We start from the raw sequence: 537,864 nt of genomic DNA, 5'->3' as shown, positions 1-537,864 counted from the left end.
ACATTCACACTCTCCTACTTCCATGCTCCCACTTCTATCTCCTTATTGTAAACCTAAAGATAACTGTTTTCCATGCTTTTCTCAAGTTTTTCACCTGATAGTGTTTTCGTTCACTATCAGAACTGTTTTGTTTCTATTTTTTGTCTTCTCCCCCCCCCCCCCCCTTTGCTCATTTGCTTGCTCCTTCTCTGACCTATCTTTCCTACACTCCTCTTTCTTACTGGTACTGTATGGCTAGCACATGTGGAAAGTACAGACAGCTCTGTGATGGTTACTCAGTGTGTCTGATATCACATGCCTGGACACTGACAATAACATTTTGAAGCACGGAATGTTGAGACTAACGTACTGGAAGAAACAGCAGAGAGACATTGGTAGGGTCAGTAGTTTTTCATGGCTTGTGATGTTACTCTTACTATTGCAAGTTGCTGCTTGACTTCTCTGCTTATTACAACACATGCTTAAAATGGTTAGACCTCCAAATTAGAAAAATACACATTTTTGTGGGATCATGGTCGTTTTGTTAACTTGTTGTCTTGGTATGTGTCTCATGAGTTTGAATCATTTCCTCTGTGGAGTTCTGTAAATGCCCAGCCAATAGAAGCAGCTGAATATTTGGAAACTGGCTGTTTTGATCAAACACTGAGGTTTTGGGGTTTTTTTTCCCCTTCTGTTTGTTAGTATTTCCTCCTCTTGAGGTTTTGGGATATTTTTGATTGTGTCAGATATGCCCAAACATGGTGGGGGGAAAATTGACTTTTGCAAATCCTGATTGCCCTGGAACAGTGAGTATGTAACTTGTTCTCCAAAACACAAGGGAAGGAATCGATAGTTTAACTACAGTTTCCTCAGTGACCATATCCACTTGATGTTACTCAGTATCAAGAGGTCTATATTATAAATACTGTATATCAAAATAATACATTTTCTGATGCTCAATTCATTTTTCCTAAAGACTCCCTCAAGGTTTAGGACCTTGGAAGTATAGAACAACTATTAATTACAAATGTTGATCTAAATGAAAGATGTTTTTCTAGCAAATAATTGTCTATCATATGCCATCTTTCTTCTAGAACTGGTCAAAAAATAAAAATGAAAGTGATCTCCATGGGAAAAAATTGAAATTTCTTTTTTTTTTATACACTCAATGAGGGTGAATTATTATTTTTCATTTTTCCCCAAACATTTTTTTGAAAACCTCAAAATAGCAATTTGGTTATTTTTTGTGGGGTTTTTTTGTTACCTGGGTTTTGAAAAGCTAAAAATGTTGAGAATCGTATCAGTGAATGTTTTGGATGAATTGTTTCTTTTTATTTATTTTTTGAATATTTTTTACATTTTTTGTGGGGGAAAAAATTTATAAGAACAAATGTATTCTGTAACTTCCAGCTGGCTCTACTTTCATTGCCTTATTAAGGATCACTACTCCTGTGCAGTGCAGTTCTATCCTTTAGGCATCAAAAGGCCTCATGAACAATCTATCATTTCTGCCTTTTTTTGTTGGTCTTTGTTTCCTTTTCCAAGGAATTAGTCACTCTGAGGAGCAACACTCATCACTGTTCATTTTGCATCTCCTTTATTATCTAGATAAAACAAAGGACGGGAGAGGGAAACAATCAATAATGAGAAAAAGCAACCCAGGCTTCAAATTGCAGTTGTTCTGAGAATTTTGTCTAATTTTGCCTTTTTACGCTGTCAGGGCCAGTTCAGACAATTCTGGCAAACCTGCAGCTCAAGGGTCCCCTGGGTGGTGGCAACCCCACCAACGGTAGTTTGAAGATTACTGTTCATACTTCAGGCTTGTGTTGAGTGAAAGTTGCTTCATGCTGGCTGTGTATTCCAAGGGGATAAGGACTCGAGTGCCCATGTGTGGATGGGTGTCTCTTCTCCATTTATTACTGCCTTGAGGCACAGCACAGCCCTGGTTCCACCAGTATATACTTTGACAGGAAACCTGTGTTCACTCTGTCTGGGATCTTCAAAGGAGAGAGGTATCTAGCTCCCATTCAGTTTCAATGAGATTGGGGTGCTCGGCTTCCTTTTACTACTTAGAAAATCCCAACAGTTAGGAATATACTAATTCTTACCACAAACACACATCACTATTCTGGACTCATTACTTATTCTCCCCCCCTTCTCATTCTATATGAACTCAACCCGTGCAGTTTGTATACTGTAGGAGTTTGGGACAGGTGAGGGGAGCAGGACACTCACTGAATATTAGGCCTTTTCGCTACTACCCAGAAAAGCAACAGCCATGTCTGAGTCCACAATATTCAGTTAGATGGCGCAGTTATTTATTTTCTGTTCAATTCCCTTGAGAAGGACACAGGCTATGACAATATTTTAACACCTAGGTAAAGAATCTAATGTCCATTTCCAGGGTATCAAAGGTTCTTTCAGACAATGCCATAAGGCTCCCAATGGAAATGGTGGAAGTGGCACCTTTAAAACTAAATTGGAAAAAATATATAGGGTATTAGAAGAGGGCTAAGGCTCAGTGCACATTAGACACAGGTCATGTGCGAGGCTGGAGACAGTGTTAGTGGGAATTGTATCAGCATCCCTGATTGAAGGAATGCAGTTGCCATGTGTAAAGCAGGTTCTCAGTTTGGGGGGTAGTACGCCAAGGGGGTGTCTGGATGGAAGTAGCATCAATAGCCAAAAATCCTGTTTTTGTCATTTCTTGGTAAAGTGAGTGGAATCATTCACACCAGATACAGACTTTGCCAAAGCTGTTCATGCCTCTGTCACCTCAAGAATAGAATATTGCAATGACTCTACATAGATCTATACCTCAGAACACTCAACAAGTTAACCTGATGCAGAATGTGGCAGCCTAGAGCAGTTGTTCTCAACCAGGGGGATGCGTACCCCTTGGGGTGCACAGAGGTCTTTCTTTCTGTGTAAGGTTATGCTTACACAGAGGGGGGACATCAACTCATCTAGATATTTGCCTAGTTTTACAACAGGCCACATAAAAAGCACCAGTGAAGTCAGTAAAAACTAAAATTTCACAGACAATGACTTGTTTATACTGCTCTATAAATCAGTGTTTCTTAACCTGGGGGTCACGATTTATTTTATAATTATATGATGAAAACAAGAAAGTGAGCAATTTTTTCAGTAATAGTGTGCTGTGAAACGTTTGTATTTTTAAGTCTGATTTTGTAAGCAAGTAGTTTTTAAGTGAGGCAAAACTTGGGGGAACACAAGACAAATCAGATTCCTGAAAGGGGTACAGTAATCTGGAAAGGTTAAGAAACACTGGCCTAGAACACATAGTACAGATGCTTCAGGAACTGTACCTGGTGTCTCTGAGTTTCTGGGCAGAGTGCAAGGTCTTGCTTTTGACCCTTTAAAGCCCCTAATGTGTTGAGACAGTGGTTTGGGCCCAGTCAATATAAGTGACCCTTATCTCCTTCTTCCACAGTACTACAGTTGTTAACAGCAGCGTCGTTCAATCTGAAGTCCCATTGATTAATAGGACCAAGGGCCAATCAACACAGTGGGATCCATTGTGCTAGGTGCTGTACAAACACAGAACAGCAGACAGTTCCTGCTCTGAAGAGTTTAGAGTCTAACTAGAGAAGACAGACACAGGGTGGGGGAAGTGGTAGAACACACAAGCAACATGAACAGTGCGATGGCAGACATCATCATGTTAGTGCCATGATTTCTGGGAGGGAAGGGAAGAGAGTGTGTTTAGTTAGGAGGGGATAAGATGAAAGGGGAGAGGAAGGAAGGGGCAAAGGAAAGGGAGAATAGGGTCAGAACAGAAGTTGTGGTAGGAAGCAGAGGTAAGAGATTGTGAGGAAGGCTGGGGGTGGGGGGTTAGAGCAAACAGTCATTCAGCACAATTAAAACTGTTGGGAGTTCTCTGAATGTCCAGAGAGCCGACTTTGGCTGCTTCTCTCCTCCTGTCTGGAATATCTGGCTGGTTCCTCTCTCTGGTTGTCCCCCAAGGCCACTACCACCTGAGTCCTAGTGCTGTCAGAGTGGGGAAGGTTTCCCTTGCACAGTTCTGGGTCATAGGGGGTGTCAATGGGAGGAGTGACCCCCAGCTGGGCTCCATTTTATTGCTATAAAAGTTGGTGAACTGCTGGCAGGGCATTCTCTGAGAAGACCCTCTACTCAAGTATGTCCTTTCCCTACTTTTCCAATATATCTGGGATCAGTTAAGCTTCAGGACTTGTCACAAAGCCCATAACTTCTCTAGGGCATTTGAGGAGGAGTGGTGGGAGTGGTTTGGAAGGGTTATGAGGAGATGCCTTATGTTGGAGGCACTGGGGGATGGGGGGGATTGTAGTATTTATTGGTTGTCAGTTATCTGGGTCACTTGTTAATTTGAGTTATGTGAGGATACCCAGCATATACAAAGAAAGGGCACTTACGGGTGTGGTATTACAAATAAAATATTGTCTTCATTTTTAAATACATTAGTAAACAATCAGGTAGTACTGGACTAACTGGCCCAAGAGATCTCTAACCACTCTATATCCTGTAACAGCATGAGAGAAATTTTGTGTATAATCTACTATAGGTGTGATAGATGTGGGGTCACTTCCTGGGTGTTAAATGTACAGTTTCTCCAACTGTCTTTGGCACTAGTTCAGATCTGTGAGGTAAGCTTCCTTGCCAAAAGGGGGAGACAGAGACAAAGTTGAGAATGTGGGTTGCTTGTTTGGCTGAGTATGGAGACAAAGCAGAGGAAAACTCACAGCCCCTCTCAAGTGAGGCCTTCATTTGAAAGGCAGATATTACCAGCTAAAATAATTGATCAACTGAAGGAGGTAAGGAAGAAAGAGATTTTCTTAGCTGACTCGTGTCAACACAGTATGGGGAAGAGGTGGTTTTAGGGTGACCACATGTCCCTGTGTTCTGGGGATCTTCTGGTTTTGGGGGGATGTCCTGGGCTTTCAGATGGGTTTGCTAAAACTGAGTCAATTCCTAGTTCTCATGTGTTCATAGAGCTTCTGCTGTTGCTGGACTGGGCTGAGCTATAGGTTATGCTGTCCTGAAACAGCACACCTGTGTTTCACTAGGCCCTGCTTCTCTGCAGAGCATAAATTTTTTTGACTCCACTCCCTGCCTGCTCTGGACTGGCTCCTCCATAGGCCACTGTCCAAGAGGGACCCAGGAGTCTTGCAGACATATTTGAACAGCCTGATCCAGTCCCATGCTGAAGTAATTAGGTGAAAATGTCATTACTGATTCTTTGCAGAGATGTCAGAAGAGGTCAGCTTTTCAGTTCTGAACTTTCCTTATGAAGTATTTCTGTGCAGTGAGGGGAAAATGGAAACCTGCATCTGGAAAGACAAAGGAAGATCAATGTTACCATACAAAAAAAACAAAAAAACCCCACCCTGTATATTTGCTAAACCCACTGGCTGGCTGGTAGAGCAATCTGTCAGTACAGGCACTGTGTTGCACTACTGTAAGATATTCTATAGGGCCCCTTGCAAGCACCAGAATATGGCACATGCTGAGGCTGGGGCAGGAGATAAGAGAGGCCGTGCTGAGGTGGGGCCATAGTGCAGCACTCTATGGGAGACTGTGGGCAGCTCTGGGTTGTGCAGCTGTCCAAAGGCAGCCCAGGGAGGGCTGCCATTACTTGAAGCAGCTCCCTGGGCTGCCTAGATTAAATGGAGGGTTGTTTCTGTGGTGTTTAGTGGTCAGCGCTTAAGGTGCTTGTAAGACATCTTTATTCTGTGTCCAGTTCCAACTGACTGTTCATAACAAAAGCTAGAACTTTACTGCACTCACCTAGACTCCCTTGTCTGACAAACAGGCACAGTCTGCAATATTACAGTTTCAGTATGTCATTATCTCTAAGGGCTGTGTCTACATGTAGGACTTTTTCTAATCTCCCACCAATGTTATTGCACTGGTGCAGCTCTGAGCATAGTTAAATGACACGAAGGTAAAAATACCTACGGCCAGTCTACACAAGTGCTGTCACCTTTTCCTATCACCAGTGGAGCTGTTCCGAAGCTAAAGCAATAATCAGAAAATTTGAGAAATGCCTAACTATATTTACAGTATGCTCTGATTACAACAGCATGATTTTACTTCTCTTCATTAACTTCAGTGAGCTTTGGATCAGCCCCTATATGCCTATGGGGACAGAGGGACATGCACTTCCAAGGCTAGAGCACTCATACAGCCAGTTGTATGTTTATTATTTGGCTCACTAAAATTAGTTGAATGGGACGGGGGGAATGTTGTTTTTCCTCGACACTGAAATATCAAGTTTTTTTTAAAAAAAATCCTTAGCAGCAACGGGGCCAAACAGAAGAAAAATCCAAAGCCCAGAGAGGTCAGTGAAAAGACTTCCATTGACTTCAATGGACTTTGCATCAGGCCCATAGATGTTTCCCATTCAAATCTATACTGTAAAGTTTACTGCACAAATTATCATTTTCACAGAAGTACATATAATAATTTTCTTCACATGCTAAAGAGCTATTGATTTAAAGAAATTAAAAAAATGTATGTATTTCTGTTCCTCACTCTGCATTTCTTATACAGTCTTCATTTGTTTTTTCTCCCCAAAACTAAACACATAAGCATAATATATACAAATAAAAAGAAGTGCTTTACTTTTCCTTAATTTGTTACTTTGTTGAGAATAGAAATAAGGTCATCGTCAATGGGTTCTAAAACCCTGAGGTTTGCCAAAATACACTATACTTTTTAGAGGCAAACAGCATATATCAGCCTTACTGTTGAGTCATAAAACCCTAAGTTTCCGTAAGCAGATGTTGGTTACAGTTTACATGGAGAGGGAGAATATAATTACCACTCCCACAGCAACCCCTGGGTCGCTTCCGGGCCAAGAACACTCCCAAAAATCTGTTTCGAATTTTCCAGAAAACCTTTGAAATTTGGCATAGACACATTTTTTTCCTGAATGTTGGCCGCTGACTGTGAAAGCAGAGCCTGCTATTTCAGACTCCTCTCACAGATCCACTGACCAACACCCAGAAGAAAGAATTTTCATTCTTTTAGACTACATCTGGAAAAATGAAGGTCAGTACGTGAACCGAATTCAACCTTTAAAAACCGCTGGCTCTATTGTTGTAAACTTTCTATTGTTGCACAGGGCCAGGCTCTAATCTGTAAGTATTTGCTTCACAGGAGAGAGGAAGAAAAACAGTTCTAAATGTACTACAGGAAGATGTATGCTCATTGACTTGGATGGATGTCAGCAATTAACTAGAATACTCTTTCTTTTTGTGGTGGGGGTATTTAGTTACAAACAAAGCTATAATATATCCACTGCAGAGGATACTGTAAACATAATTATTTGTTTTTATCCTACAGACCCGGCTAAAAATCATATTTGGAGTGATCGTATGCTTTTTGCTTTCCTCATTAGTTATGTGCATTATACTACTTCCAGGAAGAGGTAAGACAATTTATAGTGTAATGCATTGAAAAACACATCTTGGATGTTGTTTTAAAATAAGTAAAAAAATAAATAAATACTTTTTATAAAAGTGTTGTCCTGCCAGTGTTGCTGTGGCTTTCTCAGCTTATGGGAATGTTTTACTGACAGTTTAAAGTTCCTGAAGAAATGAAGATGCCAGCATATGTTGATACAAGGAGCTCTTTCAAGTGAAAGGCACCTGCATTAACTTTACCGTGTATGACAAATAATGTGCTTTGACAGGGCTGCAAACATAGTTTTCATCATACTCCTATGATCTGTTAGCATTTGTCTTTGGGGCAGTGACACTCTCATGATCTGTTGTTATTTGCTTTGGATTTGGGGGACTTGCATTAGGTTACAGATGGTTGAATAATAATTGTAGAAGATATTTTTACAATAAAGTATTAGCTCAATGTATTGCTTTTATGAGGGGGAAGGAGGTTTGATTAGTTTCTGACTATTTACAAATGACATAACATGTTTTGAATGAAATATTAGCCAGCAATGCGTTTCATTATTTGGCTAGCTCTCAAGAAGGGCTTGTCACACTGTGAGGTTTGCAGGTCTTATGGATCTGTACCTCCCTGAGCTAATTACTGTAGCTCCATTTTAAAATAATGGTTTTTGGTATGATGATTCTGACAGGTGCGGTCTTAAATTCAGTGGCAGTGGCCTGTTAGCAGTGGCAGTGGCCTGTGAGTGGCAGTGGCCTGTTAGCATAGGCAGGTTTTCCAGGTAAGGTGTCTTATAAGAGCTATCTAATTTATCTAAGTACTCGCATAACCCCCATAGTATCTTAGTCCCTCCCAAGCATTTAAAAGAAGAAATAATAATAAAAATAGCAGGCTTTTTTCTTTCTTCTCAGCCTAAGGGGGAAATAGCTTGGTTAGTTTATAGGGATTTTTTGCTGTTTTGTTGGGGAGGAGGTGTGTTTTGAATAACTTACTGCAGAGGAGCAAAGTCAAAGGAAGGAGTTTTGAATTTAGTCACAGAAGTGATGAGGCCTATGACCATAAACTTATGTTTTGTGGGAGTGAGTTCCATAGTGTAGATCCAGCTACTGTGAAAGTTCTGTCTCCAACTTATGAGCCTCTTTGCATTTTTATTGTGTCTGTGAAACGAAGCTGTTATGGGAGTTGCAGTCATGGAGAGAAAAGGGAGTTCTCTGGTAGTTAAGGCTGATCCCATGGGGGACTTTGAGTATCAGAACAGAGACCTTCATCTAGAACAGGGGTGGGCAAACATTTTGGCCTGACAGCCACATCTGGGTATGGAAATTGTATGGCAGGCCATGAATGCTCACGAAATTGGGGGTTGGGGTACGGGAGGGGGTGAGGGCTTTGGTTGGGGGTGTGGGGTCTGGAGTGGGCCTGGGGATGAGGGGTGCAGGAGGGTGCTCCAGGCTGGAGTTCGGAGGATGGGAGGGGGATCAGGGCTGGGGCAGGGGGTTGGGGCACAGGACAGGGTCAGGGGTGGAGGCTCCGGGCAGCACTTACCTCAAGCAGCTCCTGGAAGCAGCGGCATATCCTCCCTTCAGCTCCTATGCAGAAGCATGGCCAGGCGGCTCTGCGTGCTGCTCCGTCCACAGGCACTGCCCCTGCAGCTCCCGTTGGCTGTGGTTGCTGGCCAATGGGAGCTGCAGAGGCAGTGTGCGGAGCCCCTTGGCTGCCCCTGCACGTAGGAGGCAGAGCGGGGACGTGCTGCTGCTTCCGGGAGCCACACAGAGCCCTGCGTGTGTGGAGCAGGGCAAACCCCAGACCCCGGTTCCCAGCTGGAGCTCAAGGGACGGATTAAAATGTCTGAAGGCCTGGATGCGGCCTTTTGGACATAGTTTGCCCACCCCGATCTAGACTGTATCCAATGGGGAAACAGTGCCGAAAGAATAGTACTGAGGTGATGCATTCATGGTGACCCATGATGGTAAGCAGACGGACTGCTGTGTTTTTGGCTAGTTTGTGAGGTATGGTGGACTTTGCTTTTAAGGACTGAGATTCCCAGACTGTGCCTGGCTGGGACACTGTGAAGCTCTTCTTGTTATGCACAGCTATTTGGAACCAGACACAGAATACAGCGGATCTCTTGTAAGCACCTTAAGCACCGAGAGATCACTGAACACCACGGTTTGAGCATTTTCAGTATGTGAGGTTTAATTCCTAAATCAACCTAGCAGTGACAAGTCTGTGGTTTACTGTGACCAGGGCTGTGGCTGATACGCTGGGGGCACAATCTTCTGGTCTGTTGCAGATGGAAATGTGTGTATTTTGTTGCCCTGGCTATTTGGGATCCAGCAGCACTCAATGAGCAGTAGAGCTTTCACCAAGAAATGCAGTTTGGGATTGACCAAAACAATTAACTCCTTTAACACACATTCACTGAATAGTTTCAGGCAAAAAAAAGTTAGGCTAGATTTACAAAAGGACTTTGGCTTCAATCATTGGGCCAAAGAGAGCATGAGAATGATTCTATCACCTGGTGGGTCTCCCACATCCCAGGTGAGCGCTCTATCCAAGTGCAAGTCACTGCTCCACTGTTTATAAATAATTAAGTATTCATTGGAACAGTTTCTACAGGAGTGACTGTAGAATAGCCAGTAGCCTGGTGGTTAGGGCACTCACCTGGGAGGGGGAAGACCAGGCTTCAAGTCCCTGTTCTAGAATGGGGATTCAAATCTGGTGAGTGCACAAATCACTGGGCTAAAAGTTGCAAGTTTTGTCAATTTAACCCTTCATTTACTTTGCTTTTATTAAAATGATCAGAACTGAAACAAAAGCTTTCCTTTTGGGCCAGGCAAAGGGGTTCACTCACCACAGATGCACCTCCTTGTCGCTGGGTCTGGGAATTAACTGATGCCCCATCTGGTGCCCCTTCTGTCAATTGCTCACATTATGGCCTCTTTCTCTCCCTCTCTCTGTGACTCGGGGTGTTAACTCTTGGTGACTTGGCCCATGGTGGAGCTCACTATATAATCTCCCCACCCCCCTGAAGTAACAAAGTCCCACTGGACAAGGTGTCCAGATACCATCTCAGACAGTCTTCCGTTCCACGTCTCCAGGTCCTGTGCTATTTTCACAGTGGCTGCTAGGGGAACTCAGGCCTGTCTATTTCTCCAAGTTCCAGACCAGGGACCCTATGAGTAGCAATTCAGGTCTGCTTAGTCTCAAATCCTGTTGCTGTTTCCCTGGGCTCCTTCCTACCATACTTCTCTATCTCTTTGCCTATCTTTGTATTTACCACAGGAGATTCCTCTTCTCCCCATGGCTACTTCACTCTTCTCAGCCTCTTGCTGGATTCCCCAGTCTGGGGTGAGACACCAGGGCTTACTCTTCCCCTGGATCTCCTCCATGTCCCTAGCCAACTCCCTTTCCCTCAGGGACAGATTGCAGACCTCCTCCCTGCAGTCTCTTCCTGTTCTCATTTCCTGGTTTATACTCCTAGCCCAGATTCTCCCCCACCTGGGCTTCATCTGCAGTTGGGCCTTCGTAATCACTAACTACTGTCTGGGTGCAGCATATAAAGTCAATTGGCCCACATTAACCCACTCAGGGCTTATAGGGGTGGACATCCTATTACAAATAGACTGACCCAAACTAAAATTTTGATCAATTTCTGCCATTCACTGAGAATTCTGAAAAATTTCAATTTTGGTTTGGGTTGAACCAATTTTTCCCTCCAAATTTTTAACAATTTTTTTTGGAACTTCCAGCAAACCAAAAAATCAGTCAATCGCCCAGCTCTAGGGAGGAGTCCAAAAGGACCCAAAGATTGAGAACTGGTTTAACTCTCGGAAAGTAGCTGCTGCAGATAGTTGGGGATGCTACAGAGGAGACAAACACTTCAGAGCACTTTCCCTTTCCTACTAGTATCACCTCAGTCTTGCTTAACGTTCACCTTTATCCATTTCTTCATCCAGATTTTGAGCTCCAGCTAAGCACTGAGAAAGCTGGGAGATGATGCTCTTTTTGGTGGATGTCAAGGCAATGCAGAGCTGCGTGTCATTTATGTACTGCTGGCACTGCAGCCCATATTGTCTCACCAGTTCTTCCAAAGGGATCCAGCAGCCTAGAACCTGCATCCAGCTCACCAGATCGCTTTATTTGGCCTGCCACAGACCCAGCTCAGTGCAGGGAATCCAGTGACACCAGGGCCAGGAAGAGGACTGGGCATCATGCGGGGAGGGGCCCACTAGCATGCAGATGTGTGCATCATGTGGTGAGTCGACAGGTGAGAACAGGGATGGGAACCACCACTGCCTGGTGACAAACCCAGGAGCAAGACCTGACCTCCTATCCCTCCCCATGTCACACTCCCCTGGGCCAGAACCCAAACCTTCCCCTACCATGTCACATCCCCCTTGCCCGCCAAAGGGTTTTAGTGGATTTTATGGCCCTTCTACTACCATAAAGTTGCCCATCCATGATATAGAGGTTGAATAATGATGATGATGATAAGGTCTCTCAGAGAGTTCAACAGATGAGCTACAGTTAGTTATTTTGGGTCTTGAGATGACACCAAAGACCAGTTTTGGACCTGCAGCCCCATTTACAGATGCCACAGGTGAAGACTATTGTAGATGAATGTGCACTGCTTTTAGCTTTACACCTTGCACATCTCTCCTTAACTGCAACAATCTGCTGTGTCTTGAAATCTTTCAGTCCAAGGTGGCAGAGCTGCTGGCATTGAATCTTGTCACAGGCTTTTGGGTTCTCACAACCAAATGTTTTGGTGGCCTCAGAGCATGGCAAACAACTCTTGCTGATGATCACACTGACAATTTTTCCTAAAATACTTAATCAGCTTTAGGAAAAACAAATAAATATGCACATATACATGTCCAAATCATTGTAATTTATTTATGTAGGAGTTTTTTTCAAGATTCAATAATAAAAATAATCTACAGTTGTCTATTCTTTACTGGACCTAAATACAATGGAAACACAAATAAGGTGCTTTCCACGTTCTTGTCCTTTTTGTTATTGTTTCTTCTTTTTTTTTTTTTTCTTGGACTTGCTGGCTAGTAAGTCTACTGCTGTGAAAAGTGGTACTTTTATGTTAATATCACTTTTCACAACCTCCTAGCTAGCTACTAAATCCGCTGTGAAAAGTGATATTAACAAACATACAAATACACCTCTACCCCTATATAATGTGACCTGATATAACATGAATTCAGATATAACGCGGTAAAGCAGTGCTCCGGGGGGGTGGGGCTGCGCACTCCGGCGGATCAAAGCAAGTTCGATATAACGCGGTTTCACCTATAATGCAGTAAGATTTTTTTGGCTCCCAAGGACAGCATTATAGTGGGGTAGAGGTGTATCACTTTTCACAGCAGACTTACTCAGCCCCGGAACGAATTAAGCCCTGGATGGGGAGGTGGGTAGGAAGGCAGCGGGACCACAGGTGATAGGGGAATGGATGGGGGCCAGAGCCTGCCGCTGCGCAGCCTGGAGACAGAGCCCGAAAGCCTGCACCCAGGGGCCTGGGACAGGGCCCGGGGAAGCACCCCAGGGGCCAGAGATGGAGCCTGAAGCCCTGTGGCAGGAGCCTGCTGCCCACCACTCCAGGGCTGAATCCCAACCCCACCAACCCCAGGAACGTAGGGAACTCACTCAGGAGCGGCGCCAGGGTTTTTGGCGCCCTAGGCAGGGGTTCTTCCGTGCTCCCGGTCGTCGTCGTCAATTCTGCGGTGGGGGGGTCCTTCCGTGCTCCCGGTCTTCGTGGCACTTCGGCGGCGGGTCCCAGAGCGAGTGAAGGACCCGCCGCAGAATTGCCACCAAAGACCCAGAGCGCAGAAGGACCCCCTGCTGCAGAATTGCAGACGAGGGCGGCAAAATGCTGCCCCCCCCAAATCCTGGTGCTCTAGGCAAATGCCTAGGTCGTCTAAATGGAAGCGCCTGCCCTGAACCCACTGGCTGTCTGCTTCTCTAATTTTTGTGTCTCCAGAGGGGGCAAGGCCCAACCCCTACTGGGGTCCCGGGAGAGGGGTTGCTGCTTTGTCCCCTCTCCCAATCACTACCCAGGAGGATGTGGCGGTGAGAAAAGGCCCTGGTGGCCGCATTTGAGAAATACTTGGGGGGGATTGAGGTCAACATTGCAAGATTGGAGGTTGGCCTTGACAGTGTCTTTGAATGTTTTCTTGGTCTGCTCCCAAACGAGTTCCAGTCTGCAATTCTCTGTAAAAGGTGGCCTTCTGTATTCTACTGTCAGACATACTGACCACATGACAGAATCATCTCAGCTGCACTCTCCCTATACAAGCTTCAATGCCTCTGATGTTACAGCACTGAAGGACCTCGGTGTTTGGAATCAAATCATGCCATTGAATTCCTTTTATCTGTTGTAGATGTTGTAGGTGGAATTGATCCAAACATTTTATGTGGCATTGCTAAGTAGTCTACATATCGCAACCACAGAGGAGTTTGGTGATGACGATGGCACAATAAACATCAGTTTTTGTTTGCAGTCTCACCCAGGTTCATTCCAGAGACGATGCTGAAGTCTTCTGAAAGCATTGGTGGCTGAACCAATACACTCGGTAATGTTGTCATCAATCTCATGAAACGACACTGCCTACGTAGCAAAATTTGTCAGCGAGCTTGTGTGGAACATCATTGATGGACACAACTGGCATAGTTGCAGTACTTCTACATTGAGGCTGGACCATGACTTCTGGCTTCTTTAGGCTAATTCTTAAGCCAAAAAGTTTTGCTGCCTGCACAAAGCAGTTGAATAATAATAGGACTGAACCTTGTGAGGCTCTACAGGTGAGGGCTTTGGAGACAGAGGAAAAGGTGCCATAGCAATCTACTGGGTTCAGTCTGATTGGAAGGCTATGAGTAATTTCACAAAGTTTCCTTTCATCTCATCAGCTTCTTGGAGGTGAGAGGAATATTTGGTAAGGTGTATGAGATATCACAAAGAAGTCCAGCTTAATGGATTTGGATGTGTTTATCTTGTCCATGGACAAGTGCTGGCTTGGCATCAGGCTCTGTCCAAAGCCTCACTGAGAGGAAACAGGAATTGCTAATACCAGGTTAAACTAGTGATTAGTTCCAATATCCATCAACTACAGTGTCCTGTTCCCATCAGTCTCTAGTACCAGATGCTTTAGAGGAAGATTCAAGAAATTCTGTTTAAGAACAATTATGGGTTAACTCGTCCATATGTAAGTATTTCCTTAATCCCAAGCAGTTAGTCTTTGGTATTGGCCCATCAATATAAGGGTTTATACTCCTTATGCTTTTTTTACTCTAGCTAATGGAACTGTGGATGTTGTCTCTATCTATATAAAGATCCAATTTGTCCTTGAATCCTACTGAACTGTAGCTCAGTTTCCAGAGACGGATGTATGAGTTTTTTGTGGCTGCAAATCTTGCAAGTCAGACAAGAACAGGAAATAGATAGTGTGTCAGAATGTTATGTTTCTCAACACTGCTTATCTGTGAGAAGTTGGAGTTCTTGAAAGAAGATTAACTCCACTGGAGGCTTACCTAGGAAGAAAGCTAAATTCCCTCTTCCAAAATAAACAAAAAGGTGTAATCTGTAAATACTATATGAATTATAAGAAGAATTTAATAACAATACTGTGGGGGGGAAACTGCCATCAAGTTTGCTAATGTAGAACTAAGAAATTCACAATTTTTCTTTCAGAGAATTTAACATAAAATGTAGTTGAAGTTTACGTGATTTCCCTGTATTTGTAACTTTGATCACATGGCTATTCTGATACTTAAAACTTGTGAAAATATGAAATATTACATATTTATAATGAGAGCTATCTTTCCTGCTTTCTTTAGGAAACTAGTACATTGTGGCTTGAAAACTGCTGATTTTTCACTCAGAAATGCTCACCCTCTTTAAAAAACTTTATTTTTTGCTTAGAAAATGGGCCTGCTGCGACTTCAGACCTCACCTTATCTCCTGATTTCTGGCCTTGACTCTTGCCTCCTGACACTAGCCTGGTACTACCTCTGATCTCTACTCTCTGACTCCAGCCTGACTCTAATCCTGATTCCTGCCTCCTGATTCCAGCCTGGTACTAATTCTGATCTCTGGTTTTTGACCCTGGCCTAAGTTTGACCCCAAAACTTGCTTATTGAACTCAGCTCTAGTAATTCCTCCGACTCCTGCTTACTGACTACCATCCCTGATGTGTGGACTCCAGCCTGGCTGTGGCTGACAGGTCAGACCGTCTACACCCCAGTCCCTTCCATTATGTCTGCACACCCATCCCCAAGTGCAAGTGAATATGCAAACCAGAAAGGATACTAGTCAATCATTATGCAGGTCTGATTACCAATAGAGGGAAGTTCACAAACGGCAATTTAGGATACACTAGTAGGGTGAATGATGCCCTGGTATTCTGGAGGTCTGGCGTCTTCAAATTTGGACAATCTGGAACTTTATTCCCTACCAATAATATGGATATCAAAGGGGTGTCTAGTGACCACCATTATTTTGGGAGAGCCAGTTTATCTATAACATACTGCCCTGGTTCATGAAACCCTCCCCTGGTATGGGAGCACCTGGCAGAAGAAGGTTAAACTAAACACACAGCAGTTGATGGATGGTTGTAGAATGTACATTTGTTCAAGGCAAGATGGTGCTGCCAAAAAGCCGTTTGGATGCCAGCGTGTATAATGCCATTAATGTTATTCTGCAAAACATATGTGAGGATGGGGGGAAATGTCAGGAGTGGGTTGATGTCTGTGCTGGTGTAGAGGCCTGTATATGCAGCCAGAAAGTGCACCTCTGAAAACTGATGCTGGAGCCAGGAGAGCAAAGGAACTAAGGATTGGTTTGTGCCCGCATCCTTGATTGGGAGTGGGAAATGTGATTATGATAATAGAACTTGTGCGCACAATACTAGTGCACAGTGTCAATTTACCTGTGAGAGAATCAACTTGTGCGCACAATACTAGTGCACAGTGTCAATTTACCTGTGAGATAATCAAATTTATGTATTGTTAATCTGAAACTTTATTAAAAGCTTGGCTTTGAAGTTCCTGTCTCTGTTGCACTCATACATCAAGGGATTGGACAGCAAAATAGAAGTAAAACACACAAATCACAGTTTGGGATACAAAAGAAATATGCAATGCAATGGTCATATATAGGTACAGTTAGCTGTATAGAGCATAGATTAAAGGCGGTAATGTTCAGTTATTATGAGGATGGAAAATGTAGGGCAGGTGTCAAGATTATGTTGTAAGACAGAATGGCCAGCACAGCATGCTATGTAGTACACCATTCTACATAACCTGACGTCACAGGGAGTGTTGTGTGTACAAGGAATGCACGATGACACCTTCTTTATAAAGGCGAAGGAACTATAGAGAACTAAAATCAAGACAGTGTGTTTTAGAAGAGAAAGAGCATTTGAGAGTCAAGAACCTTTGATTCCTACTGCCAGCTCTGCTACTGATTTCCTGTTTGTCCTTGGACAATTTGCCTCAGCTCTTTACCCTATTTCTTTGTCTGTACAATGAGAATAAAAATAGCTACTTACCTAATTTGTAGGGTGTTGTAAGGGTTAGTCAATGTTTGTACAGTACGTTGAACACGTAAAGCACTCTAAATGCTAGTATATATTTTGCATGTCTATGAAACTAAAATAGTGATTAGATCAAACTGAATTTATTTTAGGAAATTATGGGCCTGATCAGAGCTGTTCCAGCAACTGAATCCAAAATGAGGATTCATAGGTGCTGGAGCTAGGCGTGCAGGGGGTGCTGTTGCACCCTCTGCCATGAAGTGGTTTCCATCATATACAGGGTTCACAGTTTGGTTCAATGGCTCTCAGAATTCCCACTATACAAATTATTCCTGCACCCCAGCAAGGATTAAAACTCACACAAAAGTTATGGAAGGCTTCGAAAGATGAGGAAGAAATGAAGACACATTATTTCTTTGTGGAACATGATTTCAAGGACTAATTATTGAAATGATCTTTAGTTCTACAAAAGGATCAGAAAACTGCAAATAATTAAAGCTGCTGCCTTAATTACAGCATTTAAATGCCTCTTCAGTTGCTTATGAATAAGCATTCAAAATGATAAGTAGTCAGCAAACTGGAAGTAAGAAACACTGGCATTCAATTTTCTTAAAGTGGGATGCTGGAAATTTAAGAAGAAATGGATATGTTTAGCAGCTGTGCTAAGTTAGAAGTTGTACCAAGTTATGGGAGAATATACGGCGTGTGAGAGTGATGTGGTTAAAAGAGTATTTAAAGAGTCTAGTCAGTTGATGTGAGAATTAAGACAAATGGAGGTCACCAGCTTGATCAGTGATGCTGCTTGTATCCTTTGTAAGAATTCTATTCTAGATTCTGTAAGGACCTTTAAATAAATACTAAGACTAAGAATTTTGCCTAATAAAGGTATCAAATAAGACTGCAGGTTTTGACCCTTAGAGTGCACAATTATAGAAATAAATCTTATTAATGGGCTTGTAATAGCTTTAAAACCATAATTCATGTAGAGAATTTAATCTGGAAAGTATATGGAAGGTCAAGACATTTTAAGTATCCATTCATGTGGAGTTGAGAGGTGGTGATGAAGAAGCTGATCCTTGGCAATTATTTAACATCATTTCAGTAAGAGTTTGTAATCATCTCTTATTTTTTAATATATTAAGGCTTAATATATTAAAAACTTCTTCATGAACATATATGGATATTTTCTGAGCTTACTGCTAGTTCCGTGGATTTTTGGTTTGGTTTGGTTTTTGTACTTGTATGTTTCTGCCTGTGGATTGTCATTTGCTTTTATTTAGCTTCACAGCTTCCTTCTGCAGGCAAAAACAGTGTCAACAGTCAATCTGACATATGTGTTCTACAGTAAGTAAGTTACTTAGCAGAAGAACCACGCATTGTCATTGTAAAATATACCATAAAAGTCAATGCAAAGCAACATTTCACAGGGAGTCAAAATGTGGCATTAACAGAGAGAGAAAATAGAGGCAAAGTTGAAACTGCAGTACAGTAAATCATCAGGATTGAATGGCATTCACCTCAGAGTTCAGAAAGAAACAACAAGATGAAGCAGCAGAGATACTCTCTAATAGCCCAATGCTGAACCCATTCAAGACAACAGCAAAAATCCCATCGACTGCAGTGGGAGTAGGATTAAGTCCAAGGAGCACCCAAAGAGTGGAAAGCTGCTTATACAGTGGTAACCTTCAAAAACCGAGCCGAAGGAGTACCTAGGATTTACACACAGATAAGCCTGACCAGAAGATGACTGCCTTTATCAGACAGCGCTTCACGTGTCCTGCACATTACAAGTGTTTTGTATAATCTTTCTGGAAGGAAACCCATAGATTTTTTTTTTGCTTCTCATGAATGAACCTGAATTTCTCATATTCCTTAACTTTGCACTTACATGACCCAGGGCTTTCAGTATTGCTTTCTGCTGATTCACACTGATGTTTTTTGTTTTACCCAAAAAGCCCCAAACATCTTTTGTGCTTGGTTTTTAAACAAGTGTTTAAATAGTCAGTTCATACATCAATAACTAGTTTGCGAATTAAACTGTGTGCCCCTAGCAGAAGCAGCCAAGTTTTCAATTGCAAAAGGCTGTAATGAAGTATTAGAGAGGCCAACTCCCTTCCAAAATCATTACAAATTGTGTTTTTCAGCAGCAAATAAACAAATTTTTGTTCATTTTACTACATCTGCTCTGGCTTGGCTGGCAATTCAAACTCAAATCTCTTGCCTTTCTTGTAAAAATATCTGTCGTAGAACTACCGGATTAGATGAAAAGCCCAGCAGCAGTCTGTCCCCTCAGCACTGATAACCTCCTCTGCACTCCCCACTCAGTACAGACACACGTTCCAGCTCCTCTCCCAGGAAATTATGCAGAGGATGTTAACTAGGCCCATTCCCTACCATCTGCTTGGCAGCTTCTTTCTATTGCCTTTTCAGCCTCATCTTCTCCTCTGTCTCTGAGGTGACTTGGTTCTGTTTGCTCCACTCCCATTATGCCTCTGAAGCTATCCTCCTCTCTGACTGGAAGTTCAATGGTTCTATGACTAACGTCACTCAGCTCATTCCTGTTCTCCCCAGTCACCCTTGTCTGGCAGACAAGAAAGTTGACAGATAACCCAGGGCTTCTGGGCAGTAGGATTTTCCCAGGCACCTGTTTGGGCACGGTGGAGGGGAGGGTGGAGACCACACAGCTGAGCACTATTCAGAAGCCCGTTTATGTAGTGTCATATGTGCATGACCCATCTGGGAGAAGGGTGATGTAGTGATAGTCACTGCTTTAGAAGGAGATCAGACTAGGGGAGAAGGATCGATCTTTGAACATTCACTTGATTTCTAAAATTCAGTTTACTAGATTTATGAAATCGTTCTCCAGTTTTAGTTCTAGCTCTATATATGTGTGTGTTGCTTTCTTCTGGCTACACGAAGAAATAAGCATAGGTGATGATAATCTTTCAAGTCTTATATCCAGCTTCTAACTCTTGGTAAGAACATTGAAAAGCTTGTAAAGAGTGAAACTGGCTGGTTCAGGGGACTGGTCATGGGATATGGAGCCTTTCACCTCTCAGTTATTGGTTGAAATCTAGCTGTGGTGAGCAATGATTTAAAGTGGCTATTTGACTCTTTGGTGGGTTAGGTACAGGGCTTATTTGAAATCATATGGGAGTTCCTGTAACCATTAAAACAGGCATCTTCACACCCTACACAAGTTCAGGAAATCCATGCCTTCTTTAAAAACTGTTGAGTGCCCCTGGAAATGGTTTGGGGAAGGGTTCTCCTGCCTTCATGGTGTCTGCAGCCACATAGGTCCATCTCTATTTATGTGAAATGAATTCTCCTCCGTCTAGTTCCTAGCTTTTTATCCCTTGAGGCAGGTCATCCAGAAGAAGGTTGAAGGATGCTCTCAGGGCAATGATGGAAAGCTTTCCCTGGTGCTGCCTCTGCTTTGCCTGATCTGGGAATTTCTAGAACATTACATTCTTCAGGGCTTCTCAATACACTAAGTATCTGGAATAGAGGAAACGCTCAGCTAGCAACAATTTCTATTTTGCTTCTCAATCCACACAGGTGTTATTAACTCTCTCCTCTCTCTACCTTATTTCTAAAGTTCCCAACTCAGAGGACAATCCTAGGGCTCTTACGTTGGAAGATTATTTGAATGGGAAGTTTCAGTACAAAACATTTTTTCCATACTGGATTTCAAGTAAGTGAAGATAATTTTTGTGGCTACATATAATTTTTAATATGTATTTTCTGGCTGGTTTACAAAGACTGAGGCCTGCTCTATACTAGAAAATAAGGTTGGTTTAACTACATCAGTGAGGGGTGTGAAAAATCCATACCCCTGCATGGTGTAGTTAAGATGATCTAAGTGCCCGGGTAGGCAACTCTAGGTTGATGTAACAATTCTTCTGTCGGCCTAGCTACCACCTCTCAGGGAGGTGGATTACCTGTGCCAACAGGAGAAGTGCTACAGTATTGCAGCAGTGCCGTTAGAGCATTTTACATATAGACGAGCCTTCAGAAACACATTTTCTCTGTGATGACTGTTGCTCTGAGTGAATGCCCACTGCTAAATTAAAGGTACAAAATCACAGCTGAAGCTCACCTTTCTATGGCAGAAACCTCAAGTATTTAACCCAATAGCAGAAAGAGGATTCTTATAATAGTTTCTGTTTTCTTAATCTTTTATCAATTTACAGGCCATTGTTTTATTGAACTTGTTTCCATTAGATGCACTGAACATTAATCTCTTAAAGAGTCTGTTTTCTTTTATCTTTGGTTTCACTGAGCTTTTATACTTTCAATAGATAACGACTGATAATCTTTTACTTTCGGGCCCAACACTGCCACCCTTAGTTACGTTGAGCACTCTTGTCTGCTCTCTTATGGTAGAAAATCCTATACCCTTGACACCTGCAGAGTCCCTTTGAATGAGGCCTTTTGTTCAGGTACATAGGAGTTAAGTATTTGGCTTTAAGTGAGTTCTTTAAAATAAATATATGAAGTTAAGTATTAAGCACCTGAGTTCAGTAGCACATGTGTAATTAAGCCAGAATTTGGCCCATATGATCCTTCTTTACACCATATTGTGCAGTGCTAGTATATCTACAAAATCTGTATACAATGGAGAATAGTCAGGTGAAATTCAAAGCCAGGATTTTGAATCTTTTTCCATTAGTGAGTTTAAATTAGATATCCTGTGTTATGGACCCTAAAATGGGTCAAATCCTGGCAAGTTTGGACAGTCATAATTCAGAGCAGAAATTGGCTTCATAGATATAAAGTAACTGCCATATCACTGGCTGTGCAGTGTAATTTCAGCACGTATCTGAGTGTCCAAAGGCCAGATCTTTGTGTAATTCGGTGCTGTTATGGAATTACAAAATAAGGCAAAATGTATTTTTATACTGATTTCAAAAGACATTTGTTCTTGAATTGCTCAACTGCTAAAGAGGGACTATATTCTGAACACTTGTATTTCACAATATCTTTTGACCAACAGGTCATGAATATCTTCATCAGACAGCAGAAGATAACGTTATTCTCTATGATGTTGAAACTGAGGACTCAACTACCATCTTGACTAATTACACACTTGTATGTATCATTTCCATTTAAAAAATAAATAGAAGGTTGTTGTTTTAAAAACTTCCATGTAAATACAAATGGATTTAAATATTCAGATATTTAGTATGTGCTGGAATCTAATCAACTTCTCAGTCTTTCAGAGAAAAGTTAACGCCTCAAACTATGCATTATCTTCTGATAAACAATTTATAGTTCTGGAAAGCGATTACACAAAGGTAATTACTTTATTATTATTACTTGGCTGAAAATTCTGCCTTTTAATATCTGATATTTTATAGGTTGTGGTAACATATTACTCAACATGAGATCAAGAAGCATTAATAGTAGGTTAGAGAGGTGAATTAAATTCAACTACCGTATAGCATGGGGTGGTGTGTAGGCCCAAGGGGAGCACTGAGAGGCATTATACCTCAGAGATGATCATATTTTTTTTCTGGCTTACTCATTTTTTGCAGCTTTGGAGATACTCTTATACAGCATCATACTACATTTATGATCTTCAATACAGGTAAAGCCTGATACCTGTTTCTCACATAAGTATAGCCAAATACTCTAGATATGTGCTTGCTAGCATTTCCATTAGAAAGCTCTCTTCTGATATTAGTATTGCACTGTTCTGTTGTTGCTTCAGTCTCTCAAGTTGCCTGCTGTTTTCTTGATTAGCTGGTGCAAAATTCAGAAATTACCCTGAAAAAAATGTACGGTGGGAAAATCCCCCTATCTTTTTACCACTAGGCATCTTGGGTCTATCTGATCTGTGATTGCCTGAATCTCTGACTACTTCGAATTTTCTAGTCCCTCCTTCTGTCCTTTATCCATCTTCTTTATTTGATTTTTCCTTCCATTCTGACTGCTCTCTTACATTGCTGGCAGGGGGTTGCTGCAGCTTGGGTGCTGAGGAAAGCCATTGCACATGGCACTGCAGCTGCTCTCCTGAAGTACACAGGCACTGCTAATGCCTCCTGCTGATGCTTTGCTGGCTCCTCAGAGGTGATGCCACATGATAGGTCCATGGAACTTCCATGTGATCACATGATTCACACATCATTAGAGCCGATTCTAATAGTAATGCACACTGTACAGTATAGCAGGTGACTTAGTTGCCTGTGCCATACTTGGACACAGGTTAAAACTGGCATTTCAGGCTGTCGGACCAAGGGCTGCCTGACGTGCGCACACACAGTATGCTAGCATATGCAAGCCCTTGTGCATGAGTCACATTATTTTATGCCTAACTGCTTGGTTTGCACAGCAAATGCAAGCTTTCTGACACCAATTTTGCATTGTTCACAAAACAAAAGCTGTTAAAATAGTGTACTTTTGTGCTTTTTCTTTAATCTGCCTTTTATATGTATGTACAATATTATGATCTGTTTATAGTGCAGGCAATAGCCATTTCAACTTCTTTCCTTTGTCTTTTTTAGTAATTTTGTAACAGAAAATCCACTTCCACATAGAATTCAGTATATATCCTGGTCACCCGTTGGACACAAATTGGTCAGTAAAAATAATGAAGTGCTAGAATAACGTTACTTTTTGATGGAATAGAATTGATTTATTTGGTTATGTGGGTTTGCTTAAGCCCTATTTTCACAGGCCTTTAAATTGTGTTTATCAACCATACTCAATAAAGATAACAATTTAGCTAGTCAATGTGGAAGGGGGAACACCATTATAGAACAACCTTTTCTAGCCTAAAGCTTATGTTTTAACTGCTCGTAAACAGTAAATAATACTTAACTTGCTATTGTCCCGTTATTTCTTTCATCAAGAACTTTGAACACAGTTCACAGTTAAGACATTTTCTTAGTAAAACACTGACAAGCAGTTGCACTCACTGACCTCCAAATCTGACCTCTCACTGACCTCCAAATCTGACAGTGGAAGAAGAGAGGTCAAACAGGCTACATGCTCCACCTGAGAATTTTGAGTGCTGTTTTGTGGTCATTTAAAATGCAGTGCAATTGACATTTTATTTTTATGTTATTAAATCAAATATTTGTAGTATCAGGAGACACAATTTTCTAAGAAATTCCTCATATTTTGGTTTGATGCAACAGTCCTGGCATCCTAAACTCCCATTGATTTTACTAACCGTTTGAGATGAACAAGGGCTGTAGGATCAGGCTCCTTTTTTGTAACAGAAATGGACAAAAGGGTTCAGGTAAAATAAGAACCTTTGTTCAAATCTTAAACTGAATCTGAACTGAGCCTTTTCTGAATTTCCAGTAAAGTTTGATCACCTTTTAAAATTTATATTATAGACTCATGTTTTATGCTACACTTGCTGGTCCCAGCTAGGACCAGAAATAGAAATGTCTGAAATCTCACAAGAAAGCCTGTTCGCCTGAGATTTCTAGCACCGTTGAAAAGATACAAGAGTTTCAGAAAGTTTGAATGAGTTTCAAAGAGGACTGCAAGCTTTTAGGTGCTTATCCAAACCAAACTCATTTATGACTAATATTTCAGGATTTTTTTTTTATTCAATGTACTTTCCAGTACAGCTAATGGGAGTTAGATACCTGCATCAACAGTTTAAATATAGCACTTTTTTCATATTGACAAAAATTCACTGGATTTACACTGGTATAACTGAGAGCAGAATTTGGCCTTCAAATTGTAATGTACTTCCATTAGATCAAATCCAAACCTAGTCCCAAGAGAGGTACTAAGTTCTTGGGAAAATTTGCAAAGGCTTCGATTGTAATTTTACTTGACCACATTGATATCAGGATTTGGCCTATTATACTTTATTATCATTTCTAATGTATACACAATAACATTGACTGTACAAAATTTGGTCAGACCTTTTTCTATAATTGTACATATTCCTAACAAATAAATTCTCATCTTTAGGCATATGTGTATCAGAATAATATCTATTTGAAACAATATCCTGAAGATCGATCTATTCAAATAACTAGTAATGGAAAAGAGAATGTAATATTTAATGGAATTCCTGACTGGGTCTATGAAGGTAAGTTAATATTGAAAACTGCATTAAAAAAGGCAGGGTTTGGTCAGAACTTAGATGGGAAAATATCAAGCAATATCTAAGTGCAGCAAGAAATGGTGTTGGTGATTTAGTATTTTGCAATCTTCTTTCTAAGTCCGTAGTGAGCCTGTTTACGTACATGATGTGCCTATCACCTTGGTAAATAAGCACTGTCCATGAGCCAACCAATGAGGTCCCAGTTTCAAATGAGATGTGAAATCAAGACCCTGTGATCATCCAAGATACCATGTCACATTTCATAAGAGTAGAGATATTAACCACAGTGTCCTGGCAAAATTTCAACTCAGGAAACTATGTTCTCTGCAGTTAAATTTTGCCTATAGCTTCAGTTAGATAAGTTACTTCTCACTTTCCCCCCTAAAATCTCTGGTGTTGTGCAAGTTGGTGCTGCATTTAGAGCTCAGAGTTTGCTACATTTCGGTTGTGAGTTTCTGCCAAGTTAGGACATCTGTAATTTTCACTGGGGATCCCCAGTGGACTTCCTTCCTTAGGTGCTCTCCAGCAGGAGCTGTGCCCGCAGAAGCCACCCTAGAACGAATTTAGCCCTTTGTAAATATTCCTTTCATCCACTGTTGTCTGATTTCATCCTGTAGTGCCCTTTTGGGATAGCAGTGTTTAGTTGGGTGCAACTATCCACTCCTTATCAGTGCAAGGAAGCGTGGGCCTTATTTTTGTGGCTCCATGCCAACCCTTTTATTCCTCATTTTTCACAATTCCTCCTCCTCCTAACACAAAAAAAGTATCCCTACTAGATAGACTCATCTTCCCTTCCTTAGAGCCATCCTCCTGTGAACAACAAGAACCCAATGCCCTTTAGAGCACTGGTTCCTCTTTGAACCAATCAGGAGGCTAGTACAGCAGAGTATGTGCAAAAATTTTCCATTGAAAAACAACACCTGCACTTCATGTCTTGTGGCGACTTAAAACCACAATCAAGATTCAGACTCAATTAAGCTGGAAGTAGCTTGATTTGCTACCACAAAGCAATTGGGCTGGCCTATTAATAAATATATTTGCCTGTGCTAATCTTTTGTAAAACAGTACCTCTCTTGAGCCTAACGCAATTACATGGACCCAAAGATTTGTGGACTTGTAGTACTTTTGATATTATCTTTCAGTTTCTTGTTTCACGACGTGCCAACGACGTTCTGATGTCTCACCATATGAGCACACCCTGCCCTCTGTTGTTCCTTGTATGCAAAAAAGTATAGGCAAAAAATGGGTTTCACCACTTGTAACTAGAGAAGTGCACTAGTAAGGTTGAACAGAAGAGCATACTGATATTGCAAAATCCTATCAATCTATAGGAGGGAGTTTCAGAGGTGTGGGAAGGTGTCTTGTTTTATGGGTCCCTGCAATTTGTAAGAGATCCTACATTTTGGGAAATGATAACTAATAATTGCTTCCTTTTTACTCTGTTGCAATAGAGCAAGGGGGCACCTAAAATTGAAGAGTAGTACATTTAGAATCGGTGAAAGGACATGTATTTTTACACATCATATAATCAATCTATGGATTTCACTGCTCCAGTAGGTCATGGAAATGCATACTGTAGCTTTATTTTATAAAGGAGTAGGGAAAACGTTATGACATTTAATATCTGTAGTTGTACAAGTGGGGATAATGAAACTAGTAACCAGACTTATTGCTTCAGGGCATAAATCATTTACCTGTCAGATCAAGAAGGAATATTCTATCTTCCTCCCCCCTCAGCCCCATGCATAGCATTGCACAAAAGTCCAAGTTCATTATTAGTTTCTGCCTTCTTCTGGCTAATCCCAGTACCTGACCAGATAAACCAGTGGTCTGGTGCAGAATGAAAATCTTTTTTTGGTGTTTAGGAACAGAATGAATCTGCTTATAAAAATCAACAATGAACCAATTTGTTAAGGTATTTTTCTGATAGGAAACATGAGCTTTTAATGTACTGCACATAATTTATTTTTCCTCAGAGCAGTGCTGTGAATAAAGGGAGGATATTTTCCCATCAGTTTCCATCTGATTCCCATGCTCACTACCCCTTCCTTCTCTCGTGATCACACCCATAATTCTTTGCCTCTTTCAGACATGGTGACTGCCTTTATGCTGTTCTCAATGGTTGGGACAGCCTCACATTCACTAGATCCAATCCTTCATTTTCTTCAAAGTTCACTTCTAAAAGCAGTTCATGAAGCAGTCCAGCTATAATGAACATTATTGTGCACTGGATGATATCTGAACCATAGCACTGGATCGGAATACCCTCACTATTGGGAGTTTAAACATTGTGGCTTGGGCACATTTTTATAATGTATAAACAAAATTCTGGATTGAAACTCGCTTAAATTTTGGGGGAAATTGGATCCGGATCTGAACTTTGCAGATAAGACTGATGTACTTATTTAATGGCAATGAAACTCAGTGGGAGTTTTGACTTCAATGCGAGCAGGATTTGGCTCTTAGGCTTCAATCCAGCAAGACACTTAACCATATATATAACTTTAAGCATATGAATAGCTGACTTAAATGGATCTATTTGCATTGTAACCTTTTTAACTTTTATGTTGAAATGTTCCCAATGAATATTAAGTTGTTAAAGATAAGGGAATAAAACATAATTTAGTTTTCAGGTTCGAGCCTCTAGGTTGGTTACAAAAAAATGTATTTAGTAGATGACCACTAAGCAATAGTTTGAATGATAACACTAAATGTTATTCAAAAGAAAAAATATTAATTACTCAAACAGGCGTGCAATTCTAACTTGCACAATACTGCAATTATACTTACACTCAATAATGTATTAATGAGTGATCATCAGTCCACTGAAAGCAGAGTGAAGTACAGCTTTATAATCCTGGAATCTAACAGTACCCATCTGATGTTAATTGGAACTCTCCCCAGTAGTAACAAAACTACTCTTATAATACTAATTGACATTAAACCTACCCATTACCACCTTCACATTTCTGCCAACTCCTTATTGGTTCTTTACATTACACGTGATTTAAATTAATATCTGCACCAATGTCTTTCCCCTACTATCAATATAGACAGTATTTTAATAAAACATTGACAATTCTTAAAAACACTCAGTAAAGTCCATGCCAAAGCCAGTTATAACTGAAACATAGCCACAAGATAGCCTTGGGTCATGTCCTCACTAACTTCAATTTTCCCATTTTACTGTCTCCAACTTACCTCTAACTTTTCTCACACTAGTCATCTCAATTTTCCCTACTCCTGTATACTTAGGCTAACTTAAACCAAAACCAAATTTCTACTTAACATAGACTACAGCATGCATAAGTTATTCATGTTCTTAAGTGCTTTGCAGCGTCAAGATCTTTCTTATATAGCACAGTTCTCTGGTTGAGGAGTGATGAGTACACTGATGGCAAGATAATTTTAGGTGCTATTTCTTTGTTAGGTCATGTTGCTTTGTTAGGTCATAAATCATGAGCTGTAACTAACGTGTACATTTTTTTTAGAGGAAATGCTTGCTGCGAAATATGCTCTGTGGTGGTCTCCAAATGGAAAGTTTATAGCATATATAGAATTTAATGATACTGACATACCAGTTATTGAATATTCATATTATGGTGAGGACCAATATCCTAGAAAAGTAACTATTCCATATCCAAAGGTATGTTGCTTATTTTAAATGGGTGCCATTTAATTCCCCTTAGTTTGTAAATGAGTTGTGATGATTTTTAAATAGAGACACCCAAAATGTGCATGAAAATTGTTTGTACTGCTGTGGAGCGGTGTTTAATCCTGTTCTATCTTAGAATTAATTTAAGAAAGTAAACTTGAGCCCCAACCCTGCAAAGACATAAACATGTGTATAACTTTACACACATGGGAGTAGTCCCAATGAAATAAATGGAACTACTCATGGAAGTACAGTTAAGCATGTGCGTAAAGGTTAGGAGGATCTGGGCCCTACTTTGCTTTCCTACCTGATGTACCTATTGTGTTGCTTAACAATGTCTTTATCATAACATACTGTATTGAAAAAAAAAGCCTACATTATACTGAGAAATAAGAGGATGTGAGATCTCAAATTTATTTAAATCCTTTAGCGACCTGATCCAAAGCCCACTGACTTCAGGTCAGTCAGGTCCTCACTGACTTAAATGGGCTTTGGTTCAGGCCTTATATCCGTAGTTCCAAATATAAGGCCAAGTTGATTGTTCTGTATTGGAGATCTCCTATGACCCTAATTGGAGTCTTCTGCACAAAACTGGGGCAGTATACGTTCCAGAGATCTACATTGTACACAGGAGAGAAGAACTTCCACCTAATTTCATGTTTTCTACCCCCAAGCTGGCTGGATGGACATTGAATTAGATAAGTTGTTTTCTTCTTGATGCATGAACTAATGCTAAGTGGAATAACAAACTGCCACAGTGAGTTACTCCAGATTTACACTAGTTTAAGTAAGATCAAAATCTGCCCCATTATGTTCAGTAATATCAATATTTCAAAATACTTTAAATTCTTTAAAAAACTGATTGCTTTCTTGAAAGAAAAGATGTTAATTTTTTAAAATGGTAACTAATCCTCCAGAGCTTGAATTGAATAACCTGGTAATACATTTCCTTTGAAGGCTGGGGCTAAAAATCCTACGGTTAGAGTGTTTATTGTAGACACTACTAACCCTGAAGGTTTAGGTCCTAAGGAAGTACCTGTTCCTGCAGTGATAGCATCAAGGTAGTGTGTTCTCAAATTCATCTTCTTTTCCTTTTCTTTCTGTTTAGTGTTAAATGATGGGACCTCTTATTTTCTTTTCTGGAGGTTCTGTTCTGTATGCTGCAGCTTCATATTTATAGATCTGGAGCTAATCTGAAGTTTCAGATACTGCCTTTACTGGTTCATACATTATGCAGTTCACAATCCTTGTTCACATAGGGCCGAATCCAGCACCATTGAAGTCAATGGGAGATTTTCCATTGTCTTCAGTAGAGCAAGATTGGGGCCATAATGGATGCAATAGCAATAGCCCATTTGTATACTGTAATAACCAGCTTTCATTCTTTGTTTTTAGTGATCACTATTTCACTTGGCTCACTTGGGTAACAGATAATCGAATCGGCGTGCAATGGCTAAAGCGAATCCAGAATTTTTCTGTCTTAGCTATATGTGACTTCCAAGAAAACTCCAATTCCTGGTACTGTCCAGAGGTACTGCACATTGAAATATATGCTTAACATTGCTGTGAAAACTAATTTACAAAAAGCAACAGAGGGTCCTGTGGCACCTTTGAGACTAACAGAAGTATTGGGAGCATAAGCTTTCGTGGGTAAGAACCTCACTTCTTCAGATGCAAGTAATGGAAATCTCTAGAGGCAGGTATATATCAGTGTGGAGATAACGAGGTTAGTTCAATCAGGGAGGGTGAGGTGCTCTGCTAGCAGTTGAGGTGTGAACACCAAGGGAGGAGAAACTGTTTCTGTAGTTGGATAGCCATTCACAGTCTTTGTTTAATCCTGATCTGATGGTGTCAAATTTGCAAATGAACTGGAGCTCAGCAGTTTCTCTTTGGAGTCTGGTCCTGAAGTTTTTTTGCTGTAAGATGGCAACCTTTACATCTGCTATTGTGTGGCCAGGGAGGTTGAAGTGTTCTCCTACAGGTTTTTGTATATTGCCATTCCTGATATCTGACTTGTGTCCATTTATCCTCTTGCGTAGTGACTGTCCAGTTTGGCCAATGTACATAGCAGAGGGGCATTGCTGGCATATGATGGCATATATAACATTAGTGGACGTGCAGGTGAATGAGCCGGTGATGTTGTAGCTGATCTGGTTAGGTCCAGTGATGGTGTTGCTGGTGTAGATATGTGGGCAGAGTAGGCATCGAGGTTTGTTGCATGGGTTGGTTCCTGAGTTAGAGTTGTTATGGTGCGGTGCGTGGATGACAGACAGATATCATCTTCCTTTCCAAATGCAAACAGATGGACATCATACCAAATGGACTGAAGGTGAAAAATCCATTGCTATCTACATACTGCACAGACCACAGTGAGAGATTATGCCATACGTTATCAAAGAAACTGAGGAACCACCTGATCAGCATCCTATACAGCAAACAGAAAAACATCAAGAAAGAGCTCTCCAACCTGGAGACTCTCATAAATAACCAACCCTCCACACAAACGGACTTTACTAAAATAAGACAGGAGATCTACATTACACACTTCACCTCTCTACAAAGGAAAAAGGACCGTAAGCTGTCTAAAATCCTGCCTGCCACATGGGGCCACAACAGGGGTACCCCTAACTCACCCAGCAATATCGTCAATTTATCCAGCTACACACTCAACCCAGCAGAAGAGTCTGTCCTATCTCGGGGACTCTCCTTTTGCCCCAGCACCCCCACGAACATGATACAGTTCTGTGGTGATCTGGAAGCCTACTTTCGCCGCCTCCGACTCAAAGAATACTTTCATGATAACACTGAACAGCGCACTGATACACAGATACCCTCCCACCAACAACACAGGAAGAAGAACTCCACATGGACTCCTCCTGAGGGTCGAAATGACAGTCTGGACCTATACATAGAATGCTTCCGCCGACGTGCACAGGCAGAAATTGTGGAAAAACAACATCGCTTGCCTCATAACCTAAGTCGTGCAGAACGCAATGCCATCCACAGCCTCAGAAACCACCCTGACATTATCATCAAAGAGGCTGATAAAGGAGGTGCTGTTGTCATCATGAACAGGTCTGACTACCAGAAGGAGGCTGCCAGACAACTCTCCAATACCCAATTCTACAGGCCGCTTTCCTCAGATCCCACTGAGGAATACACTAAGAAACTACACCATCTACTCAGGACACTCCCTACACTAACACAGGAACAAATCAACATACCCTTAGAGCCCCGACCGGGGTTATTCTATCTACTACCTAAGATCCACAAACCTGGAAATCCTGGACGCCCCATCATCTCGGGCATTGGCACTCTCACTGAAGGACTGTCTGGATATGTGGACTCCCTACTCAGACCCTACGCCACCAGCACTCCCAGCTATCTCCGTGACACCACAGATTTCCTGAGGAAACTACAAAGCATTGGTGACCTCCCAGAAAACACCATCCTAGCCACCATGGATGTAGAGGCTCTCTACACTAACATCCCACATACAGATGGAATACAAGCTGTCAGGAACAGTATCCCTGATGATGACACAGCACAACTTATTGCTGAGCTCTGTGACTTTATCCTCACGCACAATTATTTCAAATTTGGTGACAATATATACCTCCAGACCAGTGGCACCGCTATGGGCACCCGCATGGCCCCACAATATGCCAACATTTTTATGGCTGACCTGGAACAACGCTTCCTCAGCTCCTGTCCACTCATGCCCCTTCTCTACCTACGCTATATTGATGACATCTTCATCATCTGGACCCACGGGAAGGAGGCCCTGGAAGAATTCCACCATGCTTTCAACAGCTTCCACCCCACCATCAACCTCAGCCTGGACCAATCTACACAGGAGGTCCACTTCCTGGACACCACCGTACAAATAAGCGATGGCCACATTAACACCACCCTATACCGAAAACCAACCGACCGCTACGCCTACCTTCATGCCTCCAGCTTCCACCCCGGTCACACCACACGATCCATCGTCTACAGCCAAGCACTGAGGTACAATCGCATCTGCTCCAACCCCTCAGACAGAGACCAACACCTACAAGATCTTCACCAAGCATTCTCAAAACTACGATACCCACACAAGGAAATAAAGAAACAAATCAACAGAGCCAGATGTGTACCCAGAAGCCTCCTGCTACAAGACAGGCCCAGAAGAGAAACCAACAGAACTCCACTGGCCATCACCTACAGTCCTCAGCTTAAACCTCTCCAACGCATCATCAGTGATCTACAACCCATCCTGGACAATGATCCCTCACTTTCACAGACCTTGGGAGGCAGGCCAGTCCTCGCCCACAGACAACCTGCCAACCTTAAGCATATTCTCACCAGCAACCACGCACCGCACCATAACAACTCTAACTCAGGAACCAACCCATGCAACAAACCTCGATGCCTACTCTGCCCACATATCTACACCAGCAACACCATCACTGGACCTAACCAGATCAGCTACAACATCACCGGCTCATTCACCTGCACGTCCACTAATGTTATATATGCCATCATATGCCAGCAATGCCCCTCTGCTATGTACATTGGCCAAACTGGACAGTCACTACGCAAGAGGATAAATGGACACAAGTCAGATATCAGGAATGGCAATATACAAAAACCTGTAGGAGAACACTTCAACCTCCCTGGCCACACAATAGCAGATGTAAAGGTTGCCATCTTACAGCAAAAAAACTTCAGGACCAGACTCCAAAGAGAAACTGCTGAGCTCCAGTTCATTTGCAAATTTGACACCATCAGATCAGGATTAAACAAAGACTGTGAATGGCTATCCAACTACAGAAACAGTTTCTCCTCCCTTGGTGTTCACACCTCAACTGCTAGCAGAGCACCTCACCCTCCCTGATTGAACTAACCTCGTTATCTCCACACTGATATATACCTGCCTCTAGAGATTTCCATTACTTGCATCTGAAGAAGTGAGGTTCTTACCCACGAAAGCTTATGCTCCCAATACTTCTGTTAGTCTCAAAGGTGCCACAGGACCCTCTGTTGCTTTTTACAGATTCAGACTAACACGGCTACCCCTCTGATACTCAACTAATTTACAGTTGAAGTTACAGAACTATGAATATAGATTCATAGATTTCTGAGGCCATAAGGATCCATTAGATCATCTAGCCCAGTGGCTCTCAACCTTTCCAGACTATTGTACCCCTTTCAGGAGTCTCATTTGTCTTGCATATCCCCAAGTTTCACCTCACTTAAAAACTACTTGCTTACAAAATCAGACATAAAGATACAAAAGTGTGTCAGCACGCTATTACTGAAAAAATTGCTTACTTTCTCATTTTTACCATATAATTATAAAATAAATTGATTGGAATATCAATATTGTACTTACATTTCAGTGTATAGTGTATATAGAGCAGTATAAACAAGTCGCTGTCTGTATGAAATTTTAGTTTGTACTGACTTTACTAGTGCTTTTTATGTAGCCTGTTGTAAGGCAAATATCTAGATGAGTTGATTACCTCTGGAAGATGTCTGCGTACCCCCAGGGGTATATGTACCCCTGGTTGAGAACCACTGATCTAGCCTAACCGCCTGTATAACACAGGCCATAGAGCTTCCCCCAGTTACCCCTGTATTGAGCCCTATAATATGTGATTGACTAAAGCATATCTTCCAGAAAGCTATTCATCATGATCTGAAAACATCAAGAGATGAAGAATCCTCCACTTTCCTTGGTTGTTTGTTCCATTAGTTCAGTGGTTTTCAACCTGTGGTCTGCGGATCCCTGGGGGTCCACAGATTATATCTCAGATTTCCAAAGGGGACCACACCTCCATTCAAAAATTTTTAGGGTTTCACAAATAAAAAAAAGTTGAAAACCACTGCATTAGTTAATCACCCTCACTGTTAAACTAAATACAGTAACTCCTCACTTAACGTCATCCCAGTTAACGTTGTTTCATTGCTGATCAATTAGAGAACATGCTCGTTTAAAGTTGCGCAATGCTCCCTTATAACATTGTTTGGCAGCCGCCTGCTTTGTCCACTGCTTGCAGGAAGAGCAGCCCGTTGGAGCTAGCTGGTGGGGGCTTGGAACCTGGGTAGACTGGCAGCCCCCCATCAGGTCCCCTAAGTTCCCTGTGTGGCAGCCGCCCAGCAGGCTATCAATTGCCGGGCAGTTCAGCTGTCCCTCCCCCCCGTTGTCCTGTGCTGCTCCTGCCCTCTGCCTTGGAGCTGCTCCCGGGGGCCTCCTGCTTGCTGTGCAGGGGGAGGGGGAGAAGAGGGGTGCTAATGTCAGGGTGTCCCCCCCCGACCCCCCCTGCTCCTTTACCCCATCTCCACTGAGCAGTGGGGAGACACAACAGGGCTCAGGAAGGAGGGAGTGTGCTGGCAGCAGCTGCTGTCTCAACTTGCTGATCTAATTAAAAAGGCAATGTACTTAGAGTGGGGTCAGCATGCTTAAAGGGGCAATGCGAGTCTCTCTCTCTCACATACACACACACACACACACACACACACACACACACACACGGTGTGTGTGTCTGTCTCTCTCTGCCATGCTGTCTTCCCTCCCTCCATTCGTGCTGCCTTGTAGAGTGCGAGGCTACATTAACAACAATGTGTTAACTCTTAAGGACTCAGCCGAGTTCTAGTTCATCATTTAGCAGTAAGTCATTCCCTGGGAAATATCCCACCCTCTGATTCCACCACCTCAACCAAGCTTCACAATCATCATAGCTGTGAACAGTATTAAATTGTTATGTATAAGTTTTAAACAATGTATAATTTTATTTATTTATTTATTTGTGAAAAAAATTTCCCTGGAACCTAACCACCCCTATTTACATTAATTTTTATGGGGAAATTGGATTCACTTAAACATCATTTCACTTAAAGTAGCATGTTTCAGGAACATAACTACAATGTCAAGCGAGGAGTTACTGTAAGTAATAACCTAGAACTAATAGTGAATTATTTCATGATACTGTGACTCCTCTGCAAAGTAAATAAATAAATAAAATCTAGTTACAAAAGCAAAAAACCAAATTGTCAGTACTGTGTTTTCAAAGAGTTTAAATAAAAACACAAAACAGATATCCACTGACTTCAAAACTATTGGGTTTAATTCTCCTCTTTATTTCTGAACCAGGAGATCGCCTCGCAGGGAGGAGCCTAATTGTGAAAAAATGCATCTGATTTATGTGCTTTGGAAGTTTACGTTAAGGCTGTATTTGAAGCAGGTCCTAAATTATTTCAGTTGGAATAGTTCAAAACTATGTACATTGAGAGTGAGAGGAAGATGTACAGAGATGAGAGAGCTGTGGTCAACATTTCTCTGATAAATTTCATACAGATGCCCCAAAAAATGGTTAACACTGAAGTGCAGTAATTTCAGTATGGAAGTCTCATTCATGCTCCTGTAGTCAAAATTGTCTCATAAAGGGCATAAATCTTGCTTCTAGAGATTATGTTTAACCGTCCATAAATATTCACTTCAGGTTGAAGTTTAGGGTATATAGAATCAAGCAACCAATTTTATAAAGAAAGAAGTTTTTTGTCTGTTTTATACAATGATTTTTGTTATTTTACATACTGCAAATATAAAGGACATGACATTTCAATTTACTCAAATGAACTTTACAAATTATATGTACAGCAGATATTGCTGAGACTTTAAAAGGTAAGGAAGTTAAGTTTCAATCCTGCAAAAGCTTATGCATGCAAGTAACTTTTCACACATGAACAGTTGCATTGCGACAATTCAGACACAGTAATGTAAAGTTACTCGGATGCAATTTGCAGATCAGGATCCTATAAGTCAGTGGTTCTCAACCAGGGGTACATGTACCCCTGGGGGTATGCAGAGGTCTTCCAGGGGGTACATCAGCTCATCTAGATATTTGCCTAGTTTTACAACAGCCTACATAAAAAGAACTAGCAAAGTCAGTATAAACTAAAATTTCATAGACAATGACTTGTTTATACTGTTCTATATACTATACACTGAAATGTAAGTACCATATTTATATTCCAATTGATTTATTTTATAATTCTATGGTAAAAATGAGATAGTAAGCAATTTTTCAGTAATAGTGTGCTGTGACACTTTTGTATTTTTATGTCTCATTTTATAAGATTTTAAGTGAGGTGAAATTTGGTACACAAGACAAATCAGACTCTTGAAAGGGGTACAGTAGTCTGGAAAGGTTGAGAGCCAGTGCTATAAGCAATTTTACATTTCCAAAAAAGGCCATTTTCATTATATAACAGATTCAATTCAGATTTTCCTTAAAATTGAATCTGTGTCCCATCAGTAAGAGATATGTGTTTTGAGGATTAAAGTTGATATAGAAAATCGAAAGGATTTAGAAACATCAAGGGATTAAGGGGTCTACCAGCAAGATGCTGATCATTCTGGCCTTGATCCAGTAAAGCACATAAGCACATGTGCTTAACTTTAAGCATGTCAATGACTTCAATATGACTAATTCCATGTTAAAGTTAAGTATGTGCTTAAGTGCTTTGCTGGATCGGGGCCAGAGTGATCAGCATCTTGCAGGATTGTGTTCGCAATCCTTGTTTAATTGTATTGATGCTTTCATAATACTTTGTTTATACAGTGACACAGTGCTTTTATCATATTAAAGTTTGCACAAATGGCCAATTGAAGGCGTGTGAACAGATGGGAGTGCTGCATTAGCTCTATTTGTCCTGAAGAAGTGCATCTCTGTGCATTTCCACGGGCAAAAACAGTTCCATCTCTGCTTTGTTTTCAGATTAAACCAAGGGCATAAAGTACAATTAATGTGCTGTGCTTTATGCATTTGAAAAATAATATATTTTACAAGTAATTTCTAAAGCCCTGATCCAGCAAACACTCAAGCACGTGTTTATCTTTTATTTATGTGAATAGTCCCATAGCAGCCAATTTGATTTCAATGGAACTACTTGTGTGAGTAAAAGTTGTGTGTGTAAGTGTTTGCAGGATTGAGGCCTATGAAAACATGTTGATGTGAGCCAGAGGCTTGCACATAATACTTAAGCATTTGAGTAACTTTACACATAAGAGTGATCCCATAGAAATCCATGGGATTACTTGTGTGAGAAAAGTCACATACATGCTTATGTATTTGTGGGATCAAGGCCTTAATTAAAACAGAGGCAAATAAATCAGGAATGCATTACTTACATCCTTAAGTCTTTGGAGGTTTGTCCCTTACAAAAGGTTGATTATTTCATTAACAAAATTGTTTTGAACATTTTCTATTTGGCATTGATTTAAAGTTTTTCTTCAAAATGCATAGATGTAAATATGCCTGAACTTTTAAGCACAAGCACTTAACTAACTTTACTCACATGAGTAGTCCCATGAAAATTGCTCATATGCTTAAGCACTTGCTGATCAGGCCCTAAGTTGTGAGCTGACTGTAAGATGCCAGTGGGCAGAATTGCACACAGTTACATTGAATGTTATTTTACTTGTAGACTTATTAACCTGAAAAATTTTACCCTTTCTGTTTGCATTTTTTCTATTAATAAGAAACAAAGCCAAGCACCTGAGTTAATTATTCAACAGAGTGCTGCATAAGGATTCCATCTTGCAAGGTGTTGAGTGCTCTTCTGAGGTGCTGAATGCCCTCAACTTCCACTAAAGTCAGTGGGAGCTAAGGGTGCATAGCACCTTGCAGGATTGACAAGAGGAGGAAGAGGCACAATTCTGAATGTTAATTGAGATGCTACATTAAGGATAAGAAATGCAAAATGTTTTCTTCTGAGAGCTAATTTTGGTGTGCACATTTCACAGGGCTCCAGACTGTGAAGAAATGTTCCATTAAATGAACAGTTTAAAAAAAAACCCACTAATTTATAAAATTAAAAAACTTATAAATCTATTGCATGCAGAATTGTTAGCATTAACCAGTAAATAATTTAGTTCCATCTAACAATCAGGACATTACAGTCTGCAATGAAAAAGTCATTAGAAACTATTGGAAATGCATTAGAAACTTTCTAAGTCAAACACAAATCAAAGCCTAAAAATGTAAAAGGATCATTAGAGCTAGTAAAATAACTGATTTGAATACATTCTAAATCTGTACAAGCCATTTTTTAAAGGTCAACACTAAAATATTATAAGGGCCTAAATCCTGAAAATCCTTAGCGATATAAGGAGTTCCAGATGCCCACATTTTCAAAAGAGACTAGTGATTTTCAGTGTCTAAATTCTACACATTAATTCTTAATTCTACGTCTTGTGTACCCAACTGAAACACCTTAGAGAGGTTGAGCACCTGTTCTCTCAAAATCCAGTCACATTATGGTATCTCAAGTTGGGCACACAAATATTGAGGTGCCCAAAACCACTAGTCACTTTTAAAAAAAATTCAGCCATTGAGTCTATAAATATGAATTATGTTAAAAGAGGAATATATTTTAATTGGCTTTAGTGGGACTATTCACACAAGTTAGAGTCCCCAGAATCAGTCTGCAGAGTAGTGAAAAGTTTTCTCTCCAGACTGCTGAGAGTTCGAATGCCATGGAGGAAGCTGATCAGATTCTGATCTGTTATATTGCTGTGAAGCTAGAGTTACTCCACTGAATTAAATGGAATATCTCTAGATTTACAAAGGTGTAAATAAATGAATCCGGAACATGATCCTATGCATTTAGCCTCTGCCAGAGGAGAAAAGGAGAAAGAATTCCCCATTGCTCATCAGTGCCCCATGGTGCTTGGGTATAAAAGACTCCTACACCTGTGTGATCTGATGTAGCTTATGTGCTACAGTATATAAAGTCTATGGGAAAAGTTCAGGTGTAAATTTGAAAATGAACATAAAATACAGGCTCCATTCCTCTCAGCTGATGTAAATCAGCATCACTCTATTGAAGTCAGGGGAACTATGCCAAATTACCCACATTTTTAACATTAATAGTCCTGAAAGGATTGATTTTTAATGAAAAATTAACTGAGATAAAATAGCCATTAATTCTAGTTTTTATTGATATGTTATGAAAGATTGTTAATATAGTCCTGATACTTTTGTCAGATATCCTTCTAGGTTTCCTGGAACATGTTATTTCAGGAGTGATTTGAATTTAGCCCTAAAATCCTTCTACAATGTCAGTTTGCAGTTCCGTATTTATTTGAAGAACTTTCCTCTCTGTGAATAAATTGTGCTCTTCTCTTTCCTACACATCCTAAAGGTTTTGCCCTTCATTTTGTTTTTCAGAATCGGCAGCATATAGAAGAGAGTCAGACAGGATGGACTGGTGGAGTAGGGTTTTTGTTGTCTTTTACTATCATTTATTGAAAAGCTACTGTAATTTACTTATCTTCACAATAATGTTGGAAATATGAATAAGCTGGCATCATACTGTGTCATGGAATATATATCTATATATCTATATATATATATAGAACACTACACCTGATGCATTTTAAGGCTGGGATTTTCAATGTGCCTGAGGGAGGTAGGCGCCCACCTCCCATTGACTTTGCAGATCTCAGTCTTAACGACTTTGGGCTATACTGAAGTTATAGAAATCACATTCACATAAGTGAGAAGGACCTAAGTGCACAGTGCCTGGAGTGGCTGCGAGAGGCATTCTGCTGGCAGAGGCCGTAGATAAAAAAAGTTCCTCTGGCATCACTGGGCAGCTCCTATTCCTCCAGACATATCTATAATAAATATATTTCTGAAACGTAAACAGTGTTTTCAGAGCACAATTTTAGTGAAAAGTGCTGCTCTTCCTCACCAAGGGAGAAGCCTTTGAAGCCAGAGACCAGAAACCTGTGGGTAACTGATACTTGCTTTCAACTGCCAATACATCAATATAAATATCTATGTCCAATAGCTCTCACAGCATTCGGATATCTATCTATCTATCTATCCATCCATCCATCCATCCATCCATAGTTTCTATGTCCTATATATATGTCTATTACTCCTCAAGCATGACAAAGTCAATTACCAAGATTCAATCAAGCAGTGTCTGCGTCTTCTTACACTGGTCTTAATTGAAAACTTCAATTTGCAGTACACACAGTCCTATTATTTGAGATAACTACTGTGCATCTACAGGGATAAGACACTTTATTAGATCCTCTTTTCCTTACGTTCACTTTTGGATTAATGATGACAGGTTGCTATAAGAACTAATAGAAACTGCACAAAATAATTTTGCTTTATTCTCTATGGGGAGTTTCATGGTTTAGGATGATTAATAATGGAATACAGAACAGTTTAGCTCTGGAGTCACAGGTTCAAATACAGCTCAGGTCAGCAGTGTTGGAAAGTCATAGGATCTAATGAGTGTCTGATGGCATATGTGAAATGGGTTGGTGGCTTCAGACCATTTTCTCTTATTTAAAAAATAAAAATCACAGTTGGCAGTAACTGGCTTCCTTGTTAACTGTCTCAGCAGAGACCAAGGTTTGAGCAGGAATAGAGATTGAACTATATTTATACCCCAACAGGACTGAAGCATATTGGTGGGGCAGAGTGGAGAAGCTTGGACAGCCTCTGCCCCGTGCTGTACCTGCTTTGAGTATAAACAGAAAACTTTAGTCACCAGGACTATTAGTCCCAGCACCTTTCACAAATACTAATTTTATTCAAAAACTTTTATTTTTAAAAATCACCAACTCTGACTATAATTAAAAAATGACTAAATTAAAAAATTGATCAAACCAAACACACACACACACACACACACAAAATAATCCCACCTGAATGAAGCAGAAAGCGTGTGTACATGTTGGCAGGCATTGTGGCCAGTTACCAGTTAAGAAGTTTGACAAAATGTACACCGTGATAAAAGGGAAGGCCAGTTAAAGCACTCTCTGGTTGCTTTAATGTACATATTGTAAACTGTGTATATTATAAACTGCTCAAAAAGCCTGGTTGTTTTTGTTTCTGTTCCTTTGTTTCAGTTCTTCGTTTCAACACCATATTTTACTTCAGACACCACTTCATACTACAAAATTTTTAGTGATAAGGCTGGTTATAAACATATTCATTACATCAAAGGCTCAGTGGTACGTCAAACAAAGAATTATCCTCAGTAAATTCCTATATTGTAGGTTCCTGAAATAACCTTGCTATATATCTCGTTTTATAGGAAAATGCAATACCAATTACAAATGGACAATGGGAGGCGATATACATTTTCAAAGTAACGGATGATGCAATGTAAGTATTCTACAGAGCAGAGCCTATTGTTTATGTGCTATTTGCTGTCCGTAAGAATGTACTACAATTATACTGATTTTTTTCAGGGTTCCATTAGTCTCATTGGACCCTGATATTCAAAGAGGCAGGTGCCTGGGACCTGTGTGCAATTTTACTAGAATTACCACAGCTGTGTACAGAAATCAGGTATTTGGGCATGCACATGGCCATAGTTAGCTATGGTGGAAATACCCAGTCCGTGGACACAGCTATAGTAAATTTTGTGTACAAATATGCACATTTTTGCACACATGGGTTTCTGAAAGACCTTTTGAAAATCAAGGTCCACCATTTTTTTTCTAATAATTTTTAGGTCTCTATTCAGCAAAGAACTAAAGCATCTTCTTAACTTTAAGCATGTGAGTAAACCCATCACCATTCAGGAGGACTTCAGCGCTTAGGGCTGAGCAAATGCTCTGCTGAATCTGAGTCATACTCTACAGTTATGCTTAGTCCTCTGTTGTACAGATGGATCTATACATTACACCTAGTTGATCAACTAACACCTGGGAAGTAGGATGAAGTGATTACATTTTATGGTTCACTTGCCATCTTCTTAGGATTTGAACAAAGGTTGCGAGGGATGAAAAACTAGGGTACTTAACCCACTGTTACATCTTGATACCCCACACACAAAATAAGTCAAAATCCAAATTCTAGTTTAGTTAAATATAACTTTTCAAGCAGGCTTCTGACTTAGGATGCCCAATACTAATTCACAACTTATGATTTCATGGACTACTTAATAACAAGCAAATTAATTTATAGATTCTATTCAAGCAATGAATTTGAAGGCTATCCAGGGAGAAGGAATATATACAAGTAAGTTCATATCAAACTTTTATAAATATTGATTAAATTAATATCAGATGGATCTGAGTTTATATCATATAAAAGAGAATTCTACACAGTCAGAAACAGTTTCAAAATTTTAAGAGTAAATATCAAGAAGTTCTTACCTAAAATTTGAATTGGGCTGTTGCACTGCATATGCGGGTATCTTGCAATGAATAGATAATATGCATTACTATATTTAAAGTGACCATGCGTTTTGGAGGGGCACACAACATTGGGATACATTTTCAAAATGTGCCCCCCATTTCTGTATATATCACTTCCAGGTACATTTTGATACTATCATGTATATGTGATAGACTTATATGTGTAAATCACCTGAACACATATGTGATAGTGCTAAAAATGCATATGCAAGTGTTTTTAAATGCAATTTATACACACAAACAAATGGAGGAGGAAGCAGGGTCTAGTGGATAGGGCACTGGACTTGGACTCAGGAGACCGGCTTCAATTCCCAGCTTAGCCACAGACTTCCTGTCTGACCTTGGGAAAGTAACGTAACCTATCCCAGTGGTGGGCAACCAGCAGCCCACAGGCCGCACACGGCCCGTCAGGGTAATCCGCTAGTGGGCCACGAGATGGTTTGTTTACATTGACCATCTGCAGGCATGACCTCCCGCAGCTCCCAGTGGCTGCGGTTCACCATTCCTGGCCAATGGGAGCTACGACCACTGGCCTATCCTGTGTTTCCTATCAGTAAAAGGAAGATAGTACTTCCCTACCTCTGAGATGTCGTGAGAGTAAAATCCATTAATAATAAATGTGAGGCACTCAGATTGTATGGTGATGAGGGCCATATTAGTACCTGAATATCTAAATAGACAGGCCACATTGAAGACTTTGAAAATACGACCCCAGAAATACTAAGCATATATCTGAAAGTTGGCACTGGGGAGGGGGGAGAGGAATATTGTCTGAATCATACAACTATTGTTTAAAAATATTGAAAAACTGTAAACCATTGATTAGAAAGTGAATTTTAAATGTGACTTGACTTTACAATATAGATGTTTGGAGCAGGTGAGGCAGCATTATGTGGAAAATGTACTTCAAAGCAATATTATATTGTATTATTTTGTTTTCATTTCCTCCTAGAATTAGCATTGGACGCAATCCTCTAAGGAAACAATGCATTACTTGTAATCTAAGGAAAGAAAGGTGCCAGTATTATACAGCGAGATTCAGTGAAAATGCTAAGTATTATGCCCTAGTCTGTTATGGTAAGTATAGTATGTGACCAAACAAATTCTAAGTTGTATTTTCAAGGGAATATGAGCGAGATGATGATATTTATTCCAGGCAATATTCATTCAGTTGACAAAAGAAGTTTTAAACTGAAAAATGTTGGTTGCCAAAAACTGCAAAAAAAATGTTCTCAGTTGCTGAAATCAAAGTATTTTTGTTTTTTGGGATTTCAGTTTTTTTTACAAAAACTTAAAAAAAATTGGCTAAAACAAATTTGTTAAAATATTTCACAGGAAAAAGAAATCATTTCCTGACCAACTTCAGCCAGCTTCAGCCTTTCTGTTTCATTATTTGGGTTCCAGCTAATCTGTACTTTGATTCTAACATAGAAGGCCAAATCCAGCTGTGGCATAAGCAGATACAACTCCCACTGAAGTCAGTAAGACTTGAGCCTGCTTATATTAGGGCTGAATTTGACCCTAAAAGTGCTGACAGTTTTCTAAGTGATGTAGTTTTTTACAACAAATATAAACTTTCTGAAAATAAATGCAGCGAGATACAGGGATAAATATGAAACCTTTGAAATTGCTCTCAAGGCAGAAGTGGGTGAAATTTTGGTCCTATTGAAATCAATAGAGATTTTGCTTAGACCTCAGTGGGCCAGGTTTTCACCCATTATCAGGGCACTGTAAATAATGGACAGTATATCATATAAAAATTCAAAGGCAAAAAACTATACATTTCATCCTTCCCAATCCTATATGTAGTGTAACATCTTTTGTTACCATCTTTCAGAATATGAACTGAATGTTCAGCTGTACACATAATAAAAACCCCAGCCACCGGAGCAAATGTAACAGAATGATAACACCTCTCAATCATCCTTGCCAAGAATATTTGATATTGTCATCACCACATGAAATCCACTCACCTTAGCAAATGTGATGTGACATGTTCTCAGAAGCCCATTTCACATTGTTAATTTTGAGTTCACCTTATGTAATGGCACCTTAGCTATTAGCTGGATGTCACCTTGTCTACAGGAAAGAAATGGTCTTTGAGGGGTTTAAAAGTTACCTTCCTCCCTAGAGCTTTGTTGTTTGGTAATGGCCAAGAACCCATTTCCTAAGCAGTGCTTTTGACATAATGTGTGTGGCAGTGACTCCTGTGTTATGCACTAGGAACCCCAGAATTGTGCAACATTACCTTCCCCCTCATGCTTGTATCCCTCACAGTTCCCAGTCCAGTACAGTACAATTTAATACAGAAACCTTTGTAGTTTTATATTTTGCTACTAAATTAAATTTACATTTCCCACAATTTTTCATTGTGCCAGATTTTTCTATTAAAAATACATCACAGCATTGTAGATGATATGAAGATATGATGGAGATTTAGACAGATTGGTAGGGGACATTGGGGCTTTTGGTACCCAGACTGGATGGGAAGCTAGTCTGGTTAACAATCAGTCATTCATTCATTATGTTGCTCATGGAGCATAGAGTGCACATTTCAGATCACCCATTTCCACAGAACCCAGTCTCCTGTCAGTGTTGCGGCCTGCTCTATATTAAGACTGAGGCAGGTGAGGTTGGAAGCCACGACATCCCTCCAGCATGTATGAGGCTGCCCATGAGGTCTTCTCCATCCAAATTTTGTTGTATCAAATGTATAAAACTGATGGGCTGCTATGGAGCAGATGCCCAAGCCACCTGAGCTGGCATTGAGTCACTTGGGAAGACACTGGAGGCTGGTTGGTACGATGCTTGACATCCTTGTTTGTATCATGAGTATCTTGGCTCCATTGTTAGGGAAGGAAGCTGCCTTGGTGACATGAAACCTTGAATCCACAAGGCTGCGGGTGTTATGCTCTTGGAAAGCTTCTGTGGTGTCAGTGCCACGTATCAACTTGGACTATGATCCGTATCTATCAAACAGTAGTGGCTTCTATCTTTTTGTATGGATCTGAAACCTGGGTCACTACTGAGACACAAATGCGCCAGCTGCACACTTTTGACATGAAACAGTAACGGCATATTGGGCATATGGTGATTTCATCACATTTGGTTAACAATGATGACATTTAAATTGACATCCTTAGGCTTCTGAGTTGACATATTATTGAGATGGCTTGGGATAGTTCACACCTTTTCTTAGAGCATTGTTTCAGACTGTCTGCAGACTCAAGCAGAGAGCACTATGTGGAAGTTCAGTTCACTTTTTGAAAATATTCAGTGGAACTGTAAGATTTATTTATTTTTAAATGAAAGCTTGGATTCTGAAGCATAATTATGCAGCAATTTTCAAAAGGAGGGCAATCATACAGTCATTTGATGTGGCTGTATAATTACACTATGCCTGGGCCTTGGTAACAGCTATTATTATACTTGTTAGTAAGACATTTTCAAAGAGAGTGTTTACTGTTTTATGGTGTAGGTGCAGGGGGATGGACTAGAAGACCTCTTGAGGTCCCTTCCAGCCCTACATTTCTATGATTCTATAAAAAGGAAGTTATATACAAACATCCGGTCAAGAAAATTTAAGTAATCTGACACATCTTATCATTGATATTTTAATGGTAACTCTACTCTTTGAACCAAGTTATGTTTCAAAGGATATACAACTTTCTTTCTCTTTTAATTCTCATTACAGGTCCGGGCATTCCTATTTCCACTCTTTTTGACAGCAGCAATGACCGAGGTACTGCAAATATTCTGCATATTTCTGTGCGTCGTTTTTATCCCGAATATTAACTAAATAAATCACCATAAGTCACTATTTAGACTTGCACTAAAGATGCTTTTAACCCACTTTGAGGGTCAGATTCAATACCCAGATTCTTTCGTATTACATTGTGAAATTTGGATGTACTGTATTTTTATTGTTGAATCCAGCCTTGCATTTTGCATTGCTACAAGCAGTGGGTATACTGAGCATTGGTAACTCCCAGTGAGCCAAATCCTGAGCTCAATACACAGTTTCTACTCAACCCTTAGGTCTGGTCTATACTACCCGCCTGAATCGGCGGGTAGAAATCGACCTCTCCGGGATCGATTTATCGCGTCCCGTCGGGACGCGACAATCGATCCCCGAATCGGCGCTCTAACTCCACCAGCAGAGGTGGTAGTAAGCGCCGCCGACAAAAAGCGGCAGAAGTCGATTTTGCCGCCGTCCTCACAACGGGGTAAGTCGGCTGCGATACGTCGAATTCAGCTACGCTATTCACGTAGCTGAATTTGCGTATCTTAAATCGACTCCCCGCTGTAGTGTAGATGTACCCTTAGTTATGCACACTGCCATTGACCTGCATTTTGCCTGAGCAAGGGTTGACTAGAAATTTTGTGAGGAATCCAAAAGAAATGTTTGGAGCTGGAAAAGGTTGTTCCATTCCCATCATGTGTGCTTTTGTTCTCTAGCTATGTTTTTCCAACTCTTCCTCCTGCAAAATCTATGCATGAATTGCCACTTTTATCTGCCCATTAAGGGTCCCTTCTAATTTCCCCAGCAACGAGCACAATCTGTATGAAATGGTGAACAAAGTGTTGAATTATCAGTATGGCACTCTGGTATCTCCTTGTGCCTAGGAAACAAATGTTTAATTTAATGGACTTTTACCTTTGCCTTCACTGTGCCTCGCTTAGCCATGCTGCTTCACTGCAGAAAGAACCTGTTCAAGCTGCCTTCTTTTGTCTTTGTAAGGGTAATTATGTAGCCACTTGTTTTAGTCATCTTTGTGCCACTTGGGCTAATTGCTTTCTTGTTAGGTGACCGTGACAGTGTTCGTCTTGGACTAGCCTGCAATTGCATAGGAGGGGCAGCAAGTCCATTTTCATTGTGGTTGGCCACACACCACCTATGAATTCAAATGGGAGTTGTGCAGCTAAATTCACATACACCAGACTGGAAGGTTACCTTGGACTGTCTATAGCAATGGACAAACTTCAAAAAATTTGGAGCTCCAGTTTGGTTTGGTTCCAACATCAGGATGGTTTTTCAGCCTTTATCCAAGCTATCCAAAATTCCTGGATTTGTAAAACTGGCCTGGACATTCACAATAACTGACTTCCTTGAAAGAATTCTGGTATTTCCTGTTCCTGGTCAGTCTGTATTCTTCTGGTATTACTGCAGTCATAGAACCAGGAAGCGTTTTTCAAAAATGTAAAATGATGACAAAAAGTTTAACGGAAGTTGTTTAAAAAATCACGTAAGGTTCTGTTTCAGTTTGGGGGTGAAGATTCAGGTCACAGACCCTCATTAGGTACGACATTCTATGCCCATCCCTAGTCATAGGAAAGTATTTTGATACACAAAGTAGCTTTCAGTGGACTTCTACTGTGCCAGTACTACAATCTGTGCTGGATATTAATTATACAGAAAATATAACTTTTTAAATTTACATGTCAATGTTTAGTGCTTATTCATCTAGTAAAGTTTTTCAGTAAATAAACATGGTTATATTGAGATTTGATTAGAAATTAGTCTGTAAATTACAATTCAGTGAAGTTACAGCAGAGGACAAGATTAAAGTATTAATTCAGATGCAGAGAAGTACATTATATCTTGCTATATGAGGCAGGATAAAGAGGAGTGTGCAGTAATCCATTATTCAGGACAATGGATGTAACTAGAGTCAACATTTGGAGAAGCATGTTGCAGACAGGAGTGTATTCTACATAATAAACTAAATAAAAGGTAGGAAGAGTGAGGTGTGTGAGTGGACAAGGAGAGAAAAAATAATAGTCACATAAGATCAATTACTTTGTATCCCATACAGAATATGTCAATGTTCCAGTTTATATGTAAATACAACTTCAAGTGTATGATTTTCCAATGTATGACCTCATTACCATATTTGTAAGAGTTTTCCATAGATTTCTTTTCCAGTTTAGCCACAAAAAAAACAAGGGAGTCTCCATTAACAGAGAAGAGTTGAAAAGCAAATTGATTGCTAATATGGAAATTTCTTTTACCTAGAGATTAAAGTCCTGGAAGACAATTTGGAATTAGAATCTGCGATGGAAAACATCAAAATGCCTAAGACAGACATTAATAAACTTGAAGTGGATGGAATTAGTAAGAATTATACAATTTCTATTACACTATTTACTTTTTCTATCATTTTTACACTTATTCTATTGTAGGAAGCATGCTCCAGCAGTTATTAGAACAAGGGATTTGGAATTAGGCTTCCTGGATTGTATTTCTGGTTCTGCCATGGTTTCACTATTTGACTTTGAGAAACGCAATATCACTATGCCTCAGTTTGCCTGTCAGTGAAACAGATAAAATACATCCCTACCACACAGAGGTGACGCTGTTAAGAGACTTCATTCATTAATATTTGTAAATTAATTAATTTACAAATATTTAAGTGTAAATTAATTTATTTTTCTCTCACATGGGAGAGAGAAATAAAAAGCATCGTGGTATTCATAAAAAGGTAATATGTAAACTGGTATGCATGCATTGCCTGTTATAATGCCTTAAGAATAGGGTCTGAATTGTGAAGGTGTTATCATTAGTGATTTTATAACGTTATTTTATATTATAGTAATAAATTGGTATAGAATGTTTCCTATACTCGTACAGCTCACCATTGAGTTAATACTTGTCATCCTGATTTCATTTTTTTCTAGATACTTGCAGAAATTAGACCCTAATATTATTGTATGCAGCTTAATTAAAAAAACAAAACAAACCCCAAAAGCCTCAACACTTTATTTCTTCAAGATTGTTTTTAAACAGTTAAATAGGAAAAATGACTTAAAATCAATTCATGACTCACAATTCATGAATCCTGTGTCTCATTGCTTACTCATTTTCATATGCTATTCCAATAAATAATGGCTCATACATAGAAAAATCATCTTAAACATTGATATATTTGTAATATATCTTTTTTTAGCTTTGTGGTACAAGATGCTTCTACCTCCGCAGTTTGATAGATCCAAGAAGTATCCTCTGCTTATTCAAGTGTATGTAAGATTTTCTTTTCTTTTTCCACATAATCTGCTTTATCAGAAAGGGTATTAGTTCTGACATGTCACGTGTAGTGCAGGATAAGTGCATTAGTGTATATAACAAGCACACCAGTTCTTTGGATTTAGGCTACATTTCTGAAATAGAATCCTGATCCTATTGAAATCAATGAGAGTTTTGTTGTTGATTTCAGTGAGACTAAGATTAGTCCTTCAAAAGGAGAATAGGAATTTGTAGAATATTGCTTGGATTCAATTCCATTGCCACTTCCATGTACCATGAGACTGCTGAAGATAGCACATTATGAGTTTCACTGTTGTTAACTTTGGAAAGTATGATATGAGCCTATCAGAAGTGGCTAAGAAGAAAAAATGTAAACCTTGTGGGCTAGAGATTATCCCCAGCTTTCATTCAAGTGTATAAGGAGTAAAGCCCTTTCTGTTGTCTTGCTCAGCTGAGTAAGGTGTGCTCAGACTATGATGCCAGGTATCAGGGAGAAAGCAGGGGCTGCTCACTTGATATTCCCCTTAGTAAGCAAGTTGGCACAAAGGGGAAAGGAGGCCTTGCCTCTTCCCCACTCACTGCTGGTCAGATTATCAATCCAGATGCAGAGGGGTGAGGGGTCAACTGTATCCCAACAAGGGGTGAGGTAATTCACTCTGCCAGAACAAGGCAGAGAGGGGAGGAATTGTGACTTTGAGGCATAATATCTTCTCAGAGTTCCTCTTGGGACATTGCAGCCATGGGCCATTTTGGTCCAAATCGAATGGATCAACCTGAACTGAAGTGGATTACAGCTGGCAAAGTCCCACACCTATATTTGTAAAGGTCTGACTGTTTCTGTCTACTGAATACCATGAGCCTGTTCTGCCTTATAGGGGAAGATAGGCAGGGAAAATATGAGACACATGTATAACTACAGTCACTTCCAGAAATTTCCCCTCTCCAGAATTAAGATTCTGTTAGGCTGCCCACCAGGGGCTATGCATTCAAGAAGTTTCTTTTATATTAAATAAGATCTGAGGTTTGAGCTTTAGTTATTCCATTATTCATGTCCTGTATTTAATAAATGCTTTGTTTAAGATCATCCACCAAATCTGAGATTCTGCGATATTTCCTTTAGGTATGGAGGACCTTGCAGTCAGAATGTAAAGCACACATTTGGGATTAGCTGGATAACCTATCTTGCAAGCAGGGAGGAAATTATTGTTGCTCTTGTGGATGGCAGAGGTACAGCTTTTCAAGGTGACAAGATGCTACATGCAGTATATCGAAAACTCGGAGTCTATGAAATTGAGGACCAAATCTCAGCAGCGAAGTGAGTATCTCAGTAGGATTCAATAGAATCCCTTCCACATGTTAAGCAACACTGAAGCAGTGGTCCATGAGACAGATTAGTAGATGCATTTCAAGGTCTTTTGAGCACCACTTGGCTGGTAACTGCTAAGAATGAAAAGCTATATTGGGGTTCCTCATTGCCTCCAGTAGGCAAGACAAGAGATGGGACTCATGGAGAGCGAAAATTAGAGGTACATGGTACCCATGTGATATCCCCTGAACCCATCACTTGATATACATAATCACTATAAAGGATGCACTTAATACTGCTACTTCAATTCTTTAAGAATAATAAGGTGTATGTCCATAATGCCTTCAATCCTAGGATCTGAAAGTACTTGCCCATAGTCAGCCGTGAAGTCTGTGGTACAACAGTATCCACATTTCTAGACTATCAGAGAGCATGTTCAGTCACAAGACCCATCTTCCTTGTCATTCCAAGGTAGCAAGAAATGACAAGGGTGCCTGGGGCAACAGGTGCTGACAGCAACCTCTTGCAATTCCTCCCATGCTGCTCTGCATCAAAGTTATCCAGACTGCAAGTGCTCCAAACAGATATATCCCTCCTGAATGGAGCCTCTGGACAGAAAGGAGGACTGAGGGTCTCAGAAGCCTCAATTTGGGATTTCAGAGTCACAAGATACAACTGCACTACCAAAGCAGGTGTTTAGAATGGGAGGAGGGTTAGTGTGCAGCCCCAGGGGAGCTGTGTTGTGGTGGGAGAGGGATTAATTTTGTCTTAGGGAAGGTGCCCCAAAGGGGCTGATTGGTATCTAGGCAGACTTTTTTGGTGCTGTGCAGGCTGGGTGGGGGGAATGGGTGCCCCACCCAAATGATAGACCTGGCTGTGAATAGCAGAGCCAGGAATAGAATCCAGGAGCCCTGACACCCATGTCCCTGCTCTATGTGCTTGAGAGCACTGCCTCTAAGTACCCTTATCTCTTCCTTCCTGTTTCTGCTTAGTGATCTCTACATTTCCTCCTTAGCTATTATTGCATTAAGTATGGTGTTATTATCCTTTTCATTGAAGTCTGAAGCAGACTACCTGTTTTATCATTTCAGGCTTCTAAGTGTCATCTGTTATTTACTTTTCTTTCCTGAAACATTGCAGCGACATACTCACTCACTTTATGAGATCATCAAAGTTATAAATGACCTGTTATTGCTCTAAAGTGACACTCCGACATGAAAGGGGTCAAAATCGACCTGTCAGAGACACAGTGAGGCTAAGGTGCTTCTGCAGCTGCAGTCTGGTCTGACAGCCTGTAAAGGAATGGCTGAAATTACCACAGACTTTCCATGCAAACGTTCCCCAATTCACTGCCAACCTCTACACCCATTTTACATTGTGTGTGTGTAGGATGGCTTCTGCTTCATTTTGCTAGTCTGTCCCAAGACTATGGGGCAGATTTACCAGCCAGGGCCATGCACCCTGGTGGGGGACTGCCCCCAGGAAGAGAGGTGCTTTAAACAAAGGAGCCCAGCTGGCAAAGGCTGCAGCAGAACTGTGCTGAATTAGTGCACCCTCTGGAAGCCCACATCCCATGTCCCTCCCAGTCAGTACCTCCTAATTTGGGTGTGGTTCTGGCCACTTGTGTGGGCTTCCTGGCAAAGGAAAGTTTGCAGCTGCTGGTAGAGACCCTGGGGTGAATCTGGCCCTATTTGGTGCATTTGTCACTATGCTTCCTCTAAATGTGGATGTGAAGATGGCCGAGAGAAAGAAAAGTGAGATTATATTGCTGAAAGGGACAGGGGAGTTGCCCTTGGCCTACTAGTTTTTAATCTTTCTTGTGTCTTTTCCCTCCTCCTGCCTCTTCTTCCCTGTTTTACCCTATTGTGTGCTGTGATCTGCACTGATAATTCACCCCGTTTACACAACTTTTTTCTAAGTGGCTTCTTTGGGAAGATGTCCCTGTGCACAAACCTTCAGCAGACTGCATCATTGCAATGGGATGCAGAGACAGGAAACCCAATGCCAGTGATCTGGTTTTCCCTTCAAGCTGCTTGATGATCAAACAGAGGAGTAAGGCACAGCCCTTCCCTCCTCTCTGAGCTTTATAACATGCATCTGCAGGGAGCCTTGGGAGAACTTTTCCTTGTTATTTTTTATTACAGTGCCATGAGTGTGCATGACACTTTACAGACAAATAAAAGGGCCGGGTAGTTTAAAACTCAGGACCTAGTCCTGTAAGGCACCTCCGGAGAGTTACAGAGCACCGCTGAAAGTTGAGTATGTTGAGCACCTTGCCAGATCAGTCCCTAATGTTGGTGACAACACAGCAAAGGCTGGCATTAAGAAAAGCATGAATGGAATAATGGGAGAAGGAGAGTAAGAATAATGAAAGATCAGGAGATACATTTACTGGTGTGTATGCATTTTATTAGCTCCTTTTATATCTATCTATATCTATATATAGATAGATTTAAATTAGGAACACAGTCAGGAATGAAGGCCAAAGGGGGTATCAATGATTTCTGAGTGTATCTTCTTTAGTTACTCTTCCATGCTGTGATCAGTGCTCCCACTGGGCTCCTTAAGCATGGTTTCAGCTATGCTGTGGTCTCTCTACATAGATGAAAATAAATGTGCATTTAAATATTAAGAGTAAAAAGTAAACTAAAGGGTGTTTCATTGATTCAGGAGGTCAAACAGATGACCATAATGGTCCCTTAAAATCCATGAAGCTGTTACTTGGTCCTTTGCAGAAATCAGATGTGCTTTCTGTTCTGAGTGGTACCCTAATGTGTCTGGGAAGCATGAAAGAAGCTTGACCTCTTTTTTATTAACTAAATGTAATGTAAATAATCCTATTGGGTGATAAGAATGGCTTTATAATTGTGATTTTTCTTTTAAACAGAAAATTTATAGAAATGGGTTTTGTTGATGAAAAAAGAATAGCAATATGGGGCTGGGTAAGTAATTGCTGTTGTTTTTGGTATTTCCTTATTTACCTTTCTTCATCTTACTGCCGTTAGTGTTTTCTAAAATTCTTCCTTGTTTTCCACAAAGTCTCTCTAAAGCTACTTCTCTAAACTTTTGTCACAGTAAAAAAATTTTAAAAATCAGATTCAATGAGGATTTTCAAACCTTTTGAGAAGCCTATACTGATTTTCAGGAAGGCCTGGGCTGAATTTTGAGTAGATCTCAGCTGCAAATATAGTTTTAGGTTGAAACCAGGCAAAGCTCAGAAATTTCATTTGGCTTCACTGTTAATAATGGTGTTTGTTTGAACATGATACTCGCATCAAAATTCAAGAAGTGTGAAATTATGTGATCTGAAATTAAAAAAACCCAACAGAATCCCATTAATCCCTTTGATCTGAAACCACTCACTTTGGCATCACTCTGGACTTCCTGTACTTCCTGATTTTTGTCTGGCCTGGAAATAGTGCATGGAGTTGAACTTAAGAGAAAATAAAGTGCACCAAACCTCTTTCCCAAACTAGAATTTTTTCTTTTACTGAAGAAGTACAAGGCTGAGGGCTGCACACTCTGAAGGCTGGGGACTCCAAGTAGGGATGGGCAAAGCACATTGGATGAGGCCAAACCATCAGCTAGAACTTGAATCAAATCTAAACCTTTTGAGGTTTGGAAAAGCTTCTTTGCCTTTGTTCGACTTTTCCTGTGCCTTTGCTCTTCCTGATTGGGTTTGGGACCAGTGAAATACACAAGGAAAGTCATTCTCACTGCATTTCTAGGCCAGTCAAAACCAGGAGGTACTGGGGATCTTCCATTGTTTCTTATTGTTATATTGTGCTTCATTTTCAATTGACATAATTGTAAACTAACCTCCTATTGGCCAGATTCTGCCAGCCCTACTTACATTGAGTAGTATCTTAGGGTGCCTGAGGGTCAGATTTCTAGAGCAGAATCTGGCTTTAACAGAAGAGAAAGAAACAATTATAATTATTGTCTTTCCCTTTGTTATCATTTTGAACTTCAAGATAAGATCCTGGTATTGAAAGTAGTGTTTAAGAGTAAAGGATGAGCAGTGGCCCAACAGTAACAGACCGCAGTAGCTAGAACACTTTACGGACTAAACTGGGACGTTAGCCACCAATTAATTGATTCTTTCCAATGTTTTGCTATTTATAAATGTTCATTTTTCTCTGATTATCTTTCAAAGAGTTATAGTTTCATTCTCTTTAATGAGACTGTCTTTTTGCCAGTATTCTTCTAGTCAGTCGTTTAATTTTTCTTTTGTTTTTCCTTGGCCCAGTTGCCCCATGAGCAGCTTACTTAGAACCACGTTACAGGACAGAACTTGAAGATTCAGTTGAACAGTAGCAAACAAAAGTGGCTGATGTGAACAGGGCTGCTAACAGCTTTGTATGAAGTTTATATTAACTAATATTTTAGGTACTGTGATCATACACCAATACAAAACACCTAGATACAATTCAATGCAGTAAAATATAATTAAATGATACCTCTATGAGTAGGTCATTCTGATATAACACTTAATATTTTGGGGGCAAATCTTTGTTTCTGAACTGAATTTTTTTTTTTTAAATAAATAAAATTACAAGTTTCCTATGCAAACGATGGAGACAACGTGGGGAGGTAATACCTTTTATTGAGCCAGCTTCTGTTGGTGAAAAGAGACAAGCTTTTGAGTTTACACAGAGCTCTTATTCACGTGTGTAAGCTCAAAAGCTTGTCTCTTTCATCAACACCTTTTATTGGACCAAATTCTATTACCTCCTCCACCTTGTTTCTCTCATATTCTAGGACCAACACTGCAACCGTACAAATGATGACATTTGACAGGTCAGAAGTATCATGGTCCAACATTAGATGCATTCTTAAACTAATGGCACTATTGCACAAGCAGTCAGTCTTTATATTTTAAGGCGGAAGCTGTCATTTTCCCACTCAGTCCACCAAAAAGCCTTTAGAGATCCAATATATTTCAATAGAGTTGAAAATGCATTCCTCTTTTGTACCTAAATGTCCCTATTTATAGTCTGTATGTGTTGGCAGGCATTATGTTTTTCACTTTTTCAGACTCACCAATCTCTCCTGGACAGCAAAAGCTTGTAAAAGACTGTTAAAGCAATTCAGGCGTCAAACTCCACCTCTTAACCTGCTATAGCACAATAATCTTTCTACTGCTGGTTCCTTATTTTCTGGCCTTGCTATGCTGATTTCTGATTTGGATAAATTCATAGAATCATAGAATATCAGAGTTGGAAGGGACCTCAAGAGGTCATCTAGTCCAACCCCCTGCTCAAAGCAGGACCAATTCCCAGCTAAATCATCCCAGCCAGGGCTTTGTCAAGCCGGGCCTTAAAAACCTCCAAGGAAGGAGACTCCACCACCTCCCTAGGTAACGCATTCCAGTGTTTCACCACCCTCCTAGTGAAGTAGTTTTTCCTGATATCCAACCTGGACTTCCCCCACCGCAACTTGAGACCATTGCTCCTTGTTCTGTCATCTGCCACCACTGAGAACAGCCGAGCTCCATCCTCTTTGGAACCCCCCTTCAGGTAGTTGAAGGCTGCTATCAAATCCCCCCTCATTCTTCTCTTCTGGAGACTAAACAATCCCAGTTCTCTCAGCCTCTCCTCATAAGTCATATGCTCCAGACCCCTAATCATTTTTGTTGCCCTCCGCTGGACTCTTTCCAATTTTTCCACATCCTTCTTGTAGTGTGGGGCCCAAAACTGGACACAGTATTCCAGATGAGGCCTCACCAATGTCGAATAAAGGGGAACGATCACGTTCCTCGATCTGCTGGCAATGCCCCTACTTATACAGCCCAAAATGCTGTTAGCCTTCTTGGCAACAAGAGCACACTGTTGACTCATATCCAGCTTCTCGTCCACTGTGACCCCTAGGTCCTTTTCAGCAGAACTGCTACCTAGCCATTCGGTCCCTAGTCTGTAGCAGTGCATGGGATTCTTCCGTCCTAAGTGCAGGACTCTGCACTTGTCCTTGTTGAACCTCATCAGGTTTTTTTCTGCCCAATCCTCTAATTTGTCTAGGTCCCTCTGTATCCGATCCCTACCCTCTAGTGTATCTACCACGCCTCCTAGTTTAGTGTCATCTGCAAACTTGCTGAGAGTGCAGTCCACACCATCCTCCAGATCATTAATAAAGATATTAAACAAAACCGGCCCCAGGACCGACCCTTGGGGCACTCCACTTGAAACCGGCTGCCAACTAGACATGGAGCCATTGATCACTACCCGTTGAGCCCGACGATCTAGCCAGCTTTCTATCCACCTTACAGTCCATTCATCCAGCCCATACTTCTTTACCTCAAATTCCCCTCAAGTTAGCTGAAAAATAATTTCATAAGTTGTCTACTATATCCTTATTTGTTGCTTCTAGTTATTCCTCACTCTCATTTCAAGTTGGATACTATTTAGAAGGGGGTGGGGAGTTGCTTTATTTTTGACAGGCAATATGATTAAAACCAATACATTCATTAAATTCTAAACTTCCCTTTATATTTTGAACACAGAGGATGAGAATGCTCATCTGCAGGATTCTGAACAAGCCCCTTTGGCTCCTACTGCCCCCTCCTCCAGAAAGAATGGAAATCCTTTATCCTCTCTAGCTGTTCATCCAAGCGCTCACACTCCCTCAGTCACACATTCTGCTCCCCCCATCCCTATCAAGCAGGCCAAATGCCTACACACCCAATATCAACTGTTCTCAGCTGCCAGCCCCACCTCTTTGCACAGAACCTTTCCGAACTCCAGGCTGATTCTTCCCCTTGCCTCCTCTCCAAATATGAACTAATTCTCCCCTGCTGGTTCCCGGCCTGAGGGTCAGGCCAGGAACAAGCAGCAGGAGGGAGGTGGAGGAATTGCTTGCCCCACAGAGTTTTGACAGCTGGCAGCTGATCCTTTAAGAAGGGTGGGTGGGTTTCAGGAACAGGAAATTATGCAACCATGCAGACTGGCCATCATGTGTTCAATTATGTATTTGAGGTAGTCAGTACTAAGGTATCAGGTTCTAAGCTTCTTTATTTGGATAGGATGCCAAACAGAACTCAGCTTCCCCACTTTCTGGTCTTTAACATCCAGAGACTGGAGTCATTCTGTTTTCTAGAGGCCTTAGAAATGAAACTTGATGCTGAATGAAATAGAGTACGAATGACATGGGGCCAGATCCTGGCCTAAATGAAGGTCCTCTCTCTCCAATCTTGAGTGGAGTAATAAATACTCAAAGGTTACTTAATACTTCCCATCCCCAACATTCCTGTAATAGCATCTGAATCTGAGAGATGCTTAGTACCTGTAACTCATTATCAGTCCCTCAGTCTGCTAGAAACAATACAAAAAAAAAGGTCACATAGTAACATCTCTCTCTTCCTTTGAGCATAAAATTATTTTGTTTACCTCAGCAGTTGGCTTATTAAGACAGAGGGGAAACTTCAGTTTTTTTAATGAGTTGCAAGAATATTTTCCTCACCCTTGCAGAAAAGAATCCAAAAATCTTGAAGAAAGCATATCAGAATCATATATAGGGATAGACAAAGGTAGAGTATTTTCTCTTTATTGCTGAGAAAACAAATTTCAGTCCAGTCAGGCTTTCTAGTTAGTATAATTAGTTGACATTTTTCTGTCTAAACTGTTTTTCGGTGAAAATTGGGTTTTTGACTGTGACATTTGTTGTGAAAAGGTTTTTTTTCCCCATGAAAAAGTTCCACTTTTTGTTGAAAACACCAACACTTAAAACCCAGGGGGAGGGGGGGAAAAATCTATTTTCAAAAATGTTGCTGAAGTGCTTCATGGGAATGATAGTTTGGATGCCTCATTATCCCAGTTCTCCCTGTGGGTCAGGTCCTTTAGTTGGACTACATCTGCTATAATGCGCCACTATCAGGGATTTCCAGAATGCACCATAGTAACTCAGCAAGAAGGGAGACTGTGGTGCAATTTGGAGATGTAGTCTGCTCAGGGAGCCTGGCCCATAGAGGATCATAGAGACATGAGATACACAGTTCCCATGAGGCATTGCAGCAGCATTTCCAAATCAAAATGTTTGGTTTTCAGCTGAAATTTTTTGGTTTGGGATCTTTTGCTGAGAAGTCTAACTTTGCCATGGAAAATTTTGACTAAAATGATTTTTTCCCATTTCTATCAAAATTTTCTGCTAGGAAAAAAAAAGTTCCAACTAGCTCTACTTGGCAGCTCTGCAGCACATGGACATTGTTAAGGCATATAACAAAAGCCTGACCTTTCTGTGGGGTAGTGTAGTCTGCTTTAAAGCCAACATCCATACCCTTCCACAACTTCTTGTCCACGGCCTCACATATGGGCTGATTCAATGTAAACAATTTTTGGCAGAAAATTCCACTTTTGGCTAGGTAATTCAGTAGGTGAGGAATACTGGGATTTGTCCTGAACCAGGGTCCCCGATGAAGCAGTAACATAGATGGTAGGAAGAGATGAAGCGATTAGATAGAATTGTCTTTTCCTTTTGTTCCTCTCAAGGAGTCAGCCAGACTCAGTTCATGCTGGTGAAGGTAAAACCTCTAGTTGCTTTGCCCCCATGCTATTAAAGCAAATGTTTCCTTTGAATGTAAATGTTTTGTTACTTGGATTCTCAGAGAACAAAGAAATATCTACCTGCATAGTATTAACCTGCCTGTGATTTCTCTCCAGTCCTATGGTGGATATGTAACTTCTCTGGCACTTGGATCTGGCAGTGGAGTATTTAAATGCGGAATGGCAGTGGCTCCTGTCTCCAGCTGGGAATATTATGGTATAGAAACATTTCATAAACACTGACTCAGAAAGCATCACATTATTGCAAGAGCTCGACAACTTGAAACCTTAAAAAAAAAGAAATTGTCATCACCAAAATAAAATTCCTCAAAGCCTGTATTTAATCCTTTCTCTGCTGCCAATAGCTGCACCCAGCCTTTTGGAACAAATACTGTGTTCTGGCAGAGGGTTTGCTAATCTCATTTGTGAATCTGTAAAGCCCCCTATGTATCCCATATGCATTCAGTGATGTGCTGGATGGGGCTTCCTAGAACTACTTGTTAAGTCTGCCACTGAACTGAGGGGACAAGTTTGAGGTGATTTCTCTGCCTTTGAGGGAGTCACCCCTCTCTGGTTACATTACCCCATCCAGAAATCACTTATCCTTGCAGCTCATAAAAATATTTCTGAAGGACAATTTTTTGCCTTTGAGATGGAATCATTTGTACCAGATCTCCAGTATTTTTAAACATTTTTCCTAGCAGGGCTTCCCATGAAGATTCTCAACCACTGCCCCCATTTTCTTCCACACAAGTTGAACATCACGTTGCATTAGATATACCCTCTGTCTGTTAGGTTCTCATTTACTCGAAGCATCCTTGACATCACACTGACAGTGTACAGGGGGCTTACAGTGGGTGTAAGTTACATGTAACTACACTCACTGTAGCTGGGAGGGTAAGGTGTCACCCACCATTATGCAATCAGTGAGAAAACTCTTGCTCAAAAAATTGCCCGTGACATCACAGCTTAATCAGTTATTGCCCAGTATGGTCCACCTCCCCTTTCTGGAGAAAGTTATTGAGAAAGTGGTGTTGCAGCAACTGCAGTTGTATTGTGACTCCACAGATTTCCATGAGCCCCCCCGCCCCAAGATGAGCTACAAATGTATATGTGGCACACAGATTGACTATTTATTTCTCCCTAGACACAGTTAGATGTGTGTACTGATTGTGTTAGATCTGTCAGCGGTCTCTGATCACACTGACCATAAACTATCATTGACTATCCTGTGGGTCTTCGCAGAGGCAGATGGAATGGCTGCATAATAATTTTTAGCCTTTCTTCCCAAAAGGGTAGTCATTGAGTAATTGCTCTTCCCTCCTATCTGGATTGAGCTTCAGCAACTTTTATTTAATGATGGTTCTGTCACTGGGAAGCATGAGACCCTACCCCAGTGAGAGAAATGAGGCTGTAAAATGTATCCTTTCTCCAAATCCATGTGCCAGTCATAGCTAGTCAGTTAATGACATAATGCTACCATCTTCCAGCTCACAGATCCCCATTCTCCTGAACTCTGAGGTGCACATTACAGTAAGAACTCCATAGCAAAACAACCACCCACATTTCACTAAACAGCCTGGCAGCCATAGAAGATCACTTGTAAAGGTGTCCTGAGTGGGCCCTTAAGCAGTAAGGTGCCCCAGCTGAAAGTCTCAGATGCAGAGAGGTTTGCTCTCACCTATGTCCCTATGTCAGTCACAGACTAAGAAACCAAACGCTGTGGTTTCTTTGCTATCAGTGAAAAAATGGACAAAGACCTGAATATCCTGTGCATAGGGTTTTATACCACAGCCTAGGTCTCCCATTCTCCCACAGTGTCTGTATACACATTGAACAGGAAGGGTCACCAGGATGAAATCCTAAGGGACTCTTCCCTGCTTCTGAGTATAAAGTAATGTTTTGGTTACAATAAAGCTCTTGATAGTCTCTCGTGTGTCCCCTTGTGGCAGTAGATGTATGCTGGGTTACTGGAATTTATCCTCCTAGCTAAAGCGATCTCAGCCTTTGTCTATGGGACTGGGGTTCCAGGTAGACTGCCAAAGCTTACATTTGATAGCTCTCAGGTCACGGTACATAACTTACCTGTTTGCTCAGCCCTTTTGTTAGGTCACTCCGGGTTGGGTATTTCTGCAGGGGCAGATAAAGTGGCAATATGTTTATCAATTCATCTTCATCAATGATTTTTGTATGTAGCTGGTTTTAGTGTAGTGTGAGGCAGCCAGGAACTACAGTGATGGATGCCACAGAACTAGTCTAAAACAAGTAATACATTTAGGCTGTATTAATGGAACTGTGTGTAGTTTAAACACATACTCATAGTATTCAACCATTAGATGTGAATATATTTTGTCTAAAACTTTTTTTTTTAATATAATAGCATCTATCTACACAGAGCGATTTATGGGTCTGCCGACTGAGTCAGATAATCTCCAACACTACAAAGTAAGAATTCTCTTCATTGCATTTCTTTTCCTCAAACTTAGAATCACATTAGCAGGGAGGAAGGGAGTAGTGGGGAAGAGAAATAGTCTTCTAGCCCTAGTAGTATCAGCCCTACAGCAGTGAAAGCTGCTAGCATGGAATTCACCTGCCTATAGTTTACTCCTTTTTCCTATATTTAATAGTCTTAAATATTCTATGTTTAAGGGTCCTTGTTGTCCCATTGGAACAGACAGGGTCAGTTCAGATAATGCTGCTTACCTTCAGCGTTGGGTGGGGGGACCCCCACTAGTTATGGGTTTAAATGATTGTTTACTGGTCGCTGTTGGGATCACTTGGCGTAGAATGCAAGCTGCTTTGTGCAGACTGTGGTGAAATGACACGAGCCCCCTAGGTAATCAGATTATCGCCCCTAAATGGGGGCACATTGCTGTTTCCTAACAGTTTAACAGGAAATTTCCATCCTCTATTCATTCCCCTGATTCCCTCCACAAACATACATACCAGTTCTGAACACATTTAGGGCCTGGTCCAAATCCCACTGAAGTCAGTGGAAAGGCTCTTAGTGACTTCATTAGGCTTTGGGTTAGGCCCTTAATGCTCATTTCCAAACTCCATCCAAATGGCAGAAACTTCTCATCCCAAACTCCTCTGGCAGAGGATTTTGGCGTAAGAGGAATGGCATTGCGGCCAGTGGGAGGGATAGGGTGGGGGCCTAAGATTTGTGTCAACTAGCCCTGGGAAAAGCCTAGAGAATATATCTGGCTTTCGTTCCAAGCCCAGAGAGTAATAAATAATCACTATTGTCGTTATAGTGCCAGTTTATATGATGATTCAGTTAGTTTTATACTATGCAATGAAAGCCTTTTACCTACGTGACTAAGTGGTCTAAATTGCAGCTGCTGAAGTGTTCATTTTTCCCCTGAACAGAATTCAACTGTGATGGCGAGAGCGGAGAATTTCCGAAACGTGGAATATCTTCTCATCCACGGAACAGCAGATGGTGAGGTTTACGAAATGCAGTTCAAATACTGAGCGACAACATCTTTGTTTGAGAAACGTTAAGCATCTTTCTTTGACTTTGATTAGAGTCAGTACTTAGATGTTTGGTCCATTTCCATAGGGTATATAAAGTGTGGCTTACTCATTGTTAGTAATGTCAGCTGTATCACTCAATAATTGATGGACTGAACTTAATGCACTGTGGCTTTAAGCTATCTGGTATTTACCAGATTTTAATAACCCACTCTTCCCTTTTTGTTCTGTTCCTTTTTCTAGATAATGTACATTTCCAGAACTCAGCACAGATCTCTAAAGCTTTGGTTAACGCACAGGTGGATTTCCAGGCAATGGTAGATAACAGACTATTTTTCTTTTTAAGCGTTGGCTGGTAATGCCTCTTACATCTGCGGACATTTTTAAGAAGCTCACTTTAGCCCAATGAGTCCCATAGTGTAGCTTGTGGTCTGGGGAACACTTGCTGGTAGCCCCAGAAAACTGGCTAGCCAAATGACACTGGCTCTGCTCCTTATTTCCAGCTGCTTCAACAGATGGTCAGGTTCTTCTTTGCAAATAATAGCTTGGAGGCCTGTAACAGCACCTGGAAACAAGAACGAGCAGTCAGCCTAGATGGCTCTTCTTGAGGCTGTTGCTACCTAATAAAAGAGGAGGAGGAATTAGGAGCTGCCTTCAGGGACCTGCCAGCCACAAACAAAGATGAATGCTCGCAGAGAAGTGAACAAGGCATCTGGATAGTAGGTCCAGAGGGAGAAGAGAACAAGTTGTCAGGGAAGCCTATGCAGGGCAGCAGGGGCAGAGAGAACAGACCAGACCAGACAGGAGGGTGGAAGGGATGAAGGAAGAGTAAAAGGGAGGCCAAATGGACAAAAGATTTATTGCATCCATGCCAAGCTTTGCTTCTTCTATACCCTTCAGTCCTGAGCTAATGACAGATACACCAGTTTTGTCCCGGTCCTACCTCTGTCCATGAGCTCCCATACACATGAGTACACCGGAAACACCCATAGCACTTGGGTTTGTGTAACTCCATAAATGTATGGACCATTGTGTGGACTTCAGTTATCCTACATTCCCCACCAATACAGAAAAAAAAAATTGCTGGTTCTGCTGCATTTGCAGAGAAGAGAAGGACCTGGCCTAAAAAAAAAAAAATTTGGATTTCGGAGTACCTTTATGACACCTGGATGGAAATAACTTAAAGCAAGTTGTCCAATTAAAAAATAAGTGAAAATAATTGCTGCTGTTTCAAGGTATAACATAATCCACTTAAGTCACTGTTCTCAGGATGCTGTATCTAATGCCTATGGAACTGATATAATGCTGAATGATTTGGACAGAACTCCACAATTTTTAGGCAAGGGCTGTTTGGTGAGAGTAAAACATTGCTAGCCAAGTCTGTCTTCTTAATAATCCTACTGCTAAGGACATGCAACACATGCCAAGAACTCTTGTCCCTGAGGGCATCTTGGAGTGTTTTTTGCTCTGGCTTGATGCAACTAACTCACCAGGCAGCCACTCTGACTCACAAATCACAGATTATTTAGAAACTTTGTTCAATGAGAATATGAATATAATGAAAATTGATCAAAAATAATTAACACAAAAAGAACAAAGATCTACCAAGTCACTGCCCATTTGCCTTTGTGAGGCACCTTGCAACCTTTATAGCGCTGTGTGGCAGAGTGGACTCACCCCTGCAGCGCCTTCTGCTGGTGACTTCTGGGAATTAGCTCTTCCTGGAGCGCCCTCTGCAGGCCGGTGATCTGCCTGTCCTCTGGCCCCCCATGTCCCTCCTGGACCCCGGTGCCCTTGTATCTGGGGTGCTGCCCCCAGGCAGTACCCCTCAGTACTAGGGCTTCCCCTCCCCAGGGAACCCCCACCCACTATCCCTACCTCACCTCAGAATAAGGCCACTGCCAGTCACCAACTAGCCCCCGCTCCCTGGGGCAGACTGCAGTATAGGCCACTCATCACGGGCAAGGTTGGGTTTGGACCTGCTGCCTTAGCCTAGCCCTGGGCTGCCCTCTGCAACCTCCAATACCCCTTGGCCTTCCACTAAGCCACAGCCTGGGGCTTTTCAGGCTGGAGCTCCCCAGCTCGTCCCCAGCCCTGCTTCACTCAGGTACCCTATCTCTAGCTTGGTACAGCCAGGCCCTTCTCTCCTTGAAGGCAGAGAGAGGCTCCTGGCTCCCAGCCTCTTATATAGGGCCAGCTGAGGCCTGATTGGGGCACGGCCCAGCTGTGGCTACTTCCTCAATTAGCCCAGTAGCTTTTCCCTTTGCCCCAGCCCTCTGCCAGGGCTGTTTTAAACCCCTCAGGCAGGAGTAGGGTAACCACCCTGCTACAGGCTGTAATAATAATTAATAAAGATCAAGCTTCTGGATTGTTTACTTACTGTAGGATGGAGAAATCAAGTGTGCTTTGTTGGATTTTTTTCTTCTTTTTCAGTGGTACACTGATCAGGACCATGGAATTCCAGGCCTTTCAAGTAAACATCTTTACACCCATATGACCCACTTCCTCAAACAATGTTTTTCCCTGTCAGAATAGCAAAGGTATTCTCAGCACGATGAAGCATCTTAAACATCACTGAGAGCTAGATGTGCCTTGATGTAATGCAGTTGTAACTGCGTGCGTACAGATTAAGTATATTCTGGAGGTGGATTAATAGTTAAAGATTAAGATACTTTTAATTTGGAGTTTACATCTGTTACTGATGTTGTATAATAGCAGATAATGTACCACTACAGGTTTTGGCACATTTAACACCGGCTTGTTAGAAAAAAATAAAACAAAAATTTAAAATTCTATGTGTGGTTATTGTTATCTTGCATAAAATTTCGTGTTCTGGGTTCTGGTTCATGTTCCAGAGATAGATGCTCATTTGGGAAGAAGACGTAAAGCCAAATGAATATGCTTGCTTAGTTATATGAATAACAGTTGAGAGAGCAATGTGATTTCCTAAGTAATGTCCCAACCACAGTAACGGGGCAAAACCTAGTGCTGGGTGAACCACACCAGGTTTGGAATTGCAGTTTGTATAATCATCCTGTAGCTTAGATGCTTGTCCAAAGTTTAGTCAGTGCTGGTGGGTTTGAAATCCTGAGTTCCAAAGAAGAATCTTTTCCTGAGATTTTCACTGCTTCCTAGCATGAGCGAAGTCAGTAGCTTGGTGTTTCTGGTCTTCATCTGGGCTGATATGAAAACATTCACAGAGGCTTGAATTTTTTTATTTTATTTACCAAACCTTTTGAAACTCAAACCAAGTTTCAGTTGGGTTCATTTTAAGGGGTAGAAGAAGTAGGCTCAGCATAGTTATTTTATCCCAACAGTTGTTTCCATTCTTATCCAGAACTTGCTAGCCACATTGTGTGTATCCAGTGACCAAATCCATGGCAGAGGCATCATTTTCATGAAGTTTCAATGGGCAGTTTTATCCTGGTGATGCCCATCTCCTCGCTGGGACCCCCATTTTACAGGTGGGGAACTGAGGCACAGAGTTCCCAAGGTCACACAGGAAGTCCATGGTGGAGTAAGGAATTGAATCTGGGTGTCCTGTGTCCCAGACTAGTGCCCCAACCACTGGATCATTCTTCCTCTCTGCTAGCTAGTTAGCCTCCCTCAAATTTCTAACTGTAATAGCACCACTGAACTGAATCTCAAATACCATTCAGTCAAAAATGAGAAGAATCATTGAGTTTTTTCTCGCTTTGTTTTCAATTAATGTTAATCCACTTTTTTTTAAAGATAGCTCAATGATACTTGGGCCCTGATTCACCACTGTTTGACTCCAGTTTAACGCTGGTGCAACGCCACTGAAATCAGTGTAACTGAAGTTGCTCTGTGGTGACCCTAAAAGTTTTGGGCCCTGATTCGCTCTCAATGTTTGGGGGGGATGCTGCTTGGGAAGAGTCCTTTTACAGGGTGCAGATGTGGAAAGCGTCGTCTCACCCTTTCAAAATAGACCTAGTCAAGTTCTAGAGGATGTTCAGAAATCAACTAAATAAAGATACAAAAAATGGAATCTGTGAGGAAAAGTGAGGTGAACTTGGCAAAGAGAAGCTAGAAGGATAACATAACTATCTACAGATACACAAAATGATGTTATAAAGATGATAGTCATTGCTAGTCCATGAGAACAGAATCTGGAATAATGGACAGAAGACAAAGAAGGAAAACTTTACGGTAAATATTTAGAAAACATCCTAAATTCACGTTTCCTGGCATGGGCAAGGTCAGTATCATGCTACTACCAGCATGTCTTTTTGTTATGTACCAGCAGGTCTTTTTGTTATGACTTTGTACACAGCCTAGCCCAGTGGGTTTATTGTCTCTCTTTGGAGTCCCTCAGCACTTCCACAATGCAAATAAACAAACAAACAACAACAATAAAAGGGAACTGGAAAAGAGATACCAAAAGTGGCTTTGAAATCACTACCAGTGGGGACATTCGAGCCCTAGACTAAGCATTCATCGATCAGAGATGATTTGAGAATTAAATCAATCCTGCCATGATGCAGGGAATTGGACAAGATGTTCTACTAGAGTAGAACCAGTGCAAACCAAATAATTCTATGATCATACTTGCATAGGAGTTACCATACTATATCAGACCCAGGGTCCATCTTATCCAGCTTCTTGTCTTTGACAGTAACCAGTGCACCATGCTTTAGAAGAAGGTGCAAGAAACCTTGAGGTGGGCAGTTATTGAATAACCTGCCCATAAGGAAAGCTTTTTTCTAACCCTGTCTGCTATTGCCTTAGATTTCTTTGTGGGAAAGAAAAGGCCTTAATTTAACCAAAATGACAAAAATACAGGATTTGTCCAATGGAGTTAAAAGGTGGAAGCAACCTGCGATATAACAACTCCCTTTGTTTTGCGGATGGCAATAACAAATCTGATTTTCCTCATATAAAAACATTCTTCAGAGAAAGATAACTCTTTATGTAAATGTTGTTGCCAAGCTGTTTGTAATGGTTAAATTATACTTTGATGGGAACTCTTCAGAAAATATTCAGTTCAGTTAAGGTTTTTTTGGAAACACTCCAATTAAGTGACGTTAATGAGCTTTTTGTTGGTAATGTAATTAAAATTCAGCTGTTCTAATTGTAAAAAGGAAAAAATTATAGCTCTGAGAAAGCTAACAGTAAAATAAGCAAATATAACATGAAGCAGGGCTAATTAAATGGTGATTATATGGGCCTCTGTGAGTGTTCTACTGACAACAGTACTTTCAATAATGGGTGATTTCACAAATGAGGAATACAAGTCAGTTGAATTTATTAGAGCCTAATTCTCAACTCTCTTACAGTGGTGTAACTCCAGAGAAGCCTCTGTAAAATGGGTATGACTGAGCAGAGAATCTGTATTTAGGTGTCTAAGGATAAGATAGGCACCTGCTGCAATTTTCAAAAGCACCTAACGCCCATTGATTGAAATGGGAGTTAGACACCTAGGCACTTTTAAGATTTCACATGCCAGCTATCTGTAGCTTTAGGCATCTAAATACCTTTAAAAATCAGCCCCTACTATCTAATATTGGAAGTATAACCAATTAAATGATTCTGACCTAATGAGTCGTTCATAAGCTGTGTAAGGTATGAAGCCAGAAGCGCTTGGAGGGATGGGCATACCTGGAGAGTTTAAACGGGGTGTGTGTGTGTGTCTCTGTGTGTAGATAGATAGATAGATAGATAGATAGATGAAATAATGTTTAGAAGTGGACTAAGCTGCCTGGGCATCATTGTTAATCTGCTCTAGTGCCTAGCTATTATCTGGGAAAATAGAGCAGGCATTGTTAAACTTGGCTTCTGGGGGTGGGGGAGAAAGTAGTGGTATAGACGCGGGCGGGGGAGGGGAGAAAGCACAGCATTCTGTTAGTTCTGCTTAATGTTTTTCTATATCAGCCACTATGCACTCGGTTCATTGTTTGTAAGGAAAAGCAGGATTACATCTCCAGTACAGTGTGACGACTACACAGCACTGCTGGAATAACTTCTACCCTGCAATCAGTAAGACAGGGCAGGTGAGTTAAGTAGTTAAGGGTGGGAGGCGATATCTTCAGCTGGATGCCAGTATTGAAATCTCCTTGTAATCACATATGCTCCGTCCACATAGGCAGTCTGTGCTAACAGCAGGCAATAGGGCTGATGTGCAATGCAGAAACTCCCATGTGTTCATCCCTTAGCAACTGACCCTGCCCATCAGAATCCCTGCAGCACTCTCCACTCTGTATTGCCATCCACCAAGTCTGGCACAGTCTCAGCATGTCTACTGACTGTCAGAATGAGCTAGCACACTCCTCCCCTCACACAGGGGTTCAGGCAGGCTACAGCTCCACGTAGCCCCTGCCTCCAGTCAGACTTTCAGCTCACCCCTGGGTGGATAGCCTGCCTGCTCTGCTTCCTGCTTCTCAGCCTTCTTTCAGGCTGCTTCCAAGAGATGGAAACTCTCTACCTCCTGCCCTCTGGGTCTCCTCCCAAGCTGGGCTCACCCAGCTCTATGGAAACAAACTGTGCTCTCCCGCAGCTGAGCTTTATTTCTAATTAGGCCTGGCCCATTCTCCAGGTGCAAGCAGGCAGGTTAACTGATCTCTCAGGCCTGTATTACCCCTTTCCCAACATGTGTGAGGTGAACACCCTATTCATACCTTGGATTTAGTCTCAAACATGACATTTTAACTCGCTCTGACACAATTTACCACAGTGGACAGCTAAACTTTGGCTTTAAATAACTCGAAGGGGATGTCTACACTTGGAGTTGGGAGTGTGAGTCCCAATCAAGGAGACATGCCTGTGCTAGCTCCAATCAAGCTATCATGCTAAAAACAGAGTATAGCTGTGGCAGCGGGAGTGACTAGCCACCCTGAATGTGGTCCCATTGAAGATGTTAGGTACCTAGTCAGGGTCTGGTTGCAACACCTCAGCTTCACTCTGTAGCATGCTGTGTCAGTCAGAGCTAGCCTGGGTAGGTCTCCTGGCGCTCCAAATCCCACCCCCAGCTCAAAGTGTAGTTATTTAAACAAGTCTGCTAAGTCAGTGGAGATGGAGTTTTAGAGAGGAAGTGTGTAGACACTACTATTTTATTTGTATTGAGCAGAGAAGTCCTTGTACTGGGAAATAATCAAACACTGATTAGATTGTTTACAGTTCCAGTTCCCCTGTGGATGCGTTGCAAGCACAAAATAAACCAAACATGGTGGCAAAGCAGGGGCTGCTTCAGCTCAGTGGCTTAAATAGTTCACGTACAGCATCTACACGTGCACAGCAGTAGATCCTCTGGCCACACTCCAATCCCATGCTCCCTCCTGCTCCCTGCCCCCCACCCACCCATTCCATACTGTACAGCATGCACATGCCCCATGAGCATCTCTCCCACATCCAGCCCCTCTTTCCCAGCCAAACTGGAACTACACCAGTTCTGCTGCACTGGACCTTCTGTGGCTGCAGAATAGGCCTGGAGAAAAACATGAGTGAAAAGGCCAAGTGCACCTCCAGCCAGTCCTCCAGGCCATGGTTCAAGCCCATAACAAATTGGATCAGAGATAAAGTCAAATTCACATCACATTCAGTATTTTCCAGTTTATCAGTCAGCTCCCAATTACAGGGCACAGCTGTTTAATACATTTTACAGAGCCATTTAATGCTTTGTATTTAATCTGAATAATTTATCATATTTGCTAACAGTATTGATATTACTTTCAATTATATTCATTGTCTTCACAAAATGTAGCATAGCTAGTACACAGTGGGCCAACTTCTCTGCCTGTGTAAATTGCTGCAGCTCCATTGATTTGTGGCCCGTTGCATAGGAGTGATACCTCTACTCACTGAGGGCCAGACCCCCAGCCTTGATACATCCATGGCATGGAGCCTAGCTGGAGCTGCACAGTTTAGCCAGGTGCTGGGGCACTAGAGTCTTTTATGTAGCCTGAGGGGGGAAAATCCTCCTTCACTGAAAGCCATCACTGCTCTGTGAGGTGTAGTCAAGACTGGGGAATGATGTCAGGCAGGTTATGAGCATGTGCTGTGCCTCTCTGAAACCCACAGTGGGACTTCAGATCCCCGCTGACTGACAGGCAGTGGTGGGGACCCTTAACAGGTCACATAGCCCAAACAGTATAGTCCTGGCTGACAAGTCATTGGACAGATGAACCTCCAGGGTAACTGTCATGAAGAGGGGGGCATGTTTACAGCCCATTCCCCCAAGACACAACCACCACCAATATGCATTTGTTGTGTGTTTAATAACAAAAATTGTAGAAAAACAGTAACAAAAAAAGGTCACTGGATTCTGCTGACTTGGTTGAAAAACAAAATTTAGAAAAAAAAATGTTTATTTTTCATAAAAAATCAAATTGTGATGAGAAACTTCCTTGTAAGTACAAAATTCAAAAAATTTCAACCACCTCTAATAAATACACTGGACATGTACTTGAAACATTTCTGTAATTTTGTTTGGCATACAGCTCACCCATTGCATACAGTTGCACTCACAAATATACAGCAATAACTAAAAGCACAGATGGTTTTTGCTTCTTTCCTGTAAAGTTTTTATATCGTGTATCATTCAAGACATATTTGTAATTTGATGATCACAACTAGATTGTGCTGAACTAAATAATCTATGTAGCAAGTTGCCTATCCAGTTGCATTCAGCTGCTCTGTTTCATACTTCATACTTATTTGAAATGACTATACTGTAAATAGAAAACTTTATTTTTACACTAGAGAATAAATAAGACTAAACAAACAAGAAGAAAAGAACTGACAGAATTCTGGGGAAGGTGATATTGTATTATCTTCTGCAGAGCTGATTTAGGAAGGCTGTGTATCTTTCAACTAAAAATAAATAACACTCAACATGTAGTAATGTAATGTTAGTAGCAATCCATTGCAACAGGACTATCTGTATACCATACTGGACAAGAAACTGATAAAAGGCCAACTGAACACCATCTGCTGTCCTGCCTGGGAACTGCAGAACTGGTGTGTTCTCATAGAAGGGTAGGAAAGTTCACCAACATGATGGAGAGACACAGTACCTTGCAATATTGAAGGATTCAACCCACTTTCCTATTTAAAGTCTGATTTTGCCCCCCATACCTAACAATCTTAAAATCTTAGTCCAGAGTAAATTTTTTAAAAATTTGGGACAAGGTAGGCAAGGCACTTTAGTGGTACACCTCTACCTCAATATAACATGGCCCGATATAACATGAATTCAGATACAACGTGGTAAAGCAGCGCTTCGGGGGGGGCGGGGCTGCGCACTCCAGCGGATCAAAGCAAGTTCGATATAGCGTGGTTTCACCTATAATGCGGTAAGATTTTTTGGCTCCCGAGGACAGCGTTATATCGGAGGAGGGGGGAGAGAAATGAGAAATCGAGACGGGAGGGAGTAAAAAGGAGATTGATGATGAGGGAAAGTGATGCGGGAAGAAATGAATGAGGAGGGAGAATGAATTGATATAGGAAGGAGGAAGAGTGAATGAAAAGTGGAGGAATGTAGGGAATGGTAGTGGGAGAGGCTGTGGACTTAAGTTTTAAACTTCAGCACAGGCAGTCATTTGTCATTCACATAGAGAAAACTTAACGGGAACATTGGTTTCAGTACATGGACCCTGTGAGTGGAACAATGCAATAACTTCACAATGTTAGAAATTAAAATATACCATGTGGCCAGTGTAAGGTGGCATGATATGATGAGATTTGCTGTTCCCTAGGTATATACAGTAATACCGTACTAGTTACATAGGTATCTATGGGGTGGGAGTTGGTGAGCATACATTACAATTTGTATTTGCTGTTATATTACATATGTGCTCTAAACCTATAAGGCTAGATTCTGGTTTATATTCTGACTCCTTTTATGCTCCTCAGGTAGTATGTGTGGCTGGAAGCTGGCCAGTCGGTCAGCAAAGAATTCTTCTAATGAAGGAGAACTCTGCTGATGTGAGGGGTTAGGTGGGGAGAGAGAGGACGTATCTTTAGGGACCATACTCCAGTATCATAAGTTAGCCCCTACGATGCTCTAGTTCATGCTGGGGCCACTGCTGGTGCACAGGTTCAGTGAGCTGAAAGTGGCTTCCTAGTGGTCCCACACCCTTCCCTCTACCAAGCAGAACTTTAGGCTTAGGGGAGTGTTTAGCCCTTAATTTCTAACATCTTATCTGGACCATCTGATCACTTACAAATGTAATAAGCACTTTCAGTTGTACAGACATTATTACAATTTGTACTTACAGGTTTAGCAGGTAGTTCCAGATCCATATTGTCCCCACCCATGAAAAATCCCACAGGAGGAAGTCTCCATTGGGATCCCCTCTTGGAGACCCCAGACTGTTGTTTCATAAAAGAGTATGAAGGACCCATCCCCCAACACTGGCATATCCTCAGGAATCTGTTCAGATCCCAGGTCCTCTATGCCAGTTTTGGCTATTGGTGCCCTTCCCTCCTGCCTCCTTGGCAATGCTGCTTCATCAGAGCTGAGCTACTGACCCTGTCACTGATGCCCCAAGGACTCACTCTGAAGGGCACCTCTACATGATATAATACAGCCTGGGCCTGTATTATCCTTTTAAACTCATTTCCAGGGCACCGGGCTATATGAGCAGATCTAGGGGGCATGATGTAGATCTCAGTTATGTAACAAGTATTTGGCATACAGATCACACACGTACCGTATATTCTCAGATGTAGGAATTTACAAAATTGACACATTGCACCTGGAGATAATTTGAATTGAAACCGAACGTTTCTGTTACATTCAATCTGTCTGGTTTAGGGGTTTGTACTGGTGCCCATCGCAGTAGTATCTCAGCTTTTCTTGAGTTAATTATATTGGCACAGCAAGGTCTCTGGTGGACTTTATGGAGTCTTCCCTTTCTCTGGTTGTGGGGGACTTTGTGTGAGGTTCATGTTTCTTCTTATTATTATTATTATTATTATTACTGTTTTATTATGTTAAACTTATAAAATTCATGGGTGAAGTCCTCGCCCCACTGAAATCAATGGGAGTTTTGCCATTGACTTCAGTGGAGTCAGGACTTCACCCATCAATTTTAAATTAAATGTCAGCTAGGCAAACATGAATTTGAAGGACATGTTGCATTGATTCCTAGCACCTTTATTTAATTGCGTATAGCCCTAATGTCCTCCTGATTGATATTTACTTCTTTTGACATTGACACCTCATTCCTTTTGCGTCTCCATTAAGGACCCATCTCAGCACTGATGTCATATGGTAAGCAGAATCAATATGTGTAATTGCTTGTAAAAATTGTCAAATGTAAAGTAAAGAATGGCAAATATGATTTTTTTAAGTTGAATAAGGAAACTGTCAGCAATGATGCACTCTCATAATGCTTACTAGAGCTGAACAGTATATATAAGGCTGAGCCACAGAGGCAGCTAGGCAGATCTCAGGATCCTGAAGGCTTCCCAAAGTTCTGGAAGAGTAGCTACTCTTTCCCCAATCGCTGTGCATCACTTCAAAGTATCAGAAGGTAAGATTCATGCTAGCCACCTATAAGATTTATTCAATGGGCTGAGTGCAATTGTTCTGTCCAAGGTTTGTAAAGCAAATACAGGATCTCTCAACATGGTGCTTTTTAAGTTATTCTTTTATTATTATTATTTATTATTATGTATTATCTTTTTATATTTGGAATGAATAAGTAGTGTATATAGTTAAATTTTAATCACTTTTAGTTTATTCAATGGAAGGCAACTAATTTAAGAGAGAATGATCCAAAGATGCAAAATCAACTTCTAAGGGTGACAGAAATGATAGAAAGGAGGATGATTAAACATGGAATCATGGAAGAAATGCATTATAGTAAGAATTTAAATGTTAGACACATACATAAATACTGATTTTTGTTGTTTGTCTTACACTCCCATTTTCAAATACCATTCACTAGACATGTGTCCACAGATACTGAACCATTTTGACTTTAAACATCGTCATCCCTTGTACGAACATCCTAAAAGTCCTATAGAAATTAATAGGGATGAAACTAGCAGGGGGCTAGAGAAATTAAATAGGTTTCTATGAACATTACTTGAAAATATCTCAAGGCAGATTTGCCACTCCATTACAACAGTTTTACACTGGTCTAACTCCATTGAAAGTATGTGGTTTTCATTCATTTTATGTATATTACACCATAAAATGCCATATGGGAAAGTTATATATCATTTAATAGAAAATTATAACCTTCTTGTTGGTTATTTTGAACCAGCCTACAGAATTTAATACAGAATTACATCCCAGTTGTGGAATACTGTAGGATGGTGCAAAAAACTTCTAGAAAGGTATCGATTACATTCTACAGAACTTTTCCATAAATGCATTTTACAGTGCAGTGTGTATAAATTAGTAGTAAATTACATGTACATTAAAGAGATAGTCGATTCATAATTAATAACCTGTACTATCTACAACAGTCTCAGATCTCCAGAAATCTATTCTTATTCACTTTTTAATTTTCAAATGAAAATATTTCTCATTATTCAGCCATGATGTAACTCAACGGATTGTTGGAATGAATTGGGCTTTTAGCAGGATTCTTTGTGAAAACTTTGTTGCAATATATCCAAGTACAGCTTCCACACAGTACACTAAAGAAATTTGTAGTAAAATATGTTCAGAAGACTAGTGAAAGTCCAGGTTATCAAGAAAAAATATTCCTCTGTAATTCCAAATGCAAAGTCAATGCTATATGAGTCAATAACTGTTTTCAGCCTTAAACATTTTGATCAAGATTTGATAAATACATATTATTGACAGTCTCTCTGGTGGCTGGGATCCTGGTTAAGAACATCCATTCAGCTGATTTGTTAATTTTTATGTGTCTCACTGTAACAACCTCAGTTTAGCTAATACATTTTGAAATTGCAGGAAAGGAAGGATTTGAACTGTACTTTCTAATTTCTAATTGAAGAGGAATTAGAAATGAATTCATTAGCCAACTAAAAAAACAGATAATTTTCTATTTAAAATTCATTTCAGTTTGACTGGAACTTTGACACTTGAGACTGCAAGCTTTTGTAGCTGTTTCTACAAAAAATCTAAACCTCTCAAACAGATTCAAGAGCTAGGTTCCACTTGCTATAGAAATAGTTTTATCAGGCTTTCAATAAATAATTATAGGTAATAAATCTGTACAAATATTCTTTTGTTAATAATTCCTCTTTCTCTATAGGGCACACTTTTGTGTTTTCTAGAAGGAAGTAGTAATAGTATAAGAACACATTTCTAGTTACTACTTTTGTCTTTGACTTATAGAAAATAAATAACTATTACTGACCGTGATTACCAATGCTAAATATTGAAGAATAAATGTACAAAAATTCATCTTAAATTTTAAGATAAAACATTTGACAAATATTTAATGAAAGTGCAGCAGTTTTCAAAATATCTGGCTGGCTAAAAGGCAGGTTCCTCTAACTTAAAGATTTTCAAATCTTGCAAATACTTTAGTAATCTTTTCTTTTTTTACTAATCTCACCAAATTCTACTTGCTGATACAACCTAAGGTCTTGATTCTGAAAAACATACTTATTTAGAAAGAACTCAAACACTTACTTAAATTTAAACATATGCCAGAATCATATCAAAGTAAATGGGAGTGCTCTCATATATAGCATTAAGCACTTTGTGTAAGTCTTGCTGGATTGGAGCTTAAGGATCTGTCCCCAAACCCACTGAAATTAATGAGAATCTTTCCAAAGATTTCAGTAGACTTTGAATCATGCTCTTTATATTTCTAAATTATTTACTGAAGATCAACTTTTTCTTATTGAGGATATTCAACATAAACAGTATTTAATAATCAAACTATTTCATGCCAAATCCTGCCTGTTCTAGAAACTTTTGACTGAGAAATAAGTGTGAATAGATGTCAGGATTTCTCCTGTAGTCTTTAAACACGTGAAATGTGAAACTGATGTATTCTTTAGGATCAACATTGGATGTCAGTGTTGTACCACTGAAGTACAACTCCAAGTGGACGGAGTGTTAAATATTGTAGCTGGATTTTAATAGTTTTAGGACCAATATGACAATTCTAGGTACAATATGCATGGTATGTTGAAATGGAGTAATCAAACCTTATGCTTTCGGGGCATAAACTAATCACTACAGAAGTCAGAAAGGAATCCCTCTCTATGTATACCATTGCATGATCAGCCGGCTGCAATTATGAAGGCACTTGCCTTTGGCGTATCTGGTATTGACCACTGCTAGAGATAGGATAATGGATTTCATGGCTCAAAGGTCTGATCCAATATGGAAAATCTTATATTCTTCAATTCATTTTTCTAGCTCTGACTAAAATGCCACTTAACTGTATTGCCTTATGTTGCAACACAGCAGTATTGTATTGCTATTGGCCAGTAACATTTCATTGAAAATAGTGCCTTACCTAGTCACAGCAGCACTAAAGGACTGCTGCCAGACAGTCCAGCTCTGCTCAGGCAGAGCACACAAGTAGTTAATACCAGGGGGCAGATCCTCAGATGGTGTAAATTGTCATAGCTCCCTGAAAGTCAATTGAGTTGTGACAATTTGCACCAGCTGCGGATCTGCCCCTAGCTATTTAGAAATCCAGTTTCATGATTGTTTGGTTTCTATATCCTGCACTGAGTGTTCAGTACCTACGTCTGTATGCAGATCTTCTATATACTTCCTCTCTGGCATCATTGCTCTGCATCTAAATTATATGTATTTAGCTCTGGGGAAGAAAACCTCAATATGATAGTCTGAATACTGATGTACAATAAACAATGAACCTTACTCAGTGCTTACTGGTAAGTGCTTGCTATCCATCAATTGCATAGTACTTGGCTTATTATATTTTCCACTCCTAGATTTTAGCCAAATTATTGGGCATTTGGAATCCATTGAATCTTCTACTCTGTTACGTTTCATGTCCAGTTGTGTGTTATCTTATAATTCATGGAAGATACAAGTTGTCATGCTCAGTTATGTCTGAAAACCTGCTCTGAAATGTGTCATAGCATAAACCTGAAACAACAAGGCTTCTGGTCCGTTCTTACTTCAGCCCATGGTGCCAAAGTAATGCAGTATAGAGCGGGTCCATTTCTGCTCTGACTGACACACTGTGCGGCTCACTGAATTCAAATAAACAATATCACTGGGATTTTATGGGGGTATAAATCAGTGCAGAATTTAGCTTTAAATGTGTACAAGGGTCCCTTATTCTGAAATCTGGACCAATGGGGAGGATTACAAATAGTGTGGAAGGTTGAATTTAGGGTTTTTTTTTTATTGGCCTGCAGGGATTTAGTTAGCCACTTAACATTTTATTTCAACTGGCTCAATTTTCCTATCTCCCTTTGTTTTTCAGACTGTAGTATAAACTTCTCTGGAACATTTTCATGGATGGGAGAGTGGCTCTTTCAGGCACACAACAGAGTATCAGTTCAAATGCATGATGAAACACTTCCAGTGACATTCAATTTCTGTGAACTTATTACAATTTCAGTTGCTTTATAGTGAATTAACATTGTCATCCATGCTAATTTTAAAGCATGAATTGATGAAGATTAGCTAATTTTTGAGCTAAATATCTTGGCTTGTTTAATTTATTTTTAATAGCCAAAAGCATGAGTCCAAAATGTATATTAATTAATTTTATTAAACAATCATTTCATAAAGTTAAGAACTGACCCAAAGCAAGTACTTTAAAATCTACTTGCTGTTTTATAATATTTTTGCTTCAATTTCATAGATGTTTTCATTACAAATCACTTTAGTCTATAAAACAGACCAGGCAAATATCTACTGCTGCTCGCTGATGTGCTAACTTGTGTGAGTGGTCTGATTGAAGTCAACAGGGCTATTTGCAGTAATAGGGACTATGCTCAGCAGTAAGTATTTTCAGTATTGAGTAGAGTTGGTCAAAATTATTTTGGTCAAATATTTTATTCTATTAAAAATGCAGTTTCAAGGCAGTCGAAACTGTGAATTCGAGTTGAATTTGGAGAATAGTCTCAGATGAATAAAAAATGAAAAAGAAATTTAGAAAAAGTCAAAATGTTTGACAGTTTCAGAATGAAATATTTTGACTTGTCATTCCAAAATGACATTTCTTTCTACATTTAGCTAGGTTTTTTAAAATAATTAAGGTTAAAAAGCACCCAAAAATGTAACAAAATGAAATGAAAAGCTGAACAAAATGGTTCATTCAACCTTAATCATTTTTTTCTAGTTCTGCCAGCAAACCAAAAAAGTCAATTATTTATTCATCTCCAATATTGGGTCCGTAAGCTAAATCAAACTAATAATAGTACATTTGAATAACGATAATGTTTAACATTTACATACTAAAGAACAGATGGTAAACACCTTACTCACATTGGTGATTGCTCACTGAAATATATAATTGAAGACAATGAGACTACTTGTGTGAGAAAGTGTTCATCAGTCTGAATAAGATATTCACAATATAGCTCTGAACCACCAAAACATACATATATATATAATATTGTGGGCCACACTGTGATACTCTTACTCACAATGAATAATCTTACTCATGAGACCGCACAGGGAGTAGGATAGAGATCACAATCTAGTCCTTTATTATTAATTGTATATAGTCAATGGAACTACCCACAGCAATGTGCATTACACCTAGCAGCATATCAGGATCAGCCCTTAATGGCTGAAGCAAGGTATAAACCTAATGATGGACTAAAATGGAAAATCTAAGACTGTACGAGTTATAGCATTGTATCAAAAGCACCATAAACACAACAGAATTTCAGAGTAGCAGCTCTAAGGTGCCACAAGTACTCCTTACAGCAGAATTTGATATACCTTCTGTATCAGAAATTTCTAACCATAAATGTATTTGTTTTTTGTAAAAGTCACACTCTGGATTGAAATTTGCCTATTTTACCCAAGGAGCCCAATCCTACAGGTGTTCATTGCTTTAAATGATAAAAACAAAAGCATACAAAACACAAGGATTTAGAAGTGAGGGGATGAATTAAAAATGCTCAGTTAGAGCAAGAAGAGTGGCTGGATGTGACACTGCACTCTGTGATGGGACTTTGCTTTTATTTCTTTAGTCAATAAATTCAGAAAATTAAAAACCACCTGGTGTTATAGTCTGACAATTGCAACACATTGAAACTATGTAGGATTTTCATTCTCCTTTCATATACATGGAGTTTCATTCCATTCTATATTAGTGGGTTTCCCTGTCTATATATTGACTCCAAAGTATGTAAAGAGGACTATATTTATTCCCCCCCCCCCATCTGTGTTCTGACAGGCAATGAAAATGAAAAGCATTTATTTTGTGGCTGGATTGCTTTTAATGATCATTCAAGGCAGCTGGCAAAATCCTCTTCAAGACACAGAAGAGAAATCCAGGTAAACACTACAAATCAAACATCTCAGAATAATCCAAACATACTCCCCTGTACTTTTCCCGCAACTCGATGCAAAATCTTTGACTTGAGGAAAAGTTTCTTATAATATTACAGTATATTTAATTCATCTATGGATCAGAGAAGGATATCTATATTGCAAAGTGCAGCACACCAGTTGTTTGGTGTTTCTAACAGTACCCTTTTATTGTTGTCCTAATAGACTCTTAGTTATACAGTTACCAGGCTGCTATACTGATTGACTTTGTCAGCCAGCTAACAATCATATCAGTAGCAAGTAATTTTTGTTTCTTTTCTTTGTTCTTATTCTGTTGGAATATAGAATTTTTTTTAAAAAGAAGTCAATGCAGGAATAGCACCTGTAGAAAGTGCTATCATCAATGCTGATTAATGTATTACACGCTATTCATAGATCATTCAAAGCTTCCCAGACTGAACCATTAGATGAATCTAGACAGCTGAATGAAGTAAAACGTCATTCACAAGGCACATTCACCAGTGATTACAGCAAGTACTTGGACACTAGACGAGCTCAGGATTTTGTGCAATGGTTAATGAGCACTAAAAGAAGCGGGTAAGCATTATAAATCTTCATGCACATCCATAAACTAGTGCATGTCAGGAATCAGTTCACTATTCAGCTTCCCCTCACAGAACATGATCTATTTTCCTTTTAAATGCATAGCATACAAATCAGAGAAGAAGACCTTCAGGATAATTGAAACATAGCATTGATATGTTGTTAGCAAAAAATGAGCCAACTGTGGAAGATCATTGTTATATACTAGTTAATCTTTTCTGAAATAGCAGAAGTGATTGGTTGAAAATAGTCATCAGTCTTTTGGCAGGTATTAGTGTGGTATCTGATTTGTTATCTGTAAGGAAACTCTTTCAGGAAGATGGACTCAGTGACCTAATAGGTCTTTTCCATATTTAGCTACTCTGATCCTGTGGTCTCCTTATAGAACACTTATAGAGGATTAAGCTTTGTCGGCCACTAGATACCTCCATTGTGCCACAGAAATACTGGCAGTGCATGCCTTTTTGGAAGATATGTTTTGGTTAAATACAAGTTTCTGGGCTCAGCACAGAAGTAACTGGATGAAATTCTATGGCCTATGATATACAAGGGGGGGTCAAATGGTCCCTTCTGGTTTTAGTTAGTGCTGCTAACATTTTAACTTCCCGTGCTAAGGTGGTCCTTAAAAACAGAAGTATGGAACTAAGAGTTTCAAGAGCCTGTATTCAATTACATTCATAGCCCCCGAAAGCACTCACCTGTGTCATTTAGCATTCACAGATTTTTACCGTAATATTTAAATAATATTCAATAGCATTTTATGAGCTAATGCATATTATGCATACAATGCAATGTACTAATATAATATCAGATATCTAATGACTCTGGGCCTTTGCTACAGACAACCGGCACTGGATGAGAGAGAGAATGAAAAATTCCTGGACCAGCTCTCAAGGTACTTTAAAATGCTGGATATGTTACTCAGAAGGAATTGAAACAATTAATATTTCTGTTGGGTAGGAAACAGCCAACAATACAGAGAATTCCTTACACCTTCAAAATTATAATGCAGGAATTAGATACTCCAGCCATAGAAGAAGGCATTCTGGGTCTAATTTTTACAATTAGGGAGGAAATGAGTGAGACTTTCATTATGATAGAGAAGCTTGGAACCAGTGGCTGTGAGCTAACTGAATTCAGGAATGGCCTTGAGAATGTAGCAGTACGAGAGTATTAGATTTCAGGAAAGGAAATTTTAGGGAATAAAGAAATCTAATGAGTAAGGTACAATGGAAGAAGTATTAAAATCCCACAAGTGTGAGATAAGGCAGGGAAATCCTAAGAAATATGGAGTTGGGGGATCAATATTGGACAATATTGATAAGACCAATGAAAGAAGAATGATATACGATGAGGCAGGAAGAGATTTTAACCGAGTAACACAGGGATCAGTGTTAGGTCCATTTTTATGTAACTTGTTCATTATAGAAGGGGGAATAGATGGCATGTAATTGAAAAGTGCAGATGGTACTAATTGGGAGGAATGTCAAACTCCCAAGCAGATGGAAAAATAATGCAAAGGGCCCTAGAGAAATTTGAAACATGGGCAGAAAATAATAAATGCTAAAAATAAATGAAAACTAATACATCTGGAGAGAAATGCTCCAAAACTTGTCTTCTCTGCCAGGAGGCAGGGAATGGACGACCCGAGCAGTTATAGTGAGCAGCAAATTAGACAAAATTTTGCAGTGCAATTTGGCTTCAGAAAATGATCAATTTTGTTCTGAATAAGCAAAGGCAGTGCGTCAAGGGAAAGGGAGGAAACAGTCCATTTCTACACCCCCTAGACATGAGCACACCTGAAATAGTTCTGGAAATCACATGACAAAACGGATATTGAAAAACTGGAGCTTCTTCAGAGAAGAGTAACCAAAAATGCTCAATGGCTGGAGGAAATGAAGGCAAAAGGAGTTAAATCTGTACCGTTTGGCTAAGAGACAAAAGGGGGATATGATGGAATTATTTAAGGTGGTGCCAGGGGGTGTAACTAAGACCTAGGGTGAAAATATGAAGGCTAATTTTGGGGAAAACTTCCTGCTAATGAAAAATGCTGGTCTGGCAGGAAATAGAAGCCAACAGAAGCAAGCAAAGGGCATAAATAAAGTGATAACATGGTCCTGATCATAAGAGAACTGCTTTTATTTCAGCAATGGACTCTCGAGGCGTCATGCTGAATTTGAGAGGCACGCCGAGGGCACCTACACCAGTGACATCACCTCTTATTTGGAAGGTCAAGCTGCCAAAGAGTTCATTGCTTGGTTAGTGAACGGACGAGGAAGAAGAGAGTAAGAATCCCTCCGTTCCTATCATTAAATGTTGTTTGGCTTTTCTGGTTAGAAATCAAGCCTAATCGAACCATAATGTATTTTTGTTTTATTCCTGCTGTATTTCATATTTTTCTTTGTATCTTAAGATACGATACATTGTGGGTATGAGATGATCATTTTAAATGATTCAGTCCTACTACAGATTAAAATGAAGATGTTGACAAGTTTAATGTGTTGTTACACTGTAAAAGGTCAAGTTAGATTCAAGGTCAACATGTCTAAATCTGAACCAGTCTTTCCTCCAGAATCCCCCCACACTTTTCCCTTTCTAAGATCTCTTTACTGCAGTAAGTTCAAGATTCATCTTCCTGTCCTCAAAGTGCCCTTCCATAGCTCTGCCCCACCTACATTTCTGACCTCTTTGCTCCTACATCCTCTCTTACTCCATACACCTATCACAAGCTTCACTCTTTCCTGCTTATGCACTCCTCTCATTCCTGGCTTTATACCTTCTTTCATTATAACCTTACACTTAGAACATTTAATCGTTTCAAAGGATCCTCGGTCTCTTCCTATTTCAAATCCCCCCTGCTCTTCATGGCTTAGCAACTACAGTGTTCTCATCTGTTATCCGTTCTGTACTTATTTGGGCCTTTAGACTGTAAGCTCTTCAGGGCAGGGATTTCATTTCACCCTCTGTTCTTTGAAAAAATACATTTTACCAGCTGTAAAGCACCGTGTATGTCTCTGGCACTATTTACAAAATAATAATAATATCAATAATAATAAAATATCTCTAAGACAAGATTGTGTGTTGGAGTCTAGGAAGAGCCAACAGATAAAGTAATTCTGGAAGGACTGGCTATCTCCGAAAGGATAGAATTGAAGAGTGAGATCAGCTATTGAAAAGAGAATGGTGTTAAGTTATGATACTGACATTCTGATTTCCAGTAGTCTTGTTGTCATGGGTAATGAATAGCAGTCAGGGGCAGCAGAAAGATACCCATGTGTCCATAGATAATGGAGGTAAAAATTAGGGGCCAAGTTCCCAGGTCTGGTCGAGCTGTGTTCAGCCCAGAGTCCTGGGTGGGAAAGTGGGGTAAGTGTAAATCACCTTTCTGAAAACTTGATCCTTGACCTTATTCGAGGTCAAACTAGCCTCTGGGATCCCATAGAACAACCTAATGGCCATTGTAAATTATGCAAGTTAGAGGGCTCCCCTAGGGGACTATTCTGCCTGCCAGAGGTCACCAAAGCACAGTGTGCTCCAGCTCCAACCCACTGGACCCCTGTCAATTAAAGAACCCCCTTTGCCTGGTGGGAGGGAGCAAATGGGGTAAAGGTGTCTGTCAGGGGAATCTCTGGCTGTCCTGTTAGAATGGATCTCCAGGGGCACAAAGTGGAGCCGGGATCTGGCCTCATACATAGGTGCTGGAATTAGGGGTGCTGGGGGTGCTGCCTCACCCCCTGGTTTGAAGTGGTTTCCATTATGTACAGGGTTTAAAGAGCAGTTAAATGGTTCTCAGCATCTCACTATAAAAATTGTTCCAGCACCTCTGACCCCATATGTCTGTATACAGCATACAACACACACAATTTAGGAAAATACTATAATTGGCAGCTGTTAATTCACAAAGCTCCCAATTGATTTTGCCAAAAGGGTAAATATTCATGCACTAAACACGTTAGGAATTATAAATCTAGGACTTCATAAATCCAATAAAACTATTAATCAGCTGCTTGAAACAGTTGGCTACAATGTAATAATACTTCATTCTTAAGCAGTGAAGCTTATTATGTTTACAGTGGATTTGATTATGTTTTAATCTCAGCTGTGAGTAACATTGGTTTAGGAAACTGCAATTTGATGTATTAGGTCTGGTGTTTTTGGCTTTTTATTTTTTTTAATTATAATTGAGGAATTAAGGCTCACTTAAAAAATCTTTGAGAAACAGAGCCCTAACTGGGAAAGGAAGACATCCAAACTGTCTTCTCTCACTGAGAAGTGCTCCAAATGTTCCTTTAACATAGAACATTCTAATACTGGGCTAGTCTTGCATCCCTGGAAATCAGTGGGAACTCTGAGTGTGTAAAGACTGCAGGATGAGGCCCTTGAAGAGGTTTGTTTATTCTGGTCTGCACAGCTATTATTTGACAATTTCTCCCCTTTAAAGTTTCTCAGAAGAAGCTAATGCAGTTGAAGAACTGGACAGAAGACATGCAGATGGCACTTTTACCAGTGATATCAACAAAATCCTCGATGACATGGCTGCCAAAGAGTTCTTAAAATGGCTGATTAACACAAAAGTTACCCAGAGGTGACTGAATTTTGATCATCTTAAATCTTACTATATTTATATGTTTAATATACTTCCAGCACACTGAGGAAAGGCAGCTCATTTTTCACTTAGCTGTCACTATTTATTTATACCCATACACGTATTAAAAATGTTGGACTACAGACCGTGCCATATACTGTAAGCAAAACCATTCCAAGTATAGTCTATGTTTTGTATCAAGAGCCAGATCTTATTCCTATTTAAGTTAATGGGAGTTTTGCCATTGATTTGACTTTGACAAGTATTTGGCCCAAAATAAATTATTGGTAAAAGAAACTGACATGTACGTAACAATTATAACCACCAAAACATTATTAAAACGTATCAAAGACATTTTTTGTAAAAAAGAATACAGTCTTAAAGAGTGGTCTGAGCACAGGTGTGGGAGCCAGGAACTCCTGAGCTCTAATCCCTCCTATGACATGAAAAACCTCTATGGCTAAAGTGGGTAATTTAAGCTCCCTGCCTCAGTTTTCCTGTTTGTAAAATGGGAAAATAAAACTTTCTAACCCAGTTCTCGGGGTATTTTAGGAATTATGTGTTGAGGTTTGTAAAGCACTTTAAAGACAATACTGCTCAAATTGAGACATATGTAAGGTGTTTGATTTCCAAAGATGCTGAGTGCCTTCCCTATGAAAATTAGGTCTCTTTCATGCACCTCACACAAAAATGGAAACATCCAAAATCACTAGTCACTTTTGAGAATGTAGGCCAACAAATACTAATTCTTATTATTAAAACTTGAAAATAATTATTAAAATATAAATTTTATTGGTATTTTTTTTTTGCATTTAGCAAATTTAGCATCTAGTACAACATGAAAAATGTTGTTTAACAACATCCACTAAAAATCTTTTTAAGAGCTTTACCTTTAGAAATAATTGTGCTTTCAATCTATAATTGAAGGGTTTGTGGAACTAAGATCAGTTAAATCTAAACCAGGAAAAATGTCTTCCACATATGTTTAATCTTCTGAATACTGTAACTGGTCCTAATTAAGTCCTTTTGTTTTTCCAGGGACCTTTTGGGGGAATACCAGTAAAAGTACAAAATAAATATGGGACAAGTCAAGATCTTCTTCACTGCATCAGCTGCCGGTCACCAGGGAATTCTGAAATTTGTGTTCTATATATTATATTTATAAGCCATATTGCTTTGCATGCCAAAAAATGAATTTTACTATAGTGTAGTGTTGCCAAAGGATTATATATGAAAAGGTTGTTGTCAAAAGGACACACAGAGTAACAGCTTTAAGAATACAAAAATGCCCCATCTTCATATTTTTCAATTATTTAGGGCCAAAATATCTCTATTTACATTTAGCAATGAAATTATTTTTCTATGAAGTCGACTTATACATAGGTTTGATTCCAAACACCAAATATCTGCATTATTAGAAAGGGGCTGATAGTCACAAATGTCTGAGAAGTGAACTTCCCTCTTGAAACCTTTGTTATAAAAAGGCTAAGCTTTCAGGATATTAAATGATAGCCTTAAATAAATTTTTTTCAAGCTTCTTTTTTGTTGTCTTTTTATTTTTTTTGCATGTGTCCCCCTTGCATCTTTGAAGAAAAACAAGCTTGTTTATATCTAAGGAGTTAAAGTGTCACAGAGCTTCAAGTGATTAATTTGTAATGCTGTGCATAAATTTAGCATTTGTTTCCTGACATTTTCATGGTACAGTATTTCCTCTTATGAATGGCTTTCATGAAATGGTTTTGATGATTTCTAAAACTGGGGATGTGTGAATTTCGAGTAGACTTTTGCTGAAAAAAGAAATTGTGAAAGCAAAAGCTGAGTTTAAAGGGGATAGGGTGGGGTTGTTTTAAAATGTTCTTCGTTATCACAAATTGTTGTATTTTAACAAAATGTGCAAGAGCAGCCATCTTTGCAAATTTTTGAATGCTATGTGTTGCTTATACGCACTGTTGTGTAATACCATGAACGCAAGGAGCTGGATCAGCTAGTTCGAATATGGTCAGCCAGTCTTCTATTCCCACCACAATCTTCCTCAAAGAACATTTTGTGGCACTCTGAATTCTTGAAACAACTGTTCAACTGACAAGCAGAGTTGAGCATACCTAGAGTGAAAATGCCTGAATCTTGTGGCAGTATTGAGAAAAACATAAACAGGAAAATAAAAGGGGAAAAACACAGTAGTTGCATCTATGTACTCATATACATGTAATCAGTGGTTTGCGCACTGGTCCTCATGCCCATAGTGATGTAAACTGTCTTACACTCAGTTAGTCAAGATAAGTTGTTAGGCAGCCTTCCTTGATGTAACTCTGGAATAGCCTTTGTGGTGATGCTATCTTGGAACTGCCACTACCATCAGCTCCCAAAATCTCTCTCCCTCCACTCATTAGAACTGCAGTAATTCAAGTGTTTGCATTCTTCTGTGGCTTAGGAGAGAGTACCTGGGGCTGAGGGATTGTCTAATGGTACTTACTGCCTCTTGTATAAAATCCAGAGTTGACTGAGTCAAGAATTTGACTACATTCTGGGCCCTTTGCCACAGGCAATTGAAATGATTCTGCTCCTCTTATCTGTTTGTTTTACAGTCATACCCAGGGACCCCAATCAAGGCCCCATTGTGCTAGGTGTTGAACGCACACAGAGTGAGATAGGCCCTGCCCCAACAAGCTTAAAATCTAATTTTAAAGACAAGCAGCAATAAGTGGGGTAACAAAACAATCTAATGGGATAGGGGAGGGAGAATGAGAGGAACAGTTATAGGAATATATCTTACATAGACAAGCTATGTGCACAATTAGCAAGTTTCAAGTCCATTTTTAAAGACATAAATAAACACTGAATATTAATATTTTCCATAATTTGTGCTGTGCACTTGCCTAGCCATAACCAACAAGCAATTTATTATAGGCATCATAGCAGATGTGGGTCTTTAGTATGGATTTGAAAGAGGACAGTGCGGTGGCTTTGTGGGCAACCTTCAGGGAGGGCATTCTATGAGTAAGGGTCAATATGGAAGAAGGAGTAAAGGCACTTGTTGGAGAGGTGGACAATGAGCGATGGAAGCTGTCATAGTTGATGGACTGGAGGAAATATTAGAGAGACAAGGGGGGTGAGGTAATATCTTTTATAGGACCAACTGCTGTTCGTGAGAAAGAAAAGCTTTTAAGCCACACAGAGCTCTTATAAAAGATATTACCGTACCCACCTTGTCTCTTTAATGGCAAGACAAGGCTACAACTACACTGCGTACAACAATAAAAGAGATACTGTAAGACATAAGAGCAGATAAGTAGGGAGTGATTAATTTGTGAAGGGCCTTAATAATAAGAAGCTTGTATTTGAAGGTTTAGGTAAGTGTGGTAGGGAGTGTGTAGAGAGACTGAGAACGTGTGTTTGCAGGGGGAGGGGTTGACTATATGGAGCTTAGGGGAGGTCTGAGGGCTCAGCTACAAGCTGCAAAAAGTGTACTACAACATTCTCTTCACTTCCAAACTTGTGGGCTGGAGGGAGATAAGTGGCAAGCACATTCCTCACACATTTGATCAAATCTTTGTCATAATCTAAACACTGTCCAAACAAAACTATTTGGGGGATTCTTGGTTGAGACATATTTTGCACAAAATCAATAGTAATCATAAAGGGAGGCAACATGGGACTTCTTTATTTGGAATTCCTGAAATTCTGAAGCATTAGCACTTCTACAGTACTCATAACTTTTCCTTTGGGCTGACTACTTCCCCACCCAAGTTCTGCAGAAACCAATAAATTGCAAATTCAGATAAGGATTGGCCATTTCTAACTTGACACCTGGAACAGCTTTTGAGAGAAACATATAGCTTTTCTCATATTCTACCTTTTTTTAAAAGCAGGAACACTCAGATTATAGATTTTCTTCTTAAAAACATGTTCATGTCTTCTATGATGCCATTGTTAGAGAAGATGAACACATATGTTATTTGTTTAACCTCATGTGTGCAGAATGTCTGGTTTCCAAGAGATTCTAGAACTGAAAAAGTTAATTTTCAGCCATTCAAGTCTGAAACCATGTGGTAATTATTGAATAAGTGTTGTTCCAACTGTTAACTCTTTATAGCACTGGGTGGTCTTGCTTTTTTATTACCTCACTTTTTGTTATTTATGCTCAAAAGAAAAATATGTGGTACACATACAAGTTGTTTTCCAGGTAGACTATAAAAGACCCTTTAAATATACTATAGGTCTCACTTGTACAGGATGGAGTAAAGTAGATCCATTTTGGGTTAGGCCAGGATGAAATAAGGCAAAGAATCAATACTTCTTTTTGCATGGATTGGTAGAGCAATAGTGGGAGCCAGCTGGCTTCACAGGTGTTTGTACTTTGTAGTTTCCAGAATGTTAACAGTTCCACAGCCAATATTCCTTAATGTGCATCACGTGTACTTTATTAAAACACTTTTCTATGGTGCAGAGAAATGTTGTCACTCCCATTTTACAGATGATGTGTAAGTGGCTTGCTCAGAGTCACACAGCTAGTCTACAAAGGAGCTGAAAATTCAGACCAGATTTCCTGAGTCCCAGTCTGGAGCTTTAACTACCAGACCATCTTGCTTCTTCGATGAAGGGGCAGGTGGAAGTGGGAGTCAGTGTCTAGAAGTTCTGTGTGTATTTTTTGCCCAATATTAATAGGAAAAATATACATTTTATAACCCTAGCTCTTCCCTATAGTTAGGCCAAGAAGATATAACTTGGGGATAAGTTAGAGCAAGAAGGAGGGAATCAATATTTCTTCTATCATTTCACATGCTTCTTGATAAATTTTTGAAATCACAGGACTAGTCATATGGGGTGAAAGAAGCTGCTGAGTGTTTCTTGTACACTTCAAGTGTAATATTATGAATGATATCCTATGTTTGAGGAAAAATAATGCTTCCTAACTGTCAGGGTGGTTGAGCACTGGAATAAATTGCCTAGGGAGGTTGTTGAATCTCCATCATTGGAGATTTTTAAGAGCATTTTAGATATCCTGTCAGGGATGGTCTAGATAGTACTTAGTCCTGCCATTAATGCAGGGGACTGAACTAGGTGACTTCTCGAGGTCCCGTCCAATCCTATGATTCTATGATTCTCTGGTTGTGATCCTAGACACCCTGATATTCAGACCCTACACACTACTCCAATAGTATTCGTACAAAATATGCCTTGTGAGGCATCATATGCTAATAACATTCTGGCTATTATTATCATTGTAAAATGCATGTGTTAACATCATATGTGAAGTTATGAATTCCCTCTGTATGATTTTACTAGAACATGTTTAAGTTCAGACAGCCTTGCCTAGGTAGAGGTGATAAACAGATCTGTCCTAGACAAAGGAATATGGGTTTACCTCAATTTACATGTTAGCAGTAAGCAAAGCTGTCAGCTTTGAAGGGAAGGGCTATTCACTCCAGTTAAATTAATAAACTGTGATGTACTGACTCTTTAACAGAGCAGCAAACTTATCTTCTGTGAATGCACAGTGGTAATGACTGTGCATTGCAGAGAAACTTCTGGGTGTCCCCAGCAGTGTGTTACCCTGGTTTATAAGGAATAGTATTTGTAACAGATTATGGCTAATTGTATGTGTAGGCTGAGCAATTCTGAGGGAGGATTTATAACAGCTTGGGGAGACAGTGTGAAATCTTTATGTTCTCTCATGGTTTGTTTGTTAATAGAGTTTGGTCTTTACATGCTGTGAGGGCTGTATTTGTAGAGAAGGTTGGAAGCTAAGCCTGCTTTCATACCCCTTTTAAATAATAGGTTTTCTCTGCCAAGCATATGGGGAGGAGACTCTCAGCAGCTGTCAGTTATTTACTTAGATGGGGCTCTCTGCAGTTCAGGTACTCATTTGGGGGTGAAGTGAAAGGGGGTTCTGCTTGAGCTTTGCCAGCACAAAGAAGGGGAAAGTGTTAGTGCCCAAAGAGAGCATAGGTTGGTAGAACAGGGTCTGTCCCACATCTCTCGCTACCTGGCAGATGGGGTAGTGCTGGGATGCATGCATGCTGCTTTTTGTAGCAATTACTACTCCCTCACACTCTCAGAGACATTCTACATGCCTCTGTCCTCTGCAGACAGAATGCCTATGGGAACTTTCATTGAGTGTTGTCCCACTGCAGGTTTTACAGCCACGGTAGAATCACTCCATAGAATTGTCGTGTATGGAATAGAACGGATACCTATCCTCTGGCTGTGCTGTTTGGGGGCATTGAAAAATAGTAATGCCATTCATAATTAAATTGGATTTATTCCTTTTTGTGTCCCAACACCATACAGTGGGTTATTCATTCCTACCAGAAAATGGAGGTTTCTCCATTTTTAAATCTCATAAAGAAGTGTGTCCTATACTGCATCCCCTCCTAATTGTATTTGAGATACAGAGCTGCCCCATTATGTGTGCTGAGCCTTTTGGCATTTTGTTTATTCAGAGTAAATATGAGATTAGCCTCAGCTGCTTTTGAGGGCAAGACTTGTTTGGTTTCCTTCTTTTTACTGTCATTAAAAAAACTGTTTGTATTTCATCTCTTATTTCACATCTCATTTTATTATAACATTGAACTTCCTGTAAATAGGCCTGACTCTTTCCCCTCTGCCCATAATAATAAACAAATACATCTGAGTGTAGATTCCAGACTTTTCTAGATACCACCCAGGCAGGAACATCAGCATGTTGTTCACTATTGCCCATTTGGGTACCACTATCCCATTTTATAGGGAAGGAAACCAGAGATGCTGTAACAGTTGGGTACCATGGGTGTGTTGTGAGGACTGAGATAAAATGCCTTCTGCCACATATAAGAAATGAAATTTCCAAAATGAGATGGGTACATTGAAAAAACTAACTGGCAGTGGCTACTACCCATGTTACAACTGTTAACCCAGTAAGAAGAACCAGTTGTAAGTTAGAGAGGACTGGAACTCTTCTTAGGAGAGATATTTTACATGTTTGACTTCTTAATTATGTTTGTTTTACTTAATTAAAGGGGCATACTATCTATTTGGAAGGGCATCCAGGATATCAGGGAGAGAATAGATATATGCCACAGAATAGCTGGCCCCTTTAAGGGGGTCAGAGCCAAGTCTTCCTGCAACAGCCTTCTTTAAGGAGAACAAGCCCATCTCATCCCACGTGTAAGTAGTTTTAATTGCCTATGTTGCTGGTTGGCAGTTTATTGGCTAAACAGTACTTGGACCTGGTAAAAGGTGACCAGAGGTCAATGAGGGACATTTTTAAAGAGGAGATGAGGTTCCAGGGAAAGTTGCTTAGTGAGAGACCTCTCGGATTGCTGCAGGAAGCCCAGCCTGCAAGGAGCTGTGTGCTGCCAGGAGATGAGTTACATTTGGGAGGAAAACCCTAAATCCACCCTAACTCCAGGAATCAAGGTCAAGTGTGTGTGTGCTGGGAGTAAAAGGCCTGGTCCTGGGACTGATAGACTTTGGGGAGTCTGCCTCCCTGTAAGAAAGCTGGGTGAAGTTATTTCTTGTGTTTCTATTGAACTTTCCATTAATAAATCAGACCTGTGAAGGTGGCCACTTTGAGATGTAAAGGTGTTGGTGAACTTATTGACAACCCAACTGGCAGGTTGCACCTGTAGTGTTGTGTCTGACTGCACCAGTTTGCATGGTGTTGCCACACACCTTTTACAATAGGACAGGAGGATGAGAATAAGGATAGCTTAAGAGATTGTCTGCCTTGTCAATATGACTTAGCTTTGGCCTAGAGGGAGTCACATCTAGGGGCAGGAGAAAGCTTGACCTCCACAACCATTCTCTCCTTGGTCTGCTGAGTGCCAAGAAGGGTACTGACTGTGGGGCGAACAGTTCATTAGGAACTGGAAATAAGACCACCAGCACACTTCCCATGGGTCATCACAACAGCTAACAAGTTAATTGCGTTAATTCATGGCCAGCCTGAGTAACAGTGGAAACAGTGACTAGATGTGAAAGGTTCAGTAGCCCACTTCATGTACTCACTGCCACATAACCCCACTTCTATGATGTTTTAATTACTCTGGCTTGGATAGGTGTTTTAGAGAGCTAACTACTCTGTTCTTAACCCCAGGTTTCCTAATCACGCTGAGCTAGGAAGGAGGAAGATATCAAATGACTGGTTTAAATGCCTCACTTAATAGAATGTAATCAAGTATGAGCGCTTTCTTCTATGAGTAAGGGATGCCAGGTCAGAGTTAGGATGCAAAGCTTCACAGAAAAATAATGACTGAAAAATGGGATATGAATTCTCTGATTTTTCTTCCTAACTTTCAGTTAACATTTTCTTCTGCCCAAAACATTCCCAAACAGACATTGATGTAACTAAGCATAGAACCTGGCCCTAGGCCTTTTTAACTTCAAAATTAAAAACAAAGTATGCAGGAAAAAAATTCCAATGTAATTACGTTTTTTCCTGACTCCCCAACCTACCCTTCTCCGCCTTACACACCCTTCCTACAGAGACATTAACACTTTCATTCCCAGTAATGTAAATGATCAAATTTGAAAAGGATACTATTAAAAACAACGTAAAGACCTACCTCTGTTTTTCCTTTATCTTAAACCCTACTCAAGAATAACAAAACATGAGCTATTTTTGTGTAACAGGTTTTTTAAGTAAAATTAAGTAAAGAAGAAGTAAATTAGCTCTCATTAACTTTCTAATAGTTATATTAAAAATACAACAACAATACATACTGGGATATCAATGACAGATTAAACTCTGAGAATCAAATTGAGACTAACTGACCCCATGCCATAATAGCTAATGCGAGAAAATGAGTTTGCTCCCGCTCATCTATAATAATGCAGAAAGTTGGCCAGTGAGCCATAATGAAACAGGACCAATGCCTATTTTCTCATAAGTTCTTCTGTATTTCTCACATTTCTGACTACTATATGTTTTGCCCCTTGTTTGCTATTACTCTGGGTCTTTGTTCCTTTTTCTCATACATAAATATGGCATTTTGGGATATGTTTTTCTATGGCGGCACTACTCAAGTACTATAAGCACTTTGTCTTCAGTCTTGCAATACATCTGAGGCATGCCATTATACTAGTATAATGCATGCTTTCTCACAATGTTTCCTCACATATAAATACAATGTATTGCAGACTGTATGGCTAATGTAGATCATATATATATTCTCAAATAAGTTTCTAGTTCTGCATATCAATATCTCCATAAGGTGGCTTTTTTCCCTTTTAATTTATCCGTGTATTTCTAGCAGAACTAACCAGTTAAATATACAGTAATGTGTTCTCTAGCTTTGCTGAGGCTAGAAAAGTATAAAGGACACAACACATTTGGTATTTGCATTAAGTATATGGGGAAGCATACCCCAAAGAGCAATTTGAGAATTTGGTTTCACTTTCTGCTTGTAAATAACCTCTCTTTCTGTGCATACATCTATCCAAGTGAGGCAACATATCTATATAACACATGAAAGAAAGGGGATAGAAGAGACCCTCATGGGTGTAACTTTTGGACACAAGACATAGGAATACAATTTAAAGAGTGTAATCTTCTGTGTTCAATACAATCTATGGGCTCCTGATAGGCTGGGCCTTTCTCTGGGGCCACACTCAGATAGTTTCAGTGTCTCTTTCCCTTCCAAAGTCCTTTCTCCACTTGGGAGCCTTACTCTAGCCTTTCTGGATTCTCAGGCACGGGGGTCTTTCACTTAAGGAGAAGTTCAAGCTGAGGTTTCCTGTAAAGGTCCAATTTGTCTATGGCATTATGGCACATCTGGACCCCGGGTTGGGGTTTATCTTCAACACCCTCCCTGCAGTGAGCAGCTTATCCTATTAAGTTCATATGGGCAGCACAGACTCATCAGCTTCCTGGAAGGACACAAGAGTCACCTACTTCTGAGGCACCACAGCTTTCCTCCTGATTACCCCTGTCTGTGCCAAGATCTCCTTTCTAAGCTTGCTTCCTTCAGCTGGAGCAGGCTCTTCAGGTACTGGTTGAGCCCAGTACTCATTAGCCATCTCCTGACTGGAATGGGGGTGTGCCCCATCACAGGGCTGTTAACAAAATAAAACAATTTATACTTGGGATTTATCTGATGCTGCCTTAGTGTATAGGAACCCCCATTTGTCTTCTCAAGTCTAGAGTTCTGACTAAAAGAAAATTTTATGGTTTTAAAGAAAAAATGGACGTCAAAGTTCTCAGTCAACTACTGCCAAAAATGCTTACAGTCTAAGAGGGCAAGTCCATATTGTATGAAAGAAAGATGTCAGCTGCTAGAAGTGATGGGTCAAGGTTCTCAAACTTTGGTATGACTTTATTCACAAGGCAATCTCTGTCAAACATAGGGTGCCTGATAAATTCCATGTTACCCTTTACCAAACCCAATTATAAGGGGAAAATCTTGCGCAACACCACTTCCAAGGGTCAGCCTTCGTTTCTGTATAAACAGAATGGAGAAGCGATGGGGGTGGAGAGATGAATGGCCTAAGATGGAAACTTTCAAAGATGACAAGGATGGAGGAGATGGAGTCAAAGATGAAACTAAGCCTAGATACTGTGGCAATTGACACCGTAGTCAAAGTAGCAGCCAAAGCTGGACATGGCATGGGAAGATAGGGAAGTGGCACTAACTACTTGGTCCCTTGCATCTAGCTATGTACTAATGCAGGGGTTCACACAACAAAAATTTTGGTGGCCTCAGAGTGCAGCCACCAACTCTCACTGATGGCTGCACTGACACTTTTTCCTAAAATACTTGATTAACTTTAGGAAAAACAAATAAATGTGCACAGATACAGATCCAAATCATTGTAATTTATATTTGTAGTGTTTTTTGGCAAACTCAATAACAAAAATAATGCTGCCTTCCCCTTCGCCCTTCCACACCCCATTCAGGGCTTAATGGGTCCTCGGACTTGCTGTGAAAAGTAACAGTTGTATATTTGTTACTATCACAGCACACTTAGTAGCTACCTGGGAGGCTATGAAAAGTGATATTAACAAACATACAAGTATCAGTTTTCACAGATACCTAGTAAGTCTGCTGTGAAAAGTGATACTTGCATGTTTGTTAATATCACTTTTCTCAGCAAGCCCCAGGACCCATTAAGCCCTGGATGCGGGGCCAAAGGGGGAGGCAGCAGGGGCCAGAGGTGATGGTGGGATGGATACAGGGCTGGGGGAGGCAGTGGGGACCTTGGGCAATGGGGGATGGATACGAGACCAGGAAGGCACCGGGGTCCAGGAGTGATGGATACGGGGCTGTAGGAGGCAGCAGTGGCCAAGGGCAATGGGTGATGAGCCCCATTGTCACGTGGCCAGAGCCAGGGCCTGGAGTCTGCTGCCATGCAGCCAGGGCCGGGGCTCAGTGCCCATGGCCAGAGCCTGGAGTTGGGCACAGGAACTGCGTGGCCGGAGTCAGGGATCAGAGCCCACTGCCATGGAGCCGGAGCTGTGGGGCCGGAGCCTGGGGCCGCTGCATGGCCAGAGCCCGGAGCTGGGTGCCGGAGCCCAGGGCCGCATGGCTGGAGTTAGGAGTCAGTGCCCACCGCTGCATGGCTGGAGCCAGCACTTGTTGTTGCACGGCCCAGGCCAGGGGTCGACACCCAGGGCAGCTCCCAACACTGCATGGCCAGAGCCTGGGAACAGTGCTGTGAGTCAGCGCCTGCTGCTGTGCAGCTGGGGCAGGGGATAGCACCAGGGGCTGGGGCCGCACAGCTGGAGCTGTGGGTCGGCACCTGCTGCTGTGCAGATGGGGCAGGGGATCAACATGAGGGGCTCAGGCTGCACGGCTAGAGCCCGGGGCCAGCACCTGCTACCGCACAGCTGGAACTGGGAGCCAGAGGCCAACTGAAGCTCCAGAGCTGGGGGTCAGTACCTGCTGCCCCATGGCCAGAGCCAGGGATTGGCACTCAAAGCCCTATGGTTAGAGCCTGCTGCGATGGGGGTGGGGCTGGGTTGGCTCCTGGTGCCTGCCATTGCATGACTGGAGCCCAGGACTGGAGCCGGGGGGCAGCGCCTACTGCCACACAGCTGGAACCAGGGGCCGGAGACTGAAGCCCTGCAGCTGAAGTTCAGCTGCTGGAGCCTGCTGCCCAACCCCCCTCCCCCCAACATGGGTCAAGAACTCACCTTGCTCCTGCAGCGTTGTGCTCCACCTCTCTCCAGAGGCGGTGCAGGGTAGCACATCCAGGAGCAACAAGGAGGCAGGGGGAGGGGGTAATGCTTTGACTTCCCTCCCCCCCATCACTGCCCAGGAGGCTGTCATGGCTACACGAAAAGCCCCTGGTGGCTGCATGCAGCCAGTGGCCGCATTTAAGAAAGTTGTACTAATGTGTATATAATGCCTGTTGCACTTCAGTTTGTATCTCTTCATTATGTTCCAGGATGAACCAGTATGTGTTGCAATATCTAGCAAAAGACGAATAAGCTTATTCCCTCAGTCCAAAACATGGACAAGTTACAGGTCACTGTCATGAGTCATAAACCTGCCGAGAAGAAGTAAATTGCTGCCAAAGGAACTTCACTTAATAGATTGTGCCATAAATATCTCTGATATAGGGAAAGCAAAACAAAATAATGGGGTGAAGGAGATTAAAAACAACTAGACCTGTCTGGAACAACTTTGCAAGCTTCATATTATGGTGAGAGACAAATTCAAAAAGTATAAAATTACCAGACATTACCAATGAACTCTAGATCTGGGTATTGGTCAGGCATGCAGAATTTCAAGTATTTCTGAGCTATACACAATGGCTGTTTTGTTATCATGAGGAGTAACTGTAGGTCATGTGCTGTTCTCTTGAACTCCGTGGATTATTTTGGTGTAACTGAGATCAGAATCTGGACCCATAAGCCTGACTGGGCAAGGGTCTGATGATCCACTGTATGGTTTGAGGGAGCATGTGCCAGGTTCAGTTAGACACTTACTTCCCTCATGCAAATTAATCACTGATTGGCACTGGAAAATCACTCGGTATCACTAAAATATGAATGGGTTATAAGCTTAGTAACATTCATCGGAGTGGTGTCACAAGACTGACTGGAGTTTGAGCTATCTGTTGCAAATGTGGTTCATGTTCACCGCAAGCAGGAAAATGTTCCTCATAGGCTTCTTTTAGTGTAGCTGCCAAGATGAGTCAGGCCAAAGGCCGTACTAGCACAGTATGTTAGAGATGTTTTTAGTATGCAAGTAGCTGATAATGGCAGAAGTTACTGATATGTAACAGCTCATCCGCTGCTTGAGGCAGCGTTGCCTAATGATTCAAAGAGTGGCTTGGGAGTCAGCTGATTCACTGTAACTTTGAGGAAAACACTTGCCTTTGCGTTACCCATCTGTGAAGTGTGTATAAACACCATCTTCCTTTTCTGAGCATTGGGAGACATAATGTATGTAAAACTCTTTGGGGTGATGTATCAAGGATGCATTTCCATCCCCAGATACAGTAGCTGGTATTTTGTGTTGGCGTGGAGGCAGAAGTAGGTAGGAACATCCATTACAAGCCCATAACTTTACTGTCTGTCTAGTGCAGAGGTCGGCAACGTTCGGCACGTGGCTCGCCAGGGTAAGCACCCTAGCGGGCCGGGCCAGTTTATTTACCTGCTGACGGGCCAATGGGAGCGGCGGGAAGCCGTGGCTAGCACATCCCTTGGCCCGCGCCCCCCCATTGGCCCGGGACGGCGAACCGCGGCGAGTGGGGGCCGCAATCGGCCGAACCTGCCGCGTCAGCAGGTAAATAAACTGGCCCGGCCCGCTAGGGTGCTTACCCTGGCGAGCCGCGTGCCGAACGTTGCCGACCCCTGGTCTAGTGTTTTGAAAACAGGACTAAATATCAGGAATTCCTGCTCTCTCCCAAGGCTCTGGCAATGACTCCTCCATTACTTTAGCAAGTCACATACTTTCTTTGTTCTGTGTTCCTATCTGTATAATAGGGATACAAAGGTTTGCCTCCATCCCTGGGATGTTGTGATGATTCATTAATATTTATTAAATGTTTTGAGCAAGGAAAACTAAGCAGAGATGGGCCTAAATAGAAACAGAAATTCACACCCTCTAATTTGGTGGAGATTTGGATCTAATCTGGATTCAAACTTTGTGGCTAGAATCTACCTCTAATACAAAGTACTGTTATGAAAAACCCTAGATTTCTAACAAGTTGCTGATACTCATCTTTCAGACCACATGATACTATATTTAATTTTGATTTACAGGTTATTCATTTTATATTTCATTAATCCCTGGTATATTAATTTTATCAGTCACTGGTGGCAAGGAATGTTTTTCTTCAAGTTTGTCTGCATGAGAAATTGAGCCAAATTTTAAATAAAGGTGTGAATTTAAAGTGTCTTAATTAAAGTGCATTGAAGCCTTGTATAAATGCTCTTTGAGAAGCAGAGTGCAGTAGAAAGTAGTTCAATTTAGCTTAATGGCAGTTTTGCCATCAACTTTAATGGGAACAGCAGGTCACCCATGTTTGGGTATAACATGCAGCCTGTATCATCTGGACAAATAACATAATATATATATCATTTATTTAAATATATATATATATATATGTCTCATTATTCTACATTTTGGACTTGACTCAGACAAAATCTGATTTATTTCCCCTGGAAATCCAGTTACCTAATGAGGACTAAAGCAGCAGTTCCCGAACTGTGGGTTGGGACCCCAAAGTGGGTTGCAACACTGTTTGAATGGGGTTGCCAGGGTTGGCATTAGATTTGCTGGGGATGAAGCCGAAGCTTGAGCCCCATCACCTAGGGCCAAAGCTTGAGGGTTTCAGTGATGGGGTGATGGGGCTCAGGTTATAGGCCCTACACCTGGGGCTGAAGCCCTTGGGCTGTGGCTTTGGTCCCCCCCCTGGGGCCATGTATTATTTTTTGTTGTCAGAAGGGGATCGCAATGCAATGAAGTTTGAGAACCCCTGGACTAAAGAAAACACGCCATCCTGTGGAAAGGATGCCCTGGCACATTTCGTCTGACCAGCAGCAGCACCTGGCGGTCCCCCGCGCAAATGGTCACGGAGACTGGACTCCGCTCTAGAAACTTGCTGCACTTGTGTCTCTTCCCGTGTCTGGTTAGTAACAGTTCCGTACAAGTGAAGGAAACTTTAGCAGCCTACGTTCCGTCCCCGCTCCCTTTGACCTCACTGGGAGCAATCGCAACCCCGCCTCTTCCAGCGCACTCCCACCCACCCCAGCCCGCCCCACTGGGCACCAACCTCCCGAGTCTCCAGCCCTCTGGCAACCGCTGGGAACCCCCCCGGGTTGTCCCTACGCTCCAGCGCCCCCACCTCTTCACGCCGCTAGAACCCGCGCTCCAGCCCAAGGCAGCTGCTCGGCTTCTCCCCGCCACACCCAGCCCGGCCACGCCCACCCCGCGGCTCCCGTCCCGCACTGCCCAAGTAGCTAGCCAGGGGTCCTGTCCCGCGCGGGGGGGCCCCGGGACTGAGCCCCCGCCGCCCTCGCGCCGCGCTAATATTTAACTAGGTGCTGGGGAGCCGGGAGTCCGCCGTGTGTGCCAGAGAGGAAGACGCTTCGCTCCTTCTGCCGCTCGCAGCCGCACGGGGAAGGTCCGCTTCCCGCAGCTCCCAGTCATGAAGGTCAGTAAGTAACTCTGTCGCTGCACGCGGGCGGCTACTTCACCCCCCAGCTCAATACGCCAGGTTTTGAAGATAGAGCTGTAATGGTATTAATGTTAAGACCTCCCTCTTAAGACTGTCTGCTCGGGGCAGGAGGGTAGTTCCAGCCTGGACTGTGCAGCGCTTAACGGGAATGCAACATTCTTTGCGCGTGAGCAAATTCACCCGGGGCTTGGGCTGCACGTTTCTGTTCCAGACACGGGAGATGCGAAGGCGTATTTGCTATGCTAGGAAGAGCTTGTAGCGCTCAACCACAAAGATACGGCGGTACTCCCCCCACACAGCACGCGCCGGCACGGGAACACACGCCGAAATTCTCACTGTGCAATAAAGTGCCCTGGAACCACTCGAAGTGCACAACCATACACGTTGGTACCGTACGCACACCGCCTCAGCCCTGGAACAGTCACTTGGCTTTTACACGCTGGCACATTAACACACATCGTGCACGTCTAACTTTGTATTCTCTTTTCATGTTTTCCAGACAGTAGTGAAGTATCTGTTGGGGTTGCTTGCGATTGCAGTGATTGTTATTGCCATAGCTGTTCCTGTAGCTTTACTGACAAAAAGTAAGTTTAAAATAGTCGTCTTTGAAGAGACCCTGATAATGTGAGTGAGAAAACTAGGCTGATCTCTGAAGAAAACTCAAGTATTCCAATGAGTTATTTGTCCAGAGCTGCTAGATTTTATTTTCTGCAGGGTATAATGAATCCACAGCCAGAAAGTAGACTGTAATATTACCCACTGAGTTCTGGAAAGTGTTCCCAGCAAAGATCTTGCTGAATAGTTAAGCTGGAGACAGTGAGACTAATGTGCATTCAGGCAGAAACTGGAGGTTAACTCATTTTTGAAGTTGTCTCTGGATTCCAGGGGTGAGAAGCCCCTCTGAAAATTAAAATAATCAGCCATCTCAATTCCCAAGTAAACACCAAAAAGTATAATCAAAATGTGTCACTTTGCAACATCTTGTTTTCCTGTCACTAGAGAGTGAAAATTGTAGCCCTAACAGTAAAATTCGAGTCTGTTGATCTTGTGTGGCAGGTTGAAGGAGATAAGAAAATACATCCGCATTAAAAGAGCGTTACGGAAACCAAACCAACTTTATATAAATGTATGATATCATATATATAGCACTGTCACAGAGATCAAGGAACAGAGGCATATCAAAGACAGACTTTTGGACTCTGGTCAATTTGTGTTTTCAAGTGTGACGCTAGTCCTGGGTGTTAATCAAAAACAGGGATTGGTAACCTCTGGCACGAGGCCTGGCAGGGTAATCACCCTGGCGGTCCGGGCCAGTTTGTTTACCTGCCGCATCTGCAGGTTCGGCCGATCGCGGCTCCCACTGGCCGCGGTTCGACGCTCCAGGCCAATGGGGGCTGCGGGAAGTGGCATGGGACGAGGGATGTGCTGGCCGCAGCTTCCCGCAGCCCCCATTGGCCTAGAGCGGCAAACCGCAGCCAGTAGGAGCTGCGATCGGCCGAACCTGCAGATGCGGCAAGTAAATAAACTGGCCCGGCCTGCCGCGTGCCAGAGGTTGCCGACCCCTGATCTAAAACAATATTAAATCAATGTTTAGTTGGTGAAGAGCTGCCAGTTGATAGGATGCAATTACATATCAATTTCTTTTTTTATTTTTTACTTTCTCATGACTACTAGTTATAACAGCATAGAATTCAACATTACAGACTTGTAACAAACCAGAGAGAAATAGAATGTTCCCGCTGTAAAGTAGACATTGTGCAAATCCTTTTGTAATGTAAATATCAAGAAAGGGTTACAGATATAGTTTGACAGAAAATAGTTGTAGTGTATTCTTAAAGTAACTAGCCTGTCCAGCACTTAGATATACTAAGAAGGTTTGGGTTTTCCACAGTTTAAACTGAAGATACAGCAGTGAATTGGAGCAAAAATTGAGATTAACATAGTGTAATTTATATATAGTGTTACAATTTATATCAATCATTCTTAAAGTAATACTAGATATTAATAGAAATCAGGGGTCTTATTGTACAACTCTTGAAGGTATTCTGTTGCTAGGATTTTCTCCAGTAAGATGCTTGTTTTTTGTTGGTGGTTGGTTATCTGTTTTTTTTCCTGCCTGATTGTCTATCCAAAATAAGCAGATTTTCAAAGTGAAAATTGGGCAACTGTATCAGGCAGTTATGGGGGGGGGGGAGGGGAAAGCAGCACAGGAAATGATTTTGTGGGTTGGCAGGAAAGTGTACATGGGAAGATTTTGGCAGATGGGTTGATGTGGTACTTATGTTTAGGTAAGCAGTAGGAAGCATTGTGGGGAGATGGAAAGGAAGGTGACAATATGTGACAAACCTGGTTTGGGATAGTCCCTGAGGTGCATGTGCATTTTGCCAGCATGTTGTCTGAGTACCTGGGACAGCTTGCCAGCAGTTCCTTCTGGGGTTCAGTATTTGCAGAGGCTAGTAAAAAAGTGGGACAAAGTATTTTCTTTTTCAGACTGACAGGGATGCTGGAATCTTGTCAATGAGAACTGGGATTAATCAATAATAACAACATTCTATCACAGCCAGTTCTTTTCATCGGTTCAGAAATGGTGTCAAGAATGTGCATTCAAATAAGGCAGTAAAATAAAATATTTAGTCTTCACTTATTTAAATTGTAATCAGATGTGTACAAATGTTTATATGCACTCAAATCCAATTTTTAATTGAAAACACCGTTGACTTCAGTAAATGTCTGTAAAATAGCTTCTGCGTGTAATCCTTCCTATTTAGACAGTGTAGATTTTTTTCCATTTTAGGTAAGGAGCGAAATCTATTGTCCTGGCCACATACCAATTGTCTAATTCAATTCTATGTACCTAAAATTTCCCCGTAAATTCAACAAGATACAGTATTCTCCTATTTCTAATCTAAATTGTTGTGTAGAGTTGCTATGTGATGTTAAACTGCTGCCACTTTTTAACTGAGAAGTGACTATAGTTTAGTAGTGTGTGAAATAATCCTTATCTGCAGAACTTAATTTGTGCCAGGGCTTGCCAGGCCTGAGCCCTGACCTGTCTAGGCTTGGCAGTTCAAAATAAGTAAGCAAGTTCAAAGCTTCAGCTCCTCTGGGCTTGCCACGTCAGTTATGAAAGTAAAAACATTGCTTGAGTCTGGCACCTCTAGGCTTAGCAGTTCAAAGTAAGTAAGTTCAAAGTTCCGGCCCCTCTGGGCTTGCCACGTCAGTTATGAAAGTAAAAAAATTGCTTGGGTCCTGGCACCTCTTTCATTACAAATTAAGCACTGCCTATTTGCAATAATAATATGGCTGTATCATGGCTTTTGTAGGCCAGACCCATGTTACAGTAGATGCAGAGCACCACAATACCGTCAGCCTTGGCTGGAGCCATTTTACCTGTGGAGGAAGAATAGGGGAGTGTAGCGTTCCCTTCACCACTGACTCAAAATCAGTGTCTAGTGTGGAAGAGGACAATGCCTCAGCCAATTTGGGGGCCGCAGGAGTGCCGGAATCTGCGTAGATGGGGGGTTGGCCACCAGTGCTGGAACTGTGGCCCACTGCTCCTCCTCTTTCCCCTGGGGCCCCACCCTGTGCTCTTCCTCTTCCCCGTAAGGCCCCCCTGCTCCTCTTCTCTATGAGGCAGGGGCTGATGTGTGTGGGGGTGTCCCCCTCCTCCTGCCTCAGGGTTGGTTGGTTCCAGCTGCTGTCTGAACTTAGACAGCATGCCAACACACTCACTCTCCCCCAACACACACATTCCCCCAACACACTCTGTCTCTCCCTCCCCCACTCTCCCTGTCACACACTTTCCCCCCTCTGCCCACTTACACCTCAGTTGAAAAGTGGCTGGCAATCTAGTGAATGATGGGATTGAGAAAACCGCATCATGTGCCACTGTACCTGCCCCATGAGGCATTGCAGACCCTTCCCAAAGCATCCTGCGGCCAGTTGCACAGTAGGATAGCTACTGTTGTGGAAAATTGACCACACGGTTGATTTTGGATCAGACAGCCTGAGGCTCCTTTATTGATCAATCAAACATGCATGCATAGGGGAGTCAGCCAAGGCAGCCGAACCCCCCCGACAGATAAAATGCGAGAGATTATATAGGATAAAACCACAAAAATTACATATACTTCCTTAAAGTTTTACATCCATATAAGGAATAAAGCAAAGCAACCCTTTTCTGTTTTTCCTTATATTTGCCCTTTGTGATTTCTTACTGTGTCACCTGGCATCTATTAATCATAGTCTGTTACAAAGGTTAATTCTGCTTTTATAGTTTCGATAGTTAGTTCTGCTTTTATAATTTCGATAGTTAGTTCTGCTTTTATGATTTCTCTTTACCCTTCTTTTTCTATCTTCTCCCCCCCCCCTCTTTCTACCTTCAGGCCATACTATGCAGACTGTGTAACTAAGTTTAGGCCCTGACCATTTTTTCCTCCACAATCTCCCCCTTTGGTGCCCCCTTTATGGCGCCATCTTTGGCCTAAACTTCCATATTCATGAGTCCATTAATTTCTTCCCTTTCCTTTTTCTCATCCCAACTATTATCATAGATTTCATTAACAATCATCAATGCCACTTGCTCCCTTACACTGGGCTTGGCAAAAAATTATAAGCACAGCAATATCCCTCATAACAGCAATAGCAAAGGCACAGTCCCAAACCAAACAACATCCCCACAACTGTTAGCCCACTCAATGTAACAAAATGATGGGGTTCGCATATCATTTTGGTTACCACACACAGCAAATCCCAACTAGTACACAAAGAAGACAGTATATAGATTGTCTGAAAGGCACCTTTTCTACCTGATATACATTTTTAAGGATATGAATTTGTGCCCATAAATCAGAAATTTTCTGGACCTTGGGTAACAATGAAAGCAGATTTTGGAAACGGTCTGGTACCAGGGTTGTCCAGTTAAAGGGCATTTTATAGCTGAGAGTTGATTGCAAATTTTTATCTGCAGGCCAATAAATAACATGGCTGCCTGCAGTCGTAGTGAGGTTAAAATGAGTGTCGTGTACAATATGAGCCTTAACAAATACACAGCTGTTATTAGCCTGGAAGATCATGACTCCTGTCAGGAGGGTTCCCAGTCCCTTACCTTCCCAACAAACATTGTTATGGACAGTGACAACTTCCCCTGGCTTGAATTTACATATGCATTGGAGCTGTTGGGGTTTTAATGGCCAGAGTGTCCATTGGTTTCCTATCCCAATCCAATGTGGGTGTTATTTCAGGAGCACTGACTATGAATCGGCTAGGCATACCAGGTGGCTTGATTTCCCAAATGTCTCAGTGAATAACCCAATCCCAAATGCATCCTCCCCATGGACCTGGCAGGATTCAGTATGTGGGAGCCCACATCCTTCTAACCGGTCCGTATGCTTGGAAGGAGCACTGTGAATATCCACACCTTCACCCGGAGAACCTCCAAGTATGTCTCCATGGCCATAGATCAGATGGTACTCCTGAAGTGTCTGTAAGGGCAGTGGGCCAGGCCTGGTGCTCAAGATCACTCCGAATGGCCATTAGCTGGTCATTCAGGAAATCCTGAACTTCTGAGATGCCAAGTCCCACTGCAATGCCTTCCCAGCACCAGTGATATTTAAGACCATCTCCATCAGCAACTCCTGGGTTATAGAACTAAAGGTGGAAATAACATACAATTCACCAACCCCAGCCTGAACCTGCGTTAGCTGTGTTTCAATAATAAGACCAGTGACTTTTTTCTAATTGACCTAATTTTTCCTTATGATGTTGGCTTTTGTGAATATTCCAAATTGCAGCTGCGCTATTGGCCCCATCCCACAGGTGTCCAGTTAAATCTCTTCTCTTTTTGGGAGAAGCCCAGGTCTTTTGCTGTGCTAGCCAAATGGCAGCTTCTTTAGAGCAATTTGGATATGTAAAGGTAATTTGAAAACTGGATAAGAACAGCGTGAACTTAATGGTCCCTAATGTGGCATTAATTACAGTCCACCGATGTCCTAACACATCTCTTCTTTGTGAAGTATTATACCACATCCGTTGGTTAAACACCTTTACAAAGGTCAGAAAGGCATTAATATCAATTATATAAATAGGGGTATATTACAATATGGTACAGGCTAAATCGGAGGCTACTGATTGGCTAAGATTTAAAAAAATATTACTTCCCCATCCCCACCCTAAGTTTGTTAAAAAGGAGAGACTAAGGAATATTAAAAGTTTTATTTTCAGGTAGTTTTGGCTAGCTTCCGCAAGCAATTCTTCGAGATTTCGTAGTCGTAGTTCACTTAGCTGTCGGGCAGTGAGGCAGCAAGGGAGAGGTTACTAGCACAATACCTTGCTTGGTTGGAGGCTTTATTATGTCCTCAGGTGGAGAGGTTGTTTTCTTAGCAAGATCCAAAGACACAGTGGGTCTGTCAGCTTTTTATCTTGTCCTTTTCTCCTGCTGTCCAGAAGAAACAGCAGCACCAGAAGGAGAAACAGCTGATCATCAGTCGGAGAATCATCTCACGGTGGAAGGGCCTTTTTGCAGTGCGAAGCGTGGGTCCAGGCAGTCAGTTCTTGGCACTTCACAGTGTTGATAGTTGACAGGACTTGATATGGGCCTTCCCAGCGCGGGGCCAGGGTGGTTCCTCGCTGATGGACCTCTATGTAGATCCAGTCTCCTGGTTTCAGCGAGTGGCAGGGCTGCTATATATAAAAAGACCTAACACATTTCATTAGTGCCTGGTGATAATCAAGCATTGTGTCATCCATTAAATGAATGTTCATCTGAGCCAGGGCCAGTAGGGCACTGCTGGTAGTTGCATTGGGCACCCTGGTAGAAATTTTATGAGGGCTGAGTCCGGTCTTTCGATTGGGAGTGGCCTTCAAAGGGCATTTGGCCATACTGGATCTGTGAAGCTGCACATAACTCTTTTATAATCTGTCCAGGTATGCCAAATTATGATACAGAATTCTTAAGCAAAAGTTTTACAACAGTTTTGGCATCTGCCTTTTTACAAGAAAATACATTACTAAAACTAACACATACTTACAATTATAACATTTAAACATTTGAATAAAATCAATCTGAATATTTAGAAAAGGTCCCCAAAGAGGGGAAAGTACTGCCTGCCTAACATTATGTTGTTGGCAATAGTGCTGGGCCACAGAGGAAAAGTCTTATTTAATTGCAGCAATAACCCCCCCTTTGCTCACGCGTGTCATCCGGTGATGCACGCGAGCAAATAGGGCCAGAGCACCTGAGGCGCAACCATCTGGGGAGCGCCAAAGGTGATCAGGGTGTAAGGTGTACCCAGCAACACTTCAAGAACAATTTGCAGCTTTTTAGTTGATATCAGCTTTTATTTGCTATTTGTTACCAACACAGATTTAAAATCTTCCATTCTGCTGGCTTTGACTACCCTGCTGCAGCCACAACTTTGGTCTTTATTTAAAACAATTTAAATCTTGTAAAGCATTAAGTCACCTTAAGGATTAAATGCTAAATACCAAAATTAAACAATACTAGTTTCTTTTGTTTGGCAAAAGTATTTTTTGGTTTTATAAACCCAAAACAACAACAATTTATTTTAAACTTATAAAACAAAGATTGTACACACCAGGAGTGTTCTTTAGCAAATTTGACTAACTTTTTCATAGTCAAATGATTTCACTTATATAACCTCTTGCCTGGATTATTTACAGACATTCCTAAAGGAATGGCTGCAAAGAAACCAATAATTTTTCTTTTATAACATTTTCTTTTAACATTTGTACATAGTTTCACTGCTTAATTCCCTCCAATAACTACAGAGTTAACTTCTCACTTTCTTTCTTTCAACTTCTTCAAACTGCGGTTGCCTGCTTATTTGGGCCCGATCCTTTTTTCCTTGCTGCATTATTTCTTTCCATGGGCACAGGCATTGTTTCACTACCAATTTAGCAAGGAGGGTGGGCCTTTTTGGCTAACCCCCCTTTTATTTATTTATATACACCTATTTACATACACACATTACATCTAGATGCATCTTATTTAATAATAACCTTAATTCTTTATGTCCGGACTTAATACAGTCTTTTCTTGAGGCGCTAATAACCCCTCAGCACGGTGCATTATATATAAAAAAAAAAAAATAACAGGGCTAGGGACAACGAGAAAGGAAAGAAGAACAACAGCATAAACAGCATGATAAAACGGGGGAGTCACACTTACTGGCCATAGGAATAATGACTTCTTATTAAATTCAGGAGGTTATAACAGATTGGATTCTTCCTTGGCCTGTTTTGATAGAGGATACTGCTGCACCTTGGGAAGGGGTCTTGCAGGGTTTAGGCGAATCTTAACGGGTTGGGCAGACACAATGCACCCAACCTGGTTGGCATGATCAGCTCACAGGCCCAAAGGGAGGGAGACTTAACCAGCAGTTCCTGTTGCAACAAGGAAGGGCTGGGGTCGGTCTTCTCCTAAAACTGCCAGGACCTCATTGTGAGAGGGACCAGGCACATCCAGATACACACCATCTGGGGTACAGCAGATTATACAATTTAATTTACACAGCAAGTCTTTTCCCAAAAGGTTAACCGGTGAACAAGGACTGAGGAGGAAAACATGATAGATAAAGGATCGACAGAAATGGTCAGAGGTGAAGAGATGGGGTGGGGCACAAGAACATTGCCCACCCCTACCGCTTGTGGAGCGGCCAGGGCGGTAGGGACATTCCCTTGTCCAATTGCCCATTTGTTTGCAATAATGACACGTGCCATCACTGGGTCCCCGGGGAGGTGGACGGTGACTTTGGTTTGGCCTTTTCCCTCTCTCATGCAATGGGCGTCTATTGCGGTGTCCCTGCATGTCCTGAAACTGGAGGGTCATTAACTTAGTTTCAATGTGGCGGTGATAGTGTTGGCTAGCTGCTAAAATTTCATTTAGATTCTTTCCTTTACTTGGTTACAGGTGCTAATTTTGGCCCAATTTGCTTTCTTTGGGCAGACTGTAAGAAACTGTTTCCCACAGCCTGTTTCTAATCCTATTTATTATGTCCTGGTCGTGGCCAGGGTCCTCCATGGGGCACCAGGCTGCCTGATAAAGGCGATGTAATGTTTTCCTGGGCATGAATCCATCCAGGAGTTGGTTTAAGTCTGCCCAGGTAGGGCTGTATCAGTGCATGACAGTTTTTAATTCTCCTTGGAATGTACTGGTCTTTTTTTATTTTCGGAAATTTTTTAAATTAAATTGTACAGTTCTGTGGGAGACCAAGGTGCATGCACAGACACCAAGGTCTCCTGACCTGAAGCGCCAATGCCCGGGAATTGGCGCAAGGGGAACATTTCCTCAGTACAGGGAGACACTGTTTGAAGGGTACATGTAAGGGCTTTTGATACTTAAGGCACTTGATATTTCTTGCCCTTGGGGCCGGTGGGGGCTGGGCAGCAGCTCCCTGCCTAGTTCCGTCTGGGCGGAACTGCAGGCTAGGATTATCCCTAGTGTACCAGTTCCACCTGTTTAAAAATTTACAGGTTGAGGGACCATAATTTGAGTACATGTACGTGGCAGGAGTGCCCTTCTCTGGCATGGGAATCCGTTTAGATTCCCCCTGCCCCCCTTATGGATACCTGGCAGACAATCACAATCCAACTCACAGGCATCCACAAAGGGCTAAATATAAAACACTTAACAGACAGGCTAGCACAGTGGACAAAACGTACAACAAGGCACACTACATTTACCGTGTGCCCTTTCGCCCCCTGTCACCATCATTCAGGGCGTAACTTTCAATCATTCCAGCATTCACACCAGAAGGGTTGGACATAAAGGTGAGGTCCCCGCACACCCCCTTCCAACAAAGAGCACCAGCAAATCTTCAAGAAAACAGCGTCGGCTACCCTCATATCTCTGGGATGGTGGGCGGATTCCTGGGACTCCCCCTCTCTCCGAGCGGGGGAGGGAGCCCAACACTTCAAGTGGGATAATCGGGGACAGGAACTCGGTCGCAGGGTCGGTTCAGGAAGGGGTCAGGGAAGAAAGACACTGTGGTCCCCGTACGCCTTCCTTCAGCACAGAGCACCGGCCCGTCTTCACTAGAACGGTGTTGGTTACTCTGCTGCCTCTGAGTCGGCGGGCGGTTTCCCGGGGCTCCCCCTTTCTCCAAGTGGGGGAGGGAGCTTAAGGCTCCGGGGGGGGAAACAAGGAAAAGGGACCCTGCAACCCACACTCACTACAAACGCCGGCACACAACCCTAGCTGGGCCCTAGCCCTCATCTACTGGCGGCTAGCAGCGCTTTCTGGCTTTTAGCCCCTACGGCTAGTTTTACGGCATTCACCGCCAACCTGCCGCTGGCGGGAACTTTCGCTGGCCAACCTTAGGGCCACTCCGGGGGCACCAGAGTAATCGACCTTACTCACTTCCCGGGGGTCCGTAGTGGCCCCTACCTTGGGGGCTTCCAGCCCCGAACCTGTGTTTGTGACAGACACAAAACAACCAGAACAAGACAGAACAAAAGGGCATCAGGCGTGTCTGTCAGCAAAAGGTTCAGATCCAGCATGCCACTCACCCAACCCTGAGCCTACAGGCAAATCCTCCACCAGAAACCCACGATAGAGATTTCAAAAGGTTTCTTACCTTTCAGATGGGCCCTGGGTCTGGTGGGAGATTGCCCGCAGTCCTCCAATCTGGGGGAGTCTTCTGTGGATCCCGGACGAGCCCCCAAATTATTTAATTAAAGCAGTTGCACATGTTGGCACAACTTTTGTTGACAAAACTCAGTAGTGTAGACAAGGCCTTAGACCATGTCTACACTAGCACTTATGTCGGCAAAATTGTTGTCGTTCAGGGGTGTGAAAAAATAGCCCCCTAAGCGATATATGTTTTGCCTGCCTAAGCGCTCATGTGCACAATGCTATGTCGTCAAGAGATGCTCTCCCACCGACATAGCTACTGCCGCTCATTGAGCTGGTTTTATTATGTCGATGGGAGAGCTCTCTCCTGTCAGCATAACACAGCTACATGAGCGCTCTTCCTTCGGTACAGCTATATCGGTACAGCTGTGCCGCTGTAAATTTGTAAGTGTAGACGTAGACTTAGACAAGCTGGATTACTTGAATCGGCAGGACCTGATAAAATGACATCCTAGAATACTTAAGGAACTGGCTGAAGAGATCTCTGAGCCATTAGTGACTATCTGTGAGATCTTGTGGAGAACAGGAGAGATCACAGAAGACTGGAAAAGGGGACTATATTTGCCCATCTATGAAAGGGGGAATAAGGACAACCCAGGGAATTATAGACCAGTCAGCTTAACTTTAGTACCTGGAAAGACAACAGAGCAAATAATCAATATGTAAGTATCTAGAAGATAAGGTGAGAAGTAACAGTCAATGTGGATTTGTCAAGAACAAACCACGCTAATATCCTTTTTTGACAGGGCAACAAGTCTTGGGGATGGGGGCAGCAGTAGCTGTGATATAACTCAACTTTAGTAAGACTTTTGATACTGTCTCATATGACCTTCTCATAAGTAAACCAGGGAAATACAGCCTAGATCAGGGGTTCTCACAACAATTTTTTTGGTGGCCACTCTGACAGTTTTTCCTAAAATACTTAATTAACTTTAGGAAAAACAAATAAATATGCACATATATCTGTCCACATCATTGTAATTGATTTATTTAGAGGTTTTTTTGCAGACTCAATAATAATATACAGTTGGGTTTGTTTAGTCTGGAGGAGAAAAGACAGAAGACATGATACGTCTTCAAGTAAGTAAAGAGGTTGTTATAAAGAAGAGTGATAATTTGTTCTCCTTATCCACTGAAAACAGGACAAGAAATAACTAGATAATACTTAGTCTTGCTTCAGTGCAGGGGACTGGACTAGATGACCTATCACCGTCCCTTCCATCCTACATTGCTATGATTCCGTGCCTGTAGTTTGAATTGTAAGTAAGTTTTCAACATCTGTACAGTGCTTTGGGATCTTTGAAAGTGAAGCATCATGTCAGTATTATCAGTATTTAATTGAGAATATACAAGTGGTATGGATGTCACTGAACAATTGTTAGGATGAGAACACTTAATTACTGACGGTTTGATTCTACCACATTTGCTCAAGCTTGGTATGACTGAGTTCAGGGGGCATACTACAGAATTGAATAAGGGTGGCAGAATTGAGCCCTGAGAAAAAACTGGAAAAAAAAAATATTGTTCTCATGGCGATGACTTAAGTGAACTAAAGTCCATTCTGATAAACACTTTTTTGAAGATACAATTATCTTAACCTTTAGTCAAAATGGTTAGATCAGTGTTCAAGGGCTGAAAAGGCAAACAACAGAAGGTTGAGAATTATACCAGAATTACATGTGGGATATCAGAAATGTGAACCTATACACTAGAGGTTAATGGATAAATTTATCAATATTAATGCGTGGAATATTTTAGTTTGTGGTATGCTTTACCCTTGTTTGTGAGAGAACTCATACACAGTTTCCTCTTTTCTTCACTTTTCACCCCCTACACAGACTCTCTCAGTTTTCTGCTGGGAGAAGGAGACATGTATTGAAAAAATAAACTAGTTATCAGCATCATGTGAAGACTGTTTACACAAAGCTTTAAGAACATTCATTCCCAGAAGAGTTGTCTGAATTAAAGATTGGTGTCATAAAAGAGGCTGGTTTTATGATACTGTAAATATCTCTGGAATGATGATGACAAAGGGGAGAAAATATATGAGCTGCATTTAGGGAGGGATGGGTTGGAAGTGAACAAGCATTTATCTAGAATTTAGAGGAAGACAATTGCCTATTTCTGGATTAATCTAGGGAGAAAAGGAGAGTAAAAACCTGAGTTTCTATATTTTTTAAATTTAAAAATGAATTAACTTGGCCATGTTTGCTCCATTTTTGCATTCGCTTTCCAGAAGCATTTTAGTGAAATGGAAATTTGTCAAAGGAGGATTTTAAGTGTGCTCGCTTGACTATTCATATATGGAAAATATGCCAGGTTTTGAAGATAGAGCTGTAATGGTATTAATGTTATGACTTCCCTCTTATGACTGTCTGGCACCTAAATGTATCTGACACAGATTATTCCATTTTTTGCTGGTATGTAAACTAAAGATCAGTAAAGACAGTTAGTATGTTTTTCATGGGACACCATTTGACAGAGGAGGGAGACAGTTTTCTAAAACCACTTGCCAGAGGCTTAGAACAGAAGCAGTCAAATGAGCTAGAAAAAGAGCTCACACTTTACAGCTTGGAGTGCATTTGCAGTTGCTTTGTTAAATGGGTAGAGAGAGAAAATAAATATAAATTCTCTGTCTAACCAACAAATCAAAGTAAGACATTGTTATTTTTATTATTTTTAGCAATAATGCCTCAGCCAAGACCTGTGTCACAGAAAGGAAAATGTAACATTTTTGAAAAATCTTTCAACCTGATTATCTGTTACCTGTCCTTAAATTGCTTCCCCTTTCCAAGAGAATTTAAACTAGTTGCTACCTGAAGCCTCACTGCTTTTAAGAATTATGCTTCTGAGAGGGGAGGAAAAGAATAATATTTGACCATTTACAAGTAACCAATAGCGCTTGAATATCACATCCAGATAGCTGTTCACAACCAATCTGTAAAGTAAAATAATTTTCAAAGATTTTATTCTGTTAATTGGGAATCATTTAATGTGAGGAAATCATGATCTGCTTACAGACTGTCCATAAACAAAGAGAGACTAGGACTGGGATTTTTCCAAAGAACTGAACTTCAGTGGGAGTTGAACACTTAATTCAATAAATTCTAAGGGCAAAGGGATTGTTGTGATCATCTAGTCTTCCCTCCTGTATAACACAGTTCTCGTTGGTGTCATTGAAAATCCCAGTCTAAATTCACTGAGTAAATTATTTGTTGCAATCTATTCATTTGGCTTTGCTTATAATAATGCATATGCTTATTGTTTGAAGTAGATTAAATTTGAAATGATTACAGAATCATTAAATCTCTTACACTCGTCTTCCATATTCCACCTCCATGCATGTATTAAAATGACCTACATAGTTTTTTTTATTAAAAGGGCTTGTGCTCTTTTTTTTTGCTGCTTTATTTTGTATAAAGAAGGGCCAAAGAGGTTCTTATCCCCTTAAAAATAATCTGAAATGGCAAATCTAGCCTTCTCTGCCTTTGCTGGAGGAGGAGGAGGTCGTCTCAGAGTTAATGTTGGAGGTATTTTTAGCCCTTAGTTTAAAGGGTTTTGAGTCTTTTTTCAAAGACTTTTTCTCCCATGTGTTTTCAGGTTTTTGATTTAAACTGATATTAACAATAAGTCTTAAACAATTAGAATGAAAAAATCACTTTCCTTTCTCAGTTGATGAGGTTTCAACCCTTCTAGGTCTCCAGTCATCCATTGAGCCTTTCAGGAAAAACAGGAGAGATAAGGCCTGCCTTCCAAAGTTTTAGCCCTCCTTTATATAGCATAAAGAAGCAATGAAAGGCATAAACCAATTATTGTTTTTCCTTTGTAGGTCACCTTTGAGTTTGCAAAAGTTAGTTAATAGTTGGTGCTGTGAAACCTATAGAAAATATATAAATCCTTGCGCAACTGAAGTCAATGACAAACTTGCTGTTTTCTAAGAATTTACTTTGCTCTTCAGTTTTAATATTGCAGCCTATTTCTTGCAATGATTGCAACTGTTAGGGCACTTGGATACTGTGGTGTGAGCAGTGAATAAGCTATGTAAATCTAGCCTTTATTGAAGACGGTAAATATTAATCAGATTTTCCATTATATTTTTATATTATATAATTATATCATTTATATATTTTCATTATAATTATATATTATAATCAGTAAGAGTTTTATGACTTAATTACTATTTTTCAAAAGTAGAAATTCCGCACTGGATGTTTTATTGTTCCTATGTGTTTCATTTGAGCCATTTATGAGAGTTGGGTTTGTTAACCGTTTAACAGAAAGTAAATGATACACTTTACAAGGATATGAACTTTAATAGCATTTGCTATTATAATGTGTGGTTTCATATTGAATACAGAAACAACTTTACATTAAAGTAATTTTCCAGGTCGGACAACTCTGCATCCACTCATGAAGGCTAAGTGGTGAGGTGGTGGTCTAGATCCCATGATCCTAGTCCCTCTAGGGGCTAGTAATGGAAAAACTCCCATTTACTTCATTGGTGAATGACTAGCCTCTAGAGCAGTGGTTCCCAAACTGGGGTTCGTGAACCCCTGGGAGTTCACGAAATGTTACAGGGGGTTCTTGGGAAAAAATTCCCTAATGGTGGACAGAGCTGTCCCTAGGAACCCCGGGCAGCCTGGAGCCCCTGAGCTTCCAAGAGCTAAGCAGATCAAAGCAAGCATATCTATCACACTGAGGAGATTTAAACTTCAAGACTCCTTATAAGAAATGGAAAGGGAGTGGATATTTTTTGCTGATTTTGTAATTAAATAGGCGGCTAGTATTGTTTTTAAAATTATTATGAAGAACAAGTTTAAGCTTTATTGTAACGTGCGTTGTTTGCCTGGACTGCTCAAGACCTGAATGCTTGTGGAAGGAGGAACTCTTTGAGTTGGCTTCTTAAATACCTTCATGCTGTTTCACATCTGATACTCCTTGATGAAACATAGGAGCCTTTTCTTATAACAGGCTTATTCAAAGTGATACAAGCTATGAAAGTCAGATCTTGGAGTGTTGCCGTTTTCATAATGTATTAACAATACTGTTATGATAAATAATAATTAATAATAGTGTGGAATAAGCATGTCATAAAAACAAATGTTATATTTCCAAGATCACTGTTTTTATAATTTATACTCAGGTAAAGGAGAAAATCCCTGGAAATATTCATTTTTAGAAGCGGGTTCGCAAAACTTGACATTTTAGTGAAAGGGGTTCACAGGTTGTTAAAGTTTGGGAACCACTGCCCTAGAGGGAGACCAGAACAGAGTGGTTGGGTCTTAATTAACTAACTTTATCTGTTCTGGTATATACTGTATTTCAAATGCTAAGCTATACAGGAGCTCAGTGACTCTGAGCCAGAGGACTGGGTTTGAATTCCAAACTCAGGGCTTGTCTACACAGCCCCCCAACCCCCCGCCTTTGGACTATGGGGGTGTGAATGCAGCGTGCACTAGCGTGCTGCACTGTAACTCCCCTGTGTGGACTCTGCAGGTGTGAATTAAAAGTTACCTTGTTCATGTTAATGTTGTAATTCATGCTTGCAGCATCCACACAGGGAAGTTACAATGCAGTATGCCAGTGTGTGCTACAGTTCACACCTACATAGTCTGAACTGCATGGCCACATAGACATAACTTCAGTTCTTCCTGTGGCAGTGGGGACAGGAAGTGCTGTAAACACTAGGGATGAATGAGAAGGCTGACGTTCAGATTCAGTGGTCCTGTTGTTCATATCATATTTGGGAATATTTTGACTTGGAAAAATGCATAGGCTGGGAAATCCTTGCATGATGTGAAGTAGGAAACACAAGGTGAGTGGATGCTGCACAAAGATACAAATAAGGTTAAGCACTAGTTGTAGTCCTCTGCACTGAGAGTATGTCTACACTGGTGCTGGAGGTATAATTTCATCCAGCTAGCATGCTAAAAATAGCAGTGTAACTAAAAATAGTGATGTGAGAAGTGGGAGGGTCTAACATCTTCAAACATGATCCCATCTGAAACCCTAGGTATGTACTTTGTATGTATACCCTATCACTTGCACTGTTGTGGGTACACTTCTGTTTTTCATGTGTTAGCTCTATCAAAGCTACTGTGGGTACGTCTGTCTGAGCCAGAAGTTATACCCCTAACTCTAATGTAGACATACCCTAAATGGTAACAGTCCTCAAGCCTTGTGTGCCTGCTCCCTTACCCTCAAGGATATAGGGAATAAAAATAGAGGGCTGAATGTGGGTGTGTCTCAAGAGACATGGGTTTAAGTGTGATCCTCAGCATACAAATGGGGTGCTGAGTTATGTGCTACTATTTTGGTCCTTACTCTTTCTACTCAGCAGGAATACAATGGTAGCTATATAAACCACACTCGTATTGATGCAGAATCCCATTAATCTTGCTTCCTGATCTGCCCGTTGCTTTTTACCTTATGCTTATGCACCTGCGCTGTGCAGGATCAAGCCCATAATAGGTGTCTAAAGCAAACAGGTAATGGTCAAGGTAAAGAAGACAGCAGGGAATCCCAAGAGTAGGCACAGAGGGGAGGAAAACTAAGGTTGGCTCTTTCTCTTTTTAAGAAGTATCTTCACCTTTTCTGCCCTGCCTATGTCTTCTCTGCCACAGAGATGGGTGCTTGTACAGGGAGATAACTATTGTACATTGTTATCTCACTGTAAAATCCTTGTGGAGACAAGGCACCTGGGGCTTTTACCACAAGGTGGCTTGGCAAGGGCAGCACTATAGTCCCAGTTGTTGGTTTACTTCATAGTAAAACTACAGTGTCTGGTCTCCACTAGGATTTTACACAAGGATAGTTAATGTGCTAGTAAACCTGTAGCAAAGACACACCTATTTTTAGCTTTGGCTGGGTAGGTCACAGCAATATCCACATCTTCCTTTTCTTTCTTCCTGCTGCAGGTACCACGTCTGACCCGCGTAGAAGGTTTACCTTACAGGATTATTTAGATGGTGACATTAGATACAAAACATATAATTTACAATGGATTTCAGGTAACCAATCTGTGTTGATTGAATGTTCTCTCTGCCTACCTCTGATATTTGATGTTGATGTTAAGGGCAGGCTGTACTTACCTAACTGCTCAGAGGTAGCTGCTATGTAGAGGAAAAGTCTGAACGTTTTTTAGGTTGCTGTTGTAGAATGATGCCAATAATACTAAAAGCAGAATGAAAATAATTGAAAACATAGGGCTTGATTGCACTCTTCAGACACATCCCTGTGTTGCTGATGATGTGGAGGCACATTTCCTCCTGGATGCCAGAAGAGCACATCTGCTGCTTCACCCTTCTATAGGGAATAACGCACTCCTCCCTGTGCATCCATCCTACTCCTTGGGTCAGTGTGGGGAACCGGAGGAGATAGAGCAAGGCTCCTTTCCCTTTTGGTGTGCTGAGTTCCCCGGGGAGTAAGGTGGGGGCAGACCCTGTGATCCTCTGAACATAGGGACTGCACTTCTTACTGGCTCCTATGGCTTGTGCCCCTTGCCACTACATAAAGGCCCAGAGTTTTGAATTGTTCTGTTTTATATAGTCAGATTTATAATATTAAATGGAAAATAATAAATGTTAAGACATATTTTCATTTATTGTTGCCCAATGACATTTCTCTTGTTCCTTTAGGAAATCAATACCTGCACAAAACTGCTGACAATGACATCGTGCTTGGAAATGCCGAGAATCAAACAATCTCAGAAGTTCTGAAAAATAGCACATTAGTATGTTTGCTCACATACTGTATATCTCAGACTTTGGGGAAAGTACTGCTGAATGTTTCTCTATGTAATCAATGTGTGATGTTTTTTCTCTTCCCTTTTGTTGATAGGCCACATATGGAGCAACCACAGCTATATTATCTCCTGACCAAAAATTTGCTCTTCTTCAATACAACTATGTGAAGGTACTAGCATGCTTTTTCTTTTTTCATGACTATTGTATTTTATAGAAGTACTAAGAGAAAAAGAGAAAGGAAGAGGAGAACTTTCACTTCCCAAAATTTGAATTCATTTTAAACTTTTGGTTGCTGCAGACAGATATAACAGGCAGGGCTGATAGCACCACCTATTAAAGTTGTCCAACACTTCCCACTGTAAGACCCATTTTCAGTTGCTTATAACTTCGCCAAACTTTACAGTTTTAGTTGAAGATTTCCATGCCAAGTGTCTGCTTCAGGCTCAGTTCTGAAAAAATTCTACGAGACAGATTCGACATGATAAAGACACTCATATCCACAGTGAGGAACAGCCCACTGGTCACAGCCCACATATGCCTACAGCTTTTCGGTCAAATGGCAGTGTGCACGTTTGTGGTCAGACCGCTCGCCTGCACATGCGTTGCCTGCGAGGATGGCTAGCAACCGTCTACAGACCAAACAAGCACAGGTTAAACATACGATTAACAATGTCCCCCCAGGTCAAGGACTCACTGACTTGGTGGACTCAACAACACAACCTGTGCTTGGGGATCCCATTTACACAAGATTCTCCATCACAGATGATCACAATGGATACCTCCCTCCTAGGGTGGGGAGCACACATGCAACATTGCACAATTCAGGGATTATGGTCCACAGCTGAGACAAGGCTACACATAAACCTGCTAGAGCGTCATGTCGTCTGCAATGCCTGCCTCCACTTCCTACCATTCATAAAGAACCAGAACATAAGAGTAATGACCGACAACATTACTTACATGTTCTGTATAAGCAAGCCAAGAGGGAGCCCGATCATACTCACTATGTACCGAGGCTATGAGCCTCTGGAATTTGTGAATCCAAAACAATATCCACATCTCAGCTTCCTACCTATCTGGATGCCAGAACACCACAGCAGATGAACTCAGCAGACATTTTCCCCACGACCATGAATGGGAATTAAATGATGTGATACTGGGATGTATATCCTGAAAATGGGGCCACCTGTAAATAGATCTGTTTGTGAATGCCTGCAACCAAGTGCCCGAGATTCTGCTCCAGAGCAGGTCTGGGAAGGTGATCAATGAGAGATGCATTCCTGACCACATTGAACACAGACCTCTTCTATGCATTCCCACTAATACCATTACTTCTACCCACTGTAATACAGAAAACAAGGACCGGCAAAGCCAAACGTCATCCTAATAGTCCACACATGGCCAAGATAAGTGTAGTATCCATACATAACACAGATGTCAACATGTGCCCCAATCACTCTCCTGCTCCAGACGGACCCTGTTAACACAACGAGAGGGTCAAATGCAACACCCAAACATAGTGATGCCACACCTGAAAGCATGGCTCCTCTATGGTTCTCTAAGGGCGAACTAAGCTGTTCTGAACAGGTCCAGTGGGTGCTACTCCAGAGTAGAAAACATACTACACGTAACGCTTACCTACAAAAGTGGAAGAGATTTACAGCCTGGTGCACCGCCAGACAAACTACTGCAACATCTGCATTTTTCCATTGATACTAGACTACCTCCTGGAATTAAAACAATCTGGCCTCTCCATTAGCTCAATAAAGGTACACCTCATGGCTATCACTGCCTTTCACCAAAAAATCGGCGACACTACAATATTTACTCACCCAATCACCAAGCGATTCCTCAGGGGCACTCAGACCATCTATCCGGACGTGAGACCACCCACACAACCCTGGGACTTAAACTTGGTCTTAATGGCCCTCACTTGGAAACCGTTTGAACCCTTAGCAAACTGCTCCCACTACAACTATCCATTAAAGTGGCGTTCCTAATAGCGATCACATCTGCTAGATGTGTGGGAGAAATTGAGGCTCTCATGGCAGATCCGCCATACATGATCTTTTTTAAAGATAAAGTCACATTAAGAACTTAAATTTCTCCCCAAGGTACACTTGTCCTTCCACATTAACCAAGCTGTAGATCTTCCAGCTTTCTTTCCCAAACCACATGAGAATGCATTTGAAGCTATGATGTACACCCTAGGCGTTAGAAGAGCACTAGCTTTCTACTCGGACAGAACCAAGTCATTTAGAGTTTCACCAAAACTATTCATAGCCATGGCAGAATGGTCTAAGGGTACCGCCATATCCACACAGAGGCTCTCTATCAATTAAAAGGCACTCAACCTCCAGTGGGGACCAAGATGCACTCTACTAGATCCATATCCGCGTCAGTAGCATTTCTAAACAACGTTCCCCTTATAAACATATGCAGCCGCCACCTGTCCCTCGGAACACACCTTGGCCAAACATTACGCAAAGCGGATACTTGGCTGGGCCGAGCTGTATTATTATCACTTATCCTACCAACTTCGAAGCCCCTACCATGCTAGTAGGGCACTGCTATACAGTCACCTGGAGTGGAGCACCCACAGGGACATCTCTCAAACAAGAAGAGAAGGTTATTCACCTTGTGCAGTAACTGAGGTTCTTTGGGATGTGTCCCCCTGTGGGTGCTCCACTACCCCCTCCTCCCCTCTACTTCGAGTTTAAAGCAGAGTCTGCGTAGAGAAGGAACTGAGGAGTCTGGGTTGCGCGTGTGCTAGATGAAGTGCCAACAGCGCGCAAGGCAGGCACTGCACGACCCATACGGTCACTGCTGCAAAACTATCCGAGCAAAGGGGCAGGGATGCACCATCACCTGGAGTGGAGCACCCACAGGGACACACATCTCGCAGAACCTCAGTTACTGCACAAGGTGAGTAATCTTCTCTTGCACAGGCAGCCCGAGTTCTGACATTTCCTAAATTTTGAGTGCTCAGTTTTGCAACATTCATGATATTTCTTTAATGTAAGGTGTGTGTGTGTGTGTGTGTGTGTGTCTAAAATATTGTATAGGGACAGATTTTCAGCTTTGCCAGCAGAAGCTGGACACAGAAGGTGAGGGAACCATTCTTTGCCCTTACCCCTGGCATGGATTAGAACAGCCATTTTGCACCCTCTGATTATGGTCCCTGAAGGAATATATCTCAGTTTGTGATAGATGGAATGCATTTCTCTCCAGTCAGTCCCCCTGCCAACCCTTTCTGCATTACCTAACATGTCCCTACACTAGCTCTTTGCCTCTGAGGATTCCTCCACACTGTGGGCTTCCTCTGCAGGAAGCTTATGGGAAGGTTTCACCTGAGCAGCACCACGTGAACATATTGGGGCAGAGAATCTGTCCAATAATGTGTGTGCTGGCTGACAAAAAAAAAAAAAAAAAATTAAAGACGTGCCTGTATTCTGAAGGACTCAGTGAGTGGTAACTTACACAGTATGCAAATAGTAGATGATTTTCTCACAGAGCTCTTTCCACGTGGTCTGAATTTTTGAACAATGAATGCCTTTTATAAAGTACAAACTGCAAATCTCTGCAAACAATCATCTGTTCTTACACTTTTATGACTATGACTCAATACTTAATAAATTTTCATTTGGGGAAAAATACATTCACCAGACATATGAACTATCTTGCTAAGGATTTTACTTCTCTAGTATTCTTAAACACATGAAAATCCAGCCAATTATTCAATGTTGTTTTGTTTTTACCAGAATCCTGTATTTCTATACTTCCTTTTTGATTGTACATTAAAATTTAACTTTTCACTATTTTTTTTCTGCAGTATTATCCGTCATAACATGCCTCATTGCTTAGTAATCACATTAGACATACCATATATTCATGATTTATTGGTGTGTGCTGTTTTGTTTTCTGTTGTCATAAAAGTTAACTTCTGTGTACCAGAAGCTAGTCTTTAAATTCTTGTACAATAGAGCCATTGAAAGGTATGCATCATATTAACCCTTAGAATGCTGGCATTTCCCAGAGTGGCAATGAAATGAATGTTTAATTCATATTAGAGTTAAGTCTGAAGCACAAAAACACGATGCAGTTTTCAAACCACCTTTCCTTCCCTTCCCTTCCCCCCAATTTCAGTGGTCTTTGGATACAGGGTTTTTGTTCAGTACCCATCTCTACTTAGTATATGTTTTAATAATATCTGCTCAGCATTCATTTGATTATAGCTCTGTTAGTTTAGTCTGTTGATCTGATTGATCCATTGATCTAATCAGCATTTTTATGGTACCTATCACTATAGAATTTAATCACTTCAAATGGATCACAGAGATACAGTGAAATCAGTCCTGAAGAGATAAGAAAATGCCAGCATTGTAAGGGTTGACACGATGCAAAACTCTCAGTGGTCAGGTTGTTAAAGGATTAAAAGATGAGCTTCTGGAATAGAGAAATTAACTTTTATAACAAAAAAAAAACCCTAACACAAATCAATAAATCATGAGGACATGAACATCTATTATATGATAGCCATGTGGCCAGTAAGCACCAAGACACGTGAGTAGGTAAAGTTAAAAAAAAAACCTTTTGACTGAATAAGAACGTATAAGGAGTAAATTATTTAATAGTCTGCTGCTATAGAACAATTATTAAACATCATAGAGTGTATTGTAGCATATTGATTTTGTAAATAGCTACTGTTTTCTTTTATTTTACTGGAAAAATAACAAAACAGTAAATGTATTATATAATAGCAGCGATGGATGGAGATCTATTGGCCACCTACTTTGATATCCTGCCAGACAGCATCCCTGTGTAGGGTGAGGGAATAGGATGGTACATAGGGATCCCAGATAGAATCCCTTGAGCCCCATATACCATCCTATTCCCTCACCCTACTCATACACCCCCACTGGAACTACATGAAGCTAGATCTCTGCAGACTGCAACAGGCAGAAGTGAGGGATGGGATGGATTTCTATGAAAATCTAGGTGGGAAATATAACAACTTGGAACTGTTACCTCTTCCTCGCTGAGTCATTCCTGGGAGGCAGCAGGACCATGAAACAACTGAATGCTTAGTGAAGTAGCATGGCATTGAAGGACAAGTGCCAGAGAAACAGCAGAGGTACCAGTCAGACAGTGGGAGGGGACTCAGGGAAGCTGCAGGGCTACTCCAGTCTCTGCACTGAAGACTTGCTTCAGTATTGCTACAGACCTCTAGTGATGGAAAGGATCATGCCTTGCCTAAACTGCAGTCCCCCAGTTCCCTAGATCTCTCTATCTCTGATCGTAATCAATGGTCATCATTTTGGTATCTGGGCAGCTCCCACCAGAGAGGATGGTTTAAGGAAAGCTCAAGATGAACCTTGCAGAATTTTCTTTCCGCAGCCTCTCCTGCCTTTTCCATAGGTGAGGACAGTCTGGCCCATTGGTAGTCACGAATGCCTGTTGGTTGTGTTCACCTCTCCCAAATGGGAGCCTGAGGAGGTGTCAAATATTATTGCCAGTAACTCATAACACATTCACAGGACTCCTAAAGTCAGTCATGGTGATCTAGTTTCTCAATATAAAAATGATTCTCTTGCAGCTCTGGAGGCATTCATACATGGCTTCATACCACATCTATGATTTAAATACAAGGTCAGTAGCTATTACAGAAAATTCATATAGTCTGAAGCTACTTTGCAATGAAATGACATTCGACTGATTTGTCTTTCTTATACGCTTTTTGTTTTGTTTTTCCCTAGATCTTTAGTAACTGAGAATCTACTGCCTAATGATACCCAGTACATATCCTGGTCACCTGTTGGTCACAAACTGGTTAGTAAATATAAGTGTAATGAAATTTCTGCAGTGCATTTCCAATACCACTGTCACACTGTCTGGAGTGACTCATGACCATGAGTGCTTACCTCAGGGCAGACTGTCAAAAGCAGGGCAGATACTCCAAACTTGTGGTATGTTCTATAATTAGATTTCACCAAGCCAGCAACAAACGTGAACTCCTGAAGTATTACAGTAGTCTGATAATGGAGTCACAGACAGTCCCCATAGATGCCAGTCTATTTTGTCACTCAGGCAAGCTGAACTATGTGATAGATTGTCATTTTTGGTGTAAGTGACAACACATTCAGGTTACACCCAGTTCTCATACACCAATCACTCACCCAGGTCAATTTGCATCCTAGATCTCACACCAAAGACAACACTGGTAGCCAATTCTGTTGTACACTAACTAAAAGTTTATTAGCTAGGAAAAAGAAATGAGAGTGATAGAGAGGAAAGAAGGTAAAATATATATACAGATGAGTTGCAGTCTATAATTTGAAATGGTAGGAGAGATATAGTAATCTACCAGTTTCCCAAAAGTCTCTCAGGGCTATCCATAGTAACTATGGGGATCTCTGTCTTCTCGTTCAGTTATTCTGCCCTGTTAGAATCCAAACAGTTCAGAGGTGAAGAATTTTTCCCTGTGTCCATACTAATAGCTTCTTCTTACAGAAAACTAGCTGACAGGGTCACTACCCGTGTGGGTTTTTTCTTTGATGATGGAGAGTGAGGAATTCATTTAGTCTTTGATCTCCAGTTGTCACACATAAAGACCACTTGCTTTGAAGTTAGTACTTTTCTGTTAAAGTTCTTCATTTGCATTCCACAAGGCTTCTTTCTCATTTGATGGGTTATTTAGTTACAGGGGTATACACTATGTAAATGTTTGCTATTACATTATAAGAAGATACAGATAAGAGAAAACAAAGCATGTAGCATCCCATTAGTTTTTGTGAAGTTTAAACACTAAATACGTTCTAATATATTTAACAATCACTTTGATCTACATAAATTCACAGTGAATTGGCCTGGCATCCAGTTCTGCTTTTGTAAGCGTTCAGGGAGGCCTGGGGCTTTGGCATGAGTTGGTATCTAGTCTGCTAGCATCACAACCACAGTATGGATATCATCATAGAGGGGTGATGCCCACATTAAGCACAGATTTGTAATGATGGTGTTTTTCCACTGCTGGAGAAAAAGGTCAAACAGTTCCTTTAAAGTTACTGTTGCTGTTGGAAGCATTGCAATGCCTTAGTGATTTTTCTGAGCAATATTTCTGTAAATAGTGGAGGCTTTGGGCCCATCTATACAGTCTACAAAACAGCAGGAAGTAATACCCCACTCCAGCAATATTGCTTGCCAATGAACTGTGTGCTTTCTCAGGGCCAAATTCTCATCCTCTGAGTAAAGCCTGAGTAAATCATCTTTAATTGGGGGTGGGAGCTATAGAAGTATTAGGGGGACAGAATCCTCCCTGACCCCAAATCAAAACACAGGATGTAAAGCCATTGTCCAAAGCCTACAGCTAGTGTCCGCAGCCTCTAAGCTGTCATAGCAGCTGTGGTCTATAATGAATTCCTTACATGGAGTGTTGGTCTGTGGATTCCCTACCCTGTACCGGAGATGCTTGCTCCCATGACAAGCTAACCAGATAAATAGCCTTTGTTCATTCTTGTTGGCTGTGTCAATGGCCTAGAGATGCTGAATAGGGTTTTGCACATCTTACTTTATACAGAGCTCCTGAAAAACTACAGGGTCCTGCCTGCTGTAAAAAGTTGTCAAAGGAGTGCACCATCCTTACAAACTTTACATGATAACTAAGGCCCTTGCCAGTGTTTTATCAAAGAGCTTACAGCTTCCATTGTCAGGCAGGTGAAATAAAACACAGTTACTAAAGAAAGAAAATAAATCCTCATCTAGAGACAATATTAATAATAGGGCTTTAAAAACTTAATACAGATCAATACAAGGGAGACAGTGTAGCTGAGTGAATAGAATACTGTACTACAACTTGAGAGATCTGCGTTCTGCTCCTGGCTTGGCCTCTGGGTGACCTTGAGCAATTCACTTTACCTCATCTGTAAAATGGGGGATGATACTGACCTCCTTTGTAAAGCGCTTTGAGATCAACAGATGGAAAGTGCTATAGATGCACTTATCTCTTGATTATTAGCAACACCTGATGATTTTTCCCCCCAGGTCTCTGTTCATGACCACAGGCCAGATCACTCACTACTCCAGTGTTTTCTGTTACTAATTAATTTAATACTAATAAATAATGTTTTTATTTTTTAAGTGCCTGCATTGTATTTGGTGAAATGTAACTGTCGAAGACAGTCCCTGCCATCTGAAAGAGCGACAAATAAGACAGTGGGAAGGGAATAGGAAGGAACTCTGTGACTTGTTCTAGCATTGCATTCTAACAGTAATTATTGCAATAACTAAGTTTTTGAGGTTTTTTACAGGCATATGTTTGGAATAATAACATTTACATAAAAGAATCACCAGGTGTGTCGAGTGTGCAGATCACCACAAATGGAGAAGAAAATAAAATTTTTAATGGAATAGCTGACTGGGTGTATGAAGGTAATTACCTACATATTTTATCTTACAAGAAAATGTAGAAACTTATTTGGTAGTCTGTTTAAAATATGTAAAAATAAATACCTGGAGGAAAGAGAGCACCTTAAATGGTATCAACACCTAGCTTATACTATATAGAACTTGTCAGCCACAGAAATCAAAATGCTTTAAAAAGGAAAGTGGGTATCATGATACCCATTTTGCAAATGGGAAAACAGAGGCACAAAGATGTGAAATGACTTGATTAATGTCACGTGGCAGGTCAGTGGTACATCTAGGCATAGAACCCTGGTCTTGTGCTTTCTAGGCCAGTGCATTATCCTTTGGACCAGGCTAACATGGAGGCAGTGTTGCCTAGTGGGTATAGCACTGGACTGGGAATAGGACCTTATGAGTTATATTCCCAGATCTGCCATTGTCCTGCTGGATGACCTTGGTCAAGTCACTTCCCTGCTTTGTGCTTCAGTTTCTCCATCTGAAAAATGGAAGCAAAGCACTTTGACAACTATGGATGAAAAGTTCTATAAAAAAGCTTGCTATTCTTGTAAATGAAAAACCTACATGTTAAAATATAGTAATTTAATAAATGCAGTGTTTTCCAAAATATTTTGCTTGCTCTGCCTCTACCCCATGGGTGGTGTAGGAATAGAGCTAGACCTCTGAATTGTTCCCATAGTCTCAGCTTTCATTTAAAAAAAAAAACTCTATCCATTATCCTTATGAAGAGAATCTTCAAAACGTGAATGTAATCAATGCAGAGACAACTGCCTGAATTTGTAGAAAGCCTGAAATAACAGCTGTGAAGTGTGAACTTCCCCTGCACTTCAGTGAGTACTGACTCGTATGCATGCCAAGGATACTTAAAATGTCAACATTGTTAACTATTTTGCTGTTAATCAAAGTGTTGGAAAGAAGAGGAAGTCTGTTATGAAGATTTACTCCTGTGTTTTGCAGGATGTAGGTGGAGTAGGTTTGAAAGATAAGCTGGGAGATCATGGAAGATTTATAAATTAAGGTGTTTAGGCCTTTCACACCACATGAGGTTACAAGGGGACACAGCTGGTTTCATTTTCCGTAAGTGAAGCTCAGCTTTCAAAGGTTTGGGAAATACTGTATTAATAGTTTAACGATTACTGAGGCCACATGTGCTTGGTTTTAGTTATGGCCATTCCATTCACTGGCTGTTTGGACATACTGGGCCAAATTCTACCCCGTGCAATTCCATTAAAGTCTAACCAGTGAGGTCAGTGGGGTTCCATGATCGTAAATCTCTGCAGAATTCATATTTGTTTTCTGTGTGCATAGGTTAAAACAGGAATGTATGCCAAATTTTTAAATGTCTGGCTTTACCTTCCACGGTTGGATTTGGCAGTAGATCTGCTTTACTTCCAGATAACTTGGTTACAAGATTGAAACCTCATTTGGGAATTTTATACATATAAAGTGATAAAGTATCAGGGGGTAGCCGTGTTAGTCTGTATCTACAAAAACAACAAGGAGTCTGGTGGCACCTTAAAGACTAACAGATTTATTTGGGCATAAGCTTTCGTGAGTAAAAACCTCACTTCTTCGGATGCATAGCTATGCATCCGAAGAAGTGAGGTTTTTACTCACGAAAGCTTATGCCCAAATAAATCTGTTAGTCTTTAAGGTGCCACCAGACTCCTTGTTGTTTTTATAAAGTGATAAAGGTTTTATAAGGGAAGTGTATGATAGATGACGGGACTAGCACCCAGTACAGATTTTTTTTTTATTATTGCAGCCAGATTCAGGAAGTATAACTATAAAAGGCTATTTGTTGTAAGCATTCATTTACTATGTAATTCTAGAACCCAGGCAAATAGTCTGTACTTCAGTTGCTGAACTTCAGCATAAATCTGTGCAAAGCAAATTAGAACAATAATTCAGATGCAGACTCCGATTTAGCAGCTATTACTTCAAAAGAACGCCTTTGCATCTCTTTCAGAGGAAATGTTTGGCACCCATTCTGCTCTGTGGTGGTCTCCAAATGCCAGTTTTCTAGCATATGCAGAGTTTAATGATACAGAAGTTCCTGTTATGGAGTATTCCTTTTATGCAGAAGACACGCTGCAGTATCCAAAGACCATTAAACTCCCATATCCCAAGGTCTGTGTTATTTATTAAATATGGTTGTTCAGCAGTTTGGGACTATTCTCTTAATCATTTAATCACTTCCTGCTAATGAAAATATTGTCTGTCTCTCCTCAACAGCTTGCTGTGATTACTCTTACTGAAGTCAACAGCATCTGGCACTGTTAACGTATTTTTATTATCTTCAGGGGGAAAAAGTCTGATTTAAGGTTTTGTTATTTCTCCAGAACCACTGAAGGGATGACAAGCAGTGATGGAGATAGTGAGGCATGCTGTTCTATGGCACTATGCATGAAGGTGTTGCATGGGCTTTAATTAATAGAATTCTCTCCTGCAGGCCATAGAACCTCTTCAGAGCTACATCCTCAGCCCCTGGTTGATGTGTGCCTTCCATAGAGGAAGGAGGGGTAATATTGGCCAGTGTGTTTCATAGTCACAGAGTCACTGTCCACACCTATGCCCAGGGCCGTCCTTACCCATATGCCAAGTACGCAGCTCCGTAGGGCACCAGGAAATGTGGGGTACCACATTCCACCCCTTACCCAAAGCCTCCACCCTGCCCTGCCTCTTCCCGCCCTTGCTCTGCCCCAGCCTCAGCCCCGCCCCCACTCCACCCCATCCCCCCGCCCTGCCTCTTTCCGCTCCCACCCTTTCCCAGTCCCACCTCTTCCCCATGGCTCCCCCCTTGCTCTGCCCCAGCCCCGCCCCCACTCCACCCCTTCCCCAAGCCCCTGTCCTACCCCTTCCCCTCCCCTCCCCAGCCCTGCCTTTTCCCGCCCCTTCCCTGTCCCAGCCCTGCTCCCACTCCCCTGAGGAATGCAGCAGGGCTGGGCCTGCACTCACTAGCGGCAGGAAGTGCTGTGGCCCAGCCCCAGCTGAGCCGCTGTGAGTGCTGGGGGGTAGTTCCTCCCTGTCCTCCAAGCCAGCCCCACCCCCTTCCCCCACACAGAGGCCTGCCCCCCCCACAGGTGGGCTGTGTAGGGCCCCAGAATAGCTAGTGACAGCCCTGTCTATGCCCTTCTATCATTGATATCTTAGAGTGCACCGCTTCCTTCCACCAGTTCCACTGCCAGATGGCCACTGTATGCCCACAATGCAAGGAGAATTTGTCCCTTAGGTAGCAGAGTGAATGGGGGAAACTGAATGAAAGATAGCAAGGCGTAATGAATCAGAGAGGCACATACACAGAAGAAAAGCTGGTTGAACTTCATTTGGTGATGTTAACACTGGTCCAGCTGGTAACGGCCGGATAGTTGACTAATAGCATCAGGGATCCCAACTTGAATATGGCTGTTAAGAAGCTAAACTCAGCAGGTGTGGAATAAGGTTTGCATTTACATAGCACTTTCTGTCCACAAATCTCACAGCAAATGTTTCTGACTGAGAGGCCAGGGAGAGGAAGAGAGGTGTGAGAGAATCAGGAACATTTCAGTTGTACCATAAAAAGCACCATCCTCAGTGAAATCATTGGGTCATGTTTTGGGATGTTTCAGTCAATAGCTCCCAGGAGATTGATTGTTTTAATTTCTCATTTGTTGTGGGCTTTGTGACCAAGTAAGGAAGGAGATACTGGCGATGTTTTTGTTGGATAAAGATCTCACCAAGGGACACAAGGTAGTGGATTTGTTTGCTTCTTCACTGAACTCCACAGAAGTATGTGTCCCTTTTAGCATGAAATATTGCTGGTCTTAGGAGGGATCAGCTATGAGTTTTTAACTCCAATTACTAGCATTTCTGGGTGATTCTCATTTGTAGAGGAATCAATGACCTGAAAGGGATGGTGCTGACTTCTCTTAGAGGAGAGGGCATCTGCTCAGGAAATATATTACTGTGAGATGTCAGAGCTTCCTGAAACCATGGTAAAGGGTTGTTTGCCCTCCTCCCCTCCCGCCCCCCCACACACATGTAGGGGGGTTGAATATAAACTATTGCTGGAGAGCAATAAGCCCTACCCTCTGGCAGAAGTTATGGTATATTAACAAATACAGTACATGAAGACAAAATATATCAAACACAATTATGGATATTTATTTTTATAAATGAAGAGATGTTTTTATTAGAACTATGTGGCTAATCTCTTAATAAAAAAGATAAGTGTATGTGCCCATCTGAACAGCATTGTGTTTCTTCACACAGTCTAATCTATATGGTACTGCTGTCTCACTGCTGCTGCACTTTAGTTTCTTTGCTGTCTTCCCTAATTTCAAGAGTTGTTTTCACTTAGAAAGTATTTATTGTCTTCAAAAATACTGTGAAACATTTTATTCTTTTTTAGGCAGGAGCTGCAAATCCTACTGTAAAGTTATTTGTTGTGAATACCCAAGCTCCTCTCACTGTGAATTCCAGTGAAATTATTGCACCAGCTAGCATAATATCAGGGTAAGTAGTTTTGATAGTATGTGTGTTTTCTCTGTGAATGCCCTAGATTACTACTATATATCACTGAGTTACATTATCACACTGCTCAGAGAGGAACAGGATTTACTGTGTAAAGCCCATGCAGAGATTATTCTTTCTAAAAATAATTTAAAGGTGATGGCATATTCCAGATTTCTTGTGCTCAGAATATGACACGTTATTGGCTCATCATATATAGTGGATCCTTCTTATAGTGAAGTCATTTCACAGAACAGCTTTACTATCAGCAGAAATTGACTACATGTGGAAATGCAATTTGCACATTACAATGCACTGAGAAAAAAATTTAGAATTGTCACTATTTCACTAAATGAAGATTCACTGTATCTGGTTTCACTGGGAGGAGATTCCACTGTGTTTTCATTGGCTCATTTTAAAGCAATACTGCTTATATCGTGAGGTAACATAGCAAAGTTCCTCTGATTAAACTTAAAATGTGTAAGCCAGAAATTCTGAAAGTAAATTAAGTCTTATTTCTCAAAATGCCACTGACAACGTATTACTTGACATCAATTTGAGTATTCTGAAAAGAGCAACCAAAAGGATTTAAAACATACACGCACAATTCTGTATCCAAAGTCTCCTGTTTCCACAATACTGTAGACTTACGGAGTGTAAGTGTCTAATGTTTACAGTAAGGATTTAGAGACAGTGAGATAGTGTGTACTGTATCACACAGAAAGTACTGTATCACACAGAAAGATGTGATAATCTTTAGAGAAAGCAAAGCAGGCCTGTTAGTCAGGAAATAAAACAGCATCCTCTGCTGTGTTATCAAATAACTACAGCCAAAATTACAGAGATATTCCATTCCAATCCTCACCACAATAAAATCAACATCCTTTGTATTAACTGAATCAATGATTGAAGCATATATCCAACCTCATGTATCTCTTTGCATTAATATATTGTTCATATATTCTTTTATAGCCCTACAATAATTCCACAAAATATTGATGCTAGCTAGCTCTTGAAGTTTTTTAGATAGAAGTGTAGAATAAACATCTGTTTTCAGTTTAGTTTTTAATTGGTTTCTTTGTTCTTTAGAAAAATCTCCTTCTATTTCACTAGCACCCAGTGAAAGCAGAACAATATCATTCTTAGCTCAAAACAATAATGTGCACACACCCTTCCAGCCTAATACAGGGCCTGATTTTCTACTGGAATTACTCTAGTTTTATATCAGTGTAATACCATATAAATCTGGGCTAACACAATGGTGAATCAGACCCAGAATTTTCAAGAATAGAGATGTCTAAGTCTGCTTAGGATCAAATATGTTACATGTAGCACTTAAATTAAACCTTGATCTTGTAAGTAAGGATATAGGAAGCACAAACATCCCTCCCCATGCACAACTCCCACCTCTCTTGGAATTACACGATAGTGAAGTTTAATAAATAAAAGATGGTCTGCGGTTGATGTGGTTTAATGTAAAGCAATGTAAGTATTCATGGTGGGACTGTATAGAAAACATTCTCACTGCTGAGGGAAAGTAACCCCAAAATAGTGTGGGTTTGTCTCAAGTTTTCCCTGTTTTGAAAAGATAGATTTTCCCCCACTGTAAATAGAGTGCCAGCTGGGGATAGAGAAGGGGGTGCAGGCAGGTTTTTTGGCATTTTCATTATGAGAGTGGTAAACTTTCACCCTTGTATAGCTAAATTCTGGCATTAAGTACAGCCCTTCATGGAGGGCTGGGGAGTGTGCATGGCCTTACTACTCCAGGGGGAGCTCCAGGAGATATTATGTCTGCACACATTTGCCTATGCAATGCTGCTGAGCACTCCCAAGGAGCGTAGCCACTTCACCAAGCTTAAAGCTGGTGCTACGTGCACCTCTGTTCACTGATATCAAGTCTTGCTGGCTGGGCCCAGAGTGCTGACAGGACACGTGTTCTTTTGCACAAGCTAGTGCATTAGCCCTGATATTATGGGGTCCTTGCCCTCTGAGCATGAGGATGTCTATTCTGCCTAAAGAAAACAATGTGGAGAGAGGCTCCTTTCACCATCTGTGTTTTTTGAGTGGGTCTGGCCCTCAGGATTTAGGAATTTCTCTTAAATTGTAGCATTTATCCAGAGGGGCACTCTGACCATTTCTCTGAGACATTTGCCAAAATGCTTGAAATGGCAACATTTTGCCATTTAACATTCTGGTGAAATTTATGCATTTGCAGAAGGCCAGCACAAAACACGTATATCATTAAAATCCCACTTAGATCCCTGTGGTGCTGAGTGTTCATGTGGGATGGTTAAGTGAGACGTAAGTAATGCCCAGGCCTGTGCACAGGGATGGATTTCACCCTGTGAGACTATCCGTTTGTACCAGTATTGGAAATGAGAAATTTACAGAGTGGGAGAACACACTGTAGTAGAGGATTGCAGGAGTACGCTTTCCAGGGAGAAAACAAGGAAGTGAAATGCAATACTTTTGCACTGCCTGACATCCCTGTAATTTGAATCAATCACATCACAAATATAAAAATCCATGAAAACCAGAGGTACACTCCAGCCTACCTATTAGTTGTAAAATATGGTCATTAAAAAAAGCTGCAAAAAGTCTTTGAACAAAATGATGGTTGTCTTTTTTTTTTAATTGTCTTGTCTTGTTTGACATTTACATCTTCCTGCAGAAGTGTCAGCTTTCTCAATTTAAAGAAACAAAACCAACTTTTTAAATGCTTTTCGTTACTAAATTTGGATTTATTTTCTAACTACCACAGAAAACAACTGTTGGAGGCATTGGTGGGAGGAGGAGAAGGAAGAGCATCAAAGGCTCCTTCTTCTAGTCATTTCCTTGTTGCAATTTCCTTTTTTTTCCCATGTGACTTGTGCTGTATTGCTCCATAACAGTGAAAACAGCAACATTAAAATGAAACATTAAATTTGAAACTGTTCATGAAACATAAAACCTGAAGTACAAGTGTCCTATCAGAACATTACAATCCACAGCCAAGTCCCATGGGCTGCGCAGCACAGAAATAGAGATTTATACACTTTATATATGTATGAATAGAACCCCTACATTGTAGTCAGAAATTCCCCGAAAATAATCAGACCAGGAAGCCAGGTGGCATATCTGACAAAGTACAGCTGTTGTGGTTGAAGTAAATAATAAGTTCAGGTTTTTTTGCAGAGGGGGCATGTTTATGGTCTCAGAAACAGTTAACTAATTTCACCACAAAATCTCCCACCTGCTCTTTGTCAGCTGATTGTTAAGGGAAAGAGAGAGAAGAAACGTGAACTTTGACAAACATGTCAGCTGTAGAGCTAAGAGCAAAGTCCTGTGAAGACATTTGCATTAGATCAGTTCACAAAGCCTGCTGTAATTACCCCTGTCATACTGGGAGAGCGTAACCTTATCTTCTCTTTTTACACACAAGAGTAAGGGATCATAGTTGGGAATGAGAACTACTGCATTCTGTGGGTGCTGCCCTTTGTTATAATAGAGTGAGGAGCTCATGCAAATAGAGTGCAAAATTATAAAAGTGAAAGCTTTTCTCTTTGATTCTAAGTCCTTCCTGTGAAGCAAAGTTCTCAGCTAGATGATGTTCTGGAGATGGAACTAAGATACTTGAGTAGCAAAAAGGCCTTCATAGTAAGCACAGGATTCCCAGCGATATCAAACTGAGTCAGTGGGATAATAGGTCCCACTTAGGAAGTGCATAGGACCAGCTACAAAAATCTCCATTTTATCTGGACTCCCTGGTTAACCAAGGATTTCAGGTTGTCACTTCACTACCTCTTAGAACTTCATTGAGACTGTGGGGTAAAACTCCAAAATCTCAGACCCATACCATACATAGTACAGGGCTCTTGTCATGCTGTTGAGCAGTTCTGAGTGCATCCATCAATGTCTCTGTCAACATTTAATTACAATTCTTGTGGGATGCTGACACACAAAAACTCTAACTTTCTGGGCAAACTTTTTGGACAAACATTTTGGCCCGAGGGCCACATCGGGGGATAGAAATTGTATGGCGGGCCATGAATGCTCACAAAATTGGGGCTGAGGTGCGGGAGGGGTGTGGGCTTTGGGATGGGGCTGCATATGAGGAGTTTGGGGTGTAGGAGGGTGCTCTGGGCTGGGACTGAGGGGTTCGGAGGGTGGCAGGGGGATCAGGGCTGGGGTGCGGGAAGGGGTGTAGGCTTGGGATGAGAGGTTTGGGGTGCAGGAGGGTGCTCTGAGCTGGGATCGAGGGGTTTGGAGAGTGGGAGGGGGTCAGGGCTGGGGCAGGGGTTTGGGGCATGGGGAGAGGCCCAGGGGGTGCAAGCTCCGAGTGGCGCTTACCTTAAGAGGCTCCCAGAAGCAGTGGCATGTCCCTTCTCAGGCTCCTATGTGGAGGCGCGGCCAAGCGGCTCTGCACGCTGCCCCATCCTCAGGCACCACCCCTGCAGCTCCCATTGGAGTGTGTAGGAGCCGGAGCAGAGCTATGACCCGGCTTAGCTGCGTGGCGCGGCCCTGACCCTGCGCGCCGGCCGGAACGCTGGAGAGGGGCCAAGTCGCATGGTGCGGCCCCAACCCAATGCCCCAGCTGGATCTCCGGAGCAGGGCCAAGCTGCGTGGTGCGTCTCGCAGGCCGGCTTAAAATGGCTCACGGGCTGGATCTGGACCGCAGGCCGTAGTTTGCCCACCCCTGAGCTAGTGCCTTACTGTTTGAATGAAAGCAAGCTGAGGCATTACCTGATGGCTAAACAATAGACATCAAGCATTGCAATGGGTTACTGAGGTCTGTAGCATTGAATGCAACTGAAAAGTTCACTGCAACTAAAAGTGTAAGACCTGAATATGTAGAGTTCAATGAACTATTGGACACCACTATATAGAAAAGTAGTGTATGGAAGATACTGAAGCATTTAATAGCGTTTGTTATTTCCAGGGATCACTATTTGAGTGCTGTAACATGGGTAACAGATGAAAGGATCTGTCTGCAGTGGCTCAGAAGGATTCAGAATTTTTCAGTCCTTGTGGTCTGTGACTTTACAAGAGAGAATGGAATGTGGCAATGTCCAGAGGTATGAAAAATGGAGCTAAATAGTCAGATGACTTAATAAATAAGAGTCTAGAGTGGGGTTGAGGAAAGAAAAATATATTCAGACATATTTGTGTGATACATAGACTATGTGAAATATACACTATAATGCCGGTTGGGGTGTGTGTGTTTTTTCCCCCTCAGGGCAAACAACATACGGAAGAAAGTAAAACTGGCTGGATCGGCACAGTGAGTATTCAGTTTCTAGATTGCAACATGTTACATAACACATTGATCATAGTAAATGTCTTCCTTACATTTAATTAACTTCTTACCTTTCTATGGTGTGTTACCCAGACCTGATCTATAACTTACCTTGGACAACTGCTAATTGCGCACATGTGGCAAAAGGAATAGATTTCAACTGGAGCTGTGCAAAACCCACTCATTTAAATTTCATGGGTTTTGTAACGCTAAACTTTCTGAGTTTGGCTCATAACCCTGGCTCCACATAGGTTAGATTGATCTAGGAGTTGCCAGTTGGCAACAGTCCTCTGGGACTGCACACCAGCTAGAGATAGCTGGCTTTGCCTCTGAGTCACTGCCTACCCTGGTGATAGTGTGAGGTTGGAGGTAGGAGCCAGGTATTCTCTGAGAGGTGGACACCAGTGGAATTCTCAGCAAGACCTGGCCACTCTCCAGGCCCTTTGCACCATCAGTGTGGCAGGAAGGAGCCAGGATGTACTAAAACAATCTGGCCCATAGCCTCTCCACTGGTTTGGTCTTCAGCATAGCAAAATATGATATCACTCAATTCACGTCTCCCTTTTTTCTCTTAAAACAAAATAAATTTCCCCAAACAACAACAAAATCTTGCTCGGTTTTTTGCATACATTTTAACCAACCAGATGAAATTTTTCACACAGCTCTGCTGAGTAGAACCCCATCTAAATGCCATTTTCCACATTGCATAGGGACAGAATGCCATGTGGTAGAGAGTAGGCACCTGTTGAACTACTTAGACGATCTGGAGGAAGTGAAGGATAGACCCAAAAGATCAGACCAGAGGGAGAAATGTGTTTCAGAATTTCTGATGAGAACACAGAATATGCTCTCTACGCCCGCACTCTCCACACATTGACTCTGTTTTAGTCACAAATTCACTTTTAAGTCAGAAAGCAAAAATTTAAAGAAACGCAGTGAGGGAGGAAACAGCAGGGATGAAATCATCCCCAGTACAATGATGAGAGATCATCCCACCTGCTGTCAAATTTGATATGGAGAGGAAGGCTTTAATGCTGACACATTTTGCTTCTATACAGCAAAGGCTCCACAATTAGGCAATTGGTGTAAACTGTTGGGCAGAATGGGGAGTCTTTGTGCCATTAAAGTAGCAGGATTTAAAAAAAAATCTTAACTGTATAAAAAGGATCAAAGCCAAGATGAGGATTATTGACACAGAGATAGCAAATGTGTGTGAGACAGCAGGGTTTTTGATTCCACGGAAGACCAGATGGGTGACAGTCTACAGCACACTAGCCTGCTGTGCACTAACTGGCCAAGTGGATCCTGCTACTGTGCACTAAAATTTCCATTTCAAACAGCAGTAGGTCAAAGCACACTATGGAACTTTCAGTGTATGGTAGCTGGGTCCACATAGCCGGTTAGTAAGTGACAAACTAGTGCACTGTAGACTCTTATCCTGGCTTGCCATGCATAAACTGTCCATATAGGCAAGCCCATACATATTTTGTCCCTTTAATCTCATTCAACCCTGGATAACATGACACTGGTTGATCAGTGACCTCTTTTTGTAAAGTGCTTTGAGATCTACTGATGAAAAGCACTGTGTAAGAGCTGGGCAGTATTATTTTTTACCAACTAGAGAAAATTTTTTAGTGAATTCAAGATCACTCAGGACTCCATGGTCCCTAGGAACCAACAGAGTGTTACCTCAGAATTTAAGCCCTTGCCAATTAAGTTAAGGAGAATCACATTTAGCTGAAGTAAGATTGCAGTTTTAAATAGGGCTTTGAGAAATAGTGAAATACATTCCATGAAATTTTGTACAAAAATATTATCAAGGAGACAGTGTTGTCCAGAGAAATAAACACAGGTATTGGAAAGGCTTGATTTCTAATCCCAGTTTATGCTACTGATTTACTGAATGGCCATAGGCAAGTCACTTTATCTGTCTCAGTTCCCCCATATGTAAAACAGGAATAAACAATAACATGTCCTGGGGGATTGTGAGGATTGGTTAATGTTTTGAGCATGTAACACACTATAGAAATATTATCTATTGTTATTTCACTTGGAGCATGTAAAGGAGTCGGGACTCACCCCTGTAGCACCTCCTACTGGTCATCCAGGGAATTAGCTCACCAGCCTCTGGAGTGCCCTCTGCAGGCCAGTGATACACCTTGTCCTCTACTGGCACCCGTGTCCCTCCCAGGACCCGGTGCCCCTATTACTGGGATGCTGCCCCCTGGCAGTACCCCACAGATCTGGGTCTCCCCTCCCTGGGGAACCCCCACCCACTATCCCCACTTTGCCTCAGCACTAGGCCACTGCCAGTCACCAACTACCCCCTGCTCCCTGGGGCAGACTGCAGTATAGGCCACTCATCACTGGCAAGGGGGGTTTGGACCTGCTGCCTTGGCCTAGCCCTGGGCTGCCCTCTGCAACCCCCAGTATCCCTTGGCCTTCTGCTAGGCCGCAGCTTGGGGCTTTCCAGGCTGGAGCTCCCCAGCCCTGCTCCACTCAGGTACGCTATCCCTAGCTTGCTGCAACCAGGCCCTTCTCTCTCTGCACTCAGAGAGAGACTGGTGAGCTGCTGGCTGCCCTGGCCTTTATAGGGTCAGCTGAGTCTGTTTGGGGCGTGGCCCCAGCTGCAGTCACTTCCCCCAATCAGCTCAGTCTAAAAGCTGCTTTCTCCAGCCACAGCCCCCTCTGGACCGGAGCAGGGTTACCACCCCCCTACAGAGCGATTTCATAGGGAGAGGAGGTTGGCCGATGGAGGCTCCTATGACTGTGGGGCCTGTTTCCGATCCTCTGTCCGTTCACGTATCCGGGCAGAGTTCCTCTGGGAGGCGTCCACTGGCTCCCTTGACGCCTTTGAGGAGCAGTGGGCACTGTCCGGGGTTCTCTGCTCGGTGTCCCCACCCGGTTTCCTGATTTTGAACCTTTGACCGTCACCTCGTTCCCTGTTTTTTTATTAGTTGTCCCAAGCAATCATTTGGTTTCTGGGTCCAGTGGTCCCTCCCGCTAGGCTGGGGGAGGGGCCTTTCGTAGTAGGCGGGTGAGCCCGCCCACTTCCCGGTTTACCAATACCGACTGTGGGGCCTGTTTCCGATCCTCTGTCCGTTCACGTATCCGGGCAGAGTTCCTCTGGGAGGCGTCCACTGGCTCCCTTGACGCCTTTGAGGAGCAGTGGGCACTGTCCGGGGTTCTCTGCTCGGTGTCCCCGTCAGGTTCCCTTCTTTTGACCCTTTGACCGCACTCCTGTCCCTGTTTTTACATTAGTTGTCCCCCGTAATTATTTGAGTTCCAGGCCCTGTGGATCCTCCCCTTAGGCTGGGGGGCGGATCCTTTAGCAGTGGGCGGGCTTATGCCCGCCCACTTCCTGAACCCCAATATGTACAGAGCAATTTCATGCCTTTCAATTTTTTTCCTACTTGAGTTTGACCCAATGCCCTCTGGAGTCAATGGAAAGACTCCCATTGATTTAATGTGCTTTGGATCAGGTCTGTTTTGTGGTTATGTCTTCAATGAAAACATAAAAATACAAGTGCCAGCTTTAAGCTGTTCTGAATTGTGAAGCCACTGTCCACTCAAAATTGGGCTGTTTGCCCTTGGAAACTGGCTTGTTTTATTGGAAAATGAATCCATTTTTCAACTGGAAAGTTTGCAGAACATAGAAGACATATCAATGAACTGTGTCCAAATTCATAAACATCATGCGGGCCCCCTCAAATTTCATATTTAGTGATTTGCAGTAACAAGTACACCATGATATTATAAAGTGACAGGGAAATAGTAAACCTGAAAGTCTTTAATTTGAAGGGGAGGTGGGAGCTCGTGGTTGGCAGGTTGCTAATGCACCGGAAATTCTGCTGCTGAAGAAACAAAGACAACATGTTGGCTGTGTTTACTTCTAAAGATGGTTGCTATAGGTTCCATGCACCTAATCAAAATAGATTTCCAACCCTGAACTGAAACAGTATTCCGTGGTATGTTTACCGAGATGCATGACATGAATGTTAAGAGCCTATGAATTCAGATGCAGAGGGATTCCCAAAAACTGAAGGTCAGCATTTTGTTCTTGGGTTTCTGTTATCTGCTCTAATAGTTTTGTTGTGTTTTTCCAGTTTCAGCCTTCTGACCCTTACTTTGCATCTGATAATATTAGCTACTACAAAATTTTAAGCAATACAGAGGGCTTCAAGCACATCCACTATATCAACAGCACAGGGGTGAGTAATAACTCTTAGGATAGTCACTGCTGATTTACATTTCTTCAGGCCAACTTGGAATTTACCTTTCTACTTTTTGTCTCCCCTTGTTTTTAGAGCAGAATACCTATTACACACGGAAAATGGGAAGTAATTAGCATAGAAGCTGTAACCAATGACTTTATGTGAGTATTGTAAGAAAAGCAATTTAATTACAAGTCTTTACAACATAATACAGGTTAGTTACTGTTGGAGAGCCCACTAGGCGTGTATCTGTATCATTATTTGCCTAAGTACCTTTGAAAATCTAACCCTTGTGAATAGGCTGGAAGAAAGACCCACCCCACTTGTCTTTGTGGAGGTAGGGGTCCATAAAAGTTTAGTGGAACATAAAAGACTCACTCAGATGTGCACACACTCACAGTTCCCAACACCAAACTCTGCATGCAAATACTTCTAAATTTGGGAAGATATTTTCATTCTAGATACAGTTCTGAACTTTGCAATGTGGTCCTATCTTTGAGATACACGTATACACATGCACACTGCTATATGTATTTGACTGTATGCTTTTCCTATAATATATTATTAAAAGATACTACAGTCTCTGTGAAACACTATGCCCTTTCTTCATATACAGACCAGAAATTGTAGGGGAGGAGGGAAAGCAGCAGTTGCACTATTTTTTCTGCTTGATTTGACTGTCTAGGGAATATTTAAGGCTTAAGCCTACTGACTCTAAGAGAAGCTGTGCCAGGTGCACTTTCCTTATTTTGTTTTAGAAAAATTCTTATTTTGTTTCAATCTGTTGCTCACATAAAACCAGAAATGCCTCTTTTTAAGATGGCCCAGCTCATTTTGGATGTGTCCTTCTGTAAAAAAAAATGTTTAGCCTTTAGTTCAGAGGGCAAAAGTCACCTTAAGTAATTATTAAAATTCTAGTGAAAAATGATGCGTTCTCTACCACTTACTGCATAACCAGTCTCTGTCAAAGCAGCCCACATGAACAAAAAGAAACTGAGTTCAAATTATTCTGTTCCAGTTCATGACTAGCAAGAACTATAGGAATAGTAGATGCAATGTGTACCATGTATAAAATATGATGAGCCTAGTCCTTGTCTCACATTGGTATAAATCAAGTGCAATTACATCTTAGTCAATGGAGATAAACGGATGTGGTGAGAGGAGAATTGGACCTATACTGTATTAAGTGTGTGCGTGTGTTTGTCAATCACAATAAATAAGGCATCTATTACAATAAATATATTTAGTTAGCAATATATAACAGAGTAACATTACATCATCTAAAGTCCTGTTCAGTCATTTACTCTGTGTAATGTTCACGCAAAGACAAAGAACTTTAAAGCTTCTCCAGTAGATCTTACTTGTAATGAGGCCTCCAGATGATGTACAGGGCCATTTAACCCACAGATTCCTGGATACGTTTTGATGCGAGCCTATTTAAGTTTTTAAAAAATCAATGTAGGACAGGTAACGGCATTGTGCTTGCAATACAAGGTGAAGTCCAGCTCATGCTATGGCTGGCAGCATATGAGCTAGCTTGACCGTGGGTCATTGTTTATCATAGCCTCTAGCTCACTTTTGTGCATCATGGCTGGTGCCACCTGTCTTCTCTCATAGAATTTGACACTTCTTGCACATTGATTTCTTGCAGCTAATGCCTGTTTTTAAGTTCAGGTACAATAACAACTCCTCTAATACGCACATCAGGGTGGTGATCAGTAAGTAGGAAAGAAACCTGCCCAAATTGTGGTTCTCATAAAGAGAACTTGGAGGTCTGGCAGTTTGGGGCAGGTAGAAACTCTTGTAAACTGAACTGTATTGATCTGGCGCCATTGATCAATAACTATGGAACACCATGTGATCATTTTTATTGAGTCACTTCTAGGTTCTAGCTAACATCAAGAATTGCACTGCTAAGTGCAATGACCAATACCATGAAATTCCTATATAGGACAACATTCTATCCTAGGACATGCATGCACAGATCCCACTAACTTCACAATTCCCCTTAAAGTCAGTGGGATCCAGAATGCTTTCCAGGGTGCTCTTTACCTACCTGGAGTTACAGGAATGTTGGAATAAAAGACTGTTACCAATCAGGCTGTCAAGCAATTAAAAAAATTAATCGTGATAAATTGCACTGTTAAGCAATAAGAGAATACCATTTATTTAAATATTTTGGATGTTTTCTACATTTTCAAATATATTAATTTCAATTACAACACAGAATACAAAGTCTACAATGCTCACTTTATATTTATTTTTGATTACAAGTATTTGCACTGTATAAAACAAAAGAAATTGAATTTTTAAGTTCACCTAATATTGCACAACAGTACTTGTCTGAGGTCACTTGAAAAATACTATTTCTTTTATCATTTTTACAGTGCAAATATTTGTAATAAAAAATAATATACACTTTGATTTCAGTTACAACACAGTCTACAATATATTTGAAAATGTAGAAAAGCATCCAAAATATTTAACACTTTTCAATTGGTATTCTATTGTTTAATAGTGCAATGAAACCTGCGATTAATCGCGATTAATTTTTTTGAGTTAATCACATGAGTTAACTGCGATTAGCCCTAGTTACTAAACATTTTTTCCATGAAGAAAGAGTCACAAAACAGTAACAGCTGTTTTGAAAATTGCTCTTTTCAAACTGTTACCAAGAGAGAACCCTAAATACGAGCTATTTTTTATTTGAGTAACTTAGCCAAAGTGCTAAACATATTGAGCCAGATCCTTGGCCTGGCTTGATGCCCTTTTCGCTACTTCAGGCATTCAAAGTTTACTTAAAACTGCCTTAAATGGGCAGCTGGGGATTCCCTCAGCAAGAGAGAGTTCCTGCATAATCCATGTCCTGCCACTTCCTCAACATAAGGGATGTGTTGGAGGGGACATGGCCAGAACTGTTAGAACGGCTCCTAAGGGCAATAGAGACTGGTGCAGCTAATGCTGAGGCTGCTTTAAGTTCCAGCAGAGGCCAGATTGTTCCCCTGCTGCCTCCAGGATGGGTGGAAAGCCCCACCTCATCGTGTGTAATAAGTGCTGTGCCAGCACACCCAAGATTCTGTTCCATAATTTAAAATATAGGCCAAAATCAAACCATATCTATTTTTTTCTGCTCCTACATAGACTTTTCTGAACTAACTTCGGCTCTATATCAGTCAGTGTGGTCCCCCTATTTTCAGTGGTTCACTTTGCTCCTTGTTTTGTTGCTGATCTAATCGGCTATGCTGGTGTTTCCTACATAGGCAGGTTCTCCATGTGCTTTGGAATCTCTGATCCAGGCCTGTAATTTCACAACACTTGGCCTCCAGGGTTATGCTTGTTCCTTTGATAGGCAATCCCAACTATAAAGACACAATTTAGGTACTTCTGAGTAGTGTTTCCGTCTGCACTCAGATACTCAGTGGCAGCATTCAGTATGACATTGTCTGTGTCAATCAGACAGTAGCATGACAAATGCAAGCCAGGACTTAATGAAATCTGTGAAGGACTCTCTTCTGTCCCTCTTCAACAATCCTGGAATGCAATAAAATCAGTGAGAGGGGCCAGCCTCACCTGTTTTCATGGCACTAACCATGAAAGGAGGATAATAGTCTGGCTATACCGAAAGAAGGACAAGAGACATTTGATATGGCCGTAACTTTATTATTAAATGTCTGGGCCTATCCAGCAGATAAAAGTGTACAGTACAGGTAACACCATGTTTATTCTGTAATTACCCGGGGGGGTTCTGCCAGCTCCCCCTCTTTTTCCATCCAGGTCCCCCAGCCAATCCATTGCTGGGACCTTACCAGCCACCCCCCTCATAGGAGGGTTAAGGTGGGCTATAAAAAGGGGGTTTGGCTCCCTGCTGTACCAATCATAGGAGCCCCAACTCCCCCCCCTCATTCTGTTCCTTTAATGAACAGCTCCAAGCCATTTATCCGGTCACTGTTTCCCTTCCTTATGGAGTACCTGCACTGGACATCCGCCCCACACTTACATCATGAGTTGCGACATACAGCCTACCACCTGTCATGCCATGCATAGAATCATAGAAGATTAGGATGGAAGAGACCTCAGGAGGTCATCTAGTCCAACCCCCTACTCAAAGCAGGACCAGCCCCAACTAAATCATCCCAGCCAGGGCATTGTCAAGCCGGGCCTTAAAAACCTCTAAGCATGGAGATTTCACCACCTTCCTAGGTAACCCATTCCAGTGCTTCACCACCCTCCTAGTGAAATAGGTTTTTCTAATATCCAACATAGACCTCCCCCACTGCAACTTGAGACCATTGCTTCTTGTTCTGTCATTTGCCACCATTGAGAACAGCCTAGTTCCATCCTCTTTGGAACCCCCTTCAGGTATAGGGTGACCAGACGTCCCGATTTTATCGGGACTGTCCCGATATTTGCTTGTTTGTCCCGCATCCTGACCGATGTTCGGTCGGGACACTGGACAAACAACAATTTTGCCCTCCGCTCTGGCGCACAGGCGGAGCCTAGAGGGGCTCTCGCCCCCCCATCCCGACTCCGCCCCATTCTTCCCCCAATGGATCCCTCCCCAAATCCCCGCTCCCAGCCCCGCCCCCTCACTGCCCCATTGGATCCCAAGCCGGGCCCGGGGAGGAGACGCCCCTGTGCACACTGGCCATGGCCGGCCGGGGCCAGGAGCGCTGAAGTGCAGCGCGGAGGCTGCTCCAGCCCTGCATCCCACAGGGCAGCGCGGTGGCTCCGGGGGCAGCGCGGAGCGGGCAGGGCCCGGGTGGGTGGCACGGCCCGGGGGGCGTGGGCCGCCCGCCGGAGACACGCGGCGGAGAGGGGCTGCAGGGGCGAGACTTGTCCCAGGCGGGGCAGCCGGCGGACAGGGGCGAGGAGCCGGCCGGGGTCCCCCAAATCGATAAACTTCCCCGCCGCTGCCGGGGAGCCCCGCGCCTCTCCCACTCAGCTGCACTCCAGCGACTCGCCCCGCCGGGAAGGAGCCGCTGGAGCGCAGCCGAGTGGGAGAGAGGCGGGGCTCCCCGCTGGCGGCGGGACGCGCCGCATGTGCCCAGGGTGGGCCGGGGGGGCGGGAGGCTCCGCGGGGGAGGCAGCGCGCGTGGCTGGGGCGCTGTGTGCAATCCGGCAGCGCGGCTGGGGCCTGCTAATGCCCCTGGCTCCTGCGAAACTGCTTTAAAAAAAATTTTTTTTCTCTGCCCCCGCCACCCCCTTCCCCCCCATCCCCCAATATTTCATCCCTATTCAGGTAGTTGAAGGCTGCTATCAAATCCCCGCTTACTCTTCTCTTCTGCAGACTAAATAAGCCCAGTTCCCTCAGCCTCTCCTCATTAGTCATGTGCCCCAGCCCTCTAATCATTTTCGTTGCCCTCCACTGGACTCTCTCCCATTTGTCCACATCCTTTCTTTAGAGGGGGGCCCAAAACTGCAGTACTCCAGATGGGGCCTCACCAGTGCCAAATAGAGGGGAATAATCACTTCCCTCGATCTGCTGGCAATGCTCCTACTAATGCAACCCAATATGCCGTTAGCCTTCTTGGCAACAAGGGCACACTTTTGACTCATGTCCAGCTTCTAGTCCACTGTAATCCCCAGGTTCTTTTCTGCAGAACTGCCATTTAGCCAGTCAGTCCCCAGCCTGTAGCAGTGCATGGGATTCTTCCGTCCTAAGTGCAGGACTCTGCACTTGTCCTTGTTGAAACTCATCAGATTTCTTTTGGCCCAATCCTTCAAGTTGTCTAGGTCATTCTGGACCTTATCCCTATCCTCTACCTCTCTTCCCAGCTTAGTGTCATCTGTGAACTTGCTGAGGGTGCAATCCATCCCATCATCCAGCTAATTAATTAAGATGTTGAACAAAACTGGCCCTAGGACCGACCCCTGGGGCACTCCGTTTGATACTGGCTGCCAACAAGACATCGAGCCATTGATCACTACCCATTGAGCCTGACAATCTAGCCAACTTTCTATCCACCTTATAGTCCATTCAGCCAATCCATACTTCTTTAACTTGCTGCCAAGAGTACTGTGGGAGACCATATCAAAAGTTTTGATAAAGTTAACGTATATCACATCCACCGCTTTCCCCGTATGCACAGAGCTAGTTATTTCATCATAGAAGGCAATCAGGTTGGTCAGGCATGACTTGCCCTTGGTGAATCCATGTTGACTGTTCCTAATCACCTTCATCGCCTCCAAGTGCTTCAAAATGGATTTCTTGAGGACCTGCATCCATGATTTTTCCAGGGACTGAAGTGAGGCTGTAGTTCCCTGGATTCTCCTTCTTCCCTTTTTTAAAGATGGGCACTATATTTGCCTTTTTCCAATCATCCGGGACCTCCCCCAATTGCCATGAGTTTTCAAAGATAATGGCCAATGGCTCTGCAATCACATCAGCCAACTCCTCAGCACCCTTGGATGCAGTGCATCCGGCCCCATGGACTTGTGCATGTTCAGCTTTTCTAAATAGTCCTTAACCTGTTCTTTCACAACTGAGGGCTGCTCACCTCCTCCCCATACTGTGCTGCCCCGTGCAGCAGTCTGGGAGCTGACCTTGTCTGTGAAGACCAAGGCAAAAAAAGCATTGAGTACTTCATCTTTTTCCACATCATCTGTCACTAGGTTGCATTCCCCATTCAGTAAGGGTCCCACACTTTCCCTGACCACTTTCTTGTTGCTAACATACCTGTAGAAAACCTTCTTGTTACCCTTCACATCCTTTGCTAGCTGCAATTCCAATTGTGCTTTGGCCTTCCTGATTGCACCCCTGCATGCTTGAGCAATATTTTTATACTCCTCCCTAGTCATCTGTCCAAGTTTCCACTTCTTGTAAGCTTCCTTTTTGTATTTAAGCTCACCAAAGATTTCTCTGTTAAGCCAAGCTGGTCGCCTGCCATATTTTTGCTATTCTTTCTGCACATCGGGATGGTTTGTTCCTGTGCCCTCAATAAGGCTTCTTTAAAATACAGCCAGCTCTCCTGGACTCCTTTCCCCCTCATATTAGCTTCCCAGGGGACCCTGCACATCAATTCCCTGAGGGAGTCAAAGTCTTCAGGAACAAAGCCCTCTCTGAACCCGCTGTGGGGAAGGCAAAAAACCTTCAACTCCGCCTTCGCCAATCTGGTATTTCACCACCTAAAGGGGAGGGAGGGTGGCTGCTGCCTCAGGCTGCTCCATGTAAAAGGGGGCTTCGCGCACAGGGCTGTCCCTTATAAATCATTTTACCCATCCAGTGCCCAAAGGATGAGTCAGTGTCACCACACTGGCCTCTTGTCCCCTTTTTCAGCAGTTAGCCTCGCTCTCCCACCCCAGCCATAAAGCACTGTTCCCTTTGTGGCCAGACAGACAAATTTCCACCGACTTAAAGGTGCGGTGCAGTCATCAGGGTGTATAGCACTCCTTGCAACTACTGTGTCCAAACACAAGGTGTCCTCTCTAGTTGAGGGTCTGCCTTCTTGCTGCTTCCCCTGAAATTGCATTAATCTCTGCGAATGCTATGGCAGGCAGAAATACCACAATGTGTGAAGCAAGTTACTTGAGTTTGGCAACTTTGAATATATAAAAATAATACAGTGACAGTTTGTTTGGATAGATATAAATATGAACACCACATGATATCTCATATACTTACCTACATTAGGGAGAGTTACATTAACTTCTCTAAATAAAAAATTTGATGCGTAAAAATGTAATTAAGCAATATCTAAATGATCATTTTATGTCTTGTGTAAATACACCATAAATAACTTACTTTAACCAGTGTGTTTGTTTTATAGATACTACATCAGTAATGAATTTGGTGGAAGGCCAGGAGGAAGAAATCTTTATAAGTATGATGCTTATTATATTTCCAAATTTAGAAATGAAAAGAATGTAATGAAAATTATAGACAAGTTTAGTGATTAAGATATTCAAAATCCATTGATCCTGAATAAAATGTACAGTTCTGTGTGGGATAGTTAATTAAAATATTTTAGGAAAACAAGCTGTTAAATAAGACGTTGTGTTACAGAGAATAAAACAATTGATTTAGAAGATGAAAAATGCTCATTATAATATTAGTATTTTAGAGTTTTGATTATGATGTAAATTGCAGTATTGCCTGAACTCTGGAGTGCTAGTTTCTGGTTTTGCTGCCATTAAAATCAACTGAAGTTTTGCTGTTGACTTTAATGGGAACAGGACTGCACCTTAATACGGTATATAATGGCATGTTTGTAAGAAAAGCACATCATAATGCGAAATGCATTGTTACTAGGGAGCTCTGTTCTACATAAATGCTTATGCATGGTTTGTACAGAGATATGTCTCTGATGTAAAATAGACAAATTCCATCTGGCGTTGTTTAGTGGTGACTGAATGGATGTTTTCAGAAATGTCATTTACCTTTGAAATGAAACTTTCCATCACTTTGCAGAGTGTTGGTTGGAAATGGTCCAACCACACCTAAGTGCGTGAGCTGTGATCTGGACAAAGACAGATGTCAGTATTATTCTGCATCCTTCAGCAATGATGCACAATATTATCTGCTGAATTGTTATGGTGAGTATGACCCAAACTAATAGATGCGAATGTGACTCAGTATTTAATTAGGAGGGGTTCAACCAACGATGTTTATGGTACATGCTAAAGAACAATGTTATGTGTTCATTGTTGTTTCTTTGGACTTATGCAGTAATTAACAGCTGCCTGTCCTAGGCTCTAAGCACCCGTCAAATTATAAGAATAAAAATAAAATGGAATGATAGCTTACCCCAACAGCCAGCAGAACTCAACCCCCCAACAAAACATACAATTCCCCTCCCCCATGCAGATCTAACCTCCAGCAAGCCCCATCTCTGAAGCCACCTGTGCAAACAGATGCATCTTGCAGCATGCTCAAAAGGACAACAGATTTGGGTCAGTGGCATGTGCCAGTGCTGATGGCTCATCTCAAAGAATGAGCTACTACCAGCCCCCCCTCTTCAATTCTGAACACTTTAATGCCCTCAAGTATCACAGAGGTGACACTCTCACTCCAGAAGTGGAATGTGGACAATAGATTCTTGCCTTCTTTGATAACTGGTGGTTCACGGAGAATCAGTGGCAGAATTCCATAGGGAGACTTGTTTATTTCTCTGAAAGGGAAGATGCTGTATAGAGAGCTGTATATTGTGGAAGCACTTGGATGTTCCTTTGGGAGCAAGGCCAGTGATTTACTTTTTAGGGACGAGAAATCCTCAGTGAGTGTGCTTAATATCAGGGGAGAGATGGTGAGCCCGTTAAAAAGAGTCCAAGAAATATTTAGTGTCCAAGAAATATCTGAACTCACCTCCTGAGTCACTGACCTACTGGCACACATGCTGGAAAGTGATAGGGATTAATTAGCTAGTTCAGCGAAAAAAGCATCTGAATCACCCAAGTTCTGAACTGCACATTGTTTTAAGATGCTGAAATCTTAAGCCAATGCTTTCGCATTTCGGTTGTCTCTCAAACATGGGAGGGGGGATCCTGTGGCTTCTGTGGAAAGCAGGTTTAGGGCCTTTGGGGAGACTCTAGGGGTCTCAATGATGGTCCTTAAAAGGTTCAGATACTCATCCAGAAGTTCAGATACTTTCCCAAGCTGAACATTTTGGGATTCACACTCTCCTAGGGTATGTCTACACTACGAAATTAGGACGATTTTATAGAAGTCGATTTTTTAGAAATCGATTTTATACAGTCGATTGTGTGTGTCCCCACTTAAGACCAGTAAGACCATTAAGTCGGCGGAGTGCGTCCACAGTACCAAGGCTAGCATCGACTTTTGGAGCATTGCACTGTGGGTATCTATCCCACAGTTCCCGCAGTCTCCGCCGCCCATTGGAATTCTGGTTGAGCTCCCAATGCCTGATGGGGCAAAAACATTGACGTGGGTGGTTCTGGGTAAATGTCAGTGGTATGTCATCTGCACAGGTAACCCAGGAAAAAAGGCGAGAAACGATTTTTTGCCGTTGCTTTCACGGAGGGGGGGGTTGCTGATGACATTTACCCAGAACCACCCGCGACACTGTTTTTGCCCCATCAGGCATTGGGAGCTCAACCCAGAATTCTAACGGGCGGCAGAGACTGTGGGAACAGTACAGTAAGTCAACCATGTACGCCATGTTGTCAGTCGCCCCCCCCCCCCCCTCAGTGACAGCAACCTTTTTTCCATGCAGACACCATGCCACGGCAAGTATGGAGCCCGCTCAGCTCACCGTCACCGTACGTCTCCTGGGTGCTGCCAGACGTGGTACTGCATTGCTACACAGCAGCAGCTCATTGCCTTTTGGCAGCAGACAGTGCATTACAACTGGTAGCCGTCATTGTCGTCTCCTGGGTGCTCTTTTAGCTGACCTCGGTGAGGTCGGTCGGGGGCTCATGGGTAGACATGTGTGTTAGTGTTACAGGATCACGTTTAAAAAGGCATTCAATTAAAACACTGATGTTCTTTTGTTGCGTCAACAGGTCCTGGCCTGCCCACTTCTATGCTGTCCAGAAGTAGTGACGATCACGGTATTTGATCTTCTCTATTTTCAATTGCAGCATGTGTCTCTGTGTGTAGCGGATATGTGGTTCCTTTAGTCTTAGGGTATTTTAACTTTTGACAGTCAATCATGTCCTGGCTAATTCTGAGTTTTTCCCAGTAGAATGAGATAAAACACACTGGAATTGAGTAATCAGACTTGCCATTTAATTCTGTTGTTGTTTTAACAAGGCGTATTGATTTTCAGCAGTGATTTAAATCAGCGAGCAGGAAAACTTGATTTAAATAATAAATGTTACTTTTGCTTTTTACTTTTTAGTTATTTTCCTAAAGCAAGGTTCATTCTCATTGGTTCATATAACCATTAAATGATACTGATTTGTAACTAACTGTAGCCATTACAATAAATTTGATACTTCCTTTTGCTAACCAGGAGGATATACTATATCTATAAATAGATATATAAGCAATTATATAGCTCAACATTTTGTTCAGATTCTTAAATTTCACATTTTTATTATGTTAGAAAATAGTGCATTTCTTGTTTACCAAGTAAAGTTTTACTGATAATTTCTGCCAAGGTGCGTTTGGATGGGAATTGGAATTCAGTTAAAAGTGTACAAAACCATCCCTGATAAATTGTTTTTATATAAATAAAACTACCTTAAATGTGTTGGATACAAAAGGAACAAAAGCAAGTTTATTAAACCATGTTTTGCATTTCAAACTGATTTATTAAACAAAGTACATATTAACTGCAGTTAGTGGGAGCTGTGATTGGATGAACCTGCAGACGCTGCAAGTAAACAAACCGTCCCGGCCCGCCAGCGGATTTCCCTGACGGGCCGCGTGTCAAAGGTTGCCGATTCCTGGTCCAGCTTGTGACTTCAACCAAGGCTGAGGTGTGAGTTAGGCACCAAACTGTTCAGTGGTTTCAGGACTGATGCAGCTATGCATGTGCCCAGTGGTAGAAATTTAGGTGTATAGGAGACTTAACCAGTGGAAATGTAGGTGCCTTCACAGTTAGGTGGCCACTAAGCAGGGGCTTTGTGGATCTAAATTTTGGATTTAGATGTCTAAAGTGACACGCACCTAAGTTCTGCTTGTGAATCTAACCCTATACACCCTTCTGCATCTTTAGGTGCCTAATTACCTTTGAAAATCTGGCCCCTTGTGCTTCAAGGTTTTATAGCATTAGTAGATCTCATCTTCTCTCACCTGCTTTTTATTAATGGATTGGAAAAGGAAAAGAAACTTTCCTGCTTTTTTCCCCAACACCCAATCAGTTTCTCAACTTTGAATGAACTAGTCCAAATGAAGATCATATTGTCTGTGCACCTGCTAGTTAAACTGACACCAAAAGTAATTAAAGCAAAAGTTCTTCTGAACAACAGAAACTGAAAGTGCATAAATTTAGAAAAATATAAATACCAGCATTTGCTCTATTAAAAAGACTGAAAATAATATAAATATTTAATATATTACATGAAATTGAGTTGACCTCAAAAGTTGAAGTGTTTCCCCCTGATGGTGTATATAATTTTTTAAAAAGCAGCAACCTGTAACTCGTTAAAATTTGAAGAGGGCTCAATGATGCAGCATATTTTTATTTATTTAAATTATTTTAATAGATTATAGTAAATTTTAGTCTTAATATAGCTTGTCAATTTCAAATTGAATTTTAAACAGGTTAATTTTAAAAAGGAAAAATTTAAATTAAAAAATCATTCATTTTTATCCACCTTGTTATTTAGTCATCAGAATTCTGGAAAACAACACAGATTTGGACAGTATGTTGAAGGATATTCAAATGCCTTCCAAAAAAGTTGACACCATTACTCTGAATGGATACAGTAAGTTAAAAATATGTCTTAATTTTTTACCATTTTTAGGAAAGATATAATACATTTTAAAAATCCCGGGCTAGAAACTTTCTTAACTATATTCTAATTGAAGACTAAGGCTGTATTTATTTCGGTTCTTAAAACTTTTAGTTTAGTTTAGAGAGAATGTGTGTAAATAGTGAAATGACAGCACCGTTGAAATTACACATAATAAAATCAGCTGCTACCCTTGACAAATTTATTTTGTAGAGTGTGTATCATTATGCTTTCTTTATGATGATGCTGTGGATGACTGCTGTTTTAGTTGATAATATATGTGGTGGGGTGAAGAGTCAAAATTAAAGGATAGAAGTGCTGCTATGCCAGAAAGCTCGTAGTAGAATTTTAATGGGTTTAAAGAGATTACTGGTTTATGTTAATTTAAAAGCACATTTAATGTGGGTGGCTTGTGTTTGAATACAGAGATCATGGTGGAGTGGTACTATGATTCTTCAAAAATAGATGCAGAATATAAATTTCTGGAAAACTTTTTAGGGTTATTAAGGCCCCCAATTCAGCAAAGCACATAAGCATGTGTGTAACTTTGAATATGTGATTAGTTCCATTGAAGTCAGTGGAATGACTCACATGCTTAAAAGTATGTATATGCTTGAATACTCTACTGACTCCAGGCTTTCTGAATAATAATATAACAATGTGTTAGTGCTTAAAGAATTTGTTTTAAGTGGTTATTATAGATGTTAGCTATGGGGCTAAATTGCCCACTAGGTGAATTCTCCACTAATGCTTTATGAATCTTGCTGGTTTGGATTTGCATGGTGTCCAGGAACCCAAACCAGCTGTTTAGGTTCATGGCCCCTTAAGTTTCCTTGGAGTCTTGCCTTGAATTGATACTAGGTTGAGGAGCATTGATAGGCTATGAGAAGTATGCACAGTACCTTCCTAGACTATTCTTCATTCCAACCGTAGTGTCAACCTCTCGTTTTATGTGACACACATTCACTCTGCTCCACAAAATGAACATTCTTACAGGAATCAAGTTTTACAAACTTCTCTTTGTTGCACTTTTTTGATACCTCCCTCCTCCCACTGTTATCTCATGAATATTATAGCTCTCCTTTATCTTTGTGTTTCTGTCTTTTATTTCTAGTGACACTTTTAGTAAGTTTAAAGATGGAAACTACCAGGAAAGATGGAGGTTTAAAGATGATCTTCATGCTATCAGTTGTGTGTTCATCTTTTTATTCCTTCTTCCTCTTACTACTTCATCTCTTCTGGGTAGAAACTGTTGGGTAAGGGGAATTTCCTCTTCTTTCTTTGTGTAGTACTGGGCAGAAAAAAAATCCCATTAATTTAAACTTCAGATCCAAATATCCTCTTAAATCCATGTGTCTTGTACATCTCAATGAAGATGCCTATACCTACATCTACAGAGCACAAAGATGAAAAACACTTTCAACAGCATATGACCCAGGGTCTTAATTTTTGAATGTCACTTAGCACCTTTGTATTTTAACATCATGTGTAGTCTGAACTCTACAAACTCCTGAAACACTTGGACTCTAACCATTAGAACACGACACATTCCTACAACACTCATTACAATCTGTGTACAACATCCATTCCTGTAAAATCCTTCAGTGAACAAGCAAACCACTAAGTCTGCAGCACTCCCTATATCGTTCACAGTCTGCATTTAATATGTTTGATTAACTCATCTCAGCCCAGCTCTTCCATCACAGTTCCAAGAGGAAAAGCATGGAATTGCATTGCTATTACCTATGGTGTAAATATAATAAAACATATTTCTAAGATTTTGTTCATAGGCCATTGAACAGAGTTCATTGTTCCACACTTACCTGGGAAGTTCATAATTTCCACTCAATGTCCTCTCTCATTTGGGACATGGGGGCTAGAAAGTTGACTAGAAAAGCATTTTCTGAGCTGATACCAGACTGGCAGCACACCACTTTGTCAAGATTTCCACATTAAATGTAGACTCAACCACAGAATACATACTGAGAATTTTTTTTTTAAATTGTAACTACCAGCTTCAGAATTTCTAGTGACTTAATTTTAAACTATGAAGACATTATGAGTTAAGGTTTCTAATTAACCTAGTAAATCTAAATCTAGACTCATTTGTTTTAGGGCATTTTTGAATAAAATATAGTTTTTTGTACAATTTTTTAAAAATTAATGGATGACTCAAATGTACTTTATTGATTATGTGAACAGTGCAGCTATATGTTAGTTATTCCATAGCACAACTAATACAAATCAAACTTCTTTTTTTTACTTTTAGCATTGTGGTATCAGATGATCTTACCTCCCCATTTTGATTCATCGAAGAAGTACCCTCTGCTCCTTGATGTGTAAGTCTTCAAGTATATTAGCATTGTAATCACTTTCATTTCCTTCAAAGACTTCTAATAACTTCAAAAAACACACAAGTGGCCTTTAAAAGTAGGTTTAAGAGACAGAGAAACCATTGTGAATCCCAGTTTTCTACAGATTGTCATGTGATTTGTTCTACAGTGGACCTCCTAAGCACGTGCACTGTCAGATGCTGCAAGGTTTAACAAGGGTATCTGTTGTTTATGGCACTGGATACTCTTCAGGCATGATTCTGTGCCCTTTCCATGAGGTGCTGAGTACCCTCAGCTCCCACTGAAGTCAATAGGAGTTCCGGGCACACAAGAGTTCCTCATTATCTTGGAGGACCAGGCCCCGTTTCCAGATTGTTCTGAAAACAGCTGACCATAATCCTTTTGCATCCTGACCCAAAATCCATTGAAGTTAATGGATAGACTCCCATTGACTTCAGTGGGCTTTCGATTGGACCAATAATAATACATATTAGAGGCAACTGACTAGAAAACTGTGGCTAAATGACAAATTTGTCTAACTTTTGCTGGTTCCAAAACCTAGAAAAGAAATTTGCTCTTCAGGTAGGTTAGATGTATGTAAGAGAACTGTATTGTATAGGTATGTGATAATCTCCATATTAACAGAGAAATCAGGCCAAGGAATTCATAAGCAGAAAAAGGAAGACACATTCACTGGACCTTGAATATATTCTCTTTGTTCCTTTTCTTCCTCACTCTTTTCTGCTCATTCTAATGTATTTTCATTAATTATTGTTTCTTTAATGAGAATTACTGAAATTGGCTATTCATAGAAATGGCTAACAAATTTCCATATTTACTGAAAACTGGCTCCACAAGGAGAATAGCATAATTCAGGAGTTATATTGGTTTCCTCTCAACATAGAAATCAGTTACCTCTTTTTCTTTATTTGATAACATTGGCTAGAATTGTTCATTATTTGCCTACTTATAGTTGTAATGAACAGTAAATCCCCCCTTCACTTGTTAAAACTCAAAACAAAACCCCTGTGCTCTCATTGACTGTCATCTGGTCCTTTGTGAGTATCAACCTTGTTTCATACAGTAGGTTACTAATCATATCATTGTGAAGAATGAAGTGTGTACTCTCCAGAAAGATTATGGAGAGCACCATTTTCAGAATAGTAAAATAATGAGTTCACATCAATAACCAGATCTGTACACATCGAAGCAATGCTGCATGCAGAGAAATCCTACCCTTGAAGAGACCTTCAAGGGTCTCTTGAAGTTCTGACAGATGTATGGCTCAGTTTTGAAAGTGAAGTGCGTAGACATATGAGGTAGATAATGAGGTCCTTTTATTGTTCAGATTTTTTGCCGTTAGTGCCTATTTTCCCTTTTAAAAAGGCTCCTCTTTTTTCCCCAAAAGGGAAATAGAATTGGATAGCTTTCGGGCCCAGTCTTGCAGGTATTACTCATGTGAGGTCTCCCATTAAGAATAAACAAGACAGCACACAATGAATTCTTCAGAAACAGAATGCTAGATTAGTAAAGATGATGCTTGCTAATCTATCTAATCTAACCGTATCTTTCTGAGTACTTATGCAGCTCCATGTCTGAAGTACCTGAGTGCCTTCAAAGTACTTAAAAAACAGAAAGTACAATAACAATCACTTCTCATTTCTCCCTTCCAAGCCTGCATGAGAAATAGTTTAATTAGTCTATAGAGTGGGTTTTTTTGTTTTTAAATTTCACTGATGAGTCACTGAAAGTGTGGTGAAATGACATGGGGTTTTTGTTTTGTATTTTCACAAGTGAAGGCTGTTTACTGTTGATTTAACATTTTAACGAGACAAATAATGAATAATAATTAAATGGAGCACCAGAAATAGATTCGTTCAGTTAAACAATAGCATCAGTTTGAAATGAAGTGGCAAAACAAAGAGAGAGGGAATTTTCTTAGGATTGTTACTATAGTGTAAAACAATTGAATTCCTAAAGAAGGGCCAGGTCCTGCAGTGCTCACTCATGTGAATATTTCCACTAAGACTGCTGCTCTTACCCAGTAAAAGCTGGGATTTGGGGTAAGCAATGGATGGGTTTCACACATTTCTGATGCTCAGTTTAGTTATTAAGTTTGCCTGTTCATGATTTTCAGCAATAACTGTATCACATATTCTTTATGAGAGAATAAATGAACAGCAGATGTTTGACTCCTTTGGGATTCTTTCACAGCTATGCAGGACCTTGCAGTCAGAAAGCTGATTATGCCTTCCGTATCAATTGGGCTACATACCTTGCAAGCACAGAACAGATCATTGTGGCTAGCTTTGATGGCAGAGGAAGTGGCTACCAAGGAGATGAAATTATGCATGCAGTAAATCGAAGACTGGGAACATATGAAGTAGAGGATCAAATCTCAGCAGCTAGGTGAGCACACAGTGGACAGTTTCATTAACTATTATAATACTTGCTTGATGTCCCAACTGTTGAAGTTTTAAGAGTGATAAACCAAGTCACCCTTCTTTCTATTCAACAAACAACTCATAAAACAAGGAACATTATGACATACAGTGAGGGGAGGATCTGCTTCATCAGCAAAAACTTTATTATAGTGGTAATATTATAGAAGAGAGAGAGGATAATCTTGTCACTGTATCATACAACTCAGAGTCAAGAGACCCAAGTTCTAATTTGTCCAGAAACTTCCTTTTGTGACTCTGTGCTAGTAGTCATGGTGAAATTTTCAAAATGTGTATGTTTATTATATACCATCTCCTAATCATTACCTTACTAATATTTAACTGTTTGCTGATGACCAATGACTTTTTGACAGGGAGCACAAAAAACAGACTATATTAAAACAAATTATTGTGTTCAGTTCATCAAGACTGACTTCTGTTTGTATCTGCTGAGCTAATCAGTGTTTTCACCTGTAGTCATATTTACCGTATACTGGTGGACCTAGTTGAAGTAAATGAAATTGCACCAGTATCATTGAGAGGTGAGATAGGCATATCTCATAGAGCTGGAAGGGCCCTTGAAAGGTCATTAAGTTGAGTTGAGTCAAGTCCAGCCCCCTACCTTCACTAGCAGGACCAAGTACTGATTTTTGCCTCAGATCCCTAAGTGGCCCCCTCAAGGATTGAACTCATAACACTGGGTTTAACAGGCCAATGCTCAAACCACAGAGCTCTCTCTCCCCCCACTGGTGAAAAGGAATTTATGTGATTTGAGTTTCAGGGATTGTTTTTCAGCCCTCATCTCTCCTGTAAGGACCAGATGTAATCGCTGCCCCTTACCATTTCATATCTCTAGGGCTGCCAATATCATACCAAAAAATCATCTAGGCTAAATCTGAGCTGAGCATTTTTTTTTTTTTTACAAAGCTGCCAGGTTTTGTTTTCTGTCAGTTACACACAAAAAACCCTTCAAACTCAGCAGATTTTATGAAGTTCAGAAAAAGGTGAAACTTTACATTTTGTCTCAAGCAATCACTGGGCCATATGGTTCAGCCATAGCTGTCTAAGTTAAAACGTCAGCATATTAGAAAACAGGGAATTGCATGTGATTACTACTACTCTAAAATCTCTGCAATCTAGTGAGTGTTTGATTTTTGTTTGCATTTAGAAAATTTTCTGAAATGAGCTTTGTCGATAAGAACAGAATAGCTATTTGGGGCTGGGTGAGTATTCAGATTACTTTGATGAATCTCTAGTAGATAATTATAAAGATTTAGCTGTTGTGTCTTTTACTCTACACACTAACTACATAATATGAGGAAGTCTGCACTGATGCTGCTTCTTCTGAATATATCCTATGGACAACAGGGAGAACTCAGTTTACAGAGCTATCAAATTAGCAGCTCTTCACTAAGGCCTTGCTTCAGCAAATTTTTAAAGCACATGCCTAAATTGTAATTCTTTGAGTGATGGTCCCTATTGTAGTCCACTGTGGGTTATGCATGTGCCCAGAGCCGGAAAATTTGAAAGAAGTGTCCGTTGGTCTGTGCATGTGCCCTGGCTCACCTCCTGCTTCTTTCTGAGGGGATAAAGGGCAAGGTGAACTGACCAACTCTCCAGTTCCTTTTCACTGCCGCATGATCTGCTCCAGTGTCCATAGCTTTGGCTTTTTCCCTACAAAATAACAATTGAATTTAGCCTTGTATATAGTTTTTACAGTTTACAGTTTGGTGTTTTATTGATCTCTTAGGGTTTAGAATTAGTCTCTTCAGTGGAAACTGCCCCCTCCACCCCCGTACCCTGTTCAGGTACCTGCCTGTGACCAGGACTCTAGGCTTCAAACTCTGTGCTTCGTGCCTGCGATCCTTCTCAGCCAGCAGTGACCACCAGCGCTGCCTGTACTGCCTTGGGGAAGCTCACATCACAGTGAGGTGCAGTATCTGCTGATCATTCCTCAGCTGTACCCAAGAAAGTTGGGAACTTTGTCTCCACAAATACCTCATGAAGAAGGCCATGAGGATCTAGTGCGTCCTGCTGCGAAGTCTGACTCTGATGCAGGAGAATCTACCCCCACAGACCCCCCAGCAGGATCTTGTCCAGGAACCACTCTCATCATAAGCATGAGACTAAGCTTTCCTCTAAATCCACTTCAAAGAAGTTGGTTTCAACTCACAACAAGCCCATCAGCTCGGCCCATGGGATCTTAGTACATCCTAAGTCTCAGAGGCATGACAAGAAAGCCCATAAGCATTGGACTACATAGATACCTGACCGCGATCCATCAATACCATCATTTTCAGCACCTCCCAAACCCTGGGATCTGCCAGCTCTGATGAAGACCAATCATCATTAACTTTGCCTATCCATAGCACCATCTTCAGCAGCTACACAGTTTCCTGCAGCTCCAGTGGCTCGGACAAGTAGAACTCCTCTGACCCGGAGGAAATCTGAATCCATTGCTACTCTACAGGACATTTCCAGTGTCCCAGATCTGGAATCCCCTCCTCCATTGGGTGCCTCCATCTCCAGAGATATAACACCACCACCAAGGGAGTTGACCACTGGAAGGAACTTGTCACCTGTCCCATGCACTGAATGCAATTCTCCTCCAACAGCACTGACAGTATCACTACTGGAACTGGAATCGGCCTTCTCTTCATCGATGAACCTTTTTTTCCCCATCCTACATATCCTCTGGTGCCCAAAAGACCTGCACCAGTTTAGGACCAACCTCTGCCTCATCTAACTCAGTCCTTGGTACCCCATGCCTTGGGGCCTCCACAACCACCTATTGATCCTTCTACTGGCCAAACTGGGGACCAGTACCCTTCTGCAGAGTCAATCGGATCTGCTAGAGAGTAAACCCTTGCCTCCCCTCTAAGGGGAGGCTCAAATCTGCCCCTGGATCCTACAGAGGAGGAGGAGCATTATGCACCAGATCAGGCAGTTCTGCCGGAACCAGTAAGACGGCCATCTTCATCTGTGGATGAAGCAGTGACCACTACATCTCCCCCTTCTTCTGATGACCTCGGACAGTTCCAGGATCATCTTCTCAGGGTTGCTGGAGAATTCTAGATTCCTCTTGAAGAGGTCCTGGACTCCCAGCACAACTCTTAGGCATCCTCCACTCATCTGGATTCAACAGAATAGCTTTCCCTGTTAATGAAGCCATACTGGAGCCAGCTGGGACAGTTTGGTACACCCCCTCCATCTGCGCTCCCACCCCCACAAGGGTGGAGAAGATTACTATGTGTTGGCCAAAGGGGCAGAATTTTTGTTTTCTTACCCTGCTTCCAACTCACTGGTGGTCTAAGTTGCTTCTGAAAGGGCTAGACAGCAACATCCACAGTCTACTCCTATGGATAAAGAGGGCAAATGCCTGGATCTGTTGGGGAGAAAGGTCTCATCGTCTAGCCTCCAGTTCAGGATAGCCAGTTACCAGGCACTAATGGCTAAATACAACATCTTGAACTATGCCTAGTTTGCTGAGTTTGACAGCCTTCTGCAACAGGACAGAATTTGTTTCCCAGTTCTGATAGATGAAAACAAACTGATATCTAGGACTGATCTCCAGTTGATGCTACTGATACGTATTCTAGAGCTATAGCTACTGTCATCATGCACAGGGAGTCATGGCTCCACGTGTCAGGGTTTCCAAGGGAGGTCCAGAATACCAGAGAGGCATTCCCCTTCAATGAATCGCAGCTCTTCAACTAAAAGACAGACAAGTCCTTCCGTACCCTGAAGGGCTCTAGATATATACACTGGGGATATATACTGCCCCTAAGAGGGAGTGTCACCACCCATCGTTTAGACCTAGACACGTGTCTAAGCATTTTTTCTACCAGAGGCCCTATGAACCACCACACAAGAGGCAAAGGATTCAAAAGATTCGCTTCCACACATCCTTTGCAGCAAGCAGTGTATCTCAGTCTCAGCCACTGGCTTGATGTTATTTTTGACTGGTGCATGAGAACCGCAAAACACTAAGCCCAACATCTCCTGACCTCACCCCCACCACCCCACACACATACCATTTGGGGGTTGTCTAGAAGTCTCTTTCAACACCTAGAAAGCAATAACAACAGTCAAGTGGGTGCTGAATGTAATCCAATCTGGCTATACAATAGAGTTTGCATCCCTACCTCCTCCAAAATCCTCTTCCCCACACCTCCTTCAGGGCCACTCATGAGGGTATTCTTGAGCAAGAGGTGAACCCCCTATTGCAGTGAGGACCAATAGAACACATCCTTCCTCAATACCAAGGGAATGGGTTTTACTCAACTTACCTCCTGGTACCCAAAAAGAAGGGCAGTTAACAAACACTCCTCGACTTCTGCCATCTCAACTACTTCATTCGCAAACTCAAATTTTGCATGGTCATGTTGGCATCTATAATCCCATCTTTAGAACAGGGCATTTGGTTTATGACTGTCAACATGAAGGATGTCTGTTTTTTCACTTAGACAGTCATCCCATTTATAGACAGTTCCACATATGGTGGAACCCGACTATTTTCAGTACAGAATGCTCCCTTTCAGAATAGTGACCATCCCCAGAGTCTTACCACCTAGTCCACCCTGTCGCACTTCCCCTATCTCGACGACTGGCTACTTGTCACCAAGTCCCTCCAGGAAACCTATGAGTCAGCTTCTGTGATGCTGCATTTCCGCTCCTCACTGGGAGTCAGTGTAAATGCTGAAAAATCTATTCCCACCCCCTTACAGTCTCTGGACTTCTTCTGGGCTACCTTGAGTTCTATCATCATGAAGGCATACTTGCCCAAGGACAGTGACTGTGAACAATATCATAGTGCAGATTGAAGGCAACCCTAGAGTACCGGTCAAGACTTGTCTGTCTCTCCTAGGCACATGGCCTCATGCACCTACATCACCCCATTCACAAGACTCCACTTTCATCGCTTTCAAACATGGCTGCAGTTGATATATTCTCCAAACTGCTATCCCATAAACCTTATGGCAACGTTTCCTGCCAGGGTAGTGTCTTCCCTGTTATGGTGGGCATCCCCTTTCTCCCTTCCTCTCTCAGACAGGATCATTATTACAGATGCATCGCTGTTTGGTTGGGGAGCCCACTTGAACAGCTGCACAGAACATGGTACCCGAACATCTCAAGATTCCAGGATGCACATCAGTGTCCTGGAGTTGCAAGTAGTCCAGAAGGTATGTGAGTCCCTACTTCCATTCATCCACACTCACCATGTCCTTATAATGCCAGACAACGTTATGACTGTCTTCTACATCAACACGCAGGGAGGAGCACGATACATCTCCCCGTGTGCAGAAGCAGTCAGCCTGTGGAGTTGTTGTGTCAGCAGTTGAATCACTCTATTGGCAGCTTACCTATGGGGAAGCAGAATGTGCTTGTAGACTCTCTCTCAGCAAACATGTCATAGTCGACCATGAGTGGGAGCACAACGATTTGATATTATGCAATATTTTCACTCAATGGGGAGCCCCAACCAGGGTTCTCTTCACCTCTCAAAGGAACAGGAAATGCATCACTTATTGCTATACAGGAGCCCTAGGTCACAACTCCCAGGGCAATGTTCTGCTTCTTCCTTGGTCAGACCAGTTCAGCTGTGCCTTCCCTCCACTATCCATCCTGTCAGGAGTTCTATGCAAAATCCAGCTGGACGGGGCATGAGTCATCCAGATCTCCCCTTATTGGCGCAGACAATTTTGGCTTCCCATCTCTTATGCATGATCATACTCCCAGTGTTTACTGAGCTCCTAACTCAGTGGAACAGCAAGATCAAGCACCCCAATCTGCACCCGCTCCACCTCCAGGCTTGATATTTAGATAAGCATCTTCCTTAGAACGGTCATGCTCCACAGCCATGCGAGACATACTTTATGATAGTAGGAAGGGCTCTGCTGGAAGATGTTATCTAGCTAAATGGAGATGCTTTTCTTTTTGAGCACATCAAAGGAGCATTCTCCCAGAAACTGCAGATAGTCCTCTCATCTTGGACTACATCGTCTCACTGAAGACATCAGGCCTGTCCATCAGCTCCTTGTGAGTCCACTTGGTGGCAATCAGTGCATACCATCCACCTTCTCAGGCCTACTCAGTCTTCTCACATCCACTAGATAGCTGGAAAGGCCTAATCAGAATCTTCCCACCTATTTAGAAGCTCCTCCCCAGTGGGACCTGAACCTTGTTCTCAGTAATCACAAGGTCCCACTCCAAACCATTAGCTTCTTGCTCCATGTCTCTCCTTTCCTCATAGCCATCATCTCAGCTAGAAGGGTGGCAAGCTTGCAGCGACGATGACAGATTCTCCTTACGGTATATTCCATAAGAATAAGGTTACATTGTGTCTACACCTCAAATTCATCCCCAGTGTAGTTTCAGAATTTCACCTTAACCAATCAATTAACCTTAACCTTTGTTCCTCCCAAAACCACATGATTCCTTAGGGGAACGAAGAATCTACTCCTCCTGTGTTTGGCAGGCCTTGGCCTTTTATCGGCAAAGAACAAAACCAATCAGGAAATCCTTGAGACTGTTCATCGCTATCGCAGAAAGAGTCAGGGGACACACCATTTCTACCCAGATAATCTCCAAATAGCATAGAATGCAGCCAGAGATCCATCAGGTATCGTACCTCCTGCCCTTCCCCCCATGGAGTGAGAGTTTATTCTTCTACTGGAGCACAAGCAACGACTATGGAGATGCCCCTCGGCGGACATATGGGGCTCCATTCACACATTCACAAGACATTATGTCCTGGTGCAGGACTTCTCTGCTGATGCCTCCTTTGAGATGGTGGTCCTCCACTCAGCTCTCCCACCTGCATTCTCGCACCCTCATCCTACTTAGGTACTACTTGTCAGTCACCTTCAGTGGACTACAATTGGGACCATCACTCAAAGAAGAAGGGGAAGTTACTGACCTGTAACTGGCGGTTCTTTGAGATGTGTGGTCCCTAGCTGTATTCCACTACCTGTCCTCCTTCCCGTCTGCTTTGGATCTTCTCTGATTTCCAGTAGAGAATGAACTGGAGAAATGGTCGATCTGCCCCACCCTTTATCCCCTCGAATAGAGGTACGAGGTGAATCAGGGTGCATGCGCAGACCAATGGATGTTACTTTCAACTCTCCAGCTCTGGGCACATAGTGGACTACAGATAGGGACCACACTTCTCGCAGAACTTCCAGTTACTGGTCAGTCACCATCCCACGCATTGATAGCCCCATTGATTTAAGTGGGACTGCTTGTGTGTTTGAAATTAAATATATATAAATGCTTTGCCATACTGGGACTGAAGGGCCCAATCCAGCAATGGGTTCCATGAGTGCTGATCCCTACACCTATGAATGTCATTGAAGTCACTGGACTCTGCAGCTGCTTGAGGGCTAGTCCATTGTTATCCCATTGTAAGGTAGGGATAAGTTCCTAAATTTACTTATCTCTTTAAATATTAAGAGGAGTTTTTTCAAAACTGGCCTCTAAACTGTTGTGAGTGCAATCGCTTGTGGCAGCAAGTAACACCTTTTAGAGATTGTGCTGCCTGCTTGCTTCTGCATATCAGGTACTTAAACATCTGTGTAATGGGCTAGTTCATGAATTTCACATCTGCCCATAGTAAAGAGCAGTGCTTTGTTGCCTTGCCCCTGGAGCAGACTGAAATGGAGATTGTCACTTCCAAAATCATGATAGAGGTCTTAATATAAAAAACAGGTGTCAAAAGTAGTGTAGCAGACGGGCCCCATCTCTTCCTTCCCCTTAAAATAACTATATTGTTTTCTTCTCAGTCTTATGGAGGGTATGTGACCTCCATGGTGCTTGGATCTGGAAGTAAAGTGTTCAAGTGTGGAATAGCTGTAGCCCCGGTGTCACGCTGGCAATATTATGGTATGTGATGGCTTCCCAGTTATAAATATTCCCATATGACTTGCAGCATACACTCTGCAGAGAATTGATTTATAGAATAATGCACCGATTGTATATTAACTGGATGATCTCTCATAAATGCCATTTAGTCTGTTTTGGTAAGCTGTTGTTCAGTATTGCACAATCTCTCCAAATTCTGGGTTTTTTTTTAAATGTCAGATCCTAAATTTAAGATAATCTGTTTAACCTTTATAAAGCACAGAATTACTGTAATATTTGCAATATTACTGTAATGTAAATGTCTGCATTTGCATTCATAAACTGCCATGTGTTCTAAAGTGTTGAGAGATCATTATTGAATGTCATAAAATTCATTATTATTGGTATTTGTTTCTTTAAATTACTACTTTGCTTACATGATTGAACTATAGCAAGAATAACAAAATTTGTGTTGTAAATTCATCTCTTAAAGGGACACTGAGTAATTTTAAGCCACAGATGTGAACTGCCTCAAAATTATTTCCTTTAGGGGTTTAAAATTCAGATTTTACAATTCTAGTTAATTCTCTGAAGAAAATCCCTCAAGAGACTGGATGTCTGGAAAATAAAATCTGTATACACATATAACTCATTGTAGGTCCAAACAAAAAACAGTGCTGTGTTCACATGGTAGTAAAAGGAATACTCCCATCTTAGACTCACTTAGTACATTGATTTGTTCATGATTGGTCCTTTAATGCTGTCCATGAAAAATGTGGCAGGATTGAAAACAGATTATTGCAAGGTTCTATTTATTCTTATAATGTAATATCATTCTTAATGTAAAACAAAAGATTATAATTGCCTGTAGGAGCTTGTTTGTTAGAAGGAGCAATGTCAAGACTGTAGCCTTGAGCTAAGATGGGAGTCTTTCAACTGAGTTGGATCTGGTCCTGTACGTTTCCTAGCTAATACACAAGGGGGCCATTTAAATATCTTTCTCTATGTGTAACTTGGGATAGGATGGGGTGGGTTATTCATTTTATATGAAACAAGACTAGACCAACACAGTAGTCACTTAAAATGCTTTACTTTAATAATTAGAAAGTCCAGTTTGTGGTTACTACTGTATGCAAGCTTCATTATTGAGAACCTTTGACACTAAACTTTTAAAGCTACCACATGTTTGTCAAACAACAGAAGAAGAAAGTTGCATAAACTGAAATTGGCCAAATAGCCAAGAAATACTAGGCTCTGTGCTGTTGAATTCGTTGGGATTAAATACCCCTTTCAGTGAAGTTGGTTTAGAAAAATGTTGGCTTTCAGTACCTTCAGAAAAGATGTTTAATGTTAGTGATTTGCAAAAGCCTATATAGGAGTCCATTATATGTAAATGATGAACTTGTGTGATGAGTAATTGCAGAGTAATTGTAGCCATTAGAATGTGCAGCATAATAAGAGACACATCAGAATGTGCAGCATAATGAGACACACATCAGATTATTCCCCTCATTTGTTACGTAGTGGTTATTTTAAAATACATCCTCTAGTCCAGAAAGTTTTATTTATTATTATTTATTTTTATTTTATTTTACAGTTTTCAGTTGCCTGTAGTTGCTGTGCCCAAATTGTCATGACCTTTTAGGGCAGATATTCCAATGTAGCAGGAATCCTATGCAAAGATTTTATTTTCAGTGACAATCAGAGAAACACTAAAATTCCAAACTGTAATTTTCTAGAGCAGTGAAAAAGACACAGTGGAATTAAAAAAGCAAATCAAATGTAGGTGGTTCTCTATGACATTTGTAGTAACCAATAGTTAAACAGAGATTGAAATGTGTTTATTGTACCTCCGTTTGTGGATTTTAGTATAGAAAAGGACAGCAAATCTGGCAATTAAAAAAAAAAATCAGACAACATGCTGAAAAATCTCTGGAAAACCTGAGATACTGAATATAAATGTAAAGATAAAGCAAATAAGGCCCAATCAGGGAATAATCCAGTTTTGGCAGTTTCCTTTCTTAATATCATTAAGTTCTAAATACCTGAGACCATTTATCTGGATGATTTTCAGAAACCAGTCAGTAAATGCTAGAGTCTCAGCAATTTCTTTAAGATTACTGAAAGAGTAACAATAATATAACATTGACACAAGGTGATTTATTAATATTCAGCATTCAGGTGGCCATGGCAACAGCAACATTAAATATTCCTAATGATTATGGATACCCTGTGAAGCTCATCAGGGAAAATGGTGACTCTTTCCAAAATGGTAATGCATACCTTATGTCTGTGAGTAACACAACATGTGGAATCTCAGGTAGACAAAAGCACTTACAAAAGTAGAAGCCTTCTACTATATTGTATTCACACTTTTAATATTACAGATTCAATATATACAGAGCGTTACATGGGTCTTCCTGTAGCAAGTGATAATCTGAAAAATTATGAGGTAAGATAGTACTTAATTCCTTTTTTCCATAGTTTAAATATACTTTTTCCCTGGAGCACATGATATAAGCAATTATTAATACATTCCAATTTTTTACAGAATAACTTCTTCAGTTACTTGTTAACAATTCAAGTTGTGTTACATTGTGCTTCTAGAAGTCCTAATGTTACTACTTTCTGGATTTAGAATTAAATTGTTACCTCCAACCCCAGGAAAATAGTGTATGTTAAATAAATGAGTTTGATTTGGATATTTCACAAATAGTAATCACAAGCTGTTAATTATGGTTTTATTTCAGATACCAAGGAACTGATTCAATTAAAAATGTGATATGCTATTGGGCAAACTATGCTGTGTCTTAAACAAACAAACTCAACCAAAATGAAGTCACTGTGGTTCCTCTAAGGTTTTGAAATGTGTATTTTCTAGATTATTTGGGTACATGTTGTTAAATTTAGAGAGATTCATCTTTGTATCATGCCACAAAAAATGTCATGGGTCTGGAGGAAATTAAAAATCCTGGGCCTCCTTTACCAATTCAGTCAGATTAACTCAAATACTGTGCATTTCTTTATAAAACGACAAACAAAATGCAATGCATAAAAAATTAAGAGAAACACTATTGCAGACCTCTAGCTTTCAAAAATCATGACTCGGGTACCCAAAAGGCATGAGATTATCTTAAATATATATATATCCTTAATATGCCTTCTGGTTTTGGAGCCTGTAGATTGCACTTCAAATTTTCACATTTTCCTTCATACTCATGAGGGTTAGAAACAGTTCCATGTTTTTTTTGTTTGTTTTTGGTTTTGATTTTTTTCCAAGACTTGCAATAAATTTGCAAGAGAGCAACGCTGCTCCTGTTCAAAATCTGAGGATTCAATCCAACCAGAAGTGGGGAAACTAAATTAAGGGGACTTGGACCCTACTCTGTCAACAAAGTTGTTATACTTCTGGTGTAACCAGATAACTGGGGATTCCCATTGCACAATGGAATACTCATTGAGCCAGCCTAGAAGCTGTAGGCCACCTCCCCCAGCCCCTGATGTAGTGGATTTCTTGAAGGAAAAGAAGCAGGACCATGTTGACCTGTAGACCAGCTGTCTCCAGCTGCCTAAATAACTCCTTGGGGCTGTAAGCAGCTGTGGGTAAGGCAGAGAAGTTCTGAGACATCACTAAATTACAATAGGGACAGGACCAGCCATTAACAAGAATTAGGGGAGCATAAAACAGCCATTATAAATGCTTCCAGGGACTTCCACTGATGTAGGGGGATTCTCTGGTATGGGTAGAGTCAGCATGGCTTGTGGGAATGGAGGCATGACTGGAGTGTTCCTATGCCCTGGCTGCCAAAATGGCTTATATGAGCATTTGGCAGCCAGGCACAAATTAGGGCTGCCTGTAGGCACCAGGGACCAAACCAATGCCTAACAAGCCCCAGATTAGGAGAGATGCACCTATTCATCCCTCATAACCTCAGCTGAAGTTCAGCCATTAATTTGGTTCCAAGAGTCTGTTTGCTGGGAGGACTGAGAAAGGCGTGTTGAAGAATCCATTGTGAGAGGGGGAAATACGGGGGGAGTGTGTGTGTCTGGAGGAGACAGGGAATGGATGGTTGATCATTTTGGTGAGTTCAGAACACAGTCTTAAACCACCCCGGGTTACAAGGAAAGAATGGTAAATTGTGCTCATTGGGAGATGCAGTGAATGGTCTATGAAATATTTAGATAGACTGAAATATCTGCTTTGAGGACGCATCACATTTACATAGGTAATACAAGCTATCCTGTGGCAATGACCTGGCTTGAAAGCTGCTGAAAGTGGTGATGAGTGCTGGACGAGTCCTTGACCAATATCTGACTTTTCATGGTTTCATTATTATAGGGGACAGATCAGGAGCCATCATGGCCTCCTTACCTGACCAGATCTGCTTTTTCCCAGCTGTTAGCTCTATCAACCTTCCTTTTGGCCTGCTTCCTGCCCCCCCCCCCCCCCCCAAGTATGCTCCTTTTAAGGCAGTGAGAACAGTAGCAGATCAGCTAGGTAGTAATGTAAATATAAGTCACATTCTTGCTACAGAATGGAACATTAACACACTGGGTGCACAAAGTCAGTCTCCAGCTTTACGGCACAGATGGCACCAGAGGACTGTTTGATCCTTTCATGCCAGGAGTCGAATTTTCTTGCCACAGCATCCATTGCTGGCAATGGCCACGTTGAAACTGCCAGTACCAAGAGCTAAAGGTTTTAAATGTGTTACTCAGAGGACTAATTGGGGAGGATGCTGGCTAGATGGAGAAGGGGGTGATGATATAGATCATGTTCTCACACTATACACCTTCCTCTAGAGGTAGAAAAGTCTGACTCCAGGCCTTGCTCGTTGTGTGCTGCAAGAGTCAAAAGAAGCTCTATTCCTTTGCCTGTTCAATACTCCCAGTGATTCATTTTGGGGGATTTGTTTGCTCCCAAGAACCTTGTTTCTTGGAACCTTACTGACCCCACTTGGAAATTAGCCCCTTTCTTCAAGGCTCTGTATCAATGACCTTCCTTCTCATCAAGGAGAGCTGGTGCAGCCTATCTTCTATCAAAACTGCCCTCACCTCAGCCAAAAAGATATCAGCAAAGCAATGTTTCCTTTCCCCACTAAATACTGAAGGCGCTGCCACTTTAGTGCTGACAGCAACTGCTCATGTGTGGGACAATGACTAGACCCAGAAACCGAGCCCTGGTCTTCTGTGTGACACTGTGATGTGCTAATCAGAGTGCTAGGCCCAGCCCTCACATTGTTGCCCTTCACACATGTTGTCACAACATTAATTCCAAATGTATGGATGGAACTGAATTTTTTGAGGTTCACGTTTCCTTTTGATGTTGGGAAGAACATTTGAGGGATGATTTAAACTCACATCCTGCTAGCAAGTTAATTAGGTGAGATGGCTATTTTTAGGCTATCCTTGAAGTATGAAAATAAGAGAGTTGGCAAAGGAAGGGGCAAACATTGCTAGAACAGGTAGTAGTGTGTGGCAACAGTAGCAGGGCTGAAGTACACCTCAAAGAAAGAAAGGAGACCAGTTTTGTTCCATTCCCCTCAGTGAAGGTTGTAGAATGGAATTGCACCCATGTACATGAGAATAAAATCTGGCCCAATTTGTCCTTTAGGCTAACTAGAGAGTCTTGTGTAATGGAGGAGGTTTGTAAAGGTGGCAGATCCCTGGAATTAATAGAAGTTATAACACACTTGAGGTAGGGGCCAACACAAAGAGTGCAACCTCTAGGTTGATGTGTCACCAGCCTATGGAGAGTCCTGGGGCTTAGTTGGAGAGATCATGACAGGGGCCTAGAGCTTACAAAAGGGACTGTTCAACTTGTGAAGGAGATTATTTTGCAGTTCACTCTGAATTTGATATGCTTTTGGCAAGTGTTTGAAACAGTCATAGATTTGGCAATCTTTCGCTAGCAGATTTGAAATGTTCAGTCCTTAAGAACTGCTGCATCATTAGGTTATGCAAAACAGGGTACAATTTTGTAAATATGCCATCTTGTACTGATTTGACATTTGTTCTATTAGCTGAGACTATGCCAAAGGGAGAGAGACCTTCAGATTTCAGCCAAACCTTAACTTGTTGTTTGAGCGCTGATAAAATGGTGACTGCTGTGTGATCTTTAGCGAAGCCAGTTATGCTCAGTGTGGCCCAGAGCTGAACACTTGCACTGACATGGGCTTTGAGAGCTGTGGTTTGCACAATGTAAGTCATGAAAGCAAGCAATCATGCTGATGTATTGGATTTATTTACTCTTAAATGTGGGGCCTGGTTAAAGCATCAGTTCTCTCTCTCTGAGGTGTAACTGTGGCCATCTAGCCTGAGACTGCTCCTGACTTTGAAACCTCCAGTGTTAGGGTAGGTCTACACTTACCCGGTAGTTCGGCGGCAAGCAAATCGAACTTCTGGGTTTGACTTATCGCGTCTTGTCTGGACGAGATAAGTCGAACCTGGAAGTGCTCGCCGTTGACTGCGGTACTCCAGCTCGGCGAGAGGAGTACGCGAAGTCGACGGGGGAGCCTGCCTGCCGTGTCAGTTATTCACGTAGCTGAAGTTGCGTACTTTATTTCGAATTGGGGGGTTAGTGTAGACCTGCCCTTAGAAGTAAGCAGGTCATATTCTGCTCCCTGGGTTTGGTTGGGTGCATGTAAAAGCAGAATATGACCACGAACAACCATAAATACCCAGGTTTAAGTGATAATCTGTGGGGGAAACAGTTGCCTTTGTGTATTTTGTGTTCTCTGAATTCTTGGGAAGTATTTACAGATGAACTTGTCTAATGTTAACACTCAAAGGAGAGAGGCAAAGAAAAGTGGCATTTGAAAGCTGGTCTCAAACTGACGAAGCTGGTCAAGAATAAGGCCTGAAAGTCACAGAGTAGAGATAGAAGGAAATGACTGACCAAGTCATGCATCTCCTCTCCGTCACCACAGTGTTCTCTCTTCTCACCCCTTCATAAATAATAAAGGTTGATTTGCTGGCATGATTAAACAATCAGTTGTAGGTGCTGCTTCTCTGTGCCTGTGGACAATGTTCCACCCAGTGAATGCTGCTTAATTGGTTTTGCCACTGGACCATTACTTCCTATTTCTCATTCTCTCTGAATGCTGCTGTACTCATGTTTCTCCAGGCAGTTATCTTGCCATGGCTTTAGATTTTCCAACTTTGATATTTTCTAGGGTTTTTTTTCATCTCACCCCCACCATACCAACTCTTGTTTCAATCACCACTGTATTCAGCTTTTCGTATGTCACTGGTTTCCAGACAGTTAATCTGTCCTTACTGAACCAGCCTCTTCGGTTACTCTGATTTTGATAGTGAAAGTTGAAGTGGTGTGCGTTTTTTTTTTTTTTTCATTTAGCTTGCATCTTTTGTATGTTTGCAATTTACAACTAATTCTCATTGAACTGTAATACATTGTCTGCTTTTTGCCATTAGAATAAAGTATGACTAAGTAATATTTACAACCACTTTAAGGGCACTTTATTAATATATGGAGATATCTTATCTCCTAGAACTGGAAGGGACCTTGAAAGGTCATCGAGTCCAGCCCTCTGCCTTCACTGGCAGGACCAAGTACTGATTTTGCCCCAGATCCCTAAGTGGCCCCCTCAAGGATTGAACTCACAACTGTGGGTTTAGCAGGCCAATGCTCAAACCACTGAGTTATCCCTCCCCCCCTGTAAACAGGCATAAGTGTAAATGAGGAGCACTACGTATTATTGTTACTTGGTAGCATGCTGCAGTTGATTTTTATATCTAAACCCCTGAGGATTCTATATCTAGACCTAATTTTCATAGATAATAAACCAAATGTACTGTTACTAAAAGAGACAAACACAGTTTCCCATTTACACTTGTGCTCCTTGTATGAGATCTTTTATATATGTAATACAAAAAAGTTTACATAAAGGTTCAAGCAAGACTAGCAAAAGAGCAGTGTAACATTGTTAATGGATGAAAATTTGCATTTTACAGATTTTTTAAAAAAATTATCCCAGTGTATATGTTGTATTTCTCACCAGGCCTACTTTATTGTGGTCTGAATGTGCATATCAGAACATTGTCCTATACCCTTTCTTGTTCAAATAAATGATCTCTTCAGCCTGCATTTCCTCTTTTTCTTTCAGCAATTCTCAGGTTATAATTGCAAGTCCCAGCAGTTATCATATTGCTGGTTTACATAATGTTGTCAGTGTTTTAAATTTGTCATGATTAATCTTAGTCACTGCTTTTCTCATGTCAATATTTTTCTACGTCCCGAAGTGTGACCTAGCTTCAGGTTATGCCTTTGGTTCAGTGTTATTTTCTTCTTGTATTTCATATTTTCTCATTTTTTTAAACATCTATTACTCCCTCAGTAAGTTTACATATCTAATCTTTTGCTTAGTAATAAAAGGCTCTGGTTATACTGATATATCATACATATATTGTAGTGTATGTTTTGTTGAGGAAAGTGCTTGTACAGTCTCTCAGAAATAGCCAGTATATGCTACAGTAGGATGTAATGTTGTCATGGTAATACATTTTTAAATTATTTGTTTGCTGAATCGCACTGGAAACCCATGGCAAGTACAGGGCTGCAGGCCAATAACAGCATGTCAGCAATGCATTGCATGGGGGCCTCTCTGATAACTCTGTCCCTCTGGAGTTGTAACGCAAGTTACTTTGCAGACACACTGCACACACACATCCCAAACAGAGAAGCACATTGTGAATGTTCCCATATAAAGTACCAACACTCTTGTGCACATTTGAAAGTTATTTTATTTATTTTTATTCAGAGGACCCCTGATTATGTTAACTGAAATGAAAGTCATTTGGTGGCAAACCAATTCTTGAACAATAGCACCTTTTTTTTTTTTTTTAATTTTCAGAGTTCAACAGTCATGGCCAAAGCTGAAAATTTCAAAGACGTTGAGTATCTCCTTATTCACGGAACAGCAGATGGTGAGTTGCAACTAATTAGACATTTTAGTGTTACAGACAGGTTTGCAGTTTTACTACTGACAAAACAAAATCATTCAGGGGCAAGGCTGTTACATTTACGTCAATAAAATAATCTAGCTTTCCACAACTAATTTGTCTCCTAGTAAGGAATGCAGGAGAGGCTTGTATCTTAATCCTGTTTGGGTGTTCTGTTCATTGTTTTGTTTTTCCCCAGGGTGGCGCCGAAGCCATTTCTGTTTTACCTTTTTCTTCTCTTTCTTATTCCCAGATAACGTTCACTTTCAGCAAGCAGCACAGATTTCCAAAGCTCTTGTTGATGCCCAGGTGGATTTCCAAGCAATGGTATGACTCAATGCTAATAACGAATGTTGTCAGGGCTACAGTCTCCCTTCATATCTACCTGGCAGATCTGAGACGAGAATGTAGCTCTTACTTTTATCATCTCAAAAAATATGCACATATTATGGGGAGGCATACATAGCAACTGCCTTATTGAAGTTGTGTTGAGATTTGTACTTCAACCAGGATGAAAATCTCTGTTTCAGCTTTAGTGTCTGAATTTAGGCACCAGATTTGGCAAAATAACTCCAGAGGACAAAGTAATTTCCTGTATAATTTTTTAGTAAATTATTTGGTAACTTTCACACAGGGAACAGGGGAAAATTTGCCTTTTTGAAATGTCATCCTATTATCTTCACATTTCATAGGGTTCCTTTAGCTACATAAGCACAGTCCATCAAACTCCACATTCACACACTGATAACATCTTGTGTATGGACCACACCTGAAATGTGCAGAATTAAATACCCAAATCCTTTCCCTTGCCCGAGATAATCTTGGTGTATTTCAGCTAGGTTAACTGACAAAGCTGTTCACAGCCATCAGCTACTTGGCTTTTCTGATGCTACCTGTGGCAGCTGCCTCTAATGGAACTGTAAGCTATCAGCCCGAAAACTTGTGCTGCACCTTATCCTTTCCCCCTCTGACCTCACCCCTGGCAGGGGACCAGAAGGAGGGAAAACTGAAGCCTAAACTGTCACAGACCTGCAGCTGTGCTACAGAACCAGTTGCGCCTTCAGACAAACAAGAGTGGTGGCATAGCAGGGTGAACAGAGCTTTGATGGAAGAGTACAGCTCTGAAGGTTATCAGGAAAGGAAAAGGGATATTCTATGTGGCTGGGCTCTGTAGGGGATTATACAAAGGATAATGCATATCAGCACTGACATCAAGCCCTGTGATTAACTGTCAACAATGATACATATTTACTAAAAAGCCCACATAAATTCCCACATAAAACCCTGTTAGAGCAAAGTTAAGGCTGATAGACAGTATGTCCCACTGACACAAGCCATATGAAGCAAGGAAATAAGCAGGTAGGTCACTCAGCACCTCATCTACATTCCAATCATCAGTTCCCCTTCTCAGTGACCCACAACCACTGGGCACTCTGGAACTCTGATAATTTGATTGGTTACAGGTGTTCTGTTGAATATTTATATTGAGATTTCTATAGCATGTATGACGTTGTACATGGTTCTGTATGTAGCCAGATATAATATTGTTTGTTTCTTTTCCCTAGTGGTATACGGACAAAGACCATGGCATTGGAGGACAGGCACACAGCCATATTTACACCCATATGAGCCATTTCATAAAGCAATGTTTCTCATTGCCCTAGCACCAAAACGGCATTCCATTCCATACTGGGATTTCTTTATCAAGTTGTTAATAATGGCACTTTTCCAGTAGATTCTCTCATCTAAACTTGCACTGAGCCAATATAACTATTTTTGAGACCATCTGAAAACAGTTTTTTAAATCCTTAATGACCATGTACACATCATGTCAATTTTTATGACAAAGATGCGATAGTTGCTTGGCAACAGAGGTTATTTAAATTTGTTTTAAATCAGGTTTTATCAGCACAAGAATGTTTACATGTCATTTGCCAAATTTCCTTTTTTAAAGTGTGGTGTTTCAATCAATACCTTTTCATACATACTAATTTCACTCTAAAATGGAAATGTACATATATGGTCTACTTCTTGGTGATATTGATTGATAAATTACTCGTGTTCACAGAGTTGCTAGCTGAATAGAGGCAGAAGATTGGGGGTCTGGAATAGAAAGGAAGTGTGCCCTAGAACATTATAAATAGGTTTGGCACAATTTGATTTTTATCATTTATCTATTTAACCATTTTTATCAATTTAAATTTTCATTTGTGCAAAATTATGGATTTTAAGCATAATTTTTATATTAATTTGTAATTCACAGTTGCAGGAAGTTATTGGGGAGTGTCAGACAATTATTTAAAGACAGATGTTGAGATAAAGCTTTATAACCATTAAAATACAAATTGACATCACATCTCAAAATATACAAAGTAAATATCCTTAAATCAAACTAAATTCTCAACCAGCATTTTTTATACTTTATTTCAATGGAATAATATTTTTGTCAGTTTGTACGCATACAGTGAAATTGATGTTTACCAAGAAAAATCAAATCCTTCCAAGCCGAATTATAACCTGTTAAAGAAAGCTCAGATGATTAATAGAGATCTTTTTGAAATTTACTGAAGTCTGAATATTTTTAGTGACAATCAGGATGAAATTTTCAACATAAACGTCTGCAAAATTATGTCCCATGTTTTTATCAGCTACACTAAAAACAGCAATAAGAGAGACTTATGTTAGTATTCCATTTCTTGCAGAAAATTCTGTTTTTTCAGTACAATCTATTTCATGAGAGGACATGACAGGTCTGCCTTGTAGCACTCTCTAAAACAAAACTAAACTGTGATTATAGAAAAGCTTTCTGCCAAGCCCCTGAGTAATATCTATCAAAACTGTGGAGTTGAATTCCACAAGTGCCTAAAGGGCAACAGCATTGTGGCGCTTACTCGCTCCTTAATCAGACAGTTTGGTGTGGACTTTTATGAGAATTTGCTTGAGTACAACCTGAGCAAGGATCTTTGGCCCATTGTTACTTAGTGTAATCTTTGTGAGGGAGGAACTGTATTACCTCCAGTGTCATACAAGACTGGGCATGTTGCCAGTGCTTAAGATATAGATAATCAGTGAAAAATTAAAATGCAGCCTGAGTATCTAACGATCATTGGGAGCAAGCACTGGCTGACGTCTTTGTATAGAAATGTGCTACAGGGTTTGAGTTTTCCACAATCTACCTGTAAATTTCTCTCAGATTTATCATCAGGCTGCACTTAACAGGCTCCATAATGGGAAAATCAGGAATAATATGAGCCTTTTAGAATTAAAAATAAAGTGACTATATAGCCCTGTGGCTTTTAGTAGAATGCTCTGTACCTATGTATGGAAAGAGCAAACCATTTATCTTAAAAGAAGAACAGCAAAATTTGTAATGGAATGAAGGCAAAGTTGTGGTACCAAAGACTTTGTTCTGAACAATATCTGTAGTCTATCTCTATCTACTAGAAAACTTGACTAAGAACTCCAACAACAAATATGTTTTTGTAATGAAGGAAACTTAGGCCTTGTCTTCACTACTGGGGTAAGTTGACCAAAGGTACGCTACTCCTAGCTTAGGTCAACTTACCCTGCTGTCTTCACTGCGCTGCGTCAACGGGAGACTCTCTCTGGTCAACTTCCCTTACTCTTCTCGGAGAGCTGGAGTACCGGGGTTGCCTGGAGAGCGCTCTGCCATCAATTTAGCAGGTCTTCACTAGACCCACTAAATTAGACCCCTGCTGCATCAATTGCAACAGCATCAATCTCCCTGTAGTGAAGATCAGCCCTTAGTCCTGTGCAATATTTCCACCTTTTTTATAATTGTATTTAGTCCTTGGTAGTATCAGGTAACAAAACATGATATGACTATATTACATTTAGCACATTGGTTTCTAACATATACCTGTCCCATAGTTATTACATGTGTATGATGGGTTAGTAGTGTTAGGTGTGAATCTAGAAGTAGACAGATAAAATCCGGGGCGGGAGAGGGAACAAAGTCAAAGCAGCTTTAGCATTCCATCTCCATGAGGATACGGGCAGGATTCTAGTGGAAACAAGGCTGCAGTTTTCACAAACATGTACTTTGAAAATTGTAAGAACAGCTCAGCCTTGCCTCATTTACTCAAACAAAACCCAACACCTGCTGTGAACAAGATGACCACCCGCATTACAGTGGTGATTTTAGGTGCAATTTATTAATATTTCTAACATACTTTACCACCTTCTACCTAAAATGTTCTCAAAGTATTATATTTCCTCTAAGCAGTAATAACAGCCAGCTCACTGATTCCAGAATATGAGAAATGAACAAAAGATTCTATTCACTCAAGGGAGAAGAAACATGACCCAGAATAGGATCACAACAAGCTATAAAAGTGATAAGTAAATCAAGGAACTTTTCCTCCCTTATGGATGCCATGGGTGCACATAATAGCTACATTTTTAGAGGTGACAAGAAATGTGAAAAAATGTCAATCATGATAAAATAATCTCTCGTGCACCAGAGTCCAACAGTTAGGCATAAGTGGTATGTCCCACCTAAGCCTGAGGTGCTGGAGAACCCTCCTTGATGCCAAGTAGCAGTGAAGTTGTCACCACATAATTCAGGCAGCATGAAACACCATGTGGTACAAACAGTAAATGGCCCATTGCATTTCACTTCTCCCTGCTGCAATGGGGTAGGAGTCCAACACGTCACAGACTCACTGCAGCTATAGGTGTGACACTACTGCCTAAACCAGCTCTGGTGATGTTATATAAGGGATTAATTTAATCCAGTGAATATAGGAAAACACAAAGATCTGCAATCTCTGTACAATGGGCCAGTGCCACCTGAGACCGGAGCACTACAGAAGCAGTGTTGATTATACCTATGGCCAGTGACCATAATACAAATACGTGGGGGGAGGGTACATAACCGCAATCTGTACAGAGTGAGTTCTACATCCTCAAGTGCCAGTTTATTATTACAAACTTCATGAAAGGCTGAGAGAGCAGCCTCCCTGGGCCTGCAACTCCCCCTCCTGTGCATGTAGGCAGGGCAGGGGTGGGGAAAAGGCTGAGCCTGGACTCAGTACCCTCTTGGACCCGCCAGCACAGGTGAGTCAGTGCACTAGGGGGAAGTAACTTGTGTAAGGTATATGGCTGGTGTACATGAGCTCCGTCGGAGCAAGGAGAGGAACCAGAAGCCATTTTGGGACTAAATCATAATCTGGTTCCTGGTCTGCGCCTGGGGCAATACAACAATGTGCCACCCCTGTTCAGTGCTTGTGGCAAAGCCACAATTTAACATTTAGTTAAACTCATCCAATCTCAGAACAGAAACCATGTGACTTGTGATCAATCACAATTAGCTAATACAGATTGTATATTGAATACGTTCATAGAGCACTGCCTAGACACAGAGATCCACCTGCACAGAGCACCTTGCAGGATTGGGACATACATCTGTCAATTAAATTACTTACTCCAAATGGTTCACCGAGCTGTGAGTACCATACATATAACTTCCTTACTGTACAAGTGAAACATTTCAAAATGTCTACCCAATGTAGCATTTCAGATGTTTAAAACAAGAAACACACGTCATGCTGCATAAATGCCCTGCAGACTAGATCATTGTGTCTTGCAATATAAAAATGAAAATCAGTTAGGATAAATATTTATTTCCACATAACATTTCTTAGTCGTGAAAAACACAATATTCTATTCACATGTACACATTACTTAAACTTTTGTAATAAATTACATCAAAGAAATTCAGTAATTTTGACCAGGAATATGAAATTAGAAGTAAATACATAACACTACATTTGCATTATATTTGATGTGATTTCAAAATGTTAAGATTAACATTGGAATAGCATTAAAATTCACAAGAATAGAGTGACTGTAAAAAAAATACTCAAATACTGAACGGAAATACAGAATGCCACTGAGTACACTGATTTCTTAGTATTCTAAGAGTTGGTTATGTGACACTTCCTATTCACTTTGATCATCGGTAACAGAAAGTCAGCAACATATCAAAACACCAGCAAGCTGCTTCCAGGGATGAACCAGTATTGTACTTCTATACTAAGCTTAAAACAATTGGAATATTCCAGTGTACCATCCGGTACATAAAAACAAAGCATTTTAACCTTCATGTGTCTGTATTTTCCCTAAATTAATAAATACAAACCATTTTTATTAAATGTAAATCCTTCTTTGCATCCATTAAATATAATTGCCTTAAAAATGATCGTAACGGGCTTTGATAATATTAAGTAGTGTTTAGAATAGTGATCCTACTTATTTGCAACAGAATGCACTGGCTAGATTAGTCAAAAAAGCGTTAGAAGCAATGCTTTTTATGTGTTGGACAGTGGGTGTGAAAAGTCACTCCTTTGAGCTCTGTGGAGTGATTATTAGCGTATTGGAAGAGCTAGGAAGCCTTAAAGCCCTATAAATTTATCATTGTAATGATTACAAGACTGAAGCCACTAACACAATGATAAGAGTTAGCCTTCTTTAGTTTTTTAATTTGTTAAAAAAATAACAAATCGTGACATTTCCACATAACGCTCTAAAACTTTTGTTATTGTTCCAATGCTTTAATGCCTGATCTTACAGTCCTTATTTTTGCAAAATTTAGTTTGGTTAAAGATTGAAGGATCATGCCATAGTAAAATCAGTTTGTATGTACTAGAACAACTTATTTGTAATGGTTTTAAGTAGGGCTGTCAAACAATTTTAAAAAAATCACAATTAATCACAAGATTTAAAAAAGTCACGATTAATTGCAGATTTAATCGCACTGTTAAACAATAATAGAATGCTAATTTAAATTTTTTATAAATATTTTTTGGATTTTTTCTACATTTTCAAATATATTGATTTCAGTTACAACACAGAATACAAAGTGCACGGTGCTTACTTTATATTATTACAAAGATTTGCCCTGTAAAAAAGAAAGAAAAGAAATAGTTTTCAATTCAACTCATACAAGTACTGAAGTGCAATCTCTTTATCATGAAAGTGCAACTTACAAATGTGAAATTTTTGGGGGCCTGGAAATCGAAGCATGAAGCATTATGAATGGATAGTATATCTGGCATGTAAATACCTTGCAACAGCAGCTACAACAGTGCCATGTGAACACCTGTTCTCACTTGCAGGTGACATTGTAAATAAGAAGCGGGCAGCATTATCTCACGTAAATGTAAACTTGTGTGTTGTACAAATGTAAATTTGTTTGTCTTAGTGATTGGCTGAACAAGAGTAGGACTGAGTGGACTTGTATGAGGTGAATTGAAAAATACTATTTCTTTTCTTTATCTTTTTTACCGTGCAAATATTGGTAATAAGAAATAATATAAAGTGAGCACTGTACACTTTGTATTCTGGGTTGTAACTGAAATCAATATATTTGAAATGGTAGAAAAACATCCAAATATATTTATAATACATTTAAATTGGTGTTATATTATTGTTTAATAGTGAGATTAAAACTACAATTAATCGTGCCTATTTTTTTTAAACTAGTTAAATTGTTTTGTGTTAATTGCATACATTAACTGTGATTGAAAGTCCTAGTTTTAAGCCATGTCTTAATTTGCAATTTTGAGTTTTGTTTTTAATCAACGTGCATTTAATGGAATAATGAAACGAGCGTGTAACAAAAACAACGGTCGACCACCTCTAAGTCTCTTGTGCATGATTCATATCTGGATGACAGCAGGGCATGATTGTAAGCAAAGGGGTAACAATATAGGTGTGCAACATAATGTATGATTTTATTGGTGGCGTTTAAAGATTTTAGGCAATTAAACAGAAAACAGATCATCACTAGGAGGGCAACATAACTGCATATGTCTGGTAAAGATTTATATCTACAAAATTCCCACTAGTATTATAAAATACTGGGTTCATTAACATCATAATGCAGCTGTTAATGACCTACCACTGCAACATTCAGTACAGTACAAGACACTGTAATCACAGCTTGCATTTTTAGCAAATACCATATGAATATTTCACATCAATGGATATCTCTTTTTTAACAAGGTAAGAGAATGTTTTATATATTAGATATGTGATTTTATGTTCCAGTTACATACAAATTTGAATATTAAATATTTTGTATTAATTCAAGGAAAACTGCATAAATATTAGGTCTGATACCAGTGCTCTTAGTGCAAGAGTAACCCTCGAGTTCAGTGGGAAAGTTCACATGGGTAAGGATTATTCTAGCGATATAGGGTTTGCAGGATCAGGTCAGTCATTAATTATTTAATTTGGGTCTCTTGAAATAATTGGCTAGAGCTAAAAAAGAAATGGGACTATGTTTCAAGTTTGTCTTGAATGAAATTATTAGGGATTCTCACACAGGTGAAGTAGAAAAATACAGTACAAAGCTACTAAGTTAAATTTGAAAGAAACTATGCTTACTAAATTGTTGAGATGAATTCAGTATTAACAAATGACTAACACATAGCAAGGAAAGTGAAGATTCTTGCATTGGGTACAGTAGATTTTTGCACAGATATCTGATGGTGTAGACATTTAGAAGAAAATGAAATAAATATTGCACTACTTACATTACCTGTGCTAGTTTGGGATGAAAGACAAAGTTTACAATATATGATAAAATCAGTTATATTAATGATTGTGGCACTCCTTTCATTTGTTTGTAAAAATAAATTGAAGAACAAGTCATAGACAAGTCTCCCGGTCAACACCTTTCCCTGAGTCAGCTTTCTTCTCTCTTCTGCTTTCAGCACTGGGGGGGAGGAGCGGAAATAAAAAAAGAATATATGTTACAGCAGGGCTTATCCTAGTTGCTAAAGCATTTCATCTGGGGAAAAACACACAGGATTGCATTAACTTTTCATGCTGCACGGCACAAACTGGGAAGCAAGAGTGAAAAATTGCACTGTTCCATGGTACAGACGACACTGGCCAATATTTTAGTAAAGAGATAAGTGAACAATAAACTGAAAGTTTACACATGTGCAAATCTGCGAGCATGCAAGAAAAAATAGTTGCTGCCTTTTTTTTTTTTTGCAAATACTGTACAATACTGTTAATGATTTTTTACAACAATGATAATGGTACAGTTTTGAGACAATACCAGCATTTTTTTGAAATGGCACAAACAAGAGGTCCCAGTATTTCTTTGCTATAAATATGTGTATTCTCATCACTCATGTATGAGAAATATTTTGGACCAATTTATTTGAAGAGACAGTGAGCAGTGCTTCAGGGTCTTCCTTTCTTCAGAAAAAAAATCAAACTATTTTAATTTTAAATCTTTGATTCAGTACACATTTATGCTGTGTGATACCAGGCAAAATTTTTTTTAAAAGGGGTATCCCAGCCATGCACAAGGCAGTTGTCAGCAGAATATTAACAAAAAGAATATTTTCTAGTCAAATTCTAACACAATTTTGATGGAAAAATGCTGATGATTTGCCTATAGAAAGCAATATACAATATGTGCAAGGGTGATTATTTCCTCTGTCCTGAGCCCTAGTTTATGACAACCTGCACAACAAATAGGTTGCACTGTTATGTGAAAGGAGAGTCACTGCAAGCTCCTTAGAGCAAGATTCATCCAGTCTTAAAATTTAAAGACACTTCCAAAGTGCAGGTAAATCAACCCTTTGACAAAGAATGGCAATACGTATTTCTGAAATACAAACCTGGAGCATACATATAACCTCCTGGTAGGAATGATTCCCTAGCAGGAGTGAATGAGAACCAAGCCAAATCCAAAGGGGATTTAAATTAGGTGGACAAATTTTCAAAGGAATCTCCAAAATTGCTCCTGTAAAATTTCCTCACAGAAATAGTTTTTAAGGGTACAGATATTATTTTCATTTAGTTAAATCAAGCCCAAACTTATCTCCCTGGCTATGGAGGCTTCCGCCTATTTCAAGGGGTGCTTCCGGAAACAACAGAGGAATACTGATTTCAGCTGGATGCAACTGCCCAGTCCTGTCGCCTTCTCTGGAAAAAAGTCTCTACCCTGCCAGGCTGTCTCCTGGGGATGATGTAGGGGATCCATGTCTCCTGATAGTCTAACATCAGGAGTGGATTTTTCCTTCTCACTGAATCAGCCAGAGAAATCTAAATGGGCTGTGCTGGCTGAAGAGGATGTCTCCCTTGCTGAGATTCTCTGTGTAGACCCTTGGGGCTAAGGAACACCAGTGAGCCAGGCAGGGACAGAAGAGTCCATGATAGGGTAACTGCACTGGAGTTGCTGAGAAGTCATTTACCTAACCTCTCCTCCCCTAAGGCAGCTCGGCAACGCCTTCAGCACTGAACTTTTTGTTTGTTTGTTTACTACGTTAGCATCAAAGAGGCTTTGTCTATTTTTGGCAGGACAGAGCATCTACTAGTGAAAAATGCTTATATGAAATCTTATTACAGGATCTTCATTTGTTTCTATTAGCCTCATTTAGTCATATTATTTTGGTGTTTGGCAGATAACATATAAACAAGGACAGGACTATAGACAAATGCTATATTAAATGCTTGTTTAGTGGTTTAGTCCCAAAAAGCACAAGTGCAATTGCCTTCAACACAAGACAATGCACATTTTTCTCTTTATGGCAGAACACGTTCCTGCAGGAAGCAGAATACTGTCATCCCATTTCCTTGATTACCTGCAAAGTCCCTTGAACTTTTCAGCGTGGTCACCCTTATAACTATTACCACTGCATCCATTTATTTTCAATACTTTTCTATCCATTTGAGATCAAACTGTATCCTCAAATGTCAGCATAAAATTTCCACTGAACTCAATGGAAGCCACACACATGCACCTGAGGACAGAATTTGGCCCTTATTTAGTTTTGTTTCTGCTATGTCATAACTAAGCATGATATGAACTTGCTTTTGTTTACAAAGAACAAAAAATAAAAAGATTGTGTCCCTTGTTCATTGGAATCCATCTCTCTCCCTGTGTTCTAAGCAGGCAGCTGAGGCAAGCTAGCCACTAGACACAGCAGACTCTGGATTTCTATAGCTATGGGTTGGGCATTTACAGTAAGGAGGATTTTATGATTAAAAGCCTGAAAATGAAAAACGAAGGGCCTCATCCTCCAGTTCTTACTCACATGAGTATGAACTGCGTGCCCGGACCCTGCATCTTAGGTTGAGTAAAAGGAGTGCAAATAATCACCAGGAAACAACGAATAGTCATAAAGGTCAAATTATCTCCTGAGACCCACCCCATACAACCTCATTAATATCATCTGAGCCAAATTCTCTGCCAGCGTAATTTGGTGCAGTTCCGTTAAAGTCACTGCAGGTGCACCAGTATATTCCAGCAGAAAATTTGGCTCATATAACTAATCTCTCTCTTTCTCTCGTGTGTGTGTGTGTATACATACAAACACACACAATAATTATTATTGCTTTTTTTTTTTTAAGACAGCACCATAGATGTGCATGGCACTTGGTAGATAAATGAGATACTGCCCCTGCTCTGAGGAGCTTACGATCTCCATTTAAATGCAGAAGAATATAGATCTGTAATACTTGTCACTCATGGGTGAGGCCCTGTACGTTTTAGGTTCAAGATTAGCTTCTAGTGGAAACTCCTGTAGGCCCCCATAGCCACTGAGGGGTTGCACTGGTGCTTCTCCCCTTGAAAATAGGATTCTTTACCTTAGTTTCCACAGAGATACTCTGAGCAAGGCTCATGCACTCAAGTTACATGCAGGGATTCAGAATTGGGTTCATAATGAAATAATTTAGCTCAGAGGTTTATTCAAATGAGTAGCAGCTTGCTTAGAACTTTATTACTGAGGAGACTATTTCTGTGTTTGTGTTTTTAGCTATCACTGAAATTGCAGTCACTGCATTTCTGATGTAGGATTTTTGACCAGTAGATCCACAAAGCAGTTAAGAGACAGCCCCTAAATGCAGAGGGTTAGAGAGTTCCCCTGCACAGCCTCACTATACACATCCCCCATACACAGATCTACTGTGATTATGGCCTTTGGAATTCATATAGAGGGTGGGAGACAAAATCAGAGCCATATTTTTATTTTGATTGATAGTAAATTGGTGCTAAAATGGAGCACATGAATAAGCACGTCTACAGAGATTTGAAATGAAGATTCTTGGTCATCAACTGTTAATCTTGTTTATGCTGTTTATGTAAAGGAACAACACTGAAAAAGCAGCATGCCATTTTGGGGTGACAAAATTCTGGACCACAGCTTTTATGTTTTAATTTCACTCAGTTTAGTGACGCTAACTGAAATTTTTTCTACTACTTCATCTCTTCCCAAAGCAATTAAAAAGTCAACTTTCCAGGGATATATTTTGGATTTAGAAATCTACCATACAAATTCTGGATTAAAATAATAAAAATGACTACTGGACAAATAAAAATGTATATATTGTGAGTAAATTCAATTTCTCATTTAAATAGACAATGTATATTGATTCTTTAAAAACATGAAAAACACTTCTAGACCTTTTAGAACTGGACCTATTTCAAGTATTACAAAATAACACTGCAGATTCTGACAAAAGTATTGTAACATGGATCATGAGTTTTCCATTCATTTTGTCTCCCCAAAAATTACATATATTAAGTCATCTGGGTTTCCAGAAGACACTATTTAAAATGGGAAAATGCAATCAAGGAAGAGGTTGAGGGACAGGGTCTTACCTTTGGGGAATCAGCTTCTAGAGTGATTAGGAAGGGGAGCTTATGATAGAAATGCGATACGAAACAATTAAGTAAAAAATCATGTTAATTTAAAAGTTATGGAAATATCGGAAGATACTTGTTACAATAAATGCTGTACATTTAACATATCTACTCATTCATATTCAGACTCAATGGCATGGACAAAAATGATCTCTTCATTTTACAATATTCCTGGATTATACTTTAAACTTTATGCCAACAGAAAATTACATTTGTTTGGCTGTTCTAAATAGGAGTTGCAAATATTCGGAAATATATATAATGAAAGAGACTTTTATTGCGATTTCAAGCATTCTACTCTGCCCTAAATGTATATGTGTAACACTCATTAACACTAATGGGTGCTGCATGTGAACATTTCAGTTACAGTGATGACCATGTTGTCTTTATTCAAAGAATAGACTCAAAATAAATGCTGTATGATTTCCAGGCGTTATGAGTCTGTGGTTTGTTACACAGGTATCGGCATACTGAACTATATCGTTTTCCACTCTAGCATGCAAGTATTTATGAATCTATAAAGTGATAGTGTGTATATGACTCAGAATATTTTAATTAGACAATTTAAAAAAACTCTTCAAGAAATAAACTTAGTGGTAGTTAAAGATGTTTTATAGTCCCTTATTTTTCAATTTTAAAAAATCAGCTGTTTTGCTTTGCCCCAATACACAAGGTTAAATATATTAATAACTTAAAAGTTAAAACCTTTTAGAAGGAAAGCTTGACTCCTTATCCTTTGCATTCTCTGAGGATATCAGCAATGTCTTCCATACGGCAGTTTTTGCCATTTCATCAGAAATATTTATTACAGATGGATCATCTCTAGACAAAAATGAACACACAATATCACAAGTGATCAGTCTTTGTTCTCTATATTACTATACAGCAGGACTTGGTCATTGATTATTATGATAAGAAATATATGAATATGTTAAACAATTATATTAGAACTTAGTAAATATTATTAGCAACTTCCCATATACTCCATTAATGTCACTTATTTAGTGCTTTACTCTTGCAAAATGTTGTACAAACATGAATTAATTGATCCTAACAACATCTGTAAGGTAAGTAGGCATCACCACCAATTCATAGATGGGGAAAATGAGATACAGAAAGGTTATGTGAGTTTCCTAAGGCCACTGAACATATCAATGGACTAAAACGGAAGAACTCCTGGTTCCTAGCACCCTGATCAATTCACTAAACCAATGTTTCTCAGTGACCGGTCTGTGGTGATGGTGACTGGTGACGGTCCCTGAGATCTCCCTGACACAGTTGAGGAAGGCAGCCAGCCAGTCCCTAGTATCAAAAAGATTGAGCAACACTGTTCTAGACTATACTAACCAACTCCAAGTGTAAGCTGCAGTGTTTTAAACCCATTGCAAAGCTGGAGTAATTTAAAGATTTTTTTTAATGATTTCAAAATGAATATCCTTTCTATTAAAAAAAAAAGAGGTATTAAAAAAATCAGTAACAGGAGACTCCTGAACCCTTATGTCCCTAACTTTACTAGGACTGCTTCTGAGGAACTGTAGGACCATGGACTTAACCTTTCATATATTTATTTTTTTAAATCATTAAGGGCCTCAGTCTGTGATAGCACAAAACTAAATATTGTACATCATTTATGACTTTATTTGTATGCAGATCAAGGCTCGGTATACAAAAAAAAAGTGGTTCCAAAGTTTTTGATGAACTGCACCAGTTTGCAAGACTAGTGCCTTGATTGCGTCTGTGGCCTCTTAGGGTATGTCTACAGTGCAATTAGAAACCTGCAGCTGACACAGGCTCACAGGGTTTGGCTGCAGGGCTGCAGCCTGAGCTCTGAGGCCTTCCCACCCTGCTGCCCACCCTAGTCTTGCAGTGGGTGTACCAAGAGCCAGCCCAGATATTCACCATCAGTGGGCTGATCCTGCAGTCTTTTCACAGGCAAAACTTCCACTGCTGTACTTTTTTCACGGTGAATAAAGACTGCAGGATCAGGTCCCAAGGCTAGGGAGGTGGGACCTAGGACACAAAAGCCTGAAGCATGAGCTTTGGGATGCATATTTGTGCTCTGTTAACACACATGCATATTTCTTTTTGATAGGACAGATTTCACTCTGTGCCAAGATTAAGAATTGTCACAGTATTGTGGCATGACAGGATTTTATACAATTGTTTAGTCCTTTTCTCATGTTTGCTTACATCAGCCCCAAGTTAATCAAAAGTATATTTTACCTGTAATGACCTTCAAGTGGTAACTGAACAGTGCCCTCCTCTTCCATTGCTAACATACTTTGTTCTTCCTAGGAGGAAGACATTTAGATGCAAGAGACAAAATGATGTTCTGAACATGGTTATATCTGTTATAACCTTTCTTTTCTGTAATATTAAATATTTACTAAAGTTCTTTAAAACAGAGGATACAGTTCCAATTACTTTTTATGTTTCACACATCTGAAGCTAAAAATAATGTATTTAAAGGACAATTTTCCACTTAATGGTATTTTTATCATTAAGTGGAAACATAAAAGTTTCCTTTGTAACAAAAAGAGAGCGAAGTTACTAATAAATATTCAGCAAAGAATGTATATATCAGATTTCAAATACTATGTAAGAGCAGACATTTAGGACGCTCTGTTGAGCAAGCAAGAATCAGGTAATCCCAGATTTATGACTACATGCACAACTTTACTGTAAAGTGAATGAGCCAGGGCCCCAAAATTAATTTTCAGTGGAACACAAAAAGGCACCTGGGAATACCAGGGGCTAAGGAGAATGGGGATGTGCATTCAAATCCATTGGTCAAATATTGCAAGTTCATCAAACCTTTAACTCCAGAAAAACATAACTCCTAAAAGCAACATGTCCTGTTGACAGTGAGAGGACAAGAGCCACTTCAAGCAGCTACAGGCTTTATTCCTTTTCTGAGTTCAAATCCAGAGCATTCCTCAAATATACCCCAGGCTTAATATATACCCTCAAGTATACCCCACTTAAACTCAACGTTCTACAGAGCCCACATTATTCCAAGGCCTCAGGCAGGCCAGCACACATCCCAGGGCCCACTTAAGGGCCACAGCCCCATGCAACCTATTACATGAGGAAACTTCAACGTTTTCCGCAAGAGTGCCAGGTTCTCTGAAAATCCAAAACTCTCTGCACTAAAGGTGGGTAGATACCTAATTTACAGGAAAATGTGGGTGCAGGAGAGTCTATATGCACCTCATTAATTCTATCCCCAGTGAGGGGCACCTAACCCATGCTCCCATGGCCAACCGTCTAACATCGCAATCCAACAAAACAAACCACTCAACTGAACCATAATAGCGTCTGCTCAACATGAACGCAGGCAAATGCTTCAAAGTTAGGTGTGCCTACACTGACCAATGGATGCAATCATAACAGCCTGCGCTAACGCAGCACAGCACACACAACTCCATAAAGACTGAATCACAAGAAATTAAAGCCCTATGTAACCAATAACCCAAAGGAAAGGGGTCGGAGTGTTATTTCCATACTGGGGAGTAAGAGGTGGCAGAGTAGGAAGAGGCTTGCTCCATTTGCCTTGTATGGGTGTCACTCTACTAGCTAATCCCCGCATTTATTAGGAGGATTGAGATTGACCAATAGCAACAACGTTAGGGCTACCACCGGGTGGCAGGCACTGTGACAGCACCCTGGTCATATGGCCCACATTCTGAGCCCACACTGTTAATTTGGCACTAGCTATAATGGCCAGTATCATTTCCCTCAGTGAGGAAATTTAAGTCTTGCCAAAATTGAGTTTGTCTCCCTACCCATTTTACTACTAGACCTGTTAAAAAAGTCACCATTTTAATTTTTATAATGAGAAAAGTGTATTTTGTCCATTTGGGTTTTACTCAAAATGACGTAAGTAGTTAACTCTGAGGTGGCCTCCGAAGTGTGTATTGGAAGAGATGAATAATATACAAAAGAAAACTGCTAAGCAGTGGGAAAAAATTGCCCTAGAAATGTAAAGCAACGTAAATTATGAAATTTTGATCCAGTCAAACAAGTTTTTAGATCTTGTCAACTTTATTTATACTCTTGTGGGTAGAATATTTCTATTTTTAAAATCTGTGTGATAGCAACTCTCCAATTAATTCTTTAGAATACATGTCAGAAGTTTTATTACTAGTTAATTTTGTCATTTCCAGGCTTCACAGCTTCATAAGTTTTTGACAGTTAAACAGTTTTAATGATAGCTCCAAATATTTAGAAATGCCAAAACATGTAAAAATAACCTCTCGAAATAGACAGTGACTGAAATAAAGCAGCAGCAGCAAAAAAAAAAAAGAAAAAGAAAAAAGATTTTTCCAGTTTTGTTGTCTGATGCTATGCTATCTGGAATGTGAAAGAAAGCGACACATAAGCAAAACATGGGGATGATATGGAAAGGGTTCCTTTCCAACAACCTAAAATGTGAAAAAAGGTACCTTGATTACTTATAATTAGTTTGACTCAAAAAGACAACAGATGTGGACTCAAATCTCTGGTTTGCATTGGTATATCAGTTACAGTGTGAAGTGGAACGAGCAGTGTATTTTAAATTTCATTCTGATAACTTTGGACATATATTGCAAATAGTAAATATTAATAATTAATATATAATTAATACATTTATCACTTATATAGCATCTTTAGTTTTCAAATTATTTCATAAACATTAATTTTCACTATCCATCAGTGAGACAGGACAGTAAATTTTATCCCCATGCTACAGATGGTTAAACTGAAGTAGAGAGGCTAAGGCCCGGATTTTTAAAATATTTAGGAGTTGATGTGTTCAACTGAGTTAGGAGCCTACATACCACTCTAAAAGGGATTTAGGCACTCAGCGCCAAAATCCAATTATGAGCCAAAGGGGTTTAGGTTCTTGAGTTCTTAAATCACTTTTGAAAATTAGATTTAGCCTTCTAAATCAGTCAGTGTTGTAATGCTGAGCACAGCAATGTCTAAATAACCTTTACAAATCCAGGCCTAAGTGAATTGTCCAAGGGCACTGAAAAAAACTAATTTCCAGGATTAGAACTCGGGGGTTTCTGACTCCTAGGCCTGTGTTCAAATCACTAGACCATACCCCTCTCTATGGGGCCCACTTCATAATTAGATGTACCACTAGGATTCCTTCCACCCACACAGAATCTCTTTGACCTCAGTATGATATTATGCTAGCATACAGGTCTGCAGTAGTGCATCTATTTGCAGGAATGGGGCTTAGATTTGTAACTTTAAAATGTGATATAATCAAAGTCAAAGGACTGACACTGTTAAGTCTACATGTCACATGGATGATGACTCAGCTCTAAGATTTGGGGTAAATAATTCAATGGAAATACTGATAAAGAAGAATTAGGAAGTGAACAATGCAACCCCGACCTACCTCTTTTTCTGCATCTTCCAGTTTCTTTTTCTTGCTCTCAGGCATCAAATCATCCAACCAGCTTAGCTCCCGTTTGGTAAAAAATAAATCCATGAGTTTTCTGACAAACACCAAAGCTAAAACCTGGTCAAGACATTTATTTCAATGGTCAGGGTATTGTAGGCAAATAAAAAATGGTAAATATGCTTTTAAAGGGACACTTTCAAAAGTGATGGTGTTTAAATTTGTAGTCAGGAGACATGCATGGCACAAGCATACATATGGCTGTTATACTGTCTACTCTGCTTTGCTTGCTTATATTTGGTTGGTGGATCATCCAAGAGGGAAGCTGGAATTTTATTCTTTATTTTGGAAGGGCTAATGCATTTTTCAGGGCTTGGGAATTTTTTTTTAGGGTGCAGTATATTCTGGGCCAATTAATCTTTATTGCCATCCTCTAAAGCAGCATGAAATACTAATCTTTTTTTAAGTCAGTGATATAACTAAGGAGAATTGATTTCAGTAACAGAATCAATTGAGTTATTTATTTCAACAAGACATAAAACTGTTAACAACAAAGTCTCTCCAGGCACTAAACACCCTTATTGAATGGATGTTCTTTATGTAAAATAATCAAATAGAAATTTTTTTAAGTGTCAAATTGTCTCATAAAGGACCAAATCCTACTCACCTTTCTCATGAGACTAGACAGTAGGGTTATTCAAATGTATAAAGGAAATGAGATTTGATCCAAACTGCAAGGTTTATATAGAATTTCACTTAGATCATGCAATGTGAAACTATCCTTACCTATATTTTGAATATACCTGTACACAATTCATGTTTTCTAGCAATTATTTATAAGTTAGGAGAAATAAGTTATCTTTTTGAGAAAATAAAAGAACATTTTTCATACCATCATTGGAAAGACAATGGCAGCTCTTGAAACCTTTATAACCCACAGGAGTACAAGACAGCTCAGCTGAATTATGGTGAAGAGATGGACTTTTCGAAGAGGAACATGCCTCAGATAAATAAAATCTGGTTGATGCTTTGCAGGCATCCAAAATAACTTTATTCTATCAAAAAGCTAGAAGAAATATAAAGCATAGATTTTAGCTACTAAATTCTAAGAAATTTATAAGCAACTGAAAACAGGGTCTTATAATGTGAAGTGTCAGGCAACCTTAATAAAAGATGACATAACCAGCCCCACCAATAATAAACAAAATTTAAAATAAATGGGACACTGTCAACTTGTAATCATATTTCTACATTTTGTGACAAGTAACCCCTAAAATATCTAGAATTGAAGGAGATTAAAGAAAAATGTTTGCTTCTTTCTCTTTCAGTTTGTTTTCTCTGTGCATTTGACAGCACTTTGTGCATAGACTACTTCATCGTTTTGTTGATGGTGCATGCCCCTTCCTCAGGCTTTGCAAGGGTGCATCCATCTCAGCACTTTTCACACACCAGTGCAGCTCTACCGGCACTAGCCAATTTGGGGGAGTTCATGTAGGCTGGGCATACGTGTTTTTACTACGTCATTTCACTTTGCATCAGTACATGAGAAATAGTCCTAGTGCCAGATCCTGAGCTGCAGCTGTGAAGTGATTGGCACAGCTCAGAAGAGTGGGATGTTAAGGAGCTGTTGGTACTCCCACCATCCTTGGCGAGCTCTGTGCCGGCCTAGGCCCAATGTGTAGATTGTTGCCAATGGTGTTCCAGCTGCCAACTGCCTCCAGGGCCATTCCAGCAGTGGGGAATCACTAGAGCATTCCCTTTCCCCAAGTCATGTCCACTGTAGGAGTTGCTACAGTTGCTCTTCCCTATCTGAGATATCCCTTACATGTGGGAGGGGAATCCTCAAGAGTCTGGCTAAACCAGCTGTAGAGCAGCTAAACAAAGGATTGGTCTACTTGTGTAGATGAAACTCAAGTGGATGTTTACCATTAATAATAGCAGCAATGTTGAAAAGGAAGAGGCAGTAGGCAGGCCTGTGTACAAAGGGAAGAGGAAGGAGCCTGTGCAACAGTGCGTTGCTCTGAGGCCCACCCAAAAGTCTCTTTAAATAATCAACAGAGGAGCAGAAGAATCATTATCAGTTTTTAATTTCCATGTATACTATTTAAAGAGAAAAATCCATTTTATTTTTCAAATTAGTCACTTCCAGGAAAAGAAACTTGACAGTGTCCCTTTAAGTTTCTATATGAAAGTAAATAGAGAGTAAAAGAAAAAATGACAATCCATTTTAAAAGTAAACACAATAACTAACAGAGAAACATATGTGTGCTTTTCTTGTACTCCATTTTACCTGAATTCCCTTTAGAGATGAAGCACCCATGTAAAGAAATACCCCATAGAGTACTGGCATAGGAATAAACTGCACAGGTGAGGAGAAAAAAAAGGATGAAAAGAAGAACATAATGAATATCAGTTCATGTATAAAGATATTTTAATTCAAAGAGCCATATTCCTGAATTAATCAAACCAGAATAAATTCAGAATAACTCCCTTAAAATTAGTAGAGTTACTCTGGGTTTACAACTGTGTAAATAAAGAGCAGAATCTGGCTTCAAAGATGCATTTTGCTTTAACAGTTAGTTACCACACTGTACTTTACTCACTGTTCTCAAAAATTAATACAAATGCCCGGAAAATAAAAGTGTAAGAGTACATACATAAAATAATCAGATAGCTTTCCGGTAAAATATTGTTCAGAATATGACCTGAACATTGCAACCAACATTCTCAGAAAAAGCATCTAAGATTACACTTTTTTCATACTGTAAATAAAACAAAATAAATAATACTGCTAAGGGAAATTGTCTGTGCTGTTTGCACAGTGTTGTAAGTACAGTGCATGACTGTTTCCCAATGATTTTGTGAGTCTATCTAGTTAAAATGTGCAGACTCTTTCTGGTACAAAGTATGTGGGCAGGGAAATCTTTCCATATTTAAGCACCTATTTTAAATGCAATGCACACAACGCACTTTTTTGTGAAACATGCTTAACATTATATTTAAATCAGAATTACAAAAAAATACAAAAAAATTACAAAAAAAAATATAAGCATTAAACAATCTATTCCCTTCATGATAACCATACATAAGGTCAAATCCTGATCTCTATGAAACCTATGGCAAAATTCCCATTAATTTCATTAGGACAAGGATTTTGCCTACAAGGTTTACTGATATTATTAAGAATCATGTACACGTAAGGTGAGAATAGACCCCTAGTTATTTGCTTTGACTTGGAACCTGCAGAGAATGTGAGAAAGCTTAGCTGGTTATTTCAAAGACATCAACTGCAGAATGCTTATTGGAAACCCCCTTTTTTAACCCACAGATCGATCACACAATGTTCTTAAGTTATCCAAATACTGAACAAATTCGGTTGCTGGTGTAATTTAACCAGACTTTGGTTTTTAGATGAAAATTTGCCATTAATCCAAGGCTAGACTAACAGTGAAACCCTGGGCCCACTGAAGTCAATAACAGAACTCCCACTGACTTCAGTGAGGCCAGGATTTCACTCTAATCCTTTTTGGTTAAAAATATGAAATGCCCCTACCTATTTTATTATGTGAGTGTTAGAATACATTGATTGTTGTCATACACAGAGCTATTATTGCAGTATAGGATATTGGTTGGCAGTGTGCCTAATCGATAAAAAGCATAATTAGAATTGAAATTCTATGTACAGTACAGTACTATTCACTTTTTCTTTATTTTTGAAAATGTATTACCTTAAGAACACTTGTCAAAAAGACAGATGAGCCCATTAGGACAAAGATCATGAGCCCTGTAACTCTTTGTTCCCGTATTCCAAGAAATTTCGGCTGCTCTCCTGGAGCAGAGCACTCCGATTCCAGTTTCAAGCTATTCACATGGGAAATAGAAAGGACGGTGGCAGCAACAAACCATGGTAATCCCATAATAGAGCACACTCCAAGCATGAGTGCCACCATCAACAAGTCGAGATGGTATCCACACCCTTTCTGTTAAAAGAAACAGCAACAATAACAAGATGTAAAATGACATCTGGATTAAGGAAAGCTCTAGCAGCAGACATACCTAATTAACTATTAGAAACAATTTCAAAAACTCAAATGACTAACAGAAAATAGCAGTCCTCCATGTTTTACCCAAGCTGATGTCAGCAGTGGGAGAAAGGTGGCTATGATGGTGATAGTTTGGTAATTTATGTGAAATGAGTTGGTGGTCTTAGTCTAGTTCCTAGCAGGCAAGAGTCCATATCGCAAATCTACTACCAAAACTGGTATCATTTGGCTTCTTTTCTGGTGGTGTCATGAGAGATACCAGGAGAAGCCATCCATAGAGGTGGTCCTTCCATAGCCAGTTTCAGATATGCTGGTGAGCAAATATGGGCAAAGATGTGTCGCTGCTGTTTTACCTGGACCTGATCTGTTGATAACAGTGGATGCCAATTACCAGGGCTGCCAATATGGTATCATTCACATGCAATGAATTCACTTTTTTAAAAAAAAATTAATAGAGGAGAGCAAACAGACATGGTCATACAGAAGGTTGAAACACAAAGGGATTCTTCCCTCCACAATATATCACAGATACTGTTAAATTAGCAGCTACAAAACTAATTTAAATCGTCAGTGTCTATAAAAGTACATGCACCTTTTTGTATGTTTTAAAATCCTTTATATTAATGTCACATCAAGTTAATAAGTTCTCAGTAGTATCATTATCATGCTAAACTGAGGTTTGCTTGTGATTTTTTTCTGGAGATTTCAATCTGTGTTTCTACTTTTGTCCATTGTAAAAATAGTCTTCTATAAATTAAGAAGGTTGGTTAAAAAAATAAATCAGGTACTGTGCTTTTTCAGTTTCCCCCATTACATTCTTAAGAAATACAATCCCATTGGTAGGAACAATCAGTATGAAAGAAATACCATCGTTAAAGGTTGACTGTGTTAGACAATCAGATAAGTCAAGTTTTAACATTTCTGTGCTACCGAGCAGAGGTATGTAAAACATTTGATTCAAACCTCAAATGCATTCAAAATCAACCTTGGTTTATGTTCAACTTGTATGTGAGAATGAACATTGCTTTGCATAAAGTTTTTCCATATAAATGAACTTTTTGTCAAAGCTGGACTTTTTTTCTCCCTCTTTCTGAAAACCCAGGAGTACTGTGAGTATATTCAGACTACAGCTGGAGGCATAATTCCCAACTAGCATAGATGTATACATACTAGATATGATCGACATAGTGTTATAAGAATAGCAATGTAGCCAAAGAGGCTTGGGTTAGCTGCCTGAATATATATCTAGGGTCTCAGACAGGATTGTATTTGGCTGGCTACCCGCACCACCACAGCTACACTGCTATGTTTAGTGAGCTCTCTTGAATCAAAAGAAAACATCTACTGTGATGGAAATTACACCACTAGCTGCTGTGTAGACATACTCTCTGAGACTGTGGTTCACCAGTGCACTTAAAGTTCAAACTGTTAGTGAGAAAAGTCACATGGGGTAAATCACATACAGTATTTTCCAATATGGCAACACGTCCAACTTCCTGTTCTGATGAAGCAGTAAAGTTCAAGCAAATAACATGAATGTGTTGAACCAGAATCTTACCTGAAAACTCATGCAGATGGCTTATGATAAAAAAAAAAAAGTCACTAAACCATTTCCAAACGAACTTGGACGGGTTTGCTACAGAGACTAAAAAAAGAAACTGTAAGGCACACTCTATTCAGAATTTCTATTCAGGAAATATAAAAAAGAGAAAAAAAATGATTTGGAAGCAGACAATTTCTTTCTGAAGATGAGTTTTAGTTATAAAATAAGAAGTGTTTGGGTTTCTGAAATGTAAGTCACATACCAAACATGAAAATGCCATTTTTATTCATTTATTTTGTTTACCATGGGAGACAACTTTATATAAAGTAAATCAAAGAAAAAACTCCCTTCACTATCTCACTAGTCTTACATCTAAGACATGTCTAGCTAAACACAGAGATGTGTTAACAAAGATTAGTTATATGCACACATGCACTCAAAGAAGGAGTTTAAATCTAAATCCTAACAGAGACGCCTATTTTACCTTCTGACACATTTTGGAGGAATGTATGCACTAATACATACAGAATCAGGGAGTTTTTCCCGGGATCCAAGGAAACTGACATATGGGAGGACAAGAAAGCATAGCAACAGGTGATGCTATACCAGACCCCAGCAAAACTAATATGCAGCAAGACAAGAGGGCAGCCAGGAGAGCCATCTGACTCCCAGATGCCAGTGCTGAAAAAACACATTCCAAAGCTTGGCAGCAATTTCCTGCATCTGTCAAGTTAACCACATGCAATGCTATGGATTGACATGAAGAGTCAGGCTGACAAAAAGGGCAAAAAAAGAACATATCAAATGTCACAATCATCGAAGAAGAGGCAGTGCAAAGTGAAGGATGCCAATACATTTGCTAAAGTGATCTGGGATTGGATTGTTGTTTATTAAAAGTATGTCAAAAGAGGCCTAAATTTGCTGCATATACAAGTACAGAAGCCTGCTGTTGGATTTTGCCCAGCAGCTTTTCAGAGAGGTGATGCCCCTTTCTCCCCTCTCCATCTGTCGACTTCCAGCAGGAAGTTGTTCTATGTTGTTTTAAGATCCCATTTTCCCTCTAAAGTTCAGTTTTTACACTTCTCCCTCCTCCAAGAAGGAAGGGAAGGGAAGAAAGCACTTATGGGGAAGTTCAAAAGAGATAGAGAGGCAGAGAAGGAACAAAGTGATAAGAAAATACCATGTCCCCTTAATAGATTCTCAAAATTAAGCCCACCAGCAGATGATATCTGGATTGCAAGAGATATTAGACATGACTGTTTAGATTAAGTAAAGCACTTTGGCAAGTGCTTAACTTAAAGCATATATTGAAGTTCTTTGAAGTCAATGGGTCTTAAGCAGCTGCTTAAAGTTAAATGACACCTGCTTAAGTGCTTCGCTGACTTGAGGGGTATGCTCTAAGAACACTTTTAAAGACGTGTGTAAAAGGAGAATCGCTGACAAAGAATACAAATTACATACACAAAATTAACATACTTGCTCCATTTTTTTAAATGTATTGAAAAAGACTGCTAAATAATGCATAGTAAGTTAACTGTTATTGAGCAGTGTTGAAAGTACATTACATAAAGCAAAGTAGGAAGGTAAAGTAAACATATGACCTTTTGACTGTGTTCTATAAACATATACCTTTAGCTTGTGTTCTTTTCTGTTGATAATAACAGCTGTAATCTGCTGGTCCATAAAGATAAGGATAGTACAAAGCAGAGCTGGAATTATGGCAGCTAAAATGGTCCACCAAGGATTAGGCCCCAGAGGAGAGACAAACCAGCCACGATCATCTCTGGTGGGCTACAAAAACATAAGGTAATGTATGACCAATTCAGAATTCTAGTGATTATTAAATGCTCTGACTTTGCAATTACACAAACAAGCACTACTTAGGAAATGATAGGTTTCATTTAGAGATGCTTCTATAAAGAATTACTATCTCGCTGTATAATATCACAGAATATACTAAACATCATACTGTAAAACAGTACCAGAAAGAGCAGGTAAATATAAACACAGCATTTCTTTAAGTCTTTAACAGTTATATGTTAACTGGGATATTACAGACTTTATTGCATTCAGTAAAATGATAATGATCCAAGGTCTCAGGGGGACGCCCCAAACCATATAATAATCTAGGATTTGGATGATCTGAGAAACATGTGACTGCAAACTTCACAGTCTGCTGGCTGAGTCCCCCAATATAAAGGAGCACGGGGGAGCCTGATGAGAGACAAGGGCAAGGGTGAGAAGGAAAATAGGGTGGAGAGAATTGGCTAAGACTCTTTAGTTAGACCAACGTACCTTTGCTCCTAAGGATCAAATAGCCAAACTTCACTTTTGTGAAGATAACAGGGAATTTCAGATTAATGAGATTTGGATAATAAAGATTGCACTGTAAAGAGTTTATTATTATTTATATGTATTATGGTAGAGCCAAGGGGACCACAAGTTGGATCAAGGCCCTGTTGTTTTAGGAACTATAGACACACGCACACAGAGATACATTCAGAGAAGAATTATTATTCACTTGTTATCAAATATCTACTTAATCTACTATGTAGCACAGTATTTTAGTGATGCAATACAACAGTACAGTTTATTAATGAATTACCTTGAATGCATTTGGAACCTGAAGCTTTGGAGACGGAATCCCCAGGGCGTAGTCAATTAAAACCATGGACATAATAGTGAGAAAGACAGCGAAGTCACTGACTATAGATCGCACCTAAAAATATTGAGCCAAATGTCATTTCCAGCAGGGAAATACCAAAAATATCCACATGGGATTTGAGAAAGCAAATACAAGAGCTGCAACTTAATTCCTTTTATGGCTTAAGACAGTGGCTCTCAACCTTTCCAGGCTACTGTACCCCTTACAGGAGTCTGATTTGTCTTGCCTACCCTCTCAAGTTTCACCTCACTTAAAAAACACTTGCTTACAAAAATCAGACATAAAAATACAGAAGTGTCACAGCACACTCTTACTGATAAATTGCTTACTTCCTCATTTTTATCATATAATTATAAAATAAATCAATTGGAATATAACTATTATACTTACATTTCAGTGTATAGTATTTAGAGCAGTACAAACAAGTCATTGTCTGTATGAAATTTTAGTTTGTACTGACTTCGCTAGTGCTTTTTTTGTAGCCTGTTGTAAAATTAGGCAAATCTCTAAATGAGTTGATGTACCCCCTGGAAGACATCTGCGTATCCCCAGGGGTACATGTACCCCAGGTTGAGAACCACTGGCTTAAGGGAATACTTTCCTTACGGGAGAGATTGTGCTCACCCATGTGCTGTTTCAATTTCACAACATGGAGAAAGAGCACAAGGACCCATTCTTGTTCATTCACATTGTGGTCAGGCACATTGGCAGTCCTTACACTCCCATGAGTGTGCATGAAGACAGTGCCACCACTGGAGTGGGGGATGGTAATAACTCCATCCTTCCTCCTCACCAGCCAGAGAAGCTGGTTCAAAGGGGAGCATGCACTGCACTCTTGCCAGGAGTACTGCAGCAGCCTCAGGAGACAATGCAACTCTTCCTAGGAATCTAGATTGGTGGGAGATAAGTAGCTTTGGTACAGAGTATAACATGCACAGGGTGGGAAATATTTAAGGAATATGAACAGGATTGCAGAAGGACACATCACTTGTAAACAGAGCACGCTAAAGGAAGAACAATTTGCAGTGGGAGTAGTGTTGTCTTTAGAACATCAAGCTATTTTTTAGCATTATTCCTTTTTCTGAAGAGAGCTGAGTTTTTAACCTTTAGGACCAAACCCCCTACTGAGTCACTCTTCAGTGTTAAAGGCTGATTTAAGATATTTCTGTTTGTCAGATTTTGCGGTGAAGTACTTTCTGTTTTAAACATCAAGATGGAAACAGAAAAAATAACAAAAACAGATAACTAAACAATTTCTCTACAAAACTCCAACAACTTACAGCACTTCATCAGCAAAAAATTATAGAGGGCAGCAAGAAACTGGGTCTGCAACAGTGGAGATTTATACTTCCACAAGATTTACACAAACTTTGGCGTTAAAAAGGTATATTCCAGGTACCTTTGTTGGAAAATATCGGCTAGTCTTGAACTGCTTCAGTGTGGATGATAGTGTTACTGTAGAAAAGAACAGGATGACTGACCAGAAGAGAACATCTGGAACGTAAGGGCCATGATGTCCACAGGCTCGTCCAATGTACTCCCCATGAAACGTCCCACATTCCTAACAGGAAGAACAAAGCAGGATTGTTTTGAAAAATGCCCTAGTAAATGCTGTTATATATTTTTTTCCTGTGATTAGTTACTATCTTAAATAAATGACAGATTAGATCATATAATATATTGTCAATAGTAAACTATTTTTTAATTTTTAAGATATTCTTTCATTTAAAACCCCAAATCTTTATATCTGAATTGTATGGACAAACTGTACTTTTCATCTGTAATGCTATGAAGAAAAAAAGAAAGCTAGAAAATGAGAATTGTCCATCTCAGAATGAAGAACATCTCATACACTCAGACATTGTGCCATACAGCACTAACAAAACTTAGCAATGATTGACAGTTTTTCCTAGAGATATTTAATGACATAATCACTATGTGATATCAATGAAGGATGGGCAAATTGGTTTGGATAAATAAATCTTCTCCCATGCTTTGAAACAAACCTGTATTTGTTTTTAAACAGTTTGGTTGTATTTTTTTTTAATGTTTACTTTTCACATGGCTGCTGAGAAAGGAAAGAAAATACTCTGATAAGGGCTACTCTTGTTGCATTTCCAAGCTTTAGATGTTTGTTTTAACTTAATAATTTGAAGGAAAACTATTCAGACCTACATATTATCCCAGAATGGAACTAACAAATGTATTTACCAGAAGGGGGCAGCACACTTCACAAAATTTTCTTTGCTTAGGAAAAGCTGAGATTGTTTCTAAAAAAGATCTGATAAAATTCAGGGAATACACCAAACAAAACATTAATATTTATTTCAGACAACAGCTTCACTTCAAAGTCTGACGTGTCACAATTTGTCAAATTTTAACCAATTTATTTTAAAAAGATAGCATACAAGTTTGCTGCAACCTAAATCTCACATGTGAACCTTACATTTCAGATACACCTCTAGTAGAAATCTAAAAAATGATTGTCAGACAGCCATAAATACAGATGTGTTCAGCTTCCTAAACAATGAGCACAGAAATGTGGGAAATCTATGAAGATGTGAACTATAGAACATGGAATCCCACTGCTCACTCACTAAGTAAAGGAATATAAGAAACAGAGTAACCTGAATTGAGGGGTCCATTCTCCAATACCCTGACTATGGGAGAAGACTTATGTGGTGAAAAAGTAACTGACCATACTGTCAAAATAACAAATTGGGGCACTTTTGTGGCAACATTTATTAGAATCATAGAATTCTCAGGTGCTCTACATTTTGGCACTCTTCTTTGACCTGTTCTATTTATGAAAGAAAGAAAGAAAGAAAGAAAGAAAGAAAGAAAGAAAGAAAGAAAGAAAGAAAGAAAGAAAGAAAGAAAGGCAAAGCTCTGCCCCATCCCCCATGGACTATCTGTCCCACACTTTCCTCCTCTTTATGGTTCTGGTCACCACAGAGAGAAGGAGAAGTGAGGCTATAACAACCACTAGGTACCTATTCCTTCCCATTATATGCTGCCAGAGCAGAATTTTTTCATCAATTACACAGAGTCACTGACTCATCAAATTCATATTGCAGTACCATGGCTGGACAATTTATGACAAGCTTTGGTTTTGAAATGATTGGCATGAAATACACCCTAGTATGGGATAAGAGTGAGACAAGGGAGTGCAAAACATATATATCAGTATAGCAATACATCTGGGACAAACAATCAGTAGGTATTAAAAATCAGAAAACTTTGATTGATGAAATGAAAAAAACAGAACATTTCATGCATCCCAAAAGAAGCTCTCAGGACTTTGGGACACCAGATGAAAAAGTACAACTGCCCTGGTTAAACCAAGGCACATGGTCTCTTTATGATGGCCTATGCTCAAGGGTGAATTTCATCCTGTAAGAATATATATCAATTTACTAACTGACTATACTAATGCCTGTATCAAGACTCTAAGCGGGCCCAATGCAAACTAGAGATTTGCAAAAATCTGAGCAGACTAAGACTCAGCCAAGTGTTTGTGCAGTTAATAAAATGTATTTTCTTTGCTCTTCTGATAAACTTGACTCCTGTGTCCTTGCTAAGCACTACACTTATGAGGCCTACCACCAGGAACACTAACAAGAGTTAATATGTGGAAAATGCAGTGCTGTCTGTGTGTGACCAGAACAAATCACTGTAGGCTATCACTGGCATATTTTGGCACCAGGGAGGGGTTGCGAATGACATGAAGAAATTTCAAATGATGAATAAATATATAATTGTCAGGAAATCAGGATATTTATTTGACAGGCATGGGGGATATTGGAAAATCTGTTCAATCATACTGCTCCCAATTTAAACTAGATTATTGACCATAAACCTTTGACGGGAATCTGAGTTATATATTCCTGAATCCTTCATTGTGTGCAGTTTTTCAGCTGCTTAATATAACACGTTAGGGCTTAGTAACATTTATTGTTAAAATTTAATTAGTTATTTTATATCTGAGATACAAATATACTCTGAGAAATACTGTGACAGCAGACGCCTTCTCTTGTTATTCTGAGAGCTCACGCTATCAGGTCTTTGCTGAAATCGCTAGGATCCCTTAGAACTGTGGTTCTTAACTTTTTCCATATTGTGTCCACATTTTACAACACAAAAAAGTTTCAGGGACAACCCCTACACATACTCCCATCAATCCATAAAGAAAGAGAAGGTGGTTATGACCCTATTTAGATCTTTGTGTCACTCCCTTGGATTGGGGGGGCAACTCCTGGGTTGAAAATCTATGCTGTAGAAAGAATACAGTATCAACTGAATTAACATTTATAGACTTTAGTTGACTAAACCAAGGCAAATCTGAGTTTTGCTTTTGAAAGCTTTCCCCCAGCCTAATTTTCTGAAAAGAAATTCATGAAGATGAAAGACTACATGTCTATGATGACGACTCTGCCTACTGAAGAAATCAAACAAGCCTGGTCTTGTGAGTCTCATGAGCCTGTCCCAGCTTTCTCTCTTTCTAGACTGAATTGTCATTGGCTTTGTAATGAAATGACCATTTACAAAGAAGAAAATATTGCAAGAAAAAAAAAGAGCCTATGTTCAAATATGCCATTTACAAGCAAGCTTCAAAAGCAGCTGAAGGAAAGGAAAATAATAAGTGTAAGGTTCCCTGGCTCCAACCCTATCCAGAAAAATATATAGTTCAGGAACAAATATTTTGTGCGTGTGAAACAAGCCCTTTCAAGAATAATACATTTTGCATTAGGTGCTGTAGAATGGTGGCTTGATTTCTTTTATGTCAAGGAAATGTTTATACAACTCTAATAGTAACACACTACATAGCTGACATTAAAGGAATGGGTAAAACAGACCTTTAGCAACTAACTGGGATGTTAACAAACGTTCTCTTTCCCCCATCAGTATAGCCTAAACAGCTGGAAGGGTATTTTAGGGGAAATAAAGCTTATAGATTCTTTCTAGACAAGGCAGCTTTGGTTTTGGCATCTGGTAGAATTTAGGTCAAATTCATTGTCGTCATTTGATGTGTTTAGACAATCTCAGTCATACTTCTCTGTTAGTATGTAAACAAACTTTTTAAAGCAGTGCACAATGATGCACATTCTTGCTTTAATATGTACTATGGCAAATGGCCGACACTATTGTGGTGGGTCCCATGCTTTTCCTTAATGTGGTGGGTCAGGGCGTTGCCCCTTGCCCCTATTCTTGGGCGTTGATGGCTCCGCTATTGCTCTGTTGTGGGAGAGAAGGGGAGCGGGGAAGGGACCCGGATCAGCCCCCTACTCTGGGTCCCAGCCCCTTCAGCTTCTTGGGCTTCTTACCCTCTTTCCCCTTGGGCAGGGTTTCTCTCAGTCCTCTGTGCCTGGGGAGTCTCCCTGCTCTGCTTGGGCAGGGTTTTGCTTCCCCTGGTACTCTGATCCTCTGGTCAATAACAGTATTCTTGCAAACTACAGTCAGTTCTCCGTCCCTCCTCCTCGGGGAGGAGAGGCTGGCCCAGCCCCAAACAGGCAGCCCCTGCTGCGCTGGAGCAGCCCCTCTCCCTGCTGGAGGGGAGGAGGCAGCGGGGTCATGGCAGGGCTCAGGCAAGACCCCACCTCCAGGGCACAGCAGCACCTCCCCAGGTGACCTCTCCAGCCAGCTCCCTTCCGAGGCCTTAACTGGCTTTAGGTGCTCTAATTACCCTGTAGTAACCTCTCCTCAGTCCACAGGGAATAAGGCTTTAATCATCCTGGGGCTTATATACCTCCTGTCTATCACTCACCTGCTGCCCTCTGGCCCTGCTGTATCACAGTACTAATAAAGATTATATAATAATCTAGCAAAAGGTTTCTAAAACTATTAATGATAGAAAATCTACATTAACCTTTGTTCAGCAAAGTACCGTATGTGCCATATTTAAACAATAGCTGGAGCAATGTAATTTATTAATATGACTATAGCAGAAAAAATTACATTCATGTTCATGGATTTATTAGGTTTCAATACTTCACTTACTGACACTGTTAGGTTTCCCCAAGGTATGTCCGATGCAGAGATATTGTGGTCATTCCAATATTGCAAGGTCTTATTGCTAGGATTATGTGGCTCCACACAACTACATCTGAAAAGATAAAGAAGTATTTTTTCATATTTACTTACGAAATTCAAACTCTTTATTACGCTTATGGCATTAGTATATTAAAATGATGCTCTACTTTTTAATATAATTTTAGTTCAATTTAATTCAGTGAATTCTTGTTATGGAGCTGAATATAGATCAATAGTTATCAGTACTACAGGAGCATATTTCACAGTGAAGTACATGTGCATATATAGTACATAACATTGTGGTGACATATGTAACTGATTATACACAGTAACACAATTTTCTTTTTATTCTATTGATGTACTCCAGATTTCATTAAGAGCACTGACTTGCTATTGAGTATGTGCCAGTGCTATTAAGCCCATATCTCTGAAGTTTCCTGCATAGAGATGACCTATTATTCATGGCTCTGGGCTCTAGAGTCATGCATTCCTCAGACTCTAACCGTGCTGGGTTTCCTCTCTCTCTTTTGTAATTGTCCTGACAAACCCGCAGGACAAATGTCAGGGTTTTGCATGATCCCCAGGACATGCCACACTGCATCTGCCATTTTCCCCCTCCTCCACAGCTGCTCTTAAAGTTTCATTTTCATTTTAAAGTTTGTATTTGAACACAGGAAATGTGGCAGAGGCAGCGTGGGAGGACAATGCTCCAAACACGCAATTTAAAATGAAAATTAAGTCTTAAGCATCTGAAGCAGCTGTGGGAGGCTTGCTCCTCAGCAGAGTCTTAAAGAGTATGTACGGTACTTTGCAGGAAAAAGGAAAAAAATCTTGCCTTGCAGCATTCTTCAGTCAAGCACACTTAAAACCTACAGTACAAAACTATCAATAACAGCTGCAAAAAATGCTGTGCCCCACTTAGTGTTAAACATTTCATGGGCAGCTGTGGACTGGTAGACTAAGCGTAGGGTGGGAGTCACTAGATCTATATTCAAATCTTGACTCTGCCACTGAACCATAGTATGCACTTAGACAAGTCATTAACCTTCTCTGTGCCTGTTTCCCTATCCACTGAATAGGGATAAGAATTTTCACCCAGGTTTATAAAGTAAGATGAAAACTGCAGCTCTCTATACTGCAAAGCACAAAGTAGATTTCCACTGAAGTACTATACATGTGACCCAGAGGTGAAAGTAAGCTGGTACGGTATGGTACGGTGTACCAGCAAGAGCTGGTACGCCATGCCGGACTGGACCGGCTTCCCCAGGCCAGCGATTTAAAGGGCCTGGGGCTCCCGTCAGCGGCCAGCCTCCCGGGCCCTTTAAATTGCGAACAAGGCCAGGAGTAGCAGCAGCAGATGGGAGCCCCTGGGGCCCCATCAGCCATTTAAAGGGCCCGGAGCTCCGCTGCAGTAGCGGCAGCTGGAGCCCCAGGCCCTTTAAATCACTCCCTAGTCCTGGGGCTCCCAGCCGCCTCTGCAGCTGGTAGCTCTGGGGGTGATTTAAAGGGCCTGGGACTCCCAGCCACCACTACTGCAGCGGGATTTAAAGGGCCAGGGGATTTTAAAGGCCCCGCCTCTTCCAGTTAAGACCCCGCCCCCTGCTCAGGACTCCGGAGTACTGGTAAGTCCTTTAAGTTACTTTCACCCCTGATGTGACCCCACACCTGCATTTAACATATAGAGACATATTTTCTTTGTAGACCTCCTTGGTTTTACTTTAAATTAAATCATATTATTAAAAATGAAACAAACAATGAAAAAAACAACAACCCACGAACAAGGAACATAAAATAAAGCAACAGCATACAAAGAAACTTAGAAATGGACACCCTGATCCAAAGTCACTTGAATTTTTCAACAGGCTTCAATGAGCTTTGTATCACACTCTGAATGCAGAGTAAGTGGGTTCAAAACTTAGTTCAAAATATTATTGAACAAAATAAATAGAACACATACATTAATACTGGATTAAAGTAGCATAATAAAGCTGATGCATGACAATGTATCAGCTACATTATTGCAAGGAAATACATGGTTTTTGTGTAATAATGCACATGTGTCTATTTCCAGTTACTATTTCCTGTGAACACACTGGGGCAGAAGCTTCCTGCCCCCTGAAGTCCAGTGCTGATCACAGATTGGCCAGACAGTGTGATACGGCCCATTAGCTTTGTGATTACAATAGCCAGGGTGATACAGGGCACCTCTTTCTCAATAGAAGGGAAGACTGTGCATGTCACCAATACTAAACTGTATATCTGAATGAGTTATAAATTATAAAGTTACATTTAAAAGTTAGATACACTATGCAAAACGTTTCTAACTCCTTACAGTCAGAAGTGTGATAACTGTTGAGAGGATTTAATAAATATTCTGAGTAATTTACCTTTTGGAATTTCATAATTCTGACAATAAAAATCAAACACCTGAAAATATTGGGTGTATTTTGTGGTTGGGTCAGTCACATTGTATAACGCTATATAAATAGATCCCTTCTCACCAGTGTTATCACTGACTCCTTCCCAGGGAGTCATGAAGCTCTAGTCTAGCATTTACTAAATTCCATAGATGTTTGTTTGAGGCAGACCATTTATCTGCAGGATATTTGTGTAAGTACAGTCCACACAGGCCAAATCTTGAGCCTGCACCATTAAAGTCAATGTGAGTCTTGCCACACTTTTGTTTTCTACCAGAAAACACTTTTGTTTTCTACCAGATACACGGAATTAAAGCCAAAGTAGATGTTCACTCTGTTAAAGACATCAGTTTGTTGTGACTATCACTGTACAAGTGCTGCTACAGGGGATACAGTACTTATAGCTTAAGAAAATTCTGGCTTAATATTGAAGTGGCCCTAGGTGGTAAAAGATGAGATTTCCACTATGCCTCTTCAAATGACCTGACAGCTCTGGAGGAAATATACCCTCTTGGGAGCTATGCAGCCAGCAGATGGATGTTTGTAGTGACACCGGAGAGCCTTTTCCAAACTATAATTCAGCAGGAATTTATTAGTCAAATTTATTAGTCAGCAGGAATACTGTGTTCAGGGACATTTTACTAACAGTGTGAGGTTTTTAAATGTTAAAATCTTAAATTAAAATAAGTAAAGGGGAATACAGCAGCAATAACATGAAATGAAAGTCCCTTTCATTACTACTTTTTCCCCTGTAATAGTGAGCTAAGCCCTCAGGACTAAAGTAAAATACATTGCAGTGTGTGCCAGTCGTGTTTTTTTCTCTTCCTCGGTATATTGTCTGTGGTGTGATAAAATGGTGCACACAAAGCTGGAATAAGTAATAACTCACTGTCTGTATTGCAGGTACAAAGATTCCTAGTAGAATGCTATAAAGATAAAGGTTTATGGTTGGCAACTACGCAGCACCTTAGACACACTGTCTGGCCTGCTGAAGAGTTCATGCCTTGTTCAAATCAAACAGCAATGTGCTATGGACACTTCTACAAATATGTTTTTAAAGAAATGTAGTATAGTTTTAAACATCATATTTGCCAAATAATATTCTTTACTGCCCTTTGTGGAAAGAGTAATAAGTCAGCACCTCAGCAGTCATTTTGGTTATGCTAATAGATACATAATGATTTGCTAGGAAGAAATTGCTATTTTCACAGACAAAAATACAAAAGGGAAGGCCTGCCAGTATTAATGGTAGTGAACCCTTAGGTGTCATTATTGACAAAAATAAGATGGTGAAACTTTAACACCTCTGTTGGCAGAACCAATCTAGTGACAAAATAGCTGCTTTTTGCATCCTTGGCCTTTGGTCAATGCTTTACCTAAATGCAAAGGGTTCTCACATTTCTCTTTTATTGGACAAACTTCAGATATTACCTTGCCTCACCCACCTTGTCTCTCTAATGACATGGCTACAGCTACACTACATATATGACAAGATACGTTTAAAATATCAGAGTAAGGAAACTGCAAGGGATCTGGTTTCTTGGGATTGTGGAAGGAAAGATAAATGCTGAGCTACCAAGAAGTCAGTCACGAAAACAGAAATCTACAAATACAAAAACAGTTCTTCATTTTGTTATCATTTCCTAAAATTTAAAAAGATAACCCTTTGTTAACCGAGACTCTGGCTTTTCTAGAATGGAGTCCACCTACTGACAGCAGCTCCATGGTCTGCGATCATGGCCAATAAAGGGTTAATGTTCATAAAAGAAGTTCTACTATGTGGGAGGCATTTTTCACACTGACACTTCATCTAAAAGCTTTCACGAAGAAATGGTTCTGAGATGTGAGCTCAACCCCTTTCCAAGATGAGAAACATCTCTCTGTAAAAACAGATTTGATCTAATGGGAGTTTAGAAGTATGGTACTACATGTTCTCTACGGAGGATGTTCATTGTCACTAAATTCTAATTGTTAGACTGTGCTGTATCCATGGCTTAAGAGAAAAATCAATATACACCGCAAAACTAGCCAAGGTCTTTGTAAAGTCTTCATAATCCTCAGAAATTATGTGGTTTACACTGCATAACACCTGAAAACTGGGTGATTGAGGGGTAAGAGTGGACAACGTGGGAGCCTCTCTAGGGTTTCAGAGTAGAGGAGGTGATAGTGAGCAGGGTGTCAGCAATCAGAAACTGAAAAGGGCACAAGCCATACAGGAAAAAGAGAGACAGAAGAAGCAGCAGCTGGGGAGAAGGGAAGGGTAGCACCTGGGAGATTACTTGGATGGTAGGCAGGGTAGAGTTCTGGCTGATGGGAGGCATACGTGGAGGGAAAAGGGAAACAGTTGTCGTGTTGAAGCTAGAGGAACTGGATACTGAGGCTAGTGTAATTTTCAGAAAAAGAGGGAAATCATTGGAGGATTAGACAACTAGGAGGGGTTCAGTCACTCTATAGTAGGGAGGATCAGCAGGTGTGGCAAGGGACAGTGAATGAACCTTTAAATTAAAAATAATTTAAAATAATTCATTAATTTAATTCAAACTCAGTTTTATATCCAGGGCACTAATGAGGAACTCTCTAAATCAGGGGCTAAATTCTGTTCTGACTTACATTCCCTGCAGTTCTACTGATTTCAATTGCCACAGGACTTTACAAGATAAAAATTAGGAGAACTTGCCTTTAAGTAAACTGTGTCTTTAATTTACACACTGAAACATCTAAAGCTGGCATGCATGCAGCACTGTATGTGCAAAACTAGTCTTCATGATATGCTGCACAGGCACTGATTTCTATACTCCTTATAAGACATGCCAGATTGACATGAACTTGGCTTCTTAAATAAATCAAAGAGTAGGATTTTCTACTCCTAATTCTTAAGTACATGTCAATACCAAGACAGATTGTAATATGCATACTACTATGCCAAGAAATCACTTTGAAATTATTCAATGTAATCTGTTAATAATTGAGTAACTTCTGGTGAAGAATTATTTGGTTGAGAAACAACATGAACTCATCATTTTGGGGAAAAAACCCAACCAATAAAGAAAGGCGAAGTGTCTATGGTTATGTCTACAAAGCACAAAAGCCTGGGCTCTGACTCAGGTTTAGGCCCAAGCCCTCCTTCCATCCACACACAAATCAGTCTGACTCAGTCCAGGAACCTCCCTGGACTCTGTCCCATGGACCGTGTGCGGGGTGGGTCAGAGCCTGAGTCCTGCTGTGATGTGGGTCAAAGCCTTGGCATTTTGCAGTGTGGATGCAACTCAAATCCAGGTCACCAGCCTTGGGTCTGGAGAATCCGCCAACACTATCCCTGTGCTTCTCTACCTGTCCATCCCATAATTTCCCACACTCGCTTCCCAGGAAACAGAAGGAACCTTGTGGTTCAAATACAGTTGCTCAGCATTTAACCCTTCATTTCCATGCTCAACTGGAAATATCAACTCTCACACGTATTAATACGGCCAGCACAAAGAAGTCCTGCACCAAGCACGCTGCTATCTGACCAGAGGAACACAGCTGGATTCTGGTTAACCTTGGGCATGAGTTGAGCAAGACATTCAACTTTAGCAAGAACACAAAAACCAGTTATGTCTACAAAGCTATATCCGAGGAGCTGTTACCATTGGGTATTGACTGGAGAGCAGAACCATACACAGAGCAGATTGGGTGTCTGAAGACAGAGTACCACTAAGTCAAAGCTTCTAACAGCACCTCTGGGAATTTCTCATTTTTCTGCCCTTTTTATGAGAAATTTGACTGGGAACTGTAGTGAGCACTGAGCCCACAGTGTTGCATCACAATCGGCTGAGCAGGGTTGGCACCCTTATAACCCCCCAGTAACAAGCACCGCTGGAGGAGAGCCTGCTGTTGGATGAGGGGCAAGAGGTGACCCTGATGCTGAGGCTGGTAACTGAAGAGGTTATGTTGCCATTGCCTCTGCAGCACATCCTAGAGCCATACTCAGAGGCGCTGTATGGGGATGGCCCTGGGGAGCAGCTGACTGCAGAAGTGGTATCAGAGCAAGTGCTGGAGCCAGAGCCTGGTAAGTTTCTGCTACCATGTTTGTTGTTATTAATATATGAATGGAAGAGATTTTTGGTTAGTGGCCCTATTAAGTTATTAAAACAAGCAGCGGTTTTGATGTGCTTCTGTTCAGGGCAGAACCCATGCCGTTCCTCTAGAGCCCCCCCCTTCCTCCTGACGCCCCACGGAATTTAAAAAAAAAGAACGAATATTAAACAAGCAGTTACAACATTTTTACTGGTTACTCATGGATTGTTATAAGTATGGGTTGGGGCTCCACAATTAACAGCCTCATGTACCCCTTCCATGTAATATAGAACATCTTATAAATCAGCCTTGCCCACGCTGTCCTGGACCACCTGTAAACTGAGTCCCCAAAAAACTGGTTGTTACGAGTCCAAACAAAACCAAGTGTGTATTTAGTCCTTTGCTGGCTTTAATATATGAACTCAAATTACAGCAGAGGGTGGCTGTGTTAGGGGTTCCCATGGCAAACAGGCAGTCAGGTCTGTGCGTGGATGCAGGGTGCTTGTGAGGATGTACTACATGTCCATGCTAACTCAGCATCTTGTTCATTTTACTAAGAATTTTTCCCCATTGTTGGCTGGTGATGAAAGTGAACTTCTCACAAAGTAGGAACTCTGGACGATCTGCTATATTCCAGAGCAGGGCACACTTATTAGTGCCATCTCTGTAATTCAATAGCCCCCTCAATAGCAACACACACTGGTCATTCTCTAGATTTCTAAATATCTCCTTAGCACAGATGGATGGCTGTCCTCCGCTGGCCTGGAATAGAAGTTAACACTTCCACATGGGGACCTACAGAATATCAATGTTCTCCAGAGCTTGCCCTGCCTGAAAGGTTTGAAAAACCATAGCCACGGTTTAGACAACTCATAAGCTCCCTTACTCTTCCCCACCCTGGAAAATAATCAAGGAGATATAGATATCATTCCAATTGAATTTTTACATACATCTTGCCATGATATGTGGTGCCTTTCAGTGCTGCTCCAAAGGATGTTGGAAGTGGCAGGTATTTTTTGTGTGAATAAAATAAAGTCCACTGATACAAAGTGTCATCTTTTGGCCTTTAATTAAAGCAGCCTCTTTGATTGAGGCACCAGGAGCCTGGGAAAGCAGACCCACCCTACTGCAGGCAAGGAGAAAGTCCAAGATGAGCTGATGGAAGAGATTCTACTAGATAAAACAAATCGACAGACAGAGTCCCAGAAGGACCAAATGGAGTATCAGAAGGTGAAGGATGCAAGGTGGGTGGAAAAAGAGACAGCGGCTGCACGGTGCAAGAAGAGAGTGGTGGACAGACCGCAGGTTGAGGGATGACGACAGAGCACAGCAGAAGGAGTTGTTTGAGCAGTTACTTGTACTCATGGCTACCAGCCTGCAGGCTCCACTACCACCTTCACCTTCATGCACACCTTGAGTCCCCTCCATGCTATTGTATCCTGCAGGCTAGGCAGTCTTTGGACAATTCAGAGACTGGCTGGACCAGGTCACAGGCGGTGAACAATAGCACCCAGAATAGACAAATGTACCCTCTGCATTCATCCACTCCAGTCCACGTGCAGCCCGCACATGCAAAATGCACCAGAAAGGCCAAAAACAGAAGCACAGGGAACACCCAGGAATAGCTGAACATGTCATTTGGGAACATGCACCTTTCACTGTTTTGGCACTGAGTTTGTTTACTGTGTTGTGAGTTTTGATGGCAGCTGGTCTGCTTTTCTAGTTCTAACTTTGATATATAAATACCTGCATAAAATTAAGTATTGAATTTGCACACAAGGTTACAATAGCAAGTTTTACTGTTTGTAATGTTAAAAGTGGCACTAACTTTAAAAAAATGTCACCACATGCCCAAGTGCAATAAATGTCATAATAAAAATTTACAAAAATATCACCACAAACTGAGAGTTGAAGCACATGGCTGGTATTGACAAAATGCATAACAAATTTCCATACATTTTATGAAAGTGTTTCCAAAATTCATAATACAGAATACCAACACATTTAAAACAAATACCCACACCTATATACAGCCTCAAATTCCATTTCATTCCCTTTCATACATGGGACCATGCAAACCCATTAATGTGGGTGCACAAAGCATTCCTGATTGCACACGTGGACCCAGCACCAGTCAGGAGAGGTACACTGTCTGGGTACGTGTGCCTGTTCAGAAACCCAGTGGTGTCTTGAGTTCACTACTGGCAAAAAGGTTCTTTCTTGTCCTTGCAGACATTAAGCAGAACACAATAATGCAGACTGCATTGATGACACTGGAATCCAATGGTTCTGAAGGCAGTGCCAATGGGATTTCAAATTCATATTCCACCACCATCCTTACAGCTACTGAGTGTGTAGTTGAACTTTCTTTTGCCAGGTCCTCTGAAATCAGGGTAAGGTTTCATAAGCAATGGCAACAGGGTTTAAGTGGGATACCCTAGAATAACAGTAGGGACAGTGACTCCATTTATAACAATGTCCCAGCTTCTCCATGAAGGTAAACTCCCGCTCTCTGGAACACCCTAGCATCATGTATTCTATGTTAGTATCCATGTATCTGCCCTTGTGGTTGACCAGGGCCTGCATCATGATGGAGTAATACCCTTTGCGGTTTATGTACTGATGTGCTCCTTGCAGAGGGCAAACTATACATACATGAGTCCCATAGACAGCTCCAGTGCAGTCTGGGAAATGCATTCTCTCAAAGCCAGCAATTATTTGAGGACTATTTGGAATCACACCCACCTTTGGGTACATCACAGTCCTGATTGCGTCACAAACCTCTGCCACAACACCACCCATAGCTGATTTGCCAATTCCAAACTGATTAGCCACAGACCTGTAGCAGTGTGGGGTAGTCAGCTTCCAGGTAGCTACAGCAACCCAATTCTAAACCCTCATATGGTTGTTGTGGTACTGGAGAGTTGAGGGAAGCTGATCACAAACCTCCAGGAATGTTTGCTTCTTCATGCAAAAATTCTGGGCCCAATGATCAACCCAGGTCCGCTTTATTAAGTGATCCCACCAATCTATGCTTGTAACCCTACTCTAGAAATGATGGTCTACACGGGGGAAGATGCAGCTAAGGCAACAGGCAGGAGCAGCATCAGCTGGATTGCAGCTGGCATGGCATTATCTGCCTCTGAGAGGTGCCTTCAGCAGGTCAAAAACTGTCACCAAAATGTCCACCAGTGTCCCACAGATGCACCGCCTGATTCCCAAAATAGATCTGACAGCAGGAGGTGGAGAAGTTCTTCCACTGCATTGAGACCCACATTGATGGGTCCAGCTGCTGGGAGCATTCAGCACAAAATAGCTTGGTTGGATGTGCTGGTGAACTATACCCAGCCACTTCTAGTGGGACAGACAGACAAATTCCCGGACAACCCACTATGAATGAAGCCATAAAGCAGCTAGACTGGCGAGGGCACTAGGAAGCCTGGGATATGATGATATAAACCCATAGTAGCTGAAATTGTGATGGTTGTGAGGCCTGGGTTTCTAATGCAGTACTCCTTTCACCTAAGATGCCTATTTTGTTCTGCTCTTCAGCTCCTATTAGCATTTTAAACTCATACAATTGGGGGGAGAGGTAGGACAAGCACTACATTTTTAACAAAGAAACCTATCCTGACATTCAGTGTCCACATTTAAAACCTTGTTTTCCCATATACCAGTGCTCCAGATAGGAGTCACGAGAAGAAACATTTGATAGACGCGAGGAAAACAGGAGAAAGCAGCAGGAGTAGGAGTGGGGAGAAATGAGACGGGATTGCCATGCCAACTTACAAACACCAAGGACAATACAAGTATGAAAAGGTCACAGTAATAAGAAACAGGCCAAAAAAGTATGTGCATACCACATAAACAGATTACATGTTTATGTGACCTACAGAGTTGCCATTTTAATTTCTTCAAGGCAATACTCCTGAAAAAAATATTCACACTGCAGCACAGTAGCATAATGAAGAACATTTTAAAGGTAGAATTTACATTTGTCCTTCGAGTGAACTGTTGTGACTATTAATATTTTTCATTATTTCTGAATCCCTGCTCTAAAGATGTTACAATCTAAGGCCCCAATCCTGCATCCACATATGTCCCCACTGAAGTCACTAGGGTGGCTGTGAGTGCGTTGATCCTTCCGCATGTAGCTCATTGCAGGATCAGGACCAAAATCTAGACATGATGCAACAAGTGAGGATAGTAAACAAAAAGCATGGGGTGAGAAACAGGACAAGAGGTACATTAATTAGACCATGTGGTTACTCAGTAAAAGATGGTTCCGTTCTTTGAGGCTGTTGTCTTTTGTTAAATTTTAATTCACTTCTTGAAGGTAGATTGGCAGAAGTGAAATTTTAGGAATGATTTTAGAATGACTTACAATATTGTTACATCAAAATACTTGTGTCTACTTGTTAGAAACTGATTGTCCTAATTACTCCTATTACTGACTTCTGCAGTTTATTACAGGAGAGGCTGGTAGCAACTCCTCTATTTATATTGCCTAACACTTTCCATTAAAAAAGATTCTTGCAAAGTTTTCTTTGAGATTCTGCCAAATCTCCATTGTTTGCAGCAGAACTTTGATACTTGGAATCCGCTCTGGTTACAGAAATGCATTTTCTTTGTCCCGAGAAATTCCATTCAGATTTGGCTGAGATAAAGTGTTAAAATCATCATTTCCTTTCTCTCACTTGTTTTCCTCAGAAAAATTTCGTCAGCTTGCCAAAAATCAGTGACTATTCTGAGGCCAAGTTCATGCCACCATCAAAGAAACAGAACAGAAACATGCTCACAGTACACTAGAAACACCTGGAAGGGCCTGAGCAATTGTGAGAGGGAGGGAAGGAGAGAAAAAAACGGAGCCAGGCTCCCCCACCCCACAACCAGAAACTTCCAGACTCAGCACATGGACACAGTGCCCACCCCTTCTCATAGACACAGACTTTAAAGCCAGAAGGGACCATCATGGTCATCTAGTCTGACCTCCTGCATGTTTCAGGCCACAGAACCTCACCCACTCACTCCTGAAATAGACCCATAATCTATGGCTGAGTTACTGAAGTCCTCAAATCATGATTTAAAGGCTTCAAGTTACAGAGAATCCACAATTTACACTAGTTTAAATTTGCAAGTAACCCTTGTCCCATGCTGCAGAAGGCAGCAAAAAAACCCCAGATCTCTGCCAATCTAACCCAGTGGAAAACTCCTTCCCGACCCCAAAAATGGTGATCAGTTGGACCCTGAGCTTTTAGGCAAGACCCAACAGCCAGACACTTGGAAAAGAATTCTCTGTAGTAACTCAGAGCCCTCCCCATCTAGTGTCCCATCACTGGCCATTGGGGATATTTGCTACTAGCAGTCGCAGATCAGCTACATGCCATTGTAGGCAGTTTCAACATACCATCCCCTGCACAACTTATCAAACTCAGTCTTGAAGCCAGCTAGGTTTTTTTGCCCCCACTGCTCTCCTTGGAAGGCTGTTCCAGAACTTCTCCACCCCCAGAGGCAGGGAATGTTGGAAATTTAACAATAAAACCTGAGTTTTCCAGCTTAGCTTTGCAGATTCAGCTAGACCCTTCACTGGAGCTGGAGGTATAATTTCCATCTTGGGTAGACATACATGCACTAGCTATGATGGAGCTGGCATACTAAAAATAGCAATGTAGCTGCAGCTGCACAGATGCCAGGATGGGTCAGCTGAGTATATATTTATGATTTCAGACAGGATTGTACTCGGGGAAGCTAGCCCATCCCATACTGTTTTTAGTGCAGTAGCTCAATCAGAGCTAGCATGGCGATATCTACCCAAGATGGAAATTACACTTCCCGCTCCAGAGTTGACATGCCCTAGATAAGCTTTGGATAAGCTTCCAAATAGAAATAAATCTCTCATCCTTTTGAAGTTCGGCCACTGCTAATTCCAGAAGAACTGCCAAGGCTTTGCTAACAATTAAAAACCTATTTGGAAAATCCCCCAAGAGGAAAAAGTAAATGGAATATAGAGCTAATTAAAGCAGCTAACAAAATTGGAGACAATAATTAGTTTCTGTAACGGGGTCTGTATAGGACAGGCCCACATCCTGGTATTGATTTTAGCTAAGAATGGAAGAACACGGTCAGATGCTGGTGAAAAAGCTCCCTTTTCCTTCTAAAAGCTTTTTCTTTTTTCTTTTTTTTTTCCCCCTGGGGTACTACTGGCGATTTATTCCCAATTTCACCACCATTTCACCAGAGCAAGTCCCTTGACAGACCTGATAAAAGCCCGGGGTCCAGACATGGTGAAGTGGACAGATGCTGCAGAGAAAGCATTCACGGATCTACAGACAGCCCTCTGCAGTAACCCTGTGCTTATAGCCCTGGACTTCAACAAAGAATTCATTTTACTGACAGATGCATCTGAAGTAGGATTGGGAGCTGTCCTATCACAGATGGTCAGAGACGAAGAACACCCAATCTTCTACCTTGACAGGGGAGGAGTTTTTTTTGTTTGTTTGTTTATTTGTTTAGCTGGAGAGCGAGGATATTTTTAGCTGAGAGGCTTCCCCAGGAAAAGGGAAATAGTTAGTGATGCACCTGACTCAAGAGAAGCGAGTCTCAAACACACCTCTCCTCAAATCCAGCTCACTTCCTCGTTTCTCTGCCAGAGTGAGTGACAAAGTGCAAAGAGACATTCCAGTCTACCTCCCATTTTCATTGACTTATTTATCAAAAAATTCCTTCTCAGCTAATATTTCTTTTGCTTATAGTTTCAGTCCAAATAAGATGAATGTTTAAGAAAACCATTTAACCCACTCTGAAGTTATACAAGCATAAAAAGTTGTACATGCTACTTCGCTGAAAAAGACAAGTGCACAAGAAGAGGTAAGTAACTTAATTACAAGTTTTTAAATCATATCTGCTATAGATGTACCAGTAAACCTCACCATGAGTCTTTGAGATGTTTGAAGAAATTTGGTTCACCACCTGACTGAAAATGACATACCTGACATGCAGAGCTGTCATTTTCAGGTGATTACAACTTTTTCCACTTGCAAACCAAATTTTTGCATAATGTTAAATGCAGAGAGACAAATTCCTCCCAGTGTTTGGTGAAGAAAGAGTAGTACAGTTGGAGTTATGCAGAGTCAATAGTCAGAAGAAAGTGTTGTGTGTCACAGAGATTGGTAATTAAAATGACTGGGTCTTTGCATTCCCAACTAAAGGAATGGTAGGTGTGATGAACTATGATCTTAAGTAGGACTCCATGTCTGTCACGGAGATCACAAAAGTCACGGATTCTGTGACTTTCTGCGACCTCTGTGACTTCTGCAGCAGCCAGTGTGGCTGACCCCGGGGCCGCTCAAGCAACTGGCCCAGGGACAACCACACTGGCCACCGCTGGAGCAGCTGCGCAGCCAGCTGCTTGGGTAGCCCTGCAGCCAGCTTGCACTGGGGGCAGGAGGAGCTGTCACAGCTTGGCAGCACCTGGCAGCAGTCCTGTGGGTGGCTGGAGCAGCAGCGGGGGGGCCACTAGAGGAGCTGCTGCTCAGTGGCCCCCAGCAGCTGGTGCCACTGGCCCGGGGCTCCCCCAGAGCAGTGGGCCCCCTGGATGCCCCCAGAACAGCAGCTCCCCCCAGGGGAACCCCCCAAGCAGCGGCTCCCTCAGGACCCCCTAGAGCAGCATACCCTCCAGCTAAGATTTCGTCAGGGGTATTTATAGTGCAAGTTATGGACAGGTCCATGACTTCTATTAAAAATACCCATGACTAATTCGTAGCCTTAATCATAAGTATCTGTATTAATTGCATATTTGATCTATAGCCCCAAATGTGATTTATGTTCTTGACTTTTAAAATGGGTGTTAAACTAAGGGTAGGTCTTCACTGCAGAGTTAATCTGGGTGATTGGCACCTGGGTCTGAGCACCCAGGTTAGCCAAGCCTGGGTGAGAGCAACCCAAGTGCAAAGCCCTACCAAAGTTACTGTGTCCTTATTGGTGCTGCAGTCACCCGTGCGTGTCACTAGGACTTCTGGAGGTACATCCCATGGTTCTTTGTGTTGCAGTAAACTAAGTCACTTTACAATTCTTTGTAAACTTGTGTGACCTTCTGGGCACACAGGGGGAATAATGGTCAGGCATTGGAGAACTATCAGCATCAACTGATTTAGCTTGTGTCCCCATTACAAAGTGGGTGGGTTACCAGCCTGAGTAAAACCAGCACTTGATACCCAGGTTGAAAGCATCATTAAACTTGGGTGAGAGGTTTTTGTATGTGGACAGGAGGTGGATTAGGGGCAACACTCAGGTAAGATCCCAGGCTAACTGTACAGTAAAGACATACTCTTAGAAGGGAAATTAGACAATTCCAACATATCCTCACCTAGAAGGGAGGAAGAGCTATTGGACCAGTGATTACAACTCATTGACACTAAATGGATCTGCCCCAAAATGAAGCAGCCATCAAGGGGCATTCTCCTAGACAAGTCCAGGTGGATGTTCCGGCTGACTGGGGAAAAAATTCAGGCTTGGTCTACACTTCAAAGTTATACTGGCATAACTATGTGAGACAGTAGATAAACCAGATTTTCCTAGTGCTCTGGTAAATAGTGTGCTTTAAAGCATGCCCTTGCCCCACCAGACCTGTGAGAACGTCAGTTTATGGAAGTGATTTGTGTATGAGATCAGTGGAATGAAACTGCATCAAAAGTCAGAAGAAGGATTTAGCTGCAGGTATTGATATGTGAATCAGGAAGTAGTAGGAACATCCAATGAAGACTTGAGACAGAAAAGTAATGAATGCAGCTGTTTTAGAGAAAAATAAATAAATGAGGGATTAGGAAAAGCAAAGTCATAGTCAATGAAGTATTAATAGAGTTATAGACAGAAAAAGAAGAGTGAAATTATTTGTTCAAGGGTATAATCCTTGGCACAGCAAGCACACGCCTCGATGTCAGAGCATGTCCTGAAGCAGTGGCAGTATGATGCAAATTGTCGATATGGACATTAACATCCCCAGTAACAGTGAGGATAAAGGAAAAAGGACAGATGTGGAGCCAAGTCCTGAAAATAGAATTGTTCAACCTAAGTAAGCTATAAACTTCCAACTATGTCAGGCTGGAGGGTAGAAGGTCGGAGAAAGGTCTGTTTTCAAGAGAAGATCTGAGGATTTGAAGGGCAGAGAATTTGAATGAGATTTGGAGAGTACAGCAGTTAAACTGTGAAGTGTCACTTAGAGCTCTCCCATTGCCTGGTAGAAAGCAGTATTCAGTGGTCCTACTAATATAGTATCTGCATTGAGTCAGCCAGTGGGTTTGACATTAATGGGGCTAGCTGGCATAAATAATCTTAGGGCATGCATACAGGTGGAAGATATGGGTATAAATACCAGTTAAGGCTACACAAAGTGAGACACAATGTAAAAATGCAAATAAATGTACTTTTTCATAACTGAAAGAAATTTGTGATTAACCAAGAAAAGAAGCCCAGAAAGATGAAAATGAGAAAAAATAAGTATCAAACATATGACATCAGACATTTGATCTAGATAGTTATGTAATGTCAGTACAGTATCATCTGAAAGAATGAAGTGATGTTCAGATATTTGGAAAACATCTGAAAGGCACATGCCTTTTGGGGAGTTGTGCTTAGAAATTCTGACACTGTTTGGCTGATGTTATAGGACAGGAAGTCCCAAAGCTAGAGTTTATGGGGATGATGACAATTTGGTTGGCACTCTTCTTCCTGCTGTCAGAGCCCTGCAAGTTCTGTATGCTTTGTAAAGCAGCAAAAAGAAAGCACATGGTAGATATTCATCAAGAGTGCATAGTTAGTAAACAGTTCCCCCTCACAAATACATCAGGTGTATGTAATTATAATTTAACAATTTTTATTTTTAAATGCCACCATTATCAGTTGAGTTATGTTGATGTTATCCCTTAAAATATGGAGATATATACTACTGCAACTCTACTATACATAGGAAGGCTGTTAATTGTATTTCCACAATAACTTGAATAATATTGTGTGATTAAGGTAAACCCATGAAATATTTTTAATGTCTGCTTGCTGTCTGGAACCTTCACATAATATTTCAACTTTTCATGAACAGAAAAATTATGAGAACACCAAAGCTCATTTCCTTTTGACCCCCTAAATGCCCAGAAATATTGAGCCTTTTAACCCCCCCCCCCCAGTCCCCCACACTTATACTCAAAAAACACAAATTACACTCTATACAGATCCTTAAGGTGAAATCCTGACCCCATTGAAGTCAGTGGCAAAACTCCTATGGACTTCAGTGGGGCCAGGATTTCATCCCTGGTGTATATACATAGTCTGAATGTGAATTTGGAGAAAAGCCGATAAACACATGTCTATTCTTTAGGTTAAAATACCACAGAAGAAGAGTACTTGCACAATATGATGAGAGAGTATATATATACACATTAAACCATAACTTATTAGTAAGGCTACGAGTTGGTTACAGAGATCACGGATTCTGTGATTTTACATGACCTCTGCGACTTCAGCCCCGGGCAGTGGGGCTCCAGCTGTCAGCCCCAGGTGGTGGGGATCACACTTCAGCCCCGGGCCACAGGGCTGTGTGTATATGTGTGCTCAGCTCCAGACTCTCTATCTATATTTTCAGAGAAAACAACATATAACGATGTGTTCCACTGCTTCTTGGTCTTGTTTTTTTTTCCCCAGCTCAAAATGCAAATACCAGGTTTGGCTGAGTCACTGTTATTCTCTCTTGGAACAGAAGGTGGTGGCCTTGCCCTAGTGTTGCTGTTTCTCTCCCTACGCAGAGAGTTCATCTGAGTTCAACAAAATCATTAAAAAACCATACTTCTGGAGAGGCTCTCCCGCCTGAGAATGCTTTTTGACATGTTTCACTTGCTGAGGAGACTGGCCATCATTAGCCCCAGGGTACAACTAGATTCTGTCCTTTTTCATTAGACTATTTTTATTCTCATATAACATACGTGAATCCATAAGCTCTTATTTCTTAATAACTGTCCTTGTTAGCTTACTTCACTTCTTTATTCTCTGAATCTCTTGTCCACATGCACCTTTCAGAATGCAACAATAAAGTACAGATTCTTAAGCTGAGAGAGCCATTTCAAAAAACTCATTATTAAACGTCACAAGGAAGGATCAGTAACCAAGACTTGATATTGAGAGGTTCTGAACATCTGCACTCTCATTGATTTCACATCTCAGGTTCAGACCCTTAATGCCATAGTCCAGAGATCATATTCTGCCCTTCCTTAAATGGGAACTATACCCCCGTAAGGAAAGGCAAAATTAGATATGTAAAAATGACAACAGAGAAATACTATATAAGTGTTATTTTACATTTTATTTTAATAAACTATTAAGTAAAGTGCTTGCAAAGAAAATTATAGAGCACTAATACTACACAACTGTAATGAACCATTCAGCAATATATTAAGTAAAGATCTGAAAAGTAAAGCTGTGCAAAACCAGGGCATAGTGCCTTTCATCTCAGAGCACTTTGTATAATTACACATAGGAATCATTTCACTCACTACTGAAATGCAACTGCTTTTGCTGTGGAATGCATCAGCACAATAGTTCAGGACTGAGATGTGAAAAAGATGACTATGTCCATTTAAAATGACAAGGAGGATGTAGGGCAGGGAGACCTGTCTATGTTAGGTGCAAAATTGTACTACATTCATGTTAAAACTAATATTTTGCAGTTCTATAGCATTTCACATCCAAATATTTCACATTACTTTACCAAAATAGTAATTAATTTATTAACACTAATTAAGCCTTACAATATCTGTTTTACAGCTTTTATAGATAGATAAACTGAGGCATATAAGAGGTGAAATTATTTGCTTAAGGAAACAAAAGTCTGTGACAGAACTAGGAATAGAACCCAGGAGCCCTGGCTCCCATTCCTTTACTTTAACCACACTGCACTAGACAACTCCAATCCAAACTATTATTAAGTCCATGAGAAGGTACATGGAGCTACTCTGGCAAGAAACTTAAATATATTTAAAATGAAAACAAACTTCACTGAATGAGAGTCAAGGGAATCATTGGGGAACAACTTCTGCGGGTGAAAAAGACAAGCAATAAAAGTTGGTCCAGTACAATACATTACCTCACCCACCTTGTCTCTCTAGTATCCTGGGATCAACATGGCTACAACATTGCAAACAGCTTCACTGAATGTAATTTCCCAGAAAAATCACACAGTTTAAATTGCAATAACATTTTATTTGAAATACTTTTATAAACTAAATTATGTCCTATAAAATATTGCACTTCATATCTGACAGTAACTAATAACAGTCTCATTATTAATGCTAGAGCTGGTTGGAAATTTTCTGATGGAACATTTTTCCGTTGGAAAACACTGATTTGACAAAATCAAATCATTCTACTGAACTGTGTCAATTTCAATGAAATTCTGACAGAAACCAGGCAGGTTTCTGATGGAACCTTGACTGCCAGTTTAGGATTTTATTACTCCCACACCCTCCCATCATCAGCCTGGGAGTTTTCCTCTCCCATTACAACTGGGCCTACAAATGTGCTCTAATTGTGAGCTCAGCTATGAGAAGTGAGTGAAAGTTCATAGAATATTGCAATAGCCTACAACAATAAATGCTGATTTAAAAAAAAGGTGCAAAAGTGAGACGAAGACTGAACTGGTCCAAAAAGGGGAGGTGTGGAGGGGGCTCTACTGATATAACTCAAGGACTGTGTAAAGGTCATGCTTGGTAAGCAAGAAAAGTGTGGAACCAGAAATCAGTGAACCAAAATTGGTGTCTCAGAAATTAGGCTCATTTGGTGGACAAAATAATGAGGGGATGGGCTATTTTGCCCATCACTCCCTTTTGGGGTTCTTGAAAAAGAGACTTTGGGGGGGAAACACAGGTGAACAGATGGTTACCAGCGATACTGACTGGCTGAAAGATGGGGAAGGAGTGAGCTTCACTATCATGGCTGCCAGACCCACCATCTCCTGGGACCCTGGACTTTCTTCATCTTAATCCTGAGAGATGTGCTGAACAGACTGGGCCAGAGAGAGGGACCTAGAGAACTTTGCCACCTCCAATTCTGCCATCTCCATCTGAATCCGAAATACCACCTGGGATGTGAGGCTTTGTCACTCACCCCCAGTGTGTCCTTTTCCTTCCACCTTACTTCTTCTCTCTCCTATCCCTCTCCTTTCTCCTTCTGTCTAATAAGAGTCTGTCTTAGCCAGCTAAGATGCTATATTTTGTAACACTGCTGTAAGCCTGTGACCATAAAGACAGCTAAATGCAATGACCTAAACAGCTCAATGTTGGTATAAGTTTGCTAGGTCTTGGGGTGGCTGATAAGACACATGGCAGAATCCTACCCCAGGTAAATCAATATCCCTTTTTAAAAAAAATATCCTTACAATGATGAGAGGAGGAAGAAATAGAATTCAAGAAAACAATCATTATAAGGCAAAATGAATTATAAAAGAAGGGTCCCACCCCATCCAGTTCTGATGAAGGCAAAAATCTCACTGAAATCAACTGTAGTTCTGCCTGTATAATAGTAGTAGTGCAGTCAAGGGTAAACTGAGTTTACCCACTTCTCATTTAAGGAATGGGAGTTTAGTTTAGGTAAGTTTAGCCACTTTTTTTTTTTTTTTTTTTTTTTTACCACTACACCACTGCAGCCTCTGCACAGCAGAATCAGGCACTAACAGGTGTTATTTTCCCCCCACTACATGCACATAGCTCCCATTCTGATCACATGAACCAAAAGGAGGAATGACCCCTACAGGACATACAGCAATTATAGTTTTGAAAAACACTGGATTGATTCTATCACATCTATAAGTTGCTGTATGTCAAGCAATGTGTCTCAAGCATGAAAATGATTTTCCTGCTGTGCACCATTCGTATTCTTCACAGGGAATATATAACTTATGAAAAAGAAGATGCCATGGCTAACAAAAGAAATCTTACTTACGAGTATTTAGTCAGCAGTTCCAAATCATTATGCATGTTGATTGGATACGTCTCACCGAGATGAAATAGCTTCTCTAAGGCCTCATAAATGAAAATGATGCAGATAAGAGAAGCAAATGCTTCTTCAGTAAACCGGGTAATGTAACAGACTAGGGAGCTTGCATCAGTTGCAACAAGGATGATGCATAGTGTTGCAGTCCATAGTCCAATGCTAGCTCTCAAAGAAAGGTATGATAACCCATATTCTCTAATAAAAAAAAGAAAAATTAACAGAGTCAAAACATTAATTCGTAGGCACAGAAGAGGAAATACTACAAAAATCCACTCTGTGTAGGTATGTGCATTTTTTCTATACTCTCTTGACCTGCCAAATGCAAAAGTCATCTCTAGAAAGACTGAATCCAAGGAGGCTGTCCATCTCTGCAAGAAGCAAAGAATACAGCCAGCTCTAATGCCCAAAACAACACTAAAGTACACTGTAGAACTCTATTTGGTAACAGAGATGTGAGCAGAACTTGCTACTTTGTGAATGCTATGGTGTATTAATGTCCATCTTGAAGCCACCATTGGCCCTGGACATAATACTGTCCTGACAGTCAAGTACTATGTTGGTTAGCTTACCAAGGAGGGAACATGCATAGTAGCTCATGTAATGCAGTTTTCACCTTTATAAATAAAGAACTAGAGATACTCCATGTAGATATAGTCATATTATTCATTAACCCCCTTTTTAATAGTATTGAACACCACAAGTTATAAAATAGGCCATGGATTTCAATTGTACTTTGCAGTGGCCAGATCCCTTTTTACTGAAAAACTCTATCAAAATGTAATTAATGCTCTCAGTTAATTCAGCAATTCTTTTTTACTGTCTCACTGTTTAATTAAAAAACAAACTAGATGCATTAAAGATTTCCCAATTACAATAAAAAAGAGAAAGTTGTGAAGAAATGTGAAGGCCCTTTTAATTCAGAATTTCTTTCCTTTCATGAAAGTAAGTCAGATGTCTTCAAGCCAGATTCTCATCTGGTCTGAGTGTGTTACTAAAGGGGACAATGAGAGGCAATTGTGTACACCCTCAAAGGCGTGGATTAAACTTTGGATGCACTCTAATCCTGGGTGGGCAGCAGAAGTGGCAGATCCCTACATCTGCCTGTTTTCTTCAACTTCAAAAGTGCAAGACAATAAGTGGTTGTGATCAGCAAGATAGTGGTTACAATAGTCTCAAAGTCTTGCCTCATTCACAGACTCTCACCCTCCATCCACAAACTAGAGCAAAACCCTCTGTGCTGGCTGTACATAAGCATACATGGGGCATGCTAGGGCCACATATATCTTGGCCCCAGCTAATCTGCACGAAGAGCTGGGAGGTCTTTTCCCATCATGGAGATGAGAGGGAACGGTCAGGGCCTCCCACTCTGCCCTGTTCGTCAGGAGGATCAGGAGGTTTTGCTCTGCCATCAAGCCTTCCTGCCTCAGAAGTCCCAATTGTAAAAATGAGGCAGACTGAGCAGATGGGACTCATGGCAAGAAGTGTGTAGGACGGGTACCCATCTGCCCACATTAGGCCCTGGATCTCAGAAACCCACCACTACTGGCTGACAATGTAGGCACAATTTTCACTCATTTTGTGGCAGAGGGATCTTACTTACAGTGTATTAGCATGTAAGTGCAGGTTTGGTTTACATTTTATTTAGCTCTTTTTCAAGAGACAGGGGGCAGGGAGAAAGGTTATATCGCATTTATTCCATGGATTAGGAGATGCTGCTCAACTCCAGTACCTGTCAGCTTCACACTGCTGACTATGTTGTTATGAATGATAAAATGCCGAAAAGCCATGAAGTGTGTCTTATTTTATATGGTGGTTTCCATTCATGAGATTTAAATTGAATCATTTTGGACCAGGAATCAATCTAATACCAATCTGAGTTTGGATTCCTTTCAGAACAGTTTTAAAGTGAAAAATTAAAAACACCTTTTATCATTAAGCGTCCCCTTTGTTTTGGTCACCACATATCTTCCAGTGTTCCTCTAAAAGTCTGAGCAATGTTTCCCAAAATCCTGACTTCTCATTTTATACTAGGAGGTGTTGATACCTCTCATGGACTAACGTGGGATTGTGCCCTTTGTTATATTTCTAATTTTATATAGATTATTATCAGTTAAAATGTAGTTCATGAAGTCACACAGGAAAAGGATAACCAAATTTAAATTACACATAAGCAAATTTTCAGCATGCTGCCAGGGGATTTATAATGCTGATTTAGCCACATACACACCCATACATCAAAAATAGTCTCTGAAAGTTTATTTAAATAAAATTACTTCACTTACTTGCAAAATTTAAATAATATCTTTTCAAACACCAGCACTGGCCCTGTGCTGCCTAGAATAGTAAGAGGCTGTCCACCAAAGAGAGAGTAGGCTATTCCAGTCATGGATGCTCCAAACAAAGATTCTATTGCACTCTACATGTGAAAAAAAAAGTGAACTTTCAGAAATTTTCTATCAGAGTCCCAATACTGTGGGTAACAACGCAGTTTCAGACTACAACATTTTAAAGGTGACACATGTAATATTAAGAAAATTCTAACCCCAAACCTAAAAGGGTAAATATGTTTTAAAAGTTCAGATTAAAGTAAAACACATACTATACGACCTTCAGTTGCTTCTCCCAGCAGACCGCCAAACGTGATGACAGGAGACATACAAGCACAGTAGAGAAATAAAAATGATGCTAGACACTGCAGACTGAAAGCATCCCTGAAGTCACTCCAGAAGAAGGGAACTTTTCTTTTGATATCTAAAATCAATCCCCCAAAAAACCTAAGAAAAGGGGAAAAATAAAGACAGAAAGAAAGAGTTCTGGTTTCTTTCACCACTGGGATGAATTATGAGACCTGTACATGTGAAATCTAAGGTAATTGTGTCTCGCGCCCCCAATCTCAGTGCCTCACAATCTTTACAGTATTTGTCCTCCTAAAACTGATGTGAAGTGGGGCAGCACTATTATCCTCCTTTCACAGAGAGGGACAAGAGACACCAAGTGATTTGCCCAGGGTCACACAGGAAACAGGAACTTGAGCCCAGGTCTCCCAAGTCCCAGAGCTAGTGCCCTAAACCAATGAACTAGCCTTCCTCTTTTTCATCTGACACTTGCTACTACCATAGAATACGTCTCTAGCATCTTTACTCATGTTGAGTACTACTTTGATCCATGAGTAGTCCACTGAGATTGATGGAACTACTCACAGAGATATGTACTACTTAGCATATGCTGGCTATTTACAATTTAAAATCTGTTCTCAAAAGAAGCTTTCTAGTGAGTTCTTTCCCTCTGTAAGGAGCTTTGTACAGTACTAGGAAGCAGCAGACTACATTTTCATAAATGGTGTAAGATTCACACAGTCTCTGGACCAAATAGTATGTCACGTTTCATAAATAACTCATTCAGTACCCTGCCTGAGTTTCTGTGGTGATGAAGAGGCATCGGCACACACACTCTTCAAGACAAGCCAAAAAGTAGCCCCGAGGAAGACAGGACCCAGAGCAAACAACAAAAGAAAGTTCTCAAATGGCATTGGCTCATATGTAAACCCAGTTCCTGATCTCATGTCATTGTCTTCTTTAAATCAAATGATAGTTCCTCACGTGGGAAAAACCTGTATGATTCCATTAACTTTAATACAGCTATACTGATTTACACCAGCTGATGCTCCAGTTTAAAGTCTTTTCCTTTATAGAAAGGGACTTCTGATATAAATAATGCTAGTAAAAATGTTATATGGCAGGTCCTGTTTCACACAGAACAGACTGAGCTAACTATAGGACTTCAAGTATCACCCATTCTGCAAGAGTTGTCTATTGCGTCATAGCACTTCCACATTTCTCTCTCCTTGATTACAACTATCAAGCTATCAAACTTTCAGAATTTCTTTGGATGAGTGCAGCTTGCAGTCTTCTCTTTCCCCACGCTTTACTGTTGGTCCCACAGGATTTTGTTCTCAGTCCCCTCTGCTTCTTCCTCTACTATCTCCCCACTTGGGCTAATTCAAATGGTTCCCTGGCTTTAATTATTATCTCTTGGTCAATGTCTTCTAAATCAACTTCCAACCCTTCCACTCCTATTCAAGTCTTGCATCTTCAAATGCCTCTCAGACATTTGTGTCTGTCTGCTACTGCCATCTCAGACTCAACATGGCAAATACTCTCCTTTTTCCTACCAAACCTTCATATCCCCTCTCTTCTCCAACACAGATGAGAACAGCACTGTCATTCCACATGATCCAGTTTCTCACTAGAGCCTAGGTTTCTTCCTCTACATTTCTAAAATATAGTCACTTCCATTCCTACTTCAAAAGCATTTTTCCATGCCTTGATCATTTCTCACTTTGATCACTGCAACCTCATCCTTTTTGCGCCTGACTTTTTATGCGAGCTGTATGCACATTAACCCACTAAGGACAGATGTGTGTATTTAAAACAAACTAATCTCCACACTTTTTTGACAGTCATCAAAGTCAGAAGGAATTCCCGAGTGGTATCATTGGCATGGTGGTGCCTCTATGATGCCCCTTTTCCTTTAGCTCCTGATGTACTGGGTGTAGCTGTGTTAAAGGGACATGGCAGATGTGTCACTACAGTCTGACAAGCCCTACCTAGCATAACGGACCTTTGAGCTGTAAGCAGTTTAGAGCAGTCCTGAGGCTATTCTAAGTTTGATGGTAGGGGAGGGACTATCTTCTGGCCAATCCTAAGGTTGGGGTGGTCTTTAAGTATGTCTTAAAAGAATGCAGAGAAAAGGATATATGGTGCATGACATATAGGACAAAACAATATACAGTAGAACATCAGAGTTATGAAGACCTCGGGAATGGAGGTTGTTCGTATCTCTGAAATGTTCATAACTCTGAACAAATATTATGGTTGTTCTTTCAAAAGTTTACAACTGAACATTGACTTAACACAGCTTTGAAACTTTACTATGCAGAAGAAAAATGCTGCTCCCCCCCCCCCCCCTTTTTTAAAGTAGTTTACATTTAACATGGGACAGTATTTTTTTTTTTTTTTTTTTTTTGGTGATCTCTGCTGCTGCCTAAATGCATAGTTCCATTTCCAAATGAGGCGTGTGATTGACTGGTCAGTTCATAACTCTGAGGTTCTACTGTCTGACAATATGGCACCTGGTGAGTCCAATAAAAGCCCATGTGTTTAAAAATATTATATTAGAAAAGAACTCCCCTGAAGTGTATACTTTAGGTCCTCAGACACATGCACACACAACAATAATTCATGTCAATGGGAGCTGAATATTTTGGCCTAGTGTGTTTAAAGAAAAGCCAGGGCTGCACAACTCTGCCTCCAAACATGCTCAGCTAGAAAATAGTCTAAGTTTTCGTCACAAATGAGAGCAGACTTCTTCCACCATTCCTTTCACACTATACAGAACAAGCAGCATTAATCATGATTACCAGTGGCTTGACCATCATATATTATTGAGAAAGGATCTTACATTAAATAAAGAAAGTAGAACGCATGTTCCAGAGATAACTAATAGTGCAAATTAGCAACTAAGTGTCTGTTTTTCCACTCATTTAGAGATACATAAATTAGGAATAACTCCATTACAGTGAACTCAGTGACATGCTATATCAGTATAGTTGAGAGAGAATGAGGCCATTAGACTTCCTTTTGGAAGTATATTGCTTAAAAAAATATCACATTTAATCAAGTTTTCCACTAACTTTCCAGTCCGTTGCAATTCTGGTCCACTGTGTCCTCCAAGTGGTACTGGGTCCCCGAGAGCTGCTGTTCCATTTGGCACTCCTGGGATCTTGCGCTTCTCCTAGAAGAAACAAAAGACATTTTCTATTGAGTTTCACCCAAAAATGCAGTTTTAGCAAAGGACACAAGTAGGCACATGGCGCAGTCAGGTATTTTTCCTGTAGGGTATCATTTTCAGTTTCTATGCAGAAGTGAAAGGGATGTGCATTTACAGAATTATATGTGTGTGTCCATTCTGTGGGGTGTTATCATTTGAATGAAGCTGTGCTGCCTCCAAATAGGTCAGGGTGCTATGACCCAGGAGAAGCAACTTGCAAACAGTAGGATGTAGTATCACTGCTGCTCAATTAGTAGCACCGCTTCTAAGCTTCCGAAAGAACCCTCTCTCCACAGGAGTAGAGATGGCAGTAGAGCCAGAAGTGAGATGGTTTCAGTCAATAGGAGCTCTCTGTGGTGGCCATGCTAACAGCTCTCTCCAGTGGCAAGCTGCTTCTCTTCAGGAGGAAGGCACAGCAAAGTCCAGATGTGGGCATGGGCTAGAAGCTGGACCCATGTCCCAGAAAGGGTGTTACTGACACCAGGAAGACACACAGGCTATTGAATAGGCTAGTTTACCCTGGCTCCATCTTGACCACCACCTGCAGCAAATAACAAGTCAGTTGGGATATCACCTCTGTCCCACAGCAGGGAGGGATCAAAGGGACTGCTGCTATTAACAAGAGAGTGACAAAAGGTCAGTCAGGGCTGGAGGACAATCCCTTGCTCCACAGCTATGCAGGTCCCCTGTGACTATTCCACTGTTTTTTAATGTAAACAAATAGAGACCCCCATATATATATATATATATATATTCCTGACTCCCTCTCTCCCCCGATCGCTAGGGTTTGCAGTAACTCCCAGCACAGGTACAGAAGAGATTGGCTTACTTGGGTGTAGAAGGGGCTGAAGACTTCATTTACTTTATGTCTCTATCTCCCTGTTAGCAGAGAAGAACCCACCTCCTATACAGCAAGTATGACTCATCTCAGCCCCTTCCCTGTTCCAGAATTGCTTAGCTCAGTGCGCAGTGGATCTACCTGTTCTTAAGGCTCTGTCCCGTAGACTTGGCCTATTGTGGCCCACTGAACCCTTAAATGCTGCAATAATTGTAAATCAATCTCAACGGTTTCCCAAACTTTGTCATGGTGTTGCACCCATAAGGTGTGGAAGAATCATATATATGGAAATACCATAAGGGGTTCCTTTGTTGTAAAAAAAAAAAAAATACAAAATTGGGTCCAAGGAAATTGTGCCAAAAAAACATTTTAAATCAACAACAGACCAGGATGTTTTGTATCTATTCTCTCTTTCTAGGTCATTATATTTCCACTTAAAACTAGCAACTCAGCAAAAACAGACCCATCTCTTGAATATAACAATAAACAAAATAATATTTATGTGAAAAGCATTCCCTTGCCAAGATGCTTTAGGTGCCAAACAATTTAAAATGCAGTACAATTATAATCGAACAGTAGAAAAGTAGATAGCATTTTAAAACCCATTTAACCATTTGTTGAACATGCAGTAACAATTAATTAACAGTTTAGGAATGCAATCTAGTTTGAACAAAAATATTCCTTTATTCCTTGACTTGCTTACACCTATTCTGATGAGAATGGTGTGTCTCTAGGGAGGCCAAGGTCACAGTTTAAAAAAAAATAAACACATTTAAAATATCTCTGTCTCTGCAGAGTAACGATGGCTTCACAACATTCTCATTTATTAAACATTTCTATGGACGATAGAGATCTTGTACCAATTTCTCTCCTTTGCTTCAATCTTAAAGTGAGTTTACTTAACTTAACTGATCTCTTATTTGAAGTGCAACAAGGACCACAGTAGGAGTAAAACTGTATCATTGCTTTTACAGTCCTGCACTTTGAAAAATAGGCAACCAATGTCCTTTGAAGTAACGTAATAAAGTGATTGTTTTATCCAAAACCATGATTTACACTTACTATTCTAGTCTATACTATTGTATATAGGTTCTTGTATAGTGCTCTTCACCATAGTATCTCTGTGCCTTCCAGTAGTGCATTAAGTAATGTGACTAACATCTGTCACGTTTTTCTTTCATCCTCTCCCCAGGGGGAGGAGTGTGTACAGCATTTTGTTTTGTGTTACTGATATCCTATTATTGATATTAGGGCTCTTATGGCTGCTCTTCTATAGAATAAGCAGCACACAGATAAAAGCATAATTTGCCCAGAGAGGATTACATGAACAAAAGACCTTTAGATTTTTTTAAAAATCACTAGATCAGCTTAGAAATGAATAACAGACATTTTACACCCACAAAATAATTAAATGAGTATGTGACCTATTGGAGAGCAGTTTCTCTCTCAGATACTTCTAATGCACCTGTCACTCTAGTATCTAAGTAACACAAAGTCAAAATCAATGCACTTGTTTTGTTCTGTTTCATACAACTATTTGTTTCTGCTCAGGAGAGGCCCGGAACTGAACTAAGTATGAACAACAGTCTCGGCACCGCAGAGAATTGTTCTTGCCAGTCAAGGGTCAGTTTGAGTAAGTTGAACAGCAAAGTAATGCATGGAAGTTCATACTTCAGGTGCCTACAAGTATTGTCATAGAAGATTAATAAAAGACTTTATCTTACAACATTTCTAGGCCACTAAACTTTTAGAAACTCTAATTTTGCACTGTGCATACCTGAGAAGGAACATTTTTGGGTGGCTCTATTCGAATTGTTGGGTCCCATTCTCCGGGAGGGAGAACTGTAACCTGATCAAGAAACTCATCTATTCCAGAAACCAAGTCATTACGATCTTTAGCTTTATAAGCAACATCATGGAATACCTGAGACAAAAAAAGTGAAATACAAGAGATTCTCATTTTACATGTAAACAAGAGTGTAAAATCCTTCATGATATCTAATTTTCCAAGTATCTTTAAAAAAAAGTGTGGTTGTTCCACTGAAAAGTGACTGTGTAAAAATGTGCATCTTCCTATTCAACAGATCTGATCTGTGAGTGTGAATTTTGGATCTCAACACCTATCTGCTTACTTCAATGACAAAAGTTACTTCCTCTAACCATCACAGCCATGGGATCATAAACTGGATTCTAATTCCATTTGCACATCATAAGAATGGTTAAACTATGTTCCAATTGGAGCCTCAAATCCTATCTTTGGTTATATCCATGCAACTTTATTGAAAAAAGCCAGATAGATCAAAAAAGCACGTCTGTCTTTGGCTGCAGCAGCAGGAATATAATCATGGTGTTGAACCTTACACCACAAAATGAAAATGCTAAAATACAAGGGTTCAGAGACAAAAGTAAGTGCCTGAGTGTAGTGAACTTCAGCTATCTAGTCACCTAGGAGTGTTAGGAAGCTTGCAGGTAGGTCAGTTATAGAAAATATTTTCATTAAAATGTTACAGCAACTCTGCAAATGACTTCACGGACCTATATATTTATTAGCTATGGGCTAACATCAGGATGTAGTTGCCAACTGTTTCCTTTAAAGAGAGTTTCTCAAAGACTGTCTTAAAACGATGGGGGCTCCCACTAATTAGGCAGGTTGGCAGAGTATTTCAGGAGTACATATGGGCACTGAATCTGGTGAACTTTTTGGTTTAGGGTCATCCTCAGTTTGAAATAACTGTACAAACTATAGTTAATCAATAAATACCTCATCTGTCATTAGTGTTGCAATTGATCTTCCAATCTCATGGTACTGTTGGCCCTTCCCTAGTGGTCCCAGAAGAATAAACAAAAATCTGCACATAAAAAAGCCAAAAAAACAGATATTTCAAGAATGGAAAACTTAAACTGACATCATGTAACACAGAAAAGTTCATAAAATTGATTAGAGGAAGTAATATCTGAAGGGGGGGGAAATAGTCTCTCTCTAAATATCCTTACACAGTAATTTAAAATTGGAGATACAATTACAAAACATTACATAAATGTGTGCCATGCAAGGAGATGGCCTGAATAGCTTTAAATACCCAAACTCACTTAGGTTCCACAAACATGCAATTAAATTGTGGGTATCTTAAAAATTAGGCAAAAGTACTTTTGACAGAAGCATATATTTATCAGTATGTAGCATTTTTGCAAAATTATGGAGGATACCCTATCCCAGACACACACACACAAAGGGTGTCTTCTATTTAAGAGGATTCTAGTTCTCCTCTATGCTATTCCCTATACATCTATTTTCAAGTATCAGAACTATGGAACGTTCTGCCAAGAGCTCACAGGGTTGCCAAATAGAGCAATTGACAAAAAATTTCATTTTAAACTTTTTTCTCACAAAAAATGATGATTTTTAAAAAATAAAATTGTTCGGTTTTTCTTTAATTTTCCCAATCAATTAAAAAAAATACCCAAACTTCTTTTACTAGCAGCAAAATGAAAAATAGAAAAGGGTCAGGGAAAGAAAACTGAAAAACTCAAAACCCAAAACATTTTCAGTTTCAGAAACAAAAATGTTTTTGAATTTTTTATCAAAAATTTTGAGAAGCTTTTTCCCGTTTTTTGCAGAATATACTCGTCATATTTTGACCAGCTCTTGAGCCAAGTTGTCTAAAGAAGATGCCGTATGTGGAGTTTTCATCCCTGTATGGCTGTATAGGTACACACCCACACACACATTTATTTGCTAGTTAGCCAACCATCACCCAGATTTGTTTTCCAAGTTCATGTTTACTAAAGTGACAAACCCAATTAGGGCTGATCTAATAATCCATTAAGAATTTAGCCTTTTTATCTCCTTGCAAATCACTCAGAAACTGAATTCAGTGAATATACTTGTTATTCAAAAGTATTCACCAAATATTTATATGAACAATTATTACTATGGAGTGGTCAATGAATAATGAATAGTCAGAGTGTGATTGGTCACCCAAGTCAGATGGTTTTGTTTCTGCTCTGTTTAAAATGAGCAAATGGCAAAGAACGAATGATGAATTAAACAGAGCACTTCTAACATGAGTTCTTGTACAATTAATCATCCAGAACACACTCATGATTTTGCCATCAGCTCAGAGTAATGGGCACTGCACTGCTGTGTCACCAAGAGTCACAATCTCCTTCCTGGTTCCCTCACTGCTTGGATAAGGGAGTAGACTGCTTCTGTTCTGTCTCCAATGCATTGGTGCAGTTATGCTATCTGGCATGTTAGTGGGGTGAGGTTAAGGCTCTGCTCACTCCACACCCCATTTTGTGCCTACCTGTGCAAGAAGGCGATGTGGTGGCTGGGCAAAACTTTCTCTGACCATTTCGCTACCCACAATGACTCTGCACCACCACATTAGTTGGGCCATAATTAGGCCCTCATATTAAAAGTAACTAAATATTAACATTTAATTAAATATTAATTATTCATGTATTAAATGTTAATTATTAATATTTCACATACATTTGTGTTAATCCCAATTAGTTCTAATCTTTCACAAATAACTACATTTTGTATCAGCATATCATTGTTTATATTGTGGTAGCATCTTCAATGTTTAGTTTCCTGGGAAATTTCTCCCCCCCTTTTACTTCACTTTTAAAATTATTTAGACAATAAAATAAAAAGAATTCATTTCTCCCCCCTTCCAGGTTCCCCTGAAAGGGAGAATACAAGTCAAATCCAAGGAAGCAAAGGGAAGGGGTCTAATCATGGGGAACAAACTATGAGAGGAGCAGTGGTGAAATTTGTGGGTACTGGAATCCAATTGCCCCCTTCAGTTCTCTCTTTTTCAGCTGTTTACCCCAGATGCCTATTGCTCTTGAACAATGCTATGTTAATAAAGAATTGGAATGGGCTCTATCTTTTATACCAATGTATTTATTTCTTTTGTCATTTCTCCCTCCAGGAAAAGTTATGCAGGATTATGCAAACAATTATAGCTCCCAGGTAACCTGATCAACCTCTTTGCTGTTTACCTCTTCAGTTTCTTAGCAATTCATCTGAAATGTTTGTAATTCAAATATGCTAATCTGTTCATCACAGTTTCAGAAACAGTGCACTTCTGCTTCTACTTCTGAAAAGGGCACACAGGCCTCAGGTCCAATAATTAACCTAAGTATGCATTATTTAAAGGAAGAAAGGAAAGATGCCTGCCCCTCTTATAAGGTAATAATTCAATTCGTAACTGGATAAAAAACAGGGCTAAAGGATGATTCCCATCCATATCCACATGTGATGCAATTTAGAAAAATATGAAATGGAATAAACTACCATCTATATTTTTAGCACAATCTATACTTACCTTGTTGGAATTGGAACTTCAGCTAGTCCTGAAAGCAATACTGCAGGGGACAATCTAACAAAAGCAACTACGGCACGATCCAAAAACTCTAGTTCACCAACTAAAATATTTGACGCTTCAGCTCCAGGAGGTATCTTTTTCATAAAGTGTAGGTCAACCTAATAATTAAAAGAATAACAGCAGCAAAGTTCAAAGGAAAGAGCTTGATATATTGTCTGAAAAACTAACGTACATAACGATCTCTCTCTATTTCATTGACACAGAGTATCTTCACTCGGTCACCACCTAACGTACGACCAGCTGCCTGAGATTTTTAACCAGTCTACTTGCGGTGTTCTCTTCTCTTGAATAATTTTAAAAAGAGAAATAAACGACTGATTCTTGGTAATATGAATAACTATCAGTCTTTAGCATTTGCCCAACTGTGCAAAGGGAATATAGATAATCCTGCTGCACAAACAACTTTTAACGTATCCTAAATATTTTACCTACAGGGCCAAAGCAAATATTAACAGGAAATACACCATCTTTTGTTTTCTGCTATCTTCTTTATTATGCTAATTAACAGTAGTTATGAGAGGGCAAAGCCTTGGCTTTGTCAGCAGGTGCAGCGTGTAGGAAACTTGGATTCAGTGGATGAGGTTGCCATGCTAGAGTCCCAACAAGATGGGAGATTGACATCTTCCTTCCATGACTGTTTCCTATCAGCCAAAAATCACAAAGCACTATTGCTGTCAGGCTTGGAGGAAGATGTTTTCCAACCTTCTGAGCATGAGAAAATAAGCTATGAACATAACGGTCTAGCTAGGGTATTTTAAAGAGTGAAGTGGGGTAATAAGTTTGAAGCTACAGCGCAATGGTACTCAATGTTGAAGAGATGGAGAAGCCATGCCATTACTGAATGGCATCACAGGTTGATTATTCCTTTTATAAAGGTTCCTTAAGGCCCAACTGGAACAAGTTTTTGGCAAGAGTCAGACCCATCTTAAATACATTCAAACATTCAACTTTTTATTTTACTTTATTTTAGGTTTGAAATGTGCTGGGTGTATATCAAACTGTCATTTTTAACAATCTAAATGAGTTTTAATGTATCTTGATTGCACCATTATTTCTATATAGTCTATAGTTATTTGCCTGATATTCAGACTCATATATTTATGTATTACTTCCCCAATACCATTCTAAATGTCATTATGTAATAATGATAGCAATACAATATAAAACACGTATAATTGACTTCATAATGCACTAGTCTTGCCTAAGAATTTCAGACTGTATGGTTTTGTCATTTGCTTTCCTTTTACTAATCTAAATACAACAACAGTGACCAAATCCAATATAAACTGTTAAAGTGGACCATTTTAATGTCTATCTTACAGCCATCTGTCAGTACTAGTGTAAATAGTCTTCAGTAATATTTAGAAAACTGTTTTCTTTGCAAATGGCTCTGGCACTTACTCAGAATTTAGACATAACAGAGTTGCCTGTGTTATGAAATATATTTTTAAAATTTTATTATTTCCCCAAACCCAAAAAGCCATGTTTCTAATGTTACCCCAATCTAGCATAAGCATTCTTTATGATAACATGAATCATACTTCAGTGTGTTAGACAACTGACAAACCAACATGAAGGACTAAGGACTAGTAGACTGAAAGGTCTGAGTATTTTTTCAGAGGACTAAGCTACCAGAGTCTCAGCAGATGCTTGAGAAAAGATCTCTTTCTCTTTTTTATTATTTTTTAAAATACTTTGCCTATCATGGTCTCTAGGGACTTTTGCCATGAATTAAAATTACAATCACAAAAAATTGAAACAACAGCTGCTCCTCACCCCCAAAACCAGAAAATAACTAACTAGAGATGAAATCAAAATCCCAAACAATAACCCCTTAATGTACCCCAAAATCTGAATAGGTAGAGGAGCCCTGCAGTGTGCCATATTTAGGCTATTTCAGACCAAAAGATCTAAGAGTGGGAGCCCTTCATGGTAAACAGTTTATACTGAGGCGATTCCAGCTGGAGTTCCTCTATTGCCTGCAGTTTGGTAATATTACATGAGGAGAGAGGTACTCGCTCAAGTAGGCAGATTTCAAGGGCTTTATAGGTTAAAATCAACACCTTAAACTTAATCAAGAGACAACTAGGCAACTGGGACAGATCATGGAGCATTAGTGTCATGTGCTCAAGGTAAGAAACTCCACAGAGCAGGTAGACTGCTGCTTTCCGCATTAACTTTGGTTTGTGACTGGATCTTAGGTGTTGTCCCATGTAGCACACATCTGAGGTGAGAAAGGCATCATTGATAGTGGCAAGAATGTAAAAGAAGACAGTCATACTCTCCTGGCCAAATGAAAATGAAAAAAGATTTCCTATAAACTGCTGCTATATTATAATTGAAGAGCTGGGGTTCCAAGAATACCTCTAGACTGTGAAGTCTCACAGCCAAAGTCTTCTAGTTAAAATTCCATGAGGCCATTTTATCCATGTAAACAAAATCTGTCTCTTTCCTACTTCATGAAACAACTACTGATGTTTAACTTATTGAGGGTTCTTAAGGTTAGCTAGAAAGGTGGGAATTTGTTCTCCTCCCACACCCAGGGGTGCAGGAACAATTTTTATAGTGGGCATGCTGATGGTGGAAACCATGGTGTTTGTTATTACTATTTCAAGCCAGTGGGTGTGGCAGCACCCCCCAGCACCACTGCTCACACCAGTGAGAATCCGGAATGGTTCTGATGAAGTCAATGATATCACATCAGTGTAAAACTGGTGAATGAAGTTTCAAAATCTGCTGTCTCCATTTTCCTTCAGCATGAAAACATACCTAGAAAACAGAGTCTGATTTTGAAAGCTGTGGAGTGAAAGACCCACAACTATGAGTTCAGGGGGTTCTGGCATTCAAATTTCTAAATGGCTATGGAAAACTGTGAGAAAAGTATTACATGAAGTGGTGGAGTGTTCTCCAGGTTGCTGTTGGTCTCATCGCCGTTCTTTTAAAATTTTAGTTAGACAAATCTATTTTTATTGTTACCCTTTTCAATAGATGTTACATTTCAATACACAGAACATTCACCAAAAAAAAATGAATATTAGTTTGCACCAATTAACACTTTTAAAAACAACATTGAATAAAAATGTTATACCCTAGAAAGGGATACATTTGTTTACTGATACATATATTTATGTATTTAAAGGATTAGTACTCCAATTTGAATTACATGTCTCTGCTGTAGTTAAATCTGCTTATAACCAGTGTAGAAAGACAGCCAGAGTGCTGCCTCATCTCTCTCTTCGTGATGCAAAGGTCCTTTTCATGTCTTTGTTTCATCCCACATAGACAACTGTACTGCCCTTTTTAATGGTCTCCTAGCCCCTGCACACAAAGCTGACAGACTTCAGCTGGTACAAACTGCTGCTGCTAGGATTCAGTCTGGCACCAGATGGAGCGAGCACATAACTCTAGTGCTGGCTCAATTATACTGACTGGCAGTCAGATTCCACAATGGATTCAAATTGCCATTCTTCACTAACTGTATAAATCCCTTTAGAATTTTAGTTCTAATAACCTTTCCTGATTTGCTTAACTCTTATTCACCCAAGCACCAGTTGAAGTCATCTGTTGCTGGCATGCCTATCTCATGTCTGTCTGTACCTACTGTGAAAGTTTGTTTTAGGCATGCAGTACCTTCTCCAAAGATGAGAGACATTTTTTATACCAAAACTGAAGACTAGCTTGTGTTTCCTTGCTTTCTATTATTAGTTTGTCATTAAAAACCATACTACTGAGCTACTATACAACTTTGTAAAGTGCATTGAAATATCTCGGCGTGACACAATGTTATGAAGTTATAGATGTTTAACAAAAGCAAATTATTCTTCAGACACACAGAATCCACAAAAGCAGGTTACAAAAAGAGCATTTTACATTTATACATTATTCCCACAAGAGAACACATGCTAAATCTGAATGATAAGCAATCTGAATTACTTTCCTACTTAGTCAGCCCTTTACTCATTTCTGAGACCTCTCCCTACAATCTGTTGCCTCCTTACAGTGTTATGCAATGAAAAGTGTGTCTAATCTTCTGGAATGTGATTGCCTGTTGGCAATATTTTAACTATGTTTTATTGGAAACGTTTAAAACCCTTCTTTATTGTAGGTGCAACCTATGTATTTTGTGGCACTGACATGTGACAATGTATAATATTGAAGTGAAACATCATTAGAGCTTTCTCTGATTAACACAAGCCACTCTTTTTATTTAAAATTTCTACTTGTCAGTCAGAAGGCTCTTTTCACAGTCAATAAATGCTTACCTTGCTAAAGTCAACAGTGCTGTTTTCTCTGCTCACGTCATTTTTATTTTCAACACAGGCGGGAGCAGACTGTGGGGAAACAATCTGACCTGCTAAAAAAAAATATTGTTATTACAGAATACTAACAATTATTTACATTACTACAGAAGCATTCTATGAAACAAGTGTTAGAATTAAATTAGAGTATCACATATGTTTCATACTGCATGTGTATGAGAATGGAAGTGAAATTAAAGACGTATTTAGAACAACAGCCAAATTCTCAACAGACATAACATTCATTAGCTGCAGCTAGAGATGGGAGAATCCATTTTAGAAAAATTTAAACCTACTGTTGAACATTGTGAGGACAGATTTTTGTGCCATTCACAGTGTATAAGTTCTGTTAAGAGTTGTTACTCCGTTAAAAAATCCTTATTCAAAAAACAGTCCCACATCTACCAAGGTAATTTCCTAAGCAATGTGAGGAGCTGCCAACTTTAGGTCTCACTCCTAAACACTTGTCCATGTGAGTAGTGAATCAAAGGGGACTCCCCATGTACATAAATTTCCTCATGTGCGTAAATGGGCATTAACTAGCATGACAACAAAAGCTAGAATAAAGCATCATTATGAAAAATAAATGTATTGAAATTTAGGTTGTTCAAAAAAAATTATAAATTGTTAAATAAAATATTGAAATGAAAAACAAAACTTTTAAATGAAGAAATTTCCAATAAAATCTAGGGAGGAAGAAACACAACATATTTATAAAAATTAGAATTGCTCAAGACAGGAAGAAGTGTTCAAACATAAGCCATAATCATGCAAACAAACACACGCATGAGTTTATTCACATTAGTAGTGCTAGTGAAGCCAATGGGATTGCTCATGAATGAAGTTATACATGGGAGTATGTGTTTGCAGGATTAAGGCCTTAGACTAGTGTGTGTGTATAGCACAATGGTCTTATGGAAATATGGCTCTTACAGTCTTATGTAGACCAGCGCAATGAGTACTGATGTGTGGTTCTCAGCCTGGTGTGACTCGCAGCATTTTCCATCTTCTCATTTGAATATCGTCCTTTGCTTTTCTAGTTATAGTCAATTATCTATTAATCTCAACTGAGTCAAGTATTTTTAGCCATTTAAGAAGAGGGACAAACATTATTACTTAAAAGTTGTTTTACAGGTCTCCAAAACAAGCAAACAAAGAAACAAACAATAAGCTATAAGGCTATAGGAAACTAATAATTCTTGTAGGGGAAACCTGACTAAGTGTGAATAATAATACCTGCAGTAAAATAGTTGGGTTTTGCCACTGAAGGTGCAAAAAGAGTATTAGGTAACAGAAGAAGGGCATGTAAGGGAGAAAAATATCCATCCATATATTTAAAATATATTTTAATTAATGTGGACACTCAGCTCCCTCTGAAAGAGAAGGGAGGGAATGGGAAGGGAAAGAACAGTTCATTTAATTTGTTTGGTTTGATTGTGAGAATTAGAGTAAATCCTATCTCAAATCAATCTGTAAAATTTAAAGGACTTGGAGGGGAGGGAGAGACACACATAAATACCTTGGGTGAAAAATGTTGAACTGATTGGGTGGGAAGTGGCATGTCAGAAAGGGAGAAAATTGGGCAACCTAGCCACAAAAAGAAAACTCTGGGTATCTAAGGGGTGCATAAAAGAAGGCCTGACAACTGAAAGCCTAGCAGCAAATAAGATGTCTAGTAAGGGTGAGACACTGAAATGAAAATCAGGAGCATCTCAAGAAATAAAGGGCTCAAACCTGCAAGGTTCTATCAGATTTTCAAAGGTATTTAGGTGCCTAAAGATGCACATACTTAAGTACTCCAGAGCTAAGCAGCTAACCTTTTTTAGGCACTTTTGAAAATCCCCACTGCATCTTTAGGTGCCTAAATCTGCCCCTAAATATGCTCAGCTGCCATCAGAAAAAGCTAAGCAACTTGCAGGATCAAATCCTGTGGGGAACTATAGAAATACCTTAACCCTGAACAAAGAATAAATGTCCAGCTTTCTGCCACAATCAATGAGCGTTCCAGTGCACAGCTGACAGGGATTTTCTGTTGCAACAGTTATTGGATAGAAAAATGTGATTTCCACAAAATCAAAGTTTTCCACGGGAGAATGTTCATGTTGCCAAAACAAAGGTTGAAAATATTGAAATTTATGATGTGATGAAAATTCTGATATTTGATCAACTCTATTCCAGACAGAGAGGGAGAAAAAGAGCGAGTGTTCTAGCAGATGCATTTAAGCAAGCAGGTTACAATTCTGAGATAGTTAATTTTACTTTTATGTGATGATGATTAATGGATTATTGTAATCTGAAAATTTTCCCATAAAACAAGGATTTTAAGAGAATTCTAATCTATACAAATATTTCAGGGGAACATCTACAATTTTTCCAAACGGTTCTCCCACTACTAGTTATAAATATTCGGTATGAATGGGCAAACTGTTAATTAGCCGCCATTCAATTTGCCAGTCTCAAAATTATAACTGTAACTTTAAAAAATAACAACTTCATACCCTTCATACTATATATTACTGCATATTACTATGTTTTAATACTTTAAAAACTGGATTTTGATATGTAGCAATATACTAGAATCATTTTAGACCATAACCCTCCTAGACAATGGTGTTCAATTTGTTTGGATTATAGAACCACAGTATGTGAATACCATTTCTGCACCATTTTGGTGATTTCAATAATGTAATGTAAAACTCTCTGGTGACTCTGTACTGCATTTTTTTTTTTTTTACATTCTATTAAAGAGAAATGCACCCCTGTGGAGAGGCCCAGCAGAAAGCCTTTGCACCACTTACATCACACTTAAGCTCTTTGCTAAGTGCTAAAGGTACCCTTAAATAGAGTTGGGCTTTGTATGCACATGAGTTAATAGACTGCATGAAGAATAAATGCAATACAAAAATCTCCAGTGGTTTACATTACTCAGGGAAGAATTTCACAACTAGTAAGCATATGTAACACAGAAGAGAGACGTATTGCAAAATGTCTGGGCCAGATTCTGCACGCAGTTATACCCAAACAACCCTCATGATTTGGTTGGGATCATAAGGGTGCAAGAGAATGTAAAATTTAGATTTTTAATTTAAGATCTATAATCTCCTCAAATTCAGGGAAGAATACTATTGGGATTATGTGAAATGGATTGAATGCTCATTATTTATTTTTCTAGGCAAACAGGAAACATGTATAATTACAGATATTAGCATACACATTTTGTATGCTAGAGGGGGAGAGAGAGAGAGAGAGAGAGAGAGAAGCTAAAGTTTTTTTCATAACTTAGTATTTACATCTGTATTGTTATTCCATAAAGTGAAAGCTGAAATGCAATTCTTTAATTAAATTCTGGCCCTTGTACAAAGATGGAGTAAATGGGAGCAGAGATGTTTGGCAGGAGAAATAAAATCATGCCCTACAACCCAGAGCAAGAACATGGACCCACTGTGCAGACTTCTATAACTGCTATAGTGCAGACTCAAACTTCACATAAGTGTATACCTACCCATTGAGCTGGGGGTGTGATTCCCAGCTCAAGGAAAAATACCTACTATAGCTTTTGTGGCGCTATCGTGCTAAAAATAGAATGTTGCTGCAGCAGCACAAGCTAATGGAGTGGCTACCTGTGTTGAGTTTGTACTCATCCAAGACCTTAGGTATGTACTCAGGACCGCTAGTCTATCCCACCACGTCTGCTGCCACAGCTACACTCTATGTTTAGCTCTCTTTCTCCATGAAAATGGCAAACATCATATCTAATTTTAAAAAGGGGAACAAAGAGGGGTTAGGGAATTGGAGACTGGTCTACCTAACTTTGATTGCTGTAAAGATACTGGAACAAATTATTAAACAATCAATTTGTAAGTGCTTGGAGGATAATAGGGTGATAAGGAATAGCCCTGTCAAACAAGGAAATTCGGTTGGTTACTAGCCTAGTAGATAGGGCGAAGCAATAGATGCGCTATATCTTGATTATAGTGAGGTTTTTGACACTGTCCCACATGACATTCTCATGAGCAAACTAGAGAAATGTGGTCTAGATTAAATTACTAAAAGGTGGGTGCACAACTGGTTGAAAGACTGTATTCAAAGACTAGTTATTCAATGGTTCCCTGTCAAACTGGGAGGGTGCATCTAGTGATATTCCACAGGGACCAGTCCTGAGTCCAGTACTATTCAATATTTTCATTAATGACTTGGCTAACAAAGTGGAGAGTATGCTTATAAAATTCACAGATGACACCAAACTGGGTGGGGTTCCAAGCACTTAGGAAGACAGCATTAGAATGCAAAATGACCTTGACAAATTGGAGAATTGGTCTGAATTCAACAAGATGAAATTCAATAAAAACAAGTGCAAAGTACTTCACTTAGGAAGAAAAAATCCAATGCACACCTACAAAATAGGGAATAATTGGCTAGGTGGAAGTACTACTGAAAAGGATCTGGGGATTATAGTGGATCACAAATTGAAAGAGAGTCAACAATGTGATGCAGCTGCAAAAACAGCTAATTTCATTCTGGGGTGTATTAACAGGAGTATCGCATGTAAAACATGGGAGATAATTGTCCTGCTCTACTTGGCACTGGTTAGGCCTCAGCTGGAGTACTGTGTCCAATTCTGGGCACCACACTTTAGGAAGGATGTGGAGGGACAGCTCAGTGGTTTGAGCATTGGCCTGCTAAACCCAGGGTTGTAAATTCAATCCTTGAGGGGGCCATTTGGGGCAAAAATCTGTCTGGGGATTGGTCCTGCTTTGAGCAGGGGGTTGGACTAGATGAACTCCTGCGGTCCCTTCCAACTCTGACATTCTATGATTCTATGAATTTGGAGTGTCCAGAGGGAAGCAACAAAAATGATAAAAGATTTAGAAAACCTGACCTATAAGGAAAGATTAGAAAAACTGGGCATATTTAGTATTGAGAAAAAAAGACTGATGGGGGACCTGATAGTCTCAAATAAGTTAAGAGCTGTTATTAAGAGGATGGTGATCAGTTGTTCTCCATGTCCACTGAAAGTAGGACAAGAAGTAATAGGCTTAATCTGCGGCCAGGGAGATTTAGGTTAGATATTAGGAAAAACTTTACCTATAAGGGTAGTTATGCTATGGAATAGGGATATTGGGTTTTTTTTAAAAACAGTGTGGACAACACCTGTTTGGGCTGATCTATGTTTACTTGGCCCTGCCACAGCACAGGGAGCTGGATTTGGTAACTTCTCGAGGCCCCTTCCAGCCCTCCATTTCTAAGATTCTATGAGAGCTACAGTGAGTATGAATTCTCGAGATGGGAATCACACCCCCAACTCAAAGTGTAGACAGCCTGGGAGCCTCTAACCAGCTAACGTGATGTCAAGTTTTAATGGTCTAAACACTTGCTTTAACAACTGTGTCTAATAACTCCCTGTGAGAACAGAAATGCACACTACAGGAAACACAACAGGCCCTAGCAGTATGTGGAGTTTGTGAATGGCTTTTGTTCTTTTTGCATGCCAATACAAGACTTTAATTTTTATTTTCCATGTATGGTACAGCCTTCATTTAAGTAAAATAGTAAGTTGCTAGCCCTCGTAGCCAATGAGAAGATCTGAAAATGCAAACCGAGTGGATCCTACAGGCAGAAAATCCAGACAGCAAATAAAGAGAATGCAATGTGCTTAATTCTGGGGGGTCTGACTCACTATTTTTGAATGCCTGGGGTTGGCAATATTGTGATTGGATCAATGGGAATGGTGGGGACCTAGGCAGTAGGAACACGGACAAGCCACAACTACAGCCCATTAGCCACAGCAACCACCACATTCATGCAGCTGCTCTATGTCCTGTCTTCAGGTTGAAGAAGATGATTCCACTGCTCCCCTCCAGGAACACCTGTGTATCTCTGTCAAGCCAAACACTTGTATTTGTACTTTGGGTTTGTGTGTGTGTGTTTGTTTGTGGGGGGGACAAACGACCAGAATTTCATTCTTTAACAGCATTGAAGTATAGACAGAACACTTAAAAATCTAATGATGATATCAACGCCTGGATTTATTCTACTGTCAGTATGCATCAAGCATTCCAATAGTTATAGTCTTCTATTTGAGAAATCAAAGAGAATTGCAGATTTTCTAAAGCATGTACCTGCCAATCAGCTGTAACATGCTATCTAACTGAAATACTCAGCATGCACACACACATCGCACACACACACACACACACACACACACACACACACAGACACACAGAGACACACAGGAACTTAAACATTTCAACAGACACACTCATGTTTAAATAGGTTTTAGGGGTTATCTATTTAATTAAAATGCCAACACCAAAACAATGAAATACGCTTCATGATTTTATGTAGAAAATGATTTGCTTCTAAGATAAAGGTAAATTCCCAAGACTTTAAAAGTATGTACAGTAGATAGGCATGCTCAATTTTTGGAAATAACAATAACTCAAAAGAAATAGATTATTTCATGCAAAACTAAACCATTTATATATAAAAGGAATTAAAATGGGGTCCATTTTTATATTGCATTGATAGATGCCTATATTAAAAGATACCTGAGAATTCAGTATTTTGAGAAAACCTACTAATTACACCAAATAAAATCAGAGTTTCAGAAAGAGAATTTAAGCTACAATATACTATGGCTTTCCAAAATTTCAACCCAAAAGTTATTGCATTCAGGATACCTTCAGTACTCAATATTTATCCAAGAAACCTTGTTTTTAATCCAAAGAAAGACAAAAACAACCACAGTAAGCACAGTAACCACAAAAGAACAAGGTACAACTAACAGAAATCAAGGCAAATCAAACATGGAGCTTCATAAAACCTGAATATTTATAAAAGCATACAAAAAGCTACAGTACTCCTTTCCATTCAGTAATGGTTCAGTGTTTTGGGGGCCTTGTGGACTTTTAACTGTGATTTCTTACTAATCACCAACTTTCAAATCTTAAATGGACTCACATCTAAGGAGACTAGGAAGCAAAGGTATAAATAGTAACAATGTATTAAGTAGATTATGGTCAGATTTTGGTCAGAGTATTGTAAAGTTCAAATATAATACAAAATTCAGCTTTTAGCTACTGTATTTGTAAAGAACAAATGCCACTCTCATTGTACCGGCACAACTGAGAGTAGAATTTGGTGCCATTTGAAAATACTTCTTATGAGAAGAAGCAGAGGAAGCCAGATTATGAATTTTTGTATATTAGACCTGAACCTCAAACATAATTCCATGCATACTCATGCAACTCTAACCAAAATGTTGTGGTTTGCCACTTTCTCAACCGATATAAGAAAATGAGTTTATAAAGAAATGGTTTCTAGTCTCAAATATTCCATCTTTGTTTCAAATAATGACCATCAACATGTAGGATTCTCTTATAAAATTATCACAGCTTCTGCCAAAGGCCTTAAATATTGATTATTAGCCTATAGCAAAAAGTTGCATGCTAGAAGGAAACTGAGATGAAGACATGGATGTACATGTTAATTGACCTGAAACCCAAGCAGGATACATTTTTATACTACCTCTCAAACCTTCAAGGAGCTTACAGAACCCAAAGGGTAGGAGATGAGGGAGGTACAGAGATGAGATGAGCCTGTTAGAGACAGACACAACAAAGACAGAGCAAAATAAAGAAATATAAAGATGAATGACAATTCCATATATGTAGATTATACATTTAATCATGGGTACAAGGAACATATGGAGAAAGAAAGAACAAATATTGGGTGACAATGTTTAAGAATTACGTGAGCCTTATTTCAATAATATCATGAAAAAGCTGTGAATAATAAGTCTTGACTAAAATTAGTTAGCTTGAAAAGAGTGCATGTCAAATATGAAATACAATATTAGAACATTTAATTTAGAATTCCTATGGTTGGGTCCAGCTGTACCAGCTATACAGAGAAAAAGGAAACCTATGAAGAATTTAATCCCATATTACATATGCACCCAAAAACTCTCATTTAAGTCACTGGGTGTTTTCAACAGGCAAGGAATATAGGATCAGGCCCTTAGAGCCAAATGCACCACTGGTGTAAACAGAAGACTCTCTATTGACCTCAGTGTAGTTTCGTCTGCTTTATATTAGCACTGAATTTGGACATTAATGCTTAACTGCAGATACAAGATTATGAAACTGGGATGAAAATAATGTAAACACGCAACCCAATGGAAAAATAATTTATAATCTATGGGCCAAATTCAAAGGTGATGCATAAATCAGACTCCCTGACATGAATGTAGCTCCACTATATTCACTTACATCCATTATAGCAAGTATAAGGAAGTCTGAATTGGTGCAATTTGCAAGCCAAGGAGCAAGAAGAAGGTGTGAGAAGGCTACTTTGACTCACACTTTTCTTATGTAACCCACTGGTGCATATGTGACAGGTCCCCCACTGTGCTGATCTGCAAGGGATATGAGTAATTACAGCCCCAAGCGCCACAGTGTCATATCTGTGTCAAATTTAGAGGTGATTTAAATTGTATGTTGATAAGTGGGCATGACTGACTCTAAAGGAGTCTCAGTTGGTGTAAACAACACACATAGGGAAAGAAGAAAGTGCAAGATGGTGTGTGTTAATATGGATGGAAAGGACTATTGTAATTTACACCTTCTTGCACATAACTGTTAATCACTTGTCCTGCTACCTTCCTTTCCTCAGCCTGTTGGTGTGTAAGTTACATCAGGAATGGGTCTGTCTATACTTGGAGCTGGGGGTGTGATTCTCATCTCAAGGAGACATAAATCACATACTCATATTAGCTCTGATCAAGTGAGAACACTAAGCGTACGTCTTCACTACCCGCTGGATTGGCGGGTAGTAATCGATCTATCGGGGATCGATTTATCGCATCTCATCTAGACGCAATAAATCGATCCCCAAACGTGCTCCCCGTCGACTCCGGAACTCCACCAGAGTGAGAGGCGGTAGCGGAGTCGACAGGGGAGCCGCGGCCGTCGATCCCGCACAGTGAGGACCAGAGGTAAATCGATCTAAGATACTTTGACTTCAGCTACGCTATTCACGTAGCTGAAGTTGCGTATCTTAGATCGATCTCCCACCCCCCCGCAGTGTAGACCAGCCCTTTAACTAGAATGTAGCTGCGTCAGTGCGAGCAGCAGGAGGGGCTAGCTGTCCCGAGTATGATCCCATCCAAGAACTGAGGCATGTGCTCAAGGTGGCTAGTCCCTCCTGTGACTTGTGCTGCCGCAGCTACATTCTATTTTTAGCACACCAGTGCAAGCCTTTGCTTAGTCCAAGCTAGAACAGGTATATCTCCAAGTGTAGAAGTTAAAGGTATACAGCTAGTCAGAAACAGGGGGGGATGGAGATTGCTGTTTACTGTCAGAATTTTGTTATCATCTGATTTTTCTGACCAACTATACTATCATGAAACTCACACTACTTGTTCTCTCTGCATGAGCTTGATTCAACAAAAATGTATGCATAAATTCTGCATTGCAGAAACCTGTTCAAAAGTACTGAAAAATATTTGTTACCATTCCTGTAATAATACAGAAGTAATGTATCTGGTCAAAGCTAGTTTTTAGGAATATATCATCATCTTGATACATTCATTTACATATATAATTCTCAAACATCAGGATGAGGATTCTATTAATCTCACTAAAAATATGTGTTACATAGCATTCCAAACTTGAGCTGCAAAGATGACTCGGTAATGGCAAAAGATTATATATTTTAAAATTCCACTGGCTTTAATAGCATTTACTCTGAAATTCTTTTCCACCCTCCATTCTGAGTGTCAAACTAAGCTTTTTTTTAAAAAAAAATCATTTTTGCTGCTGTAATGCCAAATTTGAGTGTCACTTTTTATTGGAACATCAAAAGCAGGCTTTTAATTCTCACAGTTTTGATGCTTAATGAAAAGTGAAAGTTAAACACAGCATGGCAGCATTATAAATGCATGGTAAATCCATAGCACCCTGACATTTTAGCCCTGAAGAGGATGTGAAGAAGAGTCATTGTAAACAAAAGATAATACTATTAAATACAAAGAAAATGAATTAGAAGTTCTGAGAGATTCATGCACAAAGAAAAGCAGAGGAAGAACATAAGCACAAATATCTTCCAGTAATGCCATCTTGATGATCTGGTGAGGGTACAACAGGTTGTCCCCTACAGGGGATGAGAGTTTGAGTCATGGTCTCAGGCCTTTACTTCCAAGATATTTGGGGTTGGGCACGCTGCCAAGCTAGCATGTGCAGACACTGGAGAGAGAAGGGGCTAAATGCCTAACTGCAGCGAGTGACTAGGGTTTGGCGAAGTGGTGGCTCTAAACCATCCTTCCATGCCCCAACCCTGGGGACACCAAGGGCTTAGTGGCTTTACAGGTTACGGTAGTTGCAGCAGCCACACAGCACTATGCCATCTTTAAACTGCCCGAGGATTCTCAGTGTAACCAACTTGGGTTTAGAAAGCATGGCCCCTTTAAAACCTCATCCTGAGGCATAGGAAGTGCTGGTTTTTCCAGGAGGAGGGGAGTCAAAGTAGGGAGAGCGTCAGGGGTGTGGGTGTTGGTAGCACCAGACAAGGGGCTTACAGTGAGCAGGCTCTCCCACAGCAAAGCAGCTGAGAACCAGTCCAAAGCCTGGAAGGACAGAGTGGCTGACCTGGGATGTCCCAGGATGGGAGCCAGCAGGTGCACCACACCAGGAATCACCTGCGAAGGACAAACCAGACCCAGTACCACTGTCACCCAGAACTGTATGGGGCTGTGAGGAGTGGGACATGTGACTTTGCATTGGGAATAAGGAAGGAGGTTGTAGCTAGTTAAGTGGGGAGGGTTGTTGCTCTGTATGGGTTTGTAGAGAGTGGAAGAAGAGGGCACTAGAGGGTATTTTGGAGGGAATGTTTACTGGTGCCAAAGACAACCAGGAAGACTCAATGACTCACTGTCAGACTGGAACTCTGCCCAGGATTCCTGAGCTCTGAGTCTAGATGCTCGGCGTCTATCCTTTTATATTGTGGTATCATGGGGCCTGTGGGTCCTCCATTCATCCCTCTGTTAATAAATACTTCCTTTTCCCATATTTCTTGTACTATTCGGGGAGCGGGGTGCATGTTTACTCTGTGGGGGGAGGAGGAGTTGGAACAGGTGTCCCTGGGATGGAAGGAAGTTTCCCTACTGCATTCCTGTCCATGTTTTTTTTTGGCTGGAGCAGCCTGCAGAGCAGACTCCATCTTGGCCAAAAAGGCGCCATAGTTACACCAAGAAAAATCTTCAGCTGCTCTCTTAGGGCAGATTCTGATGGCTATCCACTGCCTCAGTAGAACAGGGGACAGGGTTCTGGGACAAGGTGTCTAGCATTGCTCTATTTATTACTCTCTGATCATCTCTGGATCAGCATTGGTGGGCCCTGAAAAGGGCTGTGTCCATTTCTTCTTGGCTTGGAGATGTTCAGCCTTTGAGGACTGGAAGAGTAAAAGGAGAAAAATGGAGGGGATCAGCAAGACTTTAGGGATACCTCAGAAGATCTGCTTGTTCTCCTCAGAAGATCTGACAAGACTTTTGCTCCAAAAAGTAGAAATAATCGTAAAATAAATTGAACAACTATTTTAATACAATTTTGAGATTGTGGGAGAGAAGGACACTTTCATACCTTGCAATTGGTTGGAACCTTTTTTACATCCATATATAGTATACACATCACACACCGCACAGAGGCATGGGAATAAGCAGACTAAAATGGAACCACAAGCAGGTTTTGCAAGGCTGTCCTCAGAAGCAAAGACATTTCTCACTGTCAGGGCTGGCTCCTGCTTTTTTGCCGCCCCAGGCAAAAAAGCCTCCCTCCCGCCCCCCGGCGGGGAGCGCGGCAGGGGAGGGCGCCAAGCCCGGCCGCGGCCCTGCTCTCCCCAACCGGCCCGAGCACTGGGGGGAGGGCGGCGAGCCCGCCGCGGCTCCGCTCTCCCCGGCGGCGAGCCCGGCCGCAGCCCCGCTCTCCCCGGCCGGCCGGAGCGCCGGGGGAGGGCGGCGAGCCTGGCCGCGGCTCCGCTCTCCCCGGGTGACGCCGTCCCCCTCCAGGTGCTGCTCCAAGCAGATGCTTGGAGGGCTGGTGCCTGGAGCCGCCCCTGCTCACTGTACACGCCTGACTCTGCTATGAGGTAATCTTATCTTAGTTTTTTTACAAATTTAGTTTACTGAACTTTAGTTTTCACAGTTCAGAAGTTATGTCTGAGCCATCATTCTAATGCTAATAGCAACTTGCACAATTGCTCTATGTTTTAAAACCAATATTTAAAGAGAAATTTTCAGCTACAGCCAGCAGGAAGAAGCATACACCATTCACAGACTGCAACAGCTAAATCGAGCCCCTGTCTGACATACATATGCAGGAGAGTAGGAGAACATAAGGCTCTAGGAGAAAAGGCAAGTCTCCCAAGCAGGGGCTGTAGTTACAAAGAAAGGGATGTGTGTGGGCAAATAGCTGGAGAAAGGCAAGAAATGAATGCTCACACTTTACAAAGAAGGATCTCCTGTCCAGGGGCAAGGCCCTAAAGACAGCGGAACTGCCAAAGGTGGGTGAAAGGCCATGCATGTGACGCTGTATACATTATGAGCAGTGCTTTCTGGAAGATCTACACATGACAGTGTGAAGAATGGTGGGGAGCATTCTACAAGAGGAATGTATAGGAGCCTATAGGCCTGAGACCATGCCAATCCACTAAACAATCTCTCTCCTCTCCACTCCCCCTTTCTTTTAAATGGAGCACAGCAGTTACCACTACAGACAGGGCCGGTGCAACCATTTAGGCAAACTAGGCGGCCGCCTAGGGCGCCTAGTGGTTGGAGGCGCTTAAAAGTCCATTCAGGCGAGGAGGTAGAGTGGAGGTGAGCTGGGGCGGGGGAGGGGTGGCACGGGGAGGGCCGCCTGCAGTAACGGGGAGGGGCGCACAAGGGAACCGCTCCCCGCCGCAGATCACCTCCACTCTGCCTCCTCCGCTGAGCACACAGTCCCCGCTCTAAGTCTCCTCCAATCAGCGCCACAAGCCTGCGAGGGGAGGAGAATTAGAGCGGCGCCAGCGTGTTCAACGGAGGAGGTGGAGCCGAGGTGAGCTGGGGCGGGCTCCCCAGGCAGGGTTAGCTGCCGCAGCGGGGGTCTCCCCTGGTGGCGTTAGCTGCTGTGGGGGGGGCTCCCTGAGTGGGGTTAGCTTCCGTGGGGGGGGGTGTCTCCCCGGGCAGGGTTAGCTGCCGCGGAGGTGGGGTAGCTGCTGCGGGGGGGGCTCCCCGGGTGGGGGGATGGGTTAGCTGCCACGGGGGGCGGGGTTAGCTGGGTAGGGGGGTGGGCGCAAGGTGGAAGTTTCGCCTAAGGCACGAAACTTCCTTGCACCGGCCCTGACTACAGAATGCAGACTGTTGTATTGGATGTACTGCACTGGGGCTCCACGGCTTTTAGGAGAAAATAATAAACAAACAAACAAATAAATAAATGGTTTGAGACTATTTTGTAAACAGAAGATCTAGAATAATTTTGTCCTTTTCTTTCTGAGATGTGCTAAAGCTAACCAATCACATTAGTGCAAGAGACAAAGCAAATATCCAGTAATCTGAACATAACACAGTGTTAATTTAATGAAATTTAGAATTGTCCTTTTCTTTCTGAGATGTGCTAAAGCTAACCAATCACATTAGTCCAAGAGACAAAGCTAATATCCAGTAATCTGAACATAACGCGGTGTTGATTTAATGAAATTTAGAATAAGAAATAAACATTTCAATAAAGCTCAACTTTAACACGGGACCTTTTTTCTACTTTGAAAAGGCCAACATAGGAGAGTAACAAGTTAATGGACAATATTTCAAGATAAATAAGAGACATCTCTAACTGCATTGGACTGTTAAAAAGCATGCTTGGCAGTATCACTATTACTTGGACCCAACGTTGATTTACCTTTGTTTAAATATTCCTAAGGATATTTTGACTATTTTAAAACGAACTAAATACAATATAAATAATATAATGAAAATGGTCTGTGCTTCTCACACAAGATCAGGAAGTTCTAATTGCCAGATTGTAGGATGCCCAGAACACGCTAAGGGCCTGATTTACAAAGCACTTACGCGTGTGCATTTCTATTCAAAAGTAACATTTAAACACACTGATTTCAATCAGATTTAAACACAGGCTTAATGGTAATCATATGTTTAAAAGCTGTCCTGAACAGAGATGTTTTCTGGAACTGGGAACTAAGTAAACCTCACATGGAATCTGGACATCACACAGAAATGATCTTCCTATTTAATGTCCTCTTCAGATTAAATTACATTCAGCCTTCCAAGTCTGAGATTCCCACCCTACGGAAGGAGCTAGGCTTGGAAGTATGTGTGTAAAATCAACATTACAGGGCTACCACCAAAGGGAACAAAGAGTAGCCTCTACTGCATTGTGGATCAGAAGACACACAGAGTTTGTGCAGGTCAGAAGCCAGGGTGAAAATTCTAGGCTCACTAATGTCCTTGGAATATCTTCTGCATAATAAATTACCACCATGCTGCTTTCATTGGTCTCTTACTCAAATATATGAACGTACACTGGTTAGTATCCCAGCCGTAGAGTATCTTGGGGTACGTTTACACTTCAAGCTGGAAGGTGTAGATGACACTACAGCCATGCTAGCTGTCATTGAGTTATCCTGCTAGAAATACCATGTAGCCTATTCTTACTTCTCTCTAAAGTTTATCTTAACCAAACTTTTTCCATAAAAGTACTGCACAGCCTTTCCCCCTTTTCTTCCTTGTAATGCAATTTCCTGAAAAGTGACTCTATAAAAATAACAATGCTGGGTTCCATGTTTATTTTGTCTCAATGGCTTTCCATTTATAAGTGAAAAAATGGGGACTTTTTCCAACTGCCAGCACTGCAAACTCAGTCTAGACTCTAAAAGACAAGTTGAATTCCTTTTACTTCATGCATCATCATCCAGCTCATTCTATCAGAGTGACATTGATTCTCCATAGTTAATAGGAGTAAAGAGTAGTAAACACATAGTTCTGTAACTAAATAAAACAGCTATATCTCTAAATATGTGCAAGGGGCAGCTCTGTGAAATAAAAGCAGCCATTTTTACATAGTCCCTTTTCAAATCAGAACCACACTTTGACTGCTGTGAATACAGCAGCGGACATTAGGCTCAAAGGGAGAAAATATATGCTATAAAAAGCTTCTGAAACATAAAATAATGCAACACGTTACCATTTTTGTCCATGGAATGAGGCTCAGACTGTTTCTTGCCAATATCAGCAAAGGATCTGACAATTGGAATCCTGTTGCTTAACTTCTTCTGATTCTGATGGTGGTGCTGCTTCAGTAAAGCTTCATGTACTCTGTGACGAACATCTTCGCTGAGCTGCCCTGAGCCCACTTGTTGGTCAAGAATCATATCTGAAAAATAAATACAGGAAAGGGAATTATGTTATTAATTAATAATTATAATGCGAAATAATAATACATGGAATTATAAGTGAAGGGCCCAGTCTTACATTCTTTACTCAAGAAAAAAAACATTAAATCAAGCAGCTTCACACTCTTTGGGCTGAGCAGCAGTGGCACAGAGCAGAAGAGAGCCAGGTTCCCTGCTTTCATTTGCAGGACCTGAACCTTGTGGCAGCTAAGAACTGACATTGCAAGGAAGTCCTGCTCAGCCCCAGACCAGAACATGCCCAGTGTGGATGGAATCTTCAGGAAACTTAGCTGGAAAGCTCTAGCATGTCTCTAGTGAGCATGGATGGGCTATAGGGTGGCCAGGTGTCTGGTTTTCGACTGAAAAGTCCAGTCGAAAAGGGGACCTGACAGTGTCCAGTCAGTATTACTGACTGGACATCCAAAGTTTGGTTACTGCAGGTGGGGGAGGAGCTGGGTCACTACCCACACAAGCCCCTACTCAGCTGGGGCTGCCTCTTATTTGCATCAGATGGCTGCAGCTCCCAGCCCCGGCTCCGCTGGTGAGTCCCTCCCAACCCAGGTGATGGGGCCTTGGAGGGAAGAGGTGGGGTGGGGGAGGTTCCAGCACTCCTACTGAAGCGTCCAGTTTTTAAATATTACAAAGTTGGCATCCCTAGTGCTTATAACGTGGACAAATCTGGGCACAATTTCATGGGAGTGGCAAAAATCAAGTTTCTGACACAGCGCCCCCCCCCCCCTCCCGCCATTACATTTCAAGTCCCTGGTCCGAAGCATGGAGACACTAGAGGTTTACAAAGCAAATACCACCAGAATTTTTTAATATTGGCAAAACAATGTATTTTTCCTAGCCTTGTTCTTGGAAACAGCTGGTACACTGTCTTTTAATATTTTTCCAAAACAAACAAAACCCTGAAGAACATACCTGGCATGGAAAATGCTAGTCCAAACCATTAAAGTTTGGCAAAGTCATAAATATATATCATTTTGATGCTTCCATAACAAAAAAAAATCAGATATCTGTTTTGGAGAATTTTGAAATTTGTAGTTTTCTATTCTAAATCTCAAAATCCTCCATAAAATGGAATTACCTTTCTTTGCCTAGCTCCATTCTCTAGTACTAGCTGCTTTAGAAGAAGGTGCAAGTAAACCCTGCAGTAGACAGTTGAGAGACATCCTTTCCCCAGAGAAAATTCCTCCCAATCCCAATAGTTACTGGTTAGTTACTGGTTGGGTTATGTCCAGAACTACACACACACACACACACACACACACACAAATGTCCAATGTTTTTTTAATCCTGCTGAGTTGTAGCCTCACTGATATGTTGTGGCAATTAGTTGCACAGGTTAATTATACATTTGTATGAAAATATACTTTTAGCAGTTTCAAATTTGCAATGTTTCAGTTTCATTGAATGTCTTTTTGTTCTTTAATTTTGAGAAACAGTAAATACAAGTTCCTGACCTACCTACTCTAGATCATTCATTATATTGTATAAGTTTGTCATGTTCCTCTTATTCGACTCCTCTCTAAGATAAATGGTACTCCTGCAAACCTAGGCCTACCAGGAGCCAGTTGAACACTGGGCACAAGTTATGATAGAGTCCAGACTGCACTAGCGTGTAACCATCCCCCAAGGAACCATGTTTCCCCCAGTGAGCAAAGGAGCACACCATGTTCCACCAACCTCTGTCTCCACCACAACACTTGTGAAGTACTTTATGGCCCCCTTACACTGTTGGTGCACTGCCTTGCAAAGGGGTAGGGTATGAGCCAAGAATCTGACCCTAAATGTCTATTTTACAAATTAATCTATGATTAAGTAGATGAAAATACACACTTACATGTCATTTGTCATGGTCCAAATCTTGTGGGAAGATTTTTGTTCCCTCCCCTTTTCCCCATGCGCCTACACAAGATCGCAATCTGGCTGTATATTACTAAGCGATTCACTGACAATGTTTTCAATAAAACAGCAGAAAGAAATTTCAAATAAGAATATACAGCAAAATTAACACCACTTTATTCAGAAACACTGAATAAGTAAGGACCCAATCCTGCAAGTGTAATGCTGATAGACCCCGGTCATTGTCGGTTGGGATCGAACCCAGGACTTCTGGAACTTAGTGCATGAGCCTCTACAGCATGAGCTAAAAGCCAACTGGCTGTTAGTTAAGGCTGTAGAGCAGACTCATTTAACTCTCTCTCTCTCAGTGGTCTCATGACACTAGAGGGAACAGAACACCACACCCAGGAGGTGTGTGGGTTACACAAGCAGATCCATGTGCCCATGCTGAGCCGCATTGTATGGAGGCATGGGTGGGATTTGGCCCTAAATAATGTAAATGATTATGCAGATATCAGAATGAAAAGAGTCAGCACAAAATCCACTAACAGAAAATAACAAGAAGCATTGTTCATTTTTAATGGGAAAGAAGCTGTTGAGTTGATGTATTTAATTTGGAGGGGAAATCTTGTTGGCAACAGTATTAATGCTTAAAAGCAAAATAAAGAAAAGAAAAGAAAAGAGAGAGAGAGAGAGAGAAATATATACTAGAGCAAATAAATCAGCAACATTTTAGCACAAAATGTCCTTGCATATCCGTTAGGAGAAATCGTGCTACACAGAAATGGTGATATAATGAGCTGAGTCAGAAACTTGCTGTACTGAAAATTCAGACAGCTCTTGAGTCTGTTCCCAAGACAGGTTCATATCAACAGTAAATTCAGTGGTGAAGCAAGCAAAGCAGAAAAATAAATACATAACTCAGATATGTGATAAGCAGAGACAGATTTCATCAAGTCTTTGATAGCAGCCAAAAGCTAAAGAACAAAATAGGATTAAAGAAGTACTCAGGTAAAATGCACAGTGAAATTGCAAAATTCAGCAATCCACTGACTGTACATACATTGTTGTATTTGTAAAGTTCAGAGCGACCATATAATAAACTAATGTATCACATAAAGATGCAGTAAGAGTTGTGAAGCTGGAGTACATAGAAAGTACATACATGTGTCATTATTGGTACCATCTAAGGATCCACAGTTCTATACACCTATATACAGGCTGAAAGCCAAAGATAGATATAGAGATAATATAGATGCAGATATACACACACAGTACTTCTATCTCTGCATAGCTGCAGAAACAGAGTGAGAGGGAAAATATTCTTGAAGTTATAATTATTATTACTACTACTATTATTATTTTCATAGTATTTTCATAGCTGTTTCCCGTCAACATCGCATATTGTGGTCCCTGCAGTATGTAGATCTAAGCTACGTCGACTTGAGTTACGATATTCACATAACTTAAATTGCGTAGCTTAGATCAGCTTTCCACTGTAGTGTAGACATGGCCTCAGAAACCAAAAGGCAAATAGAGAGAACTGTTTAAACAAACAAATCTGATTATTCCTGAAGTCTGATTCATGATTTTGGAATGTGTGGGTTGGCAATCTTGCATTGCTACCACCCTTTGAGCTGCACCAGTGGAAGTACAAGGGTGAAGATTTCCCAAAATGGTTACTGTAGAGAAAGCCTGTGCAACTGCTGCCCCTCCACGTGATCAATAGAGTTTCCCTGACTTCCACACCACAGAAAAGAGCAAAGGATTTAGGCCTATATTTTTATGGCATCATCTCTCTACCTCTAGTAATGGCAAATCTCTAGGGCTCGCATGAATAGGTGTATATGAGTTTGCAGGGCCGGCTCCAGGCACCAGCAAAGGAAGCAGGTGCTTGGGGCGGCCAATGGAAAGGGGCGGCACATCTGGGTCAGCGGCGGCAATGCGGCGGTGGGTCCCTCAGTCCCTCTCTTCCTCTTTGAGCTTCCGCCGAAGAGCTGCCGAGAGGGATCGAAGGACCGGCCGCCGAACTGCCGCCAAAGAATGGAGCAGCACGATTGAGCTGCTGCCGATGTACTGCTGATCGCGGTGCTTTTTTTTTTCTTTCCCCTGCTTTGCCACTTGGGGCAGCAAAAAAGCTGGAGCCGGCCCTGTGAGCTGGAAACCACACCCTTAACATGCAGTATATATGTAGCCCAGCAGTACCAAAACTCAAGGGTACTTTGGCCTCTGCAGCAGGACAAAGACAATCTACTTCTCCAGAAAAAACATCCCTCTTCCACAATACATAAAACCCTTCAGAGGCCCCTTTTATACACAGATGCAATTTAACTTTAGGCTGTATAAGGCAGTATCACAACTACAGTATGCAACTCTTTGAAAAGTAAACTGTGCAGAAGATTTAGGAATATCATTAAACCGCATTCTATTATTATCTGCAGTTAGTGGACATGGTAACACAGTGAGGCATGAGAAATGTTGACACTGATAAAGCCTTAAGTTTCTTACGGCTTTTGGCAGTAAGAAAATCTTGGTTTACAAAGAAACAGAGAAGAAAACATTGTTTATTTTTTAAGCAGAAAATTCATCCTTCTTGGTCTGTTTTTTTTAAGAAAGATTCAAAGAAACTTGAATTTCTTTACTATTCCTTTATGTTTAATTTCAAGATCTCTCCCCAATCAGACTCATTTAAAATATCTTTATACTGTCTATAACCTAATTCTGTGATTAAGAAACACTTAACAAAATAGAGTAAAACATGCAACATTAGATCACTTTATGTTAATCCATGATCTAATATTGATCTAGCAATCATGAACAAACAAACAGGCCCAATCCTTCTCCCACTGAAGTCAAATACAGTATTCAAATCAATTTCAGTGGGAACAGGATCAAGTCAAAAGCAGGAATATGAACCATTAATGTGAGTGAAGTCAATGGAAGTCTTCACTGGGAACCAGATTGAGCCCTTAATTATTATTAATTACTATTACTGGGACCTTAATTATTGAGATTTGTAGAGTCACCTAAGGGATTTGGGCACCCACTTTTCATTAAGAGAAATAATACATTCAAATTCCTTAGGCAGCTTTGAAAATTTAAGCCTACTGAGTCAAAACCTGCCTGAGTTCCCCACCAGCATTTTGAGGTCCTGAGCCCCTGACAGTTTCAGACTCTACATTTGCTATTGAAGACTACACAAGACATTTGTATAATTCATATATTTCTGTAAACAGCAATACAAACCAACAGTTCTTTGTACTGAAAAAGCTATAGTTTTCTACAACCCTTAAATTCTCACTTTCCTTATATATGAAATTAGCCACTCCCATGACAAGGTGAAAAACAGGGATAATACAAGTCTTTATTCTGTTCTCAGAGAATATCACAAAAGAGACAAATTTTACTCTGGAGCAACTCCACTGTTTACATTGGAGATACACCAGATCTACACTGGAGTAACTGTGAGCAGTACTTGACCAATTATCTAATTTTTAACCCCTTCAAAATAGCAGCTAAAATCCATTAGATGCCTAAAGCCTGTCCCCTGTACCAGTGAGCAAGGAAAGGTGAAGACCCGAAGAGCTTTTCCCCACTCTTTTTTCTCTGCTGTGCAGCAGCTAGGCATGGTGAAAGTCCTCAAGATCAGAGGGCCAAATTCTTTTGGTGTAAATTGGCCCAGCCCCATTGACTTCAAAGGAGCTGTGTCAGTTTACACCAGCAGAGAATTTGACCCAAGGAACACAAGGATGCCACAGGGCTAGTGAAGCTAGCTCAACCTTTAAACCTGCTATTGTGTGATATATTCAATCAAAATGTGTGACAAATAACCAGAATGTGGAATCCTTAGGTTTTATTGTCTGTCATGCCATAATAGTAGTATAAGGGCCCTACCGTCAATCAAACCCTAACCCCGCCCCTTAACCCCTTAAGCCCCGCTCCTTGACCCCTTGGTCCTGCTCATCTGTCACCAAAGTCCCACCCCATGGGGGTATTACTTCCGGGGTCAAGGTGCCACCTGACCAAGGTGTGTCGTGTGACCTCTCTAAGAACTCCCCCCACTACCCTCTACCAATTAGGAGGGGTTTCGTCCCGAAAGGACCGCCCCGAGAGGAGATTTTGACCAATCAGGGTGACTTCCGGGGTGGGGTGACCCGTCCAGAAGTGGGTCATGTCACCCCTCTAAGAACTCCCCCCACCACCTTCTACCAATCAGGAGGGGTTTCGTCCTGACAGGGCCTCCCTGAGAGGAGATTTTGACCAATCAAGGTGACTTCTGGGTTCTGGTGACCCCTCCGGAAGTGAGTCGTGTGACCCCACTAAGAACTCCTCCCAAGGCCCTCCGCAAATCAGAGTGCAGCACCATTACCCCATAAGTCCCAGCGCCAGACAGAGGAGGCGGCCATCTCTTACCAAGGACACGTGTTTTCGAAATCACGGAAAGGCTGCTGAGAGGAAACATGGACTCCTTCACCACCCCCGTGAGAACTTCGGACTTTGTTTTAGCCCCGAGGGTCTAAACGCTACATCAGCAACAGTTCTGAGGAGGAGGAGGGAGTGACCGAGGGGAGCCCTTTGGCCCAGCCGTTGCTGGATATGCCGGAATCCAACCCTGAAACCCTCGTGAGACACCCCGATAAGCGTGGCAGTCTCTCTTTGTCCACCCCCTCAGAGGTGGAAGGCGATCGCAGCTCGGGGGAGTCACCGGCGGACAAGGCAAACAGAAAAGACGGCGCTCAGGTAAATGAATGCTTAAGAAGCAATGGTCGAGGAGGGGTTGGTAACTCTGAGGATGATGGCTAAGAGGAGTTTAGGAGGCTTGGCACAGAAATCGTGGAAAGGCTGCTGAGAGGAAACATGGACTCCTTCACCACCCCCGTGAGAGCTTCGGACTTTGTTTTAGCCCCGAGGGTCTTTGACCATCCGTGGAGAAAACGCTACATCAGCGACAGTTCCGAGGAGGAGGAGGGAGCGACCGAGGGGAACCCTTTGGCCCAGCCGTTGCTGGATACGCCGGAATCCGACCCCGAAACCCTCGTGAGACACCCCGATGAGTGGCGGTCTCTCTTTGTCCACCCCCTCAGAGGTGGAAGGTGATCGCGGCTCGGGGGAGTCACCGGCAGACAAGGCGAACGGAAAAGACGGCGCTCAGGTAAATGAATGATTAAGAAACGGCGGTCGAGGAGGGGGTGGGTAATGGGGTAGGAACCGGGGACTGCGTAAATTAAAAAACAAGCAGTGGGAGTGCTTACACAATTTCTTTTCTGAAAATTTCTCAACAGCTCGACGATGCCTTTCTAGAGGACCCAGAGGCCTGGACAGCGTTGCATCAAGCAGCAAAGATGAACTGGGCCCACCATGTTTTTGCTCAACGCCGATACAAGTTGTTGAGGAGGTCTCTGAGGATGATGGCTATGAGGAGTTTAGGAGGCAGCTTGGCATAGAACTAACTGAGCCAGTGCCACATCGTGAGCGTAAAAAAGTCATGCGGACTATTGTATGCGTTGCTGTTTATGCTATCCTTAAACACTGCCTTAGGGAAAAGCTTTTTGAAGATTGTGAGGGCTGTGTCATAGATGCGCCAGGCCAAAGGCACCATGACTGTGTGACTTGGACTTCAGTGGATATAAACTGCAAGCTCCGGGGCCTGTGTGCTGAGCTGTGTTTGGAAAGCTTATTAAACACTGTTATTGCCATAGGTTATGCTATGCAATGTCTGTGCCTAACCCAAGAACATTTAGCGCAAGGGGTGACCTTGATAAATGCTGTGCAATTCAGTGCAAACCCTGACCATGTTCTAAAGAATATGACCAAACCGGAAGATGCCTGCTTACAGTGTTATATTGACCATCTAGTCCACACAAAGAGTTACAGAACCCTGCTTAAGAAAAAAACTATTTGTAAGAAATCTAAAAGGATTAAGTTAGAGAATGGTGAGGGGACAAACATGTAATATAAAACTTGGTAGCTGTAAATTTTTTTAAAAAGGGGGGGTTTGTGACTATCTGTGTTTTGTTAGAAGGCCTTTGGCCCTTAAGTGAGCTAAAAAGTTTGAATGAAGCAGTTTGGTTTGTTTTCAAGGAGCTGTATGTTTTTTAAAATAAAAAAATAAATTGTTTGTGAGAATTAGCTCTTGTGTTTTTTGTATGTGTATAGCAAAAAGCTGAAATGTATGTTGGGGGGGGGGAATCCTAAAAATGTGCTTACAATAAAACAAACAAGGCTAGTTCAGACAATAGTTAATATGAGTTAATATGGAGATATACCTATCTCATAGAACTGCCTTTACTAGCAGGACAAAATATTGATTTTGCCCCAGATCCCTAAGTGGCCCTCTCAAGGCTTGAACTCACAACTCTGGGCTTAGCAGGCCAATGCTTAAACCACTAAGCTAGCCTTAGTCCGTTGAACTGAATGGGTTTAACCACACACACCCAGACAAAACGGTTTCACTACCCCAGATCACAAAAGGGAATGCTATGGGAGGGGTGATTAAATTAACCTGTTAGCAACTATGTTGAAGTCTGTTTGAAACAATGGGGCTAAGAGGGTATAAAAACCTCAGCTATGCTGGAGTTTGTCCTTTTCAACAGAAAACTTTCTTGGCTAGCTGCTGGACTGCAAAAAGAGGTAAGACTTGCTGTCTTTAACTCTGAAACTATATATTATATAATGCCACTCTTTGCCCATGCTGTCTTAGTAAATAATGGTGCCTATGTTTATTGCAGTGTGATCTGTTTAGCATGGAACCAGTAACTTTAAACTGCATTTCACCACAAGGCCAAGGTAAAAACCATTTTAACTATAGTTGTGCTTAATGCTGTTGAATTAAAAAAAAAAAAGTATTACACAGGCTGCACAGGGATTTGGTGATAATACTAACTAACATTTTTGCTTGTTCTTGAACCTGAAGGCCCAAGCACACATGATGGGGAACAGAACAAGCATGTGCCTGCAACACTTTATCCCATAGTGAAAGGTAACTTTATTTTTTTAATTTTTTTATTTTTTTTGCAACTGGCTTTTAAATGCATGTGGGGTTTTTGAAAAGTATTTGGTTGCAAACTGTGGGTTTTAAACTGGTGGTATGTGTGTTTCAAACTAACAAGAGTTTCTGTGCAAAATGGATTTTAAAAGCAGTTTTGGTTTTTATTCTGCAAAATGAGATGTATTTAAAAACCTGTTTGTTGTACAACCTGAAATGGATTATTTTGTTGTAAAGCCATGACTTTTTAAATAGAAAAAATACCCTAATGAAGTGTGTGTGTGTGTGTAACATGTATGTTTACAAGATGGTTTCATGTGTTTTATAATAATGTTGTTGTTTGCTCCACAGTACAGTCAAAACATGAGAGATCCTTAGACCAGAGGGAAAACAAGCTGAAAAGAAAAAGGAAAGACAGCTGAAAAGAAAAATTCACCAGCATCAGTGACTGATGGATGGATGAAGCCCTGTAAATATATTTTGCTTATTGGTTTGGTTGTTCTATGAGGTTTTGTATTTTAAGTAAATACATAGGTGTGGGTGAGAGAGATGGTAAAGTTCAGTTTTTGTAAAATGTTGTTGTTGTTGTTTCCCCCTCATAGGCCTGGGCAACTTTTCTGACAATGCTGTAGTCAAAGCTACAAGGACATCTCCTCCAGAACTGCCAACGAACCAGGAATCTGCTTTGAGACCTTTAACAACGCAAAACAGCACTAGAGTGCAGCTGAAACATCCAGGCGGTCCAAACCTCATATATGTCCAACCCAAGGACAAAACAAAAGACTCTGGTAAAAAACAACCATGCCACCACAACTCCAGTTCCTCAGTGGCCACCACCACACCAAGCCCTGAGGAAACTGAGTGAAAATGCCCACATTCACAAACCCGGAGCGTGCGCAGTTGTGAATAAAAAACCAAGAACTGACAAACCATTCTCCTAAAACCATAAGCTCATCCCAGCTCCCCCATATTCAAGTAGTTGGGAAGGGTTTGAGGCTTCCCTCAGAAAAGTGATGTATCCTCGGGTAGTCTAAAAGAACGGGGTTCTAGAAAGAAATGGGAAAAATATGATGCTTTGTTCAGAGCCATGCTGAAAAACATAAGGGCTGGAAAGGGTGGCTCTGAGCAGGCATGACTAGTCGTGAAAAGGGGCCAGGGTAAAAGGGGCACCCTCCAGGGTACACATCAGCTCATGTGTAAAAAGGGGGGACAGCACTTGGGGGATAAACAGATGGCTGCCAAAATGTTCCAGGCCCAGGTTGTTGTAAAAATTTTAAAAAGGGCTAAAAAGGTAATGAGGGGAAAAAAAACAAAACCAAAAAGATGCCCCCTACTGGAGGCTCTCAAACTGGCTTGTCTGAAAATGGGGAGGCGGAATCAGACTCTGGTTTAGCAAATTCCCCAGAGGGCTCTCTAGATGGGTCCCGTTCTACTCCCAATGACCCTCATGGAGGCGCCTCAGAGTCTGACTCTCAAATAGCATCTGATGTAGAAGATGCCGCTAATGATCCCGTAGAGGAACCCCCAAGTAACCCCGAAAATGCCGAGGTGTATATGGAGAGAGTGAAAAGTTGGCAACGTGAATTATCCAGATTTGGGGGGTCAGTGTATTGTGAGGAATTTCGTTTTGTCAATCTTGAGCAAATAAATTCAGCTCAGCAGGTTGTTGAAGCCATACACCGGAGAATACAGTTAGTAGGCCCTGATGATTATGTTCAGTTACGTTTAGAGAGCCGTAATTTAACTAACTCTTTGTTTTCGGTCAAAAGAACTAGGGATGAGCTGTCTGCTGAGGATTTCTTAAATCAGTCCTCAAAACTGCTACAGACCAATAGAGAGTTGCATGTCGATGGGACATTGCGCCTCGTTGTGACAGTTGTAAAAAACAGGGGTGGGGGCACTCGTAGAGTTTTAAATTCTATCCTTAATAGTCAAATTATTCATAAAAAGAGACCGTGTTTAGTAGACGTGACTTACACCGGTACCAATTTGTGTTTTGCGGGTGGGCTCTTGCCCATCATGTCCGATTGTAAACCTACGGACGCGGAATTGTTAGCGGAGGCGAGAAAGTTACATGAGAAACTGGGGCGGTCAGATAAAAAAAAAAGGTTATGCTCAGTGACGTAGCAAAGTTTGAACAGCATTTAGGAGTTAACATACAGGTGGTGCTGTATACGGCGAAAGGCGGCTGGGGCTTTTTTAAAACGGGGGGCACAGTGTACCCCAAGACTTATTTTATCCTGTTGCACGATGAGCATTACTATGGGGTTTTGGATGTAAAAAAGTTGTTCAGAGCAAAAAATTATTGTGAGTTTTGCCACACGGTGTACAGCCACGACCACTCTTGCAGGTATCGTTGCCGCCTCTGCTTGAGCATAACGTGCTCAGACAGCGTGGGCGTGCAGCAGCGGTGTCCTAGCTGTAGACTGTATTGTCGGTCCAAAGAGTGTTTAGACAGACATATCGACTATGCATCAAAAAACCAAGTTGAATGCCTGTCTAAAACTTTGTGTGAGAAGTGTCAGTCTTACATGGACAAGCGGCATAGGTGTAAAGGGAGACGGTGTAAGCAGTGTCAGGGTTTGATCGTTGGTGATGTAGACGGTCACCTCTGTTTTATGGACCACCATAGAAAGACCGAATCTTCAGAAAAGTGTTTTTTGTTTTTTTTATGATTTCGAATGCACACAGGCGACCAGGATGCACACTCCCAATTACATTTTTGCTATGTCCCTAAAGCCAGAAAAATCCTGGGAATTTAAGGGCAATGAGTGTCTTTCTGTGTTTGTGAAGACCTTTATTGGCAAAGAGTTTTGGGACTACACATTCTTAGCACACAATTCTAAAGGTTATGATGCATACTTCATTGTTAGACAGTTACTCAAGGAAAAGATGGGCCTAGAACTGATCACTCAGGGTAGTCAACTAATGTGCGTGGAAGTTAAGGCCCTGGGCATTCGTTTTATAGACTCTTGCCCATGAAGCTTAGCAAGCTACTGCAGGTGATGGGGTTTGAAGGGTGCAAAGGGTATTTTCCACACTTTTTTAACACGTTAGAAAATCAAAATTACGTGGGACCTATGCCTGGTATGCTTTCTACACCATAGTGCTCCATGATGCCCAGAGAAAAAGCAGTTTCTCGACTGGTATTGGGACCACGGCTCTGAGGTGTTTGACTTGCAGAAAGAGCTCACATATTACTGTCAGCAGGATGTAAAAATTTTCAGACACACCTGTATCCTATACAGAAAAGAGATTATGAAAATGACGGAGAAGGGAGATGTAGTAGAGAAAGAACCTGGTAAATTCACCGAGATAAAACTGTGTATAGATCCATTCCGGTACATAACACTGGCATCTGTCAGCATGGCTATGTACAGGTTTATGTTTTTGGAGCCTAACACGGTAGCTTTTCTCCCTCCAGACAACTATCACAGGCAGAAAAAGAGATATTCGACCCCATCTATTCAGTGGCTGTTGTATATTTTCTTTGTGAGAGATATACAAATATGGCACGCTTTACAGGATGGGAAACTACAGGTAGGCCCCTACTTTTTAGACGGTTATGCCGATGTTGATGGGGTATGCACAGCCTTTGAGTTTAACGGGTGTTTTTTCCACGGCTGTGTCACCTGTTATTGTGAAAAAGCACAAAATCCTATGACGGGGACATCTTTTGGGTTTCTTTATTACAAGACGCAGCTCAAGACCGACTATCTGAAACGACTTGGTTTTGTAGTGAGGACTCTTTGGGAGCACGAGTGGGAGGTGATGAAAGAAACAGACAGGGAGCTTGCAGACTTTTTAAACCGAGCACAGTTACCTCAGCCTCTTGTGCCTAGGGATGCTCTTTTGGGGGGAGGACAAACGCTATCTGCCTATATTACAAACCTAACCCTGGGGAAGAAATCCACTATTATGATTTTACCAGCCTGTACCCTTTCGTAAACAAAACCAAAGAATACCCTATCGGACACCCCGATATAGTCTATGACAAATTTGGACCCCTTGCAAATTATTTTGGAATTGCAAAAGTTAGTGTACCCCTCCCCCCCCCCGAGGCCTCTTTTTCCCATTGTTACCTGTCAGAGTGGGTGGCAAACTTATGTTCTCGCTATGCCGAACTTGTGCAGAAACCGAGCAGTGGGAGACATGCACCCATACTGACGAGGAGTGGGCCATCCTGGGGACTTGGTGCACAGTGGAATTGAACGCGGCCATAGCGAAGGGGTACGCGGTGGCTAAGATCTATGAAATCTGGCATTTTAATGAAAAATCTGAAACTCTTTTCAGAGTACATAAAATTACACCTCCGCCAGAAACAAGAGGCTTCAGGGTCTCCCAGTTGGTGTACAGACAAGGAAAAACAAAATTTTCTACCAGAAAGAAGGCATGCATTTACGCCAACACGAGATCAGATCAAACCCTGCTAAATGCCAAATCGCTACACTGTTTTTAAATTCTCTGTGGGGTAAATTCGGCCAAAGATCCAACCTACCCAACACCAGCATCGTGAGAGACCCTGACGAACTCTTGCAGTACCTGTTCTCTCCCAATTATGAGGTTTCATCCTGCGAGTTTATCGATGATGAAACAGCGTGCGTGTTGTGGAAGCACGCAAAAGAATGGTACTCTGTCTCTGGCAATACCAATGTTTTCATAGTCTGTTTCACCACCGCTTATGCCCGTTTAGAATTATACAGCCTCCTAGACGGTTTGCAAGAGCGATGCCTGTACCACGACACTGACTCGGTGATATTTGTGAAAAGGGAGGGTGACTGGAATCCCCCTCTGGGGGATTATTTAGGGGACCTCACGAGCGAGATCCCGCCAGATCAATACAACACCGACATTGTGTCGGCAGGCCCGAAAACCTATGGGTATAAGCTGTATGAAAGTCAAAGGTATTACCCTAAAGGTAGCAAACTGCGAAAAGATCAACTTCAACAGTTTGAAAGATCTAGTTCTGGACTATTGCACGGATCTGCAAGAAATCACCTCAAAAAAGATAGAGGTGCAGCAGCCCTCTATCGTAAGAAACAAAAACCACTGGCAAATAGAGACAAAAACCCTTAAAAAGACACAAAAAGTAGTTTACAACAAGAGGGTCCTAGGAGAAGGTTTTAAAATCCTGCCCTACAGCTTTTGAAAAAATGGATACGAGGTGGAAACACCCCTTTTCTGCAATTCTCGTGGGGCCTAGCAACTGCGGGAAAAGTTACTTTATAAAAAATGTGTTGGATAATGCCAAACACACACTGTCTGTTATGCCTGAGAATATTGTGTGGTGTTACAGTTGTTGGCAACCTCTGTATAAAGAACTGCTTTGTAAATATCCCTTTATCAATTTTGTGGATAGGCTGCCTGATGCTTTTGATGATGACAGTTTGTTTCCTACTAATAAAGTAAATATGATTATCATAGATGATCTGATGAACTCCGCCTGTGAAAGTGATGAAATTGAGAAAGCCTTTACCAAGTATGTGCATCACAGAAACCTGAGCATTATGTATATAGTTCAAAATGTATTTTGTCAGGGGAAAAAGGAGTTGCACGATTAACCTAAACACAAAGTACATGGTTCTGTTCAAAAACCACAGGGATAAATTACAAATTGCTATGCTCGCTCGGCAAATGTACCCTGGCAAAGCTCAATTCTTTCTAGAAGCTTTTGAGGATGCTACCAAAAGACCTTATGGCTACCTGGTGGTGGATTTAAATGCTTCCACACCAGAAGCTTATAGACTAAGAACTGGTCTTTTCCCTCCAGACTGGCCGGCGGTTTATACTTTGAAAAGAACAACAGCCGGGTATAAAAAGAGATGACTTATAGGCAGGCCCCTTTTTAACAGCCGGGGCTGCTGACCGAAAACATGTCTAGCTGCGTGAAGAGAAACCTGGGCCTTTTAAAATTACTTAGCAAATCGTCCCCACAGCAAAGGAGGGCTATACTGTGTTCGGCCTCTGACAATCTAGTAGCGGCCATCTCAGAAATAGCGCTCAATACCTTAAAAGGAAACGTACCTTTAACATAGACTCAAGTGCGTGTGCTGAAAAAGAAATGCACGCTTATAAAAACTTTGTGTAATAAAAGGGTTACACTTAAAAGAAAAAAGCATCTGGTAAAGCAGTCTGGGGGGTTTATCGGACCTCTGTTAAGTTTTGCTATCCCTCTGATAAGGGGTTTTTTAACTAATCGATAATGGAGTATGCAGAAAAAATGTTCCTGGTGCCCAGCCACCAGCTGGAACAATTAAGGGCTACCCCTCCGGCAGAGGAAAATATCAGAACAACCGCAACTCGCTTACTGGATGCTGAAATGAAGTCTGTTCTTCAAAGAACTGACTTGGCCGAATACGAAAAGGCTAAACTTTACAGCGCCGTGCTTCAAAGGTACGTGAAGCAGAGCGATGCGGATAAAGGGAAAATAAGTCTGTTTCTACCAGAACAGGAACAAAGTGTGACTGCCAAACCCCCAGAAACACCAAAGAACTCAGACTCTGTTGCTCAGGAGGTGTTGGATAATGTAAATAAGCGTTATAAGAAAAATGTAATAGTATTGCTAAATAAGCTGGGCCAGGATAAAAATCTCTCTTCATGGAACGATAAAGGGTCTTTTGTGTACAAAGGCTCTGTGGTTAATGGTTCTAACATGCTTGACTTAGTCAGGGTCGTCACCCAGACTCACTCTGTTCCTAGCAGACATGTACCTAAAGGATGGGATGTGTTTATGAATGCCATGGCGGAACTGAACGTACCATCTTCCGTCATGGGCAATGCGGCCAACAGAGATCTTTTGGAACGCCTCAAGGCCTCGACTGCTGACACCGGTGTGGATCGAGAAACCGTAACCCCTTTTTTGCTGTCTAAAAAACGAAAATTGGCTAAAAGACCCGAATGGCTCAGTGTGTAACGTTTTTCACATTCTAAATTTAAAAAAAAAACTGGTAATGTTTTGCTTTAAATAAAACATTTCTATAATTTAAAAAAAAATCTGTGTACTTTTTCTCAATTGTTTTTTTTTTTTTTTTTTAAACCCACCAAACATCAATTGTCTTTAAACCCCTCACCTGAAAATCATTGCAAGAGATACATGTCTGGGCTTGTTGAAACATGGTTTGAGCAAGGCTAGGCATGCCGAAGAATTTAAATTTATTTTTTTACAAAATTCATCACCATCCGGTCGTTTTGCACTAAGTCGTTAGAATACAATTTTAAAATCCAATCAAAAGATAAATCCTTGCTACGATGATATAAGAAAAACACGCAGTGATAGCTGCAGGCGACGGAGCTGGGGTCTTGTAATTGTCTATTGTGAAACACCATGTCTGTGGCATTTTTGTTTAAAAATTTCATAATGCTTTTAGGAAACAACACACTGTTCGGGGGGTTCCCATATGAGTCAAAAAAAACTCCACGGTTACGCTCCGCCAGATACAAGGCGAGCCAGTGTTCACCCGGTTGGTTGTGTGGATGCATGTTCACCACCAAGCATAGGGGTCTCTGAGACCGCTTGCCTCCTGGGAGCCAATTGCAAGGGAACACATCTAAGAAATTCTTTTTCGTGTAAGGGTCCGTTGATAAGACACGTGAGAGCTGCACGGTGTCCATGTTCACATGTAGTCAAACAGAACGTTTCTCCTCTGATTTATTTCTATGACATTGTCAAAAACCCCATACACAATCATATTGACGGTAATCATTAAAGCCTTCCCAAAACGTATTTCTGCTCTCAGATTCCCGGTTTTAATCAGGGAATAGTGATCAGCGCATTCCTGGTCGGGAAACAGGTCAAAGGCAAACAAGGTGTAACCCTATGCAAACTCCTCACGGTCGATTAACAGAGAACGATCTTTCATGTGTTTACCAGCTGTCTGTACCAAATTCATGTATTCTCTCACGCAGCGTCCTGCCTCGAAGTCTGGTTGCAGAGGCTTGGTCGGTATCTGTTCACCATCCACATACAAGGTCACAAAATTAATATCGTAATGAAAGGGATTTTTAGCGTAACTTCCGCTAAAGGCATCGTTATCCACAAACCCTAGGACAAGCATTTTGGGTAATTGTCCCAAGAACAGGTTCTCCCGGTTACTGACCCTGCTGCCCGCAGGGATGCTAAACACTTTCATTCCCACACGATCCATGGGGTATTTAGCATTAGCGGTAAGCAGGGCCTCCGCGTGCTCCAGACGGACTCCCGGGGCCACCCGTACTTTCTTCACAAAAAGGGATGCTGATACAATGCACAGTTTAAAGCCTTCAGCTGCAGTGCCCATTAAACAGAAAGCATATTTACTGCGCGTCAGTTTAATTTTCACATCCACTCCGTTTAACAAAAGTTTTTCTTGAAAAAACAGGTCGCTGTGTAAATGGCCCAGCAGCTCTACCATTCTGCTCTCGGCAGTCAGCTTTGCACCCCTCACAAACCCTAGATTTCCTCCATCCAAATCTGTTTCTTCATGTTGTCCAGCAGTGTCTTTGTAAAACAGGCCGGCGGAAAATTGCGTGGCGAGGGTGTTGTCGCTGTAATTGAGCACCGATTCTGTAAAGGCACTGTAAGGGTAACAGTTGTTGCTTTGGCTTATGAGGCGGTCTCCCAGCATAACAGCCAACTGACTGAAAATAGAGGCCACGGGGTAATTCACCAGGCCCACTTTGGCATCCATGGCAAGTTCAGTTCCGTCTCCTTTTCAATCTTGCAACACAGGTACAGCAGCATGTTGTTTAAATCCATATAATCTATGCCATTCCCTGCTATAAAAAAGTCAACGGGGGCAGACTCCGTAATGGCCGATAGAGGCGGCACCTCGATGTAGATGCTTTTCTCGATGCTGGTCTGCGTAGGGGCTATTTGAAACAAGTCTAGTTCGGATTTGGTGCACTCTTCAGATCTGCAGTGAACAAAAGCCATGTTGATTAAAATATGTCTCTTTTACCAGGCAGAGCACGTTTCCTCTTTCGCCTAGGCTTCCTCTTGGACTTTCGCTTATGGCCGGCCCTGCGTGTCAAAGCCCTTCTTTTAAAGGGTTTTGGGGGACCTGTGTGTCGCGGGTATGACGTATTTCTCTCTTTTCCTCCTTTTAATGTACATCAGCCCCGATCCTTCCTGTGAAGCTGTATTCCCCACCTTCTTCAGAACAGCACGGGAGACATGACCTACCACATCTTTAGCTATGTTTTGAGCGGAGGTTTTTACGTGGGGTTTAATAATCTCTAGCCCCCTCCTCAAAAGCGGTACAGCTTTTCGAAAGAGGTTACGAAATATTCCACCCACACCCGCCCCGTACATCACAGGAGCCACATGATATCCAAGAAGGGCGTATCCAGCCTGGGCTTTGTAATAGTTCCTGTAGATGGTGGGGTCACCATAATTTTTTGGGATCGCCATAATAGGGTTTTGCTTTTTTAGAAACCTCGCTCTCTCCACGGCCGCAGATGCAGCTTGACGATCACCTTGCCGAAGCAAAATGAGACATGTCTGTTCTGATCTGTCTTTATTTCAAATGTGATGGTGTCGATGTGGTGTTTACTGACAGGGACGTAATGAGGTTTGTCGTAGGTGATGGTAACAAACTCATTGTTCCTTCCTCGGACAGGGACGCAGCGTAACAGGGGAACAGAAAAGTCCCCCACAAACTGGTGTTCTACAATATCCGTGTATAGATACAAGGAGTTAAAACTTCCTGTGATGTCTGCCGAGAAGGGGAATTTTGGGACGTTGCGTTTGTGGCCCAAACCCAGAAATGTTAGCTAGCTCCCCGTCAGTAGAAAACACATACATAAAATCGGTAGATTTAAGTCTCACTTTTCTACCCACAGGGTCGTAGTTCATGACCACTTCAGGTGGTCTGGGATGACGAGCCACGTTGCTGTTCATATGCTCCAGTAATTCGGGTATGGTCGAGTAATAACCTCGTTGTAGGATGAAATTCCACGTTGTAGTTCCAAAGGTGATTTCAAAAGGGGTGTCTTCGTTGATATTATTCCAGCTGTGTGGGTATTGTATTTCCACTAACCCCACCTCCCAGGCACCCAGGAGATCCAAGGGCTTAATTAGCCGTATTGTAAAGTTCGAGATGGTGTTTTGGGGAAAAACTGCAGAGCTGGCATTGCTGGGCAAAGTAATGTAAAACCCGCCGTCGCTCATTTTTCTCTCTCTCTCTGTCTTTGCAGAAGGAAGCTTTTTTTTGTTTGTGTCTAGATGTCACAGAGTTGAGAAGCTTCCACCCAGCTGTTAAACTTATCAGGCCACCCCAACCATTTCACCAGTAACTGCTTTTTTCTCCCTTTTCCTTTCTCTGCTAGAACTTTTTCAATCCTGTAAATCCTGTCCCGTTTGGGGTTTACTTTTTGTAATTCTTCAGGGTAAAAAGATCCAGTAACTGCCTCACCCTCGTAATCTTTTAATCGGTATACAGGTCTCTGGTTAAGGCTTCATCCACTATGAATATCTCATGAGTAAACGTCTGTTCATAACCTTTTTCAAAAGCACCTTTGGTTTTAGATCGTCTCACATGGTCACCTTTTCTAAAAGGGGCAACAATCGGTTTTATTTTAAAACCATCTCCGTAAACCCGTTTTCCATACCTTCAGAGAATTTGAAGGGTTAACATCAACGGGTCTGGTATGTATAGTTCTGTGAAAGCTCTGGTTGTAACTCTTTATAAAGGCAGGTAAGACGTCAATGTAGCGAAAGGTGTTATGGGCTGTAAAATATCTCCACATCCTAGTTTTTAAAGTTCTGTTAAATCACTCCACAACCCCTGCTTTGATTTCATTATTGGTAACAAAATGGTGAACTCCATGCCGCTTTAATAAGCCACTTAAAGGTTTGTTTAAAAATTCTTTCCCCTGATCGGTTTGTAATTTTTGAGGCACGTGACCTTCACTGAAAATAGCTTTAAAGGCTTTGGATACCTCACCACTTGTCTTGTCTTTTAGGCCTAAGGCCCAGGCATATTTGGATAGAATGTCTATCACTGTTAAGATGTACTTAAAACCGCTGTTGTGGTTGGAGAACCGGTGCATATCCACCAAATCTGCCTGCCACTGCGCATCCACATCTGAAACAATGGTCTTGTTTCTTTTAAAACGTATTCGAGCCGGTTTGTGTAAAGTGTAAGCATCCTGGTCTGAAAGCCATGCTGTTACCTGTCTTCTGTTTAAAGTTTTACTATGCTTTCTGGCCGCTTGAAAAAGAGGGTTGACCCCGCCGAAGCTCCCAACTTCCCCGGGGGCGTAATATATTTTCTTTAACAGAGCCGTCTGTGTAGACATGACTCTTACTGGTACCGTCTTTTACTACCACGAGTATGAAAGGGGACACATTCATATTGACACATTTAAATAAGTTTTATTAATCGCCTGGTTTAACACGACCTTTTACAGCTGCCTGTAAAAATGGATGCCATGACCCTACCATAAGGGAGTCTCAGATGGTTCATTCTTCCATTTTGTCCTTTTCGGCTTGAGATCTGTGTCTCAGGCATGAGCAATAACAGCTGACGCACGATATATTTACTCCCACAGGGTTTCCAATGTATAAGTTCTTAAAGGCCTCTAAAAAGACATCGTCGACCTGTTGAGAAATTTTCAGAAAAGAAACCGTGTAAGCACCCCCACTGCTTGTTTTTTAATTTACGCAACCCCCGGTTCCTACTCCATAACCCACCCCTCCTTGACCGCCGCTTCTTAATCATTCATTTTACCTGAGCGCCGTCTTTTCCCTTCACTTTGTCCGCCGGTGACTTCCCCGAGCCGTGATCACCTTCCACCTCTGAGGGGGTGGACAAAGAGAGATCGCCACGCTCATCGGGGTGTCTCACAAGGGTTTCGGGGTCGGATTCCAGCATATCCAGCAACGGCTGGGCCAAAGGGCTCCCCTCAGTCACTCCCTCCTCCTCCTCGGAACTGTCACTGATGTAGCATTTTCTCCGCGGATGGTCAAAGACCCTCGGGGCTAAAACAAAGTCCGAAGTTCTCACGGGGGTGGTGAAGGAGTCCATGTTTCCTCTCAGCAGCCTTTCCGCGATTTCGAAAACACGTGTCCTTGGTAAGAGATGGCCGCCTCCTCTGTCTGGCGCTGGGACTTATGGGGTAATGGTGCTGCACTCTGATTGGCGGAGGGCTTTGGAAGGAGTTCTTAGTGGGGTCACATGACTCACTTCTGGAGGGATCACCTCAACCCAGAAGTTACCCTGATTGGTCAAAATCTCCTCTCGCGGCAGTCCTTTCAGGACGAAACCACTCCTGATTGGTAGAGGGTAGTGGGGAGAGTTCTTAGAGGGGTCACACGACCCACTTCCAGACCGGTCACCCCTGCCCCAGAAGTCACCCTGATTGGTCAAAATCTCCTCTTGGGGCGGTCCTATCGGGACAAAACCCCTCCTGATTGGTAGAGGGTGGTGGGAGGAGTTCTTAGAGGGGTCACATGACACACCTTGCTTCTGGTCAGGTGGCACCTTGACCCCGGAAATAATACCCCCATGGGGTGGGACTTCTGGTGACAGGCAGGAGGGACCAATGGGTCAATGGGCGGGGCTTAAGGGGTCAAGGGGTGGGGTTATGGTTTGATTGACGGTAGGGCCCTTATACTACTCATAATCAATAGATTGTAAGGATTTGTTAACCTCTCAACCTATTTTTATGGATATTTTCTCTGTGTGTGAATTCAATAAACCAGGTGTTTTTTTAAAAAAAATGGAAAAACAAATTCTATCATGGACCATAAAAGTTCCCTGCATGGATTGTCAACAGGATTTGAATCTAGGACCTAGATCCCCAACCCAGACCTCTACCACTTGAGCTGTTACTCTCTAGTTTGATCAGCCACTGGAGGGGGATTAGAGAGACACTTTCCCAGTGAGTTACACAACTATTTACTAGACAGCAGCAGAATGTTGGAGATCAGAATTACTGATTTCTGTTTCTGGCTCAAGGAGGGGAGTGTGTTTAGCGGTTACAATAGTGGTTTTTATATATATATATATATTATATATATATATACACACACACACCAGGTTAGCTTAAAAACATATATTTGACATGTTCATTCTGAGAAGCAGTGTGGCTGAGTAGATTAAAAAGCTGGGTTCTATTCCCAAATTTCCCTCAAATGTACTTTGTTCAACATCTCTGCTACTGATGTGTAAAATGGGGGAATGACACTTGCTGCCTTCTAGGGTAGGAGAGAGACAAGGTGGATGAAGTAATATCTTTTATTAGACCAACTTCTGTTTGTGAGAGAGTGTAGGAGTAGGAATACTGTAGTACTAGGGTAGGAGCCTGTTGCTTTGCTCAATAATAAGTGCAAAGAAGTCCACAGAAAGTAAAAGTGAGAGAACCTCCTGGCCCATAGCTTGGTGAGAACATCAGAGCTGTCAGGCAATTCAGGGCTGTGTCAGTGTGACACTGTGCATCTCATAACGTACGGAGACAATACTTTGTTTCCATTCAGGGGCGGCTCCAGGCACCAAGCACGTGCCTGCAGCGGCAAGCCATGGGGGGCGGCCTGCCAGTCGCCATGAGGGCGGCAGTCAGGCTGCCTTTGGCGGCATGCCTGCGGGAGGTCCGCTGGTCCCATGGTTTCGGCGGCAATTTGGCGGTGGGTACACCGAAGGCGTGTGACCGGCGGACCTCCCACCGAAGGCTGCCTGACTGCCGTGCTTGGGGCGGCAAAATACATAGAGCCGCCCGTTTCCATTAGAGCATTAAATAGGTATTTTGCAACCCTAAAAAATGAAAGTGTGTGAATACTGTTTGTTTTGGTCACATACACAAGGTGGAAAATGAGACCACTGAATGGAACTGAGCTGAAATTTCAACATCAGTCAAGTAATTTTGGAAATATGAGAGATTCCCTAATTCATGACTATTGTAGTTACTTAAAGGTTGCTAAGAAACATGGAGTTAACCTCTAGACAAAGCAGCACAACTTTGCCAACCTGATGAAGGCTTGCATCTGGAGGTGATCAAATGTTAGCAAAAACAAAAACCAGGTTGGCGAAAAGGGTGCAAACTGAATGAAAGAATTAAAGACAAAGGCAGTGCCAAACCTGTGGGAAGCAGCTTGTTCACAATGTCATACTTGTGGTAATGTGTATTATAAATGCTGTATTAAAAAAACCTCTTTTCAAGCATGTGCTGTTAGGGGGAAATATCTAGATATGCAAAATGAGTCCACCACAGACTGAGAAACAATTTTTCAGTAAGAAAGTTGCATATGAATAGGGAGTCTAAAATGCACCAAAAAGTAAATGTAAATTGGTGCCTAGAATCAAGCAAACATACTTGCAAAACAAGATTTGCACAGATTGAAAGCTTAACAGGATATTACCAAAGACAGTGAAACTGCACACTCAGCCATGAGATGCTGAGGGCCTGCAAATCCCAATGACCTCACTAACAGGATTGAGCCATTACACAGAGAGAAAATTTCAGCATGAGGAACATGTGAACGCCCTAAAGAATATAATGGTATAGTGCATGAGCTGACATTTGTAAGAGTAGAAGAGGGCTGACAATCAATACTGGGTTTGAAATTATGGAAAAGTTCAAACATAACGTGTGCGGTTCATTGAAAAGCTAATAGACACACAGATGTCATGCTGAACACATTTATTTATTTGAAGGGGTCTGCTGTTTGCCTAAAACACACTGAGTACAACCAAAATAAATTGCAAGACCAGAGACCAGACAAAGAAAGTACCATCACTAAAGGTTGACCAAAAATTCTTTGAGCCAAATGATAGAAAATGGAATCATATGCTGAGTGCTAGAACCTTCTGGGATCATTCAGTGGTTAGTCAACAAAGCAGATGGTAATCTGAGAATTTGCATGGATCCAAAGGAACTAAATAAAAATATCAAAAGAGAACAGTTTTCTCTGCCAATTTGAACTGAAATAATGGGAAGAATAACAGAGTAAAGTGGTTCTCTGAATTGGATATTGCAACTATCTTCTGGCAAATACCTCTTGAAAAGACAAGTTCCAAATACACTATTTGGATGACAGATTCTTGAGACTTCATTTGGACATATGGTCTGCACTAGAAGTGATCGATAGACTACTACAGTTCAAAGGAATTCTTGTAAAGAGTGTGTAATGACTGTATATTAATCTGGGAGCTACACCAGAGATACATGACAGAAGACTATGTATTGTACTCAAATATAGGTAAAAAGAAAAATGAATAGCAAATTGAGAAATGCCAAGAATATACAATCTAAAAGACCTACAATGCCTGATGTGAAAACTCATCTCAGGAAACCCAGCTAGAACAACAATATATTATTTCCATATAGAGCATTGCAGATATGTATTGCACTTAATCATCAGATACAAATAGACATGTCCCTGGCCCAACAAGCTCACGGTCTTACAGATATTTCTTTTAAATAGGGACAAAGTTTGAATACAAAACAAAAGAAAATGAAGAATGGAAATGATGAAGGGGAATGGGATAATTTTAAAACTCGCATGACGAGTGGTACAATATTTTAATGCAGAATTAACAAACAGTTTCTAGGGATGTAGCACAAAATGTTTTGAAAGCCATCTTAGTGCAACAACGTTAAAATAATTGTTCACCTGTAGATTTTATCTCAAGCATATTAAGATCTTTAAAAAATGTATACTCAAATAGAGAAAGAGTCTAGGGCTACGTTCTGGATTTTGAACATTTCAATGAATAAAGAGAGTGCTTATATGGATTAAAAGTCTTGGCTGAAGCAGACAAAAACCCCTGATCACAATCTAACAATGCAGGTTAAGTGAAACTTCTTCAAGGATAGAAAGACTGTTGTTGCATTTACAAATGTGTAATTTGAAGCAGGAATGTAGTCCAGACAAAAAGTTTCTGATGGCAGATATACTGTCATGAGCATAATACAGTCTCCAGGCAAATAAACTGAAAATATATGTATATAACAATTTTACTTGTTATAATCAGAGTGACATGTCTTACATAGAATAATGTGGAAAATTATCCATAGTGAGACTATAAAAATCCTATGCAAAGTTATTAAAAAGGTAGAAATAGTAGGAAAAAACACAGAAACCAATTATGCACCACAAAGATAAGGACTTAGGTTAACCGATGAATGTTACTAAAAGCAAAAGTGCATAGTACCCTCTACCTTAAGAAAATAAGTTTTGCAACACAGGAAGTATCTGGTGGCATCGAGAAAACTAAATGATGAGTGTGAATGTCATTGTACTGGCCTAGCATAATCATGGATAGAAGGCAATACTGCAAGTATTGAACAATTTTCTGAAGAAAATGATGCCAACAGACAAGAGAACCTGTGACAACAGGGAAAGGTTGGGATTGACCTCTGTATTTAGGGATGCTCTGTGGTACCCAGGAACTGTTTCTTTAATTTACTAAGTGTCAATATTATTCAATACAAGCAGAACTCCTGTCATTTCTAGAATCAAACCAATGTTTCCAAAATGCAGTGTCCCATAAGTGGAACTATAACAACTAATAATGGGCAATTATTTAGTAAAAGAGACTTTAAAGACTTTGCTGATAAGTACAAATTTCATCATTACACTTCAAATCCAGGACTTATTTTATTTATATAGGAATAAAAACCCTTTCCTATTAATTGAAACTATCAGAGCTGTGTACATACACAGCAAGCCTATGTAACTATCTGACCTTATTACTGCTAAACCTCCTTCTTCTTCCTCCATCCTTTCTGTTTGCCACACTCATTTGTTGCATCATTTTGCAAACTCTTAGGAGCTGGGACCCTATCTTCCTGTGTGTTTATACCATACCTAGCACAATGAAGCTTGAGCCCTATAAGGCTTTCCAGTACTACTGCAATTCAAATAATAATAATAATTAATAGAATGACATCCCTAATCAAATGGGCTAGCAACTTTATTTATAATAGTGAAAAATCTCTTCAGAAAACCCCAAGACAGCATAGAAGATACAAATCTATCTGAGTTACAGAACAATACCCTCAGAGTAAGGTGAAACACTTGCAAAGTAGTTAAAAAAGACAGTCAGGAGGATGGCTGTTAAAATTGCAGATTCTAAAAGCAGCAATCAATCAAACCTTGTAATATAACAATCTACTTTTTGTATCAGGGAAGATACCAAATGAGGGAGAACTCCATCAATAATGATAGCTGCCACTCCTAGGCTATATATAGGTTTTGGGAAAGTTCTGAGAACAAACAAAAAACTTTTTCTAAGCAGTGAGTCAAAAGACTTTGGAAATGGAACCAATCAAAAAAATTACTTTACAACCCTAAATCAAGCTCCTGTACCAAAAGACAAGTTAACGGACCAACTACCTGCGAAAATGGTCTCAGAACAAACTAATGCTGTGATTTCTAAAGTTTCAAGAATACAACAAAGAAAAGGAGAACTGACAGTAACTAGTGCTCCAGAGACTATAAATGCATTGTGGTCTTGCTATCAGATATCTTCAGAAAGCTGACAAAAAAAATCCACAATGCTCAATGTTACTTCATCAAAGTTCATGAAGAAATTTATTTTGGAGTGGAACACTTATTTCATTAGGGAGATGGACTGACTGAATGACTGACGCTTCTAGTTCATCAATCTGAAACCATACCTAAGACTTGGCATTGCCCTGATTGAGGCTGACCACTGGGTTTTTCCAGCCTGAGTGAGACGGGGCTAGCAATCAGAACAGTAAAACTGGGTGGTAGGCAAGTGATCTTCTTGATAAAAAATTAATAAGTTTTGTTATACATAGTAATAAAACACCACATTGGCATTCCCCTTTGTCCTAGCAAACTGCCAGTCTCACTTCTATCCCTCACATCCATCTTTCCTCATTATCAAGCCAAATCTTGACATTCTTATTCAGCCCCTGGAAGAATGGGATCCTTAGCAGAGAAGGGGAACCACACAAACTACTGTAGACTGAGTTTACAATATCTCACACCACTTTGACACACAAGTTTGAGAAGGGTGCCTGCTGTGGGGAGCAGCCACCCCCATCCCAACCAACTTTAATGTCTATGTAAAAGCTGACCCTATATACAGCTCCCCTGTTGCCTCATTCAGATTACTATGATGAAGCTTATCTGACCTTAAATACATTACCAGCTGTGTGTAAATCCAATTCCTTTATACTCTCTTCTGGTGTGTGAGGCAAAGTTTCCTCACTATTACTTTTCCACCTTTATATAAAACAAAAGGTATGTAACCTTTCTGCCAGGTGGAGCCAGCAGCAACCAGGGTCATGTTTAATAGCTAGGGGTTCCTTTCCATCAATACAACACAAAACCAGCTCGAGCTCCCACCCAGTAACCTGTGAAAATTACACACCATCCCTGGGCACCTCTGAGAGGCAATACTTCCCCACTCACAAGCACAGAGTCCAAGTGTAGAAAAGCAACTTTTAATAAAAGGAGGGAAGTAACTCGGAGTTAATTTGGGAAAACACTGCAAACAGGATTCATAAACATAAACCATGAGTAAAAGCCCCACTCCCAAGTAGGTTGGGCAGTGCCCTTTTCCCCTTAAGTCCAGCAACCCAAAAATCCCTTTCACATGTCCAACTCTTCTCTGCATCCCACTCTCAGTTGCTATCCTTGGTCAGCGCAGACCCAGAGTTCAGAGGTGCATCTGCAGAGTTGGGTGGGGGGTAAAGAGGCATCTTACTTAGTCTGTTGGTCTGTTCACTGCTCTCGTCGCGCCCTTCCACCAGCAACCCTGCTGGCCGCTCATCGCGCCTCTCTGCCGCCACCCTGCTGTCTGCTCCTTGTGCCTCTGCCACCATCCTGCTGGTCACTCATTCGCCAGCTGACTGTCACTTTCTGCCTCTCTCTGCTGTGACCGCTGCACATCAGTCTCTCAGTGATTTTCAGCTCTTTTGCGGGCTGGGCAGAAACACTGCCCCATCTAAAGTGATTTCAGTTCTCAGTAAAAAGAAGAACAGGAGTACTTGTGGCACCTTAGAGACTAACAAATTTAAATTTGTTAGTCTCTAAGGTGCCACAAGTACTCCTGTTCTTCTTTTTGTGGATACAGACAAACACGGCTGCTACTCTGAAATCAGTTCTCAGTGATATTAGCTCCTAGCAGGCAGGGCAGAAACAGTCCTACCACAATGGGTTTCAGCTCTGATTGAGCAATTAAAATAAACAGTGGGGAAGAACAGGTTAAGCCAGTCTAGAGAGAACCCCGGGGGGGTGGGAGGGGTGAAGGTTGTGCAGCCTCCTGACCAGAACACCAGAACTTCTGTCTCCACCCCGCTTACTTTTGCAGGGCTCTGACATTTGACCCCCTCCTTAATGAGGTTCTTTCAACTGAGGGTGCCTCCCCTCATTTGGGACAGGTTAAGCACAGTCCTGCTTTCCTGTATTCCTACAATAATTACAACATTGGTAACCATATTTCACTACCCCTGCATTCAGTACTAAGGTCATTTGTACCCAACACTAGCCAAAGTTGATCCTTTGATACAACTATAAATGATGAATATGTAAACAGAGCAGGAGCAAACTTCATTTACATAAACACACTCATAGTCTCTTCCCCTCCCAGCTAGCTGTCAGGGAAGCATACATTCAGACTCTGCTTACACGTACCATCTCCCATTTTGAACTCTCAAGCAAATTAATGTAAGTTTTAAGCTCTCTCAATTTTTTACACTATTCTTTCGCTGTAACTGTTCTCATAATGGGTGCTTTGTGTTTCTAATTTTTCTCTTTTGAGGGGGCTGAAGCCTCCATTCCTTCTCCCTGACTCTCACCTCTGAAGTAGGGTGAAATGCACAGTGTTTTGGAGAAATGGAGGTGGGAGATGGTTCTGTGACACAGACTCCTTGGCAATGGGTCCCCTATTCTTTGCAAGCAGCTCTCACCTCAAATGTGACAAACTCACCACACCAAACACATGTCTCACCGGATAGTTATACATAAAGAGTAATGTGTAAAGTATCTACAGAAATCTCATCACTTGTCAAGACTCTCAATCCCAGGTGACGGGGTGCTTTCATGAACATTTGGGTCCTGCTTCTTGAGAAACTAGTCAGGTCTGCAACAGACTGAGCTTTGGGGGTGGGATCTACTTTACTGGATAAGAACTATTGATAAGTGTAGACCCAGGTTTGATGTTATGATTTCATTTTTTATTGCAACCAATTGTTTCCACCACTCCTGTAAACCACAAGTGCTGTGTGGTTTACAGGAGCAGTGGTTTAAGGTAAAATTGGTGAACTGGAGCATACTGCACCTTTGGATGAAGAGGATCTGGAAATTCTGTGAGGAACCAATGTCAGGGCTGGATATCACAGGGCAATGATTCAAAAGAACTTGGGGTTTGTGGTTTGTTAACTTGCCTGGTGAAAGAAGGGCTGGCTTTAGCCCAGACAAGAATGCTGGCAGTGCCAGGAGGCAGGGGGCAACAAGGAGACCCACAGTCCTGACTCCTGGGTAACCCAAGAACTGTCACAGGTACACATATCTGGCTGATAACTGCTCAATATTTTATTATTTAATTTTTCAGTGGCAGGGTGCTGGACCTCTGGATCTGTATAATTTCAATGATTCTATCTTGCAGAGTCCTCTGCTCCAAGCATCAGTCAGATGGAATCATACAAACGTGACAAGAGGTGCTCCAAAAGCTGATCATGCTTTTTCCATGATGTTCCAACCTCTGCCAGCCCAAGCATCAAGAGATTAAGTTGGGGGGAAAATTCTGAATCTCAACATATTTCATGGCCATTCTTCGGTCGTTCTGTTCTAAACCTATTGTTTTTTGCACTCTGTACATGAGTCACCCTAGCCTTTTATTGTCTACTCACACACATCTAACATTTTTTGAATATTTTAGTTTTCCCCTGTGATCCCCTGCTATTGTCACCATTACATACTTAACCCCCAATAAATTCCATCTAGAATTGCCCTAACTTGTATAAAATGTGGTCTTTCAAACTCAAAAAACTTCAATTTTCTCCTCTTTCCCCCCGAGTGAAACTTATGTGAATTGTACAATTTCTGAGTTTCTTCCCAGTCCATTCCCTTCTTACCCAGTTCAGCATGCTCATGTACGAGGTATGTCATTATGAAGTTACAGAGGGCTGAATTTTCCTAGCAGTATAGAAGAGAATCGTAAATGAAACTCCCTAAAGCTGTTATGAGAGTTGTGACTGTGTCTCCCCATGAAGAGCATCAATACAGTGAGAATTGGGTTTAAGGTCTATAATCTGAAATGTCTACTGTGAGGCTGCACATAAACATTATACCATTGAGCAAGTGCTAGTACACTTTGCGTCCTACAGATGCTTCCTATACCATGATGGGAGCAACCTTTATATAATTTAAAAAGCCAGTTTCATTCTAAGATCCTATTTTAAGGCATCTACAACTTCCTAGAAAATATACACTATCGCCTGAAATTTCTCTGTCTTGTTCTCAAGCCAAAGATGCATATTTGTAAATTTGGAAAAAAGCCCATTCAGCTGGTTTTGTGTTATTTCAGCATGGTGGAAAACTGTTGAGGCTTTAAGAGATGTTTAAGATGATTTGTCTGTTTGTGATCAGCCATCTCAAAAATGGCTTTAATTCGTGGAACTTAGCACATATATCATTTTGAATGTGTGGTGGCAGAAGTGGAGTAAAGAACACATCCACTCTGATTAAACACCTACAACTTATGCAAACTTAGCTATAAAATATGTTACTACAATACTGCTCAACTTCAATTTTAGATTTTTTATACATGTAAAATATTTATAGAACAAATTTCTACATACAGCTGATTTTTATGCAAAAGCTCTCTGATAAGTGATACATACTTTAGTTTCCAACATTAATATTTCTCATGATAGGTTATTGGTATAAAACATCAGTATACCTGCAATTTCTTCTAAAGAATTAGCTCTCATATCCAGTAGAACTGTACCATTCAGGATACAACTTCTCAGCTCAAACAAGCTATGAAGTGACAGAGTGGCAACGTATGGTTTGCTCCATCTCTCTCCACCATCCTCTACATCTTCTTCAAACTTCAACCATCTATGCAAACAAACAGCTTAGTAAGCCTTTTGTATATAGGAAATGAAAAGTGAGTTATTTTCATGCATATTCAATGGACACTATCAAATATTTTGTTTGGTTTTATTTCACTCTCTATTGTTTGCAGGAAACATGAGAACATTCCCTCCCCCCACCCCCAGCAATTTTGTCCCTTACCATTTGTTGAACATTTATTTCATCCTGAGAGTTGAAGGGGAAAGCAGATAAAAAATAACATAACATGTTTTGTTTTGTGCCCTGTCATGGCTAAAACTGCTTTGTGTGTCAGAATCATTGATACTGTATGTCAGAAAAACTCTGGGAATGTGGAGTGGTAAAGAACTGCTACAGAATTAATATAAATCCTAGAAAAAAGTAAACTGAGAAAAAAACAGAAAGTCCATCATGTAGAGCAATACTGACACTCAACAGTACAGATCTCCGCCACTTGAGCTAATGAAGTAACTGGTAGCAATAGTAGGCTGTGATACTCTACATAGCCCAGGCACTAGAGAGGGATGAGACACATGCTTTGTCAGTGGATTCACGACTATTTGCTGGCAGCAGATGAATGCAGAGACTCAGGACTCCTGGGTTCATTTCCAAGTTTTGGAACAGAGCGTGCTCTAGTGGTTATATACTCTACTGCCCATGTTCCCCACCAAACCTGTCTCTGCTCCCCCATTCCTGTATGTCCTGTCCCAGCCCCACTTTGTTCCTATACATCATCCCATCCCTCCCTCCCCCCCTCCCCCACACAGACCAGCTCCTGCTCCCATTCCCCCTGTTCCTATCCATCCCCATCCCAGGCTCCTACCTTCCACCCTCTTCTCCTATCCAACTCTCCCAGGTCCTGCCCGCCACCACCTCTGGCTCTATCCACCACCCATCGCCTCGGCTCCTGCCCCCCCCCTCTTTCTTCTGCTATCCAACTCCCCCAGCTCATGCCTCCCTCCTTCTCTGGTCCTTCACAACTCCATTCCCTGGCTCCTGCTCTCCTCTCCCTCTGCACCTATATGCCACCCAATCTCCTCCTCTCCCTCTGCTCCTATCCAACTCCTGTCCCACTCCCCACCTCCACTGGCTACCCCATCCCAGATCTTGCAACCCGTTCATCTCCTACCTCCATGCTCTCCCCACACCTCACTCCTCACAGACTTCCCCCTCTATATTCCAGTCAAGTCACTCCCTCTTTCTCCTCTATGCTGTCTGGTCACCAGCAAAGCACAGGAAACAGTCTCCCTGCATGCAGTTACAGTATGCTTTGTCACAGTGGCTCACATCAGCCAACAGCAACATTTGCAGAGAAAGTCCTGCTCAGCCCTCCACACCTTCAGGCTGGACCATGCCAAGTACAGAGGAAATATTCACAGAACTTAACTTCTAAACTTTAACAAGTCTCTACTGAGCATGTGCAAGGTGGGATTTTTCAAAGGCTTAAAACTTGGCCAAATTTGAGTGGATTTCCACATGGACAGCAAAAGTTACATCTCTGACACAAAGACTGCCCCGAGCCAAATTTAAACTACCTTACTCAAAAGAATAGGGATACCAGAGCTTCTCAATGAAATGACTAAGAATTTTTTAACATGGGCATTTAACATAGGCATTTCTAATTTCATTCTTGAGAGCACCTGAACTATTTTAGCTGAAACTTTTCCAACAAAATTCAGCCTGAGGCAGACACCTAGTATGGGACATTTCAGCCAGAATGGTTAGAGTCTGGGAAAGTTATAAGAAACTGAAAATATGGAAAGTATTAGGCAACACTATCAGCTCTGCCTATAAGGAGGAGGTTTGGACAAGAGACAAGAAACTAGTAAACACTTTAGGGGAAAAAAAGTCCGAGACTGCTACACTATCTCTCTCCAAAACACTCTGTTAGCCATCTAATGAAAATTTTAATTGCATATCTGCATTTTTTTAGATAGAGAGATAAACAGTCCAATTCTCTGCTGGTTTCAGTGTAACTACTTCAGTGGAGTGACACCAGAAGAAAATATGACCCAAACTCTATTCGTACCACATGACATTATTTGATTTTGTCATTAATCTTATAAATAAGAGCCCTATTTCCCCACTACCTTACACCTTGTATATAGACATAGACAAGAGTTCAAATTGGGGAGTGGGGAATGAGGGGGGTGAGAGAGGCAGATCCTTGCTGCACCTCTTCCAAAAGAAGACAGCTCTTTGCAAAACAAATTCTTTCTGAGGACTAACCATCCTAAAATGTTTTAAGAGTTTCCTGTGAAAAAGTTATTATGCAAGGCCTTCCTTTAACCAAACAAAACTGGTTTTTGGTGTCAGGATTCCCTGTGCTATCATTTGACTCCTGACTGAGGTGAGATTAACAAAGCATGCAGTTCTCAAGTGTTTGCATTATTATATTCCACCACAACACTATAAAGGGATATTGGTTCTGAAGTTTAATGGAATAAAACCTGAAAAAGGAAACAGGCTATTTAAATTCATTTTCAAAATGTCTTCTGTGGGTGAAATTCATCCTTGTGTAGATGGGGCTAATCCAAGGTCTATGTCCTATTTAATTCCCACTTAAACCTGTAATCATTTGAATGCTTCATGAATCTTGGGCTGATGCTCTGTAGATGGCTGAATTTCACCCACAAAAGTTATTCAGAAAATGAAACTGCCTGTTTGGTGTTGCAGGTGTCACTCAGTTAAGCCTCAGATACAATCTTGGGGGAACCTGAAGTTAATTAGCTACTCCTGCTAGCTAGTGCTTTACTCATAGAAGCACTATATGAAGGCAAGATACTATGTTTTGGAGTAAGTGTACCTGAGTGTTTCCTTCAATGCTCAGTTAAATTGGGGGGACACTTTTTAATTAAATGTCTAATGAGAACAGAGGAAAGGGGCTGAAAAGATCCATTTCTGTTCAAGAGGCCATAAAAATGATAAAATTTGCAATTATAGTTGCAGAGGTAGTGATTTAATTGTAACATGGAAATTTAATGCAAACTATTCTGCTTCAGTGCCTATCTTTGATCACCCAACACTTTCTTGTGAATGCCCTAGGCAATGTTAATCTTCATATTATATCAGCCATGAGGTGGTGGTTTTCTACTGATTTTTTCTGCACCTAAAGATCACTATACTATTTTCTAAGACACAACCCACAGGCATCTATAGTATTCCAGGCTTTTGGTCTTCTGAGACACCTTTTCAAAATTCAGTGCCAAACTCCCTTAAGGCCTGCATAGGACATGAAACAAAAACAGCATACACACAGAACATGATGTGAATTGAGTACACTCTTTGGTATGTTTCTCCTGAGTATGCCCTGGGCTGTTCAGCTCTCTACATTTTTTGATCAAGGAATGGGTAGATGGATAGTATTTGGTGTTCTCTATAATGAACATTGACTTGATAAAGCAGGTTTGGTGACATAGCACCAAACACCCCACACACTAAAATACCAATATTAACTATTGTTTGTCATTATAAATTTGATGGATTCTATGACTTTACAATTAGCAATTGGTCTCACGTGATTATATCAAGGTACAGTTGACACTCTATTTCACAACAGACTATTGTGTTAAGATTTCATTTTCAACTTGCAATTATTGCTTTTCTAGATTAGTCCAAAGCAATGGTTTTCATACAGGTGTATTTTTTCCACACAAAATTACACCAACTGAATCAAACACTGTCAGAAAAAAGTCATATGATGCGGTAAAACTTGATGTGAAAACTGTAATATTCCACATTCCGTGGGACTGGCCAAACTCTTCATAATATATTTGAGATCAGATTTAGCATTCTATACTGCGTGTTCAATCACATTCTGCCTAGTGTCTTTTGCTTTCAGAGTATCTCATGAAAACTAGTTTGAACTTTGTTTTTTTTATAACTAGTCTGCATTTTAGGAAGACCTGCATCTTTCCGTTGGTCCTTCTCATTATAATGACATAAAATATTTCAGATTATATCTCATATCTCTTAGAATCTTCTTTTGTAAATCAGTATCTCTCTATAATGATGTATCCAAAAATAAACTCAATAGCCTAGGCACAGTTACATCAGAACTCTATAAGAAGAGACTTTTACCTCCCTACTCTATGAAGTGGTGCCTCTGTGTTTACAGCCCAAAACCACACTGACCTTATTTGCTGCCCAGATACTCATTCTAACCTGTTGTCCAGGACACTTTTAACATTACTGCTTTCCAGGATTCTTCCTCCTCTTGAATATTTGCATTTCGTGTGGTTTATTTCTGATGTGTTAGTTTGCATTTTAACAAACTGAGGCTCAGTTTATTTTCCATCCATGTTTCTAATCTCCTTGGGTCCGTTTGCATTATTACTTTGTCTTCATTCTTGGGTGTTCCCAACTCCTCCTAACATAGTAGTGTCTGCGTGTAAACATGATTTTTAATCCCTTTTCTAGATCAACATATTAAATAAGAATGGCCCTAATGCAGAGCCTTGAGATGCCTTAATAGACAGTGTGTCATTATCCTATGTATATGGTCTTTCAGCAGTTTTCCATATATGTCAGTATATTTAATAAAATTTCCATATATGTCAGTATATTTAATAAAATTCCCACCTGTCTGCTTTTAGTACTAAAAATATTTGTATGAAATATTTGTATGAAAACATGATCTTTATTTCTTAAGATTTCATCTTGCACTACTAGTTAATGGTTCTGAGGCATGCTACAGTAGCACAACACTGCTGATGCCATGCTCTGAGTGGAGTGTTCCTGGACTGGTTTTCTTCTCTATATTTTGAGTTGGATACACTACCTCATGTGATGCTTGTTAACCACGTCAGGAGATTATTACTTAAAACAAGGAATAAGCATCAGTAACAGAAACTCTAAAAGGAACAAAGACCTAATCTTTATGCAAATGTATTTGGTGAGCTTTAAAAAAAAGGAAAAGGAATAATAGCCCAGAGTTGTGTCTTTATCAAACCCCTGACTTTATCACCAAACTTCAGGAACATAAAAGGTTTAGAAATCTTAACCGAGGCTTGGATCCAAGTTTTCCCATTCTTTTATAGTGGGCTGAATAAAAACAGAAATACAAATTTTGGAGCGTTCAAAATCCACGCTCAGTTTTTGCAGCTTGACACTTTCTTTAGCCATGGGAGGTGGGTGGGGAAGAAATGTATGACCTCTCCTACAGGCAGGATTGGCTAATAAAATAAAATAAAATAAAATACTTCAACTGTTTCTCCAATGGTGACATTGTGTTATAGAACCAAAGTGCTAACCGAACTGTCCAATTTAAAAACAAAACCAGTCACTGTTTTTAAATGTATCAGGTATTTTGTACATAGTATAACATGAAATAGAGCATGTGAACACTTTGTAGTATTCTTTGCCATAACTTTTCAGTGCAAAATATCAGGCTTATGGGGCCCAGTAATATCTATTTCAGAGCCTGCTGTATCTCCCCAAGTATTTATTCACTTGCAACCTGCTTGACTAGCACAGGTATCATAATCCTACAAATTGTACCTGTTTTGACATGAACTTTTGCCAATGTTAATTTGAAAATGAACCAAAGTAAATAAACTGCTCAGAGACAAACCAGAAGTGTCAAAGGGAGACAAGTTGTGTGACCTCATGTCTTTGGAAGGAAGTATAGACCATTTGGAAAAAGTGGTTTTTATTTTGCTCCATCAGCGATTGTCAGTTGGCATTCATGTCATAACCAATGCACCTGTTAGCTACCTATCTCTCAAAACTATGGATGGGAAAACTGATTTGAATATAACCACAGAGATCATAATTTTCATCAAAAATTAAGCTTAACTTCTCCTGAAGATCTAAAAATTTTGGTTAACTTCTTACCGCACTGGTTTACTATATTCTGGTCAGTTCCAGGAGCAGAAGTGCTTTCATGAGACAGGACGTTCTCCTGAGATTTCAACTACAAATAGGCAGACTAAAGAGATCTGAATAGGACTCAGATAAGCACTCAAATTTGGGGTGACCTTTTGAGGTTCAAACATGGGAAATCTAAACCACTGTCCCACTCAGCAATGCAAAAAGCTGGTTTGATAGACTTGAACTTCAATAGCATTTATCAATCATGTACATTCTGACAGAGCAACATGCTGTTGCACTACTGTGTATGCATTATAAGTCTAACTACTATCTCCAGATTTGTTTCTTTATAATGTGTGTGTAACACTGACAGACCCCGGTCATCAGCAGGCAGGATTAAACCTGGGACCTTTGAAACTTAGTGCATGAGCCTCTACTGCATGAGCTAAAAGCCACATGCTCCTTAGCTAAGGCTGTAGCAGACTCATTAATCTCTAAGTGGTCTTGGTGCTACCAGAGGGGACAAAACACCACATCCAGGAGGTGTGTGGGTCACAAGTGCACTAAGTACTTTTATAGGACATATAAATCAAGCATTCTGTACACAATAGTACAGCCAGGTCATCTGTGCAAATTATTCTATTAGTAACATTGAATATCATTTACCAAAAGGACACATTTCTTCCTCCTTATCATCATTAAAGGGGCAAAATGGATCACTTTAGGGCTGACATTGGAGATTCCAAATGTTCACAATGTTCTGATTACTTTATAACGTTTTAATTCCTGTATATGTTTGATTTCTAAATAATAGTGCATAATTATTGTTGCCATGTGGCCTGTTGCAAAAAAGAAATAATCCAATTATTTATGTTTAATAATATAGTTAAATGGTTAGTATACCAAACCTTTAGTAACCATAAAAAATGTTCTGTATGAATAATATTGTATTGATGGACTCATTAGGATTGGAATCTGCCTTTGAGACAACACAACTCAGCCTCTGCCACTTTAAATCCTCCACAGCAGCTTGCTAAGTCCTTTCCCTCTGTTTAGATAAATCTGTTCTGTTCTTCCCAGAGATATTGAGCTTCAGCCAAATCTTACCCACACTCCTCTTCAATAGCTGCTACCATTTTGACTAACTGAGCAGCAAATGTCTCAATGAATCTTACACAGCTTGCACACAACATTTATAAAAGGTTCCAGAATAATGACTGTGTATGCAAGCTCCATCAAATGGAATTGTAGAAGGGTCCAGACATATTGCACCAGAGATTCACCACACCTCTTCTTGGTAAAATGTATATGTAACTATTTGATGCCTTGTTCTGTGCTCGTTAAGGTCAATAGTGAAACTGCCATGGAGTTTGATGGGAGCTGGACTGGGCTCTTGGTGCTCCTTTTCTGGCAATTGATTACTGTGACAAAGTGGGAATGTTCATAATGTTTTCACTGAATACTGTGTGGGTGCCTCAGTTTCCCCTATGCATTTCTTAAGTATCTAGGTGGTGGGATAAGGGTGTGTGATTGTTGCAGAGCCCGAGAGGGCCAGTGTGATGGTGTCTGCACAGAGAATGGCCAACACCCACCTACAAGCTCTGTTTTGGACTGTGTTCCTGTCGTCTAACAAACCTTCTGTTTTACTGGCTGGCTGAGAGGCATGGTGAATCGCAGGAAGTGCGGGGTGCAGGGCCCTGACTCCCCCACACTCTGTGACAATTACACAATAACTCTGTTAGCTGGTCTGTAAAGTACCTAGCACACTGATGGTACTATGCAAACCATAAATACACAGTCACTCATATTTATAAAAGAAGGTATTCTAAAATGATTACATTTAACACCAGAGTCAAAAATCCATCAGAAACACTGGGCATTCTTATGCCATTCCTTTGTGGCAATATTATGAAGGGAAATCTTCACACACACACACACACACACACCTCTATAGCCACAGAAGTACCTAATCACAGTGGAACCAATGGAATTTTGCTTTTGCAACGGTGAGGAACCAGCACCTCCCTGTGGCTCCTCACATCATTCGTACCCTATGCCCTTTGCATGCCATGGAGCTGTGTTCTTTGAAGCTTAGCTATGCCCAGTACTCAGGGGGGTGAAGGTGAGCTGAGGAGGGAATAGAGGGGTTGGAGAATTTGCCACTATGCAAATCCACTAGTCATTCCCTATGAGCAGGTAGAGAGCAGGAGCTTCAACAGCTACCACAAGCACTGCAGATACACCAACAGGCTAAGAGGGGTTCCCTGACTTGAAGGGAAGGATTCCTCCTCTTCCTGACTCCTACCAGGCAATGAGCCCTAGTGGACAGAGCACTGGACTGGGACTTGGCAGAACTGGATTCTATTCCTGGCTCTGCCACTGACCTGTTGGGTGACTGTAGGCAAGTCACTTCCTCCCTCTGATTCCCAATCTGTAAAATGCGGGTGACAATACTGACTTCCTTTGCAAAGCACTTTGAGATCTGCTGATGAAAAGTGCTCTATATATTAATGTTACTACTACAACTACGGCTGTCTCCAGAACAAAGCCTACTTACTGGAACTGAATGTTGGATCAAGGATTTACTCTAAAAGCCTATTGTTCCAGGATTAGTGATATATTCAGTAATATGTAATACCTACTCCACTTCATTACACTTATTAGTTTACTAGTGTGTATGTACAATACAAAATGTGCTTTCTTATCTACTTTGAGGAGGAAGGAGGACAATTAAAACAGACATATGATAGACAAAGTTAAATGGATGTTTCTTTTATTTCAGCTATTTATTTGCAATTCTGTCTTGATTATAAGCTTATGTTACATAAAAATCAGAATAATTTCTAAGAAACATACTTCTGTAATGCTTCCCAGAAGACATTCTTATTTCACTTCCCTGCTGAAAAATTCTGTAACTATGAACAGAATTGTTTTTTTTTTCAAGATATAAACCATCTTTAATTAGTATGAGTAAAATGAAGCTCAATTCCCAGGCCTTTTGAAAAAAAGAGAAAATATATTTTCTTTCTTTGACTGTGAATATGAATATTTTAGGACTCACAGAACATCAATTTTGTGGTGTAATCTACCTGAGTCCATTGAAAAAAGCATATGCACAGATTGTGGATGCCCCCTGCATGGACACACAATGGAGGAGATAAGCACAAGGAACCTATCTTTCTGTGCCCCACTGAGCTTACACAATTGCAGTGAGGTCACAGGGACCATTGACCGCTCTTGGCCCCTGGGAACAACACCACCTGGGTATTCCCCCCACAGATAGACACCTCAGTTGGTCAATTCAGCCAAATATACAGCCTCTTTGATCCACCAGGGCCATATTGAAGCCACAGATCTGCCCTGATATCTCTGGGCACTCTGGCACCTTCCATGAATACTAAATAAATTAGTGGCAGTTGTCTAAAGGAAGAGGGTGCAGAGATTCCAAGGAGAAAAATGGTAAACCCCAAAATCCAGATTTGTTGGAAATGTAATGCCCCATTGAAACCAGGTATATAGTAAGTGACTCCCACACTTAGAGAAGCCTGAGGAAGAAAAACAAGCAGTTATGTAATTGATATTCAATGTTAATGTCTTTCAGCAGAAAAACAATCTGGGCAGGCATTCTTTCCACATTTTAATTCTGCAGAAGTGAAATGATCTAACATTGAATATTCAAAGTCTCCAGAGCATCTGCTCATTAAAGATTGGACTCTGTGAATATTTGAGTTTATCTTAAGTTTAATTTGGCTATGGTAATGTTATTCCCTCTTTCCTGTGATCTTTTAATAAAGAGGCCAATTCATGGATTTCTCAAGGATACGTTCCTGGTTGTGTAAGTTTAAAAATACATGTAAAAATGATGGCCTAAAATATGAATAAAAGGGTCTACTTAACTACTATAAGTAATAGATATTTTTTGTTTACGTCAGTTCTTTCATTCAATTTTCATTCTGACCTATATATGTTAAATCCAAATGATCTGGATTTAAGGAAAGACAGATACTGTGGCAATACTAGTTATACAAGGATTTAAATTTTGTTTGTTTGTTTGTTTGTTTAAGCTTTGTATCCAAAATCTGTTCCTGGGTCTGCTACAACTTTGAAATGTCTCACCACACTTTCAGTGACCATCAGTTACTGACAAAAATACTTACCTTGCTGTCTCTCTCCATTCAGCGTCCTCTCCTTCACGGCAGCAAATTTCATCAAGTTCAGTAAAGAGGTCATGAGGAATGTGTTCCTCATCATCATCCTCTGTTCCAAGAATAAACTGTACCCTTTGTGATGGGGTGTCTGGGGAGGAAACATAAATATCATAAAAAAACAGCCAACAGAGACTGTGATTGGACCGAATTACTAACGTGCATTTTTTCAGCAAGGATTAAATGCAAAATGAGTTTACATTAGTGGGAACCGTCATTTGTATGCCTTCAGTAAGCAAATGACTGAAATTTCATGCGATTATTCAGCTGTCTGTTATCCAAATAATTAACCTTCACAAACAAGTATTGTAATACATAAAATAATCACACATCTTGTCAGTTCAGTCATGCTTTAACTCATGCTCTATGAACTGGAGAGCACACAGCACTTTACTATTAAGACCTGTTTATTCAGTCTAAATTACCTAAATTAAATAAATATATCCAAAACAGACAAACACATTTTTCACAATGTGAAGTATACAGATACTTACAAATGTGGTTTAATGATGTCTCACCCAGCCTAACAGGGTAAAATAAAGCACAGGTACCGCTAAGTGTCAGACAAGCTAACTACTGTGGCCTGATTTTTAATGTACAAATTTAACTCAGTTCACAAATTTGGGGTACTACATTTGCATTCATTTTTTCCATTAAACTTATATTGATAGGTCCCAAAAGAAAATACCCTCCATGAATTTCAAATCTCTCATTATTCACTGCCATAAATTGTCCTTCTGAACCTGCCTAAATAGTTAGAAACAATATATAGAGAGAGAGAGACAGACAGACTGGCTAGAATAGTAAGAATAATTGGTGCCATTCCATCAGTTCTTTTTCCTATCTATTCTTGACTTCCCCATTTCTTATCCTCTCTTCCTGCTCTCCTCCCTTTACACCATCTTTTCCCTTCTTTCTTTTCCCCTCTGATCCTCTCCTCACTGCCCAATCAGCAGCTACATTGTCTCAGAGACAGACTGCTCTTCCCTTATGACTAGTGCTTTGAAATATGAGAGAAAACTCAGGCAGTCATAGTGCACTTGACTTAAGTCATAGTGCACTTGTTTGCATACTACAGTTGTATTGGTTCAAATGCTGTAACAATCTTAAAACCTATTTTTAATAAAATCCAAATCTTAAATCATACAACTGTGGATGACATCCAATATCTCCAGAAATGTATAGTTACTGTTTCTGCCAACGTACTTTGCAGCTGAAAGAACAACCAAGAATCCTTTGTGAGTGCCTGCCTGTAGGAGCCATGCTGCTAGTCAACTGAGAAATGGAGTAGCAGACATGCTGCTGCATAGGTGCTGGAACTAGGGATGCTGGCGTTGCTGCCACACCCCCTGGCTTGAAGTGGTTTCCATTATATGCAGGGTTTGCAGTGGGGTTCAATGGCTCTGAGCACCCCCACTATACAAATTGTTCCAGCACCCCTTCCTTGCTGTGCCTGGGGTACAGTCTGACTGAAATGTTACTTTACCACTTTATTCTGGGGTTAAGCAACACTAGCTCTCCCAGTCTGCTCTCACATCCTGTGAAAGTTTAGTCTTTCTGATAAGGTGGCACTTAACCTAAGAGCACAGAGAGCAAAGTGCTGATCAGAGGTGCTGAAGGAGTCTAGTGGTGTGGTAGGCTGAATTCAGCTATAGAGATACCCACTTCTGTGGCACCAATGCCAAAGCTACCAAACAGAGTAGCAACACTTGTGACATTTTTCACCAGCGAGAACGTGTCGCCATTTCCTAAGGGTATAAATTCCCCAAGCAGAGTGAGCAGGTGGGGGGGGGGGAGGAGCCTAGCCTTCACGAGCTGGTGGAAGCTGTTGAGGGAGCAAGGGGCAGCTCAGGAAAGTCAGGGTGAAAGATAGGGAGAGTCTGGGAGAGCCAGGGCCTGGGAGACCCTGGGCGGGGAGGGGATGGGTAAACTGAAGGGTGCAAAATTGTTTTTTGTGGGATCTTTCAAGATCTGGAGCAACCTTCTCCATTCTGCTCCTGCTCCTCATTATCTTCTTCTCTTTCTTCTTTCAGCCCATGCCTTCCTATTCTGCATCACTGGCCATCCTCTGACCCTGCCCTGCATGTCCCTGATCTTGTGCCCATCTTTCCAGTCGCAGTCTCTGTCCCCACCTTACACTCCCATTCTCCATCACACCTTTTGAGCCTCCTCATCTCCCTTGCTGGTAGGCCACTGGAGCAGCCTCCTCTTAATTGTTCCGTGTGGGCTACCCTCAGGTGGAAGAGAGAGAGAGCAGAAGAGGAGAGGCAGGTTGGCTGCCCCCAATTCTTCTGCCTAACAACCAGCAGGAGCCAGGAAGGTAAACTGTGGGGGAATCCTTGCAACTCTGTTGAATGCAAGTCATATGACAGTTGGAAACCCTAAGTCTCTCCCTTCCTCTCTTTGAGAAAGGCTCTCTCCAGAATTGGGAATCCTGTGAGTCCTATTGGGAGGAGAGGGCATGCCCACTGTTATGTTCTGATGCATCCCAGAACAGCAATCTCAAATCATAAGGAAATCAAAGCATAACATGCAAGTAGGTGGTCAATCAAAACATGTAATTACCACAAACCTGTTAAGTCAGCAACAGTCTGAACAAAAATCATAACAGTCCAAATGGCAGGTATGTAACAGCAGGCCCTGGATAACTGCACACACCCAGTGCTATGTGTATATACACAGAGGCACGCAAACTACAACACTGAATTTAGGAAGCAGGAAACCAACATGAAGAGGGAGCAGGAAGCAATAAGCAGGAAGGCAACACACAAGTCATCACAACTCCATTGAGTGTGGGTTGATGGGAAGCTGGGCCAGGGGAAGGGGGAACTTCACTAATACATCATTTTCTAACCAGCTCCCTAGAGACTCCCTAGAGAAGATAATATAGTCCAGTGGTTCTCAAACTTATTTGATCGCGGCCCCGTTCTTTGTGTCTGTAGTAGTTTACGCCTCCTCCCCTCCCCACTCTGGATACCCGGTCAGCAGCTGCTGCTTTTCTGTCAGCCAGCTCTGAAGGCAGAGTGGAGAATGGTGGCTGCTGGTCGGATGCCCAGCTCTGAAGGCAGCGCCATCACCAGCAGCAGTGCAGAAGTAAGGGTGGCAATACTTTACCACCTTTACTTTGTCCACTGCTGCTGGCGGTGGCGCTGTCTTCAGAGCTGGGCACCTGATCAGCAGCCGTTACTCTATGGTCATCCAGCTGTGAATGTGCGCAGTACTTTTTTTCCCCCTAAAGCTTCTCACCCCTCCCCCACACACAGAATACATTCCAAACCCCCGGCACCCCAGTTTGAGAAGCTCTGATATGGTCCCAACCTTTAAGCCAATGGAGCTGCAGTGCGAGGGAGCATAAGAGTGCGGGGAAATGTGCATGAGGAGCCTGACCTATTTCTAATCCCTGGGAATCCAGGGGCTTTGTCGGCTGGGTCTGAATGCTATCTGGGGAAGGGGAGATGATGTGCGGGGAACTCTGTGAGGTACTCTTTGCAGTTTTCCTCTCTTCTAACCCCTGCCATTTGGCTAACTCTTTTCCTTTGCATGTGGAAAACTGTTGCTGCATGTGGTAAGCTCCCTTCACTACTGTAACCATGAATATAAAGAAGGCAGAATTTATTTTCTGTAAATTGTCATATATTGTACTGCACATTTGTGTTGTACTGTACTGTCCTGAACAGCAAATGAAATGAAGCATTAAAAATAGCTCATTTCTGTGAAATCCATATAGACAAAGTGTGATTAAAATCCTCCATAGGACTTATGTTTAGCACATGGTAGAATCCAAAAATTGCTGCCAAATGTACTTCTGAGTTATTTGCAGCTCTGTGTTTTGGTTAGCAGAAATTGTCAGCTGCATTATTCAGCAAATGCATTGTGTTATACCTGTATTTATTTATGACCATTTTCACTTTTACTAAACACAGCTTTAAAGAGTCAGGAAAGTCCAGAAGAAGCACTCAAAGTTTGTGCCAGTGGGTGTGCTACTGATATCACAGGACCCAGTGAGCAATCCCTACTTTGCAGGTAAATATTAAACTCTAAAATTAATCCACAGAATTGTAATGGTACTTGCCTCTTCCTTGACACAGGAATGCAGAATTTGGTTTTGGTTTGTTTATGTTTGAGTTCACTAGTACAGTACATAAAAATGTACAGTTCACCAGCTTTGACCTTCCCTGGAATTTATAGGTATTGGGATGCCATGGACCACAGTTTAGAAAGTGACAAGTCCACTTTTATCCCATGGGCTACACTACTACAGCCTAGTGCAAGCAAAAAACTGAGTTCAATGGCTAATACATACTACTGGAGAATAAAAGTAAATATAACAGGGAGGCTCAATCTTCCAGTGCAAGTATTTGTTTGAGACAAAAGATAAGTGTGTGTTTTTATGTAACTAGAATGAGAGAACATGGAAAGAAAGCTGCTTTTCAAGAGAGGTGGCCTGTGGGAGAATCCCAGAACATCCAGTGCCAAGAACATCCAGTTCTCTTGATGAAACCAGCAGTAGAACTGACTTACACAACAGTTACGTTAAGTGATAATGAACAGTATTGTACCATAGAGCTCCGGCTTTCTGATAGTATTATATATATAGAAATACATGTATTCAACATGGGAAGGAAATCAGCAGATCAGAGCAATACCTTACAGTGTGTTTATTATAAAAGTGGTTATGAAAATAGTACCTTACCGCCTTATTTGATTTGCTACTACTGTGACTTCTGAGTCACGCATGACTATTTTACTGACAGCAGTGAAGAACCTATACAGATGAGGCAGAACAAACTGTGTTTTGTCTTCCTCATTAATACATCAGCAAATCTACTTGTTATGTTCTGACTCTTCATACTTTATTGTTGGTGATGATTTATAATAACATCCCAAGCATGAAGAGCACAGTTTGATTTTCAGACACAAAACTGAGCTGGAAGTTAGAAAATTCATGTGGTTTGGCTTGATGTGATTTTAGGTAGAAGACAAAATCGAAACAGATATTTTACCCAAATATCTTCAAATAGGGAAAGAATTGAAAGAGAGAAAATGAGAGATAACTAGAGACCATAACAGTATAAAAGAGCAAAACAACAAATGAAACCTGTCAGCCCTACTCACACAACTGACTTAACATTACTAACGTGAGTAAGAATTTGACTCTCATTAAAAGCAGCAACAATCTACAAATGCCAATGTATTTATGACACTTAAGGGCGGAAAAAACAAATAATACATGATTCAAAAACAGCATGAAAATAAATTTCATTTCCATGTGGTCAAATTGTGGTAACACAATCCTTAGTGCAAAGTGTGACTCCTGTGAGACAGGAAACTGTAAATTTCTTCTAGGCTGGGAAAACATATTTAATTTTAAATTTGATCAGTTTCACCTCTCATTTAAGTAAGCACAGTCAGCATTTTAAAAAACTCTGTTTTGCTGTGTGTTTTATTATTTTGGAAAAGTAAATTAAAAAAAAACACGAGTTAGAAAAATGAGCAAGAATAATGGGGCCAATTTTAAAAATTATTATGTCTATCACTGCCACAGGTGTGCATGCGCTTAATACACAAACATGAAAAGACATGGAGTAAGGTACACAGAGCAGTGTAAAGTGATCTTAGCTACCCAAAAGAGGCTTCTGAAGGTTGTCCCAAGCAGCTGGCTCACCCCCAAGGAGAGAGTGAACACCAGCTAAAACCAAGGAGGGGGATTCTGGGGTGGGAAGGCCATGTGATATGAACCAGAGTACAATGAACAATACTAGTCCCTGACCAATGGACCATTCCAGTCAGTACAAGTTAAAGCAGCCCTGTAGCTACTCTACTGCGCGCTGGCCCCCAGCTGCTCCCAGGATCCAGGAGAGGAACAAAGGCTTAGAACCAGTGTTTGCCTCCCACTTCTTTAGCTGTGCTGAGCATGATCCAGAAGGGTCTAACTGCACAGTGAAGGTACAAAAAAAGGTGTACATTAAGTCCACATGTGTAAGTAACTTTCAAAGATGTAAATCCAAGTTGGGACTCAGTGGTGCAGAATGGAAAACTGCAGAATGGAAATGCAGACACTTCTATGGACCTAGCGTTCACTACTATGAATGGCCCCATTATGAAATTGCAACTGAGCCCTAAAACAGGAACCAGTTACAGACACCATGGGTGGACAAGTCAAAAGGATATGATTGATAGGCCTGGAGCGCTGCATAACCCAGCTTGCAGAGACCAACAGGGAAGTTGCTCACTGACACAGCGCTCATGGCAAGCAGGCAGCTAAATACACTGGGCTGTATTGTGACCATCCCTTGCAATGGCAAATAGGGAAATGGAGTCTTGTAAGGGGGTTCCTCTTGCATGCACCACAGAAGAGCCACTCACAGTAACAGTTCCTGTGAATAAAGACTGCTCCATCCTCACTCCAGAGAGCAAATTGCTTGAACGGAAGTGGGAGGGGCAGGGTCATGACCTTTCACCCTTCGCATTAGCTCATAGAGCAGGGTTGATGCACTGGTGGAAGCAATCTGAAAACCCACAATTTCTCCCAGGGTCCCTCCTGAGGCAGCACAACCGCCCTGCCTGCTAGGCAGGGCTGTGTGCACTAACTGCCTAACCCAGCCCAGAAATCAAGGCAGAAAGCAGGGGAAAGCACAGTGGACCCTTGTGGCCTTGGAATCTATATCTTTCCTGCTAATATTTCTCACTGGGGATCAGGTACTGAAAATATTCAGCTGTGCCCCTTGGTCACTCTCACTTCTATCCCTTGTTGTCTTTCCCCCATATTAACAGAGGGAACTTTCTTTTTGCAAAATCACTTTTCTGTTTGCATTACCTTCTGGAAGCTTTTCCTGAAAGAGTCTGCAGAAGCTCATATGGTAGGTTCATTTTGGAGAGGTTAGATCATTGCAATTCAGCCTCTCCTGCCTGGCTCACCTAGGGTGACCAGATGTCCCGATTTTATAGGGACAGTCCTGATTTTTGGGTCTTTTTCTTATATAGGATCCGATTACCCCCCACCCCAGTCCTGATTTTTCACACTTGCTGTCTGGTCACCCTAGGCTCACCAAACGTTACACACCCAGACTGGGGGCTCTTAAAACTGGAGAGGTGTATTAAACTTAGAATAAGCCAAACCAAACCAAACCCAGCTTGCACAAGGCCCACTGCTTTAACACCTTTCAGGAGCACATCACACTCTATTGGGACCACCTCCTGCTCGTGACAACTGTGTCCCCCGTGATCTCTTCAGCAGAGCTCCAATCCTTAAAGGGACAGGGGCATAGAAAAATAACCCTGTTGTTCCACCCAGTTCCGAAACAAAAAATTCATATTCAAATCCCTTCACGAATACATTTTTACTTGTGAATGCTACATGTAAGAGATCCGTGGTATTGGCTGCAGATAAAGAGGGACATTGAACATTATGGGTTAGTCTTCACAGCAGTGTTAGCTCAAGGTACAACTTGAGTGTTGCTCCTAACCCAACACCCATTCACACACAGAAATCTCTAGCTCGAGGTAAATGATGCTTTAAACTTGAGCTAGTTGGCCTGTTGGTGGTCTGGATTGAAGTTCAAGTGCTGCTGATGCTTGAGCTAGTAATGCAGTGGGGACCAGCACAGGCTGGTAATACAATCACTCTGTTCAGCTTGAGTGTTGTTTTGCAGTGTGATCACTCTCAACCCAGCAAAGCTAATTAAAGAGCAGGGTTGGCAATAGAGGGACAAGGGGGAGAAATTGTATCAGGGTCCCCAAAAATGTCTGTGCAAATAAAGTACTGAGATCTCCATTAAAAAAAATGACTGCAAGCAAAGATCTGGTGTTTTGTATAGTCTGAAATCTTGTACCTAGTCACAAACTTTTCCTAACCAGGTGGAACTGACAAATACGCCACACATGATTACCTTTTTACAACTGATTATTTCATAAATATGTTTTTGTGAAAGCTTCTGTCTTAGAAGCCTGTTTATTGAACCCCACTGCAGTGAAACTCTGCGTATACTGGGGATGAAATAGGAGGGGGTGGGGTCCGGTCCTAGCAAACATGATGTACTTGGGCCCCAAATTTCTTTCCACAGGCCTGCTCAAGAGAAGTTAAGTCGAATGGAGACAACTCAAGCTTACACTGCAGTGAAGACAAGCCCTAAGAGACTAGAGTCTGTACATGTAACAAGCAAAAGAAATATCACCAACCTACCAGAACTTCACTTAGGCCTTGTCTACACTACGAGAGTAGTTCGATTTTACTTGCATCGAATTTTTGTAATCGATATTGCAAAGTCGAACGTGTGTGTCCACACTAAGGACAGTAATTCGACTTTGTGCGTCCACACTAACGGTGATAGCGTCGACATTCGAAGCGGTGCACTGTGGTCAGCTATCCCACAGTTCCCGCAGTCCCCTCTGCCCATTGGAATTCTGGGTGTAGCCGGCAATGCCTTCTGGGTAACAAAATGAGTCGAGGGTGCTTTTGGGAAACTGTCGTCATCCGTCCATCACTCCCGCCCTCCCTCCCTGAAAGCGCCGGCGGGAAAACAGTTCGCGCGCTTTTCCAGTCATTGACAGCGCGGACGCCACTGTACTCCGAGCATGGAGCCCGCTGCGACCATCGCTGCAGTTGTGGCCGCTCTCAACGTCTCGCAGCTTATCATAAAGGTTTCCCTGAGGCAGATGCAGAAAAGTCAGGCAAGGAGGCTACGGCACCGCGGTGATGTCCTGAAGTCTGAGAGTAGCACAGACCTGTCAGAAAGCAGGCGACCCAGCGCCGAGGACATCACAGTGGCAATGGGTCATGTTGATGCCGTGGAACGGCGATTCTGGGCACGGGAGACAAGCACTGAGTGGTGGGACCGCATAGTGCTGCAGGTCTGGGATGAATCCCAGTGGCTGCGAAACTTTCGCATGCGGAAGGGAACTTTCCTGGAACTTTGTGAGTTGCTGTCCCCTGCCCTGAAGCGCAGTGACACCCGGTTGCGAGCTGCACTGAGTGTACAGAAGCGAGTGGCCATAGCCCTGTGGAAGCTTGCAACGCCAGACAGCTACCGGTCAGTCGCGAACCAGTTTGGGGTGGGCAAATCTACCGTGGGGGTTGTTGTGATGCAAGTAGCGAAGGCAATCGTTGATGTACTGCTGCCAAAGGTAGTGACCCTGGGAAACGTGGAGGCGATCATAGATGGCTTCGCAGCGATGGGATTCCCAAACTGCGGTGGGGCCATAGATGGAACTCACATCCCTATCCTGGCACCGGACCACCAGGCCACCCAGTACATTAACCGAAAGGGATACTTTTCCATGGTGCTGCAAGCACTGGTGGACCACAGGGGACGTTTTACCAACATCTACGTGGGATGGCCGGGCAAGGTTCATGACGCTCGTGTTTTCAGGAACTCTGGTCTGTTTAGACGGCTGCAACAAGGTATTTACTTCCCGGACCACAAAATAACTGTTGGGGATGTGGAGATGCCTATAGTCATCCTCGGGGACCCAGCCTACCCGCTAATGCCCTGGCTCATGAAGCCCTATACTGGCGCCCTGGACACTGAAAAAGAACTCTTCAACTACCGGCTGAGCAAGTGCAGAATGGTGGTGGAGTGTGCTTTTGGCCGTCTCAAGGGGAGATGGAGAAGCTTACTGACTCGCTGTGATCTCAGCGAAACCAATATCCCCATTGTTATAGCAGCTTGCTGTGTGCTCCACAATCTCTGTGAGAGCAAGGGGGAGACCTTTATGGCGGGGTGGGAGGTTGAGGAAAATAGCCTGGCTGGTGATTACTCACAGCCAGACAGCCGGGCGATTAGAAGAGACCAGCGGGAAGCGCTGTGCATCCGGGAGGCTTTGAAAGCAAAGTTCCTGAGTGAGCAGGGTAACCTGTGATTTTATAGTTTGTGTACTGAGAAGCTAAACCTGCCCCCGTTTCTTTACCCAGGTAATGTTGACTATCCTATCCAGTTACATACCCCCTTCACCCCCCCTCCAACACACGTGTCGAAATAAAAATAGTTCTACTTTGTTAAAGCACACCGTTTTCTTTAATACTGTTTTAGCGGGAATTTTTTAAAACTGGGACGCAGACTGTGGTGCGGGGCGGGTCTAGTGTTGTGATGCGAATGCAGCTTCTAAACTCAAGGATTGACAGGCTCCGCTGCGGTGGGATGCTTGTTTCAACGGAGCCTGTCACCCCTCCTGATCGGGACTGTGTGTATGGGAGGTCTATTTGACTTTGTGGCAGGGGGAGGACGGTTACAGATCCCATGCTGTGTGGCTCTGTGATCCTGTCTAAGGACCGGCGCTTAAGATCTGTAACTGCCCTCCCCCGCCACAAAGTCACAGAGCAACCCACCCCCCCCAACATTACATCAAAACAACCTCCCAGACTAACCGGGGCAACTAGTCACTGCATCACTGCACTGTGTATGTGCCCTGCTGCTGTGCCTGCCCCCGACTATGTACCCTGCCAAAGGAGACTGTCCTGTCCAATTTCCAACCCCCTTTCCCCTCCTCCTCCAAAAGAACATGATTGAAACAGTAGTTAACAGAAACGAATTTTTTATTATCAACTACACATGGCATTGGGAGGTGAAACTTGGACGTGGGCTTGTGTCAGGCGGGAAGGAAAGAACTTTTCAAATTTTGGGAAATGAGAGCCTTCTGCTACTAGAGCTCTCTGCAGGGGTGGAGTGAGAGTTAGCAGGGACTCTGCCGCCTCTCCTTCTTTGCACTTTGGGTGAGGTGGGTATGGGACTTGGTGGCGGGGGAGGGCGGTTAGAGATGGACTGCAGCGGGGCTCTGTCCTCCTGCCTCCGTTCCTGCAGAACATCCACAAGGCGCCGGAGTGTGTCCGTTTGCTCCCTCAGTAGTCCAAGCAGCGTTAGAGTCGCCTGCTGGTCTTCCTGCCGCCACCTCTCCTCCCGATCCATGTTGGCTTGGTGCATTCGGGTCAAGTTCTCCCGCCACTGGGTCTGCTGTGCTGCCTGGGCTTGGGAAGAGGCCATAAGCTCAGAGAACATGTCCTCCCGTGTCCTCTTCTTCCTACGCCTAATCCGCGCTAGCCTCTGGGAGTGTGATTCCAGGCTAGGTTGTGAGACAGTCGCAGACGGGGCTGTGGAAATGGGAAAAAGGGAGTGAATTCCTCTGAAAGATAAATGTAGTTGTGAACAAAGAACATAGTCTTTCTCTGTGAACAAGACCATGCACAGCACCTTTCACATGCGCACTCAGCACAAGGTCGAATTCTCGGCCTTCGCATTCTGTGCCTGGGGTCTTGAACAGCACATTTGAGAAGCGAGGCAGCACAACGGAATTTCTGTTGCAGGCAGACATGGTAAGCCGTACACTTGTGGCAGTTTAAAACTTTTATATTACCACTGGCCTCATTTCACATTTAAATCAATGTCAGTCCCTGCTGCCAGCAATCCGGCAAGCGGGAACTCTGCCCCTGTCCCACCCCCTCGCGGCTGTCCCCGGGAACGATCCCTTTCGGCTGCCCCTCTCCCGCCTCCACCGCGTGGCTGCAAACCAGCGGTGACAGTTCTGTAAAGGAACGGGAAAGCAGTCCCAACACTAACATTCCCCTACCTAATTAAAAGCAGGTCACCATGGCCGACATCACCCTGATGAGGATCTCCGAGAGCGACAAAGAGAGAATGCTCCGGGAAAGCCTCCAAAGACCAGGGCCGTATGCCGCCCTGCTGTGCAGAGCAATGATCCCCGAGTACCTGATAATCTCGTGGCGCGGCAACGTGTCGTACTTCGGAGGACCCAATAAGGCCGCTCTCCCCAAGAACCTCATGCAACGGCTTTCAAGTTACCTCCAGGAGAGCTTCATCGAGATGTCCCAGGAGGATTACTGCTCTATCCCCGCACATATAGACCGCATTTTACTGTAGCTGCAGTAGCAGGGAATACACAGTAGAGCGGCTTGTGCAGGACAATCACTGAAAACCGGACATTGCTAGATTTCTTTTCAAAACTTGCACTGCCCCTTACTAAACCGTTAAGCGCCTAGGGCACACTAATCATGAACAACCCATTCTTTTAATTGTTAATATTCCTGTTTTGTTAAAAATAAATGTTTAGATGTTTACAACACTTACTGGCTGATCCTTCACCAGATTCTGTGTCCGGGGTAATGGCTGGGGACGCTTCGTAGGGGATCTCTGTAAGGGTGATGAAGAGATCCTGGCTGTCGGGGAAATCAGCGTTGTGAGAGCTGCCAACTGCCTCGCCCTCCTCATCTCCTTCCTCATCTTCCCCGTCCCCTAACATGTCTGAGGAACCGGCCGTGGACAGTATCCCATCCTCAGAGTCCACGGTCACTGGTGGGGTAGTGGTGGCGGCAGCACCGAGGATGGAATGCAGTGCCTCGTAGAAACGGGATGTCTGGGGATGGGATCCGGAGCGTCCGTTTGCCTCTTTGGTCTTCTGGTAGCCTTGTCTCAGCTCCTTGATTTTCACGCGGCACTGCGTTGCATCCCGGCTGTATCCTCTCTCTGCCATGTCTTTAGAGATCTTCTCGTAGATCTTTGCATTCCTTCTTTTGGATCGCAGCTCGGAAAGCACGGACTCATCGCCCCACACAGCGATGAGATCCAAGACTTCACGATCAGTCCATGCTGGGGCTCTCTTTCTATTCACAGACTGCATGGCCATCACTGCTGGAGAGCTCTGCATCGTTGCCAGTGCTGCTGTGCTCGCCACGATGTCCAGACAGGAAATGAGATTCAAACTGGCCAGACAGGAAAAGGAATTCAAATTCAAATTTTCCCGGGGCTTTTCCTGTGTGGCTGGTCAGAGCATCCGAGCTCGCACTGCTGTCCAGAGCGTCAACAGAGTGGTGCACTGTGGGATAGCTCCCGGAGCTATTAGCGTCGATTTCCATCCACACCTAGCCTAATTCGACATGGCCATGTCGAATTTAGCGCTACTCCCCTCGTCGGGGAGGAGTACAGAAGTCGAATTAAAGAGACCTCTATGTCGAACTAAATAGCATCGCAGTGTGGACGGGTGCAGGGTTAATTCGATTTAACGGCGCTAACTTCGACATAAACGCCTAGTGTAGACCAGGCCTTAGTTAGAGCAAAACCACTTGAGCTTTATCAATAGATTTCTTGCAACTAAAAAGGGTCTGAATACATTTTATTCACAGTGGATCACTTCACTAGGTTTGTCCAAGCCTACTCTACCAGTAACAAGTCAGGCAAGACTTTAGCAGACAAGGTCTTCAGTTATTTTGGTTTTAAATTTGGTTTCCCAGAGACCAAAGTGAGGGGTTAGAAAATAATTTATTCAGGTTACAGCACTAGTGAAAAACGGAAACATCTCACACAACCCCATACCACCCACAAGGCAATGGGTAAGTAGAAAAGCTGAACTGAATTCTGCTGGCTATGTTGAGATCCTTGCCAGAAGACCAAAAGTCAAACTGGAAAGACGCTCTTAAAAAAGTAATCTATGCCTATATCTGTACACAAAATGATGCTACAGGATTCTCATCCTTCTACTTCTTATATGGAACATCACCATGTTTGCCCATTGACATTGTATTTACTTTATGTACAAACTCTGAATCTGCACCTGGAAACCATAAAGATTATGTTGAAAAATGCAAATATCGCATGAAAGAAGCATATGAAGTGGCATCAAAAATCATCTAAAAAATCTGATGATCATAGAAAGAATCATTGTAATTGGAAAGTGAATGGTGCTGTCCTCTGACCAGGAGATAAAGTACTTGTTAGGAATCTTTCTAAGAGAGCGGGACCAGGCAAATTAAGTTAAAATCCTTGTAGTACTTGAAAGGATAGTCCAGTCTATGAAGTAAAAGCAGAAGAGAGAAAAAGGATGTCTTAAGCACTCTTTTATGGCAGTCTTTTACTCCCCAGTGACTTCTTACCTTTGCATAGAACACTGGACTTTAAAGCACCACAGAGGAAGACAGAGAAACTGGGAAACTGCTGATTAAACTGCTATAACATTCGTACCAGCTGTTAAAATACATAAATGCCAAAATGGAATAATGGAACTGGAAAACAGTAGAGCACAAGTGGACCAAATCACCAAACAAGCCAGACATTTGAAGTCATCCTACTAGAAAGAAAAGAGCCCAAAAGACAGTAACATATGAATGTTTAGACACACTTATTGTCAGTGCCTAAATCCCACTGCTGAGCAAAGTGAATGTGCCATGGGAATGTCATCGCATTTGTCACAAGGTATAACAAGTGCCTATTTCTTATCATGTATTGTATCCAGAATTGAGGTAATATTGGCAAATGAAGTGATATTGATTTATTATGGTATGGCTATTGTCCTCAATCAAGTGTTTTATAATTTGGGATAAGTTAATATGTTTTATTTAGTAGATTTTTGTTTTCTAAATAGCTTGCCATATGCTCAGTGACTTTGAATTACATGGTTATAGCATTGATCTCATACAGGAACTGTTATTTCATAACATCATAAGCATGGGAACTAGGGGCACGGGGGGGGTGCTGCAGCAGCCCCAGGCTCCCAGCTGCCGGCCCTGCATGCCCGGGGTCCCAGCCTCAGCTCTGGGGCGGGGGATGGACAGGGGTAAAGGGTAAGGTGACTTTCAGCACCCCCACTATTAAAAATGTTCCAGTGCCACTGCATAACATATGAATTGGGGGGGGGGGATTTTAATTGTTCAGGACTGGCTAGTCTGTCAGATAGTGGAACAATAATTACCATAGAAAATTACTGCTTGATTGATGAAATAAACTGAAGAAAGATTTCTGAGTTTCCACCATTGGTACCAGTACTTATAGAAAAAGAAAAGAGACAAAGGCACACTTGAGAATCACTCTTATGAGTTTGTGGAACTCATGAACTACTAAGAATAAGTTAGATGGATTAACCGAATTATATATTTTGTTAGCAGAAATATCAGGATGACATTACATTTGTGATGGGGGAGTGTAGCACGGATATGTTAAAATATGTTTGTAAGACAAATTTAATGTGAAATTTGTGTTTAAGAATTGGGTGGAATGCCAGGCTATATTCCCCAGAATCAGGTCCCTTTAAGGATTGGAGCTGTGCTGAAGAGGTCAAAGACAACACAGCTGTGGTGAACAAGTGTGGTCTCAGTACACCATGGTGTTTTTCCTGAAAATCTCTCCAACAGTGGGGCTCGTGCAAGTTGTGTTTATGGCTGTTGGGATTTTTTTGGATCCTAAGTTTAATACAACTCTCCAGTTTTAAGAGTCCGTGGTCTGGGTGTATAACACATGCCAACTCCAAACTTTCATAAAATTATGAGATTCATTTAGAAATAATGAGATTTAAAAACTAATAAATCATATTTTTTTTGTGCATCTTCCTCTTTTTCAGGAGATCTCTACCTTTGATGAATCCCACCTTACTCCGCTCATACCATTCAAAATACTGCTGCAGAGATCTTTTTCTTTGATTCTTTTGTGCCTCTCAACATCCCTCGACTGGTTCCCTTTTCTCCATGGCATCAAAAAAGCTATTTGTTTTCACATTTACAGCCCTTTGGACTGCAGCTGTGGGTTAGTTTAGCAGTGCTTCTTGCAATGTACATCTGATGCCTGTTCTCTGTAGTTTGCAATGGCTTCCAGTTTGTTTCTGCACACCCTTTAATGTGTTGGTTTTGACCTGAGGGCCAGTTTGTAGAGGGTTAAGGGCTTGGGGGGAGGTTGTTTGTTGTTGCAAGGGAGTAGGAATATTATTTATTTAGATTATGAGTGAGTCTTAATTGATAATGGGTCCGTTTCTGATATTTCAGTGTTGTTATAGCCGAGTTGGTCCCAGGAGATGAGAGAGACAAGGTGGGGGAGGTAATATCTTTTACTGGATCTACTTCTATTGGGGAAGGGACAAGCTTTCAATTCACAGAAGACGACTTGAAGAGGCGCTCTGTGAAGCTCGAAAGTTTGTCCCTCCCACCAACAGCAGTGGATCCAATAAAAGATATTACCTCACTCATCTTGTCTCTCTTAATTAACGTGTATTATGTTTTCTGTGGCTGCCTAGGGATATATGAAAAGTAAATTTTACAAATGGAAAAATAAAGATCAATATTTAAATCCTTATGCATAGCTAGAATCCTTATGCATAGCTAGAGAATTCCAAATTGGAAAAGCTGTCTGAGCACAGGAGGGGGAGAAAAGATTGTGGTGCACAGGTCCAGTTACCAGGGGAAATATAATATTGCCAGAAGCTGGGAATGGGCGACAGGTCACTTGATGATTATCATTCCCTCTGGGGTACCTGGCATTGACCACTGTCAGAAGACAGGATACTTGGGTAGATGGACCATTGATCTGACCCAGTATGGCCGTTCTTATGTTCTTAATAAAGTGAAGGATTTCTGAGTAGGTGGTCACTGTAGTTCTCAGTTTAAAGACATTGAGTCTGTTGTCCTTCTGCTCATGCAACAGTGTTCTCTACAGCAGTGTTTTTCAAAGTTCGGGTCGCAACCCAGAAATTTTTTTTTGAAAACCACTGCTCTACAGGAGCCCTTTTCACTTTTCCCCCAATACAGGGGGTAGAGAGCTTGTTCACTTCTAGCCATAGAGCTTACACAAAAGATAAATATTTTGTATGTATGCTAAGATGAATATATGTGTTAATAGAATTTCTTTAGGATGAGTAATCAGCTTCACAGCTGAAAAGAAATACATAAATTATACTTGCATATTCAGATTAGAATAATGCTGCCTTGTCTTGTGTTTGGTTAGTTGTTGAGCAGATTGAAGTGTTCTGCTTGTCTCTGAGTAGTTCAAACCTTCATTTGTTCCAATGTCTCTATCATTCACCTTTTGCTTCTTAGACTTTAATAATTCCTCCTTTCATACCAGATGGTTTCAAAACATTTGCTAATTTGTTCTCATGACAAAAGTCCTCATTTATTTTTCTGACATACTTCAGATCACTGTGCTTTATCATTCAGTCTCACAAAACCTATTTTTCTAGATCTTTCTTCTTGCACCTGCTAATTGAACACTCTCTTTCCTTCCTTTCCACAGAATACAGCCCCCCCCCAACCCCCCATCTGTTAAGAAGGGATGCTTTTAAAGAAAACTGGTGCGGGCCAGGGCGCTGACCATCTCTCGGTGCCTATTTAATTCAGAATGAGTCAGAAGTTAGGAGAGCATAGGTGAAATTGCCCCCTAAATTGCAGGTTTGCTCTTATGGGCCAGAATGTGCCCAGTGACTGAATACACACGCAGAAGAGGGAAAGGGCATTGGAGTGTTCTCCTCCCCTTGCACCTCACTTGAGCACCATTGTGACATTGTGGTCCTGGAGCCCAAGGGCTCTGCAGCACTAATCATATTCGTTAGAGTGGCTCAACAATAGTCCGAACCTCCCTCCACACCAATAAGCAGAGCATCCCTAGTTGCTCTGGGAGACACTGTGCCTCCTGAAATTCTTGCTGTGGTGGCATGACTGCACCCTCCACAACACAAGGGATTATCTGCCACAGTGAAGCCCCAAAATGATCTTTGCCTATTCTAACTTTACACAATCCTTCTTAATATTCTTTGTGCTGCCAGTTGGTATTGTTGCGTCAGCACTCACTCATCCTTATTCGTGAAGAGTTGCTGATGAATTTTGGATCTGGAGAATACTTCATGCAACTCAGCTGTGTTTTTATTTTAATTTTTGGAAATATTAGCACACACATGTACCTAGGGTGGGAGGTAGTTTCATCAGCATGAGTTTTTGATGGTCACATTACTCATGAGTGGTAAAGTAAAGAATGAGTTATACAGATCATCCCAAATTAACACCAAAAAGACTCTTATGATACATGGCAGATGTGTTACGGAGAAAATGTATTAGTACTGGGACTATTTCTTATATCTCTCCCTGTATAGCCCCAGGTGCTTTAAGTACCCAAGGCCAGATTTTCAAAGCTGCCTAAAGAGACAGATAGGAGTCTAGTGGGGGTGGAGAGGAGGGGTTGAAAGTGCATTAGTAGGTTAGGCACTGAGAAGCTTTTGAAAATCCACTAGGTGCCTACCTGCATCATTAGGCACCTAAAAACCATTGACAATCCAACCCAAAAGTCCAGTTCTAACAGGTTCAGAAGAAAGGCAAAATTAAAAATAAACACTTAAAAACTACTTAAAATGCTTTTCTAGAGTTAAAAAACACGACCACTTTAAAGTCAGATATCTCAGCATCTTCCAGGGCTAGAAGAGAGTTTTGGAACCCATTGCTAGCCTAGGAAACTAATCCTAATGTCCTGGGTTTTTAGCCCTTCAGGGAAATGAAATATTGGACTTTAAAGTGGCATTTTTACATATGGGAAAGCTATCTCTGACCCAAGCATGAATCTTGTCTGGCCTGGGCTTTGGGAAGGGCAATTTGTGGGGAAGATTCCACATTTAGTAGGAGAAGGAAGAAATGTTTTTGTGTCAGATTGATTTTTTAAAAATGCAGCTGCTAAAAAAAACTGCTCAAAAGACTTAAAACAAGTCTTGTGGCAACAGCTTAGTGCACAGGTTCCCAAACTGTGGGTTATGACCCCATTTCAACAGATGGGGTCACAGGTCCAACATACCACATTCACCCTGGCAGATGATGCCATCTGCCCCTGAACCTGTTTGGACCTGCTCCACAAACCCCATACCAGGAGGCCACCATTTTGATCTACAAAATGGCAGCCTCCACACAGCACGACCTTGCACCATGGAATCATTTTTACACAAAGTATCATCTTTAACCTCCAGCAGTGAGTCTAGTGATGCAGTTATGAACAAAAAACAAGACTCCAGGAAACATGCTCACAAATATGACAAGGCTTTCTTTGGTTATGGTTTTATTAGTGTTTTGGTCAAGAATGAAGAAAGGCCACAACGCCTGCTATGTGTCACAGCAGCAGATCAGAAAAACACACTAGTGGAGCATCTGAAAAACACAGATGCTTTTGCTCTTCAAGTGGATGTGAGCATTGAGGGTTGTGATGCACCCCTTTCTTGACTTTTGTTAATTTCACATGGGAAGGTGCAATTCTTGAAGACATTCTGTTCTGTCTCCTTCTTCCTAGACAGAATATGGCACAAGAAATGTTCGCTGCACTACATGCAAGACAAAAATCTACCAGGTGATTGCATGGTGGGTTTTTGCACGATGGAGCTCCATCTATGGCAGGCCACAAAGCAGGTCTGCATACCTTGATAAAGAAAGTTCCTCCATCTGCTGTGTGGACTCACTTCATGAATCATAGAGAAAAACTGGCATCTAAAGCACTGGGTCCAGAGCTAGGAGAATTTTTGCAGCAGGTCTCTTCTATTGTGAACTACATTGAGATTCAGCCTCTTTGCCCAAGCCTATTTGCAAAACTGTGAGATCATGATGTATTGTTCTTCGACACTGAAGCTCATTGGCTCTCAAGAGGAAAAATACTGGGACTATTATTTGAACTGAGAGCTGAGCTGCATGCCTATGCAATGGACTGCAAAAAGAGTGAATTTGCTGGTTTTCTATGTGATCAAAGGAAGACGTGCCTTCTTGCCTCTGTCACAGATGTATTTGGGAAACGGAATGAACAGAATTCAGGTCTGCAAGGAAAGTACACCCATATCCTTCACCTGAGTGATCAAATCACAGGATTCATGAAGAAAATTGTTCGCTGGAAGAATAATCCATTGAGGTCAAACTACGAATGTGCAATGTGCAGGAGGTCAGACTAGATGATCACGATGGTCCCTTTGACTTTAAAGTCTATGAATCCTTCCCATAGCTTTGCAAGTTCCTGGCTGACAATTAAATTATCCAGCCTCCCATAAAGGTGATAGCTGAGCATCTCAGCTGGCTAGAGGAACAGTTTGCATCCTTTTTCCCCAACTTGGAGGTGGCAAAGTAGGATGGGGTGCAAAACTTCTTTCAGTGCAAGCCTGATGCTATGGATTTGCCAACAGCTGATACCAAAAAGCTCAGCGAAATTCCTGAAATTGATTCTTGACAGAAATATATGCCCAACTTTCTCTCCCAGAGTCCTGGTTCATTGTTATCCTGCACTCTCAAAACATGCCTTGAAACTCAGGGTTCCATTTGTATTTGTGTGAAGCTGGATTCAGTGCATTTGCATCCATCAAGTCTCGGTATCAATCTATGTTGATGTCACATAAAAGATTAGATGTGCAGTTTCTACCGCATCGCTAGGCTTTGAGAAGCTGTGTCACAATGCACAAGCGCACATCACACTACAGAGTAACATACTTAATGTGTAAATTCCTTGGCTTCCTCGGTCATTGTGTTGCTTTGTTGAGGTCACAGGAAACAGTTGGTCTCAAAATGTGGTCACGCAGGGAAAAAGTTTGGGAACCCTTGGATTTGTAGGATAGATTTTTGGCAGATGATGCGGACATAGGCATGTGATTAATTGCATAGGCACATGATGAATGTATTTAGCATATGTCTATTAATTTCTCACATAGAAATCTTCTCTACATGTATGGTATTACTTTTTGTCAAAACTTAATAAAAGTTAGGAACTTAATGAAAAAATATATAAATATAGGCTAAGTTTCAAACTTCTGAATCTGAAGCTTCCCCTTCTCCCCCACTCATGCTGTGTATATGACTGTAACCAATAGTACATCGTTTTCTTGCAATTTCATATATAGGTTTTAATTGTCTGTGAAGCACAATGATAATTTTTTAACAAACAGGCTGCATGAAAATATATTCTTTTGTGTTGTAATTCATTGCAGACTGAAAATTATCCTCTTCCATTCTTTGATTTATTTAGAATCATAGAATATCAGGGTTGGAAGGAACCTCAGAAGGTCATCTAGTCCAACCCCCTGCTCAAAGCAGGACCTAATCCCCAGCTAAATCATCCCAGCTAGGGCTTTGTCAAGCCTGACCTTAAAAAACCTCTAAGGAAGGAGATTCCACCATCTCCCTAGGTAACCCATTCCAGTACTTCACCCCCCCCAGTGAAAAAGTTTTTCCTAATATCCAACCTAAACCTCCCCCACTGTAACTTGAGACCATTACTCCTTGTTCTATCATCTGGTACCACTGAGAACAGTCTAGATCCGTCCTCTTTGGAACCCCCTTTCAAGTAGTTGAAAGCAGCTATCAAATCCTCCCTCATTCTTTTTGCCTTCTATGATGAGATAACTGGCTCTGTGGATGAGGGGAAAGCAGTGGACATGTTATTCCTTGACTTTAGCAAAGCTTTTGATATGGTCTCCCACAGTATTCTTGCCGGCAAGTTAAAGAAGTATGGGCTGGATGAATGGACTATAAGGTGGATAGAAAGCTAGCTAGATCGTCGGGCTCAACGGGTAGTTATCAATGGCTCCATGTCTAGTTGGCAGCCGGTATCAAGCGGAGTGCCCCAAGTGTCAGTCCTGGGGCCGGTTTTGTTCAATATCTTCATTAATGATCTGGAGGATGGCGTGTACTGCACCCTCAGCAAGTTTGCAGATGACACTCAACTGGGAGGAGTGGTAGATATGCTGGAGGGTAGGGATAAGACACAGAGGGACCTAGACAAATTAGAGGATTAGTCCAAAAGAAATCTGATGAGGTTCAACAAGGACAAGCACAGAGTCCTGAACTTAGGAAGGAAGAATCCCATGCACTGCTACAGACTAGGGACCGAGTGGCTAGGCAACAGTTCTGAAGAAAAGGACCTCGGGGTTACAGTGGATGAGAAGCTGGATATGAGTCAACAGTGTGCCCTTGTTGCCAAGAAGGCTAACGGCATTTTGGGCTGTATAAATTGGGGCACTGCCAGCAGATCAAGGGACGTGATCATCCCCCCCTATTCGGCATTGGTGAGGCCTCATCTGGAGTACTGTGTCCAGTTTTGGGCCCCACACTACAAGTAGGATGTGGAAAAACTGGAAAGAGTCCAGCAGAGGGCAACAAAAATGATTAGAGGGCTGAAGCACATGATTTATGAGGATTTGTCCTATTATCACTTTTTGCTCTGGTTTTATCTCCATCCTCCATAATTGCACAATATTAAGAAGCCCTCCCTACTTTTTCTCACCAGGAAGAAATATGGAAAGTTTTTCTTTATTAATAAAAAAAAGAGCTTGTAGAAGGTAGAAAATTAAAACAGCTGAAATAGGTGATAAAACGTTCACAACATTGCTTAGAATGGAGGAGAGCTGGCTCAGCCAGAGTTCCTGCTGGGGCCTCCCAGGGAGCGCATATTGCAGTTATATAGCACAATGTACAGCACATCATGACAGAAAGGAGTCCCTCTCTTACTAAGTAATCTAGGCAACACCACTTATAATTCGGAGAGTGACTTTAGCATAAGAGAATTTCCCCTAAAATCAGAGGTTTGACACCGATTCCTTGGGCATCAGGAGAAAGGTAGCCACATGTAATATGCCTAATCTGGATTGCTATTCCACTCTTTTGCCTCTGCAGAACAGAGACTCACTGTCACTTATGCTGAATTGTGCCAAAGAGTGGTGTTTTGTGATGTGCACATTAAAGGGTGTAAGGATGAAACGAAAACTCATTTTTTTGCTTGTGATAAAGGAAAGGACACAAAATTAGATGTCTTGGGGTGGAAGGACCAGGGCAAAGTTTTCAGCAGAGCTAGCTCCCATTTACACACCTAAATGAAATTAGGAGACTGACTGGGAGCTGTTGGGTCCTGACCACTTTTGAAAATCTGGCCCCTTAGTTAACATAAGCTTTCAGTGTTTATCTATTAAAAATATACAACATTATATATGCAGAAGTTCTTTAAAACATTTTAAACAACTTTGAACTCTATTTTTTTAAAGAAAGGTTGTTTCAAAATATATTTCTCTTACTATGCCTTAAAATATTAATCATGGTAAAAAGCAAATACATTTGTATTAATAATGCATGCTTTTTGTAGATTTGAAATATACAATCCATTTTAAGTGTATCTATAGATACTATATGCTCTTGTGGAACTGAAATTCATTCCAAACTGAGTCAGGTATTTTTCTTCATCAATATTAATTCTTTACATTCTTAATCCTCTATATTCCTACTGAATTTGAGAAACACACTCTTAGCTTCCTGCTTTTTCGTCCCTGGTATATTTTACGGTGAAAGATTTGAATAAATCAAGTTAAACAGACTTAGAGCTTCACCACTTATAATACACTGCTTCAAAGCTTTCCACACAGATAATTTAAAATTCAGTCTAAAATAAAGGATCTTGTAATGACTGCTTTGCAACCTAAAATTACACTGGCACTTACGTTTCCCCAATGAACTAAAAATATTCTTTTGTGCTGCACTGTGATATGGTTTCCATATAGTTTGAGTGGTTTGTTTTGCTAGCTTTTTCCTCTCCCCCAAATCCACAGTTAGCTGTCATCCAGATGTATGCATGAGGGCACATGTCAAAACACACATATGGGAGTACCCACTTTTCTTCCCCTTTTCAATACATTTGGTGTGGGAGGGTGGCTGAGATCCTTTCATACTAGAAATATTTGATAAATATCACATTTCCCCACATAAATGCCTGTATTCCCCCTTGCATTCACTCTTGTTCCTGCCCCTCTCGCCACAAAAAATAGGGCATGATCCTTAGCTAGACACCAAGACTGATCTCACAATATGACCGAAGTCACAATACATTTACACCTTACAATGTCATGTAAGGACAGAGGCAAGATATAGACTCTGGATCAGATCTTAAGCTGGTGTAAATTCACAACAGTTCAGGAGCGGGCCCTTTATTTCAATATTAGCACTACATTACCCGGTCTTGCTACATTTTAGAGAAGCCAATTCCCCAGCACCAATAGTTTCCATCCATCTATATAAAGTGCCTATCGCCAAATAAATGCTCTAGAATGTTACAACACTACTAATAGTAAGCATATTCATTTATTCATCCCCTAAACTTAAACACAATAGGAGGAAATGTCAAAAGATTTTTAGAACAGACCTGAAAGGCTCTGGCTTGCAACCCCAAAGCCCTATTATCAATACTGCCTAAAATATAAGAGGAGGATAAGTATGCATTGTGGTATTGATGTTTATTGTTAAAAGATCCAGCAAGAAGAAATAAACCTTACCAAAAGGAGGAGAATCTCTCCCATCCTCTAATCCTGAATCTCGTTCCCGGTCTCTCTTTCTGTGTTTGTGTCCACGGTGTCTATGGCGTCGGTGACTTTTTCTTCCACCCAGCGGTACGTGAACTCCAATGAACAATGTTCGGTGACCTATAAAGAAAGTTACTGTTAAAAAAGTGCACATGGCAAGATACAATGACCTATCATAATACTGAAGTGTTACTGATACACAATTTATTGGTACAGGAGAAAATCCCAGTATTGAATTTCCGATGCTACAACAACGGATCCCCTAGAGATTTATATAGAGAGAAAGATAAATTTGGGGTATATTGTAAATTAACAGTAGAAAGATAGATGGATCTTCTGGAATTACATGCTTAATGAAATGACTCTGATTTGTTTGGGCTGGAGTTTTATGCAAGCTGCAGCCATGTATGCACCAAATCCTACCAACCATCCATATGCAGAACTCTGTGAAGTCAATGGAAATTTTGCCAAAAAAATCGTGACAGGACACAAAATCCCTGCACTTCCATAACATACTTTGTGTGCCCTATTTACAAATAATTAATGGGTAGCTTAGTCTGGTTTTATTTCTACTGATATTTCATTTTTTTAAATGAAAGCACTACACCTATAGTCCTTGGCTGCTGATCAAGCCCGACAGATTCACACATCTCAATTATATGACACAATAGAATAATAGTACAGTAAATCATTTCAAAGATAAATAATGTAGCATTGTATCACCTGTCAGGGATAGTCCAGATAATACTTAGTCCTGCCTTGAGTGCAGGGGACTGGACTAGATGACCTCTCAAGGTCCCTTCTTGTTCTAGGATTCTGTGAATCATGAAATGGGACAAATATGGGGAAAAAATCTGTCAACTCTTATTACACAGTCTAGCCTCCTGAATTCACTTAACAGGAAATATTCTGGTAAGTGAATTTAGGAGGCTAGAGCATGTAGTAAGTCATGACAGATTCCTTTCTTATGTTTGTCCCATTTCATGATACAAGTGATACACTGCCATCTTTCAAATGATTTATTGTGCTATTATTCTATTATGTCATACGACTGGGATATTTAGAAAGCGTTTTTTTTCTGAAAAATATATATTTATATTTCTCAGATTATTCACACCAAATATGTTTTCTTTTCCCCTGGAAATGAACATAACATAGCTAGTGGATAATTCTGCTTTGCTGCAATCATTTAGCTGTGTCAATCATATGAAAAGGTCAAGTACATTAAGCTGCTGTAGCACGTGATCTGTAATCCCATGGTGACTAGGGGCAGAAAACACAGCAAGGCATCATTTGTCACAGTACATGAAAGAAATTCAAGGCTGACAGGAATTCTCTGCAGAAGCAGAAACAAACAAGCTAGAGAAAAACCTCCCGATACAATATTAAAACGTGGGTTTACATCTTCAATTTAGTCTCTTATATAAATACATTTAGTGGACAATTTGGAAGGCATTGTCACTGATTTAGGAAAAATGTCCTTGCATATTCATGAGATTTTCTGAAGAACAGCCATGACCTGAAGATGAGTATTTATTTGAGCTTTTTCTTTGCTTCTTGTTTAATATTATGTTTTACTCCCAGAAAATGATTCACAGAGAACTGGTGCTTTTATATTATCTCAAACCCAGTGCAATCAATAATGCATGAAATAAATAAAAATGTTGCCATAAGGAGAACTTACTATAAAGAACAACAGCAATAATGTATTTCTAAATATTTCCTTGGTAGGTATAATACAGAAGTACCTGTGAGAGAAAAGGGGCTGCCTTCTCAAAGATTTTAATCACTTCCAAAGGCTCAAAAAAATTACTTATTTTGATTTAGTAATTTAATCAATTCCTGCTGCTTTGTGAAAGGGGTGGGCAAGCTTATTCTAGTTTTGTGCCAGTTAACTATTAAGAGAGGGGCTTGATCTGTGAAATTAGAATTCAAATGCAGCTTCACACTTCACTTTATTCTGAAGCTTTAGTATCTGGGGTTTGAATTCAGGCTCATCTCTACTAAATATGTTGGCAAATCAACAGCAAAACTCCAAATGGCTGAACTGCCCAGGTATCCTCTTTATATAGAGAATAATCCATTTGCATGTAAAAAGGAATTAGGAAATTGACAAACTGAGGGGAATAAAAAGAAAACACAACAATGGAGCACATTCCCATTTGATTTAAGGTTGTGATGTTCCCCAGTGGTACTCAGGGCTGTGAGGCACCTCACCACCACCACCACTTGCCCTTGGCATGAAACAGTCTTGCCTGATGCTTGCTGTAGCTCAGCCAACAGCTTCTAGCCACAGACAAATACTGACTTACAGGTCTCCACAGACCTCGCCGTCTCTTGTGCAGGCTAGCGTCAGATATACCAATCCCCAAGTTCTTCTGCCAGCATCCCCTTCCGTAGTATCCAGTGCCTGTCACTAGCCACTCAGAGAAAATGGTCAGGTAAGCTGTCTCCAAAGACACTTCTTAGAGACTAAACTTAACTCTAACAAGCTAAAATCCTTTTCTAAAGTAATTTCTCACCTAAAGAAATCTCCCAGCATCACTTACATGGCCAATACCCAAATTTCATAATGCAAAAAGCACTGTCCTTTTTTGTATCCTTCACTGAGGAAGCAAAGAGGTCCTTTTTTCCTTTCTCTTATAGTCCAGTAAACTTTTGAAACTCCCTCACTGCTTGTTCTCTGGTATGCTCCCCCCCTGTTGGTTTCACATCCCCGCCCCACTACCCATCTGTTTTTCCTGTTGACTTCACATGCAAATGAGGCTTCCATTGTGTTGGCTTTATAATGCTTAATTGACATGAGAGAAACAGGGATGGGTAAATACACATGCTTTTGTCTGGCAGAAAACCTTTCTGTCCACTCTGCCTTGTTACAGATTTTAAAACATAATTTCAACATAAAATCATAGAACTGTAGGACTGAAGAGGACCTTGAGATGTCATCTAGCCAAGTCCCCTGCACTCATGGCAGGACTAAGTATTATCTAGACCATCTCTGACAGGTGTGTGTCTAACTTGCTCTTAAAAATCTCCAATGATGGAGAGTCCACAACCTCCCTAGGCAATTTATTCCAGTGCTTAACCACCCTGACAATTAGGAAGTTTTTCCTAATTTCCTGCCTTTGCTGTAATTTAAGCCCATTGCTTCTTGTCCTGTCCTCAGAGGTTAAGGAGAACAACCTTTCTCCCTCCTCCTTCTAACAACCTTTTATGTACTTGAAAACTATTATGTCCTCTCAGTCTTCTCTTCTCCAGACTAAACAAACCCAATTTTTTCAATCTTCCCTCATAGATTATGTTTTCTAGACCTTTAACCATTTTTGTTGCTCTTTTCTGGACTTTCTTCAATTTGTCCACATCTTTCCTGAAATGTGGTAACCAGAACTGCACACAATACTCTAGCTGAGTCCAAATCAGTGCAGAGTAGAGCGGAAGAATTACTTCTTGTGTCTTTCTTACAACACTCCTGCTAATGCATCCCAAAATGATGTTTGCTTTTTTTTGCAACAGTGTTACACTGTTGACTCATATTTAGTTTGTGATCTGCTATGATCCCCAGACACCTTTCTGTTGTACTCCTTCCTAGCCAGTCAATTCCATTTTGTATGTGTGCAACTGATTGTTCTTTCCCAAGCGAAGTTCTTAGGATGAAATTCAATAAGGACAAATACAATTTACTTCAGAGCATTTCTCCAGTTTGTCCAGATCATTTTGAATTTTAATCCTAACCGCCAAAGCACTTGCAACCCCTCCCAGCTTTGTATCACCTGCAAATTTTATAAGTGTACTCTCTATGCCATTATCTAAATAATTGGTGAAGATATTGAACAAAACCAGACCCAGAATTGATCCCTGTGGGACCCCATTCAATATGTTCTTCCAGCTTGACTGTGAACCACTGATAACTACTCTCAGGGAATGTTTTTCCATCCAGTTATACACCCATCTTATAGTAGCTGCCCCTAGGTTGTATTTCCCTAGTTTGTTTATGAGAAGGTCATGTGAGATCAAAAGCCTTACTAAAGTCAAGATATTCCAGAATCCCTTATACAGTGTAAGTACATATTATTCACAACAATGTTGATGACCTGTGTGTCATGGGCTTTCATTTCATACCTTACAGAAGACTTTTTTGATAAGCACTGTGAAAGCAGCATGTTGGGTGTGGTGAGTTTGTCAAGCCTGATAGGAGAGGCTGACACAGAGTATTGAACTGTTTGCCAGCTGGCACCAATGACTCTGTGTCACAAAGGGCAATGGAGTTACACCATGGATGAATTTCAGTAAGTGTAGAAGGGAATCTATGGGAGATTCTAGTAGTGGGATCCTAAGCAAATATGGGGAATCAGGAAATCCACAGGGGAAGTTTTCAGAGACAAGAAGTAGTAACAATTTGCTACAGAAGACTGAAGGAATGGAAAAAAATAAGTGAAACATCCATGAAGGAAGACTTAAGGAGGCCTGAAGGAGTATAATTACAGGCCAGAAAGAGAAAATTTGGGAGGAAAATGAAAATGAGAGGATTCTAAAAGGTGATGAGCAGACACTGAAAGACAGATGGGAGAATGAACAGGACAAGTGAAACAACCATTACTGCAAACATTTCTCAATGAAAGAGATCTTTCAAGCAACTGTAAGCTAATTGAGAAGCTAGTAAAAAAAACCAAGTGTCTAATGACACCTGTCAATTGCCAGTATCCTGGATCCCTCTCAGTCAGGCTTCAGTCCAGAGCATGGGGGAAAGTCAGCATGTGTTGCTCTGGTGGATGATCTCTTGCTGTCCATAGGCAAGGGAACTACACCCATCCTGTTGGGCACTCTGGAAGATTTTTTTCCATATCACATAATTTTTAGAGGAGCTGAACTCCAGACCTTGGAACTTATATCCAAGAGTCAAAAATGACCATGAACCTCACCACTATCAGAATTAAATGCAAATTAATTTCTTCAGCTTGGTTTTCTCTTGATTTCTCTGAACTCCCCCAGTCACAGAACACACACACACACAAATAAACCAACCAAAAAATTCAAATCCCTATTGATCAATAGTTCTACTTGCAAAGAGAGGTACTCATTACTCAGTGTGAGATAGTGGTAGAATCAAGACCTGTGAGGTTAATGGAGCCAAGAGCAATAAGCAGCCTGGGCTCAGGAAGAGAGAATCTTGCCCATCAAACTTGACTGTTTTTCAAGACAGAATTTAGAGCTGATATGATAAAATTCCAGTGGATGTAACGTATGTGGACTTTAATAAAGAATTTGATAAACTAACTCATGAAATCTTAATTGAAAGTTCATTTAAATCGGTTAGGATAAAAGCACTGTCATGTGAACTGAAAACTATATAAAAAGCACTGTAAACAAATGTAAATGATAAATGCCAGTGTTCTGAGTTGTGGGAGGTGTCTAGTGGGGTACTGCAGGGACTCGTGTTAGAGCCAGTGTTATTTAACATCTTCATTAATGATCTGGAAGAGGGAATAAACAAAACATTCATGTCATTTGCAAATTGAGACTACAAACACAAATGAGACCTATAAAGACTACAGATCAGGACCGAAAACAATAAATGACATTTAGCTTAGAAAAAAGTACAAGTTAGCACATCATGAGAAAAATAATCTGAAACACATACTCAAAGGAAGGAAGAATCCCAGAAACCAGTAATGATGAAAGAGATAGATGGATCCACTGATACAATTTGATGAAGGTTTCAAAAACTTAAATTAACCCTGTCAATAATAAACATGTACAATTCCTGGTCATGCAACTGCATAACCTCCTATTGATGTTATAACTGTACTTTGTTGCATCACTATGTTGCCGCCAGTGTTTCTATTATTATTATTTCAAAGACCTATTTCCAGAGAGGCTCAATGAAGGACTAGGGCCTAAGACCCAATCTTCCATACATGTAGTGTGGACTCCTACATTGTTGTCAAGTCCCAAGAATCAACAAGCCCCCCATGCCAGTTTAAGGGTCCACAAAAAAAGCAACTATTTGAAGAATTACAGCCTAACATGATACAAGTACAGACTATGGGTGAAATCTGGGCCCCACTGAAGTCAATGACAAAACTCTCATTGATATCAATAAGGGCAGGATTTCACCAGGCAAGTTCAAGACTGTAAAATTTCATATTTTTTAACCAAAGGTAACAATAACTACATTTATTAGAAGCAACATAAAACATATGGCTGAAACTGGCTAAAGTTTAAAGAAAAAGGAACATATTGTCTAATCCGAGATTTATTGAAGTCAATGACAAAACACCCAATGGGGCCTGGATTTGGCCCTTAAGGAATAATGATCAATTGTTCAGGACCTATTTCAATATTCTTTAAGAGCTAAATCCAGCCCTCATTGTGTGTTTTTCCATTGACTTCATTAGCATTATGATGCCACGAAAACATTCCCCAACTGTGTCCCATTGTGTTTGGACATAGGGGAGCCAGGTCTAATTCTGCTCTCAATTGTGTGTGTATAGCACCACCTTGCACAATGTCCTCACAATTGCTAATCAGGGCCGGTGTACTATGGTAATATACAAGATTACTACAAATAATCAGTTTACACTGTTGTAAACCCAAATTTGGCCCATTATCTTTAATTTTGAATTTCTTGTGTTATATAGGTTTAAGCTACAACCTAAATGACACTCATGTTTATTTACCTTGATTTGTTTGCTTGGACTTTGCAGTCAATTTTTGAACAGTCATATCAAGTTAAGGATGCTATTATGAACAGTTCACAGAGTTTATACGTTATTCTTACATTCTTGTATAAACTGCAAATCTAATAGCAAACAAGTGATTACAACACGTTAAAAGAACAGGAGTGGACTACATACGATGCATCCGAAGAAGTGGGCTGTAGTCCACGAAAGCTTATGCTCTAATAAATTTGTTAGTCTCTAAGGTGCCACAAGTACTCCTGTTCTTTTTGCGGATACAGACTAACACGGCTGCTACTCTGAAACCTGTCAATACAACACGTTAGTTATACAAAGCACACAAATATGTATACTTACAACATTTTTCTCACCAAGAGTATAGAATTAAAAGTCTGAAGTAACCTAAATAATTACTGCACCAGCCAATCCAATTAATTCAGTGACAATGTATGAAACTACAAGTGATACCAGTACATGTGCAAGTAGATAATATTGCCCCTGTATCCTGACATCCATTTGTATTTAGAAACTCTATTAAATTAAATGAGAGTTCTACATGTCAAATGATTGCAGGCTACAGTTCCATCTGACCTAGGACTTTTTTGAAGCAAAGTCTTCAATAGTATGCTGGCCAATATTATCTAGATTATTAGGGTTTGCATTATGTAGTACCATCTCCCATGAACTGAACAAAGATTGCCCACATCATTGGTTAAGTCCCATGAAGGGTTTTACCTTTTAAGTCACCACCATAAAAAATATACATTGCTCAAGATACACAATATATATTAAAAGGAGGCTCTTCTTTTTTTAAAATGACCCACACTTTTAAAAATGACCAATCATGGCTTGTTTAATTTTTTATTAATTATTATATTATATTGCTTGGTTTGGCCCCCAAGGAACCCTCCTGCCTTTCCTAAGGAGAAACTCTACCTTATGCTAGAACTTCTTGTTTTTCTTATGTCACCAGCCTATCTTGAGGCCAGGTACATGTTGGGACAGTCTAAAAGGAAGAAATACAGACTGCTTTCACTGAAGAAGGTGTTCAGGAAGATAACAAGAGCACCTGTACTTCTCCTTCCACCTGGGAGAAATAACTTTTACTTTTTTAAGTTACAGTGACTATTAGTGACTATATTGCAGCTTGAAAATTAGAATGAATTTAGCAGAGCAAATCACACAATTTGCCTAATCCTGCATGTTTTACCCAGACAAAACTCCCATTGAAACCAAATGGGAGTTTTGCCTATAACTGCAATCCTGCAAAGACTCACACTCATGCTAAAACTTAAGCATGCAAGTAGATCCATAGACTTCAGTAGGTCTACTCATGCTAAATTTAAGCACATGCATAAGTCTTTGCAATATTGGGACTTAAGATCAGGCCCAATACATTTTAAGATAGAATCTCTCTGGGAAACTAAATTAGTATACATGGGATATAGACAGGATAACAATTTAATCAAGAAATACTGTAGGATAAGTTGATCCGCTCTGAAATGTCACTTTCACACAATGCTACAAATACACTGTTAGACTGTATAATTAAAAATGAACATTCTTAATCAGGTTTTAGATGGCTGGGAAACAAAAAACACAAAGTATACTGTTAAACCTATGTACTGAAAACATAAGAGGCTTTGGCCACTTGTGGTTTATCTTCAAAGTATTAAACAGTTTTTTATGCAAAATAATTTAGGGATTAAAGAAATAATTTTCATTGTTATAAAATACTATTTTTTAATTTTTACAGGATTATACCAAATATAATGAATGGGAGCCCATTCTATATCATAACTCAGATTTAATAACTTTCAGGAAGGAGGGAAAATGTATAGTCAGGGCTTTTCCAAACTTTTTAGGAAAGAAAGAGAAGGGGAATGGGAACAAACTATCAGAAGGTTTTGAAATGTGGCTCGAAACAGAATACATTATTTTTTCACATTGATTTTAAGGCCAAGCAGGGACCATTATAATCATCTAATCTGACCTCCTGTGTAACACAGACCATAGAACTTCCCTGCATTAATTCCTGCTTCAAACCCATTAGCTGTGGTTGAAGTAGAGCACATCTTTTAGAAAAGCATCCAATCTTGATTTAAAAATTTCCAGTGATGGAGAATCTACCACAACCCTTGGTAAGTTGTTCCAATAGTTACAGTAATTATCCTCACTGTTAAAAAGTTGTGCCTTATTTCTAGTTTGAATTTGTCTATGTTCAACTTCCAGCCACTGGATCTTGTTTATACCTTTTCTGCTAGATTGAAGAACATTATCACATTTCTGTTCCTCATAGGTACTCAGATTGTAGTCATGTCACTCAAACTTCTTTTTGATTAAACTCAGGATTGAGCTCCTTGAGTCACTCTCTCAAAGGCATATTTTCCAATCTTTTAATCATTCTCCGATCTCTTTTCTGGACCCTCTTTAAATTTTCAGCATCCTTCGTGGCGTGTAGACACCAGAACTGGACACAGTATTTTCATTAATGCCAAAATACATTTTTAAAATACATTTTTATTTTAATTTGATAAAATCTAAAGTCAAATTAAAATCAGAGAAAGGCTTTTTTAAGTGGATGGAAGATTACTTGCTTGGAATACAAGCAACCCAATAGCAGTCTAACTACATGATAGGCAACTTTAGAACTGAAAACCACACTTTCTACCCTCAAAAGGTGGTTTTGAGAAACAACTTTCACAGCTAGGCATTCTGGGTCTTCTAATTATGGAGCTGGGGCCTGGGCAGCTAACCTCATTCATGCACTAGATGAAACGGAATATATGAGAATTTGGTAAGTGCCTAAATGTATTAGGAACACAAATTCCATTTAAAGTCATTTGTAGTTAAGTGATTAAATCCCATGGACACTTACGAAAATCTCACCAAAGTAGGTTGCAAATATCTAAGACTGCAGTAGGGTAAAAATGATGAAGTCTTCACTTAAAGAAATTTATGCAAAGCCTTTCATAACAAATATAGAAGAACTAAGATATTTTTGCTTCACAACACCCACTTAGTAATATAGAAAGTATAGACAAGGTTTGTTAACAAGAACGTACATGTATAACACATTCCTCTCTGAGGAAATGGCTCAGCACATGACAGCCTGGCTCTTTCACTCAAGCTATAGAGACTCACTTTTCCAGATCTAGAGAGCCCTAGTTGAATCCCTGGGGGCAGGCAAGGTATGGGTCTCAGACAGGGAGCACTTACTCTGACCAGACAAAGCATATAACCCAGAGCCACAGACAATGCGAGTCTCTTACAGTCTCCATCTATTGGGCCTAGCTGTCTAGCTTGATTTGTAGAGACCCATGCATTCAGGTCTGGAGGTCACTGGTATTGGTCAGGATAGTGGCCGTCACATAGAGGACCTGTAGAAAACAGGACTTTTGCAGCATCTCTAAAATATTAACAGATGTAGGCTCTGGTGGTCTGTGTGTGGAAGAAACACATTCCAGAGTCGAGATGACAGTTTATAGCAAAGAGGCGTAGCTCAAGTGACTCTGGTGACCTCAGATGAAATAGCATTGCATGATTAGAGAGAGAGAGTCTCTCAGGTAACTTGTTCTTAAACCATTTAGGGAATTATAGATAGGAACCAATAGGTTGAACTCCCCCCGAAGCCAATAGGCCTTAGCAGTTAGAACTGGTCCAATGCAATTTTGCAGTCTTCCTGAAAATTAACAGTAGATACAAAATCCTTTGAAAATTAACTGACAATGAATAGTTAAGAATAACATTTTTGTTTTTCTTATGGGAGAATGAGTGATTATGTTGGAATGTATAGGAATTCAGAGTGCAAGATTCATTTTTCACTATTGTAGTGCAGCTGGGAAGTGAAGTTAAAGAGAGGAGTAAGGACAAAGGCATAACTTGCTAAAGCAACAATTTATGAAGCTTCTCCCAGAACTAAATTTACAAAAACATTTGCAACAATGTTGCCATGCTGTAATTTGTGAAGAACTGACAAAAAAAAAAAAACCACACAAAATTCTCAGTGCAGACAAATATTCAACATCCTACCCTCTTAAAGGTAAGGATGGGAGAAATGGCTTAGAAAAATTAAGACCCATGGCCCTGATCCATAAATGCATTTAAGCACATGCTGAACATTAAGCAAAGGAATAGTTCCACTGAAGCCATTAAAGTTAAGTACATATTTAAGTGCATTGCTGGACCATGGTCCATCCCACCAAACCTATTCCTTGAATTATTCATACATTTTCTCAGGTTCTGGCTGGGTAAGAAATCCTCTCTTCTATTCTAAATACACTCCTTTCCTGCTTCCCTATATCCCTTCAAATGAATCTCTGTGCATGCTGGCATGCTAAGAGATCAACTCTAATAACCTGCTAGATGAGAAACACAAAATGATAAACAAAACAAAGTCAGTATTACAGCAGAAACAGAATGTAAAATAATCCTCTTAGATTCACATGCGCAGTTCCCGCTGAAGCTGTATGTATCAAAGAGAGGAGAATTTGACCCATATTTCTAAATTAGCAACAAATGCAAATGCAACATATTACCAATAGAACTGTGTGCTCAAAGATGAATATATTCTGATGCCTCGTGTTACAATTTTTTATATCAATTACTCTAATGTTACGCAATTTGGCCATTAATTGTATCAAAGAGTTTGTTCAAATCTAAGAGATTCTAATAACTAATTAATAACAGAATATGAAAATGTCACCAAGTTAATGAAAATGCTACAAAGCGCCACTAAGTCTGCCAGCATGCCCCAGGATAACATATAAATCAGGCTTAGAATTAGAACGGGGAAAATTATTCTTAGCAAATAATGTATTCACCAAATTTAGCCCCCTTTTCTGTTCACACATTATCCAGGAACAGACTTAGATTTTTGCTCATGTTTTGACTGGTTTATGCTAATTTAATTTAGAAGAAATCTTTAGTCTGATATATTTGCAATTATTGCTTTTGTTCCTTATATTCATAATTCGGAATTCACTTTGTGTACTTAAAAGTGTGTCTGCTCCATGATTTTTCATCATCAAGGCAAATCCCAATAGGATGTAGTCTCCTTGCAGATCAAGCACCACCCAGATCAATCTCTAGCTAGGTCTTAAAAATGGTCTAGTTGGATGTTCAGTCTACCTGTCATTGATAATCTTATTGCATCACCGAAGCTTTTGGCACCCATCTGATTGCCAACTGTGCAGCAGTCCATGACTGGAGGACTCCTAATCTCATGAAGACTTTCAAGATGACAGTGAAAAAGCTTCCACCATGAATAGATATTCATGCAAGTCTTCAGAACAATTTATCTTCCCACAAACATGCTAGCCAACAAAAAATATTTTGTATAACATTCATGACAAGTGAAAAGTAATCATAAATACTATCAAAATGAATCTGTAGCTTTCATATTGAAGGCATATTTGCAATTTTTTTGCTGTATTTGCCCAACTCTCGAGGCAATGTAAAAAGAACAGTAATACATTATTTTTCTACTAATAATAATACCATAAAAACACTCCCAATACCAATACTATCCGAGCTGGCCCCAAGCCAAAAGTGGAAATCCACATACTCCTACACTTTGAGAGATTGGGAGAAATTTTAACCCAGATCTGAAATTTACAGGTGGCAAACACCACTAAGCTTTGGAAAAATCAGATGTCCAGATCTGAATTGTGTGGCTCTACTTTGACTGCTTCACTATTGACACAATATGGAGACTGGTTTCAGAGTGGTAGCCATGTTAGTCTGTATCAGCAAAAACAACAAGGAGTGCTTGTGGCACCTTAGAGACTAACACATTTATTTGGGCATAAGCTTTCATGGACTAGGACCCACTTCATCAGATGCATGGAGTGGAAAATACATGAGCAGGTATAAATACATGGTAAGGCAACTCCCATCCTTTCAAGTGTGAGGTCAGTCTAACGAGACAATTCAATTAACAGCAGGATACCAAGGGAGGAAAAATGGGCCACTCTCATCACCACTTCAAAAGTTATTTTTCCTCCCTTGGTATCCTGCTGTTAATTGAATTGTCTTGTTAGACTGACCTCACACTTGGTAAGGCAACTCCCATCCTTTCATTTAGTTATACCTGCTCCTGTATTTTCCACTCCATGCATCTAATGAAGTGGGTTCTAGCCCACGAAAGCTTATGTCCAAATAAATTTGTTAGTCTCTAAGGTGCCACAAGGACTCCTCATTGTTTTTACAATATGGAGAAACATTCATGCTAGCAATACCTGTTACCAGTAAGAAAGGGCACCCAATTTTTAGCTCATATTCTGAAACTTCAACATTGCATTTTTATTTTTATCAGCTGGCCCCATTGCCTCCCCGCTTACTGATTAGTCAAGTTTACACATCTAACAAAACACTTTAAATTTGCAAACGTAAACTAGAAAAACTCACGTAACATGTTGGTTTTGAATTTGACTTTCATTTTAGAACAGGGATTCAGAGTCAAACCTGTGTTAGATCCCAAGTAAAACAAGTGAAATCTAATCCACAGGGGACATTATTCACATCAAAAAGCTGTGATACAATATGAGCTGATTGCTAATATCTATTCAGAAGTGAGCCAGGACTAGAATAATGTAGTTGCTCCAAGTCCTAACTGAGGGAACTGTATAGAAGAGCTTGCTGACAGAATGAGCATATGGTTACTATGTATCTTACTTCATTCGGTGTTTAACAATCCCACATCAGACCACCAAATATCAACTTAAAATGGTAAAAGAAACCACCGATTAATCTAATTTATGAAAAAAAACCTTGAGTTACAACAGCACAATAGGATAAAAAGAGAGAGAGAGAGATTAGATATAGATATTTAAATGATCATTGGTATCATTCACTGTATAGGTATCATTCATTTCTGCAGTAAAGTAAAATGAATCCCAATAATGTGAATTATTGGAGTCATAATTCAGGTCTCATTAGTTAGTTCTTATTTCTCATTTCTTAGCTAAATGTGAGCTAATACATTTATCCCATCTTTCGAATGACTCTGTATTCTCCTAACCTCTGTTCTTCAACCAATTTTCAATCATTCAGATATTATAACTCACATTAATTATAACTTATTTTCAATAGTCTAAAACAAGACAGCCATAATTATATCAAATAAGAGGACAGGTATCATCATTCTACAGCATGTGGATAATTTATCATTCAAAAGTATTTACAATGTCCAATCCATTTTATTTTAAATCCTTGTCTAGTTTAACAGTTGTTTAACAGACAGATAAGAACTTTAGAAACATAATATTAAATTATACTTTAATTTTTTTAATTAATTTTTTTTTCTTTTTCTCTCTTTTTAAAAAGTGAAATTTTGGCGTTCCTGAAAGACAGCAGTTTGACAGAATTGGAAAATTAATTCTGTTTATCCACAGACTGCAAACAGCCTTGGTCATCAGCAGAGCAAGCTTCCATACTCTGCATTGTCAACACTGACCTGATGGGTCACTTCTAGGAATGACAAGCTAGTTCATTTTCTATGGGCCCAGTGCTGCATTCCTTAGTGAAGTCAATGGGAGTTTTGCCTGCATACAGAATACACGACTGGATTCTACATATGTTCAGTCTTCTACAAAGGCTGCCAAAAGGAGTGTCAGCTACAGCCTACAATGGGGTATTGTTTTATACACACTAGACACTGGACTGAGATTACCAATATGAAGCTTATGGAACAGATATCAGATGGTGGTGGCTTTCAAAGAATCTGAAAGAGAATGGAAGAGACAAAAACTTGAGACTTCCACTGATCAGAACCACCTTCAAACTGTTGACTTAACTGTAAAAAGCTTTTATATGGCACTTTTTCATCTGTAGATGTCAAAGCACTTTACACTTTGGGAAACAGAGCCACAGTCAGGTGAAGTGACTTCCCTAAGGTCACCCGGTAGAATAGCAGCAGAGCCAGGAGTTGAACCCAGGTCTCGTGAGGCTCAAGCCTGTGTTTTGTCCACTAGACATACTGCCTCCTGGAGAGAGACCAGAACAAAATTCAGTGGAAGTTAATTGAGCTAGAGTCTTCACAGAATCTCATCAAAGAAGAATGAAAAAAAATATATTGTCAATACTGAAATTGGTAGCAAACGATCAGGAGTATTCTATAACACTACATTCTACAGGCCTTGCTAATAGGATAAGAACACTATCCATCTTCCTTTACTTTTTATGCATAGATATGTACCTTATCTGATGCATCCTTCGATTTTTTGTTTATCAGTGAGCTTCCAGATGCCAAATTCTTCTTGTGTGGGATTCAGGTCCCTCAAGTGTCACATGCTTTAGTGAGAGTTGAGGGTACTCAACTTTTAGCAGTAGCTGAGCTTCTTACAGTGTCAGTTATCATAACTACCATAAATGATGAATAAATTATTTTAAGATTAAATTAAACAAGCCTGCTGTAAGACGAGCACAGACAATTCCATTAGCTATATCAATTTCAAACCTGGCTATTCTTCTTTTTCTTTGTATTATGGTGTTATCCTGAGTTTGGATCTGGTTCTGTTATTTAATGGTCTAATTATTCCTGTAAACGGACATTTTTACCATCTCAAGAACAACATCAGAACTTCTTTAGACATAGATCTAAGCTGTCTTTTACAATATGCAGAAAGCAGCCTGTATGCATTAGTAACAACTATATTGGACGGCAGCAACTCTTGGCTTTCTGGGACTACTAAGGGGGCTTCTTGGCATAGGCAAGCCAGCAAATGTCTGCCCCATACCAGTTGAAAGCATCCAAACAGTTACTGAACATTTTGCTGTCTTTAATATGTTGTTACTCTGAGCAACCGTCTGTTCTGCCTCGATGGTAGATCTGGACTTGCTACTGGTTGTATCTGCCAAGTGGCAATCACATAACAGCACCAAATAAAATACCATACAGGCTTCAGTCTATGTAAAATGATGTTATGATTCTTATATGTACTGAACTTTTTGCAACCTAATTCTTTGCTATGAAGTCTTTAGACAGGTTGGGCCTCATTTGCAGAAGTACACTCACCTCTAACTGTAACCAGAGGAAGCTGAGAGTGCTTAGCTCCTCCAAATTACAGGCACAAGGCATCTCAAAAGTTGGTCATCCAGAAACAATGGCAACTAAATCAGAGGCCATTTTGGAAAGCACGGGGCTTAGTTCCACCAGGAGTGGATGAAACAAAAAGGCAGAATAATCTGCTTTTTTGCAGAGAATTCAGTAAGCAATCTTGAGCCCCTGAAATAGAACACAAAGGTTTGTTTTGTGCAAAATTATTATAGTTTAAATTGTACTGCAGATTCATATCAGAAAATATGAGCTGAAGGCTATTTAAGCTAGAGTGAAAGGCTCCTTAAGCTCCGTAAGAGTTGGTTAGGAAAATGGACATTTTTTCCTGCCTTATATTTCAACAAAATCTAAATAAACTTATTTTGGTCTAAATTTTGCACATACAAATTTGGCTTTTGGAAAAAAATTGAAAACCAAAATATTTTAAATTTGGAAATCCTGCTGCGTTGCCTCATGGGAGTTATAGTTCAAATGCTTCATGCTCCCATTCTCCTCTGCATGCCAGGCTCTCTGGTTGGACTACATCTTTCATGATGCACCACTGTCTCCCTTCAGGGGGATAGGAGATGGCTACATCATGGAAGTCCCTGGTTATGGTGTACATGGGAGATTTGACCAGCTGGGGAACCTGGTCCATAGAGCAGAATGGGGTCATGAGGAAACCAAACTACTTTCCCTTGAGGCACCGTGGCAGGATATCAGAACTGAAATATTTTGGTTTTCAGCCACTTGGTTTTCAATGAAAAAAATCAAAAGGTATCCTCGGAAAGCAGACATTTTGTGGAAAATAGTTTAGTTGAAAACCCAATTTTCTTTCAAAACCAGTTTAATGAAAATTTTTCAATCAGCTCTATTCCACAGGCATGTTACCAATCTTAGAATCTTGAGGTTTTCAGACTGTGACCTACACACAACTTGGTGATTCACAGAAAGCTAGTAAGTCATAGGTGATAGTTCCTCCACCTCCTTATTCTTAAATCACATTACAAAATAACTACAAATACTTTAAATAACATCTTAATTTTACTTTTCCATAAAAGCAATTGCTGCAGATGCCACGGGGACATTATGTGACAGTGGAGGAAGGGAAAAGATCCATACAAGGGTATTAAGCTCTCTCATCACTATGATAAAGTTCACTGAGGACACCAATGAAATATTAATAATTTCCCTCCAAATATTATTATTCCATTTTGTGGTGGAACAGGATCCCATTCCTACTCCAGTCAGGAAGAAGTTAAAGAGCTCCTCTGGTCACAATCAACCCCTGCTTGGTGCATTTGTGAGGCTGGTCAAAGAGAAAGGCGCAGCTCCTTAAAAGGGAGAATCCAAGCCCAGTGCAGGGCAACATAGAGAGGTAAACAGAGCTCCCTTGCCCCACAAAGCAGGGGTTGCTTAGTAGCAGAATGGCTGAAGAGACTCTGCCAACTGGACCCACTGGAGACGTAGAGGGATCTTCTTTACTTTATTTTCCTTTTTGTTTAGAACCCAGTGCACTCAGTCCAGGTTCTCTGGATTCTTAGGAAAAACTATTTCACTACGAGGGTGGTGAAGCACTGGAATGGGTTACATAGGAAGGTGGTGGAATCTCCATCCTTGACAGAGCCCTGGCTGGGATGATTTAGTTGGGGTTGGTCCTGCTTTGAGCAGGGGGGTGGACTACATGACCTCCTGAGGTCTCTTCCAACCCTAATCTTCTATGATTCTATGCAAGGGGGTAAAGGGACCCAGACTCCCTTTACAGAGAATGCCGACCTCTTACCTTGCAGTGAACTGCTGGGTAAGTGCATACTGTTTTGTGGGCTGCAATGTTATGTGGTTTACTCTTACCATTTTTTGGACTGCATTATGCTCAGAAGGGGAGTTGCCACCTTCCAAATGCAACTAGCATTCTAGCCATGTGCACAAAGACTGACTCCTTGGTGCCTCCTCCAAACCTTTCCCTCCTGCAACCTATGCTCAATCTGTGCTTCTCCCTCCAAGTTCTAAGCAGGTTGCTATAACTTTCCTTTTACAATTATTTTTGTTGTACCTTTTGTGCAAGTATTTGCTGACTTGCTGGGGCCAGAGATTAGTAGTACATAGTTCATCCTAGGAAGATGGGTCCACCAGCCCATTGCAGTCTGTTAGGCCTCATACCCCTTCAAGCATGTTGGTCTTCAAACCAGTTCTGACTTCTTCTTTATGTTATTGCTGTTGCAGGGGGGACTTCCTTTTAGTCTGTTGCTGCCTCTGTACTATTGGTCCTCTATATTGCTTATATACTTTGTTTCTTATGACCTTCCTGTGTCAGACCAGATGGCAGCTGAGGTTCTTTCTATGTCCTCCTGGCCCTAACCTTGGCCCTGTCCATCTGTGTGTGCTAGCTGTCTGCTGCTACTCCACAGTTGTCTTTGGTTTCATCTCTACTACTGTCCTAAGTCTGTAGCTACCTCATATAACCTGTGTCCCACTGCAGCTTGGATTGTTGCCTTTTGCCATTGTTTTGTGAGGCTATTTGATGGCTGAACCCCAAACAGCTCGCCTGGGCATAATGGCCTCAGGGTCTTGGCTCCTTTGTTGTAACAGAATTTCTGCCTAGCTTGGTGTTCTCTTAACTGCTTCTGTGTACTGCACGTCATTCCTCCACAGGGCTGAAACCAATTACTCCTCACAGGAAGCAATGTCTTGGTTCTCTAACTCATCAGTCCCTCTGCTGGGGTGCATTGTGATGTTCCAACATTGCCAGGTAGGGATCCCTTCCTGTCTGCTTTGCCTTTGACATCAGTCTCTTTAATGTCTTTACTGTGGCTCTACCTTCCCGTTGCTTTATAGGTATCCAGGGGGAGGCTATCTGTGTTCATATTCCCATCTGCCACTGTGTCATTTTAATTCAGCTGAAGTGTACTGTGGCCATTATTTGATCATAGAGTGTCAGACAAGCTAGACCTTGCAAAATGCCCCTTCGGTTTCTGGATCACAGTTCTTGCTTGAGTTTCCTCCGGAGAGTCCACCTCCAGAACCTGGAGTAGTAATCTACTGTGACCATGTAGTTCCTTTCATTAAAAGTTAAAAGCTTTGTTCTGACTTTTCTGCAGGGTTACATTGGGATTTCCTGGGGCTGTAGAATCTCCTTCTTTTGTCAATCATTATACTCTTTACACACCTTGCATTGTTCCAGGTATGCTCTCAATTGGGCCAGGCCAGGCAATTTACTCTCTGGCTTCTATCCCCAGGGGTGAAGCATGCATCTGTCTCATCACATCAGCTCTTAAAACTGCTGGGATTACTGCTTAGTCCCCATTAACAAAATCCCATCTTGCACACACAACTCATCCCTTGCCTGGTAGTAGGAGGTACTATCCTGTGGCACTTGCTTCTTGCTATCTGGCTAACCCAGAAGTATAAATTCTTTTACGGCCTGTAATACCCCATTTTATTCAATGCTTTAATGGACTTTCAAATGCCTATTCTTGGGTCTCTGACCATTCCTTCACTGCCTCTGTGAGTGTTAACTGTTTCAAGGGCTCATAGATTTCTGATAGGTGTATGCTGGAAAGAGAATTGGCCATCTCTATCAATCACTGGATTTCCTTCACATCCTTTGCATTTTGTTAATGGCTCTAAATTTCTCAGGGTCTAGCTAGAGTGCCTCAGAAGTCAACAGACGTCTGATGTAAGGACCTCTGTTCTCCTCAGCTTCAGCTTTTCTTCGTTCAGCCTAATATTCTGCTCCTGGCACCTTTTCAGCAGTGATATCATGATCCTGGATTGCCTTTCCCTTGACATCTCCTTCTCGTACAATAAGAATGTCATCAGGTACAATCTCAATGCCTTGGAAACCCTGTTTGCATTGGAACACCTCTAATATCAATAGGCGTTCGTACCCAACAATACTTGCCAAAACATGTGGCAGAGTTGTCAGGTGGCTGGATGTCTCATCTAGCTCAGTAGGATCCTTGACATCACATAGTAACCTGGATAAACTGGGCAATATGTCCTCAATCATTGTTTGTGGGTAGTTACTTCTTTTCGGTACTGTTAAGTGGTTTTGGATCAGTGCAGATGCTCACTTAACCTGCAGATTTTCTCACCACTAAATAAGTTGCTGATCTACTCTGTGCTAGTTTCAATAGGTATGATGATGCTGGCTTGCTAGTTCCTTCTTCAGTGGCTCTATCAGAGCTAATAGAACTCTGTGTTTCTGCAGTCTCATGGTCTCATGTGGAGGTATGTTTTTAACTTCAGCTTGCCCTCTAGGAATCCATCTCCTTAAAATATGTCCTGATATTCTGCTAGAATGCTGGACAGGGCATCGAGTGACTGTTCTCTCTCCTTTCATGTTGAGAATATTCGGGTGTTGTGCTGCAACAAAGCCATGGCTGTTACTGCTCTGCAGTCTAGCACTGGGTGGTACTTCTGTATGTACTATAAATTCCAAACAATGTTTCACAGGTTTCATTTGCCCACTGGCCTCAATGTTGTTTTATTGTACACCACTGGCACTTGGTTACAGTTCTCCAGTCTAATATTGCTATTTATCAAATGTTGTTGGGATTACATTGCTGTTGGCTCCACAATCCATCGGGAATCAAATTGGTCATTGGTCTCAATAACATATAGTTGCAAGTATGGCAGTTAAATGGCTGGCAGCCTTCTTCTGCAGTGTGTGTATATTGAATGTCTTCAAATCTGTTAAAGTTACACTGCAGATATCCTCCTCTTCGATGGAAGTCTCTACATCCTCAATCACTGTATGTACTGCTGCTTTTTCTTCCTGGGGTAGCTGCAGCACTGGGACATAAAGCAATTCAGTTTCCTACACCCTTTGCACTGCTGCCCACAGATTGGGCATTTTTCATTTACCTTTTGTGTTACTTTCCAAAGTATATATACTGAACCACATAGGCATGGGAACTAGGGGTTGGGAGGTGCTGCAGTGCCCTTGGCTGGTTCCCGGGGTCCTGGCTGCCAGCCCCACGCCTGGGGCTCTGCTCCTGGCCCCAGCTGAGGTCCCAGCCTTGGCCCCCTTACCTCTGTCCACATCCCCCCACTCCCGGCTCCACAGCCCCGCTCCTGGCCCCAACTCTGGGGTGAGGTGGGAGCGCAGACAGGGATGAGGTGGGGCACAAGGTAAAAAGTTTGGGGACCACTGGCTTTCAGCACCCCCATTATAAAAAGTGTTCCAGTGCCACTGTTGGACCGTGATGTCTGCATTCTTGACCAGTCTTTCTCTGTCCTCCCTACTGGGTTCCTTTAACTTGTATCTATATATTTTTTCTGCACTAATGGATATTGTTTTAATCCTTTGTCTGCCTTGTTATTTGGAGGCATTTCTCTAGGGTAGATCTGTTTCTCTCCACAATCTCTCCTGTAAACTAGAATCATGTGTCCCACAACGATCCTGTTTCTCTCTAAGTAAGGAATCTTTAGTGTCTCCAAAGTTACATGTAGATGATAAAATTCTATGCTCTGTAACTTAAATACCTATTCCATCTTCTGATTTTTGGTTTCAGGTAAGAGAACAGTATCTCTATACAGTCTCATTTTGTCTGAGGTCACAGTACTCAGACTCTTATCAGCTGTTCCAATGTTTTGGTCATTATTCCTGACAACAGTGTTCACTTATTGCCCTTTTTCTGCAATGAGACAGTAAAAAAAAGCTTGATCTTCATTTTCTCATCTTTATCCCTCATGGTCAGCTCTGTAAACAGACTCAGTTCTTGTTTCCGCTGCTTCCATGATTGTTCAAGCTTTTTCTCAGGAAATCCAGCATTACTGGGTGTCTGAGTCTCTTCATGCTGGCTGTTTGTTTGGTTTCTAGGTGCTGCTTTTTTTGCCCTTTAATCACTCTCTCTTCCTTGGTGTGGGTTGCACTAGACTTTCCACTGGCACCATGTTTCATGTAATGTGTGTGGACAATAACAGGAAAGGACTCCGTGTTTCTAACACTAAACTGTCTCACAAAGAAAACTATTTACATTGAGGCTGCAACTGCAGTTAGCATTTAAGCCTTGTGTAAACAGATTGACTTCCTATTTGTGCTTCTCCCTCCAAATTCCTTACAGGCTGCAACTCTGAGTTGTATAAGGTGTTGGTTCTATGCAGAGGCTCTGCCCTTAAGAGCAGTCATGGGCATATCTAGATACTATTAATCATTGAGCCAAATCAGCAGTGCATGGGGCAGCTATTTAGTCAACAAAAGCACCGCTGGTGCATTGGTAGACAGATAGTAAAGGTAGCCAGCAGCAAACTGTCTGTATCCAGAATAGTGTAGCTGTTTGTTGATGTGTTTGTCTGTTCAATGCACATGTGCTCCCAATTTAGGTTAGTACAGAACTGGTCCTTTATATAATGAAACCATTTCAGTACCCAGTGCTGTAACTCTTACTTCAGGTCTCTCAGCGTATGCGCAGTGTGCCCAGCAATTTGATAGCAGCAGCAGCCGCCAGGTGAAGAGCCAGTAGCCCGCCATTGAAGTGAGTCAACGGGTACTCGTCAAGGATATGCGACATAGTCTGATGTTGACCATATCTACATTGTGGGTAGAGAAACCCCATTTGAAGAGACTGGCCACACAATTGCCCTGTCCTGTTTGATACTGATTCAGGGATGACCACAAGTGCCTCGGCAGGTCAAAACCTGGTGGGCAGATGGTTGGGTCAGTGACAAGAGAGTGATTCATGACTGTCGTTGCTGACCATTCATTACACCAAGCAGATTCCAACATCATGCTCTGTGGTGGCATAAGTTACTGTAAAGGATTGTCTAGAAGACAGGAGAACTGATGTCTGGTTGAAGAGATCTGAGTAAAGAAGCAAATTGCTGTTCTCACGGATCTTAGTCAGAAGCATGATGGAGGCCCCCTCACGGCGATTATGGGGAGGTGCTATGTTACTAAGTATTGGCAGCCATGGCAACAGAATTGCATGTAAAGTCCCGGTAACAATGCACATAGTTTGTTAAGCTCTACATCGACCTCAGGTGAACTCCCATTTAAATGTGAATGCAAACTATTTCAACAGGAATTTTGCCTGCATGAGGACTACAGGATTACATATACAAAGTGTGGCTATATCAAAGTGCTAGACTTGTTGCTTAGTTTTTAAAGATTAATTTCTCTCTTCATTCAAGTAACGATCAGCCAAAGGATTTGCTCTATATTAGTGACTGACCATAACCTTGTGAACTCTATGAAAATTAACTGTGAGAAAAAGAGTCACTTGTGCTGAGAACATGAATGCCAAAGCTTTGCACAGAATCTATTTCTGAATTGTTGTAGTGTTTGAGAAAAAAAGGACCAACTGCAAGCTCCTGAACTTACACTATGCAGACAGATACCTGAAGTGAATAAGCCCATTTACATGCACACCAGGCTAGTGGGCTTTTAACTAGACATATTCCCTCTCAAATGCACAATTGGAGTATGTACTCTGTGTTCTTACACACATAATTTAGGCATGCACAAATATATGAATATAAAAATATTTGCTGATGAAAACCTGGCCCAGGATGTTTTAAATGGAAATATCAGAAATATAAACTAACCTTTTTGACAAAACACCACCAGTAGCTGAAAACTCCCAAATGTCCAGTTATTCACATTTTTGGGAAAGAAATCTTTCCTGGCCTAAGAACATTCATTTCAAGTTTCAGTCTAAAGTAACATTCATTTCTTGCACCCAGGTTATAAATCCCTGAATAAGAATAAGGCACAGACAGACCCTTAACAGTGCCAACACTAGTGTCCTGCTATAATACTGAACTATTATTTATTTACATTTTTAAAACACAGTAAATGTAATTAAATAAATGTGATGAAGAACTAATGTACCTAATTGTCTAATTATACAAAGTGAACTAAGCTACATAATTAAGTACTTAATTATGTAATTACATATTATATAGCTGAAGCATGTTACATAATTAGGGAAAATGTAAACTTTCACCAGAGAATCCATCATAAGTTACATTGGAAGGGAAAAAGACAGTCACACTTCTGAGTAATGTCCACTCTCCAATACAAGAGCCACTGATTTATCTAATTAGGTGATAGAGTGTCTGGACTTCTCTGTGGGACAAGCAAGGATTCTATTAACAGCAATGGGATCATTCAAACTTACAGCATATTAAATCTTTTTTTATGCCACTTGGCATTTCTGGAAGTGGCAGTTATGTATTTTCAAAGATATCAAGTTGATCCTACAGCAATCTCTCTCAAAAGCTGCTAACCACAGTATCCTATATCAATTAATCAATTTTATAACATTGTTAATAACATTGTGCCATTATTTTAAAAGATTAGTAGATTTCCAAGGCAAACCACAGGATTTTTTAGTTTTCCAAATTACTAAAACTGAGTGAAAGTTTCTTCAATCAATATTTGTCCAGTTTCCAGTTTTTCAAATGTTCTTGGAAGCAGAATAGTTTTTCAGATTTTCAGTGAGATTTCACATTAGTGTGTTTTTGCCATTAGAGCAGGAGGAAATGCATTTTTGGAGCACCAAAACTATTCGTGAATTTGTGTTGAATTCGGCAAGTTGTTTGAGCCAAAAAAAAAAAAAAAGCTAGAAATTTTTTTGAAAATGTAGAAACAGTTCATTTTGACATTTTTAAATAAACCATTTTGATTTGATGTGTAATTTTGAATCAACATTAGAAACATTTCATTCAATCCAAATGAATTTTTTTTGTTTCATTGAGAAAAATAAAAGAAATCTCTATTGGATAGAAACAAACCAAATTTGGGGGTATTTTTCAGTTTGGTCACCTTTTCCTTTCCTTTTCAGGATGGACTCAATTATCATCTCAAAAGAATATTCACTCCAAGTGACGGCAGGTGTCATTTTGATTATAATGGCCAACTTTGGGTTACCCAGCAAAACAGGACTTGTTGGTATATTACACTGGCATAAGCTTCTTCCATCATGGAGCCTAGGGTGAAACAAGCCCAATATCTATATTCCTATATTTTTCAGAATTCGATTTGACTCTATCATGATTAGCTGTTGAATTTTGCATATCTATTACTTACATAGCACCCAAAAACATGCTGGGCATTTTGCCAACAAATAAAAAGGCAGGTCGGCCAGAAAGCGTTTACAATCTATACATTATAAACTGAAGCATAGGCCACTTCTAGAGGAAGGATACCAGATAAAGTGGATTATTAGTCCAATGTGCTATGGTGAACTCCATATCTCTAAATTATCTGCTACTCCTTGGCATTAAAGGGTAGGCCCATTCAAGTGAGTGACAGTGCACAACTCTAAAATGCAACATCTATTTTGTTTAATGGAGACCTGAATGTGCAATGATAGCAGGACTGGGCTCTTTATGAAATAATCATGTATTTTAGGACACGCAGTGAAGCCAAACAGTTTACTGGGGCCCTAATGCTGCAAACATTTATGCATGGGCAGGGCCAGATTAACTCTCCTGTGGGTCTGGGGCTATTAGATTTTGTGGGGCCCCTGTATACAAGTCTTTTTCCTAATTTAAAACAAAACAATCATAATTATGGCATGGAGGCTATTAATGCTGTACTAAACTTGCCTTTTAATTAACATAAAGCTTTTTCTGTGGTTACATTTCAGTCTTAAAACATGTAGAATATAGTTAATTCAAAATAGCCTACTTCTTACCTTAGAATAGCTGTTATATTAGGTTTTTTTCTGAGAGGGAGTTTGGGTGCAGGAGGGGGATCCAGGCTGGGGCAGAGTGTTGGGGTGTGGGAGAGGGTGAGGGGTGCGGGATCTCGGATGGAGTTTGGTGCAGGAGGGGATTCTGACCTGGGGCAGGGGTTTAGGGTGCAGGAGGGGGTGCGAGGTGTAGACTTCGGCTGGGAGGCACTTACCACCAGCAGCTCCTGGCCAGTGGCACAGTCTCTGCGTGCCCCTGGGGACAGGGGGACAGCGTGTTTACGTGCGCTGCCTGCGCCCACAAGTGCCGCCCCCACAGCTTCCACTGGCCAGTTCCCAGTCAATGAGAGCTGCAGAGATGGTGCTAGGGGCAGGGGCAGCACGCAGAGCTGCCTCCTCCCCCCCCCCCCCCCCCTGGGGCCACAGAGATGTGCCAGCAGCTGGTCACTTCCAGGAGCATCATGGGGCCAAAGCATGCAGTCAGCCTGCCTGAGCCCTGCTGCGCCACTGGACTTTTAGTGGCCTGGAGATTGCGATTGACAGTCAGAAGCTCCAGGATCAACCAGTCGATCGCGATCGACAGGTTGGTGACCACTGAATTGTATATAATTATGGATTTATTTTTGCGGGACCCCCTTAGTCTGAGGCCCTGGACTGCAGCCCCTAAAGCCCTTGCGTTAATCCGGCCCTGTGCATGGGCATAACTTTCCACAAAGGTAGTCTCACTGGAAAGAATTACTCATTTGTATAAAGTTACATATGTGCATATTTACAGGATTGGGACTTAAAATATCCTCAGGAAATCTTATCCCCTATCACCCAAGTTTTAATGTTGCCAGAGGAATATGCAATACTCCTCTTTTAAAAACAGTGGTCTAGATTTTGCCTTCATGTACACCCTGGCATAACCATTGAAATCAATGAGCATGCACGGGTTTATATGAGAATGGAACTGTGTCCAACACTTGGAAAAGAAATAGACAATGAAATGCACAGGAAAATAATCTCTCACCTTCCAAGTCTTCCTTTTCAAAATGCGTTTTGAGAATGGAACGAGTGCCACCTCTGTCCACGACAGCTTCTTCATCATTTCTCTGCAAAACAGAAATATATATGGAGGAGTCTTTTCTTTTTGTAACCTGCTAGCAAGATTGAAGTCTAAGTATAAATAATTTTAATTTTCACTTTTATGGTTTTTCCCTCAGACATAAGGTTTAAAGAATCTCTTTTCTCTTATTAAAATCTATTCTTCGTATGGCAGCTTTTATTGTGCAGTGTTTAAAACTGGCTTTGATGTGAAGAAATTAGATCTGTTATGACACCATGCGAGATGACGAGTAAATTCTGGTTTCTGGGAAGCAATAAAATCATGAGCCAGTAAAGTTATGCAGACAATGAAAGAAGAGGTGACCGGTTGAGACAGTTACACTATTGTACTCTTAGAGAAACAGCTGTATGCATGCATTTTTGGCTCTGGAAAACGAACTTCTGTAAACAAGATGACATTATGAACTATGCGCAAAACAGAAAAATCATAAACATTAGCAGTGTTAATACTATGGTTAAATTGGAGAATATCAGTCTCAGTAAAAATGTTGATGTGAAAAAAATTCTAATCTCATGAAAGCAATTAGTCTCAATTATTAGATGAACTGTAATTCTTTCACTTGTCTGGTTTCAGCTTTATGAATGCTTTATAGTTACACTGTACACCGTGTACTCTAATTCTATATACTGCATGCAAACTCCCTTTTTTTTGATATACTGAATGCTCTGATTTTATATTGTAGTTATACCATACATTTTAACAGTGTAAGCAGTCAACTCTACATTTTGACTATACTTATACTATGATAGTAAATACTTTATGCTCTGAAATTATACTGTAAGTGTATTGTATGCTGGAATGGTCTACTTTGGTATTGTGTCCTTCAGTGAAAGCTAATGTTAAAGCTAAAAGGCAGGACATGCTGCTAGTTTCAGTTATTTGGGACACAAACTGGAATGAATTAAATATACCCAGTATTCACTAAGATATTAACCCTTTGGAAAGTCAGCCATAATGCACAGGTAGTAAACTGAATGCTGGTTTCCCAAAGAGCTGCATATTTGTGCTTACAAAAACAGATACCTTCATTTTACAAAATTAAGAGACTGGCTACTGGATCAGATGAAGAGAAAAAAAAATTAAATAAACAAAAGCATTAATTAACATATAATGAATATATATTACATGACGTCAGTGTAAGTGGAAGAGGCTTAGAAAGTGATATTAGAGTTTAGACCTTCCTGACTTTTATATTTGAAAAGTACACCCTAGTAAAAGCCTGGTGCAGAGGAGTTGCTTAAAATACCAGTGTTTAAAGCTAAAAATGGATAAAAGAGTGAAAGGAACATGAAGAGAAATTGCACCATATGAGCCCTTCTCCTTTAAGGAGAAACAGCAAGGGTTGGATCTAGAGCTGAACAGTATGCATTTTGGGATCCAAGATTTTGCTTCAGGGTCATCTAGGGTTGCCAACCCTCCAAGATTGTCCTGGAGTTTCCAGGAATCATAAGATTATGTCATGTAATGAAATCTCCAGGAATTCATCCAACCAAAGTTGGCAACTCTAGGTTCATCTCGCCTTCATTATGCTGCAGCTATTTCATATACGAGAGTCTATAATCATACTGGAGTAGTTTGCATCAGCACAAGGCTGTTAAAAAGAGATGGTAACAGTGCCTTTATTAGATCTTTCTATCAGATAAGGGTATATAACAAAAATTTGACAAAGAGGTAGGAGCCTCCTGTTGAAATCTTTTTGCCTCCTAATACATTAGAGTTAGTTAATAATCTATTGAATGCACTAGGACATTTTTTTTTTACAAGTCATTCGGTCATATTAACATTATAGACAAAATTAATCTATTATTGTAAGCAGTAAGACACATCAGGGTGTGTGTCACATTGAAATACTGCCATGCTCCTGGGTGAATTGTTAGGTATGAAGCCAAAAGGCCAAGTATTACACCAATGTAAGAAGTAATGCTCTTCTTGCATAAGTCATTCCCAATAGTTTCTCACTGTGGTTAGGAAAAGGCCCTATGTAAGCAGCATTATGGAAAAATCCTAATCCATATTACATTGCTTTTATAATTAATTTATTTATAGAAAAGTTAAAATAAAGTAAAAAGTAAAAAAATCATTAATAAATATTGATTAAAAATTATACATTTTTTATTTATAAACTTGATGCACATTATTCTACCTTTGACTTTTTTATACCTCCACCCCCTGCACACATTTGCCTTTCATCTTCAGGCAGTCTTTGTCCAACTTATCTCCTTCCCTTGTAAGAGGCATCTTCCATTAACATTAGATGGAAAAATAGCTAGATTGAGAGTTGTATGTTGCTCCTGTTTTAGTGGTCAAACCTGAGCAAGCCCAACTAAACAGGCACTGTGGCTTTTTGTCTTCCCATGCAGCAGCATATAGTTCTGTACTCAGTACCGTGGTAACATCGTGGTTCCTGTACTCCCTCTCCTCCCAAGTCAGCTACTAAATCTGCACAATGGGATCCCGATCTCTATTGGGATCCTTGGCACAGCTACAATACAACTAATGAATAATGATAGTGGCAGACATGCTGACCACACCATCACCCTCCCATCATGACTAAAGATTAGGAAGTTAATTTCATTTTTTAATATTTTTATTAGTGTTCCAGCAAAACTGTATATAGTGTCATTATTTTAAAATATTCTCATAAATGAGAGACTCAAACAGGAAGTACAGGCCAAAACCACCATATAAAAGTCATGGAAGGTGGAATGCATATTCTAGACGACTTTAGTGATATTCAACACATGCAAAATAATTGTATTTATTAAGCACTCCTCTCACCCTCAAGTAAAGTGTTCAAGGAGCGAGACAAACAATTAAAATACAGCAATAATTAAGAACCCAACCATGACTCTATGGAAGTCAATAGAAGTCTTTCCAATGACTTCAGTGGGAGCAGAATCAGGCTCTGAGGCTACAGGTATATCAAAGCCTTGAGTTTTACAACATATCATTGTAGCTTTTCTTACTTTTAGCCCATTTTGAAGAGGCTGCACACTCAACAATTTATATGACACAGAACTAAGGTGCTCAAATTATCTTGTTATACTGGAGTAGTTTGCAAGTAAATTTATGGACACACTGACCATGTAAGAGTCCTTCGAATTGTCCATTATTGCATTGAGATGCTTGTTGACTTCAGTGAACAATGTGGTCTAGTGCTTAAAGCCTGGGAGTGGGCTCCGGAAAGTCCTGAGTTCTAATCCTGGCTTTGTCACTGACTTGCTGTGTGGCTTTGGGAAAGTCACTTAGTCTCTGTGTCTCAGCTTCCCCATCTGTAAAATAGGGATAATAATACTTCCTCATAGTGGTGTTCTGAGGCATAATTAATCAATACTTGTACAGCACTTTGAAGCTGGAGGATGCCTAGTATTTTAATTCTATAGTGTGCTCATTTTCCATATGTAAAGATGTCTTGATAGATAGCAGTAGAGCAATAAAACCGTAACATTTAGGGATATATAAAATGCTTTCTCAAAAAAAGATAGATTCTCATAGGCCCTGGAATGGTTCACTGCTGCACAACTACAGACAATATTTTTGTCGGGGTTTTACATTTGGGCCTGATTCTCATCTCATTTACATAGGTTGAAAATTAGGAGTAATTCTACTGAAGTCAATGGAGTAACACTACTGTGAAACTGATATTAGACGAGAATCTGGCTTTTTTTGTATTAAAAACTGCAATAATTTCTGTCTTTTTTTACCATTTACTGGTGCCTTATGCCCTTTATACAATTATCAGGCTGTGATTTTTCCTTAAAAAAAATTATGACAAAATTATTTCCTTAGAAATAATCAAATAATTTAAACACACAGTACAATAATCAAACAAAACATCCAGGGTAAAACAAAAAGAGCAAGATGAGTCCTTTAGGGCTTTGGGTGAAAACCCTGTGCTATTTAGGGTGAAACCCTGATCCTTGACTTCATTGGGAACAGGATTTCACCCATTTACATCATCACAAATGAATACCAGTAAGTCCTTTATTCCACACCACTTCACATTTCCTATATGTCAGATATTTTACAAAAAATAACTATTTTTAAATGTTTTCAAGTGTTTTAAAAATTGCACTGGTACTAATTTTTGTCTCCTACTATCTGAAAATACTCAAATGCATGAGGATGAGCACAGTTCAGGTACCTAAGGATATGTCTACACTTCAAACTGGAAGGGTAATTTCCAGCTCGATGAAACATACCCACACAAGATCTGATTGAACTAGCATGCTGGAAGTATCTAAAATAGCTTTTCCATACACAATTATGTCATAATTGTAAGGCCTAACATCCCAGAACGTTCTAATGCTGGAACTCTGGAAAGCTGGGAATCAACTCTTTTCCGTTGTATAAGCCCTAATTTCTAATCATATATATGTTGCAGAGATCAATATCCTTAAACCTGTCATTGTTTCAGAACAGTATATTGCCCATTTCACACCGCAGACATAATAAAACCACCTCAACGAGCAGTGGTAGCTCTGTCACCAACATACCACTGTGCACACTACCTCTTATGCCAGCAAAATTTATGTCTGTCAAAGTGTTTTTTTCACACCCCTGAGCAACATAAGTTTTGCCAACATAAGTGGTTGCGTAGACTATGACAGGTTTGTGTTTTAATAATAGCTGTTGTAAGCTGCTCAGAAGTTTGCAATCTTAGTAGTAGTCCCAGTTAAAGATGGACTAGCAGGCAGAGTCCAGATGAGATGTTTAAAGTTGCATAATGAATCCAACTTATCACATTGCTTCCACCAAAGTATCACACACACGCGTATGCACACACTCTCTTCAGATTTTTTCTGGGTGATGGAACTGTAGATGTATATATATCAGCATCTTCACAACAGACTAATGACAACATTTCAGTATTTAAAACCTAAGAGATAAATATGCATGTTATTTATAAATTCACAAAAAGCAAAATAAATACATGATTTTTTAAAATAAATGTATAAACATATGTCATAAAAACTACCTAAATACCTCATTCAAGTGCCCAGACTCACTCAGATTGCTGCAGTATACAAAACATAGAATCATAGAAATGAAGGGCTAAACAGGACTTCAAGACTAATCCTCCGCTGAGGCAGGATCAAGTAAACCTAGATCATCCCTGATAGGTGTTTGTCCAATCTGTTCATAAAAACGTCCAATATTGGGGATTCCACACTTCCCTTGGAAGACTATTCCATAGGGTGACCAGACAGCAAGTGTGAAAAATCAGGACAGAGGGTGGGGGATAATAGGAGCCTATATAAGAAAAAGCCCCAAATATCAGGACAGTCCATATAAAATCGGGACATCTGGTCACCCTACTATTCCAGTGCTAACTACCGTTATCATTGGAAAGTTTTTCCTAATATCTAACTTAAATCTCCCTTGCTGACGATTAAGCTGATTACTTCTTGTCCTACCTTCATTGATCATGGAGAACAATCAATCACTACCCTCTTTATAACAGCCTTAACATATTTGAAGACTTATTGGTTACCCCTTCAGTCTTCTTTTCTCAAGACTAAACAGGACAAGTTTCTTTAATCTTTCCTCATAGGTCAGGTTTTCTAAACCTTTTATAATTTTTGCTGCTCTCCTCTGGACTCTCTCCAATTTGTTCATATCTTTCTGAAAGTATGGCACCCAAAACTGGACACAGTACTCCAGCTGAGGCCTCACCAGTGCTGAGTACAGGGGGACAATTACCTCCCATGTCTCACATATTACACTCCGGTTAATACAGCCCCAAATGGTATTTAACACCCGCATCACATTTTTGACACATGTTCAATTTGTGATCCACTATAACGACCAGATCCTGTCTTGGAATACCAGCACCTTGCCAGTTATTCCCCCTTTTGTACTGTGCATTCAATTTTTTCATTCCAAGTGTAATACTTCACACTTGTCCATACTGAATTTCATTTTGTTGATTTCAAATCAATTATCCACTTTGTCAAGGCCATTTTTAATTCTAATCCTGTCTTCCAAAGTGCTTGCATTCCCTCCCCAGCACGATATCATCTGCAAATTTTATAAACATGCTCTCCACTCCATTATTCAAATCATTAATGAAAATATTGACTAGTACCAGAATCAGGACAGACCTCTGCAGGACCCCACTAGATACATCATCTTACTTTGAGTGAGAACCGTTGATAAGTACTCTTTGAGTACAGTCTTTCAACCAGTTGTGCACCCACCTTTATAGTACTTTCATCTAGATCTCATTTCCCCAGTTTGCTTATGAGAAATGTCAGATAATGTTAAGTCAAAAGCCTTGCTAAAAATCAAAATCTATCGTGTCTACTGATTCCCTCCTATCCATTAGGCCAGTAACCCTATCAAAGAAAGAAACCATGTTTTAACAATTAGTATAAATACGCAATATTTATAAGAAGATTTAAAGATTGCACTGAAATGCATTTTTCAGCCCCACTTAAAGGTTCCGTTACACTGGTATGTTGTATTTTGGTGTGAATACATTATGAACAAAAATAAAATATAAACTGAATACACAGCTAAAATATGCATTTTATTTGAGAAACTGGAAATGATCCCTTTCCCTGCACTACCTCTACCTCTTACCCACCCAATTTTAGCCTCCTCACTATTTCACAAATCCTTTATGCATATTTCTTTCCCTTCTCCACTCCTTCGATACTCTGCTTTCTCTAAAACTGAATTTTTTTGTGTGAAAAGACTAACCCAGAATTGTTTGGGAAAATAGCAAATGTTATAGAAATCTACTGAGGTTTACAGATGTTCAGATCATATATATTCCTGTTAATTACACCCTTAATACTTTCTGGATACAGACCATGTTGTTAAAAGAGTACTATTTCAACATCCTTTCTTAATGTAAAATATATTTCAATGCAGAAACCTTCATTCCCTTAAATCCGGTTCTCATCTGTACAGCGTTTCATTCGAAATTATGCACACAACACGACTGCTGACACATAACTAAAATAATTATGGAATTAATAGGACTTCACTGCATAAGCCATTTATTGATTATTAGATGTCCTACATAAGTCTTAAATGCCATCTGGAGCTTAGGAAAGCCTGTCATTGCAGAACATTAAATGATGTTTTCCTTCAAAACACAACCATAGAAATAGTAAGATTAAATCTTTTTTGGTACTAAATATCTGCATGATTATAATTATTTAACATATGTCTGTGAATAATGAATACATTTTAGTTTATATGTTATTTCATGAACCTATGAATTTAGATACATAGACCATAAATCCTATGCTGTACTTTCTTGCATTTTTATAATAAGATTCTAACCTTTGTATCCAAAAAGCCATGCTTAAAATGATCATACTAATCGTTTAGCCTAAACTTGACTGCTTTCACAGTTTGGAGGTATCTTACTGTTATATTATCTAGATATTCTCTGGCTGTATCTGGTTTCATGAGGCATTTCTGTTTCAAAATCACTTCTGTTAACTTCAGCTTGACATTTACAAAAAATAGCACAATTAAAGAAATAGAAACGTGTGCTATTTGAACTCAAGAGCTGCTAAGAGCATATGTGAAACATATCCTTTACAAAATTGTATTAAGTCCCTAAAAAAACTGTTCAGTGTAGCTGCATGTTACATTGTTGCAGTAAAGAAATCACTGGTGGCTGCCTTGCTCAGCTTTGTCCTTTGAAGTGTCCTTGAGCTGACAAAGTCACACCAAATTAATTTGATGCACCCAGTGTGTGTCTACACTTTAGATGCTACAATTCCTTTCTCTTTCCTGAGACAAGAAAAGACTGTAATCCTGTGTATTATCATCATTTTGAATTGCTTACATTATATATCATTATATATCTGCAGATGTGGAAAGTGCTGTGAATTTTATCTTTCAGATGCAAAAGAACTGCTTTTTCCATTCCACTAGCTACATCAAATATTCCATATTTTTTTCTTATTCATCTATCAACAAAGAGCAATCAAAACACATTTAAAATGCAATTAAGTCTATATTCTCCAAAGTATTATTTTAAAACCTTCCTTTTCATTTTATTGTGTCTGCGGTACTTTTCTGCAGTAATCGCTAATGGCTGATGTATAGCATATATTCCTTTTGGCCAGCCCCATACTGCATACTACAGGATGTGCAGCAAAGTAGAAAGCAATTAGTTTTCATTCCAGATTTATATCTTCCCCAGGGCTGCATGTCATATGCATGAGGACAGCTTTGCCCTCTCTCTCTCTCTCTCTCTTTGCAGCAAGAGCTAAGATAATTCTCAGTATGTATCCGTAAAGATATACCATCTTCTACAACAATGTTAAAATCTGCACTAATCAACATTAGCTCTGGAGGACTGATGTGCCAGCGAACTTAGATTGAGTACATGTTTAATATAGTAAGCATACAATCTCATTTCACATGTAAAAATGGGTAATCACTGTGGTCATTAAATCTAAGCACAAACTGTTATAAATTTGATGAAACTAAATGGAATCAAACCAAGAAAATGCAGACTAGATTGGTGCAATGCAGTCTTAGAGGCAAATAAATACGGATTTATAAAGTATTATTCCTGTGTTTAGTTATACTGTAAAGTTCAGAGCTGCTTGCATCCAAATATGTATGATAGATACTGTCTGAGTTGAGGCATAATAAATGTATAATCATTGAACTAGCCAGCTAATAGATCAATTTTATCTCATGCTAGTATATAAATGCATTAAAACAGTGCTGTTCTTGCCTAAAGTATTAATTTGAGGAAGTTAATTTTGTAAACAATACATTCATTTAATTATGCAAAGCAAATGTATTATTTTAACATACAAGTTCTTCATATCCCTTTGTGCAAGAGAAAATAGGATAATTTAAAGAAAATGAAACAGAAAAGTTAAGAACATGAGATGTAATAAACCAACAAACAAACAATTTCATTTATAATGTTGCAGTCCTTAGGCGCTCCAGTCATGGACTAGAATCCCATTGTGCTTGAGGCTGTACAAGCACAAAACAAGGGAACAGTTCCTGCCCAAAAGAGTTTACAATGTTCTTGGGCTGATGGACTAGGGAATAATATAAAGAACATAAGGCTTAAGGTTGTTTCCAATATTTGTTTTGAGTATTAGTGTTTAATTTTAATTGCTCTTCCATTTTTACCAGGTTTTAAATGCCTCATAGACCATTTTTGGGCTGAAATAAAAAAAAGACTTGGGGTATAATATTCAAAAGCACTTAGGAGCCTAAGTTTCATTTAAAAAGTGACTTGGGCACTTTTCAATGTCCAATTGAAAGTTTTGTTAGAGAGCTGTTAAGTTCCTCACAATGCTTCCCTTTCCCCACCAGAATATCACATCAGCCTTTTCTGGATTCAGGTTTTGCAAGCTGCTCTTCATTCAATTTTTGGTTCCAAGTAGGTCCTTGAATAGCTGGTAGATGGTGCTGCTTGTCTCTATTGTGAAGGTCATCAGCATAATGCTGACATTTTACCCCACACTGCTTCACATTTCTCTCTTCTGGAGTCTCTCAGATGTTGACAATGGTGGAAATGAGAACACATCCCCATGGGACACCATAGGTCAGCATTCTCCAGATGGATATATTATAACTCTCTGGTTGGAGTCTGAGAGGAACGACTGAAATCATCTCAATGTGATTTCATTAGCACCCACCACATCTCTGAGATGGGACAAAAGGATTCCATGATCAGCCATGTCAACTGCTGCATAGAAGGCCAACAATATGAATGTGGATGTAAGAATTTTATCCAGGACCAAAAGGAGAATCTAGATCGGTAGCACTAGTGTCCTGTCTGTCCCATGTCTTGGCCTGCAGTCTCACTAGGAGAGGTCCAGAATACTATCAGTATCTAGGCTGAGTTGGAGACTACCCTTGGTGAGTCTCTCAATTAGTTTGCTCAGGAATGGAAAGTTAGTTACTGGACAGCGGGTGGAAAAATAAATTGTGTTGATTGATAGTTTCTTAATCACTGGTCAAATTATGTGGTGATTTAGGTTGGGTAGATTTCCTGCCCCCTAAGGAGGTGTTCACAATCTCAGTTGGTAAAGGTTGCAGATGTTCTCAACTCTCTTTCACTAGCCAAAAAGGGTGTGAGGCAAAATGACAGAAGGTAGCTCAGTCTTCATGTAGTACTTGCTATCATGAGAGTGGCAAATGCAAAAAGGCAAGACTGGGTGTTATCAAACCTGTGTCTGACAGGAGGTCCCCGCTGTCCTGAGAAGCAGTAAAAGATATAGGAAATTTTCTCTGTAGGCTCATAGTTCTGCACAGCAGAAAGTTCTGGGCTCTTCAGTTGTGTGGAGGCTTCCTGAGTTAGCAAGGTGATTCGTGGTCTGTAATAATTCAACAGGCCCTAATTTAATAGCTACTATGATGATGAAGAGGTAGAATGTCTTTGTTCTTCTGTGTCCAGGTCATAGGCTCACAAATGTTCGTTATGTTGTAACTTGTCTGAATCTACTCATATTTCTACCACCAAAGCTCAAATTTTCTCTCTTACTTCTTTTGTCCTATATTGCTAGAGAACCAAGAAGCGAGTTCTTCATTGTTAGTGGCAATGCTATAGCTATTGACTGGCAATAAGCCCCACTCCCTTTTACAGTAGCAGGCTGTTCACACCTCCAAGGGTTGCAACTGCAGGGATATTACCCAGAAGAAAGGCAGTTATTCAGATAGCCAGCTCCCAAACAGTTTAGCAGTTTATACAGCAGAACCAACACCTTGAACTCCACTCAAAGTGATCGGATTATAGACCATCAGCACAACCTGCTGCCTATGTAAAACACCACTCAATAAACAGGCAATGTATAGTGTATTAACAAGCTTTTAGTATGCTCTGAAAGTGATATAATCTTGAGGTGATAAAGACATTGATAACCATAGCAAGCCTGCATGAAGAATAAAAGGTTGCACACTTCTCACCAGATACACATGGAAAAGTGTTGTTGGCCATAGTAACTGTCTGAGCATTCAGGAACTACCTAGAATTTAACAATTCCTCCTAATTGCAAACCTGCATAACAAACAGTGGATGCTCTCCCTCAGTTGAGGTGCTGATATAATCTTCACCAATTCTTGTGTATTTTTCCCCAGTCTACCAATACTTCAATTCTGTCAGATTTTGATGTCAGCAAACAAGCCTTCATAGAAGTCCCAATCTCATTCAGGCAGTGAGTGAGTTATTCCAAGATAGATACAAAGCTGAGTTTCATCATCATACCTAAGAGATCTTAGCCAGTTTTTCCTCATTATCCTACTAGGGGTTGATCCCTCCTATTAAGAACTGTATATGTGTTAACAATACTTCCTGATCGCTGATCTAAAATATGTCAGCATGGACATTTTATGTTCATCCATTGCCAGGAGAAATTATTGACTAATGACACCAGTGCATTTCTGTACCATGCCCAAGGATAAAACCAGATTGCCGACGGTCAATGAAATCAGAGGGTTTCAGATGTGCCAGAGTTGTCTATGACAACAGCCTCTAGCATCATTCTCAAGGAATAAAGGTTGAACAGCACCCAATAATTAACAAAGACCAGCACAGAAGCCTCACATTAACTTCCTTGCAGAGGAGTTGGCACCATGTCCTTCCAAGGAAGGCACTGACAAAGTTGACCAAAAAGTAGCCCAGAATTTTCTTGCTGGACTTGTTCGCTGTCAGGAAGGCGATAGATCTAACTGCAGGTATGTAGCTTGGAATGCCCCAGCATCACTAGCATTTCAGTTAATGCTAAGTCATCTGTTAGAGTTTCAGCTGATATCATGTGTCTCCAAAAGACATTTGGATATGTTGGTCCATATTTCATTCATAAAGTAACAGCAAGAAACTCTCAAATCTAACTGAGTGGAAGAAGCTGGAAAAAACAGGCTATCCACTGCCCAGAATGGTTCTTTGCAGTTGCTTTGATGGAGATGAAGAGGCCTTTTTTTGACCTCTTACAGAGTCACAGCATAAAAACTCTTTATGTCACAATCAGGCAGACTTATCATGAGACTTTGCCACTGGCACGCTAACCACCTCCCCTCTCACTTCTTCTGTCTCAGATCATCTATAAACTATGGTGTGAATTAAGAGGGCAAAGCCAGAGAAGAAGACATTTAGGGGGCACTCTATTGACAGAAGAGGACAAATATTATAAAGTCCTTCTAAGCTGTTGCTATTGTGTTCTATTTTCTGAACATTGTCTGCAACAGGACCCCAAGAAGAAAGGTATGCCCTGAAACCAAATCTTTTTTTCTGCTGGATAAAATGGTTACTTACCTCTGTTTCCAATAGCTCAAAATACTGAATTAATCTTAGAGCTGTCATACTAAATATTTTTATCTATATGCTGAAGATGGCATTGCTGATACTAGTAGAGAAAGGTTAAATAATCTTTAATGTAATTTAGCATTTGCACCAGTGAACAGGAAGAACAGCAGGATTTTGTAGAGAGGATTTACAATAACCAGCACAAAGGAATGAAGAGGCATCAAAATTAACAAAAGAAAGAGCAGAAAAGAAATAAATTAAATAGTGAAATAGGTAATACAGTGCTTTGAGAAATAACAGAGCAAATACCAACAAATTCCAGTTTAATCTCAAAATTAATTTGAAGTTGCTTCTACGTCTTTTTTTAAATGCACAATTTCCACCAAAGAATGCAAGGCAACCTGTCATACTGTATATACAGAGAAAGAATTTTTACATCAAAGGCTTAACCAAAACATATTGGCAAAGTGATCAAAATAGAGACTAAATAGTGAGGGATTTAAACAGTTTAGAGAGATTAGCAAGCACAAGTCTATGATACACTGTTTCAGGATTTCAAATAGGATTATCACAGAATAAAAGGTAAACATGAATCCTCTGAGAACAGGATGTGTGCTACAAATGTTAGGCTGGTCAGGCTTCCTAGCTCTAAGAGAACTGTTACTTTGGAAGGATTGTTTATCTAATGGAACCCAGAGAGTTTAAAAGCCATCACTTTCCTGATCCTACCAGTCTGGACTAAGCATGATCTTTGCCAGTGAGAACAAACTGGGGTCAGAAAACATAGTGATGAGAAGTTAATAACATGTTCTAATTTGAAATTACAGAACAGAATCTTTCAAGGAGTAAGAGCAGCAAATATAATCATGTGAGATACGGGAAAAAATTCTGCCCTCTCATTTTCAGGTTTTATATATATATATATATATATATATATATATGATTTATCAGTGCTTTTGAATAAAAGTAATTCTATTTGGGGAAAAGAGGTTATTTCCATTGCAGATTCTCTGATAAGGTCACTAAATTGATGCGCAAGTAGCTAGCAGACATCCAGGGAAAGATGGAAGGATCTCCATCCAAACCTTGGAAGACATGATCCAACATTTTACAGTTTCTTTTTCCTATTATCTCTCTCTTTTTACCTACGGGTTTGATATTACTGCCATCATCTGGCATCTTCCACATAAAATCAATAGCAATAGCATTTTGGAGGGTTTATTTTGTTAATTTATTTTTATTGTTGTTGTGGGGAGGGGCTGTTAGATTGACTTGTTTCAGAAGTTTTGGGGATGTTTGCTTTGGTTGGTTAAAGTTTTTGGGTCCAAGGCTTTGTCAATGTTTATGAGTGTTATTCTTATGGTGTAAAGGCCTTTCGGAAGAGGAAAGTTATGCAGCATTTCTTATATGCTGGCTGTTATTTTACTGATTGTTTATTAGAAGTGGACTAAACTGCAAAGTTCAGATCCAGATCTCACGTGTTAGTGGACCATTGAGAAAACAGTGGTCTAGTCTCACTGCACTACATTATTACTTTCAATAGTGAAACATTTATGTATAAAAATGTTAAAGTTTAGAAAGAACACCATCAGTATGAGATAGTTGCCCTTCACATCCAATTCACCTTTCCTTAAAAAAAGCATTTTTCCATTAAACTAACCCTTATGATTTAAGAAACAGAAAAAAACATTAGATTTTAAGCAATTTATTTATTCATTTATTATAGCTTTGTACGGTGCCTAGTACAATGGGTCACAAAGTAAATAACAATAATAATAATCACCTCTATTATGTCTGTCTTTAAGAATATAAGTTCTGCTGGCCAGGAACTGGCTTTTTGTGTTTTGGTTTTTTTGGCGGAGGGCATTATTTAAAATTTACACTGCAGTATCACCATCAGGTCACCATACAAACATCTAATAAATGACAGTTACTACCCCCAAAGAGTCTAAAAGACAAGATATAACAAGTGGATGATACAAACAGGGCTGAGCTGGTGCAGAGTGGAGTGGAGAAGACATGGTAGAAAAAAAATCTGTAAATAATAATAGGATGTGCAAGTTCTTAGCCAGCCAGCATGAGTAACCACAGCTCTCCGTCTGCCTAGCCATTATCAGGTTGTACTTTACTTTATGTACTACAGAAGAGTTGAGTTCTGAGAAGGAAATTGAAAGAGGAGAAGGGGATAGCTTCAAGGATTTTGATAAGGACCTTTCCCCATTTGTATGGGGCAGCATGGGAGAAAGCATACAAGAGCTTGTTGGATAAACAGAGAATCAGGCAATCAAGGCTGACATCATTGTTGGATTGTGGTAAGATAGTTTGAATAGGGCTAAATTGTGGAGGACTTTTAAAGTAAGAACAAGAAGTTTGCATCTGATGCTATGGAAGTAGAGCCAGTGGAGGGACTAAAGGAAAGGGGTAATGTAGTCAGTGTGACAAGCCAAGAAGATGAATTTAACAGCAGCATTTTTAATGGATTTCAGGCATTAAGGCCAAACAGCAGGAGATGATCAAGACTTGGATGAGCATTTTGGCAGAATGGGGAGAGAGGAAAGGTCAGATCTTGAAGATGTTGTGCAGGAAGCAACAGCAAACTTTAGACATGGCCTGGATCTGTGGGTCAAAAGTGGCTTCATCTTTGATTCAGCCCAAGATTAAGGACGTGAGTGACAGAGAGGACTGTTTTGGTTTCAGCCTATTAGAGAAAGGGAATGGGTGGTCATAGACAACTCAGCTTTGGCCATGTTAAGTTTCAGTTGATAGCTATACATCCAGGATGTAAGGAGGACGGGCTGAGATTTTAGTGTAGATGGAGGAAGACGGTTCCAGAGTAAAGAGGTAATTTGTGACATAAAGATGATAGTCAAATCCATGTTTGTGGATGAGTTACCTGGACAGAGTACAGAGGGAAGCAAGAAGGGGAATGAGGATGTAGCTCTATGAGACACCCCACTGAAAGAGAGAGAGAGAGAGGGAGGTGGAATACCCACCCAAATGAGACCCTGAATGAGCAATATGGAAGGTAGGAAGAGAACCTGCAGAGGACAATGTCAAAAAAAGCCCAGGGATGACAGGATTATGAGAAGAAGAATATGGTTGATAGTGTCAAATGCAGCCAATAGGTCAAGGAGCATGAGGATGGAGAATTGGCCTGGACCTTTGGTTAGGAAGAGGTCATCTGGAACCCTGGTGAGAGCAGTTTCAAGGGAGAAGGCAGAAGCCAGAGAGGGGGAGGGACTTCAGAGGGGGAGGAGCAGCGGAATTCGAACTGCTGACCAGAGCAGTCAGGATGGACATTGTGGGACACCTCCTAGAGGCCATTTACAGTGACAAGCACAGCATCTACACTGACACTTTGTCGATATAACTTTTCCACAAAAAACTCTACACCTCTCTTCGAGGTGGTTTTATTTTGTCGGCAAAGCAGGAGACTTTTGTTGGCAGAAGGAGCAGTGCAGTGTGCAGGGGTGCTGGAACAATTTGTGTAGTGGGGGTACTGAGAGCCATTGAAGCACACTGTAAACACTGCATATAATGGAAACCACTTCAAGCCAGGTGTAGTTTCTTTCCATGGCACACAGCAGGTTAGGCAACTCTGATTCCTGTTCAGATTGGAAGTTCTTGATATACTGCATGACCATCCACGATGTGTTCATAACAGTGACCACAACAGTAGAGAGCAATGCAGGATCACACAGTATATAGGGGGCCACTGAAAAATGACACAAAATGCAGTTGGAAGCCCATGGAATGATGGGATTCAAAAAACTGCATCATGGGATGTTGAGCCAAAACCCATGATGCACTGCGATCCACTCCGCCTTCCCACAACTCCCAGCTGCAGGCGGTGGCGAGTACTACAGTGGGAAAGCTACCCACTGTGCACGGCTCTCACTGTCGATGCTAGAGCTCCCATTGGACACACTCCACTGACAGAAGAAGTGTTGCATGAACATACACAAGCAATGTAATTATACCGGTTTTTGATTGTCAGCGTAACTTGCGTCAACAAAACTGTGTAGCGTAGACAAGGCCTAAGTGGAGAATCTAGGAACTAAAGTTGGGCCAGGTCTACACTAGAAACTCTTGTGATATAGTAGGTTAGGAGTGTGATTTTTGTGACATTTCTATATCAGCAAAAGTCCTAGTCTAGATGCAGTTATATCAGCATAAAAATGTTTTTGCTGGTATAGTTTATTCCATTCAGATATAAACTATGCCAGCAAAAGCACTTTTTTGCTGGTATAAGTAGCAAGTCCTTCCAGTGTAGATGCTGGTATTGCTATACTGGTATAGCTGTGCTGGCAAACCTTTCCTGTATAGACCTGGCCTTAGAGTGGAAAAATTGTGTTCCATTCTGCAAGGTACTCATCTCAAGTCTGCACTGTGTTTACAGTTATTTTGGCCTGCAAAGAGCATTATGTACCAATTGCTTCATTCTTCTGATACTGTGTGGTATGCAAGCGAGACTGGCATATTCCTCTTTCAGTGTTTTGCAGTGTCCTCAGTTTTGGGGAAGAGTCTGTTTGAGTAGCTTATTTTGTTATTTTAAGCCCACTAATTCTCTTGCCCTTGCAAAGCTTACTTGCTATGCTGCTTCTGTATAACAGCTTCAACTCTCTTTTTTGGCTTGTTTTAAAGCACAGAATTGAAAACAATAGCTCTAAGTATAGTTTTGGGATAGGTCAGCTGATGGATTTTGAACCACAGCTATATGGAGCAGCATGACAGAGCTTTTGGTTCCCAACTGAGGCTATATTATAGTGCTCCACATCAGGGTCAAAGATTTTCTCTAACAAAATTAAAGCTTTAGGATTTAACTTCACTTGAGAGAAAAGATGCCAGCTGAGTACATCCCTTCTCTGTCACATTGATAATCAGAGATGTTATTAGAGTCACTAACGTGCACACATAGGAGTCAGAGGCACAGACATTTAGCCGTGCCATAGTGCAGCAGATAAATTTAAGAGGCCAGACTTGACTCTTATGGAGAACAAATCACAATGTGCACATGGGCTGGGGTGGGGTGGGTGGTTGTTTTTTTTAAATTTTGGTGCACACTCGTTTCTAAAGTTGGCGGGGTAGCATTCCAATATAGATTAGATAGGTCTTGGGTTCATGGCTAAATCAAGGTAGCTGTTTGCATCTGGATTCAAGGGTGCTGAAATCTCCCAGGTGTTCTTGTAAGAGTTTGGCTCTGAATGGTGGGGTAGTCTCAAGAAATCAGATAATATCATGAGACTTTTGCCATCTTAAGTGGCAAATCAGAAAATAGGCCAGTCTGGTTTGGATTCAAACCAGGATCAGGACACTAGGGGCAGGTTCAGATGCAGCAATCTGACTCTCAAGTTATGTCTACACTACTACTTATGTCGGTATGATTTATGTTGCACAGGGGTGTGAATAAGCCATTCTCCTGAGCAACATAAGTTACACCGACCTAAGCACTGTGTGAATGGACAGCACTGTGTCAATGGGAGAGCTTCTCCCGCCAACATAGCTACCACTGCTCATGGGAGGTGGGTTGATTAAAATCAACAGCACAGCTCTCTCTCATCATCTTACAGCAGCTACACTAGAGAGCTTACAGCAGCACCACTGTAAGCTCTCTAGTGTAGCCATAGCCTCAGTGTCACCTGAAAAGATTCAGAGTTGAGGTTCTTATTTAACCTCCTCCCTTTTAGCTTCACATAACCCAAGACTAGCCCTGCAGCTACAGCATGTGTGCATATTGCCTATGAGTAGTGGGTTCCCCTGCGTTGAATTAATGTAAGTTTAGCACCCATGTGGCCTGCTCTGCAAGTCTGCTCTGCAAGCTACTCCACCCAAGAAAAGGTGTACACAGCAGGGAAACTCCCTTCCACCCCAGAGGCACCTGTTCCAACCCCCATGGAGTAAACACACACACACCTGAACATTACAATCAATATAGGAAAGGGATATATTTATTTCCAGAGGAATTGATGGAGAAAAACAACAGGGGAGAAGAGAGAGGGAGCAGTAAAATAGGGTGACATCCAACATAAGGACCCACAGGCCCAGTGGTACCACAGTATGAAAGGGTAAACATCGAGAATGCCTCTAGACTCAGAGCTCAGGAATCCTGAGCAGAGTTCAAGTCCGGCATGGAGTCTTGGGTGCTCCTGGTCATCTTCGGCACCAATAAACTTACTGCAACAAACCCCTCTGGTGCCCAATTCTGTCACTCTCTGCAAACCCACAAAGAGCAACAACCTCCCCATTTAGCTGGATACAACCACCCTCTTGATTCCCAATGCTAAGTCACTCCGGGCAACAGTGATACTGGGTCTGGCTCTGGTTTGTCCTTAGGTGATTCCACCTTGGCACACTGCTCTTCCTGGCTCCTGTCCTGGGGCATCCCCAGCCAACAGTTCTGTCCCTCCCAGGCTTTGGGCAGGTTCTCAGCTGCTTCACTATGTCAAGGCCTGCTTGCTGCAGCCCTTCTGTCCGGAGCTACAGACACACACGCCCTGTTGCTCCCCCTCTCGCCACGCCCCTCGAAAACCATGACTACTACTTTATGGAACCATCAGCAGTTCCTCTGCCTCAGGATGAGGTTTTAAAGGAGCCATGCTCTCTAATCCCTAGGGGGGGTTACACTAATAAAGCTGAAAGAAAAATGAAGGGCCTTCCATGTTAAGAATCGTAAATACAGACCTACTATTCAGGTGAAATACACACAAGAAAGACAAGCCACAAAGAAAATCACTTGGCAAGATCAGTAGGGAAATAAGCAAGAACTGCTGCCTTTGGGGAAAACAAACACATATATATATTTGCATCCCCGCTCCTCCCTTCAGCAATTGGTCTCACTTTCATAAGGCAAGCAGGTGGCTTGCTCCCTCACCCCTACAGTCTCAGGATTCACTCTAAATAGGCAGTGAAACAGCCAGTTACCCCACCTGAATCCATTCAGCTTTCACCCACTAGGCTAGAAGCAAGTAGCAAGTGCTATACTTCTATGAAAATTAAGAACTCTTCTTTTTTTCAATAGTATAAAGATCCCATTTCTAGCCTTGTCCACAGTTACCCCACCAGATACTGTTATACATTTGGCAGTTTTACAGTTCATGATTACTTTCAACCTTATTAATTTCTCATCCATTATTTTTAATTGAGCTGGAACAATAAATTCAGTACAGAAGAATTCAAAAACAGGAGAGCTTTGAATGAAGTGATCATCTGACCTCCTCTCCAAGTCTGTGCTACATGTTGTTACATTTGCAGCTTGATTACAGAAGAGACCATAAACATGTATAATAGAGTAAGTCAAAAACAGAAAAATGAAAGGAAGATTAAACTAGTGATTAGTGACTGGAGATTTTTGTGAACATAAAAAGAGGTCAGTGAGGGAAACAAAAAAGCCTCTAAGAGATTACAGGGTTAATTTATTTTCAGAAGATGATGTAGACATGGCTAAAAGGGCAAATTAATTCTCTGCTTCAGCTTTTGCAGAGGAGCTTAAAGGGTCAACTGCCACAAAGAGACATATTTCTGGTGAGGTGGAAGACGGACTGGAAGAAATCAGAGCCACAAAAGAAAAGATTAATAAAAAGTTGCAATGACCATAGTCTAGATCCTTCTCAGAATCCTTAAGGCTAAAGATGTGGGGAATAGTTAGGCAACCTAGATGAACAGTTCAGCTTTCCCTACTGTGTATTTTTTGTAGATTTTCTATACCTTCCAAAACTGTATGCAATATTCCAGAGGCAACCATATGAAAGTTTATAAACTCCCCAACACTCTTTTTTGTACGTCTCAGGGCAACATTTTCTAATTATGGCCTTGCATTGTGAGCGCACTGCCTATTTCATTTGCTGTCTACAATCATTCCTATTTTTTTCTGACTTGTTCCTTCCAGATAGGAAGCCCCTTTTTAAACAGAAGTTTACTTGAAAAGACCCCAGTTAGGCAAAGCACTTGGCCAGAAAACAATTCCAAGGTTTCAGAGTTTGTTTTCATTCCACTGGGGAATGAAACCAAGAACTTTAGAATTTGTTTTGCAAAAAAATATGAGAACAGCCATCACCCATCCATGAATAGCCAATAGTTTGGTGATTAGGTCACTCACCTGAGTATCCCACATCCCAGGCAAGTGTTCTACCATTGGGCTATTAAGTCGGTCTCTCCTGTTGGAGCTGTTCCACGTTGTATAAATGACTACATATTCATGGGACCAGAAAGAGAAAGAAAGACTGACTCTATAGACCAGTGTTCCCCGCTTCAAATCAGGCAGTGCAGGGACTTGAACCAGAATCCCAAGTAAGTGCTCTAACCACCAGGCTGTTCTGGGGTGGGCGCCTCTCTCTTCCTCCCTGGAATTCCATCCCAGACCTAAGAAATCTTCCCAACAACATTTTCATAGAAACCCATATGTTTCCACAAAGCATTTCAGTGTCAATAAAACTGTGTTGTTTCTAAACAGAAAAATGTTTGGCCAGCCCTACTTACATCCCACTCAAGTCAATGAAACTTTGGCACATGCTTAAGTACCTGCTGAATATGTCAATCCAATACTTATATGGCTCCATTACCACACAGTCATTTATTATTTGAGCACCTCCCAATCTTTAATGTATTAACAACACCTCTAAGAGGGAAATGCTATTATCCCCATTTTAAGATGAGGAACTGAGACACAAAGAACCTAAACGACTTGCCCAAAGTCACACAGGAAGTCTGTGACAGCAAGAAATTGAACCCAAGTTTCAGAATAGTGCCCTAACCACTGGAAATATCCTTCCTCTGAATATCAAGGTCTAAAAAAATTGCAGTTCCTATTATGAGACACAAAAAGTAGGTGAGATAATATTTTTATTACCCCAACTTCTGCTGGTGGAAGGTAGAAGTTTTTGAGCTACACAGAGCTCTTCTTCAGCCCTGGGGCAGGAAGAAGAGTGTTCTGAAGAAGAGATCTGTGAAGCTCAAAAACTTGTACCTTCCACCAACAGGACTTGGCCCAGTAAAAAAATATTATCTCACCTACCTTGTCTCTCTCATCTCCTGGGATCAACACTGTAACAACAGCACTTCAAACAGTTCATATTATGGGCTAACTCATAATGTGAGGCTTAGAGCCTGACCAACTAAGTATATTAAATCTGAAAAAGGTAATGATTCTTGCATTTTTGTTAATGAAAATAAATGTTACGATTTAAAACATTTCTCTGTGAAGAAAATTCAGATCAGAAAATTAAGTATGGAAAGCACGTTATAGTAACCATTGAAAATGAGGGTTCCTAAATGCACTGAAAAATTATAAATAGTAGTGCTGCCTAGTAAATTTCTGTAGTAGAAAAGTTATGAAAAATAGCTTGTGTGAGGTTTAGTAGGTGTTTTTGAAATTAAACCATCCGTTATTTCAAAGCATTTTTTACAGAATATAAATTCCAAGGACCCCAGTCTACATAAAGGACTAATGACCCATAAACTTTCATTTTTAAAGCTAAGCCAATTTAGTAGGAAGAACTGAACAAAACATGTAGCAAATTCATGCAAATTATCAAAATTCACACCTTATGATTCCAATACACACAGCATACATTATCTATTTACTGCTAGAGAAATGTCAGCAAATCCCACGGAGTATCATGAAAGGTCCCAAATTACACAGCAAATGCAGCAGATCCAACAACATTCAGCTGACTGCACTGAATGAAAATGTAAAGTAGGCTTGGGTACAGCTAGTGAGATTTGGAGGCTTGTAAAATCTTAGACATTTTTTGAAAAACGTTTCTCCATTGATCTCCTCACTGTATAAATCAATGTGTACATAAAGACTTCTCTGCTTCAAAACTGGGCCACAGTTTCTCACATTCTTTCTCCTCATCCCTCTCTCTCCTGACAGCTCAATGCTAATGAATTTATTAATTTATATTCAGTTTATTGAAGATTTTTATGCAGAGAGACATTAACAACACACACAAGCTAAAGGAACTGATTAGAATCAATACTTTTCAGAATTCCGTATATGTTAATGCAATTAAGTCATTCCTACCAATGAAACATTATCCTTAGGACCCAGTCTTGCAAGTGGAACCCTCACAAGAGGAACCCTGCCCTTGTGTGGAGCCCCAGTGATGGTATTAGTGCTGCCCAGGCTGGTTCAGGGGGTTGCTTGTATGTTCTAACTTGCCTTACACTTTACCTGGTGTGAGTCGATTAGGTGAAGAGTTTAATTGTAGCTTAGAGGCTCATATACAAAAGATAGGCTTACAGGCTGAGTATTTTCAGTCTTCATCCATATATAATTCAAAACGAGTCTCATTTCACATCATTTTGGAGGGAAATTTAGACAGGGAGCTCCCTACAGCTGGTTGAAACATGTGGGGGGAGGGGAAATTTCACTTTTTTCCTTCCATTTTTCAATCAGCTCTAGCCCCTCTCCTGGAAAGAATTTTAATGCAGCTAGTCACGAGTGAATCTCTCATCACTGCTAGGGTCTTGTGATGACTCACTGGACTATCCTACTGCCTATCCTGTCTCCCCTCCTCCTCTTCTCCCACATGCTATCCCATTCCCCAGCACAGTAGTTTAGTACAAAGATGCAGCCCTCACATTCAAAGTGAGGTTCCAGTGCCAGTGAAAGATATAATCTGTTCTGTCAGAGGCACCTACAGACTGAATGTGCTGACTTATACCCAGAACATACACAATAGCAGCAGCCTCAGCAGGGATCTAGGACATATTCAGTTTCCTGTTTTGTCTGCTACAACAGTTAAGACATGGAAGACTGGAGAATATGCACTGCAGAAATTATTCAGATCAGTGATGCTGCAGTGTCACTGAGATTGTGCATGCTGCAGTCAAAAGAGACCTATCACTCTCACTAGTGCTTCCATCAAGAGCCAAACATAGTGGCATAATAACACAATCAAGTGTCTATGTCCTACAATATGAACATTGCTAATTTAGACATGTCTATACCACATATATCACTGTACTACGAGTACCCATATGAATACAGTATTTTCCTTTAGCATCTTCCATCCCTCCCAGCAACATAAAGTGCTTTAACAAATTTAAGGTTAACCTGCAAACAGGTCATACAGGAAATCTGTGGCACAACTGAAATGTACAGAACACAAGTCCTCCTGCTCTTCTGCCTTAACTACATGGGTATCTTTCTCTCATTCATATGATGTAGAGCCTGCTTTTGTTCAAGTGACTGGTGAGGCATACCTGTCCATGGAATTTAGAAGTATTTAGCAGATGCTCCGTACTACACTGGATTTGGCCTGCAGTGAGGACTTCACAGCCTGCTGTAGTGTTTGTTGTGGTATGCCCATTACCATGAGCTAAACATAACCAGCTGCTTGCACAAGAAATATTCAAGGTGCTGTATTCTGTTGCAATAGTGTCTGATGGTGTTAATGCCTTTATGAGTGGTATTGGTGACCATAAGATGAAAGGGTTGATACTGCCATGGTACTAATTCTCCCCAGGGCACCATCCATGGAACTGACCCAACTCAGAGGAGTGGAACAACTCAGAGGAGTGAATTCTGCATTGATGTCTCCCCTCACAGGACTACCTCTCACATGAATGGTGTGAAGATACTGATACCTACATTTGCTAGAGATGAGAGGATTCAGGAGTTAGTAGGAGAGTGTTTCACCTCCTGAAGGACAGAACAGGAATCTGTGCAGTAGGTAAAGGTGCTGATGGAGTCCATTATGAAGACAGGTAAAATTGCTGGTCCAGCTCAGTACAGTTTATGGTAGGCTGATCTGGACAAGGGGATGGGACAAGCATCTCCTGGGGGGAGTGATGAAGACAGGTGTGCTGCAGGAGGGAGGAAGCTGATAAAGTGAGAGACAGACTCCCTAGTCAGCAAGTTTGCAAGGGGAAGAATACAGTGCTGAACAGCAAGAGAAGTCAGGGGCCAAGCAGTTGCTATGATGATTGAGTAGAGGGTGAACACCCCCCAACAGGACGGGAGCGCAGTGGGGTGGGTCAGGCCCAGGCTGGGCTTGCGTGCCTCCAATTCAGTCCTAAAGGAGCTTATTCCTTCTAGTTTCAAGTTTTACTGTCTGCAGAACTCAGCCAGCAGTTCCCTTTCGCCCTAGTAATGTCCCACCATTGCGAAAAATCTGCACTAAGGAGCATGGCTCTCTGAGGGTAAGAAGCTGCTGCAGTGAAGTGAAAAATGGCAGCCTTTGGAGCGGGGGGGGGGGGTGAGTGTGAGTGTTGGGGGAAAGTGGTGAGCTGTAATAATACCATACTCTTCTCACACAATCTGCCCATTCCGCATAACAGTCATTCCTATGAGCATTTGCCCCATTGTGTCAATTAAGTGTTTGACCATATTGGCTCCTTTGTCAGTGACAAAGAAGCCAACGTTAAAATGCCCATCTTCAAGTTATGTAAACAGGAATGGGTGAAGACCAGGCAGCACATGTTTAGAGATGTGCGCTCTTTCTTGCTGAGAAAGGAGGGAGGAAGGCGACCCTCAGCAAAACTCCAGTTAGGGAATCCCTTCCAGTAGCCACAGCAGACTGGAATAGTTGGTTCATCACACTGCCTTTACTTCCAGGTCAGAGTTGTGAACTGGTTGTCTCTGCACCAGAATGCTCACACCTATAGGCTGTGCAGATCTTGCAGGGGCTGGAAGGGGAAGCAAACAGATTCAGCAGAGCGAGTTGTGGAGGGATGAGGAGTTAGTAGATGGAGGAAGAGACTACTCTGTGCCTCAAACAGTTCTGCAAACGTTCTACTCTTCTATGGCCATCCAGCATTTCCAAGCATTCATTTATCTCCTGGGACTTGTTCAGTCCAAAAAGCCAAGATAATTTCTACACACACACAAAAAAAAAAAAGCCGGGGGGGGGGGGGGGAAGGGAAGGAAATCTGTAGAACTCAGAAGGGTATGTCTACACTATGGGATTTTGATTTTTGGCAACCGATTGTATAAAGTTGAGTGCATGCAGCCACACTAAGCACATTAATTTGGCGGTGTGCGTCCATGTACCGAGGCTAGCATCGACTTCCGGAGCGTTGCATTGTGGGTAGCTATCCCATAGTTCCCGCAGTCTCCTCCGCCCATTGGAATTCTGGGCTGAGATCCCAATGCCTGATGGGCCAAAAACATTGTCGCGGGTGGTTCTGGATACATCCTTCCCCTCCCTCCGGGAAAGCAACGTCAGACAATTGTTTCGTGCCTTTTTTCCTGGGTGAACAGTGCAGATGCCATACCATGGCAAGCATGGAGCCCACTCAGCTCAAGACAGCAGTCATGAACATTATAAACACCTCGCGCATTATTGTGCAGTTTATGCTGAACCAGAATCTGCAAAACCAGGCGAGGAGGAGTCGGCTACGGCAGCGCAGCGAGGAGAGTGATGAGGACATGGACACAGAATTCTTTCAAACTGTGGGCCCCGGCGCTTTGGAGAACATGCTGTTAATGGGGCAGGTTATAGCTGCGGAATGCTGATTCTAGGCCCGGGAAACAAGCACAGACTGGTGGGACCGCATAGTGTTGCATGTGTGGGACGATTCTCAGTGGCTGCAAAACTTTCACATGCGTAAGGGCACTTTCATGGAACTTTGTGACTTGCTTTCCCCTGCCCTGAAGCGCCAGAATACCAAGATGAGAGCAGCCCTCACAGTTGAGAAGCGAGTGGCGATAGCCCTGTGGAAGCCTGCAACACCAGACAGCTACCGGTCAGTCGGGAATCAATTTGGAATGGGCAAATCTACTGTGGGGGCTGTTGTGATGCAAGTAGCCAAAGCAATCACTGAGCTGCTGCTACCAAAGATAGTGATTCTGGGAAATGTGCAGATCATAGCGGATGGTTTTGCTGCAATGGGATTCCCTAACTGTAGTGGGGCGATAGATGGAACCCATATCCCTATCTTGGCACCGGACTGTCTTTTTGTTCTGTGTTTGTACAGCACCGAGCACAATGGGGTCTTGGTCCAGGACTGGTGCTCCTACGAGTTATAGTATTATAAACAAAATATTAATAGCCAGAAAAATCATAATGATTAATAAAATGCATGCATGGCCTGCTGTTGCAGCAGTGTGCCTAGTGGCAGTCATATTGACGAGTGCTCCTTTCTCCTTAGGATACCATTCTTTAGTTATTGATGTTTGGAATAAGCTCGTTTAAAAAAAGTGTGACCATTATAAACGATGGCCCAAATTCTGCTCTTGGTTACACCAATGTAACTCCATTAACTTCCACTAAGCCAAAGTTACACTGGTATATCTGACAGCAGATTTTCACCCTTTATCTTTACAAGCAAATGTGGCTCCTCTATGTTTAACTATTCACATCACATTATAGAGATCCCAAATCTCAAGCATATATCTACATATATCTTGCTGCTGTATGTTGTCCCAGAAATGAACTGCTCTTCCTAAATGTACTTCTCTGGCCTGTTGCCTTCTGATCCTCCAAAAAAACAGCTTCACACCTAAACTGCTGGATTGTCTTTGAATGAGAGATAAGGCCACAATTCTGAGCATCTATGATCATTAATAACCCCATGGCACTTTTTAAAAGAGGTAGAATGTCAATCTTAGTGTCCTAGACAAATTCTAGCGCAAGTAATTACAATCTGCCACTTTATTTCCCCTTGCAGATTCAGTTGGATGCAGGACACCCCGTCAATTCATGTCCAAAAATTTTTAATATTTGATTATTACTTTTACAACCACAGTACCTAGAGCTCCAGCCAAGACCGGACCCCATTGTGCTAGGTGCTGTACAAACACATAGTAAGGAGACAGTCTCTGCCCTGAAGAACTAATAGAAATGTTTTCTTTTTTTGATTAAATAGGATCCAGTTCTATGAAAGTGCATGACCCTGCAGTTCTTACTCAGGCAAAACTCCCATCAAGGCGAAAGAGTTTTACCTGAGCAAGGAGGATCATAGGAGCAGGTGCAAAATTATAGGTATATCAACATTTTAAATTACAGTTGTCTAAAAGAACAAAGAAGCTTGGGTGATTTGGTCCTTTTGAGAAGGTCTTGAATACACTGAAAAGCACCAAAATACCATGAAACCAATACTTTCAGGAATTTCACAGCAATGCCAAGAAACAGAATGTACTCATTGTGACTAATACATTAAAATACTGAAAATAAATTCTAACAGATTAAACAAGTCTTGTAGCAACTGAAAGGTATAGTTAAATCATTCCAAAACTACTCAAGCTTAAGAGGATGGCAATCTTCCCTATTATTAATAAGAACATAAGCTGGATAAGTAGACTGGGAAACCTATAAATTATAGTCAATATCAGTAAGTAGAATATTGTTTAAAAATATGTTTTTAATTAAAAATGATGTGACAGCCAGCCACTTTTACTGAATCAATTCCCTGCACATGCTGGAGTTTTAGACCTCTTCTGTGTTCTCCAGCACACTTTCCAATTGACTGTCATTAAACTATGGGGAAATTGGAATATGCCTTTAATTGCAAAATCCAGACCAAAAGAATAATGAAAATCCCCTTATGCATTTTATATATTTACATTTTTGAAACATAAAACAACATTTTAAATCCTTGATCATTTAATCCTGTGCTTTGAGGTCAGGAAATACCTACTATTTGTGCCAAATTGGGCTCCAATTATATGTGAAAATTGTCATGTGCAGAGGGTAAAGCGGGTAACAGGAAGCATTTCATGTTACCTTCAACCCTGAGTGTAGCTTTTAAAATAAATAACCAAATGTGTTTCCATGGAAATCTTCTGGGGGGAAAAAGCTAGAATCTGTTAAAATGGGGCTAAATATCATTTGTAAAAATAAATCTCTCTCCTAATTTCAAATATAATCTCCTTAAACTGTATACAGGATGCCCAAAATTGAACTGCTTTCCATGACTCTTATCCACCATTTGTAAGGAACACAGCTAAGCTGATTACAGTATTTTCAATTTCATTTTGTGTCCAGCACATAAAATTAGGCTATTATTGCTGCATTAAAAATCTTACATAAAGTACCATCCCAGTTGCTTTCATTTCTATAGATAGGCTTTATTACCTGACTCCACAGTACATTAATGAACCCCATGATAACACCCTTTCAATAAGGTTGATAATGATTAAAATATAAAATGCTATAGCATATTAAAGTACATTTTAATTACATTTTGGGAAAATTCTAAATATTTAAATTATCAATCACCTCTGTTTTCAGGCCATTAGTATAATTATTAGTCACCAACACTAATAAATTAAAACTGAGAAGTAGCTTGCCAAACTTTTGCTTTCATTTTCAATGAGCTTCTATTCTTAAAACTGACCAGAAATAGAGCAAAAACCTGCTAGTGCAACATAAAGCAAAGATCTCTTCTTGCAGAATAACTCAGACTCGTTACACAATGTGATAAACTGTTTTAAATAACCTGCCATGGTAGGTAAAACAACTGCTTTCATAAGAGTGATGTACAATATTAGTTAACAATTAGGTGTAAAGGTGCTGTGTAACGATAATGCAATATAAAATGCAATACCATCTTCTCGTTCTTTTTTATTTTACGTCATATCAAAAGCTATAACCTCAAAATCTATTACCATGTTTGAACTGGAAAAAATTATATACATATTAAAATTTACATTTAAAATATAATCAGTACTCTTATGCTAGTTCACTGGCAATTAACTGCATGTTAAATTTCCAAAAAATATTTGGTTTGCTTATGTATTAGGTAAACAGTCTATCCTCTAAATCCTGTAGAAAATCCCACAATAAACAGTAACACAAACTAATATAGCCTACCACTGAAAAACAAACACTAGGCTAGAAATTAGTACTGTATAAATCATGAGGTCATACCTGATGACTTATAGATTGGAATGGCTCACCGGTTCCAAGCTGCATGACCTTCCTATTTCCAGAAACCCCCAAATATTCCATTTCCTATCTTATAAAAGAACATTACATAGCCATCTCTCTGTCAGCATCTTGTAGGCTAGTGAAGAAAGCATCAACAGCCGATCTGCCCATCAATAACTGCTGAAGTCATTGCCATCAAGAAATTAGATCTTAAATATAGTTTCCTCTGTGCGATCAAAGGCATCCAGTATTCAAGGAGACTGAAACAGCTATATCACTGATGCTGCTAATGCTATCTGAAAACAGTAAGCTTACTGCTTAAAGCAATCCTGCATCATCCAAACAGAGCAAGCCACATCCTTCACCTCTTCACTTGCGTTACTATAAAAACTAGAGTGCCATTATGGATTTTGTTTTTATATCTGGTCAGCTAAAGGAGACCGATATTATGCAACCCAGTTTGCATTAGCAAACAGCAAATGTGACATATCCAGGTTATGAAATTTTATTTGCATGACCACTTCTCAACAAGCAATATTGCTATCCAGAAGAAGCATCAAAATGTGATCCAAGGGAAAATTACCAGAAAGATCATAAACAATTCCAAAGCAGCAAAGCATTTAAATACCTATATGGCACTTAAACAGCTTTTTAATACAAATTTACAAATCTCAGTCCTTATTAAATGAAAAATATTGCTTGCTTAAATAATTTTTGTGTTTCTTTTCAAGAATTTGCATGCTCACTGCATTGTTAACATGTTAACAGCTCTGAAAACAGCATGCCTTGAAAACATGCCAGTATTAGGACAGTAAAAATGTGTTTTGATACCAAACAAAACAATCATGTATCTGTATTTGTTTAGTTCCTATAAACCTTTCAAGACAGCAAGACTTACAATGCCCTTTCAGTAATTTTAAATTGTTTTATTTACAATACACAATAGTATTCTAACTATATAATACAAATATTTTAGTTATTTTATACCAGTGCACAGCAGGACAGTTATAAAACAATTATTGTTAGATTAACATTAAGACGGATACTGAGCTAGAACAATGATACATGGACAAAATGTCATTTCTCAGAATTAAGGCTGTCGATTAGTCGCAGTTAACTCATGCCATTAACTCAAAAAAATTAATCGTGATTAATCGCACTGTTAAACAATAGAATACCAATTCAAATGTATTAAATATTTTGGATGTTTTTCTACATTTTAAAATATATTGATTTCTATTACAACATAGAATACAAAGTGTACAGTTCTCACTTTATATTATTGTTTTTATTACAAATATTTGCACTGTAAAAATGATAAACAAAAGAAATACTATTTTTCAATTCACCTAATACGAGTACTGTAGTGCAATCTCTTTATCATGAAAGTGTAACTTACAAATGTAGTTTTTTTGTTACATAACTGCACTCAAAAACAAAACAATGTAAAACTTTAGAGCAGGGGTGGGCAAACATTTTGGCCCGAAGGCCACATTGGGGTTGCGAAACAGTATGGAGGGTCAGGTAGGGAAGGCTGTGCCTCCCCAAACAGCCTGCCCCCCGCCTCCTATCCACTCCCTCCCACTTCCCGCCCCCGACTGCCCCCCTCAGAACCCACCACCCATCCAACTCCCCCTGCTCCTTGTCCCCTGACCCTCCCGGGACCCCCCGCCCCTAACCTCTGGGACCCCACCTCCTATCCAACCCCCTCTGCTCCTTGTCTCCTGACCGCCCACTCCCGGGACCCCACCTCCTATCCAACCCCCCTGCTCACTGTCTCCTGACCACCACCACCCCCAGAACCTCCGCCCAATCCAACCGCACCCTGTCCCCTGACTGCCCCCCGGGACCTCCCCCCGTCTCCCCACCCCCTTACAATGCTGCTCAGAGCAGCAGGATAGGCTTATTGGAAAGTCTGGGAGGTGGGCAGACGCACACTGTGCTGTCCGCGCAGCGGCGTGGCTGCAGGGGAGGGAGGACAGCAGGGGAGAGGCCGGGGGCTAGCTTCCCCTGCCGGGAGCTCAAAGGCCATGCAGGACCCACCTCTGCTTTAGAGCCTACAAGTCCATTCAGTCCTACTTCTTGTTCAGCCAGTTGCTAAGACAAACAAGTTTGTCTACATTTAGCAGGGAGATACTGCTGACTGCTTCTTATTTACAATGTTACCTGAAAGTGAGAACAGGCATTCACAGGGCACTTTTATAGCTGGCGTTGCAAGGCATTTACGTGCCAGATGCGCTAAAGATTCATATGTCCCTTCATTCCAGAGGACATGCTGCCATGCTGATGATGCTCATTAAAAAAAAGATGTTAATTAAATTTGTGACTGAACTCCTTGGGGGAAGAATTGTTCTTCCTATTCTGTTTTACACACATTCTCCCTTGTATTTCATGTTATAGCCGTCTCGAATGATGACCCAGCCCAAGTTCATTTTAAGAACACTTTCACAGCAGATTTGACAAAACACAAAGAAGGTACCAATGTGAGATTTCTAAGAGTCGATATAGCACTCAACCCAAGGTTTAAAATCTGAAGTGCCTTCCAAAATCTGAGATGGACAAGGGGTAGAGAATGTTTTCAGATGTCTTAAAAGAGCAACATTCCGATGTGGAAACTACAAATCCTGAACCACCGAAAAAGAAAATCAACCTTCCGCTGGTGGCATCTGATTAAGATGATGAAAATGAATATGCATCAGTCCACTCTGCTTTGGATCATTATCAAGCAGAACCTGTCATCAGCATGGACACATGACTTCTGGAATGGTGGTTGAAGCATGAAGGACATATGAATCATTAGCGCATCTGGCACGTAAATATCTTGCAATGCCGGCTACAACAGTGCCATGGGAAAGCCTGTTCTCGCTTTCAGCTGACATTGTAAACAAGACATGGGCAGCATTATCTCCTGCAAATTGTAACCAAACTTGTTTGTCTGAGCGATTGGCTGAAGTAGGACTGAGTGGACTTGTAGTTCTAAAGTTTTACATTGTTTTATTTTTTAATGCAGTTATTTTTTGTACATAATTCTACATTAGTAAGTTCAACTTTCATTATAAAGAGATTGCACTACAGTATTTGTATTAGGTTGTAATAAAAAATAAATATAAAATGAGCATTGTACACTTTGTATTTTGTGTTCCAATTGAAATCAATATATTTGAAAATTTAGAAAACATCCAAAAATATTTAATTAAATGGTATTCTATTATTGTTTAACAGTGCAATTAATGACTAATTTTTTTAATCATGCAATTAATCGCAATTTTTTTAATCACTTGACAGCTCTACTCAGAATTAAAGAGAACATATATAGCTGACAAATTGTGAAGTTATCATTTCCTAGCTCCTTCCTGAATTCTAAAGCCATAGAATAATTTAAATTATTAATGGCATTTGGAAACTACTATTAGTTCATCTGCCTGAAAATTCAGGAATATTTCCTCAGAATATTTTCTAAACATACTGCTAATGGCTACATTTTACCAAGTTTTAAATAAACACAGCTTGGCTAAATTCATCCCTGATGTAATTCCATTGACTCAAGTGGCTTGCATGCCATTGGGTGGAATTTAGCTTCCCATCTTTACCATTGAATAATAAGAAACTTCAGCCAGAAGTAAATGGTTTCTAAATAAAGTCACCCAAATCCATTCTACTCAGCTACTTTAACAGTGTTACTATACAGTAACAGTAATTGCTCTTAGCAACTTCCGGTTAATCAGCTTTGGCATGAAGCATTCATATTATGACTAACAACAGCAAAATGGTATCTTCCGTGAATACCTTCAAGTTTACCTTTAAGGAAGGAATTTTATTTTGTTCTAAATGTTAACTGTTTTATAGCATACAATGGGCCAGACCCTGGGCTGCAGTTCTGTACCACTCCCCCAGAATAAAGTAGTGCTAAAGGTAGCATAACTAGTCACAGAAGAACCATATAGGGATCCTAATGAGACTCACTATTGCAGCTCCTATGCTTTGTGAAGATGGTGCAGGGGGCATGCCATCAAAGGGGCTTATCTGATATGGCCCTATGTCCTGAGATCACTGGCTGCTGTAACAGCCATTGGCAACTGGTGCAACTTAGAGCAGTCTCAAGGCTGCTCTAAACTGCACTAGGAGACCAGATCAGGCCAAGATTGGTGAAGTGCAAAGTGGCTTAAAACAATACCACCTCTTCCTCAACCGCCACCGGGTGACTTGCAAACAATGTGGACAGAACAACAACTCTTCTTTACCCGATATAAAATGTGAACAAATTCTCAGCGCAGCATCGTTTGATTCAAGGGAAAACTTTTCAGCCTTTTTATAACACAATGCAGCATTACAAGATTGTACAATCAGCTGCTGCCATTTACAAATTTACTGCTGCACAAGTATCATATTGTGACCGATGGCTGCATAAGCACATGTAAAAGAGTATAACAGATCTTTTCATATATATAATCCACTGACATGACCCTCTAAAATTCAGCAAGCTTCTTTCCTATTATATAGTTGTGAAAAAGGTGAAAGAGAAAAGAAATGGAAAATGACTGGATGAACAATATATGTTGCTAAGATGTCTGTGATCAATGCTCTGTGTATGCACATCCCATTTTATGTGATGAGATTTAGCCTAGCAACAGAGCTATATCATCATTTTAAAGGATGAAAATACAAAGTTTAGCACTCTAAGCACTAATGCAAGAACTGTAGTTTACAGTGTCTGTCCACAAAGAGTAAATAACCTCTCCACTTTCCTTGCCAACTGGCCACTAGAAGGAGCCAGAAGCTAACTGGGGACAGGCAGAGAGATGCTTTCCTGAATTGTTTGCCATCATCAGTCTCCACACAAATTGTAAAAACAGTGAAAAGTATATATTTCATTTTGAATACTATCCAGTTACTGACACCTCTACCCATAAGCTGCTCAGTTTTCTTCTCTATGACACTGTAATTACTACTTTGTAAATCTAGTAGCAAACAATTTTAGCTGTTTCATTTTATAATGTTACAACGAACTGCATAGTATATGCAGTGTGTATAGTATCATCTTATACAGTGGAGATAATTTTGCATTAAAAGATCTTGAAGTCAATGGAGCTACATCATCTTACACCAGCTAAGGATGGTCCACAGTATAGTTTGTGTGTCTGCCATTTTCCTTCTACACACAAAAATTGCAAATCCAGATTTTCCTATAGCTTAGGCCATGTTTAGTGCCAGTCATTTTGCCTCAAGCAAAAAACAGTTTCTACCAGCATGAGCTGGTTTGCACTTAGCAAAAGAGCAAGCTGTGTCTCATAGTGGAGGAGGCAAAAAAAAAAAAATCTACCATTCAATTTGGTCTTGAAGTGAATCTTAGCCATGTGTTCAGCAGTGCAAATTTCATGACGGAACAGCTTTGAGATAAGAAGATCATGTAGGTTTTGGAGTCTGGGAAATCCAAAGATTGGGTGGGAGTCTTATCAAAGATATGGAGTGCAAACTATTTTGTAAGGCTGCTTCACAAAATTCTTTGCTCTGTTTAAAAAGTATAAATAAAGCTATTGTTTCCTTTTTAGATTTTATGTTGGACAGAGAAAGAGAGCTGGATGGAAATGCTGGTTCCTGGAGAAGGTGGGAAGAGCAGTATCAAGAGGGGATACAGTTATACATGATGGAAAAGGGCAAAGGAAAAACAGAATGAAAAGGAAAAGGACTTTGGAGATGAAAAAAGGAGTGTCAAGGAAGAATCAAAATCTTGCACTCCCTATCCCAGCAAAACTCCCTCTGAAGTCAAAACAGTTTTGTCCCCATCTAAACTGCAGGATTAGACCTTAATTCCCCAAAGTTTCTGCCATAAAGAGAAACGATCATAAGGTGGAAAACATAACAACATTTTCTCTTCCCATTATATGCTATTCCAGGGACAGTGTCCCACTATCCCCATGTCTATTGCCCTTAATGTGTATTCCCAGTGCAGAGTGGTACACCTCTACCCCGATATAACGCTGTCCTCGGAAGCCAAAAAATCTTACCGAATTATAGGTGAAACCGCGCTATATCGAACTTGCTTTGATCCGCCGGAGTGCGCAGCCCTGCCCTTCCCCCACCCCCCCGGAGCACTTTACCGCATTATATCTGAATTTGGAATTTGTGTTATATCGGGTCGCATTATATCGGGGTAGAGTTGTAGTAGTAAAACAGATGTTCAAAAGGGTCTGACTAAAAAGAAGACACAGCAGTGAAGCTGTAGTATTTAATGTTAATTTACTAACATTATTGCAATGATAACATGCTGTTTTGTCTACAGTTGTGAAAGTTCCACAAGCCATTGGCTTCACGCTCAAGGGTTAGGGTGGGGAGGCAACTTACACCAATGTGTATATGTGTGAGATTTCCTACTAAAGTAGCACCTGAAAGGGAAAGAATTAGGTTGTTAAACTGCAGTATTTGCAAGGGTTACAGAATGAGCCATTCAGAGACACAAAGGAAAAGGAAGGAAAGAAAAAGAAACCCAGTGAGGTGTTAGACACTGTGCCACAGAAGAGGAAATAGAGTCTAGAAAAAATACCTGTAACAGCAAGCACCACTGAAAGGCAGGTTAAAAGAAAGCTAGAGAAAATTGGCCTGAGAGCCTTCTCAAGGTCAAAAGAACAGTTGCTTTTTGCAACAATTGCATCACTGGATGCAAGGAGACTGTGCATAAGGAATATCTCTAAAAAGCTACTGTTTATTAAATATAACTGTAACGTTTGGGAAGAACATTGATAAAATAAGAGAAGGATGGAAGTGGGGAAGCACAGGCAAAATTGAGTTCAGGAATAAGGCAAGGATAGACATGCCCATTAAGTGACTCCCTTCTAGAATCACAACCACAGCTTGACATAAAGAACTGTGGAAAGCAAGATGCACAAAGAATTTGCCTTTTTGAAAACACAATATATTTAAAAGTGCAGCAAAGGCTGGCTCAAAGGTTTTCACTGGAGTGGCACCTGCTTGGATTGCAGAAGCTGCAGATTTGGGGATTCTTGCAGACTATGAAGTTCCAAAGTGGTCAATATCAACCAGAAACTACTCTTTTAAGATGGGAATCAAAGATGGGGAAGGGAATCCTTCAACCCAATAACATTCGAGGCTTTGAGAGCATCTCAGGTGAACAAGAACATCTGCTTAATCCCTCTGGGCTGAATGCTCAAAAGAAGTTAAGCGCCTAACTTCCCTATTTAAATGGAAGTCAGGAGCCTAAACAGAAGCCTAACCCTTTCGAGCATTCAGCCCACTAGATATAAACCACTTTCTCCATGGAAAAAATATTTGATGCCCAAGAATTCTCTTTTCTTTTAAATATGTACGAATAAGGCACCTCAAAGGTTTTCAAACAAAAATTACGGAAAATTCATATATGATGGCAAGAGGGAAAAAAATCCCAGACTCAAATGTGTATTTCATTATACTTATTTTTATAATTTCTCATACTATAACTATCTTCATTCTGATATTCAAATGTATAGATATGTTTAAAATTTGTCCAGACCTTCCGTCTTGTGCATTTTGGGACATATCCCACAACCCTTGCTCAGTCCTTACTCATTTCTGCTCATAACAAATAAATGAGAGGTTTGCAACCATAAGTTTAAAAATGGCTGCTTTTTAGAATCAAAAGAGTGCCACTAAACGTGCTAAGTCTGATAGACTATTTTCCAAGTGAAAGAGATACCGGGGCACACACTTACAAAATCCTGGAGAATGTTGGATGTGGCTAAAAATCATTTATATTTCTTCATATGCAGTTATTCAGCTGCTTTGTACCACTGTGCAGAATCTGTATCTCAGTCAGAATCACTTCCTTTCAGATGCTCACAAAACATGCTGTTTGTGAAACACAGATTCAGCACAATGTTAACAGGGATCCTGTGGTCAGAGGTAAAAGGATGGCATATACACATTTTCTCTATCTATAAGCATTTCAAATACAGGAAAGGCTCTGTTTGTTGCACAAGTTGAGGTTAAAGACTCTTTAAATTGTGTGATGGGATTATCCACTACGAAGGAAGAAACTTCAACATAGAATTGCTGTTACTGGTACTAGGAATAGTCCGGCCTCTGCTGATTTTGCAGCAGCTGGTGGCTGACACTCCTCAGGTGGATCAGCAGTCAGAGTTTTAGTAGGGTACAAAGAGAGCAGTTGTTAGTATTTCACACAAGATTTAAAAGCAGGTGCAAAAGTCACTATTAGGTCTTCTACAGGACCACAGTACTGATACAGAAATCAAGAATCAGAGCTTAAAACCAGGTCATGCTATCTGTCCACTAAGGTAGTACAATGTAGGCATCCACAACTCAAACAAAGCACACAGATTTTCAAGTAACACTGAAAAACTGAGGTCACAAATTCATCCTCACGCAACTGGAGATTAGTACCACAACCTTTTAACTTGTCATTAAGAAGGCAGCAACTGAGCTCCTTTATGGAATAGTCAGCTGAAACAATATAGAGGACTCCATCTCAAAACAAAGCCACATGCCAGAGTGGAGTAGGAATCAGCCATGTGGCCCAATGGGCTTTCTGCTATGATCTGAAACTCAGGGACAGGGGATTAAGTGGACTGGACTGGTGTGCATGAGATTGATGCAGTGAGAAACACCACAGAAACAGACACAGAAAAGGAGTAGAAAGCCAAAAAAAAAAGCACTGGGAGTCTGAAGAAAAAACCTAGAGAGAGAGCTTCTGGAGCAGAGTGCTGGCTGAAAGAGGCTTGGAACTATGAGCGAAGAAAATATCATTTGCAGTTTGATTCCTCTGAAATAGCTGGAGGCTTTGCAAAAGGAATTAAAGTAGCATCTGGAGGTGTCCCTGAAAGGGCTAAGAGATGACTTGCAGGTGGAGGTGAAATCTGATGCAGCAACAACTACAAAGTGTCTGGATAGATTGAGAAATCCAGTTACAACACTCTTAGTCTGGAATGGCACAACGGATTGAGAAGGTGAGCCAGCAACCTGACTGTCATGGACCAAAGATTTTCTACAAAAACAGGGGGAAGAATGGCGACCAAGAAAACTCTAGCCAGCCTGGAACTTACTAACAGATGAGCTGCAGCAAGCACTTAAAGAGCTGAAAAATCATCTTGAGAAAGAAATCAAAGGATTATAGATCAAAACAGAAGGTAGCCACCTGGATATGGAATGGGGCCAGTCACAGGGCTTGGGTAAGATTGAATATTTACAAGTTTTCTACCCAGTTTGTAACCCATAAAGGCCCAGAGGAGAGAGATCAGATTGTTCCAGCTCAAATAATGTAAAAAGCCACGATCTTTGAGAGAAAAAGCTCCCTGGGAGGTTTATTTGACTCAATTCAAAAATATAGCTGAAAAGACTGACTGAGAAGATGGACAGAAAGGGGGTTTTTAGCAGACAACTTGAGTGATCCAGTTTTTACGGTGCTCAGAACTTAGCCCCAGAAAAGTCTGAGTTATCCAAAGCCTTGCTATGCTGTTTGGAGCTATCAAGATGAGCTGTCCAGGGCACAGCTGAGAGCTAGAAAGAACGTACTCCACCCTGAGTTGGCAGAGGACCTGCAGAGATTGTGCTCCTGGCATATCCAGATATCAACAAGGACTTTCAGGATAAATGGGTAATTTATAGATGCTCAGCTGGTCTTAAACTTGCAGATCAAGATTAGCGAAGAGAGACAGCCCAAGAATCTGTTGAATTTCCACAGAGCTTGAATTTTTCCTTGCAGCAACACACCAGAGAAGGAAGCAGAGGCTAGTAAGGAAGATGGAAAGGTGATTGCCATAAGCTCTGTAAGAGTTTGTGACATTTTTGGACAATTTGAAAAAGTGATACATTTAATTTGTAAAACAGTTGAAATTGGCAATAATGCAGAAATTAAAGTAAGCAGTTCAATTAAATGTTGGTACTGGGGGGGAAAAAAAGGTCCACAAAAGAATTATTATAATTATAAGGCTTGCCAGGACAGAGCATCACAAAGTGAAAGTCCTTCTGAGGGGGCCAAAGCTGTACTGTACAAAGATCAGTCCCACCGTTTAAGTTTTAGTCTCGTCAGTAAAACAATAACAATGGAAGTTTGACTATTGAGTGTGTAGCAGGATTTGTGAAATGTATGAGAATAGTGGACATGGGCGCAAGCAAAACAGTTATTAGACCAGACATAAGAATGGTCACACAATCTCAGACAATGGTCCATATAGCACAATATCTTGTCCTTTGACAGTGGCTGATGCCAGACGCTTCAGAGGGAATGTACAGACGGCAATTTCAAGTGACCCATCCACCATCGTCCACTCCCAGCTTCTGGCAGTCAGAGGTTTAGGGACACCCAGGGCATGGGGTTGTAACCCTGGTCATCTTGGCTAATAGCCATTAATGGACCTATCCTCCATAAACTTATCTAAGGCCTGGTCTACACTACGAGTTTAGGTCAAATTTAGCAGCGTTAAATCGAATTAAGCCTGGACACGTCCACACGACAAAGCCCTTTTTTTCGACTTAAAGGGCCCTTTAAACCGGTTTCTTTACTCCACCTCCGACGAGGGGATTAGCACTGAAATCGGCCTTTGTGGGTCGGATTTGGGGTAGTGTGGACGGAATTCGACGTTATTGGCCTCTGGGAGCTATCCCACAGTGCTTCATTGTGACTGCTCTGGACAGCTCTCTTAACTCAGATGCACTGACCAGGTAGACAGGAAAAGCCCCGCGAACTTTTCAATTTCATTTCCTGTTTGCCCAGCGTGGAGAACACAGGTGACCACGCAGAGCTCATCAGCACAGGTAACCATGATGGAGTCCCAGGATTGCAAAAGAGCTCCAGCATGGACCGAACGGGAGGTACGGGATCTGCTCACTATATGGGGAGACGAATCAGTGCTAGCTAAACTCCGTAGTAGTAAACGAAATGGCAAAATATTAGAAAAAGTCTCGAAGGCCATGAAGGACAGAGGCCATAACAGGGACACACAGCAGTGCCGCGTGAAAATTAAGGAGCTAAGGCAAACCTACCACAAAGCCAGAGAGGCAAACGGAAGGTCCGGGGCAGAGCCGCAAACATGCCGCTTCTCCGCGGAGCTACATGCCATGCTAGGGGGTGCAGTCACCACTACCCCAACCATGTGCTTTGACTCCATCAATGGAGAATCAAGCAACAGGGAAGCGGGTTCGGGGCATGAGGAAGATGATGATGAAGACAATGAAGATAGCTCACAGCAAGGAAGCGGAGACGCCGGTTTCCCCAACAGCCAGGATATGTTTATCACCCTGGACCTGGAACCAGTAACCCCCCAAACTTACCCAAGGCATGCTCCCAGACCCTGAGGGCACACACGGGACCTCTGGTGAGTGTATCTTTGTAAATATTACACATGGTTTAAAAGCAAGCGTGTTTAATGATTAACGATTAATTTGCCCTGGCAATCGCGGCCAGTGCCGCTACTGGAAAAGTCTGTTAACGTGTATGGGGATGGAGCAGAAATCCTACAGGGACATCTCCAGAAAGCTCTCCTTCATGTACTCCCAAAGCCTTTGCAAAAAAACTCCCGTCCGCCATGGTAGGACACTTTACCACGCCAGGCCAGTAGCACATAATCTGGAATCATTGCATAACAAAGCATGGCAGCATATGGTCCCGGTGTTTGCTGGCACGCAGACAACATCCATTCCTTATCTCTCTCTGTTATCCTCAGGAGAGTGATATCATTCACGGTCACCTGGTTGAAATGGGGTGATTTTATTAAGGGGACATTCAGAGGTGCCCGTTCCTGCTCGGCTGAACATAAATGTTCCCCGCTGTTAGCCACGCGGTGGGGGGGAGGGGTGAAGTGATCATCCCAGAGAATTGGGTGTGTGGGGGGGACGGGGGCTAGTTGGGTTTGTGCTACATGTTAACCCGGAAACCGCAGCCCCTCCTTTTACATCGCAAACCCATTTTAAATGGCCAACCCAATGGGTGCTTGGTATGGAAAATGAGGGTGCTGCTGTTTGAAACCATTCCCACATGTTATGAAGGTTAAAAAAGCCAAAAGACTGTGGCTTACCATGGCTGCCTGCAAGCTGAATACTGTTGCCTGGCACTGCGTGAGTGATCTCTCACACCAAACCGGCAGGCCCTCAATATAAGAGGAAAAATGAGACCTTGTAACGAAAGCACATGTGCTGTGTAATGTGAACAGCAAAATTTAACGTGAAAGAGTGTACCCATTGTTCTCTAAAATGTCTTTTTTAACCACCTCTCCCCTTCTCCTCCACCAGCTGCAAATGTTTCTCCTTCGCAGAGGCTAGTGAAGATTAGAAGGAGAAAACAGCGGACTCGGGATGATATGTTCTCAGAGCTCCAAATGTCCTCCCACGCTGACAGAGCACAGCAGAATGCGTGGAGGTAGTCAATGTCAGAGTGCAGAAAAGCACAATATGAATGAGAGGAGAGGTGGCGGGCTGAATCGCGGGATGAACAGAGCAAGTGGCGGGCTGAAGATGATAGGTGGCGTCAGCTTGCTGACAGAAGGCAAGAGTCGATGCTCCGGCTGCTGGAGCATCAAACTGATATGCTCCAGCATATGGTTGAGCTGCAGGAAAGGCAGCAGGAGCAGAGACCGCTGCTACAGCCCCTGTGTAACCAACAGCCCTCCTCCCCAAGTTCCATAGCCTCCTCACCCCAAGAACACGGTGCGGGGCCTCCGGCCACCCAGCCACTCCACCCCAGATGATTGACCAAGCATCAGAAGGCTGGCCTTCAATAAGTGTTAAAGTTTTAAACTGCAGTGTGTCCTTTTCCTTCCCTCCTCCCCCACCCCTCCCGGGCTACCTTGGCAGTTATCCCCCTAGTTGTGTGATGAATTAATAAAGAATGCATGAATGTGAAGTAACAATGACCTTATTGCCTCTGCAAGCGGTGCTCGAAGGGGGGAGGGGAGGGTGGTTAGTTTACAGGGAAGCAGAGTGAACCGGGGGTGGGGAAGGTTTCATCAAGGAGAAAGAAACAGAAGTTTCACACTGTAGCCTGGCATCAGTCACAAAACTGGTTTTCAAAGCTTCTCTGATGCGCATCGTGCTCTGCTGTACTCTTCTAACCGCCCTGGTGTCTGGCTGCGTGGGATAGCTACCCACAGTGCAACGCTCTGGAAGTCGACGTTAGCCTCGGTACTGTGGACGTGGTCCGCCGACTTAATGCACTTAGAGCATTTTATGTGGGGACACACACAATCGACTGTATAAAACCAATTTCTATAAAACCGGCTTCTATAAATTCGACCTAATTTCGTAGTGTAGACATACCCTAAGTCTTTTTTTAAACCAGTTATACTTTTGGCCTTCACAACATCCCCTAGCAACAAGTTCCGCAGGCTGACTGTGTATTGTGTGAAGAACTACTTCCTTATGTTTGTTTTAAACCTGGTGTCTATTAATTTCATGATGCCGCCCCTGGTTCTTGTGTTATGTGAAGGGGTAAATAACACTTCCTTATTCACTTTCTCCACGCCATTCATGATTTTATAGATCTCTATCATATCTCCTCTTAGTCATCTCTTTTTTAAGCTTAATAGGCCCAGTTTTTTTTTAAATCCCTCCTCATATGGAAGCTGTTCCATATGCCTAACATTTTTTGTTGCCCTTCTCTGTACTTTTTCCAATTCTAATATATTGTTTTTGAGATGGAGTGACCAGAACTGCACACAGTATTCAACGTGTACCATGGATTTATATAATGGCATTATGATATTTTGTCTTATTGTCTCTCCCTTTCCTTACGGTTCTGAACACTCTTCTAACTTTTTTGACTGCTACTGTACATTGAACAGATGTTTTCAGAGACTATCCCCAATGACTCCAAGGTCTCTTTCTTGAGTGGTAACAGCTAATTTAGATCCCATCATTTTGTATGTATTATTGGGATTATGTTTTCCCGATGTGCATTACTTTGCACTTATCAACATTGAATTTCATCTGCCATTTTGTTGCCCAGACACCCAATTTTGTGAAATCCCTTTGTAACTCTCCACAGTCTGCTTTGGACTTAACTATCTTGAGTAATTTTGTGATTAATACTGACAACTAAATGGAAGGAATGCAAGTCAAAATAGGGAAAGAACAGGTTAAAGAAGATTTAGATAAATTAGATGTATTCAAGTCAGCAATGCCTGATGAAATTCATCCTAGGGTACTGAAGGACTTAGCTGGATCAATCTCAGTGCTGTTACCAATTATTCTTGAGAGCTTTTGGAGTGCAAAGTTCTTCACTGAGGAAGGAAAAAAAATCAATTGCACAACTACAAAATGAGGAATAACTGTCTAGGTCAGTGGTGGGCAACCTGCGGCCTGTAGGCCGCAAGCAGCCCATCAGGGTAATCCACTGGCAGACAGTGTTTACATTGATCGTCCGCAGGCACAGCTGCCCGCAGCTCCCAGTGGCCGTGGTTCGCCATTCCCGGCCAATGGGAGCTGCGGGCAGCGGCAGCCAGCACATCCCTGCAGCCCACGCTGCTTCCTGCAGCTCCCATTGGCCAGGAACAGCAAACTGCAGCCACTGGGAGCTGCGGGCAGGCATGCCTGCAGACCGTTAATGTAAACACTGTCTCGTGGCCTGCCAGTGGATTACCCTGATGGGCCACAGGTTGCCCACCACTGGTCTAGGTGGTACTACTGCTGGAAAGGATCTGGGGGTTATAGTGGACCACAAATGGAATATGAGTCATCAGTGTGATACAGCTGCAAAAAAGGCTAATATGAATCTGGGGTGTATTAACAGGAGGTAATTGTCCCACTCTGCTTGGCCCTGGTGAGGCCACAGCTAGAGTACTATGTCCAATTCTGGGCACCACACTTTAGGAAAAATGTGGAAAAATTGGAGAGAGTCCAGAGGAGAGCAACAAAAATGATAAAAGTTTTAGAAAACCTGACCTATGAGGGAAGGTTGAAAAAACCTGGGCATGTTTAGTCTTGAGAAAAGAAGACTGAGGAGTGATCTGATAGACTTCCAATATGTTAAGGGCTTTATAAAGAGGATGGTGATCAATTGTTCTCCATGTCCACTGAAAGTAGGACAAGAAGTGATGGGCTTAATCTGCAGCAAGGGAGATTGAGGTTAACTATTAATTAGGAAAAACTATGAGGGTAGTTAAAGCCTGGAATAGGCTTCCAAGGGAGGTCATGGAGTCCCCATCATTAGAAGCATTTAAAACAAGCTGGACAAACACCTGTCAGGGATGATTTAGATTTACTTCATCCTGCCATAGTGCAGGAGGCTGGACTTGACTTCTTGCGGTCCCTTCCAGCCCTACACTTCTATGATTCTATGATAGTTTTAACCAATTTGCTGGCTATTGAAGTTAGGCTCACGGACCTGAAATTGACAGGATCACCTCTGGAGCCTTTTTTAAAAGTCAGCGTTACATTAAGGGAAAACATAAAGGGAAAGCAGCATTAAGTCAATGTTCAGTTGTAAACTTTTGAAAAAAAAACAACCATAACGTTTTGATCAGTTACGAACATTTCAGAGTTACGAACAACCTCCGAAGTGTTCATTACTCTGAAGTTCTACTGTACCTAGACAATATTCCAGTGCATGCTAACGTCTCTGAACAAGAACTGAAATAATTACAAATAGTCTGTGATAAGCTCCAGGCTGCCATTCTGAAGTTAAACCCAAAGAAATTTTAGTTGTTTCAAAAAAGAGGTGAAATTTACCTAGTGCAATTCCCACTGACAAAAAGAAAATTGAAGCTGCACAGAACTGGCAAACTCCCCAGATACTCAGCTGTGAAGAATTTTGTATGACATTGCTCGTTAAAGAAGGGTTATTTATGGATTTGCCAAAAGTGCAGAAACATTGCATAGGTTGAATGAGGAAGGGAATCCATTTCAGTCATTAGCAGAGTGTGATTGAGCATTTTTAGAGCAGATAGAGCCTCTTGTGGATGCTCCTGTCTTGACCCACCCATGTTTCAAAACCTCTTTCATATTGGTCACAGATGCTAGTGCTTATAAAGTGGGGAGTCATATTGACACAAGAACACAAGGAACTTGAGAGGGAGGTGTCTTATTGCAGCAAAGTGTAAGATCTCCTGAGATAAATTATTACATAGCCCAAGAGTAACTCCTGCCAAGTCTTAGATCGAAAGACCATTTTCACCACTATTTATATTGAAGGAAGTTTATGGTCAGAACAGGACCATACTTCACTGTAATGGCTCTTCAGATTCAGGAATCATAGAATATCAGGGTTTGAAGGGACTTCAGGAGGTCATCTAGTCCAACCCCCTGCTCAAAGCAGGACCAATCCCCAAGGACTACTTGCCAGGTGGATGGAAAAACTGCAGTGCTATGATTTCACCGTCACATACAGGCCTGGACACAAACATGGCAATGCTAGTGCCTTGTCCAGATGGCGTGTTGGAAAGCTAACTGTAAACACTGCCCTAAGCAGCAGATCAAGGAATTGGTTGCTCAATAAAGAGTGTTCTCAGGAAGATGGCGGTCTTCACTCTTCCCATAATTTGCAGAAGTGCAAGAGTTTCTGATTCATTGATTGGAACAGTGGATGTGGGGTTGCAGGAATAGACACCAGAGCAACTAAATGCTACTCAAAAGGGAGGATCCTGATATCAGAATAATCACAGAATCATAGAAATGTAGGGCTGGAAGAGACCTAGAGAAATGCAACTGAAAAGTCATTAGACAAACAGCCATTTTGCAAGGTAGAAACTCTCCCAGAATACCACAGTAAAAGCTATATTGAGCTTACAAACTGAAATCAGAAAACTCCTTTTCTTCTGTGGAAGGGACATCCACAAAACAAGTAGATCTAGATAGCTGGTAGGTTTTCTACTCTTTTTTGGTAGATATTGTGGATTTATCTTCTGAGGAAAAAAATAACTGTCGTTCCCTCACCCCCCAGAGTTGGAGGGGGTTGTCTGAGCTGGGGGGGGCGGGGCTTGTCCCCTTTAAGGATTGCAATCACTAGCTTCCTTATGGCACTCAGTCTCCTTTTGGGATTGAGGCGGGCAGCTCTCTGGCTAATTGGTTGGACAAAAAGGTGTCTCTTGGCTCTTGCACACCCCAAGGGGAAAGTTTATAAGCCCTACCCCTGCCTGAGGGTGCCATTCGACACTGGAGAGAAAAGCCAACCACCGTGCTTGAGATTCAAGTAGGATTAACCAGGTTTATGGAACCTTATGAGAGAAATATTTTTTTTCCTCACTGCCAAACTGGCCTGGGCAGTACAACTCAGACTGGGGTACAATTCAGACCAGTGGGGGGCTGTGTCACTCCTGCCCTGCAACCTTGGGTACCTTACAATGCCTTGCTGAAGTAGCTCCCAACTGGGCTTCTCACAAACAGTCTTGCATCATGCAAGCCACACCCTGAGTGTGTGTGTGCGCAACTGTGGCCTGCCAGTTACACTCTGGCTCTCACCAGCCTCAGTTATACTGCAGGGTGACCCCAACACATCCCCAGTCCCAGATTACTCCCCCCCTAGAAATGTATGTCTTGTACTGCCTAGCCCTCTCCTGGACAGTACAAACATATTAAGTCGGTTTTCCTTAAAGGAAATAATATACCAATTTATTACCTTAAATGGAGTTACCCAGACACTTAATTTAAACACACTGGGTTTGATAAAACAATAAAACAATTTTATTAACTACAAAGAGATAGATCTTAAGTGGTTACAAGTAATGAGGCATAGAAGTCAGAAATGGTTACAAGAAAAATAAAGATAAAATGCTTACTAGTGCCTATAGTAGATTCAAGCCAAATTTCTCACCACGTTTCCTGACAGGTTACTGACCAAACTCTTGAGGTCAGGACTCCTACCCCCAAAGGCCAACAACTGTTTTCCTTTGTCTTGTTCTGTATGATACCAGAAACAGATAGGGAAAGAGAGAGGGTGCCTTCGGATGTTTGCCCCTTCTTTTTATAATTTCAATCCCTCCTTGAAAAAAATATTTCTAGTTGGAAAGTAGGAGACAAAAAGTCTATGTAGAAGGATGTTCTCTATTGGCTTTTTTCACCTGTTGTTTGTTTTCCCTTTCTGCTTGACTACTCTATTTACATCTTAAATGCAAATTAAAGCAAGCACAGTTTCCTTTGTTTAGGACTGCCCTGTTTGCCAATTTCTGCTTGGGCAGGGCTGTGGGGTTTGGAACATGTGTAAATAACTTCACATACAATGTTGCTACACTTATTTTATCAGGACAATATTGACCAGCACATTAATGAGTTTTCAAACAATACCTTACATGACATGCCTTATACAAATATTATTACAATAGTGTGTAGGGTGTGAATTCAGGGGTGTATTCTGTCACAGTAGGGTGTGTTTTTTGCCTTCCACTCAGCAGCCCAGAGACCCAGTTGGCAAGGTTGTAAAATTCTTGTTGATGCACTAGGTATCTGCCATGTTGTAAGTAACCATTCAACAGGGATCTGGTTCCCTGAGAAACCAGAATTGGAAGCAGCTGAGGAGAAGGTTTCTCCTAAAGAAGGTGCGGAATGTAATTGGGATGCCTAGTATCTGGTATAGCAAGGAAACAACCCTCACTGCCCCACCCCTTCATCCTTAGTAAGAGGGGAGGGCAATAGGATCCCAGCAGTGGGATCACTCGGACCAGGTTAGTTGAGGGGGGGAAGAGTGGCTGGCAGTAGCTCTTCACCAAGTGGAATAGATTATAAAGGAAGAAAGATGACCTTCACTGAATAAGTTATTGCCAGATAGTTCCCAGATGTGTTATTAAATAAAGTTGTGGCCTAGTTAAATTCCTGATGTCTTGTCTTTCTTCCTGAGGAGTCAGTGACAATGGAGAGAGACAGAAATGGGTAGGAAGAAAACTTCCCCACCCCCCTAAGCAGATTTCTCATTTAATTTATCCTGGCTTCTTGCCCTGCTTGGAATAGATCTGTGTTTCCTAAATATTTTTCATTAGAGAGGTTCTGTCTTAAAGATCCACAGGAATGCTACCTTTTAATTATATATAATTATTATCTTCTCTACTAGTGGAAAATAAGGGCAAAATGCCAGCTTTCTTTCCTAGCACAGATAAAACCCATTTTAAAACTTCTGTGCATTCCCTTAGAGGAAACAGAAGAGGAAGACCAGGTAAAATAAAAATCTACCCTGCCAGCTGATTTTATGTGAGAAGTAAGATTAATATTCTCCTACTGAAAATAATTTCCTTCTGAGCCCAAGGGAAAGTAGAGGCCTTGCCCTGTGTTACAATGGCTACGTTGAAGTGTCACAGACTTGGTAAGGGAAATAGCCTCTCCTAGATGCTTATCTCACTCAAACTCCGGGAGGCATGTGGACAGATTCTTAGGTGATTTAATCCCAAAATGTTACACCAGTTTACATAGAGTTTTAGAGTTAGAACAGACAAGGTTTCCATACATAGTTCAAGCATCTCTTCAACTTGTCCTTACATTTACTCTGCCATGTTGCTGAGCTTCCACACAGATACACTCATTATGAGAAGGAAACATGGTCTGTATTCTCAGAGGAATGTTTAATGAAATACAAATAGAATATATCTAAATTGCCACAGATTCACACCTAGCTCTAAAGAAGGAAAATACATAGCCAGAAACTAAGAGCCAAAACAATCATACCAGTTTCATCATTGTATGTGATCTATGTATTTGCTCACCTGCCTGTGCATGCAACCCCTGAAGTACACATGCAATTAGCTACACACTTGACCAATCCACATTTACAAATGCCCTTTTGTGTGCCCAAATAAGAGTTTAGTTGCACATCATCATTTGTGTGCTCAAACTAAGTTTGAAAGGTTGGTCTTATGAAATGAAATATAGATAGGCAGGAGATATCTGTACTGTTGTCCTAGCTGTCAAAAAGCAGGTAGACAAGACATTGGATGAAATCCTGGCCTCACTGAAGTCAATGGCAAAACTCCCATTGATGTCAAAGAGGCCATGTTGTTCATAGATCTGCATCTGTATCACCTTTTACTTTGATGAGTCATTTCTCACAGGTTATTAGATAAATAGGGCAGCCCTGGTCTTTGCTTGAATAAGAGACCTCAAAGGAAAAGAAAGGGGGTTGTAGGAGGTGGTGTTGGTTATCCAGTAAGTTAAGACTAATTTTAGTCAATGCTATTTATCCTGTGAGTCAGCATAGTGTTAAAGAAATCATTGTGCTGGAGGTGCAATCTGACTCTACAGATCTCAAATAAAAAATTAGAAATTCTTTTAAAAAGAAAAATCTTTAAAATAGTTATTCCACACATCATAATGACAAATTTAAAGGCCTGATATCACATGTTGTATTAGGACCAGGAACAAATGACTTCTTAGGCTATTAGAAGAGGTGAATTCTGATTCCTCATTCACTGATTATATGCAACAAACATTTCTAGCATTTATTTTTCACAGGACATCACAGTTCAAATCTGCCATTGATCCAAGACATTAGATCATTCACCCTCAGAAGATTATAATTTTGAGTTAGAATTTCCATGTTTAGAAGCCAAGAAGCAACCATGCTGGGAGGCAGATGCAGAAATGATAGATGTCTAAAAAGTTTGGAATATATGAAAAAATTCTGGCAAAGACTAATTAATGGGAAGAGAGGAGGTTAGGCAATGAAAGCTGCTTGATAAATGAAATGTATCACACAGTTATATAATTTATCAGATGGATATCACCACATGACAGATATTAGTAATGACAAGATTTATCAGATGAACAAATAATTAGAAATGTATGGTGTCTTTTCCTTATTTACAAACATTAGTTATTGAACATGATTGCAAATTTCTTCAGTGAGTCACTCTTTGTCTACAGATCATTTGTGAAAAGCTGTGAATATTCATAATTCAAAATTCATACTGGGTTGGTTAGTTATATACATCACCTGGTATTGTTTCTATTATCTGATTGGATGATTTCTTTAACCAATGCATATTACAATAAAATATTTAATTAAATATTTGCTTTTGGCATATATTTGAACTTTAAGGTTAAAAATTCACTTTTGTGATAAAGTGCAAAAATATTTGTGGCACCAGAATCCTAGAATGTTCACAGAAAGCAAAACATGAAAAGTTGGGAACACCATCAAATAAAATTCACTTTCACATTAAAATACAGATTTATAAATAATTGTATCCCCTATTCACTCAATTATTAGATTAGATAGACAGATACAGTTTGCAAAATATTTTGGGATCCTAAAGAATTAATGCATTTCATGCATGTGAATATTATTGTGAGCCAACGGAGAATTGTAGATATGCTGTTATACAGGAAAACAGGGTGGGAAAATCAGTCTGAACGTTTTCATTCGTTACAAATATTGTAGTTCAGGCTTTCAAACTGTGATGCAAGTTTCCAAATTTTTAAATATATACATAGAATTTACAAACAAAGCTAGAACATACAATGCAAGGACATTGATTAAAATGATGAGGTCTAAAGGAAGTCAGCTAACCAGTAATTGCTTTAAAAGATAGAGAACTGGGACAAAGAGCCTGCTAGAACATACACTGTCTCCCTGAGGAACAGCACTTCAGCTAACCTACTTAAGTACAAGAGTGACAATGCAAAGAACAAGGGAGTGCTACTGTGATAAGGAGATCAAGAAAATTAAAGATTTGGGGGGCACATTCCAGTTGTTTGAGGGAGGGAGATAGACTGGGGGTTAATTGCTGTTAAGATGATACAGCAACACTAAGCACCATTAAAAACTGGTCATTTACTACCCCCACTAGTTATTGAACACAGTATTTCCCATTAAATAAAACCAATACTGCAGACACCATGCTTAATTTAAATGCTGTGGAGTCACTAAATAGGCAATTTTAAATGGTGCCACTGTAAGGAGGCTGTATCCCTAAGTGAAAAATATTCATTATTTCACTGTTTATTCTTAACGTTTTTTCTGTTGAAACTATTATACAAACTTATTTCTGTGGCTCTTCTTAGCCTCTATTTGTCGATAGGCTGATTGGGGATTCTTGTAATGAAAAGGCACTTATCAAATAATAATAATCTTAGAGCTACATATAGAATGCTTCATCACAAGTGATCACAAAGCATTTATAAATTTAAACTGATTGTAGGAAGTTTTAGAGTTAGTGAGCACATCATATACACAGATCACTTTGCCCATCAATGAAGCTTACAGCTACTTACATGATGAAATGTGGCTGCTGTCTAACAACCAGTGGCTAAAGAAAATTCAGATAGGAGGAGGAGGAGGAGCTCCCCAGTTTTTGATGTTGTATGTTGTTGTGGCGCTTGACATCATGTGAGGAAATGGCAATGCATCATCTTGTGTGATGGGACATGTAGCCAGCCAAAACATAAGAGAGCAGAGGTATGCATGTGTATGCACAGAATGTGCAATTATGTCAGAGTACAATGCTCCCAACCACACATATCCATCTCTATACAGAGCATTGGGTGGGTAAAAGGAACTGACAGGACTGTTCTTTGTCATGGGAATCTGCCTCAGCAAGGAGAGGGAGACAGCAAGCTCTCTCCTGATCTCTTCCCTGAAGAGGAAGAGGAATTGGGGGTTGAGGGGAGAGACATACTCTTGAGGAAGAAAGGAGGCAAATAAGAGACTCCCAACTTGGACAATTCTTTTTCTATCATCATATGCCAGTACTGCACTGCTTATTGGTGGGAAGACTTTGAGCCTCACAAATTTCCCAGCCAGGCAGAAGCTTCTCCTGCTGCTCCCATTTCAGGTCCTCCTGCTTGAGGAGATAGGGTTACCATATTTCAGCAAGCAAAAAAGAGGACGGGAGGAGCCCTGCCCTAGCCCCGCCCCTGTCCTGCCCTAGCCCCGCCCCTGCCCCACCCACTTCCCACCCCCCTCAGAACCCCCAACCCTCCCCCCCGCTCCTTGTCCCCTGACTGCCCTCTCCTGGGACCCCTGCCCCTAACTGCCCCCCAGGACTTTACCCCCTACCTAAGCCTCCCTGTTACTTATCCCCTAACTGCCCCCTCCTAAGACCCCCCCCCCAAATGCCCCCCAGGACCCTACCCCCTACCTGTACCCTGACTGACCAAAACCTTATCCACACCCCCAGAAAGCCCCCCCCCGAACTCCCGACCCCCCCCGTCTCTTGACTGCCCCCTCCAGAACCTCCCTGCCCCTTCTCCGACCCCCTGGCCCCCTTGTTGTTGGCCTTTCTTCACCTAACGTCTTGGTGAACTTGCTCAGGAACTGCCTGAGCCGCTGGGCAGCAGCGGGGGAGGAGCTCCAGACTGCCGGAGCCGATCTGCGATGCAGGGAGGGAGGGAGGGAGGGAGTGAGTGAGCTCTGCTGCAGGGGGAGGAGGGATTCCCTCTCGCTGTCGGAGCCCCATGTAAGTGGCACCATCCGGCTGCCCTGTTAGCCGCGCGTGCTCTGCATGGGGGGGGGGAGGGGAAGTCCGGACATTAACAAATTCCCCCCGGACGCTATTTTTAGTTCAAAAATCCGGACATGTCCGGGGGAATCCGGACGAATGGTAACCCTAGAGGAGACCTTGTTTCTCAAGTCAGCAAAGACAGCAGGAGGATGGGCTCTGGTACAGATGAGTTATTCAAAAGGGGAAAAAAGTCTTCATTCTGCTTTTGCATGGGCAGAAGAGCTATGCCTCCTGCCATCTCCTTTACTTTATTCCATTAGTACTTTACTCCATTAGTACTTCTCAATTGTTTAGGGCTGTGCACCATATTCTATCAAAACTTCAGGGGAGAAATAACCAAGTTGGAATTTGACTAGAACACATCTTCAGTGCCCAGAAATACGCTAGAAAGGCACTCTTACTTTTGTAACCATTATGTCCAATGATCTCCTGATGACTTTTCAGGGAAGACCACTTAGAGGGCCAAACTGCAAACAGATGTCGTTTTCCCCCCGTTACTCCAGGTTTGCATGTGGCCTAAGAACTGAATCGTGCTGCACTAGGAGGCAATTTGGCAGGAGTTTCAAATGTACAGCATTCTGCTTTATTAATGTAAAGGGCATGGGAATTTAATTGTTGCTACTTGTGTTGTTTCCAAAGGGTTGATTATGCATTCTTGTCCTTGGTGGTTCACTTGAGCACTGAGTCCTTGCACTATGAAGGAACTGAATGGAGGACCATGACGACACTGAACTTCATGGTGAAAGAAAGGTGTTGCAAAATCCCATGAAAGGAAAGCAATTCAAGTATAGGACCTCCACTCTGTCTTTCCTTCTCAATATTTCTAGGCATAGCAGACCACATCACTGAGTCAAAAAGACTCAGATTACTCCAGAGAATGTTTCTATATTACATACAAATGGAAGCCCTATGATTTTTTCTCTACTCTTCATTAGAGGAAATACTGGTATTTTCAAGACTGTGAATTCAACGCATGAATACAAGGCAAAATGTATAATGAGATGTATTAGGCTGTGGAACAGCCTATCATGGGAAGTGGGGGAAATGCCATTGTCTGGGACTTTTTAAACTAGACTGCACAAAGTGCTAGAGAATCTACTGCAGAAAAATATTCTTCAGGATCAGGAAGATGGACTGGAAGAACTAAAAGGTTTCTTCCATGTCTAACCTCTATGATTCTGTGTAGAAATACCATGACCCACACTGAGGTTTTTAGTTTAAAGAACATATATAAATGAGTCATCACCATCAGCCCAGACACTTTAAGCTTATTTTGTTTTTTGGATAGGCTTAATTAAAGACATTTTAGGGAAAAGTAGCATAAGTAATTGATTGCACAAAAACAAAAACAAAAAAAGCTCTTCAGTTTGAAGTGCGATTGGCTACACAATTAGAAATTTTTGTAACGAGCTAGCTACAAAAACTGAAAACATTTGTTGTGGTGACATTTAGTATTATCATTACTGAACTTACTTTTTATAAACTGTTTAGATTAGAATAGATCAGCTTCTTGCTTTGTGTTTATTTACATTCCTATCATATTGGACAAAAAAGAATTATACAATGCCAAAAAATAATTTTAAGGACTTTCAAATTAAAAAAACATGTAAAAATTATGCAACTCAAAATAGCAAAACAATATATTTGAAAAAAGACAAGACTCATGAATTTCTGAGTTAATTTAAAATTAACTGGCACTCTAGACACATGCAGTAAATGTAAACAAAAGCTCGGTCATACCAATTTTGTTTGTTTATTTTTTTACTATTATTATTATTTTCTTTTCAATGAGCTCTTGAATATATTTAATGATAGGCACAATATAATATGGAATCAGATCACATCAGAATGTAGTCCAAGGATCACAGAATTATTTCCACAGTTCAGATAATTTTCAAGTCTCTCAACTCAACATATCTGACAAGTTCTTTTTCCATCAAGTTTATTTCCTCCTTAACAATGGAATTTTTGTGGTGATAAGACTCATTGGATTATTTGGAAGTTCAGGAAAAAAAAAACACAAAAATATATACAGATATTCATACGGCAATATAAAAACTAACCCAAAAGATGGAATTTGACAAAACAAGAAGTAAATTCGTGAATGTTTCAGCTATATGCAGGACCCTCTCCCACAATCAGCCAGAGAAGATATAAACCCCACAAACAGCCTCTGCCCTAACCTACAGAGCATCATCATTTCATAAATAAACATATGGCAGCCAGCATCTGTTTGAAGATAAAAAAAACTCTGAACATAAAATTGTTCCCTATTATTATACTTCTTATTTCACATTACACATGAAGCAGCTAATTTATCACAAGCCAATTAATTTTTTTTAAATGTTCCAACTACAAGAATTGCTATGACAAAAAACATTCCACTTAAGACAATAATTGTCAACATAAAAGTATAATCTTCACACCACACACACTGGGAGAACATGAACAGCTTTTAGGATACTGTGTAACAAGCATCATCACCTAATATAATTCCCTATGTGTAGAGATAAAGACAGCGTCTTGTAGTATGATCGGGAAGCAGTTTGAACCACAAGAAAAGTGAATTTCTTACATGTGTGTCAGTCTTTGGAAAGCACTTCCTCACTTTTCAGGCTGTAGCATCTTATCAAAAATTACATTAGTGAGGAAGAGAAAGATGCATATGGCAATGAAATCAGACCCTGAATTTTCCAGCTTAAAACAATATGAATGCTGAGCCCTTCTGCTTCTTTCTCACCTTGAAAACAAACAAAAATATGCCTTTTGCCATCAGGAGAAACAGAACTGGTCTGGCTAGAGTAGGATTGTTGAACCTTGAAAGCTAAACTCAGACTAGAGTGCATGGAGCATCACCTGATTACCTTTCCCTAGAATATGATAACTAAAAAGGCATTGACAAGAAAAATCCAAATCACCCATTCCTAGCACTGTCATAATCTATTTGAGGGAAAATGCATCAACTTTCCTTGTTCATGGCCTCAAGGACCCCTACCAACTTGACATTCCTTAGCCTAAGCTTATTTTCCAGGTCATCAATATGACCTTGGTTTTCATAGCTAGAATGGCATTATGCCCACATATGGAAACCTCAGTATCTTCTATCCTTTCTACTTCCTGCCACACACAAAGTCTTCCTGCAACACTAGTTTCTTATCAAAAGCAGCAATGAGGATCTGAATAATGTGGCCCTCTAACTGACAGCTTCATGTGTCTTCTTTAAATCATCCAATATACTTTGAGCATTAGGTACTAGCCACAGATGGTGCCAAAGAGAATGCAAAAAGTCTGAGCACCCATCTGCCAGAAGACTTTTCTGGAAGCTGAAAATTCTCACAAGCCACTAAACACAATGGGCCAAACTGATTAGTAGAAACACAAAATATACAAACATGACAACAAGAGGTAAACGGATCTCTCCTTTTCATGCAATTCCCCTATTCTTCAGGTAAGTAAATCTCATTTCCCATAATTTAAAAGATTTTACAGTACAATCCACTATAAAAATGGTAATTAAAATAGTGGATCTATTTTAAAAAATACATTTTTCTAACACTGACATTTTTGTATTCAATAGTTTTCTACTGCGTTTTAAAAATAATTAGCATGTATACTTTCTTTTTAGTAACAATTTATATAAGTTGCTTGGTAATATTCTTAAGCACTACAGTTTACTATAGATTTCAGGAAAGAGTTCCACTATGTTAAGTACCACACACATACAGGCAATTTTTAGGCACAAGCTTCTCTCTTAATTTTTCAAGCTTTTCTGTATATTAAAGTACAATAATAAATACAGAATTTATTAATTGTTCATACATCCCAGTTAGATATGTTAGATTGAGTGTCACAGTTATCTTAGAGATAGAAAGTGATGACTTTTACATGAGATATTCATTAAATTTAGTGAACTCATTAAAGTATGTCAATTAGGCAACAGAGAAAAGGAACTTGGTATTTGGTGGAGACTGGCCACTGCTAATACCTTGCATTGTGCTAATACCTTGGCGGTATTTTTTATGCTTAATAAGCAAAGTGAAAAGCTGATTATTCAGAATGCAGAAAAAACATCACGTGTTACATGTTGGAAAAATAGCCTCAGGTGACATAAGAAAACACATACCAAAGGAACTAGCACTCTAACAAAGAAAGCATCATTTCAAACCCCATGAATTCCTCTCAGATACAATGTTCTATCATAGGAAAAGTTACATGCTCACAGATTCAACAATACTTAACTGTTAATGTTTACAACACGACTATAAAAAAAATCGGTTTGTATTTGCATAAGCATTTAGTTCTGCCCACACTATGAAAAAAATTTTAACCACAATTTTTCAAATATCTATTTCATAAAGAAAACTGAGATTAATATGTTAATTTTGTAAACAGGGAATATCAACACTGTTAAAAAACAGGAAGCCACTAATTAACCTAAGGCTAGTGTAAAAATCAGGACATTTTCTGAGTTCCACATTCTATCCTCCTTCTTTCAATTGATTTGACCATGGTAGGATGAAGGCCATAAAGCGAGATGTCTATGTCAAGAGCATGTCTATTATACAAACAGCACATGTTGAAATGTCCTGAACTCAGACACATACATGGTTTCAGGACCTAACTGGAATAACATATATGACTAAATTACATGTACTGGCAGTCCCTGGAAACCCAATCCAAAAGGAACTGACAACTATCACCCTATCCTGCTGTCAGGAACCAGATAAATAGACAAAGAAAAGCCATTTCTACTTGCAGAGGTAATGACATCTTCAGACTCATGAGGTGTTCAGATACTAAGGTGCTGAGTATTAAAGAAACACTTACAAACAATAAATTTTAAAACAGCAAATATTGTATCAAAGAAGAAAGTGGTAATTCCTACTGACATTTCAATACATGTTGTAAAGATAATTGTGTCATGGCAGACAAGAGGACAAGATGCACTTCAATTTCCTAAATGAATTTTACAGAAATGTAGGGCTCTATTCTCCTAAAAAATCATCTTCTGAATTTGGCCAGAAGAACCAACTCAGGTAATTGTGGGTTTTATGAAAACGTTGTATGGAATTTTAACAAAATCAGGACAATAAAGTACTAAAAGATGTCCATGCACAACAGGAAGAGAAAAAACAAATATATAGCTAAAAATTTTTTTAGGGGAAATGACAAGTTAATATTTAAAAAGGCATAAATATCAAAGGAAAGAGGAATTGTTAAGGGTGATATAAGCAGGCATTAACTAAAAGTAACCTTTTAAAGTTTTAACGGTAAAACTTTAGGCTAAATATCAGAAAGAACTTCCTGCCAGTAAGACCTCTAGTACTGTTGAAGCTCTCCCATGGGAAATTACAGAAACACCATCTCCTGAGACATCTAAAACCAGACTGAATAAAACACTAGGAAATGCACAATAGAGAAGTACCTGCATTGTCAGGGATGATGGGCTAACATCATTGATCTTTTCTGCTTCCAATATTTCAGACAATAGCTCACTGCTAAATTGATCTTTTAAAATTAAAAGAACGAACATTTTTGGTCTAAAGAGATCAGATGAAGAGGTTCAATCAAGTAATAAAGAAGCCTCCATTTAGTCTTTCATTCCTCAACAGAAACTACTCACACCAGGAAATGGGGGGGAACATGTCCATGATTGGATACAAGCAACTAACTTAAAACACTAGCTTAATCTGGTGAGTAGGGTCATGGGAAAAATCGTTGTGAAGAGAGGGTCTTGTGAGGTGTTAAAATTCAAGTGAAAAATTACATTGGATAGAAAATTATCTGAATGGTAATCAATAAGATGCAGGAATAAAGATATGCACTTCAGTAGGAGATTTTCAAATGTCATTAAAATTAATGAAGACTGAGCATCCAAATTCCTTAGGTACCACTAAAAAAAAATCACAGCCTTCATATTTCAGCATCTTCTAACCCCTATAATGATCATTAGGGAATGTGCCAAAATCTCCGTTACTAGTATCTCAGGACAATTCTTATTCTGACTCTTCTACTGAAAACTAAAAACTGTGATATTTATAGCACTGATCTTGAAAATAAAGGAAGACCCCGATCAAAAGATACATTAGTCAAATGATTTCTTTCACTAAATATTTTTGTTCTTATATTGTAATAACAGTTTCCCTATTTTCAGAAATTTTGCATGAGTCAATCTGAACAAATCTTTTCCAAAGGGAGAAAGACTATTAAATTCATTATCCAATTTTAAACAGTTGGAGGAAGTTCTGGCTCCTAAATGAGCATAATCCCTCTCTACATAATCATTAATACTTTATTTAAAAGCCTAGTAATTTTACTAAGGAAGTTTCCATATTCTCCTTATTCAAAAAACAATTAATCCAACATATCACCCTAACTTTGAAAATGTGGTATATTTTACATATCATGCACTCAGAGCAGGTTTTATACCATGGGTTGTCCATGCCATAACCCAAAATGCCACATTTGTATTTCATGCATAGCACAGTTAGAAAAATATCTGTACATATTAGGCCAAATTTTCATAGATGTGCATGCAAGAGTGCACATACTTTTTGACATGTCTAATTTGTTTTCATGGAACTTTGTAGCCATGCACAAATATATAGGTGAGTGCATTCAAGTCACAGGTTGTATGCATAGGTATTTACCCCAAAAGTCCTTTTTCCCAAGTTACACACTTCAAAGGAGGTTTTGGAACTAAATGATAAATTAAAAACAGTAATAAGTCACCAGGACCAGATGATATTTGCCCAAGAGTTCTGAAGGAACTCAAATATGACGAATTACTAACTGTGGCATGTAACCTATCATTTAAATCAGCCTCTGTGCTAGTTGACTGGAGGATAACTAATGTAATGCTGATTTTTAAAAGAGGCTCCAGAAACGATCCTGGCAATTACAGGCCGGTAAGCTTAACAAAAGTACCAGGCAAATTGGTTCAAACTACAGTAAAGATCAAATTATCTGACATGGATTAACACAATTTCTTGGGGAAGAGTCAACATGGCTTTTGTAAAGTGAAATCACGCCTCACCAATCTATTAGAATCCTCTGAGGGTGTCAGCACGCATTTGGATAAGAGTGATCCAGTGGAGATAGTTTACTTGGACTATCATAAAACCTTTGACAAAGTCCCTCACCAAAAGCTCTTATGCCAAGTAAGCAGTCATGGGTTAAAAGGGAAGATCCTCTTCTGGATCTGTGAACTCCTCACCAAGGGATGTTGTGAAGGCCAAAACTATAACTTGGTTCAAAAAATAATTAAATAAGTTCGTGAAGGATAGATCCATCAATGGCTATTAGCCAAGATGTTCAGGGATGGCCATTAATGGCTATTAGCCAGGATGGGTAAGGAATGGTATCCCTAGACTCTGTTTGTCAGAGGATGGAGATGGATGGCAGGAGAGAGATCACTTGATCATTACCTGTTAGGTTCACTCCCTCTGGGGCCCCTGGCATTGGCCACTGTCGGAAGACAGAATACTGGGCTTGATGGACCTTTGGTCTGACCCAGTACGGCCGTTCTTATGTAACCCCACGTTCTGGGTGTCCTTGTATCTCTGACTGCTAGAAGCTAGAACTGAACATCAGGGGATGGATCACTCAAAATTACCTTGTTCTGTTCCTTCCCTCTGAAGCATCTGGCCACTGTCAGACAGGATACTGGGCTAGATGGACCTTTGGTCTGATCCAGTATGGACATTCTGATGTTCAAAATTCACTAGACAGTATGTAATGAATGAGGCAGACATCTAAACAGGTCTTTTTTCACATTCCACTTCTTAGAAAACACTGTCCCTTCTCTCCAGTCGAGGACTTGGCCACAGTGATCCATGTATTTGTCACCTCCAGGATGGGTTACTGTAATTCACTCTGAGGCTAGGTCTACACTACCCACCTGAATTGGCGGGTAGAAACCAATCTCTCAGGGATCGAATTATCGTGTCTCGTTGGGACGCGACAATCGATCCCCGAATCGATGCTCTTACTCCACCAGCGTAGGTGGGAGTAAGCACCGTCGACGGGGAGCCGCGGAGGTCAATTTTGCCGCCGTCCTCACAGCGGGGTAAGTTGGCTCCGATAGGTCGAATTTAGCTACGCTATTCGCGTAGCTGAATTTGCGTATCTTAAATCGACCACCCCCCCCCTGTAGTGAAGACCTGTTCTGAGGCTGGCTGTGAAGACAGTGCACAGGTCCCAGCTGGTATAGAATGAGGCTGCCCACTTTCTCCATAGCTTGGACTACCATGAACACATCACACCTATGCTCCAGACCATCCACTAGCACCCCGTTTGGTTCCAGTGCCAGTATATGGCTTTGCTCCTAATTTTCAAAGCAATTAACAGATCAATCCACATTTATGTCAAAGACCAAATATCAGTCTATGACCCACTGCAACTGCTGCATTCAAGTGGTACAATGAAAACACAGCTTGGCAGAATGCATGTGAGAATGAGGGATAAAGCATTGTTGGTGGAGGGAGTCCAGCTATGGAACAAACTTCCAGAGGAGATCAGGCCAATCCAGAGTCCAACTGTCTGTAGGAAATGCCTGCAAAATCTTACTCTTTATAAAAGCCTTTCTACCAGAAGACTGACAACTCCCTTGATCCAATAACCCCTATCAACCATGTACAAAAACCCTACAGCCAAGCAGAATTTTTACTCTGTAAAAAAGGAGAAACACCAGAGACTTCAAAAAATCCACTAGGGACTTCACTATTGCCATTGATTTTATTTGGAAGGTGCTTTGATACTATGGTAAAGGGTAGCAGTATAAAACCCTAAGATCAATGGATAGACAAATAAATAAAAGACCACTCCCTCACCTAATGCAGGAGATGTTTGAGGTTCAGCAAATGAGGCAGGGAAGCACGCCTTAATTTATTTTTTTCTCCTCATTAACATCTGCTGCATTAGTTACCTAATCTTTGCACTACATGTGGCAGGGATCCTGCGGGGGGGGGGGGGGGGGGAAGTACATAGTCATCATGTAATTAAAAATAATGTTCTAATTCTGGTGCACAGAGTGCAGAGTTACAGTATACAAGTAACTGTAAGTATAGTGCTTTCTTGCTTTTCAGTGCTTCATTTTCAACCTTTGCATTCTTAAAGTAGTTGTATAGAGGAGTATGTTTGGAATCTGCAATCCTGATCTGCTGCACAATCCTGTGGAACTCTGCCTCACTAAGGGCTCGATCTAAAGCTCATTGAAAGTCAACAGGAGTCTTTCCATTGATTTCAACGGACACTACATCAAGCCCTGATGAGCAATTTTCAGCACTTACTGAGGCAGGACCCTATGAAGACGTGTCTCAGGCGTGTACATACATCCCTTCTCAATCCCCTGCCTTCTTCCATACACACCCTGCCAATGAATATTCCACATGCACCTGCACGTTAAAGTCCACATTCAACTTAACTTTCACAAATACACAAACACAGAGCAATAAAACTATTAGTAATAGAGAGACTTAGTAAAAACAAGACCAGGAAAATCCCAGTATAAATCAGCACAGAGGCATAAAGTACATTTTTACCCTTATAACTTAGCTAAACAAAAATGGATTTCAAAGATCACATCTGCAAAACTTGCCAGATTTCAAATTTCTGTTCCAAACCACTGATGCTTGTCATAAAAAGGTGGCCAATATTTGTTTATAATAGCCTAAATTTATTTGATTTACTTTGTCTGTACCCCAAAATGGTAAATGGGTTTTGTTCAAGCTTTTCAAAAAATTCACAGGAGTTAAGATCACACTTGGAAATTTTGTCTGCATGAAACTTTGAGAGAGTTATAAAGACTTTTAAATGCTTACACGGACTTAAGTATAGCTGCTGCTATATGCTCCAGGTGTAATCCATGCATTCGCATCTGGATTAGCAACACACAACAAAATAACTACTGCTAAGGGATTTGGGCACCCAACTTCCATTGAAATTCAGTGGTATATGGGCATCTAATTCCTTTAGTCCTCTTTGAAAATCCCAGCCTAAATGGAATGGAAAAGAAAAGAAATTATAAACAACAAATGCTAAGTGTCCAGACTAAAGACAGTTCATCTAATCAGACCTGCAAGTCTGTGCAGGGTAAAGCTATTCAGCAGATGTTCTCAAGTGCTGAAAATGGATAATTAAATGTGTATTCCCTTCTTAGTCTATGCATATAATTTTCACTGCTCTTTCAGTCCTAATACACCCCTTACATATAGACCAGAAACAAATTAGAAACTACAAGCCCACCCCTTTAAAAAAAATGCAGAAAATATATCAGAAGGGTCACAAACTACAGCCACAGTCTGGGTGCAGCATTGGCATTGTGGGAGGGCAGCAGGCTAAGACACACATGGAGGGACAAGTCCCTCTAATCATATGACTAAAGAAATGTGGGTCAGGATTTCCCAAGGGTCTCCAACCTATGCAGCCTAGCACAGCTCCGCCCCCTGACTCTTCCACATAGCCACTGGGCCCGTGCAAAAGACAATATTGTTGCATCAGAAATGATGTACCCCAAATTGAACAAGTCTCAAGTATGTGGTCCTCTTACACCTTTTGAATCAGAACACAAAATATAGTCCAGTGATTAACTTGGAGGTATGTACAAAATTCATAATTATGTATTGCTCTGTGCCAAGCATGGTATCAAGGCAATATGATGTGTTCCTTTTCATTCTTCAATATTTTATTTCCACATGAGAAATCCTTCCTAAGAACAATCATTCTGCTCTATCACACCAAGGTACCTGTGCAATAGCACTTTCTTGGTGTAGCTCAGTGGTTCTCAAACTTTTGTATTGGTGACCCCTTTCACATAGCAAGCCTCTGAGTGCGACCCCCCCACCAATAAATTAAAACTACTTTTTTATATATTTAACATCATTATAAATGCTGGAGGCAAAGCGGGCTTTGGGGTGGAGGCTGATAGCTCGCAACCCCCCATATAATAACCTCACGACCCCCTGAGGGATCCCGACCCCCAGTTTGAGAACCCCGGTGTAGCTGGTAGAAGTAACACAAAGTTGGCTGAGTAGGATCCAGTTGATTTCAAACTGCTGCTGTTGGGGCTGTCAGGATTAGAAAAGCAATATTGTACGGAAGCAGAGGCATGATCATGCTGAGTGATAATCCTCTTCTGCTGCTGGGAGCACTGTGTGCACAGAGAGAGAGAGAGAGTGCGAGCGCAAAAACAGGAAAGGAAAAATAGGAGAAGGGAAAGAGAAACATATGGAAACAAGGAGAGAGGCCGCATGGTGTGGGTGTGTGTAGAACTAATGTAGAGACACATATGTATGTATAAATAGTCACACACAAGTATAATTCCATTTCAGTGGTACTGCTGTACATTTTGAGCAACTCTACCGGCTGCAGTCAAGTTACTCTGGATTTACGCCAATGTAAATCAGAGAAGAATTTGGCCATATATAATTAGAAAATAAAACAGCCCAAACTGGAATCTTGAATCCAGACCTCTTGGATTTTGATATTTATGGAATCACATCCCCAAACCTGCCGCTACAATTTTCATTATAGGTCAGATCCTAGTTCACAGGCAGCTTAAGTCTCACAAGAACACTTCTCATAAGATTTTGACTCAAGACAGCAGAAATGTAGTGAGAGCAGCAGATCAAGATTTCTGCCATTTGGAACTGAAATCTTTCCAGAACAGTTCAGTATATTTTGCTGCCCACAAATCCAAATCTGAAGCGGAACCTTCAAACTATGCCTGGTTTCCTGGGCAATCCGGATCTAAACATTGCCTCCTCAACCTAAATTTACAGTTAGATTAGAAGATTATGTTGTCAATATAGCCTCAGCTATCACTTTTTCTGAACATTTCAGCACCTTATCTTGTCTTTTGCAGCTACTTTAATGAATTTTCAATCCGAGAATCCAGTGCTCATCTCAAGTATACAGAGAATATCAGAAAGACATGCACAGCAAAAACTTCAGGAAGAATTATATTTCAGCAACATTATTTGCTCCATGCAGATTTCCTTTTGTATTTTCAATAATAGGGGAAATTGGGGGGATATTTTACTCCAGTTCTACAAAAAGGGATAAGAGGAAGGGGACACCCCTGAAGGAGGTCCCTTTCCATGGTACTGCGAAGGAAGTAACTACTTCTTTTATGGTGTCAAGTATCAGGGGGTAGCAGTGTTAGTCTGTATCCACAAAAACAACAAAGAGTCCGGTGGCACCTTAAAGATTAACAGATTTATTTGGACATAAGCTTTCGTGGGTAAAAAGCCCACTTCTTCAGCCTCCTTGTTACTTCTTTTAGAGTCATAAAAGCCAACATTTAAGGATAACCACCATTACTACTGGCCCAGTACCTTGCTGTATGGTCACCAGTCTGTTGTAAGTGAATCCAATTGCTGAGTCCCACATGCTTACAAGCCAGCTGAGTCTAGATGCTGTTTTGAGCTCTGAGACTGTAGGATGTAATCCTAGGCTTAGACTTCTTATTTAACTCCCTTCCTTGGGATGTGGGGTGTCTGATCAGCCCCCTTACACCCTGAAAGTAGTGCTTCAGGCTTCAAGCCCCCTACTCACTTATACACACCCCCTCAGAGTTCCACCTAGGCTGAGGGCACTCTGGGCTTCCAGTTTAACACATTGAGGAGCAATGTGGCTAGAAAGCAAGGAACACCAGCCTAAGAAAGGAACTTCTCATTCCCAGTGACTTCAGTGCTTTAGGAATAAAGAGCTACAGATCTCTGAAGACAGCAAAAGTCTTGAGATATACGCTACCCTAGTCAGAGCTCATTCCTGCTGAGAGTCCATGATTCATCAGAGTTTCAGGCTGGGCAGAATCTGTCCTGCTCATCCTCTTTACATGTGGTGATAGTTGGCCCCAGCACAGAACTCTGGCTCTTAAACAGGGCCCATGTCTCAGAGATGTGCTCCATCTGAGGACTGAGAAGCTACCAACTCGGCCACACTTGCCAGTGGCTAAATGGTAAAACACAACAACACAGTTTTCAGGCAGCTATGGCAAAGACAAAAGCATCACAAAGGGGCCAGTAAGAAATGAGAAAGCAAGTACTGAGCCATATTGTTCTGAGACTGGCTAAGCAGCGAGAGAAGCGTTAAGGCACAGTCCGGTCACAGTAGATATCATGTGCAAGCGCCAGAGAGTGCAACTGAGAAAGTCCCTGGAAAGATCAGGAAAAAATTGATTCATCCCTTCGCCTGGCCTTGCAAGAAAAGCAGTTCTCCACAGGCTATATTCAGACCTGCCCACACACCTGGCCATGGCAGGCCCACAGTCATGTTTGAATTGCTGATTGGGAACTAGAAAATTGCAAGTCAGTACAGCACAGTGTCCATCCAGGTGGCTCCCTAAAGTATGGCACACTATGGCTGCAACAGGTTACTCTCCTAATGCAACATACCTACTCCTTGCTGCTACTCCACATGCTCCTTCATTCCTGGATCTATGTTGCACTCCTTCAAAGCTGCCTGGGTAGCTTTATTTTATGCTCCACTTTGGGCCTGTGGCACTCAGGTTGATCAGTGCCATGGATGGGTCATAGGCAGTCAGACCTAATAGTCAGAGCCATAGTCCCCAGTCATAAGAACGGCCATACTGGGTCAGACCAAAGGTCCATCTAGCCCAGTATCCTGTCTTCCGACAGTGGCCAATGCCAGGTGCCCCAGAAGGAATGAACAGAACAGGTAATCATCAAGTGATCCATCCCCTGTCGCCCATTCCCAGCTTCTGGCAAACAGAGGCTAGGGACACCATCCCTGCCCATCCTGGCTAATAGCCATTGATGGACCTATCCTCTATGAATGTATATAGTTCTTTATTGAACCCTGTTATAGTCTTGGCCTTCACAACATCCTCTGGCAGGGAGTTCCGCAGGTTGACTGTGCATTGTGTAAATAACTACTTCCTTTTGTTTGTTTTAAACCTGCTGCCTATTAATTTCATTTGGTGACTCCTAGTTCTTGTGTTATGAGAAGTAGTAAACAACAACTTCCTTATTTATTTTCTCCACACCAGTCATGATTTTATATCCCCCCCCATATTTATCTCTTTTCTGAGCTGAAAAGTCCCACTCTTACTAATCTCTCCTCAGATGGCAGACGCCCCATGCCCCTAATCATTTTTGTTGCCCTTTTCTGAACCTTTTCCAATTCCAATAAATCTTATTTGAGATGGGGCGACCATATCTGCACGCAGTATTCAAGGTGTGGGCATACCATGGATTTATATAGAGGCAATATGATATTTTCTGTCTTATTATCTATCCCTTTTCTTAATGATCCCCAACATTCTGTTTGCTTTTTTGACTGCCCCTGCACACTGAGTGGATGTTTTCAGAGAACTATCCACAATGACTCCAAGATCTCTTTCTTGAATAGTAACAGCTAATTTAGACCCCATCGTTTTATACGTATAGTTGGGATTATGCTTTCCAATGTACATTACTTTGCATTTATCAACACTGAATCAGTCATAAGATAGGAACCAAGTCTCGGCTGGGTCTGGATACCACGAGGTCAGAGGCAGGAGCCAAACTGCAGATCAGGAACCATGAGTCAGATGCCAGGAGTCAAGCTGGGAAAGGATGCCAGAAAATCAAAGCAGGGGGGAGGGTCAGGAAGCATGAGGCACAGTGTCCAGAGCAGGGTGGAGCCCAGTTGTTCAGACAGCTTCCTGTTCCTATCACTGGTCTGGGACTCTGCCAATCAGACCTCAGGGGCAAAGCCTCACACTGGGGCTGGTCTTCATTGGTCCCAAGTAATTGTCGGTAAGCTAGGGTTACCATATGTCCTCTTTTTCCCGGACATGTCCGGCTTTTCGGCAGTCAAACCCCCGTCCGGGGGGAATTGCCAAAAAGCCGAACATGTCCGGGAAAATGGCGGCTCTGTTTAAGAGCCGGGCTGCCTGAACGCTACCAGCTTCGGGCAGCCCCGTGCCTCCAGACCCTGCGCCGCCGGAGCCCGGGAGGGGAAGTGCCCGGCTGGGGGCGCAGGGTCTGGAGGCAGGGAGCTGCCTGAATCCGGTAGCACTCGGGCAGCCCGGCTCTTAAATAGAGCCGCGGGGGCTGGAGCCTCCAGCCGCCGGGGCTCTGTGTAACTGACACAGTGTCAGTTACACAGAGCCCCAGCCGCTGGAGGCTCTGTTTAAGAGCCGGGCTGCCCGAGAGCTACCGGCTTCGGGCAGCCCCGTGCCTCGAGACCCTGCGCATCCGGAGCCCGGGACGGAAAGTGCCCGGCTGGGGGCGCAGGGTCTGGAGGCACGGGGGCTGCCCGAAGCCGGTAGCACTTGGGCAGCCCGGCTCTAAAACAGAGCCGGGGCGGCTGGAGCCTACAGCCGCGGGGGCTCTGTGTAACTGACACAGTGTCAGTTACACAGAGCCAAAGAGGAGAAAAGCCTCCAGCCCCCGGGGCTCTGTGTAACTGACACTGGGTCAGTTACACAGAGCCAAAGAGGAGCAAAGCCTCCAGCCCCCTGGGCTGTGTGTAACTGACACAGTGTCAGTTACACAGAGCCCCAGCCGCTGGAGGCTCTGTTTAAGAACCGGGCTGCCCGAGAGCTACCGGCTTCGGGCAGCCCCCTTGCCTCTGGACCCTGCGCCCCCAGCCGGGCACTTCCCCTCCCGGGCTCCAGCGGCGCAGGGTCCGGAGGCACGGGGGCTGCCCAAAGCTGGTAGCGCTGGGGCAGCCCGGCTCTTAAACAGAGCCTAAGAGGAGCAGAGCCTCCAGCTGCGGGGGCTCTGCTCCTCTTCGGCTCTGTGTAACTTATACAGTGTAAGTTACGCAGAGCCGCCGGAGTCCCGGAGGGGAAGTGCCCGGCTGGGGGCACAGGGTCCGGAGGCATAGGGGCTGCCCAAAGCCCGAGCGCTACCGGCTTCACGGTTTGCTGGGCAGCCTCCAGACCCTGCGCCCCCGGCTGGGCGCTTCCCCTCCCGGGCTCCAGCTGCGCTGGGGAAGCGCCGGCCGGGGGCGCAGGGTCTGGGGGCTGCCCGGGAAACCGTGATGCTGGTAGCACTGGGGCAGCCCTTTCCCCCTGGCTGGGAGTGGGAGGGAGGAGGGGGCGGAGTTGGGGCGGGGCTAGGGGTGGGGAAATGGGCGGGGCCATGGCCCGTGGAGGGTCCTCTTTTTTTATTTATGAGATATTGTAACCCTAGGTAAGCTGCCAGGTAGAGGGTTGCAATGCATCCACTCCCATGAACCCTGCAGACCCAGGTTTGAGACCCGGTGGTCACGACAATCAGGAGTTTATTCTATGCTCTGCTGGATGTTGTACCCACACCCTCTTTCTCTAAGGCCACTCTCAAAAACACACTCTCTGCACAGGGCAAAAGAGTGAGGTGCTGCTGCCACAGGCTGACCTTGCTTTCGGCTCACATACATTGCTAAAAAGAGGGTGTAACATGTAAATTAATTTTTGCTCCACTGCATATCATGCAACAGATGGGGACAACTAGGCTTACCATACGTCTGTATTTCCCCGGACATGTCTGGCTTTTTAGTTGTTAATTGCCGTCCGGGAGGATTTTTTAAATATATAAAAACGTCCAGAAAATACGGACGTATGATAACCCTACTCAGTGCCCCCTCTCCTCTTGGGGTGTCAGCTCGCTCAGCCTGTGGATTGCAACCCCTCCCCCCCCATGCTGCTGCAACCCTGCGCCCCACAGCTAGGAGCGGTGGCGTCTCTTCAGCTAGCTGCTGGTGCGGGGGACCCGCGGCCGCTTCTCCCTCCTCCGAGCATCCCCAGCGGCTCTGGCAGAGCCTCAGTCTCCCCCCTCCATCCCGGCCGTGCAAGGAGCCCCCCCGCCAGCGGTCCGTGCAGAGAGGGCTGCCTCCCCCCCAGCGGAGCCGCTGCCCAGGGGCAGGTCCCGACGCAGGGGAAAGTTTCTCGGTGCGCAGTAGCAGCGGCTCCCGGGAGCCCGAGCTCCCCCACCCAGGAAAGGCCCATGCTGCAGTGCCTCCCGCAGCCTGAGCTGCCGCAGCCTTGCCGGGTCCGGCTGGGAGCAGGGTGGAGGCTCCCCTGAGGGAGGTGAAGGGTGGGGGACTCTGAGATGGGGGGGATTCTGAGGGTAGGGGACTATGGGAGGGGGTGGGGGGCTCTGAGGCAGGGGCTGTGGAGAATGGGTGGGCTATGCGAGGAGGTGGAGAAATGAAGGGTAGGGGTTATGGAGGGAGGTGAAGAGGAGGACTGAGGTGGGGATGCTGTGGAAGGTGGGGGGCGCTATGGAAGGTGGGGGCTATGGGAGGGGTGGGGGGCTCTGAGGCAGGGGCTGTGGAGAGTGGGGGGGCTGTGGAGGGCAGGCTCTCAGGAGAGGGGGCACTGAGGCAGGAGAAGGCTGAGGATGGGCCCTGTGGAGAGCAGGTGGCTCTGGGGTGAGGCCTGGGGGGTCCGGCAGGCGGGTGGAAAGCGGCTCTGGGGCGAGGCCTGGGAGAAAATTCTGAAAGAGAAACTAGTTGAGGACCTTGAGGCTAATGGCAAGTGTGATAATTTACAACATGGTTTTACGAAGGGCAGATCGTGCCAAACGAATCTGATCTCCTTCTTTGAGAAAGTAACAGACTTATTAGATAAGGGAAATGCGGTAGACCTAATATACCTGGATTTCAGTAAAGCGTTTGATACTGTACCCCATGAGGAATTATTGGTTAAACTGGAAAACATGGGGATCGATATGAAAATCCAGAGGTGGATAAGGAATTGGTTACTGGGGAGAATGCAGCGGGTGGTATTAAAGGGTGAACTGTCAGGTTGGAGGGAGGTTACTAGCGGAGTGCCTCAAGGTTCGGTTTTGGGACCCATTTTATTTAATCTATTTATAACTGACCTTGGAACCGATTGCAGGAATGGGCTGATAAAGTTTGCAGATGATACGAAGGTGGGAGGCGTTGCAAATTCGGAGGAGGATAGGGATATTCTGCAGGGAGACTTGAATGAGCTTGTGAATTGGAGTATCAGAAATAGGATGAAATTTAATAGTGAGAAGTCTAAGGTGATGCACTTGGGGATGACTAATAACAATTTTAGTTACAAGCTGGGGATGCATTGGTTAGAAGTAACGGAAGAGGAGAAGGACCTAGGGGTCCTTGTAGACCGCAGGATGACTATGAGTCGACAATGTGATGTGGCGGTGAAAAAAGCCAATGCAGTCTTGGGATGCATTAGGCGAGGTATATCTAGTAGGGATAAGGAGGTCCTGCTTCCATTGTATAAGGCGCTGGTGAGACCTCATTTGGAATACTGTGTGCAGTTCTGGTCTCCCATGTTTAAAAAAGATGAACTTAAACTGGAACGAGTGCAGAGAAGGGCTACTAGGATGATCAGAGGAATGGAAAACCTGTCGTATGAAAGGAGACTAGAGGAGCTTGGGTTGTTTAGTCTGACAAAGCGAAGGCTGAGGGGGGATATGATTGCTATCTTTAAATATATCAGAGGGATAAATACAAGGGAGGGAGAGGAATTATTCCAGCTTAGTTCTAATGTGGACACGAGAACGAATGGATATAAACTGGCCGTGGGGAAGTTCAGGCTTGAAATTAGACGAAGGTTTCTGACCGTCAGAGGGGTGAAATATTGGAACGGCCTTCCGAGGGAAACGGTGGGGGCGACGGACCTGTCTGGTTTTAAGATTAAGTTACATAAGTTTATGGAGGGAATGGTTTAATGGTAAAACGTAGTAGCCAAGGAAAACCAAGCAATGGTACGTAAATAGTATAATGGCCAACAGGGGTCAGTCTAGAGACTCTTGCCTACATGCTCGGGGTCTTACTGATCGCCATATTTGGGGTCGGGAAGGAATTTTCCTCCAGGGTAGATTGGCTGAGCCTCTGGAGGTTTTTCGCCTTCCTCCGCAGCATGGGGCAGGGATCACTAGTAGGATGGTCTCTGCCGATTGAAGTCACTGAAACACAGGATTGGGGACTTCAACAGCAGAGTCCAGGGAAGGGTTTTGTGGCCTGCAGCATGCAGGGGGTCAGACCAGATGATCATAATGGTCCCTTCTGACCTTAAAGTCTATGAGTCTATGAGGTGGGCAGGAGGCAGCTCTGGGGTGAGGTTAGGGTGACCAGACAGCAAGTGTGAAAAATCGGGACAGGGGGTAGGGGTAATAGGAGCCTATATAAGAAAAAGACCCAAAAATTGGGACTGTCTCTATAAAATCGGGACATCTGGTCACCCTAGGTGAGCCTGGGGGGTCAGGCGGCCAGGAGGCAGCTCTGGGGTGAGGCCTGGGGGGGGGGGGGGTCTGGTGGGCGGGCGGAAGTGGCTCTGAGGTGAGGCCTGGGGAGGTCCGGCGGGCGGGCAGGAGGTGGCTCTGGAGTGAGGTCTGGGGGTTCCGGCCAGCAGGCGGGAGGCGGCTCTGGAGTGCGGTCTGGGGAGGTCCAGCAAGCAGACGGGAGGTGGCTCTGGGGTAGGGTTACCATACGTTTGGATTTTCCCAGACATGTCCGGTTTTTTGGTCCTCAAATCCCCGTCCAGGAGGAATTTCCAAAAAGCCAGACATGTCTGGGAAAATAGGGACCGCCTTCTCCCCAGGCTTCAACTTTCCTGGCTCCCGCCGCTCTCCACTGCAGCGGGGGCCGAAGCAACTTCCCCAGCGCAGCAGCAGCCGGGGGTGCGGGAGGGAGGAGGGGGAATGCGGGGTGCTCAGGGGAGGGGGTGGAGTTGGGGCGGGGACTTTGGGGAAGGGGCGGAGTTGGGGCGGGGCCAGAGGCGGAGTTGGGGCTGGTCCAGGGCCCCGTGGAGTGTCCTCTTTTTGCAGTATTGAAATATGGTAACCCTAGAACAACTGAGCCCACGATCTACCATAAGGGGTAGCATAAGCACTGCTGCCAGCCTAAGAATAAAGTAAAACCAAAACAAGCAGCAAAACTAACCAAATTCTAACTGAAAAGTAAACACCAATACATCAGGCCTTGACGGTGTCCCAAGGCTGGGCTGTGGTGGGCTGCCAAATAGAACAAGGCCCAAAGATAATGCTTTATTTCTGCAGTGAGTTCTAGGGAGTTTAACTCCAGCGACTGACAAAAGAAACATCCTTGTTGATCTAAGTTGGTATTGATACCAGATGGGAGCTGTTCTCTCTGGTAGGCAAGTCCCAAATTATTCTAAGATGTAAAGGTTTTCCACAACATCCTGATTTGCAACTTGAAGAAAAGAGAGGAGCCAGTGCAGAGCTTTGAGTACAGGAGTTACTAGTATGTGTTCACTGCAGCTCTGCACTCTGCATTCTGCGCTAGCTGAAGACTTCAAATTGTCTTCAAGAGTAGTCTTAAATAAAATGCAGCACAGCAGTCAAGTTTGGACGTGAAGGCAGCATTGATCCCCAGTGCCAGGAATGGTCAAATGTACTAGAGAAATTGGACTACAAGTATAGCTCCTCCCCGGAAATCCAGGAACCATGATGAATCTAATGGAAACCAGGGGATGCAAGCTATTTTGGTGAAAGGGGAGCACACACACTCAGTAGACAGTGGAGATACTGCATCTGTATTTGCCTCTAACTGCTTCTGCCTGCCAACCAATGAGCATTTGTCTTTGCAGCCAGTTCACTTTCATCCAGATCTTTCTCTCAGTCATGTATTGGGGAAACAGTGAGACTAGAGTCTGAGATTGATGAAAAGGGAACCATGAGCCAATTGTCAGTATATAAAGACTGTTGTCCAAAATATTGCTCAACTTTTACTACATATGCAGTACTACAGTAGAAGTAGATGAAAAAATGCAACAAGCACTCCCTTGGTAATCCATATTCTAACTTTGCAAAGGAGTGGTTGTTTTATCAAACATGAAAGATTTGTATGTCACTGCAGCAAAACAAGGAGTAAAATAATTTTCTATCTTATTGCTGAAACGCCAGGATGTGGTTTGAATACCAAGATGTTTGCTCCTGTGGTACCTGTCCTTGCTTCATCATGGACATTGGGTCCAGACTGATTTCAGTCCTCTGTGGCAGTTCAAAAACTGAGCCAAGCAAAACTGTTCTTCAAGCCCACCCCCGGCAGCTTCCACAGAACATGGCATCTGCTTTTGTACTCAACACTCAGCCAAAGCCTCAGGAAATCCTTTCTACGCTCCTTGGCAGTAGTTACAGCAAGTATGCGTTAACTGCTGCTGGCCTAATGAAGCAACTAAGCATAGCCTAATAGAATGTTTTATAATTAATAAAACAACAAGTAAAACACTGACCAGCCTTTGTCAGTTTCTTCAGTGAGTATCTCTGGCTGACTGGTAATTCTGTCCCCGCCTTTGAAGCTCTTCATAAAGCTTCTAAAGAAGGTGTGGGCATATCCTCACCACAAGAAGTGAATCCGATGGCAGACAAGAGTTGTTGAACTGACACTTTGCAGCTTTTGCAAAGTTGGATCCTATTAACAGCTGACCCAAACAACTCTTGAACTGTGACTCTTGAACCTACTTGAACATAACTTGGGTTCAAGGTTCAGATGATCTGTAAACACAGCAATAAAATTCACAAACTTCCTGAAGACTAAGCATAGCGACCACCTAGACCCAGGGAGGAGTTGTGGGGAGGGAGGTCACCAAGCCCTTGAAGTCACCCAGGTTTAGCAAAAGATTTCTGTACCTATGGGAGAGGCCCTATAGAGCTGAGAATGATATTCCACTCATTCTGCCACCACATTCAACAAAAGCAGCTTGCTGAAGATTATAGTTATGCCTCAACGTCTGATTCAACAGCAAATTTCAGAGACACGGAAGTATCAAAGAGAATGAACCTTGTGGCACATGAAAGTAAAACTAGTGCACTGGCGATTTCCAACACACCTTCTAGTCACACTACAAGTTTAAGAAAGTCTCGCTCACAAGGGAACTTGCAAACTGCTGTTGTTGAAGTCAGCGAGAATGACCTTCCTTCCCACAGACCCAGACCTCACTTGGTCCATGCCTGATACCACAGCTCCAGGTGCAATGTTGCTAGTGACAAATCTTATGGACCTGATGAAGAAAAAGAAGAATGTGATCCATCTGGCCAAGAAATTCTGAATTATATGACTTTAAAGTCTATCTCCAGATCTTACAGAGCCAAGGCTGGCCTTACCATGAGGCGAACTGAGGCGGTCGCCTCAGGGCCAGACTGTGGGAGTGGGCGCCACTAGGACCCAGAGTGTTGAAAATTTTATCTGCAGATGGTGAATATGTATTCTCTCTGCTCTAGATGCACAGAGATGGCGGAATGCTATGCTGGAGGAAGGAGGGCACAAGAGACATAACAGGCAGGCAGGAGAAAAGGTGAAAGGGAATAACAGAAAGCAGCAGGAGCTGAAGGGAGAGAGAGAAGGAGGAGCCTCTTATGTACCTCTCTAGAACCCACCAGGAGCCTGGACTGATTAACACCAGCTTCTCAGGGAGTTTCCTGTTTCCTACTGCTTCCCTGAACCCACCTGAGGAGAACAGGCAGTCAACTGAAGTAGTAGGAGCCAGTTAGACGCTGATATCTTCCCTCACTCAGGTCCTGCTACCAGCCTGCTTATTTGTCCCCTTCAACTGAGTGTTGAGAGCCACTATAGCTGGCACAGAACAGACGTCATGAGCGAAAGGAGAAAACACCCCTCTGGGGCAGCATTCAGAAAAAGAAAGCAAGCAAAGGAAGCATTTCTATCTAAGCAGGAAGGAGCTCTCCTGAAATACATAGACACAAATGTTCACAATGAGCCTTCCAGCCCCACTGAGGATGTGGTGAGGAGATGCCTGAACTTCCAGTTACTCAGAGTGCAGGTGACCTGGCAGCTACTGCAGCATCCATATCTCCATCTCAAATGGATGTAACCATGCACATTCCTGAAGAAAAGTGTAGATCAGAGAAGAGTGTGGTGGAGGCGCAAGGAACAACTGCTGCTGAGTTTAGTTTCTTAAGTCTAGATGATTCAGGACTGTGGACCCACTTGAGCAGTAGCCTGAGGGACTTCCTTGTACTGCATGGGCCACAGCAAGTGAAAAACTTCATGATCCTCAAAGACAATGAAAATAGAAGTTTCCATCCAACACATTACTGCCGTGAAATCCCCAATGGTGACGAAGTGGAGAGGCCATGGCTTATGTACTCAAAAACCCAGAATGCTGCATACTGTTTTTGTTGCCAACTCTTCCAGTCTAATGTTCCAGCCACATTGGGTTCTACAGGAACAAAGGGCTGGAAAAATCTGGCTAGAAATCTGGCATGCCATGAGAAGGCAGCAAATCACCAGAGAGCATTCCACAGGTGGAAAGAGCTTGAGATGAGACTAAAATTAAAGGCCACCATAGATGATCAGCATTAAGAGAAGATTGCATCAGAGTCTCTTTACTGGCAAAATGTTCTGAAAAGGCTCATTGCTATTGTGAGAATGCTTGCTACCCAAAACCTAGCACTGCATGGCACTTCAGATCAGCTGTATGTGCCAAACAATGGAAACTTCCTTAAAATTGGGGAGCTGATGGCTGAGTTTGATGCTGTACTCCAGGAGCATCTAAGAAGAGTCACCACCCAAGAAATGTACACACACCACTACCTTGGAAAAACAATTCAAAATGAGATCATACAGTTACTGGCAACAAAAGTCAAATAGAAGATTGTGGCAGATCTGACATCAGCAAGATATTATTCTGTTATTCTGGACTCCACACCTGAGCATATGAAACAAATGACTTTAATGGTGCGTTTTGTAACAAAACAGAACCTAGTGAAAATGTCCCTGCAATGGTGACTATCAGAGAGCATTTTCTAGAATTTATTGACATTGATGATACTACAGGAACTGATATAACAAATGTGCTTCTTAAAAAGCTGGAAGATACGGGAATTGTGATAGCTAACATGAGAGGACAGGGCTACGATAATGGTGCCAACATGAGAGGAAAGAACAGAGGATTGCAAGCATGGATCCGAGAGTTAAACCCTCAAGCTTTTTTTGCCCCATGCAGTTCTCATTCATTGAACTTGGTGGTCAGTGATGCAGCGTCAGCTTCTAGTGAGGCTGCTGAATTTTTTAATGTAATTCAAAGCATCTATGTATTTTTCTCTGCATCAACTCATCGATGGCAAATTTTGAAGCAACATCTGGGAACATCCTCTTTGACACTGAAACCACTGAGTGCCACACGATGGGAAAGTTGAGTGGAGGCGATAAAGCCTATCAAACACCAAATTGGGAAGATAGATGATGCCATAGTTGCCATTATGGAGGATAATTCTATGACAGGAACTGTTCATGGGAGAACAGTGGCAGAGGGAAATGGAATCACCAGAAACATACATAACTTCAAATTGCTTAGTGTTGTGGCATGACATACTGTTTGAAATAAATGTTGTAAGCAAGAGACTCCAAGGTATTGACCTTGATATATCTGGAGCAGTGGAACAACTGGACAAAGCAAAGTCACACCTACAGTCTTACCGGTCAGATGAGGGATTTCAAAACGTTCTGAAGGGTACCCAGAAGTTGGCAGAGGAACTTCACACTGAAGCTATTTTCCCACCCATTCAAGAATACAAGAGTCACCAAAGAAGAAGACATTTTGATTACGAGGCATGGGATAATCCCATAAGAGACCCCAGACGACAATTCAAAGTTGAATTCTTTAACCAGGTGCTAGATTGTGCAATACAGTCAGTTGAAGAACGTTTCATGCAGCTCAAGGAACACAGCAGTATATTTGGGATGTTGTATGATATTCCAAAACTCCTCACTATACCTGAAAAAGACCTACACCAGCAATGCAGGGCATTAGAGACAGTGTTGACACATGATGACATGCACGATATTGATGCAAGTGATTTAGGTGATGAACTGAAAGCCCTTTCAAGATACATTTCAGCAGGATCAACTCCAAAGGCTGTTCTGGAATATATGTGCACAAATAAGATGACCACCCTCTTTCCAAATGCTTTTGTTGCTGTGTGCATACCTCTAACACTTCCTGTAACAGTTGCCAGTGGAGAATGCAGTTTCTCAAGCTGAAGTTAATAAAAACACATCTATGTGCCACAATGACACAGGAGAGGCTGGTCGGCCTTACAACCATCTCAATAGAGCATGAGCTGGCCCAGACTGTGGACCTTCAGGAAGCAGTTCAAATCTTTGCAACCAAGAAGGCAGGGAAAGCACCACTTTGATTATTCAAACAGATAAAAATGCCAGTGTTTACTATGCAGACAAGAAAAGTTACATTTGCTGTTCAAGCTTTGAAAGTTAAGTGTTACTTAAAATTTTTGAACAAGGCATTTTAAGTTGTTAGTTCTCTTTTATTGGGGTAGGTAGCAGAGCAGTACCATGAGCGGAGTAGAACAGGAAGAAGGGAGAATTGAGACCTTTCAAAGTTTTGGCCCAAGTGAAGGGGTATGGGGGCGTCATTTGAGCTTCCCGCCTCAGGTGCCAAAATGTTGTGGGCTGGCCCTGTACAGAGCTAGAAGCGAGTGCTGGGATCCATGGGAAGCTATCAAAGTTGCCAGCAGTCATGGTATTATTAAAAGTGTAGTAGTCCGGGAACACTTTGTCATAGTCACAGGAAAAATGCAGGGAAGCTCAGGAATTTCAGATGAACTGCCTACAGGTCTGAAGAATAGCCACCAGAGTCCACCAATTAGCTTGTTAAACTGGCAAGCATTAGAAGCTGCTGCTGCCTGCGGATCCTGTGTACACCTGGAGCCAGATCCCAGAGCCTATCAGTAGCCCCGTGCTTAATTTGTGCCAGGGCTTACCAGGACTGAGCCCCGGAACCTCTAGGCTTGGCAGTTCATAGCCCCGTTGCCTCTGGGCATGCTGCATCAGTTATGAAAGTAAAAAAATTGCTTGAGCTCTGGCCCCTAGTTCCTTGAGCCCCAGCACCTCTTTCATTACAAATTAAGCACTGCAGCAGCCCCCCCACATTCCCTTCGAAGTGGGAGATGTAATCAACAGGATGGGGGAGCCAGAGAAGTGTGTCAGTCAAGAGAGGTAGCACAACTGGAGCGGTGGAATCTGGCATGTGGAAAAGAAGCCAGGACAGTAAGGAGAGGTGGAACATACTAAGGATAATCAGGGGTGCAAACTGTCACAGAGTGAAATGACCTCCATAGGCATCCTATGGTCAGGAGGAAGATGCCCTTATTTTTGTGTATGCTCATTTCCCAGTACTGCCAATCCTGAGTGCTCAAAAATCATTAATTGGGACTCCAAAATCATGAGATTATTTTTTAAAATCTTATTTTTAAACCAACTACATATTGGGATCTCTTGATTTACCTTCTGTTTTTTGAGCTTTTAGGGCTAGTATTTTCCCTATATCCATGAGGGCTAAAGCTTACTTATTTTTTTAAATGAAAGCTGAGATTTTCATGTCATCATCTGACTGTACAAGCTGTGGCTTTAAGAAAAACACAAAATATTGCAAAGATTTGTGATAAAAATTACAAGAGGTGGCAACTCTGCTGAAACACAAACATCTATGGGAGGATCGGGGGCTCTTTCTAAAACACAAGATTTTTCCCCTAACCGTTTGATTTTCCAGCTGATTTCATGATTTTTGTAGGTACCTGGGTGTCTCATAACTTTGTAACATAGTAGCAAAACTGGCACCTCCAAATGGTATACACTCCCACTTCTATCCCTGCACAGCCATAACATATGTGACTTTAAAATTGTGAGATTTCACATACAGAAATCCTGACAGTGACCCAGTACTCAATCTTCCTCATCCTGGTCCTTGGGCTCAGGTTTTGGGATGAAATTCCACAATTGGGGGAAAGAGGAGGAAACATTTTGCTGGTATGGTAATTGTTTTAAAGGAAGCTATTTAAAGCTGATATGGAATTAGAATACATTTTAAGAGCGGGCAGACGAGGGGTGATGTAGTTAATAGTGAGTAATAAATAAATAAATGATTGCATGACAGTACAATTTATCAAAAGAATATAGGTATACAGTATGTACATACATACCCAATATATATACGCATACAAAGCACACACAGTTATGCCCTCAATTACACAAGTACAAGCCCATGAAGTCACTGGAGTTGCTTGAGTGAGAGCGCAGAACTTGGCTACACACATATATAGTGGTTAGTGATTTTGGGTGCTCAACTGGAGCTGTAAGGCACCTGTTCTTCAGAAAGTGCTGAGCACCCACCCTTTGAAAAGTAAGCCCCAGTTAGAGCTCTCAAGTTGGGTACCCCAAAACTGAAGAACCCCAAATTCAGGCACGTGGGAAAATCCTGGCCACTAAACTTATTACACAGTACCTATTTATAGCTATATTGACCAATATATCCCCAAAGAGATATTATACATAAAAATTGGATTCAGGCTTGAAGGAAGTTCCCTGAGACTCAGGCCCTTACGATATAGGCTCCTATTTGCATATGCACTCACCCATCTTGCAGTATGTTAGAAAGAGTCTGTGATGGCAAAAAAAAACTAAAAAAATTATTTAACCCAATCTTTCTTGGATGTTGACAAAATGAATATGTAACAAATAAAAATATCTGTATCTCATTAGTACCAAATATACTTTCATGTTTTGCTTTCTAACTTACATTATGAGAAGGTGGTTTAATAAAAGACTAAACAGCAGCAGCAGGACTCAAACAGAGCAAACCGAAGTAAAAAAAATGGTTCTAAATTACTAATAAATTATAAATCAGCGATATTTTAGTCTACAAAAAAAACTTGTTTGTAGCAAAAATAGATTTCACCACTTTACTGTTAGAAAGACACAAGGCTTCTTATCAAAGCCTTGAGTTATAATTGGTTTGTACAAAGCGCTTACCAAATCTCCTGTTGTTGTCTGAAGCCTGTTTTTTGAGCCACTAATACCAGACTAAAAAGACTTGTTTTTTACTTTTTTAAATGGATATTAATGATAAAATTTCTATATGCACAATTACTGCTGTAATCACAAAAGGGCAAATTTGAGGCCCACTGGTTCCAATATAGCTTCTCTGGTTTACAGCATAACCGTCTGTGGATTACAGTATTTAAACTAGATTAATCATAATCCTCTCTTTAGACTAGAAATGTTTTTAATTGCATCCACATAAAACAGAACTACTAGTAAATCATCAACTTGCTATTTGCTATGCCAAGAAATTATACTTTTTACTGTATTAAAAGCAAGAATTTAGAAATCAAAACAAAACATCTTATAGTACATACCACTCCACTTCCCCCCTCAAGAAACAACTTCTATGTTTTGCCTCACAAGAGGTATTTTTAATGTATTACTTTAAAAAAAAAATCCTTTTACTGGTGAGCACATTATATCATTATGGTCACCGGGATTCTATGAAATAGCACAGCAAATTCCATGAGCAATCAGTGAAAAAACAGACTTGGGAGAATGAGCATAATCACCTGGACATATTCCACCAATACAGGAAAGAAAAAGATCATCTTGTTCACAAACAAAATTGCTCCACATACAAACCCACAACAAAAGGAGATTCCTATAACAACTGTACCCAAATGTTACTTAAAATTGTACCAAGTGATGAGACGTGGCCTGTTAAACAAGGGAAATCAAATGAAAGGGAACATTTGTAGATTATCAATTTCTTGAAGCCAACCCTCTAAACTTGAATCCTAGAACTGAAACACCAATGGCCTATGAATTTGTTCTTTTATCTTCTTTTGGGGGGGGGAGAGAAAAGAGGGGAGCCCAGTTATGAAGGCAATTATAATACTTCATCAAGAGATGCATTATTTTTTATGTAGCACTGCAAAAGAGACACCGGAGACCACTGCAATCATGTGGGAATACTCTGATCTTCCTGCTGAGAATGAACAGAAGCCAAATCAGAAATAGTTTGGGGCAACCTCCAGGTAACACCTTATTACATGATTATACTGCTGCCTGCTTTGCACTTGCCTTGCACCTTTCATCTCAAAACACTTTTCAGAGTGTTGCAATAATCTCTCGCTTGCTCCTAAACAGTCAGATCACATAACCTGCACACCACTTGCGTCACTAAAATGTCTCAAATAGCAATATTGGCAACCCCAAGCTTTCAAAACTCGTGAGTCAGGCCTCCAAAAATCATACGTTTGTAACAAATAGCAATGGGCCAATGGGCTTCTTTTAACTGGTCTCTTGATTTTTGAGCCCTTAGGGTGTGCTCTGGTCATGTTTTCACGTTTTTCCCCATAACTACAAGGGCTGGCAACTTTTTAAATGAAAGCTGAGATTTCCATGTAGTCACTCGACTCCAGGAACTTAGGATTTACAAACACTGAATATCATAAAACTCACAATAAAAGCATGAGCTGGCAATACTGAGGGCTGAGCAGGCTAATAAAGGAGAAAGGTTGTTTACTCACCTGTGTCTGGTTCATCAGCAGTGAAACAAATCAGAATACCAAAAGTGACACTTTAAAATGACATTAGCCAAAAAACCTACAGATTTTCTCACTATGCTCCCCATGACACTAGCACTCAAATTACTGTCACAGGACCATTCATGACATGAGCACTTAGGCAAGGGCTCTCAGACTAGGACTGTTGATTATGTCTGCCTGCCCCACTCCCAAGAACTAGCTCTGAACAACAGTGTCACAGGCCAAGCTAGAAAAATAAAAATAAAATGAGTATTATGGTTAGTTAGTCTCTGGAGGATCACGTTTGATCCTGCAAAGACTTGCACACATGCTTAACTTTATGCATGGCAAGTGGTCCCATAGACTGCAGTGCAACTACAGGCATAAGGCAAAGTCTTTACAGGATTGGCATCATTTGGGAAATGGGGTTATTGCTCTGACAATAATTGGACTTTAGATGCAAAATAAAATATAGAAGCTTTATCTTATCTGCACTGAATTTAGAATATATCATCAACTTTTGAGTGGGCAGCTAAGGCCAAGGAAGGTTAAGCCACTAAGAAGCTTTCAGGAATCACAGTACTCTCTCACAGTACAGCAGCACATGAAGCAAATTCTGCTCAGCAAGAAAGTATTACCAATGTCTCCCCCTCTTGATAAAGAACCATCTTCACTAAAACAAGAGAATGATTGAGAACAGGTGATTGTATTAACTTATTCGCTATTACTCTAAATGAGGGTTTGGGACGACACCTGGCTTCTAGTCATAGTACCATCTCTTCATTCTTCTGAAGGCTTTTGTTCATTTTCATTTTGCTCTCCTAACAAGCTCTCTAGGTAACTATATAATCAAGTAATCTTAGCTACGAGTCAGAAGTCTTTTTTTCTTGGTCCCTCCTCTGAATTGAAGCTAACAAAAGCAGAATCTCCACTAGGAGATCTCGCCTTCAAGCCCATATAGTGTATTTGTGACTATTTTTTTAAGTTATAATTTGGCTTTGATTGTTTGTGATGAAAAACAAACATGTTTAGCCTTGCTTATTTGCCAAATGCTTTGGCACAATAGGAATAAGGAGCACATACTGTATTGTGATTATGTTATATCGCCAGAAAAAAAATATTTGAAAATGTTTCTTCTCGGAGCTTAGTTTTACAGCCCTCCGCTTGTTTACAAAGACACTTTTTAGGTCAACATTGCTCAGCTGCTGCCAGACTTGTTTGCAAAACAGAGAAAGGTGTATTTAGAACTGCCTATTATTAAGGTTGCCTGACACTTCCCGTTATAAGTTTTAGCAGTATGGACTGAAATTTTCCATGCTGGGTACCTGCTTCAGACTGAATTTTATATTTTTATTTATTTATTTATTTATTTTAAATTTCAGCCAGAACGGTCCAGCCATTTCCAAGAACAAGACTGGAAAAAAATATATTGTTTTGCCCAATTTAAAAACAAAAACAAAAAAACCTGGTGACCTTTTATTTGAGAAGTTCTAGTGCCTCCACACTTTTGGAGAAAGGATCTGAGATTTGGCAAGAGGTAGCCTTTGTGACAGGGGATGCACCTTTTGTGGCCCCTGTCAAAATCCACCCAAATTTGACAAGTTATAAGCCTTTGAAATAAAAATAACAGTTCACAAATGCTCAGCAGAGACTTGTTAGAGTTTGGCAGCTTAATTCCTTGAAGATTCCATCTGCACTGGGCATGCTCCATCCCTCGGGCTGAGCAGGACTTACTCTGCAATTGCACTTTCAGCTGCTCTGAGCCATGATGGATCTGGGCACAGAAACTGCTGAATGGAATGCAGAAGGGACAAGAGGACTGAGAAGCACAGGGCAGCATTTACCACCAAGCTGCTCCTAGGTGATGCTAGCAAGTCATTTAAACCAAACTTTTTCCAAGGTGGTCAGTCATTATCTTTTCAGTAAAAACAACCAGGAGTCCTTGTGGCACCTTAGAGACTAACAAATTTATTTGGGCATAAGCGTTTGTGGGCTAAAACCCAGTTTATCAGTTGCATGGAGTGAAAAATACAGTAAGCAGAATATATATTATAGCACATGAAAAGATGGGAGTTGCCTTACCAAGTGCGGGGTCACTCATTTTCTGAATGCCTGACCTGATACTATAGCGTCTGATTTGCAGAAGTGCTGAGCACCCACAACTACAACTGAAGTCAATGGGAGCTGTGTTTTGACCATATTAATTGCCATACAATGCTACGTGCTCTGAAAGAGTCAGGTCCTTGGTGTCTCACACAGGGCACCCAAAATTAGTGAATTTCTTGGACCTTAATCTCTATGCCTCAGTTCCCCATCACAGGGGTATCGTGAAAACACATTAATATTTGTGAAGCACTTAGATGCACCACAGAAAAGCCCATAAGGAAATTAATAATTCTATCTTCAGAGCAGGATTTAAATAGTGCAGGATTCGGCAATCTTTGGCACGTGGATTGCCAAATGGGGGCGGCAGGAAGCGGTGGCCAGCACATCCCTCAGCCCGCGCCGCTTCCTGCAGCCCCCACTGGCCTGGAACGACAAACCGCGGCCAGTGGGAGCCGCGATCCGCCGAACCTGCGGACGCAGCAGGTAAACAAACCGGCCCGGCTCTCCAGGGTGCTTACCCTGGCGATCCACGTGCCAAAGGTTGCCAATTCCTGGAATAGTGTATATTAAATAATGCCTGTGGCCACACATTGAAAAATGGAGGAGAAAACAAAACATTAAATAGCTGCTCATTAAATGAACATTGACCATCCTGTACTTGGAATGATGTAGGGGGTCCTGTGAGGAAAAAAAATAGATGTGAGCCTGTAATTAAAGATTGTATCATCAGGCTCATGCACAAGGTGGGGATGAATTAAGATTGCACAGGCACCCTTAATGCTGGCATTTCCTAACTTTTGATGCTTGACTCTGCAACCTTAATAATTTCTTAAATAGTTTGTGTGTACTAGACCAATTTACCTGCATTTTCTATGGTTTCAAGCACACTTGTACACATGGTAGTCAGCTGTTTTGGCCATTAAAGAATGAGTTCAAGTCTCCCATTCCCCACTGTGGAAGTGGGGGGTCAGGTATTCCAAGACTATGAAACACATTTGATCTACAGGGGGAAGCGATGGCCACACACTTACAGAAAACCTCCTTTGTGTAATATTGGCAAGGGTCTGTGAGGAGGCCTCGCCACTTTCTAACACAACTAGAGTATAAATTAATCCATGCTGGATTTATCCAGATATTTTTCTCTGAAAAGTTTAAATAGTATCCAATTTTATGGAATACAGCTACTGTTAATGACACCGTGAATGTATTTTTAGACAAATATAAGTGACTCATAGGTTTACAAGTCCTTTTACAGCTCCTTCTCACAGCTAATTCTAGAAGTGTGGTAATGGTGCGATAAAACAAATAGACACAGTCAAGTCTTTTGTTATAATGGTGAACACTAGGAGAAAAGATGTTTAAAATAAGAGGAAGTATCTTAATTATATAGTTAGTCAAGTTTTGTGCTTAAAGCATTTGACAGAGTCTCTTCAAATATATGGGAAAAGATACTTTAAAAAAAAATCTGAACTATGTTTACTGGATGCCAGTGTTTCAAAAAGTGTCTACAGCAGTAGTAATATGGGTTGGATTTCATGTTATCACAAAACATGTTAGGCAGATTGTGAGGATGGGAGATACATTAGGAATATGATAAGTCAGTTTGACAACACAGGTAACCTACAATGAGTACATAATCACTTGTGCTGACACTGCTGGTACTTTGGAACTTATTTGAGAGTGAACATAAAACACCAGATATAAATCAGCAACAACTGTAAACTGATGTTTATTTACAAGCAACACAGACTTAAGATGACTGCCACTATCATAAAACTTATTTTTAACATGCACTGTTCATATTACATAAATACATTTAAAGTACTAATATAACATTCTCCTTCCCCCTGAGTAGGAAGGTTCTACTAACATGGCTATTAAGTAGTACACATGGCGAGATTAACTCAAATTCTCTCAAACCTGTGGATTATTCTGGAGAAGAATGTAACTCACCTACATTTGCAGGAAGTGGGGTATCCACCATGGCCCTTTTTTATAGATGTTTTGTGAAGACTATTGGCATTTATCACCAGGCCTGTACTATAAAGGTATGCCTGGAAAATATGCATTTCTCCAGCCATAAACCTCCAATCTTTGCAGGTTTGCATCTAGTTTCTTAAGATGCTCACTATCATTCTTGCCAGCCAATGGAATGCCATCTAGTCAGTACTGTACTCCTCCGAGCTCTCTCAAATTCTGATCCATCACTCCACTTGAACAAGGCTGGTGTCAATGTTATCCCAAAAAACGAATACTAGTATTGGTATGGTCTTTATGTACCACTATATTACCAACTCATGGGAATTTTCCGCCAAATGCATTTGTAAGTTTAACATAGATCAGTTTTGTAAAACTTTGAACTCCAGGCTAAAGAAAGGAAGAGATCTTCAGTACAGTGGTTGCATAGTCGCTTTGAGATCTCCACAAATTCTTTAATGCTGACTCAATGGGAAGATACCCATTTTCTGTGTGGACGTTTTCTGTGTGGACAGAGAGCATAATTTCTCCATTGAGTTCCAGATACCCACAGCAGTACCCTTGTCTTGCAACACTTAGGCTGACTGACTGGCTTACAAGTAAGCTTTACTTGTCTTCAATTCTCCAGTTCTCCCTTGAAAAGAGGTGCACATTTCTATAGTATGGCAGTTAGACCTTTTTCATCTTTTGCCACAGAAGAATTTGTGGGAGTTTCCACCAGTACATTTCAAACAGCATGAAGTGATTTAAATCCAGATGAAAAGCACTTATATTACAAATTTTCAAGTTAGACTGTTGCATTGTAAAAAGTGACATAAGTCAATGATTGTTTAAAAATCATCTTGATTTAAATAGCCTGTTTTTTAAATCATTGATTTAAATCACTTTTACAGAGATTTAAGTTAATTAGAAAAAATGGCTATTGCCATTTTAGATTAAAATTCATTAAAAAAACACTCTTATTATAATGTCATTACAGGTCAGGTACCTTATTTAAATATGAAGAAACTGCTGTAAACACAACAAAATATTGAAAATTTAAGGCCTCTGTCCTACAAACACTTGCCAGCTTTAGCCACATTAGCTGTGTCATTGGCTTTAATTGTGCTTAAAGTTATGCACATGCATTTGTGTTTGCAAGATGAGAGGTTACAGTTTATTTTTATTCAAAACTTTTATAAATCCAAAGCAGAATAAAATTTAACTTCAATGTTAACATTAAGTTGTTTAAAGTTTCAATATTTAAATTGTTTAAAATTATATAAGCTTTCACTACAGTCTCATTTATTAACACATCAGTATTAATATCACATTAATACATAATGCAACATTTTACACAGTTATAATCAGTGATAAAAAAAAATCACAAGTGAATTACCTGCGAGTCTCATTACTCAAACTCAAAAGTATTTTCCTGCCCCTTAAAATTAAAATGCTCAAGAAGGAAAAAAAACTTTGAAGCTCTGTTCCCATGCAGATTCTATTCTTTGATTCCATTGAACACCAGCAGAAGAATCCATAGCAGTTGAGACACCACTCTCATAATCATATCTTTATTTTCTCAAAAAGTGTTTACCTGATGTTTCCACCACTGAGGCGCTATTATAGCTTCATCTGAGAGATACAGTCTTCTGAAAAGGAGGAGACTTGGCATGCAATTACACCTTTACCCCAATATAACACTGTCCTTGGGAGCCAAAGAATCTTACTGCATTATAGGTGAAACTGTGTTATATTGAACTTGCTTTGATCCACCGGAGCGTGCAGCCCTGCCCCCCCCCCCCCCCCCCCGAGTGCTGCTTTACAGCGTTATATCCGAATTCGTGTTATATCGGGGTAGAGGTGTAATTACTATTGACAGAAAACCACTTCCAACCTTCTTCTAAATATTCAAAACTAAGGTTACAGCTATACTGCAAAAAAAGGTGTGTTCTTAACCTCTTGGTTAAAATATCAGGGAAGACACAATAATTTAGCATTTAATTCAGGTTAGCAGAGCAAGTTCAACCCCTGGCTCACCCTATAGACTTTAGTTTGAGGCTTGAGCTACTCATCTGAGTTAAAACCAGCATTGATATGTCTTCACTGCTATTATAACCCCAGATTAGCTAACTTGAGCTAAGAACACACATTTTGTTTGCAACATAGACATACCTTGAGTGATAATTCCTCTGTTGTGAGTGGAACCTGGCATATGCGAGGGATTGATCTTACATCCAAAAAAATGACATGGAATTAAGCCTGATCATAATGATACACATTTTGCCAGATTCTAATTGCAATTTAGTAAAGATATTTTTCAATCTTCTTCCACACTTCAACAGCTCGAACCATGGAATATGACTTCCTGTGTAGAGGATCCAGCACCACTGTAACTGTCTTCCATATTGTTCTCCTTAACCCCTGAGGATAGGACAAGAAGCAATGGGCTTAAATTGCAACAAGGGCTGTTTAAGTTGGTCATGAGTAAAAACTTCTCGTCTGGGTGATTTAGCAGTGGAATAAATTGCCCAGAAAGGTTGTAAAATCTCTACCACTGGGGATTTTTAAGAGCAGGTTGGACAAACACCCATCAAGGATGGTCTAGATAATACTTAGTCCTGCCATGAGTGCAGGGGACAGGACTAGATGACCTCTCGAGTTCCCTTCCAGTCCTACAATTCTATGATTTGGAGCAATTCTTCAGCAAACCGCTTAAGATTAATATTTGTTACCTTCTGGCAAACAGTCAGCTTCCTGTCTATATTCTTCACAGATGTTCACTAATTTAGGCCACTCCAAAAGAAACTTCCAAGCAATCTGTAACAGTATTACACCTTACTTCCTGAGGCATGACAAATGCACAGCCACATTCCTGTTTGTTTTTTCCAAATGATGACCATTTTGCAGCTGTCAGATACAAAGTCCCCAATACTGCAATTGCAGCCATACAGGCAGATGGACCCCAGAGTCACTGGGACTCCATGAAGGTGCAAGAATCTGCATGTGTGTAGCACATTGCAGGACTGGCTCCATAAGTAATATGATTTTATATTCTTTCCTTCCAGCATATTTTTAACAATGGCTCTTATCACAAGACTTGTCACTTGGTTCTTAGATCTTTCACGCCTTTTGATTATATCATTAGGTAAATATAGTTAAATACTGAGAAGAATATAAATGACTGAAGGCACCAGTGCTCATCACAAAAGCAAACAGCTCCTCCTTCAACAGTTCCTGTAGCACACACAATTCATTGTGCACAATACACCACCCATGAATACCCAGATAAATAGTTTCTGAAAACTGAGCCACTGAAAGCCCTAATAGAGATGTAGTCTAGTCAAAGCATTGTGGCAGTCTTCAATTTGTGGATGTTCAGTATATCAAGAAGGTGGTGTGGGTCACAAACACAGCATGGGTTTCTTGCTTATCAGTTGTGTGTGTAAGTTTATACTGTTATCATAACAAAGTATGTTAATGAGACCCCGGGACTTGTCTTATTTGGTGTATATGAACATTTTAAGTGGGCTTCTGAGAAAAAAAAAAAGACTATAAAATCTGAAATTCTAGTAACTATTAGGAACTAAAGAAACAGGTACAAAACATTTTAGCAATTTAAGACTATAAAATAGAAAGAAAAGCACTATCAACAAGTAAATCAAAATATCTATTTAAATTAGAAATAACTTGATTCAAATAAAAAAATACTGGATGGAATTAAGTGAGGATGTAGGAACTTTGCTGCTGTCCTTCAACTAAAATTCAGCAGTGCTCCCTATCTGCATTGGGAATATTATGAGCTAACTGGGATACGTGGTTTCTCAGCTTGTCCACGTAGATTTTAAACTCTCTTCATGATTCAGGTACTCATTATCTTGGTCTAATCCCAACACCTACTCCTCAAATAGCTTCAATGGCCCCTTCTTTCCTTCTACGTCAAACTCAAATGCAATGTCCTGAAGTTCCAGGCATGCATAGCTCTTTCCACTCTTAAATTCTGTCCTTATTTCCTCTTGCAAACCCCTTCTTCCTCATGTAACCCACACACCTTTTGGGTGTGGTGTTGTGTCCCATCTAGTGGCACCAAGACCACTTAGAGAGAGAAATAAAATGAGTCTGCTCTACAGCCTTAGCTAACAGGCAGATGGCTTTTAGCTCATGCTGTAGAGGCTCATGCATTAAGCTCCAGAGGTCCCCAGTTCAATCCTGCCCTGGGTCTGTCGGCATTACACTCACACCCCTCAAGTGCCTTCTCTCCTCCTCACACTTTCACCTTGCTTCAAACCCCAGCTTACCCTGGGAATAGCTTTCCAGAAGAAAGGGTGGTTTTAAGCACCTACCTGCTCTTTGTACTCATGGCCAGTTTGTTTTCAACTGTATTACACTGTATATGCCTCACAGCAGGGGTCCCCAACGCGGTGTCCACGGGCGCCATGGTGCCCGCCAGGGCGTCTAAGTGCGCCCGCGTACTGGCTGGTGGATAAGCATCTGCTCAAATGCCACCGAGAAAAAGATGCATCGCCGCCAAAATGCCGCATTTCAGAGGCGACACCTCCGGATGACACTGCTTCTCGGCGGCATTTCAGCGGTGACACCTATTGATGTTGCTACTTGTCGGTGGCATTTCGGCGGATGCTCGACCACCACCATGGTCCTCTGTGGCTCGTCGTCTGGTGCCTGCCAGACGAAAACAGTTGGGGACTACTGCCTCACAGAGTGGCAAACTTTCAGGAACACATGGATTTCTGTTAAATTGTATTTGATATTACATTAGTCATGCCATATTTATAAAGAGGGAGTTCTACAATGTGCAAGGTTGAAATAGAAAATGTTGAAACAAAAGCAATGTACTGAAAACTGCAAGCACAGTACATTTCTTTTGTTTCATTCTCTCATACCCATTATATTGCTAATCATTGAAGATGTTTATAAGTTTTTCCCCCCACTGGCTTAAATCTTCTGTTTGATACTACACTGAAGTCATAACAATTTTTTATGTCATTACAGAGTGGTTCTATGGAAGTGATTTATCATACATTCGGTTCCATGATTTTCCCAAGGGAAAAGTAGGAAGAAAAGATGGAGTTATTGTAAGAGGAAGTTTAAACACAAATGTGTCTGATCAATAGAAAGTGTCGGATGTATTCAAATCTAACACATTTAAAAATAATCTGTTTTAATGTTTTCCATAATGTGAATGTATCTCATTCACATCATTTCTAAAGTTTGTGTGTGAGCACATGCTGTGCTGCAAATTATTCTTTACAGGCATAAGTCTGGTATGCCACATGTTAACTATGTCTTAGGGTTTTAATTACCTCTCTTCTTAATCATGACATTGGCAGGTGTGTGTTTATAAAGGCTGTCTGTGTGACTTTAATTATTTTATTGTATAAAGAGATGTACTGAGTTCCAGTACTTTCTGGAAAAAATTACTTGTCTTTTCACTCAGACTTTATGGCCATGTGGCAACAAAAGAAAACAGATGAAGCAGTAATAAAATTCTAACATTATCCTTGTGATTGCATTTTTTTAACTTGTAACATTTTCTCTGTACATATGACAGAAAAATGTAACATTGTCTCTATCTTTTTTCCATTGACATTGTAACACTGTCTTCATAAACTTGCCCTAACTGTTGTAAAACTGTTGCGATAATCCTAAATCCTGGTCAAGTGAACAGGGAATTAATAGTTATAAAACATATTGGGCCACATTCTGCCACTTATGCTCCTGTTAAGTAATACATTTGACTCTGCATGCTGTCCCACTGGATGTCCTGCTCAGCATGAGTAAGAGTGACAGAATTTGGCCTGTTATGAACAGTAGTTTCTCACTTACTAGCTACACTGTTTTTCAAAAACAGTCACAACTTGATTTCTCTCTCATTTGTCTTCCCTTAGCGCAACAAAGTAATGTGATTTTGTAAAAGATTCCTAGAATTCCCTACTGTCTGTATAGCACTAACAAGAGTTTTGGACACACACACAAGCATACATACATATGAAATCCAGTGCTGTAAGATTATGTATTGTTTTAGTTATTTTTCAATTGTTTGATATCCATCTGCCTTGAATCCCTGATCCTAAAATGCATCCATGCAGGCAGCCCCCAACACCCCAGTGTAGAGCCCCACTGTGCTAATCTATGTCCAGGAGTGGTGCCTAAATATGTTTGATCTTTCTTGATTTCACAATAACCATTTTCAACCTTATAAAATCATAACCAAAAGCATAATTATGCAAATATACATTGCTAAGTTCTATTATGGACTAACTTCCTGCAATCTTGTCTGTGTTACATATATTAGACCTTTTTTCCAGAACTTGTGGAAAAACGCTTCTAAAAGCGAGGCTAAGCGTACTCTGATATACAGTAAATCTAAATAAAATAAAATAGGCTAACCTTTAAAACTATGGGCAAATTCTTCCTTGAGTCGCTCATTTTGGTCAAAGAGGTTGCACAAGGTTTAAGACAGGGCAAAGTTTTTGCTCCACTCATCCTGGGGGAAGAGGGGAGTATAAGCTGAAACCTTCTTTGCCAAAGCCTCAGTCCAAAGAGGCAAGATGATAAAAGTCTGATCTTAGAACAGAAAAGCCGATTCATCATTAACTATAATGGTGTTACTGCCACTGCTGTCATTAGAGAAAACAAGAAAAACAACATACCATGCAATCATTCATGAAAAAAAGTATCAGTACGTCTGTACAAATACTCTCGTAGATACGAAGAGAGGATGAAGCTCCTGCTATACACAGACATCCAGCTTACATCAGTCAGTCACTAATATTTATTTTAAAACATAACAATGACAGTCTTAAAACACAATTAAAATAGACATTTATTCCTAAATAATATTAAAACAAGTCTGTATATAAACAAAGTGCTTTTGGGGAACCATTTGCAACATCATGGATATGCAAGGATCGCACTGAGACAGGCGAAGGAAATGCGTTTGACTCTAATTGAGAACCTGCCCGAGACATTCACAGAGAGAATCTGCAAACTATCTTTCACAATTTTTTCACAGCAATCTTTTATTAACCACAATTGTTTCTTATAATTTTAAAATGTTCATTGTCTAAAATGTTCACTGTCTCCACACCATTCATGATTTTATAGACATCTATCATATCATCCCTTAATTATCTCTTTTCCAAGCTGAGAAATCCCAGTCTTTTTATTCTCTCCTCATATGGAAGCTGTTCCAGACCCTCAGTCATTTGTGTTGCCCTTCTCTGTACCTTTTCCATTTCTAATATCTTTTTTCAGATGGGATGACCAGAACTGCATACAATATTCAAGGTGTGGGAGTACCATGGATTTATATAATGGCATTAGAATATTTATGGTCTTCTTATCTATCCCTTTCCTAATGATTCCTAACATGGTTAGCTTTTTTGACTGCTGCTGCACATTGAGAAGATGTTTTCAAAGAACTATCATAATGACTCCAAGATCTCTTTCTTGAGTGGTAACGGCTAAGTTAGACCCATTGTTTTGTATGTATAATTGGGATTATATTTTCCCTATGTGCATTTAATTTCATCTGCGATTTTGTGGCCCAGTCACCCAGTTTTGTGAGATCCCTTTGTAATTCTTTGCAGTCTGCTTTGGACTTAATTGTCTTGAGTAATTTTGTATCATTTGCTAACTTTGCCACCTCATTGTTTACCCCTTTTTCCAGATCATTTGTGAACATGTTGAACAGCACTGGTCTCAGTTCAGATCCCTTGGGGACCCTGTTATTTACCTCTCTCCATTCTGAAAACTGACCATTTATTCCTACCCTTTGTTTCCTGTCTTTTAACCAGTTACTGATCCATGAGAGGCCCTTCCCTCTTCCCCATGACTCCTTACTTTACTTAAGATCCTTGGTGAGGGACCTTGTCGGATAGTCCAATTGCCCTATATCCACTGGATCAACATTGTCTACACGTTTGTGGACACCCTCAAAGGATTCTAATGGGAATTCATTATGATGCATTATTTTCTTTCACAAAAGCCAGGTTGACTCATCCCCAACATATTGTGTTCATCTATGTGTCTGATAATTCTGTTATTTATTCTAGTTTTAACCAATTTGCTGGGTACTGAGGTAAGGCTTAGTGGCCTATAACTGACAGAATCACCTCTGGAGCCTTTTTTAAAAATAGAAATTACATTAGCTATCCTCAAAAAAGAACTAGATAAATTTATGGAGGATAGGTCCATCAATGGCTATTAGCCAGGATGGGCGGGAATGGTGCCCCTAACCTCTGTTTGCCAGGAGCTGGGAATGGGCAACAGGGGCTGGATCACTTGATGATTACCTGTTCTGTTATTCCCTCTGGGGCATCTGGCACTGGCCATTGTCAGAAGACAAGTATCAGAGGGGTAGCCATGTTAGTCTGGATCTGTAAAAAGCGACAAAGAGTCTGTGGCACCTTATAGACTAACAGACGTTTTGGAGCATAAGCTTTCGTGGGTGAATACCCACTTCGTCAGATGCATGTCAAAAGACAAGATACTTTGGTCTGACCCAGTATGGCCATTCTTATATTCTCCAATCACCTGGTGTAGAGGCTGATTTAAGCGATAAGTTACATTGCACAGTTAGTAGTTCTGCAATTTCATATTTGAGTTCCTTCAGAACTCTTGGGTGAATACCATTTGGTCCTTGTCACTTATTACTGTTTAATTTATCAATTTGACACATCAATCAGGAACAGTTCCTCAGATTTGTCACCTAAAAACAATGGCTGAAATGTGGGAATCTCTCTTACATCCTCTTCAGTGAAGACAGATGCACAGAATTAATTTAGCTTCTCCACAATGGCCTTATGTTCCTTGAGTGCTCCTTTAGAACCTCAATCATCCAGTGGCCCCACTGTTTGCTTGGCATCTTCCCGCTTCTGATGTAATTAATTTTTTTTTTGCTTTTAGTTTTTGTGTCTTTTGTGTCTTGTAGTTCTTCAAATTCTTTTTTGGCCTGTCTAATTATACTTTTATACGTGACTGGCCAGAGTTCATGCTCTTTTTCATTTTCCTCAGTAGGATTTGACTTCCAGTTTTTAAAAGGACACCTTTAGCCGCGTCTACTTTTTTTTTTTTAGCCATAGTGACAATTTTTGGGTCCTCTTTTTTATTTAGGGTATATATTTAATTTGAGCTTCTAATATGGTGTTTTTAAAAATTTTCCATGCAGCTCACAGGCTTTTCACTTTTGTGACCATTCTATTTAATTTCTGTTTAACAAGCTTCATCATTTTTGTGTATTTCCCCCTTCTGAAGTTAAATACTACTGTGGTAGGTTTCTTTGGTATTTTCCCTCCCAGAACAATATTAAAATTTCTAGACACCATTAATGACTGCTTCTTGGAGCAGCTAGTCATGAAACCCAAAAAGGGAGAGTCAATTCTTGATTTAGTCCTAAGTGGCACATGATCTGGTCCAAGAGGTGAATATAGCTGAACCACTTGGTAATAGTGACCATAATATAATTAAATTTATCTCTGCATCCCATCCTGAGGTAACATGTACCCAGTCAATATGCGGATAGTTGAAATCCCCCATTATTATTGAATTTTCTATTTTTAAAGCCTCTCTAATCTCCCTAAGCTTTTCACAATCACCATCACCATCTGGTCAGGTGGTCAGTAATATATTCCTACTGCTATATTCTTATTATTCAAGTGTGGAATTTCTATCAATAGAGATTTTATGGTACATTTTGATCCATTTCAAATTTTTAATATATTTGATTCTATGCTTTCTTTCTCATATAGTGCCACTCCCCCGCCAGCTTGACCTACTCTGTCATTCCTGTAAATTTTGTATTCTGATTTTACCATATCCCACTGATTATTGTCATTCCACCAAGTTTCTGTGATGTCTATTGTATCAATATCCTCATTTAATACCTGGGACCTTAGTTTACCCATCTTAGTATTTAAACTTCAAGCATTTCTATACCAGCACTTATAAAATTTGTCAATATTTAGTTGTCTGCCTTCATGTGATGTAAATGAATGGGGACAGTTTTTCATTTGACAGTTTCTCTTCAGTTCTTACCTGTACTTTATCAATTTCTATCCTCTTCTCTTTATTAGGATATAGAGAATCCCTGTTAATAAATCCTCCCCTAAGGGATGCATCTGTCTCAAACACATGATACTCCGAACCTGTCAGCTTTCCCCCAAGCCTTAGTTTAAAAACTCCTCTATGACCGTTTTAATTTTACATTCCATTCCATTAGTCTCTCTATTGAATGCTAAAATGTGGCAATGCCATATCTGCACTTTCTAAAACAGCAGTTTGAAAAGATTGTTTCTACTTCAGATTTTCCATTTTTAATTTAATTCTACTTCCCCCAGTACAGCTTTTAAAGACTAAAATATCTTAGGAATCCATGAAGAAATGTACACACAGTACCTGATTTTGCAAAACACATCAAAAAGTGGCTCCCCGGGTGCAGGTAGAAGTGCTGTAACTGGTGAGGAACTTTTCTAAAAGGAGTTAGTAAAACGAGACTCTAATAAGGAAAAGGTGAAGAGGAAGTCTACTTCCACATAATTCCTCAGAAGAGCAGGTAACAAAACATTTCATCACCTTCTACAAACTGCAAGAGAGTCTTGTTTAAATATGAACTCACATCCTAAAATATCAAGGGGTAGCTGTGTTAGTCTGTATGCTCCATTCTCTTCATGTGTCAGTATAATAATGCCTGCATCTGTAATTTTCACTTCATGCATCTGAAGAAGTGGGCTTTTTCCCCACAAAAGCTTATGCCCAAATAAATCTGTTAGTCTTTAAGATGCCACTGGACTCCTTGTTGTTTTCACTCTAAAATAATTACCAAATAGGTCTCAAGGTAACAAGGAAAGCAGATGTTCTTTTCATAGTTAATCTGAATGTGGAATTTCATTGGCAAATTAGGTTATGACCTTTGCAATATCTGAGAACCACTAGGACATATAAATTAAATAGGACTGTCATTTGCCATCTTCTCACCATGACTAACAACTTTTTGCCCCACCATGAGATACTGAGCTGAAGTTTCACTGAGAGATGCCGCCTCAGAGGCTGGTGAACTTTGGCTCTTGTATGTATTGACGATAACTTGAAGCCAGCAAACTTTCGGGGCTGGGAGCTTTTTCTTCACATCCAATTGAATCCAAACCAGATTTAAATAAAATTTGGAAACAAAAAATGTATTTGCTCCAGGACTGGGGTCCTTGCACAGTTTAAACTGGAGCTGAATTTATTTACAGCTGTGTGAGGTGGGGACTGACCATGAAAGAAAAAAAAAACAGGGGAGATTAATTCTCAAAAATACTACCACCTATCTCACACTATAATCTAGCAGTGAGGGAGGCAACACTGACTCCAGATACCTAAGCCCTGCCAGAGTCCTCTGCTACAAGGACCCCACACACTCAGAGCTGACAGCACATAAAGGTCCTTTGGCTTCAGTGTCCGCCTGGCCCTAGTCACCAGTTGGGATGAGTGCTGCAGAAGCACTGCCATGGTCCATGGTGCCCCGTGCAGAGCAGCATTGCAGAGCAACTAACTTCAAGACTGGGGAAGCTGTGCCTTCGCATCACTGCTACAGCAGGAAAACAATGCTACCTCTCTGGGCTTCAGAGACCCTCCCAGACAGAGCATGTGTGAGTCCATCCATCACATAGACAGAGTCTTGCAGAGTACACAATCAACCTACTAGACACACTAATAAAACTGCTGCTAGAATGATTTGACAGCAGAATCCAACCCATTCTACTACATGGAAGGAAAAGCTGGGGTCCATCTTTAATATCTACTTGGGATAAAACCGTAAAAAAATCCTATGTTTGCACAACTGCGAAAAAGTACTCCATGTGCACAGAAACTCCAGTAACTAGGGCTGCAGAACATAACTGGGCCAATTCCTTCTGCTAATCAACATTTGGGAAAGAATATTCAGCTTCTCACCCAACACAGCAATGAGGATCAAAAATTAAATCCGAATGCAACACAATCCATCCCTATGTCACTCCCCAGAGACAGCAATTCTGATCAGTGGAACCAACAACCCCCACCCCAAGCCCAAAATATTTTCAAGATGCTAGATCAGCACCTAAACCAGTATAAGAGCCACTAGCAAGAAGAAATCAAAAACATCCACAAATTAGACTGCTACAGACCTTTGCACAGAACCATCAAACCATCTCACTCTTGTGACATGTACAAAACTATGGCAGTCTCTCACCAAATACTGAATCAGTGACCACAAACTAGAGGTGAAAATTGGGAGACACAAAGCATAGCCCAGAGCAACCAGTGTGGCAGAGAAAAGACTAACAGATAATGTCTCCAATGTCTCTATGCCAAAGTCTAAAACAGAAGGAACTGCAACAAAAGGTATTTCCTCAAAATTATCAGGAATTGTAAGAGCCTTCTCATCCAAACCCCAATGTGGAAAAACTGTGCCTCATCCTAGGAGAAAGGAGAGAGATGACAGAGATGCCATTGTCCCACCAAATGATCAGGAACAGGTACTGGCAACAACTGGCCACAGGAGATGAAATGTTAAACACAGAGCCCTATGATGGGTGGATGTTATCCACCTCTGACAGAGAGCTGAAGGGTCCATCTCCCTTTTACGCTTTGGAAAAATGTGTACAACTTGTCATGCTAATAAAGTCTCATTGAACTGATATTAATTGTGCATGTGAGAGAGAGAGAGCGCGTGCCTAGAACCAGACCCTGTGAGTGGGGATGACAGGTACCCCGGCAGACTGACCCTCAGTGTGTGACACAGAATCTCACAGACTGACACTCTGTGCATGGGACAGAGACACCCACAGGCAGCCTCTGTTTGCTTGCCTGTACCAGGGCCACCACAAACAGACAGCCCCTCTGGGTGTGAAAGCATGCTCCATAGACAGAGGGATCCAATGCGTATGTCTGTGTGTGACAGAGACCCCACAGACAAACTGACCATGTGTGCGTGTATGTGTATATATACACACATACAGGGGTGACAGGGACCCCCCCACAGACCAACTGACCAACCCTGTACAGGAGCACAAGTGACAGGAGCTTCACAGATAAACAGATTGTCCCTCTGTGCAAGTTGGGGGGCTAGGGCCCCCCAGGGAAACAGAGGGGGGTGAATGTGAGAGACAGGCGCCCAGACAGACCTCCTGTGAGAGAGGCAGGGACTCTGCCAGAGAGAGAACCCCTTCGGTATTTGAATGACGGGGACCCCCACACTCAGGGGACCCCTTTCCACAGCAGCGCCAACTTGTGCCCCCCACCCCACCCCACCCTCGAGAGTATGGCGAGAGGGACTATCACTCCCCCTACAAGGGGGGACCCCCTTCCCTCCTTACAGAAATGCAGGCAGGCGCCTCCGCACGTACTGGAGCCGAGAGACGCACACAGCAGCCCCGGCTGCTGCTCCCAGCTCTGGAGTAAACCATCGCGTTTTTTCACTCAGTAAGAAACACGCATTATGACCTAAGGCACATCCATATTGGAAAAAAATGTCTTGAAAAGCCCCTTCTGCCTGCGGGCTTTGCAGCCCCCTCGGTTCCCCGGCTCCGGGGAAGGAAGGAGAGACCTTGGCACGGAGAGAAGCAGGCAGGGGAGCATCTCTCGCTGTGCCTCGCAACGCGCTCGCATCCCCAGCCGCCGCTCCGCTTGCTTGGCGGGGTTTGCGGCAGACTGCAGCAAGCGGCATCTTACCGTGGGTAGCAACGGCTCCATTTGCGCTCCTTGGTCTTTAATCTCCATGTTCCGAGCTGCCTCTGGAACGGGCACCTTCCTCCGCAGTGTCTTCAGCGTGTTACATGCACAGCTCCGGCGGCAGCTCTGCTTAGTATTCGGATCAGGTAGCTCTGAAGCAGGAGGCAACTGCACACCCCAACTCGCCACAGTCACATGGCTCCTGCTCACTCATGAGGCTGTTGGCCAGATTGCAGGAAAAAGGTAAAAGCTGGATCTACCTGCAGGATCCTGCCAGATCCTGCCGGTTTTTGTACCCAGTCCCCCAAATTGGTACTTTACAAAACAGAACAAGTTTACCTGCTGCTACTGCACCAAGAAACCCAGACCAAGGTACAACAGCACCACAAAAACTCGCATCTGGCACCATGATCCTGCTGGATCCAGCCAAATTTTGGCCCCAATCTCCTAATTCTGAGACATAATTGGGCAGCAGGTGTAGAGAGTGGACATCAGCGCATCCTGGCACAACAGTGGTTCAAATACTTGGATCTGGCATCTGGATCCTGCTTCATCCATCAATATTTGGCCCCCAGCCCACACATTCCACTGCGTAAGTAAAGAACCAGTACAGTTGTTCCTACTCCAAGAAGAAGAAGAAAAGCCAGAACCCAAAGCATCCTAGTGCAACGGCACTGCAAACACCACACATGATCCACAAGAGGATCCTGCCAGATTTTGACTGCAATCCTCTAAATTCTACTGTTTTAAAGAGAACATATTTAGCCATTACTATTACCCCAAAAAATATCTAGACCCTGATGAGCTCCACTATAACAGCACTGCAAAAATCCAGATCTAGCATCTGGATCCCACCAAACTTTGGCCATAAACCCAGAAATTGTGCCATCAAAAGAGAACAACCTTCTGCTAGTACATCAAAATAATCTGGACCCCAACACATCCTGATACCAGAAAGCTGCAAAAACTCTAATTTGGCACCTGTATCTTGCTGGACCCAACTAATTTTTGCAGGTTCAATTCCCAGGTTTACCATCTAAACTTAGTACTTATGCAGCTTCCCCTAGTCCACCAGAATAATCCAGATCTCAATGGGGATTCAGAGCCATATCACAATCCAGTCTTTACCAAGCCCCCAAACTGCATGCTGATTGCTCCAAGTTCCTGAGCCAACAGTGAGATTGTCCCAATAGTATCAGTGCCAACATCTAGCTACTCAAGCCAAGGACAACATCCAATATTGAAAGCGTCCACAAGACATTCAATCACCTGACTTGGACTTCTAACTATGCAACTGCAGCACTGCCTAGCAAGCTAAATGTACTGTAAACAGTTGAGCCTGGAAAATTACCATATCCTTCATTGCCCAAGCAGACTCCCCCAAAAATATGCACATTCACATACATATATTCAAATTAAGCATGCATGCATGCTCACACTAAGGAAGACTATGACAGTAATAACAATCTCAAACAATCCTCCATCTTCTGTTGCCACTACGTCCTCCCTGCCCCCAAAAGGCAGTGATTTTGCCATATCCCATATTTTGGATGTCATTAGCAGTCTAAAAGTAGAACAGCAAATAGTTTGTTAAGCCTCATCTCATTCCATCTTGAAGGATCACACCAACACAGACACAACTGGGGAGATAATTCTGGGGAAAGAAGGATTCAAAACAGCTTCTTATGAGGGAGCCATTTTTGAAGTATCAACTGATATTTATTATTTGTGCAGCATCATGTGTACCATGGCACTTCACAGATAAATATAAAACTGTGCTCCTGGCCTGAGAAAAGAAACAGAGTAGAAGCACATTTTATTACATGGTTCTGGTCTTCAATAATTAACATAGCAGGACCATTCATGTCACTAAAGTTAAGGCTGTGTCAGCATTTACACTGTAAAACCCTATTAGCAGGAGCTTATAATTAAGCTGTAAAACGTCACTCTGTGGTGAAGCTTGAGAAAGAATGTTGCAGTCTAAAAATGATTTTTCTTATTTATGAATCTTCTTATTTAAAGGAGTATATCATTTGCAAAAGGTACTGGATTGACAACCTCCCGTCTACAGAGCACGTATGACAATGAGCAGCATTACTGCAAGCGTCCCTACTCTTCTCTGGCTACATGTCTTCCAGGAATAAGAGGGCAGTTCAGTGCCCATTCAGTCAGTGGCTTCTTGCTGAAACTGCCAGTTAAAGTACAACTTACAGCCATTTGTGGTGCTGCTTTTATGATGCAAACACTTGACCACTAGAAAGTAGACTGACACAAACAACTTGTTTAGTTAAAGACTGTTAGTCTTTAAGGTGCCACTGGACTCCTTGTCATTTCACAAAGGCCACCTACCAGCCATCAAATGGCATCCAGGCCCTCATCCAAGAAGCTGCTGTTTGCATGTGCAGGGTCCCTTGGTATAGGGCAGCTTGCAGGATCAAGTTTTAGTCACTACTGATTGAGAACATATGTGAAATACTGAAAAAACTCCGCATCCCACTATCAACCTCATCCCAACTTAAAAATGGACCTAGTTTTGTGAAAATCTGTTTGGATTTTTCGAATGATAAGAACAGCAATAAAAACTGAGTTACATGTTTTGGATTAATATATCACCTCAGGACTCACTATGGACCTGCAAACTAGTATCCAAGGCCAAAATATTGTCCTAGAACCTTATTTTTTCCAGACGTTAAAGATGCCTATAACATAATACTCTTAAAACTACATTGTAAGAAACACATCACTATAAAAAGCCCAATGCTATAGCGTCTCCATGCATGGAATGCCTGTTAAAGCCAGTGGGAGTGGGAAATCATACTATAAGGCCTTGAAGGAATGGACCCACACTTTTGTACTTAATTAGAAATAGCTAAGAGATTGAATATTTAAAATCATGTACATGGCAGAGGGATCAGCCTAACATGCCATAATATTTTAAAACCATTGTAAATATTACAAAAATATTCATATGCAGAATGTTTCCTTGTTGTTTCATATCTAAATTAAACTAGAATGACACTGTACCAACATAGTAACACAGAAATAAATACCAAGCTATATGGCAGGAATAAGTTTGATATTTATTTTGAAATAATTGATTGCTTCCCCCACCACCATTTCCTTTCCAACTGAAAGGTCTCAGTTTTGTGTTGCCCTTGTGGAGTCTTGTTCTATTATTAGGATGACTTTGACCAGGAATGCTCTTTTAGCCAGCCCCAAACATTGAAAAATCATGAGTGAGGCCCCCAAACATCATGAGTTAAAAATCATGACATTTTTAAAAATAATAAATTTGGGGTTCTTATTCTTTGCCTTCTAGTTTTTGAGCCTGTAGCATATAACTGGATCCAGGCTTACCTCTACAAGGGCTAGAATTTTTTTTTTTTAATGAGAGCTGAGATTTTCACATACAGTAGAACCTCAGTTTTACCAACACTAGTCTGATCACTTATACGAACCTTTTCCCCTGATTTTGGGGGAGAGGGGAGGGGAAGAAATCACATAATAAAACTGATATTGAAGAACAAATAAACATCCCTTCACATTCAATGCCTTTAATGCACTGGAAATTGCTTTGCAGTGGACTGAAGGGCAAGAAGAACGCAATGTAGTGCGTCATATTGCAACTTACGCACCGCACCTACTGTAATTTTGAAGTGTTCAATTTTATGAACTTCTCAATCCCCCATTAGTTCATAAAATAGGAGTTCTATGGTAATCATTTAACTCCATGATCTGGGACTTCAAGCAAGAACACACTATATAGTGTGACATTTGCAATGAAACATGGACACTGAGCACTATATCCATCTTTTAGAGTTTTAACATTTCAGTAGTGCCAAGGATAATTAAAATACTTTTATTTCATATTTATGCCAGACTTTAACACAGTCCTTATACATATTTATGATGGTATTACATAAACATGATAATGATGGTTTCCATTTTTAGGTTTATGCTGATAAAACTCCAAATTAAGCAGCTGAAAAGAGAGAGGTTGTGTATTTGTTGAGAGTGTTCTAAATTTACACCAGAAACTGACCTGGTCCCCAGCTAGCCTCAGTCTTGGTGAAATTTAAAAAGTGGGGCAAGACCCCCCCCAAACTTAACCCCTTTCCCGCCTCCGCTCTGTACTGAACACAATTCTGACACAGCCCAGGATCAGGCTGAAGTTTTTAAGCCCTACTGAAAACCATTTTTACTCCTTAAAAGGGACACAGTTTTAAAGGGTTCGGCCCATTCTCCCATTTGGGGCAGAGTTAATTGCAAGCATAAATGCTAGCATTGAGCCATCTAACTACCTGATGTTTGAACACAAAATGGTTAGATGGCTCAATGCTAGCACTTGTACCCATAATTGTGGCTCTAAAATCTGTGCCTGCAAAATTCGAGTTTAAGAATTGGACCAAAACAAAGAGCTAAGTCTGACAGAATTTTAAACCACTAAGGCCTGGTCTACACTACGACTTTAATTCGGATTTATCAGCTTTAATTCGAATTTACCCTGCAACCGTCCACACAACGACGCTATTTATTTCAATATAAAGGGCCCTTTAAATCGATTTCTGTACTCCACCCCACCCCGACGAGCGGAGTAGCGCCAAAATCGATTTTAACATTTCGAATTAGGGATAGTGTGGCCGCAATTCGATGTTATTGGCCTCCGGGAGCTATCCCACAGTGCATCATTGTGACCGCTCTGGACAGCAATCTAAACTCGGATGCACTGGCCAGGTAGACAGGAAAAGCCCCGCGAACATTTGAATTTCATTTCCTGTTTGCCCAGCGTGGAGAGCACAGGTGACCACAGATAGCTCATCAGCACAGGTAACCATGCAGGCCGATAATCGAAAAAGAGCACCAGCATGGACCGTGAGGGAGGTACTGGATCTGATCGCTCTATGGGGAGAGGATTCAGTGCTTGCAGAACTTCGTTCTAAAAGATGAAATGACAAAACTTTTGAAAAAATCTCCAAGGGCATGATGGAGAGAGGCCACAATAGGGACTCAGATCAGTGCCGCGTGAAAGTCAAGGAGCTCAGACAAGCCTATCAAAAAACAAAGGAGGCAAACGGTCGCTCCGGGTCAGAGCCGCGGACACGCCGCTTCTACGCCGAGCTGCATGCAATTCTAGGGGGGGCTGCCACCACTACCCCACCTGTGATCGTGGATTCCGGGTCGGGGATAGTCTCATCAGCTACACCTGAGGATTCTGCCGATGGGGGAGAGGAGGAGGAGGAGGAGGAGGATGAGCTTGCAGAGAGCACACAGCACTCCGTTCTCCCCAACAGCCAGGATCTTTTTCTGACCCTGACTGAAGTACCCTCCCAACCCAGTATCCAAGACCCTGACCCCATGGGAAAGGTGAGTTTACCTTTTAAAATATAAAACTTGTTTTAAAAGCAAACGGTTTTTAATGATTACTTTGCCCTGAGGACTTGGGATGCATTCGCGGTCAGTTCAGCTACTGGAAAAGTCTGTTAATGTGTCTGGGGATGGAGCGGAAATCCTCCAGGGACATCTCCATGAAGCTCTCCTGGAGGTACTCAAAAAGCCTTGCCACAAGGTTTCTGGGCAGTGCATCCTTATTCCGTCCTCCATGATAGGACACTTGACCACGCCATGCTTGCAGCAAGTAATCTGGTATCATTGCCTGACAAAGCCTGGCAGCGTATGGTCCCGGTGTTTGCTGGCATTCAAGCAACATCCGTTCTTTATCTTGTTGTGTAATCCTCAGGAGAGTGATATCACTCATGGTAACCTGGTTGAAATACGGGAACTTAATTAAGGGGACAGAGGTGGCCGTTCCTACTGGGCTGTTTGCCTGTGGCGGAAAATAAATCCTTCCCTGCAGTTAGCCAAGCGCAGATGGGAAATTGGCCCTGAGCTTTTCGCGTTTGGCTAACAGGGATCTTCCCTGTTACCAGCCACGCGGTGGGGGGAGGGGTACCGTGATCATCCCAGAGAATTCATGGCGGGGGGGGGGGGGGTAGTTTGTTTTCTGCTGCTGCTGAATGTTAACAGAAAAACCGCAGCACTCTACAGGCTATGCTTGGTATGGGTGGTATGTGGGAAAGGAGGGCGCAGAAGCTGTAAGACAATGGCTTACCATGGCCGCATGCAAGCCGAATTCTGTTGCCCAGACCTGTGATCTCTAGCAGCAAAGCCACAGGCACTTAGCATTAAGAGGCAAAATGCGACCTTGCACAGAAATCACATGTGCTATGTAATGTGAATAGTGTTGGTCACCGTGAAAGAGTATAAGCATTGTTCTGCAAAATGTAGCTTTTTAAAAAATTCTCTCTTTTTTCCCCTCCCTACAGCAGCTGCAAATTCCTCAAGCCTCCCTCCTCCATCCCGAAGGCTATCACAGATAAGGCGTCGTAAAAAGAAAACGCGAGACGAGATGTTTTCAGAAATTATGGAATCCACCCGCAGTGACAGAGCTCATCTGAATGAGTGGAAGGAAACAGTTGCAAAGTATAGGAAAGAAGCCAGTGAACGTGAGGACATGAGGGACCAACGTGAGGACAGGAGGGACCAACGTGAGGAGAGGAGGGACCAACGTGAGGAGAGGAGAGACGCTCGGGATGAGAGGTGGCGGCAGGAAGATCAGAGGAGGCAGGATGCAATGCTGGGGCTGCTGCGTGAGCAAACAGACATGCTTCGGCGTCTGGTGGAGCTTCAGGAATGGCTGCAGGAAAACAGACTGCTGCTACAGCCCCTGTTCCACCCTCCCCCCTCCCCATGTTCCATATCCTCCTCACCCAGACGTGTAAGAACGCGGGGGGGGGAGGCTCCGTACACCTTCCCATTCCACCCCAGTAGACAGCCCAAGCAAAAGGCTGTCATTTTTTTAACCTTTTTTTAGTGGCCTTTTCCTTCCCACCGATCCTCCTCCCAAATCCCACCCGGGTTCCCTCCCTCTTTTTCTAATCTATTAATAAAGAATAAATGATTTTTAAATGATAGTGACTTTATTTGGTTTGAAAGAAAGCTGGGGGGAAGGGGGAGGGTGGGTTCCTTACAGAAAATGAGTCAATAAAGGGGGCGGGTTTTCATGAAGGAGAAACAAACAGATATTTCACACTGTAGCCTGGCCAGTCATGAAACTGGTTTTCAAAGCTTCTCTGATGCACAGCGCTTCCTGGTGTGCTCTTCTAATCGCCCTGGTGTCTGGCTGCGCGTAATCAGCAGCCAGGCGATTTGCCTCAGCCTCCCACCCCGCCATAAAGGTCTCCCCCTTACTTTCACAGAGATTGTGGAGCACGCAGCAAGCAGAAATAACAATGGGGAGATTTCTTTGGCTGAGGTCAGAGCGAGTCAATAATGATCGCCAGCGACCTTTTAAACGGCCAAATGCACATTCTACCACCATTCTGCACTTGCTTAGCCTGTAGTTAAACAGCTCCTGACTCCTGTCCAGGCTGCCTGTGTATGGCTTCATGAGCCATGGCATTAAGGGGTAGGCTGGGTCCCCAAGAATAACTATTGGCATTTCAACATCCCCAACGGTTATTTTCTGGTCCGGAAAGTAAGTCCCTTGCTGCAGCCCTTTAAACAGAGTAGTGTTCCTGAAGACGCGAGCGTCATGAACCCTTCCCGCCCAGCCCGCCTTGATGTTGGTGAAACGTCCCTTGTGATCCACAAGTGCTTGCAGCACCATTGAAAAGTACCCCTTGCGGTTTATGTACTCGGTGGCTTGGTGCTCCGGTGCCAAGATAGGGATATGGGTTCCATCTATCGCCCCACCACAGTTAGGGAATCCCATTGCAGCAAAACCATCCACTATGGCCTGCACATTTCCCAGAGTCACTAACTTTCGTAGCAGCACCTGAGTGATTGCTTTGGCTACTTGCATCACAGCAGCCCCCACCGTAGATTTGCCCACTCCAAATTGATTCCCGACTGACCGGTAGCTGTCTGGCGTTGCAAGCTTCCACAGGGCTATCGCCACGCGCTTCTCAACTGTGAGGGCTGCTCTCATCTTTTCAAATTTGCTCTCATCTTCTCATTTCCAAATTCGAATTATATAAATTCAGATTAATCCCGTAGTGTAGACATACCCAAAGTGTTACAGTACTACTACTACTATATGTCTTTTTAATTAAATGTTTGCACTAAAGAGCACCCTATTCATGAAATCATATTGCATCCCTTAGTGCTTAGATATTGGAGGTGATATTCTCCAACTGGAATTCAAGCAAGAGATATCCTGTAAGTAAATGGTGCTACTTATGCAATTAAAGAGGACTTCCATGAGGCTTGCAATATCAGGCTTTATATCCTTTACTGTGATTTTTATTGTCATTGTACATTTGTCTTAGTTTTCATTTTATGAATATATCTAGTCAAGCTTTAGTACAGATTTACTTTACAGATTACTGTTTATTTTTATTTCTTGTTTATTTAAATGTTTTAGAAACCTAGAAATGTAGGACCAGAAGGGACCTTAATAGATCATCTAGTCCAATCCCCTGCATTGCGACAGGACTAAGTATTACCTAGACCAGTGGTCACCAACCGGAAGATCGCGTCTGGTGGCGCAGTGGGTCTAAGGCAGGCTCCCTGCTTGCTCTGGCCCTGCGCTGCGTTGCTGAAGTCCATTGCCACTATCAGTGGCGCATTTACCATGGAGCCACAGGCCCACACTCCAGGGGGGCCGCCGACCAGGACCACTCTTCTCCGCCCCCCCATTCTCAGGGTTGGAAGGGACCTCAGAAAGTCATCTAGCCCATCTCTCCCTGGGGTGTGGGGGGGAGAGAGAGCAGGGGTTGCCGTGTGCTGCTCCTGCTGGCAAGCACCGCCCCTGGAGCTCCCATTGGCTGGGAATGGGGAACTGTGGTCAATGGGAGCTGCAGGGACGGTGCCTGCAGGGAGTGGCAGTACCCAGAGCCATGCGTGCACACACACCCCCAGGGGCCGCAGGGGTGTGCTGGCTGCTTCCGGGAGTGGCATGGGGCCAGGGCAGGCAGGGAGTTTGCCTTAGCCTCGCTGCGCCGCCGTCCAGGAGCCGTCCAAGGTAAGTGCTGCCCAGCGGGAGCCTGCACCCCAACCCCCAGCCCTGAGCCCCCTCCCAGAGCCTGCACCCCTTCCTGCACCCCAACACTCTGCCCCAGCCTGGATACCCCTCCTGCACCCAAACTCCCTCCCAGAGCCTACACCCCAAACTCCTGCCCCAGGTTCAGCCAGGAGCCTCCTCCCACCTCTGAACGTCCCAGCCCAGAGCCCGCACCCCAACCCCCTGCCCTAGCCTAGTGAAAGTGAGTGAGGGTGGGGGAGAGCGAGCAATGGAGGGAGGGGGGATGGAGTGAGCAGGGCGGGGCCTCAGGGAAGGGGTGGGGCCTTGTGGAAGGGGCAGGGTAGATCATGGGTTGCACTTAAATTTTAAAAAGTGATCTTGTGCATAAAAACATTGGAGACCACTGATCTAGGCCACCCCTGACAGGTGTTTTTCTAACCTGTTCTTTAAAACGTCCAGTGATGGAGATTCCACAATCTCCCTAGGTAATTTGTTCCACTGCTTAACTACCCTAAGCTTTTCCTAATGTCTAACCTAAACTGCCCTTGCTGCAATTTAAGCCCATTACTTCTTGTCCCATCCTCAGTAGATAAGGAGAATGTTACTTCCCCAGTTATAATTCTAGCTCTAGTGAGAGGCCCTGAGTTTATCAGTTCTTATCCATCCATTACAGCAATATACATTATTGCTAAACTGGGAAAAAATTGCTATCAAGTAGCCAAAATTTCTTTCAGCCCATTTCTTGCCACACTGGTACATCATGCAACGATGAAAAGAGCACTCATGTAGCATTCTCAATTCATATTGTAATTCATGTTAAAGTGAATTAGAGGCATCCATGAGAATATCCCATCAATATACTTCAGTACTAGGAGTTTGTTTTGTTTTTGTTTTTTTCAAACTCAGACACCAACTCCATGATAGGATGCGGACAGAGAAAAATGCAGATTCTGGCACCATTTTTTGCCTCCCTCTCTGCAAATAAATAACCATCTGATCCATTGTGGTGCCTTTGTGACAGGTGGTGCCAAGTTGTGTTTCCCATGTTATTGAAAAGCAGAGGTGCTTGCTCTGTTGCTGACGTCCATTGCCACTATCAGTGGCACATTTACCATGGAGCCACTGGCGCCAGGAGCCGGGCCCACACTCCAGGGGGGCCCCCGACCAGGACCACTCTTCTCTGCCCCCCCGTTCTCAGGGTTGGATGGGACCTCAGAAAGTCATCTAGTCCAACCCCTGCTCAAAGCAGGACCAACCCCAACTAAATCATCCCAGCCAGGGATATGGGGTGCTGTACAGCTGTAATGGTGGGACTGTGAAGGGGGAGCTGGGCCAGGGGTATGGTGTGCAGGGTGCTGTGTAGTTGTGGTGGGAGGTCAGCGGGGGGTGTCTCTGGGGAGAGGGTGCTGGGCATAGCGGGTCCGGTGGCATTGGACATAGAGATCTGTGGGGGAGGTCTCTGGGTGAGGGGGGGCACTGGCATAAGGGCAGGGCACTGGGCCCGGGGGCAGTGTGGAAGGGGCACGCTGGCAGAGGGCTGGGTGGGCCAGTGTGCGTCTAGCAGTTTGGGGTTTGTAAACAGTGCCCTTGTGCTGGGCTGAGTGGGGCCGCTCCCGCTATACTACGTCTCATTGCCCCCCAACCGGCCCCTCGCCCTGCGGACCACCCCCCATCACATGCCCTATTTCCCCAATGGGGGCCCACAAATATGTTTGGCGCCGGGCCTACAAAAAGTTAATCCGGCCCTGGCCACTATGGTAGAGGTGATTTGACTCTGCTCTGTTTCAGCTGAAAAAGGCAGCAAGAAGGTCCAGTGTTGGTCCAGCTTTGTGTACTGTTCCCTAGTGATTTATTGTTGTAACAACCAGGCAAGGTACTAACAAATTTCAACAGGACTTTATTTTTAAAGTGGAAACCTCTTTACCAAGCTGCTGCTGCACCCTCTGTAACTCTCACTCTGCCTCCTCAACTCCTCCCCCCTCCTTCCTGTTTCCTGTCCTTTCAGACTCCCAACAGCCAGTGCTCCCAGTTCTAATAATTACAAGCAACATCTAAACACCACATTTATGCCCCCTTTTCTGTGCGCTAATATAATTTGCCCTGTATATGAAATCCTATTTACATTTGTGACGCATGACCAAAAAGGGTTAAGCATCCTGCAGCATAAATGACTCAAATTCAACCCTTAAAAACATATGGGTAGATAATATTTGTGTTTTTGTATATTTATATATACACATTAGTAGAGGTCAACAATGTAATCAAACAGTCCCTGTCTATGCTGTATTCTGTTAATTCAGACATCAAAAGGACATCTTAACATTTAGATGAACTGTAAACATAGGATATCACTGTATTCATCTCTCTTAGATATGTATAGCAAATCATCTGCAAATGGTGAAAAAACAGGCAATTGCCTTATGTTAATCTGTGCGAATAATTACTGGCAATGCTTAGGAAATGAATGTCTATTGTTCGCTGAGGGACTCTGAGCTGTCAAAGAAGGCCTGAAACTGTATAAAAAATGGCTTGGGTCCTGATCCTGTTATCTCAGATCTGCTTGAGGCCTCATGCAGGGGAAGCCTAAGCCACAAGGACTGAGATCCCATTTCTGACTGGCCCGCCCTGAATACAAACATTGGACTATAACCTATGGATTATTTCTGAAAGAACTCATTGCAACTACAAAGCTCACCATCTCTGCTATGAATCTGAATCTCAAGAATTTTACTCATGTCTGTATGTATACTGATTTTTTAAACCAATTCTCTCTCTCTTTTCTTTTTTAATAATTTTTAGTTTAGTTAATAAGAATTGGCTGCAAGTATGAATTTGGGTAAGATCTGGAATATTTATTAACCTGGGAGATAACAGATCTGATCCTTTGGGACTGGCAGAACTTTGTTATATGATGAATAAGATTTTCAGTAATCCTCATCATAAATGACTTGGGTTTCTGGGTGGAGGCCTAAGGCTGGGTTGCTTTAAGAGAACTGTGTTGTTGGCTTCTGGGTAGCCAGTGAGGTATTACAGAAGCTGTTCTGTGCTGGCTTGGTAAATCTAAGTATTGGAAAATCCAACCGTTTTGGAAATTGCCTGCCTCATTCTTTGCAGTTAATCCTAATTGACAGTCCTCAATTGGCTCCCGATCACAACATTCTTTAGCCATGTTATGTAATTTCGAGAAACATATGATTTGCACCTAACTAAAATCTTAGCACTTGGCATTCATAGGGACCCTTTCCTCCAACGTTTATTTAAACAAGTCATCCCATTGTTGTCAATGGCAACCTTCATGAGAGCAGCACTTCCCAAAGGATGGGGCATCCCTCTCCACAGGAGTTGCTGAACATGGATGGAGGAAGAATGTGGAAAGTGTATAAATGACAGGTAGCTCTTTAACGCTACATGCCAGGGGTTAAAGTTGGTGTGATCAGTTTCATTTTCCCACACAGGGCCGGCTCCAAGCACCAGCTTACCAAGCAGGTGCTTGGGGCAGCCACTTTGGAGAGGGACAACACGTCCAGCTGTTCGGCGGCAATTCGGCAGACAGTCCCTCACTCCTGCTTGGAGCGAAGGATCTCCCACCGAATTGCCGCCACAGATCACGATTGCGATCGCAGCTTTTTTTTTGTTTGTTTGGCTGCTTGGGGCGGCAGCTTGTAGGAGGCGGCATTCCGCCTAATCCTAGGGCGGCATGGCTGCTTTTTTGTTGTTGTTGTTGTTGTTGTTCCGCTCCGGCCGCCCTGTAGGGGGCAGCGGTGTGGAGGACGGGAGTGCCGTGCAGCAAGCCCGGCAGGGCAGCCCACATCCTTCCCTCCCAGCCGACTGGAGTGGTGCGGAGCCCTCCCGGCAGGGGGCACGGCGGGAGGGGCCGCGGGACGGCACCCCTTCTCTCTCTCCCCCCACTAGCCGGGGCACATCTGCAGGGCAGGGAGTCCCCCTGCACCCTGGCTCCGGCCACGCCGCAGGTTTTTTATTTTTTTTTTTTGCTTTGCTGTTCTGGAGGCCGCGGTTTTTTTGTTTGTTTGTTTGTTTGTTTGTTTGTTTGCTTGGGGCGGCCAGAAAGCCAGTGCCGGCCCTGTTCCCAAGGGAGGTTCATCAATCAAGAATTTGGAAAACAATGTCTGTACTCTGCTTTAGACTTTGTGCTAGATTGTAGCTGTTCACTTTACTGGCCCATATGTCAAGTTAATGTGCTACTGTAAGAAACTATTTAAACATCTTTACACATTGAAAATTCATCTTATTAAAAAATGTTCACAAAAATTATCCAGTTGTGTGACTAAAAGAAAGTCACATACTGCACATGCAAGATGTCACTAATTTAGGTCACTAACCAGTCATCTTTCCTCACCTGAGTAGTCTCACTGTAGTCAATGGGATTTCTCAAAGACATACTGATTCTAAAGCCAGAAAAGACCACTGTGATTATCTAAAATGACCTATATAACAGAGGTCATAGAATTTCACTCCATAATTCCTGAATCAGACCCATAACTTCTGGTTGAGCTAGAGCATATCTTTCAGAAAGACAGCCAATTTTTATTTTAAAAGTGAAACTCCACCATATCCGTAGATAATCACTGATGTAATTTAATTACCATCATTGTTAAAAATTGGCATCTTATTTCTAGTCTGAATTTGTCTAGCTTCAGCTTCCATTCAGTCATTGTTATCCTTTTATCTGCTAGATTCAAGAGCCCTCTGCCATCAGAAATTTGTTTCCATGGAGATACTTACAGGTACCATGATCAAGTCACCTCTTATCCTTCTCTTGGACAAACTAGACTGAGCCTCTTTAGTCCCTCACTGCAAGGCAGGTTTTTCAGACTTTTCATCATTCTTGGAGCTCTTTTCTGAACACTTTCCAGTTTGTCAACATCCATTTAACAGTGTGGACACCAGAACTGAAGGCAGCATTCTAGTAATGGCCTCACCACTACTGTAGCATGTACAGACATACTACCAAAACCCCTCTTACACTTCTTCATCCAAGGATGATGATAGCACACTCAGCCACTGCATCACACTGAGTTTGCAACAGTGAAGGTTGCAAGATCAGAGCTTTCAGTTACATTTATGATGGCAGGATTGAAAGGCAGATAAGGTTGGCTGTGCCTTTATCGATTTGTAAATTTTTAAAGTTACACATATACATGTGTTTATAAAAATGTATGTGTGATGGTATGCATCCGTCGAAGTGGGCTGTAGTCCACGAAAGCTTATGCTCTAATAAATTTGTTAGTCTCTAAGGTGCCACAAGTACTCCTGTTCTTTTTGCGGATACAGACTAACACGGCTGCTACTCTGAAACCATCTTTCATGTCACTTGTCTTAGAATTAAATCTCCTTAGGGCAAGGACTATCATAGATTCGCAGATTTTAATGCCAGAAGGGACCAGTATGATCAAGTCTGCCTACTGTATAAAACCATAGAATTTCCATAGAAGGCCATAGAATTTCACCCAGTTAGTATGTTTACATGTGTGCTCATATAGCGCTAAACAGAAAGAAGTCCTGATCAAGCTTCTAGAGGCTACCATAATGAAATTAAATATTACATTTCTCACACTGTTCTCCTTTACTGTCAAACAAAAAGAGCTGAAATATGTATATTCTATAAATTGTTTTATTCATAGATTATTTTATCCAGTACTGTATTGTTATAGTTCCTCATTAATAGACCTAAGAACCTATATGGCCCGTATCACTATAGGGGGAGTGCTCCCAAAGATTAAAAATAGTAACAATATGTACTGTAGCTTTTAATCACAAAGTTAAAGACTCAGGCCCAGTTCTAGTCCCATTATAAGACAGGTTTGCACTGCTCCGGTAGTTCAAGCTGCCCTAAGCCTGCCTAAGCAGTTCCCTGGGCACTCTGCATTTCTATACCACCCTCTTTCTGGCACAAGAGGTGCAGCTGGGGGAAAAGGGATGTGACCAGGACTCCCTTACACTGCAGTTGCCAGAAGAGTCTCTGGCAGCTGGTGAAAGTTAGAGGCAATCCTTGGGCTGCTCTAATTTACTTCAGGCACTGACAGTCTCCAAGCAGACCCACAATGAGGGGGGTGTGTGTATAAAGGTGGCTCAAAGCCACCTTAGCATGCCTCAGGACAGGGAATGCCAAATGCTCTGCAACAGCAGCTCAGGATCTGGGGCTCACCTTGCAGACTGGCAATGTAGAAGGTTTATGATGTATTGTATTAAGGAGCACTTGTCATGACATTAAGCCGTATTTTAACTGAATAGAAAGTTGGATCACATCGTGATTTTTCACTTATGCTGAACACTTATTGGATGTTAAGTCCTCAATTCTTTTACTCACTAAGGCAGATTGAAAAACCCAAGCATGCAATCCTTTCACAATTTAATTAGTGCTCGCCCTCCTTCATTCCAGGCAAACATAAGAGAAAAAACAAAACAAGCAAAGGAAGCAAGCAGAAACAGGTAAGGGTCTGATCATGCAAACCTTTACTCACATGGCACTTGAATGGGACAGCTTGCATGGGTAAGAACTACTCACATGAATAAGGGTTTGTAAAGTCTTGTTCTAGCTGAGCGCTGGCTCTGACAGTTGGCCAGACTCCTTGGCTTTCCATCCCTCTCCTCCTGGACACACATCTAAGCAGCAGGTCTCACAGTTATTGACAAGCTGATACAGTCCTATTAGCCCTTCAGGTTCAGTGAAATTCATTTTTTCCCTCAGCATTACTGCCAGGCAGCTTTAAATGATGGTAAAATTGTATTGTTCATAAACATTCCAGGAATATTGGTTTAAGAGTCATCTAATTTTAAATGCCATACAAATGTCCAGCTTCTTCTTCTTTCATATGGCTGGTGTAGAGCAGCAATTACAATTTCACCTGAAGTTGATCAAGCCAACATAAAAGAGTAGCAGAATTTATTGCAGTAATGCCTCCTTCATATTTATAAAGTGGGCAGTAGGTAGTGATATGTTTGATGGTCTGTCGTGGGGAACCACACTCGCACATCGGGGAGTCTTCGATTTTCCATGTGTGCATTAGATAGCCGCATCTACCATGGTTGGTTCTAATTCAGTTCGATGTTGACCAAGATGACTATGGAAGGTCAAGCCCAGGAACCTTCTGCATTGGGTTTTGGCATGAGGTGCTTATTTTTTAAGTCTTGTTTAGCCCAATCTGCTTTCCAAACCTCCTCCTGATCATAGCCCGATTTATTTAGCCTCATGCAAAGTCTCGCAAGCCTTTCTGGGAACATAAGATGTTGCAGGAGGAAGGAGGGGGGAGGACATTGTCAAGATCTTGTGAATAGGTAGATATCTGTTTTCACAGGTTCGCTGAGCTTCGTGGAAAGTTGCAGCAGTTTGGCATCTTGGTGGGGGAGCAATGTTAGACAGGACAGGTAGTCATGGCGTTGAAGTCGACTTAAGAGTCCCCGTGATGCACCGCATCACTGTATTTAGCTGGGTATCCTCAAGTTGTGTATGGCTGCATCTGCTCCATACTTGTGCACAATATTCAGCTACTGAATTACAAGTGTTATTGCAGATGTTCGCAATACTGATTCTGATGCACCCCAGGTTGTACCTGCGAGTTTCTGGATTATTTATTAAAAGATCATTTTTAATCTTTACAGCTACCTTCTCAAGATGCTCATGGAAGGAGCGGGTCAGTCGAGTTTCACTCCAAGATATGTTGGAGTGTAATCACGTTGCACATTTTTACCACAGAAAGCTACTTTAAGTGTGTTTTTGGCACTCCTATTATCAAGATGAGATGCACTTACTATTGTTTTTCCAGGGTTTGGTTTGAGCCTCCATTTCTGGAAATATTAGTGCAAGCATATTTTGGAGATCCTCAGTTAATGCCTTCTCAATGTCATGGAGGTTTGATGTTTGGATTGTCATGGCAAGATCATCTGCATATCCAAATTTTTAGTTGGAGGCATGTCACTTATGTAAATATTTAAAAGGGTTGGCACAAGTACAGAGCCTTGCGGTAGCCTGTTGTTTATGATACGGGGTGAGCTGGTCTTATTACCCAGGTACACCCGTAGGCGTCTGTTACTCAGCATGGTCCACAGCAGGCAAAGTGTTTGGTAGCAAGGTATAATTTTATCAAGTTTCAGCATCAGGCCCTTAATCCATACAGTATTGTATGCAGATGACAGGTCAACAAATGCTGTGCCAGTCTTTAGGTTTTTTTTTTTTATAGCAAGTCTCAATGTGTGTTGTGAGTGCCAGAACTTGGTCACAACAACTATGTTTTAGCCAGAAGCCTGCCTGTTTGACAGGGATAATTGGTTCAGTAAAATGGTGTATTCTTTTGAGGATGATACATTCAAGAAGTTTATAGGTTGTACATAGTAGAAAAATTGGCCTATAGCTTCCCGCTTCATCGGGGGCTTTCCAGGCTTTGGAATGGCAATTACCATTGCCTCATGCCATATTTCAGGGATTTGTACTGTCCTTAAAGTAGCGGAGTACAATGTTGCTAGCCATTGGAGTCCTTGGGGCCAAGATGGTGGAGGAATTCTGGCAGAATACCATCAGGGTCTGAAGCCTTCCCTTTTTTCATCGTGGCAAGTTCTTCTCAACAACTCAACAGATCCTAAAGGTCCTCCTCAGGACTCTACAACGTGCCAAATAGGCCCTGGAATAAGAATCCTGAAACTTAATGTTGAAGGACTCTCATTGGCAAAATGCGAGTACTCTGTAAACTTGCTGAAGACTTACAACAGCGATATACTCAGGTTGCAAGAGACTCATGTTGGCAACGACCAACAGGCTAGGCACTACTGTATCTATGGATACAACCTAACAGCTAGCCATTATCATCCTAAATATAGCTTGGCATTATAGATCAAGGACACCATCACAGATTTTAATGTTATTCCATCAATCGAAGGGGAGACTACATTTACCACAACTATCAAAGTAGGGGAGCTCCACATTACCAATGGATATAAAGCCCCTAGCACAAGATGGCCAAAACCAGCTCTACCCAGCACTCCTATTCCATGCATCTATGCAGGTGATTTTAATAGTCACCACACTATGTGGGGCTATAAAACAAATTAAACCAATGGTGAAGATCTTATGGACTGGATAACTGCACAAGACTTACAACTAATCTATGAACTAAAACAACAATCAACATTCCATTCAATCCGCTGGCCACGTGGGTACGATCCAGACCTAACATTCGTGTTTAAAGACTAAAGTGGTAACACTCTCATCGTAACATGTGAAGTACTATCAGTATTTCCAATCAGCCACCACAGGCCTATAATGATCTACGTAGGCATCAAAATTCCTGTGTTCTTTCTGAAACAGGTACCACGATGGAGTTTTGATAAAGCTGATTGGGAGGCCTACAAACAGACTGTTGAGAAAACTGTTGCAAAGTTTCCAGAAAAACCAGAATGCTATCAATGGTTCCCAGGGTTCCTGAAAGATGCAGGAAAGAAGAACATTCCCCAGGGCTTCCAGAAAACTCACACTTCCTGCTGGACGAGAGAGAGATGCGGGAGTTGCTCTGGCAATACAATGAGATCAGGAGCTCTCATACCGCAAAAGCCCTGCTACACTCCCTTGACACAGCAAGACGCCAGCGCTGGCTTGATTTCATGCAGAACCTTAATTTTACACATTCAAGTCATTGAGCCTGGACACTACTACCACGTCTTGGTGCCCCTAATCCACAGAATTCCAACCACCAAAAATCCGGTCAAACTCAATAGCCTCCAAACTGGTGGAGAACACAAAAAGAGTGTGTTGATAAACACACAAGAAGAGAAATATATCAACAACTCTACCGAACACTTGCACCAATCCCCCAAGGAGAATCTTCCACTGGTCAGCATTGAGGAAGTAAAAGAAGAATGTCCAGCTAAAAGTCAATGTCCCAAGTCCGTATCTAAACCAGACGCATTGCCAAGATTAGACTGACAAAGAAACCAGGATTGGGGTCTAAAGGGAAAAAATAATAGATCCAGAAAACAGGAAGAAGTGTAGTTCCAGCAGCTAGAGCATTTGTTCATGCTAATCATTTCCCGTTCCTCTCAGGTCCCTTTATTACCAGCCTCAGCCCTTCTAGAATATCCAAAATGCTGCTGTTAGAATCCTCTCTCTCTGATCACATCATATCAGCCGTGTCACCCTCCTCCCGCATTCCTACCCACACCCACCTGAGTCACTTGAGTGGCTCTTCACTGAGATTGAATTCAAACGTCTCATCCTTGCCGTCAAAGCCTCTGCCTGCACTTCCTGCCTACATCTCTGATCTGGTCTCCACATTCTCCTCCCTCTCCCGCACGCCCCCCCCCCTGCTTTCACTATGGAAGTAACACCAGCTTCAATACTCCTTTCATCAGTGTCTCCCTTCATGTTGCCCCTTAAGCCTCGAACACCTTCCCACAGATCTGTTTGCAAAGCCGCCACCTCTGCCACATACCAATCCCTCTTAAAAACTCACTTCTCCTGTCTCATCCATGAGAGGTGAAGGGGAAATAGACAAACACCCACAAAAGGATTTTTAGCCATCAGTAACAATGTGACAACCATGTGGCAATGAGGCATGTTCTCCTTTGCCCTTCCTCTCCCCTTGTCCATTTATAAACTTTATTTGCCACGTCTTGTTGAATTTTAGTTTATATGTTCCTCAGGACAGGGAATATGGGTTAAATCCTGGCCCTTCTTGAGTCAGTGGCAAAACTTGTTAACTTTAGCAAAACCAGGATTTCACCTCCTGTCTTGACTTATGTGCAATACTTAGCACATTTGTGTGTCCTTGAAAATAACCATAGAAATAAAAGATGGAAGTCTGCTTCATAAAAGTTTGGGATAGCACATATGGTTTGAAAAGGTCCAATTGTTTACATCATCATTTAATTGCATTCAAAACAATTCCAGTAAAGTGAGATGATAAACATTACAATTCAGGATCACATAAAAACTGTTTAAACATTTGAATTTTTAAAATGTTGCCCGTGTACTTTAACAATTCCAAAAGATGTGTCCTCTGCTTAACACAATTTTAACATGTTTGGCATATCTTCTGTCATCAGGGCACAACTGACTAAAGAAAACAAAACAATTGTAATTTTTCTACAAGATAAATTATAAAAATATATTGGGAAGAAGCAAAGTGTGTGTTTAGTGAGCTGAGCCAGCCTCAGAAGAACGTTTTGTTAATGTGGAATCAGACAGCAAAATTGGCACATAGTATAGCTTCCACAGGCAAGAGTGAAAAATGTCCTATTGTCAAACATCTTCAGCTGAAAGGAAGAGACCCAAATTAATTCATGTGGCTGAGATTAGATTCTTGAAGGTCTGACATATTCAGAGCTAAGTCTTGTCAGTTATGATAGACTTTCTACTCTAAATAATCATGTTATTTAAGGAATATGAAAATTTCAATAGAGGAGCAAGTCTGCTTTGTAAAAGGGTGAATGAGAAAGTTCTGTATGAAGAAAAATAAGCAATGAAGTATAGCATGATGCAAGTTCTTGAAGATGTACAAGATCAGTGCTACAATTTTTCAAGTTTGTGATTTTTTTTTAATGTAAAAACAAAGTTAATGATATCCAATGACTATCTAAAAAGGTGAAACCATGATGACACCAAAATGAGTTGTAAATTAATCAAGGTGATAAGTTTTGCAAAGAAAATAGAAGGTCTATAGGCTAGAGCTAAGAAGTCCACCCTAAACAGAATTGCAGAAATCTGAATGAGAAAGAAGAATATGAACTAACACCCCATAGAATAAAAATAGTAAAAAATGGAGACTTTCTAAACACTGTATTAAATAAAAACCCAAAGTATGCTATTGCTTGGTGCTTGCTCTGAGAAGTGACAACAAAAAGCTACCAGATATTATGTGCTAAATTTTCCACCTTGACTTAGCAAATATTAACGTGCCTTGCAATATAAGAGCTGTCAGTATATTATCCATTCCTCTTTGAGCTCAACTGCAGGAACTATAAAAAGACCAAGAGCTGTGAAAGAGCCAAAAAAATTTTTTTTAAAAAGGATGTGTGTCAATGCCTGTCAAATTCTAGCTTAAACAACCTCTTCCTCCAGCTGTGGAGAAAGGTGCTGAATCTGATGGTGACCCTGAGTTGGCATGGAACATGTGAATTGTTACCCTGGTTCAACAAGTGCACTTGTTATGCATGAGGATTATTATAATCCTAGGTGCTGGCCTTTTAGCATCTTTATAAAGAGCTGAATGTGTATAAAGACCATTGGTCAGTCTCTACAAGACACCACATTCCAATGGCTTTATTAACTGGAGATGAGGGGTGATTGCAAGAGCTAGCCAGGAATTTTTCAACTAAATGTTTTTACAATCAGAAAGTATTTATTCATCAAAACCAAAACTTTGGGCCCTTGGGCGATCAAGTTACAAAAGGAGCATTTAAAGATGATAAAGTCATTGTGGAGAAACTAAATGAATTCTTTGCTTCAGTCTTCACGACTGAGGATGTTAGGGAGATTCCCAAACCTGAGCCGTCCTTTGTAGGTGACAAATCTGAGGAATCACTGAGTGTCACTAGAGATGGTTTTGGAATTAATTGATAAACTTAACAGTAACAAGTCACCAGGACCAGATGGCATTCACCCAAGAGTTCTGAAAGAACTCAAATGTGAAATTGCGGAACTATTAACTATGGTTTGTAACCTGTCCTTTAAATCAGCTTCTGTACCCAATGACCGGAAGATAGCTAATGTAACACCAATATTTAAAAAGGGCTCTAGAGGTGATCCCGGCAATTACAGACTGGTAAGTCTAATGTCAGTTCCGGGCAAATTAGTTGAAACAATAGTAAAGAATAAAGAACATAAATTATTGGGCAAAAGTCAACATGGTTTTTGTAAAGGGAAATCATGTCTTTCTAATCTATTAGAGTTCTTTGAGGGGGTCAACAAACATGTGGACAAGGGGGATCCAGTTGACATAGTGTACTTAGATTTCCAGAAAGCCTTTGACAAGGTCCCAAAGGCTCTTACATAAATTAAGTTGTCATGGCATAAGAGGGAAGATCCTTTCATGGATTGAGAACTGGTTAAAAGACAGGGAACAAAGGGTAGGAATAAATGGTAAATTTTCAGAATGGAGAGGGGTAACTAGTGGTATTCCCCAAGGGTCAGTTCTAGGACCAATCCTATTCAACTTACTCATAAATGATCTGGAGAAAGGGGTAAACAGGGAGGTGGCAAAGTTTGGCTAAACTGCTCACGATAGTTAAGACCAAATCAGACTGTGAAGAACTTCAAAAAGATCTCACAAAACTAAGTGATTGGGCAACAAAATGGCAAATAAAATTTAATGTGGATAAATGTAAAGTAATGCACATTGGAAAAAAATAACCCCAACTATATATACAATATGATGGGAGCTAATTTAGCTACAACTAATCAGGAAAGAGACCTTGGAGTCATCGTGGAGAGTTCTCTGAAGACGTCCACGCATTGAGCAGCGGCAGTCAAAAAAGCAAACAGGATGTTAGGAATCATTAAAAAAGGGATAGAGAATAAGACGGAGAATATCTTATTGCCCTTATATAAATCCATGGTATGCCCACATCTTGAATACTGCGTACAGATGAGGTCTCCTCATCTCAAAAAAAGATATACTGGCATTAGGAAAAGTTCAGAAAAGAGCAACTAAAATGATTAGGGGTTTGGAACGGGTCCCATATGAGGAGAGATTAAAGAGGCTAGGACTTTTCAGCTTGGAAAAGAGGAGACTAAGGGGGGGGACATAATAGAGGTATATAAAATCATGAGTGGTGTGGAGAAAGTGAATAAGGAAAAGTTATTTACTTGTTCCCATTATATAAGAACTAGGGACCACCAAATGAAATTAATGGGCAGCAGGTTTAAAACAAATATAAGGAAGTTGTTCTTCACACAGCGCACAGTCAACCCGTGGAACTCCTTGCCTGAGGAGGTTGTGAAAGCTAGGACTATAACAGGGTTTAAAAGAGAACTAGATAAATTCATGGAGGTTAAGTCCATTAATGGCTATTAGCCAGGATGGGTAAGGAATGGTGTCCCTAGCCTCTGTTTGTCAGAGGGTGGAGATGGGTGGCAGGAGAGAGATCACTTGATCATTACCTGTTAGGTTCGCTCCCTCTAGGGCACCTGGCATTGGCCACGGTCAGCAGACAGGATACTGGGCTGGATGGACCTTTGGTCTGAGCCAGTATGGCTGTTCTTATGTTGTGTGGAAACGTGCCTGTTCGATGAAGCTTTCCTCAGGTCCAGGATGGAGTTTTAAGGGGAGACCTACCCCATAATGGCCAATAGCTCAATGCTTTGCCTGAATCAGAGCAGGGACTTGAACACAGATCTCCCTTATTCCAGGTGAGTTCCCTGATCACTGGGCTTTTGGTTATTCTAAAAGTACATGGTCACTTATTTGGGGGGAAATTTTCAAAAGGTCTGTTTGTTTTCCAGTCAGCTCTAGTGTTGATTCTATTGCAGAGAACTCCCGTTATACAACAAAGAGAAAGAAAAAGAGAGAGAAGCCATTTTTTTCTTACTAATGTTTTTTATTGCTTCTGTTACACCCTGAAGATGTAGTCTATTTGGACATTAATTTGTCTTGTAAATGTAGTGAGCTTTTTAAGCATGTCCAGTATAGGTGAATACTATGTGTTTTGCCATCAGGATTCTGTAAAGTCGAGATTTAAATCAGATCTTTTGTTAGTGATAGCAATTATGTGGTCAGATGCCAAATTTACATTCTGCAAGCGTATACACAAAAGCCAATGTGATGCTTTAGCTTTGTTGCAGGATCAAAACACTCTGGTCTCACACAAAGCAGGAGAGCCTGTTAGATAAACTTCAGCCACCAAGGAGTGAGAAGTAAAGAAGAGCAGCTCAGTGAAGCAGCAAGAAGAAGCACAGGGAAGCCTTATAGAAGCCTTTGAAACAGGACAAAATACTGGTGAACACTGAAGAAGATGGAGGAACAACCAGGAAGGACAAAAACATAATAAATGGGATTGAGTGCATTAACGTGGTGAGGTCCATGGAAAAATTTGCCAGGTCAGAAAGATAAGCTCTACAGTGCTTAAGCCTTCCACATTTAGAAGTCTTGAAACTATATGCAATGGTTGGGGTTTATGCCTATCTGTAGGCTGATCCTTTTCAGAAAAATTGAAACAACTTGGGCCCTGTCAGATCACACAAGGTTTCCAGTAGATTTAATAGCAAAATGACCAAGCAATGTGTCCAATACTTAAAATAGGACAGTGAAAGCACTATATATTTAGCTTGGTCTTCTTCTCCTATATATGCCTGAGATACACACTCAAGCATAAGCAGCAGTAAATAAAAATATCATCAGTTTCTAGTGTTCAAGTTCTGCATAGGAATCAAAAAGGTTTTTTTTTTTAAAAATGGAGCTTCTCAAGGATAGTCTAATTTGCAGCCTTATATGTTTTTTGTACTCCAAATAAAAACCATAAGTGAATCCCTCAAGATTAATCCAGGAGACATAATTCAATAATAAATTTCTGTAAAATATACCAGTATGGAAACCAATCATATATGCTTCATGACTATTTAACAGAAAATAAAAGCTCTATAAATTGAGAATCATGGTAGTGACTGGATTCAACTTAAAAAGTGAGCACAACCATTACTATCTTGGTAAAAGACCAAACTTGTTGACTAATCTTGCTGCCATTAGCATCAATTAAAGTTTTGCCATGGATTCCAATGGTATCAAGATTGGAACTTTGATTAGGAATCTTACGTTTAGCCCTGACAATATCATCAAGAACTACGAGTGAAGTCTGGCCCCACGGAGTCAGTGGAAGTTTTGCCTAAATCTTTATTCTTCTTGGGGGTTTGTACAGACCTACACGTTTCCTGTCTTGTCCAAAAATCATTTTAATAGCTACTTTATTTATGTAGAAAAGCTAGCTGAAAAGCAAGAAAATTCTTCTTCGTTTTCTTACAATGATGAAGCAGAACAGTTAATTGAGGTGTGATTTATATAAAATTGTACATGCCTGTAGATTTGATTGTATACTAGAAAACAGACTTTGTGGCCTAGTACATAAAGCACCAGCCTAGAACTCTGCAAACATGGGTTCTATTCCTGGCTCTGCCTGTAGGTGACCTGTGTGCCTCAGCTTCCTTCATCTGGTGGTTTTCAGTCCTGGTAAGCTGTAGTAGAGTGTTTTTAATGTTTCTTTTATCCTCTCAGGGCCAGATTTTGAAAGAGCAGTCGCACATGTGTGACCACTGAAAAAACATGTATGTACGGACGCGTTCATTCAAAAAATAGATTTTCATGCACAGATACTATAGGTAGTGGCAAGCACAAGCACAAATACAGGTCTGTGTGTGGTGTACTCTATAGCCACAAGCAGCGTCCACTATCTGAAAATGCAGTCTTCACTATTAAAAGAAAATACTTAAACTCTTTATTGAGCAAGCAAAGGAAACAGTAGATTAAAGCCAATCTGAAGAAATAGTATTTATGCATGGAGGTTTTAATATGAACAGTTGTGTCTGAGTTGTGTTTTAGGAGCAAAAGTTTTATAAGGCCTTCCTTTCATATCTTGGATTACCAGTTGTGCATGTGAGCCACCAAAGGACTGGTGTTTTAAATATTTGGCCCTAGGTCAATTATTTTTACTACTAATTGCCTATTTCTTTTGAAACACCACTAAATTCCCACAAGTGACAGCCAAAGACTAATTTCTTAAGTATCAGTGAACCACAGTGTCTCTTTTGATCTACTTATGGAGGTGTCCTCTTCCTATGAATTCCATACAGTCCCTCTGGGTCCTTGGAGGCACTGCCACTACTGAGGCATCTGCAGTTGCACAGCTCCAACAGCGCCCTGAAGTCACCAGGCCTCAACCTGGACGATCCTATTCTCCCACAGATCCCTGGAGATCCATAAGCGTTGTGAGGGGGAGGGGGCCTGCCCCACACGCCCCTTTCTCTATTGCAGGGAAAAGGGGTCAACCTCTATCTCATCTCCCCTACACACCAGATAATTGAGGGGGATTGGGAAAATCTGAGGTTCTCTCCCCCAGAATCCTTTGCCATTTTTCAAGTGGAAGGGGACTATTTGGCCCAGTCAAATGATAGATTGATCTGTGTCACTTTTGGTAAGAACTTGGTAACACACAAGCAGTGCTTAATTTGTGCCAGGGCTGAGCCCCAGCTCCGCTAGGTTTGCTGCATCAGTCATGAATGTAAAAAGTTGCTGTGGATCAGCGCACACAAGACTAAACCTACTTTATCAAAAGGGTTTTGTTTTAATCTGGTATTTAGAGATTTAAAGATGGATGCTGTTCGTCTGTGGCTTCTGCTGGTAGTAAGATCTAAAAGCAAACATTTCACCTTGAGACCGCCATAATAAATGCATGAATTTCCTGCATAAGTGTTTCCCTTGACAAAAGAGATGGTTTTCAACTGAGAAAAAAGGGATAAGGAAATTACAGGCAAATTACAGATAGTGGAATCACAGTCTCCAGAGATTGTCTTGCCAAAGATGTATTTATTGAGACCAGTCAGGTAAATAAATTGTCATTGACCTGGTGAATGAAATCAACAGCTAAAAATTAAGGATGTAAGGACTTTGAGTTCCTTAAAAGACAAGAAAAGTGTTGTTGTTTTTTTTGCCTGGGTATTCCTGTTAAGGGCTTCTTTGAAAATGTTGGATAAACTTGAGCCATAGAGTTTTGTTACTGCACCCTGGCTTCCCAAGAAATATTCTAGCAATGTGGCTTCCCCTGGTCAAATTTTGGTCCTTGGTGTAAATCTAAAAATGAGAACTATGATTGAGGACAGAACAGCTGCCTGACTCCCTTCTAAACCATACTTCTGCTATATAGAAATGGAGGAGGAGTTTCCCTAAAGATGATGAGAGCTTTAAATCAGGTGTTCTGGGTTAGAAAAATCAGAGAACCAACTGGAATGAGGAGGGGATCCCCACCAAGCACCTCCCCATAGTGACATGCCTGACGTAGCCTCCTATTCTCTGGCCTCCTCTCTGCTCCCCTCATAAAATGCAGCCACTAAGATCCTTTGCCCATCATTCTAACTAAATCATGCTCTACTAGAGTCCCTGCACCACATCAAGTTCAACCTTCAAGTTCTTACCTTCATAACTGCCCCTCACCACTTGTTTGTTCTTGTGCTTTTATAGACGATAATCTGACAATTCTTTCCCATTTGGCCTTATCATATGAATTCCATGTTAAAAGGCAAAGATTTTTTCGAGTTCACTTTTCAGAACATGAGACTGCACTAAGCAGGGCCTTCTGTCTGTAACAGTGACACTAGCAGAACTGAAGATACAAATGGAGTATATTCATCCTGAAAAGCAGCCAACTCTGGTAGAGAGCAGCAGTGTTTGAGAGAACTTTCCACAGCATGCAACATTACCTACAAGCGCAAAACATTTTTAAAGCCAGACAGATATTTCTCATACAAGTTATAAAGTCTACACCAGTGACCAAATTCACCTGCATTTTCTATAAGGCCAGCAACAACACAGATAAGTATGTACAAAGGCTCTCAGAAGACCAAGGCTGAAATCCTGGACCCCTGGAAATCAATGGTAAAACTTCTATTTGATTTCAGGGCGGCCGGGACTTCACCCAAGTGATGAGTGCATTATAAAAGTCTAGGCAGATCAGAAAGCACATTGTGGAGCCCAGAATTATGTTTTAGAACAGTAAATAAGCTGAAAATTCACACATGACTCCTAAGGTTAGCTGTTCTATATACTCTCACTGCACCAGCCCTTTAAAATACCTGTCTAAGAGATAGTGAACCAAAATAGGCCTTAACAGTTTACGGATGCAAGACAACTCTCATTGTATAGTTATCATTTGTGAACATAGTTCTTTGCTAGAAATACAGTTCCTTATGAGAAAGGATGATCATTTAATCCTTTCCAGGGATTTAATCCTAGGAGCAAGATTGTCCTTCAATTCTATGGTAGGTTTTAGGATTCACAGCTACTATGGATAGGAAGAAGACTTTCCCCAATCTTGTCAGGATGACTAATCAGGAGATTCTGGCAGAATTTACTTTTTCCATCTTTCAGCAAATTTTGGGAATTGATACTACAGTTCCTATGTAATCATCCATTGATAGCCTATGTAACCCAGGCCTGAAATCCTAAACATACAGCACTAATGTTTCCAGAAGGTAATTTGTGGGAAATGGTTGGCACGTAGTCTAGGAGATTGAACAATATGCAGTTACAAATATGAAATTATCCATTTGACCTTTAGTGTACAGCTCAGTAGTGATGAAAGCATGACACCCATTCTCAGTCTTCTCATGATCTCATAACTTTTGCAGAGTGTGAAAGCTATGCAATAATCTTTTCCAGAAGAATTTCTAACAAGAAACACAGTAATGCAGATATGAATTTGCTTGAAAGTCTAGCAAAGAGTTAAGCAAAGAGCAAATCATAATACATTTTTTCTCCCATCATGTTCTCAGGGAAGCTGTTGTCACTCAATGATGGTGTGCATTTCTTTTCTTGTGGATTTCATGCACAGTCATTTCTAAACTACCACCTAATTCTGCAACTTTAGATGATTATATTGTTACTATGTCCAAACTTTTTTCATACTGGGGAATGAGAGGAACATTTGCATCCGACCTGTGAGATCTTCAAAAGTTGATCTATAGCTTTATACTGCTCTACAAAAATCTCTCTGGTTATAAGACAATTGTGATAGTCTAGAAGTTAAACTATTGACTCCTTGCTAGACAACAGGTCATTATACCCTTCCAGAATGTGAGGTAGAGGCCACTTTCTTCTGAGAGAAATTGTTTTTATTGGAGGGCCTACCTCCTATTCCGGGGCGGGCAAACTTTTTAGCCTGAGGGCTACATCGGGTTTCGGAAATTGTATGGAGGGCCGGTTAGGAGAGGCTGTGCCTCCCCAAACAGCCAGGCATGGCCCGGCCCCACCCCCTATTCGACTCCCCGTGCTTCTCTCCCCGACAGCCCCCCATGACTCCTGCCCCATCCAACCCCCCTGTTCCCTGACAGCCCCCCCCCAGGACCCCTGCTCCATCCACCCCCCCATCCCCTGACGGGCCCCAGAATCCCTGCCCCTGATTGCCCCCCCTGCTGCCCCATCCAACACCTCCTCTCATTCCTGACTGCCCCCCCCCGGGACCCCTACCCCCAATCAACCCCTGTTCCCACCCTCTGACCACTCCGACCCCTATCCACACCCCTGACCACCACCCCAAACTCCCCTACCCTCTATCCAACCCCCCCTGCTCTCTGCCCCCTTACCGCGCTGCCTGGAGCGCCAGTGGCTGGCGGCGCTACAGCCACACTGCCCAACTGGAGCCAGCCACCCCACCGCGCAGCACAGAGCACCAGGTCAGGCCGGGCTCTGCAGCTGCGCTACCCCAGTAGCTCGCAGCCCGCCGCCCAGAGCATTGCGCCGGTGGCTCAGTGAGCTGAGGCTGCAGGGGAGGAGGGACAGCAGGGGAGGAGCAGAGGCCTAGCCTCCCAGGCCAGGAGCTCAGGGGCCGGGCAGGAGGGTCCCACAGGCCATAGGTTGCCCACCTCTAGCCTATTCTTCTCTTCCTGTGCTACATATAGTCTAGTCTCTTGTGGGCTGTAATACTTTAGTCTAATTTTGGTTGTTGGGTTTAGTGTACAGGTACTGTGTGGCATTGGTGGCCTATTGCATACAGGAGGTCAGACTAAATGATCTCATAGTCCCTTCTGGCTTTAAACTCTACTACTCTGTTTTCTCCACCAGGCGGGGCCATTTAAATTAAACTTTCATATTGATTGCAGTGGGATGTGAAGAATCTACTTCACTGTGTTGTAATGGCTTGTTTCTAAACTGTCTTGTAGCTTCCACAGTGTTATAGTCCTCCAATTGATGTCTTGTCACTCTGGCATATTGTTCTTCCTATACAATATACCAGGCAGCCCATCTAAATTTTTTTCATCAGCTATTTAAAAGGGAGGGAAAAGTTGTTTAGCATGTCTTCTCTGCCACTCAAAGGACCTGAATCTAAGTCTTCTTGGACACATTTTGCCAAATCAGTTTGTATGCTGTAAGAGAGAGCTTCCATAAGAACTTTCCTATGCAGCAAAGCTGAAAAAACACAAATACTTTGAATCTTGATCAGGATCTTGCTTTGTGGCTGTTTGTGTTAATGAGGCATATTTTTGAAAAGGTAGTGTAGGTATTAACACCAGGATTGGTTCTGTTAATTTATAGAGACCACAGAAGGAGAGTAGATCCCAGAAGAGCAAATGCTGTGGTCATTAACATTTATATCTCTTGTTATTTTCTACACTTGCTTTAGATTTAGGGTACTTTATTTTAGGGCATCATTACTGTGGATCAGTGTCCACATGACCTCACATTATATGTCAGATGGTTGGGATACATTTTATGATGCTTGTATTGGACAAATACATACGGTACTGAATATCTGCAAGATTGTTGTCTGCAGCACTCTTCCTCCAGTAAATTGAAGCAATCTGTCCAAGTGTCCATTCCCAGTATAATCTCTGTAGCTTTGTGCCAATCAGTGTGATTGTAGTAAGAGGAAACCCAACAACCTATGTAATCTAGTTGACATGCAAAAATAATTCAATGTATCAGAGGTCCTTGCTTCTGATTGCCAATCTTGTAACATGAAATCTAATCATACTGGAAGTTTCAGAGCTTCGTTAAAAATAGAAGCTAAACAGTTGAAAACATCTCTTCAGCATTAAAAAAAAAAAAAAAAAAAAAACACCAGTACATTAATAGGGAATAGCTAGGAAAATAAACAAGTATCCTCAGTTTGTTCCACATACACCAATTATGAAGCAAGCTGATGGAAGTTGGGTTGGATGATCTGTGTATCTTTAGTCTTCTCATGACATCAGACTTCTCATGACAAACAGAGGTAACAGGGTGAAATTCTAAATTCTTAAAAAAAGAACCAGACATAATTCACCCTCGTTAAAATTAGATTAGCTAATGCATAAGTGTACTTCGTGGACTGATTTATGTCATATGATAAAGTGATTCTTTATATATTCAAAATATAAATCTCCAGAAAGATAGAATCATAGTATGATATCTTTTGATGCAAATTTCTATTCACAGCTATACCATTAGTAACTCCCTGATAGAGGGACAAAAGACGAGTGTAAAATAAAAAAAGATATCCTGATAAGTTATTTATAGAAGAAAACTAGCAATTACTCAGTATATGACTAACACATTTTACCTAGAGATCTATCTACTGTGAAAAGACTGAAGGAGCTGTGATGAATAAAAAGCATGTGGGGTTCTCATGGAAATAAATAACCAGTATACTCAATAAGTAAAGGTCCATCCCATGACAATGCAAGACATTTGTGGAGAACACTCATACCTTCCCCATCAATTCAGCCAACAAAACTACATTTACAAAAGAACTAAAAAGAGTTATTAATCAGGACATCTTTACCACCAAGCCATTAAGAGGGGACAAAAACTAAATATGAATATAAAGTTTGAATTCCACACCTTCCAGTGACAGCGAGAAATCTAAAATAAATACTATCGCTCATCTGAATAAAATAGAAAAATGCATAATTAAAAAGAGTGTTCCCAACTACAAACAGAAACACTAATTCAGCAATATTAAAGGCCTACTTTTAACCACACAGATAAGTAAAAAACAACTTTTCTAATATATACTTGCAGTTTTGCAAGTCTAGAGTAGGACAAAGGAAAAATGCAGACACTTAATCCAATATGTACATATAACCTAATATATCTACCATTTTTACAAGTGCCATATTGTTAGCAGAATCATAGGAGTTAGAGAGGGGAGAGACCTGACCAACTGATCCATTGCCATCCTGGTGCATTATTCTCTGCAATACATATTCTAAGCTCAATAAGCCTGTTCTGCCCTCTGTTACTAAAACACAGGAGTGACCAACTGTATTCACAGGTGACCTGTTGTCTCCTGCCAAGCTGTCAAAACCTCCAGGATTCCTCAGATATCTTCTATGCATTTTCAAAACACAAAAACTAGCATACATTTTAAAAAGTGAAAATGTGAGGGTAACACAAACTGATAAAGAAGATATACTGTGCTGATTGAACTGTACTGGAGCAGAGGGGGAGGAGGCTTGTGGGAGCAAAAGCTAAGGTTCTCTGCCACATAATTTGGACTTGATGCATCACATATGACATGGGACCTTGAATATACAGTCTATGGATCAGTTAAAATCTTGACCTAACATATGTCATACACTGTGCTCTGAAAGCTTACAGAACTCAGGGTATGTCTACACTACAAAATTAGTTCGAATTTATAGAAGCCGGTTTTATTGAAATCGGTTGTATACAGCCGATTGTGTGTGTCCCCACATAAAATGCTCTAGGTGCTCTAGTCGGCGGACCGCGTCCACAGTACGAGGCTAGCGTCGACTTCCGGAGCATTGCACTATGGGTAGCTATCCCACAGCTATCCCACAGTTCCCGCAGTCTCCGCCGCCCCTTGGAATTCTGGGTTGAGATCCCAATGCCCGGATGATACAAAAACAGTGTCGCGGGCGGTTCTGGGTACATGTCGTCAGACCCCTCCCCCCCCCCGTCACAGCAACGGCAGACAATAGATTCGCGCCTTTTTACCTGGGTTACCTGTGCAGACAACATACCACGGCAAGCATGGAGCCCGCTCAGCTCAGCTGAGCTCACCGTCACCATATGTCCTCTGGGTGCCGGTAGACGTGGGACTGCATTGCTACACAGCAGCAGCTGCTAACTGCCTTTTGGCGGTAGACGGTGTAGCATGAGTGATAGCCGTGGGGCTGGCAGCCGTAGGGCTGCATTGCACCAGCCCCTTGCCCTTTGGTAGGCGATGGTATATTATGATTGGTACCCATCGTCGTCGTACTGGAGTGGCTGTCAATCATGGCCACCTGGGCAGACATGCTACTGTTTCGATGATGATGGCTACCAATCGTAATATACTATTTTCTGCCAGTTGCCCAGTATTGTCTGCTAAGCACCCAGAAGAGGCCGAGGGCGATGCTGGGTGCTGGCGGACGTGGGGCTGGCGGACGTGGGGCTGCATTGCTACACAGCAGCAGCCCCTTGCCTTTTGGCAGACAATGGTATATTATGACTGGTATCCGTCATCATCATACTGGAGAGGCTATCACTCATGCTGCACCGTCGGCTGCCAGCTTAAGATGTAAAAAATAGATTTGTTCTGTATTCATTTGCTTCCCCTTCCTCCGTGAAATCAACGGCCTGCTAAGCCCAGGGTTTTCAGTTTAATCTTTGGGGGGACCATTCTGTGTGACAGTTGTTTGTGTTTCTCCCTGATGCACAGCCACCTTTCTTGATTTTAATTCCCTGTTCCTGTACCTGTACGCCATGTCGTCACTCGGCCCTCCCTCCCTCCCGCCCTCCCTCCTTCTCCTGGTCCATCAGATACTAGTTTCGCGCCTTTTTTCTGACCAGGCGCCATAGCTAGCACTGGGATCATGGAGCCCGCTCAGATCACCGCGGCAATTATGAGCACTATGAACACCACGCGCATTGTCCTGGAGTATATGCAGAGCCAGGACATGCCAAGGCGAAACCCGGACCACCCGAGGAGGCGATTGCAGCACGGCGAAGAGAGTGATGAGGAAATTGACATGGACATAGACCTCTCACAAGGCACAGGCCCCAGCAATGTGGAAATCATGGTGTCACTGGGGCAGGTTCATGCCGTGGAACGCCGATTCTGGGCCCGGGAAACAAGCACAGACTGGTGGGATCGCATCGTGCTGCAGGTATGGGACGATTCCCAGTGGCTGCGAAACTTTCGCATGCGTAAGGACACTTTCATGGAATTTTGTGACTTGCTTTCCCCTGCCCTGAAACGCCAGGATACCAAGATGAGAGCAGCCCTCACAGTTGAGAAGCGAGTGGCGATAGCCCTGTGGAAGTTTGCAACGCCAGACAGCTACCGGTCAGTCGGGAATCAATTTGGAGTGGGCAAATCTACGGTGGGGGCTGCTGTGATCCAATTTGCCAGGGCAATGAAAGACCTGGTGATATCAAGGGTAGTGACTCTGGGCAACGTGCAGTCAATAGTGGATGGTTTTGCTGAAATGGGATTCCCAAACTGTGGCGGGGCCATAGACGGAACCCATATCCCTATCTTGTCACCGGAGCACCAAGCCACCGACTACGTAAACCGCAAGGGGTACTTTTCAATGCTGCTGCAAGCCCTGGTGGATCACAAGGGACGTTTCACCAACATCAACGTGGGATGGCCGGGAAAGGTACATGATGCTCGCGTCTTCAGGAACTCTGCTCTGTTTCGAAAGCTGGAGGAAGGGACTTTCTTCCCGGACCAGAAAGTAACCGTTGGGGATGTTGAAATGCCTATCGTGATCCTTGGGGACCCAGCCTACCCCTTAATGCCATGGCTCATGAAGCCGTACACAGGCAGCCTGGACAGGAGTCAGGACCTGTTCAACTACAGACTGAGCAAGTGCCGAATGGTGATGGAATGTGCATTTGGACGTTTAAAAGCGCGCTGGCGCAGCTTACTGACTCGCTCAGACCTCAGCGAAAAGAATATCCCCATTGTTATTGCTGCTTGCTGTGCGCTCCACAATATCTGTGAGAGTAAGGGGGAGACCTTTATGGCGGGGTGGGAGGTTGAGGCAACTCGCCTGGCCGCTGATTACGCGCAGCCAGACACCAGGGCGGTTAGAGGAGCACAGCAGGGCGCGGTGCGCATCAGAGAAGCTTTGAAAACGAGTTTTGTGACTGGCCAGGCTACTGTGTGAAACTTCTGTTTGTTTCTCCTTGATGAACCCTCCAAACCCCCCCCCCCAACCCGGTTCACTCTACTTCCCTGTAAACCAACCACCCCACCCCACCCCCCCTCCCCAATTCGAGCACCGCTTGCAGAGGCAATAAAGTCATTGTTTTTTCACATTCATGCATTCTTTATTTGTTCCTCACAGAAGTAGGGGGATAATTGCCAAGGTAGCCTGGGATGGGTGGGGGAGGAGGGATGGAAAAAGACACACTGCATTTTAAAACTTTAAGTCTTATTGAAGGCCAGCCTTCTGATGCTTGGGCGATCATCTTGGGTGGAGTGACTGGGTGGCCGGAGGCCCCCCCACCGTGTTCTTGGGCGTCTGGGTGAGGAGGCTATGGAACTTGGGGAGGAGGGCTGTTGGTTACACAGGGGCTGTAGCGGCGGTCTCTGCTCCTGCTGCCTTTCCTGCAGCTCAACCATATGCTCGAGCATATCAGTTTGATGCTCCAGCAGACGGAGCATTGACTCTTGCCGTCTGTCTGCAAGCTGACGCCACCTATCATCTTCAGCCCGCCACTTGCTCTTTTCATCCCGCCATTCAGCCCGCCACCTCTCCTCTCGTTCATATTGTGCTTTTCTCATGTCCGACATTGACTGCCTCCACGCATTCTGCTGTGCTCTATCAGCGTGGGAGGACATCTGCAGCTCCGTGAACATATCGTCCCTCGTCCTACGTTTTCTCTTTCTAATGTTCACTAGCCTCTGCGAAGGAGAAACATTTGCAGCTGGTGGAGGAGAAGGGAGAGGTGGTTAAAAAAGACACATTTTAGAGAACAATGGGTACACTCTTTCATTACAAGGTCGCATATTTCGGCTTGCAGGCAGCCATGGTAGGCCACAGTGTTTTGGCTTTTTTAACCTTCTTAACATGCGGGAAAGGTTGCAAACAGCAGCGTATTTCCCATATCAAGGATGAATTGGGTTGTCCATTTAAAATGGGTTTTCAATGTAAAAGGAGGGGCTGCGGTTTCCCGGTTAACATGCGGCACAAACAAGTAAACCACCCCACACACACACACACACACACACACACACACACGATTCTCTGGGATGATCACTTCACCCCTCCCCTCCACCGCGTGATTAACAGCGGGGAACATTTCTGTTCAGAAAAGCAGGAACGGGCGCCTCTGAATGTCCCTTAATAAAATCACCCCATTTCAACCAGGTGACCGTGAATGATATCACTCTCCTGAGGATAACAAAGAGAGATAAGGAATGGATATTGTCTGCATGCCAGCAAACACCGGGACCATACGCTGCCATGCTTTGTTATGCAATGATTCCAGACTACGTGCTACTGGCCTGGCGTGGTAAAGTGTCCTACCATGGCGGACGGGATAAGGCAGCCCTCCCTAGAAACCTTTTGCAAACGCTTTGGGAGTACATAAAGGAGAGCTTTCTGGAGATGTCCCTGGAGAATTTCCGCTCCATCCCCATACACGTTAACAGACTTTTCCAGTAGATGTACTGGCCGCGATTGCCAGGGCAAATTAATCATTAAACACGCTTGCTTTTAAACCATGTGTAATGTTTACAAATATTTACAAAGGTACACTCACCAGAGGTCTCCTGTGTGCCCTGAGGGTCTTGGGTGAGTTCGGGGGTTACTGGTTCCAGGTCCAGGGTCACAAACATATCCTGGCTGTTGGGGAAAACCGGTTTCTCCGCTTCCTTGCTGCTGTGAGCTACCTACAGTACCTCCATCCTCATCTTCCTCGTTCCCCAAACCGTCTTCCCTGTGTGTTTCTCCAGTGAGAGAGTCATAGCACACGGTTGGGGTAGTGGTGGCTGCACCTCCTAGGATCGCATGCAGCTCCGCGTAGTAGCGGCAAGTTTGCAGCTCTGCCCCGGACCTTCCGTTTGCTTCTCTGGCTTTGTGGTAAGCTTGCCGTAGCTCCTTAATTTTCACGCGGCAGTGCTGTGTGTCCCTGTTATGGCCTCGGTCCTTCATGGCCTTGGAGATCTTTTCTAATACTTTGCCATTTCTTTTACTGCTACGGAGTTCAGCTATCACTGCTTCATCTCCCCATATGGCGAGCAGATCCCGTACCTCCCGTTCGGTCCATGCTGGAGCTCTTTTGTGATCCTGGGACTCCACCACGGTTACCTGTGCTGATGAGCTCTGCGTGGTCACCTGTGCTCTCCACGCTGAGCAAACAGGAAATGAAATTCAAACCTTCGCGGGTCTTTTCCTCTCTACCTGGTCAGTGCATCTGAGTTGAGAGTGCTGTCCAGAGCGGTCACAATGAAGCACTGTGGGATAGCTCCCGGAGGCCAATAACATCGAATTCCATCCACACTACCCCAATTCCGACCCGCAAAGGCCGGTTTTATCGCTAATCCCCTCGTCGGAGGTGGTGTAAAGAAATCGGTTTAAAGGACCCTTTAAGTCGAAAGAAAGGGCTTTGTCGTGTGGACGTGTCCAGGCTTAATTCGATTTAACACTGCTAAAGTCGACCTAAACCCGTAGTGTAGACCAGGCCTCAGGCTCTGGACTGCTAAGGGACAGAGAGTGGAAGCTAGTAGGTGTAAGGTCCAGTAACACAGGCCTTCTGCTTCCACCCAAAAAAAGGAAGTCTCACATTTTGTTTTTTTGTTTTGTTTTTAAAGAAAACTGAAAAACCAAAATGAGGTTTTTTAATTGAAAACAAAACAGTTTTCAGTAAAATTTCAGTTTTCATTGGCACAAGATACATTTTCAGTAAAAGATTGTATTTTAATTTCTGCCAAAAATCTTTAAAAGAAAATGCCTACCATTTTCCAGAGAGATCTACTTCTGATAAAAGCACAGTATCAGCTTTGACCACAAAGCTAACAAAGCCATTCATGCTGTTAAACAACATCAAGTACCAGTTCTCTATTTGCCCCTCTTATCAGGCCCCGGCTCCAGGGTTTTGGCCGCCCCAAGCAGCCAAAAAAAAAAAAAAAAAAAAGCCACGATCTCAATGTGCGGCGGCAATTTGGCGGGAGGTCCTTCACTCCGAGCGGGAGTGAGGGACCATCCGCCGAATTGTCGCCGAATAGCTGGACGTGCCGCCCCTTTCCGGAGCGGCCGCCCCAAGCACCTGCTTGGCAAGCTGGTGCCTGGAGCCGGCCCTGTCTCTCATCTACCACTTAATACTCTAGAAGTGGGTCTGTTGTAGATGTAACAACTAATGAACTTGCAGACTTCACTGTCAGGAAAGAAACGAACAAGAATTCAGTCAAGATATGGAAGAGGAGGATATTAAATACTGTTGCCATATCATTTGTTGTAGTTTACAGCAATCGTGATTAAATCACGTAAGTTCAGCCTACCAAAATTTACAAGATCCTTCTTGCACTCTTTCTGAAACAGCAACTCCATAGCTTTTTGAAGCCCTACGCTGAATGATAACTATCTGATGCATAACATGCAAGGACAGGAAAGGAATAGATATCTTAGTCATATCACCATAGACATACAGGCTGGTAGTCAGAAAGTGGATATGCCAGCCTGTCAGAACACCTGTGCAATGGTCCTGTCTGATGGCTCTAACCTGCTCCAGCTGCAGAACAACCAACATCAGACAACATGCAGCACTCTGCATTAGGAATTGTGACAAAGATGACACTACAGTCAACTAACTTGCAGCAGCAATATGTAAGTGTGGACGATCCTCTCCCTTGCATATTTGACCCAGGATTTTTATCTAGAGAGGGGACCAAAACAGGAGCCTAAACTCTTGTTCAGTATAATCTGTATAGCTGAGATATGAAGTTTATTCTTTCATCCCCAGACAGTGTGAAGATAGTATGACAATAAAAAACCACGTCCAATTTCTGCAGAGTCTAAATCCAAGACCCACAGCTTATTAATCATCCTTCCTCCATCCTCCACTCACTCTTCACATGTCCCCTCCATGGGTCTTTACCTCCCATCTTTCCTTTTTTATCATACATATTACTAGGCCTTGTATTTCATAGAACACACACATACTGCACAAAAAAGAGTAAAGTGGTCATCAGCTGTGTTTGTTGAGTCTGCACACTAGCAACCAGACAGTCTGAGAAAATTTAGACAGACAGAAGCAACCTCCATTTCATAAGACTGAACTAGCTGCAAACGTGTGGGAGCTGAGCAACACTATAGCTAGGGCCCTACGAAATTCGCTGCCATGAAAACCTGTCACGGACCATGAAATCTGGTCTTTTCTGTGTTTTTACCCCATGCTATACAGATTTCATGGGGGAGACCAACGTTTCTCAAGTTGGGGATTTTGACCCAAAACAGAGTTGCTGGGGGAGGGGGGGGGAGGTCACAAGGTTATTTTAGGGGGGTTGCGGTATTGCCACTCTTATTTCTGCGCTGCCTTCAGAGCTGGGCAGCCAGAGAGCGGCATCTGCAGGCCGAGAGCCCAGCTCTGAAGGCAGAACCGCCAGCAGCAGCGCAGAAGTAAGGATGGCATGGTATGGTATTGCCACCCTTACTTCTGTGTTGCTGCCTTCAGAGCTGGGTGGCCAGACAGTGGTGGCTGCTGACTGAGGGCCCAGCTTTGTGGGCAGCAGCACAGCAGAAAGGGTGGCAATATTATCCCATGCCATCCTTACTTCTGCACTGCTGATGGGGGTGGCTCTGCATTCAGAGCTGAACTCCTTGTCTGCAGCCACCGCTCTCCAGCTGCCCAGCTCTGAACGCAGTGCTGCCACCAGCAGCGCAGAAGTAAGGGTAGCAGTACCACAACCCTCCCTACAATAACCTTGTGACACCCCCCCCCCCGCCCCACACAACTCCTTTTTGGGTCAGGACCCCTACAATTACAACACTGTGAAATTTCAGCTTTAAATAGCTGAAATCATAACATTTAGTATCAGAGGAGTAGCAGTGTTAGTCTGGATCTGTAAAAAGCAACAGAGAGCCCTGTGGCACCTTTAAGACTAACAGATGTAGCTTATGCTCCAATACATCTGTTAGTCTTAAAGGTTCCACAGGACTCTCTGTTGCCCATGACGTTTAGGACTTTTTAAAATCCTATGGCTGTGAAATTGACCAAAATGAACATGAATTTGGTAGGGCCCTAACTATAGCCAAGACTCATATCAGAGAATTAGGCCTTGTCTACACAGAGGAACTTTACCCCAAAATACTGAACTAGTGTTAGTCAATGGTAACCCTAGAGAAGGCAGGACTCCTTCAGCCAGAACCATTGTCAAGGCTGTTAAAATCTATTCAGGACATCATAGCCATGTCTAAGCTATGATTCCCACTGGCTTTAACTAAGGCTAGTCAGAAAATGAATTCTGTTTCCAAAAAAGGGTTGAGGTTTTCATTCTGATGCAGAACAAAAATGAGACCTTTCGAAATATTTCATGAAAGACACACATACACACCCCTACCCAAAATAGCCAATAGCCTAGTGGTGAGAGCACGCACTCGGTATTTGGGAGATCCAGCTTCAAATCCCTGATTCTGAGCAAAGACTTGAACCTAGATCTCCCCCATCACGGACACGTGCTTTAATCACCAGGCTAACAACTCTTTAGGGATAGACTGCTCTCTCACATTCTGACTAGAAATTCCATCCTGAGACACTTTCCAGTGAATTCTTTTGTCCACACCAGTATATTTCCATAAAAGTTTCAGTTTTGACTATTTGGCATTTTCTGATAAAAAACATTTAGTCAACAATTCCCTCTCTAATTTGAGCACTGGTTCAGCTGAAGCATTGTTAGGACAGGGACATTTTTTAATCCAGTGATCCCAGTGTAGGCCTGGCTTTAATATCTATAAAGAGAGGCTCTTCCAGGTGTTGCAGGGAACCTTCCAGCTGGCTCGGTTTCTCTTAGCTGGAAGTTGTTCTTATCTGACTCACCAAATGGTGTGAACAAGTGGGCTAATGCTGCAATGCAAGGTGGCAAAAAGCAATGAGTACCATTATACTCCCCCTCCTTAAAACCTTCTGCACCTAATAGAATCATCTGCTCTACACCATCTGCCAGCTGTGAAGAGAAATAAAATAGCATGATAGCAAAGTATTGCTCTGATTAATAATGCACACTCTGATTAGTGCATGAAAACTAGATTAATTTTATATACTTGTGATATGCCATATTTAAGTGTTCAAGTGGAAAAGTGATATAGAAAATACATTCACAGAAAGAAGTCTGTTTTCCAATCCCATCTCTCCCCAGGAAGGGCTAAAACCCAAGGCAGGCCTCAGAAGGCATTAAGGAGTTGGGTTAAAGTGCTTAGAAGTGAAATAAATTTGGTGTATATTGGGGCAGGGGGGAGGGAGGCGGAGGGATGAGTGGCCTCATAGGGAGATAAACAGCTAGGGAGTGAGTAAAGAGAGGGGTGGGCATGATTTGGGTAAATATCCTCATTTGCCAAACCACAGCCCTTCTCCAGTAGGTTGAGAAAAAACAGTAGTACGGGCACTTATGCAAGAGTGTATTACTACTGTTATATGATTAATAAGGCCATAATTTTGTGTATATGAAGTTGGCAGTTTGTCCCTAGAATTGCACACTTTTTAGCCCACATTCCAGCTATATTTCACATAATATTGCAAGTATGTTCCAGCAGTGCTGTTTTAATCCTGACTACATTGCCCAAATTATGCCTTGACTTGAACCCTAAAGAGTTTTTAGACATATTATTAAGTACAATTTTCTCCATATCCTCGGAATTTTGCCTGAGTTGGGAATGAGTAAAAACTTCAGGATTCAGTTTTTATATTCAGTGCTGGCAAAGCCTTTAACTCTTAGCATACCGTAGGAAATATATTCCCATAAAATCCCATGAACAAGTCACAGGAACTCTGTGCTTACAGTAGAGGTAAGCCAAAATAGACTATTCGGGAGGGGGGGAAGGGGACAGGGGGGAAAGAGAGAAACCTTGCCCCAAACTTGTGTGTTTTGGATATGTGGGATTTTGTAGAAGAGTAACTCACTGCTGGTGCACCCCCTCATGGCTGGGTGTGGCATTGCAGAGTCTTTGGACTCTCTGGAATTCCACTTCTCATGACTTGGCCCTCCAGATGGGTTACATATAGTTTCACCCCTTCCAGGATAAACCAATCCCAGCACAGCAATAGCCCAGTGGCTTCACACTGGCTCTTTAGCCCTACTTCAGGCTTATTAGCTTTCCAGCTCTTGTCTCCTGGGTGGGGAGGCAGTCTTTCTGCCACTGACCTCTGTGGGCTGATAAGGGAACAGGCAAGGGACCCTGTAGTGAGCAGCTAAGGTCTATCAATTCAGACCTGCTGCTTCCTCCCTTGGTCTTTCTCTAACTCTTTCTTACAGCCTCTCCTTGGGGTCATTTCTTTTGCAGATCCCAAAAGTAGAAGAGATTAAGTACTGGTAACAGAGCAAGTATAAGTATCCTGCAACAGGCTACCAGAAAGGCTCTGATGTCAACCAATCTCTGGATAGCTCCTGGCCCCAACCAGGCCTTTCTGCCCAAAGCTAGCACAAGAGGTTGTTCGCTTGTTCTCTCAGTCAGCCACTGCTGAGCTGGGCTTTTCCTCTTAACTCCTCCCGTCAGGCTTGACCTCTATATAGGGCTCTCAATAACCCCTTCCCAGCCAATATGGGGTCTGTATGCACCATCACAACCTGGATCCAAACTACCTCTGGTTTTGGTTGTATAAAATAAACCTGAATAATGAATGAGGACTTGCAAAATCCAAACCACGTCCATCACTTTAAGTAAGTTGGCACGTATCAGTTGCAGAAAGGAGCAAACTCAGAAGATTAGCCTGGTTCAAATAAGCACTTGAAACAACCAAATTTTGAGAAACAAGCCCATCCTCAAAGTTTCAGACTAATCTAGACTACTGGGTTGCCAGGTGCCCCGTCGAAAAGGGAGTCTGGCGGCTCCAGTCAGCACTGCTGACCAGGCCATTAAAAGTCTGATCGGTGGTGCAGCAGAGATAAGGCAGGATCCCTGTCTGCCCTGGCTCTGTGCAGCTCCCGGAAGTGGCTAGCACATCCCTGCAGACCCTAGGCACAGGGGCAATCAGGGAAGCTCTACGTGCTGCCCCTTCCCCGAGCACCAGCTCCGCAGCTTTCCTTGGTCAGAAACCACAGCCAATGGGAGCTGCGAGGTCGGCACCTGCAGGCACAGGCAGCACACACTATGCAGAGCCACCTGGCCGCGCCTGCGCCTAGGAACCGGACGCTTCCAGGAGCCGCAGGGAACCAAGGCAGGCAGGGAGCCTGCCCTAGCCCCAATGCACCGCCAACAACAGGGAGCCACCTGAGGTAAGCACCGCCCTGCTGGAGCCCACACCCCACCCCTTACTGGAGCCCGCACCCCCTCCCGTACACCAACCCCCTCCCCCCTGAGCACCCTCCTGCACCCCAAACCCCTCATCCCCAGCCCCACCCCATAACCCACAACTCCAGCTGGAGCTCGCACCCGCTCCCATACCCAAACCTTCTGGCCCAGCCCAGTGAAAGTGAGGGTGCGGGAGAACGAGCAATGGAGGGGGAGGAGGGAAGGAGTGAGTGGAGGGCAGGGCCTTGGAGAAGGGGCAGGGAAGAGAGCAGGGGTGTTCAGTTTTCTAGGATTAGAAAGTTGGCAACCCCAAGGACTACCACAAAAAACTATTTCTTTGACATTTTGGTACTTCCTTTTCAGGTTAGAATGAGGAAGTGGAGAGACATGCAAATATTAATAAAAATATGAATAAATCATTTTTAATTAAAAGAGAAATGCCTCAGATTGAGCTGAGTGCCAAACAGTTCTTATTTTATCCTTGTAGGTAGGTTGAACAATTTAAGAACTCCTGAATATCTATCAAACTAGGTATTTACACCACACGCACGACCCTAGTACCCTCAGCTAGCAGCAGCGTAAGTTTTGAATTCCCCAAACAACTTAAACTGGAGAAGCGAAATGAGTAACATGCATAATGTAGCCTAGTGCAGGTTTTCCTACATAAAGCCTGTCTTATCAGTTATTTCCACCTCCACTTAGCACTCCAACTAACAACATGAAGCCTTCTGAGTGAGCAGCCTGAATTTTGAATACTCTCCATGTTGTCAGTGATCTGGGCTTTAGTGCCACTTAGTGTTCACAAAATATAATTGCAGTTGATCACATCCTGTTAGGATCCATTATATATTATACTATTTAGTGTACTGTAATTGCTCCCACTAATCGCTTTATTTTATAGGGGCTGACTGGATTTTAGACCAGGACATAATATTTTAACCCCTTGGCCTGATCCCTCAGTTTTCAAGCTGCATTTACACAAAAGCTGAATGAGTAGCAGTCACACTTGTGGTGTTGGAAGAAACGGAGGGACAGCATCAGGTGACACACAAAATGATATGCAGGATAAAGGCTGCTGGAATTTTAAAATGCCCAAGGAAAAAGAATTACAGAAGAGGATGGAAAAAGGAAATGATATGCAGAAGAGGAAGGGGCTTTAGAAGAAGAGTAATGAGAGAAGACTGGGAAAGGATACAGGATGAAAACAAGAGGAACGAGAAGTGGGAAGAGTGAGCAGAAGATTAGGTAGATAGGAGGAGAAATGGACCCAGAAAAGGAGAGACACAAGTGGAAGAAAGAGGACAGGCAACCAGGAAAGGCCAGACTGGACAGTAACTGTACTACTGAGATCACTAGTTTTTGGTCCACTTTGAAGAAAGTGTCTTGCATTAAGGGGCATGGGCCTGGACTGAGAGATCTTGATTCAATTTCAGCCTAAATGAAAGGAGGAAATTCCAATTACTACTCCTCCCCCAGTCTAATAGTTTGGGTTTTTTAATCTAAATGCCCCCTTGGAATGACGTTCTGTTCCCAATGCTCTTTGTAAATGAAAGGCAAAGAATTCACATGGGAAAGTCCATAATACACTTCATACATTCCCAGTTCTATGACCAATAACTTCCACAACCACAGTTATGTCTCAATAGGGTATAGGAAGCAAGGGATAGAATCAGACAAAACAAGACATTCTGCCAGCCCAATGAATAATTCACTAAGGGAGAAACTTAATGGGGACGGGGGAAATAGGGAGAACCCTAGCAGGAAATGATGCTCATTCCAAAAGAGATGGTCATGCCACCCATCCAGGATAAAATTAAATACACGGAATTACAGTGAAGATCAAGCAAACCAACATAACCATGGAAATTCAGAATTGGAGCCCCACATGATGTATATGCAGGTACTAAGAATGACTATAGTTGACAAGCCTATGCTCAATCCTGCAGGCCTACTCTATAGGACATTAAAGAATCCCAAAATAACTTGGGGGAGGGGCCCTACAAAATGTTACAGTGTCACAGCACAACATTGCAGTGTGAACATGATATAGTACAGGTCTGTCTCATCTTACGCAGGGGTTCCGTTCTGCGGTTAGCACGTAAAGCGAAAACCGCCTATAGCCAAAATTCCATTGAGTTCAATGGTGGGCGAAATCACCCGCACTACAGGTATAGTATTAAAATTGTTATTTTTCTTTTCTTTTTTTGTTTTTGTTTTTGCCAACCGCATAAAGTTGAAATTGCGCATGTCAAATGCGCGTAAGATGCGACAGACCTGTATATCAATGTACAACTTGTTTGTAGCATGATAATGTAGCAACATCACATGACATGGTGATTCAAAAGTTTGTCTCAGACAAACCCTCAAAAGATACTAACCTTAGAAAAGTAGAAAGCCCTCCATCGGTGGCCCTCGTAACAGTGATGGTCTAACATAAGAAATAGGATGCTGCAATACTTAATCACAAGAAAGTTCTTAAGGAATACCTACTATCTTTGGCTTTTCTTTTCTTCCTGGATTTATGTAAAATCCCTAATGAATATAAGGGAGTTATATTTAAGGCTGGTATGGAACTACAGCCAAAGGGAATAACAAGCTGCTATAGTCTTCCTCCTGTGTAGTAGATTGCTGCATGGTATTAACACATACATGCTCATCTTGCTTACAAAAAGCCCTATTGAAATCAATAAAACACATTTCCTATTTATTTCAGTAAGGCTTTGCAAAATTAAAATATGTAGTAAAAACAATGTGTGAGAGCCACCTGCTTACTGTATGATGGCTTAGATTGGCATGGAATGACAGCTGCTGCACAGCCAACAACATTTCAGATCCTTTATTACCTTGCCAACTGGACTTAAATTCACACATGATTTCCTTTACTAGCACTGAATGAATTTTGCTGCTATTAATATGCATTGGCAATCGTGATGAATCATCCTGGGCTATAAGGATCGCTATTAATTCAAAGAAAGAACAATCTGTGTCCAGTGGAAAGGATTGAACCAGAGAGTGTTGCTAGAGTTAAAATACACATTGAGGTCCTTGATAGATATTTGCTGCACAACACGTTAGTTAGATATTTGCTGCACAACAAGTGTGTCAGAAACTAAAGAACCACTTAACTTCCTGTGTAAATGAATGGACTAGCCTGGGGTCTGTAAGAGTTGCTGTGTTCTTATTGACTAGTAGTGCCTAGGAACTGTAAAATTTGCACCTAAGGCTTGCCCCTGTTTTGCATCAGGAGTCATTGCTGGGAAGAGCTCTGACAGGGATATGCGAGCTTAGCTCTTCCCACAGGAAAATCTATTTTATGTGTTTTATTAAAAAGTAAGGGACAGATTCTCAGCTAAAGTAAGAGGGTATATCAGTGGGTGCCTTATGATTCTGCAATACCCAACAATACTATAATATTAATAATGTCTGAGTTGTGGTAGGCCCAGTAGTCTATTTTTACCAATATAAATGCCAAAATGAGATTGCCACTATCCAGTCTGCCAAGTTTCTTTATTGTATATCAGTCTGCTGTTTTCCCTTGGTAGTGCCATCAATAAACAAGTCTGATAATCAACTGCAAGGTTTTCACAGTTTCATTGTATCAGGGCTGGTTGAAGCTGTCTGAAGGAAGCATGCTACATATGTGGCTCTGATTCAGTCCCATAACTTCAGCAGGAGGAAGTGGCTTTTTTTTTTTGGAAGAGTCACACAGTGATATCATTATCAAAACTGATCACAAATTGCTCTTATCACATACAAATATATTTGACTTATTCCAGGGTAATTATCGTCATCACATTTTTCTGGTGTTGTCAAGTCCAACTGAACTTTTTCAGAAATAATATCCATGTGGGGCTTTTCAAAATATTATCTGAAGTTGACACTGTGTAACAGGATTTAGTCTGGATCAATCCATTTAAAATTTCATTTAAATTTTCTTCTGTCAGGTAATCAGGGCCGGCTCTACTGTTTTTGCCGCCCCAAGCAGCGCGCCGAATTGCCGTCGCAGACGGCAGGAGCAGTCCGTGTGCTGTTAGGGTGGCACACGTGTTTCCGCGGCAGCGGCAATTCGGCGGCAGCGTCTGTCTTCAGCCGGAAGACAGAAGCCACCGAATTGCCCCTGCGGGCAGCTGAACAGAGAAGCTGCCACCACCGCGGAAACACGCATGCCGCCCTAACAGCACACGGACTGTCCCCACCATCCGCGGCGGCAATTCGGCGCACTGCTTGGGGTGGCAGAAACACAGGGACTGCCGCCCCTTGCAGATTGCCGCCCCAAGCACCTGCTTGGAATGCTGGTGCCTGGAGCCGGCCCTGCAGGTAATGCTCACATCCTTGAGGCTCAACAACACATCCTAGATCCAGGCTTGTACTAGCCAAGCTTCACCATGAAACACTAGCATGGTGCACCTCAGCCTCATTCTGTAGCCAGAGACTAGGCAAAATGCTGAATACTGTATTGCTAAAGCATGTGTTGGTTTTATGTTGTGGTAAAATTCCAATCACATTAACAGAATTAGTTATGGTAAATATGTCAGTTATAATGGTTCAATGTAACACTGATATTCAGTGAGGAGGAGGGAGTTACAATAAGTAGCTACTCTGTGGGAAAATAGGTTTGACTTTTTGGTGAATTTCCCCAGACAGCCTGTTTGCTAAGACATTTACTAACAAGTAGAGCCTGATTCATAAAAACAAATGTTTTCTCTCCTCCCAAGGATGAAAGCAATGAACTGGCTCCGCACAACTGATTCAGCAAAATATCAACCTAAGCAAATGTTTTTGTCTGTTCAGTAGTTTTCACACAAGACCAAATCAAGAGCTGTGCAGCCACTCTTGAAAGCTGAAGATCCTATTTGGCATTTGATTATTTGGTCATAACTGGAAAGCCCTGCAAGTCAATAGGCAAACTCACCAGCAAGTGCATCAAAAAAACCCTCACAGCAGAGCATGATTTCAGTCCCAGCTCTTCAGAGTTGAGTTTTATTTCTCCAAATCAAAATAGTATAACATAAGGCCAACTGCTAAACCACATCCTTTCACTGATCCAAGGGATCCTAAGGGAGTGTGCCTGCTCCCTATAGGTCTCGCTACCAACTGAGCTGCTTGTTGGCTTGGTGATCCTTAGCAAAAAGGCCATCAGTTAATCCCTAGCTTCAGAGCCATCACCTGGAAGCTGGGCAGCCCAGAGAAAGGGGGGGAAGTTACAGTTTGCCATAGATCCACTGTTTGAGAGGGCCCCCAAACCAAATGGCATTGCAACATGGTGCAGGGATCACAGTGCCACTCAGGTTTGGCGCTGTGACTCCTTGTGCCAGGTCACATCAGGAAGCCCATGGAAGAGGAGTTGATAGTACAGGGTGAGTGCAGGACAGGCTTACTCTCCAACCCCCAGCCCCAGGACTCCCCTCATTGTTTTAGCACCCTTGTTTGGTTTTGGTTGTTTTTTTGTTTTGTTTTTTTGTTTTTAAGGATCCAGGGCCTCAGTTACAGATTTTTCCCCAGACCCTCAAAAGTTTGTGTGGCCCTGCCTAGGAGAAAGCTAGTTAGTCACAATGGGTGTGGGGAGGTAGAAGGGAAAGGGACTGAGTTTAACTCCCTTACAGGGTGGGAGGGCCCTTTGACAGGCCTATTTTACACCTTACTAAAAAACAATGGATTTCTGATATGGGGCTAGTGAGGAGAATTCTTTTCTTTTTGTATTTGAATTTGTGATTAGGAGCTTTGCTTTTGCGGGTGCTGGAGAACATTGGGGCCATCTTGAACTTTAAATGACTTGCTAGCTTGCAAACAAGACTGGAAACATCCAGGAGAGCCTTAATATTTGAATCATAACATTAAATCCTAGAGAAGAATACACATTAATAATGATGTGTAATCCAGCATATTGCCATAGAACAAGAATGGCCTTTAGAGAGATTTTTGTTTTAAAACTTATCTATTGCTATCAGATTTGTAGAAGAGGTTAGCGGGGATGAGGCCTCCTCGGCTTTCAGCTCCCCATCACATGAGCTAGCTGACAGGAAACCAGTCTGGGATCCATTGCAATGTCATCAGAATAGAACTGTGTCCATGAAATGTTTCAATTTTGATGAATCAGCATTCTCCAATGGAAAAACATTCCACTGGAGAATTTATGACCAGCTCTACTTCCCACAATCTCCCTTTCCCCCACATGTGCCCCCAAAAAATAGACAAATACTCCTACAGTTTACTGGAAAAGAATCAGATCAGCTCAACCTACTGCATCACAAAGAACTATGGGATTTGCCCCCAAAAGTCTCAATAACACAAACAGGGGAATACTGCAACAATGAGGAGCCAGAAAGTCAGGTATAGCTTTGCAGTGCGGCTGCTCACATTTGGGGGCTCAAGCCCACGTTCTGATCACCCAGGATAACTGTGCAATGAAGACAATACCCTATCTAAGATACTTACATAGCCCTCAGACCTCTGAGTCAGTACTGAACCAATGCCCCAGCATGGGAATGGGAAGCACTGTCTTGCTGGGGAGGCCATCTTTCAGATGAGACATAAAATCAAGGTCCTGTCTCACTCTTGCTCTTTCACTCATCTGGTTGGGAAGGGAATAATGACCTCTGATAACTGATCTTTTCAGGAAAATGCATACAAGCATCTCCCTAGAAAGTGAATCCGCTTCCATGGGGTACTATGAGTAGGGTCCTACCAAATTCATGGCTATGAAAAATGTCTCACAGGCTGTGAAATCTGGTCTCACCCCTGTGAAACCTGGTCATTTGCGTGCTTTTACCCTATACTATAGAGATTTCACAGGGGAGACCAGCATTTCTCAAATTGAGGGTCCCGACCAAAAAGCGAGTTGTGGAGGGGGGGGGTCACAAATTTATTTTAAAGGGGTTGTGGTATTGCCTCCCTTATTTCTGCGCTGCCTTCAAAGCTGGGCGGTCAGAGAGTGCCAGCTGCTGACTGAGGGCCCAGGTTTGCAGGCAGCAGTGCAAGAGTAAGGGTAGCACTACCACAACTCCCCCTACAATAACCTTGCAACACCTCCCCCCCCCCCCGCACACACACACACACACCCCTCCTTTTTGGGTCAGGCATCCTACAATTAAAACACCGTGAAATTTCAGGTTTATATAGGTGAAATCATGAAATTTATGATTTTAAAAATCCTAAGACTGTGAAATTGACCAAAATGGACCATGAATTTGGTAGACCCCTAACTACATGGCTGCCATCACTGTTTTCTTGTGTGACTCAAGCTCTATTCAGGTGAGAGATATCGAAAGTCCATGTTCATGAAATACACGTACCTTATTCCCTAACACTTGATTGCTCTGCTTTTGGTGTTCAAGAAGTTATGGTCTCAGCCGAGGGTCATATCTAATATACCAAAATAAGTTACACAATATTAATTTCTGTAATTAAAGCAATAAATACATGTACAAGTACAAACTGTTTTTAACTTAGATAATAGCAAAAAGGAAACCCAAGTCTAGACCACTAGGAACTTAAAATTTCTAAAACAAAAATATTAAATGAAACGTGAAGTTAGCGGAATAAATAGCATCTCTATCCTTAACCCAATATTATTTCAAATAAGCTTGATATTTACAGTGGAAATACTGACAGGTCCTATATGGCTACAAGTCTCCTGCCTGCAGCTCCTTGTTCTTATACGTTTTCATCTATTAAAGAATAAAACCATAGATATAATTTTTTAAAAGAACTATTATTCTCAGACCTATTGGTCACCATTGTTGCCTGCTCCTCTGACTTTCACATACACCAAAGTATCCTTGAAAAATTACATAGCAACACATGCCATTATTTTGTCAGAAAGCCTTTTGGTCAAGAGGCAATATTACAGGTAATCTCAGTCCACCAGAGGGCAGACTGCTCTACTACAGCAGAGATTTACAGTAGTAAAATAAGGGAAATTATAGCTAAAGTTGGAAGAAACAACAGTAACAGTTTTCCTCCCAGTATAATTCTTCCAATTAGTTTACTATAATTAAAAACTAAAAAGAAATCTATATTAAAATACTATTAATATTCTAGAAAACTGACATAAGCAAGGTATTTAAAGCTGTTTGTTCACGAATAATGAACTTTCTCCCTACTCTAGGTATTTATAGGAGCCTCTGAATTTTTGATGCTATACCCTATTCTGTTTATGCTGCTATTTCTAAACAATGGGATGAATAAAGGATAGAGTGGCATTTTTCAGACTGACTTTCCTTGCTATTGTTTATTTAAGTTAGATCTTTAGGATATTACTCTTAGGCCCTGTCTACACTGGCAAGTTTCTGTGCAGTAAAGCACCTTTCTGCTTGTAACTCCCAAGGTGGACACACTGCCAAGCCACTTAGTGGGCAGAAACTGCGCAGTTGCAGTGCTGTTAAAAAAAAAAAAAAAAACCACACACACACACACCACACACAGCGAAGCCCTAACAAGAGACATACAGCTTTCTGCACCAAGGGTACAATGCCACAGAGTCAGTGTAGACACCCTAGTCTATTACAGCCCTGTGTTTGGCCTCTGGGAGGTGTCCCACAATTCCTGATCTTGCCTCTCTGGTCATCGGTTTGAACTCTACTGCCCTGCCCTCAGCTGACCAACCGTCATCCCCACCCCGTAAATTCCTTTGGAATTTTGAAAGTTCCCTTCCTGTTTGCTCGGTGATGCGCTGAGACCACTGCACGCATCTTTCTAGGTAGCCATGTCTGCTCCACGCGCCAGGCGAACCCCCGCTTGGAGCAACGCCGAGCTGCTGGACCTTATCAGCATTTGAGGAGAGGAGGCTGTCCAGTCCCAGCTGCACTCCAGCCATAGGAATTATGATACCTACAGATTTCCTGATGCATGACAGAAAAGGGCCATGATCAGGACACATTACAGTGCGGGGTCAAAGTGAACGAGCTGTGGCACACCTACCACAAGGCACGGGAGGCAAACCGCTGCTTCAGTGTTGCGCCCACGACCTGCTGGTTCTACAAAGAGCTGGACTCGATACTCGGTGGTGACCCCACCTGCACTGCAAAGGCCACTGTGGATACTTCGGTGGCTCACGTGCCAGTCGAGAGTGGATAAAGCCAGGAGGAGGAAATCTTGGATGAGGATGTGGAGGGGACCAGAGGCAGAGAATGACTCGAAGGTGAGAGATGCATGCAGCCAGGAGCTCTTTTCTACCCTGGAGGAGGCTAGCCAGTCACAGATGTCAGATCTTGGCAAAGCGCAAACAGGAGAGGAGGCCCCTGGTAAATGGATTTGATTTTGGGAATTGCTGAAGCGAGTTGTTGGGGGCAGGAGGGTTGCAGAAAGCAGTCTTGTGTCTGCCTGATTCACGTACCACCACATGCCTAGTCTGAGCGGTGGAACAGGCTGTTGATAGGCAGATTCCTGTGAAGTGATGAAGTCAAAGAGATTTCCAGAAAACTCTCATTGAGATATTGGGCAATCTGCTGCCACAAGTTCTTTGGCAGAGCTGCTGTGTTTCTTGCCCCATTAATGGTAACTTTCCCATGCCACTGTGCCGTCACGGGACAGGGAGGGGGGGGGAGAAGAGGAGGAAGAAAAGGACCATTGCTGCAAACAGGGCAGTCGCATAGGGTCCAGGGCGGAAGCCACAACCTTGGAGAAGACCCTCCCTTGATTCCCTGCTCACCCTCAGCAGCAAGATATCTTCCATAATGATCATAGCCTGTGGAAAATATGGGGACAGGAAGGCGTATCAGCCCCCCTACAGTGCTGGCTCTCCCCAAGAGCCACATGCCGCATGTACTATAGGGTCCGGGAAGAGTGATTTACCCTGCCCCTGCGGCCACTCAACATTTTGGGGGTCTTGTGACTCAGGTGCGCTTGCCTGGGGTCAGCCAGTTAGTGACAGGTGTGTGAGTACTGGCTGCGTTTTAAAGCACTGAATCAGTGTTGTGTGTTGCAAACAATACTGCTTCTGTAAAATGTTGCATTTTGGCTTCACAGATATGACCTGGGAGCCCAGCCTCCCTCTTTGTTATTGGCGGCAGAACGGCTGTGCAGAATTAGAAAGCAGCCATGAAAAACTAAGGAGGACTTTCTGTTTGACGTTATGATGCACTCTGCGGCTGAAAAATAAGAACGGAAGGAGTGGTGGGACAGCGAGAAGAGGGATCAAAAGGAGAATGCAGCATGCCAGAATTAAACCACGGAGCAAATCTTAAACGTTATGGAGCGCCAAGTGGACATGCTCCGGGCGATACTAGCACTGCAAACCAAGCAGCTCCCTCCCTCCCCTGCAGCTGCTGTCACAAAACTCTTTCCCATGCACCCCCCAGACACTGCCAACACACTGTTATCAACCTCCTGGCTCCAGTCTGTACCTGCGGCATTCCACTCCTCCTGTCATAGTCCAGCACTGCGAACTCCTAGTACCCACTGCACTCAACACCCGTCCCTCTGCAGTTTGGCTCTGCTGAAGTACAGTACCCGCTGCACTGTACTCCAAAAGAGAAGGTTGGATATGATACCTGGACATATACAAATCTTTAGCCATCCTGGGACCCCACCTCCTTCTGGGACCTTCCCTTCCCCCCTCTCCCTCAGTGCTGATGTGTTTTTTTGTGTGACTCTCTCCTCCAGTTGTAGTTTAATAAAATAATTGTGTTGGTTTGAAAGCAATCTTTATTCTATTACTTGAAAGCAAACAGAGCCCTGCAAAGCAACAGACAATTATCTTAAACCTTCATATTGTATCGTCTGCACCAATCACAATCACCTCCTAGCATTATAAGCACAGCACTCCCGAGCATAGCAACAAATATTATTGGCTTTCAGCTTCAAATTGCCGCCTTAAGGCATCCCTGAACCTTATGGCCCCACGCTGCACCCCTCTAATAGCCCTGGTCTCTGGCTGTTCAAATTCAGCCTCCAGGCGCTGAGCCTTAGCAGTGCAGCCCTGAGTGAAGCTTTCACCCGTCCCTTCATAAATATTATGGACCATACAGCACACGGCTATAGGCATAGGAATATTGTCCCAGGTCCAGCTTCCCATATAGGCAGCATCAGCGGGCCTTTAAATGACCAAAAGCACACTCAACAGTCATTCTGCACTTGCTCAGCCTGTTGTTGAACTGCTCCTTGCTGCTGTCAAATTGCCTTGTGTATGGCTTCATAAGCCACAGCATTAAGGGGTAGGTGGGGGTCTCCCAGAATCACAATGGGCATTTTGACTTCCCTTATGGTGATCTTCTGGACCTGGAAGAAAGTCCCTGCTTGCAGCTTCCTGAACAGGCCAGCGTTCTGAAAGATGTGTGCGTCATGCACCTTTCTGGACCAGCCTGCGTTAATGTCTGTGAAACGCCCACGGTGATCCACAAGCGCCTGGAGAACCACTAAGAAATACCCCTTCCAATTAATGTACTCAGTGGCTAGGTGGTCTGTGGCCAGAATTGGAATGTGCGTGCCATCTATTGTCCCTCACTATTAGGGAACCCCATTTGTGCAAAGCCATCCACAATGTCACGCACGTTGCCCAGAGTCATTGTCTTTCAGAGCAGAATGCAATTCATGGACCTGCACACTTCTGTCAACACAAGTCCAACAGTGGACTTTCCCACTCTGGTTAGTGACCGATTAGTAGCAGTCTGGAGTAGCCAGCTTCCACAGTGCAATCGCCACGCTCTTCTCCAATGGCAGGACAGCTCTCATTCTTGTGTCCTTGCGCCGGGCATGAAATGCTGAGAAGGGGAGAAGCAGGGATGTGGTGCGCTCGGGAGAGGAGGTGGCGAGGTGGAGATGGGGGTGGGGGGAGCTTGGCTGCTGGTGGGTGTGGAGCACCCTCTAATTTTTTCCCATGGGTGCTGCAGCCCCACAGCATCCACAGAGTTGGCGCCTATGCTGGGGCGAGCTCATCACACAGTCCCACCAATGTGGCTTTCCTCATCCGAAAGTTCTGCACCACTGCTCATCATCCCAGATGTGCATGATGATGTGATCCCTCCACTCAGTGCTTGTTTCCCAAGCCCAAAAGTGGCATTCCACTGTGGTCAGCACCTCCCTGAATGCCACAAGCAATCTCTTGTCACAGCTAGTACATGTGGTGAGATCAATGTCATACTCCTCTTGCCTTTGTAGTTTAAGGAATAACTCCACTGCCACTCGTGACATGTTCGTCAGAGCGAGCAGCATTCTGGTCAACAGTTCGGGATTCATTCCTGCAGACCAAAGAGGCAGAACGCGCAGTACACAAACCATTGAAAGATGGCGCCAAATGTGGATGGAAGCACAGGGATTGCTGGGATGTGAAGCAATGCATCACGGGGCACTGGGACAGGACCCAGGATGCCCCATGACCCCCTCCGCCTTCCCAAAACTCTTAGCAGCAGAAGAGGAAGAGATGCTCTGTGGGATAGCTGCCCAGAGTGCACCGCTCCGAATACTGCTGCAAGTGCCGCAGGTGTGAACACGCTATTGTGCGGGCAGCTGACAGGGTGAACACACAACAGCAGTTTCCCTTCAGCGCTCTCTGAGCAGCACTGTAACTGCCAGCGCTGTAACTCTGCCAGTGTAGACATACCCTTAGAGTCAGCTGGCATATATACCACTTGTATTGTAAAGTGATCAATTCTACATGCATGCTGAAGCATGGTGACTAATTTTACAAGAATCAATTATGCATCTGTGTATTACAGTGAAGGAACAAGCCCTTAATGATGTCAATCTGTTAAAGTGGAAGTTTGTTAATAAACAAAATAGGAAACTGATTAAAGTAATTATGAAATGCCACTGACATTAGACTGCTGTCTGACTTTGGAGTAGTTGTGATGCCAGGGTACAAGTAAAAGATATTTCTAAAAGAAAAAAGCAAAGTCTTCTATAACAGTAACCAAACTGGCATAGAAAGAGGTCAGCGGATGCTTAAGACATAGCAGTTTTCACTTAATCTGCTATATTCAGAGTTTATATGGAAGCGCTCCAAACCCCGTACAATTGTCAACAAAAAATGACATAAACTAGTACTTGCCAAAGCATACAAGACATTTGTTGTCTATCAGGACACACCAACTCAAAGCAGCACCAGACGCTGACAATACAACAGATGCAAAACCTGCAGAATGCATCTTCACTGCTACAATGATCAACAGCCCACACAACACACCTTTCAAGATCCATAAGTCTTACACCTGCAAATCACAGCATGTGGTGTACCTCATCCGGTGCATTAAATGCCCCAACCACAACTATATGGGTGAAACCAGACAATCACTTCACACTTGAATGAACTCACACAGGAAAGTGATAAAAGACAAAAGCCACCACATCATCTGCGGGTGAACACTTTTCACAAAGCGATCACTCTATATCTGACCTATCAGTCCTCATCCTAAAAAGAAGCCCGGGAGCTTAAATTCATAACTTTGCTAGACACTAAAAATCATGGGCTTAATAAAGACACTGGATTTATGACATATAACAATACTCTAAGCCACTAACCCCCGTTTTTATCCTATGACTACAGGGGTGTTAATGGGCCACTTTACCCTGAATGCTCCCTTAGAATATGTACTAATTACTTATGCTAATCTGTGTGTTCCATCTTGTATTTAGCTATGACACTCAGAATCTGAACAAGAGCTCTGTGTAGCTTGAAAGCTTCTATCTGTCACCACAGAAGTTGGTCCAATAAAAGATATTACCTCACCCACCTTGCCTCTCTAATGTGTTGTCTATGGCATTCTGATTGCATTAAAAGTCACTCAATGTAGCACTGAACCCAAAAAATTACACTAGCCATCACCAGGACACAAACTCACCTACAGGAACACAATACATCTCAGCCCAGAAATACTCGCTAGGCAAACAAGGAACTATTAAAAAACCTAGGGTTTGTGATGGTTATTTTCATTTTTTCAAATAAAACCCTATTACTGTTAGAAAAATTGCACAGTTAAATATTCAGCCCTTTTTTCTCAGGGAATAACTAGATTGCATCTTATTTTAAGATTATTTCCAGAAGGTCATATTACTTTGCATTACCATCTGCCCTAAATGCTAGCCTCCCACTCCACCGTGTCTTCTTATACCTCCTACAATAACTAGCCTAATGCCATTATTGAAAACTGTGAAGTGATAGTTTCACTTCACTTTCCATCATTTTTGGTCTCCCTCTCTTTTTTCAACTGACTGTTGGGAACCACTCAGATATTCTGCTGGTGGGATGACACTGACCTTCTCCATAACCTGTAACAAACTTTTCTTTCTTGTTTCCAAGGCCAGACAATCATAATACTTTGACTACATTATATTAATTAATACAATATATAGCTGTCCCTGTGAAAGACAGAGTCTAGAGGTCTGAGTTATTTTATATTACTTGGAGCCAGTAACTCTTGAGATCTAGCCCAAGTTCTGAGAATAGTTTCCACTGTGACTTTAAACAAGTCACGGAGACCTAAATTTTAAAACATTCATAGCTTTTGAGTGCTTCAGCTTTTGGGAGCCCAGACTGAGACACCCAAGGACTGACTTCCAGAAGTGCTTTGGGCCTGCAACTCCTGCTGAAAATTTAGACTTCTGCCTCTTTGCTTCAGTTCCTCGGTAGATTGGAAATTTTACTTGCACAATAATAATAATCCACAGAGATGTTGTATTAGTTAATGCTAGTGCAAAGCCCTACGAAGAGCGCTGTGTCGAGTATTATTATACATCGCAGTATGGATCGAACAAAGAAGTAAACATATGTAACAACCTCAAGCCTATCACTACGTCATTGTTCTTTCCTTCCTTATATTCACATTATGACTTTTCCACCTTCCCCGCCTTCTTTGGTATTTCCTAACCTCATATCAGACATGGGTGGAAATTAATAGGTACTATCTAGTATCCTCCAAAGACCAGATCCAGCCTCCGGGAGCACAGGGGACTCTCTCCCAGAAGAACAATTGAGGTTCTACTATAGAAAGTGAGGAGGATGGATTTCACTACCTTGGCCTGCTAGAGAGGCTTTTAATACACATGGTGCACTAGTGCAAGTGGCCTTCTGACTGCACATATCCACCAGATAGTTGCCACTGCAGAGTGGTAGCCCAGTGTAATGTAACACCTATGGATAGGTCATCATCTGCAAAGATTGAACCCAGAACCTCTGGATCTGAGAGCCTCTACTGCCTTAGCTGAAGAACCAGGGTCATTTGCTCAAAAGCTGTAACAGACTCATAAACCTCTATATGTGGTCTAGCCACTAGAAGGGGACAAACCACACACTAGCATGAGTCATATTAGCATGCCATCTTCTGCAGAGAGGTTGAGGAGCTGTAACCCTCCACTGCTTCAGTGTGACCTAGGAGAGTGGGAAGGTCTCAGATTTGGTCATAACATTAATAATCTAGCAACATACCAAGCTCATCTATTTGTAGTTAAAACCAAATGCAAGTAATATTTATGGTAAGTATAAGGAGTTAATAGCCTTAACAGACTCATGACATCATTTGGATGGTACTGTACATTCAGGGCATATCATCACTGGTTCATCTAAAGAAGTGATTCTCAAAGTTTAGGTCACCTGCCATACTCATTATGGGAAAGTTCCAAAGCTCCAGCACAATGCACCTGTGGAATAATGGCATTTTTAGGAAGTTTAGAGGGTGAGCTATCTTCACTACTGAAAGTAAGATTCTGAGAGTAAAAACAGTCATGGAATCTCTTCTACAAAAATAAAAACCCATTTATTCTAAATATTTTAATATATTTTGACCTACTAATGCATGTGCTTCAATGTAAACTATTACGCCAATGTAAAATCTGTGTCAGTGAAATGAGGTTCCAGCCCCTGACTCCACCACAGTCTGTTTGACAAACAATTTTCATGTCTTTGACTCCATTTTCCAATCTGTAAAATAAAATGCTTACCCATCTGAGACAGGTGTTATTTATAAAGTGCTTTGAGATCCTCAAATAGTAGGTGCTATAGAAGGGCAAAAGAATTCTTTTTATTACTGTTGTAACCATAGAACTGCCAAATTCTGGGTCAGGCAGGGTCTTAGGCTAGGTCTACTCTACCCGCCTGAATCGGTGGGTAGAAATCGACCTCTCGGGGATCGATTTATCGCGTCCCATTGGGACGCGACAATCGATCCCCGAATCGACACTCTTACTCCACTAGCGGAGGTGGGAGTAAGCGCCGTCGACAGGAAGCCGCAGAGGTCGATTTTGCCGCCGTCCTCACAGCGGGGTAAGTCGGCTGCGATACGTCGAATTCAGCTACGCTATTCACGTAGCTGAATTTGCGTATCTTAAATCGACTCCCCCCTGTAGTGTAGATGTAGCCTTAATTTGACTTGAAGACAGCCTTAGAAGTTTAAAATTAAAGTAGTATAAAAAAAAAAGAAAAAAAGACTACATCAAAAAGGAAACAAAACAAACAGTATGGAGCTCTTTCAATACATAACAAATAATACATTAAAGGGCTATCAAGGGACCTGAGTGGGAAGTGGATCAATAATAAGACTGATATTTCTGGGAGCCTGAATCAAAAGTTAAAAGGCTTCCTGATTAGACCAGTCTAGATAGGCAATTAGAATTGCCGAATGTTGCCAAGGCATCAGACCAACAAAAATTACAACCCAATGAACTGAAGGAAGGAGAATGGGGGAAAGAGAGGGAAGGCTTTAATTAAAATATCTCAGAGCTCACAAGGGATGGGGAAAGTGCCAGGTAACTGGAATATGGTTAACTAAACTGAGGGGATCTGTTCTCTCATTAATGCGTGGAGGGATTTGCAAGTGTAACTTCTATTCCCATTAACTGGAGTGATAGTTAACTGTGATTCAAATGTGTATTGATGGGAAAATAGATCTGAATGTCTAGACTGGTCTTTCTAGTAAAGATTTAATTCCAAACTACGTGGTGATTTTTGGATATAGATGCAAATGGCCACCAGTACGAAGCCACCAAATCCAGTTACATTTGAGAGGCAAAGATCACATTTAATCTAAACCTCTGAAATATATTTCATTAAATTAAAAGCACTCAAAATATGCACACTGTAAGATGGGAATAAATACCACCACATACATAAATTGTGAGCACAACTAGTAACAAAAAGTGAGTGGATAATGCACTGAAGTTTGTACTGTGTTTTGAAGATTTATAGCACTAAGTATTATCACATAACTACTTAGAAAAAAATTCACAAATAGGTGCTTGATGTCACTTTAAGTTAATTAACTGTATTTAGATCTTGTTTAGCCTCTCACAAAATATGTTGCTTTAAGGGAAGGCATAGATGCACCTTTGCAAGTTCTTTGAAAGAGAGACTACTCCAAAAGTAAGATTTCTTTAGGACCACAAAAGGACAAACATTAGCCAGTAAGCAATTCAGTGGCTGAACATTGATTTTTTTTGTTTTTGTTTCAAAGTCAGCATTAACAACAAAATCTGACAAATTGCTCAGACGTTAGCTAAAGAATTTGGAAGAATGAAAAACCAGAAGTTACAGCCATGTGCTAGATTTTTCAGGTTAAAATGTTGGGCTATACTGTAGTTTAATTTATAGTATCTAGTCTTATAATGCAAGCATAGACAGGCCATATGTCTTTTCTTGGCCCTTAAATGCTATTTTCCAGTAGACTTGCCTTTTCTCCATCTTTTGTCAGTCATACCATTTGCTATTCAGGTGATTGGCTGTTATGAGCCAACTCCTGTTTCTCTATGAATAACCACTTCTTCTCCCTCCCTCCCTATTATTTTAGCTGCCAGGAAGTTACTGGTGGTGTGTTTCTCAATACAAAACTGGACTGTCAATAGGGTGCAAGACTACATGGCTAGTCTCAGCTTAAATTTTTTAGCAATCTCATTGGTTTAGGCTAGAGAGAGCAGGGCAGTGGTCCCCCTTTAGAAGTAATAACTTTAATTTGCTTTGTGTGCCACCTGCCCTCAGAATGAGCCTCTCCATATGGCAGTCCTAAATGAATTTATCAATGGACAGTATACATATTTATGCTTTTTTATAGTGTTCTCTTTTAGTCCATTGTTTTAAATCTGTAAAATAAAAAGTCACACTGAAAAGAAACAGAAGACTCACTTCAGAGATTGAAATAAAGATTTAAATTCCCTTAATTCCCCCCCCCCCCCCGCAAAAAAAAAAATAAGAGGAAAAAATGAAGGCAAAAGAATAATGCCACAAGATACTTACCACTGAATTGGTATTCTGTCTTGGACTCGCATCAAAATGCTGAGGGTTTGTTGTTTTAACTTTTCTGAAAATACTTTACCAAAAAACCCACTCTTGGAATGGCCTGGTCGTGTGTCTTCAAACAATAAGGGCACAATTTATAGACTATGGCTCTAATCCTGAAAAGGGATCTGTCTGCATGGAATTCCACTGAAATAACAGTGACTCCATGTGGCCATGAGTGAACCCCTTCACAGAACTGAACCTTGAAGTCAATAGGAGCACTTGTGCCAGTAAGTGCTATGCTTCCTGACCAGTATTTTCAGGATCAAGACCTAAGATTCATGTAAAAATAAATTGTCATGTTATGATTGTAATATGAATGAACAGAAGCTAAGCAGCTCAAAGTAGGCTAGACCTACCTTCAAACTTTTGTATTTTGTGAAGGAGCATCCTCTGGACTCTAACAACCAGATTTTCCAGGTGCTTTGTAGGATTTGCCATGTGATTCCAGTTAAAGCCAGCTACAAGTCTAAGTAACTCTTTGAACATGTAGATATTAGCAGCTGACAAACAGCTGCACAGAGAATACTATTTACAGTGCACAGCAAGGAGTTTTGTTGGTCCTACAAAATGTAGGTAATATGCTACATGTTCTTGAGTGCTCTCTACTGGTACCTTATCTATTAACTAGCTATTTACATATATGAAGTCTCTTGTAGCAGTAGACATTATAAACTTCTATTACTCTGTTGCTGAGAGGGCTTTTTGTTTTTTAAAGCAGTAAATTATTGTTTACATAAAGTTGACAGCATTTTTGCAATGAGCTGCTGCAGAGTAAGCCAATCAGCAGAGGGAATACAGGTGAACAAACAAAACCTACAATTTGCTAACAATGTCATTTCTGAGTATACTGATACACAAATAGGAAGTCTCATGTTGGTCTGTGCTCCATTGAGAAGGAGGAGGGAAAATAGCTGCCTAGCCAATGGAAAAAGAACAAATTGATTAGAAAAATAATTTCAATCTTCTAAAAAGAAGACAATAAAACAGAATTCCCAAGCTTAGTGATGATCAACAAACTTTTGTAAAGCACTTTAAAATATTTAAAGATAGTGCTATGCAAAGATGAAGTATTATTATAGTTATAGGGCCAAATTCTTCCCTCAGATGCACATGTATAAATCCAGAGCATGTCAACAGTTTTATATAGCTACTCAAAATTCATATTGGTATCTCAGAGAGTAGAATTTGATCTGTGGTATTTAGTCTTCTTCAATATGCAGATATAGTACAGTACTAAAATTAATTCTGTAGCTAATAAAATAGATGCAAGAATTACAAATTCTTACAGAGAAACCTATGCAAATGTAATATTTATGTTACCACTGAGAAAATCCATTTTAATATGTGGTTTAACATTCTAAAATATCATACTTGTTAAAAATGTATTGCTGAAGCTATTAAGGAGTTCTAATTTTTTTCCTTTAGGGACAAATCATGAAGTTTTTTCTCAAGGCTTATTCAGGCAAAACTCTTGTTGTCTCCCATTGACTCCAACAGGAATTTTGACTGAATACGAATTTCAAAGTCTGGACGTTTGGTGCAGATATTCAAATGAATTTAAGTGCTTATCTGCTTCTTTAGCTGCCTAAATGCATTTCAAAGTTTTGCTCTTAGTAAATAGTAAAGGACTAATACAAGGCATAATTTAGCTTAAACCTACATTTGAAATCTGCTCTCAAGCCTCATTTGCGGATTGGTCAGGTGGCAATTAGTGTGGAGATGTACTCCATACAGATTTGATTGCAGGACCAGGTTTTTTGTTGTTGTTCAGATGGGGGTGGGGGGGGGAATAGATTTTTACTGGTTAAGAAAGCATGAATAAGAGTTAATCTTAAAAAAAATAGGTTATTCTCTAGTTTAAGATGCTTAAGAAAGTGTCTATTTATTCCAGTGAGACCAGTAAGCAGAAGACTAAAATAAAAAGGCAGAAGGCCAAAGTGTCAAAGTGCTGTTAAAGTACATGAAAAAAAGCAATCCGCTTGGGGTTCATTGTAACACATTTAATAATGAGCTTCCCATATTTAGACACAAGAGATAGCAAATTCAAACCCCCTGGAAAGGTGGTGATACAGTTATACAACAACTTACAAAAAAATGTATTTATTTCTTTATTGCTACCTAAGCACCCTATGGTTTCTGTAAGAAACCTAATGATCCTCTATACTCTAATCCACAGAATAATCTGAAATGCTTCTATAACTCCACTAATTAGCAAAATACTACAATAGCAAAATCCCTTCATTGCATGCTAAACTTGGTGTTAAATACTAACAACATTTAACAAAAAATCCCTACAACACTAGTGTGTTTTGTTGCCGGATTCATCTCTCTTTTAGAGGTTTTCAAAAACCTTCCAGTCAGTACATAAGATAGGATACATATTGTCAGGGATAAGTTGTTAAAGTGAATTTGAAATGTGCTTCTCAAAATATCATTTACACATTTACCAGATGGTAAAATAAACATGTAAATTGTTAGAATATACACCAACTTTATACTACAATTTTACGCCCTGTAGAAATGGTGTAAAAATTGTTACATATTGTGTTACTTGCTCATTTAATAGTTTATTAGCTTTTCAAAAAATAAATTTGGAGAACAGGTTTGCTTTTAAAAACAGTCATTAGACTATGCAGCATTTTTTTTAAACACACACTTTGTAGATCTGCTCAGACATATATCTTTGACCTTATCAAAAAGGTAACTAGAGTAACAAGAACTTGGTTTCTAAGGGTTTCTCTACACCCAAGTTGCAGTACCTTAACTTAAATTGATTTTAAAAAAAGGATTTTGTTAAATTAGTACAAATCTGTGTGAACGCTCATTGGTTTAAACTAGCTTTCTATCAGTTTCAATTGCACCTTTAAATTACAATTAAATCAAATTTTTTTTAAATCTCACTTTTAATTTAACCAGGGCAACTTGGTATGTAGACCAGCCTAAGGACTAACAAGCCACAGTGCTGCTGGAATTCTCTCTCTCCAGCCACACCACTCACACTCAAAAACAAGTGTAAATTAATACTTTAGATATGACCAAACAGAAGGCACATGTTAACACAATTTTGCATTGAGAGTGGGGCCTAATCCACAAAGGATTAGCAACACAAGGAGAGTGAAAAAAAAAAGCTTATAAATCACAGTGATCATTGCCCTTCATTCAAACTGATGGTTCTGACATACATTCAATTACTAGTGATCCTGATTGAAGAGACTGAATAAAAGGTTATGTTAACTACTTTTACCTTTTCAGCATCTTGCCTATTAAATGCCCAGCCTTTCCAACAGGCCATGCCCAGACAATTCTTGTGAGTTCCACCTCACGATTACATTTCATCTCTTCTGTCCCCAATGCTAAAAGATTTGGGTTTATCACAACTCTCTCTCGCTTTGATTACTGTAACCATCTTGCAACACAAGCAACCACCTCTCAAGCACCCCCCTTGTGGCCAGAGGTCACTCTACAGCACCCTTCCTCTGTTCTCCCCCAGTCCTCCCCCCACCCCCTTCTTCAGGGCCCTTTAAGGCGGCACTCAGGTCAAAGGTAGCTCAAATAATCCCCTCCTGCAGTCCAATTTATTGAGTCCTCAGGTGTACAGTGGCACTCTAGACCCCAACCCCAGTTCAGTGTGTCTCTCCTGATAATCTACAATAACATTAAGTCTTTTATTTTTAAACACAACTCACTCAATCCTTGTTCCCATGTCATCTTAGCACAGGCCAATCTCCCTAAGGGACTAGCTTTCTGCTTCCAACCACCTCCTGCCTGGAGTTTGTCCTTTTCTTCAGGCCTTTCCAGGGGACTGGGGGTGGGAGGGTCCTTTGTAGTCTGTTCCCACCTGGAGAGCTTTTCTCCTGTTGATTTAAGGAATTACAAGAACATTCTAGCTCCCTACAGTGTCTACCACCATAAATTCAGTTTTCTGTACTTCCCCCCTTTACTGCAATTTCCTTCTCCCTTTGTTCTGGAATCACCAAATTCCTCTCAGGTGGAGCTAATCCTGTAATCGGGGTTGGTTTAGGCCCAGGTGCTGCAGCCCATGGAACAAGCCATTCTGTTGCACATCTCCTTTAAGACCTCTCCTGCTTCTCACCTCTCCAGTTTATCCAACATGCTGCTGTTATTTTAGTATAATTGTTCACTGGGTGCAGGAACAATTTGGATAGTGGGGCTGCTGAGAGCCATTGAACCAAACTGTAAACCCTGTATATGATGAAAACCACTTCAAGCCCGGGGTGCAGCAGCACCCCACGCATTCCTAGTTCCAGCACCTATGACTAGGTGATTATTGCAGCCTGCAAGAGCCAGAGTCTTTGCAGTGGAGTTAAACTCATTTTAGCAGGTAAATAATCTAGGATAATTTTTGGCTGAGGGTTGGCTGCTGAAGTTGAGCACTATTTTAAATTCTTGTGTGCACCTTTTTCCGTTGCTGCCTAACTGTTGGAGAGTCCCAGAACATATGCATCAGGGTTCCTTTCTTTTGTCACAGCACCAACAAGCATCAGCAGACAAGGCTTTTATCTCTGTAGTGTCTAGTACATTTTGAATAAAATCTTATGTCCACAATAGAGCAGTGGTATTCAGGTATATCTGAGTTACCAGCCAAAAAAATAATAGCTTGTCACCATAGAGAACAACTATATGAATCTGAAGAAATTTGGACCCCCTTTCTAGATATATTTGGATACAAATGCTGAGATAGCTCAAAGAATTCCAGGCCCCCATTCCACCTATCCCATCCCCTTTTCTCCTCTCCCTATCAGGGATGCTAGAACCATTTTTATAGTGGGGGTGCTGAGAGCCATTGAATCAAATTTTAAACGCTGTATATAATAGAAACCACTTCAAGCCGGGGGTGCGGCAGCACCCCCAGCATCCCTAGTTCCGGCACCTATGCTTCCCATTCAGGTATGTCATCTCTTATTTTATTACTGTTACCCTGCCCTAACATGTTGTATCTATGTAGTACTGTCTGGTTTTGCAACTTTGACAAATTGTAAAATTGTATATTTCCATAATTCTATTGGAGATCCGTATCTGTGCAGTATCTGGGATCATACACAGGCTGTAAGTCATTTACCTTTTTGTACATCTGTTTTTTTCTTTATGAAAATCAATAAAAACATTAATCACAAAATGCTGCTGCTGCTGAACCGTTTTCCTGTCCCACCACTCAGACCATAGATGGCGCTCTTCGTTATCTTTTGCCACATCAGATTCAGTCTCTTTGACCTCACCTTTGTGAATTACAAACTGACTTGTATGTTTTAGTTTTAGACTGTGTGCACAGCAGAACTTGTGAATTGTTTCCTCCTTAGGAATGAATATATCAAGAGAGACCAAAAGGGGGCCAAACTAAAATGGCTGCATGAAATCTGAGCTTTGAGGGAATAGCAAAGTAACTACCTCCATCAACCCCCTAAACCTCCTACATTCTCTGAAAATACAGAGCAGAAGGTTGTAGAAGACAAATTCTCCCCCTCTCCCATCAAAATAATCTGAAAATTTAAAAAGGTACTTCACTAAGAAAAGTGTTTCTGGCTCACAGCATGGAGAGACCTCACAAATTCCAAATAAGATGGTAGTCAAGTCAGGCAGAAATCCTAGGGCTAATGAAAAGGCGATAAGAGATGATCTGACAACAAAGCATCTACCACTTAAGAAGGAAGTTACTGACTTGGAAGAGAGTCACCGTGCTAGAGATTGGCCTAAGACTGAGAAACAACAGAGAGACAGAGCTGCAGAACCACGTGGCACTAATGGAGCAGAGAGAGGTTCAGCTTAAATTGGATAATGTAGAAAACAGAGTGAAAAGCTACATCATCAGAATTAAGTGACTGAATGAAAATGCTGAAGGAGGAAACCCGATCCAGAATGTAAAAACCTTAACTGTGAAACTGTTAAATCAGAGCTCTCTGGAAGAGGTGGAAATAGAAAAAGCACATAGGATGCTGTGCCCTACAACAGGGCCTAGCAAAAATAATAGACCCAGAGATCTAATTGGGAAACATCACCATTATCAGCAGAAATACTCAATTATGGAAAAAGCCAGAGAGCATTCAGAGCTCACACTCAAAATCCACAAGCTACAGTTTTGCCATTACCTCTCTTCTCTATGCTTTAAAAAGAGAAGAGAGCTGGGGAAAATTACAGCAACATTTCTCAGGGCAGATATCTACTACAGATGGTGATTCCCATTTAAACTCTCATTCAGCTTCCAAAAATCAGTATTACACAGTATGAGACTTTAAACAATACACTCCAGTCACTTGGAATAGAACTCCAAATCTCAGACACACAAGAGGTATAAATCAAGGATAAAATGCTGGAAAAATCCTGGCAGATGATGAAACCGAGAAAAGGAGGATTGGAAAAATAAAAGACTTTAGAGACTTTACTGGCAATGGCAAAAGTGAAGCTGAACAGATACCTGAGGAACTAACTAAAGGTAGTCCAGAAGGGACTTCTAAATAGGGTTGCCACCTGTTCAGGTTTTCACAGGACTGTCCCTTTTTTGAGGTAGCTGTCCCAGGAAATCTGGATGCTTAGTACACATTGCCAGCTGTCCAGGTCTATGGGCTCAAAATCATCTGAAATGTCCCAGTTTTTTGTATTCCAAAGGTTGTAGAGTAACATGTTAATGTTAGACGGGAATGTTAATAGTATGAAGTGTGTTTTAACAGGGGTGATCATAACTCTGATAGCTGTGTTCTGTATTTTACAAAGTAGAGAAAGTAAAAGACAATAAGGAGGGAACTGGGGTGAGTCCCAGGGAGATAGGAGATTGGAGAAAATAGAAAGGGGAAGGGAAGAACCCTTAGGGGTTCTGTGTAAATCATCCCCATGTAACTCAAAGGATCAGATGGTAATCTTATTTTACTAAAGGCAATAGTCCAGGTCCCATAGGTGAAGAATGTAACTACTTGGATTGCAAGAGATGCAGTCCAAGTGTTCTTGGAGAATGTACAGAGCACAACCATTTGGGCACTGGTTTACATGATATGTTGGTGTTTTATGTTTAACTTTAAAGTAAGGAGAATACGAGAGAGGGGAGAAAACTGGGGAGGTGGAGAAATTATTACAAGAAATAGACAGGGAAGTTTACAAACAAAATCAAGCCCTATTTAGGCACATAAGTACCAATATAACATTATTAGAAACAAAAGAGACCTTGGCCATCAAACAGCTAAAGAATCACAATTTCAAGTTTTTCAGTAAACTAATTGTTATTCTCAATGGCTCTTCCTTTTAAAGTAACATCTTTGAATGTCAAAGGACTAAATAATATAATTAAGAGGGGGAGGGGAGAAGCCCTTGCAGAACTTTTTTAAAATAAAACCGTAATCTCATTGTATTCTACCTCAAGAAACTCATGTTCAGGAGGGGCAAATTGTAGACATAAAAGGTAATTGACTTTAGCAGACACGTCTTTGCTTCAGCCAAAGAAACGAAGATTGGTCATAATACTTACTAAACATGTACCTTTTTAGATTAAAGATCATTTAAGGACAAGGAGGGAATGTTTAGTATGTTAACAGCCACAATTGCTGGGTTATTAATAATAGTGGGTTCAATGTATGCTCCCAGTCAAGAGCACAAAACATTTTTAAGGACTCCTTTTAAATAGTTCAATACTTTGGAGATGAGAAAATTATACCTGGGGTAGATTCTTTAGTGGGATACATCTACATGATAAAAAGCAAGGAGGATATGGAAGCAGGTGCAGCATTGAATTGTTGGCACAGAGAAGTCAATCTTTCTGATTGCTGGAGATAATTGCACCCAGGGAAAAGGTTACACATTTTATTCACACAGTCATCAGTTTTATAGTAGAATAGATGTAATATTACTCTCCAAATTCTTAATGAAGCAGACAAGATCTGCAGAAATTGGCACCATTACATGGTCAGAACATCCACAATTGGAAGTAATATTTGAACGCTGGGATGGGCGCCCAAAATTTTTTTAAATGTCTCCAGGACAAATATTGGGTTGCAGCAGTTAAAGAGAACACTGTTCAATACTCTGAAATAAATTATATGGACAATATAAGAAGAGGTCTTCTCTAGGAGGCAAGTAAAGCAGTATTTAGTGGCCAGTTGATAAGTAGAGCTTCTCAACTTGAAAAAAGAAAGAACTCAAGACAACATAGAACTAGAACATGAGGTAAAAAGATTATAAGAGATTCATAAAAACACAGATTCCAAAAAATGTATCAACAGCTAACTAATATTAGGGGAAAATTGAATATGTTGATGACAGATGCCCCAGAAAAAGCCTTTAGTTATTCAAAGCAGATGTGTTCTGAAAAAGAAAATAAAAAAGTGATAAGCTATTGTCTCAAAAATTTAAGAACATAAGAAGGGCCATACTGGGTCAGACCAATGGTCCATCTAGCCCAGTATCCTGTCTTCTGAAATAGATCAGTGTCAGACATCCTAGAGGGAATGGACAAAAAACAGAACAATTTTGAGTAATTCATTCCCTGTTGTCCAGCCCCAGCTTCTGGCAGTTGGATGTTTAGGGACAGCCAGAACATGGGGTTGTGTCCCTAACCATTCTTGGCTAATAGCCATTGATAGACCTATCCTCCATAAATTTATCTAATTCTTTTTTTAACCAAGTTATACTTTTGGTCTTCACAACATCCCATGGCAACGAGTTCCACAGATTGACTGTGCCTTGTGAAGTAGTACTTCCATATGTTTGTTTTAAACCTGCTGCCTAACTATTTCATTGAGTAACCTCTGGTTCTTGTGTTATGTGAAGGGGTAAATAACACCTCCCTATTCACTTTCTCCACACCATTCATAATTTTATAGACCGCTATCAAATCCCACCTTAATCATCTCTTTTCTAAGATGAACAGCCCCAGTCTTTTCAATCTCTCCTTGTATGGAAATTCTTCCATACTCCTAATCATTTCTGTTGCCGTTCTCTGTACTCTTTCCAGTTCCAATATATCATTTTTGAGATGGGTTTGACCAGAGCTTCACAGAGTATTCAATGTGTGGGCATACAATGGATACGTATAGTGGCATTATGATATTTCCTACTTTACAGTCTGTCCCTTTCCAAATAGTTCCTAACATTGTTAGCTTTTTTTGACTGCTGCTGCACATTGAGCAGATGCTTTCAGAGAAATATCCATGATGACTCCAAGATCTCTCTTACAATGGTAACAGCTAATTTAGACCAAATTATTTTGTATGTATAGTTAGCATTATGTTTTCCAATGTGCATTACTTTGCATTTATCAACATTGAATTTCATCTGTCATTTTGTTGCCCAATCACCCAGTTTTGTGAGATCCCTTTGTAACTCTTTGCAGTCAGCTTTGGACTTAACTATCCTAAGTAATTTTATATAATCTGCAAATTTTGCCACCACACTATTCACCCTCTTTTCCTGATCATTTATGAATATGTTGAACACCATAAGTCCCACTACCGATCCTTGGGGGAACCCTACTATTTACCTCTCTCCATTCTGAAAACTGACCATTTATTCCAACACTTTCTTTCCTATCTTTTATCCAGTTCCTGATTCAAGACCATCCATCTTATCCCATAACTGCTTAGTTTGCTTAAGAGCCTTTGGTGAGGAACCTTGTCAAAGGCTTTCTGATTCAAGAGCAACTTATTATTCCACCAATTAAAAACAAGCAGAAAAAGATAATTACACATCCTAATGAAATATGTGTTACTTTTGCTGTGTATTATAAAAACCTGTATTCCTCAGATACTCCAAGTTCTGCAGTTATTACAAAATATCTAGGAGTAACAGATTTTCCAAAGATAAACACAATCGATAAAGAAACTTTAGGTAAAGAAATAACAGCAGAAGAAATCTTAGAGGCAATAGCAAGTATGAAAAGTGATAAACTCCAGGAACTGATGGCTTTCCAGCTGAATTTCACAAGATATTTAATAGGTCCCTTGAGAGGTACCTTCAATGCTATTCTGTTAGGGGAGACAACCTATGAAAGAAGCTACTGTGTTTTTTTCCCCCCTGAAGTTGGCAAAAAACTTTACCCTGTGCAGCTCTTAAAGGTCCATATCACTGTTGAATCAAGTCAAAGATTTTAACAAAAATACTAGCTAGATTGCAGTCCATGTTCTCAGCTTATATAAATGCAGATCAAACTGGATTAACTAAGGATACGTAAATGTCAGACAACATTCACAGAGTACTTGGAATCATCCATAATGCCAGACCAAAAAAGATTGATTTCTCTAGTTGTCACTTGATGCAGTGAAAGTCTTTGACAGAATAGTCTGTTTCAAGTCCTGCCCCATAGGGACATCAGCCTCCAGTTCCTTAAATGGATAACTGCTCTTTACACCAGCCCAAAAGCCGCTGTGTGAATTAATGGGGTTAAATCTCCCATTTGAATTACGCAGAGGGACAAGGCAGGGATGTCCATTGTCTCCTCTACTTTTTTGCACTAGCCATGGAGCCTTTTTCATAGAGGATAAGGAACAATGAATCAGAGGAATTAAACTTGCAGGAACACATTAGAAAATAGCATTACATGTAGATGAGGGAATATTATTTTATCCAAATTAAATATTTGCCTAAAATTGGTTTCTAAAGAAATCCATAACTTTGGGAAAGCCTCTGGATTTAATGTCAAATCTAGAATGCTAGCTATACATTTTCCAGACTCTGAAAATTTATTTCTACCGAAAACATTTGAGCACAACTGGGCAACAAATTCTATAAGATAACTGGGAATTCAAATCTCAAACAAGCTAGAAGAGCTCCATGATTTAAATGACAAACCACTACTTCAGGAAATTAAAAAAAAAAAAGTTCTGGCATGCTGGTGGAAATATTCAATTTCTTGGTTGGAAAGAACATTTTGCTAAGGATATCTTACTTGTTTCAAAATCTTTCTGTGGTCATCCCAGATAAAACCCTAACTAGAATACAGAGACTGTTATTAGAATTTACATGGAATAAAAAAAGACCAAGAGTGAGTGCAGATACTTTGTACAGATCCATTAAACAGGATGGACTAGCTATTCTAAATATTCTGTGGTATTATCAAGCAAATCAGCTCAAAGCAGTAGTGCATTGGAGGCACTCTAGCTCTAACCAAACCCTGGGTCTTTATTGAACAAGAAAACTACAGGAATGTAAACATCACTAGGCAGCCAAGCATTACTAATAATAATAATAAAAAAAATAATCACGCCCTCCAGAAAGGTAAACACTTCCTTTAGCAAAGGCTATGCTTTGGGTTGGGATAGAACTAAAGTCAATAAATTATTTTCCCTTGCAATGACACCTATTGTAAATAATTCAAATCTTAACCTCTATAGTGCACCAGACAGGTTTAAAGGTTGGGAGAGCCATGGAATACATATGGCTGGCCAAGTATTCAGTAAAGAAATTTTTTTAACTCAAATAGCTTTACCTGGCCTATTCTCCCATGATACCTATACTTTCAAATTAGGCATTACTTTCTAGAAAGACTGTTTTATACAGAAAGTTAATTTTAATAGAAGTGATGGCATCTAGTCAAATTAACAAACAAACAAAATGCATATAACTAATGTATATCAATCTTTGCAGGCAACTTTCCTAACAAAAGAATGTCCATATGTGATATGCTAAGAAAAGAACCTGGATAGAAAAATTACCCAAGAGGAATGGGGTTTGACCTGGAAAAGAATACCAGCAATCTCATTCTGCAGCACAATAAAATAAAATTTCTTTAAAATACTGTTTCAATGGTGCCTTACACCAGTCATGTTACAAAATAGAGAGAGATTGAATGGGGATAAATGTTGGAGAAATTATGGTGAAAGAGAGAATGTTATGCATATAGGGTGGTCATGAGCAGTCAATAGAGAGTATTGGGATGCAGTCCATAACCAAATCTCACAAACTGTCAGATATTTATTACCAAAGTATCCTTTGGTAATCCTCTTGGGGCTGCCTGGTGGTCACACAAAAGGAAATGAAGAATTAATCTCTCGTCTGTTAGTAACTGCTTGGCTACCGATCACTGGGGGGGAAACTAGCCTAACCGTAGATGAATGGTTCAAAAAAATATAGGAGGCTATAGGAGGTAAAGCTAACACACCAATGACAACAGCCAATAACAAAAATAGACAGAAGACAAATAGATGCTTAGATATTTGATTACTTTTTACTCCATAGCTATTTCAAAAGCAGTAGCCATGAGACAAGATTTTTCCATCAAACGTTGAGGTGTAGTACCCAGTGATGTCAATAAAATTTGTAGACTCAAGCAGAATTTGACCCACAGAGTTCCTAACCTAAACTCATCTTGGGCAAAATTCCCCCTGCGCAGAGGGCTAGCACAAAGGCCAACATATAACCCACTCATTGTGATACTCTGATTCTCTCTAGTGGTGGGTGGGGTCAATGAGCTTGCTACAGCTTTGGCTAGCAGAGCCTAGATCTTTTACCTCAGGTAGTAGGGGCTCAGGGTTTAAGAACCAGAGTAGAGCTGAGCAGATTTTTTTTAGCCAAAAAATGCAGATTTGGGGCAATCCAAACATTTTGCAAATTTGTGTCAATTTCAGCAAATTGTTTCATCAAAAAAATTCTGAAATGTTGAAACAGTTCATCTCAACATAGTCAAAATGAAACATTACAATTTTTCAGGCTAGTTTCACAAAACCATGGAGGAGGGCCCCTTGTCAATCTAGCCCTTCATTTCCAAATTTCCATTGCTTTTATTTTAAAAATGGTTAAAAATGCCTAGAAACTAAATGAATCATTTTGTTCAATCCAAAATGATTTTTTTCTGACTTTTCAATTCACTGAAAATTTCAGTTTCAGGTTGACCGGAACTGAATTTTTCTTTTCAGTTTTTCAAAACTGCCAGCTCTAATCAAGAGGTCCCTCATTTAATCCCCACTGCTGATGATCATTGCAGGGCACAGCAGAACATATGCACCACTTCAGTCCTGCTTAAGATTTATGAGATATAATTAGTGCTTAGTCATAGAGTTTAGACATTCTGCTGGCCCTCTGTGAAGGGGGAATGTGATCCTTAATGTAGGGCTACATTTTAATTACAGCAGAGGACAGATTACTGAGCAAATCACATAACCACATGCATAACTTTATGTGTTGTATACATTCCTACTGGAACTATTCACAATGTGTAAAATTAAGCAAGTGTTTGTGTTAATCTTTGCAGGACTGGAGCATTACACTCCAAACATCTATTTAAATGGTCAGAATAAAACCTAGCAGGACAATTATTTTTAAACAGCCTATGTGAAAAAGCAGGTCATATTTGTTGCTAATGGAAGTCTTCTACATTGGACCACCTGGCATTAATCAATTACATTTAGACTGTAAATAATTGTCTATGTCTTACAAGACAAGTGAAGATTCACACAGCTCCATGTAGAAAACTTATAACAGGATTTCTTTTGTCTGGTGATACAATAGATTAAATAACTTAAAAATTAATATGAACAATTTTTCACTCTTTGGTCCTTTCTATGCTTTATACATTTCTTGTTCAGATTTACCTATAAATAAAAAATTGAATTGATTTGTAATTAAAAGAAAAATTATATGGAAGTCAAATTAATTAAACTTATATGAGACCTGTAAAGTTAAAAAAGCTAACATTACAGCTTTCACTATTAAAAATTAACCTTCTGAGCCTATGTAACACAAAGTCCAAAAATAGAAAGACTATTTATAAAACTCCACTATTAAGAATGATAATTGAAGATTTAAAAATTAGGAATAAATCTAAATTGAGGTGCAAATATTGTACTTCTCAGTTGTAGGATTGTATGCTGTATGTTTATGTCATGAAACACTGAGAATTATTTTAATCAGAAAAGTTAATAAAAAAATTTACAGTTGCAAACAAACAAGTCATAAGATTATGCAAGATTTCTTTACATTCTGCCTTTGTAAGTTTTAGAAACATTAAAAGGAACATTGAGATAGAAGTGGGATGCAGACCTGTTGAAAGTCTCTGGGTGAGGATAAAAGGCGTAAAAACCAAGGGTGATGTCATGGTAGGGTTCTACTATAGACCACCTAACCAGGAAGGAGATGAGACCTTTTTTTAAACAACTAACAAAATCATCCAAACTCTAACCTCAGGACTTGGTGGCGATGGGATACTTCAACTACCCAGACACATGTTAGGAAAATAATACAGCGGGGCATGAATTATCCAATAAATTCTTGGAATGCTTTGGAGACAACTTTTTACTATAGAAGGTGGAGAAAGTGACTAGGGGAGAGGCGCTGTTCTAGATTTGATTTTGAAAAACAGGGAGGAACTAGTTGAGAATTTGAAGGCAGCTTGGGTGAAAGTTCATGATTCTAAGGCCTGGTCTACACTACAGGGTTAGGTGAATTTAGCCGCTTTAGGTCGATTTAAAAATGAATGTGTCCACACAACCAATCCCGTTCCGTCGACTTAAAGGGCTCTTAAAATCGACTTCTGTACTCATCCCTGGCAAGGGGAGTAGCGTTAAAATCAACTTTGCTGGGTTGAATTTGGGATAGTGTGGACGCAAATCAATGGTATTGGCCTCCAGGAGCTATCCCAGAGTGCTCCATTGTGACCGCTCCGGACAGCACCTTGAACTCCGATGCACTAGCCAGGTACACAGAAAAAGTCCCGAGAACTTTTAAATTTCATTTCCTGTTTGGTCAACGTGGCAAACTCAGCAGCACAGGTGACCATACAGTCCCCCCAGAATCATAGAGCGTAGAATGTTTCTACGCTCCCCCTATCATCTCCGTCCCTGAGGTTATCACAGATTAGAAGGCACACAAAAAAAAAAAAAAACGCACTCGCAATGACATGTTTTCTGAGCTCATGCAGTCCTCCAGCACTGATAGGGCACAGCTTAATGCATGGAGGCATTCAGTGGCAGAGGCCAGGAAAGAATTAAGTGAGCTCTTAACTTTGTTTGATTATTTGCTCCATTATCTTTCCCGGTACCAATCAGTTTGTAAGCACCTAGAAGATGATAAGGTGATAAGTAAGAGTCAACACATTTGTCAAGAACAATTCATGTCAAACCAGCTTAATATCCTTTTCTGACAAGATAACAAGTTTTGTGGATGGGGCGAAGCAGTAGATGTGATATATCTCGACTTTAGTTGGCTTTTGAAACTGTCTCACATGACCTTCTCATAAGCAATCCCACAGTGCACCATTGTGACTGCTCTGGACAGCAATCTGAACTCAGATGCATTGGCCAGGTAGACAGGAAAAGCCCCGCGAACATTTGAATTTCATTTCCTGTTTGCCCAGCACAGGAGAGCACAGGTGACCACAGAGAGCTCATCAGCACAGGTAACCATGCAGGCCGATAATCGAAAAAGAGCACCAGCATGGACCGTACGGGAGGTACTGGATCTGATCGCTATATGGGGAGAGGATTCAGTGCTAGCAGAACTTTGTTCGAAAAGACGAAATGCCAAAACTTTTGAAAAAATCTCCAAGGGCATGATGGAGAGAGGCCACAATAGGGACTCAGAGCAGTGCCGCTTGAAAGTCAAGGAACTCAGACAAGCCTATCAGAAAACAAAGGAGGCAAACGGTCGCTCCGGGTCAGAGCCGCAGACATGCCACTTCTACGCTGAGCTGCATGCAATTCTAGGGTGGGGCCGCCACCACTACCCCACCTTTGACCGTGGATTCCGAGGCAGGGGTAATCTCATCAGCCACACCTGAGGATTCTGCGGATGGGGAAGAGGAGGAGGAGGAGGAGCTTGGGGAGAGCACACAGCACTCCATTCTCCCCAACAGCCAGGATCTTTTTCTCAGCCTGACTAAAATACCCTCCGAAGCCAGTACCCAAGACCATGACCCCATGGAAGGGACCTCAGGTGAGTTTACCTTTTAAAATATAAAACATGGTTTAAAAGCAAGCATTTTTTAATGATTAATTTGCCCTGAGGACTTGGGATGCATTCGCGGCCAGTACAGCTACTGGGAAAGTCTGTTAACGTGTCTGGGGATGGAGCGGAAATCCTCCAGGGACATCTCCATGAAGCTCTCCTGGAGGTACTCCAAAAGCCTTTGCAGAAGGTTTCTAGGCAGTGCAGCCTTATTCCGTCCTCCATGGTAGGACACTTGACCACGCCATGCTAGTAGCAAGTAATCTGGTATCATTGCATGACAAAGCCTGGCAGCATATGGTCCCAGTGTTTGCTGACATTCAAGCAACATCCGTTCTTTAGCTCGCTGTGTAATCCTCAGGAGAGTGATATCGCTCATGGTAACCTGGTTGAAATACGGGAATTTAATTAAGGGGACAGAGGTGGCCATTCCTACTGGGCTGTTTGCCTGTGGCTGAAAAGAAATCCTTCCCTGTAGTAAGCCAAGCGCGGCGGGGGGGGATTGGCACTAAGCTTTTCACATGTGGCTAGCAGGGATCTTCCCTGATACCAGCCACGCGGTGGGGGGAGGGATAAAGCGATCATCCCAGAGAATTGGATGGGAGCGGATTAGTTTGTTTTCTGCTGCAGAAGGTTAACAGGAAAACCGCAGCACTCAACAGGCTTTGCTTGGTATGTGGGAAAGGAGGACGCAGAAGCCGAAAGACAATGGCTTACCATGGCCGCATGCAAGCCGAATTCTGTTGCCCGGACCTGCGTCTGTGATCTCTAGCAGCAAAGCCACAGGCACTCAATATTAAGAGGCAAAATGAGACCTTGCACAGAAATCACATGTGCTATGTAATGTGAATAGTGTTGTTCACCGTGAAAGAGTATAAGCATTGTTCTGTAAAATGTATCTTTTTAAAAAATTCTGTCCTTTTTTCCCTCCCTCCAGCAGCTGCAAATTTTTCAAGCCTCCCTCCTCCGTCCCGAAGGCTATCTCAGATAAGGCATTGGAAAAAGAGAACGCGAGACGAGATGTTCGCGGAAATCATGGAATCCACCCGCAATGAAAGAGCTCATCTGAATGAGTGGAAGGACACGGTTTCAAAGTATAGGAAAGATGCCAGTGAATGTGAGGACATGAGGGACCAACGTGAGGACATGAGGGACGCTCGAGATGAGAGGTGGTGGCAGGAAGATCAGAGGAGGCAGGATGCAACGCTGGGGCTGCTGCGTGAGCAAACAGACATGCTCCGGCGTCTGGTGGAGCTTCAGGAACAGCAGCAGGATCACAGACTGGTGCTATAGCCCCTGTATAACCCCCCTTCCCCCTCCCCATGTTCCATAGCCTCCTCACTCAGACACGTAAGAACGCAGGGGGGGAGGCTCCGTGCACCCTCCCATTCCACCCCAGTGGACAGCCCAAGGAAAGGGCTGTCATTATTTTAACCTTTTTTTAGTGGCCTTTTCCTTCCCTCCGATCCTCCTCCCAAACCCCACCCGGGCTACCTTGTCAGTTCTCTCCCTCTTTTTATAATCAATTAATAAATACATGATTTTTAAATTATAGTGACTTTATTTCCTTTGAAAGCAAGGTGTGATCGAAGGGGGAGGGTGGGTTGCCTACAGAGAATGAGTTAATAAAAGGGGCGGGTTTTCATCAAGGAGAAACAAACAGAACTTTCACACGGTTGCCTGGCCAGTCATGAAACTGGTTTTCAAAGCTTCTCTGATGCTCCGCACTTCCTGGTGTGCTCTTCTAATCGCCCTGGTGTCTGGCTGCGCATAATCAGCAGCCAGGTGATTTGCCTCAGCCTCCCACCCCGCCATAAATGTCTCCCCCTTACTCTCACAGAGATTGTGGAGCACACAGCAAGCAGCAATAACAATGGGGATACTGGTTTGGCTGAGGTCTGAGCGAGTCAGTAAAGTGCGCCAGCGACCTTTTAAACGGCCAAATGCACATTCCACCACCATTCTGCACTTGCTCAGCCTGTAGTTGAACAGCTCCTGACTCCTGTCCAGGCTGCCTGTGTATGGCTTCATGAGCCATGGCATTAAAGGGTAGGCTGGGTCCCCAAGGATAACTATAGGCATTTCAACATCCCCAACGGTTATTTTCTGGTCCGGGAAGTAAGTCCCTTGCTGCAGCCGTTTAAACAGAGTAGTGTTCCTGAAGATGCAAGCATCATGAACCCTTCCCGGCCAGCCCACGTTGATGTTGGTGAAACGTCCCCTGTGATCCACCAGTGCTTGCAGCACCATTGAAAAGTAGCCCTTGCGATTTTATGTACTGGGTACCCTGGTGCTCCGGTGCCAAGATAGGGATATGGGTTCCATCTATCGCCCCACCACAGTTAGTGGATGGCTTTGCTGCGATGGGATTCCCTATGGCCTGCACATTTCCCAGAGTCACTACCTTTTGTAGCAGCAGCTCAATGATTGCTTTGGCTACTTGCATGACAGCAGCCCCCACAGTAGATTTGCCCACTCCAAATTGATTCCCGACTGACCAGTAGCTGTCTGGCATTGCAAGCTTCCACAGGGCTATCACCACTCGCTTCTCAACAGTGATGGCTGCTCTCATCCTGGTATTCTGGCACTTCAGGGCAGGGGAAAGCAAGTCACAAAGTTCCATGAAAGTGCCCTTACGCATGTGAAAGTTTTGCAGCCATTGGGAATAGTCCGACTCCTGCAACGCTATGAGGTCCCACCAGTCTGTGCTTGTTTCCCGGGCCCAGAATCGGCGTTCCATGGATAGAACCTGCCCCATCAACAACATGATCTCCAAAGTGCGGGGACCTGCGGTTTGAGAAAATTCTGTGTCCATGTCCATGTCCTCATCACTCTCGTCACCTCGCTGCCATCGCCGCCTCCTCCTTGCCTCGTTTTTCTGGTCCTGGCTCAGCATAAACTGCACGATAATGCGCGAGGTGTTTACAATGTTCATGACTGCTGTCTTGAGCTGAGCGGGCTCCATGCTTGCCGTGGTATGGCGTCTGCTGTGTTCACCCAGGAAAAAAGGCGCAAAACGGTTGTCTGCCATTGCTTTTATGGAGGGAGGGGTGAAGCTGTACCCAGAACCACCTGCGACAATGTTTTTTGCCCCATCAGGCACTGGGATTTCAACACAGAATTCCAATGGGCGGGGGAGACTGCAGGATCTATGGGATAGCTATGGTACCTACCAACAGTGAAAGAAGTGGTTTGGGACTATTTAGAAAAACTGGACGTGCACAAGTCCATGGGGCCGGATGCGCTGCATCCGAGGGTGCTAAAGGAGTTGGCGGGTGAGATTGCAGAGCCATTAGCCATTATTTTTGAAAACTCATGGCGATCGGGGGAGGTCCCAGATGACTGGAAAAAGGCTAATGTAGTGCCCATCTTTAAAAAAGGGAAGAAGGAGGATCCGGGGAACTACAGGCCAGTCAGCCTCACCTCAGTCCCTGGAAAAATCATGGAGCAGGTCCTCAAGGAATCAATTATGAAACATTTAGAGGAGAGGAAAGTGATCAGGAACAGTCAGCATGGATTCACGAAGGGGAAGTCATGCCTGACTAACCTGATTGCCTTCTATGATGAGATAACTGGCTCTGTGGATGAGGGGAAAGCAGTGGATGTGTTATTCCTTGACTTTAGCAAAGCTTTTGATACGGTCTCCCACAGTATTCTTGCCGCCAAGTTAAAGAAGTATGGGCTGGATGAATGGAATGTAAGATGGATAGAAAGCTGGCTAGATCGTCGGGCTCAACGGGTAGTGATCAATGGCTCCATGTCTAGTTGGCAGCCGGTTTCAAGCGGAGTGCCCCAAGGGTCGGTTTTGTTTAATATCTTTATTAATGATCTGGAGGATGGTGTGGACTGCACTCTCAGCAAGTTTGCAGATGACACTAAACTAGGAGGCGTGGTAGATACACTAGAGGGTAGGGATCGGATACAGAGGGACATAGACAAATTAGAAGATTGGGCCGAAAAAAACCTGATGAGGTTCAACAAGGACAAGTGCAGAGTGCATTGCCAGCAGATCGAGGGACGTGATCGTTCCCCTTTATTCGACATTGGTGAGGCCTCATCTGGAATACTGTGTCCAGTTTTGGGCCCCACACTACAAGAAGGATGTGGAAAAATTGGAAAGAGTCCAGCGGAGGGCAACAAAAATGATGAGGGGTCTGGAGCACATGACTTATGAGGAGAGGCTGAGGGAACTGGGATTGTTTAGTCTCCAGAAGAGAAGAATGAGGGGGGATTTGATAGCAGCCTTCAACTACCTGAAGGGGGGTTCCAAAGAGGATGGAGCTCAGCTGTTCTCAGTGGTGGCAGACGACAGAACAAGGAGCAATGGTCTCAAGTTGCAGTGGGGGAGGTCCAGGTTGGATATCAGGAAAAACTATTTCACTAGGAGGGTGGTGAAACACTGGAATGCGTTACCTAGGGAGGTGGTGGAGTCTCCTTCCTTGGAGGTTTTTAAGGCCCGGCTTGACAAAGCCCTGGCTGGGATGATTTAGCTGGGAATTGGTCCTGCTTTGAGCAGGGGGTTGGACTAGATGACCTCTTGAAGTCCCTTCCAACTCTGATATTCTATGATTCTATGATTAACAGTGCAACGCTCCGGAAATCGATGCTAGCCCCGGTACATGGACGCACACCGCCGAATTAATGTGCTTAGTGTGGCCGCATACATTCGACTTTATACAATCGGTTTCAAAAATTCGAATTCTGTAAATTCAGATTAATCCCATAGTGTAGACATACCCTGAGTGACAAAAGTTCTGCCAATGTAAGTGCTAGTGTAGATATGGCCTCAGGGAAAGAAGAGTTCAGTCAAGTTGGCAGTTTTTTAAAGAGACATTTATTAAGGCAAACTATCCCAATGTGTAGGAAAGATAGGATGTATGGTAAGAGACACCCTGGCTTAACCAGGAGATCTTCAACAACCTGAAACTCCAAAAAGTCATAACAAAAAATGGAAACTAGGTCAAATTACAAAGGATGAATATTAAAAAACAACACAGGCATGTAGGGCTAAAATTAGAAAGGCCAAGACACAAAATGAGATTAAATTAGCTAGGAACATAAAGGGCAACAAGAAAACATTTTACAAATACATTAGAAGCAAGGGGAAGATAAAGGATAGGATAGCCCCTTTACTCAATGAAGAGAGGAAGACAATAACAGAAATGGCCCAAGTGTTAAATGCCTTTTTTGTTTCAATTTTCACCAGAAAGGTTAGCAGTGATCAGACAACTAACATAGTGAACACCAGTATAAATGGGATAGAATCAGAGGCTAAAATAGGGAAAGAATAAGGTAAGAATTACTTAGACAAGTTAAGTATCAGGGGGTAGCCGTGTTAGTCTGTATCTACAAAAACAACAAGGAGTCTGGTGGCACCTTAAAGACTAACAGATTTATTTGGGCATAAGCTTTCGTGAGTAAAAACCTCACTTCTTCGGATGCATAGAGTGAAAGTAGATACCTTCAACCAGTCTTTAAATTTTCTAGTATGTATTTCAGTAGGCCCTGCTGACTTGAAGACATCTCTGAGCCATTAGTGATTATCTTTGAGAATTTGTGGAGGACAGAAGATATCCCAGAGGACTTGAAAAGGGGAAATATAGTTCCTATCTATAAAATGGATTATAAGGACAACCCAGGAAATTATAGAAATGATTTGCTTTAAAGTGTTTATAACCTGACAGCAGCCCTGATAATACGTTGATTGGTTCAGTTCAGTTCCAAGTGGGCAGATGTCACCACCCAAACTGGGATACATACTGGGAGCCTTGTATTGAACAGACATGGACCAAGATGCTCATATCAATGGGAATTAGGTGCCTAAATACTTTTGAAGAGCTGAGCTATGAAGCCAAACTACCCTTTCATCTCAAAACATGGTTGAGGCACATTGGTGGGGATGGCTTTTAATATTGTATTGCTTTGCTATCCTTCCAGTCTCATGGTTGGTTCTCCTGTTCCATGGATAACCAAAGACAGAGCAGTGACCTGGGATTAAATTTATTTCAGTGGAGAATCCTGCTTAACAATGAATGCCATAGCATGGCCCATAAAAATTAAATTATGACCATTTATATGAGGTCTGTTACATCATGTCATATTTTGATGTGTAATTATAGAAAAAAAATCCCAAGTATTCCAATGTTATTTATCTTACGATGGGAGCTCATATGACACTGCAGCAGCTCAACAATGCTGTGTTTCCACTAAACCAAAACAATAAAAGCCAATAAAAGTGCATTCCTAATTGGTCAGTTAGTTAAATATACATGAATCTTAGTATTATTGAAAGAAGCCCTAATCCTGACAACGCTTAGACACATGACTGCCCAGTGATGGAGCCAAGTTTTGCAACGGGGGGGAGAAGGATCATTGGATGTGGATTTCAGAGCAAGTCCACCCAGCACTCATGTGCCCAGGGGCTGGACCTGGCTCCCCTCTTGGGTATTGTGACATGATGCCCGGGGTTACAGCACCATTCAGGTTTGGCCCTGCCACCCCCTCTGTCATATGGAGAGTTGAGCAGGCCAACTTTGAATTAATGGCATGTGACTTAGCACACGGGGTCACAGCACCATGCAATCCCATGCACCATGTCCTCCAGGTCAGGAGCCACTGCTGCCATGTGAGTGTAGGTCAGGCTCACTTTCCAGCCCTGGGTGAAAATTTGCATCGTAAACCTCCTTTTGTCAGTGGCATATGTTGAAAAGGTTCCACACGTACACCTAAAGGCAACCCTGTATTAGCTCTGCCTCTGAGACTGTAATTATGCTTTAAAATAATCACTGATTATTTCTTATTTCAATATTAAGAAATAATTGCATGTTAATGTGATATTATAGTTAAGATTTTACATGGAGGTGAAAAAAATTCAGACTTATTCCAATGATAGTACTCTGCTTTATTATAAATATAATCCATATTACATATATGGATGTTTTAACTGTGTGAATGGAAAATATTACCTATACACAATAACAAACCTCTAGACAGTCAAGCTATTTCAGCAGGTTAAGAAAGATTCAGCTGATTGTACGCTGATATAACCAGTGCATTTTGTTAATGTATTCTCATATGTTATCATACATTCAAATAAATACACATTGTGATCACTGAAATTAATGCGAGTACATTTATTTTAATGTGTGGCTGTCTAGATATATGTATATATTTAGATAGCTTAACAGAATGGGGTACTGAATACATGCAGTCTCCTATTTTCCATCTGTTTATAGCGACTTTATTCCTTAACCATTTTTATACCCTTAGCAAGACACACATTCCCCTTTGGAGACCACATTTATAACGAGTTTTATCTTTTAAAATGAAAGTTTGTGTCAACTGAGCTCAAAAAAAATCTTCATGCGAAATCTCTTCTCCTTTTCTCCGTGCACGTGCACTCTGATTTTTTTCCATACCCTGCTCATTCAAAAACAGTCAAACATAATTTGAGAAAACTTGCCAAAAATAACCACCTTTGGGCCAGTAACAAACAAAAGAAATTCCAGCTTGTAATTGGGGGGGGGGGGGGGTGTAAAAGCACCTCGAAGGGAGAATGAAAGGCTTTTCTTAAGCATAATTTTAGCCTCGTTGTTGCGCGACACTATAATGAAGGTTATGCAAGTTAGGTCTCTCATCTTCAGACTTATTCAAACTCAGGTCTGCCAATTTGAGGCGGCGGGGGGGGGGGGCATCATTGGTCACCAGAGCTCCCCGTGGGGGTGGGAGGAATGAAGTCTAGTCACAGAAAATTAAGAGGGACATGTCCCACGTTACGCCTATTATCCCAATCTGTTGCTCTTCTAGCTCCGTGAGTTTACACTGTTCTTTTTGGACAAGTAATACAAGATTTGTGTCTTCTACGGACCTTTCAGTCTAGTTTAGACATAATACATCAAGTGGTGACTAAAGAAGGTAAGAGTGGGTTTATGACAAGGATCAGCGGTACTGCAGTAAACAATGAAGAGGCATGAATTTGGTTATGAACATAACTCTTGCATGATTCACTGGACTGAAATGGTCAGAGAAACTTAAAAAGTTGCCAAAGACATCTTTTACCTCTGACCAACCTCGTCATCCATCTGCTTCCTCATGCCATCAGTCAAAATCCTACCATCCGTATCACTATTCTATTACTCACATTATCCACAAGCCTCTCTCCTCTAGCATTCAAAAAATAACATAAGCAAAATTTTCAACCAGTAATTAAAAGCCCTGTTTAAAATATGCAATGTCATCAAGTATGCATAGCATAATTTTGCAGAATCTGCTACAGTGTAAATCATTGTCTTGTATTTGATGCGGTATTAACGTGAAATATTAGTGAATACAGGAAATATTACCAATAAAAGAATTTGTACATAGTCTTCTATATTTCATTCTACTTCTTCTGTATTATCTATATCTGAGGAAATTTTGGTCTGTCATTTTGATAAAGCGAAAGGAGAGCGACTGCATTTATTATTATTTTTATACAGGAGAATTAAAATAAAACCCCTCTTGCCATACCTGGAATATTAACACAAATCAAATTTAATGTAAAATTCATGCAATTAGTTGGTGGTCTAACAAATTCAGGCAAGGGGTTTTCCTTCAGATGAACTGAAAAACACAGCAAGTACATTATCATAAACACACACTAGGGCAAAAACTGTATACTTGCTATTTTTAGGTTAATACAAATATTTAATGTCAATTAGCCTATGCTTGATATATATATATATATATATACACACACACACACACACACACACACACCTGTAATATTACTAAAAAGATTGTTTTACCTACCTACGGAACGTAGTAAGCCTTTTCTACTTCAGTGAAACTTTTGATCTCAAATCTCCTGTAGAAATAATTGTGGAATTACAATATTAACCAGTTATGTACAGTAAAGCCTATTTATGCAAACTCTGTACCCCAAGATGTAGATCAATCCCCAGACATTATTCATTTACTCAGTAGCCCACAAGATTATCCGAACATGTTAATGTCCCTCAAATCATTCCGATAAGCGAGCTGGTGCTGTGTACAAAATTACTGTCT

The 537,864-nt window shown here is 41.4% G+C and overlaps 5 protein-coding genes and 1 long non-coding RNA gene across 17 annotated transcripts; 3 read left to right on the top strand and 3 right to left on the bottom strand.

Annotated features, from left to right (window-relative positions):
• Positions 1-4,642: 4,642 nt before the first annotated feature.
• Positions 4,643-66,012, top strand: FAP (prolyl endopeptidase FAP). Of its 4 annotated transcripts, none has more exons than XM_065561771.1 (26): positions 4,643-4,793; positions 7,327-7,411; positions 20,527-20,622; positions 21,925-22,019; positions 22,151-22,225; positions 22,466-22,518; positions 23,435-23,507; positions 24,867-24,987; positions 28,494-28,648; positions 29,615-29,718; positions 30,053-30,188; positions 39,877-39,921; positions 41,580-41,684; positions 41,768-41,838; positions 42,646-42,699; positions 43,831-43,955; positions 46,573-46,620; positions 48,895-48,993; positions 49,826-49,895; positions 51,023-51,217; positions 54,096-54,150; positions 59,860-59,959; positions 62,123-62,187; positions 63,115-63,187; positions 63,463-63,536; positions 65,653-66,012. In XM_065561771.1, the coding sequence occupies exons 1-26, from the start codon at positions 4,695-4,697 to the stop codon at positions 65,752-65,754; spliced, it is 2,373 nt and encodes a 790-aa protein (XP_065417843.1). In that variant the 5' UTR covers positions 4,643-4,694; the 3' UTR covers positions 65,755-66,012. The 4 variants fall into 4 exon arrangements, 2 of the variants coding, with proteins under 2 accessions (XP_065417843.1, XP_005290411.2); XM_005290354.4 differs by lacking the exon at positions 4,643-4,793 and adding an exon at positions 6,844-7,032; XR_010591573.1 differs by lacking the exon at positions 59,860-59,959.
• Positions 59,892-63,199, bottom strand: LOC135974335 (uncharacterized). 2 transcript variants are annotated; one of them, XR_010591575.1, is made up of 3 exons: positions 63,060-63,199; positions 61,828-61,872; positions 59,892-60,029 (listed from the first exon to the last, which is right to left on the bottom strand). It is a non-coding gene; the product is annotated as an uncharacterized LOC135974335 (long non-coding RNA). The 2 variants fall into 2 exon arrangements; XR_010591576.1 differs by having other exon boundaries at positions 63,056-63,195.
• An 8,593-nt stretch (positions 66,013-74,605) lies between the features above and the next one.
• GCG (glucagon) lies at positions 74,606-87,970 on the top strand. Of its 2 annotated transcripts, XM_042860795.2 has the most exons (7): positions 74,606-74,711; positions 80,511-80,611; positions 81,041-81,202; positions 82,050-82,103; positions 83,356-83,493; positions 85,650-85,793; positions 86,832-87,970. In XM_042860795.2, the coding sequence occupies exons 2-7, from the start codon at positions 80,514-80,516 to the stop codon at positions 86,854-86,856; spliced, it is 621 nt and encodes a 206-aa protein (XP_042716729.1). In that variant the 5' UTR covers positions 74,606-74,711; positions 80,511-80,513; the 3' UTR covers positions 86,857-87,970. The 2 variants fall into 2 exon arrangements, with proteins under 2 accessions (XP_042716729.1, XP_042716730.1); XM_042860796.2 differs by lacking the exon at positions 81,041-81,202 and having other exon boundaries at positions 86,832-87,331.
• A 13,174-nt stretch (positions 87,971-101,144) lies between these two features.
• DPP4 (dipeptidyl peptidase 4) lies at positions 101,145-182,309 on the top strand. Of its 2 annotated transcripts, XM_008178461.4 has the most exons (26): positions 101,145-101,378; positions 101,902-101,986; positions 118,971-119,063; positions 119,691-119,785; positions 119,893-119,967; positions 125,395-125,447; positions 125,555-125,627; positions 128,102-128,222; positions 130,186-130,346; positions 132,607-132,710; positions 137,626-137,761; positions 137,923-137,967; positions 142,089-142,193; positions 142,290-142,357; positions 149,963-150,016; positions 150,604-150,728; positions 152,655-152,702; positions 154,428-154,526; positions 156,823-156,892; positions 159,101-159,295; positions 160,496-160,550; positions 167,109-167,208; positions 169,554-169,618; positions 176,040-176,112; positions 176,381-176,454; positions 177,693-182,309. In XM_008178461.4, exons 1-26 carry the CDS (start codon positions 101,373-101,375, stop codon positions 177,789-177,791), a joined length of 2,277 nt encoding a protein of 758 aa, XP_008176683.1. In that variant the 5' UTR covers positions 101,145-101,372; the 3' UTR covers positions 177,792-182,309. The 2 variants fall into 2 exon arrangements, 1 of the variants encoding a protein (XP_008176683.1); XR_010591572.1 differs by lacking the exon at positions 169,554-169,618 and having other exon boundaries at positions 177,693-178,098.
• On the bottom strand, positions 181,757-451,858 carry SLC4A10 (solute carrier family 4 member 10). 6 transcript variants are annotated; one of them, XM_065561769.1, is made up of 27 exons: positions 451,639-451,858; positions 355,253-355,441; positions 352,074-352,155; positions 325,680-325,826; positions 301,611-301,749; positions 291,488-291,648; positions 260,593-260,781; positions 245,327-245,418; positions 241,005-241,162; positions 238,430-238,517; positions 237,446-237,592; positions 234,694-234,794; positions 231,601-231,775; positions 231,284-231,417; positions 228,951-229,196; positions 208,465-208,570; positions 203,867-204,028; positions 202,408-202,521; positions 201,432-201,593; positions 197,945-198,196; positions 196,507-196,575; positions 195,109-195,282; positions 194,214-194,336; positions 191,045-191,112; positions 189,527-189,643; positions 188,780-188,818; positions 181,757-184,870 (listed from the first exon to the last, which is right to left on the bottom strand). In XM_065561769.1, exons 2-26 carry the CDS (start codon positions 355,277-355,279, stop codon positions 188,806-188,808), a joined length of 3,246 nt encoding a protein of 1,081 aa, XP_065417841.1. In that variant the 5' UTR covers positions 355,280-355,441; positions 451,639-451,858; the 3' UTR covers positions 181,757-184,870; positions 188,780-188,805. The 6 variants fall into 6 exon arrangements, with proteins under 6 accessions (XP_065417841.1, XP_065417842.1, XP_008176686.2 ...); XM_065561770.1 differs by having other exon boundaries at positions 245,327-245,415; positions 451,639-451,792; XM_008178464.4 differs by lacking the exon at positions 355,253-355,441 and having other exon boundaries at positions 451,639-451,846.
• On the bottom strand, positions 312,172-314,720 carry LOC135974334 (uncharacterized). Its single transcript, XM_065561766.1, has 2 exons — positions 313,736-314,720; positions 312,172-312,741 (listed from the first exon to the last, which is right to left on the bottom strand). The coding sequence occupies exons 1-2, from the start codon at positions 314,310-314,312 to the stop codon at positions 312,266-312,268; spliced, it is 1,053 nt and encodes a 350-aa protein (XP_065417838.1). The 5' UTR covers positions 314,313-314,720; the 3' UTR covers positions 312,172-312,265.
• Positions 451,859-537,864: the final 86,006 nt, after the last annotated feature.

This window comes from Chrysemys picta, chromosome 11, assembly GCF_011386835.1.
Source record: "Chrysemys picta bellii isolate R12L10 chromosome 11, ASM1138683v2, whole genome shotgun sequence".
Classification (NCBI taxonomy): domain Eukaryota; kingdom Metazoa; phylum Chordata; order Testudines; family Emydidae; genus Chrysemys; species Chrysemys picta.
This window is presented reverse-complemented; position numbering and strand designations above follow the sequence as displayed.

Excerpts from the sequence above, each read along its gene's own strand:
- FAP (XM_065561771.1), top strand. The coding sequence starts at position 4,695 with ATGGAGACAAAGCAGAGGAAAACTCACAGCCCCTCTCAAGTGAGGCCT. Across the intron at positions 22,226-22,465 it reads TGGAAAGCGATTACACAAAG|CTTTGGAGATACTCTTATAC; the intron begins GTAATTACTTTA and ends CATTTTTTGCAG. Across the intron at positions 28,649-29,614 it reads TAACTATTCCATATCCAAAG|GCTGGGGCTAAAAATCCTAC; the intron begins GTATGTTGCTTA and ends TTTCCTTTGAAG.
- GCG (XM_042860795.2), top strand. The coding sequence starts at position 80,514 with ATGAAAATGAAAAGCATTTATTTTGTGGCTGGATTGCTTTTAATGATC. Across the intron at positions 81,203-82,049 it reads ATGAGCACTAAAAGAAGCGG|ACAACCGGCACTGGATGAGA; the intron begins GTAAGCATTATA and ends CCTTTGCTACAG. Across the intron at positions 85,794-86,831 it reads AACACAAAAGTTACCCAGAG|GGACCTTTTGGGGGAATACC; the intron begins GTGACTGAATTT and ends TTGTTTTTCCAG.
- DPP4 (XM_008178461.4), top strand. Across the intron at positions 142,358-149,962 it reads GCTGTAACCAATGACTTTAT|ATACTACATCAGTAATGAAT; the intron begins GTGAGTATTGTA and ends TTTGTTTTATAG. Across the intron at positions 169,619-176,039 it reads ATAATCTGAAAAATTATGAG|AGTTCAACAGTCATGGCCAA; the intron begins GTAAGATAGTAC and ends TTTAATTTTCAG.
- LOC135974334 (XM_065561766.1), bottom strand. The coding sequence starts at position 314,312 with ATGCAGAGCTCTCCAGCAGTGATGGCCATGCAGTCTGTGAATAGAAAG. Across the intron at positions 312,742-313,735 it reads ATCTGGTGAAGGATCAGCCA|CCCCGTCTGCGACTGTCTCA; the intron begins GTAAGTGTTGTA and ends CCATTTCCACAG.
- SLC4A10 (XM_024114851.3), bottom strand. The coding sequence starts at position 381,308 with ATGGAATATTTGGGGGTTTCTGGAAATAGGAAGGTCATGCAGCTTGGA. Across the intron at positions 291,649-301,610 it reads GAATGGAGAGAGACAGCAAG|ATGGTTGAAGTTTGAAGAAG; the intron begins GTAAGTATTTTT and ends TTGTTTGCATAG. Across the intron at positions 237,593-238,429 it reads CAACACTAATGACAGATGAG|GTATTCCATGATGTTGCTTA; the intron begins GTATTTATTGAT and ends TTTTTGTCTCAG.